General features: G+C 39.6%; 27 protein-coding genes across 53 annotated transcripts in view; 15 read left to right on the top strand and 12 right to left on the bottom strand.

Annotated features, from left to right (window-relative positions):
- LOC119735067 (netrin-1-like) overlaps positions 1-482 on the top strand; it is a 45,665-nt gene extending 45,183 nt beyond the window's left edge. Inside the window, exon 5 of the mRNA XM_038208759.1 lies at positions 421-482. Within this exon, the coding sequence (XP_038064687.1) occupies positions 421-482 (62 nt within the window). The remainder of the gene's footprint in view (positions 1-420) is intronic.
- Positions 483-4,211: 3,729 nt separating this feature from the next.
- Positions 4,212-77,736, top strand: LOC119734790 (netrin-1-like). 3 transcript variants are annotated; one of them, XM_038208346.1, is made up of 8 exons: positions 4,212-5,998; positions 30,002-30,190; positions 50,411-50,560; positions 51,767-51,817; positions 54,546-54,554; positions 60,304-60,363; positions 66,193-66,258; positions 74,938-77,736. In XM_038208346.1, the coding sequence occupies exons 1-8, from the start codon at positions 4,972-4,974 to the stop codon at positions 75,255-75,257; spliced, it is 1,872 nt and encodes a 623-aa protein (XP_038064274.1). In that variant the 5' UTR covers positions 4,212-4,971; the 3' UTR covers positions 75,258-77,736. The 3 variants fall into 3 exon arrangements, with proteins under 3 accessions (XP_038064274.1, XP_038064275.1, XP_038064276.1); XM_038208347.1 differs by lacking the exon at positions 51,767-51,817 and having other exon boundaries at positions 4,213-5,998; XM_038208348.1 differs by lacking the exons at positions 51,767-51,817; positions 54,546-54,554 and having other exon boundaries at positions 4,213-5,998.
- A 458-nt stretch (positions 77,737-78,194) lies between these two features.
- Positions 78,195-100,092, bottom strand: LOC119735066 (syntaxin-8-like). The gene is made up of 8 exons (XM_038208758.1): positions 100,022-100,092; positions 98,828-98,927; positions 98,216-98,310; positions 96,395-96,505; positions 95,753-95,871; positions 95,187-95,279; positions 82,294-82,395; positions 78,195-79,608 (listed from the first exon to the last, which is right to left on the bottom strand). Exons 1-8 carry the CDS (start codon positions 100,090-100,092, stop codon positions 79,538-79,540), a joined length of 762 nt encoding a protein of 253 aa, XP_038064686.1. The 3' UTR covers positions 78,195-79,537.
- Positions 100,093-101,205: 1,113 nt separating this feature from the next.
- On the bottom strand, positions 101,206-115,271 carry LOC119734789 (ATP-binding cassette sub-family A member 3-like). Its single transcript, XM_038208345.1, has 21 exons — positions 114,813-115,271; positions 112,592-113,035; positions 112,197-112,469; positions 111,379-111,620; positions 110,811-111,051; positions 110,397-110,570; positions 109,775-109,956; positions 109,410-109,550; positions 108,903-109,178; positions 108,517-108,672; positions 108,115-108,325; positions 107,237-107,486; positions 106,542-106,816; positions 105,095-106,381; positions 104,645-104,856; positions 104,311-104,497; positions 104,015-104,127; positions 103,478-103,665; positions 102,944-103,114; positions 102,399-102,580; positions 101,206-101,901 (listed from the first exon to the last, which is right to left on the bottom strand). Exons 1-21 carry the CDS (start codon positions 114,838-114,840, stop codon positions 101,699-101,701), a joined length of 5,436 nt encoding a protein of 1,811 aa, XP_038064273.1. The 5' UTR covers positions 114,841-115,271; the 3' UTR covers positions 101,206-101,698.
- Positions 115,272-117,092: 1,821 nt separating this feature from the next.
- On the bottom strand, positions 117,093-123,107 carry LOC119734788 (tether containing UBX domain for GLUT4-like). Its single transcript, XM_038208344.1, has 11 exons — positions 122,995-123,107; positions 122,428-122,483; positions 121,604-121,819; positions 121,096-121,180; positions 120,806-120,879; positions 120,148-120,610; positions 119,806-119,946; positions 119,190-119,404; positions 118,442-118,911; positions 118,114-118,230; positions 117,093-117,725 (listed from the first exon to the last, which is right to left on the bottom strand). The coding sequence occupies exons 1-11, from the start codon at positions 123,073-123,075 to the stop codon at positions 117,715-117,717; spliced, it is 1,929 nt and encodes a 642-aa protein (XP_038064272.1). The 5' UTR covers positions 123,076-123,107; the 3' UTR covers positions 117,093-117,714.
- A 157-nt stretch (positions 123,108-123,264) lies between these two features.
- On the top strand, positions 123,265-133,013 carry LOC119734807 (mismatch repair endonuclease PMS2-like). Of its 2 annotated transcripts, none has more exons than XM_038208375.1 (24): positions 123,265-123,378; positions 124,270-124,426; positions 124,566-124,652; positions 124,922-125,024; positions 125,179-125,281; positions 125,404-125,484; positions 125,833-125,921; positions 126,172-126,250; positions 126,399-126,496; positions 126,794-126,893; positions 127,152-127,236; positions 127,374-127,453; positions 127,727-127,935; positions 128,061-128,116; positions 128,532-129,214; positions 129,598-129,691; positions 129,867-129,966; positions 130,131-130,224; positions 130,687-130,760; positions 131,029-131,129; positions 131,445-131,551; positions 131,973-132,077; positions 132,172-132,207; positions 132,525-133,013. In XM_038208375.1, exons 2-24 carry the CDS (start codon positions 124,291-124,293, stop codon positions 132,585-132,587), a joined length of 2,763 nt encoding a protein of 920 aa, XP_038064303.1. In that variant the 5' UTR covers positions 123,265-123,378; positions 124,270-124,290; the 3' UTR covers positions 132,588-133,013. The 2 variants fall into 2 exon arrangements, with proteins under 2 accessions (XP_038064303.1, XP_038064302.1); XM_038208374.1 differs by having other exon boundaries at positions 123,284-123,378; positions 124,284-124,426.
- On the bottom strand, positions 132,923-134,574 carry LOC119734811 (FAD-linked sulfhydryl oxidase ALR-like). The gene is made up of 3 exons (XM_038208382.1): positions 134,399-134,574; positions 133,670-133,884; positions 132,923-133,462 (listed from the first exon to the last, which is right to left on the bottom strand). The coding sequence occupies exons 1-3, from the start codon at positions 134,537-134,539 to the stop codon at positions 133,297-133,299; spliced, it is 522 nt and encodes a 173-aa protein (XP_038064310.1). The 5' UTR covers positions 134,540-134,574; the 3' UTR covers positions 132,923-133,296.
- Positions 134,575-134,635: 61 nt separating this feature from the next.
- LOC119734810 (charged multivesicular body protein 6-A-like) lies at positions 134,636-162,640 on the top strand. Of its 3 annotated transcripts, none has more exons than XM_038208381.1 (7): positions 134,636-134,713; positions 136,206-136,293; positions 137,063-137,172; positions 137,663-137,837; positions 138,611-138,676; positions 161,269-161,416; positions 162,312-162,640. In XM_038208381.1, the coding sequence occupies exons 2-7, from the start codon at positions 136,234-136,236 to the stop codon at positions 162,368-162,370; spliced, it is 618 nt and encodes a 205-aa protein (XP_038064309.1). In that variant the 5' UTR covers positions 134,636-134,713; positions 136,206-136,233; the 3' UTR covers positions 162,371-162,640. The 3 variants fall into 3 exon arrangements, with proteins under 3 accessions (XP_038064309.1, XP_038064307.1, XP_038064308.1); XM_038208379.1 differs by having other exon boundaries at positions 134,637-134,703; positions 136,207-136,293; XM_038208380.1 differs by having other exon boundaries at positions 134,638-134,771.
- LOC119734808 (somatostatin receptor type 1-like) lies at positions 154,414-155,450 on the top strand. The gene has a single exon (XM_038208377.1). The coding sequence runs from the start codon at positions 154,421-154,423 to the stop codon at positions 155,405-155,407; it is 987 nt and encodes a 328-aa protein (XP_038064305.1). The 5' UTR covers positions 154,414-154,420; the 3' UTR covers positions 155,408-155,450.
- LOC119734809 (somatostatin receptor type 2-like) lies at positions 155,523-159,754 on the top strand. Its single transcript, XM_038208378.1, has one exon. The coding sequence runs from the start codon at positions 156,290-156,292 to the stop codon at positions 157,253-157,255; it is 966 nt and encodes a 321-aa protein (XP_038064306.1). The 5' UTR covers positions 155,523-156,289; the 3' UTR covers positions 157,256-159,754.
- Positions 162,641-173,441: 10,801 nt separating the features above from the next.
- LOC119735087 lies at positions 173,442-196,163 on the bottom strand. 2 transcript variants are annotated; one of them, XM_038208781.1, is made up of 10 exons: positions 196,025-196,163; positions 194,422-194,664; positions 188,917-188,950; positions 188,529-188,783; positions 187,583-187,783; positions 186,996-187,109; positions 185,745-186,738; positions 183,749-183,797; positions 178,561-178,717; positions 173,442-173,948 (listed from the first exon to the last, which is right to left on the bottom strand). In XM_038208781.1, the coding sequence occupies exons 2-10, from the start codon at positions 194,512-194,514 to the stop codon at positions 173,737-173,739; spliced, it is 2,109 nt and encodes a 702-aa protein (XP_038064709.1). In that variant the 5' UTR covers positions 194,515-194,664; positions 196,025-196,163; the 3' UTR covers positions 173,442-173,736. The 2 variants fall into 2 exon arrangements, with proteins under 2 accessions (XP_038064709.1, XP_038064708.1); XM_038208780.1 differs by having other exon boundaries at positions 185,745-186,789; positions 196,025-196,162.
- A 54-nt stretch (positions 196,164-196,217) lies between these two features.
- On the top strand, positions 196,218-204,236 carry LOC119735088 (BUB3-interacting and GLEBS motif-containing protein ZNF207-like). 3 transcript variants are annotated; one of them, XM_038208783.1, is made up of 10 exons: positions 196,218-196,464; positions 197,780-197,906; positions 198,420-198,552; positions 198,827-199,163; positions 199,490-199,724; positions 200,027-200,296; positions 200,621-200,762; positions 201,242-201,304; positions 201,535-201,697; positions 202,120-204,236. In XM_038208783.1, the coding sequence occupies exons 1-9, from the start codon at positions 196,424-196,426 to the stop codon at positions 201,684-201,686; spliced, it is 1,500 nt and encodes a 499-aa protein (XP_038064711.1). In that variant the 5' UTR covers positions 196,218-196,423; the 3' UTR covers positions 201,687-201,697; positions 202,120-204,236. The 3 variants fall into 3 exon arrangements, with proteins under 3 accessions (XP_038064711.1, XP_038064712.1, XP_038064710.1); XM_038208784.1 differs by having other exon boundaries at positions 198,827-199,123; positions 199,489-199,724; positions 201,535-204,236; XM_038208782.1 differs by having other exon boundaries at positions 201,535-204,236.
- A 4,438-nt stretch (positions 204,237-208,674) lies between these two features.
- On the top strand, positions 208,675-212,586 carry LOC119734833 (THUMP domain-containing protein 1-like). Its single transcript, XM_038208411.1, has 4 exons — positions 208,675-208,794; positions 210,506-210,784; positions 210,915-211,048; positions 211,379-212,586. The coding sequence occupies exons 2-4, from the start codon at positions 210,547-210,549 to the stop codon at positions 211,964-211,966; spliced, it is 960 nt and encodes a 319-aa protein (XP_038064339.1). The 5' UTR covers positions 208,675-208,794; positions 210,506-210,546; the 3' UTR covers positions 211,967-212,586.
- Positions 212,225-215,806, bottom strand: LOC119734834 (methionine-R-sulfoxide reductase B1-like). The gene is made up of 4 exons (XM_038208412.1): positions 215,602-215,806; positions 214,887-215,029; positions 214,612-214,729; positions 212,225-213,971 (listed from the first exon to the last, which is right to left on the bottom strand). The coding sequence occupies exons 1-4, from the start codon at positions 215,651-215,653 to the stop codon at positions 213,946-213,948; spliced, it is 339 nt and encodes a 112-aa protein (XP_038064340.1). The 5' UTR covers positions 215,654-215,806; the 3' UTR covers positions 212,225-213,945.
- A 423-nt stretch (positions 215,807-216,229) lies between these two features.
- Positions 216,230-222,490, bottom strand: LOC119734689 (ubiquitin domain-containing protein UBFD1-like). Of its 2 annotated transcripts, none has more exons than XM_038208219.1 (7): positions 222,391-222,490; positions 221,138-221,572; positions 220,278-220,457; positions 219,749-219,846; positions 218,970-219,075; positions 218,643-218,725; positions 216,230-218,544 (listed from the first exon to the last, which is right to left on the bottom strand). In XM_038208219.1, the coding sequence occupies exons 1-7, from the start codon at positions 222,413-222,415 to the stop codon at positions 218,434-218,436; spliced, it is 1,038 nt and encodes a 345-aa protein (XP_038064147.1). In that variant the 5' UTR covers positions 222,416-222,490; the 3' UTR covers positions 216,230-218,433. The 2 variants fall into 2 exon arrangements, with proteins under 2 accessions (XP_038064147.1, XP_038064146.1); XM_038208218.1 differs by having other exon boundaries at positions 221,138-221,575; positions 222,391-222,458.
- A 20-nt stretch (positions 222,491-222,510) lies between these two features.
- LOC119734688 (multidrug resistance-associated protein 1-like) lies at positions 222,511-244,587 on the top strand. Its single transcript, XM_038208217.1, has 29 exons — positions 222,511-222,680; positions 224,649-224,822; positions 228,273-228,401; positions 230,439-230,582; positions 230,699-230,812; positions 231,304-231,365; positions 231,575-231,697; positions 231,982-232,290; positions 232,625-232,802; positions 233,268-233,522; positions 233,991-234,194; positions 234,485-234,631; positions 234,910-234,994; positions 235,249-235,315; positions 235,494-235,620; positions 235,816-235,992; positions 236,253-236,604; positions 236,929-236,989; positions 237,156-237,315; positions 238,175-238,388; positions 239,202-239,512; positions 239,720-239,919; positions 240,494-240,620; positions 240,909-241,010; positions 241,449-241,595; positions 242,051-242,209; positions 242,505-242,671; positions 242,891-243,085; positions 243,238-244,587. The coding sequence occupies exons 1-29, from the start codon at positions 222,624-222,626 to the stop codon at positions 243,344-243,346; spliced, it is 4,656 nt and encodes a 1,551-aa protein (XP_038064145.1). The 5' UTR covers positions 222,511-222,623; the 3' UTR covers positions 243,347-244,587.
- A 2,008-nt stretch (positions 244,588-246,595) lies between these two features.
- LOC119734952 (beta-microseminoprotein-like) lies at positions 246,596-248,405 on the top strand. Its single transcript, XM_038208599.1, has 3 exons — positions 246,596-246,681; positions 247,059-247,179; positions 247,845-248,405. Exons 1-3 carry the CDS (start codon positions 246,600-246,602, stop codon positions 247,978-247,980), a joined length of 339 nt encoding a protein of 112 aa, XP_038064527.1. The 5' UTR covers positions 246,596-246,599; the 3' UTR covers positions 247,981-248,405.
- A 1,050-nt stretch (positions 248,406-249,455) lies between these two features.
- Positions 249,456-254,419, top strand: LOC119735065 (1-acyl-sn-glycerol-3-phosphate acyltransferase alpha-like). The gene is made up of 6 exons (XM_038208757.1): positions 249,456-249,772; positions 250,397-250,539; positions 250,826-251,004; positions 252,395-252,529; positions 252,962-253,034; positions 253,291-254,419. The coding sequence occupies exons 1-6, from the start codon at positions 249,591-249,593 to the stop codon at positions 253,491-253,493; spliced, it is 915 nt and encodes a 304-aa protein (XP_038064685.1). The 5' UTR covers positions 249,456-249,590; the 3' UTR covers positions 253,494-254,419.
- On the bottom strand, positions 253,770-257,021 carry LOC119735064 (flavin-containing monooxygenase FMO GS-OX-like 4). The gene is made up of 5 exons (XM_038208756.1): positions 256,951-257,021; positions 256,227-256,436; positions 255,898-256,039; positions 255,610-255,746; positions 253,770-255,452 (listed from the first exon to the last, which is right to left on the bottom strand). The coding sequence occupies exons 1-5, from the start codon at positions 257,019-257,021 to the stop codon at positions 254,657-254,659; spliced, it is 1,356 nt and encodes a 451-aa protein (XP_038064684.1). The 3' UTR covers positions 253,770-254,656.
- Positions 257,022-259,469: 2,448 nt separating this feature from the next.
- LOC119734800 (transient receptor potential cation channel subfamily A member 1-like) lies at positions 259,470-276,118 on the top strand. 6 transcript variants are annotated; one of them, XM_038208362.1, is made up of 28 exons: positions 259,470-259,771; positions 260,046-260,137; positions 260,538-261,137; positions 261,527-261,653; positions 263,427-263,605; positions 264,120-264,227; positions 264,413-264,521; positions 264,701-264,798; positions 265,139-265,311; positions 265,622-265,670; positions 265,797-266,075; positions 266,361-266,443; positions 266,767-266,928; positions 267,304-267,415; positions 267,873-268,042; positions 268,705-268,849; positions 269,336-269,434; positions 269,590-269,660; positions 269,918-270,089; positions 270,735-270,845; positions 271,191-271,357; positions 271,674-271,734; positions 272,038-272,106; positions 272,485-272,661; positions 272,887-272,955; positions 273,204-273,317; positions 273,720-273,838; positions 274,406-276,118. In XM_038208362.1, the coding sequence occupies exons 3-28, from the start codon at positions 260,718-260,720 to the stop codon at positions 274,539-274,541; spliced, it is 3,579 nt and encodes a 1,192-aa protein (XP_038064290.1). In that variant the 5' UTR covers positions 259,470-259,771; positions 260,046-260,137; positions 260,538-260,717; the 3' UTR covers positions 274,542-276,118. The 6 variants fall into 6 exon arrangements, with proteins under 6 accessions (XP_038064290.1, XP_038064289.1, XP_038064293.1 ...); XM_038208361.1 differs by having other exon boundaries at positions 260,535-261,137; XM_038208365.1 differs by lacking the exon at positions 260,046-260,137 and having other exon boundaries at positions 260,684-261,137.
- On the bottom strand, positions 274,907-277,711 carry LOC119734802. Its single transcript, XM_038208367.1, has 2 exons — positions 277,250-277,711; positions 274,907-276,503 (listed from the first exon to the last, which is right to left on the bottom strand). Exons 1-2 carry the CDS (start codon positions 277,673-277,675, stop codon positions 276,303-276,305), a joined length of 627 nt encoding a protein of 208 aa, XP_038064295.1. The 5' UTR covers positions 277,676-277,711; the 3' UTR covers positions 274,907-276,302.
- A 176-nt stretch (positions 277,712-277,887) lies between these two features.
- LOC119734755 (ubiquitin carboxyl-terminal hydrolase 36-like) lies at positions 277,888-290,482 on the top strand. Its single transcript, XM_038208303.1, has 16 exons — positions 277,888-278,028; positions 278,715-279,007; positions 279,364-279,588; positions 279,976-280,092; positions 280,549-280,651; positions 280,813-280,880; positions 281,362-281,432; positions 281,645-281,727; positions 282,044-282,121; positions 282,363-282,456; positions 283,114-283,338; positions 283,518-286,200; positions 286,562-286,729; positions 287,307-287,413; positions 288,175-288,279; positions 288,775-290,482. The coding sequence occupies exons 2-16, from the start codon at positions 278,725-278,727 to the stop codon at positions 288,829-288,831; spliced, it is 4,467 nt and encodes a 1,488-aa protein (XP_038064231.1). The 5' UTR covers positions 277,888-278,028; positions 278,715-278,724; the 3' UTR covers positions 288,832-290,482.
- A 417-nt stretch (positions 290,483-290,899) lies between these two features.
- LOC119734828 (spermatogenesis-associated protein 20-like) lies at positions 290,900-318,305 on the top strand. Of its 2 annotated transcripts, none has more exons than XM_038208403.1 (16): positions 290,900-291,139; positions 298,759-298,871; positions 299,171-299,272; positions 299,512-299,576; positions 300,281-300,435; positions 300,671-300,814; positions 301,186-301,387; positions 301,852-301,982; positions 302,150-302,254; positions 302,429-302,503; positions 302,775-302,984; positions 303,163-303,355; positions 303,517-303,685; positions 304,085-304,293; positions 313,584-313,783; positions 316,725-318,305. In XM_038208403.1, exons 2-16 carry the CDS (start codon positions 298,765-298,767, stop codon positions 316,968-316,970), a joined length of 2,313 nt encoding a protein of 770 aa, XP_038064331.1. In that variant the 5' UTR covers positions 290,900-291,139; positions 298,759-298,764; the 3' UTR covers positions 316,971-318,305. The 2 variants fall into 2 exon arrangements, with proteins under 2 accessions (XP_038064331.1, XP_038064330.1); XM_038208402.1 differs by lacking the exon at positions 290,900-291,139 and adding an exon at positions 297,910-298,254.
- LOC119734830 (NAD-dependent protein deacetylase sirtuin-7-like) lies at positions 293,531-298,181 on the bottom strand. Its single transcript, XM_038208404.1, has 10 exons — positions 298,035-298,181; positions 297,421-297,558; positions 297,001-297,105; positions 296,620-296,690; positions 296,187-296,259; positions 295,896-295,994; positions 295,319-295,555; positions 295,000-295,080; positions 294,718-294,824; positions 293,531-294,499 (listed from the first exon to the last, which is right to left on the bottom strand). The coding sequence occupies exons 1-10, from the start codon at positions 298,149-298,151 to the stop codon at positions 294,088-294,090; spliced, it is 1,440 nt and encodes a 479-aa protein (XP_038064332.1). The 5' UTR covers positions 298,152-298,181; the 3' UTR covers positions 293,531-294,087.
- Positions 318,306-355,537: 37,232 nt separating the features above from the next.
- Positions 355,538-418,803, top strand: LOC119734853 (voltage-dependent T-type calcium channel subunit alpha-1I-like). 12 transcript variants are annotated; one of them, XM_038208442.1, is made up of 36 exons: positions 355,538-355,775; positions 358,320-358,340; positions 364,505-364,602; positions 365,162-365,336; positions 366,014-366,311; positions 370,972-371,064; positions 373,278-374,076; positions 374,646-375,154; positions 378,308-378,459; positions 379,656-379,841; positions 380,938-381,052; positions 382,326-382,481; positions 387,441-387,570; positions 388,033-388,223; positions 389,009-389,214; positions 389,468-389,717; positions 391,843-391,890; positions 394,244-394,335; positions 394,640-394,763; positions 395,165-395,418; positions 395,928-396,054; positions 396,560-396,691; positions 397,191-397,280; positions 398,030-398,249; positions 399,767-399,799; positions 402,445-402,596; positions 403,013-403,122; positions 403,390-403,520; positions 406,672-406,742; positions 407,585-407,663; positions 408,207-408,328; positions 408,575-408,889; positions 411,000-411,032; positions 411,901-411,957; positions 413,437-413,593; positions 413,962-418,803. In XM_038208442.1, exons 1-36 carry the CDS (start codon positions 355,552-355,554, stop codon positions 414,909-414,911), a joined length of 6,900 nt encoding a protein of 2,299 aa, XP_038064370.1. In that variant the 5' UTR covers positions 355,538-355,551; the 3' UTR covers positions 414,912-418,803. The 12 variants fall into 12 exon arrangements, with proteins under 12 accessions (XP_038064370.1, XP_038064371.1, XP_038064367.1 ...); XM_038208443.1 differs by having other exon boundaries at positions 387,426-387,555; XM_038208439.1 differs by having other exon boundaries at positions 387,426-387,570.
- LOC119734855 lies at positions 417,135-420,495 on the bottom strand. The gene is made up of 3 exons (XM_038208452.1): positions 420,152-420,495; positions 419,600-419,650; positions 417,135-419,397 (listed from the first exon to the last, which is right to left on the bottom strand). Exons 1-3 carry the CDS (start codon positions 420,338-420,340, stop codon positions 419,233-419,235), a joined length of 405 nt encoding a protein of 134 aa, XP_038064380.1. The 5' UTR covers positions 420,341-420,495; the 3' UTR covers positions 417,135-419,232.
- Positions 420,496-421,719: 1,224 nt separating this feature from the next.
- On the bottom strand, positions 421,720-422,730 carry LOC119735063 (tripartite motif-containing protein 3-like). The gene is made up of 2 exons (XM_038208755.1): positions 422,526-422,730; positions 421,720-422,354 (listed from the first exon to the last, which is right to left on the bottom strand). Exons 1-2 carry the CDS (start codon positions 422,728-422,730, stop codon positions 421,720-421,722), a joined length of 840 nt encoding a protein of 279 aa, XP_038064683.1.
- Positions 422,731-439,085: the final 16,355 nt, after the last annotated feature.

Here is a 439,085-nt window from a genome sequence, read left to right as displayed (position 1 = left end):
AATTGTCGAAATAAGTTGTTTGCCCCACTTCACCTCTGCGGTGCATACAAAGCTTCCATCAAAATATCTCTAGAAGTGTTTCGGGGCTTTTGTTTCTATAGTGATGCGAATTCCCATAGTCATTAGAAAGAATGCCATCATAAAAGAAGTTTCAATATGACGGATGATTCAGCACTAAAAAAATTAACCGTTTGGGTTTTTTTCTGTGATGAATAATGCTATTGTGTTAGTTTCTCTTAGATTTGTCAATTCTCCATGATAATTAGTACAACGAGCTAGCTACATTTCAGAATCAAAAAAAAACAATCACTAAACATTAAGATAAAGAAGCAGGATTGTTTGCAAATAGAGTTTTAGTGTGAAATTCAATATCTCCATTTCCTCTGTTTAATATTTCTTTATTTTATTTTTTTTACTCAGAGTCCTTAAAGACTGATTTGCCTGTGCGTGCTATTGTGGTTGACATTGTCTTGGTTTTGTAGATAATGATGGTGAACTAAAAACGGGAATAGTGACAGGTTCGATCTTTTGTTGACGGTGACTGCACTCTGATATCATCTCCGTCTGACCCGTAGCATGGTCTAGAATTTACCTCACGTAGGCATCCGCATCTCCTTGACAATTATCCCTACCCCACTATCACCCAGAGACTTACACTCCAGTTGAAAGCAACAAAATAGATGCTTCATTTAATATGCTCTGACGGCACCAAGAATATTACAATGTACGTCGCACTCCTGAGAAGCCAAACAAGAGATCCTCCGGCGGAATAAAAAGATGGGTCATCGGTTTGGGAATAAGGCAGGATGTTATAGGCACGAAAGTGATGTACCCAAGGGGTGAGAATCACCGAGACAGGAAAAGCGACTCACTGGCGATGGTAGTCGAAACAAGAAAAGTGACATGTAGGTCTCCTTTATTGTAATATCGGACCTGTATCCGCCGTCTAGCCGGCCCATTTTTTGCTCCGAGTTGAAATCCCTTATCTATCAACGCGAGGGTTGTATGACGAAGCTAGCGCAGTATGTAGCGCCATCCTTACCGAAAGTAGAGTAGGTCTGCTGTCTCGGTTACGAAGGGAGAGAGTTGCTAACTATGTGGTGATAATAATGACTTCGGAACGGTTTGTACCTTAGATATTTCTGAGTTCAACTATGCAGCAGGTGGAATACTATTTTGACATGTCGCATTTTCCAAATCGTCAAAATGAAATATGTTCATGACATCACAAAGTAATCTTTTTGAGAAGGCTGGTTTTCCATATGAAGTAAGATCAGAAACTAACAAAGAAAATGAAATGGGATATGTAATACTCACAAATTAAGTGTTTCCTTTTTTAATTGGTCCACAATGCTCAACAATTAAAATGTTTGTATACACGATGATTTCCATTAATATATTTTTGTTGTGAAATAATAATAATAATAATAATAATTTGGGAGGCTAATCATCCTTACTCGCAGCTGGTATGCTGAATTGCGAAGGACGCGGCTACAACGTGGTCGGGCCGCTGGCACGTAAAGGCGCCTATGGCTGCCGGCCACATCGACCCATATATGACCACGGAGCACAGCCTGAGATCAAAAGTGTTTGATTTTTCAGGAGGGAGGAAAACCGGAGGGCCCGGAGAAAAACCCTCGTGGCACAGGAGAGAACCAACGCACAACTTTACTCACATGCGAACCGCGGCCAGGATTCGAACCGTGGTCACCTTGGTGAGAGGCGAGCGCTTTACGCACAAGCCACCCATGCCACCCATGACGTGGCCGTTGCGTCGGGAAAATATTATTAACAAGTCTAGCGAATAACTGTGACTGGCCGGTGCAAGAGAATCTAAAAAAAGAGCAATGAAAGGAGCCGCTAGACTAGGTATTGTCCAACACAGACGTATCAATAAAACGCCTATTGGTGACAAGTTTAACTGTCTCACACCTGTCTGTCTGTCTCGACAAATAGAACAAGCCAGAGACGGTTACGCAGTATACAGTACTCATATCCTTAAGGTGATATTGTATTTGATGCTACAAACAAACAGAAGGGCCGGGAGGTTCGTCTCCAAGTTCGGCTTCAGGTTGCAGTTTTCAAGATTTGTTAGGCTACTGACGTGGGAGATTCATGCTTACTATCTCCATGTTCTGCTGCTGAATATCACTATTGGTATAGGCTAATATCAGACCAGACTTATTTAAAAGAGTACTTTGCTCAAACAAGTTCTTTAATTATCCTGGTGATGCAGAGCATTTCATTGCTTCAGAGAGGAAGAGGTAAACCTGTACTTTTGAAAAGGAAGGTGACCCAAGCTCTTGTCACCAAAGCAGCTTCAGGCATAGGAATTTTTTTTTTCGTTTGAGCGAAGTGCAAAAGAAATTGGCTAACTTGCAGGTTCCGGCTAGTAGTAGTTACAGGTGACTGCTCTCGCACATTATTTGCAAAGTTCACAGACCGTGCGTTCCCTTGTGCCGTGAGTGTGTATCAAGCAACGGGGTGATGGCGCCGCCAACGTGACCCGGTTTTGAAGTCTCGATAGGGAGTCAGATCCACCTCTAATTGTTCAGTTGATGAATACAACACCTATGTCTGACAGCTCTGAAATCGATTTCAACAATTGAGACGAGTGCATACGTAAAATGACTTCATTTATTGCAAGAGAAATTTCCGCTACAACAAACTATGGTCAGTTCGCGGTGTTAGTGATGAAATTAACAAACTTGTTTTGCAATGCAGTTTTTGTGGAGTTTCAGATTTCCTTCATTTCAAGTTGTTGGTATTAAAAGTATAACCTTATGCATACATGTTCTGCCACCTGCGTAATGTCAGATTTCAGACTGAAGCTGTCCTCGAATTTCTACTCATCGTGAGCGTGTATAAATTATACCGATTAAAAGAAATGAGCCTTCGCAATTAATTCGGGGAGAAAAGTGCTACTGGTTTCAATTCACCCTGTAGGCCTATAAGCATTGAAACACAATACAATTCCTGGGCTAAACGGCTGTTGTGTTCACCGCTTTTACTTTCATAACTTATTCCTAAGGGGGCAATCAAGTGCATATCTGACCTTCACCAGTCATGTAGGGGGCCGGTCGTGAAAAACTGCCTTTCCAAGGGCAAAAATTACACGGTAACAAAAACCCCGCCAAAAGTCTGACCGCGCGGCTCACCGCAAAATTCTGCGGTCTGTTGCTATACGCTGTCAGAAAAAAAGGTGTGATCTGCGTCGACACGTGCATTGTTAAGAGGCACGGCTAGCAAACTGAGGTCAAGCCGTATAAGTTTGCTCTTAAGCAGGTCGGTGGATAATTATCCATGGCTTTATGAAAATTGGCACAGAAATCCAATTGAGATAACAATCTTCAAATTCAGTTTGTGAAAAGTGATTTAATTATCTCATTTAATGGGACTAAACATGGTCGGAAAAGGGTATGGTTATGTCACGTGTATAGCTATAGGGTGTTCACGCAAAGTTCCCAAAGTTCTCTTCGTGGTTTTATTGCCTGACGCTTACGCAAGTCACAAATGTACATGTACATTTTACTATTTATACTTCCAAGTTAATACAGCTACAACTTCCATCAGACTCGCAGTATACACCGTTTATTTCATAATGAAACACTGTACATGCGCATCTGAGCATAAGTTAGGAGCAAGTACTGAGTGTCTGGTTCGCAGTCAGACATTCCGAATGCATATTTCCGTCGAGAGCCTGTCGCGATCATCATATATTTATATTTATCATCTCTGTGTGAGGCATATTTAAACCCATGGTTTGGCCGACAGGTAAAGTGTGAAAGTTGGAAAGGGGAATGACTGCACATTTTTGTTTGTCGTGGAGTTGTGCAGCTGCCAATTAGCCGTCAATTGGATCAAATCATCGGCGGGTCATTGGCAGCCGAAGTGGCGTGGTATGTTGAAATTCCGTCTCCACACTTCCAGAATCGAATCAGCTATACATACAGCCATAGAGAAAGGACCAACAATTCATAAACCAGTAAGTCTGCATAGTGCTAGTGAGGTCCATGAAATATAGAACAGTCAGGTGCTGTGACTGTGAGCATACACCCGAAGTGAACTTTGTGAATGCAACTGCAGTGCCACTGACCATAGACCACACTGCGTAATGTCTGAATCCAGCGCACTTGTAGGTTGGGCGTTCTGATTGGTCTGTTTAACGCTTGCGCAGTATCGTTGCTGTGCGCGCTGACGTGCGAAGTTGAACTCATTTGCTTGAATTGGTGATATTCTGTTTATCGGGGACCGCCCCAAAACACTTTCAAGCAAAAAGGAAGGGGTGATCGTGTTTAGTATAGCAAGAACGATTAGAAGCCAATCAGACATATCTAATCACGGCCTTCTTGCGTAGTTCAGTGTGCGTGCATCTGGTCGTTTGGAAACCCTCTGGAGTTTTTTTCTCTCTTCGCGACCCCAACTCCCCGATGCAGTTGACAGAACACAACCCACTTTAGTCGGCAGTTGACACGCCAATATTGCGGTGGAGCTTAATACAAACAGGAAGTAATAGACGATCGTGTTCACGTGCGTGTGTACAGGTAACACAGCTCAACCCCGGATCGTTGGATTTGTATGAGACAAGCTGGGGATGGATTTGTTCGAGTTGAGAGCAAGACAAATATTGGCGTGAAAAGAGGAGGCGCATCGACATCTCTCAATGTGCCCTCATTCTGCCTTGTTTGGCGGTGCGTGAAAAGCCTGTCGACTCGACTCAAGAACCTGGCAGTGTGTGCCGGGTACACATTGAAGTTTACACAGAGCAGCACGGCACTTGTCAATTTGGGAAAGCCGGATTCACACCTTATGGTCAGCACTCGACGCTGGCAGTATTTGTAATTAACAGACAGAGCTGCAGCCGCAAACTTCGAAGTTTCAAACGTTAAAATAAGATTACCGATTCCCTGTGGATTTTATTTCAGTTACATTATCAGACACACCGGTTAAACCGGCATTGGTTTTACGAAAATGCATTTTGCTGTTAGATTTCGGTATTTGTTGGCGGTGATGTTGAGTGGGATGTGGTGTGCCAGATCGGACGCGCAGAATTTGAACATGTTCGCGGCTCAACAGAATCAGCCCGACCCGTGTTACAGCGAGCCAGGCGGTCAGCCCCGGCGCTGCGTTCCCGATTTCGTCAACGCTGCGTTTGGGGTTCCCGTGGAGGCGTCAAGCACCTGTGGAACGCCGCCCAGTCGGTTCTGCGCATTGTCAAGCGGGGATGAAGGTGAGCGACAGCGGAACTGCTTCGTGTGCGACGCCAATCAGCCCAAGAGGAGACATCCTCCGGAGTTTCTTACCGACTTGCACAACCCCAATAACCTGACGTGTTGGCAGTCGGAGCCCTTCACCTCCAACCCTCACAACGTCACTTTGCACCTAGCGCTGGAGAAGTTGTACGAGCTCACCTACATCTCCTTGGAATTCTGCTCTCTGCGTCCGGACTCCCTGTCCGTCCTCAAGTCGCAGGATTACGGCAAGACGTGGCAGCCGTATCACTACTACTCCAGCCAGTGCCGAAAGGTCTACGGGAAGACCAAGAATGCGGCGATTACAAAGCAGAACGAGCAGGAGGCCATCTGTAGCGACATCCAGAGCCCCGACCTGACGTCGGTAGCGGCGGCCGGTTCACGGGTCGCCTTCAGCACCTTGGAAGGTCGCCCCTCCGCCTTCGATTTCGACAACAGCCCGGTCCTGCAGGACTGGGTGACAGCCACGGATATCAAGGTGATCTTCAACCGTTTGCCATCGCTGGGAGACGAGGAGTTAGACGACTCCATCCGAGAGAGCTACTATTACGCCGTGTCCGACTTCTCCGTCGGTGGCCGGTGCAAGTGCAACGGGCACGCGTCTCGGTGCATCAAAGACCGGGACGGGAATCGTGTCTGCGACTGCAAACACAACACAGCGGGAGCAGAGTGTGAGATGTGCAAGCCGTTCCATTACGACAGACCCTGGGCACGGGCAACCACCAAAGAAGCCAATGAATGTGTCCGTAAGTATCTCAGAACTTTCTGTCCAGTTTAAAGCCAACATCTCCTTTATTTACTTGCAGTTTCAACCAACTCGTAACCGTAATAATACTATTTAGAATCACTGCGTTACGCAAACACGAAACAAGTTAACTACCATCAAAAGAAACGGTTTCATATCAGCTTAAATACGACTCGTCATCTTTCGTCTAAAATTAAAGTCAAGCCAACTTAATTTCTGGATGCCCCAATATGCACTTGTCATTCCTGGTTCATCTTGACGAAGAAAATGTTGCCATTGACAATCACTGTACAATCGTCCCACTCCTCCACCCTCTGTGAGTATTCAGGGGGTATTGACTGGCAGATCGAACCGCAAACTAGACAGAATACAGATTTGGGATGTATTGGGCTAAACTTTTCCAGAGATATATTAAAGAAGTCCACTGTGTTATGCTGTTCGGAATCAAAAGCAAGGCGCACACTAAGACGTAAACACTGCTTTCAACCTGCAAATTGGTAAAATCAACCTGCATCAAAATTAACAGAAACAAATTAGCACCAGCTATTTCTGTAGTCACTCTGGGTCTTATATCACATAATTTAACTATATACCTACTATGAAATGTTTATAAATTGATAGCCGTTGTGCCTATCGCCCGTGTCCCTGTCCTGAAGCTAAAAACACACCGCGGACACGCAACTAATGGCGACCAGATCCGCCCTGTAATTGTGCCCTAATTAGATTGTCAAAAACTACTACCATGTTGTCTGGCGACATAACGAGTATGTCCTGTACTTTTCTTGTCAACGGGCAGCTACTTTGCGTACAATGCCCTTTGATGCCAAGATCATGCTTTAAAAATAGAGCTAGAAGCTCTGCAGTTTTAAGGTATTTAGTCCGGCACTCATCAGAATTTTAGTCAAAATTACAACTGCTTTCTCTATACACACGGCGATAGTTCTAGCTTCTAGAGTTCTTATTTTCTAGTCAACAATCTTGAATAACAAAAACAGTTATATTGACCCACTTTTTAGTTGCTCTCGGCTGAGAGTAAATTTTGACATTTTTAAAAGACTGAAAGATCCTGTTTTTTCTCAATCGTTTACGTCATCCACAGTAAAAAAAAAAAAAAAAGTCTTTCCCCTCGTCCATCTCATATTCCAACATCTATTGGTTCTTCCATGATCAAACAAACTTGCTTTCTTGAAACCGACTTTAATTCATATCCCTTTGTTACGGTTGTCCACCGTGCTAACGTGTATCTATGCAGATCACAATGTCTGCGAGTCCGTCGCACTGTTTGTATGCAGGTCAGTCTTTGATTCTACAACCTGGCAGCGTATTCCTTCTGACTGTCTTATCTCTTCTCATCAAGGGACACTCAGGAAAGATCTGGGCTAAGCCATGTAAGCCTGGCTTTCCTTTGTGACCCTTTGGCTCAAGCTTTCCCCACCCACGGGTGCCTCTTCCTTTCCCCCGGTAGTCAGACTTATTATTTGCTGTTGGGTCCTCTCGTCCAGTCATAAGTAATTTTTATCTTTATATTTATTTGTTTATTAGTTTATCGTCCTCATTTATATCACCATACATTATTATAATCAAGTCACTGAAAATGTAAGCATCATTTCAGCGGTATTAAACAATTAAAATGAATGAGATTGATTCTCGATTCATTAATTTGGAGAATAGAACCGCTTAACATTTATTCTGTATGATGTGTGGAAACTAATCATGAGAAATACGTGCTTTGTAGCATTTGAAATAATTGTAGGTCGTTCAGAGCTAATTAGCTACAGCCTGCATTAGTTAAGTTGCAGTTTTGCAGGTTATGTTGTGGTTTTTTTTAAAGAAGGTCAGCCAAAAGAAATACTTTTCAGAGCGTACAGTGCTGGCCAAAAGGTTAGCGAATGACATCATACTTGTTTCACTGAACGTTTTTGTAGTTTCAACATTTGTCTTAATTACTGAATGTTTTATCAGTTAAAGTTTCGAAGAAGAATAACTCAGGATGAACCTTTCGCTGAAGATTTTAACTTTCTTATTGAAGTTTTAAATTTTGGACTAAAATTAGTGGAGATGGATTTTTTTCAGGTTTTAATTCGACAGTTTGTTTTTCAAAGGCGTTCGACTAGCAGAATAGAAAGTAGTTTTGACCCTCATTGGTACTCACTCTTATGACTTGATAGGGCGCGTTCTAATGCCCAATCCCCAGCCCGACACAGGTGCAGGGGTGCACCGTTAAGTTCCGTGGTCAATTAGTATGAGTGCTGCCGAGTTCCGTGCTCAAATTGGGTGGGGATGGCGGCCCGATCTATCAGAGGTGAGCAGGTATTCCACCGGGGGTTTAAAGGGAAATCCCAGGCTCCGTGTACTTTGTACCGTGTCGATACAGACATAATGGGATTTCATTAAAACAATGCCTGCTGATGTGACAATAGAAAGCACGCGCAGTAATATGACAGTGCGGTAAAACAATTCATGTGTTGTAATTGATGAGAACGAGTACATTTTGTATTTAAAAAAAAAAAACAAGGAGGCCTGAGATTGAGAACAGTTTGCGAGAAAAACAACAAAATAATGTCTGACCTTTTTGTGGAATACGGAAACCGTGACCAACAGAGACTTGGCAAAGTCTAGACGAGGCCGATATCCAGGTTGATTCATAGGTTAGGTCTTTGCGCTTAAGGCTGATGTATATCAGCGAGCTATACGAAAAAACAGAGATGATTGCTAGCGAGAAATGTAATGCCGAGTGTTCGGTTATAATGCATTGTGAGAGTGTTCCACTCAGGAAATTGGTGTCGTTTTCTAATGCGTCAAGATGCTTCGAGCGTAGGGCGAAATGAAAAGGGTACCTCGGCCCCTGCCAGCTCGGGATTAAAATCCATTTCTCGGAGTCCTGGGAAAAGGCAGGATTTTCTTTGGAAAGATACTTTTGATTTGTTTCCCCCTTGAAAACACGGATTAGTACCGTTGAGCTTTCCTTCGGCCAGATCTTATCTCGACTTGTCAAAACTTATTATTTTCCCGGGATTTGAACTGAATACGCTTGATGTAAATCAACAGTGACAAGTATTTCACCGTTTTGGGAATAAAGTCAGGCGTCCAGAAGAAATTCATAAAATATAATGTCACACTATCTGGAATTGTTTTCTTAAGAAAAAAAAATATGTTTCAGATTTGACTAGGAGGCATATGGCAAAAGGTGGAACTTCAGATCAGGAAAGACAACGTTATTTGAAGTCCGGGCCAAGAAAGACTGAATTGAATCTATAGTAAAAGGCTTATTCGAGTTGTTTCAGTAGATACGAGATTTCGTGACAGCTCACAAGAGCTAAGCAAACCAGTCAGTATTTTGAAGACGTTTAGAGTTTGCATGAGCAATTTTTGAACAGATGAGTCAAGAACAATCAATCACTCACAGCATACACGTGCACGTAAATCACGTTGAAATGTAACTAAAAAGAGAAACGACGCCAATGCAGGCTATTTGTCAGTTTCCATGCATGGAAAGTTTCACGCATCTCCTTTGAGAGCCGCGTATACATCTGTATTTGGTTACAGAATTAGAAATGAGATTTTGACGTGGGGTCCGTGTCTGGGCGCGATAACCACAAGATCTGTGGTTTGTAAGCCAGGTTTTGGTCACAAAATATAGAGCAGGCCAATTGTGGGGTGTATTATGTTCTGTTTAAAAGTGAACCTTAAAAATATACCAGCGGTGATAAAGTACAGGCAAACTGGGGGCATTGGAACCCTCACTCACAACTGACAGATTTACTGTGTGACTATCCTCCCATTTCCGCAGATTGGTTCTCATTTCCCACTTATTTAGGCAACTGAATTTATCGACCCCATTCCTTGTCATGTTGTGCACTGCCTGCTTTACATTACAGCTGCTCGGGGTAATTGAAGTTGTCAAATTTGTACATCACCAGTACAAATTCTCGGAGAAACGATCTAGATATCAGGACAGACGGAAGGAAGAGCAGGGTAATTAAGATGGCGCTCGGAAACGGTGGTTATTCATGCAATCATCAAGTGGGTATCAAAAAGTTGGCACTTCAGTCTGGTACAATGTGGAGCATGGCCTTACACTTGAAAACACGTGTTCGCTTGTTTCAATCAGTAAAGGTTATTTAATTAACGGCAACATCACGTGTTGTGCAACGGAAAGTGCATCTTACCGTTTGGCAACACGCTAATCTTGTCAGCACAATGGTGTAATACCAGTAAATTAGGCGATACATTATAGGTCTACCAAAGTTCCTGTTAACTTACTGAATGTCAAGTTTAGGTAAATCGGAATTCCCTTATTTATCAAATGAAATAGCAAGGACACCAACTGACGTTATGACTCAAATTTGGTATGTGTGACTGTATTTTGAACTATATTCTGCTGAATATGCTTTCCCATAGATAGAATGCAGCGTGTGTGACTTTTTAGCCTTATTTGAGCGCTTGCTTGAGCGCTTGCTTGAGTCTCACACCTTTATAAATATGTATTTGCACAAAGTTATAATGCAAATCACACTGAATACCCCGAATGCAAACACGCCATACTGCTGGAATTGTCCCTTTGTACGTTTCACAATAACTTAAAAGTTCGCCAAACTGCTGCTCATCTGTCGCAAATGGACCGAGAAAAGGCAATTTGTATCACTGACCGACGGAAATTGCATTCCTGATCAGATTCAATTATGGGCGGTGAATTGTGGTTGATATTTCAATTATTGCCCGGACATTATTCACTTGTTCGCGACGAGTATCGTAGCCAGCCACTGCGAGGCTGGTGTAACTGTTTCTGACAAGGGCAAAGATGGGATTAGTTGATGCCAAAACGCAAAGTTCACAGATAGAATTAGGGGGAAAAGGGCAAAAGAGAGTTTCAATGAAATTGTCCCAAGGGTTGGCGTTGGGGTGATTGGGTCTAGAAAGGTCCGGAGCAGTCGAGGGAGAATCTGTGGACCTCGCCAATAGGCTATAGGTAGGCCAGCAACCTCTGATAGAGAAAATAATACCTATATACGGGTCAAATGCGGTCAATTTCTCCCAAGATTCGGATTTAATCGGCCAGTAATAAGCTTTATTAGCCCGCCCATTATCTGAGGTAGCTACAGGGACCGCGTGTATGTCAGTACAGGTATAGCTTTTATCCAAGCCGATGCAATTTTGTTTTATACCAGGGCGGACCGTTAGTTTTGGCAGCTTCCTCAGGGCTGTAACGGGGGACGACTTGTTATAAAAAACGGAGCATAGCTCCGGGCTAGTGCTCCATCACTCCAACTTTCCGGAGATAGGTTTTATATGACTCACTTTGAAAAGCATCATGCAGGTGCGGGAATAAATACTGTCTAATAACAGTCAAAGTCTAACGGGCACGATCTAATGACGTAATTTTGCATTATACTGGGTGAGTAAAAAAAAAAAAAAAAGAGGAAACCCAAATGGCAGGACCATTTTTTGAATTAAGTTCTGCATGTAGCACTTTCAAAATCTAGGATATGAAAGCCCAATTAATATCTTTTAGTACAGGAATCATTCAAATCACTCATGTGCTTTTCAAGTTACGGGATTTTGAACACAACCACAGTTTTAAAGTTCTAGGGATGTACGTGAATTGTTTTCGTTTTGCTGAAAGAACACTTACCTTTTTTGTGATACGTGGACAGAACTTTAAAACGGTGTTTGTGTTTTAAAATTCCGTAACTTGAAAAGTACATAAGTGATTTGAATGATCCATGCACTAAAAGAAAGCTTATTAATTGGGGTTTCATATCCTATAGATTTTTGAAAGTGCTACATGCAGAACTTCATTACAAAAATGGTCCTAGTATTTTGGGTTTCCTTTTTTTTTACTCACCCTGTAGGTCATTTAACACGCATGCGCTGATGTATTGGGGCATGTTCACAATTCGCTAGTACAATGCTACCTAATCTTATCCGTAAGTTTAGCTACTTCAAATCATCGAGAGTATCAGATTATGCCTATGGGATGCAGGCCTATCAACACTTTCTACAAAATGCATTTGATTACATTTAAATGGGTTCTTTTGCTTTACGCGAACGTTATCGGTCGATTGTCAACGGAGTATCTCTGGTACACGTTAAGCGAAATCGGGCACTTGAATATTTCTTGCAAATTGAACATATCACTTCGCGTTTCTCAGCTGATGCTCAGTCATACTTAAATCGTGCAGTTGTGTCGTTTTCTTGCTACCATCTTCTTAGTTCATTTTAAGTTCACTGACGTATAGGTATAGGCACGGCGGGAGGGGGCACGACGGCACGTGCCCCCATAAATTTTACTTGATCCGGATGCACCACAAATAATGTAATGTGTATTGCCGCAAATAACCAAGAAAACGTCTGTGATCTCCGACCAAACGGATAAAAGGCCCCCGACCTGGAGGATGCTGTTGCCCCATTGGGCCCGCTGTTTCACTTCGATGTCGCATGTTTGAAATTATCTCAAGATGTTGGTCATCATTTTTTGGCGGCTTGAAATGAAACATGCGCGACCCCCATCTATGACCGAATTAACTTCTGAACTGCGGCGATGACCGTGTTAGACCCAGACGATAATTTTTTAGTGACCGATTCGTGAGTTGATAGGCGGCGACGTTTACGCGAATCCACGGGGGCTCCAGCTTGCTTTGGCCGGCACACGTCTGTCTTGTCTGCCACGGACAGTTTGCTGCGATTCCGTGATTCTTGGCCCCTCTGTTTCCGAAAGCAGTAAACGTCCACATTTCTCTGGGGAAAATATGCCACCGGTCTTTCTGAAAGGTGCTCCATCAGTCCATTTTTTGAAAAACTGATGTTTTCATGCACGATTTTCCCGATGACTCACCGCAACCTTCAAAGTTTGTCTACCAAAATGTTTTGTTTTTTTTTCAAATTTCATATTCTTTTTTTCATCGGTGATTCACTAAACTGCCATCGTTTCTTCCGACTATCCTTGATAGCCCTATGCTTTCGTGAATATTATTTCCATGTCAATCATACAAGAACAATTTTACGTTGGATGTTTAAAGTTTAGTGTGTCATAAGAAAGTCGCTGATTTCGTTTTATTTGATTTGAACAAGAATGAGGCTTGAAGTATTATAATGATTCATTTTTGTTAGAAGCAGATGCTCCAAGCGTCATGCACTCATCAGGCCTCAACAAATTGAGATGTCATCTCTTTTCAAAATATCTCGTATTCATGTGTAGTCTAAATTTAAGGCAACCCTCTCGAAAATTTGTGCAGCACATTCCCATTAGCAAACAAATTGTTGCAACTCATCTCTGGATGCCAGAAATAATCTTGTAAGAAGCCACATCCACTTCAGGCCCATCTGTGGGAATGTCTCTTGAGAACCACAAATTTTGTCCCAAGAACAAAAGGTAACCTCAATTGCCGTGTCCTCCCTTAGTCGGCTGTTGCTGTGTTTTAGCGGAGTCCTTGCCGTAGGAAGCCTTGAGGACCGAGGTGTCTTGCGGCACAACACATCCGGTGATGACACGTTTCCACCGTGACATCGCATGCAAGAACCAGACCATCAAGCGATGAAACGCTGTCTCCGTCAACGATCATTTGCGTGGTTCTTTCACCTTTGTTGAGTAATTTTAGCGTGTACAAGGACTAAGCAGGTTATAGGGTTTTTTTCAAGACCGTTCTCTTTGTCTTGGCGCGAGTACATGCAGCGTCTAGCGTTCCAGACACTTGGTTTGGTTTCAGAAAAAGTACAGCAAAGGAGGATATTTAACCGTGTGGTTTTACAGAGTAACAAAGTTAAGGTGCAGGCTATTTACTTCCCGACACCTATAGCTATTCTTATCAAACTGGCTTCAAGCCAGTTTTTAAGAGTGTGGATACTGTGGATCCTGTGGATGTTCATGTACTAAAAGTGCACCTGCCGGATGCAGTCCTAAGCACTCTACTAAACGTGCATGAGTATAAAAATGTCACGGCAATATCATGATTCTAAAATAATTATGGCTAGATTGGCAAACATCCCCTACCTGTAATGAAATAAAGCAGTTTCCAAGGTCTTCTGCTGAGCGGAAGCGTTTCATATCATAGGCGCTGAGTGATGAGATCCAGCTGCAGGTGCTGGAAGTAGAAAACTTCGTACCTGAGGAAGGACAAGGGGAACTTATGAATGAGTTTACCGAAGGGGGCAGAGGAATATCATTCGGCGCCTTCAAGCTATATCGCCATATTGGTTTTGTTTATAGCGTTCAAAAAGTTAATGCAGAAGATATTTTGTTTCCATATCCTAGGCCAGTATGCAGGCAGTCGTACCTGTTGGTACAGGCCTATGCCATTTATTGTAAGGTGAATGCATTGCAATAATTAAGCGCACACTATATTCATTAACATGCATGCATAATAATGCAGAGTTTAACAAGGCGCTAACCTCAGGCTTATAAGATGGCGTAGGCGCAATATGTATTGTGAATATTATTAGGGAGCGCGGCAGGCGATCGGCGTACGAAGTCTCAACGGAAGTTACTTTTGACTTCCCTGTTGTTGATCTAAGTGATTTTGTCATTGAATTGATATTTTTCTACCTTATAGAAATAAACCTTACTTTGACTTTGACTTCAAAGTGCGGCGCAAAACATAACACCTTATACCCCAAGATTCACAGCGGCATATCGTAAATTATTATCTCTGTCAACTTTGATTGCAGGAATAATATTCACACCCTGGTAATAAGTGATTGCCCGTCACAACTGAATCTCAAGAATGCGGTGCTATAATATTGGCACAGGTGAAACAGTCTGTGAGCGCACGAAGCCACTTCGACCATCATTAATTACAAGTACACTTTTCTTCAGGTAAATGGCGTCCAAACTTCGTATACACAGGACATTTCCAAAGTCTCCGTATATAATGTAATTGACAAGGTGATCAACAGTCAACTTTAACTTGCAAACTTTTTCGTCGCAAAACTTCATTACTGATTTATTTCCAAATTTCTGCCGTTAACATTAATTTACCTCCGGCTCCATATTCCAAGCATGGTTTGGAGTGCATGCATTTTAGTTCTTTTCCCCCGTGCGTCAAGATGTTAGATGGTGTTGACTGACATGCCGTGAGCGGGCGCAAAAGCGGTAGGGCCCTTTTCCAATTTAAAATCAATTTTCATCGAAATTACGAGCAAGTGAGTCTGCGGTTCGGTCAATTTCCGTAGGGGTTGTGGGATAGGCCTATAGGGCCTATACACCTGTGTGACAATAGACAGCAGATGAGTTATGGTGAGTTAGCGTTTAGGCACAGTTTGAGCAATTTGCTTCTTTTGCTTTGGTAACTTAAAAAAAAATTTGCTTGATTAGAAAATACAGCAAACTTTCGAAATCTTGAAGCTACAGTGAGGAACATATCCACTTTTCCTGGCGGGTGTTTATCTTTCAGAACATCCCAGTGCTGTTGTGGTATGGCCTCAAGTGTTGTTGCTGTATCCGTTTCGGTTTCATCCTGATATTAACTTCCGCACAAAAAAACCGCTTTTTACTTTTATATGGAACATCTTATCTGGTTCTTCATTCTTCGTTCAATGCGAAGCATGATTGGAACTGCTCGAAAAGTTCGACCAAGGAATGTCAATGACATTCTAGTAACCGGGCCAATCTAGACCTCAGGCGTGAGGTTGGAGAAGCATTCAGAGGGGTTTTTCTAAGCAACACAAAAAAAAGCCTTGCCGAAGTTGTGGTCGTCACGAAGCTCATTGAGGTAGCCCGGGGCATTTCTGCTATACCCGGGCGAAGTCCCAAAACCTACACGGGCTTGTTACTCGCCGTAGTCTGAACAAGGAGTAACATGATTGAAATCTACCATTGTGTGTGGCCGTACACGCCGCCGGGGTGCTAGCTCGCGTTAAGATTTGGAATGGAAATTAAGCTGACGTTTGGTTAAATTGTATGCTGATATAATGGTTTTTGTACATAGTTCTCAGTGTGTTTTGCAAACAATAAATAAAAACCATGTGGGAAAATACGGGTGATTGATGTTATTTTAACGCGTAACGTCAGTGAGTCTGCGTGTCTTTGTTCACCGTGTGTTTGTGACACATCGTGCGCTACTGTGGTGTTCTGCAGTGTTACTAGGCCTAATGCTTTATGGAAATTGTCATCATCAAAAATGCGAAACCGTACACTTGCTTAAAATTCAAAAAAATATTCGTCTCAACAGATTTTTTTGTTTGCCAATTTTATGGCGATTATACAGAAAGAGTAATGCAGTATCATAATGGGTATCCATTAAGAGGTAAGACGTGAAAGTATCGGCCTAACATGTACAACAAAACGAAGTCCAAAATTCACCCAGTCCCAAAACTTGACACAAAACCTTCAAAACAAACAAAGAAATGCACGGTCTTAAGTTATACTTATACTCAGCCTTAAACCAACGAGATGTGTGTATTAATGACAACGTGTCTCCTTGTTCGCGATGAAATCCTCAATTACAGTGGTGCGTTCGTTTCTGGGAAATGAGTAAGACGAGGCCCAAGGCAAAGACACAAAACACAAGGCCTGGAGCCTGGACGGATGGACGGATCGAGGAAAATCCGCGCCGTAATTTGAAACATAGGCCTACCTCTCAAAATGCCATTCTGTCTCCCCGAGGTGAATAGAAGAAGACACTTTCCTGTCTTGACGCATATTGAAGACGATATTTCTGTCTTGGTGTTTAGAGTGAAGGTTCAGACCGTATTTCTGGATATTTTTGTCACCAAGTTAAGCTCAAATTAGCCCGTTGCGCCCAGACATTCACAAAGTTCAACTTCGAAAAAAAAAACTATGGCAACACTTTGAATGTCCTCGTTCACGCCTAATGGTTTATTATTCTGATAAATAAAAAATCTTGGATCAAGTTTAAAGTTTCAGTCGACATAAAATATCAAGAAAGCGATCATTATTTTTTGAAAGTTTTTAAAAGAAAATTAGGTTTCATTGAAAGGTAGCTGGTTATTAATAAAATCATCAATATTTTTTCCGAGTCGCTAGGAAAATTTAAAGTATAAACAACCCGTATTCCCCTTCGTGAGAATCATGAGGTGAGTGACGATATAATTTTATTGAAATGATTACAACTGCATTTCATAAAAAAAGATCGGCACTCATTACAATAAATTACTTACTTTCTATTCATTAAAGTTCAGACTAGGGTGAATCATTTGTGTTAAAAAAGAGATATTTTGGTGGCATTTGGCAATTGTTTTTGTCAAGACCTGCTAGTGCTACAGTGCTACTGCTGGCGGTACCGGTACGGCAGTACAAAGTAGTTGATGGACAGCAGAGACAGAGAGGTCGCCCTGCACTGTTTCATTCACTCACGCGTAATGCTAAATGGAGAATGTAAAGATCATTCATATCCTGTTCAGAGTTCATCACTTCCTGACCCAGTTAAGATGACACTCATGAGTTCAATTTATTTCTGTAGAGCATTTCTTCCCTCAAGAAATGAGACCTGGTTGCTCATTTTTGCCATGCTTTAGTTTTACAATTTTTTTAAAAATAATTTATTGATTTTTAGGTCTTTGTATTACAATGTGTTCCAGTACTTCTTACAGTTTGGTACAATTTGTTACAATGTTAAACAATGGTCCCCACAAAATTTCATTTTAGCCTTGAAAAGTTTTTATTTTTAGAGGCAATTTGTAGACTGTAAGTGTGATTTTTGTGCATGTACTTCTGTTATCTGGATGACTTTTGGGGGGTTTGGCATGAAGTATACTGTCCCATGTGGCTATTTTTACTTTATAGAGTTTGGGGTCAAGAGTTTGCAGTAATGAATTTTCTCAGCCTTGTCATGATTTACACTACAGTTCCTCTCAAAATTTTTGATGACTTGTAGTTTTTCCCAAACCTTCAAAATCACATCTCAGTTTGTAAAGTCCCTAACTTTGCAAAGCCATTTAGACTGGTGGCCAGCATTTGTCCCTCTTTTTATGTGGTAGCTCCATCTTTCTGATGGATTAGCTTTGGTGTTTTGTCAAGAGTGGCTTGATGACAGAGGAGGGAACCTTGGCTATGTTTTGGCAGGCTGTCCCTGGGGAGACTGTGGGCAGTTGGAGTGGAATCTGGCCAGGATTAGAGCAACAGGGAAGTTCAAAAGTGCTTGGATCAGGCCATCTCGATGAAAAATGCTTCTTTCCTTTTTGTGGCAATCACTTGCACATTGACCCTAGCTCTATTGAGTTTGTAACTTCTCTAGTTGTACTTTTTGACAATGTTTCGGCTCTTCACACATTTGTGCATGTCTTTGAACATTTTCAAAATGTTTCCATGCTTTTCATGACCAAGGTAAGACATTTCAAAATTACACTGAAACATCTTGCTTGAAAAGCCATTTTTATCATCAATATGATGTAACTTGAAAATTGTGACATTTGTTGTCTATTTAGCCTTGAGATTAACATTAAAGCCATCACTTCAGAGGAACCTGTTTAGGATGATTTCCACGGCTAAAACTTTTTTGCTAAAAATATGAAGAATGAGTGCATTTTATAAAATGCATTAGCATTGCATGGCTCAGTTTTCATCTCAGCATGTTGCACATTAGGCATACATGAACTTCAGGTTTTGCAACTTCTGGTTCTGTTTAAAGTCCTTGGTGAGCAATATGGTGCTGTTGATGGAGATATGGGGAGGAAAGTGGGATGCAGGTGTTCCCTAGACATGAATTAAGATGCAATGTCATCAGGTAATAGTACTTAGTATGACCTTTCCCAGGGATATGGCTAACCCTGACTCCTAACTCCCAAGGCATTTTGTCTGGGAACCATCTTGGCTCCAAGTCGTCCACTGTGTAGAACCAATGGCAAATTCTTTGTACCTTGTACATTCTTTGTCATCGGGTCCCATGGAAAATACATGCAGAAGGAGCTGGGTTGTGCCTACCTAAACCAAGGGCGGATCCAGAACACAATTTGGGGGAGGGGGGGGGGCAAAAAACAAATTTGGTCCCCGAAAAGTGTGTCCCAAAAAAATTACGGCGTGGAGTTCGGGGCTCGCTTGAGGGCCCGAAACATTTTTGGATTCTAGATGCTCTGTGGTGCGATCTGAGGCAATTTCTGACCACTTTAACCAATGTTTTTTGAGGAAAAGATGGTGGTGTACTCATTGCCTGCCTTTATTGCGAAGTCGTTTTTTTTTAAAAAATGGATTCGTTTTTTTTTTTAGGGGGGGGGGCCATGGCCCCCTTTGCCCCCCCCCCCCCCCAATCCGCCCTTGACCTAAACTCCTACAGTAGACTCTAAACATCTTAAGAACCCTAACATTGTGAAATTCAACAACGTGAAATGTTGTGGGATTTTGTTTAAAACAAAGTGGAAAATTTTGTACCTCAGTTGTTGGAGTCTGTTACTTGTGAGTGTTAGATTCAGCAGTCTCCACATCCTTGTTGTCATTGAATTAAGCAAGCTGCCTAGAAACTCTGAAGTGGGTTAGTCTTAAAATTCCTGAGCCAGGTCATTGTGGAGTGTAGAAGAAGTTGAGGATTTCCTCTCCAGAAAGAGAAATAGTGCAGGGACCCTGCTTATTGAGCACTTTTCTGAGGGACTTGTTTTCTCAGTCTGGATTCTGTGCATGACCTAGAGAGGACACTTGGGCTTGGTGATGGAGATGGCTGTGAGGCTGGAAAGGCTCTTGTGAGAAAGTTATCTTGTGTGCTCAGGTCTTGAAGCTGAAAGAGATGATCATTTTGTGAGGAGGGATGCTGGATGAATTGGTGTGGATTAATCTGGTGACCACGATTTTTAACCGAAGTGGCACTGAAAACATTGGCTTTATTGTTCCATGTTTTCTATCGAAATGTCACTCCTCATTGATAATTTTGTCCACACCAAGTTACATCGTATCTGGAATTGCTAAAATATTGTTGATAGAATAATAATGCTATATTGAAGTTATTTTATTCACTTTATTTGTAAACATTGTAAGGTGTTATTGGGGAGTAGGCCTACATGTTTACCAAAAAGTCTTTTAACTGAGCTATACCCCACCCAGTTAAATCACCCCCCTCCCCCTTGAGAGGAACTTTTTGCTACAGTGCTCTTAAATGTCATCCCAGATATGTATCTCGCGGACACACTATTTTCAAAGTGTGTCCGCTTTACAAGTGAACCTCTCGTCCATTAGTAACCCTCCAATTTTGCTCCAGGTGAAGGGGTAGCATCCCTTGCGTAAGACTCTTATTTCACACTGGTCTCGCTATTAAGGTCAAATTACGCAGAACTGATACGAGAAATACGTATAGATTTCCCTGCGTGTGATAAATAACAAAATCTAGGCCGCAGGCGGCTCGGTATTAATAACTTAATCCCGGAGATGAGTACTTCGTGTCAAGTGAAGGGGGAAGTGGGGGGGGGGGAGGGGAGTATTGGTTTGATTGTTGGCACGCTTCACACATCTCAAGAGTGACAGGAAAAACAAATTGCAGGATATGCATCACCAGAACTGCACTTGATCAGATATGCAGCTAACGTGTAACACCTCCCCCAATTTATTCCTTGGAGTATCGTTTCTTCCAAGGTGCCTTCTTAAAATCTCAAGTTCCTTCAGCAGTAGGCCTATACCTGGGAGAATACACCGGTCTGCAGTTTTTTGACTGCGTCATAAAAAGTATGATGGATTAAGATATGTATGTTTTGATTGATTAAAGGATTTCCATGGTTGTCGTTTTACATAATGTGCGAAAATGATCTTTTGCTGTAAATTAATTAGGAACTCAGGTTAAGGAAATGTAATAATTGATTTAAGGAGCTTGCTGATGGTTATGGACAGCTGGGTGATTAAAAATGGTGTTGCTTCCTTAGCTTGGGCATCAACACAAAAAGCACTGTAAAGTTTATGGTTGTGTAACTGCCATGCTGTCAGTTTTGATAACCTGGAGATTAGTGATTACACTTTGGCTGTGTTTGTGTCTAGACTGTGTCAAAGTAATTTCTTGGGGATCAAGAGACCTGCATAAACACTGACATTGGCTATTTGAAATGTCATACAGTCTCTTGCAATTTGCATGTACACGTCATGTTTGTAGTTAGGAGTGGTGGGATCTCACAGATTTTAAGTTTGGATTAGTGTCTACCTTTTTACATACATTTGCCAGTAAGCCCCCAGCCCCCTAATGTCTGAAATCTTTTCTTCTAGGCGTAAGTCTAAAAGTCTAATTAACTTTTTAGTATATCAGTGCTTCACAACAAGTTTGTTGTATTTCACCCAATACTTGCACATTTCAGGCAATTTGCCCCAAACTTCAGGATTTCAATCATTTTGGGTGCTCACAGTGTCATTTGAAGGTCTTGCACTTTTGACTTTGTGTCTGGGTGTGTGCATACTCGTCAACGACATTGTGGTCCATTTCCAGGGCCTTAAGTAAGCTATCTGGGGAGGGGTAGAAAGTGCTGGGAAGTGAGCTGTTTGATATTCTGGGCTTGTCCGCTTTGAGTCAACAATCTGGCTTAATGAAAGGAGGCAGTGTTGAGGACTTGCTTAAGGAGATAGGACAGAAAGTTGTACCCACCCATTTTGTTCTTTTTTTTATTCAGTATATTATGGGAATTGTATGTGGTTTAACTGATCTGTACAGGTACAAATGCAGAGGGTGAAACTACGGCGGATCCAGGGGTGTGGAGGGGTGTATGCACCCCCCCCCCCTGCACACTCTCCGCCCCCGGCAGTAACCTCCCTAGATCTGCCCTTAAAGAGATCAAACATTTTTTTTATGGGTTATTATATAAAACGTGGATGCTATGTCAAATTTTGTACTGTGAATTCTAACACACTGAAGGAATTTGACACTGCGAGTGACAACTCAAAACTGGTACATATTGTTGGAGCATTTTCTGTGTCGACTTTTTGCATCTGGCAGGCCATTTAAGAATCAAATTGAATAAAAAATATGAGGGACCTTTCATTTTATCCTTATTATGAACACTGGTATGTCTGGAAAGAAGGATATCTATTCATTAGCTATCATTCATTCGAGTTCACACAGAAAAGGTGATGAGGAAAAAAAATTGTCAATTGGCACTTGAGGATCACTGGGTCTTATGGGTGTCTGAATGTGGGGTGCTTGTATTGCCCCCCTGTGTCACCCATTGTCACCCATTGTCGCCCACCCACACCATCAGCCTTGTAAGCCAAGGAGCGATTGTCAACAGGGGAACCAGCGAACAATGACTACCGGGACATGGTCACTTTGTGACCCCTGCGGGGTTTTGTCCCTATTCAAGGAGCTGTCCGCTAACTCTGTCCAATCTGTGTCTCGCAGCCTCATCCCGAGCCGGCTTTGTGTAAGCCGAATTGACAAGCGTTTTCTGTTGACGCCTCCGCTAATTACATGTATATGGAATCCGGGAGGCTTCAACCTGTTACCTCGCTGGGCAGTGAGCATTTGTGTTCCGGTTTGTATAAAAAAACCCTGTATTTATCCCACACCATGCACAAACTGACCAAAGGGGTTGGAAAACGATTTGGGGTTACAATGGTACCCCTGCTGCACGGCCCACAAACACCCCTTGTGGATTAAGTGCTCATCAGAGACTTTGATACACATCACCAGCGCCAGTGAGGAGTGAGGAACTGTCAGTCGATTGGATGTGACAACTTAAATCCCAAATCCATGGCACCCTATTTAGCCTCATTTGATGTGTTTATATCGTTGCTTCCGAAATTCCTTTCCACCCGACAAATGATACATAGCTCAGTTCCTCTGTTGATTACAAAAAGGGCTTACCAACCTCCAGCGGTTGCTTGGATGGGGGCATTCACCCTCATAATAACTTCAAAATATTTCAAAATATTTTTGAAACAGCTCAACTTGTTATTTTCCAATTATATTGGACATTTGGCTTAGACAGCAAGGCATCAGATTCAAATTGAACAGAAACCTAAATTGAAAATTGTATGATTCAAATTTTTAAACACTTGGTATATCCCGTTCAAGTAGGCTACCCAGAGATTCTGAACACAGGCTTATCCTAACAGAAGTTTTAAAAAATCTAGAATTTGATGTTTTTCCCCCCATTTCTTGTGAAAACTCTTATTGATCTTGATCATTTTCTAGTTTCTTATGGAGCATATCTGGACACAGTTACATCAAAATTAAGAAAAATTGGATTTGATATTTTGGATTAGGTCTAATGTTCCCAAACAACCCTTGTTTGACTGCATGACTTAAAAGTTTGATGTCCAATTTTGCAATGGAAGCCACAGTCTTTGGCTTTTCCTGTAGGTCTTTATACTACTTCTGGGATGATGTAGGCGTGGTGACAAATCCACTGGCAAAAAAAATACAACCACCCAAGTATTTAAGTATTTGGTGGAATGTGTTACTTATAGTGCTACAGATTCTCACTTCCGAAGCGATTAAAATTGATTGCCCGAGTTAGCTTTCATATGCCTCTTGCTCGATTAAGTCGGATAATGACCGACTTAGAGTAAAAACCTCTGTGAATAAGCAAACAGTCGCTTGAATTCTAATGCTGCTTAATTGTCCCTGAGTAATAAAGCTCTGTGACCCCACATTTTCTCACAGGAATTCCTTGGAGTGACTGTAGATGCTGAGTGATGTTTTTTTATCAAAGGATCTAGCGGATGTGAGAGGGGCAATAAAAATCGGACAAGACTTGGAAGGATTAGAATAGAAACCGGTATTTCTCTTTCGTCGTTCATGAGATCTCAAGTGCTGATGCATTGTGTTTCTCCCGCCTAGGGGAGGGCCTGTGGGAAGAAAGGCACAGCGGTTTTGAGAGTATAATCAGAAAAGGTCTTGTCTTTCTTGTTAACTTCGAAGACATCCGTGAGCTGATGGGCATGATTACTCATGGCATTCGGAATTTGATGATCCGCCCGCAAACCATCCTTTTCCATGGAATTACATCATGCTTAGAGGTCTACGCTTGATTTGGCAGCTAAGCACCTTATCTCTTATCAGTATTCAATATCTCCCGGTGTGAAATCATCTTGAAAATTGACAAATTCCAACCCAAGAAAGGAATTAAACCTATTTATCTAGGGGCTCATCATTCCCCTTATTCCAGAAGGATCAAAGAAAGTTCTTTGTTTTTCAAGTGTTCGCCTCGCCAATGCGGGAAATCCACTTCAACAAAGTGGTCCAGATCCTTGAAGTAGACTCGGAAGGCTATCCCCTGACCACCATAGGAATGTCTAACCGATTCCCTGGTCACAATTGAAACAGTTTAGGGAAATCTTATCAGGCTTAGAATCCATAGGGTAGGGGTGGATTCGAAGGTGAGGCGGCATGGTGCCATAACACCGCCACACATGGTTTGGGTTAGTGCACCACACGGGGTTCCAGTCATGCTTACTGCCAATTATCCTACCACCGAAAAGTGCCACTTTGAAGATGAAATGGTTGTTAAATGGCTGACTGAATATTGGATTGGCAAAAAGCAATTGTCACAGGTGAAGTAATTGTAAACTTAAGCTTTGAAATTCATAACAGCTGATTGGAATTTTTGTGTGTGTAAAGAATTCTTTACCAGCACTCTGAGCAAAATCACAAGCATAGTATCTCATAGTTACAGAGCCATGTTGTGTGAAGGGGCCATACATACTTTTCTGTCATTTTTCACCAGAAGTCATTCTGACCAAAATATATGCATCTAGTTCTACCATTGACAGCTAGCCTAATTTTGTGGATCTAGAACTTTCCATTTTGTTACATCCCACAGTGTTGCAAGGTATTGGCCCTGAATTAGTGGCTTCCTGCCGGTCAATTTTCACCTTGGCATATCTTCCTATGCTACCTGCTATGCTCCTGCTGCAGACTTGACGTCGAAGGCCTTTTGATGGTAAAAATGGAAATACAAAATGGGCATCTGGTAATTGAATGGTCACAGAATGTACGCCATGCCCCCCCCCCCCCCCCTCCCCCATTATTTCCCTCAAAATTATTATGGACAGTCTTGGTCTTTACAGTTCCTGAGCTCAAATGTTTAGAAATTTTTTGACGAAACCTTGACCAAGCTAATCTTGTTACTGTAAGATGGAGAGTGGGGAGTTGAGTTGGCATGGTACTTTCCTTGCCTTGCACCTCGTGACCTGGGTTCGAATCCCACCCAGGCAGACACTGGATTGGGTTTTCATTCTCTACCTGATTCCATTGGTTATTCTGGAAAATAAGTCTTGGGTTTTCCTCCCACTTTTTAAACTGAACATTTCTTTAGCCATCTCTCTCTAGGATTCTCTCGGCTTCCAAGTAAATTGGCCTAGCTGAATATGACTGTTTGCTTGAAAGATCTGTTGGAACTGTACTGCTATAGATCAATATTGTTTCATGCTTATTTGGTATTCAGCAAGAACCTAACTGTACATGTCCAGGTGTGCTGTGTCCAAGGTGTTACAGTTAAGTAGGCTGACTAGACTATTTAGCAACCAGTTGGGCCCACCTCAAGTGTGGCTTGAGCTGCTGGTTTTTCACACCCAATTATCCAGCTGTGTATCAGGACTGACATGGGCCCATCCCAGACATGATCTTGATTCCAATTAGGTTATTGTGTGGTTTTTATGGGTAGAGTCATGTGAATGGAGGGTTTGACCACAGGGACAACACAAAAGGCACACCTGTGGACTGGGGGAAGGCTGTAAACTGGTCAATTAACATTAACTTGATCATGCCTAGCCTGGCTTATGAAATGCTGTCTGTCTGGCACAAGTTTGACTTGCCTACAGTCTATCATGTTATCTTTGATTGACACTTGCTCCTTGGACCTTGGGTGTGAAAACCCAATTAGTATCGCTGGCCATCAAATTGGCCCCAATTTAAAAGGTTACTGATATCCCCAAACAGTAGCCTCTGAACAAGGGTGGTTGGTAGAGAAGGGACGCATGAATGAGCAATATCTGCTTGTCTGTACAGAGACTGAATGTAAGAGTTGCTATTATGCATTTATTCCTGCAGAAGAAAACGGAGAAATGAGCAAGCTCCATGTTCTGTACAATGGCTAAAGAAAGAGGTTGCCATGTGCTTCAAGTTTGCGAATTCGGATGCATGGTGTTACTGTTAGCCCAATGGTGTTTCTCTAAATTATCTATCTACTCAAAAACACCTGCAACAATAGCCATATTTTTTTCAATACTTTGTAGCCCACCTTAATGTGGTCACTAGTATAGTCTAATGAATGAAAGTGACATTAATTTAAAAGGTGTGGATGTTATTTCTAGCTTAATATCCCAAGGTGCAACTGCAAGAGGTTCAGATTACTCAATAACATCCACACATTAGTGTGATTAGGCTAGATAATGTTATCATATCGCACCCTCAGATAAAACAAAGATCAGATGACATCAAATATTGAGGTTGAAGACCTAGCAAACACATCTTAGGCGGTAGGGCCTGTGTGTCTGTTATCTTCAATGCTGTGGGTTTGATATAATTTGCCAGTGCCGTATCATATCTCCCAAGTCAGTGCCAAGTGCCACAGTGATCAGCATATCTGGAGCAGACCACACAGCCAGGGGCCGTGCTACTTTGATGTTCATTCCATATGCCAGAGATTATGTTGTAATGGCACTTGAATTGATATTGAAGTGCACACATTGGCAGAATACATGTAGGCCCTACGAGTCAACTTCTCAGTAATATGTATATAGGTGCCAATGCAAGAATTGAATTTTCGGAACTGCCAAGCAAAGGATCAGGAATTCGCTGAAGACAGAAATATGTACCTAATCAAAAGAGGCTACCGACCAATTATAATGCCATGCTATGTATGTTGCTTGTGTTAGTTCTCAGCATTTTTGCTTAACCACTGTTCTTGTAGCTGAAGACATCTACTTGATCAATGTGATTGTCTTGGATCAATGTGATTGTCTTGGACATCATTCATGTACATGTATATTATTCAAGTGGAAATAGTGGAATTGCTCTCTATTCCTGTGGACCTCAAGTTGAATATATACAGTACAGCACAACCAGAGATATATTTTGTGGGGCAAATGCATGGCACCCTTAGCTAAGCTGTCATGCTTCCCTCTGGGGTTGAGAATTGTCATACCCAACATCAATAGTTAATTATACAATATGTGATACAAAGAAGAAGTTTGAATTGGCTTGAGTTAGGATTTGGTTTCATTTGCATCAAGGATTGATTGCTTTCACGCCATAAGACGCACAGAAGCTGTACAATCCACCGAGAGGCCAACTTGATACATTGCCGATGTTTGCAAGCAGCAAAATCTTTTTGCAGTGTACTCATTAAGAGGCCTATCGTCCTCCATTAGCCATTCTACGATTCACACCAAACACTCAAATATCACACCTGCCAGTTATTGCCGTCAGTATGCGTAATGCGTCTTGTTCGTTGATTCATCATCATCACCCCCCCCCCCCCCCAAACTCACTCCAGCCACAATACAACACGGTTAACATTCTTTCTTAAATCCCTTTTCTCGAAACACCTGAAGAGCCATTGTTTTCTCAGCGCCGCGGTGATGACAAATACTTCCCTCTCCTTTTTTGTCTCCTCGTTGTTTGCGGAGAGGAGCGTTGGTTTGAAGAGGGGAGCAACTTTCCCGAGATCATCAAAAAAACTTCCCAGGAATTTTGTGTGTGCCTTACACTTGAGTGGCTTGACAAAAAGAAAGTGGGGACCACATCCACAAACTGTTTGCGGAAGCATCAACTGAAATGCTTCATACCACCTGCATGTTGTAGAAAGCACCCACTCATATCATTAAGTGACCCCCTTCAATCAAGTCTTGAGAGCAAATTGCATAAGCCTATCCAACCACCCAATCGACCACCCACTTGCACTTACTCAAGAAATTAAGTTCAAACAAATGAAATGGCCTATGAATACAGGAGTGCCACTTCCGAGTTTTTGAAAAGACAGACCGTCATTTTCTTTTTTTCTGCAAAGGCGATGATGAGCCACAAACTATATGCTTAGTCAGGGCTTGAAAGACCATCGTGACCAACAGATTAATATCTGATGGGTTTCTTTTCCGTATTGTAGATGTTTCCATAGATTTGGAATTATTCTTGGCTTGAGCCCAGTTGGAAATTTTACATGTATCTAATTTCGTGGACAAAGAATGAAGTAAGAATGCATACTAAGATGTATATATATAATGTTGAAACTTATTCACAAAACAGACTGAAAATTCATTTTCAAGACAACTGTGGGTCAGAATTTATACTGTGAGAAACATTTCAACTACATCATGGCCTTAGCTGACACAACATTTGAAAATACATGTAATGTGGTACTGAAGTGACACCTGCTTTTTTCGAGCCCTGCCAGTCACTCACACTTGGCGTGTGATTCAGTTACCTTCAGACAACCCTCCAGAACCAAAGTTTGGAAAACAATCCCCACACAGCCCACGAAAAGGGAGTAGTACACCAAAAATGTACCCCATACTCTGTCAAAACAAAGCAACACCCATGCAGCAGAACCACAACCTGAGATTTAAGGAAAGTGTCAGAGAACTTTTCCTTTTCTCAGGAATGAAACATCAAACTCTCTTATTTTAAATCCCGTCCCTCTTCAATAGAAGGAGAAACGAAGATACCTCAGGGCGATGGTAACTCGACCCTCCCCGGCCTAATCCTCCCAACGACTGAGCTCACTGCCGCTAAAAAGTGCAGCGGGGTAGTTTGTTTCGTTTTCCCTTCCCTTCACGGACATTGTTAGCTTGAAACACTTTTTGGATTTAGACTGGACTGCAAAGAAAGACAAGGGCTCCTTTATAGGGATGCAGTTGAAAGGCTTGTTGGATTGAGACGCTGTTATTATTGTATCTTATCCAGAAAAGGACAGACATTTAGCTGTCTCTGTGAGGGTCTTAGAGTAGAGCAGCTAGCGTTCTCTTCAAGTTTATTCCCTGGAGTACATTTGAATTCTTACTTCAGGAATCTATACCCAGATTTACCCCTTCGCAGTGTCCGTTTGGATTAGTAGCACTCAAGAGGAACTAAAGCTGACAAATAAGAGCATAAAGTGTTATAATCTGAAATAATCTGGTACTTTTGCAGTTACAAAAATCCTCAGGAAAAGTATTTGCGTGACTGCAAAAATATAAAAAGAATAAGTATTGGCAAATTTACGTAAGCTGATTTCCAAGTCTTATCCGAACAAACTATGGGATATGCTGAAGAGGGTAGTGCCCCAAAAGTTTTGGTACGAGTGAGGGTGTGAAATGTATTTAACATACATGCTTTTATTGTTTTTCAGCAGCCAATTTTGATGTTTTTGTTTGGTTGGAAAAATGATAATATTTTGTTAAGGAAAGGCAACAGACTATAAATGTGTACTTTGAAAAGTAGGCACGTAAATAAAATGCATTTAAAAAAAGGAGTAAGATGGAAAGTTCAAATATTGTTAAATACACTTCAAGTTGTAATGGTCTCCGATTCATATGGGAAAATGACTCAACTCTTCCAAAACGCATTTCAAATTGAACAATTTCTCTTTCTGTGAAAATCACACCGTGACGATTTCCTATTCACATTACAGCGCAACATGATCCCACTCGACTGTGCCTTCAAATTTCCTTTGCCTGGTTGGACAAGTCAAACATGCCGTGAATATAATTTGCTCCAATAAAATCACCAGTGTGTGATTATTTGAGGTTCCAAAAATACAATTGATACCCCACTGTTGTTTTCTTAAGTTTTTACGATTAAATTAAAGTAGAAAGAAACACTTTTTTCAACAATTTCTACAAAGTGTCAAAAAAAACATTAAAATCTTTTTACATTTAGCCTTTGTGACTTTGTGTACAAGTGCCTTGCATCAGTGGCAAAGAGAAAGAGACAGACATTTGTGCGCCATGTTTGTCATAGTTGTAGTTAGGCCTCAGAAAGTCAATCACAAGTCATCCAGTCTGACGCATTCTTTTTCGGTCCATATTCATGACCTGATGACTGGGGATTGAAAGTTGAGATTGACTTGTGATTGACTTGACTATGGCTTGAGTACTTCTGAGGAGAACATCGTGAAAATGCATTAAATCAGCCATAATTGAATTTTTTATCATGTTTCCATGCATATACAGCCTGCAACTGCAACCTGCACGCTCGCAAGTGCCGCTTCAACATGGAGCTGTACAAGCTGTCTGGACGCAAGAGCGGCGGGGTCTGCCTGAACTGCAGGCACAACACGGCGGGACGCTACTGCCACTACTGCAAGGAGGGGTTCTACAGAGACGAAGCCAAGCCCGTCACGCATCGCAAGGCTTGCAAAGGTATGATCCCAATCCCTTGAGTCTGGACACGTGATCTCACAAGGCCCCATTCAATGGAGAAAGCAATGTACACGCTGTTGTACAAAGCAACTGCCCCGTGAAGGATTATCTGAACAATAGCTAACACAATGCTTTCGCCATTGAAGGGGGCCTTCGTGATAGAATTAACAGTGTGCCCGGATTGGTGTATACATAAAGTGAATTACTTATCACAGAGAGGGGTATTTAAGCATTAACAACTCTAGTGCAGAAAATAAAAACATGCAGAATGACATACGAAGACAATTCTAGTCACTCTCTGAAAAACAAAAACGTTTCATAAGACAGTTTCCTGCATCACATAAAACATATGAGGAAATGTGGCTATTTTTTTCAATGTTTATCACCCACACTGTGAATTTGAGTACAAGTGGCTTCCTCAGTTGTCAGTCCTTATTTCTAAATTATTGGTCAATTTTGTCTTCAGCATCTATCCACCATGGATAGCACTGATGAAACCAGACGTTTGGAAATTAGGGAGAGAAGTAGGCAAAAGATGCCTATTTTTTTTCAGTCCGTGGTCATAGTGCCAGTCAAGATTAGTTGGTGGTCATAACAATATTATAGCTTGCAATGCATATGCCAAACAAAACAAACCCCCTACTTTTTGATAAGTCTTTTTTTTCCATAGTAGAACCATTGAAATTGACGGCCACTGTAACAGCACAAACTGCAGTGTTCTGCCAGAACTTGCGGTTAGAGGACGCTGCACTAATTTTTCAAACTCTATTTACTACAGGCCAGTGCTGACAGCACAGAGTGGCCCTTACGTACATTTCATCACCTTGTGCCCAAAACCTAAATTTGTGCAAGTTTGGGGTAATCCTGACACCCCCAACTGGGAGTGTTTTGTGGGTGGGTGTGTACCTTGCTTGCTTGCATTAGAAGTAGCCAGTGGGGGGGGGGGGGGGGGGGGGGGGGGGGGGGGCATACACACAGGGCACAAATACTCTCAGGTCAGCCTGCCCTTGAACTGGCTTAACTTTTGGGGCTTTTTTGGTAGGCCTACACTTCCGAAAAAAGTACTTTGATTTTGTTTCAATTTTGTTATTCCCCAACCCGACCCAACGCACTTGAAGTAAATGACCTTTCTTAATGAAAGCTAACCTTGAGTAGCACTAGCACTCGTTTTTCTCAAACTAATTGATGTTATCTACAAGTTTTCTACCACAAAGGTCTGAAATGTTTTTCCAGCCGTCAGAACGGTTTTGAAATAACTCCTTCACAGTTCATCACAAGACTTGTTATTAATGAATGCCATGTTTCAGTCTGACTCACTTCCAGATGCAAAAGATGACCTGGTTACTTTTATTTCTACGAACATTTTAATCAACAACATGAAAGTGTCGCTAACAATTTATCATTCAAGTTTAATCCCCCATCTGTCAAGGTCAATTAAAGGAAACTTCTATTACCCTGCTTGCTGAAAAAAAAACTAATGTAATTATTTATTTCCACAAGCTTATAGATATCATGTAGGCATTAAGTTGACTTCCACTGGGTAATTATTCGAAACAGATTAGCAAAATTCCATCATTACGAATAACACCCTTGGGGAAATCCGTACCAATCATCTGTCATGAAAGTTGGATGATAACTGATCAATTAATCCCTTCAGGGAAGCCTTGATGTAGTTTTCAAACAACAAGTCCCATGGGTTACACTGACTAGTTGTGACATGATAGTCATACCATGCTGTATGGGGTCCGTGCACAAGTACCCCCTCAACGGTTACAAAGGGAGAGTTGGGGAGACCACTGGGAGAGACATTCAAACGCATTTCCAAACTCCTGACTAAGTGCACATTCAGAATTTTTAAAGGTCCCTTTTTGTGCTGTACGTGCACACAGTGTGTCACAGATAGAGGGCTCTTAATTCCTCGCGCACGGAGCCCAGAACCTTAATTTGACACTTTTCATATCTCTGCCAATTTTTTTTCGTATGTCAAACCATGAAGATTTATCAAGCATCACGCCAGTTAAAAAGGGAACTTATTACACTAGATATGCTTTCAACATTGACAGCACCCATGATGTAGATAAATATTGAATACATTTTTGGCAACATTTGGTGTATCCAGCTATTGGACCCGGGAAGGGGGCAAAGTGGGTAAATTTTCTGAAAAAGTGGCCCAAATGTTTTTTGTTGTTAACAAGTGTTTCTTTTGAGTTCAAGCAGATCTAAGACATTGCCGTACAAATGTAATCATTCATCCACTTTGCTTTTGCATCAGTACATGTGCATTTTACTGTAACAAGCTTGATTGGAAATACCGGTATCTCGCAAGCTGCGGGCCAACGAATTCGTGTTCATGCATGAGTCACGTGATTATGCCTTGTAATTTCTGGAAGGAGTAATTTTTTGAGTAAAAAAAAACCAGTTTGGTCATGGGACATGTTGGGGGTGGGCTACTGATACTTTTGACGAAGTCTGGTTGAAATTGGTCAAAATATGTAGGAGTAATAGACAGTGTCAACGTTGTTACTAACTAACGGACTAACAGAGAGACATGATGATTTGTTGAGCTGCAGTCCCGCAGCTAGAAATTGATAAAAGACTGTACTTTAGTGACAGTCTTGACCTTTTGCATAGGAAATGGTTCCTACGTGTGTACATATATAGCGTCTTGGTTGCAGGTGTCTGACTTCGTGAATGAGTGCCAAACAGGAGGGGATGCATGTTAATGCCCGACACCACATTGCTATCATTTCCTACCTAGCAAATTACCTGAAAAGGAGATCCTATAAAAGTTCACGTCTCTCGGTTTCGCAAACAAGAAGAAGGTGCAGGATCTAATTAACTGGTTACACTCCAGAAGCTAATGAGAATATACAGAAAACATGTGTACCTTGTTTCCTTTACAAGTTCAATCAGGATTTTGACACGCGAGGCATTTCCAAAATATGACTGCAGAAAAACATATAATTGATTATCAAAAATTAACAGCAAAAGCTGCCTCTTAGGTTTCAATGAGAAATGAACAGTGTTAAAACGATAAATATGTCTTCATGTTCTTGCAATTGAAGTGTAATTTACTAGCTTTAACCATGGCAGTGTCTTTTTATCCAAGGAAGGGACTAAAGGGCACACAATTACCAACACGTAACACACCACATGCATTGAACCACGCACAGTACAGGGGAAAAAGATACTGTAACCACATGTGTGATCCGGTGTGGGGATCAGGCCTGTTGCAAAGGGGGGGGGGGGGGGTGGAGCAGACAGCCCCCCCCCCCAACCGGCAAAAACCATATGCCTAAAGAATATCTACAATTGTGGTGTGCCCCCAAAGCTTGTACTGTTCCCCCCACTCCCCCCCCCCCCCCAATGCCCAGAGCTGGTGACAGTGCTGGCGGAGATGCTTCTTAATAGGCATGTAACACATCCCAAACAGCCCAAACTTGGAGCAATATCTGACAACTGAACTTGGCATGTACCTGAAGCGTGGATTGCCCATGTGTTAAGTACAGGCCTACACCAGGAATAGAAGTTAACAGACATATCTACCTGTACACAGAGCTCAATTGTATGAATGCAAATAGCCTGCCCTCCCAAGTGGTAAAAACCATTGCTTTGTGCAGCGGAGTCTGTGTTTGAAGAGACCGCACACAACCTCCCCTAGAGGTTTTGCCTGCCAGAGATACTCAGGAATTCCTCTGGAGGCCTGATATTTACTACAATCCTTGGGCAAAGAGAAAGGAATCGAGATCACACAAGAAGCTCATGTCATGACACTTGAACGATGAGAGAATGGGGGATTAAGATTTTGATTTGTTTTTTAAGAGAATGATCTGAGCGTTCGATCAATTTTTTCCCTCTGTCAGATTGACCATGCTTTCAGCATCAAATATATCTTGGCTGCACATACCCTTCAGGCCATTTCTTTTCTTCAAATAGAAAAGTCTTTCAGAAGTTGAGTCAGTGAGAAAGGTCCAGACTTATACTACCTTTCCTGGAGCTAGTTATTCAAGTATTCACAAATTTCTCACCCCCCCCAAAAAAAAAACACTCATTGTGTTGAGTTCACAATCATATGCCAATTATTTTGTAACTTGACCATGTGGGGCAATAAAAAAAAGCCACCCATCCCTCTGTAACAATTAATTTTAATTAAACTTTAATACGGAAAGCTCTGCGGGAATGAAAATGCAGTTAAGCATAAAATTGTACTTCATCTGAAAGCCATCTTGTTTTAGGCGGCAACAAGCCCCCTAACCCTCCCCCTCCCCCTCCCCTTCCCCTCCCCCCGCTCCCCCATCCCCATCTTAAAACTTTTTCAAAATCTGGAACATTTCAGAATTGTTGGCTTGCGTACTTCCTAGCTCCCACTCATCGAAACTAATTACATTTCACTCGTCAGAAAAGATTAGCAGAACATTACCTCTTCCCCTCCCCTAAAACAACAAATTATTCTCTCTAATTGATTCCTCTGAAAGTATGGAAATGCTGTACTTTTTTTAAGGTCGAAAGATGACTGATCTTCAGATCTCGTGGGAGTTTTGCTGACTTCTCGTTTTCCGCTCTTAATTTAACATTGAGAATAAGAGGAAGTCGATTTCAATGAGATAAACTAGTTTTGATAAGATTTACTTTCGGAATTACAGAATGTTTGAACATTGGTAATTAACCGATGTGGCATTTTGGCACATTGTTGGCACCTCAAGCATTACTGGGAAGGTGATTCAACTAAACAAATTAACTTCAAGTATGAAAGTTTGGAGTCGGATGTGAATATCGTTTCCCGCTCTTAATTTAACATTGAGAATAAGAGGAAGTCGATTTCAATAAGATAAACTAGTTTTGATAAGATTTACTTTCGGAATCGCAGAATGTTTGAACATGGGTAATTAACCGATGTCGCATTTTGGCACATTGTTGGCACCTCTAACACTACTGTTTAGGTGATTCAACTAAACGAATTAACTTCAAGTATGAAAGTTCGGAGTCGGATGTGAATAATGTCAGTGATGCATTTATGAAAACCAGTGCCACTCACAGCTGTGTAATTACATTTGAAAGCACGTAATCAAAAGTCCTCACAATTCATCAAGGGCGGATCCAGAGAGGTTACTGCCTGTATGGGGGGGGGGGGGAGCGGATCGTGTGCCGTGGGGGCAGAAGGGCTCTAAAACTGGTCACTGCCGGGGGTGCCCACTCTGCAACCCCCTCCCCCCCCCCCCCCCCCCCCCCCCCCCCCCCCCCCCCCTGGTCATTCAAGTTACTAGTTCAAAATAATTTAGTGGAGGGCAAAACAATTACTGTAATTCCCAAAAGTGGAAATTCAGTCTTTTGATTGAATTATAAAGGCCGCCTTGTTAATCTCCCTCTTTTCATTATTTTTTTTCGGTCTTACAGAGTAAATTTCTAATCTACAATTTCAGGGAGTGATTTCACCCTTTCATAACAAGAGAACATCTCTCCAATTTAAAAAAAAATGCATCTAAAGTAAGACCAGTTGTTGCTTAAATATGCACAAAATTTAGTAAATTTTAGTGCTTCTTGCGTCATTGTATGTGTGTGAAGTCAATCTGTTGTCACTTCTCTGTAGCTGAATCAGTTCCACCTCCACACAGCATTCCAAAAGATGACTCCACGTATTTGCACTTCCCGTGGTTGTTTGCACAGCAAACATATGAATTTCATGGTCAGGGAGTTTCACACATCCCCAAGTTTGCTTTTTCAGACGTTCGGTAGCGCTCAGCAGTCTGACTCTTGCTTAACTCGGGGTAAAGGGTTTTTTTTTGTTCGTGCTCTCTGCAGGGGGTTCTGCTGGTGCCAAACTTGGTGCCAACTTTCTAAGCACGGATGTTGAAATGGGGCAGAACCGGGCGTGAAACCCAAACAGGTCTCGTGGGGCGGGAATCCCGGAGGGGGTGCTGATGCCACAAATTACGAACAAAACAAAGCAAATATATTTATGCTCAACAGTTCAAGAGTGTTTCATTTAAGGAAATCTTGTGCATTTTCTAAGGTACAAACACTTGGACTTTTTCAGGAGTCAATATTGCGGAAGCCAAACGGAACTCGTGGGGAGAAAGTCACTGAGGCGGTCCAGTCTCACAGTTACTTTAACAAATCAAACATGTTTCATTTTTTGGGGGTACAAATTCCCAGTGGATCTGAAACTCCAGGAGATGTTGCATCAATGTGTGGTGTCATTCTTTGAGCCTTTGAATCAAACTTATGTATGAGAGGGTGTGAATTTTAAACAAAACTCTTGGTTGCTATTAATGTTTTCAGGAAACACTGAAATTCTATTCTCCAAGCTTAAAAAAAACTCTTGGTTGATATTAACGTTTTCAGGAAACACTGATTTCAATTAAAGAATCTCCCAGCTTGCAAAATGAACCAGTACAGTGCCTGAAAAGAAAGCATTGTAAACAGTTTTATTGAGATTCATTGCGAAATACATAACGTTTTATGTATTAATGTCGGCCTTTTTTTTCATGTGGTTAAATGAAGCAGTTGTATGTAATATCCGGACGCCTAGCATGGTGCCATGAATGGGTTGTCTGAACAACACCAAAGTTGCCAGTCGACAAATTTGAAAAGAAAAGGAAAAACCAGAATAACAATCCATTGACTGATGGATAATATTGCCAGCGTGCACTATGGTGTACCTCTCAGCCGGTGCGCAGTCAAGTAAAGAGAAAATTTGTACAAATCCTGTTTCTTCCCAGCAGGCACCGACCGTCAGACTGACGTTGTTTAATGGTTGTATTATGGTCGCAACGTCGGATCAACCATACATAACCGAAAATTAACGTTGTTTTAGTCGACCAAAAGACGACGTTGTCATTATAACGTCTGCCGGACGTTGCTTTAATGTCGACAATTTAACGTCAGAATTTTACATAACAACAACGTCGAAATGTAGTTGGAATTTGGTCGGGAATATTACATAACGTAATTTCAACCATGGTATGACGTTGTTTTGTCAACGTCTTTACAACGGCCTGAAAAACAACGTTGTATTATTGTTATTTTTGTGTTTCCTTTCGCGACGTCGCAATTCTGTCATATTTTCAACCAAGATATGACGTTTGCTTTCTAACGTCGTTTCAACAACTCAAAAAACGACGTTGAATTGTGGTTGGCAGTTGGTTATAATATCCGACGTCGTACTTATGTCATGCTTTTAACTAAAATACAACGTCCGTTTTTGACGTTTTTTCAACGACTCAAAATGTGACGTTGAATTATGGTCGGCTGCTGGTTATAATATATGACGTCGTTATTTGGTCATGTTTTTAACCATGATTTTACGTCCGTTTTCTAACGTCGTGTCAACGAATCAAATAACGACGTTGACTTCTGGTCGTTTGATGGTTAAAATATTTAACGTCATTATTAAGTCACGGCTTTACCTAAAATATAACGTCCGTTCTCTGACGTCTTTTCAGCGACTCAAAAATGACGTTGTATTGTGGTCGGCTGCTGGTTATTTTACATGACGTCGTTATTATGTCATGCTTTTACCCAAAATATAACGTCCGTTTTTTACTTTTTTTTCAACGAATCAAAAAGTGACGTCGGATTATGGTCGGCCGCTGGTTATAATATTTGACGTCGTTATTAAGTCATGTTTTCAACCATGATATTACGTTCGTTTTCTAACGTCGTTCAAATGACTCAAAATCGACGTTGTATTTTGGTTGGCTGTTGGTTATAATAACTGACGTCGCACTTATGTCATGCTTTCATCCAAAACACAACGTCCATTATCTGACGTCATTTCAACATCTTAAAAAGCGACGTTGAATTGTGGTCGGCTGCTGGTTATAATATTTGACGTCGTTATTAGGTCATGTTTTCAACCATGATATAACGTCTGTTTTCTAACGTCATTTCAACGAATCAATTAACGACGTTGATTTCTGGTCAGTGGATTGTTACAATATCGTTATGTCATGGTTTTACCCAAAATATAACGTCCGTTTTCTGACGGTCTTTTCAGCAACTCAAAAATGACGTTGTATCGTGGTCGGCTGTTGGTTATTTACATTACGTCGATAGTGTGTTATGGTTTCGACCAAAACATAACGTCCGTTTTTCACTTAATAAAAAAAAAAAGTCATTAACGAATTCATGTGCAACGTCGTAATTCCCAAACGAAATTATCGGACGCCTTATTAATTTGAATGACTAAAAAAGACGTTGAATTGTGGTCAGCTAGCTGATGGTTATAAAATTGATGTCCTGTCGTTATCATCATTGTTTCAACCAAAATATATCGCCCGTTTTGACGACTTTTTCACTTAGCTGCGGCGCGCGCCAATTATAATTGTCTTGGCCTAGAGCCAAGTGCCGCGCGCGCGAAAACCGTATAGCCCAAACGTATTACACGTAAGCATATGTATGCCCTGTGTGTGACCTCTTGCATTCCAACGAACTCCACTACTGTACGACTCTGGCCAGTTTGAATATCCGTTAAAACAACAGTCACAACTGAAGCAGCTTTGGGAAGAGACGTTTTGGCCCAAAATGAACAAGTTTTGTGTACCTTTCAACAATATTGTCAAGATTTGGTTCTGCGATGGAGTACTGTTAACATTGGAGATGTTCCCACCCCAAATCTTAACTTCAAGTCAAGATACGACATATCAAGATGTATAGGACAAGCACAAGTCAAGATTTCGATTGAACCGCAATCAAGATGATCTGATTTTGCAACGTCTGAAAATGGTAAGTTTCAAACGCAAATGTTTCCGAGTTAGAGATTTGCAATTTCTTTGAAGGTCAATAGTTTGGAAATTGTATCTCTATTATATCTATATTATGTTCCCTATCAGTCATGTCAGTTGTAACATTAAAATTTTATGGAAAGTACCTTAACTTCACTGTAGAAAGTTGTTAATGTAAGACTAGACATATTGGATGCTATTGTCATTTCTTATTTTAAAAACAAAGTTACACTAACGGTGCCCTTTATTTAAACATTGAAGAAGTAGAAAATCCTAAGTAATCAGCAGTCATGCATGTTCTGCCCGCTTTCCATCATCATGTCCAATCTGTATTTAGGCCTAGGAAAAATGAGGTCATTTTAAAGTATATTTCAACATGAGACGAGTTTCCCACACATACTGTGTTGATTGAAGATTTAGAATATTCAATTTATTGTGAATTTAACTGCACCGCAACATATTCCGCATCCGGCCCAACTCAAACGATCGGAATGTCTCTTTTTATTTTTTACAGATATTTTGATACAGATACGTTTTCAGTCTAGTTTTAAAAGTGTTCAGAGTTTGGGAATCACGTATGACGATACATTATGCCACTTTTCTTTTGTTGTGTACTCTAGGCCTTTGTCATGTTTTGTTAATACCACGGCGTATGAAGTGCTAAATAAATGTTAATTATTTTTTTATAATTATTAAGAAAGTTACGGTGCTTGCAATTATAAAATGTTCATTAATTAATTTCAGTATTCGTTTCTTAGAATCGCATGAAATTGCCCATTAGACTTAAAATAGGCCTATGCTTCGACTTGTCTTCTTCATAAGAACTATTTTTAATACTTATTTCGGATTTCTGAAAATTAAACTTTTTTTTAATTATTTACGAGTCATCATTATTTTAAAAATGTGTTGGTATTCAAGAAAATTGAAAATGTTGTTCATTTTCCCCCCCTTTTCCAGCTCTCTGCTTTGGTCAGTTGAGGGAGACGAATACACTACCTAAGCCCTACTTTACGTGGCACCATGCACCATCAGGATCAACATCGACCGCCTGATGTCTTCCATACCTGCACAAATATTCACGAAAGAGATTAGAGATCATGTCTGTGATGATTGTGATTCAGTGTTTGATTCAAAGGCTCAGACCGACGTCTACTTTTTTTTTTATTTCATGTCCAAATTAAGTTGAACTGTGGTAATGAAATCTGATGTCAAAATTGATCGGCCCATCAACATTGAACATTTGAAGCGTCTAATTGCCATTGTTTAAACCTGTCAGACTGACGCCACTATTTTGACTATTAACTAAAGTTAGAAAACTTAACACTGTTATTTCGGTTGTGTACTATGTGAACCTAGCCACCAGTTATGTAAAAAATTGAACAAGTTGTGTAATATTTTTACACTGTTGTGTAAACAACAGTTTACACAACAGGTTGCTAGGTTCATATAGTACATAACCGTTTGATTTTTACACAACCTAAATAACAGTGTTCAACGTCTACAAAAATTACATTTGCAACCATGTACTGACCTAACTTCAACCATGAAATCCGAACGTTGAAAGGACGTTATTACGACGGTCAGATAGACGTCAATTTTGACCTCACTCAGACGTTATAATGTGGTCATTTTTTTGACGTCTAAATAACTTCAACCGCGACGTCCTGTCGACGTCTATATAACCAGTCAAATCACGGTCAGACTGACGTCATAATTTGACTATATTCGGACGTTAGATTTCGGTCAGGTTTTCGACGTCTAAATAACGTTCACTTTCAACCATATTCTGACCTAAATTCAACCAACAATCTGACGTCCTGTCGACGTCCATGTAACCAGTTAATCATGGTCAGACTGACGTCATAATTTGACTATATACGGACGTTAGGTTTCGGTCAGGATTACCAGTTAATCATGGTCAGACTGACGTCATAATTTGACTATATACAGACGTTATATTTCGGTCAGGATTAGCAGTTAATCATGGTCAGACTGACGTCATAATTTTGACCACATACCGACGTTAGAATTTGGTCAGGTTTTCAACGTCTAAAAAACTTACACTTACAACCACGACGGCAACCAAAAAACAACGTCGGAGTTGGTCGGAATCTGACGTCAAATAGACGTTAAACCGACCAAAAATGCCTGCTGGGCTTCTACCGATGAAACACAGAGAAAGAACTCCAACTGCTCACTAAAGAAAAATTACACGTGTTTTCCTTGACCTTAGTTGCCTCACAAAGACCTCTGATTCACCTGACTCTTTTCCTGCAAAACATACAACCATTACGCACTTTTTCGAGATGAAAATCCCCATACATAACGCCGGGATAATAGCCCATTCTCCAACTGACACAAATCCAATAATGTATTGTGACACAAAATCAGAAAACCGCATTCGAACTCAGTGATCCAAAATGAACAATATCAACACTACAAAGTCATATACATGAAACCTGAACAACAGAATTTCTTTGGGAAATTATTTTCCCTCGGGCCAAAAAGTCGGCCAGACGTTTTTCTTACAAACCCTTTGTACAAAGCTTTTTTTTATTTAAAGATCAATATGAAAAATTGTCCAGTTAAAAAAAAAAAATCAATTTTGATTGATTAATTTGATAAAGTAGAATGATGTTTGCATTTCTCAAATGATATTGATGACATTTATAGAGTAGGTGTTTTTTTTTAGGTTTTTTTTTTTTTTTGAGTTGACAGACCTGAATGCCACACTTGAGTTGAACATAACCCCGCTAAAAGATAATCAAGTTTGCTTGGTCACTCATCGCATAATTCAATAACATGCCAGACTCCACATCTGAGGTGAAAAAAATTTATATTCTGTGAAAATGTATTTTGCTTAAATTGAATGAGCACTTAGCCAAATCTGCTTTCTTTGTCGCTGATTGAATTTGGCGGAGTGTTAATGGAATTGGGAGGAATCCAATATTTGGCCTAATTTAATAACTGTAGCATTCCTAGAAAGTAAAATAAAATGTCAGAAAAAAAACCAGGCACTAACATGTACATTGGATTTAGTCTGCGCTACTGTGGAAGAAGAATGGAAAAATGGGTGCATGTAACTTGAGGAGTCTGTGGGTTTTATTTTTCTCTCGAAACCTCGTCTTCGTCTCTTGATTTGGCAGTCAACTCGCCTCAAAATAATTTTCATCTAAATGTTCAACCAAAGGGGATTATATGCTAAAGTTTGTCTTCACGTATATAATTTGATATTCTGAAAGGTGAAACATGGACTTATATTTAGGTTCAAAGTTCCAGGCCTAAACCTTCCTGAAACCAAAGCTGCAGATGAACCCTAGATTAAAAAAAAACCCTATTTATTATTCAGAGAATCATCTGGAATCCCTTGTTACTTCAAAGAAATGACACTTGCTCATATTTAAGAGAATAATGCATGGGCCCTGGGACAGCTTATGAATTTCAATGAAGCTGACACATTTTGTGTGTGTGAGTATGCCTTGCGTGACCCAAATTTCTTAGAATTTGAAATTAGATTGATGGAATTTGCAGCACGGTGATGTAAATTTAATACGGTTGTTACCCTTTGCAAGTAATTTTATAAGCACATTACATTTAGTGTTTTTTCTATTAAAAAAAAAACACAAAGGGAAACTGACTAGTTGTGAGAAAAAAAATCACAAGCTTGCTCTGGGTGGACTCGAACCCAAGACCTCTTGCTTACTTGTGTAGACATTTTAACCATTTAGCAGCGGGTACTACAGTCGTGTTGTTGAAGGGCAAAATCCCAAATTCGTTTTCAATGCTCCAGTGCGAAATTTCCCCAAAAGTAATATACATGTAGTTGGGAGTTTGTTGTTTGTTGTTGTCATCGTCAGTGTTGTTGTTGGTTTTTTTATGTGAGGGGGGTTCTTTGTTCCTTTTTTTAAGGGAGGGGGAGGTCTCCCACAGATTCCTAGTATATCCTGAGGACATAGCATTATAAAAGCAAGAAGCTGAATATTCGGAAAATATATTAACCGGGATCTGTCTACATAGCGAGACACGTGTTAGTAGGTCATGCCTGGCAAGCTTTCACGAAGAATCTTTCAGTAGCCATCAGATGGATGATGCTACTCATGCGTTGAAGATAAAGTAGCAATCTGCCCATAGTGTCCCCATCCACATTGATTATTCAAAGCGGCATGTTCTGAAGTGTCTCCCTCCGGGCGGCGAAAAGTCCAGGAATATTATAAGGGAGATGAGAAACAGAGGTGGAAAGCTAGCTTGGGAATATGGCCGAGTTTATAGATGGCAGTTACTGGAAGTGACTCAAATGACTTCCCATTCAGACTGCACGTAAGTGGTGATCAGTCGTATTAGTCAGGCTGATACTGGTACTGGCAGCATAGATAAGTAGAATTTTAATGAGTAACTAGTGTTGGAAATTTGTTCAAAACACCAACTGTGGTTACATGTTAGTCGGCCAGCAATATGTTATCATATTAGCAGCGTTCTCTAATTATAGATTCTGGCTGGCGGCCAATCCACGAAAACCTGTTTCTCAGTTGAATTAATTGCAGGCTATACATGTAAACTGGGGTGGAGGAGTGGATTTTGTTGTTAAATGAAAAAATTAATTATCTTCTATTGAAGATTTAGCAATCTATTTTTATATAGCCCCCATTTAACAATTGTTCACATAGAAGTACATGGGAATTGCAAGTACATTTACATTTTTCTTTCAAAGTTTAGATGAAGTTTGAAACAAGCCAAGTTCAGACTTTGTACTAGGTCGAATGCAACTTTAGTCAGCAGTGTTCGGTCTGGTGATCCATTGTATGATGTATGACACATCCACACTGCCCCTGGGTACCAGACATAAGCCTCAAACGGTGTCTGAAGCCAAGGAATGCCAGTGGGCATAATTGTTAGTGGTTCTCACGAGAGTGCTAAAAAAGTCAAAAGAAAAAATTATTCTCCCAGGTGAAAGAGCACATTTGAGAGGACACCTGTTTTTAAAGTCTTTGCATCCTGTGTGGGAAACAAAACAAAAAATCAAACAATTTGACATTCCTGTACAAAACTTCATTAATTGATATCTGCAAACCCTCAAGAAAGTAAGATTTAAAGGTTTGCATGTTGGAGAATCAGTGAATCATAGTGCTTTTGATTCGGAACGTTTTTGAGGTAGCAGAATATGACAGATTCTTACAGCCCAAAATTACGTTGACAGAATTGAATAATGTTTCTAACATTTGAAAAGGACACAATTCTGTACACTCTTTATCCCTTCAGCATACACTACTTAAGGGTTAAGCTTGAAAAAATGCAGGCTTTAAATAATAGCCAGTTATCACTTCAAATGTGCAGCATGTGCGTAATCAATCAATGCCATGCAATGGAATGACATCAATCATGTCACTTTAACACTCGCTCAAATGAACTGTTAAATTTACACTAAAGTTTGGTCCATCCAAAAGACAACAGTTTGCAAAGATGGAGACCTAGTGTCTCCAACTCTCCATTGTGTAGTCTTCACCCCTGCACAAACACATGGGAGGCCAGTCAAAAACCTGCCAAATACCGGGCAAATTATACCCCCAATTTACTGCGTCACGCTCAAGGTGTTTTTCACAACCGTTCCCCTAGTGCAGGGAATATTTTAACAACTGCCCCCAGTGGAGGGAATATTTTAGCAAGTTCACAGGGCCTGTTGAGAACAGCTGCAGCGTGACCAGAATTTACTGTCTGTAGTTTTGCCCCTTGACTGCCTGCCTTGAGCCCCCACTAGGGACAGTGTGTTGAAAACTTCTTCCTCCAAAATTCTGTTTGAAACATGACTTCTTTTCCTATTATTAATGTAATAAAACTTGAGCAGTTTGAACATACCCCAGGTACATGTACATGGATTATTAATTTTTGTATTTATTCTTTAGTTTCATACTTTCTGGTGAAGAAACCAAGGATTTCTCAAAGGTGCTCATGTCAGAGGCCCAAAGACAAGATGAACATTGTCGGTGCTGTCTTCTCACAGTCTTCTTATTTGTACAAGATTTCCAATTGAGATTTCCAATTTTTCATTTGTCAGGAACTTTGGTCCAAAATGCTAGCTTGCTTACTACTAGCCTGCTGAACTTTTACAGTGACTGTTTGCTGAACTTTCTTCCTGCATTCCTTGCCCAGGATCAACCCTTGCATATTTCACCCCAGGGATGCCTCAGATATTTGATATTTCTTTTCATCTGGATGCAAATAAATTTCCTACCAGAGTGTTTCTGACGCCTCACATCTGTCTCTGGTGGAATACATAAAGAGGTATTTAGACAATGATGTTGAGCAGATATAGTCAGCAGATTTTCAAGAGATCTATTGAAGTTTTCTCAAGTTCTTGTTAAACTGAGGTTTGTTTCTTGTTTTACTTTGACTGAAGTTTCATAATGAATAGATATAACATGATTTGAAACCAACAGTTAAGATCTATAAGTTCATGTAGTTTGAAGGAGAAATAAAAGTTTTGGTCAGTGGTAGTTGGCAGCCATTTTTGGTATAGTTTCATTAGTGATACCTGTGAGTTAACCCATTGGAATTTGTACTACGTTGTATTACATTGTATTACATTGTCTTACATTGTACTACGTTGTATTACATTGTATTACATTGTCTTACATTGTATTACATTGTATTACATTGTATTACATTGTCTTACATTGTATTACATTGTATTACATTGTATTACATTGTATTTATTCCCTGATGAATCCATACAGTGCTGATCAGTACATGAAGTAACAGGCAGGGCAGGTTTGGACAGTACTGAGCCCTAAGGCAATAACTTGAAGTGAAAAACCTATTCAAATTTTTATATGGGTTTAATATTTGTATTTTGAAAATCAATCAATGATGGGAAACATTTCCTTTTAGTGCACAGCATGCATGGCAACCGATGGCCTTTAAAGCCAAATATGATGGATCACATAGTAACATGTAGCTGCCAATGAAATGTCTTTGTCTGAACATTTCCACAGTTTGGAAATTGAATTAGCTAAAGAATACATTCAAAACAAAGTCTGCCATATGGCTGTGCCCTTGGAGTAAACTTTTTGCCAAAAAAAAATGGTCTTCAAGATTTTTCCCCTGCAGCGAATTCGTAGATATTCATTTCATCTGGAAATGTCCAAACGTTTTAAATACTTAATTTGATACGCATCTGCTCAATATCAGAAAAAGCTGGGGAAAATAGCCATAAAACGATTACGAACTTTTATCTTGGTCTCCGAGGTCTGATAAAATTAGTCAATTTGATACCCGCAAAAATCCCTTGGGCAATAAATGGACTGGCACCTTTCAACTGAAAAACAATCCAGTGAATAATAACTTGAAAATGCCTGTGAAAGAAAGAAATTCAAAAAGAGACAGCTAGTGAAGCTTTTCATGCTGGATTACACGCTACATTTTGAGGCAAATACTAGACATTTTAATGGTCTTCTAAAAATATCAAATGAGTATCCAGTGAGCTGTCATTTGAAGTGCCGTCATTTGAACTTTTAGATGTAAGATAAGATTTTGAGTGTAGAGTGTTGATAGAATTAGAAAAAACATAAGTGTCTGTTTTGTAATTCAACCAATTAATCCTTGCCTACAACTGTACTGCCTAGAACCATACTGCATACAACCACACTACCTACAACCATACTGCCTATACAGCCATACTGCCTATACAACCATACTGCCTGTAGATACAACCATACTGCCTACAACCATGTTGCCTACAACCGTGTTGCCTATACAACCACAACCATGTTGCCTACAACCACAACCATGTTGCCTACAACCACAACCATGTTGCCTACAACCATGTTGCCTACAACCATGTTGCCTACAACCATGTTGCCTACAACCATGTTGCCTACAACCATACTGCCAAGCTACAACCATACTGCCTACAACTATACTGCCTACAACCATACTGCCTACAACTGCGCCCTACCTGTTGCTCCCTGTATACTGCCTGCAACCGCCTTATGGTTTTATGGAGTAATCAGGGATTAAATACAATGTATTACAGGTACTAATGGATTTAGTCTCCAAAATTCATTGGTTTAGTTCAGCTAAACCAATGTTTTTGACCATGTGTTTGCGCAATGTGCATTGTGAAGTTGATTGAATGGAAAGAAAAAAATACCAGAGGCATTGTAAAGAATTGTTTCCTTTTTGAAATTCGACGAAACTGAATCCTGCTTCAAACAGCAGGCAAAGGAATTCCCCACTGTGTCACCTGTGTCTACTAGCATCCGATATGCCAAGAATAATTTGAGAAGTTGTCTAACTGTCCCAAAGTAAAACCTGGTAGCAATTGACAGCTACTAAGCAATAAAAACCACCTTTTTCTAAATGTGGAAACGTTACGGTGGGGGGAAACGACAGTCTTGGCTGAAGTTCACGAGCAAGGGGATTGTCTTTCATTGAGACATTGCAGTGTATTTGTTTGTTTGGTTTTTTTTTCATGCTCTTTGGTTTACTTTTTTTACTTTTTGTTTTGGGCAACGACAGATCCGTCTTGCGGGTAGACAGTTATCGATACTGATTGTGAGGTGGGAACCATCTTACTCCATGAAAAACGGAACTATTTTGGGGCCGCTAGTAAAGTATTCATTCAATAGCTAAACGTGGGCCAATCTTTTTCAGACGATGTCTATTTCAAAAGTAAATAACTTTATATTACTAGAAAAAATAGCAATTTTGCTCTTTTTTTTCGGGATGAAACTCAAAAATTGCACAGGGAATGCATCATAAAAGGATTAAGAGTCTGACAGTTTCTTTAAATTTCAGAAGATTACTCTGTCGAGCTCACAACATTTTCCTGTTATCCAAGTCTTTTGTGAGAAAAAACAGACACTAACAATTGGATGGACCCTGCACTATAGGATTAGGGGCTTGCGGTATGCCCGGAAATTTGTCTCAAGAGAAATACATCAACCATGATTTGCAAAAATTGCCTCACACCTCTTATTCTGTGTCTGAATCATGCTACACTCGGGTAGTGTGGAGTTTGTCAGACATAGTCTGGTAAACATGTTTTTCAGTCTGCTTTTTGAAGAGGAGGCAATTTTGAAAAGGGAGCTCTTTCGTGAACGGTTCTGAATTTTTATTTCCACTTGAAATATGAAGAGGTCTTTTTTAAGTTCACAGAGAAAAAAATTCCAAGTTTCTGCGGGGAAATTTTTGAAGTACCTTTGAGTACTGAATATTTCTATTTCTGGTTGTGAGGAGTAAATGCAAACAATTGAGGACCTTGGTCCGAAATCTTAACGTATCATTCCTGAGAGACTGGGAAATTGTGACAGGCATGTAACCTGTTTTTAGTCTATCAAAATTAGTGATTGAAGATGAACAGAAAATGTCATTGACCATGCATGCATCAGGATATTATGAGGAGGGGTGTGGATGTGACTGCCCCCTATTGGTCGTTCTTGTCAGCAAATCTGATGGATCTGATGGAGGGAGGACAGCTTATTTTTAATTCAAGCCATGTACTTTCGGCATGTACTTTTTCACGAAAAGTTAACCAATCAGATGACATGGAAGGCAGACTCATTCATCAGTGTGTTTAGCAACCAATACAATTTCACTCAGGCTTCTCATGTCTACCCAATCAGTGCCAATTTGCATCTGCCTTTAATTATAGTCCACGTATCAATAGGAAGTGCCAAGGTTGAGCCAGGAAGTTAAGGATTTAGCTGGGAAATTATCACAACTTTCACAGAATCTTAAGTAGAATATTTAAAAACGGGTAAAAATATATAAAAAGGATGGTGTCTGAAAAAAATGTGTTTTGTTCAAGACTTCTACTGTAAATATGGCTAAGAAGGCTGACATTTATCTCTAGTTTCTTTGGCAGTACATGAGTGAGAGTATTTCTATTTCCCCTGGATAGGATGTTATAGTCCCTCAAAGGTTACCCCTAACTAATGCTGGCACCCATTTATACTTCCTGGGTGGAGAGGGACAAATAGGTGTAAAGCTGCTTGCCTATGGACACAGTGCATGACCGTCCACTGGACTTGAACCCCTGACCCTCTGATCATGAGTCACAAACCTACATGTGTATCCACTGGGCAACACTCCCAGTGCATGTGACTCTGAAAATCAGTTCAGCTAAATTTAAATTGAAGGAAACATGATGAAACCGCAACACAGGTTCTCCAAAAAGCAGATGTCTATCAGTGTCAAGGGCGTAGCATCTCAGGGGCACTTCAATTTGTTTACAACTTGGGTATCACACCCCAAGTTATCATACGGATATGAAAGGGTGCAGAGTTTTCTTATCTACAGCGTACGTGTACATGAACAACTTCTTTTAGGGAGAGAAATCTATGTCAAATTGTCATGGACAGATTTAGGTTGAGGGAGCCCCTCATATAGCCTATGGAATTTTGGAGGCCAAGTTATCATGGCTGCCTGTACTACTTTGGGATGTACACTACCCAATTCCACATGGGGTAGGAGCATATCTATTATAGCCAGTAACTAAGAGTGATTGTGGTCAATTAAAAAAAGCAGGTAGAGGAAGGGGTTTGGACCCAACTAGGTTATATTCAAACTTGGACGTAGCCATTTGCAGGCCTTCATAGTCTCCTTTCACATCCTGTTTGCTTTTGCCGTTAAATTTACCCTAAATGCAAATTCTATTAAAAAAAGGTTAAATATGGGTTTATGGGGTACTGTACAGGGAAGATACATGGAGAGGTTTCAAATCTCAAAGCAGCTTTTCTGTGACAAACAAGTCTTTCCACACATGCTTAAATAAGACACAAAAAATCCAAGAATAACACACCGCCCAAAAATCTTGTTCCTTAGACTCCTAGGGAATTGCCCTTTTCACCTTAGAGGTTGGCACCCAACTGAAGTACCCAAATATCTTTCCGGAAACTAAAATGTTGTTTTTAGCCACAAATAGAAAGCTTGCGCATTTATATGTCATTAGGGCCCTCAGTATTAGTACGGCTTCGGGTAATGAGTTTAGTACATTGTGATGAGCAACAAAATGGCCAATATCGCCCTGGGTGTGTCTTGGGCAGTAGTCTGTCTGTCTGGGTGGTGTTTTGTTGGCAAGCCCTGCCTCAGTTGAGTGAAAAGAAGCTTTACTTAAAAAAAAACTACATCAGTGTTATTATACGGGGCAGAGCTTTATGACGCAGGCAACGTGAAAAAAATTTGAGGTTACTAACCTTTTTTTTTTGGCAGTTGTACATTAAACCTTGTTTCTCCTGTTTTTGGTCATATATTTACTAAAAAATAATAGAACATTCACTAGGCCCTATATAAGACGGTTCATGGTATCACAAGTTATGAAGGATAGTACATTCTAGATGAACATAATTTCAACTTGAAGAATTTTACAATGCATCTTAATTTTCATGACAAAATACTATAACTTATGATGAGTCATTGGGTCATCGTTATAGAATTATGACAGTGTTATCATATTTCTTTTATTTGTACTTGATCAAATTGTTTCCTCTTTTCTATTTCACAGCTTGTAACTGCCACCCTGTGGGATCATCTGGCACGGTCTGCAACCAGACCACAGGCCAGTGTCCCTGCAAAGACGGCGTGACCGGACTAACATGTAACCGGTGCGCCAAGGGCTACCAGCAGAGCCGATCCACCGTCGCCCCCTGCATAAGTAAGCTGTCTGGAAACCAGACTTCTTTTTTTGTTCAGTGTGGCCTTTCACATTTTGGAGTTGCACTGCATGAAAAGCACCAGTTTTTACTAATTTCTAAAGTCATTTTGTTTGCACTCATCGTATTCATTCTAACCACATCAAAACTCCTGTACACATCATTTCTTCATTTTGATACCATACCCTTAAAACTGTCTTTCGTTGTGTGATACGGGAGTGATAACTTTCAACCAATCAGTTATTGAGTCCTAAAACTTTCAGCCAATCAGACAGCATGTTAGGCAACTGATGAATATTCATATAATTCCAGTCTTTATCTTTTATGATTTGTTATCATCTGCAGTAAACATAAATAATTAAGTAATTCTCACAGAAAGTACAATCATATAAGATGGAGGACCACTTCACATTTTTTGTTTGTGAAATGCGGCAGCATTTCATTCATTGTGATTTATTATTTTGTCACACGCCACAGATCACCGCGCAACATTGCAAGATCACTGCGCATTGCATGGCTGCTCATTCAGCAAATATTCTTAATGTTTACATGTATGTCCACCCATCGGATCCCAAACAGTGTTTCAAAAAAACAAATTAGGATTCAACATTTTCTTTCCCTCATAAGAGTAAAATGAAAACCAATCGAGAAGTTAATGTGAAAATCACAGATACATGTACCAAATGGGATACTACAATGAAAAATAAAGTACTCAAAATTGTGCTACATTTTTTATAAAGCTGGCCTTTTTGAATACGTACATGTATTTCTTACAGTCAAGATGATCATTTCCATGATCCATTGACAAATTTTCATCGTGGCCTGTAATGCTTTCGTTGACATGCCAAATAAGTGAAAAAACTTGCAACACTCCCCCAAAAGAGAGTGATTTAGCTCAACAAGATGCTATATGAAAAGATAAATGTTGAATCCTGTGAATCACTGTTTTTCCTGGTCCATTTTCCCCATAGCCCTTGCCCAACCCAAACCATGCTGTAGAATTGTAAGACCCCAGTTTTCCCCTTAAAAAGTGTAAAATCATATTCATTTTTACGGACTTTCTTATTGTTTTACACTTTAGTACGCAGATTGTAGATGGATCAGTGTATTTTATTACTGCAATTTTCGTCATTTTTATATTATTTTTTACTTTGCTTTTGGATTTACAAGCTGTGTGCTCATATTTTTGTTTATTTTGAAATCATCAGCTACTGTTGTGCCAAACCTAGATGGACAGGATCTTGAGTGGGGTCGCACTGGTAATTCTGGGAATATATATTTTTTTATTTTGGCCTTGCTCTTTCCGAGCATGGATGGATATCTTCCAAACAAGAATGAAATTATCTCTTTTCTTTTTCAGTTGCTCAAATTCTGTTAGAGAAATGTAGCTTTATTTCTCCCCTATACTTGCAAGAGATAGAAAAAAAAATAGCTTTTAGTTAAAATGCTTGGAAGTTGGTATGAAACTTTTGCTTTTTCTTGCTGGATTGATGTACTCTTCTTCCTTTTGTTGCTTTTGGTGATTTGTTGAAATCAAATTTCTGAAACAGACTGGTTGTTTAGTGGTGTTATATTGTTAGTTTATAAAACCCTCTCGTATGTGGTATACACTATGCTTTGTCTCATTAGTTATTGCAAACTTAGCTTATAGGCAAAATAACTTATGGTGTCTTTTCTTATAACCTTCAAAATAATGGTGTACATACTGTAGGAGCATAAAGGGAATTTAATCCATAGTTATATTGCTATCCATATAGAGTTAATAATTTTTCCCTTAAAAGTCATTTTGCTATACTATGAAGTATGAGATGGTGTGAAAAAGCATGTTGTTTCCATTTTCAAAATGTCCCAGTGAGCATTTTAAATAATTTTAAAATAATTTTAATAATCTTCCACCACTCAATATATACTTAACTTCTCAATAGTGCCAAAAATGTATGTTCATGTAACCCTGCATGTTCAGTAGCAAAATCAAAACAACAGCTATGTTTTTAACAACCAATTAATTGTGATGTGGACACTGTTTGTTGAAATAAAAAAGTAGATTATTTTTAGCATTTTAAACCCTTACTATATAGAAACTTAGAAATAGAATGTGAACGAGTTGGGATTGCTATAATGCATTTTTTTATGATGATAGTATTGGCAAATCAAAATTAACACGCTTATTAATTGACATCGGGATTAATACATTTAACCCAAAATAACAACGCATGGCAAAGCAGTAGTGCAGTGAAGTTAGAAAACGGCTAAAAATAGCAAATAATATTAATGCCAAATTAATGCTGCGGCCCACCTAAAAACATTCGAATGCAATATTAGCCACAGAAACAAAAAAATATGTATTTGACAAAGAAATTGACTGGAGCGAGATATGAACCTTGTTCCTCCAGAATACAGTATTGGCATTCTACCAACTAAACCATTCCTGAAACACAAATAAATATGACCTGGTAGCTCAGTTGATAGAGCACCGGTACATGTTGTTTTAGGTTTTGAAGGTTCAAACGCTGTTCCAGCAATTTCTTTGCCCAACATAATACTTACTAAATATTTAGCCTAGTTAGTTTCATTTTACGATGAATTTGATGATGATTAACCAAATCATTAAACAAAAATTACTAAAATTGCGGGGTATCAACGTGGTGTATTAATTTTTTAATTGCCTAAAGATCATATAAAAAAGCACCATGAGCCTCTTAGAAAAAAACAGTTCGCAAATGAAACTATATTCAGAATGTCAGAGTGGAAGATGTTGATCTCGAGCAGAAATTCAGAAGCAAACTATCACCAAAAAAATTGAAAATTTTTGTTGCTTGATAACTCTGCATGGACTGCATGTTGCATGTTGAATGAACAACTCAACCGATACAAAACACTCAGAAAAGCCGTGGTTATTATTTTGTTGAGTTTTGAAAAATTTGAGGCCTTTTTTTGAGTGGATTTCTAAAAGTGTTCAGAATTGCATGGACAATTCCTTTCAATTGATTTAACCTCCCTATGTGCCATGCTTGGGCATTTTTAAAAAAAATGTTTACCTGTTATTTTGTGATTTTTAGTGTGGTAAATTTGAAGGGAAAAACGATTAGAGGTGTGGGTCCTGTTTTCCAGTGATGTCCTGAAAAGTCAAGTGCTATAAACTTAGTATGGTTGAATCAACTTGAGCCAGGGGGGAAAAAGAAGGAATTTTTTTCAGGTTCCTTGGAAATTCAAGGAAATGATGATATTGCATGCAAAGCTTGAAGCATGTTCTGCATTCATGATAAATATTCTGCATGACCTATGCTTGTTATGTGTTAAGTATTTTGGCCTTGTCACAAAAATGCAAGCTCCATGGTGCTACCAACCTTGGCACAAATGCCACAAATCATTCACCGCCCACAAATAAATCCATAAATGCACCCTTTAAGTGTGTATATTTCTGTTTTATAGCCATTTTAAGCTCTTGAGGAAGTGTTCATAAATTTGGCTATTAGACATAAAATGTTGAGAACATCTTTTGTCCTTCAAAATGAAAGATCACTTTTGGAAAGAAATTGGAGAAAAAATTCTTTGTCAAAGAGAAAGTAAAATTTGACAAGATAATGTGAAACTGTATTTTTGTTCGTATTTTTGAGTTACTCCTCTCTGCATGTTTTTCAGTGCATGGAAATACAAATACCCCCAAATTAATTTATTAGATACAGTATTGATATAGCAGTCCATTTGAAAAAGCATTTCCACAAAGAAAAAAATGGGAAATGCAGTTAAGAAGTTAACTGTTGGGTGTGTTTCTGTAATTTGGGGGCATTTCAGTCAATAAGATGAATATTCAATGATTTAAATTTTTTCATGGATTGACTGGGGATGAGAAACAACTTATTTGTCTTTAATGAAAACTGATCAATGATATTATATTTTCAGCTAATTGCAGTGTTTTTCTTAATGTTTTCTTTTCCTTTCCATGTGCACAATTTTGTCCATCTGCACTGGTCACCGCACTTGTAGAGATCACAGGTATGCACCACGTACAGTTTTTTCTTACAGGGTACCAGTGTTGTCAGGAGCCATTCACAGTGTCCCATCCTTGCTGCAATACATTTTTGAAAAATTAAAGGTCTTTGCTGATTGGCTGAATGATAGCCTATGATTAATCCAGATTTGATCCTGTGTCTGAAATGGCAGATTGATATTTTGTTGCACTAGTCAAGTCAAACTCCAATTTACATAAATTGTCAACTTGAATAAATAAAAAAAACACAGATGATGCTTTGAAAAACCATTGAGGCAGTTTCGTCTGATTTTCAATGAGAGCAAACTGCATCAAGTTGGGATGCTGTGGTTGGCTCTGGCGAAAGAAGACCTTTAACGCTCCTGCTATTACAAATAGGCAGACCTGTATATTAAATTCACGTACATGTAGCTTGTAACTTGCACCTTTACCCATTCAATATTGTCACATCACGAAACTTGCCGAGCACAGAAACAATTTATAAGCAGGTATTATCTACACCAGCCATAATTTGTGCACAGCAAAACATGTCATCACCCTTTCTGCACAAGAGCACCTCTTTTAAAAACACTCATCCTCACATTTACCTTTCCTGTTAAAGTTTCATTAGTTTTATCAGATGAGGTAAAGAACCTTCGGAGATGCTAACAACATCTTGTCTGTCAATTGATTATGAGTGTGTCATCAAATTTGATATGATTGAACGAGCAGAAGTGTTTAGTTGCGATCAGGTGGCAATCGTATGGTTGTGTTTTTTTCTTGCAAGTTTATCGTGGCGACGTGTTGCAGCGTTTCAGATGTTATTGCAGCTGATATTAAACAACCTGAACGTGAGGGATGCAGTCCGCACAGACTTCACTTAAATTTTATGAAGTGAAAATTTGCCATCAAAGTAAAATTGGATTTCTGGTTTAGACAACCACTACCATTGAACTATTCTGGTATTGAGACCTACATGTAATACAGTTGGGACCCTCTGCCAAATTTAGCAATACCATATTTTCTGTTAATTTCAACAAGAAATTACCTTGTACATTGTGGTATTGATTAACAACAAGTTAATACAAATGTACACGTAAGTATATAAGCCAATAATGAAAAGGTAATGCAGTAAAAATCCACAAATTATACATAATTAGAATGCATGTATGGGGGCATTTTCAGAATACTTTTTATGTAGAACTTCTTGTTTTTGAATTTTTGGTCACTTTTTGGACTTTTAATGTTGGAGCAAAGCTGGATCACATGGCAAAGTTTGCATTTTTTGCAGAATGCAGACCTACAAGTTGTGATATGTCACTTCAAATTTGACCGAGAAATGCGTTACTCCTAAAATAGCAAAGACATAGAAATCCTTGCCATCAAAATGAAAGTTGCGGCACAGAAAAAAGGTTACAAACACCAAGGCTTTTTTTTTCCACACTAGACCTTCACTGGACAATTCTACCATAGCCTGTGGGACAACTTGGAAAAACCACTTTTGGGGCTTGATTGTTTACCCTAATTGCTCCTAGGCACCTTGAAACTTGTGAAAAAAAGCCTCAATTTCAGGCGATTGTCCGAAGCTTTTACAGATTAAGGACTGATTCCATTGATCCTCTGAAAAGACATTTTGACAAGCAAAGATTAGGCATTGGACCACTTTTTAAACCCCCTAAGCAAGATTATAGAAGAAACAACTATTACATTTTTGAAATCTGGAGTAAACCAAAGTTGGAGTCTGTGTTTTTCTAATAACAGAAAAATCACCATCAGATCCAGCCCTATGTACAAAAATGATAATAAATTTGTTTGGGTCTTGGGTATGTTTATTTTATTCTTTTTTTTAAATAATGAAACCGAGGATTCTTTACATATACTCTATAAGGGACTATATAAAACTATTTTGTGAAGAAATAGTCAGTTTTAAATTTGAAGGAAAACCCTAGATTGATGTTTTAGAGAAACTCACAAAAGCGACTAAAAACCGAAATTACAAGGTAGCCTGAGTAGTCCCCGAAAAAAAGTACCACCGCGCACGCCTACATAACTTTCATTCTGTGTGGAAAATTGTGGTGGAACTCAAAATTCAAAATGAAAAGTAGGCCCCCTAAATCTGAACAAAGACCAGTGTCCATTGTTCCATTCCTTTGTTGCTCTTGGTATAACTCTCCCCAAACAGTTTCGTGAATACCAAAAAAAATACCAATCCCATTTTTTTGTTTATCTTCCCTGAAGCCCGATGGTGTCAACCATTTCAGAAATTAAAAAAATGTTGACTGTAGCAAAACAGAAGCCATTGAAATCACTCCCTCTTTTTTTCAGTCATTCGGGAGGGGTTTTTCAAAAGATGAATTGTTAACTATGAAAACAGAACTGCAGAGCCTTTAATCCCCTCCGCTGGCAATGATAAATATCTCAAAGAATGCCCCTAGAGTTCTCTTTGAACAATCTGGGTTACAATATTTGTGATTTTTACTCCTTATTTTGTGGCTTTGTGCTATATTTTCCCCTCTAATGTCCAAGGGCAAGAGCAAGGAAGAAAAGATTGTGTCAAGACTAATGGGTATTTGGGTAAACTTGGACAGTTTTCAAAAACTCCTACATGTATGGTTGTCTTAAGATGGATCAGTAAATCCTTGATTAAAAAAAGCTCACTTTTTCAACAAAACATGACCTGTAATTTGACCAAAGGGCTTTTAAAAATTTTTTAAGAGGTACACTGTGACTTAAAAGCCTTGCTCTGAGTCGACTAGATTCATTCACAAAAGAGACAAAGGCATGTCTCTTCAGTGATACTCTTTGAAGTCTTAGTTTTAGGACCAAACTTTTTGGAAGTGGTTTAAACTCCAGGTGTTGAAGTCACACTTTCAGGATTTTGAGGAAAGGAAGAAGGCATCTAGGAAGTAGGATGTTAACACCTTGGGTTGTCCTTTTGGCCCTGGTCATTGCCCTTAGCTACTGATGCCCCCCCCCCCCCCTCCCCAACCCCTTCCCCCCCCCCCTCCTAAAGCAGCCACCAGATCCTCACCTACTCTCTATCAGTCACCATTGCGCTATCTGTGCCACAGATAGTCTTGCCAGATTGGTTTTAACTCACCCCGCGTATCCGTCCACACATTGCAAGTGGCCTCTTCCAATTCAATCATCCCCCAAATCGGCAAAACATCTAATGAATTTCTTCAGAAGATCCCTATCTTTCCCCCTCGAGACATTTGCTTCCCTGCCTACACCCAGAGGATATAAAAAGTACACATGCACATTGAACTTTTATCAGTATCAAAGTTCAGAGTGCATTGGTGGTCAGTTTAGGGAGAGTACGTAATTACGCTATTCATTCTTTAAAAGAAACATACTCCAAGAGTTATTTACAGAGTAAAGTTTGGAAATAAGTCCCATGTATACATTTCAAAGTTTCATCCACTTTTCTTGAGGGAGGGGGGAGTGGCACATTTTTACTCATCCAAAGAAGGCATTTTACGGAAAAGAATTAGGATTGAGCAACATTATACATTAGATGTGCCTCCTTGAAAACTGAAGATATAAAGTACTGAAATTATGTCCATGACCTTTAGCATGTGCTTGGTCATTTTCAGTGTAACTTTCTTACCAACAGTCAAATTCTAACCCATATCGAAAGACCTGGCACTCACATGACACTTATTTCTTGGGTTAATTTCTTCTATACTAAATGATATTTCAGTATTCTTATCAGACAAAGACTCAGCCAAGGCTCAACTACAACACTACTCTAATCATGTCTCCACCCCTCCCTTGTTTCTTTCACCTTGCACTAGTTTGCCCCTCCCCACATCTGTTCATCTCATCTGTCCCAATATTAAGCACTTCCCTTAAACGCTCCCTAATCTCTCCGGGGGAACCTAAGGATTTCGCACCAATCAGAGGTGTTAAGCAACTGAGACCTAGCTTAAGTCGGAAGGTTTCCGCTCTTCCCTTTGAAGAAGCAAGGGAGGCATTCCTGGGCCAAATTTACCAATGAGCTGTTACGCAGAAGACAAAAAATATATCACTGAGCACATTTATGCACAGAAAAAACAGTTAGCCTAGAACGAAGAACATTTTGGTCAGAAATCTGTCTGTTCAGCAAATGTCTGCACGTAGCAGCACCATAAAATGAGCCCTCTTTCCTTTAGAAACTATATGTATATATATATATAAATCTCCTTTCTTCTCTAATGAGTAAGTCATATTAAAATTCATATTAACAGTTGTTCTCTACTCTCATATTTGAGTTTCTTGTTCATTTTCATTGTAAACTCCAGTTCCCTGTGATTTTTTACTAAAAATTTCTAAAAATTAAGTAGCAGATAATGAGGGATGATTGTGAGGGATGCCTATATTGTGACTGAAATGTTATTCAAGCGAAAGAATTTCCATAACCTTTTAAAAAATAATCAATTGTTGGGACTCAATTTAAACCACATTTTGGCAAAATTGTGTAAAGGTTAACATTTATAAAGGTTATCATCACGGCTTTAAAAAAAATCATCTGTAATTTGATCGGCAGGCAACAAGTCTCTGACTTATGAATACTGAGTCACAATTTAAAAAAAAAGAGGAAAAATCAATTCTCAGGAATGCACTCCAGCAAAATTCCATTAGTGCCGAGGTGTCTCATCCGCAAAACGAGACTCGTGTCCTGATAAGTTTTCCCCGATTTTAATCCCCGAGACGCTGGATTTCGATTCCTGAGAGAAAAAAAAGGAGGGGGGGGGGACCCAGAGATATTTGCCAAAGTAGCTTTGCGAACACATCAACTGCCTGATGTATTGCTGCAGGATATTGGAGAGATTTTCTTGCCAAAACCTTTCACTGTCCAGCAGATGTTTTTGTCTCCGTTTTGCAGACCAGCAAAACAGACAAGGCACGCACTCTTGAAAGCAGAGAAACCGTGGTTAAAGAAAAACCTTCAGTCACCTGAGACTCAGCTTTTGAAGAAACAGCAATCAGGGATACCTTTAGTGTGATAATTGCTGCGGGGCATTCGAGCGATTCCCTTTCCAAATCCTATCAGCGCTCGGCAGATGTTTTTCCCGCCCCCATTTTCTTTTTCGCCATCCCCGCGGCCCTTGCCCGGTGCAGCCAGTTGGTACCCCGTAAGGGAACCAGTTTTGCTTGACTAGTTTCTCAATTAAGCACTCTTCAGCTCCCGAAAAAAATATGTATGATTCATGTTCCCCAGAAGGGTTCGAAAATTGTGCAAAGGAAATCAGAAATTCTCACTTTCACACTTGACAAGATCTATGTTTGAAGGTTTATCCCATGGGAAATTTTGGGGAAAGGGGAGGTTTGGGTGGGGAGTTTGAGGGTTACACTTTTTGCAAAATTTTACGTCTTCTTTTGAATGACTCAACTGTTTTGAAACTTGAGGTTAACAATGTACCTCTGCCGTATTAAGAACTGTCTAGATATCAATGAAAACATTATGCTTCTTTTATGTGATCTCGTTGATTAAATTATCTTGTTTATCAGGATGATGCAAAGTATTCTTCACAGTAAACAGGGCAGAGAACCAAACCGTTATAGATTTATCATACTTCGGATTTTGAAGCATGTGTTTTCTTTACCAACATGATCGACTGTTCTAATTTACTTGAAAGATCATTACCTATCATTCAATCAATTGTACAATACTGAACATTTGAATAACAAATCTTTAAAATTTTACATAAAAAAAAAACACTACATGCCAAGTTGTAATAACTGGCTTATGATGTCCACATTAGTGACCCTCTTTTCCATCTTTTTCCCCAGGAATTCCACCACCGGAACACTCCATCACAAATAGCCCTCCGCCAGAGGAACCTTCCCCAGGTTAGTATAAAATATCATATTGGCCCCCCCCCCCAAACAAAATAAAAACCCTGAATCTACTGCAAATTAGAAACACTGTAATCCATTTAGTCCCTGTACCGCCCGAAACTGTCCTGCCTGTTACCGCCCCAAACTGTACTGCCCTAACAAACTGCTCCAGCACTGCATGGTTTTATGGATTCATCTAGGATTCTGTATCAGGAAGGTGGTACAATGTATACAATGTATACAATGTGGTACAATGTATACAGTGTAGTACATTGTATACAATGAAGTACAAATGCTAATGGTTGAGATTTGTAAGTGCAACTTTGCTGACCAACGAATCTGTGGAAACAAGGTAATTTTTGGCCGATTCGTTTTTGCGATCCTAAAATTTGGTAAATGCGTGTCAGCCACAAATTTGAAATGATTCTATTGTCAGAAATTTTCCGTATTCAAGCAGTCAGCTCTTCACAACTTGTTTGTGTTTGTCGTTGAGAATTTTGTACTTTTCCTACGTGCCACAAAAAGGCTTGCCAAAGCCTGTGTTGGTCACAACACATACTTGAAATTCTGCGTATACTCTTCCAATATTGACACTACAATGAGGAGAATGCAATACCTGACTTTTCCAGATAATTATTTATCCAAGGGCGTTTTTGTTAAAAAGGGAACAAAACCTTAGATATGTGGGTTGTTTGGGGACAAAAAAAGTCTGGCAATGGAGTCAGAATTGGGGTTCGGGCCCGCTGAAGGGCCCCGAACAAAATTTGGATTCTAGATGCTCTGTGGTGCAATCTGAGGCTATTTCTGACCACTTTAACCAAATCTATTGGAGGAAAAAGATGGTGGTGTACACAGTGCCTGCCTTTGTTGCGACACATTAGTTTAGGGGTTTTTTTTTGGGGGGGGGGCTTGGCATTTATCCCTAATGTAATTTCTATGTCCTTTGCAGAATTTAGTTGTCTTACATTTGGAATGAATTGCTGCTCAAGCAAGGAACATTTTTCATAACTATGCCAACCTTCCAAAATAATATTCAACAGTTGTTGAACAAAAAGAATTTCTCAAAAACAGTTCACCTTCTAAAAACCAAAAACAATTTTCATCCTTAGAATTCAAAGTGAGCTTGTGGCGATCTCTTGTGATACACGTTGGATAGGGTGTTAAAATCTGCAGAAATAACCCTGAATTTTAAACACACTGAAATGAAAAGATAACATCTTGATTTTTGACCTTGCATCAAACAAAACCAGGAGGGGGAAAAGGGAGAAAAGAACAGAAATGACAGATCTGAAGTAGGCTGGTTGTAGATACAGCTAGACCCAAGGGAATAGCCTATCACTGATTGGTACATTAGCTGCCTAGCCTTGGTGTTAGGCAGCTGTAGGAGTGACAGATTTAAGGCTGTGGATTATGGAACATAATTGTGTGACCTTCCTGTTTTGCTGGAGGATTGTAAGGGGTTTATTTATGGGATTGGGGAGAATTATTGCAGCAAATGATATCAAATTGGGAAATGCAAACTTAGCATGCCAGATAGTTCAGTGCATTGTGTAACTTCAAATGGTAGGCCTATACTTTTATACAATAAAAAAGGTGCTCTGAAGTCTGAACTGCTTTTATTTGAAAAAGATAGATCGGAAGAGAAAGATCTGACATATTTCAATCAGAATCCTAGCCAAATCTTTCTCTTGATCATAGACAGAATGATAGGAGCGGTGGAAATAAAAGTGAAGTATGAGACTGGTATAATGCTTGAAATTAAAATTGCACTGTTATTGTTTTTAACCATTGATCAATGGATAAACTAACAATTCAGTGTTCTTTCAAAACAAGACAAGATAAACCTAGTTAAGCCGGCCCCAGAGTGCACAGTATTCTATAGAGTACCGAAGTGTGACGTCATTTTGAACCAGGAAGTGTAGTGCAAACAAAAGAAGTACGCGCGCGTGTTGGTTCAAGGTCTGAATCATGCGCTAATGTCTTTTGCACACATGATTGTGCGCGTGATGTATTCACTTTGATTCTCTATTGAAAGGATTCAAAATGGTTATTCACTGGAACTTGGAAGGTCTTTTCATGCATCTGATCCACATAATGGGATGGATTAAGCACATTCTTTGGCCTAACTAGGTAATCCTATACGATAGCACTGCCCGGCTCACAAGTGTCAGTCAGTCAGGTACAGAGAGGACATTAGGCTGGCCTCTGGGACCAGCAATCAATCTTGAACAGCCTCTTGAATATATAATTTCTTCAAAGTGAAGTATAGCTTTTGTTTTCGTGCCCAACCCTTGACAATAGTTTAGATTGGTGTTTCCCTATCACCCCGCAAATCATACCAGAGATAGGGAAACCGTGCTTACTGACATCAGACCAGTAGAAACAATTAAGGTGTCAGCAAGGCGTAAATCACTCAGGTGGCACAGTTTGGGCTGAACTCCAGAGAGGTCTCTGGCAAGGTCGGGCCCATAATGCCAGCAAATTAACCCTCTATTGGAAGCTAGGGGGTTTGCTTGCTGTGGGATGGGACATCTGGTTTCAGGACAGGTGTTAAGGCAAGAAATCATAAGTATAAAGCTAGAACAACTTGTATGAGTATGGAGGGATAGCTTCATGATCTGAGTGATTTGTCTAATGGGGGGGGGGGGGGCCCTCAAAACTTTGGCTTATGAACTGTTATCTTGCTTGAGCATCTTATGCCCATGGTCTGCCATGATACTATTTGTGTTCACTTATTATGGGTCTTCAGCATGATGAATCCTGGTCCAGGTTGCACAACACCAACAACATATTCTTTTCTTGGTCTGGCCCTGGGAGAGGAGTTTAGAGTTGTGATATTTTTTGAGGTTGTGTTTGGAAAAGGAAGGAAGATGTAGGGGTCAGACTTGTTGGCCAGGATTAGGGTGCAAGATGTTGACAGACTGCTCTGGATAGAAATTTGTCTTTTTGGTTTTAGAGGAATTTCTTTGATGGAGGGTCAGTGATTCCACAGAAAGTTTAGGAAAGGGTCGCAAGCTGGGCAGTTGGTATCCAGTGAGGGAAGGGGAGAACTGATGAATAGGGAACTAGAGTTTTTGGGGTGCAAGTTTGAGATGAGGTTAGGTGTAATTATTGGTGTTTAGAGAAGGGTATATTTTTTTGTCTTTGTCAAAAGGAAACAAGGTTTTGGGTATGAGAATGGTGAAGTATGAGAAGTAGGACAACATCAGCAGATAGTTTCCCCATACCAGAAATATCCTGAATAGCAAGTATTGGTGTTTACATGTAAATAACATTTTTCTGCTCTCGGGTCAACCCATTGATATCGATATTCAGGTGTTTATATATAAAATTGCTCTCTTTTTCTTCGCTAATTTAAATTCAAGACACAGTTAAAGATTGAAGGTGTGTGCCCCCCTTAAAAAAAGTATGTAAACATGTTTTTCATCTGAATTACATATATATTCCTATGATGAACATCTCAGTTTTGGTTGGCCTGACAACAAAGATGAAGTTGGATATTGTGAACGTGTCACGTGATGAAATTTCATTTTACCTGGCGAATCTTCAAGTTCATCAGACTCAACAAGATAGGCCCCCAGTTCTGTTGACGTGCTAAAGCCAAAAAAATTGTATCGCAAAATTCCAAAACAAATTTCCCACACTGGGTGCCGGTACATAGTGTAAACAAAAAATTGTTTAAGTTGACCCCATCGTGACCTTTCAAACCCTGACCCACGAGACACGAAGGTGCGGTGGATAAAAGTATACACACCTGATGAGCAGACATGCTTCCCAACACCTGTTCTGGAAAAAGAGACCGAGTGTTTAAAACTCAAGACAGAGATAGATGTGTTAAATTGATGGGGGTATCGAGGAAAAAATATGGCCTCAAACAGGAAGCTAAGGTGACCCTTGCGACCTTGTATAACCTCTGACCTTAGGAGCGGCACACCTGGAGAAGCAAAGCTTTGTCCAGTGAACAAAATGATGTGTCACTAAATGAGACCCTAAAGATGTAATGTCTTTAGCGTTGATGCTTGTAGCTTCGTACATACCGAAAGGTCAGCCAATGTAAGCTCGGAGGTGCTAGTATATAACTCATTTTTTACTTCTTTCAAAATAAACAGTGTATTCTGGGGGAAAACTCGCTTCTACATGTATGGACCACTCAATTGATTCACTACAAATTCTTCAAAGTTTACAAGTGGAGAACTGGTCTTGTGTCTATTAAAGGCTTTAGGCAATAGCTATAATGGGAAGAATTTATTTTTAAAGCGTTTGTTTTTTTAGGTAATTTGTAAAAAAATGAGATCTTTGTCGTTTGCATTTGCCTCTGACAAATACTGGAAGGTAGCAGATGCCCTTGACCCAAAAATTATTCCCGCAAAATATTTGTTTGGAACTTGAGTCAATACTGTCAACTGTCAATGTGTAAATTGGGGCGTTGGATAATATTTATTGAGAAAATGGTGTCATATAAAGGGGGTTATGTGCATGTTTTTTGTATGTCACATTCTGATGTTGTTGAGATATGTGACAATAATGTGGCCATTGTTTTTGGAGGTATGCATGCAATGCTCGTAGAGTACATTCAGGCAATTAACATGATTGATGGTGTAGGTGCACGCAACATGAGTAATGTGACATCAAATATTTAGCAGTGTTGCTTTCAAAGTTAGCAGTGACCTTTCGGTCACGTTAAATATACATCGAAAAACAACTTGTACATGTACAGAAGTGCATGGATACATGGGCTGTGTTTCCTCATGACAATTTGAGGGATTAGAGGCATATCCAGCAATGAAAACAGGGTGGGGTGATGACCCTAGGACATTTTGCCTTGGGGGGGGGGGGGGAATGAAAGCTTCGCAATCTCAGAACTAGAACATTGAAATTTTATTAAAAACATTCCCCATTTTTAGCCCTACCAATCCCCTCCCCAACCTTGATACACCACACGCAGCCTGGATGATTTACAAATAACGTTATCATATTTTTTATATGAAGGCTGTAAAACCTTGTTGTTATATCTTCATTATCCTAAGTGTTTAGAGGAAACAGTAGAAACAATAAAACTAAGCTTTTCTCTACAAAATCTGATAAATAAAAGACCGATAAAGTGCCAGAGAGCCAATTTCTAATTTTTTTGTGAGCCTGATTCAACAAATATGACAGATAATATGATGGAAGAATAAAATATTTATCCAATTTTTATAATAAACATAAATCAACTCCAGTGAAGTGTTTATTTGGCACCAGTCCACATACCTTTTGAATAAAAAAAAGGGGGAAATAATAATGGAATAAATGTACCTTAATAAATTAATCAATAATAGCCCCATTGTTCCTGATGGATGTAATGCAATATGACAGCAACATACCATAGGTTGTCAACAGTACAGAAACATGTTGTAATATTACAAATGCATCGTTTGTTTTCATTCACGGACAGATGAACTTTGAATTAAGTGACCCATTTTTTTAAACAGATTTACAATGTGTCAAAAATTCCTTGCTATAGATTACAAGCTATATATATTACTGTGAAAGGGCATAACATGAAGACGCGATACCAATAATACTCGTAACCCGTGTCAAGTATTTTCGTTGAAGGTGTAAATTCTGAAGATAATGGTATCTTTATCATTTCAGGCAGGCATGCAATTTGAGCTATGCGAGGTTGTATCAAATTTTGTCCATGTAATAAAATACAAAACTTGGTGAAAGTTGATCATAATGCATAGATACATGTAGTAGTGATTTTTACTTCACTGATTTCTTTATTTTTACTTCAATTTTACATGAACTGGAACTAAATTTGTAGAAATGTTAATCTTGGTTCCGTGATATTTGTTACAGATGAGTGTCCAGACTGTTCAAAGAGCACCAAAATCAGCCACAAGAGGTACTGCAGGACAGATTACGGTGAGTCCAAGAATTCAAAATTGTGGTAAAGTGTCTTGCCCAAGGACACATGCAAATCAAACCCGAGGCTAGACTCAAACCTGCAAATCCGCAGATTTACCCACAAGAAGTTGAGTTAAATGCTCCAGACCATGATGCCACCACTCTCTACAACATGATGAACAAATAAATTGAATAATTTGAAATGTACACTACAAACTTCAAGTCACCACATATACGATGTAACTAGAATTTGAATCGCCTGCTTTGAAAAGTGCAAGCATTCTTGAACACAACAAGAGCCCCTTCCTGTGCTGAATTAGCAACAGACAACCTTCGGGGACCTGAACGGGAAATTGGGGGTAGTCAGTTCCCGTTTTGCCTGTCTCCATCAATTTGGCCTTCCCAAAATAACAAAGGATTGTTTCATACTGGGTCCTGAAACAATGACGTAAATTAAAGACAGCTTTTTTCGCGATAGAATTTTGCGGTGGAGTTGGGGCAGGGAGGGAGGGGATATTATTATGTGTATCATGTATGCCTGCTGGGTTTTACCTCTCACCGACCTTTTTTTTTAAGCATTGTGCGAGGGCTTGCCAAAAAGCAAAAAAATCACAAGCTGGACTCGAACCCACAACCACCTGTTTACTTACCAACACGGGCACATTGGGTATAATCGAAGTTGGCCAACTTTGTAAAAAAATATCCTTGTAGCTTTCTAGGCATTTTCAAAATGTCGATGAATTTTGAGGGTTCCAAATTTTAGACAAAGATTCCCTTTCCTGAAAATAATGCCTGATTGTCTTCTGTACACCTTGATTTTTTTTCCAGCATTTTAAAATGTTTCTGAATTTTTCGGGTCTTAAAATATTTGGATGGTTACCTTACGGAGGGGTGAATCTGGCATAATATAACCCAGCACGGGCCTTTCCTTAAAGTGACATGTTTTGGTGTTTTTAGGAAATCATGACTGATGACAATTTTTCATGAGGGGTACCGAAAAGGTTCTAGATGCTGACAGGAATCTACACACTTAATAACGACCTTCAACTTCGCTCTGATGCTCCGAAAAACTTCACAAAATAACCCAGGTTTCCACAGGAAAGACTGTTGGTTAAGATTTTTCATATTTTTGAGCCGGCTGGGTAATAAATGGTTGATAGATGAGGCCTTTTTTTCTCTGTCCCGGATTCACACACCCTGTTCAACTAAATTAGTCATGAAATTTTCTGAGTAAGTTTCCTTTTCTCAAATTAATGCGTGTTAACAAATTGGGATCGATAACAGCGCCAGCATGTGTTTGCAGGTATGTGTAGGACCAAAAGCATTGCTACAGGAAGGCATTCATTTTTCAATGCCAGACACGTATTTCATATTTCAAAAGCCTCAGAACTTTTATCACTTAATCTTTTCTTCAATTTGAAGCTGAAAGACCCGGGTTTGTTTTTTAAGCTCTGGCAGGAGCTTCTACATGTCACTTGGTGGTCGGTCGGTCTGTCTGCCTGCCTGTCTGTCTGTCTGTCTGTCCCTGAAAAATGACCAAAAGTATGGTGTTCCGTATGTGCCAGCGGCGTCACATTTTTCGGTGTCGCATTTTGAAGCTCGGGCAGGGATCATTTTGATCCAATGCAAGACTTCTTGCAACACAGTTTTATTGAGTTTTGCTATAAATTTCAAACTTATAAGCTTTCATGCTTAAATTTTTCAAACTTTTAGCCCATTTGGACACAGCATGGTATGTTGGGAAATTTGGTTATAAATTTGGACATTGAGTCACCAAAAATGTCATATTTCAGCCCAGGATGCTGCAAAATCTTTACTTCATTGAAAGTCCTTCAAAAAGCTGCTCAGTCATGGACTATAGTGTGTAATACTTATGACAGCAATTACAAAATGGTTCCGTACATCTGCAAAAGTTTTAGCCAAATTGGAAAAAGCTGATGCGAAAATAGATTTTAATCAAATAGGTGTGAAACGGGTGCATGAAATCACTTTACAAGTTCATAAAGGCTAGCACCAAAAAAACAAGCGGCGATATTAGAATTGTACGGAGATTTGCAAAATAAGGACCCAATGTTTGAAGGGTCTTTGAGGTTTCATGATGTATGGAGCACGCATCACAAAAACAGTTATACAAATCAATGACTGTCTCCTTTCTGAAAGCCCAGACCTCTTTTTTCCACCTTGTTTTATTGAGTGAGGTTGCCACAAGGGAATAACGTGTTGAGACAGCGAGATGCTATCGCTGTTTCCTTAGATCAATATCTCGCTGGAGAACGTGCGGGTTTTGTAATAAAAAACCAAACACCCAGGGGGTTTATGGGTATCCAATATTACAGCCCTAGAAAGTTTTAACTGGCCAGGGTAGCTAGAAATCAGACCCTATGTGTTTTCTACTGTTTTTTTTTAGATCAATCTCTAGTTCAGTTTTAGACTGTCAAATTTTAAAATTGTAATAGCTGTGTCATGTTCTGCTGACACATTTCATGTGATTGATTTCCCTTCTAACAAATGTTTTTAATTACAATTCAAAAAAATTTAAATTCACTCATTTTCCATTTTCCAAAAATTGGATTTCCTTTTTTGTGCTACACATTATTGCTGCTGGAATTTTAAACAGGACATTCCTCATTTTCAATTTGAAACAAAAATTGTATCAACATGTTTGCTGATTTTTTTATTTGAAAGCTCATAAATACCGGTATAATTCAATGCTAAGAAACTAGCAATTCTATTGAAATTTGTTTCAAGACAAGATGCCACACCCAAAAAGCACGGATATACATAATTTAAAATATTGTAGGTTGCACAACCATTGCAGTATTTAATATAAAACTTGTTTCTCTAATGTACATTGTACAGTGTATTTCAATTGGACTGAACAACTTTGCACTGTACTTGACTTTCAAATACTGTAATGCCAATTTATTTATGGGTATTTATATTTGTAACTATTCTCTTCATTTTAAAACCAAATCTACATGACTCCTGCTGCTACATGAACAGTTATTTTTACCAATTTATTCTTTTCCTGTCATACTTTGACCGGAAAGACACCAAAAAATCCCATGTATGAAAAATATCATCAAATACTGCATATTACTTTTTGCTTCTGGGAGAGTTCTTGACTCAAAATTATACCCCAAGATTGTCGGAATGCACCATTCCCAGATTGTCACAACTTCTTAGTGTCAGATCTTACTCCGACAAAAGGCCATGAAAGAAAAACCCAGTGGCTTACCACAATTTTGTGCCACTGGTAATATTTAGTGTCTGCAACAGTGTTTTTCTGAAATACACTTCGCAACTGTTTTCTTTCTTTTCTTTTTCCTGAGAGTGGACAAAAAACCTCAAGAGTGTGTCCAAAGGTTTGGTGTTTTAATCTGAGTCCTCTTGTATTGGATCACAACCCGTTTTGGTCAGAACACAAAAGTTTTTGTGGGCGCAGCACACTTGCAAGTTTGGGGCAGTGTTTATGCCTAGAGGTGCGGGGCTAGAACTGCGGCGAAACCCATGAAGAAAGTCTCGCTGATAAGCTCTTTGCAGTTCTATAGGTGATGCTCATGCGAGTTGACAACAGAAAAGGAAGCCTTTTTTTCTGCGGTGTTTGCTGTTGGGGGCTGGGGAAAGCTGGCGGTAACTTACAGGCTCCAAATTCACAAAGTGTGGGCAGATCTTAATCACACAGGGTGTTTGTAGTGCAAATAGGATAGCTACTTTAAACCAAAACAGAAGTTTGTAGATGTCCATCTGGTTGTCTTGATATGAGTTTAGATTTTGCAGTGTTTTCTATTTGTGTGAACAAAAATGGCACCTAATTTATCAATTTTTTTTTTTTTTTTTTAAGAAACATAAAGAATATCTGGCCTGTTGTTCAGATTATTTTTTCATACCATTTAACTTTCATTTGAAGAGCAGACTTTTTAAAAACATGGTTATGCATGTGACAGAACAAACTTTCAGGAAAAACTAAACACAAAAAGTGATGCAATTTCTCTAAAAGTGTGGTAGTTGCTAACAGGAGAAACATTACAGTGTCATTACTGTTAGAAAATGTGGAGCATTTTCAAAAAATAAGTTTCAGATTCTGGTGTTGTCGGAATTCAGAGAAGCCAAAAATGGGTTTAGGAAATTGGAATCTCCAGTTAAAATTTGAAATTGGATTTAGGGTCCCAGAGGTAAAAAAGTAAATAAGTGAGTGATCGTATATATTGATGTGGCTGTAATAAAGATGTAGTTAAATTTTGTCAACAAAGAAATGCTAGAAATTATTGGGTTGAACTTTTGACAGTCAACTTGAGCACAGTTTTGGGAAATGGGTGCCGTTCCCTTTTGACCCCGTAAATAATTTGGGGCTAAATTATCCAGGCAATGTTTATTCAAGAAACGGCCATAAAAAAAAGCAATTGAGAACAGTGTCCCCACATGCCTGGTTTTAAAAAATAGGACAGTTTACTAGAAATGCTGATTGACAGAAGTATGTTTTTTTAAAGCATGTCAGAATTATACTAAGGCCTAGATGGAGTTCATTCCCCTCTGGGTTTTGTTTTTTGTGAAACCCAGAACCCACCCACTAGAAGGAGTGCATTGCCCTTGTGTGCCTCAAGCAACCAATCAGCAGGGCTCTCACTCCCCGCATAGGCTGAACTCCTCCAGCTAGTGATTGGAGTATAGCATCCCTTGCCTCAAAGCAACCAATCACAAAGCCTGTTTTTTCTAAGACTTGGCTCCTTCTAGACTCTTCCAAATCCTCAATTTTTTAATAACCCACATTTTGATTGGAGCATCCTGGCTTAGGATACCCAAGAGTGTCCAATCATGACAGTTGTTATATAACTAAGATTAGTAACCCGAATCCAGCATCTCGTCTTCGCTTGGTCGTTAACCCCAAGAGAGTGTGCATTACTTACTCATATCCACACAGGCCCCCAGGATACAGAAGATATTTTTTCTCCAGATTAATGATATATGTATTTTTCCCAGCAGACCACCTTGCAATTCCACTAACCAGTCATTTAATTTAAAAGCGATCAGTAATAACGCTTCCACATGACTGACTTGCTGTCACTGATACCTCAAGTGCAGACATTTCCACTTTGGAGAACGGAAGCCACTCCACAAATATCCCTCAAGGGAAACTAGACCATTCTTTTTATTAAAGTGGTTTTATTTTCTTCCAGGCCCCTATGAATTTCATATCCCTTATCTGCAAAAACTATTCAGTATGTTGTGTAATGGATTCCAACGTGCATTTCCTAGTCAGAAAATCCAATTTCGTGTTAGTGATGTTTGCCTAACCGCATGTACAGTATATGGATCTTGTAAGACTTCCTCTAGGCAGAGGAGGGGATGTCCTTAATAGAGGAAAGCTCAGGGCAATTTTCTTTGAAGAATGGGCGGTGAGGAACATGAGCAAACTCAAACGAGATGGATCATGGAGTGATGTACATTACACATTATTCAAGGTGCACACCCAATGCAGTCCATATACCTACCGGTATCTCTCTATGGCATTAAGAATAGGAAACAAAACCAAAGATCTCGCCTGATATTTTTCAATGGTGTACGCCCAAACAACCTAATTTCACTAATTTAACGCTTCTGCAAAGCTTCCAACAACACATTAAGACAAACATGCTGTTTTTGGATAATAAATGCGACCAGTTTTGCTAAAGTGAGTCTTTGGGTGAGGAACCGTCTTTGCAGTACTTACAGACATGGAAATTCATGTCGAAACTTTCATTTGGTTAATTACGGACCTCAGTGCGAATACAGGTTTTTATAGGGGTTCGGCTATAAAGGTACCGGTAGTGAAGTCTGGATTTTCCAAAGTAGGTTACGGATACATGAATTAGAGGGGCGTCAGTGAGTACATACAGAGACCAAAACCCCAAAGCAATGAATCTAGAATTGCAATATTGTATTTCATTATTATTTCAGAGAAATTTGGAATTTTTCCCCACTAAAACTTGCTCATAAGCGGGAAGGGAGATAGCCACCCCAACCTACCCCTAAATCTACCCTCGCATGCATTCCAGAACACTGGCCTAGTTCTTGTTTAGTTTTATCGATCGACTTTTTAATAAAAAGAAGTATTGGGTTCTTCTGATGCAGACTGACTCATCAGTTGTTGCCCCAGGTTGCCGTGCTACACAGCTTTCCAATTTCATGTACATGTGTTCAGCAGCGCGCCTGCAAAGTCTGGCATTTTGCAACGGTATGGAAACATGCTTTGGGGCTCACTAAGAAAAAGTCCTCACCACACATATAAAATTGAAGTACCCTCTCCACGGTCGTATATTGATCAGTTCTCAAACTCATAATTTGAAGTTTTGCTTTACAAGTCATCCTGAGGTGCAGTGAATGTAAAATGCCTCAAGTCTGTGGTTCATCTTTAAGATGCTTATACTCAAGTTGTACGTTTTACGTGTGAGAGACGTTATCGATTGCTGGGCATACACATCATCTCCTGTAGTCTTAGATTTACATGTATGACTCAAGCCGTGGCCAGACAGTCAGGGTGAAATGTGAACAAGCCGGGCCTATTTAGGAAAACAAAATCAAAGCACATGTAGGGGAGTTACTCGCGGGGATCGAAAGAAGGGAGGTGGGATATAGGTAAAGGGGTATCTGGGGAAAGTTTGGGGGGATAAGGGGCTCTCTGCGCCGCTTATGGCATGTTGGATAACAAATGACTCATATTATATAGTTCCATTATGGCCTCTTTTCAGAATCTCGGGTAAGGAAAAGTCGCAGGTAAAATACGTATTTCCTCGCCGACCCACAAAACACGTGTATGTATTACAATATGTCCTGGTGAGGAAAGGCAGATTTAGGGGGCTGGTTGGGGTGGCTAACCAGGCGCCCCCAAAAAAATGTTCCTTTCCTGAACTAATTCTTGCAAATCTCGGATCATTAAGGCATCGGGTCTGTTTATGTGTGGACTTTAACTTGTTCAGCAGGCTCTGTGGATTTTTGTTTTCTCTGTTTTGGCTTTTTGTAGAATTAAAGGCAAAGAATTGAACAAATGCTTCATATCTGTATCGGCAGTTATTGTACTAATACTTTAGTACAATGCCAAAAAATTATTTTACTGAAAAAAACAACATAGGCCCTACACTCTAAAACAGCACCATGTACCTTTTACATATTTTGGGCAAAAACAACTTGAACTGGACTTGAACCCACAACCCTTTCTGTACCAGTGTGTTATGCTTGAAAACTCTACATACTTTTAGAAAACCTTACATCAGATTTAAAGATTTACCTATTAAGGGACTTGTGTTATTTTCTTAAGTTTTGCAATCAGATTTGAGCTACATGTATGCCAATACTTTGGAGTTTCTCGGCTGCAAATGGGTCGGGTTGGTAATCGTTTGAAGAAACTGTTACGGGGAAAATTCTGTTTGCCCAGCCATGAAAGTAGATTATACATGTACAAAGAAAGAACAAATCTGCAGCGTTCCAGTCCGTGTTGGTAATAGTTTAGGGGATCAGAAATGGAAAGCAGTAGACGGGGGCTTGAACAATCGAAGCTGTCATAGATATGTGTGGGAAAGGAACAAAGTGGCTTGAAATCCCTCAGAATGACCAGGGGCTGTTGCCAAATAGTCTTAGGCCCTACACCTCAACAAAAAAGGGGGCTAGCGTTTAAGAACCCCAGCCTGTTATTTGTATGGCATTTCATAAACACGGTTATCCGTCACAGTATTGAACGACTTCAGTTTTTGCCGTCAACACAGCATTGAGAAAGAAAGACCGAGGCTTTTTTTTTTGTGAAGTAATTGGGGGTGAAAAATATATTTCAAACAGGCTCAATGATATGGCACCATTGTGCGGTTTCTTCATAACGTTCCATTCCTGAAGGCAAATCTATTTTGTCCTCTTATTTTTGACGAAACTTGTGGCTGAATCGCAGCTGCCACATTTGTTAGTTCTGCCGTAACCTCTGACACTGGGTGCGAGAGCCCTTAGTCAAAACACCCTATGCTGACAGACACTTCATCTCCACTTTTCACTTCACAGGATCACAAATCAACAGCTTTGTAAGGGTGGATTCTATTGGTCAATCCGAGCATTGATACAACTAAAAGACCAATCCTTGCCGTGCATGTGGTTACTAAGGAAATTCAGAAGGACATTTTTGATTGGTTGATCGGTGTATTCAATTTCCAAATCACAATTTGAACTCCTTTTTTTTTGGAACGACAAAAGTCGATGACATTCTCAAAATGAATTTTCCACCAGAAAACAAACCAACGGCCCAACACGTCCCGAACCTGCTTTGAAAACAAATGATGTTGCCCCCAATTAATCTTCACAGGTTTTAACCTCTTAAGAAAACACGGACGGAATGAAATTTTGTGATGTATAAATGGAAGGTTAGAGGTTGCGCAATTACATCACAAAGACAGGCTCATTTCTTACTGGATTTTGACACACAGATGTGGGAGATAAACACTGGGTACAAAATATCCATTACTACTTTTTGATCCTGCGCCATCGTTTACATTTGAAAAAATGCTGTAAAGGGACTTATTCTTCCCACTTCAAACTTAAAAAAAAATTTGTACCGATTTGAAATTAAGGATAGTAATTCCACGTTGCCTGGCTGTCATTTAATAATGTGCATTATTTTAAACAGTTTCCCAGGCAAAGAAATATACTAATTGTGTTTCTTTATTCTTTTCATTTTTCCAGTCATTCAAGCCCACGTTCTCTCCCGAGAGATGGGGAATGACTTTGTCAAATTCACCATCAACGTCATGTCGGTGTTCAAGCGCGGCAGCCAGCGCATCCGACGCGGCGACCAGTTCCTGTACGTGCCGCGCCACGACCTCACCTGCAAGTGTCCCAAACTCAGGCTGGGGAAGAAGTACCTGATCCTGGGCGACAACAACGATAACGAGGACCAGGACGGACTTTACGCCGACAGGCACAGCATCGTGCTGCAGTGGAAGGACGAGTGGAACCGGCGGATGCGCAAAATCCGACGGAAGGCGAGGTCCGGCGAGTGCTAGTGTTTGGAAAGATAAAAGTGAGGCGGTTTCTGTTGATTTGTTTCCCTTAGTCCACCATAAAGAGGCAGTTTTGGAAGTCCTTTTTCCAAATTTGACGGTAACCTTATAGATTAGTTTGATGAGGCAAATATCGTGCTTTCCCGAAAATGCCACCCAGCAGATTCAGAATGAGGCTATGGTTAAACGTAGGCTGGTACCTATCCGGTGTTATCCTTGTTTATCTTTGATGTGTTCTTGGGGACATGAAAATAAGTTAACTTAAGGTTGGCATCAGATTTGCAGAAAACTTATTCTGTAAAAAGAAATGCATACAACATTTCAACACTTTAATTTTACTAGAGGCCTCTCACTACAGTTAATGGTAAAGTGCATCTTCTCGATTTTTTGGGAAGTTTTTTTGGGGGGTATGGGCATTGATAAAAATGCAGTCCAAATAATAAATGAAAATAATTCAACCCTGAAAAACGCTTCCTGTATCTTTCAAAAATGGCTGATGAACTGTTCACGTAAACAGGGTGCAGTAAGTCAAAAATTTCTGTGTAACATTTGGGTCAAAAATCTGACGTCTTTGATATCAGTTTCATTCTGTTGAAAGCAGTATGGGATAATGTTATAGGTGGACACAGAAAGGCTGATATAATGGTATGTGAATAGTTTTTGAATGAGAAATTGTTTAAATAAGATATTTTAGAGAAAAAAAAGTTAAACAATTTGATTGGCATTGTATAAAGGCGGCACAATTGTATCATATAAAAATGCATAGCTGTATACTATTTTGTGCGTTGTTTAATATTACTGTTGTAGAGACTGACTTGATATTTTCTCCCTATTTCGTCTTGAGTATCATGGTTTAAAATGCTACCAGACATGTTTTCTTGTGAAAATAATACGCGGTTTAGTCTGGTGCACCCGCTTCCAAGGTTTTTTTGTATGCCTTATTCATTTATAGACATGTATTTGATTTTTCCATGAATAAAATGGTTTCATTTATTAAACCACTATCTATTTAAAGACAACACAGTTTGTATATAGATTTTTTTTATTTAATCTTTCATATCTTGCTTTTAATATTTTCCTTTTTCTATGTTGCTGACTGGTTTTTCAGTAATTTTTTTCTTACAAAGAAAAAATAACTGTGTACATGTTGTATTCAATAGTGTATTTACCTCCATTCGCATTCTTCGGTTTTTTAAGATAATGTAAAATGACTTAAAAACGAGCTACATTATTCATGTACATCTCTATTTAGTCTTCTTTTGATAAATTGTGTATTCTGAGCTTCACAGAACTGCACCACTGACAATGGGTGTAATGGTTAAATGTTCCCAGTGATTAGTGTCAAAAAATATATTTTATTTTCTTTATCAAAAATACATGTATTACAACACTGAATTTGTTTTTTTGTGAATGAAGACGTGGACCCAATATCATGGCACTGCTTAACAGTTAGCCGAAAAAAACTACTGCTTACTACAGCAGAAAATAATGCTGCTGCTTAAGCACCATTTCGTAATGTGGACGTGCTAATGGCTGCGCGCCAAGGAGATTTATATTGTTGCGTCACTGATTTAAGCAACGCTTTCCTCTGGGGTTAAGCGTGCTTTTGCTGTGCTTACTGCTTACGGTATCTATGAACTAGATGGAGGCTCGGTAAGTACAAAATCACCTGTTAAGCAGCGCTACAAAATTGGGCTTGTGTCCAAATTGCACTTTTAAAAAGTTGCTGATTTTGTAAGTTGGAGATCGGTTGGTCATTATTGCAACAAATGCTAACCTCGTTAATGCACAGGACAGCATCGGATATATATATTTTTCACCTCAATTTTCTGGAAACTTTTTATTCCTGAGTCTCGGGTACATTACCTGGTAGGCCCTAATCAAATTGTGACTTTCGTCTGCTTTTCGCAGAAAAAGAATTGGGTTCCGTTATACCACAATACTCCATGTACCGGAACAGCGTCTCCCATAATTATTTGAATTGTTCACAAATTGATTGAAAAACTTATTTTAATGAAACCAAATTTTTACATGTATTGTGAAACGGAATTGGGATTTAATTCCTAGGTGTTTCCTAATTTTGACACATTGTTTCACAATGCTGGGAAGAGGATGATATAATACTGCGTCCACTTTCTTCCACGTGAGCTTCACAGAGTGTTGTATCAAGATGAAGTTATCACCCAAATATGCCGCTTCATTAACAAAACCAAAGAATAAATGTAACTTTGATATTAAGCCAAATGCATCTCATTTAAGGTAACCGGTAAGATGTGTCATTTTGCAGAAATACTTTTCAAGGAAAAGGCTGAGCTTTTGAAATAATTATCTTGGACATTCATCGTATTCACATCGACATACTACTCATTTATCTTCAGTGTACCTGCTCAGTATTAGTGCTTCATTCAAAACAAATGTTTTTTTTTGCAAAATTTCCCACCAATTGGACATATATTAATAAAACACTGTACATTAAACTGAATGTGTCTGAATGTGTATTAATGTTCCTGGCCTTGGGTGCTATGCCGACTACGACCTTGAGTGCAGAAAAACATGCAAAACAAATTCAGGCCAACTTGACTCACTCTTTAGCTGACAAAATTCTCCAAACTTTCATAAGGCAGACAAGGTCCTCAGTATTTCACCAGCCAAGTTTGAGGTCTCAATTCATCATTTAAAGGAGACGTTTCTTCAACATTTTGCACCTGAGAGTGATGCAAAGTGATTTCAATTTGAAGACTAAGACTAGACTGGTACATTTCCAACTTTTTGAACAGATTGACCATTCAGTGGTCTGGTGGAATGACATCGATTTTTTCGGACTAGATGCTATGCACCCGGTGTTAAAAATGCCATGTTGCGCATCACAATAGTCAACCAACCTTAAGTTTATTTTTTTTTAATAATCGATAAGTGTAAATGAAGAAAGTTACCCTTTCATTTTCATGTTTCGATTATTTTTTATTCTGCGATTAAATGAAGAATTTACCAGCTTCTTTATATACATCCATATTCTCTTTTTCTCATATTTACATATCGTGAGAACAAACATGTATCAAAAATATATTTACAAATAATTACACCATTCTGGTACCAGATACATGTACATGTATTATATCAAAACTGATGTTAACACCTAAAATTGTCTTTTTCCGAGAAATCTTTTGCAAAGGTTTTCATAAGCTTGGAAACTGGTGCGAAGGTCAGCTTTCAACTTTCGAAAATGTAAAAGCATAGATGATGAATTCTGGTACGGAACTTGTAATCAAAACTATAAATTATAAACGCAAGAATTAGAGGCATACTGTAAAAACAGAGACAGAGTTGGTGTTCGCTTGAAATTTCAAATTTCTAAAATTTCTAACCAAGATAGTGACTCGTAGGCATGCAAAAAAAACCCAGAAAAAAAGTAGTAAAAAAGAATCTGCAGGTCAAATTCAAAAGATAGATTTATGGTGATACTTTCTTCAGCATCTGAAAGTGTCAATCCTAACACTACAAAATACAGGATCCGACCTTTTCTGTTGATCAAGTTTATCCAATTTGCACTGAGCTGTTGAGGGCGCTGTTTCACAATAGGGACCAATTTATCATGGAAAATAATGGCTGTCAGGGAATGAAGTACAGGTACCGTACCATCATTGAAGACCTACCTTTAGAAAATATTGTTGCGCTATAAATGTATACAGTATTATGTCCTCAAAAGCAGTACGAGAGGGGCCCAAACATGCCGACAGCAGATAAGCTGAACCAAATGTCATATTCTTGTTGTTGACCAAACACTCCACTTTCAAAGGTCAAAGTTTGAGGAAATGTCGTGGAAGGAAAGTAACTTTGGGATTTAATGCACACTCCCTTACTCCTGGCCAGTAGCTAATAAACGGACAGGCTAGCTTCTGGACTCCTAACCATGCAACGGTAGCAATCACAAGTCAGGTTGTTAGTAGGACCATACTTCATGTAGGATGAATACACTGTTAACTCTATACATTATCCACATTCTGTGCAAAACTGATGTAGAGGTTAAAAAACATTAAGACTTGACATGAGACGCTTTGCATCTGCAAATCAAAATCAGCCAATACCCCTAGGGCCACTAGTATTGAACTATGTCCCCCCAAACCGTGTTATAATTTGTTAAATATGTCCCAGTATTCTTGATCCACCCTTGCTGAATTTGATCCCACCTGAATACATGCACCTCAGTGGTTGCCACGGTATCGATGCAGGAAGGTCGTCATGGCAACAGCAGTTCATCTTCTTCGGCAGGCAAGGTAGGAGGTTTACTTTGGCCTAGGGATGACTGCGATGATGACGATAGCGACCAGGAGTAGAATGATGATAATGTAGAACGCTGTAATAAAAACAAAACCACAAGAAATAACAGTCAAACCTTCAGCTCTTGCCATGTTGGGAAATGTACAGGGGAAGTGAGTTCTGTCCTGTTGGGAAAATAGTAATAGGTCATATTTTTGAGAAAATAAGGGGCTGTAACAATGCAATTTTTAGGTACAACCAGTTGGAAGAAGCACATTTATTGACCCAATTCAGTAACTGTAATGCAATCTGAAAATAAAAGATAGTAAAGTTTAATTTTTTAATTGCAGCGACACGTAAACTTGCGGTATTAACTTTGGATTCACATATATGTATACCCCAAAACGGCAGCTTTACAGAACCCCAAATTCGCTTAAAAATATAGCTTAGAGATCAAGCCATAAGAACCGCAGTTAAAACGTCAACAGTATTCCAACAGACACAGCAGATTTGGACTCTCCCTTCCAATAAGCCACTTAATAGCATTTTCCAGTGACAGGACTTTAAGGGATAAGAAAGACACCTGTTTTTCATTTGGGAATGACGAATTACACGTCCAAGGAAATCTTGCACTGTGTACAGAGAGTGACAGATGCAATCTTTACTTTTCAACCCTCGGCTACCGGGAATCCAGCAAAATCCTGACACAATTTTGAGATACTTAGTGTTAACCCTTTGCTAAAGCCAGTTATTGTACCACAACTCTTTGCTAAACCCAGTTACTGTACCACAACTCTTTGCTAAACCCAGTTACTGTACCACAACCCTTTGCTAAACCCAGTTACTGTACCACAACTCTTTGCTAAACCCAGTTACTGTACCACAACCCTTTGCTAAACCCAGTTACTGTACCACAACTCTTTGCTTAACCCAGTTACTGTACCACCCAAAACCACCCTGCCTGTTACTCCCTATTGACTTATCCGGTGAACGAAATTGGAAGCCGTTTTTTCGGAAGCACCATGTCCGTGTGCATACTGCATGCATATCTCAAAGACGAGACGTGCATGTTTTGTGAACACATTGGTCGAGGGGCCCGGAGTGCGTATGTACTATTGTACCCGAGTGTGGCTCATGCAAACCTGGTGCCACCTCAGAAAATGGCTGTACTGCCCATAACTGCCCTTGAAGCAGTGTACAGTTTTTTTTACGGATTATCAGGGAATCAATACAATGTAATACAAAGTAATACAAGTACCACTGCACTACAGACAAATTCTAATGAAAGGAAAAAAAATAAGGTTTTCACCACAAACTATATTCAATATTGTTTACTTAAATGTACATGTCAGAAAAAGCTAACGTGAATAGTTGTTTTTTTAAATTCAATAACAAAAAATTGACAGAGTTAACCAAAATTACAGGACTGAAAAACTGTAGGTGACAAACACTGCATGATGACCACTTGATGTCTATCACGATAACTGACTTTGTCATTTGGACGACTCCTGCTAATCATTACAACTGATTAGGCCCTGTTTCTCAGACCCAAATTAAATTGATTGATTGGGATCAATTCTGCACATGTAAACAGTATCTAAAATATTCCTTAGGCCCGCCCCCAGTTCCTTCCACAGCCAAAGTACTTGCAGGTGAGTCAATCTGCTAAAACTCACCGCAGTTTGTTTTTCCAAGGAAGTTCTGTTTTGAGTTAATAAACTAGGTCATACGTACACGTACCAGTAGGCTGTCCTAAATTGTGGTCAGGTAATTTCACATCAAGTAAAATATTTTTGGTTTTCCCGAGGCATCCGGAAAAGACATAGTTTTTCTATTGATTTTTTGTGTGTGTTCATCCTGTTTGTTCCAACTCCAATGAATTTCTTTGTTCAACCTTAAAAATGAATCGACTCAGTTTCGGTTGGTTTATTTTCTATGAATTGACTCAGTTTCGGTTGGTTTATCTTCTATCAAACATATTTCTTGAACATGTGTTGTTTTTTTTCTGCCAACAGTCATCAGATCTTGGGGGCACTACAAATAAGAACCACGTCATTGATAAAAGAAGACAGCCGCCCGTAGAAAGAGAAGCAGTGAATAGTTGAATTTCCGAGGGATGAACTGTGTCAACAAAAATCAGCTCGCGGTGCCTTCCTCTCGAAACCAAAACTCATTGATGTTTCCTTGAATGGTCTGCAATAATGGAGACAGGAACTCTCACAGAATGTTGGCCTTACATTGGTGACATGGTGTGTCGTCTCCAATTTGAGTGATTTCCTGGGATTTACACTTTGCTTGATCCACCCTTAGCAACTCCTCATGCCATCTGCCGAATGTTATAGACAAGCCCTTTTCTGAGTCTCTAAATATATATTGACTGCTTCTAGGGGTATAGTAAAACTAGGCTCCCTCATTCGAATCTCAGGAAGCAGAGTCTAGTTTACTATATCATGAGTTTAAAGCAGTCAATAGTTTTCAATAACAACTCGTCCACAGATTTTGCACAATTTTGGAGATTGAACAAAAACATTTTGTGATGGTACTTCAACTTCTATCTTAACTTAACCGAACATTCACTCACTCTTTTCAAACTGAAATGTTTGCAACCAACTTTGTAGGGCATCAGTAAAATTTGCATAATGCACATACAAAAAGACACATGGACTCTGACTATTTTACTGGAAGGACCCTGATTTGCAATCGACTCAGATTTTGATGTGGTTGACTTGACAACAACTGAATGGATTCCAAAAAATGTTGCCATTATATTGGCGATACTTACAGCAATCTTTGGCCTTCTGGGTGACGGTTCGTATATGCTTGGTCTCTCGGACTATGGTGGAGTCCGTTTTGCCGACATGCCTTGACAAATCATCAAGAATTTCTGAAACGAAATGGAATGAAATGAAACCGTTCAGAGATAAGATCAATCAAAAACTGTTCACAACCCCAATCCTACCAAATCCTTCAAAATCCACAACAATTTACTGTCTTCTTGAAACAATACCTACCATAGCTCCAACTTTGTCAAAATTTAGCAGCCTACCCCCCGGTATCTTGTTATATTCATTCAGAACTGTGAAGTCTAGTCACTTGACTTTTCATTGGTCCCAATTTTAAATATTGAATAAGGTTCCTATTGCCCTCAAGTTAAAGGGTACGGGTGTAACTGAAAAACACGTGGGAAAATGTGGGCCGATTCCCTGGTATACCAGGTTTGATAATAGTTACTGACCAGGTAAAATCCAGACTGGTTCCCACCCCTCTTTTCAATATTTATAATATACTGAGGGTCAACTCTAGCTGTTAGGCCACAAAAAAAAAAAATTTGGTCTCTGGTCAGACCAAAGTTCGGGAATTGACGCGGCCACGCGGCTTTTTTTTTTTTTTTTTTTTTTCAAGCTTGGATTGTACAGACAATGGTGGGTACTATTTTGCTTTTTTGGTGTCCTCATGTACATTGGTGTCCTCCATAATTTTCCTTGGTGCTTTCGATCATTTGCCTTGGTGCAATTTCCCATTCCTGGTGCTCTTTGGTAAAAAAAATTGAGGAGGTGCGGAAATAGAGGGCGCTGTTGGAGCTACCACGGAACATTTTGGAAAAAAAAAGATCGACGCGCATGATTAAAATCGACTCGCGCGCTGACCAGAGACCGACTTATTATTTTTTTTGGCCTATAAGAAAAAAATTGTCTTCCCAGGTTTCTTAGCACCGATTACAAAATAAAAATGGACCAGATTAATTCAATTCCCCTTTGCTAGAAAGCGCTGCGCCATCTTTAGTTTCCATAAAGACGTTACATGTATGCGCGATTACGCCGTGTCAAAATCTCTGGTCTAGAACTATTGTCTAGGTCTTTCACGATTGAAACTACGCGTTAACATGCTGATAACGGACGCAGCCATTTTTGACACGGTCTAAAACTGACACAGTTTTTGCGCCAAAAGCGAAGGGTCCTTTGAATGACCGACCAACATTGAGTAATGTGAAGCTGCCTCTCTGTCTAGCTGTGGGCAGACACATTGCGTAAATACCAAAATATACAAACAGCCTTGCGAAAGGCAGAAGCAGAAAGTTGCGAAGGCAGGTCGCGCAAGGTCAGGGCTGATCATGTGATACACGTCATTCCTGTCGTCACCCCCAAATTGTGTTTATTTTGATTACTGGCAATCTGCTGCCCACAGCAACACATCCTGGGTCCTGGCACTTCGTGTTCCTTGCGAAAAGCAGTTTCTGAGTATAATTGGTTCTATGCACCGCTTGGTACATGGCTATAAGGCACTTAACCAAAGAAGTACATGGGAGGGGTGGTGAATGGCCAATTAACTTTTGACGTCAGTCAAAATCTGGACAACTTCATGGTACTGTTTAAACACAAGTTTACTCAAACGTCGTTCTTACAAAAATTGTACATGTATGTTTTATGTCTGTCACAAAACACTTTGGTAAGCTTCGGGTTTGTTTGGGGGATTTTTTTTTAGAAACAAATATTTGCTAAAAGTACATATAAGTCAGTCTTTGGATTGGTCACCTTAACACTAAGACCATTAACGAAACGATACTTTGTTTCCAAATAATTATACACTTGCAGGCCACTTATATTTAGTGTAAAAGTCATGTTTCTCTGTTTTCAATGTAGACTTAAATGAAGTTCACCTGACTTTTATATTCGGCCACTTTTTACAGACACATGTTGGCCCTTGCCATTTGAACGTGTACTGTTTAATGTAAAGCTCTAACGTGAAATGAAATGCCACGAAACTGACCCACATAGCATCAACCTTTTAGGCAAGATTTCCAAATTCAGTGTATAAAAACTGTTTTGGTGAATTTGTCCCGAACCATCAACACTTCTGTCCAAAAGCACGCATGTTTGCTTGATTTTTTCACTGCATCGAGGTTTGTCCCCTTTACGGTAAACGGTTGTCTGTTCCTTTAAAGCAAACCGCCCATTGCATGCCCGCCTTGTCAACCGCTGTTTACTGTATCAATCATCTCCATGCATAAATGAGGTGTGAAATATAGTGTTCATCATAACACCATCTGATACTGCAGGACTCTTCGCAGTGACAAACTATTAAAGATCCGTCAAGTCCGGCAGCTCTAAATAAATAATCATCTGATGAAAATCACGAAGACAGGAAGTGAAAAATGATCGTGAAGAAATTTCTTCATACCTTTAGACTACCTCCAGACCTTAACCTAATCCTTATTTCTTTGGCATTTTTGTGCAAGGAAGTTTCCTTAAAACACAAAAAGTTGCCATAGTCCAACAAACAAATGGTGCACTACATACAAATACAATGTACCTTGTATTTATTACCAGTGCTATCGGAGATCTTGTGAGATAAAAAAAATCACAACATTTGCTTGGGTAGGTCTTGAACCCATGACAAGCTTACTAGTGCAGATGTTTCAGCCACTCAACCACTGTTAGGCTTGACTTTATGTTTCAATTATTTCAGATTTCATAAAAAAAAGACACCCCCAAAAAGTAGGTGGGAGTGAAACCTCCAAATTAAAAGGGAACTATATTCCCCTTTGTCAAAGCTGTCTACTCTGGGCACATCAGACTTTATAAATCTGTTTTCAAAGTAAGAAACTAGAACACGGATTTATGGTTTTACATGTATTAGAGCTACCAAACTTGTGTTTTTTCAGGGCATTGCCCCTGAAGCTGAGCCACATTTCCCTCCAGGCCTCAGACTCAAGCCATTGTCCAACAACCCCTGGTTTCCCATTCCCCGGTCACCACGGATTGAATTTCAAGTTGTCATCTTCACTGTAAACCTGAGTGCCATCAGACATGGGTGATACAAATTGAAATTGATTGAAATTTGTCCAGAGAGAGAGAGAGAGAGAGAAAAAAAGGGGTCTGATAAAAAAAAAATCCTCAAACCGCCTTGGCAGACTGTTGGGCAAATGTACTGTACAGAGAGAGACAAAGAAAGTTTTGGAGAAACAAAACACCACAACATGTGTGATGGATTTCCAGCAATGCAAACACTTCCGATCTGAGCAGCCAGGGGGGTCGGTAAATAAAGCGAGAAATCAAAATGGAATTAATGACGACTCGTATCAGACTAGACAGCCAGCACTGCCCATGTGGTTTAATGATGAAGCACTTGATCCCAAATGTTCTCCTTCATTTCGGTCAAGCAATATGCGAATACTTTCTTCACAAGATGAGACCTCATTTTATCAAAGAATAATTGACAGAATAATCTTCAGAGTGCACATTCGTAAGACAGTGACATGAGCAAATCTTGTGATGTTATATGGAGACTCAACGTGGATTTATGTTGTCGTCAGGGCAATCTCGGCCAAGGTATCATTGAGGACAAAACACTAGTTACATGTATTAAACTCTGATGTCCCAGTAACCTATATGTACATGAATTTATTTTTACGCAAAAGCGACAAAAAATATAAAAGATTACCCTTCTGACACTGAATTTATTGGTGCGCCTAGTGAATGAAAAGAAAAGAACTTGAAATGGGGCATTTAAAAAACACAAATTTGATCTTGAAATAATTTTTTTTTTAAATCCAAAATTTAACTTTCAGCAAACAGCTTTCCGCTAAAAAATCTATCAGATGAACAGACGGTTTACTTCTTACATTGTAAAATAACAATAAAGTTCTAAAGTCTGCCTACAGAACAATGTCCTACATGTAATTTATTTGGAAACAGACTCTATCTCCAATTTTGAAACACTATTACTGCACGAGAGAGCACATCAGCAAGATGGCAATGCATTCACATGACCTACATACACATTTGACAGACATTAATACGCGAGCCCCACGCAACGCCAACGCATAATCACACTTTGACGTCGGCGACAATCCATAGAAACAGTTGCCAAAGAAATGCTTTCATTCTTTTAAAGCATGTACCGTAATTCATTTTCTTGAAAAAAATTCCTGAGCTACCGGCGTCCGGCGGATGACCCATTCATACCAACAGCGTTTTCCGTCTGAGACACGATACATCAGACGAACCTATTTCGGTAATGGCCGCTTCGTGGGAAAAATTGCACAGGAATTCAGGATGGAAATAGCTGGGCAATCAGTCAGTTTGTCTAAGGATGAATGGTGCACATACATGGACTCGATTTTATCCTGGAATCTTGTTATTTTATTGCAAATTTTAAATAACAGCCTGCTGTTTTTCTGTACATGTTAAAATTTCTTAAACTTTAAAATGTCTTAATGCACATTTAAAGGACTTTGTAAAAGTTTGACATAACTTGTTAATTTGCATTTTATACCCCCCCCCCCCCCCACTGAAAAAGAGGGACATGTACCGGTTCATATAAGCATAAAATTACCCAGAAATTTTATAAAAAATCTACATGTATAATAGTGACCTACATCTAGCTATAATAAAGGCCAAGAAAACACTGAGTCGACTTGCGATATGCTCTATTAAACTAGGTCAAAACTTAACTTCTTAACGCAACTTCTGGCAAAAACCAAAGTTGATTAGTTTCAAGTATCCGAAGTGTGTTTTCCTTCACTTATGGGGAAATCGTATTGCAGCGTGGCTATATAGGTTGACCTTGTCTAGCTTCAGGGCAAGTCCCCGATCAAATTTTTGGGGAAATTAGTTTGTTTGTCAGGTGCAAATATGGTCTCCCTTGCCGCCAAATTTTGTTCTGGTAAACTGTCTTGCTGTGGGTTGTACCTTTCCTCGGGCCTATGGGCAAAATTTCTGGGTGGGCTGACTGGCCTGGCCCAGGCAACAGAAATGTGGTTTTCAAATTCTGGGTAAATATTTACAATATTTTCTGCACGCAAACACTCAAAAACCAATTATTTTTCAATACATTTTCTCTTTGACTACCAAAGCAAGATGAAATGAAGCACAAAGGCTACTTTAAAAAAAAATTGGCTTCCTGTCCCAGTTGAATTCACAGTATGATCTTGAAGGAAGATTAAGAATCGAAACTCCCATCTCAGAATCAATTTCAAATCTAATCCTCGACTTTCCAAAGTGCCGGCGTCGTGTCAGAAAAATCGTTCCGCTTTCCCCAGTTCGCCAATTTCCTATCCGGGCCGAGTTAATTACAAATCAGGCAATTTACACGCTTCGTGGGGCTTGGCAAGAACCCTGCAATTGCGGCAGCGGTCTTTACAAGTGTTTCACCTTAAGCTTTTCTGTCGGCGCGGCGTAATTGGAGGCGCGTCTGGCTGGCGCGAGGTGTGGAAATGCAAAGAGAGTGAATGCTGCGATTGGAGCAACTCATTCATGATGTCAGAGTAAATTACCGAGAACATTGGCGTTACTTGTATATATGATGCTACTAGTGTTCACGTTAACATTTGCCCGAACCCTCACAGATCCTTCCAAAAAGGATTTTGCAAATTTTGTAGGATTGGGTTAAGTATAGAGCTCAGCCACTGCTACTTTGCATGGGACTTGAGGCAACTTGGAAAGTTTCAAATAAAACAAATGTGACATTTGTAACCCGCTCCACAAAAAAAAGGGTATTTTATGTTGCAAAAAAGTGAAATTGAGTAAAGGACATGGTTTGAAAGCCCACAAAGTAAGCTTTCATTTGGTATATAATTGAGCTCCATAGCCTCTACCGTTCTGGCGACATGACATATTTGCATATTATTTACTTCCTTGTTTATCTAGAAAAAAGGTAAAGTAAAAGGTTTTTTTGGCCACTGATCCCATGCACAATACAAACTTTACACTTCTGAACACTAGAGGGCTCCCTAAATCTCCTTAAGACAAGCATCTCCCATAGAGCAAGGAACTGTTTTGCACAGTGCCAACAGCACTCTTTGCAGTTTCTGATGGTGAGACTAGCCTTCTGTACTACATGTACAGAGGTGACAACTCCTTTGAACATAAAACACAGACTCCGTTGCAAATAAAACCACAAGCATGACAAGTCCAGCCTATCATCTGGAACCAATAAAGACCTCCCTTCCTGATCATGTTGGCACTTTTGTAACACAACATCCCCCTTTCCTGTACTCCCATTATCAGCACTCAGCGGTCATATATTTGGCAGCTTAACAGGAATTTGGCGTTCGGTTCGCACCCAAGTCGTCGCTGGCCCAGACAAGAGCTGCAAACCAGAGGGGTGTCAACTCAAAACACCCCGAACGAGATGCTTTATTAAGATTGCCTTTATCTCCGAAACGTCTTTAATCGGTTCTTTCCGCATAAGCAACACAGCGGGCTATGGTGTCAAAAATTCCTCACTTCCTCCAGAACCAAGTTTGAAAAGATGGGGGCACTGAACAGGGTTTTAAAACAAGGATATATCGCAAGGATCTTTTCAAGGGGTTTAGGGGGAGTGCCGCAACGGCTTTGCCCCTTACTAGTCTGGGGTAAACTCCCCGAGGAATAGTTTGAAATTCTGCAGAATCACTGGACCAGTTATCAAGGGGCCATTGTAGGAAAACCTGCCCCTTTCTTGCTTCGTCTATTTTGTAAGAGGAAAACTGCTCTTTTTCAGAAAATTCAAGCGTCAGTTGATTCTGCAGCAACCCAATAAATTGGGAATAAGCCCTTTTTTTTTGCTAGAAATCTTCCTGAAACCTCCAAAATCCACCATGATTGCTGGAACCCAATGCCACATTCTTTGTGCTTCAATCTGTCTTGAAATCACTGAGAAGTAGTTTACTGATTTGTTTAGACTTTTTAAAACAGCTCGTGGACTATTAGCTATTAAACTGTACATTTTTTGATGACAGTATAAAAAATGAGTCACTTCTAAGTGAAGTTTTAACTTGATTTTTCTTTGAAATTTTTGACGGATGAAAATTTGCAAAGTTTGTATCGTTGAATTTAACATAACATTGTCGCCCGCACATTAACTGTAAAAACATGACAGTTAAGTTGTTTTGACACCTGCTTCTTGTTTGTCTAATGTGACACCTTCTACAAGGGTTGCCAAATTCTAGACTGTTCTCATTTAGTCCAAAGAGTTCAATGAACAAAATAAATCAAAGCTAAACAAACTGTAAGAAAAAATTCAAAAAAGAGAAAGAAAACAGGAGAAGTGTGTACCACCTGCGCAGATTTGTCAGTGGTGGGTGGTTAAAGGGCTCGGGCACCGGGGACACGGAATAGCAGTCTGCGGTGGTCGTTAGCGTACTAGCGTGGCGGTGTAAACAAGAAGGCATGGCTATGGCCAGGGGCAAAAGAGGAGGGGAAATTAGGAGTTTCTTTTCTTACATGGGATGCCATGTTTTTGTTAATAGGGTAGAGAGTTCACCAGGGTAGCGTTTTCTGTGCTGTGTCCGCAGCGCAACTTGTGGCCAGGTGTTGAAAAGTTTGGAGAGGAGAGCCATTTTTCTTGGCCTGGGTTTTTGTTTGAGTTAAGGGATACTTGGCAAATGGAATATAAGTTGGGACAATAGAGTGACACAGTTTTTCCCAGAATGGATAACAGAAATAATTCCAAGAAATCCTCCCCCCCCCTAAAACACACTTGCAGTATCCCTTACAATGGCTCCTGAGACCACCTTCCTTTGTTGAAGAACAGGTTCAGTAAATCAGAAAGAATGACCAAGTTAAATTTTTAAAAATCTTCAATCAAGAAAATGGAGGGAAAAAAATGACTTGACCTAAACTTCGCTTAAACAGTAGCCATCTTGGGTGTAAAAGTTCTGAATAGTATGTGATGGGTACAATGTACTCTTGCATGCAGAAGTCCAGTTGTAGTTGATATAAAACATACAATGAAAATACCAACTTGTGTGGAGCAAGTGTAAATGTCAGTTTTAAATATTTCAAAAGTTACAATGCCCTCCCGTCCAAACAAAATCTGGTTCATGGAAGTGGGTCAAACCTAAATTTTTCAGACAAGTTCTCCTAATACACTTGCCCTCTCTCAAAGGTTGGGGGTATATTTTTTTTAGGGGATACGTTGCGTGACAGAGGAAGGGCCAGCAAACTGGTCACGTCCCGCAGGGGGAAGGGGAGTAAATTGGGTTTGATTTCGGGCCTTGGGGGTAAGATCAGGAGTGGGTGAAGGGAGCTGGGGTGGGTGTGCTCTGGGTTGCCCAGGGGCTAGTCAAGGGGCCACAGAGGGAATAGGTGCCAATTAGTGCTGAGTGGTGCACATGCTGTTGTCAATTAAACATCAATATCAAACTTAAGAATTGTAGAATGATAGTTGGTTCATACATGTACTTCATTTGAATTTCAGAATCAAGAGAATTTGTTAGCTGGCGACCGCAAACCTAGCAATGAAACTTAAATCACTGTTTTGCTTTAGTGGGCAGTGCGAACCAACTTTTTAATTTTCACACAATTTGTAAGATTAATATACTCTTTAAGGGTATGAGATTGCCAGAAAAGCTTGAAACGAGTAGAAAGGGACATAAATTTTAAGAAGTTGTTGTCTCATTTATGAAGGATTGAGGCAATTAGGTAAATCTTCCCTGTCGAGTGCCCGGTTTTGCAAAGTATATCAAATAATCAATAAGCGTTACTCAATCCCCACTGCACAAGAGCAGCTGCCAGCCATTTTACTGTAATCCGTAACGGCCTGTTTTGCAAGGTATAAAGTTACATAGTGATCTAGCCGTTTTCAATTCCGGAACGCGCCATCACCTGCATGCAAATTGCGCAAGTTATCAAAGGCTTTATCTCGATTACATGTAACGGCCATTCAATTTTCCGTGTTGTTATTTTTTCGGCGAGTAACCGATCTCTGTTTTGACAGAGTTTCTTTGCTCGGTGCACTCCGTCAGTACAATGCCAGTGCGAGGGAGTGACCGTGTCGAGTTGAAAGGAGGGCGGCTCAAAATGGCAACGTGATCAAGCTGAGATGACCGATACAACATTTCAATTCGAGATATAAGCTGCAGTGCCCGCTGCTTTATCAGGTTCGAACCAGCCAGCTGACAAGCCCAGTTGTTGAGTGGTAAAACGTCTGCACTTGTAAGCAGGAGGTCGTGGGTTCGAGTCCCACCCCAGTAAGCTTGTAGATTTTGTTGTGAGCTCTTGAACAGCATTGAACATGTACAGTGCTTATAAAATAGCATCAGTGAGGAGTAAAGCCAAATTAAAATTTACATAGTTAACTCAACGATACAGTGTAATCTTGAGTGATGAAGCTTATGGAAAATATCTGTGATAGATGAAGTTGAAATGGTGGAGCTATTAAAAAACTGAGAAACAATGATAAGTTTTTTCCATTGACACATTGTGGTAATGAAAATGGCAATAATGTCATATAAAAGTGCATTCTGTAAAAATTGTTCAAAACAGTTGATCGATCAAAACATGTAAATGATTGAGGGCGCTCTTCAATTATGACACACCAGACAGTGACCTAGGGACTTTACAAAACAGGTGTTTTCAAGATATCTTTGCCTGTAGCTGATCAGTGCAGAATATGGACTTCCATGAGAAATTACATATCAACTGAATTAACTTTAATCCCTGTGATACGGTACGTTGAATCCCTGATTTGCAATATTTTCCATGGATTCAGGTCAGAATAACCCAGGCACTTTTACTTCACATGGATTTTGATGACCAAACATTGTTCCAGCCTAAACAGTGTGATTTTGATTTGTTGCGCAGTGATGGGATTTGGGCGGAATACGGAAGCTTTTAAGGAAAAATGCCTAAGGGGAAGAGTGTTTATCTACCTTGATGTCTCAATTTTGTGTAAGTTCAAACAGTTGCAGCACAGAGTGGGCTTAAATTGAAGAATTAAGAAAACTTCCTGGCCATACTATGCCGAACAGGTGGGATTTCATCTGTAAATCCACCTTGGGATTTCACAACTGGGACTTTTCCATGTGATTAAAATCTACAGTTGACCATCGTCATGACTGAACAATACTGCCTCAAGCCTGACCCAAAGGCAGACCGTGCCCACAGGAGAACAATAAATTGTTCAGCCCCGCCCAAATTCAACTGTTTGCAATTTCTGGCGAATCTCTTTGACGTAAGCAGAGGACAGAAAATAGAAGCAGACCGCGCCCTCTCGAGAACAATAAATTTCCAGCCCCGCCTTCTGTTGGAATTGATTGGGTATGATATATTTTGATAATTTCATTTCTGCGCTGAGGATATGTTGGTTCTAAAATAACAAGTGTGAGAACATTTTTTGCCAACAATACAAACATTTGACATTTAAGCACATGTGGTACAGATGAGTACAATAATACAAGAGGTGTCGGCAGCTAATAAAGCGACCATGAGTCACAACGGATTGCTGGGCAAAATATAGATGAACTATAGGATTTAGAAAATGTCAATGTCGGATTGTACGTGCATGTTGCACACGGACTCTGAATGAACTTAAGAGGGCTGTATGTAGTTTAGCGCGAAGGACAAGTGAAGGGCACTTGTGAACTCAAGCACAGCAATGAAGGCAGGGTCAGTGCGTGAAATTAGACAAAAAAAGTGGTCAGACAAAATGTCCGAGCACAATCAAAAGTGTTCTGCCATTGTCAAGTTTTGATCTGCCATTTAGCATTCAAAATTTGATTCACGCGCTCGTTTCTGTAGTAAGCCACGTTGTGAGAATTTAGTAACAATCACGCACTTAAAGCATACCGCGCAACACAACGTACTTTGATCTTGCTAAATTCTCATTACATGTATGCGCGTCAATGTCCTTATAATACTCTATATTTCGACTCGTCACTATACAGACTCGATTCAAGTCTGCAGAACACATAACTTAAACTGGGTGAAATTGCAGTTCTGAATGTCCAAAGAGGCTCGAACGAATCATTATAGCAAGGAATAGAGGTTGAATCAGGTCCAATTCAACACTTTTGCCCAATAGAAATTAACTGGGAATTCCACAAACGGCCACTGCTCATTTCCATAAAATGACTTGAAAAGTACAAAAAGTTGTATTAACTGATTTGTAGAAGAAACACGAAGACTGCTGATCAAAACACAATTTATCGACTTGATTTCACGTCTATTTTTTGGCAAACGGCACGTACGTACGAATGCCAATCTATCGCTGTGCACGCTGCGCTGTACTAGACTGTGTAATGATTGGGGTGTAAACGCGTTGCATCTATTGCGTGAATATAAGACAACACGTACATGTAGTTAGCAGCCGCTCAGCGTACGGTAAGTATTACAGACCGGATCATCGGAAATAAACAACAAAATACTTTTCAGTGCAAGCGTTTATTTCATACTTCTGAAAAAGACAACTCCACAAAGAATACATAAATCGCTCGGACATTTTGTCCGAGCACATCTGCATTTGGTCGGACAAACCATGAAAGTGGTCGGAAAATGTCCGATGTCCGACTGTAATTTCACGCACTGCAGGGTTATTCTTAATTCTAACTCCCAAGGCATTTATGTATCCTCAATCCTGCAAAATCCTCCAACTGCCTCCATTTAACAATAGCATACAGCCTCAATCCTCCAAAATCGTTACTTCCTGAATTTGGTCCTTGGAGGGGTGACCATTGCCTCAATCCTGCAAAATCCTCCAGCAATCACTACCAATATTTCGAGGCAGAGCCAGTGACATCCTGGAGCAGTGCGGAGGATTTCAAATATAATACAGGCCTATATTTATGCACGGCTGAGCATAAACAACACAAGGTCCGGCCTAAGACCTTGACACAGTGCATAATCCGAAATCAGCCAAACACTTTTTGCCCTATAGCCTCAATCCTGCAAAATCCTCCATTTTGCAATGAGGAGTTTGGAGGATTTGGAAAGGTTAGGGTTAAACACTGCAAATGAATAAACCTGGTCACTACGTGCAGTTGTCTGTTTTCCAAATTTGAAAATTATATCTTTCCAATATTTGGTATGTCTAACAGCGTGCATGCACATACATGTATTGTGCCTTTAATAGTCAAATGCTATCTTTGGAAGGTTACGAACTAATTGTATAAGAAATTACACGCCTACGACTGTAGAATGTTGGCTGGATACCAATACATAAAAACGTCAAAGATTTGTGAATTTGATATACACATATATTCGCGAACGAAACCAAAAGGACATTGTTCTAGACAACTTCAAAAAGAAAACTCTGATCTTTAAAACAAAACCTTCTTTTAATTTGCAGTAAAATATATACCAGGACACTGGTTTTGTGAGAACTAGTGCACGGGCAGGCATAGATAAGCCATAACTCATTCTCATGGGTGTTAGTATGACAGTCAACAGACAGTGATGAATCTGTTTCGGTTTTGACTTAGGTCAAGCGATGAAGCATATTTAAATCTCTATCCCCCCACGCCCCCACACATCCCCCAACAAAAATATGAAGAACACTTGATGCCTGACACGTCTTTGTGGTATTTTCTAAACTGATTTTTCTGGGGGAAAGGAGAATTTCCAATCATACTCGATATTCAACACGTCATTATCATTTTTTTCCCCCAAAACATCTATCCATGAGCACTAAGTAAAATATGTCACAAGAGGGCGGCAGGCATTATTGCCGGACCGGAAGGGCCAGCTTACTGTCCTCAGACTGACTGAGTCAATGACTGAAAGAGTCCCTGACCAACTGAGTTAGTGACTGAGTTACTTAGTGTAAATGCTGTCCTAAACTGAGACTTTCTGGTCCAGTTCAACTTGGCTACTATGTTATCCTGACCTGCAAATTGAGCAAAATCACTCAAGAAGGGGCAAACATTACACCCACATGCAGAAGCACAAGGATTAGCAATTTTCTTTTGGATCTTACCGTTGTGTTCCTCAAGCTCTGTGCCTATCGTCTGCCCCATCTGTTTCTGTCTTGCTATGACTGTAGCTAGTGATTCTAAGCCTTCGTCTTGCTCTATATACACATAACATATGTGAGAAAATAAACACACTGATGCAAAAACTAAAATTCCAGACTATATCAGACAGTTACTAAGCAGTCTCAGAGGCCTTGAAATATTTATATATTTTTTTTAAATTTATGCATTGTGCTAAAACAACTATCACTTGCTTTGTATTGAAGTCAAAAAGCCAAATTGCTGGTCTCTCACAGGCTAACATCATTAGATTTAAGTACCTCCCTCAACTTTGTGTCGGAAATTGACCAAAATAAGCCAACAATCTGACCATGGACTATTTTACAGAGTTACTTAAAAGAAATAAAATAACGCCAAGCAAACGTCCTGGAAAAAAAGTTGACTAATCTGGTGTTGAAAAGTTTGCCGTCAACAAAATTTAGTCAAACTATGGCTAGCCACAGTCGTTGACGGAACTTGCTTAGGGCTTCAAGTGAATCTCCGAGTCTGCATTTCTGAAATGATGACTTACGTTGAATGACTTGCTGTTGTTGTTCTCTGATTTCGTTGATTGACATCCCTCTGATTTCGTCCGGTTCGTCGTAATAGTCCTGACCAAAACCTGCGGTGTTGGGTGCGAGTAGTCTGGTCCTGCAAAGCGCAAAGGTAATCGTAGTCTTTAAACTAGGTAGGTTACCAAGTAGATTGGTCTGAATTTGGCGAAACTGTGATACGACTTTGTAAATATAATCACTTTCTTTTCAGTTAATGATAATAATAATAGTGGATGTTTAAAGTGCACGTATCCACCAGGACTGGTGCTTAAGGCGCTACATCATTATTACCCCTGCTCATTGGGCACATGAAACATTCCAAATACCATCTCAGCTCCCTTGGGAGTATACAGCTCGATGCAGCCTGTTAGGCGCAAGGAAGCTAATTCAATCACAATAACCATCTCTGCCCTCACAGGTACCCATTTACTCCTGGGTGGAGAGAAGCAATGAGTGACAAAGTACCTTGCTCAAGGGCACACGCACCGTGACCCCACCAGGACTCGAACCCACAACCTGCAGCTTTACCCACAGACCACGAATCAGTGCCCTTAACCACAAGGCCACAGCACACCACTCCAGTTACTGCATTTAATGATTCTTTGAGAGCCTTGAGTTACCTTTCAGGAGCAGTGTAGGTGATGTCTTTCCTGAATGCATCATTCAGAATCTTATCCTTTGCTGTCAGATTGTCCAGCAGGCCCACCCGTCTATCCACCTCTCGCTGTGTGCTTTTAGAGTGTTGAGGAAATACAATGACTTATATGCCTGTTTTGTAAAAAAAAATTTAAACAAGTCAGGTGTGTTTACAAACACAAATGCCCCGCAACCGTGACTGTTTCCATGACATAACACCACTCTAACATCAACTTACATGTACCTTGGTCAAATGGAACGTTCATTGACAGCATTAGTGTCTTCTGTAGGTTTTATATGAATTAATCCCTAATCCCTATGATCTCAGAATAAATACAAGATTTCTATTGTTTTAGCCACTGTGACCTGGACCCTTGACCTTTCGACCCCCAATGCGATAGGCTCCTTAGGATTGCCATGGACAATCCACAAACCAAATTTGAAGTTCATATGTAAAGTATATCTCAAGTTATCACGCTGACAAAATTTCTTTTGTTTTTGCCACTGTGACCTTGACCCTTGACCTTTCAGCCCCAAATGCAAAAGACTTCTTAGGATTGCCAAGGACAATCCACAAACCAAATTTGAAGTTCATATGTAAAGTATATCTCAAGTTATTGCGCTGACAAAATTTCTATTGTTTCAGCCACCGTGACCTTGACCCTTGACCTTTTGGCCCCAAATGCAAAAGGCTTCTTAGAATTGCCAAGGAGAATCCACAAACCAAATTTGAAGTTCATATGTAAAGTATTTCTCAAGTTATCGTGCTGACAAAATTTCTATTGTTTCAGCCACTGTGACCTTGACCCGTGACCTTTCAGCCCCAAATGCAAAAGGCTTCTTAGGATTACCAAGGACAATCCACAAACCAAATTTGAAGTTCATATGTTAAGTATTTCTCAAGATATCGTGCTGACAAAATTTCTATTGTTTCAGCCACTGTGACCTTGACCCTTGACCTTTCGGCCCCAAATGCAAAAGGCTTCTTAGGATTACCAAGGACAATCCACAAACCAAATTTGAAGTTCATATGTTAAGTATTTCTCAAGTTATCGCGCTGACAAGATTTGTCCGGACACACACACCCACACACCCACCCACCCACACACACACCCACACACCCACCCACCCACCCACCCACGGAAGGACAAGGCGGAAACAGTATGCCCCTTCGGCTTCGCCGCGGGGCATAAAAATGCATAGAACAGGGAAGAATTTGTTGGTTTCTTTTCAACATCGGCCACCAAGAAAAAGCAGTAAAGTTGATTTTTTAATCTTTAATTCTTAATCAGTTCACGTCAGACGTGTATACACGCAAATGTTTTGTGGTATTCGGAGGACATGACGGATTAACATGCAGGGAGCGAGGCCGGAAATATCTGTCGGCGACCTGCTTGCAGCTAGCGAAAGGCCGGAATTATCAGGGTGTGCTACCCACAGATGACGGCCTGAACCCGTCTGGCATCGAGGTTCATGAAAACAATCCCGCACCTGGGTCCGGTCAATGACAAAATATTCCCGGCGCAAACTGGTTTAAGTTTAACAAAGAGATTGACTGGAGCGGGGTATGAAACTGATACCTCCGGATTGCCGTTCCGGTGCTCTACCAACTGAGCTATCCAGCCCTATGTTGGCGATTCACCATTATGTCCATGTCTTTGTTCAAGGGGCACTAGTCAGAAGCCATAAACCCATATATACTACGTAGGCAGGGGTCATACCCAAAGTCATAATGCTAGCAATATTAGCAATGCTGCCAACCTAGGAAAATTTATTAATCCAAAGTTACAAATTCACAAGGATACAGATGATAGTTAGAAGATGCTTTCAAGAGTTGTCCTTTTAAGCCTTCGATGCTTTTGGAGAACTTCCTCAGAGCCAACCGAATCTCTGCTTCAATCTGTAAGAAAGTAATGACTATTTCACAAATGCAGACTACCACATTGAAAAATATTGTTTGGCACAAGGATTGAGATAGACAGTGATTTCTGGGTGATTAAATTCTGACCTCGCGAAACACTGAAATCATGGAACAAGTGCAGGCTAGGACCATTAGTCGACTAGTGGTTGATTTGTAGCTTAATTTAACTTACGCCTGTGCACTAATAGCAATGTCTCTAGTCAAAACGATGGTCAAAACGTCATCACGAAACTTCTCGGTCCTCGCTACTTGTGCATTATGATGCGCGCGGCTAGCCGACTGGTAACCAGTGATGCAACCGTGCCACAGGTTCCGGTTCCAAATAGTCAACGAGAGTAGTCCAACCATCCTTGGTTCGAGTGAAGTTCATTGAAATATGGTTTTACCAGTCCTCACTTGAACTTTCTTAAAGATGCACTTCCTAATAGGTGCTCTTTAAAGTTGGGCTTCCAAGGAATGGCTAGGTGGACATTTATCTTTTCAGGTTTCTACCAACCTTTGAGTGGCTGGATCCTTTCCTTTGGAGTTCGTCTCTCTGGTTGATCTTCTCCATGAGGGACTGACCTGTCCGTAGGCAGGTCTCGTAGTCTGCCAACCTGTAGAGTCAATTTGACATCGAGAAATGTTGCTTTAAAGCATGAAGCCAACATATAGCTCAGAAATCATAAAGTGAAGGGCTAACTTCTAGTTCAGTTCCAAGAGTGTTTTTTATCATTTCAAATTGACTTTAAGAGCAACCTTAAGCAATATTCTTGGATTCTTACGTCAGGCCGAGATGCAGAAACTGGGGCAGTAGAACTCCTTTTTTAAATTTTGACTTTGATGTAAACTATTTTCATGAACATCTAGGCCCCCTGTATCATAAAGTCGGCAAAGAATCCTGGGGAAACATCACATCAACTTGTTGTGCATCTCGTGTGGGACTACGCCAAATTATGTAACCTGAAATTTATTTGTTTACATGTCCCAATTTTTTGCAAATTTCCTCCTTGAATGAGTTTAGTGACGTTGCACATGCTGCAGACGATTGGGACCACGTGACCACGCCAATGTCGGAGCTCGTTGGCTTTGTGCGCCGCCACTGCACTAGCGTGGTCTTTTTTCGTATCCGGGTTGCCACGTGTGCCTTGACTCAAAAGTCTACAAAACAAAATGTACGTGACCGACAGTAGAAACGATCCAGCACGCACATGATCTTTCCGATGTTGTGAATTTAGATTCGCAAACGTAAGCAAACGAACCTAGAAATTACAGGAAAAGTAGACGTCTGAGAAAGGCGGGCCTTTTTTTCCATCGTTAAAAGAGGGTGAGTGTGCTTCTAAAGCGTAAATAAATTTACAAACAAACTTTAGGCTAAATGTTAAAATCAAAATTTGACAAAGTCCTAAATTTTCGGGTACATAAACCATAGAGCAAGGAATGTTCCTTGCTCTATGCTTTAACCAAGAGTGGCCTTTATTTACGGAGGTGGTCCACACACTCAACAGCCATTCTAAAATCCCATTTGTTTGTACACAGTTTTTCAACACCCACTCCCAGATTTATAATTGCATATACCGTAACGCAGCATTCAAGCAAGACAACTGACATGACTGATATCTATCGGATAACTACATAAGCAGACTCCATTGTGCACATAAATCTGCTGCAATCAAGACCGTTTGACAGTATTTTAAGGACAAATTCTTACCATGGATCAGTGCCAAATGAAGCCATCTCGAGTCTCTCTCGTGACATACCGTAATCGACTGGCTTCTGCATCTAGTCATAATTACTTAACACCCAACTGTAAAGGTTACTAGACATAAAACTGACTTGTGTTACCGACGACTGTTTTATGATAGCTTCCCAAAACTGCAGGGTTCGAAAGGGCGGGGCGAGGGGGGGGGGGGGGGGGGGGGGGCAATGTACACATCAATAAGCTCAAAAACGGGGGGGGGGGAGCATGATTTAGATGAAATTCACAAAAGTCAGACGTTCAACTGTTCATTTTATTGTAACTTTACTTCTGTCTTAATTACATGTCTAAAAAGTTTAGAACTGATGAAAACTTGATCAAAAAGCAAAATGATTCTTTGGAAAATTATATTTTCGAGCGTAAAGAATTTTCAGCAATGTTAAACCTGCACCACTTTCAGGTTACAGCCTCCTCAACACAAATCTTAACAACAAAAAGTTGATTTTTTTAAAAGTAAATTAATGAATTTTACATTATTGTACCCTGTATACAAATCATTGCAGTGTTTAATACTGAATACATCACAGTAGTGTACAATGTGGCAAAACTAAGAAAACATTGATTATAATTTTTTAACACTTTTTTTAAAAGAGGAATGACTAAATTAAATTTGTTTAAGTCAATAATCAATATTTCATTTTGCAGACAATGTAACAGGGTTCGATTTTAGTGGTAGCCCACTAGTAGTCAAAACAGCGGCGGGCTAGTCAAACTATTCCTTAAGTAGTCCAGCTGGCGAGTCAAATTTTATTAGGCTACAGTAAAAATGAAAGAACAGGAAGAAATAAATCAATAAATTCAGAAAGCAAACCTGTATAAATTTGTGTCTAATTTTTTTAACTGCTGAGGGTTAAAGTATTAGATCTGTTTATTAGAAACACTGACAAGTGTGCCTCAGGATACATGTTTTACATGTATGCACATTGTTGTTTATGAGACACTCTATAAAAGAAAAACATGCAGGCTAGTGAAAATCTTGTGAGCTACTTAAGAGTCTGTTTCAGTAGCCCGGCTGGCCAGTGAACACAAGTTAAGGTCGAACCCTGATGTAAGATGAGTTTTCTTGTTTTCTACTGTATTTTTTGCAACTGAAATACAAATACATGCATGAAAGAAAACAAAAGGAGTGGTGTGTCTGTGGCATGCAAAGTGAAAAATGAAATTGTGAAAAACATAATAACAATAGCAGTCAAGGCAGTCATAAATTTAAACTTATACTAAACAGTGAAAACAATGGGGCATGGATTATCACTTTTGATAAGATTATTGAACTTCTGGTTTCTACAAACAATGACAAACACGTACGTAGTTTTTTCTCCAATAACCAATAATCTTTTACATTGTACAAGTAGTGTAGTTAGTAGTCATTTTATGTTGCAAGGTCTTTTTTTGGCCATCATTCCTTTAAACCTTGAAAACTTGTGAGTAATGGGTTTAAACATTTAGAAAATTAAACAAACAGATTCACAGTCTTAGCAGCAGTACTACTTTTAAGCACTGATGAAGTATGAACATTCAGGATGAAGCATGCTGCATAGATATGAAAGGGTTAAAGAAGAAACAAATCCTGCTGAATGTAAAATAATCTATATTGCATATTATCTACAAAGCTCCTTTGGGTCGGTCATGCTACCGTTGCCGGACGTCTTCCCTCTGCATGCGGGCAAAGTTCAGAAAGACCTGCTCCAGGGTAGTCTGACTGACAGAGTAGTCTTCGATGTCGTAGCGTGACTTGGCCCTCTCCATAGTGCCGAAGATCTGGGCCCACGTCAGCTGGGTGTTAGTGATGTGGTAGTGCACCATGCCTTGATGCTCGTCCTTCAGTTTGCTGCCTGTCGGATTAAAATTTGCAGTTTAAAAAAGTATTATTGGGAGACCTAGTGCAGATGAATTCTGTATTTGCAGAGCACCAAACAGTTGCACTGCAGATTTTAGTTTGTAATTTAATAACTGAGAATATTAAACAACGGCCCGATTCAACCGAACTTTTTGTGTACATGTGTGGAAGTAAGTAGTAGAACTTTGTTGCATTCATTCGGTAATAAATTAAAAGGATAAGATTTTTTGGGAGGTGGACATGTACCCTTGTTTAGACAATTGTGTTAGAAATAACACTTAGGGTCTAACTCACAATTGGCCATGACGGGCAGTCGCGGCCTTCTTTATTCTTAGGAATGCGCTGCAGTTTGTAACTATTCATGGGCCATTTTTTTTTCAGTACCGGTATCTGATTTGAAACTTCTACCTTTGGTAGTGCAAGAATTACTATTCAGCTTTAATATTTTTATTCCTCGGGTCAACTTCTAAATGATTTTTGTTGAAAACTTACCTGGAAATTGCTCCTCCATGTGCTGTTTGAACCCACTCAGGTCCCCTCCGTGTCTAGCCTTGGCAAGCACGGTGTACCCCTGGCCAAAGCGGTGCTTGAGATGCTGCACGCTACCCAGGCATTTGAACTGACCGTTGACCATGATGGCTAGGCGTGTGCATAGAGCTTCGCATTCCTCCATGCTGCAATGGAATTTCATAACATTTGCTGCTTAGTGTGTGGTGCATATCTCTCTATCAAATTCTTGTAGAGATACTTAAACTTTACAATTAAATAGCCTCATTAATTCCCTGGGCAAACTTAACCACTCTGCAGAAACCAAATGACACATTTGTTGTATTTGAAATTTTCAAGTGGCATTAAACCTGATGTACAGTAAAAGTTTTATACCATCTAAATCCTGCAAAATCCTCCAACATCTGACTTTCTATCAGAAATGTTCTGCCACCACTGACCTCGACTAAACACAGACATGAACACCACTCTGCATGCACAATTTCATTATACAGATCTTCATTGGTTGAATTAGACAATGTGTGCTTTACCTGTGTGATGTGAGAATGATGCATTTGCCGCTGGCCCGGATCTGCGACAGCGTATCCCATAATAGTCTCCTTGCAACGGGGTCCATACCCGTTGTTGGCTCGTCAAGAAAGACGATTGGTGGGTCCCCCATCAGAGCAATGGCTGTGCTCAATTTGCGCTTGTTTCCTCCACTAATAAGAAGCAGACAAAAAAATATAAAAAATAAACAAATTAACAATGAGTTACTAAACAGGTAGTTACTGAAAACTTGAACTTGTTCACAAGGGGTCAATTTTATGGGGTTGCTAAGTTTCCTAAGTGCACTAACAAATTTCCTAGTGGCACAAGACTAAGTAAAACGTTCAAGGGTGTTAGTCATCAGGAGCCATAAACCTGTTTGTGCCATGTTGACAGGGATTGGCACGCCCAAATACTAAAATTTTCCATTCTTCAAACTTGGGAAACAGCAACAGGATATCACTCAGATAGCACAGGAGATACAGCTTTTCCATTATAAAAAAATTATATTGACATTGACTCTCTAATCATTTTACCTGTAAGTCTTGGTCAGTTTGTCGGCATGGGGCTCGATGGTAAGTATCTTGAGTAGTCGATTGACTTCAGCCGGTATGTGGGCCTCAGGAACACCTCTCAGTCGACCGTACATGGTGAGAGTTTCCCTGCCCGTCATTTGATCGATGAGGGCATCAAATTGAGGGCAGTAACCCATCCTCTGTTGGACCTAAAGAAAAAGAAATTTGGGACAATGATGAGTGGATACCACTGGAACATTTTAATTCATATTACACCAGTCAGACCCAAGTATAAAAATCCAGGTGGAAGTACAAAGCACATTTGATGTCACAGTGATACCATACTGCCATTTGCTGAGGTTGAAATGGAATGTTCCTGGAAATAGGATAGGAGGGACCAAAGTGCGCCATCTCCAACAGTTTTTATAACTAGGGATCCAAAAGTGAAGGGTACAAGGGGCAGGGAAGGAGGGGAGAGGGGGAAGGAGGATGCAGACAGAATATAAAATTGAAAGGTCTAAACCCAAAACCTAATTAAAAATGAGCAGAATAACTTACTAGTTTGATGTCTGATTTGATGCTGTATCCATCAAGGAACGCAGTGCCTGATGTTACAGACTCATCTCCAGTCAACATCTTAAATGTTGTGGTCTTCCCTGCTCCGTTAATACCTGAAAGAAATTTGTAAAAAGAATTGTTTTCTTAATCACGGTGATTTCAGATTCTCCAAAATCAAACCAGAGGTTATAGCATGTGTGAATACACCAATGCCAAATTAAGTCACTGCTCATCCAATTTGTCAATTTTGGAATGGAAATTTGCAGCTGTTCTATTTGATCAAGAAGTTCTCTTACCCAGCAGTCCAAAGCACTCCCCGAGAGGCACCCCAACAGAGATGCCATCGACTGCCACCAGGCCCTGGCCTCCCCTCAATGAGTAGACTTTCCTCAGGTCACTGATGAGCAAAGCATCAGTCTGGCAGAGCTTTGTGAGAGGTGTGTCTGTGATGCGGGATTTCTCCGTGGCAACATCTTCATCAGCCTTTAAAAAAAAAGTATAAGTCATAAATTTAGCGCAAAGGAGAAAGCACAATTAGCTGAAATTTGGCAAATCAAATTTAACCGTCCCAGATCCCATTTCACGTACATAATAAAAGTTCATTTTTACTGAAATGATACGGATTCTCACCGCCAAACCAGTGACTTTGTTCATCTCACTGTAGACGAGTGCCTTCCGTCGGCAGAAGGCCTTCCTGAGTTTAGGAGCCACCTTCTTGAACAGGCTGGAGTCTACCAGGAATACTAGGGACATGTACACGAAGCCTTCTACGGCAAGGTAGACCAAGTAGCGACCGATGCCCTCCCCTTCCCAAGTCAGGTAGTCAGGCTCGTAAGAAATGCCTATCAATGAAAAATGTAAAAGTTGATTGAGTGCAGGCAAATATACGCAGGTAATTTACATTGAAATTGAGAAAGGCCTCTTTCAGGCAAATAAAATCCCAGACAGAACAAATCACATCTAATTTGAATAGTCGGCTGTTAAAGTTAGTTGTCGACTGATGGAGCATCGATCTCTCAAGATTTCTGAAAATATCCATGATTGAGACCAAAGCATTAAAAATGAGGGTGATTTTCTTACCCTGTGCATCACAATACTGTAAGCTGAATGGCGGGAACGACAAGCAGATCTTGATGTGATTAAAATGGAGGTAGTATGTCTCCATTGCAGCGCCAAGACTGTACAGCGGCATCAGCATGAAGACCCAGTCCAAGATCTCAGCGATGTCTTCCAATCCCAGATCAGGGATGGAGAGGACTTCGTATGTGAAGTACATGACCATGGACAAGGCGATGTTGATGATGAGGATGCGAACATAGCCCGAGGCTGGCTCCTTGAAGAGGAAGGATAGGAGGTAACTCAAGGGGATGATTGCCCAACCGTGGAGGAATAAGAGGAGGTACAGGTCCCAGACTCGGCCTTCTAAGGCATAGGATTCTACTCTGCAGGCTAACATAAGGATTCCAATCAGGATGCAAGGGATCATGTAGTTGATGATATCCCAGATGAGCTTGGAGAGCCAGAAGGTGGTGGAATGCACTCCGCTGACGATTTGGAGATGCTTAGCTTTGGTTGAGGATTCCATCATCAGGAAGACGCCAAAAGAAGAAGCTAGGAACGCCATGCCAAACATCATGACAAAGGCAATCATACTCCCCATGCCAAAGGTGTCTGACTGCTCGGAGAATTGCTCCTGGAGTGTTGGAGGCAAGGGTTCATTGATTACCGTAACGCGGTGGTCTTTGGTGAGGTAGTGCATCAGGTAAGCATTATCGATGGCATTTAGAGAGAGCGGGGATGTGTGATAGGGTTGGTTGTTGTAGAAAGCTGTGCCAACAAGGAGGGAGATATTCCCTAAAGTGATGTTTCCGATGACGACAGGCTTGTTGTCATAATATTCAAAAGTCGCCGAGACCAGATTCCGGGAGTTGAACGCACTGATGGAACTCTCGCCCTCTGAGATTAGATAGTCCCGCATGTCGTGAGGGATGGATGTGAGCGAGTCGATGTCTACCACTTGGGTTGCCGTGCCTTGAAAATGCTGGCTGTACATACTGCTCAAACTCTCGGTAACAGGATGAGACAGGTTTTTCCCTTTAGAGAACTGAGCGATGCTGTTTTGATAGGGGGTGGCACTGATGACGAGGGGTGGGGAGGCTTCTAGCTGAGGCGCAACGAGAATCAGAACAACGGCCACACTGGTGGTCAATAAGGGAACAGCAAGTTGCACTGTGGCTAAGATGAAGTTACGCATGCTGTGCAAGATGTGCTTGATCAGCATGGCCCAAAACTGCTGAGCGTACAGCCGTGGGCCCTTGTTGCGACGTGTGGTCAATGATAGCTTGCTTGTACTGGTAAACTTGTCACCTACACAACATTACAAAACAAAGGAAACAAATTACATTAAAGACAATAGCAATGAGTCTAAATTACGAAGTGGCAGTAACACTTTTGTCTATGGGAAGTGGCATCAGCTGCCTCTTGCTAGCTAAAGCCAAGTAAATAGGATCAAGCCTTAGACACATACCTAAAATACTGCCATTGCTAATGTCTCCCGGCATGTCAATGAGTGTAGATTCGCCGAGCAGAGAGCCCTGATGCAAGCTGTCCATGGATCCGTAGTGGGAGCGTTTTGTTAAGCCAGGGCTCGAGGGCGCGACTCCGTTGGAGTGGCCATTCTGGACCACACCATTGTGTTCTTTGGAGGGCAGCGGACCGTTGGTTTCATGGTGGTGGTTATGGTTTGCCACCGATGTGTGGTGAAGTTTGTCTCTCAAGGTGCTGTCGGAATTTTCACCAACTCTGAAAGTTAATAGTTCCATAATACACTTGTAAAGCACTGCATGAATGACACCTTTAGTAAAATTCCTTGCAGAATGCACTATGCACACGGTTGACCATGATGCAACAATCCATTGTAACTCCTATCGTAGGGAATAGCTCTAACCCTCCCAGACCTTTATAAATGTACCACAAGGTTTTGAACTTTGCAGGGTTGAGGAAGGCAATATAGGTACTACTGAGAGCATAGGTACTATTACATTAGAGGTTTGACAGCTCTGAACAAGGAGGTACCAAGGGTTTCTTTCACAGTGGTGGATTTAAGAGGATTCAGGAAAATTGCTCACAAAAATCCAAAGAGAGTTAGGGTTGGTGTCTGGGATAAATCATACAGCAAACATCCCCATGATACATTCATTCACAACAGAAATGTCTACTCACTTGATGAAAACTTCTTCCATAGTTGTCAGCGATGCACCGTAACTACTGATGCCCAGTTCTTCTTTGCTCTCTTCAAGTTTTGTGAAGAGACCCTCAAATTTGTCCGAAGCCTCGTTGGGCAGGATGAACGACAACTCTGCCCCAACGTCGCTCTCCATTGCGGCACTCGGGATGTAGGAGTGGATTAGGTCTGAGACCCTCCTGACATCGCAGAGGGGGGATTTGACCATGACCATGTGGTAGCCAACACCTTTGACACAAATAGACGGTAGGGTCAATCGTTAAGTGGAGCATAAAATGAAGAGAAAAAAAATAGTTTGTGCGAAATGTACTTGGTGATCAAGGATTGTTGAATAGCATTTAAGTGGTGAACTTCTACTGCAGAGGGTGTTGTGCCACGTTGATTTAATATCAGAGAATATGCAATTTGATTGGAAAAACAATTACTGGAGAATGTCAAAAAAACAATCCTAGAGTAAGTAAGCACAGAAATATGCGTAGACAATATTTTCTCAGCAAGCACAGGTTTTCATCCAAAATATCATTTGATGTATATTGCTTATGACTGATGTTCAGTTAATTTTTACTTATAGCTAATGACTTGGTTAAGCAATAGTTTCTGCTTAGTAGTGTCACAAATTGGTCCAGGTCTCAAATGGGCCTTAAAAAGTCTGTCACATGCCAATATAGCGCATCAGGCTGGCATTTATCTCCGGTATCCTTGGCATGAAACGACTGAGAGTATTTCTATTCCCCCTGGATGGGATGCCAGCCCATCGCAGGTTACTCCCCAGCTAATGCCAGTACACATTTATACTCCTGGGTGGAGAGAAGCAAGTGTTGGTCATGCAAGCCGCTTGATCAAGCTTTGTCCTCACCATATTTCTTCTTGAGGAAGAGTGAGGTTCCGCAGCACTGCAGTTCCCCTTCAGACATGATGGCGATGCGGTCTCCCAACAGGTCAGCTTCGTCCATGTGGTGAGTGGTCAGTAGGATGGTACGGTCAGTCTTGTGGGTCTCAAGGAGGTCCCAGGTTGACCGGCGGGCGTCTGGATCCATGCCGGACGTAGGCTCGTCCAGCATCACCACCTGTTGGTTTTTGAAAAAGAATGCCAATTATAAACGTTTCCAAAACAAACAGTGTTACTTTTGTCACCATCCACCTCTGTGGAAGACACTGAATTAAAAACCTCCGTCAATGTTTGTTTTCATCCTCACACAAATAATACTGAGCATCTCATCTTTTTCAAACGGTATCTCAGCCGATCAAGAAATCTCACCTTAGAGTCAGCGATGAGGGCAATGGCCACGGACAGTTTGCGTTTCATTCCTCCTGACAGGGACTTGGCCAGCTGTTTTCTCTTGTCTTGAAGGCCCGTCGCTTCAATGTAGTGATCTGACTCCTTCTTAACCGCAGAAGATGTAAGACCTTTCAGCTAAAATTCAATGATAGTGCAAACAAGAAATAATTGGAATTTTCCAATTTTTCTCTAAATGTTAAGAAAATAATTACGATTTGAAATATACATGAACAACAATTGTGTGTTAACAGTCTGATAGAGAAGGCTATTAGGACCAGACATTTGTATACTAGTACCCTGAAATTTTGACCAATAATACAAGAATATCAGCTCATAAATATGCATGATATGCAAAGCCAACTTACTTTGCCAAAGAAGTAAAGGTGTTCCTCTACAGTCAGATCTCCAAACAGTACGTCATGCTGTGGGCAGAGTCCGAGGCTAGACCTGACCCCTTCTAGGTTGCCACGGATACTGCATCCGTTCATAAAAGCCGTGCCGCTGGTTGGCGGGATGAAGCCGGTCAGCATGGACATGGTGGTGGTCTTGCCAGCACCGTTGTGGCCTAGTAAGACGGTGATCTGGCCTCGGTACATGTTCAGGGAGATGCCGTTGACGGCCGCTTTGTTCTTGGGAAAGATCTGCGGAAAAACATCAACAATTATTGCAAGATGTATCATAAGGAGTCACGTTGGTGGTTGTCATGGTAACAGTAAAAGGTGAGGTGTTGAGTTCACAGCATGTACTGAGATATATAATACAGTATGACACTTTTTCATAGTTTGACTGCCATTAAAAAAAAATGGGACATCTGGCAAATTGGGGACACCTGAGGGTGCTATGATGAAAAAGAGGGACCTTTTCTGCCGTACCTTAGTCAGGCCCCTGATCTGGACCCCAGCCTCCATGTCAGTTGGTTCCTCCTCGAAAAAACTTCCCGACCGAACCTTCATTGCAAAACTGTCGCCCGCGAGTACTTCTGTGATGACGGGTGTCCCACACCAATAGGATGGCTACAGAAGAAAAAAGACAAAAATATTAAGATGGAAGCAAACTTTGGGAAGTTGTGAAATTTTCCTCAAATATTTCCTCGGATATCAATGCATGAGTATTCCGTGTTTATTAAATTAGTAAAGGGCGAAACCTGGTATTCAAATGCACTTTTTCCTGACATAATATTTCTTTAAAAAGTCAAAGAATGAAGGATTACGGACAGCCAAAAATTTTCCCTAATCACCTTTAAAAAGAAGTTCCATCCCTGTGGTACGCCGTACTCTCCAGGAAACACAGCCTCCACGTACCACGTGAAGACACCATAGATTATGATATCCCCTACCATCATCAGCATGATGTGTAGCAATGTGAAGTCATCATCCACCGATACTGGTCTGTTGATGTTGCTCCACTGTACGCCCTCTCCTGAAATTAAAAAAATAAGAAATTAAATTAAATGCCGGAAACCTTCATTCCACCAACCAGAGGTAAGCTTTGAATGCATTATTCAAAGTGAAATTTTAAATGAACATGAAAAAGTTCTCTTTGCTTTAGCTTTTACAAAGTTTTAAAGAGAGCAAGTATGACTTTATTCTAAAAAAAAAGTGCATCAATTGTATTTGGGATCTTCAGTTTCAAAATGGGTGTGAATTGTGAAAATGCTGTCAATGTGGTTTTGACTGTTAGTTTGCATGAAAGAATTGATATTGAATGAATAATTTGTGAAACATCTGTATGGTCGGAAACTCTTTGAAATTCTCCCATCATAACATTCAGAGTCATAAAAAAAATCCAGTGCATAAACTTAAGAATAGCTAACTATCCACATGAAGGAACCACAAATAGAGTCCCAAGCACTCACATACCTGTGCCTTCAAAGATAGCAATGAGTTGTGTTCCCAGCCCCATGGCAGTGTTAGACAGCAGGCAACATGCCAGCTTGCCAGGCAGGGTCATCCGCTGATAGAACAACATGATGAAGTAGTACGGCATGTAGGTAATGAACCACGACACACCGGCTGCGACCGCGGCTGAGTTAGCTAAAGGGAGACAGGAAACTAGACTTTAACAACTCATACATATTCATGAGCCAAATGCACTTCTTTCATTGGTCAATGTTCCAACGTGACAACAGCATTCAAATGAACTGTGACATATTTGATGTCTCCGTCACCAATTTCAGATTTGCGTTACAGAGTTGGGCCAACCTAGAAGTATTGGTGGCAGGGTTTTTTGAATAACTAAACAAGATACCATTTATTTGGTTCATTGAGTTTTACCTTTTGAGAACAGTGCACTGCATGCAAAGCTGTACATGATGCTGACTGTAGCATACAGCATCAGGAATACGAAGATGACAGAGGGGTCACTGTGGGTCACCACCGCGGCACGGAGGTCACCGACCTTGATGCAGAACATGAGCGTCATGAGAGAGATGGTGATGAGGAGGTAGATGAAGTACTTGATGAACCAGGCCGACCAGTGGATCCAGTTGGCCAGACCCATCATCTTCATGGCTTCCTGTTTTGAAACAAAACAAAAACAGTAAGGAAGACCATTTAGTGACATTAGAGAAGGGGATGGACTTGCATAGTGGTCAGGGTTTGCAACTTATGATCAGAATGTCTGGGGTTTGAATCCTGCTGTTGGTCATATGTTGTGTCCTTGGGCAAGCCACTTTACCCCTAGTTGTCTCTCTTCACCCTAGTAAAATACTCATTGCGGCCATGGATGGCTAGCCTTATTACCCTTCTGTACTTTTTAACAACACATAAACAGTTGAAGGTTTTCAAGATTCAACCCTGGCAGCTTTTTTTTCCCTTCCTTCCCTGTCCTCCTTGCCATTACCTTCAATCGTTTCTCCTTTTCGTAAGCCACATTCTTGGCGATACCGAGAGCCACCAGAACCAGACTGACCATGATCAGGTCTGGCAGAGTGGTCTGTAGGACAGCCACATAAGTGTCATCTATGTACGGTGGGTAGGGGTAGCGTTGCATCAGGGTCGCGTGGTTGACGGTAGCACCTTGGGCTTGGAGGATGGCCATGTCTACAGCGTACTGCAAAGCCAGGAATCCCTCACGGTAGTAACCTGTTGAAGACGCAAGACTTATAAGGTAAGCTCAAATGTAAATTCATTTAGACTTACCGTTCTGGATAGGTCGATAACTTTGCAAAACTGCAAAGACTATTTTGGGTCTGGATGCGAAGTTGTTTGGTAAGAAATTATTCAAGGGAGTGAAGCTTGCAAGAACAGCCTCCCTTTGACTTAACTGTTCACAGGGTACATGGTCAACTAAAAATTGGTTCATATTTCATGCGAAAGCAACTTGATGTCAAAGAATCATTACAAATGTGTTTAACTTGGTTAATTTAAAGCAGAGAAAACTGCCACTTATGACACAAATTTGTGACACACCGACATTTGTTTGCAATGTAAACCGAACTAAATATAGAAAAATGTTGAGGTCAAGTCCATCACAATTAAGTAAAATCAAAAGTTAATCACTAAAAAGGTCACGCCTTTGTCACAATTCCTTCAAATAGCCTGTTTCTTTAATTAATGTTAGACGACTTGTGATGACTGGATTGAAACTAAGAGACTGTTAATTAAACCCTGGGTAAAACTTTCAGGATGCATAGATCTACTAGATCCTACAAGACTTGCCTGGTACTCCGCCATACGTATCATCTTTGTTCCTTGGTCCTGGCAGCTGGTAGAACGGGAAGAGCGACTGGGTCTGCCACTGGGTCATGAAACTACTCTGCTTCTCCACATTCCGCATGGAGTTACTCAGTCGGATCTTGTAGGTCAAGTTGGCCGGGATGCCCTTCCCGTTGTCTTGGAAACCACTCTGGAAGATGATGCCACCGAGGATGTTCTCAGTGGGGGTGAGCTTCAAGACTGCGAGAAGATCTTCCTCAGAGTTGAAACCCATTGCTGTGAAATAGAGAGTTCGATATTTGGACTTTATTGACAATTGCCCATTGAAAATAATGACACTTTCAATTCATCTTTTTTAAAATTAAAGGCTCAGAACAGTATCATGCCTTGTAACTTACCACTCTCCAATTGCACAGGTTGAACCACGGTGAAATTGGTTTTCAGCCTTTCCACCACCCTCCTCATGATCTCATCAGCAGCTTTGCCCTTTGGCGCATAGGCAATCTTCCAATAGTACGGCGGAAGGGTGGAGTTGGTCACATTTGGTGGCAGAAGTGTCGGTGGGAGCTGGTTGACACTGTGGGAACCGTAGACTATCGGCGACTCGTACTGTTCGAACTCCACGTACGAGCGTATGATGAGCAGCAGGGCAGCAAAGACCAAAGGAATAAGGATCTCGAAGATAGTGAGGATGACTTTGCGTGACTGGAGGGTCCAGTTCTTCCAGAAGAGGAGCAGGAACTGGTTCCAAGTTCTACCCATCTTGGATTTTAGTCCTAGGTTCTTGATATTCAATTTATGCAAATACGCATCAAGGGCAAACTGTGCTGAAGTACATGCATCTGAAAACACAAATGGTAAGTTTTCATGTAAAAATGTCTATGTATTCCTTAAAAGTTCTATTTGCTGCTTTTCAAACAACAAGGTAGGTTTTAGATCTCTTATTAAACCTGTTCAGCACTGAGAATGCAGCAGTCATATCCTGTATTGTGCACAAAGGTTTGCGAACCACAACTGTCCGTAGGAAACATAAGAAGTTAAAAGAATAAAAACAACTTTGGTTTTGTTTACAATATGGAGTCGCTTCAAAGGTTACTTTTGATAATTGTTACCTTATTAGTCCAAAAGGGAGGAGCTTATTTCGGTAATTATCTGAATATTAAATAAATCATTCAGTGATAGATCCAATGACACACTAGGTCGCATATAGGCATGACAAAATTGAAATTAATTAATGTATGAAATTTCAATCAGCTCAAACAGTGTAGTAGTATAAGGAATGTACTGCTGTGATATGCTTGCCTTTGCAAATTATACTCATCCTTGGTTTCATAACAACCACAGAGCATTATGTGGATAGACACTGCATTAATGCCATCGAAACAATCAGTTAGATTACTATGAATAGAAACATTATGCAATCTGGCCATGTCATTACTGACTAGCATAAGATTAGTTCCGGTACAAACCAAAACTTAATGACAGACTGGACAGTGAAGCAGCATAAATCAAGCTCATATTTGGCTGTTCTTTTCTGAATCTGCAAATTTGTTCCGACATATAATACGATGCTTGGCATCACAAAACCATATTTAAAACAAAGTTCGTAATTCATCAGGATATTTAAATACACGCATGGATTTCCTTTTATAATTCTGTGCAGCTCATAAGGGAACTTATCAGTGCAACTGAAGATAACAATCATGTCAATAGCAATTTCAGAAAATTACCTTGTGTGTGCATGGATGGTATGACTGTAGCAAAGTACACAAAGGCCTGAAAGACTTAATATGTTTGCCTTTCTCCTCATAGTTGACAAAGGTATTGCAACATGAGAGTTATTGACTAGGGACACTGTTAACCATTGTGATACACTTGTCGTTGTCTGACAATACACTTTGAACTTCCTGGCCATTTACAAACATGGAATTAAGGCCGACAAACTTTTGCGTCTTTTTTACCTTTTCCACTGGAAATATGACCGAGATTGGAAACAGCAAAGGTCACTAAACTTTCAGTTGTAGTGGACTTAATTTCCCCCCCCCCAGAAAAAAAAAATCACGATACCCCCCCCCCCCCTCTCAGCCCGGCCCCCTTAATTACTTAACAAATGGTTAGAGTCAAATGTATTTTGCCTCCTTATCCACAACTGGCTTTTAATCACGTTTTACCTGGTGAAAGTAATTATGAATATAATTACAATGGAATTTGTATAATTTGCATACATGCATGCAGATTTTGTGGCTAGTGTCCTGCTTTCAATTACATGTATTTTTTATGCATTACACATCACAAAATGGTAACAAAAAGTTAGGGTCATAGGCGCAAAAAGTTAGGGTACAAAATGTTAGGGTCATGTCACACGAGACAATGAAAGGCAATTGGTTCAAAGCTGTCTCTAGAAAAGAAGAAAGCAGGCAAACTTAAATATCCAATGTACTTTCAGAGCAATTTTCATGAACTTTTGGGAAAGGAATGTACTATTCTAGGGTTCCCTTATTTTGTAAGCGCATTCAGTTTCTAAAACCTGGCTGTGGAAATTCCCTTTTATGACTGGCTCTCACAAATAATTGTAAAAGTAAAATTATATCAAAACAATTAAATTGCAGCAACACTTACCAAGATCTGACGAAAAAGCGTGTGCCATCAAAACTTGTCTTCATGAATCTGTGTCGGAAAGCATCACATCACTGCCTGTTCCCCTCAAAGTCTGTTGACCGCTGGTATGCGTATGTAACGGACCAAGTTCCATCCCATGTGACCTTTGTCACAGCTTAAAGTCTTAATCTTAATCAGCAGTTTAATTACTTTTAATATCTAACTAGGGTCTGATTAGCCATTACGTGCAGGGAAAATGCAAATGAATAAACATGTTGATGTCATCGACATGTGATGTATTTGTGGGAGATTACAAAGTTCAAAGGGAAAGATTATTAGCATAAGAATTGATGCGCCAGAATGAGGCTGCGAGATGTCCCATCAGGAATAGTTCTAATATATATGGCTTACGAGTCATGTGACAAAAAAGATAGCAACTAGTGCAGGAAGCCATAGCTTTGGGAAAATACCATAGAGCTGTTTAGAAAATATACACCATTTGTCACAGTCTCAATAATTTACCAAGGCAGCTGAGCAGAAACTCTTTTATATTGCTTGCTCCGAGAAACAAAATTTGCTGATTTCCGATCCAAAATTACACAACTTACTCCTTTGATTGAAAGAGTTTCTCTGATTAAACAAAAAAGGCACACTTAAAAAGTGCTAGAACTTGCTTGAATAAGACAAAATGTTGTAATTGATTGATATGAAAATTTTGAAATTTACGTATGGATAAATTATACTTTTTCACAATTTACAAATCTTAAAGTCTACCAACACTTTACAAATTCGCACTGACTATTTTTTTTTTTAACATCGCATGAATTTACTTCTAGTAAGTCACGTCATTTTGTGTAGCAGTACACGCACACATTTCCCAGTTCAGCGTTCTTTCTAATTTATGTTGACAGTACGCAAGTGGCAAAGCGCTCAGCGAAAACAAAATCGCGATTATTGACCTGTAATACATTTTGCGGGCCCGGGGGACTATGGCCAATGAATTTCCTATTCATGGTCTTCCTTTATCGGTTGCGCACTGCTGATTGGTTGAAAGCGGTACGTGTACTCGTGAAGCCATTCATAATTTTTTCAGAGAGACAAGAATTGCAATGTCGGTCGGGTCAGAAAGTAACCCCGGATTCATAAAATGACTATCGCACAGAACACTTAACCTTTGAAATTCATGGCTTCATGCTCCCTTTCCCCCTTTACTACATTTTCCCCTTGATAATAAGAGTAAGAGTATCTTTGAAAAAGAAGTTTTTCCAAACTGATATCTGTTGTTCTTTTTAACCAAAGGCCCCCCCCCAAAAAAAATACTTCAAAAGACACCTCTAGGTTTTAGGTTTTTTTTGGCAATTATGGATAGTACATCGTGGCCACTTTCACTATATTTGGGTCTAGATGTATTGGGAATACACGATATGTGCCTTGGGATTCTGCAAAATTATAGAATTTGGAAAATTAGAAAATTTACGTTCTTAAGTAGCAAACAAATTCCCTTTTGCGAAAATACAATGTCATGTACTTTTACTTTCATAGGGCATCAATTACAAAGTCAAGCAATCGTGACTGGGCTGTAGCTTCCTAAAATCTGTAGAATTCACGAAAATATTTCAAGAAGGATCTGAAAGTTAAGGCCAATGTTGAGAACAGGGCAGGGACTTATGAATCAGGCCCGGTCAAAAATCAATCTATGCGAAACAGGCGATGGAAACCGAATGCACTTGTGACCCGAGTTCAATTCAGACCCACGTCATTCAGGATACTGGTACAAAATTTGCCCTCTCAGTGTCGACCGAGTAAACTTTGGGGGTTGATCTCATTGAGGTAATCATTCTGTTGATTGCAGACCAGCAAAAACAAGTGAACAAACTTTTGGGAGCGACAAACTTTTGGCGACTGCCTAGGTAAACAGGTTCATTCTTTGCCCAAAAGTTCAAGGATAAGGCTTTGATTCCAGGAGGAAACAATACCCTTTCGTGTCGCAATATCACAATCAAACAAACAATACAAACAGTAAGTTAATTTGCCTTATCGCAAACTCTCATTGACTGAGCTAGGCACGAAGCCAAGTTCAAAGTGCTGATACACTACGCACACAAAATTCATATTTTCTAGATTGTTCGCCCAACTTCTTAATTATTGGAAAGGGCCATTTTGCTCACTCTTTTCATAAAACAGTATTTTAAACTTGTTAAAGTTTGTGAGGTTTTAATTGTTTGGCAAATGTCATATAAAATTGTAATTTGGTTCATTGACGCTTTCTACTTTTTTATAACAAACAAAGACACAAGGCACTGCAATTACGTTAAATTTGTTTAATTAAGGAACCACTTAGATGTTTCTTTAATTGAAATAAATTATTATTAAGGAGCACACGTTTTGATAGCTTTCTATGAGCAAAGATGTCTATCTTAATGTCTGCATTTAGCTTTGAGAGCGATTTAGTTTAAACCGGCATTAAACAAACCATTGATTCTGCAAACTAAAAAAAATCTTGTTAAGAAGTTTGATAATGAAACTTTGAGCTTAATATTAATGTGAAGAACACAATTGCATATCAAAAATTATAAAGGAGGCCACATGATCTTTTGAATATCAATTAAACAAGAACTGCAAAGTCTCAAAATACAACTTGTCTCCCTATGAAATTGCTAGTCATGGACACATTACAGGACTTTGCAGAACATTTTACAACATTTTAAAAATGCTTTCAAAAGAGAAATGTAATTTTAACTTTTTGGATATACAAGTGTTATCAATATGTAGACAGTTGTTAGACAAATGTTTCAGAACGAGTGTCTTAAATAATGGACAAAATGAAATAACTCAAGGATTATTTTTTTAAATAGCTTTTGATCAAATACATGTAATGTCAATAGATTCTCATAACTTGTACTGATTCCTAATGATGATTCTTTCACCTTTTTCCTGTAAAGAAAAAAAAACAGGAAGAAGTGGTTTCACTTTGTGGAGACAACCCTAATGAATATGGGCTGTAATCGTAAGGGCTTTCATCGGGCTTACCACAAAACCCAACAGCCGAAGTTATACATTTATATCGAGAAACTGATTCAGATTAGAATGTGTTGGACTACTCGGTGCACCATATCACATCTTGTCCCAGGACCTTGCCCAGTCGATGGTTATCAAGCGAAAAGCAATATCACGTAAATGTAGGGTAAGCTTTATCCCAAGTTGATGCAACAAGCCGGAGCATGCAGGATTTGGGAACCATGGTTATATAAAAAGCTAACCTTGACAAGAAATAACATATCAAGCAGCCTGTGGTTTGGAAAGGAGTATGTGTTTGACTTACCCATTTTGAACCACTTGGGTATCTTCTCTGAGTTGGCGGCCGCCTCGCCAGTGGCCTGTCTTTTACTGGACCCGTCTTTCTTCCCTTGGGCAGAGGCTTTGGATGTTGAGGCTCCACCTATTGAAAAAAAAACACCAAAACATCATGGATGAGACAATGAGATTACATTAAGATGAAGCAGTGATAAACAAGGATTTTTAGTATTGTTAGGAAGCCTGAAGAAACTGGAGACAAAGATAATGAAGAGGTGTTCGGTTACAAGCTTGGAGGAAAACTCATCGTTTCTAGCAGGGACTGAAAATAGCAATTAAATAGTTTTAGTACTCACTTGATAAGCCGAGCTGTCCGATCCGACTGCTGCTTGAGCCACTTGTTCCCCGAGCCCCGTCCTTTGAGGTGCTCCTAACAACTGATGCAGCTTCCTCTTTTGCTTTGGTGAAAGATGTCACCTCACTCAAGAGATCCGTCCGTAGGTAGTGATCGTAAGCTGCCTCGGAGCCAAAATGGACCACAGCGGCCGGAAAGAGGTTAGCCTTGAAAAGAGACAAGGAGTCATCTTTGAGAATGCAACGCGGTGGGGTGGTGTACAGGTAAAAGTTAATTCCAGGGTCTTGTAGATGACCTCGAATAAAGTCTCTGAGAGCTTTGATGGTCTCTAGAGGCCTGAAGAATCCTTGGAGGACATAGCGGTCCGAGAAGTGGACGCGGACGGCCGCCTGGGAGTATTGCTGAGCCTTCTTGAGAGCCTTTGCTTCCCGCATTGCCTTGGTCTGCAGATGCTGATCCTCGCTGCCACTCCTAGATAAATAAAAACGCAAAAGAGATGCATCTTTATCGTTGGTTTTAACCCACTATCGACATAACATTTTAGGCTCAGAGAAATCATAAGAAGATTTTTAAGAAAAAGAAGTCATAAGATTGCTTGAATGGGCTGACCCAACGTGTTCAGAGGTTGAGTGGTAAGTAGGAGGTCGCGGGTTCGAGTCGCACACGAGGAGGCTTGTGATTATTTCTAAAACAAAAAGGTTGCAAACAGAAAGGTAAGTAAAATATTAAAAGCTACTCATTTTACTCACATATGTAACTGCTGATCTGCCATCATTCTTCTGACATCGTCCACAGTGACTTCAAAGAACTTGTCAGGCAAGTCCTGACTGGTATCCGATGGATCACCGGTAACCTGATCCAGGCTGAAGACGAGAGGATGCCTCTCACAAGGCTCTGGGGGCTTGCTGGACTGCTGCTGGGGGCTTAACGAGGGCTGTGATTGGCTACTTGGTTGCTGTGGAAACTAAAGATAAAAAATGTTAGGTGTAGGAATGTATTAAATCCATTGAAGTATTGATAATTGCAATACAAGAATGCCGATATGGCGTACAAATATGAAAATCTGTAAGACTCTACTTGGCAATAAATGTACATAGCAGGCAAAGGAACTCTTTAGATGACACAAAATCATCTTTTTTTATTGCATGTATGAACTTTTAGCTTTTTTGTAAATATTGCAATTGGCAGCATTTATGCTGTTTGTGATCAATATATTTTGTTTCTAATAAACAAGAATAATAATAAAACAGTAATAATTTAAAGTCTATCCCAAAACGAAAGTTGAGAACACTTTAGATATATTGTAAAAATCACCAGATAATGAAAGAATACAATGACAAACTGGATTCTGGATTGCATTCCTACCTTGAAATCTGCAAATTGTGGCCGGTACTGTGGCTGTGGCTGTGGCTGAGCAGACCAAGACTGCTTCAGCTGGGCTAGCTGCTGCTCAGTGCGATGCTTTAGAATGGCTTCGGCTAGGGCTGCCCCCATCATATTGGCTCGCTGCATTCAGAAAAACACAACATGCATGTACTATTCTTGTTCAAATCAAGTGTAAACCAACATCTTGTTTCCAGTCACCATTTCTACAAATTAGTCCCCTGTCAAAAATATTTTTAAAAAATACTCACATAAAGGTTTAGGTTGTGAATTTTTCTCTCATTGTTTGTGGGCAGAGTAATCACTGTTATAGTGTTATTTTACCTGCTCCATTTCTGGGGTGAGTTCTAAGCTGGGACTCTGCTGTTGAATTACACCCTTCTGTTTTGGTTGCGTTTGTTGTGGACGTTTCTCTCTTTCCCCTTCATGACTTCTACTGCCAACAGGAGTAGGTTGGCTTGCATTTGTGGTTTCTTCAACGTCCATTGGCTCTGGACGATCCGAACTCAATGACTCTGGTTGGAAATCTTGCGGTTCACTGTTGTTTTTGTTCTGGGCACCTTTAGTTTTTGACACTTCTAAAGTTAATCTCGTGTCTCTGCTTTCTTGCGAACTTGTTTGACTCGTTCCGGTATCTGTGTCATCACCACCCCTAGATACTGAAGTTGGCAGCCCTTGTGGAGCACAAGTCGATGCTTGACTGGACTGCTGGATTTTAATTGCAGGGGTAGTCTTTGCCGATTGGGTGGAGGGTGGAGCTGGGAGATCGACTGCTCTGTGATTTAGCCTGGGAAGAGTGGTTATGCACATTTAATGAAAGATGCCACAAAAGACCATTAATGGAATACAATTTGTCACGTAACTTTAAATAAAAAAAAAATGTTATGAATCATATCACAAACACTATCCCCCATTTCGATTTGAAGTAATTCTGACCTTCCACGTCCCCGAAAAGACAAAGCATTTGGCTTTATGATTTTACCTGATGATTGCTTTTCCACCTGTCAATCCTAAGGATTTCAATGTAGTTGCTCTGAGCCAGGCTTCTCCTACGATCTGTTATATGAAAAACAAAATTGAAAACTCAGTGTAAAAGAAAGACTCCCTTAATATTCTGATGATAATCATAAAAGATTATCCGAGGATCCTCCAAGAAAACTTTGCAAGTACAACTGACACTGGTGAAGAAGGATATCACTCTTGAAGGACATTACCACTCATTAGCAACCTTTTTTGTTTTCAAATAAATTTGATGAAAATTTAAGTTTATACCTCTTGCCTCAAGTAGATACACACAGGATGGATGGCTTTCCCTGTGTCATCTGCTTGGGAAGATGCAGCCAACTTGCCAGTCATACTACACAATCACAAAAGGAAAGAAAAGTTCACGGGACACAAGTCAAAATGGATGCAGTTTACAAAACTTCCAGCTCAGTCAGTCATTTAGCAACAATCTCTTAGTAAACATACATGATTTTTTTACTATGTCAAATTCATTCTTAAGTGTCAGACAAAGCAGATCAATCATCTCACTATGTGATAAGATGCAATCTTACTTAAAGCATTCTACGTGTATAGAATCATCTTTTTTCTCCAAAACTTGCCCAATCTCAGAATTTCAGTTCAGGTCAGCAAGTCTTTAGAACTACAAGCACTGCCTGGAGTCAACTCATTGGGAAATATAATTGGCTATTATAAAGAGACAAATCCTCAAATCAGGGTTACTTCCAAATCAAAATCAGAACTGATTCAGGTTGCAGAGTCGGCCAGCTCATCTCACCTTTCGTTTTTGGTCTCCCAGTGTATTAGGATATCCCACAGGCTGGTGGGCGGAGCAAACTCCCCCTGCAGTCTCTCCCCGGACTCTACCTGCAAAGCGATGAACACAGCCGACTCTGTCCGTGGCCGGTCTGCCTTGACTAGCTCCAGTTTGCAGTTGTTGGGCAGGTTAGCATAGCGGATCGACAGCTGCGGGTCCAGGATACTACGAATGTGCCTACCAAATCAATACAAATTGCACTTTAATACACTCTCATGAGTTTAGCAAATCCACAAGGTTAAAAACAATTAATTGATGTCCTTGAGCAGGCTGAGACCTTGAGTGCAGAAAACATGCAAAACAAAATCAGGCCAACTTTACTCAATCTTTAGGCGACAAATTTATCCAAAATTTTCATGAGGCAAAGACAAGGTCCTCTGTATTTCACCAGCTAAATTTGAAGTCTCCATTCAATTTTTATAGGAGACTTTTCTTCAACATTTTGCACATGAGAATGAAGCCAAATAATTTCAATTTAAAGCCTAAAGATTAGACTGGTACATGTCCAACTATTTGAAAAGATTGACCATTCAGTGGTGTAGAAATAGAGACCACGTACCAGATGTTTCTTTTGACACAGTTGACTGATGCAGTACTAAAAGGGGTGATGGACTGGTTGTTTCACATGCGAGTCTATTTTCTTGTGTTGCATGTTTTCAATACCTACATTTTGGAACTCTCATACACAGTAATCAATAACCTGCAGAACTGAAAAGGCCTTTTTTGTATGAGGCGATATGATTCCGTAATTTTGTGATTTTCTCAATTAGCATTTAAGTACTTACTTCAGATTATACTCATCAGGATTCAATCCAATCTTGCCGCACACATTTTCAATGACCTTGAAGAAAAATACCACATGCATGAACAATTAACAATTTCAGATTTAATACTGAAAATTGACACTTGTCAGCTTGTGTCAAATATTCAGAGATTGTATTTGTACAGCATTTGTTTTTTCTGTTTTCACTCTTTAATTAAGATTTTGTAGGATTTTGAATGTGAAAATTAAAAATACAATGCAGCCTTTATTGAAACTATACTAAAGAAAGCCTATCAAAATTATCCTGTATCCCCGGTACTGCTTTTCATATGTTAAAATTTTTTTTTTAAAAATCAGTACCCCCAAAAATGATTCAATTTTTTGAAGTCAACCATCAAGCATTACAAGTGTCTCCACGGTAAGCCACGCCCCCCCCCCCCCCCCCATGCACAATGCACCAGTAATATGCAAGATGACTACGCATGAAAGAAACTACACTCTACCAAACATCCTGGGGAAAATCGAAATAAACAAAACCAATGACATATTCGACAAACAATTTCTTTTTACTTTTATTAAAGTAATGTACCTGCAAAATGCGTGTATTCGCAGTTACTTTCACATTTTGTCGACGGCCATTTGGAAGTAAAACGTTCACGGTGGCTGCCATCTTGGATTTTTTTCAGGCTCGCTCCCACATTACATCATATTGTTTTTTACTTAAGATGACGCTTTTATTATCATATTTCAATTATTTCCTGTAATTGTTAATAGAAAAAAAATTAAAATTTAAATACTGCTAAACGTTAATACTTTGTGCAATTGTATCCAGATTCTTCTAAATACAATTATCGTAGTTTATTGTAAATGTTGAACGAGGATTCCCGGGAAACTTGTCGTCGACTGCTAGTGCTACCCTGCTAAGGTGCATGAGTATGAGTGGGAAGCTTCATGAATCCTTCTTGTAACTCATGTAAGTTGTAGGAAAAATCATTTGACTAAATCCAGAAGAGAGCTACCTGTCTTGTGGATATAACATGTATATAAAAGGAATGTCAAACACAATATGTCTGACGACGAAATTCGAATTTCGACAAGATTAAAAAAACTGACAGTGACAATGACATCGTGTTTACTAGCCCCATAAATGTGGCCTATTTACTGGACTGCCTCCGTAAACATAGGCCACACATCCACATGTACAAAAATCGTGTCGACGGAGCCAAATTTTGATTTTCACATTTAGGCTTAGTTTGTAGGTTTTTTTTGCTTTAGAAGCATACTCACCCTCTTTATAGGCTAATCAGAAAGTGCTGCCTTTTTCAGATGTATATTTTTCGTGAAATTTCCAGATTCATTTTTACACGTTTGCGTATCAAAATTTCAACATGAAATTTCACAAAAATTAGACATCTGAAAAAGGCAGCACTTTCTGATTAGCGTGTAAAGAGGGTGAGTATGCTTCTAAAGCAAAAAAACCCTACAAACTAAGCCTAAATGTGAAAATCAAAATTTGGCTCCGTCGACACGATTTTTGTACATGTGGATGTGTGGCCTATGTTTACGGAGGCAGTCCAGTAAATAGGCCACATTTATGGGGCTACGTGTTTACCTACTTTTGTTTCTATCATTTATCAAGTATCATCAGTATCAATTAGCAGTGCAGTGTGGCTTTGCCAACTCGTTTGTTTGGTAAAACTTGTTAATCACCAAGATCACTTCAGTTCTAAAACTTTTTTCTGCTCCAAAGGACTACCAATTTTCGTTTCTACCAGTTTTTGTTTTGGTGCAAGTAAATTCTTCAGTATTAATTTTGGTGGTGTTGCAACACCACCAAAATTAATACTGAAGAATTTACTTGCAGTGATATTGACGCAGGATCAAGATGATGGCTGGCAGTGTGAAAGCCATTGACAAGCAGTCAGTGCATCGGATCTGCTCGGGTCAAGTAGTTCTCAATCTAGCAACCGCTGTCAAGGAACTGGTGGAGAATGCACTGGATGCTGGGGCCACAAACATAGGTGACGATTTTTGACTTTCCTGAAATATGTTCAGATTTATGATTGCTATATGTAGGCCTATACAATAAAATGCTTATACAGTAATAATTGGGTATGAATTTTCAGTTTTCCTTTTTTTTCAATTTCTTTTGTCTTGTAGATATTCGTCTGAAGGAGTATGGCTCTGAAATCTTGGAGGTCACAGACAATGGATCAGGAGTAGAGGAGAACAATTTCCAGGGACTGAGTAAGAAACAGCCCCTTTGTGTATCTAAACCTTCAGCATTAAACGCATCAACCATTAGTATAAGCAGAGAACATTGGAGCTTTTAATAGTCGTTCTCTTCTGTCATTTTCCTTAGGTAATAATGGGAAATTGCACATTTGATAAGTTGTAAATCTACAGATATACTCAGTGCCATTCCCATTGCACCGGTGTTTAGAAATGTTTTCTACGTTTGAGGAAGGTAATCATGGTTATTGCATTAACTGATTTTTTGTCTTCGTTGTTTTTAGCTTTGAAGCACCACACCTCTAAACTCAAGGACTTCTCAGATCTCAGCAGCGTGGACACATTTGGATTCCGCGGTGAAGCCCTCAGCTCATTGTGTGCTCTGAGGTAGAATCCATTTACTTTAATACTTTCCAAAACGGGAAGTTAAATGTGTTGAAAGGGCAGTAGATTATGTTCCATTATGTTGGGGTGTTATGAACTTTAATGTAGACCTCACAGAGTGAAATAACTGAATACTATTTGTTTGATTCCCTTGTAGTGACATGACGATAGTTACTTGTCATGAATCAGTGAGTGTTGGAAGCAGGTTGGAGTATGACCATAACGGCAAGCTGGTGAAACAGACACCCTGTCCAAGACAGGTAGGTAGTTCAATTTTTATCAAAAGTCAGCTATTCTGTATAGTGGATCGCTTGTATTGTCAGGAAACAATGAAATACACTTGTCGTCTTTTTTTTTTTTTTTTTTTTTGCATCTTTTCCAGCATGGGACTACAGTCACACTGCAGAATTTGTTTTCTACCCTGCCTGTGAGGCACAAGGAATTCCTAAGGAATTTGAAAAAGGTTAGTCCATCCTTTACTGCCATCCTTTACTGACTTCATACCAGGAATATACCTCTTTTGCGTACCCTGCATGTCCGTTAGGAGTACACTGTGTTTTCAAGAAGTAACTGCATCTGGGTCAAGGATGGCCAGGTAAACAAATGACCATCAAGAATAGCAAATTGATAAAAGACTGTGACATTAATGGTCCTGGTTTGCAGTACTTCTCCTCATGTGAAGCCAGGGACATAGAATTACACCAACTCAACTGTTACCAAGGAAATTTATGACAACTTACCTACTGTAGTGATATTTCCATGTAACATAGTTTAATTACTTTTAATTTGTCACACCCGTTTTCTTGTGAAGGAATTTACCAAGATGGCGCAGTTGCTACAGGCCTACGGGATCATAAGCTCAGGTGTCAAACTGACTTGCACCAACCAAGTTGGCCAGGGGTGAGTCCTTGAAGTAAAAAACTAGATGGAAGGTTGTCCTTAAACCTCTACTCCCTGGGCATTTTGGCTAGAAAACGTCCTTAATCTTTGCATTAAATAATGGCCCATTCTTTTTCCTTTGAATTTCAAGGCGCATCAAGCCCCTTCCAAAAGTAAGAGCTGGGCTCTACCTTACTCAATTTTGAAGGAACTGCTTCAGTTTATAAAATATAGCTCAGTGTATTTTATATAAATCTGTCTCTTTTTACAGGAAACGCTCTCCGGTTCTGTCGACTAGTGGAAACACTTTGCTAAAAGAGAATATAGCCAATGTCTTTGGACAAAAGCAGGTAAATAGTAAACATTTCCAATGATTTTACTACAGTAGGACTGTTGCAGTAATTTTATTGAGAGGTTGATATTTTATAAATATGATTTCATGATTGTGACAAGCTCTTTAAAAATCCTGTTGATGTTTTTAATTTCTTTTATTCACAGCTCCAGAGTTTGCTTGAATTTTCCCAAGCCTCTCCAAGTTCTGAACAGTGTGAGGAGTACGGAATAACAGAGCAGCAACTGCAAGACCAGCTCTTCAAGTGAGGAAATTAATTTTTATTCTAAATCCTTGTAAATCCTTATGCAAATATTTGAAAAATAAAAGTAGCATTGAAATGTTCAATAATTCAATGAATTTTCGAATATTTCTAAATTCAACATAGCCTTAATTATCACACTCAGTGCTCCAGTTAATATGGAGAGACATGTTGAACTAAGAGGTTTCCCCTTAAAATGTTATTTTTAAGGATTAAGCATGATACTGTTGTTTTTATCTGTCTTTAATATCAATATTTATTCATTTGTTCATTTGTTTGTTTGTTTATTTGTTTGTTCAGATTGACGGGATATGTGTCCAAGAGTGACCATGGACAAGGCAGGAGCAGTGCGGACAGACAGTACTACTACATCAACCAGAGGCCCTGTGACTTCCCAAAGGTAAACAACCATTGCTCAAATAGCTAAATTGTCTGACCAACCAACAGAAAACTCACCACAGATAGGTGAAAATTCAGAAAGGTAAAGAACATTTGATTGAGCAGCCAGATGAACTGACCAACAAACAGAAAAGTAATACTACATCGACAAGAGGCCTGGTGAATATTTTAACAGCCCTTTTGACTGACCAATCAACACACTGGATAGACTTCCTGGATTAAATTAAAGACTCTTTGCATTTATATCTGTCCACTATAGGTCTCCAAGCTTGTAAATGAGGTCTACCACATGTACAACCGACATCAGTATCCGTTTGTGGTTCTGGATATCTCACTTGCCAAAGGTAGTGTATCTTCTTTCAATATATTTGTCACTTTCAGTGCAGTGTGTTTCATTTGTATTTGTTAATTTCATTTTTATTTTCTAATTAATTTCCAATAAATAACTGTGCAAATGATATCTGTTGTATTTTTGTTTCAGAGTCTGTGGATGTGAATGTTACCCCGGATAAAAGGAAAATCTTTGTGCTGGAAGAAAAGAGTTTGTTAGCTATGTTAAAGGTAAAAGAGCCAGTAACTTTTGACAGTTCAATTGTCTTTCGTGAAAGAGATGTCTTTTGTGAAAGATTAACAAATTTTAGAGATATGTTTCCGAAGGTTTGTTGAATTTTTTTTTTTAAATATTGAGAATTTTTTTATATTGAGTAGCCTGTTTTACAATCTAGGCTGGTGCCATTTATGTCATTGCCAACTCTGTTGCAATAACCACTGTGCCCTTAGGGAGCATGACCACAATGGCTGCATGAACCTGTTATTTATTATTCGATTGTTTAGGCTTCATTGCAGCTGATGTTTGAGCCGCGGTCGTCCCTCTATGATGTGAACTCTCAGATGAAATCATCGTCAGGAACCAACAGTGGAAAGACTGAGACTGGAGGAATATCGGGCCCGCTCGCTAGACCATCTCTAAGCAGTGCGTCCACAGGTGAAGGGCGTAAACCAGACTACGGTGGCCTCAAGGTGACACTAGCTGGATTAAAGAGGTAGATCATGTCGACACCAAGAAATGTTTGATTGTGCGACTTTATTTGCGGAACATTAGTAGTAAAAGTGCAACCTTGTCATCCTATTTTGCGAATTGAAAACATTTTCTTCCCGTCATTTTCAGGTCCTTTTCACATGCAGGATCCAGCAGTAATGAAGAACAGACTAGAGCATCTAAACGTGAGTTCCAAAGGAAGAACACTAATCTCAGAAAATGTAACAACACTCCATATATGGCGTGAAATATACTGGGCCCTTTGTTTTCCCCTTTCTAACAAGTTTTTGAGGTATTCCATCTTGCAGAATATTCACGAGGATCAGAAGAATATATGAAATGCTTTGATTCTCTTGTAAAGGTCCATTCAATTCAAATGTCTTTTGTATTGTTCTCGAGTTATAGTCAAGTCATCACAAGACAAGTCAGTAACAAGTCATCCAATCTGAAGTCAAATCACAAGCTATATTCTTTGTTCATTTTCTTCACCAGTTACTTGTTACTTAATGATTTCCCATTTTGACTTGTGGCAGACTTGTAGTGGATTTCGCATCAAGACTATAATCTTACATCTTTCATCTCGCCTAATTTTTTTTTCAGAGCCGAGGTTAGATGCTTTCCTGTTGAAAAGATCCAAGACAGAGCCAGCCAAATCTCCCAACCATCTTTCCTCTATGCCACACAACCATGTAACAAATGACTCCCAATGGAGTATTAAGACCGGCAAAGATAACTCATTTCAGATGGAAAAGGATTCAATAGAAAATAATGAAGATGTGTGTTCTGGAGAGGCGATGCCAACTCGTCGAGAAGGGAATGAATATCCCAGCACAGATGTCGACCCAAATATAACAATAGATGAGGAACAACATCCAGACCATGGAACTCACATTGAGACAAACTCTGAAGAATGCTCCAAACTTCCGGATCCGGAAGAACTGAGTTCAAAGTTATCGTATGATCAATTGGAAAGAAGTCCCAATAGTGACCTTAAACAAGATGGCTGCCCTACACTAGACAGAACTAGAAATCTACAAGGTGTTTTAGAGGAATCCTCTTCTGCAGACAAAGCGAATGACTCCGCGACAGACAAAGCGAATGACTCGAGCAGAAACCAAGACACGATGCTGAGCAGTCGCAGCGAAGTCAATCATTCTCCAAATGAAACAGAAGGCCCGACATCCAATGAAGAAAATGTGGCAGTTTCCGCCAAAACAGAGGACAGTGAAATGACTGCATTGAAAGCGAAAGATAACAAAACTCAACAGACGGTACTTGTCATGGTAAGATCTTAGTAGGTGTTATAATAAAGAACACTCATCCATGACAGACATAATCATGAGGGGATTTTTTCAGGGATGGGGGGATTCAGGGGGCACAGCACTTGCATCAGAATTTCCAAAGAACAGTGAATGGTTCAGCTGTCTGCTGGGAATGTCGAAGGCATGAAGCTCTTTCTTTACAAATTCTTTAAAATGGAAAACTTTCAAAAAATTGGAGACTAAAAGAAAGAAGCAATTTTTACAACAAAAAAATCAAGAGCATTTGTTTTGAAAACCCATAGATAAATAACTAATTTGTGGCAAGAAAAAAAATGTTAAGGTAAAAAAGATCTCTCTTGCTTAGAGTGTGATATAGGTTGTTTGGTTTTTTTACCTGTTTCAAGGATGACTCCAGTTTTCAGGGTACTGCATCAAGGAGAGAAGTCAGGGTACCATTCTCAATGGACGTACTTTCCAACAGGATGAGAGACAAACAAGGTAAAGTATGTGACACTTTTAACCGTAGTTCAGCACTAGTTCAGACTGAACTTTAATTTTAGTGCAAGAAAGTTGAGATCCTGAAATCATTTTGGCACTTCAGTCGTTTCCTTAAATAAAAAACGTGGGGATTGAAAACTTGTTTATCTTTTTCTTCTCATAACAATATTTCTAGATTCTCGGTGCAACTCAAGAACTTTGACTCGTACCTTCAAGGCAACCATCGTTCCTTCAGACAACAGCACGGCAGAAGAGGAACTCAAGAAACATGTCAGGTAAATTGTGGATGTCTCTATCTTATTTAAAGCATCCATTTCAGACTTTTGATAGTTTCCCCTCTGCCCACCTTTAAACACATAAGACCACAATTCTTGGAATTTTTCTTAAATACCGACATCATTACCTAAAATGGCTAATTTGCTTTTTTCTCTTCTCACAGTAAAGACATGTTTTCATGCATGGAGATACTGGGCCAATTCAACCTTGGATTCATCATAGCAAAGCACAATAGGGACTTGTTCATCATTGACCAGGTGAGCTAAGTCAGTATTACTGTGATTTCCCTCCCCCCACCCCCCCCCCCCACCCACACACCTCCCCTCCAACCCACACGACCTTCTGAGCACCCCACCCCGACCCACCCCACCAACTTGGTAGTGGTGGCGTAGTTGTTAAGATGTCTGCTGAGTAAGCAGGAGGTCTTGAGTTCAAGTTCCACCTGAGCAAGCTCGTGAGTTTTTTATTAGCTCTTGGACACAGCACAGAGTATACAGTGCTTGTAAAGTTAAGTCCGTAAAGGTTGAAAATTGGTATTAAAATTTGCATCTCTCTCAAGCAGATTTTATCAAATCCAAAAAACTGGAACAAGATACAGTTGCCTAGCAGTTGTTTCCGGATTGTTTTAGCACCATCGTTTTGAGCGGACAGACAAATTCACTTTTTAAGCACACATTGTAGGTGTTATATTTATTTTGTCATTTTGTGTTTGTACTCAGCATGCCACAGACGAGAAGTATAACTTTGAGATGTTGCAGAGGCACACAGTACTACAGGGCCAGAGACTCATCCAGTAAGTACATCAACTTCGCATTTGTATTGCAAACATTGTTTTAATTGTTACTTATGAGCCCAAAAATGTTCACAAGGAGTTTGGCTTTCAATGATCAGTTGCCAAACAGGGATTTGTCCTTAATTACTAGGATTTTTTGCATTTTTCACCAGTGAAGGGTACTTGTCTAAATTATTTTAAAACTAGATTCCTTCATAAAACGAGTAATTCAGGTGTTTCCATTCTGTGCATTCTAGGCTTGTCATTCTTTGTTGTTTGCTTTGTGCAGGCCCATGCCTTTAGAGCTGACCGCCGTCAGTGAGTCCATTCTGATAGACAATCTGGAAATATTCAAGAAGAACGGATTTGATTTCAGTATCGACATGGAAGGTAAATTTTACTCTGACTAGAAAAAAAATTCTCTTACTATAAAAAAAACTGATGTCACTTCTGAAATAAGAGTAAATTGGAAAGTGTTTGCAGTACACTGTGTGAATGTTATTTTTCTTAGAATGAGGTCAACTGTATGTAGGTTTTGCGAAGACTACGTTTTATCACTGTACCTCTCAAACTCAACACAACTTAAAAGGATAATTCACAAAGAAAAGACACAAAGAAGCCCTTTTGCTAGCAATGATGTGTTGATTCACACGGTGTTGTTCCCATTGTTCTTACACATTCCATTGTGTTTCATTTGCTGTTTAGCCATGCCCACCCAGAGGGTCAAATTGACGTCTCTGCCTATGAGCAAGAATTGGACCTTTGGCAAGGAGGACATTGATGAAGTCATCTTCATGCTCAGTGATTCTCCAGTGAGTTATCGAACTTTCTCCTGTCTCTCAAACTTTCTCAAGTTACTTCAAAATCCATACCATCTGGTTACTTCATCTTTGGTTTCACTCTTCACTGACACAACATTATGTTTGAAGTCATTGATTACGCTATCCATTGCTATAGCAGATTCTTACCAGGAAGCTTTGTGGTCAAGTGTTAAAAACACTGCGCTAGTAATCAGGTGGTCTTGGGCTCGAGTCTCACCCAAGCTATTTTTGACTTTTTTTCTCCCAAGCTCTCAGACAGCATCTAGTGCAGAAAAAGTATGTTACTTGGTGTGTGCACTGGATTAATGGGTCGAAACAGTACTTTTATATAACCTATTTAAGATGGTTTGTTTACTTTATCTCTTGCTTGTCTTTTTCTTTCTCCCCCCCCCCCCCTTCACAATGTGAACAGGGTGTGATGTGTCGGCCCAGCAGGGTACGTCAGATGTTTGCCTCGCGGTCTTGTCGGAAGTCCATCATGATCGGAACGGCACTCAACAAACGAGAGATGAGAAAGGTTGGTTACTGCAGTCATTTATTGCTCCTTATCGCTTTGCTTGCTTCAGTTGAAAGAGAGGCTTACAACCGATGTTTTCATTGTTTCTTTCCAGTTGGTGAATCACATGGCAGATATTGATCAACCATGGGTGAGCTTTATGTTTGTTGTTAAATAAATTACATCCGTTTTGGTCTTTTTTTCATATTTCAATCAATGCATGTCATTTCTTTTTTTATGGATTTTGCTCTCCTCCGATGCAATGTTATAAGCACTGTTTACTCGGTGTTGTCCAAGAGCTTGTAAGAAAAATTAATAAACTGACTCGGGTGGACTTGAACCCACGACCTTCCTCTCCATAGCAGGATAAACTAATTGTCCATAGCTGCCACAAATGGCAAACATTTTTGACCCACTGTTATTTTCATGAAGATTGCAAAACAAATCTATTTTATTTTTCTGTGATAGAATTGTCCACATGGTCGCCCTACAATGAGACACCTGTTTAATCTTGACATGTTGCCAGACTGAACTATGGGAACGAGTTGGAATGAGAGAAACCCTTCCATATTATCACTCAGCTCTACATTGAAGGCATTGACTTGTATTTCCGCATCACTATTTTAGCACCTTAGCATGTTTTTTTCTCTGCTTACTGCTCTTGTCTCCTAGAATGTGTGGGGTCTTTGAAATCATAACACTGTCTACTTAGCAGTGCCATAAAATCGTAACTTTGTACCAGTGTACTAGTGGATCTGTTGATGACTTCTTATACTTTTGAATTCTGGGCAAAAAGTTAGGAATCTTAATAAATGGGTTTCATTATATTAATAACATAATCAGTATTTTGACACCAATAACACAAATTATGTATAACCTTGTCATTTTTTTAAATATAAATTTAATACTTTTGTACATCTGTGTTATTTTAATAAAAAAGAAATTTGACATAACCTAGAACTCTCACAGTATCTCATTATTGCATCAGATGTTCAATAATTTTTTTAAAGGAACTCTTGAAATAAATACATTTTAAAACTACAGGGCCAAATGGTCAGATACATGTACCCTGATAAGCTGCTTCATAGGCTGAAGACCTTGCATGGATATGATGAAAGAACCTTCACAGCTTAAAGGATTTCATTGGTTGATATATGCGGTGACATCATTATTCCTTGACATGATTGGCTGAGGTAATAAGGTCAACACCACGCTGGCTGTTCTCTGACTATATCCTGTGTCACCAGTCACATGATCCATCTTTCCATCCGTCCCTCCATCGCTCGTCCACTTTGCTGCAGTCAAACTCCGGTTTGCCTATTCTGCGACTGACGTCATTATGCAGCCTGCAGAACCACTGGGAGAGATTGTGTCGACTGCTGGTATCTGGCTGGTTGGTCTTCAACCTGTGTAAGAAAAGGGTAACGCAGAAAGGACATTGTTGAGATTTTTTGGGAGGAATCCAATTGTACGGACAAAAAATTATGCTGAAAATATCCAAGTACTAACAAAAAGACTTGAATTTACAAATAGTGGAACACGGATACTTTTACAAAGGCTCTGGATATTTTGCAATCGTCAAAACCTGATTTCAAGCCAGATTGTTGTCTTACTTCTCTCTGAGATCCTCAGCACACACATCACAGGGAAAGAACTTGGAGAAGAGATTGATAAACTGTCCCATCTCGCTCTGTTGTGTCTCTGTTGGTTGGTCCGGGTAGTATGCGGCCGTCGTGTGCAGAAATGACCAGGTGTTCCGGCCAAGCTCTTCCCGATCCAGGGGGCACTCAGGATCGCCGGGCGGCTCTTTATTACCACTCGTGGATTTCTGTGAATAAGTCAGAGGAATATGGGTAATCCTTATCTTGGGGACCCCGTTCCTATATATGGTTAAAAGACTCACCAAAACAATTAACATATCTGAACATTTGGTAATGACACCTTCTTCAATATCAGCAGGTTTAATTTTGTGGAAAGAGGGCAGGGCTTAGATTTGTGAGGGAAATTAAGGGGTAAAAGACGACGACAACCACAAAAATAAAAAAACAAGCTGGAGCTGGCTGGCAAACATGACAGCTAGACAGTAGATGCCATGAAAGTTGGATGCTGATTGGCTGATAGTGATAAAGAACGCAAAGAATGTAGTTGCAAGATATACTTTTTCATACTCTTGTGGGAGCGGATGCAGGGTCATAATCGCTCGTAGCTGTGCCTGTACAAACGTTCACATTTGTAATACAGTGAAGGTATTGCGTAAGCTCTTCACCATTGAACGGGGGGGCTAGCCCACCCGTGTCGGTTCAATCATCATTTTACGTACACAAACACAAAGAAATACCTACATCTGTATGCATTCCAGGTGGAAAGGCTAGTCCTTGCCCTTTTGCAAATGATCTGAAGTCTGTACATGCTCTGCATGGTTTTCCAGAAGCTGTTTTTCCCGACGTTTTATGACGCACATTTTCGTCTCTGGAGGCTGCCATATTGAACTGCGCCCTCTATGGTTGAAATTTTGCTAATTTCAATGATCGCACCCCTGACTCCACGATATACTTTAATGTGTGGTTATAGCCACCGACTAATTTACTGCCGACCCAGTGTTTTGCAACACAAAACACGGCCACGGATCGGAAATAACATTATTACTGTAAGTCACTGTAAGTTTTTAATTCCTGCCTGTATGGAATAACGTTTGGGATTTTTTTAACACGTTAGGTATGACACTCAGTTAGTGCTTTGTGCCCCATTTTGTAATTATTTAAGGATCGCGTGTTGACAGTTGAAGTTGTTGACTACTTTCCTTGTTCTTTGGTCCCACCCCTCTCCTCCACCCCCCCCCCCCCAAAAAAAACCCAAGTCTTTTGGTGCGACAATCTCTTCAGTATTAACAAACTTTTTACAAGTAAGCCTAATCGTGGAGGAATAATCTTGTCTCTTTTTTTGCTGTGTGCGAAATGGAAACAGTGCCCTCTTTTATTTAGCCCCACTAGTGTGGCCGTCGGTATGCTGCGCTGAACCTTTGGCCACACACCGTGGTACCGCGCGCTACTGAGGACGAAGTTTTTCATAAAATTCAGGGCAGTTTCTTACATTTTCAGTTTCTTACTTTCTTATGGTTGTATTCTATGATGTCTCCTATCACTTCTGGGATGCTTAGCATGTGCTTAGATCTAATGATGTTCCATTTTCCGAGATATTCTTCAATCTTTCTGGAGCCCATAATGCACTCGTGAAACGTCTGGTGGTGGCAGCCATTTTGAATGTGACAAGAGATGACCTCAAGCTGTGACGTCGCGTTTATGCAAATTGCTTGTCGAGCGCGCGAGGGCGCGAGTTGCAAATGCGACGGCTGTTTCCTGTGCCGTAGATCCTGAATAGAGATCGGTGCACGTGGCCCCCTGACGATAAATGCATGGTACAGGAAACAGCCGTCGCATTTGCAACTCGCGCCCTCGCGCGCTCGACAAGCAATTTGCATACACGCGACGTCACAGCTTGAGGTCATCTCTTGTCCCATTCAAAATGGCTGCCATCACCAGACGTTTCACGAGTGCATATGGACTCCAGAAAGATTGAAGAATATCTCGGAAAATGGAACATCATTAGACCTAAGCACATGCTAAGCATCCCAGAAGTGATAGGAGACATCATAGAATACAACCATAAGAAAGTAAGAAACTGAAAATGTAAGAAACTGCCCTGAATTTTATGAAAAACTTCGTCCTCAGTAGCGCGCGGTACCACGGTGTGTGGCCAAAGGTTCAGCGCAGCATACCGACGGCCACACTAGTGGGGCTATCTTTTATTAAGATTAGAAGAATGAAAATTTAAGAAGAGATATGAACACCTTACTAATGTAATGGATGGAAAGAATGTTGCATCCCTGCCACTTTTTTTCATCATGTATTGCCTTAATGAAGGTCAGTTATTGTTGCAAAAATGTAGAAAAGACATAAATCTGGGACTGAGAAACATTCCCAATTTTGTTAAATAATACTTCAAAAATGCACTGGACTCTCCATAGACTTTGTACATAACCAAAGAAGTGGCGTCTGGATACTGCATTCTTTCCTAATGGACACCTGACCTATTAAAAGTATTAATATCAATACAAACAGTCACTATTGATACATTGCGTCATCTTTACAGAGTGCAGATTGGTGCTCTGTAATGCATCATGGGTAATCTCTTTGGGAAGAAGAAGAGCCGAGTCACGGAACAAGACAAGGCAGTTCTGGTAAGAAGATGCAGAATATACCGGTATACATGTACCTTAAGACAGTATTGTAATCCAGTCCATCACAAGTCCAATCATAAGTAAATCTCAAGTCATTTTACAAATTCAGCCACAAATTACAGTGGACGAACCTCAACAAAGGAGTGCCTTTGCAACATGCAGTTCATTTGAATAGCTTGGGACTCAACTTGGGACTGGATGACTTGTGATGGACTTGTGAGGATATGTGAGGATTTGAGGGACTCAAATACAACACTGCCTGAACACTAACCTTCCCAAATCCTCCCAAATCCTCTTTGCAAAATGGAAGATTTTGCAGGATTGAGGTTACATGTATATGGCAAAAGTGTGTGGCTGATTTCAGAGGATGCACTGTGTCAAGGTCTTAGGCCGGACCTTGTGTTGTTTATGCTCAGCCGTGCATACATTTAGGCCTGTATTATACTTAAAATCCTCCGCACTGCTCCAGGATGTCACTGGCTCTGCCTCAACATATTGAAAGTGATTGCTGGAGGATTTTGCAGGATTGAGGCAGTGGTCGCCCTCTAAGGACCACAGTCAAGAAATAGCAGAGGATTTTGCAGGATTGAGGCTTTATGCAATTTTTACATGGAGGCAATTGGAGGATTTTGCAGGAGTGAGGTTACATCCCAGCAAAAATGACAAGGGAGTAAGGGTTAAGAGTATTCTATAGCAGATTGCATTCACCCATTGGACGCCCTACAAATCACTAATTAACTTACAAATCACCAATTAACTTTCATTACAGCAACTGAAGGAACAGAGAGACAAACTGAAGCAATACCAGAGGAAGATTGAGGCCAATTTGATGAGGGAGCGACAGGTTGCCAAGACGCTCCTACGCGATGGAAAGAAGGAGTAGGTTACAACATTTATAGATCTGCCTATTAAAGGTCTTAAAGATGGAGGTGGTGGGTTTGAGTCCCACCTATATAAGCTTGTATTTTGGAAAGCTTTATTAAACCTAAATTACGTATAACTTAAAGTAGAACAAGGATGCAACCCAATATTTGAAATTTTCATCACAATACCAAAAAATGGAAATTCATATCAAGGGTCGTAAATATTTGGTTGTACGACTTTATAAAATTTCCGTCCTGTATTGTCATTGATTTTTGAGTATGAGATTCAAACTTGTCAGCCAGACCCTACGAGCTGTCTAGTTGAGAATAAGATGTCTGTACTAGTATGGGTTCAAGTCCCCCCCCCCCCCAAGCAAACTTAGTTTATTTTCTTGCAAGCTCATAGGCAGTACATTGCTTTAAAAGTACATCAGCAAACTTGAAAGCCCATTATTGACAAACCACCAAAATTCATTATCAATTTTGGTTTTCATGTTCTCCTGAAGGAAAGCCAAGGTGTTACTGAAGAAGAAGCGGTACCAGGAGCAGGTGCTGAGCAAGACAGACAACCAGCTGAGTAACCTAGAGCAGCTGGTGCAAGAGATTGAGTTTGCGCAGGTGGAGGCCAGGGTCATAGAGGGACTCAAGACGGGCAACGAATGCCTCAAGAAAATGCACCAGGTAATAACCCCTATCCCTTATATTTCCATCAACCCAAGCTATCTTAGATCCTACAAAATCCTCTGGAAGGATTTTCAAGGATTTTGTAGGATTGAGGATGGTAGACCCCAGCCACTGTTATTCTACATGGAGCTGGAAGCTCCTTTAAATGTACAGAGAATGTGCTAATGTGGCACAGTGGATGATTTTGGAGGATCTGGGAAGATTCCTAGCCCATTGCTTTGCTAGTTAGACTAACCCTAAGCCCTTCAATATCCTTTAAAATCCACGAGGTAGATTTTGAAGGATATTGTAGGATTTAGGAAGGTAGAGCCCAGCCACTGTTACTTTGCATAGGAGCTGAAGCCTAGCTTTAGATACAGTTAACCCTAAACTCCCAAAGGTAGTTTTGCTACAAAGCATCCAAAATAAACCTTAAACTTTCTGCAACTTTTAAGGGACCCGTATTTCAGCCTCATGAGAAGCGATAAGAATCTACCCTTCTTAATCCTGCAGAGTCCTTTGCATGTAACTGTTGCTGCTTAATTTTAAAAGGTTGATTGTTGATTGTTAGATATTTGAACTTTTCTTTTCTCTTTGAAATATTTGTATAAAAGGAAAGATTTTTTTTTTTGATGCCAGATTTGTGATTCTCAATGAAAGTGAGAAGCTGTAATTAACCTGTAGTCCACACAGTGTCATCTAAAGATTCCTACAAAGATGATCATAGCCTCGCTTAGAGCACTGAATAAATAAGTGAGATGCATCAATGAATTCTTCCTTTCTTTTGACAGATGATGTCATTCGAAGATGTGGAGCGAATCATGGAGGAAACACAAGAGGGTATTGAGTACCAGAGAGTAAGTGGCAATCTCGTTGCATTTCAAGATTTCTCCGTTAATGTGCAGATTTCTTTTATAAAAAAAAAAATGTTATTTTTTTACACATTTCCTACAAACGAAAATCAAAATAAAAAACATTTGTGGTTGTAATAATCTCTGTTTCACAGAAAGTATGTTACATTTTCATAACATAGAGAAAAAGACATCGTTCTTCCTTTTTAAGGGTTAAGACTCATTTGAAATTCATCAAAGTCTACACTAAAGTTTGGTCTTATTTTGATATAACCGGGACTGTAACATACTGCCATGATTCTTTACAAAGCAAAATTAATGATGTAAAGCAGACGAGGAGCATTTATGGTGAGTAGCTGGTAGCCAATTAGCCCTCGGTCTAAAAAGAAGATAACTACCAGACATCTAAGACAAGAAATGCAATATTGTGTGATGACTTGTTGTCAGTGTAAACACCAGTCACCAGGCCTTCAAAATCGGGAGATATTGATCCTTGTGGGCAGTTTTGCAGGAGGTCTAATGAAAAAACTGCATCTGTCAGCTATCATTATGATTTGTTTGTCTTGTCAACTGTGCTTGAGAAACTGATATTGGGTAATATTGCGGTTGGTTTTATTATAAAACTGCCTTGGTCATTGCTCATCATTTATCATTAGGAGCGCACATAGTGATTGTTAGATATAGGCACACCTCCCCCCTTCGTTCCATATAAAACATCTCTGGTTACGTGCGCACTTCACACTTTATTACTTGTGCACATCTTCGGCAGTACCACAATTCAGAGTGCTTGGCAGTCTTTGCATGACCTGGCAGATGTGGTCTCTTTTACAGCTGGATCGGGACACTTTCCAGTTGCAGAAAAAAAAAACTGCCTCATTTTACAACAATCCCAAGAGTGATTAACAGTCAAAAGAAGACTTCTCTTAAAGTGCATAAACAGGGAGCGTCATTTACATGCCACCTAACTTTTATCGAGTAGATGGTTGGCGGAATTGCAGCCCTGATTTTTTTTTATGGTGGTCAGAGCCATTCTGCTAGTGTGCAGGTCGACTAGCACTCAAAGACACCAAGCAGGATCATTCTCCAGACACCGAAGTCATCTATAGCTATCCAGAGTGCCAGCGTGTTGTCATGCATGCTGAGTGTGCTGGGAAAGCTGAGCCCTTTGTATCAGGAGGATCGCTTTGAGCTCTGGTTGAGTGTGCAACTCGGTGACTCGCAAGTCTGGGATGCTTCAGCCTCATCTTGATAGAGACTTCAGGAAATCCTGTTTAGAGTTCAAATTTTGCACAAGAGCTTCTCAGCCTTTCAGTGTTTACAGCTTGCATCTGTTTTTGGCGAGGGTTCAAGCCTTGTAGCCAACAGAACACACATGTACTCAACAGTGGTTGCAAACATCGGCCTCTTCACAAACATCAGCCTCTTTACAAAGCCATTACTCAGTTTTGACTTTTGCCTGTTCGTACAGTTGTCATTCTCCAGATCTCTACAGAGCACTATACTTTAGAGCTTATTTTTGAATAACCTGATGTCTATTTTTGCAGAGCTTATTTTAACCTGATGTCTTTTTTTGCAGAGGCTAACTCATGCTCTAAATTTTCAGTTTAGCAAGGTATGCAATAAAAAGTCAATCAAGATGGAAATGAGGGGTGGCCTGGACTTTAATTACATATTCCCTGTATTTCAGGCACTGTTCTCTGTGGTTGGGTCTCTTGGATTTATTGGCAATGTTCTTGTATGCGTGACCATATGTTATACAGAGGCACTGCACAGTATCACAAACTTGTTCATACTGAATCTGGCCGTGGCTGATGCATTGGCTTCAGTAGCCAATATCGCGGTTCCGTTTACAGCCCACAACTCTAAAGACGAGAGGTCTCTTTACAACGGGACAGTCACATGTACTCCCAAGTTACTTTTCTTGTTTGATGTGAAATGGGTTGTTCATTACTTAGGTAATGTTCTTCTGGCTTACTCTGTACTTGGCCTCACATTGGTGACGTATGAGCGGTTTATTGGGATTGTAAGACCATTGCACTATAGAAGTTACTTCAGTTGGAGAAAGATTGTGGTCATGTTATTGGCAATGTGGGTGACTCCACTGGTTGTAGAATTGCCTCGTTTCATACATTCCATCATTAATTACCGGCATCAAAATTGTAGCAGTGTCGAGGCTGGTATGGAGTTTCACCTCACGTTTTCCCTTTTGTCAATGCTGCTGCTTGCTGGGCCGACTGGAGCCATGGTTTGGATGTATGTCCAGATTCTGATAAACCTCAAACAGGGGGCCAAGAGCATTCAGGACTTAGGAGTAAAAGAGTCCGCCAAAGAGCTACTTGAAGCTCACAAGAAGGTGACCGTAGCGATGGCTCTCGTCACAGCAGCTTTTTTTATTCTAGTACTGCCTGCTAAAATAATTAACGTTGTGTTTGGATTTAGTTCCGATGGCCAATCTGCAGCTGTGATGCAGACGTTAGTTCTCCTGGCAGTGCTGAATTCGGCCATCAATCCAGTCTTGTATGGGTTCAAGTACAAACAGCTGAGGCAGTCCTTTGTGTCTATGGTAAGGTGCAGATGCAGGAAATTGAAACGTCACAATCGGGTCCGGCAAGTACATGTATCAAGTGTAGAGACGGTCGAATCTCTGGCCTAATATGTGTTGTGTCCACTAGCTCTTTCCAGAGGTCGGTCATTGGATTGTCCAAATGCACAAGCTGACTTGGCGTTTCTGCATAGTTGTCTTGGGTTTTCAGTCCCAATTGCCTTAGACTTTGTAGACGTTGTTTATACCCGCCTCTTTTGGCATTGAACTTAGTCATATCATCATCATCATCATCTAGCGGTCGCAACCGAGATCTCGTTCACAACGCCACGCCAGGTGTCTTTATCCCTCATTATGTACGGAAGGTCTTCAATTTCACATTGGGTGTCTCTGCCAATCACATCAATGTAGTTGAAAGGTCTTCGTCCTCTATTAGGCCATGGAAGTCTCCAACATAATACATCAGATATGACCTGGTTTATTTACCAATGATAATTAATATAGACATAGACCCTGTGACGTCAAGTGACGTCATGATGTAACATACTGCCATGATTCTTTACAATACAAAATTAATGATATAGTAAACAAGGAGTATTTTGTTGTGAGTAGCTGGTAGCTTATTTTACCTCTCTCTAACAAGAAGATAACTACCAAACATCTTAGACAAGAAATGCTATATTGTGTGATGACTTATTGTCTCGCCTGAACTTTGTTCAAGAAAGAGACTATGCAATCACTGTGTCTGTCCGTATGTAGTATACTTGTTTGTCGTATTTTGCTTAAAGTTTTGTAAATTTGTCTCATTTGAAAAGTTGAAGTCCAATTGGAACCAAACTTGGGTCATAGATGCACCATAGCAACCTTCATATATGATAATATCAATGGTCGCGTACCCAGCTCATAGGTCATAAGGTCAAGTTGTATAATAGGCTGAACATGTACAATATATCTCATTTGAAAGGTTTAAGTCCAGTTGGAACCAAACTTGAGTCATCAATGCAACATGGGAACCTTCAAGTAATAATGATGTCAAAGGTCACACACCAAGGTCAAGGATCACTCTTTACAGAAAATCCCGAAAGCAGGCGAGACGCATGGTTCAAGAACCATCTTGTTGTCAATGTAAACACCATTCACTAGGGCTTCAAAATCGGGAAACACTGATTCTTGTGTGCAGTTTTGCAGGAAGTCTAACGATAAAACAGCATCTGTCAGCCATCATTATGGTTTGTTTGTCTTGTCAACTGTGCTTGAGAAACTGATATTAGGTGATATTGCAGTTTGTTTTATTATCAAACTGCCTTGGTCATTGTTGGTCATTCATCATTAGGAGCTCAACCTTCATAGTGATTGTTAGATAAAGGCACCCCTCCCCCCCCCCCCCCCCCCCCCCCCCTTCGCTCCATATAAAACATCTCTTGTTACGTGCGCACTTCACACTTTATTACTTGTGCACACCTTCGGCCGCACCAAAAATTAGAGTGCTGAGCAGTTTTTGCGTGACCTGGCAGATGCGGTCTCCTTCACTGCTGGCTTTGGACTCTCTTCAGTTGCAGCAAGAAAACTGCCAATTGAACACGAAAAATTTGACAGCAATTCCAAGAGTGATTTACAGTCGAAAGAAGACTTCCCTTGGTGCATAAATAAGGAGTGTCGTTTACATACCATCTTACTGTTATGCGGCAGACACAATTGCAGCCCTGGAATTTTTTTATGGTGGTCAGAGCATTTCTGCTAGTTTGCAGATCGACTGGCACTCATTGCAAGGCTCTCTCTTAAACCATACCTTAAAGACACCAAGCAGGGTCATTCTCCAGACACCGAAGTCATCTATAGCTATCCAGAGTGCCAGTGTGTTGTCATGCATGCTAAATGTGCTGGGAAAGCTTTGCCATTTGTATCAGGAGGATCGCTTTGAGCTCTGGTTGAGTGTGCAACTCAGTGACTCGCAAGTCTGGGATGCTTCAGCCTCATCTTGATAGAGACTTCGGGAAATCCTGTTTAGAGTTCAAATTTTGCACGAGAGCTTCTCAGCCTCTCAGTGTTTACAGCTTGCATCTCTTTTTGGCGAGGGTTCAAGCCTTGTAGCCAACAGAACACACATGTAGTCAACAGTGGTTGCAAACATCGGCCTCTTTACAAACATCAGCCTCTTTACAAAGCCATTACTCAGTTTTGACTTTCGCCTGTTCGCACAGTTGTCATTCTCCAGATCTCTACAGAGCACTGTACTTTAGAGCTTATTTTAACCTGATGTCTATTTTTGCGGAGGCTAACTCATGCTCTAAATTTTCAGTTTAGCAAGGTATGCAATAAAAAGTCAATCAAGATGGAAATGATGGGTGGCCTGGACTTTAATGACATATTCCCTGTATTTCAGGCTCTGTTCTCTGTGGTTGGGTCTCTTGGATTTATTGGCAATGTTCTTGTATGTGTGACCATATGTTATACAGAGGCACTGCACAGTATCACAAACTTGTTCATACTGAATCTGGCCGTGGCTGATGCATTGGCTTCAGTAGCCAATATCGCGGTTCCGTTTACAGTCCAGAACTTTTTCGTCGAGCTGTCTCTTTACAACAACACATTCACATGTACTCCGCAGTTGGTTTTCTGGTTTAATATGCAATGGGTTGTTCATTACTTGGGTGAGGCTCTTTTGGCCCACTCTGTACTTGGCCTCACATTGGTGACGTATGAGCGGTTTATTGGGATTGTAAGACCATTGCACTATAGAAGTTACTTCAGTCAGAGAAAGATTGTTGTCATGTTGTTGGCGATGTGGGTGACTCCACTGGTTGTAGAATTGCCTCGTTTCCTGTATACTATCATTGCTTACCGGCATCAAAATTGTGGCAGTGTCAGCCCTGGTATGGAGTCTCACCTTACATTTTCCATTTTCTCAATACTGCTGCTTGCCGGACCTGCTGGAGCCATGGTTTGGATGTACGTCCAGATTCTGAAAAACCTCAAACAGGGGGCCAAGAGCCTTCAGGAGTTAGGAGTAAAAGGATCGGCCAACCCCTACTTGAAGCTCACAAGAAGGTGACGGTAGCAATGGCTCTCATCACGGCAGCTTTTTTTATTCTAGTACTGCCTACTAAAATAATAAAATTTGTTGTTGGATTTAGTCCCGAAGGCAATTCTGTAGCTGCGATGGAGACGTTAGTTCTTCTGGCAGTGCTGAATTCGGCCATCAATCCAGTCTTGTATGGGTTCAAGTACAAACAGCTGAGGGAGTCCTTTGTGTTTATGGTGGTGGGCAAATGCAGGAAATTGAAACGTCACAATCGAGTCCGGCAAATACATGTATCAAGTGTAGAGATGGTCGAATCTCTGGCCTAAAATGCACAAGCTGACTTGGGTCTTCTATCCCAAATGCCATCGACTTTGTAGATCTATGTCTATTATACCCGCCACTTTGTGCATTGAACTTAGTCTACCGGTATATCATCAATAATAGACCCTTAGCAAAGTTGTGTCTCGACAAGTGATGTCATGATGACGTCATGATGACATCATGATGACATCCTCATGTGTCATGTGACGTCATCTTCAAGGTGCATGTACATTGTACATTTTTCAATGGCCTTCATTGTATATCCAGAGAACTACATTTTGTACATCCTACATGCACAAGGCCGATTGGGTTGAAACGATGTATGTACATTGACAGGGTTGTGTTATAGATGAAAATTGACATGATGACGTCATCGTGTGACTTTATATAGATTTTTAAAGTTTTGAAGATTATCGCCATTTCTCACGAACACAACATGGTAAATTCAAAATCCATTTTGTAATAGGTTAGTTAGCTCATAGATATGCACTATGTGACAAATGTGTGCCATCATGATGACATCATCTAAATGTGAGTTTTGTAAAACACATTTTTGTAAGTAGCTAATGTTACTAGTATGCTAATGTTACTAGTATGCTAAATTTAAAATAATGTCATCAACATCAGTAATTGTTTTTCTTTTTAGATCTTTTGCTGCTTGCAAAATTTGACATAAAATGCACTTTGAACTTTGTTCGTAAATTGAACTATCATTTACATGACTCCACATCGGGAACAAAATCATAATGCAGAAAGCCTAAGTTTCTGTTTTCAAACAGACAAAGACTTAATCGTCAAACTGTTGACAAAGATTGGCTAAATGCAAATCCCTGTTTTCTTTAATTAACCCTAACCATCCCAAATCCTTTAAAATCTTTTTTGCAAATTGGAGGAATTTGCAGGATTGAGGTAACATGGCAAAAGTGTCAAGGTCTTGGGCCGGACCTTGTGTTGGTTATGCTCAGCAGTGCATAAATTTAGTCCTTGATTATACTTGAAATCCTCCGCACTGCTCCAGGATGTCACTGCCTCTGCCTCAGCCTATTGACAGTCATAGCCGGAGGATTTTGCAGGATTCAGGCAGTGGTCACCCCTCCATGGACCATATTCAAGAAATAACGGAGGAATTTGCAGGATTGAGGCTATGTATGCTTTTTTCCATGAGGCCAATTGGAGGATTTTGTAGGATTGAGGCTACATCCTAGCAAAAAGGCTGAGGAGTTAGGGTTAAGGATTTCGATAGGTATATAATTTGCGTTTCAGAAAGAGCCGAGTGCAGATTCCTTGCCAAAGGGAAAAAAAGTAGCATTTATCATGTTTATTGCACTGATTGTAGATTTTGTTTCTAGGGCAGTTGTCAACTTCGAAACTGTAGCTTCTGACATTGATTCGACTCTGTTATTAGTCAGCTTCATGATACCATGGTAATGTAAGTAGATGATTTTCTCTCCAGTGTACAAAGAAGATACATATAGCTGCCAAAGAAATGCAATATTGCATGGAGACTTGTTGCCATTGCAAACATTAGAGCCTCAGAAGCTAAAATTGTTGATTCTTGCGAGCAGTTTTGCGGCAGGTTTAATTATAAAACTCCCTGCGTCAGTAATCATTAACGTCTCATTACCTTGTCAACTGGTGCTTCAGAAACTTGGTTAATATTGCAGTTGGTTTTATTATAAATTTGCCTTGGATATTGATGGTCATTCATCATTAGGAGCTCACCATTCATTATGACAGGGATATTAGTTGTTAGTTGTTTGTTAGAGGCATAAAACATTTCTGGCTACGCACCACACACGTTATAACTTGTGGAATCGTTTCTGTGATACCGCAAATTTTGATGCCACAAATTTTGTGCTATCCCTTAGACTCTTTCAAGTTTCAGTAAAACCGTGCATCAAAATCTTGAGCAAAATTACAACAATTACAAGATTGACTTGCTCAAGAAGACTTCTCTACATACAAACACATGGACGCTGTCACACGTATCATCTTGCCTTTGTATCAAATCTGCATTGATGGCTTCGGCATTTTGTTTGCAGTGTAGTCTAGCACTCATGTCTAGGCTCTCACAACTGTACCTCAAGACACCAAGCACGATCGTTCTCCAGATGGGGAAGTACTCTACTGTACATCAGCTGTCCAAGTTGCAGTGTGCTGTCATGCTAAGCGTGGATAAGAGTTGATGAATTTCAGCAGAGATAAACCGGGAAAGCAGTGCTGTCTGCTTACTCCAATTGCATGAGGAGGACTACTTGGAGCTCTGGTTGAGTGTCCAACTCACTGACCCGCATCTTCATAGAGAATTTGGGAAAACCTGTTTATATAAATTTTGCTCGAGAAGTTCTCAGCCTCTCAGCATCTACGTACATCATCCGTCGCACAAACATCAGCCTCGTTATGATGCTATTACTCAGGTCCAGCTTTTGTTCATCAGTCTTTCTATACGGAGCACTCTTCTTTAGAGATTATTTAATCCTGATGTCTTTCTTTGCAGAGACTAACCCATGCTTCAAGTTTTCAGTGTAGCATGATAAACCGAGATCAGTCATTCAATGATCGTAATATGATGGATGGCTTGAGTATTGATGACGCGTACATGTATGCTGTGTTTGAGGCACTGTTCTCTGTGGTTGGGTCTCTTGGATTTATTGGCAATGTTCTTTTATGCGTGACCATATGTTATACAAAGGCACTGCACAGTATCACAAACTTGTTCATACTGAATCTGGCCGTGGCTGATGCATTGGCTTCAGTAGCCAATATCGCGGTTCCGTTTACGTTTCACCGCTTTGATGTCGAGCTATTATCTCTTAACAAAGACAACGTCACAACCACATGTACTCCTGAGTTAGTTTTCTCGCATGATGCGAGATGGGTTGTCCATTACTTAAGTGAGGCTTTTATGGCCCACTCTGTACTTGGCCTCACATTGACGACGTACGAGCGGTTTGTGGGCATTGTAAGACCATTGCACTATACAAGCTACTTCAGTCGGAGAAAGATTGTGGTCATGTTGTTGGCAATGTGGGTGACTCCGCTGGTTGTAGAATTGCCTCGCGTTGTGTATACAATCATTGCTTACCGGCATCGAAATTGTGTCAGTGCCAAGGCTTCTGATGAGTATTACTATACATTTTCCATTTTGTCTATGGTACTGCTTACTGGACCTACTGGAGCCATGGTTAAGATGTATGTCCAGATTCTGAAAAACCTCAAACAGGGGGCTAAGAACCTTCAGCAGTTAGGAGTAAAAGGATCAGCCAAAGAGCTACTTGAAGCTCACAAGAAGGTGACCGTAGCGATGGCTGTAATCACAGCAGCTTTCTTTATTCTTGTATTGCCTATTAATATATTTCAAATTGTGATTGAAGTCAATTCAGAAGTGCAATCTTTAGCTTTGTCTCAGACGTTAATTCTTCTGGTAGTGCTGAATTCAGCCATCAACCCAGTCTTGTATGGGTTCAAGTACAAACAGCTGAGGGAGTCCTTTGTGTCTATGGTGGTGGGCAAATGCAGGAAATTGAAGCGCCAGAATCACGTTGAGCAAGCGCCCAGGGTAGAGATGGTCCAGACTCTATCCTAACGAGCTGCGTGTCTGCTATATCTTTGCAGAAGGCATTTGGATTGTCCAAATGCACATGACGACCTGTTTAATCTTCAAACTGTTGACAAAGATTGGCTAATCAAATGTCCCTGTTGTTCATTAGGATTTTGGTAGGTGGTTTTGTTTTAGAGACATCTTAATGCAGTTGACTTGTGTGGAAGTTTCTGTGATATATATGCTATGTTTTGGAGCCCCAAAATATGATGCAAAAGAAGAAAAAAAAATAAGATTTGGTGCACTAATTTTGTATTTCTAATTCTGCAATTGATTGGACGTTGTTGTAATTCGGCCTCATCGGGGGTGTTACCATGGTAACATTCTTCCTTTCGCTATACAAAGGAGATCGCTGCCAAAAATATAAGATAAGAAATGCAGTATGTGTATGATGACTTGTTGTCAGTGTAAACACAACATGCACAAGGTCCTCAGAATTCAAAATTGTTCATTCTTGTGGGCAGTTTTGCAGGAGGTCTAATGATAAACCTTCATCTGTTGTTATTCAGCCTCATAGGGAGTGTTACCATGGTAATATGAGAAGCAGGTAGCTGATTCTCCTTTCACTGTACAAAGGAGATTGCTGCCAAACATATTTATAAGATGAGATATATGCAGTATTGTAGATGCCTTGTTGTCAATGTAAACACTAGGGCCTCAGTATTAACAATTGCTCTGGTGGCCAATTTCACAGGAGGTCTACATTTTGTAATTATAAAACTGCATCTGTACAGTCATCATTATTAGTTGTTAGTGGCACAACCCCCACTCTCCATCTAAAAAATCTCTGGCTATGTGTCTCACGCTTTATTACTTGTGGAAACGTTTCTGTGATACCACAAATGCAAGCGCCTGGCAGCCTTGGATTTCGTTGCATATGCTATCCCTTGCACTACTATAGTGATGTTTTCAAGTTTCAGTAAAATCCTACGTCAAGATCTTGAGCAAAATTCAGACAATCACAAGAGTGACTTACTCAAGGAGACTTCTCAAAATATATAGAGGCGGTCTCACATGTACATTTTGTATCATTTTGCCTTTGTATCAAATCTGCATTGATGGCTTCGGCATTTTATACTGTTTGCAGTGTAGTCTAGCACTCATGTCTAGGCTCTCACAGCTGTACCTTGAGACACCAAGCATGATCATTCTCCAGATGTGGAAGTCGTCTGTAGCATAAGCTATAATTCCATTGTGCTGTCAATCACGTTAAGTGTGCTTATAGACAGTGCTGTCTGCTTTCTCCCATTGCATGAGGAGGACTGCTTTGAGCTCCGGTTGAGTGTCCATCTCAGTGACTTGCAAACTTGTCTGAGGTGCTTCATCCTCATCTTGATAGAGACTTGGGAAAATCTTCTTTAGAGTTCAGATCTGACATGAGAGTTTCTCAACCTCTCAGTGGCTACAGCTTGCATCTCTTTTTGGCGAGGGTTCGTGCCTCAGAGCAAAAAAAAGTGGTTACAAACATCAGCCTCTTGTTTCCATTACAGAGGTTTGATCATTAAACATCCGTCATTCTCTCAGAGCACTCTACTTTAGAGCTTATTTGAACCTGACGTCTTTCTTTGCGGAGACTAACCGTTGCTCCAAGTTTTCAGTTTCACAAGACCGTGAGCAGTCAATCAATGATCTTAATGATGGGTGGCTTGAGCATTGATGACACGTATGCTGTGTTTGAGGCACTGTTCTCTGTGGTTGGGTCTCTTGGATTTATTGGTAATGTTCTTGTATGCGTGACCATATGCTATACAAAGGCACTACACAGTATCACAAACTTGTTCATACTGAATCTGGCCGTGGCTGATGCATTGGCTTCAGTAACCAATGTCGTAGTTCCGTTTACATCCCACAACTTTTTCGTCGAGCTGTCTCTTTACAACAACACATTCACATGTACTCCGCAGTTGGTTTTCTGGTTTAATATGCAATGGGTTGTTCATTACTTGGGTGAGGCTCTTTTGGCTCACTCTGTACTTGGCCTCACATTGGTGACGTATGAGCGGTTTATTGGGATTGTAAGACCATTGCACTATAGAAGTTACTTCAGTCGGAGAAAGATTATTGTGATGTTGTTGGCAATGTGGGTGACTCCACTGGTTGTAGAATTGCCTCGTTTCCTGTATACTATCATTGCTTACCGGCATCGAAATTGTGGCAGTGTCAGCCCTGGTATGGAGTCTCACCTTACGTTTTCCATTTTGTCAATGCTACTGCTTGCCGGACCTACTGGAGCCATGGTTTGGATGTACGTCCAGATTCTGAAAAACCTCAAACAGGGGGCCAAGAGCCTTCAGCAGTTAGGAGTAAAAGGATCGGCCAAAGAGCTACTTGAAGCTCACAAGAAGGTGACCGTAGCGATGGCTCTCGTCACGGCAGCTTTTTTTATTCTTGTGCTGCCTACTAAAATAATAAAATTTGTTGTTGGATTTAGTTTCGAAGGCAAATTTGTAGCTGCGATAAAGACGTTAGTTCTCCTGGCAGTGCTGAATTCGGCCATCAATCCAGTCTTGTATGGGTTCAAGTACAAACAGCTGAGGCAGTCCTTTGTGTCTATGGTGGTGGGCAAATGCAGGAAATTGAAACATCACGATCGAGTTCGGCAAATACATGTATCAAGTGTAGAGATGGTCGAATCTCTGGCCTAAAATGCACAAGCTGACTTGGGTCTTCTATCCCAAATGCCATCGACTTTGTAGATCTATGTCTATTATACCCGCCACTTTGTGCATTGAACTTAGTCTACCGGTATATCATCAATAATAGACCCTTAGCAAAGTTGTGTCTCGACAAGTGATGTCATGATGACGTCATGATGACATCATGATGACATCATGATGACATCCTCATGTGTCATGTGACGTCATCTTCAAGGTGCATGTACATTGTACATTTTTCAATGGCCTTCATTGTATATCCAGAGAACTACATCCTATATGCACAAGGCCGATTGGGTTGAAACGATGTATGTACATTGACAGGGATGTGTTATAGATGAAAATTGACATGATGACGTCATTGTGTGATATAGATTTTAAAATTTTGAAGATTATCGCCATATCTCACGAACACAACATGCTAAATTCAAAATCCATTTTGTAATAGATTAGTTAGCTCATAGATACGCACTATGTGACAAGTGTGTGCCATCATGATGACATCATTAAAATGTGAGTTTTGTAAAACACATATGGGTAGGTCCTATCGTCTTCAATTTTCTTGGGTAAGTAGATAATGTTACCTGTATGCTAAATTTAAAATAACGTCATCAACATCAGCAATTGTTTTTCTTTTTAGATCTTTCGCTGCTAGCAAAATTTGACATAAAATGCTCTTTGAACTTTGTTCGTAAATTGAACTATTATTTACATGACTCCACATCAGGAACAAAATCATAATGCAGAAAGCCTAAGTTTCTGTTTTCAAACAGACAAAGACTTAATCGTCAAACTGTTGACAAAGATTGGCTAAATGCAAATCCCTGTTTTCTTTAATTAACCCTAACCATCCCAAATCCTTTAAAATCTTTTTTGCAAATTGGAGGAATTTGCAGGATTGAGGTAACATGGCAAAAGTGTCAAGGTCTTGGGCCGGACCTTGTGTTGGTTATGCTCAGCAGTGCATAAATTTAGTCCTTGATTATACTTGAAATCCTCCGCACTGCTCCAGGATGTCACTGCCTCTGCCTCAGCCTATTGACAGTCATAGCCGGAGGATTTTGCAGGATTCAGGCAGTGGTCACCCCTCCATGGACCATATTCAAGAAATAACGGAGGAATTTGCAGGATTGAGGCTATGTATGCTTTTTTCCATGAGGCCAATTGGAGGATTTTGCAGGATTGAGGCTACATCCTAGCAAAAAGGCTGAGGAGTTAGGGTTAAGGATTTCGATAGGTATATAATTTGCGTTTCAGAAAGAGCCGAGTGCAGATTCCTTGCCAAAGGGGAAAAAAGTAGCATTTATCATGTTTATTGCACTGATTGTAGATTTTTTTTCTAGGGCAGTTGTCAACTTCGAAACTGTAGCTTCTGACATTGATTCGACTCTGTTATTAGTCAGCTTCATGATACCATGGTAATGTAAGTAGATGATTTTCTCTCCAGTGTACAAAGAAGATACATATAGCTGCCAAAGAAATGCAATATTGCATGGAGACTTGTTGCCATTGCAAACATTAGAGGGCTCCTCAGAATCTGAAATTGTTGATTCTTGCGGGCAGTTTTGCAGCAGGTTTAATTATTAAACTCCCTGCGTCAGTAATCATTAAGGTCTCTTTACCTTGTCAAGTTGTGCTTTAGAAACTTGATTAATACTGCAGTTAGTTATATTATAAATTTGCCTTGGATATTGATGGTCATTCATCATTTGGAGCTCACCATTCATTAAGACAGGGATATTAGTTGTAACATTAGTAGTTGGTTGTTAGAGGCACAACTCCCTCTAGATCTCTCCATAAAACATTTCTGGCTTTGCACCACACACGTTATAACTCGTGGAAACGTTTCTGTGATACCACAAATTTCGATGCCACAAATTTTGTGCTATCCCTTAGACTCTTTCAAGTTTCAGTAAAACCGTGCATCAAAATCTTGAGCCAAATTACAACAATTACAAGATTGACTTGCTCAAGAAGATTTCTCTAAATACAAACACATGGACGCTGTCACACGTATCATCTTGCCTTTGTATCAAATCTGCATTGATGGCTTTAGCATTTTATACTGTTTGCAGTGTACCGGTACTCTAGCTCAAGAGTACATTAAGGTCTCTTTACCTTGTCAACTGGTGCTTCAGAAACTTGGTTAATATTGCAGTTGGTTTTATTATAAATCGGCCTTGGTTATTGTTGGTCATTCATCATTAGGAGCTCACCAATCATTATGACAGGGATATTAGTTGTTAGTTGTTTGTTAGAGGCATAAAACATTTCTGGCTACGCACCACACACGTTATAACGTGTGGAATCGTTTCTGTGATACCGCAAATTTCGATGCCACAAATTTTGTGCTATCCCTTAGACTCTTTCAAGTTTCAGTAAAACCGTGCATCAAAATCTTGAGCAAAATTACAACAATCACAAGATTGACTTGCTCAAGAAGACTTCTCTACATACATACACATGGACTCTGTCACATGTATCATCTTGCCTTTGTATCAAATCTGCATTGATGGCTTTAGCATTTTATACTGTTTGCAGTGTACTCTAGCTCAAGAGTACATTAAGGGTCTCTTTACCTTGTCAACTGGTGCTTCAGAAACTTGATTAATATTGCAGTTGGTTTTATTATAAATCTGCCTTGGTTATTGTTGGTCATTCATCATTAGGAGCTCACCAATCATTATGACAGGGATATTAGTTGTTAGTTGTTTGTTAGAGGCATAAAATATTTCTGGCTACGCACCACACACGTTATAACTTGTGGAATCGTTTCTGTGATACCGCAAATTTCGATGCCACAAATTTTGTGCTATCCCTTAGACTCTTTCAAGTTTCAGTAAAACCGTGTATCAAAATCTTGAGCAAAATTACAACAATCACAAGATTGACTTGCTCAAGAAGTCTTCTCTACATACATACACATGGACGCTGTCACATGTATCATCTTGCCTTTGTATCAAATCTGCATTGATGGCTTGGGCATTTCATACTGTTTGCGGGGTAGTCTAGCACTCATGTCTAGGCTCTCACAACTGAACCTCAAGATACCAAGCACGATCGTTCTCCAGATGGGGAAGTCCTCTATACTGTACATCAGCTATCCAAGTTCCAGTGTGCTGTCATGCTAAGCGTGGATAAGAGTTGATGAATTTCAGCAGAGATAAACCGGGAAAGCAGTGCTGTCTGCTTACTCCAATTGCATGAGGAGGACTACTTTGAGCTCTGGTTGAGTGTCCAACTCACTGACCCGCATCTTCATAGAGAATTTGGGAAATCCTGTTTATAAATTTTGCTCGAGAAGTTCTCAGCCTCTCAGCGTCTACGTACATCATCCGTCACTTCTTCGTGAGGGTTCAAGCCTCAGAGCCAACAGAACAGACTCAACAGTGGCTACAAACATCAGCCTCTTTATGATGCTGTTACTCAGGTCCAGCTTTTGTTCATCAGTCTTTCTATACAGTGCACTCATTTTTAGAGGTTATTTAAACCTGATGTCTTTCTTCACGGAGGCTAACCCATGCTTCAACTTTTCAGTTTAGCAAGATAAACCGTGATCAGTCAATCAATGATCTTAATGATGGGTGGCTTGAGTATTGATGACGCGTACATGTATGCTGTGTTTGAGGCACTGTTCTCTGTGGTTGGGTCTCTTGGATTTATTGGCAATGTTCTTGTATGCGTGACCATATGTTATACAAAGGCACTGCACAGTATCACAAACTTGTTCATACTGAATCTGGCCGTGGCTGATGCATTGGCTTCAGTAGCCCATATTGCAGTTCCGTTTGCGTTTCATCACTTTGATGTCGAGCTATTATCTCTTAACAAAGACAACGTCACAACCACTTGCACTCCCGAGTTAGTTTTCTGGTATGATGTGATATGGGTTGTCCATTACTTAGGTGCAGCTTTTGTGGCCCACTCTGTACTTGGCCTCACATTGACGACGTACGAGCGGTTTATTGGGATTGTAAGACCATTGCACTATACAAGTTACTTCAGTCAGAGAAAGATTGTGGTCATGTTATTGGCAATGTGGGTGACCCCGCTGGTTGTAGAATTGCCTCGCTTTGTGTATACAATCATTGCTTACTGGCATCGAAATTGTGTCAGTGCCAAGGATTCTGATGAGTATTACTATACATTTTCCATTTTGTCGATGGTCTTACTTGCCGGACCTACTGGAGCCATGGTTTGGATGTACGTCCAGATTCTGAAAAACCTCAAACAGGGGGCTAAGAACCTTCAGCAGTTAGGAGTAAAAGGATCGGCCAAAGAGCTACTTGAAGCTCACAAGAAGGTGACCGTAGCGATGGCTGTCATCACAGCAGCTTTCTTTATTCTTGTGCTGCCTGCTAAAATATTTCAAATTGTGATTGCAGTCAATTCAGAAGTGCAATCTTTAGCTTTGTTGCAGACATCAATTCTTCTGGTAGTGCTGAATTCGGCCATCAACCCAGTCTTGTATGGGTTCAAGTATAAACAGCTGAGGGAGTCCTTTGTGTCTATGGTGATGGGCAAATGCCGGAAATTGAAGCGTCAGAATCACGTTGAGCAAGCGCCCAGGGTAGAGATGGTCCAGACTGTATCCTAACATGCTGCGTGTCTGCTAGATCTTTGCAGAAGGCATTTGGATTGTCCAAATGCACATGATGACCTGTTTAACCTTTCAAAGGTTAACAAAGATTGGCTAATCTAAAATTCCTGTTTTTCTTTAAGGATTTTGATAGGTGGTTTTGTTTTAGAGACAGCTAAATGCAGTTATTTGTCTGAAAGATTATGAGCTATGCTCTGGAGCCCCCCAAAAAATCATGCCAAAGAAAAGAAATAAGATTTGGTGCACTCATTTTAGATTTTGAACTCTGAAATTGATGGGACTTAGTTGTTATTCGGCTTCATGGGAAGCGTTACCATGGTAACATGTAGGTAGCTGATTCTCTTTTCACTCTACAAAGGAGATACTTGAAGCTGCCAGACATATGCAAGACGAGAAATGCAGTATTGTGTGACTTGTTGTCAATGAATGTAAACACTGTTAGGCCTCAGAGTCAGAATCTGAAATTGTTGGTTGTTGGTTGTTTTGCAAGAGGTTATTACAGTATAAATTGCATCTGTCAGTCATCATTAAATTCTCGTTATCTTGTCAACTGATGCTTCTAAAACTTGGCTGATATTGTTGTTGTTTTTATCATGAAACTGCCTTGGTTATTGATGGTCATTCATCATTAGGAGCTCAACTTTTATTGTGACAGGGATATTAGTTGTGAGATGGTTGTTAGATAGAGGCACGTAGATAGGGCCAAAGGATGCAATATCACAAAGTTCAGTTGTGCAGCACTGCTGACTGCTTGACACGTACAACCCCCTCTCTCCATAAAACACCTCTGGCTGTGTACCTGACACGCTTTGTGACTTGTGGAAACGTGTTTGCGATACCACGAAATAGTTTGGCAGGATAAACCATTAGCTTTCAGACATGTATGCCGTTTTTCAGGCTCTGTTCTCTGTGGTTGGGTCTCTTGGATTTATTGGCAATGTTCTTGTATGCGTGACCATATGTTATACAGAGGCACTGCACAGTATCACAAACTTGTTCATACTGAATCTGGCCGTGGCTGATGCATTGGCTTCAGTAGCCCATGTTGCAGATCCGTTTACAACCCAGCAATTGTCAGTCGAGAAGTCCCTTTACAACGATACAGTCACGTGTCCTGTGCAGTTGAATTTCTGGGTTAGTGTGCAATCAGTTGTGTATTACTTACACTCATCTCTTTTGGCCCACTCTGTCTTTGGCCTTACGTTGGTGACACACGAGCGGTTTATTGGGATTGTAAAACCTTTGCAGCATGCAAGCTACTTCAGTCGGAGAAAGATTGCTGTCATGTTATTGGCAATGTGGATGACTCCGCTGGTTGTAGAATTGCCTCGCTTTGTGTATGTCATTGATTACCAGCGACAAAAATGTACGGGTGATTCAGAGTATGAGTACATGTTTTCCATTTTGTCAATGCTTCTACTTGCCGGACCTACTGGAGCCATGGTTTGGATGTATGTCCAGATTCTGAAAAACCTCAAACAGGGGGCTAAGAACCTTCAGCAGTTAGGAGTAAAAGGATCGGCCAAAGAGCTACTTGAAGCTCACAAAAAGGTGACCGTAGCGATGGCTCTCGTCACGGCAGCTTTTTTTATTCTAGTACTGCCTACTAAAATAGTGAAACTCACGTTTGAAATCATTGTCAAACCTTCACCTTTAGCTGTGTCTCAGACGTTTACTCTCCTGGTAGTGCTGAATTCAGCCATCAACCCAGTCTTGTACGGGTTCAAGTACAAACAGCTGAGGGAGTCCTTTGTGTCTATGGTGGTGGGCAAATGCAGGAAATTGAAGCGTCAGAATCACGTTCAGCAAGCACCCAGGGTAGAGATGGTCCAATCTCTATCCTAACAAGCAGCATGTCTGCTACTGTAGCTCTTTGTAGAGGTCACGGTATTGTCCAAACATGTGAAGATCTGTTTTTATCTCCAAAATATTGGCAATGATTGGCATTTTGAAAAAAATCCTGGTTTTTCTCTGATTTGGTAACATGTGTATATAAATGCGAGTGTTTTTGGAAAGAGCTGTTTCTGTATGGCATGTATGGGAGCCGCAAAAACAATCGCAAATTTTTTTTAAAAATCTTAACGAGTTTGTGCCTGACAATATATTTTGGATTTTGTTTAGGTGCATTTGTCCACATTGAAAGTGTAGGTTCTGAAATTGATGTTGTTAGTGGGCCTTATGAGGGGGAGTGATTGTTACCATGGTAATGCCGCTTGTAAGCTTTGGTTATGTTTGTCCATGGGTTTATCTCTGTCGACTCAATCTTGACGTAATTGCTCGTAGATGTTGTGAATCCGTGTGGGGGTTAAGATTGATTGCGGGCGAGCTGGCAAAGTCCGGAACGTGGCTGTATGTGAATTGACTTGCTGTCAACTGGAACGCTGATGTTGAGAAATTATTTGATTAAGTTGCTGTAATGAGGCAATGCAAGACGAGGGTTAATTACATTATGTCGATCAGTCATCATTAAAAGCTCCATTAAAATCTGTTTTCTGATTGCTGCTGCCCAATTTCTGCTCGACGGACTTGATGGAGTCTGAGTGAGTGAGGATTGAGCGACAGCCATAAACTTCTGGCTGATGCAAACAAAATGCCAGCTTAGATTAAAGTTCACAACTTTGATGGTTTCGAGTGCTGTTGTCGTTCGAGACACCAGAGTTTTGGAAACAAACGAAAGTTTTTTAATAAGCAGTCAACAGAGGTGGAGTGTTTAATGAAACTGTCAGAGAATGGATGTATCGGCTCATCTTTCACTTGCCCTTGGAGGCTTGGTCTGTTTGTACAAGCACATAATTGCTTTTGGACGCACTGATCTGAAGGGTACAGACAGCATTACTTGCAGGTGAAGTGTATTGTAAATACACTGCTGAACTACGTGGCAAATGAATTTGAGCTGGTGACCCTTGTGACATTAAGATGACTTTTTTTGTAAAAGCCTTGGGAGCTTTTGGAGGGAGTTGATGCCCTGGCTTGCAATAGACGCATGGGAACAATCTTTACCTGACTACCCAGGTTAGTGTTGAAAAGTCAAACACTTTGCTGACATCCTAACGAGCAAATCACTCTTTATTAACAGACAGTGACTGTAGATTTGGGGGGGGGGGATGTAATTTAAAAAAACATTGTGGACCCTTCCCCTGGTTGTGCTGCCTTAAACTGCTGAAAGCTCACCAGACCTCATAATGAGGGATAAGGCAGGATGGTGAGTGGACGATGCATTTCGGTGATAGATGGTTAAGTGGTACGGGACTGCTCATGAAATTGACTGATGATGTTGTTTACATGGATAGACTCGTGAGAGGTTTAGATAAAAAAGACCTGACTTGATGTCGGTCGGCTAGAGGTATAAATGAGGCCCATCTACCGCTCCTGAAATCAGTCGAACGACAATGATCTTGTAGAGAGAACGTGTTCTGCATTCTAGTTCAAAGTGTCTGGCAATTTTCATTGTGTGCTTTTGGAACTGAATTTGAAAGTGAATGCACCTCAACCCAACCATCTTACGCAAAAAAAACAAGCACGTAAACTGTCCAATATGGCTAATGATTCAGTAGAAATCTTGCTAGTGAACGTAGGGAAGATGATAGTAGGAGCTTTTGGATTCGTGGGAAATGGGCTTGTATGTGCGACCATATGCTACACCAAGGAACTGCACAATGTCACCAACCTGTTTATTCTGAGTCTTGCCGTTGCGGATGCACTGACTTCAATATGCAGCACTATGAAAGTATTTGCGACGAGAGTGGAGTTTGCTTGGAATGGTACAGGATGCACACCCGAATTGGGTTTTTTGCATGACAGCAAATGGGCCCACTATTTCTTTCAGAGTTCCTTCTTTGCTCACTCCGTGCTCTGCCTGGGATTGATATTGATAGAGCGTTATATTGGGATCATCAAGCCCTTGCACTACGCCAGCTTCTTCAGTCGGACCAAGATCGTGCTGATGCTGGTCATTGCTTGGGTCACTCCCTTCGCAGTGGAGTTGCCTCGTTTGATATACACCGTCGTCAGCTATCGGCAGGCTGGCTGTATTGACAACGACCACACTAACATAACTGCCATATTCTCCATCATGTCCATAATCCTTTTTGCCGTACCTGCAAGCATCATGATCTGGATTTATATTCAGATTCTTGCCAACCTCAAACAAGGCGCTAAGAATCTACGAGAGATAGGCATCAAGGGTTCAGCCAAGCAACTGCTTCAAGCTCACAAGAAGGTGACCAGTTCCCTCATCATCATCACGCTGGCGTTCTTCCTCCTGGTTTTTCCTATGCGGATCTACAAGCTGTTGAGGGAAATAAACGTAGATCGAGAGAACTTCTTCATTTTGTACAATTGCTTCCTCCTTTTGGCGCTAGTGAATTCGGCTATCAACCCGGTCATGTACGGGTTTAAGTACAAACAACTGAGAGCGGCGTTCAAAGCCATGGTGTGCCAATGGCTGAATCACTTCACTTGCCGAGAAAAACAGGTGCAGAAAGTGAAATCTGTTTCATAAAAGCCTAGGATGGTGTTACCATTCCTGATTCTTTATGAAAAGATTGTTTGGCATTAGGAACTTTTTCACCTTGGAGGAAACTTCAACTGAACATGTACATACGGCCTCACCAAATTTTGGTGTGTAGACAAAAGTGTGTGTGGATACTACACTTTTGAAATGCGTCTACAGTTCTGCTAAAGAGTGGAACATTGTAAATATGTGCCTGTATATACATGTATACTGCTAATTCATATCTGTGCCTTGTGCAATTTCGTCAAGAGTAGACCTGGTTTGTTCAGATGTTTAACAATGAAATTGTTGCAGTGTTTTTTGCGCCTTGTTTATTCTTTGTCTCTACGTACTGCACTCCACCTGATGTTGAATATACACACACTTGGCAACAGAATATAAGAGTTTTGCCCGAGTTACAGCAGCAAAAGACAAAGGATATTCTCGGATTCTGTGGACACTTTTGATGTAGAATCTGCAGCTGTCTGACACTGAATTTCACATGTACATACACGCACTTTACAACAGGATACATGTGAGAATTTTGCCTTACTGGGGTTCCAGCAGCAAAAGACAAGGAATATTCTTGGATTCTATGGACACTGTTGATGTACCGCAGAATCTCCGGCTCTCTCTGCAAGAAATGTGGAAGTTGTCACTTAAGCTCCAGTTGTCCACAAACGTCAGATATCCATGTTGCTGAATACCAGAGTAGACTGGTCTAAACATTGAACACTCAGCTTACCCCTGAAGGAAATACATTGTGACTCATGGCTAGGTAATTAGTCAATGTCTTTGCTTTTCAATTGTGATTTAATGGAAGTTGAACATATAAACACACTGGATAACATATAATCAGTTTTGCCATACAACATGTACATGTACATGTACCTAGCTTGTTGTATCTCATGCAGCTCCCTAAACACTGCATGATGCTCATTTCAATATATAGTCTGAGAACGGCCAACATGTTACTGTTCTTATGACCTCCGAGATGGGGTCAACTTCATTAAAATACTCCGGCAAAACACATGAACAGGTGTTCCATTCTTGTAAAATACACCAATCAAATTACACGGTAGAATTGTCATGGTTCATACATGGAGCAATGATTTCAACAAATTTGAGGACACTGTCTGTATATTTTTGTGTCAAGTGTCAAGCCCAACGCAGCCCCCCACCCCCTCCCCACCCCTCTCCCCACCCCTCTCCCCACCCCTCTCCCCACCCCTCTCCCCACCCTCACTCCTCACCCCTCCCTTTCCCCCACCCCCTCCAGCCCTCCGTCCATCTCCTGAATAAAAAATACTCATTGAATTGAGCATAACTCTCAATTGTTTTCCTTCTGTTTGTTTTGTCTCTCAAGGAAATTGATGAGCTCTTAGCAGGTGGTTTAACCGAGGATGATGAGGCAGCGGTCCTGGAGGAGTTAGCACAGCTAACAGGAGTAGAGGAGGCAGGGAACCAGCTCGAGCAACTACCAGACGTGCCGATGGACAAACTTCCCGAGATCGGTAAGTGGTTAGAAGCTAGAATAGCCATTTGAAATGCACATTTGGTGACTTGCTCTTGTGATATCAGACAGAACTGGGGAAGAGTTGACTACAAGTTTTTTGGGTAGATTCAGAAAGAGGGACACAATTGTTGTTAATTTATTTATTTTACTCTGTCTTTTTTCGCAAAGTTCAGAATTACAGATTTCATAATTCAGGATGAGTCTAAAAGAAAGTGGCCTAATGAGAAAAAAAATGTTTTACGAAATATGTGGCTAGCTCCATTTAATAAAAATAACATTGGGATAAAGTGCATATTATTGACTAGTAACTGTGAAAATTTCAGGTAATATGCATACCATGTTCACAAGTTACTTCATTGATCATATCCACCATGCAAACCCTTAAATCTTACTTACTGCTTTACTTAAAGATAGAATGTATTTTCTGGACAAAATGAACCCCCAAAGCCCTTTTTGCAAGGAACCATCCTCAGTCCTCCAAAATTCTCCAAAACTTTGCACTTATGTTCAAGTGAAGGATACACAGCGCCTCAATCCTTCAAAATCCTCAGACAGTCCAGCCTTTCAAAAAGCATTCATCCGCAATCCTCCAAAATCATCCTCCTTTTCAAACACCATTCATCCTCAACCCTCCAAAATCCTTATGTGCTTCAACACCATTCATCCTCAATCCTTCAAAATCCTTCAAATATCACCAGGAGGATGTTGGAGGATTTTGGAGGATTGAGGAGGGTTAGGGTTGTTCTGGGACACAAACGTCTTGTCTCTGTAATCAATCCAAGAAGGTGTGATGTTAAGCAAAATAACAGTATTTGGGTTTTTTCTGTGTTTGCCTTGTTTTTAGGTTTTTATTTTATTGAATTATTTGTATGTTTTTCTTCTTTTTTTTCCAGAACAAGAGGAAAGGAGGAAAGAAAGAACTGAAGAACGGGAGATGGTCCTGGCATCCTGAGAAACATCACCGATCAGTATCATGTATTATATATATAATAATTCGTAGTGTTTTTATACGCATGAAATAAACATTATGTAGAGACCCATTATAAGGGGAACTGTCTACTGTTAAAGGACTATAATTATCCTGGGGCAGTGGCTGTGATAATACCCAGTCTCTATACAAGGGCGGATCCAGAACACAATTTTTTGGGGGGCCAAAAAAAAATGTGTGTCTCCCAAAAAGTGGGTCAAAAAATTATAGCGTGGGGTTTGGGGCCCGCTTAAGGGCCCCAAAATTTTTTTGGATTCTCAATGCTCTGTGGTGCAATCTGAGGCAATTTCTGACCACTTTAGCCAATGTTTTTTGAGGAAAAGATGGTGGTGTACTCATTGCCTGCCTTTGTTGCGACGTCACATAAAAAACAAAAATTGGTTTCGTTTTTTGGGGGGGGGGCCATGGCCCCCTTTGGCCCCCCCCCCCCCCCGGATCCGCCCTTGTCTCTATAATCACTATTCCCATCATTGTTTATATTTTTTGTTTAAAAAATTGATTTTAAAATACATGCTGTATATTGCCTACAACCTGAAAATGGTGAAAGTTGTTCATAGTGTGGTAAGACGTAGTCTATCTGGAGTTTTCATGTTGACACCATTGTAAAAATATTTTATCTATTATTGCACTTGACCTTTGACCTGTTGTTACCAGATTCAGTAGGCTTCTTCTAGGTTCAACTAGCGAGCTAGCTGTTATCTTTTTTGTCCAGGCTAATTTCAATAACTGCTATAAAACCAAACACACAAAAAATAAGAGAAAAAAAAACTCTTTGTGTGGAATATGAAATATATACAATTTCCAAACCTTAATTACCCTGTGGAATGCTCCTTAAACATTCTTTTGTTTGATCAGTCGCAGACAGTCAAAAAAAAATCAATCCTCTCCCCTGCCATGCCTTTTACACAGGCTAGTCACCAACAGTCAGATAGTATTTCAAGCGAGCACTCTGACTAGCCAAAGTCAGTCAACAGACAAAAGTAGGCAAGAATTAGGCACAGCTCAGCTTAAAGCATAGCTGTATCAAGTTACATAAACGGTCACTGCCAATATATACTGCTTTGTGTAGGCTTGGAGCTCCTATCTGTTAAAAAAATAGTCACTTGATTGATTTTGACTGAAAGGACAACTTTGCACAGAATGTGTTTGCATAGGAGGGTTAATGTATTTTTAGCACGACGTATATTTAGCTGATGATCTCATTAAATATTTAATTATGATCAAAGAAATCATTTCCACAGATTAACAAGTCTTTATTTTGATTATATGCTTTTCAGGAATTTTGAGGAATTGAATACATATACACTAATAGAAATTTTGTTAAAAAAAATCCAGAAACTGCACTTTAATTTGCCCTCTTTAAGTTTATTTTCAATACCATTTTTGGGATGTTTCCATTTGTCTGGGCTTTTTTGAATGCTGATGTAAAATTATTGATATTTAAGAGCAAAACAGTGATGGCATCAAAAGTCAATAGGCTCAAAATGTGTACAAAAATTACTGTAGAGTGTTTGCCTTGAATGACATAATAGAAAGCCTCACTTGTCAGGAAAAAGCATGGACATTCTAACTCTACACTTACAAAAAATATTAAACCCAAAAATGGTACCACTAAAGCCCAGAGGATTGGTTTTTTTATTGAAATAGTTGTACATTGAATTTTGATTTCATTGGGGCCTCAAAAATAAAATGTTGCTCAAAATTATATCCTGGTTTGATTATAAGCCTAAATGTCTCAGTATGTTTCTTTTGCAATAAAACATTCAAAATTGTGGAAGTTTAACTTAATGGCATTCTCAGTGTCAAATCTGTGATGACTGACACAATTAAACTTTAAATATTTGTTAACAATTGGGAAACTAAGAAGCTCAAATATTTTTGGACCTCAATATTGTTTTCAATACTTGGGTTTTTTTTGGGGGGGGGGATAATTTCAATTTTTTAAACAAATTTTTCAATTTTCTGTACTTTCAATTTGGGACAGTAAAATTGTTCACGTTTGATATGAGATTTGAAAAAAAAATGAAAATAAATTGGTTACCACGGGAATTGAACCCAGGCCGCTGGATCGAAAGCTCCCTGCCGCCACACAAACGCATCTGGCTTTTCGACGATAAATAGTGTTTTTATTGGTATTTGATGGGAGTGGCGTTCCTGCGCGCTTTACGCGTCGAAAGCCACATGAGCCGTAGACGTCATCCACAGTCTGACAATGTAATAACCCAATTTATTATTATAGTAATAGTAAATGAAATGATCTTACTTTGATTCAGAAAAGGGGACGGGTACAAATGTAAACCTATCCGTGGAAAAATATGAATCCAAGCTGCTACAATCCGAGGTTTCTGCACGAAACACACGTGTTCAACGGATGCAGGGAAGGCCATTTCTTTTGTTAATTTCCTTTGTTGAATCTTGCGTTAACAATAAAATGTTTCCATTGAGGCGAAAGGATTAAACGCCGCTATCTTTTTCCACGCTTGAGTGCATCTGAATGGGTGTTTTTCAAGCGGAAAATCACGAAATACAGCTCTTATACAGCATTTTAACCCACAAAATGATACTTTTTGCAGAGGAAATTGCATTCTGAACAAAACTGTAGTTTCAAAATGCAAAAATTCGCCCTATTAAGAAAATCGATGTCGAATTTTTTGGTTGTGCCAAGCAAAACCTTTCCACTTCCCAACGTAGGTGGCGCTATATATATTTCGTTCACAGTATACCTCAAGTACGTCGCCCCTAACGGTACCCGAACCGCTAGGGGCGACGTCGCCTCTAGCGGTAATTAAGTCGCCTCTAGCGGTACGTCGCCCCTAGCGGTACTGTACCGCTAGGGGCGACGTCGCCTCTAGCGGTAAGTCGCCTCTAGCGGTACCGTGTACCGCTAGGGGCGACGTCGCCTCTAGCGGTACGTCGCCCCTAGCGGTACCCGTACCGCTAGGGGCGACGTCTGCCTCACGCCGGGAATTGGGCCCGGGCCTTGGGGAGCCGGAGGCGGGACACTGTGGTATTTTGGGGGGTGGGCGAAGGGGTTTATTTTTTATTCTATTTTATTTTCATTACACCTCCTCCACTGGCTGACAAAAGTGACAAATATGAAAATATTACAAGAGACACAGAATCATTGATTAAAAAATACAGAGAATTTACAATTTAAGTACATTTAAGTAAATTGTCTTTTAATGTCCATCACGGGGAGGCAGGACACTGTGGTATTTTTTTAAGGGGGGGGGGGCGTAGAAGTCTAACAGTAACACCAGATATGGATTCAAAAATAAAATTGATAAATTATTTTTTTCTAAAGCTGAACATGGTTCCATATTGAGCCTGTTGTCTGCTTTTCACGATCTAAAATGAGGCCGAGTTTTGAAAAACGCCTTTTGCCGTCTGCAATGAATTTTGGACTGTCATATGCGAACACGTGTTATCTGTGGCACTTTGAAACGAAATATATATAGCGCCACCTACGTTGGAAAGTGGAAAGGTTTTGCTTGGCACTACCAAAAAATTCGACATCGATTTTCTTAATAGGGCGAATTTTTGCATTTTGAAACTACAGTTTTGTTCAGAATTTAATTTCCTCTGCAAAAAGTATCATTTTGTAGGTTAAAATGCTGTATAAGAGCTGTATTTCGTGATTTTCCGCTTGAAAAACGCCCATTCAGATGCACTCAAGCGTGGAAAAAGATAGCGGCGTTTAATCCTTTCGCCTCAATGGAAACATTTTATTGTTAACGCAAGATTCAACAAAGGAAATTAACAAAAGAAATGGCCTTCCTTGCATCCGTTGAACCGGCGTTCTTCTTCTAAGCCTATTCATGGTGTACGTGCGCTATAAAATAAACGCCTGTTGACAAGCCTAGCTGGCGGGCTTTTCGGCAATGCTGCGTATCACGCCACACCATTCATCTATCAACCCCCAGGGCTCCGCCGTCAGCATTAATTTGAATATATTAATATTCAATCTATATCTAATCTATATCTAATCCTTTTTCTGTTCGAATAAGAGTGTCTTCTTGGCAAAATGTACCAGGAGACTCTAGGCTAAATAGCAACAACAGAGTGTTGTTTAAAAAAGATTGTTCCAACTAGTATTATGTATAATTATTTGATAATTTCCCAGTACATGTATACAGAAATCAACAAAATCAACAAAACAGAAATATGTAAAGGAGACAAACTAAACTTCCAAATGTTTTTTTTTTTCATTAGAACTTTATTTTAACTTTATTTTAACACGGTGTATTTATATCACTATTGTAAACTTAACAAATTATATATTTTTCGTTAAAAGTATTATGACTTGTAGCGCTACCTTCTTAAACAAAACAAGTTCAAAATTGTTTAACTCAGAGATAACAGTTTCTACAATCATTTTTGCCTGTAGAATATTTCAACACTGACATCATTTCTTAGAATTGAATACATGTACATAAAATCAATTTATACAATAAATAAGTCTAATAAAGATGAAATTTATTAAGTAAAAAAAATAATTACCAGTCAAATAATGGCAATAACGACAGCAAAATATCCAAAATTCAGGCAAATGTTTTTGTTGAAATAGTTAACACTGTGGCTTCTGCCTGGAACGACATCACACTTTTGCTCATATGCAAATTTAAATTGGCATAAAAACCAAAAAGGCACCAAAATGCCCTTTAAAATGGCAAAATGAAAATTGATGGGACGCAAAGATGTATGTACAATTATATTACATGGGCCCTTTAAATATATTAAAACTGTGGATGCCTTGTTGCACAAATACCTCAAAATAGGTGTATTCCTCTTTGTTCAATATTCCATTCACAAACATCATTGTTTTAAAACACAAAAAGATAAAACTATCATTTAGCTCTAAAACTATCACTGCTAACAGTTTTGCAATGGAAAAAAATCATTACACTCAAAATTTACAAATTAATAACAAATTGGAACAATGGAAATGTCATTTTTCTCAATAATTTTTTTCTCAAATATTTGTTTTTCAGCTGAGGCATTACTTCAGAATTACTTCCAGACCTGGGGCATATAAACAACAACTTTTACTGCTTTCCTTTCTACTTAACGGATCAAATCGTATTGTTTAGAATATACTTTATACAATGAACCCAACTCTCCGAGGTCCTCAAAATCCACCATACGAATTTAAAAGATTTTTGCACCATCTTTGTATTACCGAGACTTGATTCCCATTGAGTTTTGAAGGCTAGATAGTGAATGGGAAACTGCCTCAGTGGATGGCAGTTAAGGTATTGTTAGCTTGGATATGTGTACACACAGTTGGGAAAGTTATGAGTTATGAAGTTGTACCATCACATAAATTAATGGCTTAACTGAATACACTGATCACTGTTAGTCAGACTAGGTTCTCATGCTGAAGGCCAACTTGGTTGTGATTGAAGGCAAATTTGCTTATTGGCAAAAGCCCGGCGCACACCATCCCGATTTTACCAGTTTCCCAGAACACCATCGCTGGTATGTTCTTTTTCACCACTATGGTTGGACCACAATGTTATCCGCACATATGCCCGATTTTGTTCTACATGTATATTCGGTCACATGATAGGCAGTCACATGATGAGCAGTCACATGGTGACTTCCTTTGTGAATTTGACTGGTTTACATAAATACAGTGAAATCTTGATAAGTCAAACCTCAAGGGAACAGGTTCAAATTTGACTTAAGCAGAGTTTGAGTTAAGCAGGGTTGTATGTCATTGTTATACTACTGACGGCAATGGATTCTTTGTTTGAACTAACAAATGTTCTGATTTATCAGAGTTTAAGTTATTGCGAATTCACTGTATTGCATCAGGTAAACGGACCTGGTGAAATCAGAAGCAAAAAATCATCTGGTCGCCAGCTACTCAGTCAGATTGGTCCAAATTTTCAGCGCAAACCTCTGTTTGATGGCCTGATGATCCAGGAAACAGCAGTAATATCTGGAAGGTGTGTGCCGGGCTTATTAGTCACTGACTTGGTCCATTCTGGCAAGTAAGCAATGACAATGGTGGTCGACTTGTTGGACTGTTCTGGGCTTTCAAAGTGATTGACAGGCTGTAGCAGGCGGGTTTTCGGATATATTCATGAATCTCCTGCAAACAGTGTACCAACAAACAAAAGGAGAAAAGCAGAAAAGAAAAAGACATCAGACAAAACACATGTATCATCAATATTACAAAAAGAAAAAAAAGAAGGACCAATCAAGTATGTATGAAAACACTGCTACAGACGCAATGGCTGGTCAGTACAATTTTCAAAGGGGACAAGATATTGCAATAATAATTGCCGGCATGGCTAATTAAGTGTCAAGTTTGCCTGACAATTTGAACTCAGGTTAGCCATTAATTACGATGGATATTGGCCTACATGTAAGTGAGAGACTTATTTTAGCATACAAAAACAATTAATTGCAAATTACGTGTTCATCTTGCTAATATAAAATCTAACTTTGATAGCTCAATGTCTACCAAATTGGAAAGGAACGGCAGGAAACCCGAGTACTGAGGAATCTTCAAATTGTTAGGCACCCTTCCGATCAACAATCAATGCTTTCCCACTGAACTTCTGGATTGAAATTTCAAAATCTACACAACTTTCACTGGAGTTTTTTAGACAATCTAGTCAGGTAATATTGTAAAAATATTTATTCGGGCATATGAGCATATCAATGAAGACATTTGGTAGAAGGAAATTGAGCCAGACCTAGGCCTGGCCTAATTAAGTGACTGTGAGGTAAATGGCAAAGTGACCCAGCCCAGCCATGCATAAAGCCATGCCCAGTTCTGCTAGCCCAAGTCTTTGCGGCCAGTCACTGGACTAAATGCTCGCTCTGCCTTGTACTCAAGCCTTCAAAGCACAGATCGAGCATGACTGGTCATAGTAGACTGTGCATGACTAGTGCTAGCCCAAGTAACTTGGGCTCTACTTATCGCCCTTTTAACTCTTGGACAATATTAGGAGGGCCTAAGTTGAATGTAAGACATGGCTAACATTTTCAAAATGGTATCCGCTGTGCGGTATACATGATGGCGCCCTCATATGGTAAATTTAACTTTTCACCAGTTCGTAAGTAATTACTTTTAGTAGGCCTACCGCAGTCTTAATCATCAATCTCGTCTTGTACTAGCTAGTAGTAGTACTAATTCTGTGGCTGCTTTGAGGGTGAAATCTGACGATTTTGTTGGCAAATGGTTGTTCGTTAAACATTCAACTCCGGCCCTATACTATCAGCAGACCATGACCATGTCTAAATGCTAAAAAGGCGATAAGTTGGGCCCAAGTAACATACTATTACTAGCGTATCTAGACTGTGGCCGTATTGAGGGTGAAATTTTATGCTTTTGTTGGCAAATGGTTGGGTCTTTAATTCTTTCAAAAGCCATGTTTGCCATTCAACTTGGGCCCTTCTATCACCAGGCCATGTCCGACATACGTCCAAACTAGGGCCCAAGTCAAGAACAGCGTTCCGGTTAAAAAACTTAGGACAGCAGAACACTGACACTGCACTCCACTGAGTGACAAGTGACATTGAGAAGACTCGAATGATCTGGCGGGTTACTAAAGATTATATTTTCAAAGTGGTCTTAATTCATTTACAGTTTTAACTTATACCTACACAATCTCCTCATGTCTGTCCTGGTTTTGTATTTGTATTTCTTGAATAAATTTGTCCATTTGCTTACTATTAAAAAGGCATTAAAAAGTAGAAACTGCTCCGCCGTGACCACACGTTGCGCCTTTCTGCCTTCTAAATAAAAAACGCCCTCTATTGATAAAATAAACAGCGCCCTCTATCGACCCAATAAATTGCGCCCTCTATTGAAAATTTTGATAGCGCCCTCTCGTGACATAATCTAGAATTGACAATTGTAGGGCGCCCTCTATTGAAATCCAAAATTTAAGCGACAAAGCTTATAGCGCCCTCTGTTGAAGTTCATAAAATGATAAACGCAAACAATGGCGCCCTCTATAGTGCGTCATCGATTGCAGTTTGGGTACCAAATTTTGAGTATAGCGCCCTCTACCAAGGTTATCGCGCAATCAGAGCGCCCTCTAAGTGCACAGTCAAAATGATTGAGCACTGTGCATGCAGTGTGAACAGGCAGCAATAGTGTCCTCTTTTGACCTTAATCTGAAAGTAGCAGGCAAGAATCCACTAAAAAAAATCTACAGAAATGTAAAGGAGAACAAGTATGAAACTTCATACAAAAGTGCTGTACACTATAAATTTTGTACATAATTGTTTATTGCTAATTTACAGGGAAAGAGTAACAAATATGTGCACTACAGCAATAGTCACCACTTGTTCTTCCAAAATTGGACACAATGTGCGTTGTTTCATGTTTGCACTTGGAAATTTATATGATAATTTTATGAATTGCAAATTATTAAACTGTTGTATTTTCGTTTTTAACTTGTGATGCTCTCACTTGGAGCAAACATACGAGAGGAAATTAAGAAAAATGTTCAAGAAGCTTTAACACTACAAGAAAATAGTTGGTATCACCTCTAAATTTTGCTTTGTTTCCTTGAAGTCTGTCGGAGGATATTTTTGTTGTAGTTGTATTGAATTTAAATATCCAAACCATAATAACACAGTGTCAGTAAAAAAATATATATACATCAGTAGGCATTGTAACAACAAAATTTTTAGAAAAGAACTTTTGATCTAAAATTCTATTCCCTTTACATTACCTTAGTTTTAACTGACTCAAGTTAGGAAAATGCGTTACAAAACTTTTAAAAAATAAAGTTATTAACTTTATAAAGATCCAAGAGTGGTTTGCACAATTTGGAAAAAATATTCTATAAGACAGAACATCAATTGCAGAACCGAGGACGAGTAACAAACTACACTACTTTCTCGTCTCCGCCTGCTGCCTTTTTCCCCAAATATATTGTCATTATATTATCTCTTTATTTTGTTTCCAACAAAATTGTAGCCATAGATGTAGAAAGGGTTCATTAAGGCCAAAAAAAAAGTCTCCGGTTTCTGGTATGGAGCTTGTCCAAAAAGTGGTGCGGCGACGCGGTTTTTTTTTTTTTTTTTTACCTGACTTTTTTGCTTCAAATGTCGACTGATGACTGCAAATGGTGCCCGACTAAACTTAGTACAAATATATGGGAGTCCAGAGAGGCCACATAAAGCTTATTCTCGATCATAACCCAATCTAAAAACACGTTAAATTGTGCAGCAGCAGGATTCCAGTCAAACCAGTGAGTTTGGCGGTTTTGAGACATCAACTTATATTGAAAAAAAAAACTTTTTCATTTTGCCGACGCGCATGGCTACGGCGACGCGCGCGCATACCAGAAACCGGAGACTTTTTGGGGGGGCCTAAGGTACAATTTTGTATCACAAAAGAGTCGAGCAAGTGGAAGAATCCACCTGCCATCTTGTAAAAACTTGGGGGGGGGGGGGAGGAGAGAAGTGCCCGCCTCCTTCATTTGTTCCAAATGTCCGGATGAGAAAAGCGACTTCTCCTTAATTACTCGGGCACAGTGTGATCATTGAGAAATTTGCTGAACTACCCCAAGTCATTCTTACAACAAACCGAAAGTAACAAGTAACATAAATGGTCACTTCTTCAGGCTAACACAAAAACTTTCAGCAGAAGTTACTTTTTACAAAAGGCTTATTTAAATTAGAAAAATAAAAACTCAGCAAGTAATAATTCAATTACTAACCAATTTCCATTTTGAATACAAATGTAAAAAATGCTTTTGTCTGTACAAAGATAGATTTATCTGTTTCTAGGTATAATATAAAAGCTTTCATTTATGCTATAGTTTTATGAACATTATATACAGAAATGGTTTTCAACCAAATGTACAAATTTTAAGTCTGGAAATAAAGAGAGTTTGCTTTTTATATTATTATGTTCATATCAACACACATTATTTTTCTCATACAGCCATACTGGCAACACCTCACTATTGACTCCCTGACACACAAAAACACGTCATATTCTGAATGCCCTTATTTTTTTGTTTGCAAGTTCAACCCTAACTTTCCCAGGTTTTTGGAGAATTTTGAAGGATTGAGGAAGTACCAACCCGGCCACTTTAACATGGGCTTTAATAATTGCCCCTTGATGGGCATTTTCCACACTAATGGGAACAATTGACTGCAAATTTGACACTGGAGGGTACAGCAAAGCAGGAGATTTTGTTCAGTTGTTTTCTGTGCATTCCTGAGACCTTAATGATCATGTGTACACACAATATAGAGAACTTTATCTGTACTTTATACATTACAGAGGTCATCGTTAATAATTACGTAAGTAACATGGACAGAACTTTTGCCTTAAATTGACAGGACACTCATTATTATGTGCATGCATTTCCCCAAATGTCATCTCATTTATATTCATAACCCATTTAGAATTGCTAAAAGGACAAAAAAAAAACCACCATTTTCTTGGTCTTACAGACACTTAAGTGTAACGTATGTATCACGGACAGATATTTTGACAAATTTCTGTCCATGTTACGGGCATAATTTTTTGAAAATAATACCCTGTGACATCTTAAATAGAAAGTAGATTGTCTTGGATTTTGACGGGTAACAATGCAGCCTCGACTCCATGGGCGCTTGCGTGTTCCTTACACTAACCCCTGGCTGTGATGACGTAAATGACGCTGACTGGCTATTCACAGCGTACTGCGCGCGCATTTCGAAGATTACACGCCGGGCGCGCCCATAATGCGCTCGCGCTCGCGTGCTTAGCACGTAACGTCACGTACGAAAAAAAATTGTTATTCAAAAGTAAGTCGCGATGCCTGTAAGATATGGATTATGGCAGCCTCGTTTTTCGCTAAAAAAAAACCTGTATCTGTCATGTCTGTGGTTGTAAAGGCACGAAGGGGGTACGTACATTTAATACAAATCTTTGCTAAATAATGCAACGTCCAAACATTATGTTTGAAAGGATTGATTCTTCAAAATCACAACTTTTAACATTTTAAAGATGGCATCGGCACGTAAAACGGATAAACTGCAGCCTAATTATAATGTGCCATATTTTGACGCATTTAAGTTACACAATTCCAGGGGTTAAGATCGCGCAAGGCATGATGGGAAACAACATGGCGCAGCAAGATCGTACCCATGGGGAACGAGGTTGGTAACAATGCTGTAGGGATCTGAATGAAACGTTTACCACAAGTACAGAATTCTCTGCTATAGTAAGCAGGGATTTTTCGCTAACTGTTAAGCAGAGCCAGGAAATCGGGCCCAGCTCTGTTAGCAGAAAATCACGGACATACCAGCACAACATTGGGCCCTGTTCAAATAAAGCAAAGGGCAAAACAAAGCGAATGATGTTATTTTGTGCCAGTGTACTTCTCCCGTTGGATAACAATGTCGAGCAAGTCTTGGCGATCCAGCTCGTGCAGCATTGTGATCAGTTCCGTCTTGTTGAAGGGGCGTGTGGGATGGGCCTGCTTCTCCCAGTAGGCTAGAATGACTTCGGTGGGTTTCTTCTTGTATCGACAGCTGAAGTCATCAATCAGGATAATGTCAGAGCCAGAGAGACCTGTAGAAACGGAAGGGGGAAGGCACGACAAATTAATAAAACGTGTCAGATTTTTTTCTTTTTCAGAAGTTGTAGTCTGAGTAGAAACTTTGTGAGGAATAAAAGATCAGTACAGGGTTAAATTAGGATTGAGGCTTTTGTGGGCCTTGAACCTGTAACCTGCGCAACGTGTGCTCAGCCAACTGAGCTATCTTAAAGCCGTATGTTGGCAGTTCCCCAATTTGTCAATGCTGAAGGGGTTCTAGTCATACAACATGTGCCATGTGGGTAGGGATCACATCAAAAGTGATAAACAGCATCATTTTTTTGGGCAATTTTTCTACAGAAAGTTTAAACAGGTATGTTGCTTAGACAACAGGTGAATTGTATGATGCTCGGCAATATATATACTGAATGTTTCTGTAACAGTATATTGAGAAGACAAAAAAACCTGTTGTGATGCTCATTATTCCATGATGTATTGTAGTTTTTGTACAGTATATAAACAGGAAATTGCTAAATTTATGATTGCTTTAAGGATAGTCAACACATTCACTGCATGGTCCCTTAGTGATTATGACTCTACTACGTGTTCCTTTCAGAGGTTAAAAGGGCAATTAAAATCCATTTTCCTTCAAACCAATCAAGCCATACAAATAAACGACCCTATTTGATGAGCTCCGTGCATAAATACCCCCTAAACTTTCAAGAAAGGGTGAGTTGGTTGAGACCACTGGGTAGGACATAGTCTAGCGGCAAGACGTTGTTGGTTTGATACGCGATAACAAGGTAGGACACTCGAACAAGTGCCGACAATGCCTGATGCCTGAAGTTGTTCCTAACAAGTCCGTGGGCGATATTGGTTGGTCGTGATAGCGCCCTCTTGCGGCGGCAGGTTATCGCGTATCAAACCATAACAACGTCTAGCCCCTAGACTAGGTAGGACACTCGAACAAGTGCCGACAATACCTGATGCTCACATGAAAATACTACTTTCAATACTAGCTTTGTGAACATTAAAAATAAAATTGGTTATGCATGTACATCGCTCTACATGCATGTGAACAGTACAGGTACGCAATGTGCCCCATCAACGGGGAAACGGTCAAAAGCGCCCTCTGTTGTTTGCTCACAGTTCCCATTCCAGCCCTAGCTATGCCTACTTGTTCAACCACTTTATAGCGGTTTTATTCTCCCTTTCTAAAAAAAGTATGAGTCAGAACAGATATATTGCAGGGTGTTGGGTCATTTCATATATAATGTCAGCAAAGCCACTGCACCTGGTACCAAAGTTAAACGTGAACATGTGACGGCTAAACGGGCAGAGACCAAATTGCACAGCTGACTACTTTTTTTTTTTTAGGATCCTCATAATTTGTTATTTCCCTGGGACCTTTCTTGATGCAAATCCTGTACATCCCATGACTGCTGGTTAAAGGAACTCCCTGCCTACAGATGAGGGTTGGTTGGGGGGAGGGGGGATGGGGGGACACTTTAATACCAACTTGTTCTCGGCCATGCAGGAGTTATCAAAATAATGACTAAGTGTGTGCGGCTACCCTGGAGTATTCGTCATACATGTTTTGGGTTATGTTCTGCTGTAATATAGGTCACGTTTAGAAAAGTGCGCACAGGCAATGTTTTTACCAGAGTTGTGAATATATATCAAGAGAAAGTGTACATAAAATCCACCTGCACACACTGACATCAAACGAATTTGAAGAGTCTATACAAACGTTCAGTTCTTTCCCAGGATGTCAATTTTCAATTCAAATGCTTTACCGGTATGTCGTGCAGATTTTCCGACATGTTTACTAATGGCACAATATGGTGCAAATATCAAAGATGGTGTACTCAATGACCTTTTTGATACTAATACTGCTCAGAGGGCACATCATGTTGTGCAGCTTGACAGAAAGACTTCTTGATATTCTCTATACAGCACTTTCCACATTTTCCACCAAAAGGTCTTTTCCATGTTTAAAAAAGTGTGCACAAATCATCTTCAGGAGACTGTGACTATCAAGTTCACAGCACAGTTTAACACAAATGCCTTTAGTATCTAGGAACTTTAAAGGCAGCTTCTTTGCCTGAGGCAGGCACGTGAGACAGAAGAGCTTGTTCCCCCCAGCTCTGACTTTCACAACCTTCAGGAATTTGCTGAAAGGGGGGCAATGTCGGTCATGTGCAGTCACAAGACTAGGGGAAGACAAAAATTTAGCAACTTTTTTTTTTTTTGGTAAGTGAACTTCATACCAGGCACAGAATCAGGAGTGGGGGGTGAAACAGTCATGAAGGGTTCCCTAAATTAGGGGAAGCAGAACATTGAGGAAACCGCAGTTTCGCTTGAAACTTGTTTTGCTCAATAATCAATAACAAACTTTTGGGTAAACAAGTATACTTCAAAAAAGATGATACAGCCCAACTTTTCTTTTTTTGGAGGAGGATACTTTTTGCATACCTTTTGGAGACCTTCAAAAATTAAGATTCAGTTTGTGAAAACATTCTTGTACATAAAGATGTCATCACAAGACCATTATTAAAAAGAGAAACAAAAACGCATCCACTATTGAAGATTGGTTTGCAATTTAAAGCCTACTATTTCGTGTGAGTGCAAACATGCACAAAATCCCAGGTTACCAATTTATTCATAAATAGAATTCAACAGGTGAAGGGAATCCAAGGGGTCGAAACTTTGCAGGAAGTATCTTTTTGCAGATTCATTTTTCCGGCACCTTGGCATGAGGAAATACTTTCATTTGGGTGAAATCTCATCCAATGCCTCAACGATTTTGGAATTTCTTTGACAAAGCCGAAAAGGAAACAGTTTTCTTCAAGGAAATAAAGTGTGCGGAAACTTCACTTTATTGTGCCGTTTTGAATTGCTATGACGTCAATACGCGACAGGCTGTCCAAAATTGTTGAATTGGACCCTGGCATGCGTGAAATGAAAGGTTTCGCCTGGCTACAAGAAAACTGTGATGTCATCCTGCAGACTGGGTGTTTATACTTCCGAGGCATTATTGTCACTATCACACTTGTTGTGAATCTATTGTTGTAATCCAGGGCAGCCACAATGCAGTTTGAATGGGGTACTTCATTGCTGCATCATGATTTCATACAGGGAAGGTGTTATAGTATGCACTGCATGTTGCATAGCTGTGGAATCACACAGCGTATAGATAGTACAAAAGGTTAACTTGTTGAACCGCTATACAAAAACAAATCTGCTTAACACAGGGGCAACTATGCACGGAAGTAAGCTTAACACAGAAAATATTGGCTTAGGAAAAAAACTTACCATCAAAAAGTCATGCACTCATTTTTGGGCAAAAAGTATCTATAGAATCTGAAGGTCTACACAATGGTCTTTATCCCATCTCATTTGGACACCCCAGCCCAGAGATACAGCTTCTTAAATGTAATAACTCAAATTCCAAGTTGGGCCACTTGGTATCTAAATGAAAGGCATACACAGACCAAGAAGGTGAAGAAAATGGCCCGAACAGATTTTGACAGTCTTTACAAGCTTTGCCGTAACTTTTCAACAAAAGGTCCAAATCACACAGAACAGAAATGTTGTCAGGGATAAAAAAAAAAAACACACTCAATCATCTCATGGAAAAGTTTTACACCAAAAAAAAAAAAAAAGATTTAGTTTCCTCAGAAAAAAAATGTTGCTTGACTGCTACGTTTTTTTTAAAACACCCATATTGCTTGTGAATGGTGCCATACAGATTTTTAACAAACATTTTCACAGCACTGTTTTCTGCTTTATAACTCAGTAAAATTGGGCCTTGGTTTTACTCGGATTATGCAAGCATCCCCAACCAAACACCCCACTTTACCACCAACGCAATCAGGAAGTTGGAATCACGAACAAGATGTGGCCAAGTTCACCGCACAAGCCCACCGTGTACGTGGCACTGTAATTACTGGATTATTAAACCCTTCCCTTCAATTAAACCAAGTATGCGCAGAGACCTTCGTCAGAGAGAGGGGGGGGGGGGTAGGGTAGAAAAGCGAACACTTCAAAACATTTATGTTTTGAAAGATGCTTGTGGTCTTGGTTCTTTGAACTTTCCTTGGTATCGTTCCAAGAAATGGTTGGTCACCAACTTAAGAGGGTGCCGTGACCTGGTTGTTGGTTTTCTAAATCGAAGACAAACTGTGTAATTCCTCAATGTATTCTGACAAGGTGATTTCAGTATACATTCATTGTGCCACAGTGTGGTCCAGACAGTCGTGAATTTCTATACGCCCTAGGACAATGCTTTGTGTTTCCCTTTGTCCCTGTAATACAACACTCTCCCATAGACTAGCACATAATTGTAAGATCAAGGACTGTTTTCAACAAAAAAAACAACGCTCGAGGACTGAAAGGATCTTTTGTTCTCCCTTTGTGTGTCTGTCCTCTATCGTAATAGCCATACATGTACTAGCTGTGAAGAAAAATGTGCCTCTGGACATGTGCAGTTTGCATGTTCAAGCAACGCATGCAGAGAACAGCTTGTCAACTTGTCCTTCACTGGTGCTTGTAAATAGCGCCATCTAGTGTTCATGCACAGAGTCCATTACAACTCTCTGAAGTGGGTGTGTCAACACTTGGGAATACTGGGGGGGGGACCCTTACCTAGCTGGTCGGCGAGCCCTTTCCAGTTGTTGGCGCCATAGTTGCTCTTGTCGATGTCACAATTCAGACAGAATTTGACCCAGTCGCTGTGGGGCAGTCCCATGGTGCTGCCTTGCTCCTCTCCCTTCAACATAGCATTCAACAACTCATGAAGCTCCTAAAAGAAAACAAAATTCAAACAATTCCTTAAATGTGAATGAAGCATCAACATCCAAAAAGGCAACAACAAATGCTCTGTATTTTTCTTTCTTTTTGTTATTTCTTGCAGATGATTCTTACTACTTCCAGACATATCTAGAAATTTCTCTTACACAAACTGGATCCAAAACGGGATTAATTTTCTGAAAAATTGGCCCAAAAATTGCTCTATTTTGCAATGGAATGGAGGGATTATATTTCAAAATGGCGATGGGCTTCAGGACAACTTCTAGTGGAGAAACAACTTTACAGCATAATTTATCCCAAAATTATCCAATTACCCGTAAATGTTTAAGAGAAAATGAATGATGGTATTATTAAATTGATGCCTATCTTGAACACCCTGGGAATTTGAATTATTTTTTCCCCCGATTCTTTGAAGCAAGGGTAATTCATCTTTGGAGTTTTAAGCAGGTTATTGACCAAGCCAGGGCTCTCTGGGTTATCTCTGCAGTGCACGCTTGACCGATGGATGGGAAAGGGTGGACCCTTCCGTCGAAACACTTCCTCCAAACACCAGCCTTGGCGTCTCAAGTGCTCCATCAAACAAAAATGGGGGCAGATACAAGTGGGGTCAGATGTGTTCACAGAGAAGTTGCATCTGTACTTGGTCTCTTTTTTTTTTGGTTTGTTTGTTTGTTTTGGTTGTGTTTTCTTTTGTTTTTGTTTTCATCTGTATTCTTCTGGGGTTTTTTTTTTGGGGGGGGGGAAGGGGGGAGGGCAAGTCAACCAAAATCACACTAGAATTTCAAACTAATTAGGGCTGGAGGCTCGAGACAACAGCTATTGAAAAGAAGAAGGTGGAGGCATTGCCGTATAACACTAAACTAAAGTGAGCAACCACCTCACAGAACACAGACAATAATACCGGCATTTCATGAAGGTTGGGTAAATATCTTGTATTTGTGCATGAAATCATGTTTTTACAAATGCCTTAATATAAAAAAGGCAACACAATTGTGAAGTGAGGACTGTAGACACATACTTTATAAGTTATTCATGCCTTATAAAGGGCAGCAAAAGGCAAGGCAAAACTTTAACAATAGCAGAGGAATGCATTTTCCTCAATTCATCACTTGTCATCACTTAACTAGACACTGGACGACTTGTGAGTTGCCTGTCAGGACTTGCGATGACTTGATTAAAACTCTGACAGTGTCAAAAATTGATGGCCTCGTGAAAGTTGGACAAGCGAACTGGAAGTGGCACTAGGTTGCCTCACGGATGTTTGAAACAACCAAACATCCGAGTGTGGTCTGCCTGCATAAGGTTGTCTTATCCGATTCCCGACCCAGATCTGACTTTCTTGTTCCTCTGGGGCCCAGGTCCAAGGACAACCCCCCCCCCCCCTCCAAAAAAAGAAAAGTGAAACTTAGGACTTTCTCTGATTCTTTTAATTGATCGCTTCAAAAGTCGTGGGCACGTGTCCTCACAAGCGCTCCCTTCCCCCTTACACAGCTGCTTCTGAGTGAAAACATGTCAACGCCATTTCTTAAGAAAGGAAGTTCGTGTACAACGTGCAGGCATTCCGTAAAGTCCTGGTGAGGCTCAAGCAAGCGTGGGCATGCCACACACCTCTCAAACTTGCTCCAATTGTAAGTCCCTGTGCAGTGCTCTTACAGGAATGAGCCTCGTTTGAACGGCTTCCCCCTCACGGAAGCTAGGCAGCTTAGCTCGGGGAAATTGGACAGAGGATATGGCTTATTGGACGCAACCTGGTGTCAACGAGGAGCTGGGGCAACTACAGGACTCGCCAGAGAGGAGGGTTTGGGGAAGGGGGTAGGGGGGGGGGCCTTAGATTTGACCAGCCATAGCGATCTCTTAAACCCATCTTGTTGTCTAGACAATGTTGATGCATGGTCGGTCGGCTAAAGACCGGTACCTAAGGGTTTTAGGCGTCTATTCTACGGTAAGCTGGGCGTGTGTGTGAGAAAAATGGCCAGGCACTCAACACCCGTTAAGAACAAAGACTTGTGCCAATTTGCGAGGACTTCATTTCAATAGTGACCTGACATTTTCAGCTGACTACTTCCAAAGGCAAATCTGCAATGGTATGGTTCTTATGTGGCAGAAGCGTAGCGATTTGACAATAGTGTTATGAAAAACAAAATATGTTTGCCTCATTATAACCAAAATCTGAAAATTATCACTCAATCAGCTTGAACAAGTGAACACTAAAAACCCTTTGTAAACGGATGACCCAGAGCTAAATTCAGGATACAAAAATAATTAAAAACAATGGGTTTTGAGGTTTTTGTAAAAAATGTGGCAAACTACATGTAGTACAATGTATACATGTAGATGTATTCATCAAGGAGTTGCCATTAACTTTTTGGCAAGGCAAAAATGAGGAAAATCTCTCAGAATGAAAAAAACGAGGAGAAAAATACAGTTGAGGAATGCTTTACTCCCTAGGTACATGCGCACGTAACTCGCATTACTTGCACATACTGTATACATGTATGTACACGACTTACACACACATAGAAACACCCACTTGCTGTTTTTCTGTTTGTACAAAACACTGCGCATCCTATAGCGGGAAGTCCAATTTACAACATATCCATTTGCGTATGATTCCAAACATGTGTTTTCTATTCGTGCCTTGGTAGGTCTTCAGAATTGTGAGCACAAAAACAAAGTATCGGTAGCGTTTCATGAAACAACATGCACACATGTTCAGCATGTGAGAAATGAGTAAAGTCATCGAGTATCGCTTACAACATTCTCTATATAGAATCCTTGAGACCCTTTAATTAAGACAATCCAATGGGCTTTGTGTATGACCTATAGATGGCGCAATTCGGACCACGTGAAGAACATGCAAGTACATGCACACGATAGTTCCAGTGTTACAGCAGTGTGCAAGCACATATGGCGCATTGTGTGATTAAATAAGGGGCAAGTTTGCGCAACAACCATTAGTCAACCAACGGTTGGTTAAAGTCAAACAGTGCTCATGCACTGTTACATTAAAGTGCGAACAACTCTAGTCGAAACCATTGTCAACATACCCGGGTAAGGCGGTCTCGAGTATGTTTGGATTGTTTACGTTCTTTGACCTGATGAATGAACCGGAAGATATCTCAGAGGCCCACCGGTGCGTGGTACAATTCACTACGTTTAATCTCTTGTCAATGGTTCCCTCTGCACTAAGTAACCAAACACGGCTGTTGACAACCAGTGATGTGACCAGGCCCAGTAGGCTGGTTCCAAATAGTCGACTAGCATTGTCCAACCATCGTCGACTAGACAGAGTTCGGGCTAACTCAGTCGATCTATGGTTAACAATAGTTCTTGCGCGAACTTGCCCCATGCTGAACCAAATATTCAAATCACATTCACATATTTGGGCATTGTATGATGATGCATCAAATACAATTCAATTATTTATGTTTGTTTGCTTCCAGGAAATGAAAGATTGCCTTAGATTCCTGGCAAATGTACAGACAACAATAAAGGGTACAGTATATAAACAGAAAAAGTAACACTTAGATATTCGGGTTAGAAGTGAACAAACAAAGTTCATTGTGTAAGCTTTCTTTATGTTTAATAGACAAGAACTACGTGCATTTACGACTAGTATGGGCACGGGATACCTGATTGAAAACAAAACACGAGAACCCGGATACCCATTAAAAAATTTCAAACCCAAAATTAAAATCGTGGAAGATTAGGTTCAGATTGTTTTATAAAGGTCCACACGATAATACTACCACATCAGTGCGTCAATACAGCAAGATACAAGTGTGTACAGTGAGCTTTATAGCTTTATGGTGTAAAATCCCCGCAAATTACATTTAAAACCATTCTTTTTCATTGTCTGAGAAGTTACTAAGTAATTTGCTAAGATGGTTACCGGTTCCTGACATCAGCAGTCGGGTACTCAGGTACCCGGTTCCCACGCACAGTCCTAACATCAGGTACATGTATGTGTACATTGATACAATACTATATTATTTGAACAAGTCTTTTTCTTTCATGTTGAAAACCCTGAATAAAAAATAACGAGTAACGAAAATAATCAGTTTTTAGTTTTATTTAGTCCTTAAAATAAAATGTGTACAATAAATAAAAAGTACACACATGTAAGTAGTTTGGACATGTTGGAAGGAACCATAGTAGTGATATGTCATATTTCGGGGGGAAAAAAGAAACAGGAATTTTCTCCATATCCAGGGCAACCTCATCCTAGAGAAACAGGAACTCAACTCTGCATGTTCACATGAAAAGCGGTTATTTTTAGATGACAACTACCTCTGCTTACACAAGCCTGATCTCTAAACTTTTTTCGGAGGAAACAATTTTTTTTCATTTTTGTTTAAGGTCTGGTTTCGGCCTTTGATGAAATATGCGTATATATGTACTGCACACATTAACAATAAAAAGCCTATCGGTAACAGACTGTCGGGGGGAAGTACCTTTGAGGCACCTGAAAATATTTGTTTGTATAAGCCTAATTTTTTTCTTCAGTTGAGAGTAACTCTCGCATGACTGGTTAACAATCAAACACAGTACGGAGTATTCTAGGAAACATGTTCACTGTAACCCCCCCCCCCCCCCCCCACAAAAATTAGAAATTATATTGGTATTTAAAAAAATTTGTTTTGGTTCCTTATAATTTGTACCTTCCGGCATTTTTGGCTTCATAACTTTCTGAATCCTCCAAAGTCTTTCCTTATTCTAAGAGCTGTGGACAGACCTGAATGCATTTGAATTTTTGTGATGAAAAAAAAAAAAATTAGTTGAAAAAAAATGAGGTCGATTTGAGAGTGTTTGAGGGGATTTACAGTGGTATCCATATTGAAGGCAAAGCCTGCTTTTGACATCTGATTTTTCAAAATACGAGCATTTTTCTCAAACTTTTTCTCAAACTACTAACTTAAACATAACAATAAAACAAACTTAACTTAAAATAAAACTACGATCATTCTTAAATTCAGTATGTACAACTGTATTAATACCTTGTCTATTGATCTGATTCACTTACCATAGACTCACAGCTTTTGGTCAGATTTCCTGAACCGTGTTCCGGCCTTCTGTTCAGGAAAAGAACAGGGACACCAGTAAAAAAAAAGCAAATTACTATCAGCGATCTGTGTAATAAATACGGTACACAGATCCAAGAACCTAACTTAGGCCAAATAAAAAAAAACATGTTTAGCGTCCCCGCCAGCTTCCTTTTGGAGGCCGCCTCCTTTTTTCTTTTCTTTTTTTTACCGAAAAAAAAATGATAAGTTTTAAATACCGACATCATTTTGGCCTCTTTGCCTGTTGCATCTTGCCCATATAAAGCTAATATGTCATATCATGAGTCCAAGTGGTGGCAATTTTTTTTAAAAAGCTGGCGGCCATCTTGAAAAAATAGCCCGGTCGGGCGGCCATTTTGGAGGAAAAAGATCAGAAAAGGGCCTCCTCCTTCCTTTTTTCAAAAAGGCAGGACACTAAACAAGTTTTGTTTATACTTGGCCTTATCATATTCTAGAGCCAATATTAAGGCGGTTTGGCATACATATAGAATCCAATAGAGTTTGTTTAGAACTTTTCTGTTTAATTTTTTACAATTCGTATCAGTGAAACCACTGTTTTCTTGTCACTCAGTTTTGTACAAAGATGAACAACAAAACAAACAGGGTTTGTTTTATTGGAGTTTTCACTTTCCAGCTTTTCACTGAAAAACCAACAACTAAACTTTAGTATGCAATACACTGAAGAACATATTTTCCTTCTATGGAAACACGGCCGAGGAAATCTGCTGGACCCGATTTGTCCTTCCTGCCAGTTTTGGAAGCAAATTGTAAACCAGTATATTAACTGTTGGTTTGGATGAACTGCACCAGTACATACATGTATGCAAATTTGAAAATGTTGTGGTTTCCGTTTTCAATGTCCTCTGAATTTCAAGGTCTGCGACTTCCAAAACATTCTGACTGCAGGATTCCTGTTATAATTTGCATGTAAAGGACCCATTGCAAAAGAATTTTCAAACTGGTACTTTTCTCATTTGGAATTCTATTCAGACTCTGTATTTGCCAGGATGTTTGAGGTCTTCAGACATGTACATGTACCGGTTAATTGTAGATTTATGGTGATGGAAACTTCCATCTTCATGAACAAAATAATTGTGTTATTTTAGTAGGGTTGAATAAGAGCTGTAGGCCTACTATGCCTGTACTTATGTTGTTTGATTGTGTTGTTGATTTTTTTTTATATCTATACCATATTTTAAATTAATGGAAATTAATTTTGCAACATATGTAAACAAAACATGTGAACAAACTGCTAAAAGGAATGAATTTAAAAAAAGACCCCAAAACCCAGGACTGGTAAAGTGACATAACATAGGGTGCGTTTGTTTAGCTCACCCGGGTCGACACGGGTAAGCGGCGAGTCCACGACAGCCGGGCTAATCGGATGCTCAACCGCAGGCCATCACAATCCTCACGTGACGCCCGTAGCCGTTTTAGATTGGGTCTTAGTTTGAGATTTACTGCTTTTTAGTCAATTGCAAAACTTTAAAAAGTTGGGCTGAAATTATAGCCTCAAATGTCGCAATGAACTCAATAAATGATTACCTTTAGACTTCAAATAAAGTCAATATTTAAGTCCACTTGAGATTTCTGCTGTCTGGCCACCATATTTGTCCGTTTCTAGGGAATGAACAACGCATGCGTGACGTACTTCCACCAGTGACTCTGCTCCACGAGCAGGGTCTGTGGTGGTTGACCTGGGTGAGCCCTGAGAATGACATCAGAGCTAATTGAACGGCACAGGGCTGACCCATGTCAACCCAGATGAGCTAAACAAACGTACCCAATAACTGTGCTAGAAGGTAATTACATGCAGTGGAGAAATGCAAAATAATGCAACACAAACTGGGGCCCCATTCTTTTCAAACAGATCAGAGGCATGGATGTTTGCACAAATTGTGTTTAAGAGTGACATTCATCCCATGGCAATTTTATGGATTACTGAACTGGACTCACCTTACTGGTGCGGTTGAAGGAGGCTGTGGGTGTCGTGGAGGAACAGGTATGGGATTGACGGAAGGATTCAAAGCAGGATTAACATAGATGCTCTGTTCGTGCGCAATATTAATGTACATACTTTCTTCGTCATCGGTCGGTTTCGGAATTGTTAAGCTCTCCTTGGAGACGTTGATATAGTCCTGCTCTGTCGAGACGTACTCCGACGCCACCCTTTCTGTTTCAACAAAATGGTGGTTGTGTGGGAGCTCTGTGGGCACAGAGAATGAGCGACTGTAGCTAGGCACCTTGGGTGTGGCACTGGGGCAACCATTGAGCGACAGAGCGCTGGTTCTGATGGGACTCTTCTTTCTGGACTCAGTTGAGGAGCTTCTGCTTCGCTCCTCGCTTGATGAGAGCGAGGACAGACTCTGAGTGATGTCCATTGACAGGACCTCGCTGCTCTGGGAGGTAATACTGGACATGGAGTCTCCGATAGAGTCGACATCGTCCTGCGGCACATGCCGGACCCAGCTTGGCTTCTCATTAGCGGTTGATACAACAGGCACTGGTGGCTTAGGCAGGGGAAGCTGTACTGCTGAAATAACACGGGTACTGTCAGGGACCTTCCTCCGTGGGGAAGGCACAGGGTGTCCTTTATCCATCGGAGGGTCTTCCCAGGAACGATCTCCCTCCAGCACGTGGAGTCTCCCTGTCGAGGCAGATATGCCCTTCTGCAGTTCTGGTCTGGTTGATGTGGTGCTGCAACATGATGTAGTCCTGGGAGGGATAATTGGCAGCGTATCTGGACAGACTCTCATCTCTTGCTTTTCTTCTGGGACCACACGCACACCTACGATCTTGATGGATGGGATTCTAGGAGCTTCTGCTTCAGGAGTTTTACACGTTGAGGATCCGCAGCTGCCATTGGACGAGGCCCTCTGATGGCCGTTAATCCAGTTCTGGTTCATGTGTTCTGCTGTGCTGATGTCGACTGGGGAGACTGGCGGAGGAGCTGCGGTTTGGGATGTACCGTTAGTGAGTACTTTATGTAATTTCTGGTTATCTGAGATAAATAGAGACAAATAGAATTACATTCGGCACTACACCCACTCTGTGAACATTGTCTAGGTTTGTACTATACATATCTTATAATCACAGAGGGTGTAATAGATGCATGACACTCCCGATATAAGTGGGAGTTCAATAACTAAAAGCCGACTTAAGGTGGTGGCTACAAACAAACAAATATTGTTATTAAAGAATCCTCACCAGTTTTGATGGGATCTGGAGACGTAATGCTGAGATACTGACAGCGTAGGCTCTCAATGACCTCCTTTATCCTCAAGGCAAATCGCTCTCTTTCCGTTTTCACCTCATAATAGCCTAAAGACAACAAAACAAAAAGCCTCATTAGAAGCACTGACAAAACTTTACACATGAATCAATGTCTTTGCTACCTGCTATTTAAACTAGGAGTCAACTTCACATTTTTGAAGCATTCTCTTGCTCATAAGTGTCAGAACAGGAGAGATGAGGTCAGGTTAGTTCTGGCCAGGTCAGGGCAGGTCAGGTCGGGTCAGGTCAGGTCAGGCCTGATCTTCCAGACCTACAGCAATGTCTATTTTCTGCGTGTACAGAGTACTTGCAATTGTCAAAGACCAAGACAATAGCCCTTGTATGACAAGAGATTCAGATGCAATCTTAGGTTTCTTAACTTGCTCTTTAGCATCCGCTCACAACAGTTTTCTGGAAGGAAGCTACTACAGCTGCTCAAAGATACTTCTTAAATCACATAAAACTTAAAAAATAAAATGCTCTAAACCAAAGGAGTTGGGTCAGGACACTGTGACACTCACCTCCATTATCTTTGGTCACATTGAAGCAGAGCCTGGTGCCATCATAAGACACCTGCTCCACCGTGTCCAGATACAAGCGGCAGTAATGTCTGGGTGGGTTCAGGTAGGCAAAGCATACACTGGCCTTGTTGAGGTGTAAGGTCAGGCCCTTCTCTTTGATGAAACTGTTGGGTCCCTTCAGAGGGGTGACCATCCAACTCTCTGTGCAAAGAAAAATGACATGTATGTACTTGGTTTACCTGGATGTAGAGACTGTAGCTAATGCTTATATTCTCATCTCTGTAAAGTATAGACCGACATATGGGTGATCAAAGTAAAACGTTCTAGAACTGATGAACTTGTTGTTAATTACTAAGTTTGGAAGTCAATTCTGGATGTTAATTCTCATAAATGAAAATATATTTTTAAAAACCCTAACTACCAAAGAATTTTCCAATAACAAAAATTCTGAATACTCCAGATCCACCACAGTGCTGTGCAAGTATCTACTGGCACCGTTTTTGTATGGTACTTTAAATCCCTAAAGGCTTTAAGCCTCAAGTAAAGCAACAGCGACTGGATGCAACTGTTTTTCAATTCCAGCAAAACCCTCTAAACCTCTGGTTGGATTATGGAAGGCTCTGGGAGGGCTAAGGTCAACTTTGTTTGAACAATGGGGTCAAGGTTTTAGCCAAAGAAGTGACTGGCTCTCGTTTGGAAAGCCTCTAGGCTATTTGGAAACGCTATTTTGTTGCGCACACTTATATTTAAGAAATAGAACTTCAGCTAATTGGTTGTCCGGTCTGACGATTGACGGCACATTTGGACAATCAATATTCAAACAATGACTAAACAGGCTTGATGAGAATTTTCAATAAAGATTGAACTTTATTATCCTTGAGGGAACAATTTTAATTTGAGACTCCCTCTTCCCGAACCACAACCTTTCAAAGCAGCGAAGACTTACGGTGACTCCAGAAATCCTTGAGTATCTTGTCCCATTTTTCAAAGGTGGAGACGTTCTTGTTGCTGTTGTGGCTGTCTTGGAATAACAAGGTCTGATCGTGGACTGTGATGATTGCCCAGTAAAGGGCTGGCGTTTTCTTGTTGTACTGCTTGACCGAGCCCCGCTCCGTACCGATGAAGTTCTCTTTGCCTAGGGTGTAGGCGTGCTTCTCACAAGCTTCCTTCTCACTTCGGAAAAGGCGTAGTGTGACCGACTCTGCAGGATGAAAAGATGAGGGCCTAGGTTAGCGGAAAAGTTGTGCTTTAACACTGGAGTAGAAAATAAAAAGTGGAGATGTTTAGTAATATCTAGTCTTGTCAGAGACTGCATACTTGGAACAAATGCTTACCACGGTCTGCTGACTGTTCCAGAATCGCCCATCTCTGAAATAAAAAGGTCAAAAAAAAAACCTCTTCAGTATTGTTCATAAACTTTATAAAATGGCTTCATTTTGAAATAGTCAATTGAAATGAAATGATTTATATTAACACTGTACGTTAACTTGTGCTTGTATCTCCTGGAACAGCAATTTGCTTCAAATTCTTGTTTAAATGCATGTCTGTATTTTGTGGTTTTTTTGGGTGGGTTTACTTTGTTTTAGTCCCTCGGCTTAATACTTTGTTGGTTTTTTTTTGGTGGGCCTTGCCTCTCGGTTTCCCCAAATACTTTTATCTTGTCCTTTTTTGGTACAAGTGGTTTAATTATGGCATTCCCAACTCAACTATGTGTATTGTAACTTCATCAAAATTAAAATCATCAAAGAATCAAGTAAATGGTACAGAACTTATGGACTACATCAGCTTTCACAGCGCCCAAAGTCCCCACATGTTCCTGATTAGAAATTTTAAGGTTGAGGTCCGTCCGTTGGATTAAGGCCTCCATGTACACGTAGGCAGATAGCTGGGGGCACCTCCCTTCTCGCAGTGTGTGCGTGTGGGGGCCTATCAGCAGCAAACGTGGCCGTGTAGCTACTAATGGGATATCCTGTCATGTCACTCTGTGATGGTTGCCTGGCTATCTGAAGGATGCTGCACGTGGCAACTGTCCCATGTTCTTATGCAGTCTCTTTGTGCAATTTCCCATCGTTGAAGACCTTGACTACAAACTTTACTCATTTTTGTGCCTGTACTTAAATATGTCAACTGTATCAAATTTCCTGTCGCAGAAGCAATACGTAGTGGACCGGTAATTACTATGTTGGAAGTTTTTTTGGTTTTTTTTTTTTTATCACTCATTTTATCACCATGAGACAGTAACATTCTCACTTTCTTCTGTCACTTTGTTACATTTAGTGTTTTTCATAATTGTATCATTTATATTTTAAAAGGTATGGAAATAAAATGTTCTGAATAAAAGAATTAAAAAAACGTTTCAGTTTGCGGTAACACCATGTGGTAATAACTACTGTCGCTCAGTAGATATTTAGTTCTGATTAACTTGTCCTGCTTATTATCAACTTTCGCTAAGCAGTTTTAGTTCTGATAAGAACCGTCCTGCTTTAAGTTCTAAAAGAACTTGGCTTTGGTCTCAACGTTTCAACTAGCCTGCTCTAGTCATCGTCAGGAGACAGTAAATCGCCAAAGAAAAAGTCTCTTTGAAAATTCAAACTTACTGCTTAGACAACACAAAATGGGTATAAATCCAATTTTAACTTTATTGTTTTAGTCAACACAGATACATGTACGTGTAGTGTACATTGTAAATGTGTTCATATATGAATGGAGGAGTCTATTCCTTCCTTCGTATTTATTAATATCAATTGTGCTTACATGTATATAGCGCTTTGCATCGTATCGACGATCTCAAAGTGCTTTTCATGTACTGGAACATTCCACTGTTTTGGTTGTGTAAACATACACACATGTACAGGTACATGTACCGGTAGGCCTGCATGACTGCCTTTATATTTTGGACAATAGTGCCAACTAGTCACCTACTTTTCAAGGTAACGGTATTGTAGAGATATATACTATAAAGTACATACCTGTAGTATTGTTCAATTGAATTAGCCACAGGACTTTGTTGATTAAATACCAGCACGCAATGCAGCTTATATGGTCTGCCATTGCTCAGCTTTACCGGTAGCTGCGCTCGTAATATACATGGGGGTGCCGCGGTCTGCACTGTAAGCAAGTACATACATGTAGTACTGTGCAATTACTGCAAAGTATAAGTGTCCATGGGTAACCGGTACATGTATTATTGTGCATGTACATGTACTTCCATATACAGAAGGGACAGTTATGCAAATTATACAGAGACTGTGTGTACTACCATACATGTACTATGAGGGATTTTTGATGAACCTTGATGCATACATTTGTACCTCTGTGACTCGGATTCGAATCCCACCCAGACTGACAAGTGGATTTGGTTTTCAGTCCCTACCTCACGCTGAATTGATTTTTCCTCCCACCTCTAAAACTCAATACTTCTTCAGCTCTCGACACGTTTCTTCAGGTTTGCAAGTTATACAAGAGCCAATGGCGCTTTTCAAGGACTAGGATTACCTCAATTTTGTGGTCTGTTGTAATAAATAATCAATTTACAATACCTAAACTTCCTACAAAACTAATTACACATGTATCAAAACCAAAACAGGAAGTCTGTCTGGGAATATCCTCTGGTTTACTTACAACTACAGATGAATGCAACTCAGCCTATTTCAACTGCATCACTTCTTTCAAGTCCAATGTCCATTGTCCAAGTATATCAAGCCTATTAGTATTACACTATTTACAGCTCTTTTATGCGCCCCAAATTATCCCGATATTCTGCCCTCCCCACAGCACCAATCCCCAGATATTCTGATGTCCCCGGTGCCCCTTCTACTGCAAATTAGACCCTTATTACATGATCTGCACTTTGCCCTCGATCTTTTTGGACCCTTTTGGAAGCTACAGTCCTGTATGAGGGAAATATAGTCCAACGCAAAGCAGTTTTCTCAAAAGGGCCAAACTTTACAGTCTGACGGTGAACTTTCTACATCCACGTATATTGTCCTATACTGCTAATCATCCAGCTTTCACTGTTGATGTACAGTTCATATAAACACAAATCTTTTGGGAGCCTTGTGAAAAATCCATTGTTACTCGCCAAAAGAAATTCCACTTGTGTGCATTCAACAAAGCATAAAGACAGCTGAGTCATCTATTGTCGAAGGCCAAGTGCAAAATGAAATAGGTTGGTAGTGTTTACAGATGGAAGTTGACTCTTTCCCATGACGTAATGCAAGTTTTAAAAACAGGATTTGCACTTCATATCATTCACAAATCTGAAGATATCCAGGCAATATCATTGCTTCAGAATTTGTATCCTTGGTTGAACCTTTTCCAGGCCCCACAACAATCATCATGTTGCGGCCATCTTGATTTTTTTCCCATTCAAATCAACATAACCAAAAGTGAGGCAGGAAGGAACAATGGGCTGGTTCCTTTTTGCACAAAAAAATTATCATTCAGTACAGCAGTGCAGCCTGACAAAGTCTATTCTACCTTTTTTTTAGCACTCTGATGGATCTAGGTTACAAACATGACAACTATGTGCAACAATGTGGTGCATCACAATGCTAGATTCTTGTGTGTTTATGGAAATGAGTTGAGCCGACCTTAGAGGTCATGCTGGCTGTTTTTGACTTTGAGTGAGTTACATGTACCGGTGTTTGCAGTGCAGGTTTGCAACATGAAATTCTGTGTATGCATGGCTCATATTCTGTCCACAACCATCTGTGGATTGTGGACCACACATTCTCAAGTGCAGCAACCCTACCCTCTTCCGCCATCCACCTCCCCTCCCCTCTTGACATAATTCAAAGGAAAGGGTGTATCTGCTTTGGCTTTAGTGAGATTAACTGGCAATAAGTTCTGGGGCTTGCATCATTACCACAGGGCTTTAGAAGAGTTCCCTGAACTAGTCGCTGAGGTTGCCTGTCTCCGGAGATAAAGCTAGGGCAAGCACGTATATCACTTGCGCTGTGTTCGCTTGTCAGCGTCTGTGTGTCTTTATCTTTAGTGAGACTTACTGGCGATAAGTTCTGGGGCTTGCATCATTACAATGGGGCTTTGGAAGAGTTTTGGGGCTTGCATCTGTTTTCAAGAAAGGATTCAGGCGATATGTGATTGAGAGTTGAATGTAATGCCCACCATGCGCCCATCTGAAGACAGATTATGATGTGTGTATTCACATGACAAAAAGCCTGCATTGTCTGCACCGTCAAACACTAGCTCTCAGGAGAAACTCACTAAGAACCATCAACTGTTCCTACACAGATTCCTTAACACCAGTCCATAATTTGGTCTCTTGCAATTAAAGGGTAGTAACGGTATAAGGGGCAGCCCCCCCCCCCCCACCCATGCTACCACACCTGACACCTGTCCCCCCCCCCCCCCCCCCCCCCCCCCACCTTGTGCCCCTAACTCAAACTTTGGAGGAAGGCAGAATTGAGCTTTTTATTGTTAAAAGCCCACTGAGCTGAGTTCCACCTTCAGAAAATAAGGGGCCACTACATGACCCCTGCAATACCAAGTGATTTCCAAAGTCACATGGTATGCACTCTTTCACTAGTTACTTCCAGATCCATAAAAACAGCATTTTGGCTATGAACATTCAATTCAAGAATTCTCTTCGACAAAATGATATAAAGACCATTCAAGCATTCGTCAAGTACCCTTTACAAAAAAATAATCCCTTCCTTTCCTTTCTGAAACGAGGGCAGAAAGTGCCCTTATTAAGATAATTGCAACACGGTAATAGACGTCAGTGCTGGTTTCCACAGCACTCATCATGCTAATCTTTGCCTTTGGACTTTTGCACCCCATGGAAATGCTGTAGTTGAAAGTGGCCCTTTCTTACAACTGTATCTCTTTCAAACTACATACATTTTGTTTTTAAAGTTTTTTATAATTAAGTTCATCTACAAGTGATGAAAAGACTATCATGTCTACATCATGCAATAAAATTTGATTGAAAATGTATCGGAAAAAAACTGTTACAACCTGACCACACTTCTGCGATTGTGTGCAAAGACTATGGAGAGTCAACAACATTTTCTAAGTATTTCCTAACAAAATTAGAAATGTTTCTCAGTCCCAGATTCATCTTATCATCATTTTTGCAATGAATGGCCTCCATTGAGATGATATAAAATATGAAGAAAAAAAGTGGCGTCAGGTGGCAATATTTTTTCCAATGTATCTTTCATTCATACTAAACACTGGGAAAACTATTTGTAAAACCGAAACCAAGTTCTGGAATCATGACGTGTATTGTCTGTTAGCAGAGCTCTGATGACCGAATACAAAGCCACAACAACCAACAATCCAGGAAGTGAGCAAATGTTGTTATCAGTACTTTATCCTGACCTTGGTCCAGCACTTTTAATGTGAAGGTTCAATTCACACCATTTTACTGTGGCTGCGCTCTGTCAGTGGACATTCATATCATTGTGCATAAGAATCATGGTTATGTTAATATATGTATCAGGCAGAGTCAAACAAGGAACAGCCAAAAAAAAAGACAAAGAAATTCATGGCGTCGCTAACCAATACGAATTTTGTAAATGTTTTGTACCTTAATTGTATTTCTGGTAATATTGTTTATGCTGTGACGTGTTGCTAAATAAGCCAATTTTGAGCTGACTTTTGCTAAGGAAAAATCTTACTGTACTGCAGTAATGTAACATTTAAAATATCTACTGGCTTGCAAGTACTTCTGCTAATCTAGCAGGAGGCATATTATTCCTAAACAGGGTCCATCTATCACAATGGACTTCATCCAATACAGATACAACGTTTCCAACAACTACAACACAAAGTAGAACAGTTCTGTAAGGAAATGTTTACAAATGCCAACTTACCATCGCTATTTTACCATCGATCACATGATCCAGCCACCCCGTGATCAGGCGCTTTTTACTCCCGTCCACTGTGCCCGCCATAGTCCCTAACATCCAAAAAGACTGTGAAAGTGACTCCCTTATGGGGCCTCCCTCGCCGCAAGACACTCTGGAACACTCTGGCGCACAAGGCTTGGCCCACTGGATCAGCCGGAGCCGCGGCTTCTATTAATAACTTCCGTCTGTCGCTGGATGTTGATACTCCTGTGGGGCAACGAAGGAATCTGTCTAGAGTTAGCGCTCTCCCACAGCAACGCAAAAAAGGAACTGGACAATTGCGGACAAGCCAAGGTTGCCCTTGGCAGAGATCAAGGTATTGATCTTTCAACAGCCGGGTGCCAGTGACCAGCACTGGTAACCCAGAAACGCTGTGGTCAAGACTATATTCAAAGCAGAGGTATTTGCAAACAATATGCATGCTTTTATAATACCGGGGTTTTAAACGCACATTTACTATGCCTACCACAGGGCCCCATTTGGGACAATCCAACAATGATTAAGCAAACTTGTAACCAAGGAGAAGAAAAAAGAACAAACTTCCCAGCAGTCTGTAGTCTATGAATAGAAACGGATGGGGCGTCACTAGTTCAGCATGGTTAACTGCCACATACAGGCTGTAGCAAGCAGAAAGGAAGCACTCACTTTCTTGACAAATTGAATTTGTAGAAACTTAAACCATAGAGCACAGAAATGCTCTAGTATGGTTGAACCAGAAGGGGGTAGACTCAGCGTATATCAAATAGCCAATTTCATGAATTTCATGGCACTGTTTCGCACAGAAATCTGCACTAGTGATCACCATTGTTTTTTAATGAGATGTACTTGTATGCATATGCATGAACACAAAAGCCATATTTCTCACACAAAAATATGCAAACCCTGAAATTTCTTGTTAAACTTAATGAGGTAACATTTAACTTAAAATAAATAAATCACAAAATAAATAAATCAAGGGAAATAAATTAATAAAAAATAAGAACGGCCTAATATTTCATCCTTAGCAAGGACTTCTTCAGTCTCAGAGGCAAATAAATGATGAAGCACATTAAGTATGATTAAGAATTATTGCCAATAAGGAAAAATTCCATACTGGGCCACCACTCACTGTCATATTCCTTAATTAACAATGTGACCTGAAAAGTACCAAAACTAAGTTGTAATTCTGATGAAGAAACACTGTTAAAGGAGTGCAAAAAAAATTTGATAATACTTTAAAATGTTCTGTCATGGCCCATAGACTTTGTGCAGGAGCTCTGAGTGGTGGCGTGGCCCAGTATGGATTGTTTTCCCTGACCAAGGATCGACCCGCGGAACTCGACCGGTCGGATCGTGCCGGTGAGCCGGGCCGGCGCATCCCGCGCCCCGCCCCGGCGCGCCAGCTGATCGGTCGGGTCATGACGTGACGTCGGTGTCGGCTCCATGGCTCCAGCAACCGGTGACCAAGTATTTAAGCAGGTGCCAAAAATGGTTTTCACGAAAGCGGTCCTTCTCTCACATTTAAACAGTTTGCTAAAAATACGCTAATATTACATTAAAGTCTGACAATTCAGAAATTGATACCTACCATGCTTTAATTCGAACTTCGAAGGAAAAGACACGAACTGAATGCGCAACAAGTGCCAACTTCCGAACTCCGGATACAGTCGAAACTATTTTTAGAACAGCTAGCGCAGCACTGGTAACATACCGCATCGTGCATGTTATTTTCGCAAATCAAAAAAAACGCGAACCAGTGACGCACGATATATCAATATTGCAATTGGTTCGGCCGCGATACGTGGTATGGTACGGTGGCGCTGTTTTCCGCGTTTACGTTTTGGAATCGACGAAACTGGAAAATGCTACGCAAAAGTTAAGTCGCTGAAAACTAGCGTGATTTCTACCCCTCTCTTACTTGCTTAATATTGTAAATTCTTCAGGTACCCTGCATCGTTTCGACACCTAGTCTGTCATCTTACTCGCCATGGGGCGGAAGAAGAAGAAGCCTATGAAGCCATGGTGCTGGTATCCTTTTGAAACCTACAGTGTCATTGTGCTTTCTTATTGGGAACGCGTGTATTTCCGACACACTAAAAATAACAATGCACCTGCAGAAGTATCATTTATTCTTGATATTGGGCATGTTGGGAGAACTTTTGCCATGTTCAGCTTATCTAGTAGTAGTACATGATTTGTCTGGCAATCTGGCTTGTAGAATTGGTCATGTTGGTAGAAGCTATCGTTATTTTTATATTTATTATACAACACTCAACAGCCGTAATGCAATTTTTAAATACTATCGTTACAGCAGTCAGCAGTGTAAAAAAAAGAATGCAAACGTATATCAGATTTCGGAGCAACTGTAGAATGCAGGGCCACGAGAGAAGAGTTTTTTTTAGCTGGATACGAAGTGAGGACTGGGCAAGGTGGCCGGTGGGTAGACGTGATTTGCATTAGAGGGCGGTATAGAGTAGTCCGAGTAACTTGGACCCAACTTATCACCTTTTTAACATTTGGACATGGTCTGGCGATAGTAGCGTCAATAGCAGGCGGCTTCATTTGGGGCAACATATTATGGGACCCAAAAAATTGGACTGGTATGTGTGTAGCTACATACACTCTACATAAAAAAACTAGAATAAAGCGCCCTCATCAGACAAAAAATACAAAAAATGCTGCACAAAATTTCCATGTATACGTAGTACCCGTTGCATAGGGTGATGATAGCCTTTAATTACAGAAAAAAGACTTGTGATTAATAGCAAGTTGTCGGATTCTCCCCCAGTCGCATATAACCCTTCTTTTTGTTTAAGTAGATTTCATATTCTTCCCTTTGAAATCAGTGGATTTAGAGGATTTTTTCAAAAGGGAAATAAAGTCTGAGAACCATTTGGTTCACATTCTGGTTCCAACAGCCAAAGATCCTGACGTTGAATACTATTACGTCAGGGAACCAGACAGTTCCGTATCGATAGCAGTTAAAAGTCGCATTACGGCTGCCGTAACCATAGCCACAGCATTGCAAAATACTATACAACTAAAATAATTTACTGAGTTCTAAATATTAAATTACTAGGGTTTTCAGTTCCCTGTCGCATCGATAAGCTTCCCATGGCAATATGTATGTTGCGCTATGGAAATCCCACCAGAAAAGGATGTTCAGTTCAAGTACCACTTGGATTAAGAAGGCTTTGCACTTAATTACCAGTAGCAATTGGAAATTGCTGGATTCAACAGGGTCCTTATTAGCTACTTGGAATGGGCTAAAGTTAAGACCGCTTCCACAAAACTGCCCGGTCCTTTTGAAGACTGTATTTCCTTAGCCAGACTTCACTTGCAGGTACTGCAACCGAGAATTTGAAGATGAGAAGATCTTGATCCAGCACCAGAAGGCGAAGCATTTCAAGTGTCACATCTGTCACAAGAAGCTGTACACAGGCCCAGGGCTGGCCATACATTGCATGCAGGTGGGTTACTTACATGTACCGAGCTGGTAGCACTGGGCATCAAAATGAGAGATGACGTCAGTGGTCAGTCATTTATATGTTCACTGTAAGGGAAAGATCACAAAGTAAAGCCTTGTACAAAATACACAGCTGCTAGAGCCAGCTAATCCATACACCTTTGCAACTGCAAACGCAATGGGAGCCAGCTAATGTATACAGGCATGCAATTTTTCCTTGAATCGGATGGTTTCCTTGTTTTTATCTTCCATTTTTGCCATCAATATATTTTTTTTAAATGTGACTGTATCATCAACTTAGATTTTCATCTTTGGGACTTCCCAGTGGCATCTCTTATTGAGTTCTTTTTACAGAAACTTGTACAAGTAATATGAAATAACAAAAAATGCCATATGTAGGAACTATCCTCAATCATGTAAACTGAAGCACTTACGGAATATGTCTTATATTCGTAATTTTCTTATTTTCCATCCATTTCACCGCTCATTTCTACCCTTATGGTCCTTGCATGTCCAGGTTCACAAGGAGAACATTGACAAGGTTCCCAATGCTGTCCCAGGCAGGTACGACATTGAGGTGGAGATCTACGGCATGGAGGGCATACCAGACAAAGATCTACTAACCCATGCTGCAAAGACAAATCATAAAGGTTGGCAGACCCTTTGTTTTGTGTAGGAATTTATACGGCTCTAATAACGACAGTGATGGCTAACATAGGGCTGCATAGCGCCAGAACAGGCTACAGAAGAACAGGGTCGCTGTCAAGTCAATCACAAGACTTGAAGCGATCACAAGTTGTCTTAAAATTGAAGCATTCTCTGTGTTCAACTTGATACGGATTCGGAAAATGTGATTCTAAAATGATACGGGATGAGCTTTTTTTGTTTTATTCTCTGGAACGTTTTGTGTTTTGTGTTCAACAGAAAAAGGCGAAGCTGAGGAAGATTCTCCGAAAGCCAAGCAGCCCGGGCAGTCCACCCCCCAGAATATCCCCCCGCCTCCGATGATGCCTGGCATGATGCCGGGACCGATGCCGGGACAGATGCCGGGACAGATGCCGGGACAAATGCCAGGCATGATGCCTGGACAAATGCCGGGACAAATGCACGGCCACATGCCGGGCCACATGCAGGGCCACATGCCGGGCATGATGCCGGGTCAAATGAGGGGTCCCATGCCCCCCGGAATGCCCCCCATGCCGCCACGCCATGGGATGCCGGGTATGCCCGGCATGCCCGGCATGCCTCCCTTCATGCCGGGGTAAGTTCACCGAACTTGTCATCAAAAATGAAGCGTGGAATAATAGAGAAATACAGTGAGCACATGATATAGTGACCATGTTTTGCCCTAAATGAATTATTCTGAGTTATTGAAACTTTGTCTTCTTTATCTTTTTTTTTTTTTGGGCTAACTGTATGATATATGTGAGCCTTAAAAGGTCAGAGTTCTTGTTTCTTTTATTCTGAGCAACTGATTTTCATAAAAGCCGTATCCTTCTTCCATTCAAAATTGAGATTTATGTTTATTGTAATGCTTTGAGTTGTTATTCATTGTTTTCCTATTCCCCTATTTTTGTCTCCTGGCAGTATGCCTATGCCACCCATGCCCCCAGTTTTCCGGCCCCCCATGGGTGGACCAGGGGGTATGATGCCACCCCGTAACCTCCCTGGTATGCCCCCAGTCACCATGGAACCTCCCGTCTCATCTACCTCCAACAACCAGCCTTCTACCGCACCCCAGCAGGCAGGGCCTAGTATAAGACCCATGGGTGGCACACAAATACAGCAACCACCCAAACCACTCTTCCCTAGTGCAGCAGCTGTAAGTATGCGTCAGAGGACAACCATTCCAACTTAGTTTAGTAGGCTCCAAAAAATTTAATTGACTCTGCTTTACCAATTTTCAGAGTTGATTTCAGAAAAGCGCCCAACAATTTTGAAGATTGGCACACTCTAACATGGATTAAAAATCAGCAATTCTTTGAAGAAACAAACTCTGTAAATAATACAAATGGCAGACAAAACTGATGGCCGTATTAAAACAGAATTGATTGTGCCAATCATTTTAGGGTTAATTTTTCTCAGACAGGAACGCTTACTTTTGATGTTCTTTTCTTTCTGCAGACCACATCGTCAGTTACAGGCCCTGGCAATGGTAGCTCTGCTTCCTCCATTGGTCCGGTCAAACCCACATTCCCAGCATATGCAAATCCGGCACCGGACCAACCCAAGACCGCACCGCCAGTCAGCAACCCCACCACAGCGACCGTCACGGCAGCCGCGCCCAAGCTGAACACTCCCAGCGCGGCGCCGGCCGAGAAAGCGCCCTCAAGCGGCAAGGGTATGACCACAGGTACCAGTAAGATAGTGCATCCAGACGATGAGGTGTCCCTGGTAAGTTTTGTGGTGAATTCTATGAAAGGCCAGAGCCTTTGCATTACCACCTTTTCTTACAGAAATCAACAGGTATTAGGAAGTGGAAAGATGGGGTTTTTTTTACGTAATTTGGTTGAGTAAGAGGCTGAATTGGCAAGCTTGGCCTCTAAAAGGGTTCTTACATAATATCTAAGCCAGCTACATATTAACAACGCCAAAGAAATCTCTTTTTTGATCCGAGCATAAGGATTTGTGTACTTATTCATGCTTTTCTTATCTTAAATGGGGGCAATATTAAGGGACTGATTCAGAAACTGATACCTTCTGTGTTGTGCATTTCAGGAGGAGTTCCGAGCTAACCTACCCAAGTACAAGAAGACGGTTACCGCAGTCGCCCCGTCAGTACCCACCAGTGCACCCTCTATGCCCCCTAGACCGCCTCATTTGATGCCCAACATGCCCCAACCACCAATCAGACCCCAAGGTAAGAGCCCGAGCCATAGCCCAATCAGTACCCATCAGTGCATCCACTGTACCCCCAGACCTCATGATGCCCAACATGCCCCAACCACCCATCAGACCCCAAGGTAAGAGTCCCAGCGGTAGCCCAATCAGTACCCATCAGTGCACCCACTGTACCCCCAGACCTCCTTGTGATGCCCAACATGCCCCAACCACCCATCAGACCCCAAGGTAAGAGTCCCAGCCGTAGCCCAATCAGTACCCATCAGTGCACCCACTGTACCCCCAGACCTCCTCATGATGCCCAACATGCCCCAACCACCCATCAGACCCCAAGGTAAAGAGCTCCAGCTTAGCCCCAGCAGTAGGCACCATTGCACCCACTATGCCCACTAGACTTCATACGACCTCATCAGCATTTCACAGTTGCTTATGAGAGTCAATATCTTTATAATGTCTCTAATGTCCATCAAATGATACATGAGTTTTTCTTTGTTATAGGTGGGATGGGCATGCCACCACAGCCTCCTAATTCACAAATGGGAATGATGCCTACACCACCTGGTAAGAGTACACACTTTCCTAATTTAGATTGACTTGATAGTGCACTTGTATACCTTTTGCCATGCCCAACATTGTGAAGCCGTTGCAAATCTCTTTTTTGGCCCCCCAAAAGGGCTGCTGCTGATCTCATCTCATAAATTCAGCGCACAGACTTGTATACATTTTGGGCTCCCAAGATGGCATCCTGTAACTTCAGTCTGTGGTCTAAACATGCTGTTCCTTTTTTGTAGGTGGCATGATGCAGGGAATGCCCCCTATGGGCCAGATGCCCCAGATGCCCCCTCGAATGGGCGGAGTCCCCAACCAACAAGGGGGGATGTTCAGCGGTCAGAACATGATGCAGCAACATCCCAGCATGCAACAGGGACCACGAAGATATTGAAGAGTTCAAAGGTTGGCAAAATAAGAAGAAAAATGAAAACACAGTTCGTAAGATGGAAAAATTTTCTTAAAAAACAAAGCGTGAACCTTTACTCCCTAGATATTTTTTGCCAGAAAACTTAAGTGATTCATAAACAAGTGGCACATTCTTTGCACTTTTAACTTTGAATGGGGATCAGACTCCATTCAGAAGAACCTTGTCCTCCACCAAAAAAAATATTTGAAATCAAAATTAGTTTTGCGAAGATAGTTTTTAATTTCTTAGAGAAATTCTCCTCTCCTGTTTCAGTCAGTCAAAGTATTAACTGGTTTATCTTGAAGTTACAGGGTTTTTTTTCAGGAATTATTGAAACTAACCTTTGTGTTTAGGATTAAAATTGTAATTGCTGAAGTCGGTGTTAGAAAGAAGAAAAAACTCTTTGCATTTTCTGCAGGAACTGTTGTGGTCATTCCGTCAGCATTCATGTAATATGACTTGACCTCTGTGGCCCTTGCATTTTAAAGGCAAGTTCTTAATATATCTAAAGTATAGTGTTTTTATAAAAGTGTGCATGGTCGTGCAGCAGAGATGTTTCTGCAGTCTGAAAAAAAAACGAAAAAAATAATTCAGGTCACAGAAATTATGGAATTTGATTTCATGTTTGAGAGAATAGTGTTACAAAAATTCCAATAGCTCTTGTACATACTTAAACTTCAGCTTCAGAAAACGAAAGTGATTGCAAAAAAATAAAATACACGGACACATAAACTGTACAGATAAATTACCAAATTGCTTTGAGAGGAGTGTACATTTTGTGCAGCATACACATATATTTGTTGAATAATTTCTAAAAGAAAAGTTTGGGTAAGTACATTTATACAAGCTGCCAAACTTTGCTATAAAGAAAGCATGTCAGTGTCTTTTCCCAGTAACATAACGTCGTCAACACGTTGGAGGTACACGTGTGTGAAGGCAAATCAAATGCTTTCAAATTAAACAACAAGATTGAGCAAAAAACAATCGAAATGGAGTGGTTGTAAAAGACACACCAGACTTGGTCCCACACAATGGTAGGTCTTGTATAATTTGCATGTGTTAACTTGGCAACAAAATTTAACAAACATGAACATATCAACAAAATTTAAAGGAAGATTTTAAAAATGCTGATGGAGAACATCTGAAAGGGAAGATTGATTTCTGAAATATTCCATAATGAGTATTGTGTACATGTACATGTATATTTGTTGAATATCATTATTGAATATTGTGCAAGACAGCGCCACTGAATCAGGTAATGTTATTGCATCAGCCATGGCAAAATTGACAATGTAAGTACACGAAGAATGTGAGTACTTTTGTTTTTAACAAAAAAATTGAATGAACTGTTGCTCTGAAAATGACCAATTGTCACAACTATCGATAACAAAATATACACCATTAATGGCAGTTTTTCAGAAAAATTGTAACATTTACTCCAAGCTGTTTACAAAAATTGTATTACTTGATACTTGTAACTTTTAAAAAAGAAGTGGAATTTTCTAAAGCCGTCAAATTTGCATTAGAAAATCTTACAGATTCTGAAATTATTGGGATGATTAAATTGTCATCCCACTTAATGTCCAGTTTAAAATTTATGGTAGGTGGTTTATGCTTTCAGTCATCTGCATGTAAATGTATTTTTTTAATAACATTTTAAAACATTTTTCTCCTCATACTTCTGAGTTTGGGCTTTTAAACTTTTTGCAAGCAGAAAGAAGCGGAAAAGGTTTGAATATTATTCACTATTATATGTAATAAGTGGAACGCACATGTAAGGAAATAGTTGTAAATGTGATTTTAAGGAAAGCAGTATATTGAATGACGTGCACTGTTCCTGAATATGTGCTTTGATAAACCTCATCCACGGGACTGTGTATGTGCAGTTCTCTCACTTGAGATGCTTTCTGACAGAAAACACAAGGTAACCTTTAGAAAATCTGGAGTTGTAATCAGTTTGTCACAAGTCATCACAAGTTGTCTCAAATGGTCACAAGTCATCACAATCACAAGTTACCACAATCAGTCACTAATTGTCACAAGAGGTGACTAATTGTCACAAGTCCAATAATCACAAGTTCAATCACAATCTATTCAGAGGACTTGTGGTATAGGCATTCCTTTATAAATTTGCAGCCGCTGTTACTTGTAAAGTGACTAGATGATTTGATTTGTGATTTCTTTGATTTCAACTCCAAGAATAGGATCCTTTTAAACTTGTTGATGTTGTGTATGTGCAGTGCCTTTGGGTACAATCTATCAACAAAAAAATGTAGCAAAGGAACCAGACTTTGAACTTGTGTTACAACGATTAGAAATTAGTCAGATCCCATTGACGTTCTGATGTTCCAAAATTTCTTAGGAATTTATATGTAGACCTCAGATTCACACGTGTATTTTACATTAATTGCCGAGATTGCTCGAAAAATGTTTTCTTTTCTTTCCCATATGTTGGGGCCAAGGTTTGTAATGTTCTCCTTTTTAAATTTCAATCATGATTAGTCGTAAAAAAAATAAAATTTGTTTCAGAAGTTATGTTGGTGGTTGTGTTGTCAGTTCCTGGTTTTGGGAAAGGTGAGAAGTATACAGGTATGATTCGACATCAACTATTCACTCCTTGCTCCCTCGGTTAAATACTTGCCTTCGTCTAAAACAAAATTTCTGAAGAATTCAGAAGAAAAAAGATGCTTGCATTTTAACAAAGTTGATATCTTTAAAAAATTTCAGTAATGCAGAATCATACCTGAATGTAAGCTGTAAGCATTAAGTCGTTAGAACTTCAGGCACTAAACTCATGTGTCTGTCTTTGAAAGCAAAGGTTGTTTTGGCGTGAACAAGAAAGTGCATTTTATTGTGATGTCGCACAATGTAAACTCAGCATGCATGCAGTATACAGCAGTGAAAATAGTTATAGCCAAGGGATTTGCAATGTTTTAAGAACCACACGTTTCTCTTCATTGTAGCCGCCCTTCTGCTCTCATGGGGACGTTTGGCTCTGGCTGCAGCTCTCTCCATGCTAAAATCTTTGATATTATCTCAGGCAAGTCATACAATCTCTGTTTGCACATGCTTGCCAAGAAAATTTCACAGCGACTCCTCTGGTAGATTTTCCTCATGGGATGGGTTCTCAGACCACTGTTTGGCATCAAGCACAGTGATGTGGGATACTGGGTACCAGACACGCAGGCACTTTGGACCAATCAGAAAGCCTAATCTGTTTCCAAGGACATGATTGGTTGGCTTATCAGCCATTCATCATTCTTCTTTAAAACGCAGGACTGGGATGGTCATTCATGTAAAAATTCTTGTCATCTGAAGAGCGAAAATGAGCTTTAAAAACTTGAGGAAAATCTACCAAAGCATTGCTGTTGGACTGCAGTCCCCTATATGCTTTGGCATATAAGGCGAAATGTGGCGCTAATTTTGATTTTAAAAATTAAACGAAAAGTTGTTGTTTTTGTATGCATTGAGAAACGTACTTGGCCTGGATAAAAATCCCCTTGAGCGTGTACTTAACCATGCTAAATCCCAATAAAATCAGTTGTTCCCCCCCCCCAATAATATTTTGACATTTGCATGCATTTTTATGTCAATTGTATAAATAAAAAGATTACCTCTCCTCTCTTAAAAAAAGATACTTCAATGCCCTTTCGAAAACATAAGACTGTGCTTCAAAGTGATGAAGTCCTTTATATAAAATTTGGATGCCAAACTCAGAATTTGAAACTGTTGGGTGATGAACTTTTTAATTTCTGAATGGCACCTTGGAAAAAAAATTTAAGGGCAGTGTCAAAAGTTTCATCCCTGGGCTGGCCATTTCAACTCTTGAAATTCTGGGGATTGTCAACCAGTGTTTAAGGCCCATCTCTTGATCTGTACCTTCAACGGTTGTTTCCCGTCTTCTCCTTGGTGGAGAGGAGCTGATACATGCTTTCCTCAAACACTCGAGCACCAAGGTCGCTGTGAATGGATTGGCAACATCCTGAAGACTTTCTCCAAAGAATGAGTCATAGTGGCCATATATTTAGCAGAGTACCTTCCTGTCAGAAAAAGTGTGCGTCTTCAACCATTGCTGTCATTGCAACCTTATGACATACTGTTCTTCCTAGTTTTTATCCCAAGAACTAATTTCCAGACACTGTGTTTAAACATATCCTTTTCAAAAGTTTCCCCCAGATTATGAGTAGACCGATTTATTAGGCCTGGTCCACAGTGCATGTAGTCTATGTAATAACCACTTACATACAAGCGTCTATGATATTTGCAGAGATTCAGCGATTAATTATGCAAAACATACTGCATCTTGACCTCCAGATTCTGACCATTCAGCGGGCGCCTTCTATCGGGTCTTCCGTAACCCGTTGTTTTACAAAAACATGGCAGCCAAATTGACCAATCAACAGCTTAGTCCACATTTCTGATTGGATTGTTGTCACAGTTACTAAAGGCGACTCTGATTGGCTGGCGCGCGGGATGGCATAAAATGTGCATGCTAGGATACATCAGACGTTTGTTCGTGTGGCTCTGCACATGTGAATGTCTGATCTTCAGACTACAGTGCATGCGGGCAACAATTACATGTGTGCAACAATTACATGTGTGCTTTTTCCAATGCCACCCGCATGGTCCAGCCACGCACATCATACACATATGAGCACATCAGAAGACCTCAGACTTTGCTGCACGCATGTCGGACATAAATCATGGCTGTGATTGGTCAAACGACAGACTAGGGTTTAATGAGTCGGTCTATTCTACCATAACACTTAATACGTAACCCTTGCCCAATTAAATCACATAAGTGCTCAATTGTGTATTGAAATGACACCAACTTAGCACAGAATCTTCTTTGTGTCATGTGCTTTCTCTCCTAAATATAGCCCCTCCTGTAGTGTGCTCCTAGGGGTCAAAGTTCACAGGTCACAGGATCGAACTGTAAACCCAGGCAAGTCTCCAAAATGGTTTTCAGTTTTTGCTGAAACTTGCCGGTTGAATTTCACAGCATTCCGCTGTTGGACATTTTTGTCCCCAATATGCCTGGGTTTTCTCATTTGTGTTTCCCCCCGTTTGCTTCCTTTCTTGTATTTTCCCTAAACTCGGGCATATTTGGCGAAAAAAAGGCTTTTAAAGTTTTTTTTGTGTATGTTGGTTTTTGGGCTTTTGTTGTTTTGTGGCATTTGAAGGGATCAAAATATGAGAGAGTTATTATTTAGTTGTGTTCTTAATTTTTTTTGGAGGAGCGGGGGATGCTAATAAAATGGGAAATTGTCATATGATGTCTTGATGTTTCAGGATTTGTTCTCAAAATTCAAAAGTCCTTAATTTGTTTCTAAAGCTTTCCAAATGAAATTGAGGAGTTGTAATGACTTGCACAAAGCAAGCTGTTTGTCTACATGTATCTGTTTGTTGTGATGTGCAAAGGCAAACAAATTTGGGATCCTAATGCAAGCTACAACTACAAGGTATCAGTTTGTGTCGCAGGCTCATGCAGGTAATGAACCCATTGTGCAAGAATATTGGGATTATTATAGTGCATGTTTTGCCCAAAAAGTTTGATTTAAAAAACCTGGCACTATTCTGAGAAAATTGATGGCACTCTTTAATTAGCAAAAGTTTTATTCATCACCGACAAAATGGATTTCTTTTCTTCACCAAACATGAGTAATTTTAAAGTTTATATTAGTTTTTTTAAATCGGAAAGCTACTATAACTGATATTGTATGGGATGAAACACGATGAAAAGCAAGATTTGCTTCTCCGATGGCAGAGTTCTGTTCTTTGAAATCATTAGAATAGCTGGTTGATGTTTCAACAGAGATGGGCCGGCTATTAGATACACAGTCAGCTTTTAATGCGAGACATTTGAAATAAGCATACTGTAAAAGTGTAAGGAAAATGTATGAATGGACTTTCAAATAACTAGTGCATTGAAGTCATTGAAGGTAAAGGCCTTGGAAACTTTTCTGAATCTTCCAAAATCAACCACAGTGCAGGAAGTTCCAACTCAAGAAGTTCATTTATTTTTGGGGGGATGTTACCCAACTTGCCTGGCTTTTTTTGTTTTTTCTTTTTCATTTTTTCTTTCTTTTAAAATATCCAGTCTTATAATTACACTTATGAGAAAAATGTCTAAAAGCCAACTGAATGACGTCGGTGCAATTGTACTAAATTTATGAAACGTACAAGTTTACAATTGAAAGGAACTTATTTTACCTCAATTTAAATCTTCTTAAAGAACTTTGCTACAAAGGATTACAATAATATTTTTATGACAACAGTGATACACATTTTTATATTTCAATAAAAAACCTCTGAGAATCACATTAAAAAGTGGCATTGATTGTGTTGTGTAGTTATTTGAATTTGTTGTGTGAAATTTGGTTACAAAACAGCATCCAGTAGCGGGTCTAGGGCAAACGCCCCCCCCCCCTCGCCCCCCCCCCCCCCCCCCCTCAGCAACATAAATTTTTTATATCAGTAAAATGAAGCCAAAACTAATACAATTTGAATAAAAGTTCCTAAATATATACTCAAATTAACTTAAAATGGGGAGGTGGCACACCTTTGCTCAAATTTCAACCCCCCCCCCCATCTCCATGCATTTCTTGAAAGCTAGATCCGCCCTTGGCATTTGCATCTAGGAAAGGATGTAATTCGAATAGAATGAAGTCATTGTCCAAGGATGAAAAGAGGGCATTATTCGGACGTCAATTTATTCAAAATATGTTTGATAGAGGCTTGGGTCCTTATTTCCCCTTCCCCATCACTGAATTTTTCTTCTTCTTTTATCCCTTTGGCGTTTGGACACCCCCCCCCCTTTAGTCACTTGAGAGCGGCCTTTATAATGCTAATAAATAAAATCTCCCCCCCCCCCCCCCCCCCCCCCCCCCCCCCCCCCCCCCCCCCCCCCCCCCCCCCGCCTACGTATTCAGGCGCGATCGCAACTCGACTTTTACCAAGAGAGGGCGGTATTTACGCCTAGCAGCATGTGCACGATGGGACTGCCTTGATTCTCGGGGAAACAAGTTTTAGAGCAAGAAAACTAAAGCAACCCTTCGACTTTTCGATAGACTTTTTGTACAAAATCGATCATGTAAGTCCAGCCTATTTATTTCTTAAATATTGAGCCCTTTAATTACTCTTTCGAAATTTCTGGACTGGGAAATTTTCGTATCGGATTGAATTTGGAAGTTGTGCACTGACGCAAATCGTTATATGCAGAATTGCAGTATTTTGCTGACCATTCATGCTGACAAGATAGACAATAGAGTAGACATGTGGCCCGGAGGGGGGGGGGGCCTAGTCTCAGGACCCCCCGGATCCCTTCCTCATAAAACCTAGTGAGTGGTGTGCATTTACAGGCACTTTTTGTTTTGGGATGATGATACAAGCAGGAAGTCACTTTATGTGTTTGGAATTATAGTAAAATATCATCGAACTTGTGGAAAGAGGGCCGGGTTTTGTGAACAGAACTTGTGAAAAACAGATTTGTCCTAAACTAAACAATTACCATTGTCTTTGTTGTGCCCATTCTTGAAAATCACGCATTCTCGAGAATGGGCATGCACATTCTTGAGAATGTGCAACTGGATCCTTGCTCAATCTTGGCAAAAAATAACTCTTCCAGATTGAGCGCACATTCTCGAGAATGCGCGACAAGATAACGGTCTTGTCGATGCCGAGCACCGGCTGCGCTTGGCAAGTCTAGCTGAATCCTCGTTCACTGATTCTCAATAATTATACTGTTGCAACGCAAGGCGCTGAAAAGTAGAGTGGATATGATAAGTAAAGGCGTATTAATATGGGGGGGGGGGGACCGGGAAAATATAAGAGACATAATAATACTAGTGCAAAGAATTCTGATTTTTGGGATAATAAAAGCGAAGAATGTGAAGAATGAGAATGAATACTGCGACATCCCATAGTGCTAATGCTATTTCCCATTTAAATTGCCACCAATTTATTGTTCACATCCCACCATAACGTCGCAGAGCTGGATTCTATCTAGTCAAAAGAGCAATTTTGGCAGCTTCTGGACATCGTTTTTTTTTCGTGGCACGCATATGATACATGCAGGGACTTGTAACTTGTCTAGCCTAAACAAAGCACTTCCCAGACTAGTTCCCAGTCCTCCGTTATTACAAAACTTGCCATAGTGGGCAGAAAAAAGCAATAATAACAGGTTTAATTTGATTCAAATTATCGTAGTTATACGAGTACAGAAGCATAGCACATTTTCTTTCCTCTTTATATGAATTGTTTCCCTTTTAACCGCTATACAATTCATTTAACATAATTATGTCGTGCAATGTTTGTTAAGATTGGGCAAAATTCATAAATTGTGCACGTGATATTCCCACCCAATCTTAAGAATGAGCGCTCATTCTTAAGAACGCGTGCTCGTTCTTAAGAATGGGCGCTCATTCTTAAGAATGCGCGCCCATTCTCGAGAATGTGCATGCCCATTCTCGAGAATGCGTGATTTTCAAGAATGGGCACAACATCTTCATTGTCTGAGCGCTTACTAAGTAGGCTAATTTGTCAAGTTGGTTACGGGTACCCGATCCCAAAATCTGGAACCGGTTCCTGACATTAGCAGTCAGTTGGGTACTTGGTTGAACAGGTTCCAGTGCACAGGCCTACAAGTACAACTAAAAAGTTGATAATAAATCATCACGAACAAAATTAATTGCTTAAAAATATGAGCACAGTAGTATCGAGTACGCCATGCCAGGCAGTATGTCCGTTTATTTGTGATCCCCGGATGATTAATTAGTGGGGTTCTTTTTCCATTTATTTTTCAGATTGCTGTTGAAATCTAGCTCCGATAGCCCACATCCACAAGATGGCCGACAAACAGCGAGGCAAGAAGCGATCCAAAGCCTTCTACATCCAAAGCAGCTCAAACAAAAAGATGCGTCGGGATAAGTCCCTGGACGTTGGTATGAGGGGCTTTCTACTGACTTGCAACCGCACAGAGCAACTCTGCGTCCGTGAGGGGTATTCCCTGCTGGGGGAGTATGCAGATAAGCTGTACGGACCAGAGAAACTGGGAGAAGGCGGCTATGCCAGCTCTGGAAGTGGTGAGAAGAACAATCTTTTGTAATGGATGGTGGTGGGGCGGGTTGAGGAGAAGACCTGTATGGGGCTATGTGAGTATGTACTGAACCACTGAATTCAAGATTTTGGTGATTTGGACTATCCCCATCTCAGAATCAGAGCCTGAAGATATCGAGGTATCGCTGCGCAAGGAAGTGGCCCAGATGAAACAGAAACAGGCCGAGAAAAAGACGAGGTTTGAAGCAATCAACAGCGGCGCCAACAATGTCATCTTTATAAGAACCAAGGTAAGAACCAGACTGAAGCCTCTTGTACTCGCTCTTCAGCTGAAAAATCTCAAACACAAAAAAAAATTATGCAAGACAAAAAGAAAGTTTGTGCAAGACCAAAAATTTACATGCAAGACCAAACTTTACATAGAAATAACGCAATAGTGATTGCAAAAGAAAGTAACAGTATTCCGAGTATTCAGGGGTTTTGAATTAATTCCAGTAAGGCTTTCAATAATTCAAAAATAAGGTTGAACTGTGGTCACCGTAGAAAGGCAAAGCACCTACATCTAAGCATTGATTTTAAAGGTTGTCATCACACTATTTTGGTTGCGCATTTGTTTACAGTTTATACCAGATCCGACTGAGTTAGTCCAGCACATATTGACAGATATATCCACTACCCAGACCTGCAAATCCTGCCACATAATGCGCATGCTGCCAGTGAACGTCACGTGTCGCGCCACCATCGAAGACATCACAAAGCATGCTCCAGAGTTTCTTTATCCATACTTCCACGCAGATGGCGTCGAGCCGTCTACATTTGCCGTCCGCATCAAAATCAGAAACAATGCTTCCATCAAGCGGGACGACGTCATTAAACTGATGGCTGCCATGGTGACGAGTAAAGGCATAAAGCACAAAGTGGATCTTGACGACCCGGAATTGTCCGTGGTCGTGGAGATCATCAAGAACGTGTGTTGCCTGAGTGTCTTGAGGGACTTCAACAAGTTGAAGCGGTACAACTTGCAGGAGATAGTCGGGGACGGGGGTGCAGCACGGAAGAATGACCCAGGCCGGAGTGCAAAGGGAACTCCCAAACCGGCAGAAACGAATGACCTTTCTGGGGCTGCTCAGGATCTAGAAAACAGTGGCGAAACTGAGAATCGGACAGAATCGGAAGGTACAGATTTAGCCCAAATTCAAAAGAATTAGGTATCTAATTATTTCTGAACAGTGTTTGTATTAACAAGAGTCGACTGTACTTATGTTCTATCTTGGGAAGAAAAAGTCATCATTTTAAAGCCAAAGTTTCGAGTCTTTCCCTAAGGTTTAAATATTAAATACAACTAATTTTTGTCCCAAGGAGTGCCTCATACACATGACCTTACTTTTTATTATCAGTTTCATATAGTAATTTGTAAGTCTGTTACAAATAGAAAAAGACGAACAGTATGTTGTACACATTTGATATTAGTTCCAATTACCGTTTATTGACCAAGGACTAGAACAAATATTGTAAAACACATCGCTAGTTTGGACAAATTGTTACGGATATACTTGGCATTTATGTCTCGATGTGACCACCAAACCTCACTAAATACCTGTCATTGCACAGCTTTGCAAAAAGTCAGTAAACATTGGTTTGCCAAGTTAATCCTGCAGTTTCTGATATGTTTCATGCAGAACAAAGTCTTGTAACATTGCTTAATTGTAACAAAGTATAAAATAATATTGATTTTTACAAAATAAAAGCTCAATATTTTAATACAAAACTCAAAGATGCTCAAATTTTGTTGTGGCGTGTTGTAAGTGTGCGTTCCAACATAAAACATCTCCAAAATTCACACAAGAAAGACCTCTGTAACACCTCCCCCTAGTCTCAATATACATGTTTACATAAAACTACTCAGCACAACTGGTTACAATATATTTACATAAACACCAACCATACCAAAAATATATTGTGTAAAATATGTTCTCTTATGTTAATAAGATTAAGAAATAAACAGTTGCACAAAAGCCAGAGTACTCTAAAGCAAGACATCTGTTAAGTTACTGTTATGAAATATTCAAAGAAAGTCAACTCCAATTAAAAATTCATATACATAATCCCCTTTTAAAAACACACGATTTTTTTTTGTAAAGGTAGCCAATCTGTTTGAGGTCACAATCCTCTCTGCGTCAATTTGCGTAATGCACAATACATATACAGAAAAGTACTTAGTGATGCAAACCCGGTATATATTCTGCATTACTTATTTGTAGTTGACATCTATAATGATGGGTTTCATAAAGTTAGTTTGTGATACCATTCATGAAACAATGAAAGACACCGTAAAATTGAAGGACACCGTGAAATTGAAAAACGGCCTCTGTAAGTGTAATGTGAATTGCCCAAACTGATAGCAGTTTTGTGAACCTTTTAAAAACTATAATACAGCTGCGGGTTGACGCGGCACGGCCTGTACATACATCCGTTCCTCAAGCCTTCCCATCATGGGGCTTTAACCAGAGAACTTCATTGGCTGGCCAATACAGTGCCATGACAACCCACCACCATATTTTTTTAGTGAGACACAGAACTACATATTCAATGTGTTCTTACAAATGCAAACGGAACTGGGTAAAGATGAATAAGTTCTCTTTACAAATACTGTTTGGTTTACAAAATCAGAATGACTTTGTGGTAAATAATACTACCTGTATCCTCAAATAAAATGTAACTTGGGATCCTCCGAATATTCACAAGGAGGTTTTGAAGGATTTTGTAAGATCAAGGAAGGTAGTTCACATTCATTGTTTATACAATTCTAGGTGCCCATTGACAATTAGTTCTTCAAAGAATTATGCTGTTAGGTTCCTATATAGTGATTTAGTGTTATTGTGGCAACAAGCCCCATGTAGAAATTGATTGTGATCTACCTTCCTCAATCCTAAAAAAAATTTCCCAAAACCCAAACAAATTTTAATGGTAGAGTTAAGGAATATAAACGGATCAGTGTGATCACCTTTTTATACTCCAACAGAATGTATTGTCTGTGAAAGCAAAACACAAATAAAAATAAATACATTAAAATTCCTAGAAAACCTTGGTAAAATGTTTGTACTGCAATCGGCTGGTTGTTTAATCCTGCCGAGAATGCTACCTGTAGTTCCATGTCTCAAAGTTGAAGGCTGCAGCATGTGCCAGCCTAATGCTTCACGTCTCCTTTCTTTTCTGTTGAGAGAATTTGAAGTACCAATATTAGAAGATTGATTAACCCTAACTCCCAGCCTAATTTACTAGGAACCATACCCATTCAGGCAAATTCCAACACCCACATGGGAAATTGTGCACACACACTGTTGGACTTAGTTTCTGGAGGTATGCCAACCCCAGTGTAAAAGACCATCTGTTTAGGGGAACTGTACCTATCCCAACAGATTTAAACACAAACCTGCTGTTGAACTTTGATGGGTTGAGTTCTAGGGTTAAAGAGCTTTCTAGACACATGTCAAGGTATTCAAAATAGTGAAAATTAACCATTTTTTTTCAAAACAAATTTAATCAATAAACTTTTATTTCCACTCGCTCTGCCCAAAGCATTGATGAGAATACAATATATTATATTTGTAAATAACCCAAAATAAATTTCAACTTGAACTGCCAATATTTCAGCATAATGAGGCTATGAGCTTTTCGATGAAAAACACTACCCACAAAACAAGTAACAGATTATATGGAATTGAAATTTAAAATACGGAGTATGTGTCCCTGATCCCAACAACATTTTTGAAGACAATAAGAATATTTGGCGATACAAAAAGTGTCTGAGCAGAAAAATGAAAAATGACGTTAACTGGAGGTTTTGGCTTACCCTTTTTGCCCTTTTTGAACTCAAGGGCAGAGGAGAATATTCAGAAGCGCGAATTCCCATCAGGTCCATCTTTTAAAAACTCGTGCCCAAGACCATTGTCACATTTGGAGCAAGACACCTGTAAAAGAAAAATCACATTTTACTTCATCGCTTTATTAACAAGCCATCACGACGAGTAAACAAGAGAAATGGTATCCTGACTGAACTGCAACAATTTGACACAGGAATAACCCATGGTACCAGTCTAGTCACATGTTCAAACACTCATAACTCACCTTGTATGCATGTGAACCTTCGGGTCTCTTGGAAACACTGTCTGGGTGCACTGTGTCTGTAAATGCTGGCCAGGGTGACGAATGCTTGAACTTTGACACACTGTTGAATAATTCATGACCGCACTGGGAGCAGACGTAAATGCCTGTGACAGTCAAAGTACAGAGATTCATGAGCATCATCACATGAGGATATGTACAGGTTTCTCCATGTAAGTAGAAACTACGTAACTTAGTACGAATTACCCTTCTTTTACTTTTAATATGAAATACCTGTATTACACCAATGTTGATGTACAAATGAAAAATCTGGACAAAGTTAAGAGTCAAATTCTACAATAAGAAATTCCATGTAGGCCTAGGCCTATACTACTGAGGCCATCAGGCCTACCAAGTACCATAATTTTGCAATACCATGGCACAAACATCATGAACATGACAAGAACGATATTGTTTCTATATTCAAGAAGAGATAATAATAATAATAAATAGTGAACATTTATATAGATAAGGAATGAGGATAGTTGTAATCTGCCACTTTTTGTCTGTTCTACCATGTTACCTTCATGGTTCTACAGAATAAAATATTGAAAATTATGCTGGCCAGGGGGGCAAATTGCATCAGAATACTGCATTCAATTCTACACGCAGTTCCATTGCAATAAATTCAAATTGGTAAACAAAAACATGACAAATCATATACAGCGGTCTCACGTACCGGCATCGAAGTGATTCTGGTATTTTTCACCTCCCCAGGAACAGAACGACATCTTGACAGCTTTCTCGACAGAACCCGGTCTTGACTTGTAAAACCCAAATCTACACTGAAAATCGTGACTTGTCGGAATTTCTACTACTTTCCAAACCCGGTCGTGACTTGCAGAAAAGCCGGTTCCGCTTCCTCGACTTCCCCCGGCCCCACGCGCGCGCATGACATTAGTAAATATATAACGAAAATATATAAATAGAGGGCGCTCTACCGATTTACCGTGTTTCGTCGTAAACATAGACTTCCACGCAGCAGGGGAATCCCCCCAAAATGTTCAAACGTCAAGGTTGTAACATTGGCAAGAATTCACGAAATTTAGAGTTGAGTATAATTGGCCCGGTCATTATGTCAGTCCCCCTTTTTGGAAAACTTGCACTAAATAAACTGCATATACATGTAGGGCTGAAATATTTTAAGTGAAAATTGCCAAAAAGAAGACATCGGAAATGCCTGGTATAGGTTCTTAGCCATTTCAAATTGTCAAAGACTAGTTTGGCCCATTCACATTAAAATAATAAATGTTTCTTTCATATCATGGATAAATCAAACCCAAAAAATTCAAACAGACACCATTCTGTGCATTGCATGTTACGATATGTTTATTTTTTTCACGTTGCATTTGATGTTGCTTTCTTCAGAACCCATGCATTCTGAAATCAGAAATTGGCTTCGATATCACACATTCGATATGCAAACAATAACAGAAGTGCTAACTTAAATAAACATGTACAGTCCAGCTAATTTATGGTAATAATTAAAAAAAATACCAGCAGTTTTCAACCAGTTGTCAAAATCAGTCCCAATATAGCTACAATTTCCCTAGACAATCAAGGAAGCTATATATTTTTATCCATACGGTGTCACTTTTTATGTATATCTTATATACATAATAATATTTAACAACTGTTGACTGCTTTGATGTGGGATTTGACATTTTTAACACCTGAGGGGTGCATAGCATGTAGCATTGTGCAATGTGCACAATGAACGCAGTGCAATATCACTGATCTCCACGTAAAAATGCATATTAGTGTGTGACATGCGTCTTTATAGACCAGACACGTGGCTGTTCTAGGCCAATGAAAACTAGTGATAATTGTCCAATCCTGAATAGAGAATACTCGATAATGGCACGAGCCGAATCACATATTTATTCCCATTCATAAATACCTTTTGCTCCAAAAGTCAAAACAAGTAAAAAATTCACTAGTTCTGAAAGATTTTGTTCAACACTTTTACTTCATTTTTTTTTAAACACCCCTCAGGCTATGACTGTGGTATGTGCTTAGTGCTTAGTGGTAAAAATCTCTTGATGTGGAAATTGGTGCGCACAGCATGTACTGCGCTATGTGGCGCAGAATGCAGAGGTGTTTAAACGTTGGTTTAAAACCACCCACGCGACGGTCTCTTATCCAATAGGAATGGGTAAACTGTCTTGGGTGTTTATGAATATGTTTGTAGATACTAACTTGGCGACAATTTGAAGTTTGTCATTTGATTTGAAACTAGATACTGTGTGACTAACTTTTATAACTTATTTTTTTAAAGATTTTCTTGTTGTTAATTGCTGTGGTACTTTAACAACGCTTCATAAATGCTTGCTATTAATTACTTTGATAAAGAAACAAACCAGATGCTTTCTTCAAATGTCACATTCATTGTCTAAAAGCAGTTTGACCATAAAAGGCATGGCAGATATCCACATTAAGCATTTATATTTACAATCACAAGCATCGCATTATCAACCTTGCAAAAGTGGACACCTGAACAATGAGATAACCTGCACAATGTGGCCAGCCTTTGAAAAAAATTTTAGAACCAAAAATGGGAAAAGCTGAACATGGTAAATAGTAACATACTTCAATTGTATGCAATTATTAAGTGTCACTGCCATTTACTTTCAGTCCATTTACATATTATTCAAATGATTGGAACAGTAAACACACATGAAAAGAAAACATAAATTTGTTTTTTTAAACAGGGGTCTTTCACTGTATGTACCAAACTTGAGATTAAAAACAATTTACAATGAGACAAAAAGACACTCCTAAAAAAGTCCCAATAAAGATGGTCACTGTGTACAATGTACAAAACGGTCTATCTATCACACAAACCCAACCAATCCAAATTAAGTTTGAAGAATCAACAATCATGCTTGCTAGATTTACTCTGCGGGAGTGCAACATAAATTATAAAGTAAATTACCTGATAACATCTACATGAACTGATTGTTCTTTCACCAACAGCAGGGTATTTCTGTAGAAATGAGTGTACTACCAATGTATCTGAGTTTACTTTTGAGTGGTTTTAAGTTCTAAAGTACCTATTAAGAACCCACTGTTTGCACATGAAGCCCTTTGATCAAAATCAGCCCCGCCCTTCTTTGTGGCATTCTGGTCCCGCCCCCAACACAATAACAAGTAAGCCCCGCCCTTCTTCATGGCATTACGACCCCGCCCAACACAATAACAAGTAAGCCCGCCCTTCTTTATGGCATTACGACCCCGCCCCCAACACAATAACAAGTAAGCCCCGCCTTTCTTTATGGCATTCTGGCCCAACCCCCAACACAATAACAAGTAAGCCCCGCCCTTCTTTATGGCATTCTGGCCCCAACCCCCGACGCAACGACAAATATCACCTTCCAAGTTGCAAAGTTATGTACAAGATACGTCTCACTGGCTGGCAGGATGAGGACAGGATATCCGCTGCGGTTGCCATGGATACAGGATGCAGGAAGAAGGAAGCTGATGAGGAGGTGGGCGTGTCTTCCGCCGACTGTCAGAAGTACTGCCATTTGAAGAGAATTGCATCTTTGATGGCGCTGGTGTACTGTGTGGGGACCCAGTAGAGCCAGTAGCGGGACTGTTCCGTGGGGCCAAGCTGGATGGCCTGTGGGGAGTTTTACACAAAGATCAGTCGTTAACATCAGCTATCTGGCATGCATTTCTGGCTATTTCTGTGCCATGCCTGTAGGAAGTCATACTCACCATGATATGGTACTCCTCATGTCCTTCTATGGGTTCACTGATCACGTTCTTGATTGAGCTCATCGGAAGCTTTTCTGTTCGCTCTGTGAAATAGAATTGGTCATGTTTAAAATACAGTATCTTGTAGTCAAGCAACAGGTATATTGTTGACCATGGCTTGCCAAATACTTGTGTGGCTGTCAATTCAATAGGTCAATCATTCAGATATTTACAAGTTGAAGTGAAGTCCGGCAAGTGACGAGGTATTTGAATAAACTCTGAGAAAGGGTTCTATTTATTTGTTAAGCCTGTTGCTTGTGGTATGACTTGTGCAATATTGTAGTTCACCTTTTGTCCCGATCCAGAGTTGATCAATCTCCAGTTTGAAGGTGAGTCGCACCTTCCCACCAGCCTTGTTGTACATGCCAGAGATTGGCACGGACGGTAACGCCTCCTATGCATACAGATACAATGTATGTAAAGAGGTTAAAGGACATAAAGGTCATACACATTACACATTGCTCAACTCTGCCCTTTTTCAATTTGTACTGCAAATAATTGTGTAACCAATCATCACAAATGACTTTTGTTTAAGAAATGAGATATTTACATATCTGGATTCTGCAGAACAAGAGCTTTCCAATGGTATACAACATTTAGGGGTACTGAGTTCAGAAATGGAAACATAGACCACCAACTTACTTGACGTGGTAAAACCGATTCTTGAGAAAATGGCATTTATAAATCTTGCAGTTATAGTGAATGCACAGGTAACTCATAAAACAGGATGAAAGTAGATGTTTGACAAAACAAAAATAAATTGGAGAACGGTAGCACAGAACTTACAGATTAAGGTTCACCCGAAAACAAAAAATCGACCACCCTTTCAAATTTGGGCTGTGTCCCACTATACTGCAAAATGGCAACTTCCGCCTTTTAGCTCATTTTGTGATGACAGGTCACATGTGTTTCTTACTTCAGTGGTTGTCTAGTTATTGCTTTTGGTCTAGTAAGACTTTGGAGCTGCTGTTCCTGTAGTCTAACTGGAATTTCAATCCCTGCCTGACGACACTGTACTTGAGATGATACAGAAATTACGGATGTGATTTTTCTCTGAGCTAATATACCTGTCTGCCTTTGATTCCTGGCATGGCGTCATCTGGTATGCCTTTGTCCAAGATCTTCTTGTGCATCTTCTGTTTGCAAAGCGGCTCCTTTGCTGGTGCTTTGGGAACACAAAAGAATTAATCAAACTTTACGTCAATTTAAAGTTTTAGGATTTCCAGTACAATTCATGAAACTAGAATGGAGCTCGCTGAAAATTCTGTACATAACATTTGGTCAATGACTAGCAGTCATATTCTAATTCAACAAAAAACACAACAAACAAAGAAATGATCAGAGCAAGAAAACAAAGCATTTATGCTGACACGACAATAAACTGTGGTTTCTGCCTAAGATGACAATTGAGTTTTGCTTATGATTATTGAAATTAGCATTAGCATTAACCCAAAATAGCAATACGAAGACTGAAAAATGAAGGTTAATTAATGGAACAAAATAGTACATTTTAAAGACTCTATTAGAATATGGAAAGCAATTTTTATTATCTGGACCCTTTGTTATGGCTATGGTAACACACAACGCATTGTTCACCTGCTTCCTCTTTGACTTTGGCAGCTCCCTTAGGGACGGGTTTGTTGACTTCCAGGATGTCATTCCTGGTCGAGCCAATCAGCATCAGTTTGACTCCCTTGGTGACGTTCAGTTCTCGCAGGGTCTTGTCGTCCTTCATCAGGCCTCTGTACATCAGCTTCTGCATTTCTGACGGGACGCCTGGAGTCAAACAAATAAATACTGTAATCAGAAATATGTTTGTGACGTCAAATTGATAACCAGAAACGTGTTTACACATGGGCACAAAAACGCTGAACCGAAAACAGTGTCAAAAAGTTGTAACCAAGCATGGCGGAGGAATTAAATGAGATGGCAGTTCTTGAAGCGAATTCTTGAATGTACAAACTGACCATGTGCGTATTAAAAATACGCATTACAAGCGTATTTTTCCCAACACTTTTTTGTTAAATGTCGTGTATTTATCTTTCCGCCATCTTGAAATGCACTCCGTAACCGACCCTTGGCCTTGGTTCGGTTTTGGTCGGAACAGTGACGTCACTCCAGACACCCGAAGTCACGAAAACGCTCAACCAATGACCCAAGCCGAAACATGTTTTTGGTCACAGTTCCGAAAACGTGCCCCTGAATGCATGTGCACCTCAATTTATAAACATGGGCCTCATGCAAACAAATATGGCACTGTTCCACCCCAACTTAGACAGTGGCCCCAACTATTGCTGGGACCGTCCCAACAATAGTTGGAGAATTCCCAAGTACAGTTGGGACGATCCTAACTGTGAATTAAGACGATGTCATTATTGGGCGTAACAACCCCACCTCAGTAATGTCTCCCCATTAAGGTGGCTGGTTTACTTGACAGAGAGAAGCGATGAACTCACCTGTTAATGTCTGTACATGCGTTTTAAGAGTTGCCACTGTGCCGTCCAGATCAAAACTGACGTCATATTTCTGTTTATTATACATCACTTTGAAGTCCACCAGTTCTTTTGGTTTCGCTGTTTCCTCCGCTGTTTCCCCAGAAGCTGTCGTCATCTCAGCTTCACCCGAAACATCCATGGCAGTTTCCTCACTGTTCCCAGAATCCTTTGGACTGTGTTCAGTTGCCATGCAGACGGAAGAGTCCGTGGGCTCACAGGCACTGTTTGTTTGACTTTGGGAGTTTGAAGTTTGGCTTTGCTGGCTGGCAGACTCCATGTTCACATCGTTAGAATTGTTTTTCACATCTTTATCTTGATCTGGCGTGTCCATTGTTGACTCTGGAGGTGAGCATTTTGGTTTCTTTGCATTGTTATCCCGCATATCAGCATCGCTGTCTGCTTAAAAAAATAATTTGGATGAAGTTCTCAGCAAAAACTTATTCAACATCAGACAAACATTTTGTGCCCTGGCAACCAGGCCTCAGGAGAAGAGGTAAGAAAGATCAACTACATGATACATCCCTGCTTCACTGCTTCTGACATGAAAATCTTGCCTTCTTATAGTGTACAAACATGACAAATGAGTGCCAAGCAATACAAGATGAGCACACTTATTATTTTTTAATGCAAAACTTGACTCCTGATGGAGTGATGGGTCATTATGGAATTAATTTTATAATGTTGCTGTCGTCACACTGTAAACAAGTCCCTAGGCTAGCCTTTCTTCTACAATGACAAGTGACAATGATTGTAATTTAAATGTTGAACAGACATGAATTTACTATCTAGGCCAGGGCCTAATCCCTAACCTTCTTTTCTAGGCCTGAGACTGAGTGAGAATCATTCCCAAATTTGTTGGGCAATAGGCCTAGGCCTACTTTGAAAATATACTTTCCATAGGGCTTAGTTATTAATTATACACAGCCCAATAACTAATACGTGGGGTCAGGGTACTATAATTAGTATTCGGAGCCAATTTCCCTCCCCCCCCCCCCCCCCACCAACGGTAAGCCCCCCCCCCCCCCCGGCCCGGCACGTCGGCTCTGTTCCGAGTCCGACATTTTCTCAATTGCAACCTATTTCTCTGGACGCAAATGTTCATATACTGGATACAAAACTCATGCTACGATTCTCTTTTAACCATCCCAATATTGTTATTACTTTCGATGACGTTAGGGGAAGTTTCCGACGAGTTTTAATATTGTCTACTTTACCTGTGTCGCCACTGTTCGTCGCCATCTTTGCTTTGATGTTGCAACCGCGGACTGGCCATTTTGGACCGCTGGAGGTCGCTGCGAAACAAAGATAACAGCTGGCAAAACCAAAACACGAGACACAATCGGTCGGTCGCGGTCGATATCGCGCGCAAATTTTCTGAACACGTTGTTTTCGGCGTTTGATGGCATCAACCTGTTGATAAAATCATCCCTTCCGCACTGCTGAAGATATGGCGAGCAGATCTACTTCACCGTGGAAAGGTTTTTGTGGAGATTATGGTTTCTGGGTAAGGCTTTTTTTTCCCCCAACATTTTGTTTTGACAACATTGTTTTTGTTTGTCAGACCATGGCCAGACGTAGGGCCCTCCCCCATTTGAGATTTTGAATTGCACACAAATAACATGAACAATGTACATGTTATTGTTAATGTTAGTAGTTACTTTCAGTGCCCCCCCCCTTTAAAAATTGGTGCTCCCCCAGTTACACTCAGACAGTGCCCCCCCCCCTTCCAAGATTAAACCTGGCCTAGTTAAGATGCTCAGAATGAATGTTGTGCCCATTCTTGAAAAATCACGCATTCTCGAGAATGGGCATGCACATTCTCGAGAATGGGCGCGCATTCTTAAGAATGAGCGCCCATTCTTAAGAACGAGCACGCGTTCTTAAGAATGAGCGCTCATTCTTAAGATTGGGTGGGAATATCACGTGCACAATTTATGAATTTTGCCCAATCTTAACAAACATTGCACGACATAATTATGTTAAATGAATTGTATAGCGGTTAAAAGGGAAACAATTCATATAAAGAGGAAAGAAAATGTGCTATGCTTCTGTACTCGTATAACTACGATAATTTGAATCAAATTAAACCCTGTTATTATTGCTTTTTTCTGCCCACTATGGGAAGTTTTGTAATAACGGAGGACTGGGAACTAGTCTGGGAAGTGCTTTATTTAGGCTAGACAAGTTACAAGTCCCTGCATGTATCATATGCGTGCCACGAAAAAAAAACGATGTCCAGAAGCTGCCAAAATTGCTCTTTTGACTAGATAGAATCCAGCTCTGCGACGTTATGGTGGGATGTGGACAATAAATTGGTGGCAATTTAAATGGGAAATAGCATTAGCACTATGGGATGTCGCAGTATTCATTCTCATTCTTCACATTCTTCATTCTTACGTCCCCCCCACCCCCCCCCCCCCCCCCCCCCCCCCCCCGCTTTTATTATCCCAAAAATCAGAATTCTTTGCACTAGTATTATTATGTCTCTTATATTTTCCCGGTCCGCCCCCCCCCCCCCATATCAATACGCCTTTACTTATCATATCCACTCTACTTTTCAGCGCCTTGCGTTGCAACAGTATAATTATTGAAAATCAGTGAACGAGGATTCAGCTAGACTTGCCAAGCGCAGCCGGTGCTCGGCATCGACAAGACCGTTATCTTGTCGCGCATTCTCAAGAATGTGCGCTCAATCTGGAAGAGTTATTTTTTGCAAAGATTGAGCAAGGATCCAGTTGCACATTCTCAAGAATGTGCATGCCCATTCTCGAGAATGCGTGATTTTCAAGAATGGGCACAACATGAACAAAGTTGACATGACGTAAATTAGGTCAAGTAAACAAATAAACCAGTTTCTTGTCTTCGCCCACTTCCTTTTTGTATGCTGCTAGCCTCCTTGCAAATTGTCGATTAGATGTGGTATGAAAATTTGATTTTTATTGGAAATTTTTAATTTTTTTATTGGAAATTTTTTTTTATTCCTTTTCAACAAAATTGTTTCTATGTAGAAAGGGTTACGGCTGAATTTTGTATTTTCAGCAATAGACTGAAGAGTTGAGAAAATAGACGAATCCATCTACCATCTTGGAAAATCTGCCATCTTGGAGGGAAAAAAGTGTCCGCCTCCTTCATTTGTCACAAAGACAAGAAACTTGGGTTTTTTTATCATTCTGAGAAATTTTGAACATCCTAGGATAAAATCAAACTCAAAAGTTGCTTGGACAAAATGAACTAATAGTACCCGGTATAGTCAATTATGTACACTTTGAATATTAAATTTGACTGATCCAATCCATTTTTTTTTGTTATTATAAAAATTGCATAGGATAAAACTGTCATTCTGTTTCCTTGTTCCTTGCTCTATGGTTCAAGCAAGGGTAACAAGCTTTAACTTGAATTTCTTTTGCTACGTAGCCTACAAAACACAAGTGAATAAAAAGCATTTTTCATTCTGTCTTTGATTCCCCTGTAGGAGCCGTCTCTTTTGAACTCCACCCGCCCCGATATATCACCTTGCTTCCAAGAGACGGTCCTGTCATGGATACCTCTCCTCTTTCTGTGGTTGGTGGCGCCCTTCTATTTCCGCTACATGCAGAAGCACGATCGCGGGAGCATTCCCATCTCCCACTTGCACAGAGCCAAGACGGTAAATAAATTTGATTCAGTTTTTTATAATCAGAGTTGAAATTTCACAAAAAAATATCTGCGAGACTATAGAGCTAGACTAGTGTTCGCCTGGGCAGAAGTAGACCTATTCAAATACAGAATAAAAGATTATGGAGAGGATGATTGAAACAATTGCTTCAATCGTCTTGGTCGGCCACCTTTTGTTTTCTTCACTTATTCTTGCACCTTCGCCTGTGACATCACACCTGTACCAAATTCCAGTGTAGCAGTTTGCTGAATAGGATTACACCTTTGAAGATTTAATCAAAGTCTTTTCTATGTATACCTGATTCTTGAAACTTTTGCTGTTTTATTTGTATTTTGGGCAATTTTTATCAGTAAAGCTAACAGAATTTGTGAATTATACAAAGTTTGAAAATCTTGTGAATCTGCAATATTGATGAATTTCTTCATTCTAAAAATGTTCTGAGTCATGGGAATTAAGTATGAATATGTCACAATCTTGCCAAAATATGCTTTCCACTTCTGTTAATTTAAGATGCAGAAACTTGTTTCTTCCTCTTCGAAAGAAGGTTTTTTCCCCCAATTTTGGACACAACTCTAATTAAAGTCAATGTTATCTCCAATACATGTCATTGTTCATTATATTATTTGCTTTTTAAATTTTAATGTCATTGTACTGTCCTCTGTTTTTTTTAAGTATGTGCAACTTTTTTGATGTATTTAATGTAATTTGACCACAAATCAGCTTTTGGCTGCTACAGTCAAATGATGATAAACCATTTCAAATCAAATCAAATCAAAAGACAAACATCCTTGAAATTTGTTTAAACAAAAGCTACAAGTCTTTACATTATTTAAGTAGCCATGCAGTTTCACTTGCATTTTCATACTTATTTTTGTTTGTTTGTTTGTTTTTTATTAAAGTGAGTTAAATTTGAGTTAAATTTCACTTGCATTTTGAGAAAGTTATAGACAAAAAATTGAAATGTTTGAGTCTACAGTAGAACTAAATAATAATAATAATAATTTGGGAGGCTAATTATCCTTACTCGCAGCTGGTATGCTAAATTGCGAAGGACGCGGCTACAACGTGTTCGGGCCGATGGCACGTAAGGCCAAAAAAAAAGTCTCCGGTTTCTGGTATGGAGCTTGCCCAAAAAGTGGTGCGGTGACGATGCTTTTTTTTTTTACCTGATTTTTTTGCTTCAAATGTCGGCTGATGACTGCAAATGGTGCCCGACTAAACTTAGTGCAACTATATGGGAGTCCAGAGAGGCCACATAAAGCTTATTCCCGACCATAACGCAATCCAAAAACACGTTAAAATTGTGCAGCAGCAGGATTCCAATCAAACCAGTGAGTTTGGCGGTTTTGAGACATCATCTTTCATTGAAAAAAAAACGTTTTCATTTTGCCGACGCGCATGGCTACGGCAACGCGCGCGCGCGCATACCAGAAACCGGAGACTTTTTTTTTTTGGCCTAAAGGCGCCTATGGTTGCCGGCCACATCGACCCATATATGACCACGGAGCACAGCCTGAGATCGACACGCACAAGCCACCCATTTCACTTTCACTGGCACTGACCTATTTCACTTTCACTGACATTCACTTTCACTGGCATTCAGGATGTTTATTTGCAGCAAGCGCTTTTGTTACTGAAATATTGATGTTAAGTAGACACAATAGGTTCTTAAAACCCCAGCAGGGCCAGCTGTTCCTTGCTCTTATCTCCAACAAGACAATATAAGAAATGGGCAGTGGAAAGAGGTAACAGAATGTTCAAAATAAGATGCCAATATAACAGGGTACTTATAAGTCATGGCATCCCTGCAGTGTCAGCATTGTTCTCCCGCCTCCTCCCCCCCCCCCCCCCAAAAAAAAATAAAGTTGTTATTTAGTGCTTCTCCAGAGCATGTAATGGCCAGGCTTTGGTTCATGTGGAGTACACAATACAATTCGGTCTCAAAGGAAGGGGCTAATAATTATACTGTCCTTGTGTACATCCCCAGTTTATTACATGCGCACTGATGTGTCTTTTGTGTTCAAGGATGTTCCACTCCAGTGCTAAAGGAATTAGGGGCTGCAGCAGGATGAGTAGGCTAAGAAAAAATATAAGGATGTGTGTTTCCAATCCACTATTGAAGCATGGAGCTATAAGATTGAAGTAAATGGCACGCAATGGATCCAGGGGTCGATTCAGAGGGGTTTTACATGCACAGATGTAACTTTGGCACTGTGCCTGTAAAGTGTTGCCTGTGCATGCAAAATGTCCTGTTTTTCAAGGGAAAATCTCAGTTGTGCGTGTAACTTTTATTTTCTTAAACAACCCCTGGATGGCTCATGCCAGACACATGGCAACTGATCCAACTGACTGGTACTACCATGTATTCCAAGCAAAGTATAATTGTTTGGAAATTTGGTGAATAAATGCTACCTTCTGATGTTACACTGTGTCACTGCGCAGTATAATCATGTAAATTAAAGTCACTCTTGTTACTCTTGTAGATTTTTTTTTTTTTGCAAATTTCCTAGAATAAAACAACACAAACAAGCTAAAAAAACATACACACAAGTCCATAGTGTTTAGTAGCCATGTTTGCATTGGTAGCCATGTTTGCATTGGCGTGATCCTGTTGCTGTGCCAATTATCAGACTGGTGGCGATCTAACGTGGTCACTTTGATAGTGAATTGCCCCAACCTAAAAAAATCATGCAAAACCTAAAACTTGTGTGACCACACCCCCCCCCCCCAATTCCCATAGACTTGTGCACAACAGTTTTAATTTTTAATGTCAATTTTACCTTATTCCCCACAAATATTGGTATATTTACATTTTGGACCGTGAGTAATCGATCTAGCCTGCCTCTTAAGAGGAGTTGTGACATGTCCGGTGTCTCAAAGAGTTGTGACCTTTTGAAAAAAATTACTGGTTGATATTGTTTTGAAAGATATACATTATAAGTTGTCAGCTGTTTTACTGAAAAGTTACAGTGAGGAAAAAACTATTGAGTGAATGAACATTGAACCCATTGCAACTCTTGTATTTGTTACAATTTTATGACTAGAGGTGCATGTATGTACAGTAGCAGTGTGTTTCCAAAGTCTGTTCTCAAGTGCAGACTGAAAATATTATTGAAGGTTCTAATAAATACAAGATAACAAGATGCTGTTTAGCAATATCAATGAAGAAATATTGAAATACTTGCAAAACAAGCATTGAGCTGGTGTGATGGAAAAGATTAAGTGTTTTTAAAAAATTAACAATAAATAAGTTCAGTTTTGGGGGACAATTTACAGGGAGGAATTTTTTTTAAAAATTTTAAGGACCATCCAATAATAATATTTTTGTTTGTATTTGTGGTATTTATACTGAAAACAGTCTATAAATTGAACATTACAATCTCTTTTTGTAAAACATGTTTTCCAGATTTTTTTTTTTTTTGCTGATGCCTTTAATTTCAGGTTTTCGGTGGGCTATTGATTATTGTCCCCCTGGGTGAGGTAGCCTATGCCATTGCAGAAGTCATCATACCAACACACCAAATAGCGGGGATTTATCTTCTAACACCAACACTTGTCACACTAACCATGGTAAGAATTAATTTAGTCATGAAAATCGTAGAGTAAGTAGTTACATTTTAGTTAATCCTCATAAAGCACCGAGATATGTGAAATAATGAATGATTAGGCCTAATAACCTACAGAATAAAAAGTTTCCGCAAACCAACTGCGATGACCTGAATTATTAGAATCATAAAAGTTTAGCATAAAATGTTATTCCTTGCTAAATTTTTCTCTTCACGTTTATGATAAGTAACCTCATCACAAGCTTTATCTATGCACTATTGAATTGTTTCATTTTCTATCTTGTCTAACGTTAATGTTGTTCCTAAAGTTATCAAAGAAATGAAAGAATAAATATACATTGTACTATATTGCCCAAAAGACTTGGCAAGCAAGGAAAACAGTTTCACTTCCAAGGCTAATGTTATCGTGTAACCTCAGAATAAGAATCAGTTTTGCACTCCGCCACAAGAATATGTAATGAGAGGACCATTTCATCACAAGTTCACCTTTGGCTTTCGGAACAATCTTATGTTTCGTTTGCGGTTTTTTGGTATGTGCTTTATATCACATGATACATTTCCTTTTGTGGACAGCACATTCTACGTATCATTGCATAATGTACAAGTAGTCCATGCTTATCCAGTGTAGTTACGGTATATTTCCTGTTGTTACTTATATACATGTACTGTAGCTAATTATACCAGAGTCATCGTGTTGATGTCACAGGAAACGAGTGGTCCATTGTTCAAGATTTGGGCGGGGGGCCTAAGAAGGAAATGGTCGCAATATACATGTGTTTTGTCCACAATGATTTTGGAGATTTCTATCAAAGGGAATATACAACATTTGCAAAAAACAAAACTACCAAAACAAAAGGTCAAATAAATCAGTGTAACAATATTTGCTATAAAATACTGAACCAAAAAAATCCATATCTGAAAATTACAGCAAAAGCAAATGGTGTATGTTCCTTTTAAATTCTTACTTTGTCAGCTTTTGGCTTAAAATACATTTTATTTATTTAATACATGTGAAAAAAGATATTTCTGCCATGTTCAGCATTTTGCATTTCATCCAGACTGCTTTTTATGAGAGACCACATTTACACTGTGATACTAGCCCATAATGTGATTTTCCCTTTTAAAAGCCAGGATCGTTTTTATACCATGATTTTCGATGTTTATAGTTGACTGGGTCCAGTGTAACACTATCAGGTTAATCCCGTAATGCAATTAGTTACACCACAGAAGGCAAATCCACACTTTTTGGGTATAGGCATTCATAATACACTTGCATTCTGCAGGTTACACAGCGATGACACTGTATAGTTTGACAAAATCAGGATTTCTGTTTTTCGTGCATCAACTTTAACAACCCCAAAAATTACTGGACAAAAATGCCTCTGAGGAATGATACAGGTGTTGTTCAGTCAAGCAGTACTTATTGTTCCCTGCTGGTGGTAGGCCTTCATCAGGTGCTAAACTTTAAGGTATTTATGACTGTTGGATACGACAAAGCAAAAGGCATGTGCTTTCAAAGAAGGTTAGAGTTTAATTCCTTTCCTACATTTGTCATACCTTATTGGCTTTTCATCGCAAAAAAAAAATAATAATAATAATTCCATCTTATGAATTATTGGCTTTTGAGAGTAGAAGGCAATAAAACATATTTGAAGTTTGTAAAGGCCAGCATTATCCCAGTGTCAATGAGGGTCTGAGATCAGTCTGAGTGAAGTTCCCTTATTGCAAAACGCTGAACGTGGCAGAAATGTCTCTTTCACATTTAAACAAAATGCATTTTGACATTATTTTGTCGGGATTTTGCTTAGTTTCATTGTTTCAACCTTCTTGAAAATTGTAAAACTTTAATATTAACAGTTCTTGATGAATAACTGTGCGGTTCTCCTTTTTCCCTTTACATATATTTATGATTGAGTTTGGCGGATTTGTATTTCTATCTGATAGTATTTGTTGAAATATGTTGGGTAGGTTACAGTTAAAAACAAGTTAAGGGTCGAAAGTGTCACAAAAGAAAATCATCCGAAGTTGTTTATCCAATCAGATTCTGGCATTCATCATCATGCAAGTCCAACGAATCAAAGGAGTGCAGACGTCCTGGGTGCTATTCATATTCTGGCTTCTGTCAGCTGTCTGCGGCATTGTGGAGTTTATATCTAGGATATACTCTGCACGGCATAGAGATCAGGTATATCAAAAATGTCTATACTGTTATTAAACAAATTTAAAATTCCATTACTTCACTGTCACGCTACCTCCGTTGTTGTTGTGCTATAAAGCAGAACTTTGTTTTGGTATCCACAGATGCAGTTTGACCTGTTCCACTTTGCGACTTTCTATTTTTACTACGCTCTGGTGCTAGCCAAACTTGTTTGTTCGTCAATCGTCGACAGAAGGCCCTACTCTACCACAGATACTGTAAGCAATGCTTTGTTCAATGATTATTCACTGCTTTTGAAAAAAAAAAAATTTCACAGAGTACATTTACAATTTTTATTTTATGAAAATGTTTAGCTTATTAATTATTGTTATTTATTATTTCTGATAATGAAACCAAGGATTCCTCGATGAAAGTTTTTGAAAAAGTTCTGAAGTTTGTTTAATTAGTACAATAACATACGTTTGAAGAACATCGTCTGCCTTATTGACAAGTAACAAATCACTAGACAATAAAAACCAGACAATTACTATTTAATATTTAATCAAAATGTTTAGCTTTTGTTTGTCAAAAAATTGATTCAGCAATTTTCACAACACACCGACTGCATGTCACACAATTTCAAACATTATTTTCTACACTGTTCCAAATGGTTCGCACATTGTGATTTAGATTAATTATTGCCATTTTAAAAAAAATTTGCCTATTCCTGTGTCATAATTTTTCAAGAAAAATTGTTCCATTTTTGCAGAACCCTTGCCCAGAATCTTCAGTGTCGTTCCTGTCCAGGCTGACGTTCTGGTGGTTCTCAAGGTTTGCTATTCCCTTTTTTGATCATTGCCCCTTTCTAATATTTCTAATGTTAACTTGTATGCCCCTTTCTAATATTTCTAATGTTAACTTTTATAAAGTTGTATATAGCCAAATACATTTGAGCCACTGTTTTCAGAAATATTCCCCAATTTGTTTCTTTCCTAAAACGTCACTCCTTAATCCTTGTGTAACTGTTTTAAATCTTGCAGCATGGTTGTGAAAGGTTACAAGAGGTCACTGACCTCAGATGACCTTTGGTCACTGCTGGACAGGGACAAGGCGGCTGCGGTCATGCCCAGATTCCTGAAGACCTGGAAAAAGGAGAAACTCAAGTAGGTCATCTTCAAGTTTTGATTCTCAATGGAAAAGTGAATTTGACGTCACAACATTATGTGAGGGCAGCAAAACAGCTTCTGAAATTGTATTGGTTGCTATGCCCTGTAAGAATTCTGCCGTCCCTGTATTTATAATTTATACTTTTATAGTACTGGGAATTATTTTAATATCAGAATTTATAAGGAGAATGAGACACAGGCCATTCCCTGAACACTGTCAATTTCCCATTTAGTTTGATCGAACAAAAATAAAAGCACCGAAAACTTTTACTCCATTTTAGATCGGACCTATCGGTCCATCCCCCGGCTGCTAAACAAAAGAAAATGGGCAGCCAGATACCCATGCAGAAGTTGGAGGAATCTGGCGACGGCCACCGTAACAAAGTTGATGAAGTCGCATTCTCAGGAACACCTTCCCAAAACACTAAGAAGCCCGAGAAACACACCTCAGACACTGATGCTATCATGAGGGGCTACAAAGCGTCTCTGTTCAAGACAATTGCTCGGACGTTTGGCCGCGTTTTCCTGATAGGATGCTTCCTGAAGCTTCTCCATGACATCTTGCTGTTTGTCAGTCCACAGATACTCAGGTTGGTATAGATTTCCAAACTCAAAACGTTGTGAGAGTGCATGCAAATGTATTCCATGTAAAAAACCAGCAGTGTTTACCTTCAGACACTCAAAGCGTTTGGTACCCTGAAACAAGGGACAACTTACAATGGATTTGTGTGTATTTTTCTAGTGTGTGAAAAAGGGGCCATGCTAACTTTTTTTCGACAAGCCTTTGCATGATGCCAGACGCAACTTGAATTTTTGGACAATCAAATAAAAATTGAAACCAACCAAATATAGGATGAAAAATAGTTTTACATAGCATTGTAAGTCTTCAAATAACAACCGATTTCTCCCCTTTTCACCCCCTAGAGGACTCATTAGATTCACAGCTGATAAGGGTATCTACCAGTGGGAAGGCTACATGTACGCCTGTCTTCTATTTGTTTGTACCATGATTCAGTCATCATTGCTTCATCAATACTTCCACATCTGTATGTTGACTGGCATGCAGCTACGCACGGCTCTCATTGGCGCTGTTTATAGGAAGGTAAAGTGCTGGTGAATTGCTATCCCTGTGGCTAACTTGTTACGTCAGTAACTTGTTTTTCTTTGAAATATGCTGAAAAACATCTGAATGCTGTGAAACATTCGAAAACATCTAGAAGAGTCAGGACCAGTACCAACAATAACAATTTAGCTGCACTGATTGACCTCGTAAACGTCATCTAAAAATGTGTCAAAATGCCAAAAACTTTCCAACTGCACTGATCAGCCCATAAACATTTAGGAGCCTCGGAAATTAACATATTGTTAATCAGGCAAAAGCATACAGCTTAAAATAATAAACTGCTGATTTTTTTGCACATGGAAGGTATATACTTTCAAAACATTTCCTGTATTTTTCCCTGTAATCTGATGCAAAATGTGGCTTTTCTTGTGGTTTTGTCTGTGTGGCACAATGTTTTGAAAATCAATTTACTGGATTTTATATCTCTGATTCCAAACCCCCTAGGCCTTGATTCTGACCAACTCGGCCCGTAAGGACGCCACCACCGGCGAGATTGTCAACCTGATGTCAGTGGACGCCCAGCGCTTGATGGAGCTCTGTACGTTCGTCAACACTCTCTGGTCCTCACCGTTTCAGATCTTGGTGGCTCTGTTCTTCCTTTGGCGGACGCTAGGCCCCTCGGTCCTAGCTGGCTACGGTGCCATGGCATTAATGATTCCACTGAATGCCTACATCGCTATCAAGATCCGGGGAATACAGGTATAAATGAAGTTTGAGTCTACCCCTTACTTTTAATATGTAGCCGTTCCAAAAGTGCAAGTAACTTTCTATACCTGTACAGGTTTTGAAAAAGAACATGTCGAATAATTTGTTTTCATTGTCCATTTTCTCTGAGAACATTGATATTGGATAACTAGCATGCTTTACCAGTTGAAATTAGAGTCCCTCAATTATCTAAAAAATAAAAAAAAGTGAAAAAGGAATACGAAAACATTTGATTTCTTGTATTGTTATGGTGCCACATATGTCATTGTAAACAAACATAAAGTCTGTGTGTATGATATTCCAAGAAATGGTTTTAGTTGTGCAGTATTTGCACATTCCATTTATACTGTCCAATGACTTGTCAGTGTACTTCTTAGGAAAGCTTATACATGTATTGAGTACCAAGTCTAAACCACAATCGATCAGACTTTTAGAAAATCTTGTGATTTCCTTGACTTACAGGCGAGGCAAATGAAGGAGAAAGACGCTCGTCTGAAACTGATGAATGAGGTCCTGAGCGGCATCAAGGTGCTCAAGCTGTATGCCTGGGAGACTGCGTTCCGAGACAAGGTCATGGAAATACGCAATCGAGAGGTCCGACTGCTACGCATGTCATCCTACCTTCAGGCTACCATGACATTCATGTGGACAAGCGCCCCGTTTATTGTAAGTTGGCAATTTGGAAATTGGCAGAGTGTTCTCTTGTTCACTGATTGGAAAAGAAAATTCGCTTTGTAAGTGTGTAATGAGCTTATGCTCACTGTGTGGAGGGTGTCGAAAAAGCTACAGTTTTGTTTGTAACATCTTTACACGCCTACTTGGGACTCGAACCCGCAACCTCCTGCTTTCTTGTGAAGATGTCTTACCACTCAACCAAGCTTAAAAGGTTTAGTCATGAAAGACCTTACAAAACACTCATGTAACATTTTTGCATTTGTTGTTTGTATTTTCTCAAGGTGGCCTTGCTGAGTTTTACTGTCTATGTTTTCGTGGATGAAGAAAATGTGTTGGACGCAGAGAAAGTCTTCGTCTCGATTTCGCTCTTCAACATCCTCAAGTTTCCCTTCTCAATGTTGCCCAGTATGATCTCCCGTACTATGATGGTAAGATACAGTATATTGCCCTCTTCACCGGTCAATATTTTACCCATATTGACCTGAATGGGAGCATAGTCAAACGACTGGGGACTGTGTTTAAGACTGTTTAGAGGGTACATGTATAAACTACTCATACCCTGTCTTCAAGTTTTAAACATTATTTTTTATAGAGTTTTCAGGTAAAGTATGACAAATTTATATACTTTTGAGTTTTTGTTTTGAATTTTTGACCAAAACCAAATACTATTTGTATGTTAAATATAAATTTTTCTTGTCTTGCCTAGGGCCATGTTTCTCTAAAACGTCTTGAAACCTTTCTGATGAAGGACGAGCTGGACACCAAGAGCGTGGAAAGATTCGTCGAAGGAGGTGAATTATAATTGCAAGATATACATTGACGTGAAAGAGACTAATATTGTTAGTTCATGGCTTGTTGCACAACTAATGAATAAGTTGGCTCAGATTATGTTTGCATTATCTCTGTTTTATTTCATTTCTCTATAAACTCCAGGATTATATCTGTCTTATTCTTAATTCTCATTTCATCTTCATTTCCGTGTAATATTTCATTTTTATTTTGCATTTAAATATTGTTTTGTTTCATATGTTGCATTGATTTCCAGACCATGCCCTGCACATTAACGATGGCAGCTTCGCTTGGTCGAGAGGTGACAACTTAATTTTAAAGAAGTATGTTTTTTTTTAGTGTGTCATTGTTTATTTAAAAATTTGAAAATATTTCCAGTTTAGTTTGAAATCGAAAATTCACTCCCAAATTGTCATACTTCCCCTTGATTAACTCTGTGAGCAAGATAACACACACAATCCCAACACACACACTGTTTGGGTTTTTTCTCTCTCTTTTCAGCATCAATGTGAAGATCCAGCCTGGTTCCTTGGTTGCCGTGGTGGGTCAGGTGGGATGCGGCAAATCATCCCTCCTGTCTGCATTGCTGGGAGAAATGGAGAAGATCAGTGGAACGGTCAACGTCAACGTAAGCTTTGCTTTATGCTCACAACTCAATTAATAATGTATTTGAGATCTGGTACCTAGCATGTTGGAGCTTGGAAACCAGACCACATACGTGCACAAACTCTGTTCATGAACAGTACAGTACTCTGTGGTATTGAAAGGGTATAAGAATTCAGGATTCAAAGGATTGATTTTACATTTCCCCCTCTTTTATCAGGGTTCAGTGGCCTACGTGCCCCAGCAGGCCTGGATCCAGAACGCCACACTCAGGAGTAACGTCATGTTTGGGGCACCGATGCACGAGACGGAGTACCAGCGAGTCATTGAAGGCTGTGCCTTGGCACCAGACCTGGAGATACTGCCGGCCGGGGACCTGACTGAAATCGGCGAAAAGGTATTTCGAATTAGGAATCCTGAAAAGATGTTGATGAAAATATCATGTAAAAATTTGTTATATTTTTAGTTATAAACAAGACCATTGTTTTTCTATCAAACGTATTAGTTTTGCTCATTGCTCAATTTCTATGGAATTTATGGGTTTTAATTGCTGTTTGCCCATTTCCCTTTTTGAGATGGTACTTGTGTATGAAGTTGACAAATACTTTTCCGAAACGTTCTGCAAACACGTCCTGTTTCATATTTTATATTTATCAGGGTATCAATCTTAGCGGCGGTCAGAAACAACGGGTCAGCCTGGCACGAGCCGTCTATAATGACGCCGACGTCTATCTCCTAGACGACCCCCTCAGTGCCGTGGACTCCCATGTCGGCAAGCACATCTTTGACAAGGTGATCGGGCCCCAGGGTCTCCTCAAGAACAAGACGCGGGTTCTGGTCACTCACGGGATCAGTTTCCTGCCTCAAGTCGATCACATCATCGTCTTGGTTGATGGTGAGATCACGGAGGTTGGTTCCTATGCAGAGCTGCTGTCACACAACCAAGCCTTCGCCGAATTCCTGAGGAACTACAGCAATGAGGCCGAGGATGCTGAAGAAAATCTGCCAGGTAGGAAACAAAAAATAGTCCGCATAGGAGGTGCTAATGGGGAGGGGAAAACATGACTTTTTGAAAAATCATGAACTTCCCCCTCTTTTGGTTCCTCCGTGACAACGTATAGTCGGATAAAGAACTAAGTATACAAACTGCGTGAGATTTAAATGCTAAATATTTCAACAAATTATTGGTTATTTTATTGTCCATTACTCAGAGCACATCATTATTGAGGGATTTGAAACAGGAAAACTTCATGTTGATTCATGTTGACAGAGATACTTTGAAGAAAAAGATTACAGTGTGAATTACTTGGGTTATTTTCTCATCTGTTTTCAGGAGACGTAGAAACAAAAGCTGCTGACGGATCACCCAGTCATAGAGAAGCAAGCCCAACTAAGTAAGTCCGCATGTAATTGCACTGTTTTAAACTTTGAACTTAATTCAAATCTTAAAAAAAAATTGATTCAGTATAATTCTGAAATGTAAGTCTGAATGTGGGTTACAGTTTCCAAGACAAATTGCAACAAATCAAACTATCATTTTTTTTTGCATTTTCTTTTCAGGATATCTACGGCCTTGAAATCCCACCAAGAGGAGGAGGCACTGAAAAAGAAGATATCTGAAGATCAGCTGAAGAAACAACGAGAGCAGGATGCGACTAAAGCAGCCCTGGCCAAGGAAGGAGACACTCTGATCAAGAAAGAGACATCGGAGACAGGCATGGTGAGAACCGAAAAGCCAGAGCCACAGCTCAATCCATTTATCCTAGGGCTATGACTTTGTGTTTTTTGACATGCTGAAGTATAGAGCTAGAGTTATAGCCGAGTCCATCACAAGTCTAATGACCAGCTTATCACAGGGAAGGTCTAAAGTAATCTTAGATGGGCAATAACAAAGGAATGCTTTTGTCACAGTTTGTTGGAATGGCTTGTGATTTGACTTGAGACTGAAAGACTTTGAGGAACTTTTAAAAAGATATTAACTTTGGAGTAAGATTTGAAATTTTGCCTGGCGTTAGTTTTAGCTAGTGTGATTTGCGGTAACACCATGTGCAGAATCTCTTTGGAAAAGATGTGCGGTTCTGAAAAGAACCAGTTGATTGTGAAACTCGACGTTCCAATCAGTGTGCTCTGATGATGTTTTACAACTAACTGGTTCTTTTCAGAACCACACATCTTCTCAAAAGAGGTTCTACACACGGTGTTACTGCAAACTCTCACTAGTTTGAGGAACTTGCGAGCTGTAAACTGAAATGCCCATTTTGGTTGGACCCAGCCTAAAATGTCCTAACAATACGAATAACTCACAATATGGAAGAGCGACCATTAATGTTTTTACAACATTAGACCTGTGACCTCAGGAACAAGGTACCATTGCTCTACCAACTGAGCTATCCAGCCCTGTGTTAGCGGTTTCCAAATTTATCCAAGTCCTTGTCAAGAGATACTAGTCAGAAGCCATAAACCCATGTGTGCTATGTGGCCAGGGACTGCGTCCTGCGTCACAAATCCTTATTCAACAACTTAAACGACTTTTGAATGTGGACGATTTTTTTCTGCTTCCATTTCACATATGTTAACAGACGAGGATGCGAATCTTTATCCTGTACATCCGTTCGCTGGGCAACTTTCTCTTCCTTCTAATCTTCCTGCTGTATGCTCTCTTCAACGCTGACGCCGTGTTTATCAACGTCTGGCTGAGTCGCTGGAGTAGTGAGGAACTGGTCAACGGAACCACTCCTGAGGAGATACGGGACAAGTACTTGGGAGTTTATGGTTTCTTGGTCTTCCTACAAGGTGAGAGGTCACAACTTGTTGTGGTTGACATGGAAGTATAGAAGTTTGTAGGTGACATTTTCTACAGTGTCCAAATGTCAGAAGTCAATGTCACAATACAGGGTGTAACGTACGGCATGCATAGGATTTATGCAACAAATCTGTTGTACAGCTGCGCAGTGAACTTACAAATGAAATTTATTTACTTGCTTGGCTGCTGATTTGATTATTTCTAATGAATATTTACATTCAGTGTTTATTCCTTTGTGATTCTTATTTTATAATAATAATACCGGAGTTTTATATAGCTTGTATCTACCAACAATTAGGTACTTAAGGCGCTGGTAATTATGTCTAATTTTAAAGACAGGTGAATGAAGTTTATGAGAAATGTGAATCTCACTATGTAGCACCTTTAAAAGGGTTTACAAGGTGCTGCGATGCATTAAGCAGCCATTGCCAGAAACACCTGGGCAAACCCCTTCTCTTAGCGATACGTGTTACTGGGTTCTTTAACGTGCATCACACAACACGCCTACGGCTTTACGTCCCATCCGAAGGAAGAAGCAATAATGGTAAAGTGCCTTGCTCAAGAGCACAAACACCATGTTCCCCGTCAGGGTTCGAACACCGTGTAACCGTTGGACCATAGTACCGCCTCTTGGCCTTGAGAGCTTAATAAATACATAAGCAATGAAGCAATAATTTACTGAAGGTCCATAAAGAGCCCAGCAACCTTTACTTTGCTCCAAGTTGCCAAGAGTGTGGCTAGATTAAGAAGGGCAAGGTTAAGAAGTCCTTGAAACTGACTTATTAGATTGTTGCATTTTGTAGGTGTGCTACTACTCTTGGCAGCCATGCTGCTAGCGATGGGCGTACTCAAGGCCTCTCGTTCCCTCTACCTACGCCTCCTGACTAACGTCCTGCGCTCCCCCATGTCGTTCTTTGACACCACGCCAACTGGTCGCATCCTGAACCGCTTCAGCAAAGACACGTACACCATTGATGAGAGCATTCCCTTCGCGGTGGCCTCGTTCTTGAGGATGTTTATGCTGGTTGTGGCCACGTTTATCGTCATCACCTGGAGCACGCCCATATTTGCAGTTGTCATTGTGCCGGTGATCATATGCTTTGCGCTTTTACAGGTATGTTTGAACTTATGAGAATGCAACCATTGTACTACTTTAAGACATGTGGGGTCAATTGCAATCAGTTTGACATCATTTACTGACGTAACAGTTGCATTACATTCACATCTCAATGATGTATGACACAGCTACGTGAGACAACGACTGCCAGTTTGCATGGCATACAGATCTTTTTATACTCAACCTTTGTTGTTGACATTGCAGAGATTCTACGTAGCCACTTCCCGTCAGCTGAACCGGATTGAGTCCGTGGCCAGATCGCCGATCTACGCACATTTCTCCGAGTCCATAGCAGGAGCTACATCCATCCGTGCCTACGACAGCTCCGAGCGATTCATTAATCAGAACCAGAACCTTGTGGATGTTGATCAGATTGCTTACTACCCAACCATCATATCCAACAGGTATGAGACTTTTAATCGGAGAAGCAGAACTAACTTGGAAAAAGTATGAACAGTCCAGTGAGGGTACATGTTATTATATGACTTTTTCTGTATTTTTTAACTCCTACAATTCACCGAAACATGCATGCAGTGGCAAGCATAACTTTTGTAGTGTGGGGAGTGTGACCTTGTAGTTAGGGTTCGTGACTCATGATCAGAGGGTCAGGGGTTCAAATCCAGCCCCTGGCAATATGTTGTGTCCTTGGGCAAGCCACTTCACCCACACTTGCCTCTCTCCACCAAGGAGTATAAATGGGTACCGGCATTAGCTGAGGAGTAACCTGCGATGGACTGGCATCCCATCCAGGGGGAATAGAAATATTCTCTATCGTTTCATGGGCGTACTGAAACTGGAGATACCAGCCTGATGGGCCTTATTGGCTTGTGACCGACTTTACTTGCAGCTTTTGAAGTCCGTGCTAACGGAAAATTAAGGCATGAAGTTTCCCCACAAACCAAAGCTACTCCTTGTACTTTCTGATGTAATAAAACCATGACATTTTGTTTTTGTCAATTTTATTTTGTCCTTCTGCAGATGGCTTGGAATCCGTCTAGAGTTTCTCGGCAGTGTGCTTGTCTTTTTCGCCTCCATGTTTGCTGTGATTGGTCGAGACAGTCTGAGTTCAGGAATAGTTGGTCTCTCCATCTCCTATGCGCTAGAGGTTGGAACATTCAAAATTTGACTCTTTTTAATTTGAAATTGTAAAAAAAAAATAAAAAAAATTGAAATTTGTAAATCACTGGCACTGGTGACTTTGCTTATAGCTTGAAGTATGAAGAACGGTCACTAATTTTTAGTTGACTGTACACTTGACGGTTACTTCAGTATCGTCCATAACTACATTATACAACCGGGAATTTAGTTTGAGAAATGCATGGAGTGCAGCCTTTGTTCCAGAACTAAATTGAAATTCCATTTATTTTTCCCCCTAATTTGTTCCTTATTTCAGGTGACTAGCATTATGACTATGCTTGTCCGTGGCACTTGCAACCTTGAAAACCACATTGTGGCTGTGGAACGAGTTGAAGAGTACTGCAATATACCAACAGAGGTATGGCTGTTGAATAACTCTGTGGCCCTTTTGACACAATCATCAGCAAATCCCAATTGCCAACCTCAAATGGATACCCTCACACACAAGGCATTCATCTAATTTCCAAAAGGCTTTGAGAAATCCAACCATTTTTCAATCAATTCCAATTGTTTTAAGGAGTAACGATTCTGTTTGAAATCACTTGACATGTCCCCTGTAAAAAAAAATTGGTAACCCGCAACAAAATTTATGAATGAACTGTTCAACAGCACATAAGAAGACCTCTTGAGGATTCATCGTTAATGAATTAACAGAACAAAAAGAAAACCTTCAAGATGGCCGCTGTATGCAATTGATCTATTGCAGTGTACTTGGGGACTCGGAAAAACCTACCTGCAACATGCATCTCAAGTTTTCTCTTTCCAACTTTTTTTCGGTTTCTTTTTTTCTATACAGGCACCGGAAGTTGTTGAAAGCAATCGGCCTGCCTCTTCCTGGCCAGACACAGGCAAAGTGGAGGTGAATCGCTACAGCGTGCGCTATCGGGACGATCTGGATCTAGTACTGAGGGAAATCTCCTGCCACATTGAACCGGGAGAGAAGGTAGGTTGATTTCAAGCTCCCAATTTCTCAGGGGTTTTAGTCCAAAGGCAGTCCCATATATGTGAGGCCAAAAAAACCTTTTCGATTTTCAGATTTATTGATATTTGTAATCTTTGAAATGTCAACTACACATATTTTAAAGAAATAGTATACAAATTGTGGTGTAAAAGAGTTTTTGAGGAAAAACAATTGGCATCTTTCATTTTCATGTATGCAAAACTCAAAACTTTGGGCCTTTTTCTCAGTATTTGACTTTTTTGACACGTCGATAAATGCGAACTTTAAACATCCATATTTTTTTCAACGGAATGTCCAATTGAAGTGCAACAAACAGTATTGTTACGAGAATTTTATTCTCTTTGCTTATACCTGCAAACTCTCATTTCGACCTCGGCCCAGTCTCATTTTGACAGAACGCCTCACATATTTGATATTCTATTTTTCCCACAATGCAGTTGGGCATCGTTGGTCGTACCGGTGCAGGCAAGTCGTCTCTATCCATGGCGCTGTTCCGAATCCTAGAGGCCGCAGCTGGCTCCATTAAGATCGATGATGTTGATGTCTCCACCATTGGTCTCCATGATCTCAGATCACGCATCACCATCATTCCCCAGGTTCGTTTATTGGTATTTACATATTCAATAATTTATGTTATGACCTACATAATTTTAATCCATTTTGGTCATGAAACCATTGGTTCCTTGAAAGTACAACGACACTGTAGCTGCTAAAAAAGCAATTTTTGTTCATGGATAGTTGTTGAAATAGCCGGTGAAGTTGCTTCATGGTATGAAGATTTTTTAAATTCTCCCAGTCGTAAGCAGTGAATACTAAAGTCAGCAATTTCTTTGAATTTGAAGGATCTCAATAGTCCAGCGCATTCATTGACATGATTGTTTTTGTGTGCAGGACCCGGTGTTGTTCGCTGGTACCCTGCGCATGAACCTTGACCCTTTAGACCAGTACCCGGATGACCTCCTTTGGGACGTGCTAAAACATTCCCATCTGCAATCCTTTGTCTCGGAGTTGCCTGAGAAGTTACAGTTCAACTGCACAGAGGGAGGGAAAAATCTAAGGTGAGAAACATGTGGAGTTGTCTTCTGATCAAGTTTGAAATGTTAACGCAAAACCTGTGGCAAGACAACATTCTTTGTAAAGGTTGAAGGTCCATTTTTTTTTTTGTGTATCATTTAACAATTATCTGAAGCATCAGCATCATCTTCCTATACTGTTCAAAAACCTCTTCTGGAGTACACTCACACATTGATAATAACTTTGGTCTTTTTATTTTGCAGTCTTGGTCAGCGGCAGTTGATCTGCCTGGCTCGGGCCTTGCTACGAAAGACCAAGATTCTAGTCCTAGATGAAGCCACAGCTGCCGTGGATCTAGAAACTGACGATCTGATCCAAGCAACAATACGCACTGAGTTTGCCGAGTGCACGGTCATCACCATAGCGCACAGACTCAACACTATCATGGACAGTACCAGGTAAGATTGTTGTATGTCTTACTCTGGAGAATATCAGAATGACTCTTTAACAAAAACAAAAAGGGATAGTTTACAGTTTTTGGTTAGGTCAAGACTCTGTGAAATTTGTTTAATCAGTTTCTGAAATGCTTGTTTGGTTTTCAAAATGGCAGAATTCTTGTCCTGGATGCCGGCGAGATTGCAGAGTTTGACACACCCAACGAGCTGTTGAAACGAGGAGGAATCTTCCATTGTATGGCCAGGGATGCAGGGTTGATCTGAGGGGAACATCAAGGACAAGGTCCTGCGATGGAAGACAAGGCCTTCTTGCTAAGCGTAAATCAGTTGCTTATAAGAAATAAATGCTGTGAACCAGTCACAGGGCCGATCACATTACACATTTTAGTTGGTAACCAGGAAACAATTTCATGGTTATGCTAACCACAGACCTTTCTGCTTATGATCAACGCTTAAATTCTGCGCTTAAAATTCCTTGCAGATCCTTTTAAATACAGTTACTTTTCAGCAAAGGAGATTCAGCCTCGGTTATCGAAGAGTTCCTGACTTAAGGTGAGCAGAGCCATGAAATTGGGACCTGGTCTTGCTGAATAATTGGGTTTTTTTGTTCAGCATAATTTTGTGCCATGGCTCCACAATAGAAACCCACCCTTAAACAAAACCCCCCTAAACTCAACAGTGTATTCCTGAAATGAAATCACATCAATCAGTACCCACAGTTGTCGGGGAAAGCATGGAATATTTTAAATATTTAAAAGAAGTGCACTTTTCAATCAAAGTAACCAAAAGGAGATGTCAAATAGCTTTGACATAATTAAGTGGAGTAGACTGGCTTAAAATATGTTTTGTTTTTCCACTTTTTTTTTCATATTAATATGTATATCCCTTTTTAGCATTGCATGTATTTTATAATGGTTTGATCTTTGAATACACTTTACTGTAAAAGTGGCGATGTCACAGAGAAAAGGCAATATGTTTCTACATTAAGTAGAAAAAAAAGGTTGTTTTATGTATACAGTATTCCTTCTTTAGAATCTAATCTTTGTGGAATGTGTGTTGGTTGTTTACTCAGTATTACAGCTAATTGTAAATATGCATTCAAATGTTGTAGAAGTGTAGGATTGCATGTGTTCATGATGTTCGAGTTAAGTGAAGTGAATTTTGATTTTTGTTTTATTTTGCGATCTTTAGCTGAATCAGTGCTAATGAGAGAAATTTTAATTATGAATTTTAACTATATTACTAGATGAAGCTTTTATAGTTCAAAATGTTTTTGCTGCTGTTTGTTATAAGGTTTTACATGTATTCCGGGCCTCAGCAAAATATGCAGACAACTATTTAAAACAAAGATTGCGGTTTCACAAGTACCCACAATGTTGAAATACTACTGAAATTTTTTAACAGTTCAAATGAAATTGTTCTTATCTGTACACAAACCATTTCTAGAAGTAAGAATTTTTGAATTTTCAATGAGTATTGGGCGAAAAGTATAAAAGTTTTAAAATTAAGTCTTGTCCGTGGTATATTTGGTCTACTTTCCTGCTGATCTAAAAATAACTCTTCTCATATGTGATTTTTCTTTAATTTATCCCACTTATTTGTATTTTTAATTTATATTTCCCCTATCTTTCAGAATTTGCTCCCAAAAAGGAACCTTTATTGTGTTTCTGAGTTAAAAAAATCTCAACACTCGAGAAACAAAATGCATGAATAGGTGAAATGAGCATGTATACAAGACAAAAAAAAATCCACTTTGCAAAAACATGAGGTGACTGTGACTCCAAAAAGCATGTTATTATGGAGTCAAAGGGCTGTGGGTTCCTGGACTGCCATCTTCATGAAGTGAGTTGAATCCTTTCCGAGGACCAAATCCTTTCTCTGAAATTAGGTAGTATCGTTAGAATTGCATCATAGAAAAACACGGTTCGGATCCTCGGCTCTTCAGGTTTTCAAATCAAGACCTTGCGGAAATATTTTGCATATTTCTTTCAATACTCATGTCAGGCCGTGAATCCTCATACTCATATTCCACTATTTTTTGCAATGGAATGTACAAGCACTTTACAGCTATAATAAGACTAATAAACTCCGATTTTAAAAATATATTTTATTCATGAACACATTTTGGGTCATTTAAAAAGTGCCCAATTTTGTATCCGGACCCAAAACCTGGAAAGGCCAGCGCAACATTAACAGCAATAAACCATTCAGATTTGCCCGCCGTTGCAATTTCGTAAGCGGTGCATCACTTGACGCTAGTGGGCGATCTACCCTTTTTCTTTTCTTTGTAATATTTCGAGAATCCTGGAGTAAAAGGGATTAGAATAAACTCCCACATCAATTTATAAAGTGCATTCGTCTTGACTCCTCTGGTTTAACTACATCCCAAAATATGCAAAATAATGGGAATTTGAAAACCCGAGGGCCAAGTTCCGTAAGAACCGTGGCCGGCCGTATGGTTAAAGAAGACGATTGGAAATCATTCGCATTTGGTTTTCGAATGCGATGCCAAAGTGATTTATCACATCCAAAATAAATACTTCACCTTCCTTTTCAATATGGACAAAACCAATCAATCATTTGTTATGACGTTGTATAAACACTACAGCGAAAGCAAACTTGAGTCGTCGACACTGATTTTTTTTATCACGCTTTTTTTTCTTCAAACTTTCCTATATCGTAGTCTACTTTAAAATCAGCGATACATAAGCCTACCATATGACACATTGTGTGCAGCTATATGAACCAAATGAAGAGGGTTCAATCTGGCGTCGCATAATATCGCCTGGATGAGTTAACTAATTCTCTAATCAATTTTTGGTAAACGATTAATGACAGAATATGTCACTTCATCGATTCATATGTCATGTCATATTTGTGTACAGAGCTGCCACGTCGCTGATCAATAAAGTCAATGGGCCACTTCAGTATATAATGAGCTACGATTAGGTTGTTGAAGGACTTGAAGCGGCACGACGAACGAGTGTTTCTCAACATTATTGGGTATCGACATCCACGTCCCAGAGGGCCAATAAGGTACGTCTATTGGTAGTACTTACATTTTAGGATTAGATCCGCAGTCTATTGAAGCATATTCGGAACTATATGTTAGCAGAATATATACGGGTCGGTTCGAAGTTATCACGAAGTGCCGTCTTAACACTTTCAAAAGAAATTTATTTCATATTTCGATTGGATTTGACACATTTTGAATTGTGAACTGTAAAAGATTGTCACATTCAAGGTCCCTCTTCACAAATTGGTCACTATTAACAAAATGCATCCGTTGTGTTTATTGTTCTGAACTTGTTGAATATTTTATTTTTATTTAGTATTATTTATTTGTTTGGTGTGCGACGATTTATATATGACATCTGAAAAGAATGCGATATCACTTTATAAAAAAATTGGAATTCAACAACATTATAATGTAATCATTCACCTTAATATGATATGGTACGCCCACATGTGTTTTGTATAGTATATGTTTGGTATTTGTCTTTTCTCAGGAGCCAAGATGGCGGCGTTTACTTTGGTCTTTGCGCTGTCTCTGTTGTTTATGGCAGGAGTTGCAAACACATGTGAAGTCGTTGATGGTGGTAAGTCATTAAAAACTCGTGCCCCAAGCGGCCATTGGCATACATCTGTTGGAATTAATACCCCAAATCAGGCACCAATAAAAAGCGAAGTTAGGAGCTTGCAAATGCATCGAGTTAAAACAAATATTCACGACTAAAATTGAACTTTTCTTAATATCAGGGACGTTCCTTATATGTAGCAGTGGCCTTTTGCAACTAAAGATGAGGCTCCACACTGCACATGGAGACCCTTTTCGAGTCATGTGTAGGCCCGGTAGATTGCTACATTTATTGGCCAAGAACCCATTCAGATGATCAAAACTTACATGTAGACTCCTTTTCAATCCAATTATTCTTTAATGCAGTGTAATAATCCAAGCTTTTTTTGTGTTATTAAGTGGAATGCAGCGTTGTGGGCGCCACAGTGAAAGACGGTCTGCCTAAAAGCGTGTCAGGTAACTGTTTCACCTGTATTTGCATCAAGTACAATCGTGCCACCGCTGTCCAGTGCTGCTCAAAGTAAGAACATTATTCATGGAGCGCAATGACGTTACACCGCGTTGAATTCTGGGAACCACTGTAATGTTCACCGTGGTCAATAACGTTGAGATGTGTTTTCTCATAAGATGATCATTATGTGAATTAACGGTTTTTATAGAGATTGGCTACACATGAAATTAATAGTTAGACTTGAAATCAAGTCGTTAGACACTGTCGTGTTTTGTCCGACGAGGCCCCCAATATTACTAGCGCGGCGCTAGCTGCAGGCGCCCTGTATCGTGTTTACATCCAGCATCCGCGAAGCAACGTACACTCATAATGGGGCCGAGGATGCAGGATTCGTTCCCGCGTGTTATTATACCACGCGCTTCACGTAACCCCGGGAACTGATGCGGTAGTCAACGCCGGTGATGCGGCGCATGCGGACTAAACCCGGCCAATTACCGACTTGATTTCAAGTCTATTTACCAGTTGGAAGTTGATTTGTTTCAAATCACAACACCTTTGGGTACCGTGATTTTCGGATACGCCTTGTGAAGTGTCTATCTGTAGGAACATGACTAATGTGTGGTTCTGAGAATAATTAGAGGCATTTTCTCTTTCCACTTTTCTGTTAAAGTTATTCCTTTCAAACGATGTTTATGAAGTCATATTTTATCTCTTTTGTTCTCCCTATTTTGTAGTGCTCTTATGCCAACAGGCTACGACGAATCCAAGTGTGAGTTAATACTGAACGAGAAAACTTGCATGTACGCAGTGCACGAGGTGGAGTCGCCGCACAATGGCTGTCCCTTCACGGGCTACTTCTTTCCTACCTAAGCCAGCATTTGAGTTCGATGGACAACGCGACGGAGTTAATTCTCACCAGAGATATTTTCAAATAGACAACCACAAACCGACGTTTCCATTGAACAAAATCCACATCAATAAAATTGATTCTGTAAGATCGGGTCGCCAGTAGTTAACAAATCAAGAATCTACAAAATAATAGTTTGAAATTATCGGTTAATAGCTTTGACATGGTAACTGATTTGCAAAGTAAAAGTATACAGTGGAGGTATACTCGTAAGAATAGACTGACAAGTACATGTACAAAAGCCCATTGCTAAAATTATTCCAACTTTCCTGACCCCTAACCCCAATTTCCATTATCCGACCCCACGAATGCTGGTCACGATATTTACGTTTTGGACCATGAGCAATTGATCTAGCCTATTTGCCGACATTAAATTTTTGCCTCTAATAGGAGTTGCGACATTAGGGAGACATTGAAATGTCTCCTTAATGTCCGGTGTCTCCCTTAAGGTATAACTTGTGACGACATATGTTTCCTTAAGGGTACATTAATAGGAATAAAGGACTCTCGGACCTTTTGTTGTCATTTTGACGTTATAGATACCAATTGTCTAAGTCTCACTGTAGTACGAGTCTACAGTCGAAATTAGCACTTCATAATTTAACGGTTTGTAATAAATTTAACATGACGGAATGCATGGAAAAGTAATATTTTGGAGGAAAAGTCAAGCAAAATGATGCTGTATTCTGATAATAATAACAATCTACCAAAAGTGTATGCGCACTAACTCACTTTATAAGTTATGACCAGAAAGAAGCTAGGCTCCATCAACTTATTGAAATTTCAACCTGTGAAATGAAACAGATTTTAGAGTTAGAATAAGAGTTAAAGAGTATGCGATAATATGATAGTACAATTAAGGTTTTTCCTATAGGCAAAATTGCTTAATCAAGATTACATTGTTCCCTCCAAATTAATGAAGGCAATTTTATTTGCATAAAGTTTTAACAAAGCTACCTGGGTTCATGACGATGACTAGTTTATAGTGTTCTTGTTTTCTATTCCTAGTCTGGAACATTAATGGAATTTCACCGTGGAATTATCTCGAAAACAATCATGTTAATATTACACCGTTTTTAACTTATACTGATACAGACAAATTAACGATTTTGCATGCCAATTGGTGTACTCGGCGAGTCAAGTGATGCATTTTACATGAAGCTCATTGATTTTTTTCAACTTCGTCTCGAGAAACAACATCTGTTGCAAGACACCGCTTGTACAAACACTTAGATTTTGTCCAAGGCGTGAGTATGACGGGCAGTGAATTTAAAAGTTAATCATACAAGGCAAGTAGACATGCAAATAAAAACAAATAAACAAACAAAGAGGAAACCTATATTAAAACAATAATAGTTACAACGCTGCTGGATTTTTATGAAAATCAGGGCCCTCGATCAATATCTACACAAAAAAAATATGTATTAGATTCCGCAGGCCCCTTATTCAGAGTTCACCTCTTTAATGGTCAAAGGTCATCCACTGTTGACGGATAGTTGAAGCACTATGCACAAAGTAAAGTTGGGAGTTGACAACTACACACGCACAGCTGTTAATTATAGAGTCAACCATCATGTATGGGTTAATGGTTCTTGCTTTGGTGCTCGTTGTGTGCTATGCATTATGCAAGGCTAGCTACTTCTTACAGTTTTGGATCAAGTTCTTCATGTTCGGGATATGGAACAACTTCCTGGGACTATTGGTTGCCGTAGCGGGTCTGCTGAGCTTCAGGCCGGGAGATTCCATTAATTTCTGGTACGTGCGGATCTATGTATTTTACTCACAATATGATCCATTGTGCACATTCAGTCAAGCGGCATTTGTCATAAGGCTTATCTGTTTGTTAGGTACATGTAGTAATGTAATTGTGTTATCGACATACATGTACTACACTTGCGGTGTGCATGTGTCGCGTGAGGGGAGGTGGCGGGAGGGGGGCATGCACATCGAACACCCCCTCCCTTTCCCGGCTTGTTTCCTTGGGATCCCCTTCCCTCTTGAAACTGTTCGATTTTCATGACAGAAATAAAAAGAAAACTTAAATAATTGGCTATAAAGATTATATTTGAAAAGTTCAGTCACCCACCTTTTTGGGGTTGTAAGTCTAGGCCTATACGCCCACGTGTACTAATTGTCCTCAGAATGGGAACGTTTATAGGGTTCGACTATTTGTGATATGGAAAAGGTGGCAGGGCGGGGGGGGGGGGGCTCAAAACCTACCAAATAGTAGTCCAGCCTCTTTTTCGACCTTTGTTGCCGGTCGTAATATTTCGCTAGGCCTATTATAAAAAAAAAAAACTCCGTGGCGATAGGGGCCTAATATAAAACAAATCCGATCTGTGCATCCTTGACATTGTTTCGAATTGATCATTCTCTCAGGTGGTGGAATTTCTTCTCCTTCTGCATACAGTCCAACTGGCTGTTCGGTTTTGACATCCGAATTCTACGCAGTCTGGACAGACTTGATCGTAACAAGCCTTATCTTATTGTCACCAACCATCAGACCAGCATGGACCAATTCGGTACGACTACAAAGAAGAAAAGGGTTTCCCCAAACCCTGGTCACATTTGTCACCAACATGCCTCTCTTGTGTTTATCTATTTGAAAAAAATACAATAATTTGTTCAATAATTTTACAAGTAGGATGAAGAAATTGCGTGAATCGTGCATCAACTGTAATCGGAAAAGTTCGTGTATACTGCACGTGTGATTATTTTGTTGTCAATAATTTGCTACTAGTTATGCCATATGGTTATCTTTGAATTTTTGGAATTTCCCTTTTTTTTTGTTCGGATATGAATTGACAGTGTATCTCTCAGCTTGGGCACCGGGTCGCTATACCGTTCTCTCCAAGAAGTCCCTCAAGTACGCCTTGTTCTACGGGTTGGCGATGATTGTTTGCGGTGCTATATTTATTGACCGAAGCAGCGCAGAGAAAGCCAGGCAGTCAACCGAACGCTGCGTGAGGTACCTCAAACAGACAAAGGTAAACTCTAGATTTTGTTCCGATACTGTTTCAACCATAATTCCGTCTAAAGTAACGTAGGCCCCCTATGGTCAACCTTTATATTATAAAAATACATGTAATGTTCAGGTTGCCAGGCAGACAATCCTTTGACCGACTATTAACCAATTTGACGATGTGATTTTGTTCAAATGATGTGATTTTGGACAGCCATTCCTAATTAGCAACATGTAAACACATCCAAATGTATAATGTACGTACACACGTATATATTTATGCCATATAGAAAATGGTTATCAACAATAATATCTTTGATTCAAGGTTGTTAGATCCATGGCTCAAAACCGTGACCTTTTGATAACCCTGAAAGATTAAAGCTGCACTTTGATTTGTTATTGTTAATAGATTGAACTCTTAAAATAGCATCACCAATATCTGTCTGAGATAAGGGATATGCTATTAGGCGATTGCCAGGGTGCATGGCGATGGAAATCACGAGATGTAACAGGCTGTTAGGCCCAAAAAAGTCTCCGGTTTCTGGTATGGAGCTTGCCCAAAAAGTGGTGCGGCGACGCGGCTTTTTTTTTTTTTTAATGATTTTTTTGCTTCAAATGTCGGCTGATGACTGCAAATGGTGCCCGACTAAAGTTAGTGCAAATATATGGGAGTCCAGAGAGGCCACATAAAGCTTATTCTCGACCATAACCCAATCTAAAAACACGTTAAAATTGTGCAGCAGCAGGATTCCAGTCAAACCAGTGAATTTGGCGGTTTTGAGACATCATCTTTCATTTTGCCGACGCGCATGGCTACGGCGACGCGCGCGCATACCAGAAACCGGAGACTTTCTTTTTTGGCCTTAGAGAAAGCCGTACCGTCTAAAGTAACACCATTCGGCACTGTATTTTCTAGGAACAGAACACAAAGCAACAACGAAAAACGTAAAGAAACATAAGCAGTGTTTTAAAAACTGGCTAAACGTTTTAATCAATCTGAGATATTAATTAACCCACTCAAATTATCATACAATTCACATACTAACTACGTTAACATCATAAACGACAATGGTTAGCACAAATTTCTATTAACCCCGCACAAGTTAAAAAGACTGCTACACATTAACATGTAAAAGTGTCGACATTCAAGATAGCGTCGAAAAAGTAGTTAAATCAAGTTTGACAAGAAAGCAGTCAAGCTTGCATTCAACTGACTAAACAGCTATAGGGTCAGCTGAGTACCAGTTTGACTTTTGCCAGTCAACTTTGACTAGAAATTGGACTAGAATGTTTTATAGATACGTAATATAAATATAAAAAGTAGCTATTCCAAATAACTCTCTTAGTTATGTAAACTGTTGGTTTTACTTTTCTTATTACGCTCACCCTTTAATATTACAACAAACGATGTAAAGTTGAACAATGATTTTGCTATTCCGTATCCACAGGGGAAACTATGGGTATATCCAGAGGGAACAAGGTCCCATACAAGCGAGATAGACATGCTGCCTTTCAAGAGAGGAGCTTTCCATATCGCCGTGCAAGCTCAGGTATCTGCATGCAACAGGTGGCACCACACGCGCACGCAGATCGTATACGCGCGCGTATAGTCGTTCGACCAATAGGGTGTCTAGAACTTGTAAAATGGCGCGCGAGTGTTACACCACCTTCTTAATTATGGTCGCTTCTAGATGCATGTGGTCGCTAGATGTAGCTCAAACCACATGGTTCTATATATATTTTCTATAACTTTATGTGCACGTCAAACACCTTTATAACAAGGTCCTTGGGACTTTACGAATTACCTTTTTTATATTATGTACCTTGTGTTGATAGAAATTGAAAACAAATGAAAACAAAGAACAACAAAGACTTGACCTAAAGTTTTGCTTGTTTTAAGCAGGATCTTGTATTAACAGTGCTCTTCTTATCGGGGTTCGACTGTATTTTTATATTCAATTGCCCTGTGAATTAATTTACAGGTTCCAATAGTACCTGTGGTTGCTTCTCCATACAAGCACATGTTTGATACTTCAAGGCGCCGCTTTGACAAAGGTATACATTAATTAGCAGTATTACTGGCATTAATAATTAAAAAGTTTGGCTGTGTTGGCAAGTGGGATAGCTGAGTCGTGAAATGGAAAAGAGTAAATAACATATGAATAACGAGGCAACACTGAAAGGCCATGTATCGGAATCAATGCGCGTAGGCCCTACATAAAGTCAACAAGCAGGTATGGCCTCCATCTTTGTTGAAGTCCGTCGTTCATCATTACATTTTCTTTATTTTGGTGTCTCCTTGATCCACTAGTTGAAATTGTGCTGGACACATTACCTGATGTACCTACCGAGGGCCTAACGGCCGACGACGTGCCTGAACTGACCGAGAAAGTCCGCGATATGATGCTGCAGAGATTCCGTGAAATATCTAAACTGACGGACACGATCAGGGATTCCCAGCCATTATCAAACACGTCAGGTGTCTCAGAGTCCGTCCACCATGGCACATCCTGAGCTTTTCTATACAAACTTAGTTATTAACAATACTCAGTATAGAATTACCATTACCATTTTTAGTGTTTAGGCAATTTGCATCAACAGGTAAAAATACACAAACCATAAGGTGTTACGTGCTATTATCAATACAGAGTAGTTATTTTCGAAAGGTTTTATTTCGGTTTGATTTCATTTATATGATGTGAACAGATAAAAGAAATGTTTGGGCGATTATTGGCGATTATTTTAAAGCTGCGTTTAATACCTTCAAATTGCACACACGAATTGTTTTTGTTTTTTTTGACGTTATATTATTAAACAAAGCATTTTAAAGCTGTTTTAACTTGTAGGGTCATTTTTATGTTCGTTTTAAAAAAATAATTTAGAAAAGATGGCTAATGTATTTTTCTTCGGTTGGTACTGCTCACTGTGTTCGGATTGTTTGCTGTATTCCCTCCATGATCTCGAAGCGGGGACGAACTCAGCTCCCAGATACTAGTCGTACAATCACACGTTTTTATTTTTTAACCGACAAAGGGACATTCACACTCAGTAAATCTGTGAGGGCAGAGGGAAATGGAAATATTCTTGAAGTGACAAGAATCACCAATAAACTATACATGTTAAATAAATTACATAGAGAGGTCTGATTGTAAAATAGTATTTTAAAATATTTTTTTTAATATATTTTATGGCGATATATTCAATAAAACCCCAAGCGATATTCAATTTTAAAAAGCAGTTCCTAAAAATATATAAGTTATGAGATTTTGTTATGCCCTGTGATATGAGCTCAATTTATTTATTAAATTAAAATTGAAGAAAAAAAAATGATTACGCAAGGATTTAGTAGTTTGTAACAGTGCTTTGTAAACATTATTTTATTAAGTTAGTGTAATTTACAGGTCTGAATTGTATTTTCATTTTTACCTCTGAAATGTAAACATGACCGGTCAAGTTTTGTAAAAACGACTAAAATGTGTGTGTGCGTTTGAAATGTCTTTCTTCTGTTTGTGTATCCTGCGATTTCACAACGATTCAATGAATGCCTTATCAAACATTTTCGTGGATTTTTTTTGCGATTTTATGTAACTCTTTGTAAAAATTTCGATCTCTCGAGATCGGTTCATCCGAATTTTACAAAATCGGTGTCAATATCGGAAGAATGTGCTGAACTCTACTTAAATACCAGGCAGCTCGTAAGTGCGCGTCTTGTAGTTGAGAGGGTCTTGGCTTCTCCAGTACGAGCAGTCTAGGTACAGCTCCTCGAAGATTGGCTTAGTGGCATCCTCTGCATCTACATCATTGGCCAGCCTCACCAGCTCCTTGCAGTATTCCCACTGCATATCGCCCAGCTTGTGGGCATAGTGATGGGGCATGTTCAGCTCCTTGCACCGATAGTCGTAGTCTCTTTGGGTGTCCGCGTCCATTTCTTCTTTACTCGGTAGAATCATGGTTCCTTCCAGCGCCGCCATGACAAACCGGACCTGGCAGCTCATCAGCAGGAAAGGGCAGATCCTCCAGACGAGCCCAATGAAGGACAAGGATGGGAACTTGGTATGGATGACGTGCTTGTAGAGCGGGGTAACTCGCTTCCTATCTACCGAGACCTCACACTCTGGGGTTAGGAACGGGAAGTCGTACAGGTAACCCGTGCATAGAATCAGCGCGTCGGCTGCCACGCTCCGGCCGTCCGTGAACTCAACCCTACCCTCCCTCACCGACTTGATGCCAGGGACCTGCTGTAGATTGGCTGGTAGTGAAGCCTGGAGCAGTGGGTGTAGATGGCTGAGGTAGACCCTCTCTGCGTACGCGTGGAGATCGAGGGAGATGTCTATCCCGGAGTTACCAGCACCGAGCAACACCACCGACTGGCCCCGGAAATGCTCCGGGTGTCGGTAGTCATGACTGTGCATCACCTTGCCCGTGAAGGTCTCTAAACCCGGGATGCTAGGCCAGTTGGGTACCGCATACTGTCTGTAAAACAGATTGTACAATTTATGAGATGGAGGCCAGCAGATATCTGTTTTTTTTGTCCTAAAATTAAGTTGAATCAAATCACGAGTATAATGAATTGTGATATAAACTGCTGAAAGCAATAACACTCAAGACGTGTATAAGCTGCAGCCCTTACCCATTGCAGACCATAACAGCATCAAACTGGTTGACTGTTGGTGGGGAGTCTGGGTTCACGACGCTTTGTACCGTCACTTCCCACGCAGTTTTGCCGCATTTCGTGACCGGCTTTACTGACTCAACTCGCGTCAAAAGCTGTAAATATAAAGAGGAGAAAACTGTGATGCCAGAGCGACGCTTCGCATGATATCAAAACAGTTAATCAATTCCCCCGAATTGTTTTCCTAAATGTTTTGTTTTCCTTAAAATCTCCCAGGCAAACGACAAGACCAGGCAGGTTGATTACCTGAATGCACTTCTGCAAGTGGAATGTATCGACATATCGGTTGAGATACTGCAGTACTTCGGTGTGCTTGATAAATGAAGTTTTACCGCCTTCTGCGATCGGCAAATCGGGAAATAGCATGACCTCCTTGGGAAGATTGGTCCTGTGATTAATTTAGTAATAAAAAAGTGCCACATCACATCAGTACTCAACAAATCAGAGAAATACTACGTCACAAATCCTAACACATTCTCGTAAATCATGACGTCATAAGTGCATGACTATTATCTGCAACCTTTAATGATCGACTCATCACTGGTACCGATACACATCTACTACCAGATACTCACCTAAGCCGGCTGTACATACTTGAGTGAATAGGCTGGCCATACTTGTCCTTGCCTACGTCATCCCTGTACACCCAAGTACCTCCAATTTGCTCCGACTGTTCGTAAACGGTCGCCTGGTATAACTTGGGCTTGGCGCACAGGTACCTGGCAGCGCACAGCCCTGCCGCCCCTCCTCCAATGACTGCAACTTTCATCATCTTGATGTTTGCACTGCACACAGGACGGAACAAAATGTAAGCTGTCTATCTTGTGACTTTGGCCTTTTGCTTATAAATACGGTATGAATATCGAATATGTTTTGAGTTTGGTGGTCAAAATAATCATTTGTTGTGCCAAATTAAAGTGGGCCTATTTCGATTCGAATGAAGAAACAAGATCAATGTTTACGTTTCAAAAAACGTAACTCTCTGGCGATGAAGAAAAAATGGATAAATAAAAAGGATTTATTGAAGATATTCCAATATGGAATGAGAGTTTGACTGTTTTGTATTTACCTGAGGGATATAAAAGCAACTTGTCGGTTTGGGACACCGTACAAATTCGGGGAAATAATGCAGGATATGAAGGCCTACTATACTGGGTCTATATCCTTCCTCCTTATGGTAAGGCCTAGTGACACGTTAAAAAGCCAGCTAGGCCTATGTCGACTGCAACTACATGTATACTTAGGCCCATATAGTACAGGTTACATTGTAAATAAACAGAATTATGCTAACCTACGTACCCGAAATCAGGGCTGCAGTAACAAATGCAATCCGAATGAAAGTCAATGTGGATTTTTTGCGTGTAAAACATTAGATTGTTACGATCATATTATTTTTGTTGTTGCACTGGTTCTCATGATATTCAATACACCTCTGACGCACATTGTGGAAAATCAGTGCACGAAATTTCAGTTTAATACCTCTTGTACTTCTTGAGTTATTCATCGGAAAACGAGTCGTTCATTTTGTTCAATAGTGCAGCATCGGCTGGTCTCACACTTTAATATTCTTTCAGTAGAGGGCGCGCCACATAAATAGTGGTCTCGATAATTATCTACCACCAAACTCGTATGGGGGGCAACAACTCCAGCAATACAAGATATATTAAATTGAATTTTTGAGTAGTGATTTGTCATTATGTTTAACATTAGGAGATTTAATTTCATAAGAAACCGTCAAACAATGAAGCTATATTGACCGTAACAATACAGTGTTTTAAGCGCGACAAATGTAATCCGAATGAAAGTCAATGTGGATTTTTCGCGTGTAAAACATTACATTGCAGCGGATGCTGCACTATTGAACAAAAAGAACAACTCGGTTTCCGATACATAACTCAAGAAATACACGATATATTAAACTGAAATTTCGAGCACTCATTTTCCACGATGTGTAACAGAGGTGTATTGAATATCATCTGCAACAGTCCAACGATAAAAATAATATGATCGTAACAATGTAGTGTTTGACACGCGAAAAATACACATTGATTTTCATTCGGATTGCATTTGTCGCGTTAAAAACACTGTATTGTTACGGTGAATATTGCTTCATTTTTTGACGGTTTCTTATGAAATTAAATCTCTTAATGTGAAACATAATGACAAATCACTGGTCGAAAATTCAATTAAAAATATCTTGTATTGATGGAGTTGTTGCCCCCCCAAACGAGTTTGGTGGTGGAATATTATCGAGACCACTATTTATGTGGCGCGCCCTCTATAAATAAAAGATTATCGGTGCGGATGCTGCACTATTGAACAAAAAGAACAACTCGGTTTCCGATACATAACTCAAGAAATACACGATATATTAAACTGAAATTGCGAGCACTCATTTTCCACGATGTGTAACAGAGGTGTATTGAATATCATCAGCAACAGTCCAACGATAAAAATAATATGATCGTAACAATGTAGTGTTTGACATGCGAAAAATACACATTGATTTTCATTCGGATTGCATTTGTCGCGCTAAAAACACTGTATTGTTACGGTGAATATTGCTTTATTTTTTGACGGTTTGTTATGAAATTAAATCTCTTAATGTGAAACATAATGACAAATCACTGGTCGAAAATTCAATTAAAAATATCTTGTATTGATGGAGTTGTTGCCCCCCAAACGAGTTTGGTGGTGGATAATTATCGAGACCACTATTTATGTGGCGCGCCCTCTATAAATAAAAGATTATCGGTGCGGATGCTGCACTATTGAACAAAAAGAACAACTCGGTTTCCGATACATAACTCAAGAAATACACGATATATTAAACTGAAATTTCGAGCACTCATTTTCCACGATGTGTAACAGAGGTGTATTGAATATCATCAGCAACAGTCCAACGATAAAAATTATATGATCGTAACAATGTAGTGTTTGACATGTGAAAAATACACATTGATTTTCATTCGGATTGCATTTGTCGCGCTAAAAACACTGTATTGTTACGGTGAATATTGCTTTATTTTTTGACGGTTTCTTATGAAATTAAATCTCCTAATGTTAAACATAATGACAAATCACTGGTCGAAAATTCAATTTAAAATATCTTGTATTTCTGGAGTTGTTGCCCCCCAAACGAGTTTGGTTGTAGATAGTTATCGAGACCACTATTTATGTGGCGCGCCCTCTACTGAAAGAATATTAAAAAGCGCGAGACCAGCCGATGCTGCACTGTTGAACTGAAATAACAACTCGTTTTTCCAACAACTCAAGAAACACCAGATGTGTTTAATTGAAATTTCGTGCACCGATTTCCCAAGATGTTTAACAGAGGTGTACTGCAATTGTTTTCCTGCGAACTTCTAGGGTTGGGCGCCCCCTCCCCCATCCAAATTCCACTAGAAAGTATTTATGTTTACCCAAATAACTTCAACTGCCAAGTTTGAAGCTGTGTGTGTTCTTTATTAACACTATTATTGAAACAAAGCAATAATCATATCGTTCCTTTTTTCAAGTTTTATACGGTGAATACATTACCAAGAGACAGTTTTTTTCGGGGAGGGGGTCTTCGTGGCCACGGGCCACCATTATGGTTTTTGATTATTCGTTAACCCAAACCAACTGACACTGACATACATTCTGTAGCGACCTTCTGCAAGATGCAATCTTTTTCTGATGGCTGGGAGCTGTTTGCAGAGTTTATATAGCCTATATATTGACGTCTTTGGATTTTAGGCCTTCTGGCCAGGGTCACCGCTTATTCATAGGGTAATGGTATACATTGTAGTGACAGTGAATACAGTATCACCAGCAGCCTCTGTGTTATATTGTGTTGGCTTATAACAGAATTTGTCAACGTAAAGCAACCTACAACATCCAGAGAGCCATATGGCAACCAACGACCACCCCCAAATATCGATTAAAACTGCTGACTACAAAGTTATCGTGGTTTTGATGAACACTATTCGAAGTTTGCTGAATATGAATGATAAGTAACAGAAGAGAAGACACAGTGAGGGCAAAAAGGAAACGAAAGTGGGGCTATGAATTCGTCGAAGACCGAGTTACAGTTTTCGTACAACAGAGAAACGGCCCGGCGTACTAGACGTCAGTAATGGTGAGTTTAAACAGCACTTTAGTTATCTTTACCGACATAACACTAAAATATAGTAAAAGAAGACGAAATGTTTCTGTTTGTCAATCAACTATTCAGTGTGGGATGTTTGCCATTCGATTTCCCTGTAAACTAGCTTATTGATTAGTGTGTTTACGCCATGGAAAGTAAGCAAACGCTTCTCTCAAGTTTATTGTTTGATAAAAAAATAATGAATAATTATAACATAGTTCAAGCCTTGAACTTTGTTCTTGTTTATGACTTTTTTTGCCGGCAGAATATCACCCTGCAAAGTGGTGTCAGTGCATGTGGCAGCCAAATACAATAGTTCAGAAATAGTCATTCAACCAGAAAGCTGAAGCGCACAAAGTAGGTCCAGTTGCTATTGGTAACTTTTATACGTACGCACTACGTGGGGCAGTATAGGACAATTCGGGTGTTTTTTTTTATTAAGGTCGTATATACACACTTCGTAGAATTAACTGGGACACATCTGTGTATGTGGATTTGTTTGTGTGAATTCGATTGGTTTCAGTACAGGTGAATCATCGACGATATTTTTTTTTGACATTTTTTTACAGTTACATAAAAAAAACCTGTTATGTTGAATTGATTTATTGCCCCACCAAACTCTCGACAAGCGGATTGGGTTTTCCGTCTCTTAATTCTGAATTCCTAAATGTGAATTTCTCCTATCATATCGTTTTAAATTTTTAAACAAAAACCCTCTGAATGTTTCATCGTCTTCTCTCATCACGCTTCCCAGCAGTAACTCTGCACTTCAAGTTGGGCAAATCAAATTGAGATTTGGCTTTGCATGCCGGAGCGCACATGATAAAACTTCTCCCCGGACTGTGGCAAGCCACGGACGGCCGTGGTACTCTGATTTGCATGCCTAATTACCTAATCTATCAGAGAATCTGGATGGACCGAACGGTATAAGCTCCCAATGTGGCAAGCTGACGGAGAGACGACCATGACGAGCCCCTCCGAGCCCCAGGCCGCACCGGCACCGGCCGGTGACGGTGACGGTGCGGATCCTCGTACGTCAAACACGGGTGTTAACCAGCGCAGGAAGGACCCTTACCGTCACATCTTGCCACAAAAGATGTCCTTCCACACCACCGGCGTCTTGGCTACCTTCCTGCGGCCACCGAGTGGCTCAGGCCGACGGACTGCTTCCGTCGCGCCGAGTGACGATCCGGCATTAACAAAAACTGGGACTCCCAAGAGAGGAAAGAGGAAATCTTCCATCCTCGTCCAGAATGACCTCCTTCGACGGATTGCTCCCTCCTCTGCGAGTAATAATCACATCTCTTTTAAGCCGGGAAAGCGGGGGTCATCAACGTTACAAGGGCATGATTTAAAGGTCAGTACATATAAAATGTGATAAAAAAAACCGAGTAAAATCCCTATATTTATAGCAACCTGGAGACAGAATCCGCCCTGTATATTTTTTTTTAGATATCATCGCAACAATATTTTTCGTGCCGATATAGAAGTTTTCCCACTGATTTCTTGCACACGTTTCTATACAAAGTATTTCCTCAAAATTGTATATTGTTTTCGAACGCAACTAGCATAAAATTTCCATTAGTTTTGTCTTGCATCGATTGACATGATGTTATAGTTTGTTTTCTTTAATTGAGATCTTCAGTCTCAATTGCCCCTTCGATCTTCATTGGATCTTCCTAAAAGGAAACAAAATATATTGTGGCCATATATTTTGCCTTTCACATGCTTCTTATATTACTGCAGATGAACTTCAGTAGGACTGCCGGTAATGACACTGACCAGTATAACGCGGATGGCTATGCGGCTCTGCACATGGCGGCTCAGAGCAACCACATAGGGTGGATGAAGGAAATCCTACAGAGTGGTGCAAGTAAGTGGCAGAACATCATGCAGGCTCTGAAAATTCAAGCTTAGGTTTTAATATAATGCAAAAGCCCACACTAGTACCTTTAGGCGGTACGGGCGCTATAATGGCGCCACGTCAGAAAACTACCATCAGAAGAAAAAAACAACGACCGTGTCCATTCGGGGCAACCGTATTGCGATGTGTGCCTAGCTGCAAGCTTGCCCGAAAGAAAATTGGGTTCACTATCCAAACAGTTTCCAAGTTGGTAAAACCTTGACGAACGATCTTGAAAGTTGTTAAATGATAACACTTATCGAAGTTATTCAAATCTCACTGACTCTTCGTTACTCGTTAGGGCAAACAACGCTACAACAATTCTCACTTCTCTTAGGCAAGTTCGTTCGTCGAGTGCTAGTGATGGGAAATTCGAAAATGAAGTTCTAAGAAATTGGGTAAACTTAACTTTGCCATGGTCTCGACGTCGGTTGACGAAGTATCAATAATGTCTTCAGTTTTTGCAGCTGCCATCTTTTCACACAACTACGTCGTCAAAACTAACCACGTACGTTGGGGTGGATGTGTCCTCTTTTGATTCTTTGAAAAAGTTTTAGCCAAGCTTGTTTCAACTTTCATTTCTCAAGTAATTTTGATACTGGCCTGGCTAGTAGATTAATGGTCAGGTAAGTATTAAAGTAAGATATAATTGTGGGTGATCACGTTTTTATTAATATATTATATGTACTCGAATTAAATCTCACCTTAGTTTGTTTATAAAAATAACATGAAATAGAAGTCAGAATTCAAAGGAAATATATGGAAATAAAAAGGATTATACCAGGTTATCGTAAGTTATGTTTTGTCAATTTGTTAGTGCCACCCCTAGTATGACAGAATAGATCAATCCTACATTATCCACCGCTGAGTAGTTGATGTCAAAAAGAGCTCGCGGTAAAAGTGCAGAAAAGATAACAAACTCGCTTTGTCACAAACTACAAGATGAAAAATGAACATTGCCACGTGCGTTTTGTTGCCATATGTCAACATGCAATACCTGAATACGGAAGTGTAGTTTCGTGCAGTCCGAAATTTTCGCAAAAAAGACGAGTTTCTGTATGTTTTTAAAACAAAGACTTACGAAATATTGTTATGTGATGATGATGGAAGAGAGGGTCATTCCACCAAGGCGTTTATTGAGGTAAAATAACAAGAAACATTTTCACCCTACTTCTTCTCAGACTCAAGGCCACCATGACCATGGCCACTGACAACGTCAATGACAATTGACATGACAGAAAGCTGTTATTGCATCACTTATTCTTTTATTTGGAGGATTCAGCATAAATTAAGGATAACCATGAAGTTTAAGACCCCGTTGTTTTTTATTCCTCACTGATGTCGAGAATAAAAATACAATGATAAAAAAGACACTTTGAGACAGGTTTTTTTTTTTTTAATTAGAGGGCAGGGTTTTTTTATTTATGAGTATTGAGGAAAATTCTGAAGTATTGTGACAACACCTGAACGCTGTACCTCACACGTCTAAAAACAATGTGGCAACACAGTCGCATTTTACAAAAGTACAAAAAGCTAGAGCTAATCTATTTAAAAAAGACTGCTTGGGGGCTTGGCAATGCTTGGGGCTGCAAAAAGCACTTTGAAAAATTTGACAATCATTTTCAAAAGTCATTTTGGAACGGAAGTAAAAAAGGTGTCCTTAACTACACGATTGTAATTAATAAGAATGAATAATTAAGAACATGCTCCCTTCTATCAATCAATCATTTTTGTTTTCTTCAGATGTGGACCTTCCTGCAGGCAACACAGGCTTCACCCCCCTCCACCTTGCTGCCCGATACCGATGCTTAGAAGCCGTCGCACTGCTGCTGAAGAGTGACGCAAGCTGCAATGCATCCACCCACCTAGGCCAGAGGCCTATCCACCTAGCTGCACGGAGGGGTCACGTTGCCATTGTCAGGGTCAGTGGCACTGATATCATTGGTTCAGGCCTGTTACCAGGGACTAGTGAAAGGGAGAAGTGTTTAGTCCTCAAAAGGGGTTGCATAACTCCACCACGGTTGAATTACGATTGCTAGTTTTATAGTCTACTAGAGTTATTGTGTCAACATTTGACTAAATATTCCATCTTCATACTGCAATAGACCCTGTGCGTGGCAGCCATTTTGGAGGTGCTTGCTTTGTTCACATATGGGTTGGTTTGACTATAAAGACCTTCTTGCATTCATTGTTATGAGTTGAAATACCTCCCCCCCCCCCCCCCACCCCCCAATAAAAAAAAACAAGACTCATTGGTCTGTTGTGGTCGGGGTGGCTTGAAAATAGTTTTACATCCCTCATAATTTAATTTGTTAAGAGGAGCGAATAATGCAGTTCATTCAATCCCTTGAAGAGAGAAGTACTGTAGAAATTGTGCCAGAGACTCTTACCCAGTTTCCATTTTCTTTTCTTCATATTTTTATTTGAACTGAGAAGGTTTTATTAGAAAATGATAAAGATCAGGTGAAGGCCGTTGACAAGGATCTGATGACTCCCCTACACATGGCCGCAATCAACGGGGACGTAGATGTCTGCCAACTGCTGGTAAGCTCATCAGTCAAAAGAGGAAAATGTTGATATGTGGAAATTTGAGGTGATATCGTGTGACATCAGTTGTGTGTGGTTCTTTTCAACCAGTATGCGCTATTAGTTGTTGGGAGATTTCATTCTGTAAGCGTACTGAATATTTACATTAATTATGTGTTTGCTTTTTTATATTTGACTCAAAGATTGATTCCGGTGTTGATATTAGAGCCAGAGATGTGAGTAACATGACAGCGTTAATGATGGCGTGTGCAACGGGACATCAAACCTTCATCCAGTGTTTGCTACAGTCAGGTAGTTTTCTTATATCCGCCTTTCAGAGTACAACAATTGAGTTATAGCTCTATGCTACAATAAAGTATGATTGATTTAAACATAGATGTGCCACATCTCATAGTAACGTTTCACATTTCATTGTCCAGAGTATTTTTTTTTTATTGGACTATAACATTTTGATCATTATGTCCCCGCAGCATCGCAGCAAGGTTTAAAGTCGCAGGATTTGCTGATGGATACAGACAACGAAATGAAAACTGTGCTGCACATTGCTGTCAGTAATGGCTACCTAGAGGTAAGTTTTGGTCTTTTGTTGCACAGTCACAGAGAGATCCTGAAATCAGATTGATTGGAGGGTTGGTGGCCTCAGGCTGTGTTTGACTAAGTGATATTTCAAAGTCTTAACATACTTAAAAAGCTGCTTTTAATTCTTGAAGTATTTAGATAATGCCCAAAATAAAGTCCAGAATCAACCCCTTATTATGTCCATGGCAGTAGAGACTCCACACTTCTTTTGGAAAAATATCATTATAGTACGTCAGCGTGACAGCGTCTGCTACGTTAGTTAAGGAAATCATTTGGGCTTGTAATGAAATATTCTAAAATTCTAAAATAACAATTTTATGATTTTTCAGTTGGCAAGATTTCTTGTGGATAGCGGGGCCGATGTGAACGCACAGAATGAACTGGGCCAAACACCCCTACATCTCACAGCAGTGGTCGGCAACACGGATATGGCCGAGTTGTTGCTAGATTTTGGAGCTAGTATCAAGAAAGGGGACAATGACCTCATGACACCTCTACACAGGTAGGAAAACGACAGTCAAGTTCAAATTTTTTTTAACAGACTTCCTTTAACCCGTTAGTCCCAGTGCTGCTCCAAACCACCCAGCCTGTGACACCCTGTACTGCCCCCAAACTATCCCAGCACCGTATAGTTTTATGGGTTCATCAGGCAATAAATACAATGTAATATAGAACGGGTGCTAAAGGGTTAAGAACCTGAAATTAAAAATCAGGTAACTTACACTGTTTTTGTGAGTTCCATAAAAAGTTCCTATCTGTTGATCATTATTAAGATCTTTTTTAATGTTCATTTTTTCTTCCCCATTTTTCAGAGCTGCAATGTACAACCGCCTTTCCATGGTTCAACTGCTGCTAGACAAAGTGAGTAGAGCCAATTTTATTTAATGCATTTTGAAGTAATTGTGGATTTGTGCATTTTCAGATTAAAACTAGTTCACTTCATTCCTTTACTCGTCCTAATATTAAAAATAACTGTTCTTGGACCAGGGAGCTAACATCAACGCCCGGGAAAAGGATGATTTCACCCCACTACTGTGTGCCTGTTGGCGTGGCCATGGCGAGATTGTCAACCTTCTGATCCGGCGAGGAGCGAACCTGCGACTGCATGACCATGAGCAGAAGACCTGCCTGCACTGGTCTGTTGAGATGGGACACGTGGAGATAGTCAAGTCACTGTTTGAGGCCGGAGGGCCGCTTATGTTAGGGTTTCAGGACAGGACGGACCAAACGGTGCTCCACTACGCTGCTGAGATTGCTAACGTAGAAGTGAGTCAACTTTTAGCATTTTCATTCTTCAGCACAAGTCTACAAATACCCTTACTTCCTCCAGTGAACTTTGTTTTTAGTTCGGGGAACACCCATGGAATCAAGCGGGGAACTGAAAACCCAATCCACATGTCAGCCTGGGTGGGAATCGAACCTGGGTCACAGCGGCACTACCGCACAAAACCAACTCCCCTGTATGTGGGTTAGACTTAAAATATGTCAGTAAGAGAAACGTGTTTGTCATCAAGAAATTTTTGTTTTTTCAATTTTCAAAACTTTTGACAGCTTTTGAATTTGCTGCTTGACAAGGGTGCTAAGGCAGACACCAGAGACATTGATGAGAAGACGCCTCTTCACATTGCCTCACAGTAAGTACATGTAGTCTGCAACTTCAGCTTGTTGGAAGATGAAAAAACAAACTGAAATTTGCTGACTTTGTAGAGGAACAATATTAAATGGAGGGGCTCAAACACAGCCCAGCTTGTCGGTCCTGATCGACCTTCAACTCAAGAATAAAAGTCAGGGTTTTTTCGCATTTTTGTATTTCATTTTTTTTTATATAAAAATATGATTAAATATCAATATTTAAATACTTGGCAAAGCCTTAGGATTTTCAAAATTAAGGCATTTGAACGTTTGGAATATCTATAGGAAAAACCATCCACAAGCAACGCGTCTCCCTTTTTCCTAGGTTTGGCCATCTCGCCTGTGTTGAGATCCTCTTGAAACACTGCCCCAATCTTCTGAATGCGGATGATGTCGACGGCATGACACCACTCTTGCTTGCCAGTCATAACGGTCATCCTAACATCGTCCGATTTCTGCTGGACACTGGCGCTGATATTGCAAGCAAGTATGTAGCTCTTGGCATGTTCAGATATGTATTTCTCCAGAGTTTAATAATGTCAAGTCCTCACTCCTCACAAGTCATCAAAAGTCCATAACCACAAGTTATAAGTAGATAAGTCAATCAACTGCAAGTAGAATGCCCCGATGCTTAGAAACAATTTTCCTTCACAATTCATATACTGTTTTGGGGGCCACGTTTCATTTATGATGCTCACCAAATTCGTTGAATATTTACTTTGAAGGACAGATAATTTGCTGTAGAACAAGGTATGGAAGGGGTCCCCTGTGAAGTTGAAACACTTGTAGAGTTCCTCAATGTCCCTGCTAAATGTATGCCTACCTCTCATAATTTCACATATTTTTGTATTCTTGCTCTCAGAAATGATGAATGGAGGACAGCTTTAGCCCTGGCTGTTAGTAGGAACCACGTGAGCAATGTGTCTGTCCTGATTGAACACAACGCAGATATCAACGCAGTGGACAGACAAAAGGTTTGGATTGTCTGTAGCTCCTTAAAGCTACAGTCCATCATTTGCAGCTATCTAAAGACATACCGTTGGAAATTTCAGACATACATGCACGCCCGGTTGCTATAATTTTTCGGATTTGAGCACGACATCGCGTAGCTGCATTCGGCTCAGTGAGAACGTATCTCAGACACTGAATTCAGGCCCAATTCAAAACATGATTCAGCAACTTTTGATTTGAAATCGAGATTCTTGAATGCTGTTTTTCTCGGAATATACAGCTGATACAGCTGGGCTGAAACTTCATCGGGTTAGTTGTCCAGCACCCTTTTTTAGATTTTGAGCAAGTTTGTTGCTTAAAATGAACAAAATGCACAAATTACAAATGATGGACTGTACCTTTAATTATAAGATTGAGAAAGCTTAAGTGTTCATTATAGAGCAATGTATTTATCATCACTTGTATTTTGTTTATTTCTAGAACACCCCCTTGCATCTAGCGTGTAACGCCGGTCACCATCCCGTCGCTCAACTTCTCCTAGCAGCCGGGGCTGACGTGACTTACTGCAACACCGTGGGGCTGTACCCCTTGGACTTGGCCATCCAGAGACAGCATACAGGGATCGCTAAGGCTATTCTCACTAGCAGAAAGTGAGTTCAAATCTTACAGGGTATTTTATTTTTTAAACACCATGCCAACGACTATGTTAAAAATCTGTCTTCTTAGACATCTTTAAAGCCTGGTTTTTCTAGTGTACAATTTAAGACCATTGCAATAACACATTACAAGGCCTGACACTATCTGTGTAATAGGAACAACTGAAGAAGTGGTTCTGCTTCTTAAACCTAGCCTGCCTGGGTATTTTTGCAAGAAACCTTTCTCAGTACTGCAAAATTCAAAGAGGCACATTCTTTGTACACAAACGTCTTCAAGTCTTTTAACAGGCATAAGATTTGTTCAGACTTTTGTCTGAATTCAGATTATAAGTACAGAAGGAAATGCATCTTTCAGACCTTTCATCCAATTTTCCGAGTTTTTTTTGTAATTGACAATCTCATTCCTGTCTTAAGCAATAATGTCAGGGCTCTACATTCCTCATCGTGTAAAATCCTTCAAAACCTGGTGGAATTTGAAGGATCTTGGAGAGTTGGTGCTACAGTGTGCATGTTTATATGATCCGGTAGAAATGTAAATTAGCATCCTGATTAACACAGAAGCCCTAAACTGGTCTTTCAACATTTGTAATTTATCTATTTTTAAGCTTCACAACAAATTAAATCACTTGACTTTTTCGTTTCTTTTGTTTGCAAAGTTGGGAGTCGGCTCTAAGCAACCATAGTGATGATGGCGTGCCACCCATGAAGAAGTTAATCAAGGATATGCCGGATGCCGCACTGCTGGTTCTAGACCACTGCGTCAAGAAATCACACAGCGATCCACACCATCCAGATTTAGAGGTAACTGCCACTGTCTGTGGAGTGCTGTGGCCTTGTAGGGCATCGGATTCGTGGTCTTCGGGTAAAGCTGCAGGTTGTGGGTTCAAGTCCAGCCTGGGGTCATGGTGCGTGTGCCCTTGGGCAAGGCACTTTTTCACTCATTGCTTCTCTCCACCCAGGAGTAAATGGGTACCTGTGAGGGCAGAGATGGTTATTGTGATTGAATTAGCTTCCTTGCGCCTAACAGGCTGCATCGAGCTGTATACTCCACAGGGAGCTGAGATGGTATTTGGAATGTTTCGTGGGCCCATTGAGCAGGGGTAATAATGATGTAGCGCCTTGAGCACCAGTCCTGGTGGATACGTGCGCTTTATAAATACCCACTGTTATTATTATTTTGATTCTGATGGCTGATAATCTGAAATGACCCATATTAATTTTTCTGCATCTGGACAACTAATCAAATGCCAACTAATCAGAGATGTTAATTGATATTCCTTTCGACAGATTACCTATGACTACAGCTACATTGATTCTGGGCCAGATAACCACCTCAGCAAAGCAAGCAATGTCAGTGGTGAAAACAAGAGGTTCTTTGGTGTGGAGGTAAGCGTTTCAAAATGTTTTTGATAATGTGCATGCAAACTAGGAATTGGGTACACATACACAATTGAGAAAGCTTTAAAAGTTCTGAATATTCCCATTTCCAGGTTTTCACACAAATGGCATTTTGAGGTTCTTTTGTTCTGGTTTGCTTTCAGACAATGGTGAAGTACAAACGTGAGAAACTGCTCAGCCATGAACTATCTCAGAGCATCCTGTCCAGGAAATGGTAGGTTTAAATTTTCTAATGATTTCATTTTTGGGGTATTTTTGTACTGTACTTTTTTGACCAGATATTCAGATTCCTACTTGAAATCAAAGCCTAAGTACTCCGACACTGTCTAGTTTCTGAGTCTCCATTCCTACTGTGTCATGCTATACAGGGCGAGTAAAAAAAAAATATTTTTTTGTTACTCACACTGTTTTTCCGGCAGCATTCTTATCATATTTGACCCACCAGCACTGCATGCTTGTTTGTTTCAATAGGTCCACATTTGCCGGAGTAATCTACATGTTAGATTTCCTGTTGTACCTCATCTATCTTGGCTGTATGGTCCACTACACAAGTTCCAGTCAGCTGATCACGTCGGAGTCACAGCTGGATAGTAAGGGATGCGTGGAAGTACAACCTAACGATACTGCGTATATCTATAATGAGGTAAGTAGTGTTCTTAATTGACTTAACAATGTGAAATGAAGACTTGAAGCACCTGGCCTCAAGTTTTGAAAGGTGACATTGTTCAGGTCCTTTTTGAAACAAGGTTTGCTTATTAAAAAACACTTCACACTTCATCGATTTCGCATTTGGTACTATGTGTTTACTTTCTTACAGTTAAGCCACTCTCCGAAAAGACGGTCAGAGCATACTAACCAGAACGTCGAGTTTATACCTCTGGTTCTTTTCAGAACATTCTCTTAAGTTTGAGAAATTTATTCGCACATGGTGTTTCCGCAAACCTTTCATTCATTAGTATCTCCACCATGCAAAGCCTCAAATCTTACTTATTAAAATAAGAGCTAAGTCTTAGAAACTTGAGAAAAATAGTTTTGAGGCTCCTGAAAATCAGACTAATCAGACTAATTTATAACATTGCTGCACATACTCACATTGGGAATTGTGCAATAATTAAAGACATTTCAACTCTGATGAATTTTGTTGCCAATATTCTGTTACATCATTTGTTTCTTTGTATTTGCATGAGTATGCCAGCAACCATTTGATAGCAGTAGAGATCTTTTAGTACGGAAGCAACTAAGAAGCTAAAACGGAACTAATTGGGGGACTTGTGGGATTTGTTTTCAGGAGGGCGTTGTCATCCGAGTTGCAGATCCCTGGTTGTGGGTTACTCAGAGTGGGATACAGATTTATTGCCTACTTCTACTCCTGGTCAAGTTGGTCCATATTTTACAAATGGTAAGTATTTAAGTCCATAAATTATGGTGAAAACTGTTCTCTTTGCCTGTGATATATTTTTTTCAACTTGTAACACTTTTGTTGAGGCTTTAATTTAAAAAAAAAATAAGAAGCGTTTTTTGTTACATCTTTAAGTTGGGAATTCCAAGAGAAAAATGAAAAATATGTCCAGTCCTACTTAGCGAAGTTGACAGTCACTGGACCACCTCAAAACACTCTGCCTGTCACAATGTTATTATTACCCCTGCTCATTTAGCCAATGAAAATATTCCAAAGACCATTTCATCTCCCTTAGCCTGACACCTTAACTAGTGTTGTCCTTCTTTTGTGCGTGTTTTCCTGTAGCGATTTGCCTTCTTTCTGGACGTTACAAACTACGTGGTGGTCACACTCTGTGCGAGTTCTCTTGTGTTTGTCTATCCACCCTTCTACCCACCTTGCGCGCTGCAATGGAACTCTGGGGCCATCGCCAACTTCCTAGCTGGAATCCACTTCATCCTCTATATACAACCGTAAGATATGCATCTGTTTCATTTACTGCTTTGTTACGAAAGGGAGAGTTGGGGGAGACCACTGGGAGAGACAATGCTGACAACGCCTGACGCTCACACAAAGACGCTACAGCTGTGTGTTCATTCAGACTAGAATTCAGTCGTGCGTACTTCGCGCCATGTGCACACGGACCAGTACGCGTATGCCGTGTGTTTTCCCCACTGGAACTCTGGAACGTGGTCAAAAGCGCCCTCTATTTTCATGCACAGAGCCCGTATTGAAAAGTCACTGAATTTGATTATTCTTCATTGTGACATTTCCCTTTTTTTCTTTCAGAATAAAGTACTTTGGGATCTATGTTGGAATGTTCTTAACTACATCCAAGTCTCTGTTGAGGGTAAGTGAAGAAATAAGTCAAGGATGCAAATTCCTCGATTTTGTGTAAAACATTGAATGAGATAAGTTTGAAACCAGTAATCTGATTGCATGGGTGTTTTAACGTGACTATTCAATTTCAATTAATTGTTTTCTTTGGAGCACTTTTTTCCCTATAAACTGTAATAATTGGCTAAAAGTTACTCTTTTATTTTTCGATTTCCCGACTTGACTTTGCTGAGTAATTCAACTGATGTCCTTTTGTTTTTTTCTAACTTATAAGTGTACCTTCTGTAGTTATTTCTATTTTTTTGTTGTCCGACAGGCTATGACGGTGTACGTGTTCTTCTTCTTTGCCTTCGGCATGGGTTTTTTCATTTGTCTTTCACGCTTGGTAAGTTTTGAAATGAATTTTCTCTCAGAACTTCATATTTATGAAACAAACTCCCAGTACTATCATATTCTTGCTGTGAAAATTGTCCATCTTCATAGTTATGGCAGTAATATTTTATAAAAGCTTGACATGTGTATGGGGTTGGGCTTTAGTTCCCCCTCCAAAAATGCCCAACTACTTCCTCCGATTTTAAAGTGAGTTGAAGTGAATCTGTTAATTGCATGGGTTTTTTTTCTTCTTCGTGAATTACAAAATATATATCATATATACAGCACTCCTCCACTTCCCTTCTACGGTTCTTTCCAATCCTCATGCATGGTTGCTGGAGTTCTTCTAGAGCAAAACCATTTTTGAAACTGTGTTTGTATTTTATTTCAGGATGCCTTCCGAACTCCAGGTGATGCACTCTTGACGACCTTAGTCATGACTTTGGGCGAAATCAGCAAGGCAGACATTTTTGACGGCGGCGTGTCCCTTGTTCCCTTCCAAAATTGCTCCTATTTTCTCTTCCTGTTGTTCCTTTTCATGATGCCCATGGTACTCACAAATCTGACGGTGAGTGGCACCAAGTGACATGGACAATGATAAATTGACAGTGACAATTTGCATTGACGATGACAAGTAACAAGAGATACTGACATTGACAGCAGTCAAGTATAATGACACAGTAGCGTAGTTTAAATACTCTCAATTCCTTGCTGACGAGCTAAAATGGCTGCCAACTTTTGATTGATTTGTCATTAATTATTCTGATAGGTAGCTCATTTCTTTCTCCAACAGATTGGTATAGCAGTGGGCGATATCAAAGCTATATTCAAGTCTGCTTATCTCAAACAGCAGCAGATAGTGGTGAGTCCCTTTAATACTGAAAATGTGAATCTTGTTAGAGGGAGGTTGTGGGTTCTACTCCAACGCGAGTCAGCCTGTGTATATGTTCTTGCATGCTCTTCTACCTTACTGAGAATACAATATGTATAAAAACTATATTGGTAAAAAGCAAAAACCAATGCAATCTTAAAGATTTCTTCCTCAATAATGCATTATTCCACCATACAGGTCATTGGTTGAAGTATATCTACACATTTTTACAAATACAGATTGACTTGATTTTGGGATACGAGACTAAACTGCCCAGGTTTTTGCAGCGAAGAATTTACAAGTCCAAAGTGACAGTTAAGCCGAATAAACAAACAAAAGAGACGTGGAAAAAGGTGAGTCAAATATACACCTGCCTGTCTGTTTGTCCATTTGTCTGTCTGTGTGTCTGTCTATTGTGAGGAGACAATGAGCTACACTCGCCTTCATAAGCTAAATGTCCATCCACACATCAACCAGGGGCAGATTATAGAAGAAATTATACAGATTTTTTTTTTATTTTGGACACTTCAATAATCGTCAACAAACTATCACTTTTGATCCCTCATTTATGAATGAATATCTTTTTAAAAGAAATCCATCTTATGCAAACAATTTTGTGTTTGTGGCGCCAAAATTGATCAAGAAGAGAAAAGCATATCAATGTCCAATAGCAAGAATAAAAATTATAACAAAAAATATATATCCACTAAAAATGTAATGTTCCTTTTCATTTATATTGTGATGACCTCTTTCAGCTCAAGCGGTTTCTGTTCGGGAATGCCTACAGCACATTTTTCACAAAGGATCAAGGATCCAAAGCCAGTAAGCCATCAATGAAAGAGATTGTCAACGAACTACGGCACAATCAAAGAAAGTAAGAACTATTGGAATGAATGCCTGTATACAAAATGTAGTAGGTCGGATGGTACATCTGTCCCAAAAACCCTAACTTGCACAATTGTTACACAGTGAGACAAATTGGAATAAGCTTGGGGAAACACAAAGTAAAAGCAACTCGCTCTGAAACAAGAACAGTGGTTCTTACAAGAAGTGGAGGTGTAAAATAACAGTTTTAATCAGCAGCTCCAACTGTCAGCCGAAATGAGCCCTACTAACCTCATCTCTAGTCCCCTAGACTGCATGTCATAAAGCAACAATAACTGGCCATTTTTCTTGCCATTGGTTAGAATGCCAGTAATTTCATTGGTTTATTTGAGCTGCCACATAATTCTTTTGTCACAAAATATTCCTGTGAACTGCTTCCCCATAAAGCATATGCAGATGCGATACCGATGGTCTAGTCAAGATAGCATCTCACTTCCCATTAATAACTTCAGATGCACTCTAGCAAAACACCCTTTTTTCTCGCTTAAATTATTCGATCATTTTAGTGGTAAAATTTGATATATAAACGCTACATAATTGAATTGATATTTTGCAGGATTCTAATGCAAGATGTGGTTCTCAAGCGACACACAGACACCTTGCGGAGAATCGCCGACAACTTTGGCATCAGTAATGAGCTGGGGGAATTATCCACATTCCAAGAGACAATGTCTGGTCTCCACTCAGATTGATAATCAGCAGGAGCGTGGCTTTTGCACAAAAATAATGCATTTGTTTGCAGTGTTTGTGTACTATATGACACAAAAATTAGTGGTGTCATGTGGTATTTAATGGGTAATTGGGATTTGTTTTTCTTTACTGTGAACATGTATATTGTTTGTGTATATTGCTCCCTGTCCATATTGAATACTCTGAAATGCCTTTATTTTTCTCATGAAAACTTATATTTTAAAGAATTTTATAGTGCAACTGCTGTTTGAAGTTAACCTTAATACTGTCTTGAGTTTTGTATATTTGCTTGTGCATTCACACAGATTTTTATTTTTGTACAATTTTTTTTTGTTATGATTAATAGAATAATCTACATCATACGTCGTTTATATTACACCACAAAAAAAGTGTTATTGCAATAGTTACACAAATACTTTATTCTGTTCACAGCTGTGATACCTCAGAAATACTGTATATAAGATTGGTTAAAGGTTGACACGGGTGGGCATGGGGGAGGTTCCAATCAGGGTTGCAGTCAAGCCGTCTCAAGTTACTGACAAGTCACCCAGTTTCTAGTCAAATGAGAAGCTGTACAATGAAATGCGGAAATGACATTCTCAACTTCTTATTTGACCTCTGATAAACTTGTGGTTGACTTGACTACAACTTTGACTCAAACACTCTCTCCTTAGATTGCTTACAAAGATAGCCTTGAGCTTCCTTGAATACTTGACAGATTGTTCAATCCACAAAAATGCTTGACCATTCAAAAGCAACATATGTGGGCTATTCTTTTAACAAAAGACATTTCCACTGAAAAAAATAATATATAATCGGTCAGCAATCAGCTGTATTAGCCAAACAAAATGTGTACATCTTTTCTCTGAAAAAAAACAACCACATACATTCTGCATTTGTGTAGTTGACGACTTCTGCATTTCATTGATTAAAAATCATGTACATGTTTTCAAATTGCAGAAAACGTCATTTAACCTATTTTATACACTTTTATGTATATTCGTTTTGCTCCTGTATTTTTACCTCGAGTGGGCATGCTTGCAAAAATATAAATCATAATTAGGTCGTCTAAAATCAAGAATTTTCAGCTCAGGAATTTCTAGTTCAGGAGGCATTATATCTTTTATACATGTTAAGCAATATATATAAAAATGACATGTTTATCTCATGTTGTACTTTTCAAACTTTGTGCGTATGATTCAGCAATTACGTATTAAATGCCCTTTGTTTTCAATAAATGGTGCTGACTGCTGACAGCCAAGAGTAATGTTAATCTCTGACCGTAGCTTGGATCAATGTTTACATCTTAGTTAACTCTGCCTACTGAGATCTGTTTTGGTAATAACACAGCTTCATATTTATATCAGAAATTCTTAGTGACTTTTGTGTCACTGGCCACCTTCTTATGTCGTTGACATTCCACTGCAAATTATCGTGTTTGAAATGTGAAGAAGAAAAAAAATCCTTTACAACATTGGGGAGATTGAATGGGTTTTGCACAGAGTAGGTATTGTTTGTCTCAATCCAATGTGGCTGATGAGGCCAGTGTTTATCTCCAGTTCCTTAGCACGGAGCCAAACAGACTATTTTGATTCCCCTTGATGGGTTGCAAGTCCATCACAGGTTAATACTGGTTCTCATTTAAAATATTCGATGGAGCACGGCCACTAAGGATAAAGTGGCTTGCCCAAGGACACAAAATATGAGCAGAAGCTGTGGTTAAGCCCTAACCACCAGGCCACACCCCTTTAAATCGGTTTGTATCAATCCTTGAGTGACTCTCGGATCATCTGCTGCTGGGCCGAGAGCTCTTCCATCTTGAGTCCGATGGATCTGGTCACAGTCTGCCTCTGTGCATCGTCCAGTTGAGACAGCAGGCGTTTGAAGTCAGCCAGTGTCTCCTCCACGGCCTGATCTGCATCCTGGAGATCTTCATTGAAGTAAACCGACCCCTTAGACTCGCGCTGTGGAGTAAAAGTGAGAATAGGGTGATTATAATTTGATTTGAGCAACTTGCATTTGAGTATGATTTCATTTAAATTTAATTCAGCCTCGCTTACTTGCTTTTCAATAACATAACTAGGAACTAACAAACTGCACAAGTACTAAAATTTGGAAATGAATTTTGTTACAAAATAGGAAAAATGTCACAGATTAAATAAATGGTTGTGCACAAGATATTCTGAGCATTGGGCATCAAAAAAAATTTCAATTTAGGCCGAGTAAAACAAAATAATAGTTTCTCGTTCAGGCTTTTCAGAAATGAAGCAGACGGGCACTTTTTTCCTTTTCTCTGAAATGGCAAAATGATTCTTCCATTTTCTCGACTCTTTTGCTGACACGAAATTGTGTTCAAAGGAGCCATAACACCTTCTATGTAGCTGCAATTTTGTTGGAAACAAATAAAAAGACAATACATGTATATTAACAATACACGTATTTGCAAAATATATTGCAAATGTATGAAGAAGAAAAAAAGGAGGCGAAGGGAAAAAAGAAGCAGGCGTGAACAAGAAACTGGTTAATTTTATTTACTGGCCATGTTGGCCTTATCATTCAACAACAATCCATCTATTTTGATCTTTTCGATGAATACATTTTTGTTGCCTTTAATTTGTTTATGCTACTGCAACAAATGTTAACTGACTAAAGAAAAGACAAGTTGACAAGTCATGGAACTTTTTTTGTTTTTGCAAGAGTCTAGTCTCACCGCATCGTCAAGAAGTTCTTTTGCTTCCATAAACCGATCTGTCAGTTTGTCCATCTCTTTTCGTAGCATGTCATCCGTAAGGCCAGTAGTCATCCATCTCTTCGAAAACACTGCGCGAGCCATTTTTGGTAGCATATGCAGAGGCCTATGGGCTCGCGCATTACTGCATGACACACCATCATGACCATGTAAACCTTGCACTTGCAGTTGCATGCGATAATGTGTTGATAACATGAACACGCGGGAATGTGTTGCGTTTGCACACTTGCTGATTCCTAATTGTCTAAAAAATCGAACCAAAGTTGGCGATTGACTTTTCCATTTATTGACTGAATAAATCTGACGCGAAAACATCCCACCCGATGTGAAACACTGAACTGAAAGATGATGGATTCTCTGAAACGAAAGTTTCATGGGCGCAGCCATCTTGGTTTAAGAGGTCACAACATTTAGTCTCTTTCAAGCAAGTACTATTTGCAACAACTTATTGAAATTATAAATGTTCAAATGAAACTTAAATAACTCCTTAAGTATGTTGATTTTTACTTTTATGATTCCTGAAATAATTATCAATCAAAGCGATTTTTATTGCTGATTACTTTTAGAGATAAATTTGTACATAATTAATTTATCAACTCAAGTGCCCGGATGTACTATATCTTTCCTCGTGTAGTTCGTGATGAGGTTATTTTCTCCGAATTCAAGTTGAACTACCGGCGCTTTATGTGCTCTGTCAAAGGGAAGAATGCATGAAGGTCACAATTTAAGATACTATTAAGGTAAGTGTATGTTATTATTTGTTATAGTTGTCGCAATAATTAGGTCTTTACATGTTACAAAATCGCAACTGGAATCGGCATGAGATTGCCCAGTTTCCGGACTATGCAGCAGTGCTTGCTACACACACCGCCTTTGGCATGTGTGTTTGGCGGCAAGGTTCGCCGGTAAGTTACTTAACTAGCGTCGTGTCTCACTTGTTAGTAATGACTATTTCGGCAGGGTCTGTGCTTTTTTATCATTTATTAAATTACTACTTTTGCCAGTTTTGGAAAGAATGTTGCATCCTTTTTTTCATTGTTTATTAAAAAAAATGTTTGTTGCAAAAATGTCGATATGATTATGACTGAGTCTGACTTTATTTTGTATCCTCTACCCTTCATAATCTGCGCAGGTGACGCATTGCCGACGGAAATTAATTTAAATGTGGTTGCGTAGAAATAGGTATGTGTAGTTTCAGGGGTCTGACGATATAGGCCTATGCCAATTCATGCATTTTTCAATTTGATTAGGCGATATAATATTTATACTTGAGACTGCACTTCGTTAACAGTTATTAACAGTTATTACCCTCAGACTTGGGTAATACAATTAAGCATATAGGCTACATAGTCATATGCTATGTGGACAATATGAGCCCTATATTTGTTAGCGTAAAAAGTCACCTTTTTTTTTACTTCTCCACAAGTTCCCATCCAATGATGACGATTGACCAAACACTAAAGAGAGATCTTCTGAAGACCAAGACCCCTGGTGCTTCTACTGACCCTATTCCTGTGGAAGCAGGGGTGCAGTCAGGGGCTGACTTGGACCAGCACTTGGTGGCTTCCTCCAAGCAGGTGCTACACAAGACCATTGATTTCCGCCCAGCTGAGAAGGACATCTCCTTCCAGTTGCAGAATCTCCGGGTCAAGTATGTGGCGCTGAACCCGAGCCAGCCAGAGGCAGTGGAGTCTGGAGCAGCGTCAAGCAGCAAACATAGTGAGTCCATTCTCCATTAAAACCCCCTAGTAGTTGCTCAGGACTACCCTGCTAAATCCAACAGAGTCCAATCGGAGTTTCCTGCTCCATCCACTGTACCTTACTTTCAGTTGTCTGCTAAATCCAACGGAGTCCAACTTGGCGTTATAATGCGGTTCAGTTGCTTGCTGAATCTAACATTTTGCATCAGAAATGTACACAAGGGGTTTACTGCTCAATCCAACAGGCTCCATCGGGTATATGATATACTTGGATCCTGTTGGATTCAGCAGGATTAGGGTTAGTGGAAGAGACACATTGAGTTTATTGGTTCAACCAGACTGGGTTGTTGACAGATATATTCATTGTATTTACAGGTCAAATGAATGGTCAAGTGGAGGTGAAAAATGATGGCATCCCAGCCCCCAAGAAGATCCTGTACCCGTTTGAAAAGATCGCCCTCTCTTGGCAGCGTTGCCAGCGAGTTGGGCCAGGCCTCATCAACTTGGGCAATACGTGTTTCCTGAATGCAACGCTACAGTGCCTCACCTACACGCCGCCACTCACAAACTATCTCCTCACTCACCAGCACAAAAGTGAATGTAAGTACTGTCAATTGTTGTGTGGTATCAAAACCAGTGGCATATTGATGTAATTGTTTGTGTTTATTCAAAACTTAGACACGGAAAGATTTCCATATACGAAGTTCACTCAACACCCTGTGTACAAACCCTATGAGATTGGACTGAAAATTTTTAAGTGTTTTCTAAGAAAATGCTTGTATTTTCTCACTGCTCAAATTGACTTTGATGACATGAAATTGCTATCTGGGGGCTTGTTAGTCAATACAGAGGAAAATTAGTGAACTTCGTATATGGAAATCTTTCCCTTAGACACTGTGCCCTGTGCAGTGTAGTGGCTGGACTCTACAGTCCAATGGATCTTTGTATTACCTTTAAATTGTGACCCGTTGTTTTTTCTTTGGTCAGGTCGTGAGCCTGGGTTCTGCATCATGTGTGAGCTTTGTAACCACGTCCATCGGACATTCAACCACCAGCAAAATGGTCAGGCCATTCGGCCAATGGTCATACTCCACAGACTCAAACGTGAGTCCAAGCTTGCTTCAAACCTTCACTCTGATTGGCAGTTTAAATCGGAACTTTCCTTGTAAACAATCTCCCAGTGTCTTCCATTGCAGGAAACCATTGGCATATTCTTTGACCTTGGCCTAAACAAATCTGTAGTTGCTAAAGACACCTAGAATTTACAACGGGATGGAGGATTTTTCAATCCAATCTGGCTGTCTAGGTTTAAAGACTTCGAAGAAGATACTAGCTGCTTTGTACAATATTTCCACTTGAAAATAGCGCTCAGATTTTAACTCATCAAGGGAATATACTTACAAACAAATTGTAACTTATTTTGCCAAGTCATGATTTTTGTTAAACTATTTTAGAATAAGCCATTCAAATTGAGTTTTTTCAGTATTTTTTAGAGTTGCTAGCAATAAATTGCCATTGTGAGCCTGAATGCATTCATGTCTGTTGTATTTTCCTTCGTAGATTTCGCTAAGCACATGCACGTAGGGAGGCAGGAGGACGCCCATGAATTTCTTCGGTTGCTCATCGAGGCCATGCAGAAAGCCTGCATCCACGGGTTGGACAAGTGAGTAGTCAATCACATCAGATTGCAATATAAGCAGTTGTCATTTTTTCATATAATAGAACTATGCACATTTCCTGTAGACCTGTACAGATTTCTTACTGCAATAGTAATGAAACCTTGCAAGTGCATAATGTTATTTAATCCTCATTTTTGATGTGCAGGTTGGACAAGTACAGCAAAGAGACCAGCCTGGTGTATCAGATATTCAGTGGTTACTACCGGAGTCGAGGTAAGACAAGTTTGTGAGTTTTGTTGTTGCGCCAGTCTTATTTTCACAGTAAAGAGTCACGCATGCGCATTAAAAAAAGCTAACAGAGAGTTACAGCATCACGTGAAAGGATTGACTAATCAGTCATTCGCTTTTAATTGGTTTGGACATTTCCTTCACAAACATTCTGTTTAAATGACGTGAGTCATTCCTTTTTGAGTGTTTCAACTTGTTGAGTGTTTCAATTTGCATCATGGTCCGAAGACGTTCTCTGTACGCAAAGACTCGTATAATAAGATTATCTTCTTCTTGGGCTCGGCCTAACATTTTGGAAGACCTCAATAAGGATGGTATTGTTGTCAGCTGACGTGCCATAGAAGGTGTTTCCACATTGCTTAAACAGTTAATTAACGAATTTATACGAAAATGACTACGAGTTGAGCTCACAAGATGTGTGCCTCATTCTGCGCAACGCTCAAATGGAAATATTCTTTTCTTACAGTTATTTGTTCGGTGTGCCAAAACAAATCAGACACGTTTGACCCGTTCTTGGATATTGGACTGGACATAAAGGTAGGATTGTATTTTCATAATATTTTTGTTTAAGGTTCCCAGCCATAAGTTTTCATTTGAATTTTCAACCTAGAAAGAAAGTCCCTTAAAGGAAAGATTTAGACATTTAGAAGACGTGGCTTCAAGGCCTTGTTAAACCAGCCCTCATTATCTTCCTCAATTTTCGATGTATTTCCTGTGGGCTTCATTCTTTGATGATTTCTGCCTAACAGCAAGCACCAACGGTGACCAAGGCCCTAGAGAGACTCATCAGGCCAGAGATGCTGGATGGGGAGAACCTCTACCAGTGCAAAAAGTAGGTTGACATCTTGTTATTCTTTCACTTAGACAATTTCTAAAAACGTATGGAATGTTACATTGTATCCCCGTCTTATCTTATTTTTTGTAATCAAGAATTGTACTTGACCATAACTGCAGATTGGTTTTTCGTAACGGAATTTTGATGGTCGAATATATGTTAATATATTTTGCAACAGGTCAGTGCCAAATGAAAATGCAGTGGATGCTTAAGTTTCATTAATTTGGTGTCTATTGATGGGACGGCTTATTGACATGGAAAATATTGCACAAAATGTAATATCCAATTTTGGTTTTGCTGTTTTATTTTACAGGTGTAGTCGGAAAGTGCAAGCTCAGAAGAGATTCACCATCCAACGATCTCCGGCAGTGCTCACTCTCTGCCTCAAGAGGTATAGAAACATCCGTTGTGTCAATGCAAACTTGAACAGTCTTTGTCTTTTCGTTTTCAGTGCATAATTATACCCTCAGCAGTAAAAAGGCAAAACCAAAGACTAGCATTGAAGGACACTTGGAAGTGTTTTGGGAAGCATGTTCATTTTTGACTGGCATTTAGATCAGGCAAGCCACTGGATTTCTGACTCATTGTGACTGCAGGTTAATGAAGGTTTGTGATGCTTTTCCTTTGTCCAGGTTTGACTTCAACCGGTTCAGCATGGGGAAAATCAACAAGGATCTAGCGTACTCAGAGAATCTCAATCTCAGGCCATACATGAGTGACCCAAAGGTGAGAAGCCTGTACCAACATCAAACAGAGTCGTGACTCCACTATTGATATCTCTCAAATGATATCACTGCCTGCAGATTGCCACGTGCATCAGCATTTTGGGAGTCAAATTTTCGTGACGCGCATCGGCTGTGTCGTATTTCAAAGAAGTTTTGAGCAGCATGCGCGCGTTTAGAACATTTTGCACACTTCACGCACACGTACCTTTGAATGCGCATTTGTAATTTGCCTACCAAGATGGCTGTCTATGAGAGGGGTCTATTATGAGTAACTTCTCATAGCTGATTCTTGAGACTTGATTCCAGACAGTGCCTACCAGTTCTCAAGACGTACCAACTTCAAAAATCAAGTGATTCTGGGAAGAAGCAGCTTGTTAATAGCATGTTGTGTATCACAGAGCATGCTGATGTGTTTTGTCCATGAACGCTCTTAAACTAACAGTGTTAAATAATAATGTTTCATAGAGTCCAGGTCCATAGCGTTGTGGGATATTTCAGCATACCCTCTTGTCTAAATTCCCTGATATGTAACTTTAATTAAAAGCCTGAGAACTTGAACCACATTTAATTCTTGCTAAGCCGTGCTATCTTTCAGTTTACTCAGCCTCCGAAACAATTCAACTGCAATACTGATTTGAAGCTCTTATTCGTCCACCAGGGTCCTCCGATCATGTACGAGCTGTACGCTGTTCTGAAGCACGAGGGCGCTTCTTGCAACTCGGGTCACTACTACTGCTATGTCAAGGCGGCCAATCAGAGCTGGTATTGCATGAACGATGCTTTCGTCAGCCAAGTCAGTCTGCAGCGGGTCCTGAACCAGAATGCCTACTTGCTGTTCTACATCCGCAAGAGCAACTTCAAGTCGCCCATGAACGGTGGGGAGGTGAGTAGCTCTCGGCAATGCCTGGGGAAAATGGATGTGTATTGACTCCAGAGGGCGCTGTTTGACTTAATCATAAAAGTGTGAGATGTAAGAAGGTTCCCGAGCAACATGCCTAGAGTGAAATTTGCATTGTTTAACCCATGTTTTGAAATATGTCTGTTATTTCCTGTCTCCCCCAGTCCAAGCGAGACGTGATGCACACAAACAACCCCAAGCCAGCTACAACCATCAGCAAGCCTCAGTCGCTATTCAACGGCCCCGTGGGTGTGCCTGTGCCCAGACCCTCCACCAGCACCCATCCCCAGCAGAATGCAGGATTCAAGCCAACGGTCATCACAGACGACAAGCAGAAGAGACCACTACAGGAACAGAAACAGGAGCAACCACAGCAGGAGGCTAGACATCACCTGCCAAAGATGATCCCCCTCCCCGTCCAACGCGAGAAACTCTCTTTTCAGTTTCGGCCCAAAGGTTCCGGACTAGGCTCGCCAAATTCACACGGACAGCAGCCTGTGCTGGTCACGAAAAAACAATCTCCGACTACCGCACCTATAAAGAGTCCGGTTGTGACTGGATCAGGTGATGCTGCCAGGCAGGTCCAATCAGAGAAGTCCTCAACAACAACAACAACAACCACAACGGTCTTCTCACCTCTCAGACCAAACCCCACCTCACCGCCGGCACTGGGCTCACCCAAACACCCCTTGCAAGGACTCGTGAAACCCAAGAGCCGAACACCCCAAGACGCTTCCAACATGAACGGCATCTGTAAAAAGCAGACAGGCTCCGGCCTGGTTCCCTACACAGCAGAGGATTCCAATTCCTCTAGCGATTCGGACACCAATTATGATCAGGTTGCTGAAGCTCTGTCTAGGAATCCAGCCGGAGATGCTGGAACTCAAACACCAAAAATCACAGACAAATCAACAACAAAGTCCCAAGACGAACAGAAGGATGTAAGTAGAATTGAGAATCAGCCGGACACTACCCCAATGAGACCCCCAGCAGCTGCTAAAACGTTGCCATCCGAGGGCCTCCAACTCTCACCCACCCACCTCAAAAAGGCTGGCTTGGCCAACAGTATAAACCTGACGACTATCCGTAAGCCAGACTCCCCGCTTAAGCTGACCATCACAACCAACGGGCAGGCCCAGCGCCTCAAGTCTACCACCCACTGGCGGACGGCGGACTCCGATTCCCAGATCTCTCCCTCCCCGGCTTCTGACTGCAGTCTCCACAGTAATGTCTCTACAAACTCCACCAGTGAGTGGAATATCCTGGAGAAGAAAGACGCTCCTCAAACTCCTGAGGAGGTCAAAAAGGAAGCTGCGGTCTTTGGCTGGAACATCACACCTTCTAAATCTGTGAACTCTGAGAAATCTGCATCAGACACAGATGAACGTAGAACTACAATAAAAGGGCCAAAGACAGCCCTCAAATTTGATAATATCCAGGACCAAACACCAGGGGAGAAAGACTTAAAAAAGAAGTTGTCACACAGTAAAGAGGAAACGAAAGGATCCACAGTTACATCACATACGGTGGTAGAATCTTCTAGTGTTCCAAAGGAGTCCGGTGATAAAGTGACAGACAATGAGGATTTGCAAGTACAGGGCACTTCAGTGGACCTGAAACCTCAAATCGATTCAGAACTTTTGGGAACTTCTTTGAAAAGTGAGAACTCACCAGAGAGGGGCACGAGTGAGGAATGTGGAGAAGTTGCAACTGCAAAGAAGAAGAAAAAGAAGAAGAAGCAGCATCTCAGTCCAACCGATGAAAGCTTCGCGGAACTTGACAAATCTGAACTCTTACTGTCAGAGAGCAACACAGACAAGGAGCCAGCAGAGGGTACCAGTCTGCAGATGAGCTCTAGAGAGACTGGAAATGCTTCAGACTGCTTGCTTGAAACTCCCAAGAAGCACAAGAAGAAGAAGAAGAAAAAGAAGAAGAAGGAAAAGCTTGAAGAGGAGGAAGAAGTAGAGTTGGTAGAGGAATGGGTGGAACGTGTTGTCGAGCCACAGATACATGACGACAGGGTACCTCTGTTGAGTGACTCAAAGACACACACTGACAAACACAAGAAAGAACATGACAGCCATGACAAGCACAAGTCCACTAGAAATCTAGACAGCCATTCCGACGAAGATGAAGCTAGCCATAAACATTCAACCTCATACAAGAAACACAAGGAAAAGCACTCACTGATCCGACGCACCATAGAGAAGAACATCAAGCTTCACCGAAACCGCCACTCCAGCAGCGATGACTCAAGAGAGACATCTTCCCGACACAACGGCCACAGACGCGACTCACACAGCGACAGTCATCACAAAAGAACGTTTAGCCACAAACGGACACACGGCAACCATGAATCATCCCTAGAGCATTCAAAGCACTACAAGGAGTCTCGAAAAACGCACAGCTCGGACGACCACAGTGGTTCCGACTACCCTGCAAAAATACGACTCCTAGAGGACGATTCGCCCGTGGATTCGCATCGAGAGAAGAAGAAAAGAAAACACAGTGATTCCTACCGACACAGGCACAGCTCTGACAGCAAACATTCAAAATCTCACAAGGAGCACAGGATCAGAGACTCGGACAAGGATGGAAAATACTCTGAGAAATCACCCAGGCTAAATGGGGATGACGATTCAAACAGTCACAGGAAAGAGAAAAAGAAGAAACGAAAACACAGAGATGAAGACGAGGTTGAAGAAGCCCTGCTTCACCGTGGCAGAGAGGATGAGGATTACAAACCAGAGAAGAAAAAGAAGAAGAAGAAGAAGGACCGACCATTAGATGAAGAAGAGGAAAGCACAAGGGATGTTGAGGATGCTGTTACGAAACACAAACATGAAGGTGAGCATCACTCATTTCTGAGAAGTCGTTTTTAGGACAGGTACAGACGTAGGACAACTTAGACGGACAAAAAGGGGATATGTAGACTGACAGACGAGGCAATGTAGACAGACAAATGGGGAATGTAGACAGACAAACAGAGGAAATGTAGACAGACAAACAGGGGAAATGTTGGAGAGATTCCTAACAACAGTTAGCCATCAAGTGTTTGTGTTAGAAGATGGCATTTCAGTGTCAACATCTCATCCTGCTTTTGATTATCTCGGGTGGCACACTGTAACTTGAAGTTGTTTGGCAAAACTCTTCTAGGTTTGTCAAACAATATCTGTGCTGATATGTCTGTGTATACGTTGCTGTTTAGACAAAGTGCCAGTACAGCAGTGGGACCACCATATACAGGATGGCCATCGAAAACACAGCGACGACGGCAACAAATCGAAGACGCACGCTACGTGGGACGGCAGTCACTCAGCATCGGGGGTCATGGAGGAGTTAGGCAAAGCATCTCTCAAGTCATATGGACCTGCAAGTAAGTCGGCCATGATGTGGGTCCTTTCATGTGTGAGATGCTTGACACTGTGCAAAGTAAAGTCTTTGTACTTAAACTTTTCAAAGGGTATAAAATCAGGCATGAGACTTGTCTTCGGATCCGCTGATTTCTTCATTTGTAACTTCTCATGAATGCCATGACAAATTAAAAATACTGACAAAGTCTTGTGTGGTTTGGAGTTTCCTCGTTTTTTTTCTGAATTCCCAGCTGCATGCCTGTGCAACGTAAGGCTGCATCCCAATTACTTGGCTACGGCTTGATATTACACACGTGTCAATGAGTAGCGGCTGCAGCCGGATGAAGCGGCTTACCATTGACACGTGTGTAATATCAAGCCGTAGTCAAGTAATTCAGACGTGGCCTAAAGGATCCGTGAGGGTTATGGTGTTACTGTTCTAAAGTTAGCGTTCCATCACAAACTGAAATGGTGCATTCATATCCTGTGATGTGAGTTTTAGGTTATTCAAGGGAAAACACTTTACAGAGCAGCCCTGGTTGACTTGAGATTCAAAGCCAGATCATTTACCTGGATTCATGATCCATGTTTTGTTTCCAGTCAAATCCTGGGATGGAGGTCGGAGTGTCCTGGATAACGAGGTTGAACAGGACTCCAGAAAGGACAGGCAGAGAGATCCATACGAAGAGGACTTTGACAGAGGCAAGGTAAGCGCGACTCTGAGAGAAGAGAAGTCTTAGGTTTTTTTGCCAATCTCTATCTCACTGACTGACCAACTGTCTAACTGACTCAATAAGCTGGGCGGTGCTATCTCATGGAATTACCCTGTAATGCCAACGAATTGGCTAAATCCGGCCCATTGTGTACACAGATGCGTGAAGTGTTTTTCCAGTGAATAGTGATTCTGAATCGATTGGGGCGATTCACAATGCAGTGCGCCACCAAGAGTTTGCCACAGAGAGTTCATTTTTCCGAGTGCATTGTGGGAGATGGTCCACAAATTCGCAGCGCAGGACATTAGAAATTGTTAATTTTTCCGGTCAGTAGTTTCGTAAGCGTATGATTCCAGTATAAGTTTGCCCTTTTCTTTTCATAACTACGGTGTTTTTTGTAAGGCAGCAGAACGCTATGCCCCTATCTATAACAAATCAGCTCAAAGTTGTCTACTGACACTCATTCAAATGGGCCATGTTTTGTCAACCGTAAACTTGAAAAATGGACTCTCCGTGGCAAACTCTTGGTGGCGCACTGCATTGTGAATCGCCCAAATTGAATAGAATTTTGTGCTCTCTGGGACCAGCTTTACTAGGCTACCTTGTCCTGTGTCCCTACTGCTCACACTCTCAATGTGATGTCAGATTTACGCTGTGCGTCGTCACAAAATTCCACTGCTTTGATAAATGGTGTTGAAGTGCTCTGTTTGTGGTTCTGTGATCAGACACTCTGCTTACTTCTTTGTCATGACTAGGTTAAGAAAGTCAAAAAGCACCACGATGACAGCAGACGCAAGATGTTCAGCGGTCGGCACAATATGTTCCAATCTGTGCAAAATATGAGGAATAAAGTCTCCAAGGTAAGATCTAACTATTCTTTAAGACATCAACAGATTAAATATTTGAAAGTGTATGAATATGGATGCGTAGACTTAAAGGTAATATACAACATCAAAAAATTGGGGGGGGGTAGTGTTTTAGAAAAACCTACAAAATTTCATCAGGAAATATAAACAAGTTAATCTAGTTCTGCCCACCCCCCCCCCCCCCCCCCCCCCCATATTCCCTAACATCAATCAATTCCACAGTTTTCGCTGAAGTAGGGTCTGGGAACCAGACTACAAAATTGACATTTTTTTAAATTGGATTTTCCAGCATCTATGAACACAAAACTCTGAACAGGTCAATATTTGAACAATATTTGCTATAAATACTAACCCCCAAATCCATCCATTTCTGAAAATTACAGCAAAGGCAAATGCTGTATATTACCTTTAAAAATGGAGCTCTTGTACAAAACACAATCAAAACACAGACAGCAAATTCAATTACCACTTTCCATTGTCGTTTTGTAGGAGCACCATGGTTACAGTCGGTTCTCGCATCAGTCTCATGAAGAGCGCCCTCGGTGACGGAAACCAGACAGCCGATGAAACAAGATATCACTCTCGGTATTTGTAATATGCTTATTGAATGTACAGACCATAACATGTCACAGTATTCAATGCTTTATTTATTACGACGCTCAAAACTCGGCAAAGAATTGATTTCTAATGCTTTAGCTTCCTGGAGCCGAAAGTAGAACTCAAAATATACAATATTCTTGATGGATATAAATAACAAGATGTCATTTGCTTTGTCATATATGTATATATGCAGATATTTGCATTATTTCCTTCACAAAAATGTGTAAGAATTATATTGAGCATATCCACCCATAATGGTGTTGAAGGCTCAACAACAAAGTTTGGACAATTACACATCTTTGACTTTTTGACGCAAGTTACTTTATTTCAGAACTAGTACCTTGGATGTCACTAATTTTAAGATAAATATTTGATTTTAAGAAATAATGTATTTCATTTTTTGAATCATCCTGAACATAACTTGGGCATTAAGAAATGAAAAGAAAAGTCTTTTATTATAAAAAGTTCCCCGGAGAATTCATTTATTTTTAAAATGACATGATGGTGGAAGTGAGATAGAGAAATCGTGAATATTTTTTACCCAAAAATCAATACAAAAAATCTGACTGTCAATCAATGTGGTGATCAATCTTAACAGTGTACATTTTTATTATTTGTATCGTTATGGAAGCTGTTTCTGCAATTTAATTTATGCTGGCACCAATGTGAATGTCTTGAAATTGTTCTGTTTGATTATTTTTTTCTTATTTTTTAATTGTAAATCTGTATTGAAAATGAAGTATAACCTGTTCAAAATATTGGTTCAAATTGATCCCAAATGTCAGGGTTGAACCTCCTGTCACTTCAAACATCCACCTCTCTCACATGTTCTCTGTACTTAAAACTTTCAAGGTTCATCAGTCCCATGTAAAGTAATGATTACTGGGTTCTATCTTTCTAAATCCTACAAAATTCTTCAGTTGGTGGATTTTGAAGGATCTAGGAGGGGTTGGCGTAATACGACACAAATGTGACTATCTCGTTGAAAAGCAGAACTGTTCCCCTGAAAATCATTTTTGTTTTGACTGGTCAAAATAATATAATAATTAGCACAACATAAAAGATTTTAAAATTAATTTTGTAAAAAGTATATTTTAATATTGTGTTTCGGATTAGCTGCCGATTTGAAGGATTAAGCTTGATATTAAAGCTTTACATCACCGTGCAGTTTCTATCGAAGACCCTATAGAAAGATTGTTCACCTTGGAAACATTTTCCATCCGTTTATCCGGCATGATTGGGAACTCGAACCTTTTCAAAGAAAATTTTACTGATTTTCAATTTTACTGATTTACAAATGCTGTCATCAGGAAATTATTATTTTTATTCCTGTCATAATCACTTGAGTCTGTCAATATTTCAGTATTGAAATACAACGTAGTGTCACAATCATTTTGTTTAAGTTGTGAAACTAAAATGAGAGGAGTTACTGACATTACTTTTCCGTGAATGAATGGTTCATCGTCAGGCATTATCTGCATACGTCGCACTCTTAATTTGTCAGATTGTGTATCATGTTGTAATTGTAATCTAAAAGATTAGTCTGCTAAGAAAGAAAGTTTATCAAATAAAGTGGAGGAGGCAAGTTTTTAACGTACATTGTGTGTATGAGACAGATTCCTAAGTGGTGTTGTCCTTATTTGGGAAAAGTATGGAAACAGCTTTTCTTTCTTTTTTATTTACTTGGAACAAATTTTCCCAAATACATATACTAGGAAGCTGAATTCAATAATGAGAGGAGTATGTTGAGTGCAGTGCGGTGTGGCAGCTTTCACCACCACTCTCTAGAAAAAAAATCGTATTTTCCTTCAATGTTGGTATTTAATTAGATCTAAAGAGCACTATGAGTCATCTGGATTCGACTACAGGCTACCAATTCGAGGAATTTTCGGTTGATTTTTGGTATCCCGTTTGTACCAATTCTCAGTAACCATTGACAGGTGATCCTATTGATATCTGTCATTCTATTGAGAGGGCGGATCCCAATGCGCCGGTCCAGTGCCTCACAATCATGAGGCATGTTGATGATAATCTCCTAAACAAGACCCGTGTTCAATATGGAGCCACCTTTTTGCACGGATTGAGTACCAACTTCTCAAGATGTCCTCTGTATCAGCTGAAACCTGACAGAATGTGGACTCCCTAAACCTTCTTTGTCAGTCGTACCAGACTTGGCAGTGTCAAGGTCTCAAATCGAAACGGATGTCTTCGAAGATTGGGGGCCGACAGCAGTGGCGTCGTTGCGGATAGCGAGGTGAGTAGGCCCTTAACTAGCCCTCACAACGTTTCGTTGTATTAAGGCATTGGTCAAAGATATACCTTATGTGTCGAACTGAAATTACATCTGGTGATTTGCCATGATATATAACACAAGCCTGTTGAATGCCAAGAGAAATGGTCAAATAATATAAACAAAGAAATATAGTGTGTTGATTAAGTGCGAATAATGCAAACCCAGTTGAAGTCAACTCTAATGGAATTTAAAAACAACAACCATTTTTTTCCAAACAAAAACTCTAGAAGTACCTCGAAATCGATGGTAACAAAAAGTACGGAGCGTCCCGACACACTGTGGTTGTTTTATTGTACAGTCGTTATGTGTATTTTTTTTCTTCGACGGTTTCAGTCGATTTCTAACATTTTTTGTCATTACATCACACTTATTACCAAACGAAGTTTCATTTCAATACCATTTGGTTTTTCTGGAGTTATTGTCACCAACAGAGTGCTTCATTTTTGTTCACTTAAAATAGCTTAAGATTCGGAATGAATTTGTCGTGATCAAAACACTTATTTTCTTCAAATCATATTAGATTTATTCTTCCACGGTTCCTGTCAAGGTTCAAACGGTTGTGTCAAATATCGTGGCCAATTATGTCAAAGAAACGGTCAAACAATAGAAATAATATAAGCAACACAATGTAGTGCGTTAAGCGCGAAAAAAAACTGCAATCCCAGTTTTAGTCAACTCCAGTTGACACTCGTTGTGGACAAAACATCTCCAGAAATGCTTGTTGAAGTTTTGTTAATGTATTGGTCCTGATGTTTTAGAAAAACCTACAAAATGTCATCAAGAAATATAGACAAATTAATTTAGTACACCCCCTCCCCCCAAAAAATACTATAGACTGTGGTCAGCGCGCGAATTAAGTCAACTTTAATGGAACAAAATCAACATACTCTATTTCCAGACAAAAACTTCAGAAATTCCTCATGTATCCAACTGAAATTAAATCTGGTAATTTGACATGATATATGACATAATACTGTAGAATGCCAAGAGAAATTATGGTCAAACAATAGAAATAACATCAGTAAAAAAAACCTCCAAAAAACCAACAGTTTATCGTGTTAAAATGCAATCCCAATGGAAATCAACTTTAATTGATCAAAATAATTACCCTCGTCGTAGACACAATAACTCATGAACCACTTGTTGTGCTGAAGAGAAATTTTGCTAATAGATTGGTCCTGATGTCTTTGACATATCTACAAATTGTCTTTAGAAAATATAAACAAATTAATTAAGTATACAATCCTCCAAAAATAGAGTATGGTCTGCGCGAAATGCAATCCGAAATAAAGTCAATTTTAATGGAACAAACAACATACTCGTTTTCCAGACAAAAACTCTAGAAATATCTTATGTATCGAACTGAAACTCTGGTAATTTGACACGATATATCACAATACTTTGGAATGTCAATTAGAAATGATTTAACAATAGAAATAACATAAGCAAAACAATGATGTGTGAAAGTGCAAAAAACAAACTGCAATCCCAATTGAAGTCAACTTTTCAACTGATCAAAATATTTACACTCGTTGCGGGACACAATAACTCCAGAAATACTTCGTTTAAGAGAAGTTTTGTTAATTGATTGGTGATAGTGTTTTAGAGAAACCTACAAAATTTCATCAGGGAATATAAACAAGTTAATCTAGTTCTTCCCACCCCCCCCCCCCCCCCCAAATTGATTGTGTGGACAGCGCGCGAATTAAAGTCAACTTTAATGGAACAAAACAAGTTTAACAACATATTCGTTTTCCAGACAAAAACTCTAGAAATACCTCATTTATTGAACAGAAGTTATATGTGGTGATTTGGCAAGATATATATCACAAATCTGTCGAATGTTAAGTGCGATTGTCAAAAAATAGAGCAAAAACTGTAGTGCGTTTCATGCACGTCTGTTTAAAAAAAAATAAAAAATTCAAGGACGCCCTCTATAGTCAGCCAAAACTGACAATGCAGGAAACAAGGGCGCCCTCTAATGCTCGCAAAAGTGCAACTTGCATCTTGTTTCAAGGACGGCGCCCTCTATAAAGTTCTTTTAAAGTTTCCAAAAAATAAATGGCGCCCTCTTTTGCACTGAATTTTAATGTTCCCGGCAAAAAGTAGCAGGTTAGAGTTCAGATTCAATGTGTAGGGGATTCATTTTTTTTTTTAATGTAAAGCACTACCACTTTTTTTCTGACATTAGTTTGAAACAGTACTTTTTGGTAATTGTTTTGCTTAATTTGATATAAAAGAAATATAGAGGAATAAAAAATAAAGAAGAGAGGCAGGAGCTAAAAATGTTCATTACCCTAGCTACCTAACGAGCACAGTGGTCAAATCAAAAGAAAGCCTCTCACAAACTTCTCTCCTCGTAATATGTTGTCTTTAATAAAAAGTCTATTCTTCAAACCCCATTAAGAATGTGTAAGATTTAAAACATAGGTTAAGTGACGTTTTACTTGATCAAGTAAAAATCCTTATAAAAGTAACAAACTACTTGAAAAAGTAACAATAATTTCAATCAACATAGTTTAGTCTAGATAAAATAAATATTAAACTGTGGCCTCAAATTTCCTTACCTCTTTGATTCCACTAAAAAAGGCTACTGCCCACATTTGATGACACTTTACCCTGTCAATTGTAAACTATTGATGAAACAGTTTGTAAGGGTTAGGCATATTGCCCTTGACCTTTGACCTAAAGCTCCAAATTGAACTTCTACTTGCAAGCATGTTTCTTGTCATACAGTCTAACTCGAGTTATTGCAATGACACACGGTTTGTAGCCTAAATATTCCAAAGGCTTCTTTTGGCAGTTCCACGTTATACGACAATACGTCAAGTTGAACTCGAGTTCACAGGAAGACACCAAAATGGGATGAGGAAGTTCAAGAGGTGCCCACAGATCCTACCTAGCAAGTATCACACAGACTCTTGTGAGAATTTCCTACGTTTCCGACTTCTCGTTATTTTCCTGTGATAACCTTTACCAAACCAGCCTGGTTTGGTTACCACTGATGTTGGCTGGTCCCCGTCACAAGGAGCTGACAAATCCTTCCCTATCTGCCCTCCACCCGCATTGTCCACATCTGCGGCTAGTTCTCTCTTAACGGTTCCCATATCAGATGGTTGTACGGCAACCTGTGAATCCCCGGTACTCCCTTTGACATCCTGGTCTGAACCGGTCGGGTCTGGTTCCACCCGGTCTGAACCGGCTGGAGCTAGTTCCTGCTTGACTGATTCTGGAATCGGAGTTTGTAACAATTTGGTGCTGAATGTGCTTAGTTCCTCCTTCCGTAGTGGAGTTGCCATGGAGAAAATTGGATCATGTGACCTGGTGGGGAAAAAAAGGCAAATTCCAAGGCAACAAGAAATCATCAATCTGAGAATTGTGCTTGAAATGAAAACATAATTTGTTTAAGCACTGTGCTGTTAGCTTAGTTAGAAATACTCAAAGCTTGCTCGGTGGGACTCGAACCTTCAATCTTATTGGTGCAGATGTCTGTGAAGGGCAAAAACTCAATAAAACCTGATTTTTTGTAGGCCATATACCTTTTGTATTCTGGTATCTTCAGTTCCAGCTTGGACATGACTTTTTCCATCACACTGTCACATCTGCCGTGGATTTTCAGCACTGCCATCTTATCTTTTGGTGTCCACTAAAAAAAAGGAAAAACAAAACAGAAATTACATTTACTTCTAGCTGGTCAGTAGTTCCTCCAAGGTAAACTTCTGGACTCCCAACCACTTTGTTGACCAGCTGGCAGATTTGACTTGTTATAATGCAAGTCAACGAGGAACACTTTCCAACTTTAAATGGGAGATTAGTATTACCTGAAGGTTGACGATGTACAGCTTGGGTTGCTTGGCTTTTGCTCGGTTTGTCCCCCACAGACAAGTATACCGCTTCAGAACCTGCAAAACATGGAGTGAAATGATTAGATATAGGGAGCTTTGAAAAATACAAGATGGCACCATGAAAGTTGTAATATTGGGTTTTATTTACACCAATGACTTATCAGATGGTAATCATCCAGCTAACCCCAAGACGTCTGTACTACTAAGCAGGAGGTTATGGGTTCAAGTCCTACCCAAGTTAGCTTGTTAGGTCAAAAGAGGAAGAACAATGACACAGTAATAATGTTCATCATACCTTAAGTGTAGAACCCAGACACAGTATCATGTCTGCCTCACTGGCTGCCGAGACGGCACCTGGCCAATTCAATGGTCGTTCAACTGCTCCCTTCTCACCAAAGTGAACAATGGAATCCCTGAGTGGTCCCCCGCAGGTATGGCATCGGCGACCGGTGTTATGCCTTCTGCAGGCCGTTCTCTCTGTTACATCAAAGAGACGCACGTATTGGGCTTCTGGGTTGCAGTCTGTACAAACCTGTGATGGCAAGTGTGAGATGTTGGTTTAGCAACAGGGTTCAATTTCTAAGGGGTTGGGCTGGGTACGGATGGGTGGGGCTGGGTTGGATTGGGTTGGTTTGATTGGGTTAGGTTGGGTTGGGCTGGGCTTGACTGGGTTGGGCCGGGTTAGAAAGGGTTGGGTTGGGATGCATTAGGTTTGGTGAATGGGGTTGGGCTGCATTAAGTTGGGTTCTGTTGGGTTGGGCTTGGTTGGGGTGAACTGGGTTAAGGTGGGTTGATTTGGTTTGATTCGTGCTGGGTGGGGCTTGGGCTGGGTTGGGCTAAATTGGGCTCGGTAGGGCTCGGCTTATTCTCACCTCGATGAACATGTTTCCATGGACCTCGGACAACGCCCTCAGCGGCATGCCACTTCTCAAATGCAAACCATCACAATTCTGAGAAACAACATGCTGGACCTGTAGTCACACAGCACAAATTAGAAAAAAATATATAAATTAAGTTTAACAAAGACGACAAGTGAACTGTCAAACAAAAATCCAAAACTTTTCATATTATCAAAAGACACTGATTGTTCCTTTGCAGTGAACTTTGTCTGCTTTGTCTGCTTTACAGTGACGATGAAATATTGGCCCTGGGTGTCAACTTACCACGCCTTGTCGTTGCAGCTCTGTGATTGCCATGTGTGTCAGGGTTGGATCAGCATCAACAAGGGACTTAGTCCTGCAAGAGTTGTACAGTTTTACTTAGGGTTGGGTGACAAAAATATCTTTTCTTCACGACTGACTTGTAAGGTAATAAAATGTAAAGGCAAGTGGTTTTTTTTTGGGGGGGGGGGATTGAGAAAGGGGTAAACTAAAAATCAGACAAGTCATAAGAATGCAAGAGATGGGGAAATTTTGCGGAAAGATCATATGAAGTTACTAACGTCAGCCTGGTTTCACACCTTCATTCCTCGAATGTTTTCCAAACGTCGGTTTCATCTCCGGCTTTGGCTCCATCTTAGAAGCTGAAACTGAAGACAAAACCGAAGTTTGGAACACATCAAGATTTTGCAGTAGGCCAAGTTTGTGAAAATTTTACCTGACTTCTTGCCCCTTCTGTAGCAGCGTCCACACACCGCTTGGTCCCCTGTAATCCGGTATGGAAGCAGCCTAAGAGCAAAGCAAATTGGATCTTTAATGGAAAGTGTTGAGCCTTGAATAAAGTTGGTTGCAGTCAGAGTGCTACAATGCTCCTTTCAGAAAAAGGAGGAAGTTTGAACAGTGCACTTCCTTGTGAGTCCAACAATTACACAAAAGCTTAGGTGGTAAAGTGTGTATCATTTAAAATTGGAATGATGTCAAACTTTGCTGGTGAAACATTTCAGACCTCATTTTTGGTTTTGGGATAATTTTGTTTGACAAAGAGTGAGTGTAGTTGGCCTGATTTTGAATGTTTTGAGTGAATTCTGTCAATACTGACCGTACTGATTCCAGCTCCAGTGTACACCACTAGATGCTTGGACTTATTGATGGCCGATACCAACTCATCAACCTTAGCTTCAAGAACATCACTGCTGTCTTCAACCTACATGTAGAAGACATTTTTCAAATATATAAACAAAAATGTAAAAAACAAATAATAATTTCTGTATTATAAAAAATGTGTGCATAAGGAATTTACACCGTTAATCTCCATTTCTAAATGGTGGTAAACTACCCATAATCTTTTGTGTTTCCTTTCAACTATTCATTCAAAGAGATTAGCCATCACCACTCTAAAGTTGGTGTTCTTCATTTTCATCCTTCAAAGGATATTGTGCACAGCGGCCATAGACTGGGGTTCAAACACCAAAAACTGGACCAAGGCCAGCACGTCACACGACTTTCTTCAGCCAATCACCTCTATCGTCTTCTTCTTCACCAACTCCTTGAGTCTTGCTCGTCGTTCCAGCTCCTTGACGACATCCTTGCATTCCCTCAGTAGTTTCTTGTCATCTTTGCTCCTCAACTTGACTGGCTTGGAAAGAACCTCCTTGACCTGAAAATAAATTTGAACAAATCTTAATTGAGTAATTAATTATATTTTTCCAATATAACAGATTAATACTGACTGCCGAGGGTGTCGCATGCCTTTCTGATTTTACTGGTTCATCACTACACCAGCTCATCGGGCCATCAGACATACAGATCCCGGAGATCAGAGTGGTGTACATTGAGAAATCAGACTGATCCGATCGGCGTACACCGGGCAACCGGATGAAACCAAACATGTTCGATTTTGTCGCATCCAATTTCACCGGAAAGGTGTGAAGCCAGCATTTCGATTTCACCATTAAGACCATGGAGGAATAACAAACACATCATTCCTCCATGCGCGCGGCGCGGATGCATGTGGGCGCGGCAGCAGGCAGGCAGGGCGACTCAACATTGTCAACAACGCAGCTAGAATAAGTATAAAAAAAGCACGATCTGACACGTCAATCCCACCACAAAACACTTCCCAATATTCCTCACCCTCCTCTCCTTTTCCTTGACCTCCTGTTTCTTCAAAACAGCAGAGCGATCGATCTTATTTGCACAATTTCTGGCAGGCCGCGATCTCTCCTGCACATTTTGCAAATTCGTCGCCATGTTTATGTTTGAAATAGTCAGGCCCCTACTTTCTACTGTGTGGCAAATGGGATACCCGGGGCTGGGTGTCGCACATCCTGCAGGCGAATTTCTGTGATCGCCAGTAAGTTCCATAAGTTGCTTTATTTTTCTGAATTTAAGCACAGTTTAATCCTGTGATCTTTATTTATGAAATAATATGCATGTACTTATAAGTTTCTGCTGCCTTAGGGATGCATACAGAAGTTGACTGCTAATGCGATCACTTGGTGAAAAATCCTACACAGTCTTGCACTTGCAGTTGCAACCCTGGACGTGCTGATTCCAAATTTTCAATTGCACAGCATCATGAGACATGACATCATAATTCATAAAAAAAGCCCTTTGAATTTTGTGCCAGACTTAATCTATTCTGTTCTTCTTACACTTTGTCCCGGAGATTTCATAGCTCAGTCCGCTCAGCCCGCTCAGCCTCTTCAGCCATTTCGAGAGATGCAGCATATCCATGGCAACTGTATCACCATGGTTATACCGCATCCTTCGTGTCGTCTAACTTATATCTAAACAGAAGTGAACTGTGAAGTTGTCTTCAGTACATCCTTACTAATTCTACTTTTTTTCTCGACAGCTTGTAATGATTTGGCCAATTTTCCGGCTCCTTGGACAACACTTGAGTGTTCCTTTGTCTGTTACCAAATTTGGAGCCTGGAGAACTAGAACCAACGTGGTGTCATTTTTCAGGTAGGCCTATGTGTGGGTTTGTAGATTCAACAATAAGATAATATAATTGAACTTGTGAGATTTCTCGTTATATCATTGTCTGCTGAAAAATGTTGTGGTCACACCCCCTTAACCCTTCCTTTATTGGCCACACCCCCTTTCCTTTATGGCCACACCCCCTTTCCCTATTGGTCACACCCCCTATCCATATTGGTCACACCCACTCCCCAATAACTCTGGCGAGCTACCATGGATAACAGAACATTATAATAACTGCATCATTTTTAAAAATTTTTTTTTGGATAACTGCCATTTTTAAGGACAATGGCCACGGGAGGTCCATCCGAGAAGTCTTACAGGAATCGACTGGCCAATGAGAAGTCTCCGTACCTCCTCCAACATGCCAGCAACCCTGTTGATTGGTGGGTTTTGTTTATAGTAAATTTTTCAAACACAAACATGCAGATATCGTTATGTCACAATTACTCAAAATTTGCAGTGTTATTAATTTATAAGGGCTCCAAATTGTTCTGTTTTATTAGGTCTCCAGATTTTTCTGTTTTTAACAACTGCCATTGACAGCCTTATTGGAAATCTGTGTTCAGGGTTTTCTGTTGACCATGAATTTTTTAGCATTTATTTATTTCACATTTTCGTGCAGGTATCCATGGGGACCAGAGGCATTTGAGAAAGCCAAGCGAGAGAACAAACTCATCTTTCTCTCAGGTTGGGAAAGATTTAGTTTGAAAGGAAAAGATTGTATTGAATTTTCGAACTCTTTAAATTTGTGTCATCAGTCCTAGAGATGCACAGCTTGACCTCACTGAGGTCAAATCTCGCATATAAGTTTACTGTGGGAAAACAGCTGTGCATACCCCCATACTCTGTATGAGAGTCCCAAAACTGAAGGTATTGAAAACATGCAACACAAGAACATAGACTGGCACCTGAAACAACCAGTCCAACACCCATTTAGTACTGCATCAATCAACCGTGTCAAAAGAAATGTCTGGTACCACATTCTCTATGGTCATGACACCAGACTACTGAAGGGTCAATCTTTGCAAACAGTTGGACATGCACCAGTCTAGTCTTTAGCTTCAAATTGAAACCACTTGGCTTCACTCTCAGGTGAAAAATGTTGGAAGAAAAATCACCTCTGATAATTGAATTGAGACCTCAAATACTGAGGATCTTGTCTTTGCCCAATGAACATTTTGGAGAATTTTGTCTGCTAAAGACTGAGTAAAGTTGTTCGGATCTTGTTTTGCATGTTTTTCACCACTCGAGGTCCTGATCCAGGATAAAATCCGGCCCATTGTGTACACCAGAGTCATGAAAAGACTTCCCGTGAATTGATTGAATAGAATTTTGAGCGCTCAGTGGCCAGCTTTGTTTAATGCTTGCCTAGTCTTATTTCCTGACTGTAGTCGGTTACTCCACATGCCATTGGTGTCACGTGATGGAACGGGAAACGTTTGAGAATGAAGAGATTGGATCGTTGATGAACAAGCATTTGGTCAGCATCAAGGTGGACCGAGAAGAACGGCCAGACGTTGACCGGGTCTACATGACCTTCATACAGGTCAGCAGTTAACCAATCAGCATTATCCCTAATACACCTCATACATATTTATAGGCAAATGCAATTCTGTCATTGGCCAATGTTTGAATTTAAAACTAACTCCTAGCCCATTAGAAGGTCTAGTACCATCAGCAGTACCCCAGATTAGCTCCAAGACTCTCAACTGTTTGAAACTAGTGATCACAGGCCAGGTCCATAGTGGTACCATTCTAAAACTTTATTTTCTTTCGTTCAGGCATCTAGCGGTGGTGGTGGTTGGCCAATGAGTGTATGGTTGACCCCTGACCTCAAACCCATCGTAGGAGGGACTTACTTCCCGCCAACCGATCATTTTGGCCGGCCGGGGTTTGGCACCATTGTCCAGAGCATTGTCAACCAGGTGAGAATATCATTTGACATTTACAGTTGAAATAGTAAATCAACAATTATTGTCAGGATTAATAAATAGTGTTTTTCAAACAAGTCGATTTGTAACTTCTTGTAGCTTTCTAAGCATATCACATAAGGTCAAGTCATTTAACCTAGGTCAAGTTATTTAAATCTGAAACCTGGGCTTCAGCCTCCATCTTCAGATTTTGAGACTCAATTTCAGTCAGTGTTTTGGTCAGTTTTTCTGGTAGAGGAACATCAAATTCTGCATTGTGAGTCCAGATGTAGGAAACCATACCAGCTGAAATTTCAGGGACTCTAAGGATCTCATTCAACAGCAATGGTTATTAATTTTCAACGTTGGTTTATTTGCCCACCCAGTGGCGTAGAGAGCCAGACAAGATGGCGCAGCAAGCCGGCAAGATCCTTGATGCCTTGCAGAAGGCAACCACCTCCAAGGCGCCATCGGACGCAGGAACCCTGGCCGTAGATGCCAGCATCGGCCGTTGCTACAGACAGCTGGCACAGAGCTATGAGCCCCAGTACGGGGGATTTGGCGGCGCTCCCAAATTCCCACAACCAGGTACAAACTACAAAAAGGACATATGTAAATTTGGATATTTTTAAATACCAACTTCAAGTATAAATGGAAAACATATAAGAGTATTGATGTTTATTGTTTCACACTAAAAGAACTTACTAATTAAAAGAAGGGAAAGCGTGTTGCATCCCGACGCCCCTTTTTTCATCATATATCATCTCAATGAAGGTCAGCTATTGCAAAAAATGTTGAAAAGACATGAATCTGGGACTGAAAAACATTTCCAATTTTGTTAGGGAATACTTTGAAAATGTTCTTGACCCTCCCTAGAATTTGTACGTAGCCGCTGAAGTGGCGTCTGGATACTACATTCTTTCCAAAAGAAGTTTAAAATAAGTAGTCGGTTCTCTTTTTAAGAGTTGCTCTTCGTTGCAGTTTTATTGGATGCATACACAAAAAGGATTATCTTCCATTGTCTTCACTTTTCCTTTTTGTCTTGTTTTTAGTCAACTTCAACTTCATGTTCAGGCATTACGCTAGCAAGCCTGAGACTGCAGAGGGAAAAGAAGGATTGGAAATGTGTCTGAAAACGCTGCGATTTATGGCTAAAGGAGGGATGTATGACCATATTGCTCAGGTAAATATGTAGTCAATTTATATTCGCTAATTTAAATATATTCTTACATATTCATGAGTATATTCATTTTTGGTCATGATGTTATAGTCCTGAATTTATTATATGTACTTCATGCATATTCACGGCTAAGTTTCGACACTCGTTGGCCATATTTTGTCATTGTGTAGGGTTTTCATCGCTACTCTACCGATGAGTTTTGGCACGTGCCGCATTTTGAGAAGATGTTGTACGATCAGGGGCAGCTAGCTGTGTCTTACCTGGAGGCCTATCAGGTATTGTAAATATAATAATAATTCAACGTGCCTTTACCTATGGAAACAAAACACTTTGACGATGTGCAACTCAAAATAAAACGGTTGTGTGATAGTAATCCTAACCACCGACCTGTTCTTAATAAATTTGTTCTGTGTATTCTTATAGAATATTAATCGCCTTTCTCATTACAGATCACAAAGGATGAGACGTTTGCAGATGTCGCCCGCAGTATTTTGAAGTACGTCTCAAGAGATCTAAGCAGCAAGGTATTTTATTCAGTATGGATTTATGGACCTTATTAATTCTCTGACAACTTTTGAGAAAAAACATTCCTGGATCTGCCAAAATTTAACAGTATATTGTATCCAAATGTCACATTCATTGTAAAAGCAAAATTATGACATGTCCTTACTAAACATAGTCCAGTAACTACGAATATACGAATAGTTCATCAAATAGAAATTTGAATATCCAGGTATTGAATTATTCAACGTATCTCAACCCAAGCATTTCAGCTTGATCACGCTTTTTTGACAGGCGGGTGGTTTCTTCAGTGCGGAAGACGCCGATTCCTACCCTTCCCATGATGTCGAGCACAAGAAGGAGGGAGCGTTCTGCGTCTGGGAAGAAGAAGAGGTCCGTCGTCTGCTCTCCGATGCCGTCGAAGGCAGCGATGGCGTCTCATTGGCTGACGTGTTTTGCAAACACTACGACGTCAGGAAGGGGGGGAACGTGAACTTTGAGCAGGTGAGATTGCGCAGCGAGTCTCTGTAGAGGGCGCTGTGTCCTACTAATGAGAACCATTAACTAATACATCATGTAGCGGCACAAATTTGAGGATGCGAGTATGTGCATGTAATCTCTGTTGTCAAATGTTTGCATTATAGAACATGCCAAATAATTTTATGAAATTTCGGTCACCCAGGATCCTCACGGTGAATTGAAGCAAAAGAACGTTCTGATCGTGCGCGGGTCGCTAGCCATCACCGCAAACAGCTTCAACCTGGACGAGGCGTTGACAGAGAGGGCGCTGTCCAAAGCAAGGGAGATACTGTACAACGAGCGACTGAAGAGACCCAAGCCACACCTGGACGACAAAGTCTTAACCAGCTGGAATGGTAATAACAACACCTCTAAAATGTTTTGGATCCTCAGCACTTCAATGTTTGGAAATTTGCTTTAAAAGCTGATTTCCGTTAACTCCATGTATTTTACACTGAAAGAAAACATCTTGGGAATTGTTTTGTGTGAATGCCTCTCCTCTTTTTTTTTATCCCAGGTCTTATGATTTCCGGCTTTGCCAAAGGAGGTCAAGTTCTTGGAGACCCAGCCTACACCTCTAGGGCCATCCAAGCAGCCTCCTTCATCAAGGAACATCTCTACAACAGTCAGACGGGATGCCTGATCAGGAGTTGCTACACGGACGAGCAAGGAGATGTCACACAGATGTAAGGAACCTGTCCCAGAGAATATCTAGACCAAGTGAATCATAAGTCTGAGTATCTGACATGTACGCGTGCAGAGCCACACAGCGAACGTCTGATATATCCTAGCATGCAAATATGAGACCCGCACGCAAGCCAATCGGAGTCAACTTTAGACATTGTGACGTCATTTCGATCAGAAATGTGGACTAATCTCCACAGGCTTCAAATAAAACTCTAAATCATGCGTACACTTTATACCAACCAGGCACACTAGCTTCTCACTTGTGCCGTATGAGCAAAGACCAATTTGGATACCAGTTGGTAGAGCACCGGTACATTATTCCAATGGTCCCGGTGCAAATCCCACTGCACTCAATTCCTCTATCCAATCCAACATTGATGTCATTTTGTCTTTGACAGAGCTGAGCCAATCGAGGGCTTCGTTGATGACTACTGCAATCTGATCCGAGGTCTACTGGACCTGTATGAAGCCTGCTATGACCAGTCCTGGCTGGAATGCGCCGGTTCCCTCCAGACCAAACAAGATGAGCTGTTCTGGGATGCAGAGAATGGTGGCTACTATGGTGCGTCAAGTAAGGATCCCTCCATCAAACTACGACTGAAAGAAGGTAAGAGACTTTAACATTTTAACCAGACTCCCTGGAAAAATTTGCCAGCAACCATGCCGAATACCCTCCAAAATCCTCCACTGTGCATGATAGCTATAGCTAAGTCTTGGTGCTTGAACTTTCAAGGCTCATACAAAAACTGTTTTAAATCAAACCATGACGTCAATTTCACACTTAATCAAACTCATGGGTTGTACAGTGTGCATTTTTTATTAACTATTTGCAATAACCGTGCAACTTTGTGGAGCGCCGCGTGGTCCAATAGTTACAGTGTTCGACTCATATATGTGCCATGGTACCTGGGTTCAAACCCTGATGTGCTCGTGTTCTTGGGCAAGACACTTTACTACGATTGCCTCTCTCCACCCAGGAGTATAAATGGATACCTGTGAAGGTAGAGACCAGATTGCACTGATCTCAAATTGCTACAGAAAAAAAGGTCACATTGCCTGATGAACAGGGATGATAATTGTGAAACAGTTTACCCTTTCCTGTTGGTCGAGAGCCCGTCACATGGCCGGTTTTTAACGATTGATAAAGACATGGCTGGCTGGTCTCAAACACTTTTCCAGTGTCACATGAAATTTTGACTTCTATGAAATCCAATGCCTGCACCATTTTATTGGTTGAGCGTTCACAATCCTCATGTAGGCATGCGCAATACTACCATTGAGTCAGTATTTCATAGTCCTAAATTCACACACTACACCGTTACATCTGCGTTGTGCACCACATCATGCAGAACGCGCGACGAGCGCGTCAATCTCCATATAAGGAGTTGTTTACCAGAGGGCATTACCATTGTACAGCTAGAGGGGTGTTTTGTTGATCAAAATTGTTGAAAATTTATAATTTTTGACTTGTTTTGAGTTTTTGACCGAAGAGTTTTTATTTTTTGACCGAAAAGGTATTTATGAATGGGAGTAAATATTTGCTTGGTCGGTATTAAACACTCATTTTAAGAGCGGTTGGAATCTGGATGCTGATAATTACCCCGCCTTTGGCTCGGGTAATTATCAACATCCAGACTCCAACCTCTCTTAAACAGAGTGTTTAATACCGACCAAGCACATATTTATTCCCTTATTATTATTATAAATTTATGTTGTACAGTATACGTGTTTTTTTAAAGTGGCCATGCAATTTCCTAGCACACGAGGGCACTAATTCCATTAGAAACTGTTACTTGTCACTGTAGATAGGAAAAGAACAAAAAATGGCACAAATCCCTTTAAATTCAAACTGTTTTCCCGCAGCAATTTGATGTATCATTTGAAGTCAAGCAGTGTCAAGTTTCTCTGGGATATTCAACTCCAAGCGTAAGGATAAAAAAAATTATATATAAGGTGGAAATATCAGCGTTATGAAAGAAAATGTAATGTCCGTGACAGAGCCCAGTAACCATGATATCTAATTAATTTTTTAGAGAAATATGATCCAGAACTCCTAGTCTGTAATCTCCTTGACCATTACTAGATCATGAGACCTAGACTGGTTCCCGGTCCATCCACTGCGTATTTCGAATGATCCAAAGTTATTGGGGGTGGGGATTAGTCTGGGAGACCATCGCAAGTTAAATTTGAACGTATTCGTGCACCGACTACGCCTGACGCTCACGCGAAGACGCTGTGGCTAATAGCTTTGGCACATTACAGTATGCACACGCTATGTGTCCCATCTTCTGGGCTCCCGAAAATGGTAAAAATGCGCCCTCTTTTGTTGGCGCACGGAGCCCATAGGATTTTAAAAATATATTTTCAGGTTTACTCACTGAGTTTTTAAAATTTCACAGATATTACATTTTCTTCCATTGGGGTAAAGAAAAAATTGGGAGAAAAGATACCAATAGCACACTCATTCTTTGTTCTCTGACCTCCAAGCTCCGTGTAAAGTATGACTGTCTTGGCAGTACTTTCCTAACTCCTGCAGATCCTTCCCAACCTCCTGAAGGATTTTCCAACGACCTGGGAGGGTTAGGGTCAACGCTGACTATCACAAGTCAAAGTACACTACATAAGCGGTATCTCATAAAAACCAGCCTGTGCTAGCATCTAGAGCCATTCCACGGCCTCTGGCCAGCTTGTTATTGAATCATAAACCGCTCTTATCAACCACACGCCACTCGTCAACTGCGGAAATGTTAGAATGTGGCATCTGTCACCGCAGAGGAGAGATATGCCATCCGAAGGAATCCAGCCCCATTTTTTTTCCCTTTCCTACGTCTTGTAAAAAAAAAAATTGTCTCGCGGTTATGGTGATTATACAGCATCCATCTTGTAAACTTGTAAGTTGACATGTTGCTTTTGTAACCCCACCGGTTTTCGTAATCCGTAATCAATCCGGCGTTGTGGCAGTTGCAAACTGTCTGTGGGAGGATCGCGTTATACATGTATCTGGGCTCCGGATACGTGGGACATTCCTTCAGCAACTTGACTCTCTGAGGTGATGCCCTGTTCTAATTCTTCATCCTCCAATGTTAATGAAATGGGTTTTTTTGGGTTGCTGCATAGCAAGCGATTAAGAAGAAGGTGATATCTAGGAAGTGATGGCAAGAATTCAATTAGGACTGAAAAGGGCGAAGTGCACAATCAGTGATATTAATAAAAGTCAACATCTAGTTTTATTTAATCGCTCATAATGGGATTTCACAAAGTTATTTCAAGATATCCTAACCGGAACCAACACCATAAACCTACTCCCACGAAACTGCAAGGGAAAACACCCCAAAAAGTTCCCCGTTTACAGTTACGTCTCACTTGGCTTCCTCAAATCAGGCTTGAGAATCTTCCTGCTTAAACAGGAATTCCTGATTTTTTGTTTCCCAAATTTCCACATTTTTATTTATTTTGAGCGTGGTTTGGGGCTTTTGTGCCTGATTTCACATCTTTTTCCTGTTTTTGCACAAGTTTCCTGGGTTTTTTTTTCATTGAAATTCATTCTCATGTCTGGTCAAACCCCTTATTAACTTTTTTTTTAAATTCCTGGTTTTTTTTCTCACAGTGGTCTTACTTATATTTCCTTTTGTTCAGCAAATGTGGTTAAGACCAAATCATAAGCAACAACATTTTTTTTAAACAAATTTAAAGATTTGCTTAAACAACATTTTCAAGGACTTGCTTGCCTGTTTGTCAGTGGTGGAGGCAAGACGTGGGCGTTTAAACCTTATCAATTCCTTATGGACTCTCACGCCAACGTTACAAGTGCCAATCTTTTCCATGAATTGTATTGATTGGCTATCAATATGCATTAACCAATGCAATCATTTATTATGCTTGACCAAGAAATCTTGGCTTTCTGTGTGGCTTGGAATGTGTGGGTTGGAAGCAGTCCGGAAAAATCAGAATTACCCAGAGGATTGAGTCGCATCTCACAGATATTATCTGCGTTGTGCTTTATCCTTCAAGTAAGATTTATGGCTAAAGAGTTTACTTGAAAGATTGTTGCACCACCATGGAAATATTTGTATTTGTGTGGGAAAGTGGTTTACAGCGAGATATTTCTTGCAAGAACCAGTGGATAAACAGTCAACGTTTCAGTCAGTATGCGCTGATCATCTTCACAAGTCAGCAGTGATCCTATCAGATGCCGGTGTTGCACATATTTCCAAGGAAAATGTTTTTTTTAATCTATATAATATATCCTTTTTATGTTGTAATGTGGGACATTATGTCCAAATATTTCGTCGCAGAAGTTTACACTAAAGTGTACATAAGTATTCATGATTAGCTTGGCAAATGGCAAAAATGTTACCTTTCTACACGTGATATCCTTGTGGTATATTTATGGGAATGTAATTTCTGTGACTACTTTGACACCTCAGACTCTAACGAAATGTGCAGAAGAAAAATTGCTAACATACAGAAGACGTCAAAACATAATTGAGCCAATCACCAGCAGATTATAGGAGAAATGTCAATAGCACAGACCGAACCTTTTCGCCAGAATTAGCTTGACGTGTGCCACAGCTGTGCTGTCCTTGCCCCTAAGCTTGATCTATCGCACCCAAGCAAATCCAAACTCCAAAGTGTCGAGTGTAAAACACATGTCCTGCCTCACGGTATGTCGTCACAGCTTGGCAATTCAGCCGAGCTTTTATTCTGGACTGTTGCGAATCGTTGGATGTTTGCATATATCTTGCAGGATGCCTTTCTCCGAACGGAACACCTGGGGAGACATAAGTCACCTCATTTTAGTCTCAAGAGCCTCCCCGTGCGTTATATGTCAATTTTGAGCCCGACACTATTCATTCAGCATGGAAATAATTCATTAATTTTAATTCTTGCTGAGGAAACCAAGGGTTCCCCAAAAGTAGCTGGAAGCCTGAAAAAAACACAAGATGATAGACAACAAATATTGTTAATTTTAGAGGTGGGCAGAAAACCCAGTACATGTGTTGATTTTAGAGGTGGGCAGAAAACCGAGTACATGTATTGTATTCAAGGGAAAACTCACCTAATCAGACAAGCACTGAAAACTGAATTAATGTGTCGGCCTGAGAAGGATTCGAACCTGGGCCATAGAGGTAGAAATATAGAAAAACAGACCATTTGGCCAATTTAGCAAAATTAAGATAAAATTTGTCCCATTTAAGAAATGCTCCGGACATACAGTATCACTCACTGAGAAAAATTAAGTTCACTTTTAGGATTAACAAAAACACTTCCAGAAGACAACAACAAGTGTATCAATCAAGAACACGCACTTGACATTACGATTGTTTACGATGAAAATCACTTAACACGTGCCATCTATCGTGCTTCTCTGAAATGGTGTCCCCGCGCACAAACAGTTTTTCAGGAATTTAACATTTCGTGGAGGTAATTAGTTTGGAAGATGATAGAAAAAAAAACCCAGTCTTTCAGTTAGAAATGCATTAGGCAGGATGGGTAATAGCGTGTTATTATCTCGGCACCTGTTGGGGTATATAAAACCCACATGCCTGCCATATATAGCGATGATTTATCAGGCAACGGTACCAGCCCACCTATATCCCATGTGGTGCAGATGGGAAACGTTTGACAGATTCAGGCCGGGTACACAGAGTTATATTTCGACCCACTTTTTTGTTGGCAACATTTGCTAGTGGGGCTAGCATTGTGACTTTTGGGCGTGATCCCTGGCCGTTTGGCTTGTACGGTCTCGTGGCTTCCAACTTCAGCCCTGAAAAGAAATATTGACTAGAAGGTTAGTTTGGTATTCCAATTGCGTGTGTTGACAATTCGCACTTGGCATGGAACACTGAAGAATACCATAAAACACGATGCAGTTCAAAGTTTTTGGAAATTTGTCCTAAGGCTCCATGCACATTTAGTAGCCCTTCAACGGCCTGAAAAGGAGAGTTGGGGGAGACCTAGAGTGGTTCCTGGTCCATCCACTGCATATTTCGAATGATCCAAAGTTATTGGGGGCTGGGATTAGTCTGGGAGACCATCGCAAGTTGAATTCGACGACGATGCCTGACGCTCACACGTGAGGACGCTATGGCTTAGCTTTGTCCACATTCAGGATAGAATTAGTTGTGTGTACTTCGCGTGCGAACCAGTACAGTACACACATGCAGTGTACCATCCAAGGCAGAGACATCTAATAATAACGCGCCCTCTTTTGTTGGTGCACAGAGCTAATAGAACAAGAACCTTTGATTTTGCGCACAAATGTCATTTCTTTCCTATTAGAAGTTAAGGAGCAATTCAATGTCACGAAAAGTTTGGTTTTGCCAATATTTATAAATATTTAAGCTAAATGACTCTTAAATGAGCATTGCCAATTTTATTTTATTTTTTTATATAAGTAAGTCATACATTGTGATTTCTTGGATATGGTACTATTCAGACACTGTTTTGATCCAAATGTATCATAAAATTGATGCAACAGAAAGACTAACACTAGTGTCCAAACATTGGTCACTGTGTTTACTGTTCGGTCCTTTCCAAAGCACCCCTCGTAAAAAGCGGCACTCCAAACAAATGAAAACCGCCGCCAGCAAATGCGCCATAATGATGATTAATCCTCGATACCGACTCCAAGACATGCAGTCCTAAAATGTCTCCCCATCTGTTGAATTAAGATGCTAGGATACATCCCTTCGCATGCTTGAAGTGCATGGGCCCCATTTGCGCTTCTGCCGTCGGAAATTGATTCAGCTCTGAAAGACTTGCCAACAGACGCGCTGCCGCTGAAATATTCATCACAGGTTTTTCCAAGCCCAGAACCGGGTCAGTACTTTACGGCCAACGACACGGTTTATTTTAGGTTGTACAAGTACCTGGACATCACTAAAGATAGACTTTACAGTAGCCGGCATGAGACGTGCATACCGGTCGTAACTAAACGAGAGCTGTGTAAAAAAACGGCAAACAGAATATCGATCCTCACTGGCTTTGCCTTTTTTGCTTAATCACGGTAGCATATAATTACACTATATTGATTTCAAATACACAGCAGCAGCGCTTGAATTGATTCACGGAAAGGCGACCCTACCAGTCGGCCTTACCAGGTCAAAATTGTCACAGTGAACCGTCGTGAGTGATCGTTCCCTCGCATTAAGCAAAGCAGAACGTTTCTGTTTGCACAGGAGTTTACTAAAGTGAGAAACCATTCATTACTATCATTATGCTGGCTGCAGTCTATCGACTTTTTCAATTAATAACGCACTTTCCTTTTAATAACACCCATTTATTTTCTGACATGAATATATTTTGTTTTCTTAGCAATAAGGGGTTAAGTTTTTGATGTTGCTTTGTTGACAGCAGTAATGTTCTCACTATTGCAAACAAGTTTTGCTTACTTCTGATTCCCGGAAGTTAGCAGAAACAGAGATCATATACAACTACAGAGCTTTGTATATACCACAAATCAACACAGATATGTATTTCTGGCACAAGTACAAAAATACTATCACCCCAAAACAAACTCCCTAAAAAAACCTCTTGTGTATCCATTACTCGCAAAACCGCACGGCTGTAAAAAATAGCTGTTGGTTCCTGTTTCTGTCTGCATGACACGCGATCTATAGACCTTGATATATCCTCATCTGTCTTCTAATTCAGAGGCCTCCGGCTGCCCACATCTCATGGTGAGGTTGCAGGAATGCTGTGAATCCTACAGCCTTCTCTGCAAATGAGAACGCCAGATGAGGATTACACAAGGCTTTCCTAGACGTCAGAATAGGACATAAACTCGCTGTGAACGAGATATCTTCATTATCATTATTGTATTTCCGCGATTTCACTTCTAGCATTATATGCCGGTAACTTTTGTTTGACTGGAGTGTCGGCTGTTTTCGCTAAGCAAATATTTTCTGTGTTAAGCAAAATCTCTGTGCTGTAGAGCTTAATAAAATTTAGCCCTGTTGTCTTGAGTTACAAATCTTATCATCTGATACTGAACAAAATGCACAATCACTTGCCTTCCACCCCCTGTACCGAAGCTGGGGATTAACTGATGAATTTTAATGGAATGCAATCTCTTTTATCTTGGTATGTCCACATAACACACACAGCTGTCTTGCGAAAATATCTTTTATTACATCGCCCATGCACTTTCATTTTCTTTATCGGCATGTGTAATTTTTAAAATGTCATCTTCAATCCTTCCTTCTTTTTCTGACGTGACTCAGGAGGGTTCAAGCTAGGTTTTGAGGTCAAAGGGCAAGACATTGTTTGGGGGAGAAAGTCTAGACTTGAGGTTTAAATTAGTACGGACTTCGTTCAGAAACTGTAAGATGTCTCTGTTGGACATATTCGTGAGAGCTAAGGACGGGCCTATTGTGTGCAATAATTGACATGCAAGTAATATATTCAGCTGACTGTGCATAACTTATACAGTGTGTCCATGGGCAAGCCACTTTACCCAAACTTGGCTTTACTCTCTCCAGCCAAGAGTAAATGGGCTCCATAAGGAGTTACATAAGGAGTGACCTGCAATGGGGATCGAGTCAGGTTGGCGTAGCGGTACTTTCCTCGCCTTCCACCGCTGTGACCCGGGTTCGAATCCCGCCTGGGCCAATATGTGGATTGGGTTTTCAGTCCCTACTTGATTCTGTGGGTTTTCCTCAGAAAATTCCATTCTGGGGTTTTCCACCCATGTCTAAAATTGTAATTTCTTCACATTGTCTTCTCTTTACTGGGCCCCATGGGAGACCAGTAGATTCCACTGAATGGGCTACCCGGTTAAAATAATAAATAAATAGAAATAGTGTCGGTTGTTTTATCACAGTGGTGTCATATACTTTTTACTTTTGAACTACTTCTTAAGTTGTCAGTCCTATAATGATACTTTCTTGCATAACTATGTTGACTATCCTCTTAAACTGTTGACAAACCCTTTAAAAAGATCTGTACCTACATTTTGTTGGTCTCCTTGCCCTGAGCTGTGGCACACTTCGCTATTGTGCTACATCCTTCAGTACCTGTTTGCCCAACAACAACAGTCACTGGTGGATAAGTAGGGCTTAAGTCTAATCCTTTAAGTAGGGATAATCCCTTATCCCAACAAATGTCACTAAATTGATTATTGGAATGGAGTTACAACAGTGATTTTAACAAGTTATTTATTGGTCTGATCCATGCTTCAATATTGATTTGATGATGGTGTGGTAATCTGAAATTAATCAGGTTGTCCCAGCTAATTTACACAATTTTCCTCAGTCAATCCTGTCAAATGATAATTTTGTTTCTTTGTAAAACTGCAGAGTTTTACAAGGAGAACAGTAAACACTGTTGACAACAGTTGTCGGAAAACGCGTTGTTGTGTTTCTTTATCATAGAGTTTAATTCTTTAAATTCTTTAAACAAAACCAAACAAACACAGTGAGTTTTTCCTTGGTCTTTGCTTCAGTTTATACATTTTGAGACCAACATCAATATCTATCAGTTTTGCTTTTGTACAAAAAAGGAACAATTTTTCACAAACAAGAGATGCTTAAGTTCGAGCAGCATACATTTTGTATAAGTTAACATATGTTCATACAGGGTGAGTAAAAAAAAAGACGAAACCCAAATGGCAGGACCAATTTTTGAATGAAGTTTTGCCTGTAGCACTTTCAAAATCTAGGATATGAAAGCCTAGTCATTAAGCTTTCTTTTAGTACAAGAATCATTCAAATCACTCATGTACTTTTCAAGTTACGGAATTTTGAACACAAACACCGTTTTAAAGTTCTGTCCACGGATCACAAAAAAAGTAAGTGTTCTTTCAGCGAAATGAAAACAATTCTCATAGGGATGCTTGTGAATTGTTTTCAGTTTGCAAAGTCCTTTCACATGGAATCTGTTTCTTTATACTTTCAGATCAGGACGGAGCTGAACCCAGCGCCAACTCCGTCTCAGCCCTCAACCTGCTCAGGTTAGCCCAGATGACGGGTAGTCAGGACTGGCAAGCTAGGGCTGATCAGCTCTTTGCCGTCTTCACGGAGAGACTGACCAAGATCCCCGTGGCTCTACCGGAGATGGTGTCTGCTTTGGTGTTCAAGCACAACACTCCAAAACAGGTGAAATGCCATTCATCTCTCATGTGTCACAACAAGACAAGACTAGAAACGCTTGTCCAGTCAAAGTCACAACTGACAGTCAGTACATAAATAAACAAATTTATGGGGACTAATCGTCCATACTCGCAGCAGAAGCTGATTTGTGAACAACGCAGCTACAACATGGTCGAGCCCAAGGCATAAAAAGGTGCCTACGGCCTTAGGCAGCCAGCATACGACCCATGTCTTACCATGGAGCACAGCCAGATCAAAGTGTTGATTTTTTTCAGAGGGAGGAAATTTGGGGAACCCAGAGAAAAACCCTCATGGCACTGGAGAGAATCAACGAACAACTCTAGTCACATATGACCCGAGCCGGGAATCGAACCCGGCCACAGCGGTGAGAGGCGAGCGTTTTAGGCACTGCGCCTCCCAAGCTTGTCCTTTGAAACCAGCAAAAGCAGTGTGCCCAAATCACAATCCCAGTCAACAATTGTTAAATGTCGTAGACCAACGATGCCTTGCATATCACTACAAAGAACTTTCCACCATTGGAATATAAATTATCCTTATTCACAATTTTCTTGAAGTGCACAACCAGGACTGCATATTACAAGTTTCCAAAAACTTGAACAAGAACCAAGCAGGACTTTTTTTTGGTTTAAACTGGCACTGAATCAATGCTTGAATGATTCAACGGCAGAAGTGTTGAAAGCTGACAGGAATATTGTCCAAGCCTTAGATCGTCAGGGCTTGGCATGCCAAAACCTACAGGAATCTAGGTTGGGGGGATTCTGACAGGAGCTAGCCATTGATTGAAATATTGATACAACAATCAACAACACTCAGCGATGGCGCAGACTTCGCACGGTTGACACCTTTCCAAGCAACACTACTGAAGAATGCAAGAGTTCTCGTGTCAGCCTGACACCTTTCCAGTTGCTGAATTTTAGATATGGAAGTAAATATTTACTAACCGAATTCCATCAAAATTGGATGTGAACTTTTGGTAAAAATGTTGCTCCAGAATTTTGAAAAACATTTTCTTGAAAAACAAGCTTTCTTGAAAACTTTCCGCAGGATGGGTTTCAAGTCGACAACATAACCTTTTTGCAAGTTAAAGTATAAATTGTCAACTTTAAAACTGTTTGAGATGAACAAGCGTGCAAATAAACAAGAGTACAGGTTTAGACATTTTGAGAAACAGTATTATAACTACTGTTAAGGTGGACATTTTACCCAAAAATGGGTTTGTTATCAAGATTGCAAAGCAAAACATCTTGAAATAGAGATATATAGGTTTTTGAAAAGCAAATAATGATTAAGATGCCCGTTCTTGCCACATATTTAAAACTTTGAGTTGCAAGATTGGTCCCGAGTTTCAAGGAAAACCTCTATTATTATCTCATTGATGGAGATTCCCGGAAGCTTTACAAAGGCAGTAAATTTCCCTCTGACAAAAATGTTACCCAACATCCTGAATCTCCAGAATTCAGTTCAGATCAACCCATCGTTATCCTCGATGCGCTGGTTAAGTTAATACCCCAAAGAGTATCGTTCACAAGTTACTCTTATCACTCGTGATATGTCCGCCCCCGCAACACAAGTTATCAGGAATGCGATGCATCATCGTTCGGTTCTCCTTGAAATGTTGGCATTGACACGGGTATCTACACCCTCCTTGCGACTTATCATCAACCCAAGACCTTATTTTTATGGGCCATATCTTAGCAGTATCTGCAAATCTTGAGGTTGTTTTCATGTACACCATCAAATGCGTTCTCTAAACATCTGTATCTTTTATTATGTTTGTCGTTGGCAGCTGGTTTAAGATCTGTTTGTCCCCTAATGGGTTTTATTGTGTGGTTGTGTGGTCTTCGTTGAATCGTAAACCATTCCTTTCTCTCTATCCCCCTTTTTACGCGACCACTGCAGTAGATTTCTTGGAGTTTATTGCTTAAGTGCATGGGGTATCTTGACTGTGTGATTGTGAATGATAAAATGAAAGGGGCTGAATGACGAATCGCTGTGGACAAACTGAATTAACCTATAGATGAAGAACTGCACAAATTGCTTTCTGTGAACAAATGTCCGAGTGCATCCATTTGTATTCATTGTATGTAAGAAAATTAAAGTGCTACCCAAAGTCCAGTTTTTGTTTGCTTCAGAGCATGGCCGTGCTAGAATGACTGATGGTATTGTCACTAAAGTGTACTTACTTTTAGACTGGATCGTGTACACACACATGTATAAGAAGAACAGGCATGACTCTAAAGTTTCTCAAGTTGTATTGGTTGCTATGCACCTTTACAATTCTACCTTCCCTGTAATCTGAGTGGCATAGTTATCAAAAGCACACACATGTACAAATAGGACACAATGGCATTTGTGCACTTTTAAATTTTGAGGTTAAGGGTGACCCCACATTAGAGATCATCAAGACAACTTCAACTGTTCGTTTTCTGACTCTCTATCTGTGGTAGATATTGAGGCAGAGCTCAGCTTGACCTCATTGGATGAATTGCAGGACTGACAAAGTTACATCTCCTTTGTCAGTAAATAAATGACTGTGGATTTACCCGAGTGATATTATGATGGAATATTTAACAGAAAACTGACAGGAATCAACCAAAACCGAAACCAAAACAAAACAAAACTCTGGGGTCACATTCAATCGTTTCATCTTCGACAGAGAGATGTCACTGTACCGACAGAACTCTAGTTTAACAGTAAGTAACTTAGAGTGCGATGTTGCAATCGGAAGATTATATGGATTTAGCGTTTATCTCAGATCTGTCCCTGGAGATTGTCAAAGATATCGAAAAGTTGGCCTCACAATGTTTGACATGTTTCAAATGAGACATCTTGTAAAATCTTAAACACTTGATTTGTCAAAATACAAACAGATAAGTCCAGATGACACAGTAACTGTTAAAATTTCATCTTTCTTTTTTTTTTAAAGATCATCATCCGTGGGGAGCCAGATGCAGAAGACGCCCTAGCCCTCATTAGATGTGTGCATTCTCGCTTCCTCCCCAACAAAATCCTCCTGCTGGCGGATGGGAACAAGGATTCTTTCCTTTGCTCCAAGCTGAGTCTTCTGCCCACCTTGGAAAAGCTTGACGGGAAAGCCACAGCCTATGTCTGTGAGAACTACCAGTGCCAGCTGCCGGTGACTTCCGTAGAAGAACTGGAAAAATTACTCTAGAAACTTTGTCTAATGAATATTTTTGGACAGGGTGGGTACAAGAGGAGAGAGCTATGCGCACAATACTGAGAGACTAGACTCCAAAAGTTTGTTATGTTTTAAAGATTTGATTAATCAAAGTGCAGTGGGATATGAACCTGGACCATTGGAACACTGTACTGGTGCTCTATGAACTAATTGAAGCTGCTTTGCGCTACGTACGTTTGGAGTCGCTGATTTGTCTTCATTGTCTTTTTTAACAGGTGTTACTCGGAAACTAATGTGGGTTCATTTCCCTCCACAGTAACTTTCTTTGTTCCATTACACTGTAAAGGGTTTTATTCAAACAGAATTCAAGGTCCACATGAAAATAAAATTTGGATTTCACTTTGTAAAATGTCTTTGCTAGATTTAATTTTCTTATGATGTCTCAGCTGATTTGAAATAAGTCCGGGGAAAGAAAAGGTAAAAAATATGTATCAAAATTTACTCTTGAGTCTGTTATAAATATAAAAATGTTTCCTCTAAGCTTTTTTGTTTAAAAAGATTAATTTATTTCAAGAATTAGAATATGGCTTAAGAAGCTAGAACCTATTGTTCTGAATGTTTCTAAAGGGTCATACATTTAGAGAATATGCCTGATGCATGTATATCGATAAGATGTTTTTGCCCAAATTTTGTCCAAATGTCCTGGTTTGGGATTTGCCATTTTTAATAAACTTCATATTTTAACTATTAAAAATGACTACAATTTTTTTCATTATCAACTTTTCTCCAGAGATATTTGTGTTATAAAATTGCCATTTATTTCAGGACTAAATACCCTTTTGTTAAGACTTTAATAGCTCACAATAGCTTCCAATTCACTTGCCTACTTGTATCTGATCCGATCCGTAAACAAATCTTTTCTTGGATGGTTGTAAATCCAAAATTTAAACTAGGAGAACTCAATCTAGATGATGCACACACATTGGTTAAGTGAATTAATATTCCCATGTTCTTAATATTAAAATTGGATTTAAATCTAAATCACACAAAATAAAAAAGCATTTTGTTAAAATAAATATTTTGCTTACCTATTAAGTAGGTATTTTTTACACCCAGCTTTGTTGTACAACTATAATGTTGTACTTCTTAACATAAACCACCGCATAAAAACTGTATTTTATATTTAACTACAGATTACAATTCAAAACTGTGTATGAGTTTACAATACAACTTAACACTATAAACTTGTGTTAGATATGGCAGTATTTTACCAAACACAAGTACCTGTCACAGAATAAATGATTGATTTTTGATAAAACAAATCTATATATAGTATTATATTAAAGTATATACAAACACTGAACCTGAGAATATTTGTCATTCTTGCTGTCATAATTTGTAATGAAGATAAACAAGTAGGCCATTGATCCTGATAGATATCGCTGAGTAGGGGTCATAAGGTCAAGATACCATTGCAACTAATGGTTTTGGGGAGGGTGGCTGGTGTATCGCAGACAAAATATCACAGTTTGCTACCACATACAAGTTTGAAGTATTTGACGATTATTTTAATTTAAATAATGAAAATTAATAAAACTGGTGCAAGCTTACTGACTGGATTGACTTGAAACATCCAAGTAAAAAAATTAAAAAAAATTGAAGGCCTGCTGAAACAGGCCCTCTATTTTTTGTTTAATTTATTTAAATGATATTCAATAATAATTACAGATATGAAACAAGTAGGACTGTCAATACTTCCTCATCTTTTTTCCTCCAACAAATATCTGTTAAGTCCCCCAAACACAAGGTGGGAAAAGGAAAAAAAGACCCCCCTCCTAAAAAAAATTAATAAAACAAAGGAAAAACAAACAAATAAACAAACAAAAGGGGAAGACATTTTGGTTTAGTACAGAATAACTTTTTTTTAAATGGGAAATGAAGTTCTTTTTTCTGTTTCTCTCATTTCTGTAAATTTCCTCAAATAAAAAAAAAATTAAACATTTTCTCAAATAAAAAAAAATCCTTCAAGCATCTGCTTGGGGGATATGCTGCCTGTTAGCATTTCTTTCCCAGTGCTTGTTGAGGGAAAGAACATTTGTATGAATAATTGAAAACTAATCCTTCCATATATGAATAATTTCTTTTACTTCATTGTGTTGTATTTTGCCTTTCAGAGAGACGGAGAAAGTTGAACTCGGCGTGTACTTACGGCTTCATCTCCAGGGAAAAGTGCAATGAACTCGAACGATTGATGTATACAACTTCCCTTATCGGATATCCGTTGTTTTGATACATTGTAACAATTTGTACTCATTTCAGTTGCCAGCCGGCAGATCAAAAGAAATTGGTGTATTGGTTCCCCGCCTCCTTTTATTTATTTTAACCTAAATGCGAAGGGGACCATTTGACAAAAGTTTACTTGAAAAAAAGGCGAAATGTGATTGGGACTTGGCCTGGCACCCTGGCAAGTCACCGAAATAATTATCCAATCACGAGTTGATTTGTGGTTTGAGGCTACTGACATTCGTGATGTCATAAAAATAAGGATAATGATAGAAATATTTAAAATTATATGTTTAATAAATTACATATATGCCATTTCACTTTACAGAATAAATGTACTTTTTTATATAAAAAGGAAAAAAACGGGGGAAAATATTTTAAAATTCTACAATTAACACCGCTATATATTCAGATTTCGGTCACCTATTTTTAATTTTTTTTTAATCAATGCATACATATAAAGTTCTGCTTTTAATTTTAGGTTTTGCCGAGGTCGATATCTCTGCCACTCTTTACAAATTTACATTGTATAATTCTGGACAATTAAAAAAAACTGACCCAGTACAGCTGGCATTGCCTAAAAGGATATTATAGAGCAACCAGTTATAGTGACCCAACACTGAAAGTGTGGCCTCGTTATGTGAAAAAGCTGCCCTCATCTGCGGTCGCCCGGCAACTGCGCAATGATGAGAATGGTTGCGGTGCGACGACTAGACCGTGTCATGCGTTGCACGCAGCCCCCAGCAAAGTCAGCCATCACACGGCGGCTACACAGCCTAACCACACGCCACTATATCATAGACACGGTCAGGCAAGACTGCCAAATCATGAACATATTTTGACATTAACAGTCACGCTAAATGTCTTTCCTTTTTACTGCCAGCAAGTCAAGAGTTCCACGAAACGAATTCGCCGATAATACACGATGATAATGTCTGTTGCCAGGAAGGTACGACTTCTGATAATTTGACAAAATACGCGGTAGGTTTTTGGATGCAGATATTAAATATGAACCTGTGACATGTCAGCTGAGCTCAGGTAGGTGAAACGTGATTGCATCGTGAATGCCTTATTGTACTCTGTCAATGATGAACGCAGGCAAACCGAGGATCAAATTTAATGTGGCAATTCAGTGGATAATCTTGAGCATCGTTGTGGAAAAGGGTGTGAGCTGTCTTTGTGTCTGATATGTGAACAAAGAACATAAGCGGATCAGTGTCCCTCAAAATCTCTTGATGTTCTCTACATGGAAGAAAACATTGGATTATTAATCGGGTGTCCGTGCGGCCGTCCGTGCGCGTGGCTCACCAACGCAACACCGGTAAAATCACGGCGTGTCTACTGAAATGACCGGCACTGTATGTTTTTCGATTCGTATCTAACACTAAGTTCTGATTTTCATGTCCTCTTGGGGTGTGATTTCCACCCGAAAACACACAGCTACGAGTGTATTGAGAGACGTAGCCCCATTTCCAGGGAATTATGGCGGAGGAAGATCGCGAAGCGCAGAGACTGCGCCGAGTGCGGGGCGGCTCGGTCCGGATTCGAGCACCGGGTGAACAGACCATGGGTCGGCGGGGCTCGCCGCCCAAATCGCCGCAGTCATCTCAGGGTGATCTGGGCGATGTGGAGCAGCCCAGCCCCACCGCTGAAGGCTCGGTAGGGTTTACTGTCGATGGTGAAGACGAGGATGCCATGTCGTCTGGAAGTAATGACGAAGATTTACCGTTTCCTGGTCTCAATGATAAAGCGTTCCGCTGCCTCAGCCAGACATCCAAGCCAAGACTTTGGTGCATTCAACTCGTCTGTTGGCCATATCCTTTTCAAATAAATAGCATTTCAATGAATTTTAAATGAATTTTTGTTTAAAAACATGTGCCTAAAATAAAGATTGATGTGGTATAATCACGTTTTTCTTCCCATAATTAGACCTATAAATGCATGTTTTTAAAAACTCTGTCATTTATTGATTATTTTATTAATTTCATTTAAAAATTTTGTCTTCTGCTCATTTTCCCCAAAATAACATTTGCATTTAAATCGGAACCTTACAAGATACATATTGTCATGGTTTCTACATCTCTCATGACACTAAATTTGCCTCTTTGTGGAAACATAAGTGACAATAATGACAAGAATTTTGCCATAATCGCATTTTCCTAAAATCTTGGTAATAATTGGACAAAATTGTACTCATACATGAGAGTCGGGCAGATGTGACTGACATTTACGTGATTAAGGTGAAATCAGTGACGTCAAAGAATACCCAATTATGGAGTATTCTAATTTTAAAGCTTTCTTTCTTGAGCTGTGACGTAAGTCTGAACTTTGTGCCCAATGAGTTGTTCGCACTGGCCGGGCACAATTCTGTGACGCCGACTAAAGTGATAAATCCATATCTTTAGAATTTAAAGTGCAATGTAATAATATTGAATTGGAATGGACCTTAAATGGTGACCACTTTTAATTTTACCATATTTTTTTTATTGATTCAACAATTGCCTATTTTTTTTAAATTGCATCAAAATAGATTTTTCATGCCGCTTTTATTGACTGTTAAAATGTTTTAACATAAAATTTGCGCATATCAGCGCTATAATTTTGTAAGCAATATTTTCACAGTGCGGAAAGCACTCAGTTCTGTGACTTTGCATTTAATCTTGTAAATGTTAGCAAGTATTTTAAGAACAGTAAAACGTTTAAACATTAAGCAATTTTACAAAGGCTAATACCTGCCCATTGTGTCTGCAGATAGGCGTGATTGACGTGGTAAATCAACAATGACTTGGCAGTCATTGAAAATGTAAAAACTTACGTACCTCAAATGTAATCAATAACTGCGGTGCTTCTAAGGTTTCCTACATCAAATAGGTTTGAAATCGCCGTAAGTTTAATATTTGTTTTAGGCCTATATGTATCCTTAACGCAAAGCAAGGTTGCGTGAACTTAGGTCCCTTTTGAAAACTTTTGAGTTGTTTTGGAAAACTTGTAAAAGGATTTAGAATTTTTTTGCGTTTAAACATTTAAAAGTGTAAACGTCACATCCTAAATTACGGCATTTAAATTAACATTACCCATGCAAATTAAATTTATTCGTAGCAATTTAATTATTGCGACATGTAAAGCAGATTTTTTGTTAGTTTAACTAGGTCAGTTTTGTATCAAGGTTATCCTATACTATGTTTCACACCTTCAAACCCAACATATGGGATTGTCCACAGTACGCATACATGAACTCAAATTGTACATTATGCAGCACAACTGTCAATTATATGAATTCGAAAAGGTTAAAACTTTTCGTGACATTTCTTCCCGGGCTTAATAATAGTTCCCTCTCAGTCTGTGTTACCGTTATCCCCGAGTGTTTACTAACACACAAAGTTATCATGTTAATATCTCCTCATTTCCCCACTAGACCCCCCTTTGTTAAATATTGACTCGGTGCGTATTTTCTTTGGATATCAGGTACATGCAGTGCCACAGGCACTCCGAGATATCATCCATGTTGAATTTGATGATATCCACATGTCATTATCAGAGCGAGAAAACAATATAAAATATGAACACAAAGAGGCAAGTAGATGAAAGTCGTACATCTTTGTCAACTTGCTTACGATGTATACTCAGTTTTGTACACAGTAGCATTTTGTGTGTGTGTGTGAATTGGCAAACATTTGTCACTCCATAGACTCCAAACAAAATTTGAAACCATGTTGAAACAAATGCAATGCCTAAAGTCAAGGAAGGGCCAAGAATATGTGATCTTCAGATGGAGTAGGCCTATTTTGTGTAAAATAGTTTTCGCCAAAACAATTGCTTTTCAAAAAAAGGGGCCAACTTAATATTAATTTACTTTGAAATAATGAACTTTGTAGGTAAATGTATGTAGATTAGATCACCTTGTTTTTTTTTGGGGGGGGGGGGGGGTTGGAGGCTATTGGATCTTGATGTTGTTTACAAAACAGGAAATCCCATCAGAACTCTGTAGCATGATCATTATTAGGTATCATTTGGAGTAGCAGTAGGCTTGGATGAAAGCAAATAAGCCTAGGGCTCAATGACGTCACATTTGGAAGTGGTAAAAACATCCGCAAAACAACCCAGCCAGCCTCGCTGCACTTTTCTGTGCTATCATCGCTGACCTGTGCGTTTCATGAAAAGTACATTTACTGAAATTCATGTGGGAATGGGTTGGTAGAAAATTTGATAGAACAAAAGCGCCCAATATCTGTGCACCTATGTGGGGAATTGTGTGTGTACAAATCCCTTATCCTGTCGTTTTATACTTTCAAGCAAGCTTGATAATTTTCAACCCCGCTTGATAATTTTCAAAATGCGTTATTAACCCTTTTTGCTAAGCCAAGAAGGTTGCTATGGTTTGTATGGTAAATATTTAATTGTCATTGAAATAGCTGAATTGGTGTCCGGTACTACCGTTTCACCTGATGAACTCTTTATGATTGTTTGTATTAAAATCTTCACGCAAGAGTGAGCGACAAACTTCTATTCTGTGGTGGACAACATCGACAACAAGGATATTGTACAATGAATAGGTCATGGTTCAGAAGGGAGTGGAACAAGCCTTCCATTCTATCTGGATCACTTGTGAAAATGAAAACAACCCGCCCACTCTAAAAATAAATAATAATCAATAAATTGTCATCGTATAAGGCACTAATGTTAAAGATAATCTAAGTTCCCAATGTATGTAGGGTGAATTTACTTCACAAACCATTTTTCCAAAACAAGTCCATCCCGAGTCCAAATCATTGTTGTTTGTGATGTAAAGCTGAGTCTGAGTTGCAGATCTGATTTTAATGAGAAATTTGTTGTAAATTCCTGATGATCCCACATACTGTAATCCCTGAAATTTATTGAAGGAACACGCTGCACATACCGCTATTTAAGGTCTAACTAAGAGCATTACTAGCCACAGCAAGCCCTAATAGGCCTAACTCATATGTCTTTTCAACACTGTACATCAAAATGTACTTCATTGAAATTCATGTTGTTTTTTCACCCAGACTTCCAAACCAATTACCAGTCCTTTTTGGTTGATCAGTTTCATAAATTGTACAAAGGTTCATTTGGTTGAATTGGGAATTCAGAATAACTGCATCCAATTGTAAAATATAATTATAGAAAGATAATAAATGTGCCCTACATATTCACTGATGTGTGGCTTTTGTCTGGCCTAGATGTAGCATCTGTACAAGTATTTAAATGGCAAAGTTGATGTTTTTGTCCTAGTTCGCAGGTTTAACACGCAATACATTTACTTTGATGTTAAACATTTCATGCAATGAGTGATTTGTTTGAAACTACAAACACACCAAGTTTCGTAAAAATTGGTTATTTATAATTAGGCTAAATTTCCTTGCAACTGCATTGCAACAGAAAAGAGCATGTTTTAATACAACATTTTCATTAAAATTTGTCATTTATAATTAGACTTTTCTTGCAATTGCATACCACAAGAAAAGGCATCTTCACAAGCAACAAAGAAAACATTGAATGACCAAAATCGAGATTGATGATTTAGCCTACTGACAGCTAGACGTCTCTCCGTTGCCACGTTCTCCCAAGCCTACAGACATACCTCATTAACTATTCGCCCGACGTTAATGGTTCACGTGCACGGTACTCGTACTACCGCTCCCGTATTTACATGTCTGTCTAAGATGTTCGGCTAGAAGAGCAATATACCATCGCCACTGCAATTTATCTGCATGTACATGTATGTAATGTCTATGCCTAATAAATGCTGAATCCATTTACATAAAGGCGGTTTATGAGAGTAATAAAATTCTGATAACCTTTCAAAATGTATGTAAAGGCCTATAGCTATGAATTATGTGAAAAAAGAACACTAAAAAACCCAGCATCTACAGTAGCAGAATTTAAAAATCATATTAAAGATAGAGTATATCATTTGTCATGTTTGTAGCTATCCAGAGAGTAACTGACAAAATTATTGTTGAAAAGCATACTTGGTTTAAAGATAGTAATGGCACTAAACTCCCTGTGAAATTGCTCTTTCTGGCATGCTGTCATTTTGAAGAAAACATTTTGATGAAAGAAGGCAATTTCCAAAGATGCGTTTAAATAGCATTTTTGGAAATTTCCGTTAGTAGTTCATTTTTGTGAATGGGTGTGCGCAAGCGTTGACACCACGCACATGCGCTGGCGGTTGCTATTATTTGTCGGTTCAGTGCGTGTCAGACATCGCGTAGCTGCAATCGGCTGAATGAGAACGCACCGTGTCCCGGACGCTAATTTCGGGCGCAATTCAAAACATGACTCGGCAACTTTTGAATTAAAAACGAGATCCTAGAATGTTTTTTGTCTCGGAATATACAGCATTCACTGAGCTAAAACTTCATCAGGTTAGTTGTTAAGTACCCTTCTTTAGATTTTGAGCACTTTTGTTGCTTCAAACGAACAAAATGCACAAATGATATACTCTACCTTTAAATTATCCAGAACATATAGACAGTCATCCATTCTATAATTTTTGTCCACGAAAGTCATTAAATTACTTTTTCTTACAAGAATATACAATTGAAACACATGAGTCGGGCCCTATCATTGAAATTGATTGCTGTGTGTGAACCGTGATAACATTGTTTGTCTGGAGTGCCGAAATACAGTCGCATGCCCATATGTAGTCATATTTAATTAAAGATCTGTCACCGTCGACACCGAAAGACGACAAATTAAAAGTGATGATTTGAAGTGGTCTGTTACAAAATAGGAAATAATTTTTCAAGTGCTAGCTTGAGTTACAATGCTTGTTTTCAGACAGCGCATGCAGTAAGCACATATTCACAATTATTTCCTGTAAAGTCCATGTTTCTGTCTGCACTTGACTGAGTTCATTGTAAGTTTGCACAATACATGTACATGTACATATGCATTTGCAGTTCTCTTTTATGTTGGGAACAACCATATCTAGCCTCTGGCATTAAAACTATTTTATTTTTAGATTCAGGAGAAAAATGCAATATTCGGTGCGGAGAGAAACAGTGCATACAGTAGCTGGTCATTAAAGGTGCAGTGCATCGTCAGTAATTAAAGGAACCCTCACGTCCATTGGGCATTAATAGGAACTCCTGAACAAATTGTTTTCCATATTTTGTTTCCAAGATACATCCATTATGTATTTCCATTTTTTATCAGGTCTGTATTTCACTTAATTTTTTTTCAGTGGCTTTTCTGTGATTCCTGATGCAAATAGTTGTTCTTTTCACATTAATACATGTTAATTATTCATAGAAATATCCTATGTGTCTGTAGACATTGCTCTTGACTATTTAACATGTGTGCATCTTCCCAAGCAGTGATGCTGCATTGCAGGTTGCTAATTCCTCCCGTTTTTAGTAAAGGATTTTTAAATTCACCAGAACTGGCAGAAGCCTATATTTGTGTAGTACCAAGCACAGCTTTCTGAACCACACATGTGGTTTACTCAATGATCGACATACGTGTAAGTCAAACAAATTATTTGTATTTAAAGAAGATTTTCAAAATTCACTTTGCACAATGAAATTCTTCCAAATATTATGTGCACAAATAACCATGTACATGTGACCATGTGCATTTGACTTAAAACATGCATGTTTGTAAATTCTTGTTGATTCAAAAAATATTTTGGATTTTGATGAATTCCAAGCTCTTATTTACCATCAGAACTTGTGGACGTTGTCAAACTCCACTTTGTTGAGCTCTCTCATAAGATTTCCGTTTTTAGAAAATATTGCTCGCAAACATGCATTGCACTTTCCAATTGAAACATAATTTCTGTCCCGTGCCAAAATAGGCCGAGACGTTTCCTTGACTTTGCTGTAATTGCTATGCATGATCATGTACGTTGTGCATGCTCACGCAGACGATGTTTATTCAGTTGTGCAAACTGATTGCAATGCACTCTCAAAGAACCACATTAACCATGACATACCAATTTTGGGTTTTTTCATCGTGGCTAGCATGGGATGACATTTTTTAAAGTAACAACTGAAATGGCTCTGGACAATTCTTTGCAATTATTTATCCCACTTTCATTGACAAAGGAGCATCACAGAGTGAAAAGTTAAGATGACAAAATGAGAAAAATTTCAAATTAGAAGACAGTATACCGGTACATGTAAATGAATGTTTTCTTATGAAAAAGTTTATATTTTATCAAGATCTCAATATGGCATTTCTCATGTGCATTTCATACGAAATACAAAGTTATTTTTGTAGGGGCTTAAAGCTTATACCTTCAAAACATAACCATTTTTTTTAGTACTTCCCTCACTTAATCATACTTTAAAAAAAAATTGATTGTGTGTATTTGTTTTGTGCATTTTATAATTGCAATCCAACGGGTGCTTACCCTGGTGTTTTTCGAATTTTCAACGAGGTTGAGTATGCTATTGTGCACACCTACGTAAGTCTACTACCAGGACCGCGAATAGACTGTATTTACATAAGCAATAACTACAGGGATTGAATAGGCTCTGGTCGCTATGGCAACAGTCCAATGGGATGACGTTACCTTGACGCAATGGAAATCATTGAGTATGCAAACTAATGACATATTTCTGTTCATGTGATTCTCCATTAAAAAAAAACAACACACACTCTGGAAGCAGTCTCTATTTGTGGATTTGGTGGATAGAAATGATTTTTCTTAATTTTAATTTTGAAAGTGGACTTTTTTGCTAGGTGTACATATAAAACAACATTAGAAAAATCTTGTTTTGAATTAGGACTGCCACATTTAACTTCAAGAAAAAAATGTGAGTTGGATGCATTTATTAGGACTACATTCTTTCTAAATATTTTATGATGGAAAATATGCTGGCAGCCTGGCCATAAAATGTGCCCTATCGCCGATCATGTTTTTGCATTTGTATTAAAATACCAAAGTTCCAAAGTTTATGAGTTGGCTTCATTGTATTGATAGCTTTATGTAAAAACCTGTGCAATATGTCTGCCTGCATTTCGACGCAGTGTGACTATTTCAAAACTCATGCTTCATTAATACGGACTCAGTTTTTCTTAGAGTTCATGGAGATCTGTTTGTCTTCAGTAATTGGAATCACGCAAGCAGTAAGGCATTGTGTTGGAACGAGCACCCTGGACAAAAACCTCTGCATACATGTATTTACGCAACAAATTCGTGCACGTAATTTGATATCTACGCACTTTACGCAGTCTTTCCCAACCGATCACAAGATTTAGACCTGAAGTGTACTGCTGCCCGTAACCTCATCTGAACGTAGTTTTAAATTTATGCTGCGAACCGAATGCGGTAGCGGCATCTTATTATTGAGTTGGCAAAAAAGATAATACTTCTCTTTGTCCTCAGTTTTATCCATTCCGTGCAGTTTATAACGCGTCAAGTAGGGTACGGATACCTCTGACATTTACACGATGACGAGCTGGATACAAATAGAATCTGCCCATCCAGGGTTGCCGGTATTATTAAGGAAACATCATCCACAGCTTGAAGTTTGGAGTGTTTACCGGACAATACCTGCGTGACGTGTCAGCTTGATTTGCATAATAATAACACGGTGTAGTCACAGACATCATAATCATGAATGAAATGCATAATTTGAGTTTGAATTTCCTAATTTGAATTCTTGTTTGCATGGTTTTTTTTATCTTCTGTAAGAGAGTTCCTAGAAAGTTAAGAACAAGTAAAATGGCTAGCTTGCAGTGACAAATATTCTTCTTGTTCAGTGCACTTTATGTGAAAATGCACTGTAAAAAAAAAGGAACTTTTTGTTTAAATTTATATTTTTTTTTTACTTTTAATTGAACTCTTTCATCAATTGTGACCACACCAGTCCTCGTAGTGAATCATCTCTTACAGGGCCACAGGGTTTCCCGTTCAGTCAATCTGTGAAAATGTCAGATTATTTCATATTTTCTTTATATTGAATTCTATAATCACTTGTGACCATACAAGTAATTCCAGTACAAAAATTATTCAGGCCTGTAGGAATTACTGGTACATGTAGAACAATCTGACTGTTGTAATTGTTCTCAATTACTCCATAAAAACCTGAGAATATTTTGGATCTTGGAAGCATAAATTATGCATGGGTGCATAACATTTTCCAGTCTTGGTGAATTCCAATTTGTGAGGGCCTTGCAGATAATTCCACACCTTGTCAATTTTCCCAGACACCCAGATGTTCTGCTTGCTGCTCACTCAGCTCAATAAGTACAGTGAAGCTTATTGTCATCGCCAATGCATGCCAACTATTCAAATATTCCAGTACATGTATTCTGTGAATACATTTATTGATTAAAATGTTCTAACAATTAAATATTCTTCATTGAAATTGTATTTGATAAAACCATTGATAATTCAGTGCTGTTATTAAACACAAGAATGAAAAGCTATTAAAATGTGATGACCCGAAATCTTCTTCTGATAACAGAATATTTCAATATTTTACCATGAATTTCAAAGTACAAAGTTCAATAATTTAGGCCTGTTCTTTCAAATTCACTCAGATTCAGTCAAAGCACATTATTTTTTCAGTGACTGATAAAAGGAATATTTTTTTGGGTAAAATCATCGATTAGGCCTACAACTTTATTATAAACACAAAGATATCACCTTATTGAAGTCGTTGTGATATATGAAATCATTGCCATTTAAAAAAATCATTCCAATCTTTCACAAGCCTACGTTGACGTAATGCTCATGTCATTGCACCATCGTATATAATGCAGGACACCTAGGCCTCGTTCAGTTGGGGAAAATCAATAGTGTGGTTCTGCTTAATTTAGCCTGTTGAGATCGCTTCACGAAATAACCCTGATATTTGAAATGATGTACATGTATTTCAGTCACCCGTCATCTACACACGTGCATTAATTCATGTCAAATGCACATCGCTGCGCGTTCGTATTACTGAGTTCGCACTGAGCATGTTCACGCTGTTCATATAATTGCCGTACAATTGTACGGTGTTAACATTAATTACCGCATTGCTGACAGGGCATTCTGTTGAATTACACGCAGTTCGTGCCGTGTGCTATTTAATTGGAAACAATTATATTGTGTATCAATACAGCATGATCCAGTGCTCGGTGTGTTGGATTATTAGCGTGGAATACGGTCGGCTCGTCAATGAAATTTTACGCAGTTCTTTTCTTTGTCGTGTGTATTCGTCGTGATACGAATGGACAAATAAGACTTAAGGGTTTGCGTAGTGGATGGATATGAACAAACTATGGAAGGTTTATAGTAACGTGAATAATATCTCTTTTGAGTTGTGTGGTTCGGAGAAGAACCAGTTGCTTTAACTTGACGTTTGGAACAGTGTGCTCTGTTCGTCATCTGGTCTCCTGATGACGAACAGAGCACACTGTTTGAAACGTGGATTTAAAATAACTGGTTCTTCTCAGAACCATGCAACTCACAAAAGAGATATCTTCACATGGTGTTACCGCTACCTTTTCATTCTTAGAAGTAGATAACATATTTTTTTTACATTTTCTCTGTCATACAAGTAATTTAAGCTGTAACCTAACCCACCCTTAGCCATATACCGGTACATGTATTAAAGGAGTCTAATGTACCATATCTTTAGGTCATTTTATGACTATGGCACCGTCCCTTGATATAATTTGAATATCAACGGACTGTAACGTTCCTCAAGCATGACCGACATTGTTCAAAAGGCATTGAGGTGTTGCTCCCTCAGCTTGAGAGTGTGAAGCATACATTAAGGCAACTTGCACTCCAAATTCCCCTGGGTAAATAACGTACACATTTTTAATTTGGTAGAACAAGAAAAGGTTTTGCCAGAGTTTGTTAGCAAATTTTGAGTTTAAAAAGTTGACTCCTTGAGTTCATTCTACACTGCTAGAGTAGAAAGTTTGGGCATCATTTCTGGTTTTGATTCATTATATTTACTAAAAATTCTTTGCTCAGTTTGAATAAGTTTAGAGAGACACAAGAGGTCATAAGAGGTCCAGAATTTTGATGTGTATGAATTCCATTTCCAAAAAGGGAAAACTCACTCCATCCCACTGAAACGTAGTCTATGGAATATCCCCTTGCACAACAAGGATCTATATGCGAGCAGATTCAGCAGTTAATGATGCAAAACAAGACTGCGTCTTGATCTCGAGATTCTGAACATTCGGCGGGCGCCTTCTATCGGGGCGTCCGTAACCCGTTGTTGTATTACAAAAACGTGGTAGTCAAATTGACCAATCAACAGCTTAATCCACATTTCTGATTGAAATCACGCCACAGTTTCTAAAGTTAACTCCGATTGGCTGGAGTGCGGCATCTCATAAAATATGCATGCTAGGATATATCAGACGTTCGTCGTGTGGCTCTGCACATCATGTCTGCTACTCAGACTAACTGAAAACAGCTAGGATCAAGACGATTTAGAGTCAATTCATTCAGAGGAATAGATCAAGTTTTCACTCAAGTTTCAACTGAAGTGACTCTGTTTCAAAGTATTTCAATGAAAATGTAGAGTGATTTTCTCTCCGAACCATCTAGTCCCTAGTTGCACTCTTTGGAAAATAGAGAGTGCTTCTCACAACAAATAGATCCCGATGACGTTTCATAAAAAGTACACCGCAGGGCCGCAAGGGATACACTTGCCAATTTCGTGGAGATGGGTCTCAAACACAACAGCTAACACAAACCCGCAAGTGACGTCATGTATCATCTTCAAAAAGCCAACCCTATTTATTTCATTTGGGCTGGGAGTTTGTATTACAGGGGAATCTATTCCCATTGCTTATGTCTCGTCTGTTGTCGGGTCCTCGTTTGTTCATGTCATCAGCACCTTTCACATTTCAGCTCGGGCCATCTGTCCTCTAGCTATCGTGGATACACATAGACAGAACACATGAACGACATTGTAGCGGAAAGACACAGCTTGATTTGAAGTGTCAGTTGTTAATAGAAAACGCTGCTCGTTCACACAACATGAAAAATGCATACGTGCATTAACACTGCGCAGCTGCGCACGCGATGCTTTTGATTGCATTTTTTTCGTCGGGTATTTCTTTTTGGAGAGTTTTGGATTTCCAGACAGTTTACAAATTTCATATTTTGGTTCTGAATTTGATGTTTCTTGATTGTTCAAGTACAGAGTGTATATTTCAAAGACAAAACCAACTTAATTAATAAAACAATTACAAGCATACTTTTTACTTTTTACTGTTGAACCCATGTGGGTACCATACTTTTGAAGAAAAAAAATCTCGGACATTGACCCATGAATATTTATAATGAAAAAAACAGATGATAATAATGGCAGACAAATGGAATTCTTGTCCTTCGGTCGACTCATGGCCATCTTCAATCTCTATTGAATTTTCAAGGCGATAATTATTTTCCAGTAATAGAAACCCTTCAGTCCAGCCCTCCCAGCGAGCACGCGGACACGTCCAGTCGGGCTTCATCTCTCCTCGGCTGTTAATGAAGAGCGGTCAGTAAGCCCTTACGCTTGATTGCGGCCAGCCACAGCAAATTGGTCTGAGCCCGCGCTTTGCGCGTTAGTCAGCCCTTCCCGTATTGAATAACACGTCTCTTATTGCTCAGGCCATGGTCAGCCAGATCGATTGCAACAATAAACATTGAGCTCATCGACTGGGACAATTTTCTTCCGATTGTGAATGCCCCTACCCCCGTGGGATCTGATAAGTGTTAAATGAGGACGGAATTTACAACACATTTGTCTTGTGAATTATTGACGGGCTAGTGGAATGGCCTGCTGAAAGTTTGAATTATTAAATAAAGGGGCCGACGAGAGATGGCATTGGTGTTTTGAGTCTCTCCTTTTTCAGAGCATTTTTTGACCGAGCCAACTGTATCCATGTTTGTTAAATATTTCAATCTTAAAACGTTATTTTGTCCAACAAGTCTTACATGTGAGTTAATCCAATCAAACAAAGCCCAAAACAGGTTTCCTGATCTACATGTACATGTGCCAAATTCCATATGCCATAAGCTAAAAACGCGCTCGTTTCAAATTTGTACATGAAATAATATTCTAAGACATCGAGCCAAATATATAGTTAAAGTGGCTGCACTTCGGACTTTTTATTCACCAAAATATCAAATCCATATCGTAAATTTTAGGAGATATTTAGGCACTTTGGCTAAATTATGAGTGCTAAGACGGTTACAATGTAGTAGGCCTATTACCATAGTGCATTGTCAGATAAGTTTGTTGGAAAATTACAATTTTAATAGGAAACAAAAATGTGCACTTTTAAATTTTTATAATCTTATAAAAACTTGTGAAGTACACAAGGCTTTGATTGAAGGCAAATTAAAATATTAAAACATTCCAGAATAGTTTTTAATAACGGATGACATTATGAACTAGTTATTCATTTGTGCAGTTCTTCCATGTTACAAGGAATCGCCAATCTGTTCAAACTACTAATGAAAAAAAGTGGATCAGATGTCATTTCAATGCGCTACCATCCTTTTGTGTCCTAGGCTATGTAAATAGTCTGCAGGATCCTAGGATTTTTCTGCGGTTATTGGCGTATTTCTCTCACTGTCCGCTGATCACATATTGACACCGTCCAGCTGCTGCAAGTATTGCCCTATTTCGCTTCGTTGGAGTTGTGTTCCCTGGGTCAAAACTGACCAGCTGTGTATGTTTGTTTTTGGCTGCCGATTCTTGTAAAATGAATACTAGTGTGATTTAATATTAAAATGGAATAGAGAATTTCCAAAAATATCTACTAGGAGGTGGAATGTCAAGCTGTTGTCCAACAATTTTTTTTTTTTTTTTTGGTTTACATTTACACATGGTGTGGGTTATCAACTTACTACATGAACCTTTGAGATAAAGCTTGTGTAAGTACTTTGAAGGGAGGAATATTCTATGCACATATTTTTTCTTGGATTTTTCCAAATGTTCATGTAGGCCGACATGAACTTGTGTTTACAAAAAAAGTAATACAAATTGTTTACTCTTGAAAAATAGCAAAAATAAGTATCCTGTATAAAGTGTGTAAAAATAGTGTTCAAAACCAAATTTAGTTAATCATTCATTTCAATCGCATGCTGGAAATATTGCAGTAACTGTTTATAAATGTTGGATTGAGATATTGAGGTTCCTTTAATGATATTTTAAAAATGTAACATCATATGCTTGCTTGCAATTCATTGTATGTTTATGAGGATGTAGATAATTTCATATCCATACGTGTTTGGAATTTAAGAGTAAATTTCAGGAAACTGAGTGGATTTATACATGCAGCGATGTGCAGCACTGCACGTACTCGTATGTTTACATAAAGCAGCTGTCAGCGATATATTTCCAGAATTAAACCTATTGATTTCTATTAAAAATAGATCACAACAGACAAATCTATTGGCAATGATCAAGTAAAATATGTAGAATATACAGTACAGTGTATATAACAAAACAAAGGACTTTATCATATCATTATTTGCTTTTGCACTTCAGACGGTTTAATTACACTACATTTTATCATACAAAAGATCAAACCCCATAAAATATTTGCTTATTCATTGATTTTTGTTTAAAATATATTAAATAACACAATCATATCATTCCAAAATAAGAACCTATGCACTACACACTCAAACGTGCCTGTATACCAGCACTTTAAAAACGATATAATACTAGATAAATATCCTGAAATTGTTTATACCTACTGGTAGATCCTATGTATATGGACAATAGATGCTTATCAAGTGCCTGTACGTTTATGTGAAAACATTTTCTAATTCTGTGATCTACATGTAGATGTCATTGAGGGCCATGCTACCAACCAACGTCTTTGTATTTGAAGCTGCAAAAAAAAGAAAAAAGGAAGGCGAGCAGCACGTGAATAGCACGAGACAGCATCCAGAGTTTGTCCAGGGCTCATTAACGACTGACCCCACGGCATAGGGGGAACGTGCCACACGTGCACATTTTTTGACTTACCAGTAAGTCATTACGCTCCAATTTTATCCTATCAGTCAGTATGCTCTAATTCCACCCCGGCCTACGTATGCAGTCTGCATCATCCTCCGTGTAAGACCTCCGCCCTAAAGGCGTACATGTACGTATGCAGTCTGCTCCATCCTCCGTGTAAGACCCGCCCTAAAGGCTATAAAATACCATCCCAAAATGTCATATCTAATTCCCCAACACCTTGACGGAAATATCCTTGGAAAAATTGCTGTAGTGAACATGTATATAGTATATTACATCATCAACAAAGCTAAACAAAACAGATATTGCCAGTTTGGGAGATAGAAATCATAAAGGGCTGGATAGCTCAGTTGGTAGAGCAATGGTACGATGCTCCGGAGGTCGCAGGTTCAAACCCTACTCCAGTCAATTTCTATGTTCTACCCAATAGTTCAAAGTAAACCCAGTTAAGTTAGTTTTGTTTTTAACTTGATGATACTTCGAATAAGAACCTTTATTTTCCAAAGGAATGTTAGTGTGACTTATGTATAGGGGTTAAGAATATGATCCACATATTTAACTTAAACATACATGAGATTTCAAAATAGTCCCTGAACTTTGATGAACTCAAAAGTTTTGTTTTAATTTCGGCATTTTATTATAAACGCAAAGCGCCATAGAAATCATGATTTATGTGACTACAGGGTGTGTTTAACCATCCCACACTCCTAATTTTTGTTTTATGCTCACTATCATATAAATACCAGCACATTTTTGCCTGTAGTTTTCCAAGCAATTACTTCGAAGGGAGATATACAAACGGACATTCCTCACAATTTGCCGACTTTGGGGATATAATTTATGGAATTCTGGCAGGCCCTAGGATCCCGACGTCGTCTCATGCGGCTGGCTGGCGCATTGTTGATGTTCTGCCAAGACGATTGGGAATAAAAAATGAGGAGGATCTTTAGAGGAGTAGACAGACACTTAATCTTTCTAATTTAAAAGTGAGGCCCCCTTTTTTGTCTTACTTGGCACACTGTTATTGGTCAGTGGAACGGCTAAGATTTTTTTCTGAGAATAGCAAAGCCTTTTTTAATGACACCCCCCCCCCTTATGGAGACACTCCCCTGGCTAGTTAGTCCAAATCCTGCCTCACTATTACGTCTCAGATAAGGTGGAGAACATTCAGCGCTAGACTGTCCCTGTGACTGCACACTGGGTCGATTTAATTAAAATGTTCCCACATAGCCACCGCGTTCTTCATGAAATGTACTTGAGAAAATAGGCCGATCAGACACACAGGGAAGCTAGCATCGTCACGGCAGGTAGCAACCAATATATCTTGAGAAGCATTGAGGGTGTTGCCTGTCCTCATTATGTGTGAATTGGGGTCAGGTCCCCGGTGTACTGGCTTGTTGCAAGCCAGTGATTTACTTCACTTGAACACGTGATAGTAGCACCTCCAGTAATATTACAAATTGAGAATTGAGATTTCTGAGAATTGTTTCACTTAGATATACAGAATTGATGCACAGGACAGGTGTGAATTTGACTTGTCTGGTGGAATTTTCTATTGCAGAGATTTAAAGTAGTACCCACTGCTATATCCGATTCAAAACGGCAAACTGACCTCTTACAAGCTTGTTGGTCGAGTGATTAAGACTTATATTAAGACTTCAGTAAAGAAGAGGTCATGGGTTCAAGCTCCTGGGAAAAGTTTTTGAAAGTTTTCTTGCAAATCTTTGAATTTTATCTTGCAAGGCTGCTACAAAAGTTGTTTTAAAAATTTAAAAATTGGTGAAGAATAAAACCCAATATTCAGATTTATACATTGCGACCTTGTTTAGTTATGGGAATCCTTTTATGTTTGATTAAGGCTCGTGATTTTGAATCTCTTGGTAATTTACACGTCAAACATCAAGCGTATTTTGTTATTCAGTCGCAACCCAATTGCCAGCCCAAGCATGCTCCCGTTTCAGTCCCCAACCCCCTTTGGAGATCCTGCTAGAAATGTTGACAGACTTTCTCCCCCGGTCTCTGCGGTCGTCAACAGAATTCAATTCATGTCGGGAACGGAAGGCCTGATTCGGCTGGTATGCATCTCGGAATAGCACGTCTGCATGTAGCATTTGCGGCCCAGATTTCTATTTATAGGAACCGGGCCCTGGGACGCTGTTTTTGTTACTTTATGTGGGCCAGAAATCTAAAAATAACAGGGTTGGGTGGGAAGAGAAGTGACGAGTATCGAGTATCGTTACAGTTTATAGTGCTCCATCGATTGTGAAGGAGTGTTAAATTATTCATATTAAGTTCAGGAGTTTCAAACAAAAAAAGCTTTAATTTTTACATTGGGTTTTGCCCTTCGCTGACGAATTTGATAAAACCATGTATAATCAGGGTTGTCGAAGGGATTGTGAGAAAACTTCAAGAACTTACTCGGGTGGGACTCGAACCCACGACCTCCTGCTAAAAAACTAGTGCAGACGTCTTACCACACGACCACCGAGCTTGTTTTAAAAAGCTTTGTTTTGACCGATTTTGATTGGAAAAAATGCAAAGTGCAGTTGCTCATTAATATTTACAGGTTTGTACCTTACATTCCCTTCCAATAAATTGCAAATTAGAACATCTTGAATTTGCAGAAAGCCTAGCAATTACTTGCACAGCAATTAACTTATGTGCTGGCATTTGATAAGACTAAGTCATGCATGGTTGAATTGACTTTCATTTAGTGGATCATTAAACAGTGCACTGCCGTATTTTACATTATGCAGCAAGTTGCATACATGTATCTTGTCTGCAGAATTTGTGGTGAAGAAGGAAATTATGTAGATGTATGCAGGCCATTAAAGCTGTTTTGTGTGTTCATCATCAATGGACAAGTTGAGATAATATAGTGTAATGTAGTGTTCTGTACCTTTTGTTTTAAGAAAGCGCAGAATGCTATACTTAAACAATTTTGAATCGCGATACTTGTTTAGTTTACGTCAAAACTGCAAAGACGTGGTGAAACTGGTATACTCACAAGGATACTTAAATGAAACTAAAACCTTCAGTTTAATAAGAATGTACCGGTATGCCTGTGATGAACATGTAATTGGCTAACAACTGCACCTGGGGCCTTTTTAATTCTGGACAAAATGAAGCATGTAATCCTAGAAAGTGTAATGGGAAACTTACACACACCATAATCCCTAATCTTGTCTTGTTTATTTAATTTATCATCAATTATTTCAGTGGTCATATGTCTAAGCATTAATTTACCTAATGAGTGTAAATACAAAAGGTAAATGCACTTTTGGGTTAAATGACCTGTTCCTTTGTTCAGTTGAAAGGGATCACTACACATTGATTCAAAGTTAAGTTTGGAGAATGTGAATACTGTAAAACTATATTGGGAACAAAATTCATCACATTTAAAAGCATCCAACTTGGTGTGTTAGAATTTAGAGTAATTTTGTTTCCTTGCGACATTTCAAATTCATTAACCCAGTCTGAACATTACTGTTTTTAAAACAAAGACATTTTGTCTGAAATAGACATTGCTGTTTTTGATGGATTTCGATCTTAAGAATTGCTGTGAGCTGTCGCAGATATTTTCCATCAAGTGAAATTGTGGTAACTAAAAAAACATGTGACATTCCATTGCACTTGAGGTGTTCTACTGGGGGGCATTTCCAAGCATTGTTTACCCATTTCACTTGTTTTGTCGTTGTCGGTAACCCATCCCCATCCCTCATAGATTATTCCCTGGCAAGCCGTTGGCCCCCTTCCATTGATCAGCCTACCCCCGAGATGATAATCTGTATTGTACTACTGAAATATATGTGTCCGTGTAATCTGTTTGGCCAAGCCTGAGCAATCTCCCTGCCGGGCGCATCCAGGACAGCCGGAAAGAAAAAATAAGTAGACGAAAGAAGAAGAAAAAAAACCCTCCTTGGCTACCATTCATTGTGCATCTGGCTGCACGATATTGAAGAATGGAAGCATCCCCAGGTAAACGCAGCAGTCCTCAATCACATTCAGTCTCTCAATCTCTCACCCATCTTTACCCCCCCCCCCCTTACTTATCTTCCCTTGTCCGCGGCTGACGCAAAAAAAAAAAAAAAAAGCTTCCTGCTCGGTTTGACGTCATTCCAGCGCCGCTTCGGTTTCCAGGGCCATGAGGATCCAGACAAATGAGATCGCAAACAGGGAGTGGAGAAAACGAGAGATAGAAAGAAAAAAAAGCCAACAAGAACCGAGAAAAACACTGACTTGCACTACATGCCATAACAGCAAGGGCGAAAATAGTCAACACCTGTATCGTGTAATCAGAACCAGACACCCCTGGCCCTCAGCTCAACGACATGTACACAAATCTTGTTCCCCTCTTATTTTGATGGAGCTAACATTGTAATCCCACTGGGAGTGTTATTTTTAACCTCCGAAATTGTTCCCTTGATAAACCCTGGGTTTATCTCTTAATAATCAAATTGATATTTTTCCGCATAACTGAGACCAGCAGGTGCAGTTACATGTGAAGAGCACCTCCTTGCTGCATCCACAAGAGTCATTATTGATTTTTTTTCTTCCGAAGGTAAATGTTAAATGTATTCATTCTTTAAAGCTACGAAGACATTTTTTTTTCAAGGCTGTACAATGCATCCACACATATGTATGTATATGTATTCACATGTACATCCAGCTTGTAGTTTGTGTAACAGAAATTACATCATAACAGGATAGAGATGAGAATCACATCAAATACACTGCGGGCAAAGAAAACTGCATTCCTTTGTCCCAAAATCGTAGGGATATAAAAGTCCATCCGTTAATTAACTGCTATAAAAATGTATAATCTAAATATCTGACGTCTGAAAATTTGGAAAGTGCGAGTTCATTTTCTTAATTTCAAGAGCTTCAAAACGAGGGTTCGTTTCCAAGTTGTCATCATCTGTAGACGTGTCTCTGGAAAACAAGATAACATGCGCCGTGTTTTGACCAGAGTGAGGTTGCGCTTAACGTCACCAATGACGTCTCTTTCCCGTCAAAGATCAATAAAGGCACAAATTAAATACGCTCGTCTTTCAGATGGCAGCGTTAGATTCGTTTTGTTGTGATGCAGTCTTCACACAAAAATATTAATGATGTCCTAACGCGCATTCCCAACTGAAGAATGTGTTCTTCAGTCTTCTTTATTGATTGAATAAACTGCCTTTTTAATTACCAATGAAGAAGTTGGATTTTTTTCGATCAGTTTCTTTCCAGTTTTTTACATTGGCAAACTGGCTGATTGTATTCTGTTTTTGTCAAATTCTTGTCATTGGAACAGAATACTAGTACTGCGCAGCATTGGGTGTACATAAGGGTATGTTGGCCTGCATATTCTATTCACGTTCTTCACTTGAGGGCTTACTGGGTTAGTATTGCGTCGCGTGAAAAGCAACCCCTATAGATTTTGCAAGTACACTGCACCCGGACTGGTACACATGTTTGTTCCATGACATGCCTTGAAGGAGCCTGTCTACTTTGTTTGCGGAGTTGGGCTTTTTTTGTCCCATGCATGCATTAGAATTTACAGTTAAGCCTACTTTCAGTTGTAATGTTCATCTCTACAGATTTAATCCTGAAAAAATTAAGTGTAGAAGTTATTATTTTGAACTTAAAGGCTAATTTTATTTCGGATTCCATTTGAGCAATTAAATGCATTACAGCTCTGGACACACTATGGATCTATATTTCTTACATCACGGTAATCCTTCCTCCAACTGGGGGGGAAAAAAAATTTTAAATATTTTTTTACATTTACAGTGCGAGACATTACCCTCCGGGCGTTGTAATTTGATATGTCCTTGGATTTCCCGTAGCGAGTTTTTAAGTACTTTACCCACGGTCACGTCCAATCCGGTGTTTCTAAATGTCACAGTTGCATTATGTTTCCATTACCGTGCCCAGTTTTTATCCGTCTGTGCCGTGCAGAGAAAAAAAGCAAGTAATTTTCACATGGACAGGGCAGTTACCTTTGTATCAAGAGTAATGAAAAGCTGATGAAAAAATTGAACCGTTCCTCGAAACTTAATAATACATGTATAAGTAGGCACTGTCAGAGCTGAAGTGCTTTTATCTCTGCTGGTTGGGTGTGTCACCCTGTAAAAGAAATTTTCAAATTGAATTGGTGATGATGAAATTACGAGTTAATTTCCAATATGCGACATATCTCTATTTGAAAAAGGTGAAAAATGTGCATGGTTATGAAACTTTAAAGAATAAAAACAATATAACAGCTGTTGCTAAACGTCATTTTTCACCCAACAGCCGGCAAAATTGCGTTTGGGCAGCCAGGAGAGAGCAGGATTTTAAAGGAGGAACAAAGTAGCGAATACCGCGTTTTGGAAATAAAGTCTTCAAATATAATGTGTTTTCTGATAAACATTACACACCAAAACAATCAGCCAATGTTAAGTAACAGATTGACTGACCTTTATATTTTTGGTATTCATAACTCTATCTTTATCAATACATACATATCAATTTTCTCTTAAAGTACAAAATTAAAAGCAGTATTTTTGGAAGTCTAAAGTGCAAAGTGAAGTTAGAGGTTTTATTTTCTTTTATTCAGATACAATTTTCGTCCACAAATCATTTGTAGGGATCACTATCAAATATAACTATTTTTAGGAGAATGCGGACACTCTTTAAACTTTTCACCAAAGTATCTCACTTAATCTTCTAGTTGGATGGTTTTGACAAGTTTAGGCCAATGCTGTTCAGCTGTAATTTGTTTTATTCTTCTATATATCTCACTTTGAATCCTTAATTTAGAATCGGTGGTATTTCAAGTCCTATTACTTCCCTTAAAGTTTCCAACATTCTGTTACACTTTAAAAAACATCATCAATTCATCGGCAGGGGCATATAATATTTTAGTACAAATGAAAAATTTCATAAAACAATACAAAGTTGATGGATATGGCAGACAAGATTGTATTTGATATGAGATCTTTAAGCAGCCTATTTCAATTATACAATTATTCAAGGAATTTGACAATGATTGCCTTATATGACCGGAGAGCCCTTCCTTTGAAATTCCTGCTCCGTGGTTTAATAGTCCAATTTGTGGCTGAGTGTTTCCTGTAGGGCATTCCCAGGTGCGGCGCTTATTAACATGAATTATGGGTCAACCGATGGTCCCCTTAAATGAAACCGCAAGCTTGTTTCATCGAAAGGGAGATGGATTCTAAGATTATTAATTATTTGTTTCTCAGAAAGGAGGCTCAAAAAACAGTTGTTTCCCCACAGCAGTTTCTGTCAAAATTTGATATGCGCCATTGTTGGGTACTTATTAGATCTTGTATGACATATCATTGAGCTGACTAATAAATGTCCTTATTCGTTCATATTTATCAGGACTTCTGCATGTGTGTTCTTTCATGTAGCTAATTCTACCTCCATGGTTCTATAGATGCTTGTTTCACTCATTTCAATAAACGACAAAAGTAAATAGTTTGGTTTATTGAGAGAGAAATTTTCATGTTGGTCTTGTAGACGTACAGTCTCCGAAATTAGTTTTCTTCTTATTTGTTTATTGAAGAATTAACAAGGAGAATAAAAATGGCAATATAAAATGTTGAATAATGACATTAACAATGGAGAATAAAAATGGCAATATAAAATGTTGAATAATGACATAAACAATGGAGAATAAAAATGGCAATATAAAATGTTGAATAATGACATTAACAATGGAGAATAAAAATAGCATTTTGTTGAATAATGACATTAACAATGGAGAATAAAAATGGCAATATAAAATGTTGAATAATGACATATGTAGCTTTAGTACAAAATCACTAAAAAAAGTTACAACCTTCTGTTGTAAAAGCAATCGCATTAATTGCATACCTGCAATGATCTAATGATTTCTGTTTCTATTTGGTTCAAATTATGTTGTAGAAATTTCAAATCAGTAACAAGTTTTCTGTAGGTTTTGTTGCAATTGAGTGTTGTCAGATTCCATGAATGACCCATCATTTTTCATCTAGCATATTACCGGAGAATGAAATATGAATGAGGAGTGCGCTTGAAGTTGTGGTGGACATTTTGTGCATGCAGTGCACTACATCTGTTCTGATATTAATGAGTCATTTAGTTTCATGAAGATCGATGGCGGAGATTTTGGGGTCGGCCTTATCAACGTTTGACGTATGAGACCTTTTTAAAAGATGCACAAGCGGAGGAAATGGGATGATTGCTAGCATGGAACTGCATGTACATGTACTTAAAAATTCATTGAAGAGCATCTGCTGTCATGTACAATGTATAGGTTTCTAAGAAAGGACATTTGTAAGGCGTTCTGGCAGAATGAGACGGAACTGGCACAGAAAAATGAAAAAAACAAACATGGAATTGGGGTGACTTATATCGATTTTCAGATTTAGAGATATTTGTAATTTTTGATATGCCACTACACATTATTTCACAGAAATAGTATTAAAATCGTGAAATAAAAGTGTTTTTTAAGGGATAAAAATTTACGTCTTTCATTTTCAGAAATACAAAATTCGAAACTTTAAAGGCCTTAAAATTAATATGGACTGCTGTAGTGACTAGTCTATCAGGGAAGCATGCCCATTCTAAAATGTACCGGTGATCAGAAACCTTGAATACTGTTGCTCAATTAAATGGTGTGATTTCATTTTCTGAAAAGGGTGGTATGTTTATATGATTTTCAAACCAAACCATTGACATTGGCAAAAATTCTAAACGGATGATCTCAAGAATTTGCCCTTCGTCCATATTTTTTTTGGTCGCCTGAACAATTGTAGGTATACACCATGTTTGGTCAGCTTGTAATGAATGATTCCAGATGGCTGACCATTTTCTTTCCAACCGAATGCTGATGGCTGCACAATCAGGGTGGCCAAAGCAAAGAAAATCTCGGTTTTCTTGATCTCCAAACCTAAAAACTATTACTCCATACCCTTGCGTCAAGTCTGTTGTCAATTTTCTGCCACATATCTTTCTGAAAACTGCCATGAAATTACTCACTACAATCAGTTGAAGCGTGGAGGAAGGAATAGATGGTTGAAGAAACAACATCAAGTCATCAAATGTTTGACGCTGCACAAGATGTGACCGGAAAAAGAAAACACACAAACAAACACTAACAAAAAACAAACACAGAAATTGTTCACACAACTTAATATTTCTGTAAATGATCACATGAATCAGAATGGGACACAAACCATGTTTGTAAACCTACAAATGTACTTTGAAGCTTAGATGAGACCTGAAACTGAACTCGTATTTGTTGGGCCGGTTTACCAATGCACATCTGATTCATTCCGAGATTTACATCATCCAGACAGAGGTGAGCAACAGACAAACTCGCTGCGTCATTTCCACTTCATTCACCATCAAAGCAACGTCCTGGCAACGATTGCAAGTATTGACACCCAGCTCAACAACAAATCAGAAAGGGGCCCCCAGCTGCAAAAAAATGATATGTCAAATGTCATTTCTTTTCTTTTGTTGCTGTTTTTTTTTTTTTTTTTTTCCTGAAATGCTATCATCACCTAAACCACGCAACGTTGACAAGCTTTACTCAGCAAAGGCACACTACAGTACATTGCCATTAGCAGACTAGCAGTTTTAATATTACATGTAAGTGAATTTTGCAGTGTTTATTTACATGTATTACATGTTGTACAAGTATATGAGTATGAATACTTTAATTGTCATGAGTACGAATATGACTGCGAGTACAAGTACTAGGCAATTTTTTCCAACTTTTTTTTTCTAACAACATTGCAAGATGAAGAATTCAATATTTTGGCAGATATATTCAATGTGGAAAAAATTGCAAGTTAAAGCTTAATAAAATTTGTCCTTTTAAGTTAAAAACAAAATGTCTTTTAAATATTTCCCCATCACTACCGGTATTTCTTCTGTCCTGGGTTCTGTTTTGTTCATTTCAAACCAGTACAGTGGAAGAAAAAAGACACAAAAAAGTTTTTGGACAAAAATGACCGAGCACATTCGATTTTGAGCTGCCTCATTCACTAAGAATGCACGCACAGTACGAAATTTGCTTAGCCAAATATGGTCAATGGTCGGTAAATGTCCGCTGCCAGGACTGTAATTTGACCCACTGTCTTCAGAGGTCGTGAAAGACTTGTAAACATGCGATGTTAGCAATCCGCAGTATGTTTAATGAGACAGAGTTGATTTTTTTCTGCAGGGCCTGCTTCAGGAACACAGCGGGTTTTCACAGAATAACTTCCTAATTGCATTATCCTGCTGACTTCTCCTGACATATGACATGAGAACCACAATAAGATGGATGCTGTTCCCAAGTAATTTCTCTAAATTGAATATTGACTGACTCTCGGCTAAACATCAAGACATTTCACCAAACATGCTCATGGCAGACTAAGATTCAGCAGGAAAAAAGACAGATTCTTTGAATAAATTAAAAGTAGCAATAGTTTTTTCTTGGAAGGTTATTTGCTAATTTTTATTAATTAAAGATAAAAATGATGCAGCCAGATGTAACTTTCAACATAGTTGCAGGAAACCGATTACGTTAGAACACAACTAATTTCTTAGTACAGGATTGTTTGTCAACTTTGTTTTAGTCTTGTTTGATAAGTTAAGTTTAAAAAAATAATAATAACGTAGCACTAGAAGAGCACCATCGTAGAGTTAGGGTACCCTGAAGGAATTGTAATGATTTACTGTGTAGTCAGGATGTTGGGCAGGCTTCAGTCTGGCAGTAGATACATCACCAAGCACCCAACCGCCATCTCGTCCAATTCCATTCAAGTCAATCCATAATGTATAAACACCGCTCGCTTCCTTTACTCACATGAATGTATTCATGTTCACATCTCCAGGGGCTGTTTGTTGCAACATAGGCAGTCTACTGGGAATTCATTATGCCTGTTTTTCATCACAGCATTGAAACAAGCGGCATTAACGATTCCTGCAATTTGCTTGAAACTTTCCACTGGGTAATGTCTTTTGTTAATGATTCACTCAAGGAGCTCATAATCATAGAATGAAGCAGGTAATTTATAAAAAGGGTCCCTGCAGTTAGATACAGCTTTCGATGACAAATTCTTCGTGAGCCTGTGGGCACAACCCTACATTAGCATTGTATTGAAATGCGGCATTGAATAAGCATGTCTTGTTACTGTGATGTGATACAATTGAACACGGACTGCGTTTTATTTTCCTATTTGACTGCCTATATCAAGTTATGGCTGGTATGTGCCTTTGCTCTGAACTTGCAGACGGATTTTTCTGCATTGAACTGACCTCGCTGAAAATCCATACTAATGAATAGCATGTGCTTGGCTTGGATCCTTCTGATCGGCATTTAAATTTAAAGCTATTGGGTCTGTGCATGGACAACAGAGGGCGCACTGTCTGATCAAACTGCACGATTGTGCGAGAGACACTTTGTTTTTGTCCACTTACACTGTTGACTGTTTATGATCTATGTATATCTTGGAGACAATATGGCACCCAACAGTCCTTTAACATAAGGTGCTCTTTTTTTTGGTGTTTTTTTTTCACTGTTGGGGGAGTAGTATATCATTCGTTTGTGTAATAAATAATGTATTCATTATGGTTATAATTTATACATTTATACATTATTTGCAAAATGAGGCAGTCATTACGCTCATGCTGCTTTTGGTTTCTTGTTCCTGAAGACAAATTGTGGAATTCACAATTCTTCTTGTTCATAACACAAATTGTCTAATGCAGAAATTTCCTCGTTAATGAAGGCAGCATTCTGTAAAAAAAATGCCATTAACAATTTGAAGCCACTTATAGTTTTAACACACTCTACGCAGTGCATTCGTAATGGCTCATCTATGCTACCGCAGACTCCGAGACAAAAAGGTCAAGGTTGCATCATCTTTAGACTTCCAGCTATTTTTTCGTCCGAGTTAGCACCAGGGAAGGAATGCTCGGCAGCCAATTGCAAAACAGGGAGGCGACGGAAGAAGCTACCAAGTCCAGGAAACATAAAGCAGCTTCCTGGCATTCCAGCCAGTAGGCAGTTGGAGTGGCATTCTCCCCGGCAAGGATGCAATCTGTTAAAGAGATGACAACAACAGCTGAAGCTCAAGCAAGGCCACGTGGAGATTATAGCTTTTACAGCTGATTTAAAAAGAAAATAATAAGGGTGATGATGAGAAATGCAGTTCTATTCACAAGATGTTTTAGAATGTTTTTATCATGAGCTCAAGTTCTTGCTCGTGGCAGTTTGACAAAATCACAGTTCTTGGTATCTCCTGAAAGCAACTTGTGTGACAACTCACTGTTGTATTAATAACTGCACAAGTAACAGAAATTCATAAATACCTAAGACAGTTTACCCATTTCTATTGGTCGAGAGCCTGTCACGTGGGTGGTTTTAAACGGTTGATAAAACACCGGCTATGGCTGGTTTTAAACGCTTTCCGGTGTCACGTGAAATTTGGACTCCTATGAAGTCTGCAGGGTCCCTTTTACCCTTTTATTGGTTGAACATTCACAATCTTCACATAGGCATGTGCAATACTACCAATGAGTCCCTATTTCAAAGTCCTAAATTAACACTACACTGACACAGCTGCATTCTGTGCCACATCGTGCAGTACGCGCCACGCGTGCAAATCTCCATATAAGGAGATTTTTTTTAGTAGTACTCGCCAGAGGCACATACCATAACATAGCTAGAGGGGTGTTAAAAAAAAAGAAGTAAAATTGTTGAACAAAATTGTTGGAAATTTATAATTGACCGAAAGTTATTTGTGAATGAGAATAAATGTGCTTGGCTGGTATAAAACAAGTACATTTAAACCGACTTGGGGTCTGGTCCTTGATAAAGGCCTGAGCTGAATATCAGCGTCCAGGCGCTAAGCCTCAGCACATATTTATTCTCTAAATAATCCCACAGAACCTTAGAAAACCTGCTGAAGATTATGAAAATCAGGGATTGGGTTGAGCAATTTGAAATAAAATGGAGATAGAATTGAACCTCTTGACTCTGAGTTCCCCTGATGCACGGTAATCACCGACGCCAAGGAAATGTCACATCATTCTTCTCGGTCGATAAGTTATATGCAAGATGTCCAAAGGCGTCTATGTGTTGTGTGTTTCGCATATTAATAAGCTCATGTGTGTGCTGGACTATTTGGATTCCTGTTCTAAAAAAAGATGGTTTCCTCTCCGCAATGCTTAAATGTACGTTTAAACCTAAGTTTAGGAGAATTTTTAATCAGGAGATAAAACTATAATTCAATTATTTCTTAATTGATGCATCTTATCAGTGTTGTTAAGAAAATTTCAACATTTCTATATGATTTTGAGTTGAGACATATATGATTTGAAACAAATAAGAAATTTGATCTTTTGCATTTTTGTTGGGTATCTTCCTGCATCCTCCAAAATCTACTATTGTGAAAGAAACCAATGGAAAAGTTGCTTTGATTCTTTTAAGGGGCATCATTTGATGTCTCATGTAAACTAAGCCGGCTTTGCTCTTAGCTTCCTCAATCCTGCAAAATCCTACAAAACCCCTTTTGGATAATAAAGGATCTGATATAGTTAAGGTCAATGGGACATATCATTGGATGATCAAAAAGTATTTATGTGCTTTGCACTTCAGATGGCAGTGGAAATAATTACGAAAATAATTCCCATAAGCTTGTCTGACTTAGCCTTGGCTTCTTAATGACTGATGTGTCATATATCCCAAGAATGATGAGAGAGTGAAAGGCAAGATGCCCAGCTTCTGGGAAGGATCAAGTTAAGCCAGCAAACGGCGTTCAAGTCGTCAGATTTTTAAGTCCTCACAAATTAGTTGCATCTGGATTGATGGACGTAAGGTGTATAAAATGACACAAACAAGAACGAAGATAGGTGATACCATCATCAAGCTTGAGGAGAATCAAGTTGTTCTCCATGCAGACTATGCAGTAGAGTTGATTGGTCCCATCTTTGTTAATTTTTTCCCAATTTTATTTATGTTACATCCTCAATAGAACTCGATAGATCATCTCTATAGTCTGTTTTTGACAAACAAAAGGAAGTTATTACTCTTCAGAAAATACATTGAACAGCCGTCACCCTTGTGCCTTAATTTCACTGAACAGTTATAAACAAATTAAATTATGAAATCCCTAGCATTCCCATATAAATAGTCGCTACATGACCACAAGTATGCACTCCCAAACATGCAGTGCACTTCCGCCATTTAATTACATTCCAATAAGCAATTTATCGTTCAGTTTATTTAAATATAAATAAGCAGATATGGAAGATAGCAATAAATGCGCCATAAAAATGCCATCAAGTTGTGGTCAGATAAGGCAACTCAAAGCAAGTCTGGTAAAAAGAATTTGCTATGGTCACATTTTTTGCTGTGTCATCCGATGTGATCGCAGTATATCTTTTCATAGATCTTCTTCGGGATGGGGGTGGGGGGTGGGAAGGGAGAAAAGGAAGTTAAAAGTTTGGGATGGTTGCTAGAGGTAACCAACATTTTACAGGTATGGGGGTAAAAGATGTCCCAAAGAAAACACAAAGAAACGTTGCGTTTTTCAAAATGTTGGCTTCATATCTCATTTGGCTTCATATCAAAAATCAGCAAAAACCTTAAATGTCAAAGCCAAATTGAAATGATCTAAATGCTCATATTGATAAGCTTTGTGGGTTTGTCAAGTTGCGTCTCATGTTATTATCCTCAACCTCTCAGATCCCTTGAAATCCCCCATGAGGTTTGGGAGGATTTTGAAGGAGTGAGGAAGGCAGAGTCCAGCAACTATAACTTAACAAGGATCGATGCTTGTTGAAAGTTTCAAGTACAAAGAATGTGCCATTGGGTTTGTGCACAGTGCTGGATTTTGGAGGATTCAGGAATGCTCCTAGCAAAAATGCACAGGGGGTTGATAGTTCATTTGTCATATTTGTAGGGACATTTCCAGGAATATTGTTTGGTCAAACGTGCGTGCGGATGCGGTATGCATGCAAAGCATACAAGTGTGAATTCCTGTGGACTGTTTCAATTTTCCTCCTTCCTTGTCTTAGTTGTTGACTCACTGCATCATTCATTCACATTGTTGCGATGTTCCACATTCCACAATGTTCAGTGTGAGGTCACGAGGCCAGTCTTTGTGCATCAGTCATTTCCGTTGCTCAGTTAATGCTGCAAAATGTTAGAGTCATGTCGCAGCGTGAACTTTAAAGACGATAATTCTCTACGGTTTGACATTGGTAAAGTCCGTCTCGCATTGCCCGGGCGTGACGAAGTCTATTCTCGGCATCCCAGCAGGATATAGATCTGTCATCTGTGGGTAGCCATAACATATAAACAATACCAAGCAAATGTTCAACACTGTGCAGGGAATGCATCAGAAAATTGCCGTCTTAAGTTTCTCTGTGATGTTGCATATTAAAAGGTTTATTTTAGTAAACTCCAAAGACGCGGATGGCAAACGTGTACACACACAACTTTTTTTTACAGTGGCTTGCATTGCCATTTCACATTTTTAATTGTTTATACATTTAGTTTAGATGTAGAAAGAGTTTTTGCTCACTAATTCACAGATTGCACTTGTGACTTAGCCTGGTTTTTGGCTGGTGAACTGAGAGCTGGGCAGTGCTATCATATAGGATTACCCTGAGTGAGACTTTCCCCAATAAGTAGATTCTGTTAGTCTTACCTGTGCCGTTATGTAAAACGATTGAATTGCTGAACACAGTTTGTTTTAAGAATTTACTGAAAGAGTTTTAGACTTAGAGATTTGATGAAGAAAATGTGACTAAAAGCAATAAAAAGTATTTTTAGCATCGTATTTACACGGTATAGATGTTTTTGTATCTTCGAATGTATGCAGGCAAATGTAATGAATGACGTTTATGCAAATTCGAAGTTGGAAATCCCTGTAAATTGCGTGCATGCTGAAAATTCCCTGTTGAGCGCTTTTGGAGAGAAGTTTTGCATGCCGGTAATTAAAGTCTCCTTGGGTATTCTGAACGATACTGTTGCAGTTCTGTATCATCAAAGGATTTGGAAGAAAAATTGGGAAAAAAGCTACAGACCGTGATACAAATCTCAAAACACTCAGGAGAATATTTTTTTTCACTGTTTGCTTTTGGCTCTTGATGGCCAGTTTTGTTTGGAATTGGAAACTATATATAGTAAGTCATCAAAACTCCTTGTTGACTTGCGGTTGTACTCCGAGTCTGCTCATGGTAAATTGGTATGAGAAACAAGCAGAGGGTCTTGAAAATGCAAGAATAGGGCTTGATGCAAACATCGTCTTTGCCAACATGGATTCATGCTGATGAGACAAGAGTCTATTTTTGCTTGTCAAATGAGTTGTCAGCGTAAATATTTTCTCTCTTTGTTTTGTGTGATCTAAATCAGTGACACTCTGAAAAACAAGCTGTTATATTAGATGTCTGATAGTGCTTTATACATGCAGTCTGTCTCTTTCTAAAAGACGATGCATTAGTCCAGTGCAATGTATCAAGATAAAACAATTTTTTGTAAGTTGCCTGTTTTATGGTAGAAGAATGCTTGTCTGCGAAGATTTCCAAAAATATTTTGGAATTATAATAAAAATGGTTAAATGTTTTTAATCCAATTACTGGACCAACATCAACTGTATATTTCTGAGGAATGCTGTGATTCTGTATTGCGTGTGAGTGCAACACTTGTTTAATTCTATATTGCCTGATTTGCCTCCCCACAATGGGCACCCCACACGAACCAATCTTGGAATGTATTCACGCGGCCATGTCTAATTCTTACTATTGCACGACCATGATGACATGTGTATACCGCAATTTTTATCCCGTCATGTAAGGGTCATGATGTTTGACTTCACGTCCAAACCGCAGAACGGTCCGGAGGCAGAGCTGACGAGATTTAAGAGGATGTGCCGTGGGTCTGATCACAGCGAGTCCATTGTGAGTTTCCAATCAAGTGTGTGGTCTTATTTCCTACCTCATGTAGGTCCAGTTCACACTCATTAGCTTGGCGAGTAGTTAATCATCAGCGGAAAGCACCTGCCTCAGGCCATAAAACATTCTCATTCTCGCTACAATTTATACCTGTCTATTATTCAATTATGTAATTTTATGTACGGCCATTGACTTTTCAAAGACTTTTCTTTGGAGAGATTAAAATTACAGTGATGATTTTTCTCTACCTGCTTAAATAAGAAACAATATTGAGGATGACTTATGATGGAATTTTACATCGCAGAGATTTAAATAGAATAAAAGATAAGAAAAAAGAACGAGGCTTTTTTTAAGTGTTCTAAAAGAATGAGCCTATAAAGTGAAGCTATAGTACATTTTTTTCTCTATCAAACATGTATACAATTAAGTGGTGTACTTTCTCTTCATTTATACTCAAATGTAGTCAAATGTTAAAGAGTTTAAAGCATTGATTATTCAGAACCAGTGCTGGCTGTGTAACATTTCTCTCCTCAGAGGAAAAGTAAGTCATTTGTATTCAAGGCCAACACTTGAAGAGCACGGGGTTTGCATTTTATATGAAGACACGGTGACATCTCGGATCTGATTCACATGAAATATTAATAACATGGGGCCTCCGTGCCCGAGATGTTTTGTCCGACATAAAATGTGAATGATGCACGCAGCATTCTTAATGTGTCGGTTCGGAAGTTTCGGTCAGATCCCTGCATGTTAATGGCCTCGGAGGAAAGTTTCTGAGTTGTGAGTTTTAGTAGAGATTGTGTGTTTAACTCATAGTTGACTTTAAAATAAGACAACCTGCATTTAAAAAAAAAGGCATTTCTATGGGACAGGTCTGTCCAAAATTGTATAAAATTGATGTCAAAACTTGTGCAAGATATGTGCCAAAAAAACCATGAAGGATTGGTGTGAAAAACAAAAATGAGAAAAAAAGCAGTTAGAACAAAACTTAATGGCAGGGACATTTTACAAAAGATGCCAGCAGCTTTTTAAATTTATTGGGTTACACGAAAACAGAAAAATGGTGGATCCTTGATTGATTCAAGAAGTTGAAATGTACTTTTGGATGCTGACAGTGGTATAATCTACAATGATATGTGTTTACAGTGTCATCCTTTCTTTAAAGAGCTCACTTCAAAGTGTTCACGTGGACGAGCCCTTGACATAAAATATGCATTATGGTGAAGTTTCGTGGGTGGGTGTGGATGGGGGCAGGAGTAATCTCCTCGTACACATCCTCCATGTGTAAACACTTCAATTGCGCAGACATCAACATCTGCTCAGTACTTCCCAATTTGCCTGTCATTTGGCTCAACACCCCCAACCGTACTTAGGTCCCACAACCAGGCAAGCCTTCTTGAGTGGTACAAAATGGCGACCGGGCAATTGAAAAGTCTCCTGCATAAACACGTCTATCACCACTGTCTGCGTAAGAACCGATACAGTGTGCTTGTACAGGCCAGATGCTGCGGTCTTAGAATAATAAATATCTTGAGCACTTGAAATTAAGAAACATATGTGCACTCGAGCACTTTTCTTGAATTTTTTAGTTTCATGAAAAATGAAAATTATTTAGCAGGAAAATGCGTATGTTGTAAGCTACGAATGAATTAAGACATTTAGTGACTTCAGTGTATAGTTCGTATGTAGCCAGTTCTGTTCTTGATTTTTAAATGTCAGGTAGCATAAAAAAAATTTATAAAGCCAGTATGTGGTAAGAATAAAGAAAGCTTTTATTCAAAAATTCTATTATTGAGGAGCGTATTGAATTTGTATAGAACGGATGTTGGTTTTGAACAGGCGAATACGCAGTTTGGCTGCACCTAGCCAGCCTTGGGCAAACATGCACAAATACTCTTCTTACCAAAAAAGGGAAAAATCCATTATTATAATTACAATGAATAAGATGGCACAAAGGCAGCCATTGTTAGGCCCTATACCTTCACTCGCTAATGCAGTGCCGGCAAAGACTTGCCAGCGAGTTCATTTCAATGCTCTTACCTTTGTATCGGCCGAGACGTTATTTGGTTAAGAGCACGGAGAAATGCTTTTGACATTTTTATAAGATGCTTTTTTTCCCCCTTTTTGGCAAAACAGTTGTTTGGGTCTGAGTGCATGTACATGTACCAACTTTAGAACCTGTCAGTTTGCACAATTTGCATTTTCATTTCTGTAATATATCTATTTTTTAGGTTTTTTTTGTAATGTCATGTAGCGTGCAACTTGCATGAATTTAAAATGACAGAGAAAATTGTATCATATTTTGAATACCCATTTGTGTTGCATTTGTTTTATACCTATCTTTCTGACCAGGTATATTTTATCATTTTTATTTATGATAATGTGACTATCAAATCTTATTTTCATGCCGAACCCGAGTCATAATGTACAAAGTTTCTCCTGTGATTTCATTTTTCGACAGGCCATCCTGGAAAGAACAGTTTCTTTGTGCCTTCACTAAAACTAGCAATAATCTGCTTATGCTACAACCAAGTGAACTGCAACCTATTGCTGTAAAACCTACCAAGTATAACTTAAAAAACCAAGCATTCAACTTAAACTAAGCCAAAGCAAGTGAAGGGTTGAATCAAACAGAGATCAATAGCGAAATCTCTAAATTGAACAGTTTACTTTATTTTTCTTTCCGTAGTCGCCAGGGCAGCCTGTCACAGCATGCATTAACACATCATGTAACAATACGTTAACCTTGACATTTGCCGGTAGTGGCTTGAAATTCTTTATATGGCCAGGCCCATCATGCAATGCTTGCTCAGGAGACTTTGTTTGTGTTGTGTTTCATGTAAAGGCATTGCCTCTTGGTTCTCGCAGGTTTTTTTTTCTTTTCAATTTGTGATGCAAATGACAAGCTAAGACAGCTGTCAAATTGTTTTTTTTTTATTGTAAATGTCGTAAGTGTACAGAGAGTGATAATATTATAAGAAGTAACTTTATTTAGAAATAAAAAAATTAGTAGCAAGATGTGAAACTAATGTACATAATGTAGTGTACAGTTTTTTGATTAAATTAACCCTAACCTTCCCAACTCCATCAAAATCCATCCCCCCATTTTGGCAGATGAGCCATGTGTACCAATCAACGGTAATTTCAACGGATTTGGTCCTGAAGCATTATGTGAAGCAGAGTGAGTAATGGATTCTGATGGACAGGTCCTTCACTTAGTAAAACTAAGTGTGGAGTTAGGGATTGACCAAAACATCCAACAAGATGTAGTCAATTTATAGTGTTGGGTTTTGCCATCCCCTGTCATCATTTATTTAACAGTCACTTATCTACAGTTTTAAAGGGAAGGCTTTTAAACAGTTGGCCATTTTGCCATTAAGTGGGCCATTTTGACAGCTATTTTGTTGCCATATTCTCCTTAACTTTCTTTCCTCACTTGGTTTGAGCGTATCAGCATGGCGGTCATCATTCTCAACTGCATCACACTAGGCATGTACCAGCCCTGTGAGAAGGAATGCACCTCCACTCGATGCGTGGTCCTAGAAGGCTTCGATCATTTCATCTTTGCTTTCTTCGCCGCCGAAATGGTGGTCAAACTCCTGGCGCTAGGAGTTCGGGGAAAATCAGGGTACTTCTTCGAGACCTGGAATCGTCTAGATTGCTTCATTGTCTTTGCCGGGTAAGTAGTTTCTGTGTGTGTGCTTGTTTCTTGATGCACTTTGGTATCACTGCATGAAGCTGTCTTCATAAATGTCGAGATCTTCTAGTTTTATTTTTCTTATTTCCAAGAGGAAATAATAATGTATTCAAAATTTGTACAGTTGTTGTAGTGTAACCGAGCTGATGTTTTATAGTTCATGCCGAAAAAGTCTATTACCTGTACATTCGAGTAACAATGCTTTTGGATTATTTGACTGAAGTTGTTTAATGCATAACCCGTTCAGCTGACAAAATTAAACTTTATTTACTATAAATGTTACTTTCTAAAACTGAAGCAGGTAAAAACTGTAGGAAACCAGCTCTGAGTGATATAAAAAAAGTATATGAATTTTACAGAAAAGCTCCATGAGTAGCAGAGAAAATAAATACCCTATCTTTATGTTTTTATTTGATTATATTTGTACTCAAATACAGGTTATCTGAAGAGAAAATTTACTCTTAGTCTAAATTTACTATTAGTCTAAATTTTCTGAAGTACGTTTTTTGTGGAAATTTATACTCTCATTGGATAGTTTCTTTTAATGTGTTTAACCACTTCAAAAATGTTCGAAGTATACATCACTGGGAAAAGTCAAACTTGAGCAGGTTTTGGCGCTAACTATATAAACTAAGCTAACTAATAAAGCCATAGTTCGACTAACTTCACTTGAACACACAGGGTGGTTGGACTGCTATGGTTGACTATTTGGAACCGGAGCATGGGGCAAGGTTGCATCGTTGGTTACCAACAGCCGCGTGCATCATAAAGCACAAGGAGCCCGGACTTACAAGTTTTGATCATTGTGGTTGACCAAGTGGCATTTAGACGTTGCTTTTAGTGCCCTATTAGTTACGCCACAGATCAACCACTAGTCGACTATGCTCCTCGCCTGAATTTGCTCAAAGCTGACATACATGCATATGAGGGTTTGCAGTGAGGCCATGTCTGAATTGCTTGGCTACGGCTTGAAATTACACACGTGTCTATGGGAAGTGGCTGCAGCCACTAACATAGACACGTGTGTAATTTCAAGCCACAGCCATTAATTCGGACACGGCCTGAGATGCAATACTGGCTGTGTACAAGGACATTGGGCCATAGTTTACCTCTTGGTGGCAGTAGACTGATAAGGTCCTCATGACCTCAAATATCAGGATAAGGTCACGTCCTTAAGCGGCCTTCAGAGCTGCGGCTATGTAGTACAGCGACAAGTTTTATAAGGTTCAACAAGAGGCTTCGCTTGCAAGATTCGGCTACATTTTTCAGTGTATAGCATGTATAGTCTGTACACAACGTATCAAAAACAGAAGCATTTGTTTATAAAGCACGGTGCTTAAATGCACTGTTGCACAGAGTATACACATAGCGGTCACCGTCGCTAGACCAACTGTCCCGAATTTCCGTGGAGCCCTTTAAGACTGATAGATGAGAAGAAGGAAGCGCCGCGGGCGATGTTTGCTGCGAATCGATTTTCTAGTATCTTTGGTCCTCTCTGAGCGGATCAAGTCTTGGGAGTGACCTGTTCCGGAGAGCCAGCAGACAGCAAGACGAACCGGAAGGTGATGGCAAAACCCACCGAGAATAAACAACTGTGCTTAATGGAAATTCGACGACCCAGTTTCATGGGGCTGATGCTTAGTAAAACATAGCATGGCCCAGTCAGTGACGACATTTAAACCATGAAAATGAACTAAGTTTTAAAATTCTTTCCCAATAAAAGATTTTGTTTTCATTTGAAAATATAGATGGGATAGTGATCATGATAATGACCAGTTGCACTTGTTTGGATGTCAATAGTGGCGCACCCAAGGGGGGGGGGGCCTTGGGGGCTTTTGCCCCTCCCCCCCCCAAAAAAAGAGGTCATCAATTTTTTTTTTTTGGGGGGGGGGAGGTTATTTGGTTTTTTTAGTCCCACGATTTGACCTTGTTGATAAATGTGGCCTATTTTCGAGTAGTATAATGGGTGTGTAAGTGGCGCCACCAACGTCAAAATAGTCCGCCCCCCAAAAAATCCCACATTTTATTTTCTACCGCCAAACACTTGGGCAACATTTTCTGATTTTTTTTTGGAGCCCCCCTCCTCCAAAGCCAAATCCTGAGTGCGCCACTGGGTGTCATGGAAGGGCAGTGATTTTTTTGGTGTTACATTTTTTTACAGTAACATGTAATCATTCCTGAATTCAAGGCTAACGGTTTCTTTTTTACAGATTGTTGTCGACACCTTATGGCTATAGCCTTTGTCTTTATTATACATTTTGTTTATAGAAAATACTGTATGATTTGTGAATGGCGTGATAAATGTATTTATTCTTGCTTGAATACATCAGCTTCAAGTTGACTTCAGATATTGGACAGAATAAATGTTTTTCTCCTTTCCTATAACTTGACTTATAATTAAGTCTTAGTCTGATGTTTAATTCCCTTGTTGAAAAATCCCACTGTTGGTTTCATATCTGGTGACCTTTTCTGTGTTTCTTAATTAAATCCTTCCTTTCTTTCCCCTGCCATTTGGTGAAAAAAAAGACTTACAGAATATACCATGGAGTAAGTTTTACCTGTGTCCATTTTTTTGATGTTCAAAACAGTAATTTAACATAGCTGTCATTTACATGTGCACCTTGAGTCAGCCATCTTGGGGCGGCACAGACGTGCACGTATGCAACATATCTGTCTGACACGGCCGGTGTGTTGAGTTTCACTGCTTAAAAATGCACAGGCGGCTGTAAGCACTTCAAAGTCAGCGTGCGGCAAACATGCATTGAAATTCTACAAACGCAGTCCCGAGTGTTTGTTATTGGAACGAAAAAAGGCTAGAGTGCCGCGGCAGAGATTTCTGTGGTCATAAGCGTAAACTTGAAATTTCAGTCAGCAGAACGGTGTTGCATACGTGCGTGTGGGGTGTGTCCCTTTAACGTCCGTAGGATTAAAGAAATTTAACACCGAGAGTAACACTGATGTATGCGACCGACTTTAGACTTGATGAGGTCTGGCCTGCAAGGAGCATGATTAAAATGACTCTCCAGTGACCCCCGTTGAGTTGTTCGTTCCGTAAACCCATCCTCTCGAGCTTTCCTTACAAGTCTCAAAACGACACTCCAACGACAGTAGAAAAAGGAGTGTCAGTCGGTCAAATATTTTCCCCGTGGCCTTTTGAAAAGTATGCCATATCTTATCCCATGAAGGATCTGCCCAAGTGGGTCTCACGCGAGATCCGCTTTTCACTGATATGTCCGATAGCGCATGAATATTCAAATATTTTTTTGCCGAGATTTCCTTTCTCTTTTATGAGGATGGGTTTGAATGGGTAACGAATGACAGAACTCAATGGTGAATGCATTTTGTAGACCTTTATATGGATAGCCATCAGACTAAAAATGTGTGGTGAAGGTTCAAGTAGCGCTGCACGTAGGGGCAATTCACAGTAAACGAAATTCCAATACATTAACGGAAATGTCCCCACAATGCAATGCAACATGTTCCTTCACTGCCATTTCTGGTCTTTCCATAAAAAAGTCTGCATACTGTCAAACTTGGGATCACTGGAGATCATAATGTAGGAATTGTTAGAACTTATTCGGATATCCAATTTTTTTCCGTTCATACATGTAATCACAAAACTCATATCCAGCACTCACTCATCATGTGTTGTCAGAATGCAAGTCACATTGGTCATCTTCTTATACACTGTTTTTTTTTCTTCGGAGATCGCATTATGGGCACCATTACTGTGTATGTTATTATAGTGTGATGATTGCAACATTGTGTGTGGGACATGTGAAGCATGTTGAGCCACTCTTTTGACTGATGTTCTATCAGCATGATATGACTTGAGGCGTGTGCAAGTTTTGCCTGTGTTCCTGAACGAAAAAAAAACAACCAAGGACCCCATCTTTCCATGTCACCAGCCCATGCACAAATCTCACAGATGCTTTGCATGCATGCTGTAAGCCCGTAACCTTAAAATAAATGTTAAAAGCAATGCTTTAACATTTTGTCTTTTACATTTCGTTTAAAGAAAGTCCTTCTTTAATTCAGTTTCTTATTATTTTTAAGAATTATATAGAAACTATATTCCAGTGGAAAGTACCAAATGGATGATTTTAAATTGAAGTTGGCTTGAAGAAAGATATATTTTAATTTTGATTTCTCCCCCCCCCCAACAAAAGCAAGTGTTCGATGAAATAAAAAAGAATATCAAATATCGTACTCTCCGCTTATACTTTTCAGCCATTTGGTTATTTGTCTGATTTCACTCGGTTTCCCCACTGTCAGCCTCCTGCATTGTATGTGACCAATGCCATTAATATTGCATCTGCATGGATGGTGGCTGTTCCCATGGCAACAGTGTTCTCTCGCAATCTGATTAATCCGATAACATGCCTTGCAAAAGAAATATGGCCGTGTCGGATCATAGTGCTGGACAGCAGAAAATTTAATTGAGCGGGCCTCTGTCATCTGACTTCTGTCATCAAACATACATGTACTGCCTACATGTACCTAAATAGGCTTTACCTTTATGCGTAATGTCGACTTAATGTATGTTTACACATAATAATATGATTAAACCCTAAATTCTAATGCACTAAATATTATAACATTAGACTTACATAGTTTAGTGTACCTATTGACATTGATTGATACAAAAAATTTAAGGTAAGCCAAAGTAAAACAATCAAATGCCTGCTAATGAAAACTCATGATCTCTTACACAAACTAGCACGTTGGAAACCCCGCAAATCTCCACAGAAAATTCCATCAAATTTGTAACCTTCTTAACAACCTTATAAAAAAAAGATTGTTTTAAAAATGTATGTTAATTGGACACAAAATTAACACTAAATAGTTTCAAGTATACATCAACTGTTTGGACATGTATAAAAAATTTCCTGAACGTATGCAAACCATTGAAAATGCAAATTCATCTCATCTTCCAAGTTTATTATCAGTGTGATTGTCTACAAAGATAATGGAACTCTTCTTATTAGTATTACTTCCTGTTGGCCTACTTTGAACACGTCCATCGCAAACAATGCAAGCGTGCAGCATTTGAAGGCACATTAGATTACAAACTGTTTGATCGTGATGATCAAAGTCCAAGATTTCTGCATTTTAAACACCTGTGGTTTAAAAGAAACCTGCCATACACAAACTTGATTAACGCGAACATGTTTAAGACAGATCTTATTCTATTTTTTTCACTAAATTTTTTTTTTTATGAAATACATTTATACTCCTGGGCGGAGAGAGGAAATTGTAGTAAAGTGTCTTGCCCAAGAACACAAGCCCCATGATCCGAATTAATCCCCGTTGGATTGGACAATGGCTCTCTATGCCTACAATTATGAACCGATAAAAGCAATCGAATTTGACATCATAACAAAGTTTGTATCTCAACTTATTGTGGAAACATGCATGCCTAAATCTGACTAGCGTCTGTTTTATAATAGAGCACATGTTGAAAGAAAGCAATATCTCTGCCTAAAATTTCTTTTAACAATTCCTTTCAGCAAGACAAGACATAGGACACTGTTCAGAATGTAACACTTTTTTCTTCCTTAAGTGATTAATGTTTGTGTTGCCTTCACGTCATGAACATGAAACAGAAGTAGAGAGATTCTTTAGGCCTACCGGTACATCGTGCTGTCCTTGTGTCATGCGTGGCTTAATCCGTAATAACGTTGGCATGCATTCAGGTCGGTAATAACATTGGCATGCGGCATGATTGCGTTTCCGTTTACATATGTCAGATTTGATACATGAGCACGCAACATGAGTTACAGTCAGTGAAACGCAAAGCTCCAATACTCCCTGATGCAACCGTCCACCGAAAGTCATTTCTCAAAAAGTTTTTATTTGAAAAGCAGATAAGAAATTGACACGCCAGCACATGTGTCTCTGATTATTACTGCAGCGGTTCTGGTACAAGTGTTGTAACTTGACTCCTTTTCCAAGTCTTTTAGTACAGTGAAATATAAGATACGAATAAAATCGAGGTATTTGAATGAGTAGGATCTATGAGTTATTAGACACAGAACATGCCACAAATATGTCAGCAGATTTTACCTATTATCAAAAACCCAAACATTCAGACCACACTTTCTGGTTCTCAAGCTTAATTGTTATCGTATTACGTTATATTTGAGTATGCCTGTCTAACTTGGAAATGGACTGATTTTATAACATGTACATGTGATATATTTATGGTGCCCACTGCCCAGCATGTTTGACATACCGTATGTTGCACTGATCTGTCGCATTCATGATACTTGGCTCATCCTAAGGCTCACGTTTTGCACAAACTCTTGTCAAATCACCTCCCCTCACTGCATTGACATTGTCTCCATGGTAACATCTGTATGATGCATTCGTAATGTGTCCATGATCACGCTCACCATACCAGACATCGTAACCAAGTCATCATCATCAGCCAAATTTCTTTTGTCCTCTGTTGCTAAATCAAATTGTACATACTAGGAGGAATCTCTCTTTTGGAAAAAAAGTCTTCAAACAAATGTGGTAGAGGGGGCAGTAAGTAGCATGACATTAGCAGTTTTTCCCTATTTTTGCCAATACTTGTTCAACATTTGAATCAGGGTAAAGGCTATAACTTGAGTTCAACTAAATTTAGCTGCAGTTTTTGTTTTTAAACCAAAAAAAAGAAAGATATTAAATCAAAAGTGGACAGAACCTATTTTCTGTCAATTTGTAACTGCAAATGGTTACTCACTAACAAAACCTGCTCTGCACTTTCAATTCAATTTACCTTGCATACTGATTCGGATTTTGAAACAGGTTTTGACATATTCAAGTTTTTGCAAACATTTATGGTAAGGGAAATACTGCTTCACTTGACTGAACCCTTTACCATGCCTTGTTTTCAAACGTGTTTGGAAATTTCAGAAGCATTCTAAAACCTTGGGAAATTAAAATAGTTGAACGAAATGTCGGGGGAAAAATGTGATAGATGTGTCAGGTTTTGTATAAAGACTGCCAAACAAAGAATGGGATATGACATTTGAAATACTTTCATTAAACTGTTACGTCACAGAGGTGAAAACAAAATTTGGCTGATGATAATGACTGTGCTGTCTTTGAAAAAAATAAAATCTTATTTCATAAAAATGGACACAGAAGGACCTTTCTCTTTTAAGGTACATGAAGTCCCTGGGTTTTTAATCTCTTCATGAACCTCGTAATTTTTTTCTTCTTCTACCCTGTCATCCATGTTACCTCTTCTCTCATTTCTGGCCGCCAATCTTTTTTTTCTTTTTCTAACTATGTATCATTTTAAAACTGATATAAACCAGTAACAATCAGATTTTTCAAAGTCACTACCAAATCTTCTGTGAAGCCAGTGAGAAATGCATCATTCTATGTGGTGAGCAAAAAATAATAATCCAAAGTAGGATAAAAAAAAAAAAAAAAAAACCCTGAGTGTCTCGCTTGAACAAAACCTTCGTATCCCCAAAATGGAACCAAAAAGTTTGGGAGATCGAATAGGACTTCAGTCGATACCAAAAAAAAGAGACGGTTCTTTCTTGTTCATTTTATATGTCTGTGATTTGATAATTATTTGATTTTTTTTTTCTTCTGAAAATTTTTGCCATCTTTGGTTGTACAGCAAGCATCATTTTTGTTCATATATCTGAGGGTTGGGGCTTATATCCAACGAGGCTAGCCTGAATTTCTTTTCCGCACCACATATAGAGGAGCTTTCTCACTGGCATTGCGTGTAGACTAATCCACAAATGTGGTACCGGGAATAACAACATGTTTATTTTTAAGATTATTAACTTTTTTTTCAAATAGAAAATAAGTTTTTATTATACTCATGAGTAATATATATGTATGTGGATTTAGTAATTTTTACAGATCACAGCGTCATGTAGACCATCATGCATCTGGGTACTGTCGTATCTAAGATGCTGCCGTAGTGCTGCAATTAGCAAGACCTTGGAATTTCAGACAAAGTTACCATTAGGTGCTGCATAAACAACGTTTTTCTGTGCTTTGCACGTCCGTTCGGCTTCTTCTGCTACACAGTGTTTAAACATTGACATTAATAAGTACCTTACAAGACGATGCACAATGTAATGAGCAAATGCTTCGTGAACATACATGTACAAGACCATTGAGCGCAGCATTCATGTGTTACTATGTCTAGATCTCTAGACAGCGTGCCTCATTTAAAGGTATACATGTAGGCATCTCATAAGTGCAGCATTCATGTGTTACTATGTCTGGAACTCCACTTCGTTTTTTTTAAAGGTATAAATTGAATGGTAATCCATCAGAAATGAGGGTATTTTCCTCAAATGGTTAGCCTCAACATGGAGTAAGCGCCAACCTCCAGAAATGTTCGTCCTGACTTGATACCAACGTGCCTTGTTTTTAGTTTAAACCTCTCCCGTTATTGTGTTGAAGCAGAGTGTATGTACATGTATGCTGACATCATTTAGATATATGTTTATGTATTTTATCTCTTATTGATTTGATTCAGTAGTGTGCAATTTTCATGTACAAAACACATTATTAATTCAACTAACGTCCATGTATGCACATTCATAATGTAAAAATGTTAAAATTTAAGTCACGATAAATGATTCATATGCAGTAGCTTGTACATACATGTATTACTACCTAGAGACTAACAAACGTCATTTTTGTTTCATGCTAACTAGAAAGTTGATTGATGTGTTTGTTTACAGGGCTTTGGAATATTCGCTACAGTTAGAAAACATGAATCTTACAGCTATACGTACGATTCGAGTTCTCCGACCGTTAAGAGCCATCAATAGAATTCCAAGTGAGTGTGGAAGAATAGTTTCTTTCTACTTTCTAAATTTCAAGGCATTATTTCTAAAAGCCTCCGTGAATCCTCCATATTGTCTACAATGTACAGGAATTCAATGGCTTATTTGCTTAACTTGATACGTAATTGGAATTTTAGATGATGAAATTTAAGTTGGGCGTTGGAAAGTTTGTAACAATATACTTGATTTGTCAAAGCCACACCAGATGTTTACAGTCAAATTCTGTGCTATGCATAAGTGCATTCTAGATTAGTGAAAGAATTAAACACTCTACATGTGACAACTCAAATTTTGCTATTAAAACTAGTTTACTTTATCGAAACACTTTTTGTGTCAATTTTGTTCTGGAATCTTCCTCCCTCAATCCTACAGAGTCCTTCCAAACCTGTTGGATTTTGAAAAATCTTCCAGGGTTAGGGTTAAAGTTTGAAATAAGTTCCAACCCACGCTTCAGAGCATTGCTTCACGTATCATCATTCTTACTGGAAACTTTTCATTAACTTGAATGTAATTTGAAGTCTTGAACTTTGTTATGTTTTCTTTCGTTTCTAGGTCTACGCATCTTAGTCATGCTCCTGCTGGACACATTACCCATGTTGGGGAATGTGCTCATGTTGTGTTTCTTTGTCTTCTTCATCTTTGGGATCATCGGGGTGCAGCTGTGGAAGGGTCTGCTCAGAAACAGGTGTTTTCTAGACCTGCCTGACAATGCCTCTGTAGGAGCAGGGTAAGATCGGTCACACTCTAGCACTGTAGTCAGGTGGTCATGGGTTCGATTCCCACCCACGTTTACTTGTGAATTCATTTACTGCTACTTTTAGAAACCTTTTTTTTTAGAAACCTGCTACTTTTAGTTTGAAATCGGTGTGCACGGCCGCACTCACTTGGTTATATAGAGAGAGTTATACAGGACTGGAACACATTGCCGCTGTTTGCCTGGTGCTCACGCAAATACAATTGTGCTGATCTAGAATACATTTAATGTGCGTACATCACGCCATTTAGGCTCAAACCAGTGTGCATACTCAATGTTTCCTTCCAACGGACTTCTCACGAGTGGTCACAAAGTGCAGGTCTGCCAACTGTCACAAATTGAGCGTGAAACTCACGCATTTCAGGTTATTCTCATGCTCTCACGCCCTCTCGGGATTTCTCACGCTAAAATATATGTATATATATATAAATAATTGACTCTTAACTCGAAAATGGTATTTAAATTGGGATCTTTTGCTCCAAACAATTGGTTAAAGTGGTCAGAAATTGCCTGAGATCGTACCACAGAGTGTCTAAAATCCAAAAACTTGGTTTATGATTTTGACAGTCATTATCTAAAAAAAATGTGTATATCACTTATTTGTTCAATGCCAATTCCTCACCTCTTTTATGTTATAAATCTGTTCACAGGTACGACGTGCCATCGTACTACACATTGCCAGACATATACCTGGACCACGTATGCAGTTTTAAATCAGACGCAGGGGACCTACACTGCGATTCTGACCATAAAGAGAAATTTCTTGTAGGAGAACAAGTCTGCAACGCGTCCGCCTCCCTCTACACAAACAATTCATACAACAGCAATTTGACGGAGTGTGTGGATTGGAACCAGTACTATTCCGTGTGTCAAACTAGCGAGAACAATCCATATCTCGGGTCCATTTCTTTTGATAATATACTGTATGCATGGGTCGCCATTTTCCAGGTGAGTTTATCCATATTTCAGATTTTAACTTAAACTGAAGACAAAGGCCATTTCTGAAAGCTGGGTTTTGTATCTAGCTTTGGCTCCTGGCTTCAGTTGTGATCTCAAACCCCTGACTATGGGAAACCTGGCACAAAATGCATTGATTTTCTGCTACCAAAGTCTGGCATGTTATTATTTTGTTAGTGATTCTTATGAAATGGAGCCGAACTGCAAACAGAACCAAGGTTTCAAAAATAGCCAAATTGGCATGTTGTCAATTTGATGTTAATTTTAAAGCGACAGTCACAACAGACATGACAGACAAATCAAATTGAAGTCGTGTGTAAAATACACATCAACAGATTCTGTGAAAATTCTATCAAAGGTCACTGATCTGATCTTTTGATCAGAACCGTCCTGCTGACACTAGCAAGATCAGTGGTCAGACATCTGCACTAGTGAGCAGGAGGTTGTGGGTTCGCATCCCACCCAAGTAAATCTTGCCAAGTGTTAATTTCAGAAAGTACTCAGTTGAAAGTTCTAAGATTTCAAAACAATAACAGTCAGTCCAGTTGTATTGTCCTTGTAAAAAGAAAAAGTAAAGTCTGTCCCGAGCCTATGTGGCCCATCAGGCCGGTGTTTGTCTCCGGTTTCAGTAGCATGAAACGACTGAGAATATTTCTACTTCCCCTGGATGGGATGCCAGTCCATCGCAGGTTACTCCCCAGCTAATGCCAGTACACATTTATAGTCCTGGGTGGAGAGAGGCAAGTGGGGGTGACGTGGCTTGCCCAAGGACACAACATATGACCAGCAGCTGGATTCGAACCCCTGACCCTCTGATCAGGAGTCACATACCCTAACTGCTAGGCCACACTTCCCCACAATAATGTCCTTGTGCACATGCATAAACACTATAAACAAAATTCTTGAGAGATTAAACTTAATATAAGTTAACTTCTTTGCTGTACAATTTAAAACAAATTGGCCCCTGGATTCCGACAGTACCACAACGTTGCTATTTCGACGTCACATAATACAGTGATGTGAAGACAGGCTTACAAAATAGCGCCTGACATTACACCTAATTCTGCCGTATGCACGGACATGATTGGAAATTCATGAGAAGGATTACGTTGAATGGCACTTGGCGATCAGATGGTTGTCATGGAGACCATATAATGTCTTTTCTTGTGGATAATCAATTCCATGCGCTGAGTATGTGAAATTATGCACGCCGCATGAGTGCGCAAAGTCCGTGGTAAGACTAATGATGCAAATATCAAAAACCTTTGTACTTTTGTAACTGCAGGATCCTTTTGAGCCTAGACTCAGTTTATCCTTTTTACAAATGCATAATATTTTCGCTTAATCACTCACATATTATTTTCTTAAAGGAATTATGGGACATAGTTGGTAGACGCACTGGTCAGTTTGTGTCTCTTGGTTAGCCTCAGAAAATATCAACTGAAGATTTTGGTATGAAATGCATTTTGCAAGAAAACAAACAAACTTCGTGCCCAAAATGGCAACATTAACTTATATTTTGACCCCAACATGACAAACTAACAAGGTCTACAAAATTCAGAAGTATAGCACTTCATAGAGTGTTAAAAAGTGGTGTCAGCGACAATTTTTCTAATAGCCGTTATGAAGAATTTAACATCGTCATTTGACCAGAAAAGCACTTACGTAAAGCTCGATTACCGTGAACCTAAATAATGTAGCCCATCCTGTTTAGTTATGTTAACCACTTGACATTGAAAGCGACATTCAATTTAAACCTGTGCAAATTGTACAGCATGTGAAAGGATTCGAAAGGCACGAAGTTATGATAATTTGATTTCAAGTAAAGCACGCACAACTGGACTGACTGTTTACGTGAAGGCGAAACCAGGTGTTTCGTTTTGGTCAGGAGATGTAGAACTGGCGGTGAGTGCAAAATTAAACACATTCGGGTAATTATTCCATTCCAAGGACAACTGGGCCTCACAGCTTTTTTTTTTCTTCTCAGGAATCGTTAACCGTGGTCATGAACTTAACAACTGACTGATCGAAGCCAATCAGTAGCTAGATAGCGTACATCTGGTGAAGCTCAATTTTCCCACTGCCAGAAAAAAAAGGCTTTCATCTGTTCGTACTAAAGCTATAATCAATTATGTTAATGATAGAATTATGATTGTGATGACAGCAAAGCGAAAAAACATCTGTGAGCCAGTTGTCCTTATGAAAGCCTTTTCAATGAAACTGCATAAAAGCCATTTTGCATTCAATCAGCTCTCGGAAAAGATAAGATACATTAATTGCATTTTGTCCGAATAATGCAAATTGATACAAGAAAGATTTTTGTTAATCCACTTTAGAAGAATTTGGCAAATGTCAATTGACTTGTATAACTATTGATTGAGTTATGATCATCTCTGGATGAAAATAAGCTTGTTAATTTTTTTCGTGCAAGCTTTTCAGATGGCGCTGAATAAACATTGCATATAACATTTCGTCGGTGAAGACCTAAACCAATATTAATGCAAATAATTGCTGCAATTCTGGACAAAAGTCACGACTTATACTTAAACTGACAAATTCGAATTGACGCTGACAAAATGTTCACTGACGCGGAGAATGCTACTGATATCAAACCTTTTAAGATTTCAATCTTGAATGTTTTTTTTACAGGAATATGTATTTCTATTTCTTTGCATTTTCAGAACATTTTTATCAGTCCCATTGACCCCTTGTCAAAATTAGCCAATCTTTTCTCCTTTTTTGCCCATTATTCAGTGAATTTTCCCCGGAATGTTTTCAGTTCAGACCCTGTCTTTGTGAACAATACTTTTCCATACTCACGCCATTTTACAAGTGAATAAGATTGAATCATTCAAAACATCATTGTTTCAAAAATCCTTTCAAAAATGTATTCATATCAACTCTCGCTTTGCTTCCCTGATTTCAATTCTACAAAAAATTGATGAACACCAAAAAAAAAAAAAAAACAATTCACGGTATGCCTATAGCTATTAAAATTTAGCCATTTACGTCATTTTTGGGGCAACACTGAGTATACAGTGTTTATAACATACGTTGGTGAAGGGAAAAACCCAATATTGACATTTTTGTTTTGTTAATGCATTTTTAACCTTTAAACTAGAATATGTTTGCTTTTCTTTAATTTTGTACTTTGAACTTTTTTGTTGGTCTTTCGTGAGTTACCTTAATTTTTATAGCCATGTTTTCTGTCCGAGTCCAACTTTGGCAGTCTGTCTTTGTTATGTGTAATGTATTCTAGGTGTGTGGTGCCTCATCATCAAAAATAAAACAAATCTAGAAAGAAAGGGTGGATTATGTTGAAAAAGTTTTGCTTTTAGGGGAGCATGCTTATTGAACGCGCTTGCTTGTGCTCTTATAGTAGTCAAAACACAGTCCAAACAGTTGAAAATCTGCTTTTTTATTTCATAACAAGCATTCAAAAACAAAATGTTTCTTTATGCACATGAAATTATGAGAAGCTGTGCCTGTTAGTTTTGTCTTTCTTTGTTTCTTGTCATATTTTTTGTTTGTTCATCCTTTATTGTCAGTGTTACTTATTCCTGTTCAAGTTTTAATCAAGTCAGTCCATTAAGCCAATCACCAATCAGTCACAAGTAAATCCCAGGTCACATCACAAGATGAGGTCACAAACAACAGGGGATGGACAAGGACAAAGGATGGACATTGTCACTGTCATTTGAAAAGCATGTCAATGTCTTGAGACCGGATGACTTGTGATTGACTTGTGACAATTTGTGACTGACTTGTGATGACTTATGATTGACTTGTGATGACTTTTAATTGAGTTATGATTGACTTGTGACTGACTTGTAACTGACTTGTGATTAACTTCTGATGACTTGTGACGACTTGCGATTGGCTTGTGATGACTTGTGATGACTTATGATTGACTTGTGATGACTTTTAATTGAGTAATGATTGACTGTGACTGACTTGTGGTTAACTTCTGATGACTTGTGATGGCTTATGATTGTCATGTGACATCTAGTAATTGACTTGTGATGACTTGTGATTGACTAGTGAATGACATGTGATGACTTGATTTAAACTCTGTCATGTTCCCATCTGTTCGTTTGTTTGTTTGTTTGTTTATTGGTTGATTTGTTGGTCTTTGTTTGTCCGTCCAGTATGCCTCCTTTTTGTGTTGTGTATCAAGCTATCTACTTCTCTCACTCCTGCCAGGTTATCACTTTAGAAAGCTGGGTTGAAATACAGTATTACCTCCAAGACGCTCACTCCCCTTGGGTGTGGATCTATTTTATGTTGTTGATTGTTGTAAGTAGATTGACACTTTTCCCCGTTTGGAATGCCGACCCCCTTCCGTTTCCCTCCTTCCACTCTCGACATCTCATGCATGCCTCAAACCAGATCCCCGTCAAGAATAATACTGGTACTCGGCTTGCATGAGTTTTCATATGTGTGTACCAGGGAAATCGGTGTCTTGGCTGGTCGGTCGGGGGTAACGCCGGCGATCACATAAGACCCACCATTGTGACGCATGTTTGTCTTTAGCTCATTTTTTTTTGTCAGTTCTCTTAACCGTACATCATGGTCTTTATTTTTTTGTATTTTGTTCACATTCCTTCTGATACCACCCTCTTTCCCTCGGGATACCGTAAATGCCGGCCAGGTCATCACCTTAGAAGGCTGGACAGATATCATGTACTATATCCAAGATGTGCATAGTTTTTGGAATTGGGCGTATTTTGTCGTACTCATTGTAGTAAGTATATATCAACCATCATCTATTTGGGCTTCTTCCGCTTCTTCAACTTTTTTCAACGTTTCTTCTTTATTTGCGCCTTTTCTTGCTTGTAAAACTTCTTCAAAATCACATTTTGTGCCCAATGCTTTTTCTCACCATACATTTAGAGCAATCCATTGTATCTTTACCATTTTTCACTTTCACATCTATCCCTTCCATCAAACTGTGTACATTGTGAAAACTTGAATATACTCATTGATAGTTTTTTTTGTAGTGCATCAGTTTAAGTTTTGGAGAAATATTTAGTGGTTAATATAGTTGTAGTCATACTTTTACTAGTCTTAGAGATTTTTGCATCACAAAGCTCACTTGGGTTATTTTTATAACATATAATTTTTCTATTCTTGTTGAGGTCAATCTCGTAAGTACAGGCCTCATGGGAAATTATTTTATTAAAAATTTGTAAAGAATTTATTTTTGATACTGTTGAATATTATGGTAAAAGTACCGTGGCTAGGAAGTGGTACATCTGCTCATGTGTACATCATGTGAATAATGGAGAATGTAGGGTAAAAAAGTAACATTTTTCGCTCATGTACAAAAAGTTGTTCCAATAAAGGCTTTCAGGAATTAACATTTAAAAGTATACACCCTATAAAACAATGTTATCAAAGAATAAGTTACCCCATTAGTACGACTTCAAGGGAACCTTTGTGCACACTTGGGTTGAAAGAAAATTCCCTATTCCCAAGATTCGTCTCACCCAATTTTTTTGTTGAAGACGTTAGTGATCGATAATGGATTTCTACAGAGTAATAGTGAACCGGTCAGTTGACCAGTTTTGCCCACCCTATTATAAACGTTTGCGAAAGGGATAAAAACACATCATGTGAGGGCGTACTTCCAGGGATTACACAGTATGGCTTTTGCACACCTCAATCTATTATTGATCATTAGCGTCTTGAACCCAGGCTAGCCTCACGGTATGATCTTCTCTTCAACTGTTGTATATCACACATCCACCTTTCCCGTTCATCTTTATTAACAGCCGGACACGTTGTGCACATTCACATTTTCACACTTTCCTTTTCCCTTGTGTAGCACAATTACAACTCACTAATCAAGTTGAAGATGCCGTTGGGACTTGCACGACACTGTCTTGAAAGGCAACTGCTCTAACTACTTAGAACGTGTCATTCAAAAGCTAAAGTAGATGGGCCTGCTATGACTTTTCAATTTAATTTGTAGTTAAGTTTAAAGATCCTTTTTCTATCTGCTCTAATCATGTGCTGCTGTTTACCCATAACAAAATTTCAAACATTGCTTCCGATTTCCAAAAGAAAAAACGTTCTCAAAAGTGGGAGGCACAGCTACTTCAAGGACATTTGACTCTTACACAATTAGCTGTTGGAAAAGCTGTGACCATCCTTGTGCAGTATTTTTTCTTTTTAAATTACTTAAGCGTTGCACAGCTGCGCCAAGTTTGTGAAATTGATCGTAGGTTCATTTCCCGGTTGCACAACAAATTCCTGGCATATATTCAGCGTGTGATGTAAGTTACTCACTGGTTTGAGAAATAGGCTGCGAAGTAATGTTTAGACATGGCACCTTTGCACGAATTGAAATGTAGCACCCTTTTCCGTTAACTGTATCAATTTGTCATGGGTGACTGCAAAGTTATGGTAAAGCGTGCTGCTCAGGGACACAAGCCATGGGATCTCTGTCACCTGATCTATTGTGACTTACCTATAATGCATGCATTAAGCACTCAGTGTAACTCACGATATTTCTCATTCACTTAATTGTCTTTCACTTTTTCATTTTCCTGGCATCCTTTCCAAATCTTTTCCTTTACTAATTCTCCAACCTTTTTGCTTACTGACTTGTATCTTTAACAATTTGTGAAATGGTTTTAAGCACTGCACATTATTTGTTAGAAAAGACAAGAGTATCTGATACTTCCATCTAGAATCAGTGAATTTGAATCACATGTAGATTTTTGATGACAAGAATTTTAAGCATCTTTACTTTTGTGGCCAATTAAGAATCAAGATATCATTTGCCATTTATGATATTCCTGTTTTGTAATTATTTCATAAATCATTTCGAATCTGTCCAGAGATATCAAAATTATTCGCATGTTTCATTTGTGTGTACTTTGACAAAATATGATTTGACAAAATATGATATGAACAAGTTGATAACGAATACAACCCATTCTTTGTTTGCAGATCGGTGCCTTCTTCCTGATAAATTTGTGTCTAGTAGTCATAGCAACTCAATTTTCTGAGACAAAGCAAAGAGAGAGCAAGTTGATGGCGGAGCAGCGTAAACGGTTTCGTTCCACCAGCACGCTGGCCAGCAACGGTGAACCGGGCAGCTGCTACGACGAAATCCTGAAATACATCGGACACCTGGTGCGACAGGCCAAAAGAAAAGTCCGACGCTGGCATAAAGGTATCCGCGGGAAGCGACAACGTAAAGTGATGCCCGCCATTTCGTTACGCCGCAAAAAGCACCGGACGAAATCCGTGCATGTGCACTGTCACCACCACCATCACCACCACCATTATCATTTTGGGAACAACAGCCCGCAAGCGCCCCGGGCCAGTCCCGAAAACAGTGATATTGGCTCCTCGCCCACCCGGCAGAGCAGACTTGTGGTGCCCGCCGCCAATGGTAGCTTAGGACCCAGCGTAGATTCGCTTCACTCTATCACCTATTGCACTGAGAATCTCTCGCGATTAGAACCCTTACCCAGCCGGTCACGTTGTAAGCAATCCCCCCACCACCACGTAGTGACTACCCTCTCTATACATCGGGCATCCTCCATCAATTATCCCACCACAAATTCTAAGGATACTCGGCCAAATTCCGCCTTGGCCAAATTGACTGCTGAGACAGCACTGAATAGCATGACAGACGTGCCTCCTAATAAGCTCCAAGAACGCTGGAAGGATCTATGTCTGGGCGACACCCTGAATAAATACAGTAAACTACCCCCAGTCAGGACCGGCAATATTTTCAGTGGTAAGTCATGCCAAAAACAAAAATGAAGAAAAAAAGTAACATTTTAAGAAACCTTTTTTTTTTGGAAAAAAACATTTGTAAACAACCAATATTCAGTTCCAAATCAAGCTGACAGATGTTTGGATGTTCGATTAGTTAAAAACTTTTCATTTCTAGTGTCCAAAGATCTTAGTTGCAACCAATACCTTCTTAGAAAAGTACTGTTTAGAATTGTTTGAAAGCTTAAAAACTTCCTGGCGCGTAAGCTGATTTACGGAAATCCCTTCTGTTGTAACCTGATCAGTGACTGCATGAGACCAATGGGCTGTTTAGAGTTTTAGTTCATTTACTTTTGCATCTACCTTAACCCTTTGTGCACAAATTACAGATTGAATGCAAACTCTGTTCCTGCACTTTGAATTTTGGATGTTCAAGTTTCTTTTCAATTCTAGTGTCAATGATCTGGTTGATGAGTTTATTTATTGAAAGGGTACTACTCTTTGTCATTTTTTTGTAAGAGTCCTCAGTTTTTACTTGTGATTGCTGTTGTACTTCTTCAGTTCATGGTTGGTGTATTCTTTTCACTGCAGGAGATGGCCTCACTCCCGCAGGTGCACACCCCCCGTTAGGGCAGCGTCTGTCGGCTCCGCCCCTCACCCATCCCCCTTCCCCTTACCCAATAGGCCACGCCCATCTTGCCCCTCCCTCGCCGTGTCTTTCCATCCACTCTGCAGGCTGTCCTGTCCATCAGCCTTGCCCGGTCCACACCCCCTGCCGTCCGTCGACTCCATGTCCCTCCCATTCCCCCTGCCCCTCCCGCAGTTCCCGGACCTGCCCTCATTCCTGCCCTGACGGCCACAACGATTACGACTGGACCGATTCCGACTCTGAAAACGAAGACGACTCGGATGCGGAGGATTCAGACTATGAGGAGGAGCAGAAAGGAGACTATGATCTTGATAAGTCGGGTTGCAAAGCCTTCTACCGCAAGGTGTCCAATAAGATCGGGGAGATTGTGGAGAGCAAGTACTTCATGCGAAGTATCCTCATCTGTATTCTGATCAACACTCTCAGCATGGGCGTGGAGTTTCACAATCAGGTAAGAGCAATCTAGGCCAAGTTCGGGCAAGGACCATTAGTCGACTAGTGGTTGATTTGTGACGTACCTTACGCCTGCGCACTGATAGCAACATGCGAACGTCTCTAGTCAAACGCTGGTCAAAATGTCATCGCAAAACTTCTGGATCCTGGATCTCTGCTAGCGTTATGAATGCGCCCGGCTATTGGTTACCAGCGAAGCAGCCAACCCCAGAAGGCTGGTTCCAAATAGTCGACTAGCGTAGTCAACCACCGTCGACTAGACAGAGTTCGGGCAAACGTTAGTTAACCATTGGTCAACTATAGTCCTTGCGCGAACTTGGCCTTCGTAGTATCTTTTTTTCTTAAAAGTAATTTAGCTTTACCTTTTCATTTCTCAGACATTTGATGAGCAGAATAATTTCAAAAAAACTGGTACCTGGTTCTTCAACAATTAATTGAGTATTTTGCTGAAGTTGTTTTGAAAAGAAAAAGAATACTGGTGGAGAAAAGGATTTTAAAATGTTAAAATTCTGTTTTTAAATACTACTAATACTACTGCATCAGAAAAAATTTGAAATGTAGACAGGACATTTTTTAATTTGTCATGAACAAACATGCTTCCCATCCAATAGCAGTGCTACTCAGAAAATGATCAGAAAACTCAGCAAAATAGTATGAGCACTTCCGAGTGTGGGGGGGGGGGGGGAGGGGGGAACACTTGATGCGTATTGATTAAGTGAATAACCATGTACATGTAGATTGAAACGGCACTTCCCCATAATAATGTGTGCGTGCAGAAAAACTTATTGGAGGGTGCACTTCGTTTCTCTGTGAATAGAAAGTATAAAGACTGTGAATTTGATTGAGATTCAATTGGCTTTTAGAATGGCTACACAGACAAATGCGAATTCGATACAAATTTGATATCTCAGAGCATTTGGCAGCAAAATTTGCCGAAGTTCAAACATTTGCAAATTTGCAGTATGATTGCTTTTTGTAACATCACAAAAAATTGAGTTTGCTTTTTGCGCTATGTATGGACCTGCTCTTAATGAAAGCATGTCATTAAATAATTTATCACATGTTTTTGCACCGATCCTATCCTACACATTTCTTCTAAAAAAATGTTTTTCATTTCATTGCAAACAGCCCTGTAGGGCTTAGCGACCTCGCCATTTACATGTTTACAGACGTCAAAGCATTACAATTCTTTCCCGCGAGGACAAGACTCATCATATTTTGCCTTCAAGGTGGTAATTATCAGCAAGCAGACCCTGTAATATTAAGAGCCTACTTGTCCATATCTCTATTGAGTGGGCAATTTTGCTCATGCAATCTTGAACACTAATTGCCTACAAATTCCCATGCTGCACATGTTTTTTTTTTTTGATGGTAAAAAAAAAAAATTACGCATTAAAATATAAGTTATATATATCTTTTTAACCTGGAGTTCTACCTCAGTTTATATAATGTTGTTTAACAAAAAAAAGAGAGGAAAATTCCATGCATTTTTATGCAATACCCATAGAATTAACCTTTTGCGGTAGAATTGCGTCAATGCAGCTTGTGAAATATTGTCCAATTACTTGATATACAAGTGGAGGCAGAACGCGCAAAATCTGAGACAAACAAAACTCAACGTACACAATTCCATAGGGTTGTCTAAGGGGCGTGGCTAACTCGCAAACGGCGATAGGTCAATCGTTGTTATTGGCAAGGAAAAACTATTATTTTTGTTGATAGCTGATCAATTTGTTTTTACGAAAAAGTCTCCAAAACAGACTAGAAAGAAACAGAATAATTTAACTTTTAAGGTGTTTATTCTAATACTTCCTCTACTCCAAATAAATCTGTTTTGTTGCAAGCACTTTTCCACATTGCATATATCTAAAAAAAACAACAACAACAACTAATATTCATGTTTTATTTTCTCATTTCTTACCGTGGAAACCAACACATGCTTACCTAGCAACCAGTCATCAATTATTACTGCGTATCCTAGACGACCGGATACTGTTGCTATCCACACACTCCTCATATCCGCTGCCATGTTGGTCTTTGGCCGCCGCGTTTCCCTCAAGCTGTTTTGTTTTCTCTCCTACTTGACCCCCTACCTGTGCTTATTGGAGCACATTATTGCGGACTGTGTGTTTGTTTTGTGCACAGCCGCGCATCCCGCGTAGGCACTTTGATCTGGGACGAGGTAGCGCGCTCTGTGATCATACTCGTTCTGCATAAGATTTGAGTGAAGGAACTTGTATAAGATTTTCATCACCAGGTTGTATAAGACACAGCTAATTACGGCCGGAAGCGATTTATTTTGCTGCCAGATGATTAAACTACAGATTTTTTTCTTTAATAACCAAAAATGTCTAAACTTTTCGGTTGAGAAAGCTTTAGGCAGTATTTTAATGAATCACAAATGAAGTCTGTTGTACATAATTTGGTTGAAGGTTTAATGTTTAATGAATGAATTATAGTCTGAAGCCTCCTTGCTACGAGTTGAATTCCTTTAGAGTCTGGACATAAAAATTGGTTTGCAGATTTTAGCTTTGAGTTTGTACAAAGAACACTGCGCTTTGTCACCATCAACTCTGCACTTGATGGAGATTTAAATGTGAATATTTGTGGAAATAATGTGAAATGTGTATTTTTAATGATGGGTGATGCTTTCCCGTGGTTCCATTAAGATACCAACATTTTACATAATGATTAAAAATTAACTCATTGTCATAAATTAAAATTAAGGAAGAAATTCCCAGTTTAGCCAGTAATTTTCATTTGAACCAAAAGAAAAGATACATTTTCCATTTGAAAGAAATACAAAAGCTTCAGCTTACATTTTTACCAAAGTACGTTATTCCAATATTTGCAGTTGCCAATTGTTTGGTTACAGCAGTAGTCATTGCATTGCAATATACCAAAGTTTGAGATGATTCCGCAGTTGGAGTCAAAGCCATGGTTTGAAAAATTGCCGGGTAGATGTATTGGACCTAAAACGGATCCAGGTTTTGGAAAATAGCCAGTCAGGTAGATGAAGTTACATGTGCACAATCCTGTCACTCAAGGAGACAATGTTCATGGTAAAACATATTTGACAAACAGCATACGATTTTACCTTCCTGGCTTATAATTAATTCATTCCTGTTGAATTTTCTTTGTACTTTTGCAGCCGGACGAGTTGACAGAAGCTCTAGAGATCAGCAACCGTATCTTCACCAGTCTCTTTGCCTTGGAGATGTTGCTGAAGCTCATGGCTTATGGCGTGGTTGGTTACATCAGGAACGGGTTCAACGTCTTTGATGGCATCATCGTCATTGTTAGGTATGGAGCGGGCTCAGCTAGTCCCTCTAAGCAGAAATTATCGCTTAGCAGTATTTCCCTCTAAGTAAGAAATGTTGGTTAGCAAAGTTACACGATGAGCAGAAATAGGCCGGGAACCAGTCACATGCAGTATGAATCGCATGACCTGTTTGGCTGGTAACCTATTTTTGATGAGGAAGTATTTTCTATGCTTGCTACATTTTTGTGTTTAGAAGCTCCACGAAGTGAGATATCAGTATTTTGTCCCAACATCATACTTCTAATTTTATGTAATTTTTTGTTTATGATTAAACTATTGAGGTGACCAAAGATGTAGTCAAGTCAGTCACAAGGCAATCTCAAGCCAGTCACAAGTCAATCATAAGTCAGTCTTAAGTCAATGACTAGTAAGTGACAAGCCAATCACAAATCTGTCACCAATCAAAACAAGTCTGTCACAAGTCAGTCACAAGCCAATCACAAGTCAGTCACAAGTCAATCAAGTCAGTCCCAATGCAATTACAAGTCAATCACAAGTCAATCACAAGACAATCACAAGTCAGTCACAAGTCAATCAAGTCAGTCACAAGACAATCACAAGTCAGTCACAAGACAATCACAAGTCAATCAAGTCAGTCACAAGACAATCACAAGTCAGTCACAAGACAATCACAAGTCAGTCACAAGACAATCACAAGTCAGTCACAAGACAATCACAAGTCAGTCACAAGACAATCACAAGTCAGTCACAAGACAATCACAAGTCAGTCACAAGACAATCACAAGTAAGTCACAAGGCAATCACAAGTCAGTCACAAGCTAATCACAAGTCAGTCACAAGTCAATCATAAGTCAGTCACAAGTCAGTTACAGGCCAATAACAAGTCTGTGAAAATCAGTCACAAGTCATTCACAAGTCTGTCACAAGTCTGTCACAAGTCAGTCACAAGTAGATCACTAGTCAGTCACACGTAGATCACAAGTAAGGACAGGAGTAAGAGGGGATAGAAAATGACAAAGGAATGTCTTAGTCATAGTTCATAGCATGTGATTTGAGACTGGAGGACCCCTCATCATGACTTGTGAGAACTTGATTTCTAAAAATGACCCTCAAAATATGGATTTTTGAAAGAAAGCAATCAAATCTCCACATTTAAAAATACAATTCACAAATGCCATATTGAAAACTGAAGCATGTCAACTTTTATTTTTCACAGCGTGGTTGAGATTATGCAACAGGGCAGTGGGGGTCTGTCAGTCCTGCGAACGTTTCGTCTCTTACGAATCCTCAAGTTGGTGCGTTTCATGCCAGCGTTACGACGCCAGCTTCTGATCATGCTCAAGACCATGGACAACGTCGCAACGTTCTTCTCACTTCTCTCGCTGTTCATTTTCATCTTCAGGTACTGAAAAGTTTTGATTACTTTTTTAATTGAGTTTCTGAAATACTTGTTTGGCCAAAAAAGGCTTGACTTCACAAGGGTTGGCTTAACAAAATGATAATATTCTCTTAGTCCTAGGTTTTCTATTTCTCATTAATGGACTTCCTGCCCAAATATGCCTTCACAATTAAAAAGAAAAAGACATTAAAAAAGAAAATATGTAAGAAAATTTCTTTCATTGAAGGACTCTGGAGCAGGGTTTTCTTTGTACACCCACATTCAGGCAGTATTTATCATGCAAAGAAACTATAAGTTAGTGCTTTATAGTGGGTTGGCTTAACAAAATGATAATATTGGCTTAACAAAATGATAATATTCTCTTAGTCCTAGGTTTTCTATTTCTCATTAATGGACTTCCTGCCCAAATATGCCTTCACAATTAAAAAGAAAAAGACATTAAAAAAGAAAATATGTAAGAAAATTTCTTTCATTGAAGGACTCTGGAGCAGGGTTTTCTTTGTACACCCACATTCAGGCAGTATTTATCATGCAAAGAAACTATAAGTTAGTGCTTTGTCACGAAAAGAAATTATAAGTTAGTGCTGTGCAAAAAAAAAAAAAATAACATTGGTTGTGTGCGCTACTAACAAAAGTAGTACGTGTCATCTATTCAAACCGTGGACGAAATATACCAGAGAACTATATCGTCCATGAATCCCAGCATATGTCCGCGATTGGGGTCGTGTACAAAACCTATATGGGAGTCTTCCTAAAAAGTTAGAGCACAAACAAAAGAGGGACAATAGGACGTCCACGATCGATGATGAACACACGTATGGGTGTGTAGACCCATGTTTACATAAGTGTAGAAATTCATGTTATTTTTTTTTCATGCTATGTTATTGTTTAGAAAATTGAAATTAGTTGTTGCTTGCTTTTCACTGAAGATGATCATAGCATACCGATTGAAATTCAAACACGTCCAACTCAAAACAGATTTTCACAAAATACTAACGCAAACCTTCTATAATCTTTGCATTGGTTTGATAAATATCTGCAATTTAAATATATTTTTGTAGATTTGATATTTTTAATTTGTTTTCTCTTTAATTCACAGTATTTTGGGAATGCATTTGTTCGGCTGCAACTTCTGTAGATACGTGGACGGGGAACAGGTGTGCGATAGGAAGAACTTTGACAGCCTGCTCTGGGCCCTTGTCACCGTCTTCCAAGTAAGAAAAACATTTTCTTGATTGTTTTTATACGCTAAATGTACTCTTTATTATTTTTATAAAGATCAATTCCAGTGCTACATTCATTAGATGTGAGTGCCGTGTTACCTTAAATAAATGTCATGGGATTATAAGCCTAGTTGAAATGGCTTACTACAATTTATCCTAGCAGCGAAACTGTGGCAGAAATCACATCTGAAACTATTGGGATACAAACCCCAATGATTATTGTTTTAAGACGCCCTAAAGATATCCAACAATGTGATTGTATAGCTCTTAAACTCACGAGTCAGCTTCTGTAAGCTTTGAAATAGCATTTAAGCTGTTTTCCCAATAAGAGTAAGCAGTAAAACATGACTCGGGCCTGAAACGGGATAAGTAACGGAGCACAACATGAAACATGTTTTGCATTGAAACATTTGCAGTGTTATTCACCGGGGGTTGCTAAAAAAAGCTCGCTGCGTTGCACTTAAGCACACATTAAGCCGTTGATTTTGCCAGCCGGGCGGCATGTGACATCACATAACGACCCTTGTATCCATGGCGACGGAGCCACGTCGGAGCAAATGTAAATCTAATGGGAGCATTTTCATCCCCCTGCCGTTGTTTCCTGTTGAAGTCGGACTATGTGCTTTTTTTTCATGCCCTGCAAAGTGTACATCCAGCACTCGGGCACAACATGTTTTTGTCCCCAATTTTCTGAGTGATTTATCTTCCAGAAATTATGTTGGAATCAAATCAGAGATGTTTTTGTTTGTTCATATTTACATTTTTATATTTCCTCACATAAATTGTACGGGGTAAACTAGAAGTGACACATAAGGGAAGCTCTCCCTATTTTGAAAATGACAGTAACAAAATTTACCTCTCAAAATGTTTGGATCTCATTCCCCCATGACCAAAACAGGAACGGAAAAAAACTGAAGTAAATGTACTGCTGAATCAAGCTTAAAAAGAACAAAGTGTACATTTGCACTTTGAATCAAAATAATGCGTTCATTTGGAAAGATTCAGGTTAAAAAAACCATCAAAAACCAAGATCACCGGTCACGTTCAGACATTAAAAGAATGTATCATTCCGGTGAGTATTAGTTCATAAAGCTTATCGTTTGAATTTTGACATTGTTAGAAATTATCAGTATTGTAAAACCACTGGTCCAGTGTGATCATAAAAGGCACAGAGGTCCAGCGTACATTTCAAGCCTGGTCGTTCATTTTTCCCAATGTCTTTGATTTGTGCTATCTCGTTCTGTTCACATCCCCCCCACCAAAGATTTTGACCCAGGAAGATTGGAACATAGTCCTATACAACGGCATGCATCACAACTCAGCTTGGGCAGCGTTGTACTTCATCGCCTTGATGACGTTTGGTAACTACGTCCTCTTCAATCTCCTGGTAGCCATCCTCGTGGAAGGCTTCGCTGCAGAGGTGAGATCCATAAAACTTCTCCCGACTTATGAAACAAAGAAACGAAAGTGACATGAAAGTGTTTTCAACTGCTGACTGACTAGAATGGTCTAAAATATGCTCATTAAAAAAGTTCAAAGGGCTTCTCTCCAATCTTTGAATAACATTCTGATAGGATCGAAACATCAGGCATTTTAACGTTTACGGTTTGTAGGAAAAACATAAAAGTTGCAGCAACCTGCTTGCAAAAATTGCATTCATTAAAAAAAAGTCTTTATTTTGTTGAGAGGTGGGAGCGAATTATATCATCAGCAAATGTTTGAAATTGGTATTTTTATGCCCCTAAAAAATAGATTAATAAAATAAAAAAGAAATTCCTCTCGTAAACAATTTCCCCACGGACGATTTATCTCAATTCCAATTCTATGATGCCACTTCTAGCTTCTGAACCGGGCTATTCATCTATTCACATATGTCACTTTTAAATCTAGTGAGAGTCTGCCTTCAGATTGCAAGCGTTTGTTTTTCTCCCCTGTTGATTTCTTAAGTTCTTCCGCTGCACCAAAAATAGACCTCGCAAACAGAAAGATTAGGTGCTGCTGAAACTTTAATGTGGTTTTAATGTGGTCTATATCTAGACTTTTTTCCCGTCGTATCTCCCCCAAGAGCGTACAAAAGTGGACAACAAACATCTGCATCAGAATTCATGATTTTAAATTTCTGTAGCGATTCAAGTTGACCAGTTTTTCACTTTTGAGACTACATATCTGTTTTAATCGCCCGTCCATGTTAATTTTTGAGGGGTGACCGTTTCAATGTTCTGATGTCATCTGGAAAATTGTTGATTTTTTTGCTTCGTGTTAACATTCTGTACGAATAACGAATAAAGCCTAAAATAAAAGGACAAATAGAAAACCCTTACTAAATTCACATTGATCAATATGGGATTGAATGAAGAAATTGAATGTGGTGGGATTCGCACCTGTAACCTTTGCTACACAGTTGCAGCGCTCTACCAACTGAGCTATCCAGCCGTAGTTGGTGGCCTGTTCAGTGAGAACCTGGAATTAGGAGCAGTGTTAAGATCAAGATGCTTTAGCATATCAGTTTCTCATACTTTGTTTCACATAAAACCCCTCTTGCTGTAAACAATCTAAAACTCCCAAAATCTGAAGTTCACAAATTCATGTATTCTTGTACTTTTCTTAACAAACCGCTGCTAAAAGACACCACAGAACTCTCCCCATCAGTTAATGTTTCCTCAAAGACACACCAAAAACCCAGCCCCGTTGGTCTGTGCAAACCCATCCAGCGCTCATAGAAAATCCATCTCACAGGCTTCTCAATAATTCAGAAAGAGCAGACACTCCAGCGATGCATGTTAATGTCTACAGGGAGCGGGACACACATCATCCTGAAATCTTGCACATTACTCAACCCAAGTCTGTCCGTGTCTTTATTCATTCTCCCGTCTCTCTTGTCCCCACCATCCTGTCATTTGACGTTCTTCCGTATTCTTTGACTAGACTTATTCATATTTGAAGGTTGTTTGATAATACAGGGTCCCTGTAGTGTACACACAATACATGCATTGTTAATACGCTGAAATGTCAGGAGTCACTGGTGTTTTTTCGGAGCCTGGAGGATTTTTTTCCACAAATAACACGGACAATAAGATTGTGACTCACAGAATTATTGTCAGTACTAATTGAGCATCGTTGGCACGCGACAAACACAAACAGTTTGCAAGGTTCTGCGGCAACGCCGCGGTCTGTGTTTTGCTCTATGGCGCTCTTTGGAGAAAACTTTACAAAATACTAAATTTACTTTTTAGACAGTCAATTTAGATATTTCTTCAATTTCGATATCCCAAAAGTCACACCCTTGTGCGAGAGTAACTTTTTCTGTTTTTTTTTTTTTTAAGCCTTTTCTATTTTTGTGAGCTCTTGTTTACACATTTGTAATGTTAAATCTTTGATTTGTAATTGAAAGTAAACAGACAATTACACACAAATATAAATATTTTTAATAAAAGATTCGTACAAATCATCCTATTATATCAGATTAAATCTTTACACAGACCTTAGCAAGCTTTTTGGTTTTGTCGTTGACTGTATAATAGAGGGTTCATTCTGTAAATAACCACATGTTTGAGATGATATCCATGGTTCACATATAGCTTTTAATACAAATTCTCCAACATTCAAGTTGTCATAACATGTCGTTGTAAACAAGTATTCGAGGAGGAGGCAACATTGTCAGATTGCCGGACAAACATGCATCTTTAATGAGCGCGTCTCACCAAGTACCGGTCGGGTAATCCTACTACCATCACACAAAAAACACCTGCCGTGCTGTGTGTCATTCCACACCAGTGCCTCTCTGCCTTCCCGCGTTACCATGACAACTGATATTACTCTAATGCATTTGACATTTTCATTCTTGCTTTGTCTTCGTGCCAATGCCACGTCATACTATCTGGCCACTTCCATGTTTTTTTGTTGTGGTAAGTAACTGAGCTTTTTTTATCAGTCCAAATTTTGCATCGATGTTTGAAGTCCTTGTGTAGCGTAGTGATCCTTTCAACAACTCCCTCCCCCCCCCCCCCCCCCCCCGAATGTCTACTTAAATTGTGCAGTGACAAAATACACACAAATTGCACACACAAACTTGAATAGGGTCTAAGCATGCCCAACATCTCCCCAAGTGCAACCCCTTTAGTACCTTGGTCCCTCGTGTCCCTTTAGTTCTGTGGACGGAAACTTATAATATAATTACACGTAGATGAAGTACAAGCTTTTAGATTCCGTTAATTTGCATGCATTGATAGCAGCTGTGTTTTGGGGTAAGTTTTTGTGCTCTAGTATTTTTGTTGCTGTTAGTAGTTTCATTCCTTGAAATCTTTTATTTACAAACCAGCTTTGTTTTGTTGTACTCTTCTGTGAAAAGTTTTGATATGATTAGTACACTTTTAACAAGGTCGTTTCCTGAAAATATATTATTCCAATAATGAATGTGATATATGAAAAAAGTCAAGATTGGCAAATGTTTGGGTTGGCATACTGCTGAGATATTCTGTGGTAGTACCACTCTGTATGCTGCCTGAGAAAAAGGACAATTTCTGATGTTTACATAAAATGCAAAGTATTACTGTGGAACATGAGCAAATAGTGTAGTTTAGAGTGGTCCACTGTACAAACACTCTACCCTCCTGATGAGAATGTTCCACAATACAAATAGAGAAAATGGCCATGGACAAACAGAAGCCGCAAATTAGTAATGGTTGATTCTGCAGTGTCTGCGCTTTGATCATGTTTGTGCACGGGTGTGACATTTCAAGAAATCTGTGTTTGCATTGGTTGCCTGCAAATGTGTGTGAGTGCTGCCGATATTCCCACATGTATGTTCGCAGACGTCACTCCTTTTCCCTCTAACTTAATCAGGAGTCTCTTAAGAGTGCTACATGATGGATTGGTTTTCGTTTTTTAAACCAACGGATGTTGAGTGTTTTTTTGTTTTAAAGCAAGACGCACTCTTAGAAGAGAATTTAAGTTGTGTTCTGTGTTCTCAGTATTTGTCAGAACTACCACTTTTTTCTGTTGTTAGTTTTGGTTGATTAGATAAGTAAGTATTAAAATACTCCCCCACACAACTTTCCTTTTATTTTCTTGTCGCCATTACCACAAACTCTGGCACGTTTGTGATAATCCCTTTGTTCAGTCAAGGTTTTACGCTTTCCAGAAACTTTTTCCCTACAGCATTTGAAAGAAACCAATTTTGGCTTGAGAGTGGGTGCATTCTAAAGCTTGTTCCCTGTGCATTAAGCTTATTAAATCGCCTTCTTATCATTCAAAAGTTCAATGCATGTTGTTGTTTTATACTTAACTCAAAAATGTCTTGAGAATTGTAAGTAACAATTTTCTTCCGTTTCATTGTCTTATTTTTAATTTGTTTTAAAAAACAGCAGTTCAGTTAAAACTGTTCAGGTAAATTTGCAATTATAACACTGCAAAAATATAATCATTAAAAGCATTGAATTATTCTTTTCAAATGTTAAAGCTAATATGAATCTTATTTTTAAATTTTCTGTCTGGGAACATCAACACTTTTTTAGTTTCCTTTAAAAAATAAGTTTCTCACATTTTTCACTTGCGGCATAAATTATTCTGAGTGTCTTCATATGTCAACAAATATAAATCATTACGCAAGCATTGGCATAACATCAAAATATGTTTGAAAAAGAAAAAAATCCCAAGGACTTTTGCCTGAAAGATTAATGTGATTATAAAGACAGACAATACACGCGATGAATCCCAAACGAAGCAAAATTCACTCGATGATGCATTTGCAACGCTCGCTTTTCCTTGAGATGTGACCTTGTGATTCAATTAAGTCCTGTGTTTTTCAAAAGGATGCAGAATTCAAAATTGATTTCCCTTTTGTGAGGAGAAAAAAAATCATCTTCAATTTCATGGACATGGAAGTTTATCGCGGGTTGTTTGAACTCGAGCATAATTGTTTGTGAGACAATAGCAGCCAATGCTTGGCAATTTTGACAGTCGTGTTGTTTCAAAAATTTAGCCAATCGAGCTGAAAATGACTTGCGTATTTTGAACTGTTGTGTTTACATTCACGTCATTAAATCATGGTTGATTTCCATTCATTCTTTACTTTCAAAATATACATTAAAGTTGTCATGAACATTTTCATTTTTGACCATAAAACTGTTTAAAATAGTTTTGTAGAATTTTTAAAAGTCCTGTTGTTAACTCAGTATCACATCCAGAATGCAAATTTTAAGAAACTAGTTATTTCAAACAATTAGGTTTAGATTTTGGATCCCTGTAGCTTAAGGTGTGTTCCCTTATGTGTCCATAGAAATCATGCAGTAGCATGCTAGGTTGGATTTTCAGACTGTTCATTACGTACATTTTCTTGATCACTATTTCTGCTCATTTTTTTCAGCCGTACAATGAACAGAAAGAGTCCAGTCTTGCCGCAGCCAGCCACGAGAGTCTGGAGGAGGATGAGGGATACTCGGGGGAGGAGCATGAGAAAAAGGAGGAGGGCAACGACGTACAGTCGGTCACATCGGGTAAAGATACCTCAGGTATAACTAATAATGATATGATGCTTCTACAGTGCTTTATACTCAAGTCTCAAAGTGCTCCAAATGTTTTATGGTGCGTGCAGTCAAACCCTGACTAGGAACATGGTGCATGTGTTCTTGGGCAAGACACTTTACTACAATTGCCTCCGTCCACTCAGGAGTACAAATGGGCTTCTTGAATGTTTAACCAGAGGTTGGTTGAAAAATAAGAAATACTTTGCAAAAAAATACTTTCTCAACGGCATTCACATTTGCATTGTGCCAAGTATGGACCGGCCCTATAGTAACTGGGCCTTAGTCAGTATTTTGAAAAATGAGGTGCCAAAATTTGCCTTAAATTGAAAACAGGGCATTCAAGTTGCTTAACAAATTAGGCATGCAAAGTAACCCACAGGGTGTCCTAAAGACAACTACGTCCAAAGTACAACTCTTATTTGTTTTCTATCCTTGCTCAATCCACAGATGAGAAGCAACTGGCCTTACCCGCCCCCGAGACCACCATGTCCCCCGCCCCAGCCACCCTGATGAGTCCACCCATCATAACCCGCACCGCTGCCACGCCTCAGGGCTCGCCCATGTGTGAACAACCTAAAGGATTCATCAAGGGGCCTTTCCTAGACACTCAGTCCATCGACTCCGACACCCAATCCTTGGTCAGTTGGATTTTGAAATCCGTAAAAATGTATTGTATTTATTTACTTATGAATCTATCAAAGCAATGAGTGTTCGGGGGCTTTGGCTGGTACAGGGAGTAACAAGCAGGGCATTTTGGGGCAGTACAGGGAGTAACAGGCAGGGCGGTTTGGGGCATTAGAGGGAGTAACAGGCAGGGTGGTTTGGGGCGGTCCAGGGAGTAACAGGCAGGGCGGTTTGGGGCAGTACAGGGAGTAACAGGCAGGGCAGTTTGGGGCGGTCCAAGGATTAACAGGCAGGGTGGTTTGGGGCAGTACAAGGAGTAACAGACAGGGTGGTTTGGGGCAGTACAGGGAGTAACAGGCAGGGCGGTTTGGGGCAGTACAGGGAGTAACATGCAGGGTGGTTTAGGGCAGTACAGGGAGTAACAGACAGGGTGGTTTAGGGCAGTACAGGGAGTAACAGGCAGGGCGGTTTAGGGCAGTAAAGGGAGTAACAGGCAGGGCAGTTTAGGGCAGTACAGGGATTAGTGGCTTGAGATTTGAAGTTGAACCTCCGGAACATTGCGTTTCATGTTTGGCAGAAAAATGATATGAGATATAAGAGAGATAAACAAAGAGATTGACTTAACATACAATGTATTCGCTTAGCAGAGAAGGTAACCAGCCAATCTGCCATGTATTATATATTGGTTATAACTGGTTCCAAGCTGATTCTGGCTAAGTAGAAGTTTCCACTCAGTGAAATTATGCCCACGTATTTGTGTCTTACTCAAATATTTCCATCAATCTTCCTCTCCCCACAGTCCTCCCTGCAATTCCACGGTTCGCCTCGTCTCCCACGCAGTAATCTCTCCAGGAATGGTTCCGGCAGGCAACGCGGCGGGCTGTCAGCCAACCCGGCCCACGTCAGGGACAGGAACTACCTACGTCCCTTCCAGTTGCCTGAGGCAGACCATGGCCTGGACAGCGACAGTCATTCCAACATCAGTAGTCGCATCAGCAGTCGAAGGTGTGAAAATGTAGTGTTGTCGTAAGCAAATCCAGGGCTTCTCAAGTCAGTACTGACAGGATAAATTCAGGCTCCTTTTGGGAATTTTGCGACTCTGTCTTCCTTATCTCATGTTATTTTAGCAAACTTATCGGTCAAAGGAGCATTGAGTAATGTTTTTGTATTGTAGTCACTGACACAAACTTTACTCTAGAGAAAAAAAGTCAGAAGATAGGTCTTCATTTAGTATTTTATTCTCTACCTCATTGACTAGGAGTTCTTCCGACCACAACGGCTACGTCCCGGACAGCGACAGTCGCAGGACGTCCATAGCAAGCTGCAACGGTGACAGTCGACGCACATCTTACATCTCATGCAATGGCGGCTCCTTCACTGCCCAGCTGGACAAGCACAGTCTGGAAGCTGAGAAACGAAGCAGCCGGGGGAGTAGGGGATCCGTGGGTAGGATGAGCAATCGGGAAGATGAGGAAAGCATCGAAGATCCCGATCAAGACGATGAAGCAGTAAGTCTTAAATACTTCGACTTTTCGATTTTAACAGTCAGTTTATTTGAGCAGGAAGATTTTACGCAAATTTACGCAATGATGTAACACCGCTTTTGCCGCATGTTATTTGGCAAGTTGGGCACCAAGTTAGGACACATTTAATGAAATGAGCATTTCATGAAAATTAGCAAGTTTGTAAGTCCCGATGCAAGATAGTGACACCATTTTCCTTTGACGTTTACTTCACCTGAGGTGATATCACTTCCTAGCACTGCTGTTGAAGAGGATTAACCCTAATGTAGTTGAATATTCTTGAGGCCATTTCCCAACTTGTTTTTTGCCCTGACAGTGGCCATTCAACTATCCAAACAAGACGGAGCTTTTCCCCTAGCTCATTGCAATGTAGTTGTTTGTGTTCTGTTTTAAGAGTTTTAAGAGTATTACTAGAAACCCTGTGGCGTTGTTTTTGGTAGACACGTTGGTGCTTAAAAGCTCAACCTTGTAAATCATTGTGGGCAAAGTAGATATCAACGTTGGAAATGGATTTTTTTCCAAATTTTTTTTTTAGGACTTCTTAAACAATCTGAAGGGATTATTTATCTCAATATATTATAATTCAGAGAAGACGACCAAAATGTAAACAAGATCAAATTTGGAATTTTACAAGAGCATGAAATTTATCAAAGATATTATATTAAAGTAAAAGACGACACTTACAAAAATCCTTACAAAAATATTTGCAAAGATTTGTTCTTACTTATAGTTTCTTCACATGTTTATAAGCAGAATTATTATCCTTTTGCTTTGGACCAAAGCAAAACTTGTGAACGTTGATAATTTTTCTTATAATGACACCAAGGTTTTAGGTTTTTGTATAAAAAATCAAAATATGTACCCCCACCCACTCACCATATGTAGTTAGCATTTATATTGTGTTTGTCCCCATCTTAATTTCAAAACCATGATGTGTACATGTTTTCTCCATAAAGACATTAGTTCAAGTCATATTGGTTTAATGATAAAGTACTTAACAGGGCATGATGAGTTTATCAGAAACACATAAAATTCAGCATTCCCCATTCCACCAGCCCATTTTTTTTATTCATCCACATAATTTGGAAAACCTGGACTTATCTAAAAAAAAAGCCAAATTTTATTTGGTGTGAAAATCTCCTATGAAAGATTCATATTTTGTTCTTTGATGCGGAACATATTCATACCGGTTAAAGTGTAAAAGTGTTTCTGTGGGGAATTGCGGTTGCCAAGGTGTCAACTGTATAGTACTGCCATCACACTCTGACATTTTGAGAAGATTTTTTTTCTGCAAATACGACATTATGTTTTTACGGATCACTTCTAGTGTATTTGCTTTCCCATAATGTCAAAAGCAAGGTAATTCATTGATGCACAGTAGTAGGCCTACAGCTTAATTAGCTTTTTTGAGATATGGTGAACACAATAGGTGGACACTTTTATTTTGAAGTGGGTAAATTTGGTTCCATACAAAAGAGGTTATTCACTGCAAATAGCGCCCTCGTATTGTGTCCACGGTATCTCAAAACGGCTAATGCATGTAGCTTTGGATTCAAGTCAACCAAAGTTGTTGACGTTTTTCACTTTTTTTGTCTGATAAAGCACGTTGCCTGTCCTGAAGTCTGTTCCAATGTTCACTTGACATTCATTGCACCACACTATGGTAGCCAGTGGTTTTGTTTCTCTCAACTGTCATTTCTTGGCTGTTTTGAAGTATGGCTAGAAGCATAATCCCATGCCTAGGGATTTGGCGCTTACAGATAAGCATGGAAATTCTGTGCTGGGCTGTAAGCACGGAAGGATAATCACTTATTCATAAGCACAGAATCCATCATTCTGCGAGGGATTGAGCCTTGGACCCAGTGTAATGTAATTGCTCAGCAAAAAAATGTAACTAAACTAAAACAAAAATTCCTGGATCCGCGCCTGCCACCATTATATCATTAGACATACTTCAAATCAGCCTGATTCATTTCTTCCTATCATTCATCCATCCTTCTGTTTTTAATCCATTCATCTTTAAACCATTTCATCCATGCTTTCATCACCATGTCCACCACCATCACCACAATCATCACCACCGCGACCTCTCCACTCCCCCTCCACTCAGACGAAGCAAAGCGCAGAGCTGGGCAGGAAGTGTTTCTGCTTACCTGGGGTAAATCTTCATGTTAGAACTCACGTCTTGGATCATTCAATCAAGTGGATTGTAGTGGAGTTCAGTCAATTGATAATTCATATCTCATATTTTATAAGTGGCATGGCTAATGCCGTTTTACTGATTCTTTTTTTTTCTCTGATATATCAGTTTACTGGTTTTTACTCTTGCTAATCAATATCATTTTATTGATAATTTTGAGTTTTTCAGCTTGGACTTTTTTCATTTTAATTGCATGATCAGTGAAATAATTCTTTTGAATTTGAGATTGCGATTTGCTTTAACCAGTTCGCGCCGGGATTATTTTGAAGAAGGCGCGGGATTACTTTTCACTCAACCTCAAGCCAGGCATGTTGAAGCCACCACCCTTGGGCAGCACACTCATATTTCTGGCCTCACTCGCTGTGAGCGGGTCGCTGACGGATATTTCTGGCCTCGCTCCTTGCGTGTTTATCTGTCATCCATTCTGATTACCACAAAACTTTTGCCTGTATACACGTCATCCGGTGCGAACTGGTGGTCAATAGTGTCATTCATTCACATGCACTTGTACTATACTTTTGCTGTGGTTTACCTCAGCATATCACAAGTGCACTTTCACCTTAACATTGCTTGACGTCACATGAATGTTTGTTGAATGACACTTACATTTAACTCTTTTAATTTTGCATCCCTCCTCATTGGATTGCCCGCACCCTCCTGCATCCTTGCACCTCCTGCACGATTCATCATGTGCCTGAATTTGCCTGCCACGCCCTACCACACCCACTTTCATTCACCCCCCCCCCACCACACCCAAGGCACAGCCGCCTAAACCCAGCATGAAACCAGGCAATGGCATGCCCCATTCTTGTGAAAATGTGTCCAAGTCGGATTCCGCAAAAGGGGATTGGGATGTTGTGATTAAAAATAGAAACTTTGATGAATCTGATCGTGAGAACTCCGAAGCATTTTGGCATATCACGGTCAACGTTTGCAACGAAAATACCCAAATTGACAATAAGGCTAGAGAAAGCCGGTCAAGTGGCAAATTTGAGGAAATGGAAGGTCAAAGTTCAGATTTGCATAACTATTTTAAGCACCCCTCTCACCACTCACCAAATGTCCAGCCAGCTCCCGAATTTCACGTAACGTGGGCTGACAATCACAACAAGCACGTGCCCATATCCGCCAAATTCAAGAAACGGAACCGCAGTCACTTTGTATCCTCGTGCAGTAAGAGTTCGAGGAATGTTCAGTTGCTAAGCGTGAAATGTCAATCCCCGGATTGTGGGTGTGGCGCGGACTGGCAGGCCGGGGGTAACGGAATGTCGATGAGTAAAACACACATTGAAGGGAATGAAACTGATGATGTAAAAATATCCATGAGAGATGACAACGATGATGATGACGATGAAACCGAAGCGTACTGTACCTGTTGTGGGCGGGTAACTCTCCATTTGATCTGCATGCCAGAGACATTAATAGCGCTTGCCATTTCATTTCATTACTTCTGATTGTCTCTTTGCATGATCACTAATCAATACCATCTTCAAATACCTACTAGAAATGATTGTCTGCAACATCCCTTTAGAACAACTCATTCTCTCATAATATTCCTTTTCATTAGTTTGCGTATTCTTTTCACTTGATAGTAATATACTTTTTGCATGTGAATCTTGCCTGAGTTAATACAGTTTAGTTCTAACATGTAGCACAGTGCAAATTTCTCATTGTATTTTCATACAGTTTTGATGATTTATACAATATTAAATATTTTTTTCGCTTTTAACCTCTTTGTTTTTTTTCCCCAACGGAAACAAATCTACTTGTAATTTTGTTGTAAACCCTGTAACTCATTCAGAATTGCCTACTTTGACATTTATAATTTAATATATTTGATTGCAAATCTTTGCATCTGTTTAAAAATAGATTTTCTTGTAGTTGTGTTGCATCTTTATACCTAGCTTTTGTCTTTTATTCAGTGTATTTTAAATACTTTTGACAATGTTATTGGTTAAGAAATATACAAATATTCACAGACTTACGCCAAAATTCATTCATTTTATTGATGGCATGAGGGTTTTATCTGATACATCGTAAACCGTTGAAATGGCAACGAAAATATTCCAGAATTCCTTCAATTTCCGTCTTCATATCAAACATAAACATACTAGAAATCACGTTAGAAAGTTCTAGTGGTTTTGTTTTGGATTTTAATGCTGTATTTGTTGTTTGAACTGTTCAGTTTTCAAAATATTTCACAATACTATATTGTTCCAGCAAAGGGTTTGAATTCTCCCAGTGTTAAATTTGATCCATTTCTGTTAAAATTTGCTCCCTAAAAATTCCTTGTTATAATTTGATTGTCCAGGATTGCAACTGCACCAAGTGTTGCCCGGAGCCCAAGGGATGCTTCAAGACAAGAATAGAATATTCTCTGTACCTTCTATCACCACATAATAGGTGGGTTCATGTAACTTTATCTTGGATATTGTACCCTAAAAGATTTAGAGGGAAGAGATATTTTGTAGGGATGTCACTATCTGTGTGATCACTTTTTATTAGTCGTAGACCTACAGCATTTTCACTTACCAAGATTTTCTCAAAACAAAGGGAAAAAAGTGTTTTTGCTATCATCAGATATTTTTTTGTTGTCTCTTGTGTAACGTGAAAGCACAAACTCCTACTAAAACTCAATAACCATACTAAAAAAATTTGTTAAAAGTCAAGTTATATGCCTGTGACTTTTTGGTTTGTTACTTGTCAGATTTCGGCGGAGACTACAAGGCCTGATTGGTCATCGCTGGTTTGACTATGCCGTCCTTCTCATAATCTTTATCAATTGCATCACGTTGGCCATGGAGAGACCCGACATTGAGGAAGATAGCGTGGTAAGGGACCAGTACAAAGTCAATATACTTCTATTGACCGGCAGTGAGGGTACTAGTGAATATATTGATTCCAACCCTCTGTGAATACACACCTATTCACTGGCAGTGAGGGCACTAGTGAACATATATTGACTCCAAATGCCTATTGACTAGTAGTGAGGGCACTAGTGAACTTATATTGCCCCAACTGTTTGTGAATGACCACAATGACCTATTTCCCCAAAGCTGATAGAGGGAAATAGATGCCCTGCAATTTTCCTCTTATTTTAGTCTGAACACTGTCTCAATTTCTCACTCAGATATAGAGTTAGAGATCAGCTCGTACAATGTTGCCCTCATGACCTTTGACACAGGGTCAACCAAAATTGAATCTTTATTCATCTTTGTTGTACTCTTCCCAGGAACGGACGTTCCTGAGCATCTCCAACTACATCTTCACGGGCATCTTCACCTTTGAGATGGTGGTCAAGGTCTTAGCCAAAGGCTTCTTCATCGGTGAGCACGCGTACCTCTACAGCGGCTGGAATATCATGGACGGTAGCCTGGTGGTCATCTCCTGGATCGACATCACCATCAGCCTTGTCTCGTCAAACAGTCCCGAGATCTTTGGTATACTCAGGGTCTTCAGGCTACTACGGACTCTCAGACCATTGAGGTAATGGAACGTCCTGGATCTGGTCATAAGCCCTGCTACCTTTGGTTTGTGAACATTCCTCAGAATGCTTGTGACCGAGTGTTTGGGTGGATGATTGGCATGGCCGTGAGGAATGGGTTGGTTCATGCGCCAAAAAGGAGAGGGGGTCGGGGTAACTGGAGGGCACCAGTCAGGGCTGAGATATACCGGTACCCAGAGGCAGGTTGCCTTGCCACAATTGGGGGTTGGTGTGGGGTGGGCGTTTGCCAGATTGATTTCTCTGTGGCCTTAATACAGTCAGCCTCAGATTGCATTTGGGCCAGCAACTGGCAAAAAAACAGGTCTTTTCCTGGGAAAGGGAGAGTCATGCAAAGCCTTAGCTTTTATAGTATGTCAGCAAAACTGAGTCAGTTGGTCAATGCGGACTGTTTAATTGACAGACAGGGGGTCCATTGGGGCCTTTGAAGGGTTAAATTCAAAGGAAATAAAACGGAATTTTTTCGTTGAGCTAGATTTGCTTCTCTTGACAGGGTCATCAGTAGAGCACCCGGTTTGAAGCTGGTCGTTCAGACCCTGATGTCCTCACTACGTCCCATCGGTAACATTGTCATTATCTGCTGCACTTTCTTTGTCATCTTCGGAATCCTAGGCATTCAGGTAAGGATGCTCAAGAAAATTGCCGTTTACACACATTCTTCGACCAAAATATCAAGTCATTAATAAGTTTGGACTTTGCTAACACGAATGTTACACATTTTCTAAAATTTAAGGCTCGTGTGGATTCTAGCAGGCCTGGGCCCAATTTCAAAATGCTGGTTAACAGTTAGCAGAAAAGTTGTGCTTAGCATAGCAGAAACATTTGCTAACCTTAAGCACTGTTTCACGGCGTGGACGTGCTAACGGTCGCGCGTGCATGGAGATTTCTATTGTTATGTCACTAAGTTAAGCAAATATTTCCTCTGAAGTAAGCGTGCCTTTTACTGTGCTTATGCTTACAGTCTCCATGAAATAGATGGAGGCTCTGTTAGCAGCAAATCATGTGCTTAGCAGTGCCGTGAAATTGGGCCCTGTTGGTTGAAAGCCATTTCATTGTACATGTATGAGCTGAACTTTTATTATTTAATCTACTAAACTATTGTGTGTCTTTTCTATATCTCTGCAGCTATTCAAGGGTACTTTCTACTACTGCTCTGGTCCCAAAGTCAAGAACGTCATGAACAGGACGCACTGCACCCAGGTTCACCCCAACAACCAGTGGGTCAATCGGCAGTACAACTTTGACGACTTGGGCCAGGTAGGCTTCCTCTTTGAGTACGAAAACTGACTCAATCCGGTCCGTTAGTGTGACGTCAACTCAATTCAACCATGAATACCTCACAGGGTGTATCATAGCAAGAATGGAACCGGAAGTTAACACAACTCGAGCGTTTATCCAATGGGCGCTGGTAATCAGTGGTGCGCGGCGTGTATGACATTTTTACTAACGAACCGGATGGTTCGAACTATGTTGACTGGCAACAGTACTTTGATAGGAAAGCATACCACATATTGCCAGCTGGGTTTCTTAGCTGGCTGAGATTGATGCGCAGTGACGCGCAATAAAGTGCGCGCAGAAGTACCCCCTCAACGGCAGAAATGGCACAAAGCAGCGATAGTGAAGGATGTTGAGCACCATTGACACTATGTGTCCATGCTTGTTAGGGCATCCCTTTCACTAAGAGATGCACCTAGTCTTTAGCCTTCTATGACTTAAAGGCATTTATTTATTTATGTATATATTTTTTTCGTTTCAGGCCTTGATGGCGCTGTTTGTTTTGGCCTCCAAAGATGGGTGGGTGGAGATTATGTACAATGGCATCGATGCTGTTGGTGTGGACAAACAGGTACAGTGTTCCCATTATCTGCAGTCATGACTACACCACGAAACCAAGCTTCGAAATATTTGACAAATTTCAAACTTAGTCAATTTACTTTTACGATGTTAGTTCCCGTTCTAGACGCCATACTACTGCCATACCACACTTAATTGAAATGAGTACGGCAATAGCTTGTCTACAGCACGGTAGTTACTCTAAACGTCAAACGTAATAGTTAAACATTAACGCATCTGGAGTAATGGGCCAGGTTAAAGCAGTTCAATGAACTTTCAGCGCGATCAACATATTCGCGCCAATTTCACTCCCTGTGATGTGGACGCAGAGAGGGTATTGTGAGCATACACATTCCTTAAATGTTTGCACCAACTTTGAATTGAATTGAGTTTGGCACGGCAATGGCACGGCGTTTAGAACAGTGCTGTGCCTCTGCCATTCAGAACGACGATAGCGCGGCAGCCCTGTCGAGCCACAGGATGGTGCAGTGCCAAACTTGATTCGCCGAGCCAAATGGCTCTAAACGCTGTGCTATTGCCTTACCGAATTCGAAAATATCAAATGAATTGACTTTGGGCATGACAGTAGCACGGCATCTAGAAAGGGATTACTTGGCTACAGTAATCCCTTACAGAAGCAGCGGAGCCTACTTCCCATAGACTCGTGTGTTACTGCTTGCCTTAGCGAAGTAGCTCAGATGCAACCTTTGATTTGCATCGTACTGATATCAGAAATCCGTTATCTTTTCATTGATTTGACAGCCGAAGGAAAACAACAACGAGTGGCTAATCCTCTTCTTCATCTCCTTCATCCTGATCGTGGGCTTCTTCGTCCTCAACATGTTCGTGGGCGTCGTGGTGGAGAACTTCCACAAATGCCGGGAGCAGCAAGCCGCGGAGGAGTCGGCAAGGCGACAGGCCAAGCGGCTACGCAAGCTGGAGAAAGCTCGACAGAGTATGTCGCGGCAAAGACAGGGGGATGGTTTGTATCCACATTGCTGCTGCTGCTGCCACAAATTCCGTTCTAAAAAAAACTGTGGCAGTTTATTTTTTATTCTGTCTTACTGTCTCTTTCTCTCTCTAACTCCAAGTCCATTTATCGGGGCTTTGCTCGTCAGGCAACAGCCCTTCAAAATGGACGTCTATCTGGCCTTGATTCGAACACTGCAAGGTTCTTCCTGAAAGATCATTGTTTCCTCACATTCCCTGGAACATTACTGAACTCTTTGAAGAAAGAAAAAAAGTTGTTTGTGTATTACTTCACTTTGAAATTAAATCTACACAAAACGTTTGATCTGCTGTTTCCAGGGTTTTTTTACAAGATGTGTCAACAAATTACGAAATCCGCAGAGTTGTGTCCATCACAAGCCAAAGTTACAGTGAAATTGCAAGTTAAATCACAAGTTTTGTCCAAGTAATGGGATGACATAGACAAAGGAATATCCTTGCCACTGTTCATTTGAATAGCTTGTGACTTGGCTTGAGACCTGACGACTTATCAAATAATTTGAGTACTTTTGTGGCAGCATGCCAGGCTGTGTCCCTACCTTAAATGAGGATTTCTGGAGGGAAAGAATCTTGCGTGTTTCTGTTTCTGTTCAATTCAGTCCAAGTGCATGATCCAATCGTCCATCTGTGTGATTTCATTTTCCGTGATCTCATGCTCACATTCCTTCATTGTGTGACTAACACAGCCTGTGTGAGCAATGCATGTGTTATAGTGTCTGCATTCTTGTTTTATGGCGTTATTTTGCATTGTCTACTTGGTCTGTGATTGTTGAATGCTTGTTGTGTTTATTGATTGTCCAGTTCGTTTTTGTGTATGTTTCTGTGTAAGTGAGCAAAAATATTGGTTTGCATGTGTTGTTGTTGAATTGTGAAAATGTCGCATGTTTTTGCGGCTTGTGACGTGCATCGTCTGTGTATTAGCAAAGAAATGTGTGAAGTTCATTGTCCTGACGTCGATCAGTTTTTGAGCTGATCATTCTGTCATTGGCTCTTGTCTGCGCTTGTATCCATTCAGAATAGGGAGGTTTTCTACCAATTTACATTGCCAAGAAACAATTCAAACTCCCCTGTGACATTCTGATCCGTGTGATTAAAGCTTGCAAAGTAGAAAGCATGGTAGCCAACTCTGAGCAAATCGAATCGAGTAACATTTTGAACACAGCAGCTTCTGTATAATTATTCTGGGGAAAAATGCTTCTTTGAATGATTTTCATTTTGAGTAAAATCCCTTTTTTTTGAAATGGATACAGGTATATTTGCATGAAGGCCTCTAAAGTACAACTTTTTGTAGTAAAACTTTGTTTTGAAATGAGAATATGTACAGTGTGTGTCTTTGTTATGTGTCATTGTTCTTTCATCTTTAGTTTATTTTATTCCTAGAAATTTATTTAGAAATTTATCATTCCATAAAATAGGTAATGTTTCTTTAGGTAGCAATTCAGTTTGTTTCCATATTCATGCTAGATGATTATTTCATTCCTTTTTTGGTAGACACCATATCATATGAATCAATTGAGCAGCCCAGTAAGTTTGTATTCTTCAGTCTTACAATTCAAACATTTCAAATGCTTTTCATGCATATTTATCGTACTTTTTGGAGAAGTAACTGTGACTTTGGAGATGATGAAAGATTCTCTAATCCAGAGGTTGAAATAAAAACAAAAATTTCCTCTGGAAAATAAAAAAAGAGTCAAGTTTGAGCTGTCAGATACTGACGTAGACTCCTTTGACAGTATTTTGAATGAACACGCTTGTTTCTGATCAAACAAGTAACATTGAATTGTCCCTTAAAATGTCACAGTTACTTTCTAATCTGAATAATCATAATAAGCAATCTTACTTCTTTTTCGCAAAACAAAACCTGGTGGCAGGCTAACACATTAACTCTCAAGGTGTTTCACAATTATTTAAACAAAAATTCACTGCTTAATTTTTTAATCTACATTTTAATGAGGGACATATGTTCATTAATCCAATGTACATTCATTCACAACTTTTATCGGATTCAAACCAACCATCTGGAAAAACGTCTTCAATATTTCAAAAGATATTCCACATTAAAGAATAATAGCACATCTTTATCAGCCATTTCTGTTTATGATTTTTGCATCATCTATGCATGATAACATCTTGGGACGTGCATTCATTCCATTGTATATTTTATCATTTCTATAATGCATGCACTCGTGAATGATATTGGGATGACAGTTATCTGAAAACATGCTTTAGTTTCAATTCGTTTTAGTATAAATTTTTATTGGCTTAAAATTTTGATCAAGAGTTTCAGAGTTCGGGCATCTTTTAATTAGATTCCCTATAAGATGTGCTGAAAATGGTACAGGTTTGACAATATTGTGTACATGCACAGTGCCTTATTCAAAAGAAACAATTGATGCATTTTTGCTGGATTTTGATTTTATTTGAATGAAAAGAAGAGAATGAATGTTTGTGGTTTGTTTGGGAATGTTAGCATGCGGCATGTCTAAGAAATACAATGTTAGATCCTTGAAAATTAATCAGTGCACAAGAAAGTTTTGAGCATTTTTAGAAGCAAGATATCAGGTGGACATCAGTTTGGCATTGTTTTAGTTTTGTCCAATTAAGGCTTATCATTCAGTAGTCAAAATAGTTATGTAATATGAAGGTGTGCAATTCACAAGGAAATTTGAATAAAATAACTATTTTTTTAGAAATATTATGTAAAAGGATCAGTTGTCCAAAACCAAAATTCAACGTACCATTTACTATTTTTTAGATACCAAATTTGATGTAATGTACCATTTCTGAGGTAAAGAACCATTTTTGAGTTAAAGTTCCATTTTTGAGATAAAGTACCATTTGTTAGGTAAAGTACCATTTTGAGGTAAGGTACCATTTTTGAGGTTAAATATCCTCTATGAGTAATTTCAAACCACTAATAACCTGATATCATCTTGGGTTAATTCTGCTTGCCTGCATGCTCAAGATCTAACATATTTTGCCGCCAATATCCCTCTGGCCAAATCCAAAATAACTCATGTATTTGATAGAATGATCAATTTTGTGTTAACGTGAAAAACTAATCATTTGAACAAAACGGTACATTTTCTCTGCATTTTGGGGGGATTTCGGTACCCAGATAAGTTTTGTATTATATCAAACTAGCAATAATAGTTCATGAGCAATTATGGATTTGGCTGGGGCAGTGTTGGGGGCACAGCATGCATAATGCCCTATCCTTTTTTTAAATACCAAAACCACATATCCCCAAACACTCTATATCCATGGGTGTCCCGGTATCCTCATTTCTGTTACACACACATTCAACCTTGGTTTTCCCTGGTAACCTAAAACCACCTTTCCCCCCCCCCCCCTCCCATGCACCGACACCACACCAAACTGGACTGTGGAACTGGATTGAACTGGATCCAGCTGGATTGGACCACATCGGCCGGATTAAAATTATGGCTTGGGCCTAAACAAACAAAAAGTAGAGACAGAATAAACTTTCTTGAAAACTCATCTTGCTAAAAACCGTTGGTTTTACATTAAAAAACCCTCAAAATTTGGCAGCAAAAAATCTTAACATTGACTTCACTTTAAAAAAAATACAACTTTTCGTCCACTTATTTTTTGAGACATGGTAAAATATGTGATGAGTTTTCCGTGCAGCAATTTGGGTACATCAGGGAATAGAAAAATATAACCCTAATATGCAGTTAAACCTATGTAGTATATATATTTTTTTATTTACCTGGTAATATTTCTTAATGGGATGATAAAGATGTTAAATAACTTCACCTAATATTATAAAATGCAAGAATAGGTTAAGACATTCACTTATGCATCATGTTAAGATTAGAAGAATTAACCTTTCTTTAGATAGATGCACCATTCACTATGCACCCTGGGCACATAGTAATAGCTTAGAGATTCCAGAAAAGTCACTTTCAAACACTGACAACAATTATTAACCATATCGGTAAAATCCAAGCAAACACCATTGAAAGCCACTCAATTTATAACCCGGTGCGGCCTATGAATAACCTAAGGCACAACAAAATGGTAGGGGGCAGTTCTAGTTACCACAAGTAGAAAATAACTCACTAGAAAAAAAATCAAATCCTAGTATTCGGTACTTTTTCCTTCATGCATTTTCCTCGTTTTTCTCGACCCGTTCAACCAATCAGGAGCGAGAGAGCGGCCTTACTACATTGATTACTCGCGTTGGCGGCGCCTCATTCACAGCTTTGTCATCAATAAGTACTTTGATTTGGCCGTGGCGGCGGTCATTTTCATCAACGTCATCTCCATGGCGCTGGAGCATTATGGGATGTCACAGGTAGATATTTCTTGTAATTTCAGTTATTAAGCACAGAAAAGGAATATCTGATTGTTTTTGTACAATTGTCCTTCATTATGACCAATTCTGACTTGCAGAACAGAAAAACTGGAAGAATGTAGTATCCAGACGCCACCTCAGTGGTTGTGTACAAAGTTTATGGAGAGCAACAAGCAACATCCTAACAACTAGAGGCCCTACCCCCAAATAGGGACACCAGTCCAACAATAGATTGAAAGGAAGAATTAGCCCGTTTCAGATTCGCGAGTTATGTGTTGACTTTTTAGCAGATGATCTGTTTCTGCTCAGCAAGCCTTTTCCGTATTTAGCAGAATTTTTCCAATTAGCAGCTGAGTTACTTAAGCCGCTGACAGTCAAATACATTCATCCCCACTCTTTCTTTATAAATTTTCCAGACACTTGAGGAGATTCTGAGATACTTCAACTATTTCTTCACCGTGGTCTTCATCTTGGAAGCAATTCTCAAGATAACAGCTCTTGGATTCAGGAGATACTTCAAAGACAGGTCCGAAGAGCCTTACATTTGATAAACTCACGCAAATGATTGGCGATATAAACGTTTGTAAAAGCTGAATAACAAAAGGGAGGGAACATGTTTTATTATGTGAAGATTTGCATGAATATTTTCAACTTGGAAATGAAAGTGCACAAAATTTTCATCTTTTTAAGTATACTTACATAAATTTTATGAAGTTTTAAAGGAGTTTTCTCTATTTTTCTGAAGAATGTTGTGATAACAGTAAGTTCCCCTTTGTGGTTTTGTTTGTTATAGATGGAACCAGTTGGATATGATCATCATCATTCTGTCCATCATTGGTGTCTTCCTGGAGGAACTACAGACAGACATCATTCCCATCAACCCAACTATCATTAGAATCATGAGAGTTCTCAGAATAGCCAGAGGTACATTTTTATACATATTTTAAAGACAAGTGTGTGTTAATGAGCCAACTGATGAAATTTACCCCAAAGGTTTCCTTGGCATGAAATAGCAGGATATCTCTGCCCCCTGGATAGGATACCAGCCCATACCATCACAGGTTACTCCCCAGCTCATGCTAGTACCCATTTATACTCCTTTCGAGTGAGGCAATTGGAGTAAACAGGCTTGCCCATGGACACAATACAATATCAGCAGTTTAATTATTCTGCAAAAGATGACATAGTTTTAGCTGTTATTAATATAGTGAAACAAATGATAGGCAATTCATTTTAATTAAGTACTAAAGCATCGTCTCAGAATTGTCTTTCATTTCGGTCTTCTTAGGAAGTTTGGTGTAAAATGATCCTGAAATATACAGTTTTAAGATAGGACATTAATGCTGAATTTTTCCAAACAAGATTATTAAGGATACAATAATATAATGCTGTACAGGTTTTCATTTTATTGAAATCAGTCATAAGTTTCCTTAATTTGATGTCCTTCGTATGAACTGGGGAGCCTTTTTTTTTTTTGGAATTACCGATTACTTAAATTTTGTTTATAACAGATACCTTTTTCCTCACAAAAGGAAATTGCTTCCTTCTTTGATTATATCCAAATTTAGTTTGGGTTGCGTAAATTAGTTTGGATAGCGCCATTTTTTAGTTGAGCTTTATCTTTGACCACACACATTATTTTTCTCTTATTTTTTTTCTGAATCAATTCTGTTTACTTTTCTCATTAAGCACTCCTGGCATTGACAAACTTTCTGCTTTGTCTATATTCTTCCAGCTAACATTTCACTAATAACTAACCCCTTCTATACTGAAAACACTCACAACTTTGAACTAACACCCACAAAAATCCTTTCTAATATCAGATATAAACAGGATTTCTTACAAAACAATTGTATATTTACTTTTGTGAAACTTGCAACTAACACTCTGAGTGTTGTAGTCAAGTCAATCGCATGTCAATCACATAAACTCGCAAGTCAAATCGCAAGTCAGGTCAGAAGTATCAAAAATGCGTCATTGAATATCCGTGGAGGAATGGCTCTTTCACAGTTCATTTGAAAAGGTCATCCACTTGACTTTGAAATGATTGACTTGTGATGGACTTGTTTACAACCCTGCTCACTGCATGCTTGCTTGATATGCATGATGCATGGAATGTTTGAAGGAATCGCAGGGGGGGGGGGATGTGCAATTTAGATGAGAGTTTGGCAAAGATGGGGACAGCTGTTCTTGCAAAAATTTTGAAAGTAAGATGGCGTATGGATGCAGATCAGTCATTTGAAATCTGGCAATATTGAAATGAAGTTGTGCATGGCCTGACTGAATTGCTTGTGCATTGAGCATGAAGTGGTCGCTTTGCTGTTTCTTCCATGTTCCCTTTCAACCGTCGTTCCTCATATTTTTGCCTTCCACGAAAAACTTCTTGCCATATTTGTACAAAATTAACTGAAGGAAAAACTCAATATTTTTATTTTCATTTCCATCAAGAGTCATTGATTCTGTTGAATTCTGGATATGACTGTTAAATATCATGGATCTATTCCGAACAATCTCATAAAAAAAGTAAAGAAAACTAGTCAATTCTCCAGCCTTATGTCCAAAAGTTTTGTTCCTTACTAGTGTGTGTTTACTGATATACTTGTGTTGTTAATTACATGTTGCAGCTACTGCAGTAACACATCTTGCTTTGCTGTGTCTGTCTAACACTTTCACTAACATCACTAATTTCTAATAACACTGCATATTTTTTTCTCAATATATCTCAGGCATTTTTCTTCGTCATTTTTCTTACAATCATCATCTGTTTCATTTGTTGATCACAAAACATTGAATTTTAATGGGGGGGACCTTTTTTTATCAAGTAAGGATGAGAAGAATTTGCTTTGCAAAATGTTACTTTTAACTGCATATAGCTTACGTTATTGAATATAAAAATTGTTCGTATTCCTTCTTAGTAGTTAAGATTGTGAAGGATTTGGTGTAGTTTGGTTTAATAAGGAGGAAAAAAATCAAAAGACATAATTTTTTTAGGTTTAGAATAAACCCAGGGTAAATTAGGTTGTAGAGAAATGATGAACAAATTTTAGCTAATTTTTGATGTCAGTACTTGAGTTTTCAGAATAAAGTATGTCATCAAAAATGCTTAATAAACAATGGAGTGACTCAAACCGGTACCCCACACAGCAACACCAGTGATCAACTGGAAAAGAAAATCATTGTTACCCATAATTCCCTGTCAATGACATCGTGACCCCATGACCCTTGACCTGATTCTTTTCCCCTGCTCGTTACCACCCCTGTGTACGACAGTGCTGAAAATCATGAAGACAATGAAAGGATTGCGAGAGCTCCTAGCGGTTCTAATGGGAGCCATCCCACAGGTAACAGCGTCGTCATCTCAGCATGCCTTCAAATTTGGTGTTTTGTTTTGTTCATTTTTAAGCCCCTTGCATATAGTTGGGGCACATTTGTCTATTCATTGCATGTAAAATTGTATCCAGATTGCTGCATGTTTCTGACCGTATGTATATTTTTAATGTAGCGTTGTTTTACATTGTTTTAATTCTATATTTCTTTATTTTGGCAGTATTAACTACTTTTTTTGTTCAGTTTTATCCTTTTTTAGCATGGGGACTGTGATATGAGGGAGAAATCCAAACTTTTGATTCAAGGTTTTGGAGGGAAAATTGAGAAATTTAAGCTGTTTTTGAAATCGGCATTGTTGACCATGGCCTTCTGTATTCACCGTACAAAATGCTAAATTACTCTTCTTTCAAAACCTGACATTCAAGTTTGGATCCCTCCCATATTTGTCTGCTTTTAATTCGCATTATTCATTATGCTCCAGTATTTCATGAATATGCATGAACAGTAATCACATATGCATGAGCAGCTTCTGTATGTCAGAACCTGATTGGCTACTCCGTGCTGTCATCAGTTTTGTGATTGGTGCATTGTTCTCAAGTATGTAAATATGTCATGATGATTGTTTTGAGTTTTGGTTTGCCAGCACAATTTGCATGATGACATTGGTTGATGGTTTTTCTCTCTTGCACTTTGTATGTTCTCTTTTTATTTTCCCGTCGTCACCGTCTCTCTCATCGTGTGTGTGCAGTGCTCAAGTTGTTAAGATTAGCGCAAGGTATTCGGGCTCTGTTGGATACCATATCCCAGGCCTTACCACAGGTAATGTGTCATGTCGCTTGGAAAAATTTTAAGTCAAATTGGTTGTTGCCATACAGAGGTTTACGAAGTTGCAATGAAGCCACTTTTGCCACTTAAGGGGGTCTTTTGCAAAAAGCAAAAAAAATGCCATGAAAAAAATGTCAATTTTTTTAAAAATTTCATAGTGGATCAAGGGTGGGGACAAGTTTTCAAAAGTGTGTGCTTAATATGTTGTTGAGCATCAAATATGTACTGTTTCTCAGGATTGTCTTTCGGAAGTACTTTTTATCGATTAATCTGTCAAAAGACCAAGGTGATATTGAGATATTTATGACAAAATTATTTACTATTATTTATATTACGGTTCAAATCATTATTGTGAGTAACCTCTGTGTAGTAACAACCAATTTGAACAGATAAGCTTATAATCGAATTGCATCAAACAAAATTTGATCATTTTTACAATTTTAACATAGATGTAGAATCATTTTTGTGAAGTGCACGTTAAGTTGTACATGTTTATGTCAGTAAAATCTCAGTCCTGTGGAAATCACAATAACATTCTGAAAATTAAGTAGTTTCTTATAAATTTCAAAAACATATTTTTACTTCAAGTTGGTAAGTATTGCAAACTACGAATAAAATAATACCTTTTTTTTGGTTACTCAAAAGCTGCAAACATTTGGCAAAACATATCTTGATTGTTACAAATATTCCTTGTGATTACTGGAAACATGAGAGTCCATCAACTTTATTTTACACACATCGAAATACAACCATGATTTAATTATAAATACTTGATTGTCTAGAGTAATTTCCAAAGATAGCAACATTTTTATAACTGTGCTTGTTTTGGGCTTTAGGTTGGCAATCTTGGTCTTCTATTCTTCCTGTTGTTCTTCATATTTGCTGCACTCGGAGTGGAGCTCTTTGGCAGACTCGGTAAGTTGAGCAATAATTCAAAAAATTGATGAAATATATCCCCGAGAAAGCTTGAACAATTAGAAATAAAACAGACTTATTACAGACTGAACTTCCCTGAAATATACACATTTCTAAAATTATAGAGCCCGATATTTTGATCCTAACAGAATCTTCCTGAGAATTAAGGCCCTCTAGTTTTGACAATTTTTAATCTCTTAAACCTCAAAGGGAAACCGACTAGGTGCATTAAATTATTATTTTACAAGTTGAACAAAGAAATTGACTGGAGCTGGGTTTGAACCTGCGACCTCCGGATTGCCGTTTTGGTGCTCAACCAACTATGGGCTGGATAGCTCAGTTGGTAGAGCACCTGAATGGCAGTCCAGGGGTGGCAGGTTCCAACCCCCCTCTAGTTCAACTTTTAAAATTAATTTTTAACTTCAATTGGACTGGGGCAGATCATAAAATAGAGCTTGTATGAGCGAGCACTAGTAGAACGAGGAATAAATTCTTGTTTGTACTTTGAACTTTTTCTTGATCCAATCTCTGTTTTTGTGCCAGACTGCACACGAGACAACCCGTGCCAGGGGCTCGGCAGACACGCTTCCTTCAAGAACTTCTTCATTGCTTTCCTGACGCTATTCAGAATAGCCACGGCGGACAACTGGAATGGAATCCTGAAGGTAGTATCAAAGTTTGCTGAAATACTCCAAGAAATATCACGCATTTCCAAAACCTTATTTTTCTCAAGGCCCTTTCGGAATTCTCTTAACCAACTACCTGACCAGTAAAGTGACATTTCCTCATGGCAATCGATCTCTCAAGATTTCTGTAGGCTTCAGAGTTGCCACGCCTGTGCACTTTGGAAGTACAGAGAAAGAATGAAATGACATTATTTTATTAATGTCAACTTTAAAAAAAATTCTCAGGACACTTTGAGGAGTGAGAAGTGCGACAACAACTCGGGCTGCACCTACAACTGCTGCGCCAGCCCCATCCTGGCACCCATCTACTTTGTCTGCTTCGTCCTGATGGCCCAGTTTGTCCTGGTCAACGTGGTGGTGGCCGTCCTGATGAAGCACTTGGAGGAATCTCATAAGATGGAGCAGGACGATGAAGATGACAGGCTGGCTTTGGCGGAGGAGTTTCGCATCGAGGGGGAGCAGGAGGCAGCGAGGCGAGAAGAGGAGGAGCAACAGCAGCAGCAGGAAGTTGCCGAGCGAGCAAATAGCTCCGATGAAAACGTGAGTTGAATATCCCTACCTGTAGAACAGTTTGCTAAATCCATCAATAGGTCTAACAACCTAGGAGAAATAAGGCAAATTAACCCCAACATTTACCATTAGTATCTGTACTACATTGTATTACATATGTAGTATTACATTGTACTACATTGTATTACATTGTATTGTTTCCTGGATGATGCCATAAAACCATACATTGCTTAGGTGGTTTTGGTTGCTACAAGGAGTAACAGACAGGGCGGTTTGGGGCAATAGTGAAACTTGGTTGGGAAAGACTCTACCTACTGGTTTTGCCCATTTAAGACTTCAAAACTTAACCCTATCATTAACTAACACACTAAATCACCATCTCGCACAAAACTGCTTGACAACCATGCACACCATGAAAACCCCCAATTCCTGTCATCTTGTATCGTAAAGTACCCATAAAAACCTTCCCTTCCCCCTCCCCCTCCAAAAAAAAAAAAAATAAGAATAAAACCATGCATGGTGCCAGTGTCAAAAATACAGTAATAAATTATTAGATGTGATTGTCCAAAAAAGTATAAAACCCAGTTTAAAAAAAACACCATTTGTGATGATTTACACTGATAGACAAAACGTAGTGTGACATAAATTGGTCCCACTTATAGTTCTTTTTTTTTTCATAAAGTAGCCCAAGAACGTGATGTTCATCTGGTTTTCATACCCCTCTTGTCATATTTTCTTCCTCATTTCATGATCTTTCACTCCATGTTCACTTCGTGTTCATTTCATTTAAGTTTAGTTGTTTAGTTTTCACTGTATCACATATCCTGTTGCTATTCCTAAATGTACATTAAGACGGCAGTCCAATCCATGCACGTGCTGCAAGACTTTTACTTTTTTGCCTCTCAACTTCTTCACTTTGCCTCATCTTCATTCTTTTCATACCATCCACAGGAAATACAGAAGTGAATAATTGGTTTAGCCATGAGCATCAAATTTGAAGAGTGTAGAATGCAAGCGCAAATTTTAGTTCATTAGTCACTAACTTGCATAATTTATGTGGGTAAGGATGTATATAAACATATAACCATGGTGATAATTTTAACAAACACTTCAGTTGCATTATAGATTTTAGATATCACACTGCGTAAACTAATTTATATTGATTGTATAAATATTAGGCAAATATAAATTTCGTGCAACTTGCAAAACATTTTCCAGCACATTATATGTACAAGTGTGTAAAGACAATTTTATGGCAGTGTTTGAATAAGTGTGTATCATATAATTAACGATTTGCAAGTGTTTACAAAACGTTGCAGAAAGCAAATGAGAATGTGTTTTGAAAAGATACATGCCAAGTTATTGCAAGGTTGGAGAATTTTCTTTATTTTTTTTTTTGGGGGGGGGGGGGGGATTGATGTTATCTTTGTAGACACACATTGATCACAACCTAGATGAAGACAAAGCATAGTCTTGACCCAAGACGTCAGTGATCAATAGTGATTGACGGTGATTGTTGTAGAGCGCCCTCGTTTCTGACAATGTAATTTTCTCTTACTAACGTCTTGGCAATCTCGCAGCAATGGTGTAAATATTATTATCATTGAACAACATGGCGGCTTCACGCAGTCAACAACCCACTTTATAGTCGTGCGGGGGTATCACTGCTTCACGGTGGAATTTTGCACGCGTGGTGCGTACGATGCACGTATTGTTACAGCCATTGCGTGACTTTCCAAAAAAGGCTGCTCGACTGACTATAAACCAGCCTGAAGGATCGTTTTCCGATTGCTAATTGTTACCCTAGGAAAGCCTAGGAAGAAAAAGAAAAAAAGTTAAACTGTGGCTACAGGATTCCCAAGATCCTAGTGAGAGCAGGCGCACTGGTCTAATCATGGCGTTAGACGGCCCACTACTTCCAAATGAACGTGAAACAAATTTACACGAGTGCACGATTCACAATTGATCACTTGCATCTTGGCCCAGGACTAAACAAAGCACAGCTCTTAGAAGGTAGACCCAACGATCCAGCACTGACAGTTGCCTTTTTCATTTCTTGTTTGTTCTCTCTCTATCTTCTCTTTTCTTTTTCTCCATTTTCTTTGCTGTATTTTTGCTGTTTGTTCCGTTGTCGTCATAGGACCCAGAGACACCGCTCACACCACTGCTTAAGGTAGCTATCTTTCCTTTTATGTCACACCGTTACGTCACGTCAACATGTCACTCCTGTTACCTCACTCCGTTTTTAGTCACTAAATTCTTATTTATTTCTGCCAGCAGATTTTCTGCCTTTTTAATTTGTCAAAGTTGTGTGAAGTGTTGGCTTCAGGTTTGTATTTCTCTGTGTAACTTTTACTGTTTACTATTCTGGGGTTGTGAAAACAGGTGCCCATTCAGGATATATTTGAGTAAGATTTTTTTTTGTAACTCCATGAAAATTGAACCCATATACATTTAGATTATCCATATTGTATGTGTTTTCTTAACACCAAGAATGATAAGCCAGCTTGGTATTCCAGCTACGGATGTGCATAGAAAAGATTTCCGAACTTTTCCTCTTTCTGTAGTTAAATAAACACAGTAGATAAATGCATTAAAGTGTCTGGGTGCAGTGGTCACTGGATCTGCATTCTGCATTCATTTCTTTCAATTAAAAAGAAAAATGACATATATACGCCCATAAGTTAGAGCTTTAGAAACAATACTACAAAACACAGCACAGCTGGTAGTATCTGAAATTACTTAGTTGCTTTTCGCTGAATCCTTTGGTTCCTCTTAAACATGAGGGAATCGTTTATCCTGACTTGAAAACCATGCAATTTTGATGTGTACATGGACAGTTGGAATATGAAACTGGCTCAGTACATCAAAGTACTGCCTATCGTCTGATACAGAGTAGTGTAGGGTTTATAAAGTTACAAACACAAGCATTCTTCTCTGCCGCTCGGAGAGATATAGTACAGCCGTGGTTGTTGTGTGTTTGTAACCAATCCCAACTCTTCGTTTGTGTGTTTTTCCCTCGCCACCTCTTCACAAATCAGCCTCTGCAATCCTCAGACATCGTTATAGCGATGCCTCCGTCCCAAGACTCTGTCCGGGTAAATGGATGCGTTCCTTCAGCATTACAGACCTGCATGGCGTTTGATTTTAACCTTCACTTGTTTTGCATCCGCAGCACTGATGGAGTTGACTTGTCCAGCATTTCTTTGAACTTACTATTTTGTTTTAGTTCATAAAATTCCTAACATCATCAGACTGAACAGCTAATTAACCAGTTCGCGCCGGGAATATTTTGACATGACTGGACCCAGGGGCGGAATTATTTTCACGAACCTCAAGGCCAGACCGGTACACCCTGATATTTGCGGCCTTACTCACTGCGAGTGGCTTGCTGACAGATATATCCGGCCACGCTCGTTGCTTGTTTATCCATCAACCGTTCCAAATACCGCAAAACCTTTGCGTGTATACACGTCATCCGACGTTAGCTGGTTAATCAAAAGAAATAATAGAACAAGTTTGTCAGTTTGATTTTCAGTTTTTATCAGAAAGGTTTCAAACATTGGCAGTCTTCAAGTTAAGGTAGCGGCTATTAAAAAAATGAAAAAAGTAGAATTTTTAAGATGGACCCTATTGACGGTTTGTTTCAAGTGAAGAATTTTTAGAAGTAACAATTTCCATAATATTTTGAGTACTAACATTGCATGTATGATAAAATTGAGATATCTTTCAGTATGCATTCGATGAGTAATTTTTTTTCCGTCTGTGAAGCAATATAAAGCTTTATTCTAAAATGCATGGTAGATGTAACTTTGTTTTCAACTTGACCAGAAAAAAATCCCTTTATACAAGTTATATGCTTAAAATCGTAACAATTGCATGACATGTTGGAGACCATACAATAAAGCATGATCTTGCTCTTTTTAATGTTTTGTTAATCTTTTATTTGCTCAATTGTTGAAAAGAAAATTGAATATTAAAATTAAGATTTTCTGGTGTAATCAATGGATCAGTTTAACAAAACTGATTTGTACCACCAGATCAAACTGATATTCTGGATTCCTGTCAAGCAAACCACACAACTAGACTTTGTTTTGGCAACGTTTTCCAGTCTGAACTTAACGAAAATTACAGTTTTGGACCTTTTGAGAAATATTTTGTAGGCTGAAGATCAAGTAGTAAAATTTTAAAGACATTTTCTTGTGTTTTTTTTGTTTTGTTTTTTTCCCCAACTACCTTTCTTTAAATTTACCATTCCAGCACCTAATTATCTCTTAGATTGAATTGGAGTTTTAGTTAGATTTATGAGCATGAACTAACAGATAGAGTTTTTGTTCTTGAGACATTGAAGTTTTTTTCTCTTTTTTGTAGGTTTGCCGTGTAAAACTAACAGTATCGCAAAGTTAAATTTTGGCTGTTGCCAAAAATAAAAGTAGTCAGTAAAAGACACACAAAAAATTCTCCTAGTGCAAATAATTCCATCAAAAGTCAACCGATAAACTTTAAGCAAGTAGCATCTTTCCAGAATTATGGAATTCAGCTTTTCCAATGTTTTTATTTATTATTTTTATGCATAGTTGGAGCGAGAAAACAACCCAGAGGGAGGTAAATCTTTAGCCCCGCCCACCTCTTTGCACCTGTCCCCATATAAGCTGCCAGTAGAGAGAGTGCAGTCAGTTCCCGATAGCTTTCACTTAGAGAGAGACACCGCAGAGGACCAACCAGAAGATGGAGGTAGGGTACTAAGTCATTTCGGTTAGCAGATATGGGCTCATACAGATGTCATGGTCCGGCTAAGCGGAAAGTGTGGCTCGGCCAATTTTTGCGCGAAGCAAAAATCAGCTTTAACTAGTCCTGAGCAATGTTGCAGATCACTTTGGCTGAAATCGCATTCCTATACAAGTTTTAAGTATTTGTTAGGCGTTGTTAGCAACATGTTAAGCATTTTGTGTGCTAAGCAGGTTTCTGTGCTAAAGGGTTCCAGATATAAGGGCCCCTGGGTAAAAGCTGTTTCATTGATTAATTTGTTGATGGAGAGAATACCTGTAGTGTTTTGTGAGAGCAAAGGTTTTCATTTCAATGCTACGCTTTTATTTACATAGGAGATCCACCACAGCGCACACCAAGCATAGAGAAGAAGCAGCAATTACCGTGTCTGGTACCCCATATCCACCTGCCTTCAGACAATGACAGATCGTCATCAACGTCCTCCTCATCACACAATCTTGCCGGCGACATACCTAGACTTTCCTCAATCAGCCAGGACTCCGAGATCGGCAGCAGTCAGCAGAGTCCTGCCTCCAGAGGATCCTTCTCCACAAACTCTCCCAACTCTACTTTGGCCAAGTCAGACAGCGATCCAGACAGGACTGGCCCACGCAGCAAAGACGCTGCTAAGCAGCTTAATACACCGAGTAGCTTGGCTCACTCTGAGCGATACCCAGGCGCAGACCCGGCCTCAAAGACTGGAGAAGCTGAGGCTAATGCGAAACCAGAAGAGGTCCCCTTGCAACAGTGGCCGAGAAAAAGTAGCGAGTCTTCTACGGGGGATACTGCCAAACAACCGTCCAAGTCATCTCTAGATGACGTCGTCAGGCACAAATCCAGGGATTTGGACCCTAGACAGCACCCAAAGGTGCGGAGAGGAGCTCGGCCTACCGGCCCTAACAATCTCAACAGTTTTGCCTCATCTAACAAACCTCATCAAGCCCATCGTAGGGCGTCAAAGAGCAGCGTTGCTAATAGCTCCAGTGATAGCGACAGCAGCTCGCCACCCAACCGTAAGAGGACTCGAAGGAGACAGAGGCACTCCCCGAGTAAAACATTACCCCAGAAGAAAGAAGATGGTTCTTCCTTGACAAGTAGCAGGGAACCGTCAGTGTCTGGCGAAATCCCTGAAGTTCTAGTTGAGCAACCCAAAGGGAACGTACAGGACAGTGACTCAAGAAAAGACGGGACTAGGACCACAGTCAGTCATCCAGGAAAGACGACTGGAGATGAACCAGAACCACCCAAGGATAAAAACATCTACGATCCAGCTGAAAGAGTATGACGATTGGGGTTGCAACCAAGTATTTTTTATACACTAAACTGACGTTGTACTAAATATCAGCCACTTACACTCGGAAAACACTTAAAGACGTTTGTAACGATCAAGTGCAACATGTTGAGTTTTCCGTTTAATAGCTTGGAAATGATGTATGTAAAGTTAAGTGGTCAATAGTTTTTTTCACGAAATGAGAAAACTTGTCAACCAAAGACTGGGGTAACATAAACATTTGTATATGGCACAGTTTATTGGTCCCCCTGAAAAAAAAGTGCATGATATTTGATACGTGGGCCTAATTGTTGTATGCATTTTTCCGTTTTTGGTTTGTATTAAAACAAAGTTCACAAAGTGTTCCTTTCACAACTGAATGTATGCATTCCCAAACGTTTCCTCCACACTGTTTCTAATGAATTTTGTAAATAGGAGGAGAAAGGAATATAGAGTGGTCGCACTGTTATTTCCGTTGCTTGCAAGAAAGTGTCTACAAAATGTATTGCATTAGATTGACAACATCTGTTCCATTTTTACAACCGCTTGGTCCCGTGTGTCGAGTTCCACCCAATCCTCTCCAGTCCCGAATACAAACCTGTACAAAAACTCTTCATTTTTCTTAAAGAAACACTGATGTACTTTATTTTGTAGCAACGAAGCATGATTTTCATTTGTATTTCAACGGATGTGTATATTCACGGCGGTTATTTTATCCAAGTGACCAGGGATCGTTGAGTTCCAGGGGAGTGTGTTTTGTAGTGTCCATATTTTGTATTTGAGAAAAAGTCTGATATTTTGGATACGTATTTATTTTAAAGTTGTAACATAAATATTTGTTTAATTGTTTAAGTTGTCACAGTGGTTCAGGTATTTTTTTTTGTTTTGCTTTTGCCGTTTTGTTTTTGTTTTTATTTTTTGCTGGTTGGTTTGTTTTGGTTTTATTTTTGTAAGTGGAATTTTGTAGTTTGGTGAAGTAACATAAAATTTAAGGCAAAATCTAGTGGATTATTCGGTTAAAAATCAATGCGTTTCAGTTTTTAAAGTTATATCATGGCACAATTTACAAATTTTAAAGATGTAACGTTATCACCCACATGTATTTGTCTTTTTTTCTTTGAACACACGTCAATAATGAAATTGGTAAAACAGTAAATGTTGCACTGCACATCAAATTCAGCCAACTTATGAATCCATACAAATCACCCAAACCAAATTAGACAGCTGCTTGACATAGTCAATTATGGCTCATTGGAAGTACACACCAAGTAGTCATGGTGCAAGACTTATTTGTGTTTCTCTGTGAACCTGATATGTAACATTATATTTTTTTCTGCAGGTGTTTTTTTTTTTTTTGCTGAAATCTGTGGTATACAAAATGACTCCCCATTGTCTGCTACACTAGTTACATGTATGCTTTATGCCATCGCCACTATGTTAAGACTATACTCCGTTGAGGATCACCTTACAATACATCATATACATGTATTCAATTTTAGACAGGAAAAAACTGTAGTTACTACATTAATATGTACTCCTGCGCACTTTTGGTTAAAAAGGTCAAGTTTTCACCCGACAGTGAAAACACACAAAGCAACTCAGTTCTGATACTCACAATTCATGTAGCATGTCCTTGTTACGTAGAAAAATACTGTTACATATAAACGTACCATTTGTCTACTTTTTTGTTTCATTACATTTATTTGGATATTGTTAATTTTAGCACACTTTCACCATAGTAACAGCAACAACCCTCCTTTTGTGCTTCCCTTAATGTCTTTTTGTTGTGTTTTCTTTTTTTATATTTGTAACAGAAAAGTAACTTTATTATGTAAATTTATTATGGAAAAATATGCACATTTGTTTTCCATGTGGTATCTTGTGCTGGCACAACTAGAGTCTACATTGATATTTGTCTTCAGTTGCGCTGAGAAGTTATTTTTCTTTGAAAATAGAGGCAAAATTTTAGGTTTTCTTTGAATTTTTGACTTGCAGAACCTTAATCAGCTTCTGATGTGCATGTGTGTGCGACTCTATACATTTAGCAAAGGTGTATGTATGTATCTGTGTATCTATTCACTACTTGTAGGCAATGTTGGCCATTTTTTGGTCATTATTGTCCGACAGATTTCAGTGGCTGGACCATGGCGAGGAATTATACAAAATCTTTCAGAAAAGCTTGTACTGTAAACCATTTAGTTTGCAAAGCAATATATTTATAAATCACATCAGCAAACATGCACATAATCTTTTTATTTGCTCATATCAGTGAAAAGAATGAAATAATTATAACAATATTATACTTATGCGTGGTAGTAATGAAAGAATGTTGGTAAAAACACACACACAATGAGTTATCTTGTTACAGAAATGAACTTTCACAACACCCACTTTAAATGACAAAACAACATCTGCACAGAAACTATAACAGGCAAATCCTTTTAAAAAAATTAGTTGGAATTATATTACCAAAATAATGACCAAGAAATATTTAATATTAACCTGCACCTTGGATTTTTTTTTTTGAAGAATTATATTTTTTTTTATCGCACACTTGAGAATTCTTACCACCCCCTTCCAAAATTTAAAATTGAATATCTTCTTTATTGCAAAATATCTCTTTTGGAACACAAAATTATAAATATACACTTCCTTTGACACCGAACTGTGAATTACCTGAGCCCTAGTTCCATTTGTTCTTATAATCAAATTTGAGTATATTTCAAGTCATTGTCATCATTTTCACAGAAAATGGTCCCGCTCTGTACAAACTACTACCCTTATGTCTGATATTTTTACGTAACCTTATAAATGCATCATGTAAAACCTGTGTTATTGCCAAACAAGTGAAAAGCTAAATTAATGTATCAGCGTAAGCCACTTCAACTTTATAACTTACTTTGTAAAACGCATAACTTTACAACAACTTGTTATCCCAATTTTAGTTACAAATTTGTTTAGAAACAAAATAATTCCACCACCTTGCTAATTGTTCTTGAAAATCACACACGTAGTCTTAAGGCATATGGTGTTAAAAATATGTTTGCTGACCGCATTGTCCGTGGGTATGATCTTGATGATTTTGTGCTGTACAACACCGATGGTGGGAGTTACAAAAGTGGTATAAAAATTAAGTGTATCAATGCAATTAAGTGGTGATTATAATGTGCTTGGTGACCCCAGGTCAAAGGTTATCCCTAGGATTAGACTTGACTCCAGTTGTTTCTTGTGCTTTTTTCAACTTGTCAGTATCAGTAATGCATTTTACATCAATGATCAGTTGGAATGCGAGTCTTGTTGATAAGACGCGACTGGTTTTTTTTTCTTCAAATCATATTTACTAAAATTGTTTTGCAATAACGTGTCCCGCTTCTACTCTGAAAATCGCTTCACACTTGAAAACAAGGTGTCAGACTCATTTGAATTTAAGTTTAAAATTGGATTGTCACTGTCAATGCCAGTTTCGTAGAACACGTTGCAATTTGCCGAATATATTTCCCTCAAAAATTCTTTTTTTTTCATTTTCAGCAAGAATCGCAAAGGCCATAAATAACGCAATCTTACTAAACGCATCTACAGAAAAAATATTTCGGCTGATAGGCTCTGAAGTAAGATTTGTCTTTCCAAAACAAATCTGCGTTAAAAATGAAACTCATTTTAATTCCTTCCATAGCCACGAAAAGGAGCGAGTTGTTTTGAAGTAAACAGAGGGGCAATTTGACGCAAGTGTTAAGCAGAATAAAAATGTTGCTTAGCAGAAAATATACCCCGGTCGTTCAAAGCACAAGAAACAACTTAACAGTGTTTGTAGAAATTTATACTTCATAAAATCAAAATGACCTTCCCTTTCCCTTTCACCCTGTTTAAAATAAATTTGTAATAAAAAGCAACTTTAATAAGAAAAATGGGTACATGTGACGAATGAGTTAATGTCTGCAACTGCCTTTTGTGACAACAAATAAAAACAATAGCTTTTGTACAAAAAAAAGTTGAATGTTTCAGCTGCTTAGTTTCTTAAAAATTGAAACAAGCAAATCTGTGTTTCCAACAGAGGCTTGTATATAGTGCTGTGATTAAAGAAATAATTTCCAGATTTGCAAACTTTTGTGCATCCCCAATGTAAAATTGTTTACATAAGTAGAAATCACTTCATCGCCGACAAATTTAGTAATAGTATGGTAGTCATGTTTTACTATGGCAACCTCTCATGCAAATTTGTGACAATAAGCACAACCGTGAAATGAATGCATCGGTGGAGACACTTCAACCTTACACAGCACACGCAACAGCGCCCCACTTGTTCAAACTTGCGCTTTTTTTTCTGCATCAAAAGCGTTCACTTTCTTCCCAAGCCATACGCCAGTGAGTTGGTTATCATTCTTGTCTGCTGTTTCAACTGTTCTGCTTTCCGCCGGTCAAAGTCTGGTTCCAGCTCAGGCGAGGTCAGGTTGGCCTTGAGATATCTGGTGGATGGGTCTGGGTGCTGCTCCAAGGAATCTTGCTGCATGCAAAGGAAAAACAGGTGAAACATCCACTTAAAATAGCCTTGGTTTTCTAAAAGTGTCGGTGCATAAGCAACTTTCTGTTTATTGAGGTACATCAATACAATTTCTGTTGTTAGTTATGTGTACCGTTTTACTTACAGGATCTGCATGACAAATGAACAATAATCCCCTGCCATGTGTGCATACATTCTAACTTACCAGTTTATCGTTCATGTTGGCAATTTGGCTCCGAACATCGTACTTCCAGCACTGTGTGAATTAATGAGAAGTCAAGTGGTTAAAATTTCAGATCAACTGGTAGGATGTCGGACAGCTCGACCGTTTGCCAACTCGACACGGGACAACTCAACAGACAAATCGACCGATGGGACAATTGTACTGTTTTCCAAGCTTAATACAACTTTGACCAAGCCCCATCAACCCATCACGGCCACAGAATGTACCAGTTCCAAATCATGTCTTTCCATTAGACGCAAACGGTCGAGATTTCCGATCGACTTGTTGAGATGTCTCAACGGTCGAGTTGTCCCGAGTCAAATTGGCAAACAGTTGAGTTTTCCGCGCCCCAATTGGTACACGTACAACTTTTGAAGGAATCCTGTCCAACAGAATCGTTACAAATATCAAATAGTGTTGCGATAACTTGATTTAAATTTGCCTCTATTAAGTATCATTCTTAATCTAAGTACTGTCAATGTGTCATTCGTTTTCTCTTGATAAATAAGGTTATAGCTTTTCAAAGCGATTTACCTCAAAGGGATCTGCTACTCGTTGTTGTCTGAGTGCCATGTTGTATTCAGGCACGACCGTCCAAGACTGAGAATGAGGCAGGTTGCCTCTCAAACTAATGGGCGTCAGACCCACGGAACTTGACGAACACGACGCCGGCAAATCATACTCAACATGCCGCTGCTGACCACCGCCCGGTAGCCGAGACATCTTCAAGATTAACGGGAGGTTACCCTGACGTTAAAAACACGCTATTTTCTTTGATGAAATGCAATGATTTGTGGAGGAAAATGCATGGAAATGTTTTAGGAATGGTCCAGAGATCATCAATTAATTACAGCGCACCATGGTTTCTGTAAACAAAGTCAATAGAGGGCGCTATTCATAGCGTCGATGCTGCTTCTTTGGTCAATGGAGGGCGCTATTCGTCTCAAAACAAAAATATTGCGCGAAGGCAACAATTTTTTGGATTTGGATGTGGACGTCGAAGTTGCTAAATAGTAATAGTATGGAGCATTATTAAAGAAATGTCAATGAATCCCATACAAACATGAGGACTGTAGGTAAGTTTGGACAATAATTAATAGACAAAGAATGCAAAAAGACCTTATGTTATTGAAATTGAGCGAGGGAACGGGAGAAGACGATCGAGGGCATGGAGCCCGAGCCATGCGAGCTGAGGGGCAGTTTGTGAAACTGTTCAAGTTCAACAAACAATCTTTTTTGGGGGGGGGGATGATCATGATTTATGATAAATGAAATTGCTATCGTTAGTCTGTGTCATGTTGTCAGGTCTGTTTTTTTCCCCCTACTCATTAAGCCCAACCTCCCCAACTCTGGTAATCCTTATCTTTATAGACACCTTTAAGTAATTTTTACGAGTTCTGTTCAATACTGACTTTTGCAGATGACTGTCCAGTACCAAAGTGACTTGTGCACTTCAGATAAACTCATGTTAGTTGTAATTTTGAAAGCACTTTCAAAGAAAATGTGACTTTCCTACAATTTTTTTGCAGTTTGCCATCTTGCTTTTTAGTCCGTTTTCTGTTTGTCATGGTCATCTTTTAGTAATTTACCCCTCATAAATCAAAGTCCTGCCCACTTTCCACAAAATTAAACCTGCTGATATTCAAGAAGGTGTCATTGCCAACTGTTCAAATGTGTCAAGAAACTTCAGAATGTCACTTTTGAGTGTCATTTAGTCAGCTCTGTTTTTGTGAGTCTTAACCTTATAGGAATTGGGTCCTAAAGGTACATCTAAGGATTACCCCAACGCCATCAAAGTTCCTTGCTCTCACATGTTAAGAGACAGTAGGGAAAATATCAATACATTTGAGACCGTTAATATTAAAGTTATGTTATGACTGATATCACACAGAGTTCAGACACTGACAGTATTTTGATCCACAAACAAGTATTTAATTACAAATCCATTCACATGTCCAGCCGGCCAAAAGTAACAGGGGATGCTTTAGACACAGTTCATTAAAATAGACTTGTGATTTGACTTGATACTTGACACGCTTCATAACATGTGATTGACTTGTGATTGACTTGTGATTGACTTGTAGGATTTGTGCTGGACTCAACTACAGAGCTGCCTTGTGATACATCTTGATTGCGTTCCATTCAGCCACTGCCAGCTGTCCATTCGATGTGAATGTGATTCCACGTGGATCAAACAGACCCTGAACTAGGCAATCAAGAAAAATACCATCGACATCATAGTGGTGGATATGACCAGTGCGATGCTCATTACGAACTGCAATGTAGATGCCTGAGGTGTCACAGAATACACCGGTGCAGTGCTGCACTGGCTTACCATTGATGGTTGGTTTGATGGTAAAGAGCGGAGTACCTTTGCGCTTACAAACATATACTTCCTGAATGTCAAGCCCATGGTCGCAGGCCACAACTCTATCAGTGGCATCATCAACAGTCAGGTAGTGAGGGGCAGTATGAAGTGGTCTGGTGCGTAGGATCTCACCATTAGTAGGATTGTGCTCAGTCCACACCAATCTCTCCACATCACCCACTAAGATGGCGCCATTCTTTCTGACTGCCACACTGCAGAGGCCCACTTGTGTGTCGTCCACCTCACTCTGTGGCACCGTGGGAAACTGGAAGAGAAGCTTGTTATCCTTGAACATCTTCACATACTGGGTGGAATCCACAACCACTAGCCTGTTGTCATGATTGTGGAAAGTTGCAACATCCCATGGACCTGCATGGGGGTCAAGGAAAACTTAAACATAAAATTTTCATCAGTAAGTTAATTATATTTATCTAGTGAAGTTGTGCACATGTGCCCTTCATAAAATCAATGATTTCATTTGCATTATACATCATTTGCTTTGACATGTTTTGTGCTGTGAGGTACATGAAAGAAACTTACGTGATTGAAGGAGAATGTCTTCCTTATATTGTCCCTCATTGCTGTATATCATCACTTTAAAGTTAGAGCTGTCTGCCACTGCAATCTGACCTGACTGAGTAGCAGCGATACCGTGAGCATTACCAAACTCTCCTGGACCACGCCCCTCTTTGCCAAACACACAACACATCTCCCACTTGCTGGTATTCTTTGGAGCTGTAGCCATATTTATCTGTGCACAAATGATATTGCATCCAGATTGGCTATTCACTGAATGTCTTTTCAAATATGCATCCGACTGTGAAATCTGCAGCACCTCGCCTCCTTCATGAAAAGAACACCAACAGTTATAGGCTTATGAGGGGCAGATCTTGCAAGTATGGTGCTGAACAAAGACCGAAACATCATCCAGTCAGATGGTCAGACAGATATTGGATTTAGTTTGTGGTGTGTGTGTTTCATACATGTACAGTCTGTTAGCCAGGTTTGTTTGCTAATATGTTTACTCTGCACTCCAGTTTGCATTTTGGACCCACGATAAGCTCATACGTTCTAAATACTTATTCATTTCAGTTACGTACAATTGATGCTATTTGTCAGATGATCAAAACTGTTCGTATGAGTCGTTGCTCTCTTTCTATGCACGCCAAAAAAAACAGTGTGACATATGACAACATCCTCCATTGCCATGGAGACAGCTGCCATATTTCAAGCAAGTTTTAAGTCCTAACAATAAACACAATGAAACAGTTTATTTTTTTAGAAGTCTGTTAAAATACATGTGTCCCAGATCATCAACAGAAGTTTACCTCAAATCAAAATTGTATGTGCAAGTTTTTTTTAAATTTTAAAAATTTGTAATTTTTAAAAAGTCACGAATGATCATGATTTTTGTGTATACCCTGGGAACATCTTTTCAATTTTCCCCTTCCAAATTTTAGGAGAGGGAGTTTCTTTTGCTTGTACTTTCAAACATAAAAAAGACCATTTCCTCCAAACACTGTAAAACACCAAGGCTTGTGTAATCAGAAGATTTGATCAAGTGTTTTTTAAAGGTCCTATTGTGACAATTAAGAAAATGGAAGATTAAAAGAGCCAGATTTAAATTCTAGTGATGGAGAGAGAACACTGGATACGAAAGGGAGTTTGAAAAATTGATTTATAATATCAGTTTATACTTTAGATCATTTTTGAAGGGCAAGTTTTACCATAAGTTTGGTCACCAAGCAAGCCTATCAGTCCAAGTCATTGTTGGTATACCAGTCAGTATCTTGCAAAGTGTATTTCTAAAGTGAAAATGTAGTTCCATTTTTGAAATGCTGCAGATTTCTCAATGTAACCATTTTTAAAATCATAGTTCACTAAAAAATACGTCCATGTTTCTGTGATCGGTTTGTCAGTTGTATCTTTATTACAGCATAATGTTAACCACTGTTTAATAATTATGATGTACATTTAATTCATTTTTGTAGAATATGTTGAAAAAGGAAGTATTTAACTTCCAAGATTAATTGTGAGAGAAGCTAAAAATAAAATTGAGAACAATGCACTGAAATCATTTTTTAATGCAATAATCTTGAATTTGATAATGACATGTTCTTGGAAAGAATCCTGATGTGAACTTGGTGGCTATGTCCAATTCTAGGGGTGTTTTAAAACGTTCTGAAGTATATTCTAGCTACATTGAAAATGTTGCCAGTCCAATTTATGTTTTGTCAACATATAGGGAGTAAATGAGCATAATTGTGGATATCTAAAGTGAAAAAGTAGCATCAGGATACTGCCCTCAACCATTTTGGTTGTTATGAACATTATAATAATTAGCTAAATTTAAACTTACTTTGTTACTTTGTTTGAAAAAGAAAATGTTATAATTCCTTATTTGTTTGTCAAAGACATTAAACCTTTCAAACAAATTTTGTCACCGAGTGATGATATTTTAGAAATAAAACAGAGAAAGTTGATTTAGTTGATTTCCAATGTTTCTTCACTTAATTGTCTGATATTTAGGTGGTCTTTTTTTTGGGGGGGGGGGGGGTCTGGTGCTAGAGAAGGGGGGGGACTTAATAAAAGTAATTGGAAAGTGGAATAAAATATTTGAATATAATAAAATTAATGGAAAATAAATATACTGATGTATGTGCTCCATTTTCAGAGATAAAAGGAATTTATTTCAAAAACATAAAACGTAAACCTCCAAAACCAAAGGATTCGAACCTTGGTCGCCGGATCGGGAGTCCTACGCATATGCACATAGCTGGCCAATTTACACGATCAAAAGCAGCTTTGTTAGGCTTTGACAAAAAGCAAGGATTTGTGTTGGCTTTATATGAACAAGCCCATGCACGCGTAGACGCAACACAGTCGTATGATGTAATTAGGCGTTTAATTATGAGATTGTGGGACATAAAACTGTCGATTTAGGAGATCAGAATTTCATCAGAGAAGGGGACATGGTTTTACACTTGAAAAAAGGGGAGACATTTGGCCGCTATACAAGATAATCCTCAGTTTCAACATTTGGCGCACGTGTTCAACGGATGCAAGGAAGGCCATTTCTTTTGTTAATTTCCTTTGTTGAATCTGGCGTTAACAATAAAATGTTTCCATTGAGGCGAAAGGATTAAACGCCGCTATCTTTTTCCACGCTTGAGTACATCTGAATGGGTGTTTTTCAAGCGGAAAATCACGAAATACAGCGCTTATACAGGATTTTAACCCACAGAACGATACTTTTTGCAGAGGAAATTGCATACTGAATAAAACTGTAGTTTCAAAATGCAAAAATTCGCCGTATTAAGGAAATCGATGCCGAATTTTTTGGTAGCGCCAAGCAAAAACTTTCCGATTTCCAACGTAGGTGGCGCTATATATATTTCGTTAACAGTACAGGTGTTCAGAGTGCCTCAAGCCGGGAATTGGGCCCGGGCCGCGGAAATAATTAGAAATAATATTTTTTTCCCTCTACAAATCAATGATTTCGGCCCAAATCTTTAAATACTGGGTGTTTGAATGTCGATAGATGCTCCTCTTGCCTTTAAAAGAATTTCTGCATAGTTTGGAGAAAAATCTTTTTTGGGGGCCAAATTTTATCAAAAATGAAAGGCTTTACCCCCTTGTGTTTTTTTTTTCTTTTTAAATTTTGGCAAAAAAAACTCGCTTCAAACTTGCTTGAAAGATGCATAAAAAGACCATAGAACACATTCCAATTCAATTTAAAAACAGATGTGCTTTTCAAAATGCAATATCGACAAAAATTTGGGTTGAAATTAGTCAAAAATAATGATAAATTGTAAAAAATAAATTGTAAATTCTCTGTATTTTTTAATGTGTGATTCTTTTTATCTTGTTATATTTTCTTCTTTTTTGGGGTCAATTTTGGACATTGAAATATACATGGGCTACATTGTCAGAGATAAAAGGAAATATATTTTAAAAATATAAATCCTTCCAAACCATAGGATTCGAACCTTGGTCACCGGATTGGGAGTCCTTCGCATTACCCCAAAGCTGAACACCTCATGCGTTTTGAAACTGTTTTTGTTAGGCTTTGACAAAAAGCAAGGATTTGTGTTGGCTTTATATAAACACGCCCACGCACGCGTAGACGCAACACAGTCTTATGATGATTTAGACGTATAATTATGAGATTGTGGGACATAAAGCTGTCGATTTAGGAGATCAGAATTTCATCCGAGAAGGGGACATGGTTTCACACTGCGGCCCCTAGAGGTATTCGTACCGCTGGAGGCGCTCAACAATAGTCGCCCGTAGCGGTACGTACCGCTGGGGGCGCTCAACAATAGTCGCCCGTAGCGGTACGTACCGCTGGAGGCGACCAACAGTCGCCCCTAGAGGTATATACCGCTGGAGGCGACCAACAAAAGTCGCCTGTAGCGGTACGTACCGCTGGAGGCGACCAACAGTCGCCCCTAGAGGTATATACCGCTGGGGGCGACCAACACAGTCGCCCCTAGAGGTATTCGTACCGCTGGAGGCGACCAACAGTCGCCCCTAGAGGTACGTACCGCTGGGGGCGCTCAACAATAGTCGCCCGTAGTGGTATACCGCTGGAGGCGACCAACAATAGTCGCCCGTAGCGGTACGTACCGCTGGAGGCGACCAACACAGTCGCCCCTAGAGGTACGTACCGCTGGGGTCGACTCGCCCGTAGCGGTATACCCTAGCGTTATACCGCTGGGGGCGACCAACAATAGTCGCCTGTAGCGGTATACCGGTGGGGGCGACCAACACAGTCGCCCCTAGGTATTCGTACCTTGTGTTGGCTTTATATGAACAAGCCCACGCACGCGTAGACGCAACACAGTCTTATAATTTAATTAGGCGTTTAATTATGAGATTGTGGGACATAAAACTGTCGATTTTAGGAGATCAGAATTTCATCAGAGAAGGGGACATGGTTTTACACTTGAAAAAAGAGGAGATGTTTGGCCGCTATACAAGATAATCCTCAGTTTCAACATTTGGCGCACGTGTTCAACGGATGCAAGGAAGGCCATTTCTTTTGTTAATTTCCTTTGTTGAATCTGGCGTTAACAATAAAATGTTTCCATTGAGGCGAAAGGATTAAACGCCGCTATCTTTTTCCACGCTTGAGTGCATCTGAATGGGTGTTTTTCAAGCGGAAAATCACGAAATACAGCCCTTATACAGCATTTTAACCCACAAAATGATACTTTTTGCAGAGGAAATTGAATACTGAACAAAACTGTAGTTTCAAAATGCAAAAATTCGCCCTATTAAGAGAATCGATGTCGAATTTTTTGGTTGTGCCAAGCAAAAACTTCCCACTTTCCAACGTAGGTGGCGCTATATGTATTTCGTTCACAGTACAGCATGTACAGTGTGCCTCTAGCCGGGAATTCGGCCCGCTCCAGCCATCGAGGCGAGGACACTGAAGTAATTTGGGGGGGGGGGGGGGGGGTGGCGAGGGGGTTTATTTTTTATTGTATTTTATTTTATTACACTTCTCCACTTGCTGACCAAATAAACAAAACCTAAGAAAATATTTCAAGATATACAGAATCATAGATTAAAATTTTTTACAATTTAATGTCCACTAAGGGAAGGCGGGACACTGTGTATTTATTTAATTTTTTTTTGGGGGGGGGTGTGGGTGGGCGAAGGAGTCTAACAGTAACACCAGACAAAGATTCAGTAATAAAATTAATAAATTATTGATTCTAAAGCTGAACATGGTCCCATATATTGAGCCTGTTGTCTGCTATTTCAAGATCTAAAATGAGGCCAAGTTTTGAAAAACGCGTCTGCAATGAATTTTGGACTGTCATATGCCAACACGTGTTATCTGTTGCACTTTGAAACGAAATATATATAGCGCCACCTACGTTGGAAAGTGGAAAGGTTTTGCTTGGCACAACCAAAAAATTCGACATCGATTCTCTTAATAGGGCGAATTTTTGCATTCTGAAACTACAGTTTTGTTCAGTATTCAATTTCCTCTGCAAAAAGTATCATTTTGTGGGTTAAAATGCCGTATAAGAGCTGAATTTCGTGATTTTCCGCTTGAAAAACACCCATTCAGATGCACTCAAGCGTGGAAAAAGATAGCGGCGTTTAATCCTTTCGCCTCAATGGAAACATTTTATTGTTAACGCCAGATTCAACAAAGGAAATTAACAAAACAAATGGCCTTCCTTGCATCCGTTGAACACGTTCACCTTTTTGCGTAAATCAAGAATTGTACCAGTTTCAGTTCATCAATTCCCGCGGTATGGTTTCCGTTTGAACCCTCTCCAATTCCCAATCCAATATCAATCCCTAAATTGGCTTTATTTTCTTCAATTTAAGATTAAAATTAATAATAACTACATTATAAGACTGCGGTTCGCGTCTAACCGAACACGTGTTTGTGCGCGTGTAAAACTAACACAAATCCTAATTGATAAAGCTTAAGAAAACCCCTCACTGAACTGTGTACAGCGGGTAGTTTTGCGGAATGGCGTGGGACTTACGATCTGGTGACCCGGGTTCGAATCCCAGGGGGTTGTTTTTTTCTTGTTATATTATTTATTGATTTTTTTTGTTATTAGATGGTGATGATGATGATGGTGTATTTTAAAAAGCAGCCGGTCCAAGGCACTCAGCTTTTCGAGAGAACTTAAATATTATTAAGATTTTATCACAGCCATAATAAGTTTGTGCCTTATATTCATCCACTCTCTTCCTATGACTCAACCTGTAATTTCCCAAATTTCAAGATATTTAAAAGAAAAGAGACACCAAACAAAGGAACAATAACACAATGCACACATCCAAACATTGTTTTTCACATTTATTAACAGTTTACTTTGTAATTATCAAGCAAAAAGGATCATCAAGTCTATTTTCAGGACGTCTTCCTTGGCTTTTCAAACACAGAATTCCAGTATTGACTCTTGTATAAACTACAAAAATTAATTAAATGTGATTGATCACGATTGATTGTAAAATTTTAGTCCCCTGAACCAACTCATGCCAAGTCTTTCTATTTAATCATTTTCTTTTCAAATGTCTGTATTTTTAAATTTTGGCACATCACAATAATTGTTACAGTAGTCATAAATTCCAAATAATAAAGCGGACATCTACATGTACATTAAAATTGTACAATTTCCAAGTTTTCAACAAGGGGGAGGGGGGTGCCCAAAATTTCTTTGGAAGAAGACCGTTCTCAATTGACGTCACCTTCTCACATTCGCTACTACTATTTCATTTTTTTTGGGGGGGGGGCAACAAAAGTTTTTTGGGAGGCTAAAGCCCCTCTAGCCCCCCCCCCCCCTCCCCCCCTCCCCCCCCCCCCCTCCCCCCCCCCCCCCCCCCCGAACCGCCTGACGAACAGTACGTCTTTAAACACCTTTGGTTAAAGGTCCCCCAAAGACCAGCCAGCTGGGCTAGTCTTTGTATTATCCACTCACTCGGTGGGGGTATCATCAGGAACCACCTGACTCATTGTCGCCTTCTTTCAGGTGTTGCAAAAGAAAACAATCTAACAAATTCATATACAATAGTTTTTAAAGAAAATGTTTTGCTTGCTGAAGACAATGGAAAGATTCCATGTCAATGAAGGACAAGTGCCGATGAAACAAAGCCAGGCATTAGTGCAGAGAAGGAATGGGTCCACCTGGAGCAGACGAAATGCACATTTCATGAGAACTGAACCGAAGAAACTTGGTTCTTGGGGAGGTTGAAGAAGAAACCTGGCTTTGGTAGCAGTCAACTTGAAAGATTCTGAAGATTGTTTTGGTCTTCATACGTGGAAATTAAATGGCTGTAAAAAAGAAAAGTTGGCAAAAACATGTAAATGATGTCAACTGAAGAAACAAAACACACAACTCAGCTTTAATACATGTATTTGATGAAATCGAAGAAAAAAAGTGTGCACAGTACCCGATAAAATGAAAAATGCAGTGGTCAGTTTGCATAAGTAGTCACATTACTGTGAAAAAAATTCCCAATCATGAAAGACTGAAGACATGATCATGGATCTAATACAAAGATAAGGTTTACAAAATTCCAGATGGCAGAGTACAAGAAAAAAATCGAAGATTCAATTGGGGGCATTCAGAGGTTTTTAAGAAGTGTTTCGTGGGACATTTTTGTCACTTGAATGTCAAAAATGACTCAAGGAAAAAAGGGTTCACTAGAAATGTCCAATTAGACGGTATAAACACAGACTAAAAATATGCCTTGGGGGGGGGGGAACAGTGTTCAATTAATTTTTACACATTTAATGCAACTTTGCTTAGAATTTGACGATGGTGAATTATTTGACATCAATGGATCCAAGTACATGTAGTATTTTGCTGTTCACTCTTGACTCTAGCCGGTACACATATCAGAAACAGTTACTCAAGATTCAAAATATTAAACAGAAAACATTAGCCAAAAACGTTCTTCTTAATGGAAATGAATAGGAGGCGGTTATCATCAATTCTACTTTCAGCAAAGACCGTTTAAAAGCTATAACTTGCACAACTGCCAACTTCTGATCATTTTAAGCCCACGTCAAAATCTTAATATTCATTTAAAAAATAAGAGACACTGGTTACTGCTTTGAAATTCAATAAGGTCATTGCTCTGTGCACTTGTTGCCAAAAATTAAAAAAAAATCCCGAATTAAATTACCTGCATGCACCAAACCTGATGAAAATGCTGCAGAGTTTGAAATGAAATTTCATCCCCATGTTTTGTTGTTACTGTTGAATAGTTCCTCAAAATCCACACAAAGATTCTCTGTGATAATGGGGAATATTAGTTGTGCGTGTAAACAAATCTATCAATGTAGGAAATTCAACAGTACTGATCGCTCAGCAATATATGCATCACTTCATTGCGGGTTTTTCAGTTCAGACATCTGACTTTACGTGGAGTTATCCTCTTAGACTGGGAAGGTATTCCACTGGGCTGTTGGAGGTCGCCCAATCCAAGCAGCCAATCAATCATCCAGTTCTAAAGATCAGAATGTGGTTTTCTGGCTTCTTGGTGGTGCTGGCCCAAGTGTTGGCACAACTGCAGTACTTGCTGCGTAGGTGAGTCTCAAACATTTCAGGGTAGTGGAGGAGAGTTTCGGCAGTATTCATGGCTGATCTGCTACATGTAAGTGTGTCTGGTAGCAAGATGGTTTAGACAGATCACTGGTGGATGTCTCTCCAACTATGCAGCACAGTACGGACAGGTTTGGAGGCACAACAGTCACCATGGTTAACTAACCCATTCTGCCACCTCAATTAAAAAGCTGCAGTACATGTACTGTAGATCGTGGGCAGCCAGTTTCAGCATATCAGCACTGAACAGTACGGAGTTGGTATACGATAGCCTGGATAACCAACCAACATTATGAGCCTAACCTGGACTGCAGTTAGAATTTTCACTTCATAATCTTTTTGTGCACAAGTCATTAGTCAATAGTTGTATTGATTTAGAAAGCAGTAACCAATGTCGCCATTCAAGTTTGTGATAAAATAATCAACTCATTATTTATGCATTTTTGTTAAAATAAGGGAATAATTCACTTTAAAGAGCTTCATTCTCAACTAAAATTGATTTAGGCAAAACTTGAAGATTCTGAATTATGAACTTAATAAAAAATATTTAGCAAGAATGCCGTAGGAAGTTCAAATGTGCATGGGTTAGAATCACCTTAATTAATTAAAGTTGTTTGGAAACGAAATGGTAAAACAATGGTATAATATGGGGAGAATGCAAAATTCAAAATGCGGTAACTCACAGTTTCCCTAAAGTTTACAGGTTTTAACAGGATACCCTGGGGTTTAACCTCAAGTTACAACTTGTTTAATTTTACATTATTTACCCTAAAAGAAGCCCTTTTTTGTCCAGGGGCAAAAAAAATCTTGATTTTGTTCACAGACAAAATGACACAGCATCATTTTGCAAAAATAAAATAAGCATGATAAGAAAAAGATACCTTGTTAGCTTTCTTATTCTTAGCTTGTTTACATTAAAGAGAGTTTGAGATACACCTTCACCGTCAAGTAGGGCTAGGGCCCCAGTGACACCCTGATGTTAGGCCATTCCAAGGTTCTGGTGTAGTTCCATTTTACAAAAATAAACCTATTTTTAAAAATTTAACAATCAATCCAGTCTAATGAAGACAGTTGTTTGTCTCATCCATTAGTTCAAATGGATACACACATAAATGGCTAAAAAGCACAAATTCACAAATAAAAGTCAATTTAATGGTCGGTGCACGTCCTTTGCTAAAAGCAGAAATGATGAGGCCTCGCTGAAATCATGACTAATTTTTTTAGAAATACATTACCTTGAGTTACTGTACAATGTAAATTCAAAGACTGAACAGCAATTATAGATGTTTACATGACCATTGTTTGCATTTTATCGTAAACATTTCAATCATACCGTTTTTGTAGTTTATTTCATCAGCTTGTGGATCTTTTCCTGGTAGATTTGGGTACATTTGTTCACGGCTCTGTATCTGCATTTATGCACACTAGGTTGAATTAGAAAATGATTTACATATAGACTCTTTCTGAAAGCATGGTTCAGTTTGGCAAAAATAGCCCAAGTGTTGAAACTTGGGCAAGGAATATTTAACTAGAACGGCAAGATTTGGTTCAGTTTGCTCACAGGCATAAACAAAGACAAAGTAGGAACATAACAGGAAAATGCCCCAGGAGCGATAAGAGGCAGAAACTGAAAGACAGCGAGAATGATAAGGAAATAAAAACAGAGTGGACTCGAGAATGCTGGAAGAACAGGCTAGCAATTGCAAACAAAGCAACACTAACCTTTTGGCATGTTTTTTTTGGTTCATAATTCTCCCCCCCCCCTTTGAACTTTCAGTTTTGTTTTAGTTTGTCATTGAATCAACATTCTCAAATGTTCTCACTACACTTGAGAAATTTTTCTAGAAACTGAAACCCTTTTATCATATAAATATAAAAAAAAACACAAACAAATTATACTGAGCACAGGTTTACTGTAACATGAATAATATATTTGTGTAATGTAAAATTTGAGGAGCCTCCATTAGGGAGATTTTCAATGAGGAGGGGAAAGTTGGACAATGACTTTATTTCAAAGCCGAGAGACACAGAAAACTTTCCCTGGCATCCCTCCGGCATTTCTTACTGAACCAAGGATAGTTCAATCTTGAGAATGACTAAAACAAAAAAACAAAAAACATCCATTGAAAAAGTTTAAGATCAAAGTTGCTGTGCATCATCCAATTTCTTTCAGAGCAACATTTTCTTCAAACAGAATGGGGTGCTATCAACTGATGATAATTTAAGACAGCTCAATGAAGATTGGCTTTCCAGCCAAATTATAGACCCTGAACACAAGCAGGATTGTCTGGATAAGCTCCAAAAGCTTCTGATTATTAATTCAGGAGCTTCTTTCTCCCTATTTTTGTAGAATCGGTTTGCCTTAGCTTTAGGCTTGCTGAAGAGAGGCCAGTGACTTTGTGGCCAACAAGGAGATACCAGTATTTGAGTGATGGCCGCCACAAAGAAGAGGAATATGTGACACAAAAGATAGTATGGCTGGCAGATATCATGGAAAAGTCAAAGAAAGATCTATGTTCATGATTACTCTCATACATGAAGATTTATCAATGTACCACTTGAAACAGAGAAGTTCTGGAAGTTACAATGCTGCAGGAAGGTTGGTGTTGCCCAATCCACTGACATTCAGAGCAAAAGCCAACCAAGGTTCGAGTATTGTAGTAATGGTACAAAAAAACTGTATGCACCCATTACAGGCAGGCTTTCTTCCCTAGACCCCACCTGCTTAAAAATCCATGATCAAAATAATTTTTATTTTTTAATGAATTGGAAAATGGGGCCATACCGGACAGAGCGATAGCTGCATCATCCAGCCATCCAGCTACATGTACATATTGTGATAATTTTGTTATATAAAGAAAATGACACAAACTTTCTTGAACGAGTGCTCCTCTAGGGATGGCCAGTGGAACGATCCCCGACAGCCGCACAAGGAATTCAGCAAAAAAAATAAATAAATAAATAAATATAAAATCAAAGAAGATTTAGAAGAATGCTGAAGACTGTCTTCTCTTTTTTCCACCTATAGCAAATGGAGAGATTCCGGATAGTGGGATAACCGCTTCATCCAGCATCAGCTCCTCCGTGGATGCGATAACTTTGAAATTGACACATCTGTGTCATCAGAACAAGATAATAGTGACGCACGAAAGCATCACTGAAATAGTCACAGCGGCTATGTGGGAGGCCTCAATCTTCTACCGAGGCAACCATTGGGGTTACTTGAAAGACGTGTCAATTCAAAAAGATATAAGAGGCTCCATGCATTCACAGACTAGGGATACAAAATGGCAAAATCCCAGATGACAGCATAACGGCATCGTCCACACTCAAACTCTTGGATTTGGGCAAAAATCGGGTGAAGAAAATTGGTCAAGAAATTGAAAAAAGGGATGGTTAAACTTATTCTGAACACAGAAGCATGGCCATAAACTGCCTCAGCACTATGCTCTGTGGTCTAGTTCAACCAGGGGTAACTATATGTGAGTGAGTTTAGAGAAACAAAATATTCTCCACGTCCAAACTCAAGAAAATCCGGCATCACCTTTCTACTTCATCTAATCATCATTATTTGCCACAGCTACCTCACAATACTGTCATTAAATTGTACATCTGTACAAAAAACAAAATTGAAAATGTTTACAGAAAAAATAATAAAAACAAGAAATTACAAATTATGACATTCTTCTACAGAAATATTCAAAGACTTTGTATTACCATGTACTGGCGGGCCATTAGGTATGGTCAGCAAAGACATGCCTAACAGAACAGTCAACAACTCAAGAAATATCTTATTGAAAGTTATTATAAAATCATCCACTTACAAGAAAATTCAGCAATATGTCTTACAAAAAAACCTCACTGAAAAAACCGAAATTCAACTCAAAACTTAATATAGAAATTTGTTATCCAAAGAAAATGTAAACACTTTCATGCACGAGTGCTCCACTGGGGATGGCCAGTTGAACGATTCCTGACAGCAGCACAAGAAATTCAGAAGAAAACAAAATTGGAAGAATGCTGAAGGCTGTTTATTCTCTTTTCCATGGAAAGATGCGGTATGGCAAATGGGGCCATATGGGACAGAGCAATAGCTCCATCATCCATCAATCCAGCTCCAGTGTGATATGAAAAATTATATAAAGAAGATTCAAACAACTCTTTCTTGAACGAGTGCTCCTTTAAGGATGGCCAGTGGAACAATTCCTGACAGCAGCACAAGAAATTCAACCAAAAGAGCAAAAGAAAACAAAAAGCAACTAACCCCCTCCCCCCCCAAAAAAAAACACCAAACAAACAAATAAAAGAATTGCGAAGACTGTCTTCTCTCTTTTCTACCATAAGATATGGCCGATGGAGAGATCCCGGATAGCGGGATAACAGCTTCATCCAGCTCCTACAATGTTTGTGTTAACTCTGAAATCGACATATCTGCGTCGTCTGAGCAAGACAGAAGTGACATTAGAAAGAATCGCCAACATTTCCATGAATGACAAGGAAGTGGCCATAAACAAATGACACTAGACGTGATGGAGGATGCTGCTGGACTACAATGAGCTCAAGGGCGAGCTCACGTGCAGCCAGTGAGGGCAACGGCCATGTCTCTGGGTGTGACCAAGAACTTGACACCAGATGTAACAGAGGATGCTGCTGGACAACAATCAGTCACTCCGGGTAGGGGTGAGTCCGGTACCATCGGTAGTGATATTTATACCACCATAACTGGTTTAGCATATCCAGGTAATGATTCAAAGCAAACAAGCAAATTGATGCCAGCAACGGCTGACATGGTGGGTGGGGCCAGTACCGCCAACTGCTGAGCGGATTCCCCACCAATCATGCCTAGTGTATACACCCCACTACTAGGTTACCAAGTCCAATGGCAATTAAGGAAAAGATTTGGAATAGTGCAATGTTAATTCTGCCCCACTTTGCAAGGATACCGTATCACGGCTTCCAATTTAGTGAAGGCAGATGACGGTGGGGAACTCACTGTCCCAATCATTAATGGAGTCAAAGTGCTAGGTGAATGGCTCATGACTCTTTCGAAGAAAGGAACTGTTCAAGTTTTGCGTAAGTAGGCCTACACTGTTGATGTTATGGTCAATTTTTATCCCATATTTGAAACAGGTCTAGTTAAGACGTGAGCTGCAAAAGGTGACAATATTATGTCATGCACCTCCAAGGCCTTAGGAATGGAAGACGGAAGCATACCAGATAACAGCATAAGAAATGTCAAATGTGCAACGTACACCATGCATGGCAATAAGACAGATCACCGGACAGACAAGGCCCTTCAAGCCCAAGAGGACCGACAAGCAACATTGCTTGGATGTGAAAAAGAACCTTGCAAATGGTGGGTGCGTAACTTGTGCAGCAATATCACAATTAGGCCAAGGAACATTTAAACAACCCACCATGATTAGGCCAAGGCAAAAAGGGAAGAGTATTCGATTTGTCTGCCCAGCCCAGACAAACCACAAAACACACAGTCTTCTCTCTTTTTTCACCAACAGATGTGGCAAGTAAGATACCAGATAGTGGGATAACCGCTTCATCAAGAAACCCATCTCCTACAAGTATTTTATAAGATAACTTTGAAATTGTCAAAGCAAGGTCGACGATGAAGCAATGTCCGTGGACATAGCAAATTGCATATCGAAGACATTACAAGGAACATCTAACACTAATGAACTCAGAAGTTCGATGAATAAAAATTTATATGTTTTATTCAAAATCAAGAAGTTTACTTTCTGCAACCGAAAGTAAAAAGATTGGGATTCTTGTGTATCAATTCTTGTGTTACAGATTTTAATCAATTGCTGTTCCATGAAATGCAAGCCAACGAAACCATCAACAAGCACTTGATACATGGCAGGGTAGCAAGCAACTGATCACCTCCTGTTAACGGATTTACCTTCAGCTGCCAAAAATAACAGCACACACTGGTAATGCTGTCACTGAAGAAGAAGGGTTTTCTCATCTCATTCACCCTATGGTCAGGCATCACATCACGACCATTGATTAAAACCCTTCTGGATAAAATATATCAACCAAGATCTCTGCAGGTACAACACTGTAAAGCCCCTAAGAAAGTGATCGGTCATACTTTCCGACAAACAGGTGCATCATTGCTGAAAACCTCATCGTCATCCAGTCCAAGTTCATCATCCTCATCTTCCACAAGTCCAAGTTCCAGTGCCTCAACTTCAAGAGAGATTTTCCATCCGCCCTGCTCAAACTGCTGGACAGCATTTTAAATATCAAGAATCTGATATTAAATCATTATGGCAGCCTTCCAACACCATGGAAGCTGTACGAACAAGAGGAGGCAGCCATAGTGCAGTGAAGGACTGCGTTTTCATCGAAATAAGTGAGTTACAAAAGGGGACAATATTATGTCATGCACCACAGGACTGACAGGAGCCTTAGGGATGGAAAATGGAAACATCCAAGACAACAGCGTAACAAATATGCTACCAAGAAAGATGGAACCAAAAACTTTTTGGACAAAGTGGAGATGACGCTTTTGAAAGACAACATCACAAGTCAATTAAGGTGGCATCAAGAAGAAATTCAGCAAGTGCAAAATGACATACAAGATATTTTCATCTTAAGTTCGGAAATGGATTCATACCGGTACCAGACAACAGCATAATGACAATTGACCAAAAGAGGTATCAAAATGCATCTACATGTAGTTGGAAACTGCAAGATTTTTAGCATAAAAAAAATGAACAAAACTCCACAGACTGATAATACTTTATTTATAAAGTTGGCCTACTTGTCTATGCGTTGAAAGTCGGATCCGGAAGGCGGCAATGCAAAATATCCACTAGACTACTTACAAAACATGTAAAATGGCAAAATTTGCATGAAATATGCTACCAATACTAGTCCCACTAACTGGGGCACTAGAACTCCTTTTTTGACATTTGGGACATTGGTCTGTCGTACAAGCACGACACAGACCAACATCCCAAATGTCAAAAAAGGAGTTCTAGCGCCCCAGTTAGTGGGACTATACCAATACCATTTCCGAAGATAAAAAGCACATTTTCTGAGTCTAGACAAATGGAAATGGCGCTGAAAACTGCCAAATCCATTTCAGACTTAAGCAAATGGAATTCAAGCTAATGTAGGTGACACTGACCCTAAAAAAGTGACAGTATTCATGCCCTATTGCTTCGAGACATGTTATATGACGTCAAATTTTAAATCAAATGTGCAACACGTAATAAATTTGTTTAGATGGGAAGAAAGTGAGACTGAGAGCGGTGAGAGCTAAAGTATTTAAGTAAGACATAACATGACTGAGCAGTCAAGTAATGACAATGAAAAATCTTAATCTACACACTTCCCTATGTGACCGTCTCTGTACGTACGTACGTGTTGTGTGCAAGCAGGACAAACCGAGCCACGCCGCCGTAAGGGCCCACAAAATCCCCCCGGCCGGTACGCGGTGGGCCGCGCTTGGAAGCTAGCGGCCAACGACCGGCGACAGCACTCCATGGACAAACTTTGCCTCGAGTCGAATGTCTTATGCTCAATCATGGAATCATGGCGGATCACACAGCAGGGAAGGGCTACAAGACCAAAACGATCCTACACAGCACGATTCCATACTACAAAAAAATGGTGGAAAAAACAGTGACTTTTCGAGAGAGCCAACTCACCCTGTGCTGTCTCTCCATCATGTCAAGTTGTTTATGTTTTCACCCGGCCCCCGCAGTCGAGGGTTCTGTACTTTTGATTAATGACGTCTGGGGTACGCACGGCACGCAGTCGCAGGTGATTTCCTTTTTAAGGCGTTATGGAAATTTAAGGAGTTCCGCCCATATCCCAGGGACTTCATTTGCATAAGAATGAGAATGCAGCTGTAAATTATACATTGTACTTCAAGCTCACTTCCTTAAAGTGTTTTTCTTAAGTTGTTTATAGTTCCATGAGTGAACAAAGGAACCGAAAGTAATGATAGGAATAACAAACCATAAATGTAAATCAGGAAGTGTCC

Source organism: Patiria miniata, unplaced genomic scaffold (assembly GCF_015706575.1).
Source record: "Patiria miniata isolate m_02_andy unplaced genomic scaffold, ASM1570657v1 HiC_scaffold_28, whole genome shotgun sequence".
In the NCBI taxonomy this organism is placed as follows: domain Eukaryota; kingdom Metazoa; phylum Echinodermata; class Asteroidea; order Valvatida; family Asterinidae; genus Patiria; species Patiria miniata.
Note: the sequence above shows the minus strand (reverse complement) of the source record. Positions and strands in the feature narration are given on the sequence as shown.

Coding starts and splice junctions, on each gene's coding strand:
- LOC119734790 (XM_038208346.1), top strand. CDS start 4,972: ATGCATTTTGCTGTTAGATTTCGGTATTTGTTGGCGGTGATGTTGAGT. Junction 5,999..30,001: donor AGAAGCCAATGAATGTGTCC/GTAAGTATCTCA, acceptor ATGCATATACAG/CCTGCAACTGCAACCTGCAC. Junction 50,561..51,766: donor CACCGTCGCCCCCTGCATAA/GTAAGCTGTCTG, acceptor TGAAATCATCAG/CTACTGTTGTGCCAAACCTA.
- LOC119735066 (XM_038208758.1), bottom strand. CDS start 100,092: ATGCAGAAGCCAGTCGATTACGGTATGTCACGAGAGAGACTCGAGATG. Junction 95,872..96,394: donor ACCTACACTGCTCCTGAAAG/GTAACTCAAGGC, acceptor TGCGCTTTGCAG/GACCAGACTACTCGCACCCA. Junction 79,609..82,293: donor CCAGAAGGCCAAAGATTGCT/GTAAGTATCGCC, acceptor TTTTTATTACAG/CGTTCTACATTATCATCATT.
- LOC119734789 (XM_038208345.1), bottom strand. CDS start 114,840: ATGGCACACGCTTTTTCGTCAGATCTTG. Junction 107,487..108,114: donor CTTCCTCAAGAAGAAATATG/GTGAGGACAAAG, acceptor TTTGTGTCAAAG/GTGTTGGCTACCACATGGTC. Junction 103,666..104,014: donor TCAAATCAGACATCAAACTA/GTAAGTTATTCT, acceptor CTTTTTCTTTAG/GTCCAACAGAGGATGGGTTA.
- LOC119734788 (XM_038208344.1), bottom strand. CDS start 123,075: ATGGCAGCCACCGTGAACGTTTTACTTCCAAATGGCCGTCGACAAAAT. Junction 122,484..122,994: donor CGAATACACGCATTTTGCAG/GTACATTACTTT, acceptor TTTTTCTTCAAG/GTCATTGAAAATGTGTGCGG. Junction 120,880..121,095: donor GTATCTACTTGAGGCAAGAG/GTATAAACTTAA, acceptor TTCATATAACAG/ATCGTAGGAGAAGCCTGGCT.
- LOC119734807 (XM_038208374.1), top strand. Junction 131,130..131,444: donor TTTCAGTATCGACATGGAAG/GTAAATTTTACT, acceptor TTTGCTGTTTAG/CCATGCCCACCCAGAGGGTC. Junction 132,078..132,171: donor ACAAACGAGAGATGAGAAAG/GTTGGTTACTGC, acceptor GTTTCTTTCCAG/TTGGTGAATCACATGGCAGA.
- LOC119734811 (XM_038208382.1), bottom strand. CDS start 134,539: ATGGCAGCCTCCAGAGACGAAAATGTGCGTCATAAAACGTCGGGAAAA. Junction 133,885..134,398: donor CACCTGGAATGCATACAGAT/GTAGGTATTTCT, acceptor ACTTATTCACAG/AAATCCACGAGTGGTAATAA. Junction 133,463..133,669: donor GCTGAGGATCTCAGAGAGAA/GTAAGACAACAA, acceptor TTTCTTACACAG/GTTGAAGACCAACCAGCCAG.
- LOC119734810 (XM_038208381.1), top strand. CDS start 136,234: ATGGGTAATCTCTTTGGGAAGAAGAAGAGCCGAGTCACGGAACAAGAC. Junction 136,294..137,062: donor AACAAGACAAGGCAGTTCTG/GTAAGAAGATGC, acceptor CTTTCATTACAG/CAACTGAAGGAACAGAGAGA. Junction 137,173..137,662: donor CTACGCGATGGAAAGAAGGA/GTAGGTTACAAC, acceptor GTTCTCCTGAAG/GAAAGCCAAGGTGTTACTGA.
- LOC119734808 (XM_038208377.1), top strand. CDS start 154,421: ATGTATGCTGTGTTTGAGGCACTGTTCTCTGTGGTTGGGTCTCTTGGA.
- LOC119734809 (XM_038208378.1), top strand. CDS start 156,290: ATGTATGCCGTTTTTCAGGCTCTGTTCTCTGTGGTTGGGTCTCTTGGA.
- LOC119735087 (XM_038208780.1), bottom strand. CDS start 194,514: ATGTTAGGGACTATGGCGGGCACAGTGGACGGGAGTAAAAAGCGCCTG. Junction 187,110..187,582: donor TGTGACCAAAGATAATGGAG/GTGAGTGTCACA, acceptor TGTTGTCTTTAG/GCTATTATGAGGTGAAAACG. Junction 183,798..185,744: donor CCTTCAACCGCACCAGTAAG/GTGAGTCCAGTT, acceptor TTTCCTGAACAG/AAGGCCGGAACACGGTTCAG.
- LOC119735088 (XM_038208783.1), top strand. CDS start 196,424: ATGGGGCGGAAGAAGAAGAAGCCTATGAAGCCATGGTGCTG. Junction 198,553..198,826: donor TGCAAAGACAAATCATAAAG/GTTGGCAGACCC, acceptor TGTGTTCAACAG/AAAAAGGCGAAGCTGAGGAA. Junction 199,164..199,489: donor ATGCCTCCCTTCATGCCGGG/GTAAGTTCACCG, acceptor GTCTCCTGGCAG/TATGCCTATGCCACCCATGC.
- LOC119734833 (XM_038208411.1), top strand. CDS start 210,547: ATGGCCGACAAACAGCGAGGCAAGAAGCGATCCAAAGCCTTCTACATC. Junction 210,785..210,914: donor CTATGCCAGCTCTGGAAGTG/GTGAGAAGAACA, acceptor TCCCCATCTCAG/AATCAGAGCCTGAAGATATC. Junction 211,049..211,378: donor TCATCTTTATAAGAACCAAG/GTAAGAACCAGA, acceptor ATTTGTTTACAG/TTTATACCAGATCCGACTGA.
- LOC119734689 (XM_038208218.1), bottom strand. CDS start 222,415: ATGGCGACGAACAGTGGCGACACAG. Junction 219,847..220,277: donor CAAAGTCAAAGAGGAAGCAG/GTGAACAATGCG, acceptor GTGTTCCCAAAG/CACCAGCAAAGGAGCCGCTT. Junction 218,726..218,969: donor ACTCTGGATCGGGACAAAAG/GTGAACTACAAT, acceptor TCTATTTCACAG/AGCGAACAGAAAAGCTTCCG.
- LOC119734688 (XM_038208217.1), top strand. CDS start 222,624: ATGGCGAGCAGATCTACTTCACCGTGGAAAGGTTTTTGTGGAGATTAT. Junction 230,813..231,303: donor CCTACTCTACCACAGATACT/GTAAGCAATGCT, acceptor CCATTTTTGCAG/AACCCTTGCCCAGAATCTTC. Junction 242,672..242,890: donor GAGGGAGGGAAAAATCTAAG/GTGAGAAACATG, acceptor TTTATTTTGCAG/TCTTGGTCAGCGGCAGTTGA.
- LOC119734952 (XM_038208599.1), top strand. CDS start 246,600: ATGGCGGCGTTTACTTTGGTCTTTGCGCTGTCTCTGTTGTTTATGGCA. Junction 246,682..247,058: donor ATGTGAAGTCGTTGATGGTG/GTAAGTCATTAA, acceptor TGTGTTATTAAG/TGGAATGCAGCGTTGTGGGC. Junction 247,180..247,844: donor GCTGTCCAGTGCTGCTCAAA/GTAAGAACATTA, acceptor CCTATTTTGTAG/TGCTCTTATGCCAACAGGCT.
- LOC119735065 (XM_038208757.1), top strand. CDS start 249,591: ATGTATGGGTTAATGGTTCTTGCTTTGGTGCTCGTTGTGTGCTATGCA. Junction 250,540..250,825: donor GACCAGCATGGACCAATTCG/GTACGACTACAA, acceptor ATGAATTGACAG/TGTATCTCTCAGCTTGGGCA. Junction 253,035..253,290: donor AAGGCGCCGCTTTGACAAAG/GTATACATTAAT, acceptor TTGATCCACTAG/TTGAAATTGTGCTGGACACA.
- LOC119735064 (XM_038208756.1), bottom strand. CDS start 257,021: ATGTTTTACACGCAAAAAATCCACATTGACTTTCATTCGGATTGCATT. Junction 256,437..256,950: donor TACTGCAGCCCTGATTTCGG/GTACGTAGGTTA, acceptor TCCTGTGTGCAG/TGCAAACATCAAGATGATGA. Junction 255,747..255,897: donor ACTTGCAGAAGTGCATTCAG/GTAATCAACCTG, acceptor TTATATTTACAG/CTTTTGACGCGAGTTGAGTC.
- LOC119734800 (XM_038208365.1), top strand. CDS start 260,718: ATGTGGCAAGCTGACGGAGAGACGACCATGACGAGCCCCTCCGAGCCC. Junction 266,929..267,303: donor GGCGCTGATATTGCAAGCAA/GTATGTAGCTCT, acceptor TCTTGCTCTCAG/AAATGATGAATGGAGGACAG. Junction 271,735..272,037: donor CATCCAAGTCTCTGTTGAGG/GTAAGTGAAGAA, acceptor GTTGTCCGACAG/GCTATGACGGTGTACGTGTT.
- LOC119734802 (XM_038208367.1), bottom strand. CDS start 277,675: ATGGCTGCGCCCATGAAACTTTCGTTTCAGAGAATCCATCATCTTTCA. Junction 276,504..277,249: donor AAGAACTTCTTGACGATGCG/GTGAGACTAGAC, acceptor TTTACTCCACAG/CGCGAGTCTAAGGGGTCGGT.
- LOC119734755 (XM_038208303.1), top strand. CDS start 278,725: ATGATGACGATTGACCAAACACTAAAGAGAGATCTTCTGAAGACCAAG. Junction 282,122..282,362: donor CTCACTCTCTGCCTCAAGAG/GTATAGAAACAT, acceptor TCCTTTGTCCAG/GTTTGACTTCAACCGGTTCA. Junction 286,730..287,306: donor CAAGTCATATGGACCTGCAA/GTAAGTCGGCCA, acceptor TTTTGTTTCCAG/TCAAATCCTGGGATGGAGGT.
- LOC119734830 (XM_038208404.1), bottom strand. CDS start 298,151: ATGGCGACGAATTTGCAAAATGTGCAGGAGAGATCGCGGCCTGCCAGA. Junction 297,559..298,034: donor TCAAGGAAAAGGAGAGGAGG/GTGAGGAATATT, acceptor ATTTATTTTCAG/GTCAAGGAGGTTCTTTCCAA. Junction 297,106..297,420: donor TGAAGAAGAAGACGATAGAG/GTGATTGGCTGA, acceptor TTCTACATGTAG/GTTGAAGACAGCAGTGATGT.
- LOC119734828 (XM_038208403.1), top strand. CDS start 298,765: ATGATTTGGCCAATTTTCCGGCTCCTTGGACAACACTTGAGTGTTCCT. Junction 299,273..299,511: donor GCCAGCAACCCTGTTGATTG/GTGGGTTTTGTT, acceptor ATTTTCGTGCAG/GTATCCATGGGGACCAGAGG. Junction 301,388..301,851: donor TCCCAAATTCCCACAACCAG/GTACAAACTACA, acceptor TCTTGTTTTTAG/TCAACTTCAACTTCATGTTC.
- LOC119734853 (XM_038208439.1), top strand. CDS start 355,552: ATGGCGGTCATCATTCTCAACTGCATCACACTAGGCATGTACCAGCCC. Junction 378,460..379,655: donor GGCATCATCGTCATTGTTAG/GTATGGAGCGGG, acceptor TATTTTTCACAG/CGTGGTTGAGATTATGCAAC. Junction 402,597..403,012: donor AGCATTATGGGATGTCACAG/GTAGATATTTCT, acceptor TAAATTTTCCAG/ACACTTGAGGAGATTCTGAG.
- LOC119734855 (XM_038208452.1), bottom strand. CDS start 420,340: ATGTCTCGGCTACCGGGCGGTGGTCAGCAGCGGCATGTTGAGTATGAT. Junction 419,651..420,151: donor GAGTAGCAGATCCCTTTGAG/GTAAATCGCTTT, acceptor TAATTCACACAG/TGCTGGAAGTACGATGTTCG. Junction 419,398..419,599: donor CCAACATGAACGATAAACTG/GTAAGTTAGAAT, acceptor CTTTGCATGCAG/CAAGATTCCTTGGAGCAGCA.
- LOC119735063 (XM_038208755.1), bottom strand. CDS start 422,730: ATGGCTACAGCTCCAAAGAATACCAGCAAGTGGGAGATGTGTTGTGTG. Junction 422,355..422,525: donor AGACATTCTCCTTCAATCAC/GTAAGTTTCTTT, acceptor ACCCCCATGCAG/GTCCATGGGATGTTGCAACT.